This window comes from Bufo bufo, chromosome 8, assembly GCF_905171765.1.
Source record: "Bufo bufo chromosome 8, aBufBuf1.1, whole genome shotgun sequence".
Taxonomy (NCBI): domain Eukaryota; kingdom Metazoa; phylum Chordata; class Amphibia; order Anura; family Bufonidae; genus Bufo; species Bufo bufo.
Window position 1 is genome coordinate 55,957,880 of NC_053396.1, and position 512,637 is coordinate 56,470,516.

Sequence of the window (512,637 nt, forward strand, 5' to 3'; positions counted from 1 at the left end):
TATGATACTGGCAAATTGGGGGGAGATGGCACTATGATACTGGCACATTATGGGGGAGATGGCACTATGATACTGGCACATTATGGGGGGAGGTGGCACTATAATACTGGCACATTATGGGGGGAAATGGCACTATGATGCTGGCACATTGGGGGAGATGGCACTATGATACTGGCACATTGGGGGGGGAGATGGCACTATGATACTGGCACATTATAGGGGGAGATGGCACTATGATACTGGCACATTATGGGGGGAGATGGCACTATAATACTGGCACATTGGTGGGGAGGTGGCACTATGATACTGGCACATTGGGGGGGAGATGGCACTATGATACTGGCACATTAGGGGGGGGGAGATGGCACTATAATACTGGCACATGGGGGGGGAGATGGTACTATGATACTGGCACATTATGGGGGGAGATGGCACTATAATACTGGCACATTGGGGGGGTGGCACTATGATACTGGCACATTGGGGGGGAGATGGCACTATGATACTGGCACATTGGGGGGGAGATGGCACTATGATACCGGCACATGGGGGGGAGGAGAGAGGCACTCCGCACTTTATACTGGCACATGGGGGGAGGAGAGAGGCATTTGATACTGGCACATGATTAGGGGGGCATCTATGGGGACACTTATTGGCACATTATTGGGGGGCACTATGGGGGCATCTACTGAGGCCACAAAGAAGGGGTATTTTATATGGGGGGCTCTGTGTGGTACTAGTATTATAAGGGGTATTATCTGTTTCTGCAGTATAGCATTGGGGAGCACAGCGGAACAGTATTGGGGGTTTTAGGATGATTTGTCCAGAAGATGGGAGGATGATGGAAAAGTAGTAAACTAAGATTTTTTTTGTCAAACTGCAGAGACGAAAAATGGCTGAAAAATTGTGGTCTGGTCTGAAGGTCTGAAAGGAGAAGATGAGGAAAGAGAACATCTACATCAAAGGAGACGTCACTGGATGTAAGAGGTATGTGGCGCTGTATTAATCTGTATGTTCTGTAGTGATAGGAGCAGGGGTGTAACGATCGCGGTCATATAGGGTGCGACCGTGACTGGGAGGTGGAGGTGGAGGTTCAGACAAACTGACGCGGTCTGACATTGTTTCTTACACCGTTCACACAATTATGTACAGGATTCGTAGGATTCGAGATTCGAAAGATTCGATATATATTCGAGAACCTTTTCGGATTTGAAAAAAATTGGATTCGTCCCACCTCTAGAAATCATTATATTCATTATCTGATTGCTAGAGATTGGACTTAGTGCAAAACTATTTAAGCAAGAATTTTCATTCTGCCTGTCAAAGCTAAAGTCTTGGGAGAACTCCACAACTGACAATTGCCATACTTGTTATAAGGAATTCCAGTTAAACCAACATCTGGATTATTACTTTTGCTGTATTGAACTGTAACAACTGCCCTGAGACGATTGATTCAGTAAATGTTCAACTATTTTCTACCACAACTGACTCCTCATCCTTTCTACTACTCTCAACAATTGCACCTTACGGTGCTGGCATCACGAACACAGGGGCCCAGCCACCAAAGCGCCTTAAACACCTATACCATCAAGGGCACCTCAACTTCCATCAGGCTGGTGTTCCATGCAATAGAGAGTTCCCCGGAGGATTTAGTGCTGCCTTCCCCTTCACTGCACGCCGGCCCAGGGAGCTACAGAAAATCGAGTACAACTACTGCACCCATTTGGAACACCGCCATTCTCACTCACTCACTACACCCCTGTGGCCTGGTACGCTGCAAGAATTGGTGTCACAAACAGTATAAACTCCTCTGCGCCTTATGAGAATAAGCCCCACTTATTTATTTGAGAGACTTTGCTTGTTACATGTTTTATTGAGCTGCAGAATTGTTCAAATAACTTGAAATTACAAGGGCATACTATACACGTCACCTGCTATAAAAAATTGCAGTGTCAAACGTGAGGAAAATGTATATTTTTGTGTCGCTATCACTGTTTGCTGTCAGTGAATGGATTCTCGTTTTGTACTTAAAATGGCCGCCAGAGAGCTTCTTGGTATATTTGCTGCACCATCAATTGTAGAGATATGCCCTATAGAGCGGGAAAAGCTAAGACAAGTCCATTATGCAAAAGAACCTAATTTACATTGCTCTGCTGATGCTGCTACTAGAATCCAAAGGCCGGTGCCGCCCTCCTCTATGCATGCAGACCTAGGGGGTGTGACATGTGTGCGGGCGCTGAGTACGCAACGGAGAGAGAGAGTACACCATGGAGAGAGAAAGAGGCTGCATGGCTGAAATAGAGCTCGACCCCGCACCAGGAGCTGCACCCAGGGGAGCGGAGAGTACCCAATCTGCTACACAGATGATGACTCATACGCCCTTCCCTCCGAAGTTGCAAGCCTGCGCCCGGGACTTTTGGGATCTCCATTGGAGAGGACGCGGTGTGGAGCCTCCTTCTAGGCCGCCCGCCTACAACACAGGCCAGCCATCTACAGCGGTGCCAGTTAATAGTACCTACATGTGTGCCGAAAGGTCCGGTCTGGACCAGGTTGCATCCATTTTCATGTGGCCAACAGCCCCACAAGCCGAACTTTGGGCTAAGCTATCAGCAGTGTGAGCAGCCCCTTGAGAACCCCCCCCCCCACACACTTGCAACTACATGAAGAGAGATGGCATCTACAGAAATACCTTTCCCCTGCATACTAAAGCCTACAGCTGTAATTGAACCAGCATATGCAGAAGAAAAAGCTTCAGTTGTCAAGACACGTGTAGTTGGGCTGGAGCCCGTTATTACTAAAGAGGACAAGCCTTCTATCTTTGATACACCTATCAGGCTGGAACCTACAGCTTCTAAAAAGAACTTTCAATGGGATGCTCAACCAGAATGTTCTTCTCCAGATGAATGGTAGTCAGGAAGCCCCCTGGAAACAGATGTCCCTTCATCACCAGACCCGTATTCCTAAATAGGCCGCTTGGCCAATACAATACTAAAAATGGAGCAGGAGCCACCATTGAGAGAGGACTTATTGTTTTGTTTTTGAGCCCTTCTCCTTGTTTAAAATAGGACTCCATCCTGGACTCCAATTAATCTCTACAAATTTGCATCCTTTTATCCCCTTTTACCCCCTTCTCAGGTTGTCTGGGACTTTAAATAAAAAAATGTTATTGCAACTTTTTTAAGCCATGTACCCAGAAAGACTTTTCTGTGATTTAACTTCTGCACTATTGGATTACAAAGTATTTTATACCCCAAATCAGGGATGTACTTTGTCTCAGGACTATGCCATGGAGTGTATTACCCCTATGTGAGATCACCGCCCTTTTTGTCCCTGTCAAGCACCGAAGATTAAAAACGTCCAAATTACCCTTTTTCACCATGATAGCAGAAACCAATAAAAATGTATATGTGATGATGCCTAAGATGTATTGTTATGCTTAAGCCTTTTCTTATAGGAGGTTATCTAAGTGCCATAATAGTACTTTGTAACAGAAAAATTCCGTATCTGTGTTTGCGTCGTATGTTTTATATCTTCCATATGACGGCGTAGAGATCTACAGCGTCCATCAATACAAACGCCGAGGGCGGCTTACCATAAACCAAGGGGCGATGCAGTGTCCCACTATGTGCTATATGTGGGCACTTTAAAATTTTGCTGCTAACTGTCATAGTTGATGTATTTAATGTATTGTATTTCCTAATATCAGGCTGGCATTGTCATTACATCTATTCGCCCCTAGGTGGTGCTGGCGCCACATAATATATGTAGCTTGGGGTGTGTTAATAAAGTTAGTGGTAGTTCAAGTTGAGAGAGGAAGGAGAAGCAAGTGTATGGAGGAGCAGAGCAGGCGCAGTCCAGGATGTAACTGCCTTTCTTTCCTCTGGGCCCTGATCAAGCCTGGAGAGGACAGACCAAGTAGTCATAGCAGCCCAGCACATACAAGTGAGTCTATGTACGAATATAAAGTAAGTCTAGTGAAGATTTGAGCTGAGTCTAGCCAAGGAACTTCAGAAGCACCAGTGACCAGAAGGAACTTAAAGGTACCTGGACACAACTGGATGATTAGTGCACAGAATTATCCTTTTTCACTACATGCCTTCTGGGACATAGTGAACCTGAATATTTCAGGAGAGCATCCTGCATGAAATAATGTAGCAGAGAGTTTGCCTGCCACTAGGGAGAATGCCTTTATTTAATTGCTCAACATAAGTAAGAAATCATTATATTCAGTACCTGAGTGCTAGAGATTGTCAAGATAGAAACAGTAACGGTGGTGCTCAGCCATAAAAAAGTATCAAAGCTACAAACGTAGAAAGAAAAAAAGGCACCACTCACCACTGTTGAAAAAATTCACTCACTTTATTCTTCCATAAGTAAAAAACAGGGTTGGAGCATTCATGCAGTAAATCACAAAAGGTTTAGCAGCGACGGTCGTTTCGCGCTGGACTAACGCTTCATTTGGCCACTGACATCAGCACACACCTGTGTGCTGACCTTTATACCTCAAAGCGTCTCATTGCCATGACGACAATTGGCGCTTTCCTGAACAACACATGTTCCTGAAACAATACAAGTAGATGCATGATGTATCATTGCAGAATCAAATAAACACACTTAAATCATTCCTGTCATTTAATCCTCCTGGGCCTAATGCTGCTATTCTCATAATTAGAGTTGAGAGGACACCTGGATGTTCGGGTTCGACGGGTTCGTCCGAACTTCACAAAAAGGTTTGAGTTCGGGACCCGAAGTTGACCCGAACTTAACCCCGAATCCGAACCCCATTGAAGTCAATGGGGACCCGAACTTTGGAGCACTAAAATGTCTCTAAAAAAGTCATGGAAAGGGCTAGAGGGCTGCAAATGGCAGCAAAATGGGAATAAGAGCATGGCAAGTGCTCTGCAAACAAATGTGGATAGGGAAATGACTTAAAATAACATAAAATACGTAAAAAATAAATAATAATCTTGATCTAGGAGGTTGAGGAGGCGGTAGATGTGGCGGTGTAGGTGGAAGCGGCGGTGGAGGAGAAGGAGGTAGCCAACACTGGTTTTTGGTTTTAGTTTTAATTTTATTTTTTGTTTAAATTAGGGTACACCCTAAAACATTAGGAAATATAATCTGGGATAACCCCCTCCAGTTGTGCTAAACAAACGTTCAGACAATACACTGGCTGCAGGGCAGGCCAGCACCTCCAAGGCGTAAAGGGCAAGCTGACTCCATGTGCCCAATTTGGAGACCCAGAAGTTGAAGGGGGCAGACCCATCAGTCAGTACGTGTAGGCGTGTGCACAAATACTGCTCAACCATGTCGCACGTCCCCGTGATGTACACGATCCAATTAGATATCTTCTCTATCAACTTTGGATGTTCTTTTCTGCACCTACCACGGTGATCACAGGGAGCGGGGAATCAGGGTTCCAGACCAGAGAGGGAGCCTGAGAAAGATATACCACATCCAAGGCAGGTCAATAGATAAAATTAAATGTGATCGATCGGAAATGTGGGACAAATTATTGAAGCAGAAGCTTCCAAGTAAAGGAGGGGGCGCACGGCAATTACCCACTCCCAACTCGGGGAGGTAGTGACGATAAATAACAATACATGACTCTTGCCCTGTTATGTGAATAATTAATAAAAAAATACAGGGTATGTCACTGGGGTATTTTGGGTTTCGAAGCGTTAGAAAGGAGAGGCCCTGCTGCGACTTTGTTGACTCTAGACAACTTCTGCCTGATCACATGTCCCGGTGACGTCCATGATCCAATTGGATATCTTCTCTATCAACTTTCGATGTTCTTTTCTGCGCCTACCATGTTGATCATGGTTAGCAGCGAATCAGGGTTTCACGCCGGAGAGGGAGCATGAGAAAGGGATACCACATCCAAGGGAGGTCAATGGCTGAAATGTGATCGACCGGAAAAGTTGTTAAAGCGGAAGGATCGAATGAAAGGAGGTGGCGTGCGTCAATTAAAGATGAATTTTAGAAATTTAAGTCCCTGTCATCTATGCAGAGCAGGGGTTTTTCATCGGCAAAACTGTGTTCATGTCGCCCACCAATTGAACAGCCGATTTTACAAAAATTAGGTCCCTGTCACCTATGCAGAGCAGGGGTTTGTATACGGCAAAATTGGTAAAATGTCACCTGACAATGTAACAGATGATTTTTAGAAATTGATGTCTCTGTCACCTATGCAGAGCAGGGGTTTATTCACGGCAAAAATGGTAAAATGTCACCCAAGAATGTAACAGACGCTTTTGCACCCTGCTCCCTCTTTTGCTGAGCTGGTGCCTCTGTGCGACTACCGCCTCTTCCTCCGAACTAGACAAGTCACTCGCATGACCTTGATTCCATGTGGGGTCTAGTACCTCATCATCCTCCACATCATCTTCCACCCACTCTTTACCCCTGACCTTACTTGTCGGTCTGCAGACTGCAGAAAGCCGCGGCAGTTGGCACCTGTGTTTTGTCATCAGAGACGTGCTGCGGTGGTCTTCCAATGTCCTCATCCTGAAACATAAGTGGTTGGGCATCAGTGCACTCAATCTCTTCCACTTCTGGTGCAGGGCTATGTGGATGGCCCACGGAAATACTGCCAGCAGTGTCATCAAAAAGCATAAGAGACTGCTGCATGACTTGGGGCTCAGACTGCTTGGCTAATTTGCAAGGTGGTGAGGTGAAAGACTGATGGTCATGGGCTGTAGGTGCCAACTCTGATCTTTCATCAGGGGACTGGGTGGGAGACAATATGAAGGAACTGGAGGCACTGTCATCCACCCAATCTATCGCCTGTACTTGTTCTGGCATCACCATTCGTAGAGCCGCATTCAGCCCTACCAAATAACGCTGAAGGTTCTGTCACCCACTCGCACCTGAGAAAGGTGTTTCACTTGTAAGTGTCGCTGGCACAGATCGACCACGTCCTCTCCCTGCAACAGGAGCTCCACCAGCAGCACCACGACCGGGGCCACGTCCCTTATTTGACGCTCTCCTCATTCTTTGCATTCACCCACCAAACTAACAGATGGTTTATGTCAGGCGACAATGTAACTGCCAATAGTCAACAATTAAGTTCACTGAGAGTAAGGCAGTGCCGGTGTCATAAAGAGGATACAACAGTGTGACAGGCGAATTTTATACAATTTCTTCACGGTCGCAAAAATGTAAAATTTTTTCAACCAACAATGGAACTGCAGTATTGACTGGTTGTTTTTGACAGTGACAAATGCAGCAAAGGCCCCAAATGTAGTGTCTTGCACAAAATGGGTGTTTTTTTAACACCAGAATATAGCAGCGGTATCTAACGCTTGTATTTTACTGTGTGATATTCTCAAATCATGACCGGTAGGTGGGCCGTGACGACTGGAGTTGAGGAACACTGCCCTACAGTACCTCGAATAGCAACCCCATTAATATGTGCTCAATAATAATTCCCCCATAGGGCCCCTAGTAGAAATAAGGCCTCCTATAGTGCCCCAAGCATTAACAAGGCCCCTCTATAAGGTACCCCTATTAGAGCCTGCAGTAGTATTAAATTCCCCTATAGTGTCTGTAGTAGTTATAATGCCAAGTATTTATAAAGACCCGCTGCAGCGCCCCATGTAGTTATAATTGGTCAGTTTAGGGGGGAAAAAATAGCAGTACTTCCAGGGCGCTAAGATTTAACCACACACCTCTATATTATTATTATTATTATTATTATTATTATTATTAGAGATGAGCGAATTTCCGCTTATGAAATTCGTTCACACTTCGTTTGTTGGTTAAAGATGAATTGCGTTATGGATTCCGTTACCACGGACCATAACGCAATTCTATGATGGAATGCATAACGGAATGCCTTTAGAGGCATTCCGTTATTCATTCCGTCATAATAGAAGTTTATGGGCTGCAAAACTGATCCGTCCCGTTTCTGTTATGCAGGGGATTCCTCTCCTGCAAAACGGAAATTGGACGGATCAGTTTTGCAGGCAAGAGACTTCTTTTATGACGGAATGAATAACGGAATGCCTCTAAAGACATTTAGTTATGCATTCCGTCATAGAATTGCGTTATGGTCCTTGGTAACGGAATCCATAACGCAATTCACCTTTAACCAACAAACGAAGTGTGAACAAATTTCAAAATATGAAATCCGTTCATCTCTAATTATTATTATTATCATTACACCCTCCGTATTATTATTATTATTATTATTATTATTATTACCCCCTCTGTATTATAATGGCCTCCTCTGTATTATTATTACTCCCTCTGTATTATTATTACCATTATTATTATTACACCCTCTGTAATATTATTATTATTATTAATAATAATATTAATGCTCCCTCTGTATTATTATAATGGCCCCCTCTGTATTATTATTATTATTATTATTATTACCCCCTCTGTTTTATTATTAAAATATATAATGGCCCCTCTGTATAATTATAATATATAATGGCCCCTATTCTTTATATATATTATTGTATGCTCCTCCTTTGTATGCTTTCTCTTGTGTGATAATGCCCCCCCCCCCGCCTCCATAGTGCCCCCAGTACAACCTGCCTTAGGGTATTTAAAAAAAAAATAATAATACATTCTCACCTCTCTTACTCACTCATGTGTCATCATTTGTGGTCTGAGTTCGGGCATCTCAGTGCAGGCAGTCATGAACACACCACTCTGTCCGCTTGCACCATGTCATCACGTAATCGTGCGAGACCTGGTGCAGGAGGTCATGGTAAAGTAGTTGCGATCTTCTGCGCCTGCTGCCTGGCGCCCCCCAATTTGGCGCCCAGGGAAACCTCATCCTTGGCCCCTCATGCTACGCCACTGATTGCAAACTGACGTTTACATACAAATATTAAAGGTTAATGAACAGCTGAAAAGGTTAACTACAAAATTCCTACTAACTTACAGTAGGTATATTAGTCATCCTTATTACATGGCTTTATAGTGTGTACTTCTACCTTTTGACTCATGTCACTATGGATGTGGTCCCTCCCTAGAGAATAATTAGTCTCTTTCATTAACATGAAAACAAACAGGAGCAAGCTGGAGGATGCTGTAAGGTAAGGAACTGCTGTACAGGAGCTATGAATAAAGAAGAGACGGTGAGAAAAAAGGGACACAGACAACAGAAGGATAAAAGAGGTCTCTGATGCCACCCAAGCTCATGAAAAAACAGCACGAATCAATGAAAAAAACTTAAACCACTAACAGAAGGGGCAAAAACTTCCTTACAAATATACAACCTGTACTTATCCTCAAATGAATTCCTAGGAGATATACACCTTGCTGTTGCATTTCAACGGAAGAAATTCTTGACTGGATACAACTACAGTATTACATTAAGGTAAGAATACTAGCTTGAACTATGGTGACTTGTATATTTTTTTCAAATGAATACCTTATCAAGTTGCATTAATTTTAGTCATAAAGATATATTCTATGGTTATGTCTAAAATGAAATCTGTTACCTACAACAAATGCAATTAATTGCAAAACTACATGAATTAGTATTGCTTGTGCTAAGTCTGGATTGGAGATGAGCAAATTTCTTGAAATCCTTTTCAGATACGATTCTAACAAATTGATCATAAAATCTGATTCAGGTCCGAATTGATTCCACCAGTATCATATGTGCTCACATTGGCCTGAAAAATGATGTGACACTCCGAGGTCTCCTAAAACGCATATTTATTCTCTTTTGTCTTTCTCAATTTTTTTTATTTCATATACTTGTTTTCAATTTTCCCCACCCCCTTCAGCTTTTTAAAGCAATGATGGCAATTGTAAATAATGTCAGAATGACACTGACATATATAGCTATGGGTAAACACAAGGTTAAACAAGCAGTTTAACTGTTATAAGTAGCCTGTTTAAACACACTGCAACATTGCATTTGTTATGCTTTTTAAAATTAAACTTTCCAAAAAATTGTCCCTTATTGGGAATAGATGGTGTTATCAGAAAAAAACACTGGCTTGTTCTAAACAAGTGCTCCAAAATGTATGCCTTAATGGGGGTAGATGCCTGCTTGTGTTTACACACAGTAATTTCAGAAGAAGCAGTAGCTTTTTCTGAACAAGTGTGCAAAAATTATGCCTAAATGAAAAACGGTGTAGAGGTAGAGCACCGCACACTGTTATTGCCAGTGCCAGCAAGGACTTGTCAGTCGTAGCCAAATAATAGAGAATTGTGGCACACAGCTTCTTTTGTCTGCAGTTTATGGCATTTTTTAGTGTTACATCACTTGGTATTTAGGATCCAGTTACATCTCAGTAGAAAAATAGTCACATACACTAGATTTGGCGACCGGACGTTTCAGCCTATCAAGGTCTTCCTCAGCGGTCTATTATCTTAATATGACTTCTTGTCATACTAAGATAATAGACCGCTGAGGAAGGCCTTGATAGGCCAAAAAGTCCAGTCGCCAAATCTAGTGTATGTGACTATTTTTCTTCTGAGATGTAACTGGATCCTAAATACCAAGTGATGTAACACTAATAAATGCCATAAACTGCAGACAAAAGAAGCTGTGTGCCGCAATCCTCTATTAAATGAAAAATGGATGAAATGCATGGACAGTCTTGGACATAATCTGCACCTCTGTAAGCCATGATACTTTTTAAAAAAATGCTGCACCACAAAATGTATCACATTCCTCCAAAATACAGCACAGCCTCAATGTTCCTGCCCTTGTTAGTTACCACCTTGCCCAGTTGAAGCTGGCAGGATAACAGCCTGATGGATATTTGCTGCTTGATGCAGGTTACCAACTGATACCAACTGATCCGCTGAGCTTCTCTCGACCAGGCTCATCAGTTTTAAGACTGCATGGCAATGCTTCACTTTAAACGTATGATGGAGCGGAAGCAATACTCTGCCATGCTTCTGTTGGAGGATATCCATTAAGGAGGATGTGGAGAAGGTGAACGAGTTACTGGTGTGAAACCAGAACAACACAAGAGATGAGCGAATCAAAGTTGATGAAGTGGAATTCAATCCGAATTTCAGGAAAAATTCAATTTGCACCAAATTCGAATTTCCTCACGCTACGTGGTAACGAATCGCATTTTTTCCTAAAATGGCTGCTGCACATGTTAGGACATGGAGCAAAGAACACTGGGAATGAGAAATCAACCACAATGCCATGCATGCAGCCAATCAGTAGCCAGCGCTGTGATGTCACAGCCCTATATGTAGCCTCAGCCATCTTGGATTCTGCCATTTTCCAGTATACTTGTGCAGGGAGAGACGTCAGCAAGTGCTAGGGAAAGTGCTCGAAAAAATTTTATTTTGCTGAATAGAAGTTCAGGGAAAGAGCATCAGAAGTGTAGGGCAAGGATAGGGAGGAATTATTCCACAGTATTGAAGCAGAACACGGTCCAATAGGGAAGTGTATAGCCTGGGTAATAGGAACAATCCTATTACACCTTGCTGCACTGACTGGGGATCTAAATTGCCATTATACTGCTGCTTTCAGGTTTGCAATAGATGATACCTCTGTAATTCCAGCAAACCATTCTCTTTATTGGGGTGCAAGTGCTCTGTGATGCAGCCACAGGGTGTATTACTAGGAAATATTTCTACATCTTATTAGCCCTTATGCAGTGCAGTTATATGTTCTAAAGCCTTTTTGGGGCTGTATAAGTGGGAAAAAGGGCTTATTAGCCGTTGTGTGGTGAAGTGAGAAAATTAAAGCCCTTTTTGGCGTGTATTAGTGGCAAAAAAAGTTTTATTTGCTGTTGTGTGAAGTGACAAAATGACAGCCTTTTTGGGGTGTATTAATTTCCTTTTTATTTACTTATTTGATCTAACAGTATATCAGACAGAAGTGATAGGCCCTGCACAGGGGAGGGGCAGAGGCCTAAATGTTTCTGGTGCAGGCACAGGTCGCAGCAGAGTAAGGGGGCATGGCAGCAGGGATCACTTTGAGAGGCCTGAGTTCCCAGTGTCATCTAGCGGTCGTGTCTTGACCATCAACCCAGAGGTTCTTGAATGGATGACTCTGTCCCAAGTGACATTATAAACCTCTAGCCATGAGTCGGTGGGTTTGTCAGACACAACCCCTAGTTAGGAGCAAGCCCTGTGCCCTCACCTCTACTCAACCTGCCTCTGTCCTTTTCTGTTCCCTCAGCCAGAGAAGTATTATATGCTGTGGGCTCAGCTCCGCTATACAGCAAAGATGAGCTACTAGAGGACAGTCAGCAGTTACTGCCCAGCCAAGATCTGGAGGAGACATCTGCCGCTTCCTCCGGTAGGTGGGCAAGTAGTGATGAGGAGAGTGGCATGGGAGCTGGTGTTGCGAGCAGTCAGGCTCCTGCAGTGATGTGCAGACAGTACTCGATGATGATGTTGCTGATCGCAATTGGGAGCCGGGTGACGAAGGGGCTTCATCATAATCCGGAGAAGAAGGTCAAAAAAGAAAAAAAGTAGCAGCACTTACGAATCTATAGCAAAAAGTCTCTATGGTGGTGGTGCCCGCAGTGTTGGATACCAGTCTGCAGTATCCCCAAATCATCCAGATTCATGCTTGTTTATTCACCAAAATTTGCAACGTTTTGACCTCTCGGTCTTTCTCAAGCAAACAAATGTGTGTGTATACACAAATACATATACAATCCTAAATGGTCACATGATCATTATGCAAATTGATCACATGATCACCATGCAAATGGTCACATGCTTAATGCGATCACATGACCAATGGTAAAATGATTATGCAAATCGGCCGCATGATCAAACTGGTCATATGATCACCATGCAAATGGTCACATGATTAATGTGACCGCATGATCAATGGCCACATGATCATCATGAATATACAGATGTGTCCACACTTAACTTATCACTTATCTCAACACGTCCTGAGATGTGTGTCACGAAATGACGTTATATCTAAATTGGATAAATTGCAATACAACGTTCAGACAGCAGATGGCGCATTGTGTTACTAGCTAAATACCTGAACTTAAGTTAAAGACCTGGTAATGGAATTACAATTGTGAAATTTGGCCGGGTTCACATCAGTTCTTTGTCTTATATTTAACATATATGAAAAATGGATGCTCTTTTTTTTTTACTGTGTAAAGATTACCATATATTTTGACCTGTGCCATTGTTCACTACAATTCTATATGCCGTATACTATGATTTAAATACACTTGGTGTCAGTATACAGTGCTAGTCTAGTATTATATTTATTATATTCAAAATAACACACACCAACCACAGTGTTAGGCCTCATGCACCTGACTGTTTCGTTTTTTGCGGTCTGCAAATTGCGGATACGCAAAACACGGAAGCCACTCGTGTGCCTTCCGCAATTTGCGGAACGGAACAGGCGGCCCATTGTAGAAATGCCTATTCTTGTCCGCAAAACGGACAAGAATAGGACATTTTATATTTTTTTTGTGGGGCCACGGAACGGAGCAACGGATGCGGACAGCACACGGAGTGATGTCCGCTTCTTTTGCGGCGCCATTGAAGTGAATGGGTCCGCACCCGAGCCGCAAAAACTGAGGCTCGGATGCGGATCATAACAACGGTCGTGTGCATGAGGCCTTATGCACAGATTATTATATAATTTTAACAGTCCCATTACATGTTACAAATGTACATAACACAATTCAGACACATTGGGTGTCAGTATATACCAAAATTTTTGCATGACATTTAAAATACTTATTGATTATTGTCTGCTGAGCTGTGTATCTAATCCTATCATGTGTGATACTGTCTGCAGAGCTGTGTATCTAATCCTATTATGTGTGATACTGCCTGTTGAGTTGTGTATCTAATCATATCATGTGTGATACTGTCTGCTGAGCGGTGTATCTAATCTAATACTGTGTGATACTGTCTGCTGAGCTGTGTATCTAATCCTATCATGTGTGATACTGTCTGCAGAGTCGTGTGTCTAAGCCTATTGTGTTTCATACTGTCTGCTGAGCTGTGTATCTAATCCTATTATGTGTGATACTGCCTGCTAAGCTGCATAGCTAATCCTATCATGTGTGATACTGTCTGCATCCTATCATGTGTGATACTGTCTGCTCAGCTGTGTATCTAATCCTATCATGTGTGATACTATCTGCTGAACTGTGTATATAATCCTATCATGTGTGATACTGTCTGCTCAGCTGCATATCTAATCCTATCATGTGTGATACTGTCTGCAGAGTCGTGTATCTAATCATATCATGTGTGATACTGCCTGATAAGCTGCATAGCTAATCCTACCATGTGTGATACTGTCTGCAGAGTCGTGTGTCTAAGCCTATTGTGTTTGATACTGTCTGCTGAGCTGTGTATCTAATCCTATCATGTGTGATACTGCCTGCTAAGCTGCATAGCTAATCCTACCATGTGTGATACTGTCTTCTGATCTGGGTATCTAATACTACCATGTGTGATACTTTCTGCTGAACTACTGTGTATCTAATCATATCATGTGTTGATACTGTCTGCTGAGCTGCGTATCTAATCCTACCATGTGTGATACTGTCTGCAGAGTCGTGTGTCTAAGCCTATTGTGTTTGATACTGTCTGCAGAGCTGTGTATCTAATTCTATTATATGTGATACTGCCTGCTAAACTTATTATCTAATCATATCATGTGTGATACTGTCTGCTGAGTGGTGTATCTAATCTAATCCTGTGTGATACTGTCTGCTGAGTGGTGTATCTAATCCTATCATGTGTGATACTGTCTGCAGAGTCGTGTATCTAAGCCTATTGTGTGTGATACTGACTGCTGAGTTGTGTTTCTATTCCTATCATGTGTGATACTGTCTGCTCAGCTGTGTATCTAATCCTATTATGTGTGATATTGTTTGCAGAGTTGTGTATCTAATCCTATTTCGTGTGATACTGCCTACTGAGCTGCGTATCTAATCCTAAAATGTGTTATACTATCTGCTAAGCAGTGTATCTAATTCTTTCATGTGTGATCCTGTCTGCTGAGCTGTGTATCTAATCCTATTAGGTGTGATACTGTCTGCTGAGCTGTGTTTTTAATCCTACCTTGTCTATGAAGCTATTGTATGTATCTGTATAGAGTGTTATACAGATACAGAGATAAGGAGCTCTGCTTTGTGTACATACTGTACACTCCAGCCACTGCTGAGAAAAGAGAGGTGGGGGAGGTGCTGATGTATTTCAGTCTCTGTATTTCCCTGGCTTGTGGATGAGGCCTGATTACAAGTTAAATAGTTATAGAAGTCCATTCATGTTGCTATTGGAAAACATAACACAAAACATTCTTAGGCCCCTTGCAGACAAGTATGTCCGGATTAGGTCTGGATGCGTTGGGTCTGCGATCAGGAAAAATCGTGCGAGTGCGTATGCAATTTCAGTCAGTTTTGACTGCAGTTGCTTTGCTCATTTTTTTCCGCGCGAGTTCAATGCGTTTTGCACGCGCATGAGGAAAAACCGATTGTGGTAACCAGACCCGAACCCGGACTTCTTCACTGAAGTTTGATTTAGGTGTTCTGTAGATTTTATTATTTTCCCTTATAACATGGTTATAAGGGAAAATAATAGCATTCTTAATACAGAATGCTTACTAAAATGTGGCATGAGGGGTTCAAAAAAATAATAATAATTAACTCACCTCATCCGCTTCTTCACGCAGGCGGCATCTTCTTCTTTCTTCTTCTTTCAGGATCTGGCAGGTCCTAAAAGAAGAAGAAAGAAGACATGCCGGCTGTGCGAACAACAGGATGAGGAGAGTTAATTTTATTTATTTTTTAGCAAGCATTCTGTATTCAGAATGCTATTATTTTCCCTTATAACCATGTTATAAGGGAAAATATTACAGTAAATTGACTTTAATGGGGTTGCTCATCTCCTAGCAACCATGCGTAAAAATCACACCGCATACGCACTCGCTTGCGGATGCTTGTGATTTTCACGCATCCCCATTAATTTCTATGCAACGCACAAATGATGCGTGAAAATCACTGCTCATCTGAACAGCCCCATTGAAGTGAATGGGTCCGGATTCAGTGCGTGTGCAATTCGTTCACCTCACGCATTGCACCTGCGCGGAATTCTCACCCGTGTGAAAGGGGCCTTATTGCCTTGGGTCCCTGAGGCGGTGCTTATTTTCATAAAAAAAAAAAAAACACTTTCCACAGAGCACTACATGCCCTTACATTTTTTTTTTGGGCTGTTCGGACCTTTATCCAGCGGCAGACCCAGGTATGTGGACCTTGAGTACTCCTGATTAAGGGTTTAATTTTAATAAACTTTAATTATGGGTTTAATGCAGAAAATAACAATTGCACCATTTTCATTTACAACATTTCCCAATGAATTACAATGGTGCAGCTGTAGTCCAGGACCACATTGTGGATCTACAGTAGGTCTGCCCTTTACTCTTCCAAGGCTAACATGAAAAGCTTTAGTGATACAGAATGTTACATGCCAGTGGCATGGCCTTTCTTTTCTATCACTAATGAAAGGACTTTATGCAGATAATTAATGAAATTGTTGCATTGTTGTACAGTTAGGACATCATCCCAGAACTTAAGTATCCCATCAATCAACTCCTGCTTAGTCCTTGTCTTTATTTCAGACCTTATAAATCTCCTGGAATTCCATACAGGTTTAGTACACTGGCACAGCCAACGCAGGACCTACCCATAAATGACATCCTTGCCTTCAGCTGTACCTGACATTCCTCTAAGGCCTCATGCACACGGCCGTTGTGCGGCCATTCCGTGCATCGGGGACCGCAATTGCGGTCCCCGATGGACGGGCAACATTCGTGCAGCGGGCCAGACCCATTCAACTTGAATGGATCCATGGTCTGTCCGCACCGCAAAAAAATCTGACTGAAAAGACTAGCGTGGTATTAGCAGGATTAGCAAAATCTGACATATATTTATTTGCGGTGCGGAACAACAGAAAGAAACACCAAGGAAGCACTCCATAGTGCTTCCGGTGTTCCGTGACTCCATTCCGCATCTCCGTAATTGCGGACCCATTCAAATGAATGGGTCCGCATCCGTGGTGCACGCGGCCGTGGATTGCCGATCCGCTGTTTGCGCGCGTCAATACGGCCACGGCCGCCCAATGGCCGTGTGCATGAGGCCTAACTGCCATCACCCCAGAACTGGCCGAATTATTGTTTGCCACAAGTCACAGACAGCTGCATCGTTTTGCACAAGCAATCTTCCAAGAGCATGTGCCCCATGCGATGTACCTGACCTGGGTCAAGACTGAGAACTTTGATGGCAGTCAGGCAAAGAGAGCTCTGCCCAGCAACTTGAAGGAGGAAATTTTATTCAGATACCGGAATAGGTTCAGGCTGGGACTAAGGCCTCTTGCACACGAACGTGTGCGCCCCGTGGTCGTGGTGCGGCTCGCAAAATGCGGGCCGCAATGCACGAACGCCGTCCGTGGGGCAGCCGCAGCGGATCGTGGACCCATTCACTTTAATGGGTCCGCGATCCGGCCGTTCCGCAAAAAGATAGGACATGTTGTATCTTTTTGCGGAACGGAAGTACGGGACAAAACCCCACAGAAGCACTTCGTAATGCTCCCGGAGGGTTCCATTCCGTGCTTCCGTTTCGCACCTCCGGATTTGCGGACCCATTGAAGTGAATGGGTCCGCATCCGTGATGCGGAATGCACATGGAACGGTGCCCGTGTATTGTAGATCTGCAAATGAGGCCTGCAATACGGCCACGGAGCACACACGTTCGTGTGCAATAGGCCTAACAGAGATTGGCATTATCCATGACACCTTGAATGCCTTGCTACTAGAGTTGAGCGAACACCTGGATGTTCGGGTTCGATCGAACTTTACAAAAAAGTTCGAGTTCGGGACCCGAACTTGACCCCGAACCCGAACCCCATTGAAGTAAATGGGGACCCGAACTTTTGAGCACTAAAATGGCTCTAAAAATGTCATGGAAAGGGCTAGAGGGCTGCAAAAGGCAGCAAAATGTGGTTAAGAGCATGACAAGTGTTCTGCAAACACATGTGGATAGGGAAATGACTTCAAATATAAAATACGTAAAAATTAAAAATAATAATCTTAATCTAGGAGGACGAGGTCCATATGGAGTAGGAGGTTGAGGAGGCAGTGAATGTGACAGTGTAGGTGGAAGCGGCGGTGGAGGAGGAGGAAGAGGTAGCCTACACTGGTTTTTGGTTTAAATTTTTATTATTTTTTATTAGGAAAATATTGGGAAATATAACCTGTGATAACCCCCTCCAGCCGTTCAGATAATACACTGGCTGCAGGGCAGGCCAGCACCTCCAAGGCGTAAAGGGCAAGCTCAGGCCATGTGCCCAATTTGGAGACCCAGAAGTTGAAGGGGGCAGACCCATCAGTCAGTACGTGTAGACGTGTGCACACATACTGCTTCACCATGTCGCACGTCCCCGTGATGTCCACGATCCAATTGGATATCTGCTCTATCAACTTTCGTTGTTCTTTTCTGCGCCTACCATGTTGATCACGGTTAACGGCGAATCAGGGTTCCAGACCGGAGAAGGAGCGTGAGAAAGGGATACCACATTCAAGGGAGGTTAATTGTTTGAAATTAAATATGATCGAGTGGAAAAGTGGGACAAATTATTGAAGCACAGATGTGGGACAAGTTGTTAAAGTTTAAGCATTGAATGAAAGGAGGGGGCGCGCATCAATTAAAGAAGAATTTTTTAAAATATAATTCCCTGTCACCTACGCAGAGCAGGGGTTTGTATATGGCAAAATTGGCAAAATATCACCAGACAATGTAACAGACAAATTAGTGAAATGTTTTTACCTGTCTACTAGGTATAGCAGAGGTATATCACAGCCAAAAACTGGTGAATTTCACCCAAATATGTAACAGACAAATTAGTGAAATGTTATCTGTCTACTAGTTAGAGCAGGGGTATATCACGCCCAAAAATTAATTAATTTCACCCAAAAATGTAACAGACAAATTAGTAAAATGTTTTTACCTGTCTACTAGGTATAGCAGTGGTATATCACACCCAAAAATCTGTGAATTTCACCTGAAAATGTAACAGACAAGTTAGTGAAATTACATAAAATAAAATACGTACAAATAAAAAATAAATAAACTTGATTTATGAGGTGGAGGTCCATATGGAGTAGGAGTTTGAGGAGGCGGTGGACGTAGCAGTGTAGGTGGAAGCGGTGGTGGAGGAGGACGAGGTAGCCAACACAGGTTTTTGGTTAAAAATATTTATCTTTTTTTATTAGGGTACACTCCAAAAGAGTGGGAAATATCCAAAATACAAGAATGAGCAATTGTGCTGTAGTATAACAATGGCTGGTTAAGGCCGGTATACATGTCTATTCTACACAAGGTACGGACAAGTCCTGTGTGATCCATGACTTGTTCATTTTAATGAACCTGAGCTTGTCCACATTGGCTGTAGACAGGCGGCTGCGCTTGTCTGTGATGACGCCCCCTGCCGTGCTAAACACATGTTCAGACAATACACTGGCTGCAGGCAGGCCAGCACCTCCAAGGCGTAAATGGCAAGCTCAGGCCATGTGCCCAATTTGGAGACCCAGAAGTTGAAGGGGGCAGACCCGTCATTCAGTACGTGTAGGCGTGTGCACACAAACTGCTCCACCATGTTGCTGGAATACTGCCTCCTGCTAAGACGTTCCATATCAGCTGGTAGTGTTGGTTTTTGTGACGTGCTGACAAAGCTTTTCCACATTTTGGCCATGCTAACCCTGCCTTCTGAGGTGCTGGTGGTGCCCCAGCTGCGTTGCCGACCTCTTCCTCCTCCCCTGCCTTCGCCTTGTGCTTCCACTGTGCCCTCGCTGTCAGGTGGGAAGGCCACCAGCAGCGCGTCTACCAACGTGCGCTTGTACTCGCGCATCTTACGATCACGCTCCAGTGACGGAATTAAGGACAGTACGTTGTCCATGTAACGGGGATCCAGCAGGGTAGCCACCCAGTAATCAGCACAAGTTAGAATGTGGGCAACTCGGCGGTCGTTATGGAGACACTGCAGCATGTAATCGCTCATGTGTGCCAGGCTGCCAAGAGGCAATAAAAAGCTGTCCTCTGTGGGAGGTGTATCGTCCGTGTCCTCTGTATCCCCCCATCCACGCACCAGTGATGGCCCTGCGCTGGTTTGGGTGCCACCCTGCTGTGAACAAGGTTCCTCCTCCTCCATCTCCTCCTCCTCATCCTCCACCTCGTCATCTTCCAGAACTGTGCCCTGGCTGGACAATTGTGTACCTGGCGTTTGTGGGTGCAGGAACCCACCCTCGGAGCCACTTGTGAATAACTGGCTGGAAAACCCTATGAAATGATCCCTTTGCCACATCCTCTTCCATCATCGCCAGCAGCATTTTTTTCAAGGAGGCATAGAAGTGGGATAATAACACTGAGAACGGTGTTATCGGCACTGGCCATGTTGGTGAAGTACTCGAAACAGCGCAACAAAGAACACAGGTCGCGCATGGAGGCCCAGTCATTGGTGGTGAAGTGGTGCTATTCCGCAGAGCGACTCACCCGTGCGTGCTGCAGCTGAAACTCCACTGTCGCCTGCTGCTGCTAGCACAGTCTGGCCAGCATGTGCAAGGTGGAGTTCCACCTTGTCAGCACGTCGCATGTGAGTGGGAAGGCAAAAGTTACGCTGCAGCACTGACAGGCAAGCAGCAGGGTGAGAACGCCGTAAGCGTGCACAGACGGCCCGCACTTTTTGCAGCAGCTCTGACATATCGGGATAATTTTTAAGGAACCTCTGCACCAACAAATTCAGCACATGTGCCAGGCAAGGGATGTGCGTCAAACCGGCTAGTCCCAGAGCTGCTACGAGATTTCGCCCATTATCACACACCACCAGGCCGGGCATGAGGCTCATTGGCACCAACCACTCATCGGTCTGTTGGTTCAAGACTAGAGTTGAGCGGACACCTGGATGTTCGGGTACGACGAGTTCGGCCGAACTTGAAAAAAAGTTTGGGTTCGGGACCCGAACTTGACCCGAACTTGACCCCGAACCCGAACCCCATTGAAGTCAATGGGGACCTGAGCTTTTGGGCACTAAAATGGCTCTAAAATACTCCTGGAAAGGGCTAGAGGGCTGCAAAAGGCATCAAAATGTGCTTAAGAGCATGGCAACTGTTCTGCAAACAAATGTGAATAGGGAAATGACTTAAAATAACATAAAATACTGAAAAATTAAAAATAACAATCTGGATCTATGAGTAGAAGGTTGAGGAGGCAGTGGATGGGTGGATGTGGCGGTGTAGGTTGTGGGCACTAAAATGGCTCTAAAATAGTCCTGCAAAGGGCTAGAGGGCTGCAAAAGGCATCAAAATGTGCTTGTTCTGCAAACAAATGTGGATAGGGAAATGACTTAAAATAACATAAAATACTGAAAAATTAAAAATAACAATCTGGATCTAGGAGTAGGAGGTTGAGGAGGCGGTGGATGGGTGGATGTGGCGGTGTAGATTGACGTAGCGGTGTAGGTGGAAGCGACGGTGAAGGAGGAATAGGTAGCCAACACTGATTTGTGTTATTTTTTATTTTTAAATTGGGGTATCCCCCAAAATATTGGGACATATAACAAAATAAAACAAAGAATAAGTGCACTTGAGTACAAGAATGGATGGTTGAGGCTGGTATAAATGTCTATTCTGCACAAGGTACGGACAAGTCCTGTGGGATCCATGCCTGGTTCATTTTAATAAACGTAAGCTTGTCCACATTGGCTGAGGCCTGTGATAATGCTCTCTGCCGTACTAAACACACGTTCACACTATACACTGGCTGCAGGGCAGGTCAGCACCTCCAAGGCTGACAAAGCTTTTCCACATTTGGGCCATGCTAACCCTGCCTTCTCAGGTGCTGGCGGTGCCCCAGCTGCGTTGGCGACCTCTTCCTCCTCCTCTGCCTTCGCCTTGTGCTTCCACTGTGCCCCCGCTGTCAGGTGGGAATGCCATCAGCAGCGTGCGCTTGTAGTCGCGCATCTTCCGATCAGTAACAGATGTTTTCACTAAATTTAGTTCCCTGTCAGCAATGCAGAGCAGGTGTTCATTCACGGCAAAATGGGGTTCATGTCACCCAGCAATACAACAGAGGATTTTGAGAGATTTAGGCCCCTGTCACCCAGGCACAGCAGGGGTTCATTCACGGCAAAAGGGGGTTCATGTCACCCAGCAATAGAACAGAGGATTTTGAGAGATTTAGGCCCATGTCACTCAGGCACAGCAGGGGTTCATTCACAGCAAAAGGGGGTTCATGTTGTAACACCCCAGAGTGGGGTTACTAACGCTTTTACCCCGCTACCATCTGCTTAGGGCATCAACACGGTCATTTGATGTGATTTCCCTTATGTTATTCACCACTGTGCAGATGAAACCATTGTAAATGTGATATTTCCTTTGTAATGTTTCAGGTCTACCAGCAGGTGGCGGCATCGTTGGTAGAAATAGTTTTAATGTTATGGCCATTCAGAATGGAACATTCCAGTTCTGTTCTGTTTCCCCCTGCTTAAGGGAAGTGGAGTTTCCCACACCCTGCAGCGAGGGAGGGAAAAAAACAGTTAGATCCGGTGTGTTCCAGCTCTCCCTGCAAGGGGAAGGCTGTGCAAGTAGGAGCTCCCAGAAATAGGGATCCCAAACCAGAATCTCGTCTCGGTTGAGACCAAAGATCACCCTTTCCAGTCTGAGCCCTTCAGCCTCAACTGGTGACCAGCAAGCAGCACCTCCAGATCTTCAGGACGAACCATTCCCTGTGAGCATAACTGTGAGTACCATCCAGAGACCAGGAGAAGCCAAATTCCTCCTCAGCTAGTCAGTCCCATACACAGCAGAAGACAGACAGAGCAGAAGATAGATTCCTGCCATATTCTCCAGGCATAAGATAGAAGCAGAAGAGATATTGATCCCTGCCATACATTGCCAATACCTGCTGGGACCCAAGACTATTGCTGTAACTCATATGGATTAATGCTGCCTCCAGTAAAGACAAGTTGAATTATATTTCAAGTCTGGATCTCAATTATTGCTACCAAGTTCCTCAATTACTCCTACTAGCAACACACTCATTTATTGCAAGTGAGCCAGGATCCAGGAGTCCAGCCGTACCCAGGTAGGAGACACCGTTGACACTATACCTACTACTACACAGAGACATTACACCACTCTGGCATTCCTAACCTGGTACGTGAGTTGCAACACCTTAAAGGGCCCTGAGACTGTACCCTGCGCACGCTGCAATTGGCGTCACAAACAAAAAACATAGACTATTATATCCATATCCGGACCCACTGCATATTTTGGCGTCCACGGTCCTGCTCATTGCATAAGTGGTGTCACGAACAGGATCGAGCTGTGTGCCAACAGAACCGGATCCAATTGTGTGCCTCACCAGGATTTACCTTTTTGCCTGCTGCAGTCACCCATAGCAACCTGCATCTAAAATTACATTGTAGCCAGTACTAACCCCTCTAATCTGGTACTGGGCATCAAGGGACATGTCTGACAACGAAGATAGCACCCACTTTGACGGCAGCCATCCGCCAGCAGCATCGGCAGCCACCTGCATTATGCCTCTCACTATGCCATACTATTTTGGGGCACCCTGGCTCCCAAGTTACTCAGAAGAACCCCATTCACTCAGGGAATTCCGTGATAAAATGCTAGCCACGTTTAAGCTATATCCTGTATCACAGGATCAGAAAGTGGAAATCCTGATTGGCCAATTACAGGGAGCTGCGCTCCGCGAGGTCAAGTCCTGGCCCCAGTCAGAACGGAAAACCGCTGAGCAGATCCTAGACCGACTCAGTACCACCTTTGAGACTAGGACCGCCTCTGAACTTAAAATGCGCTTCTTTGGAAAGCGCCAGCAGTCAAAGGAGACCTTGAGAGACTTTGCCCTGTCCCTGCAGGAAGCACTGCAAGCTGTTATTCAGATTGATCCCCGTGAAACTGAGGGACAAGATCAAACCCTCAGGAAACAGTTTATTGAAGGTGTCCTTGATGAATCCCTCAAATGTCAGCTGAAGATGCTTTCAGCTCAGCACCCAGATACCCCTTTCTTGGACTTTAAGGAACTTGCTATTGGCATTCTAGGGGAAAGTCACCAAGCTGAACCTCCTGAAAACAAGAAGGCAGGGCCCGCACTATGGCCTGCTACTCACAGCCAAATAGCTGAGCACGGAGCTCAGGCACCCATTCCAGATACTGTAGCAGCTCTGACCGCTCAAGTCTCCCTCTTAGCTGAGACTATGGAGAGGATGAGAATACAGCTAGAGTGACTAGAACAACAACCCAAGGTGGGGAAAGGAACTTTTGCAAACAGAAACCGCTCTACGCCCGGTCCACAAGAATATCGACGTCAGCCAGTCAGTAGATTGCCAGACCCTGGTTATCAAAACATCAGGGAACAGCGATGCCTGCATTGTCAGAGGTATGGACACATTGCAAAGGACTGCTGTCAGTTAAACGGGTATCCCCTGAGGTTGAGGACCGCCCCTTGGGAGGAAGAATACTAGGTCCCAAAGATCCAGCCTTTATGCCAAGGTATGTGGGCGCCCACCCCATGGTGGAAGTTGAAATCAACGGAGTGAAGTTTCCTGCTTTAATTGATACCGGATCTCAAGTGACTACCATCCGCCAAGCAGCATTTGACACATGCCGAAACGGAGCCCAACTGATACAACCTCCTGAATCTTGGCTCCAGATCATGGCTACCAATGGCAAACCAGTGCCTATACTAGGTTATTGGGAACCTACCTTATTGAAGATACTGAACTCTCATGTCAAGGAGTAATCATGATTCAGGTCCCAGATAATGACAATTGCCCTGTGGTCCTGGGAATGAATGTACTCAGCAATTGCTACCCTGAAGTGCTGAAAGCCTTAAAGAAAACCCTGCTGACTACACCCCATGAAACTCAATGGGTTATACACCAGACCATTCGGGTGCTTGCCGCCCAACAAAAATTCAGCAATCAACGGGGCGAAATCTGCCGTGTCTGCATCAAGGATGCTTACCCTATCAAATTCCAGCCTGGAGCAGAGACTCTGATATGATGCAAGGCTTGCATCGGTATCCAAAGTGAAGATTATCAGGCCCTTGTGGAGCCAATACATCTTCAGGATCATCCCCTTGTCCTAGCCACCAAGAGCGTGGTCACCGTGTCCCAAGGAAAGGTACCTATACGCTTAGTCAATCTGGGTGATGAAGCTGTGAAATTAAAAATGCACTATCCAGTGGCCTGCCTATACCACATCCGCCCACAGGATATCCTGGATTATCCCACTGCTGCGGCTCAACAATCACTCCAAACAGTGGAGGAAGCCAAAGACCCGCCAGAACAGCCCTAGTGGGACGAACTACACATTGGCGATACCATAACCTCTGCTGAGCAGATCAACGGTGTGCTGGACTTAGTCAAACAACACCATCAAGTCTTCAGCAAACATTCCCTGGACTATGGACAGACTTGCTTAATACAGAACACCATTCCAACCGGCACTCATCCTCCAATCAAAGAGAGATACCGACCAATTCCTCCTGCCATGTACCAGCAAGTAAAGAAGATGGTGCAGGATAGGAAGACAGCTAATGTCATCCAGGATAGTCACAGCCCCTGGGCTGCTCCCTTAGTCCTGGTAAAGAAAAAGGATGGAACCATCCGTTTTTTTGTGTGGACTACCGTAAGATCAACAACATTACACACAAGGATGCTTACCCCCTGCCACGAATTGAAGAATCCCTGGCAGCTCTGGGATCCGCTGCCTACTTTTCAACTCTGGATCTAACCAGTAGCTATTGGCAAGTTCCCATGGCACTAGAAGATAAAGAAAAAACAGCTTTTGCCACCCCAATGGGTCTGTTTGAGTTCAACAACATGCCATTCGGGCTATGCAACGCCCCTGGGACATTTCAGAGACTCATGGAAAGATGTCTTGGACACAAAAACTTTGAGACTGTGTTCTTGTACCTGGATGATGTGATCATCTACTCTAAGACCTATGAGGAGCATTTACAGCACCTGGCGGAAGTGTTCCAGACTTTGACTCAACATGGACTGAAAGTGAAACCTTCAAAATCTCACTTACTGAAGCCCCAAGTGAAATATCTGGGACATGTTGTGAGTGCAGAAGGCTTGAGACCGGACCCTGACAAAATAGCAGCAGTACAAAGCTGGCCGGCTCCCAAAACAGTCAAAGAGGTCAAGAGCTTCCTCAGATTTGCAAGTTACTATCGTAGATTTATCCCACACTTTGCTCAGATTGCGGAACCTATCCAGGAACTTGTGAAAGGTCACCCTAAAGGATGTCAGAATTCCAAGATACCAGTGGAGTGGAATGAAGAGAGAGAAGCTGCTTTCCAACTGTTTAAAGAAAAACTTACAGAACCTCCAGTCCTGGGTTATCCTGACTACAGCCTACCATTCTGCCTCTATACTGATGCAAGTAAGAAAGGTTTGGAAGTTGTACTATCTCAGACACAAGCTGGAACTGAAAGAGTCGTCGCCTATGCCAGCAGATCTTTACGAGAGCCAGAGCGGAATGACCATAACTACAGTTCGTTCAAAATGGAGTTCTTAGCCTTGGTCTGGGCTGTCACTGAGAAATTCAAGGACTACCTAGCTGCTACACCTTTCATGGTCACGGTCTACACAGACAATAACCCGCTAGCTCACTTGAACATTGCACGTCTGGGAGCTCTAAAACAAAGATGGACCTCTAGACTGGCCAACTTCAAATTTATCATTAAGTACCGTACTGGGAAATCTAATGACAATGCCGATGCTTTGTCTAGGCTACCTGCCCAGAAAGAACCAATTTCTACTGATGATCAGTGGGAAGATGTGGAGATGCCAATATTCTACTCCCGATTTGCCCGACAGGAGGCCCTACACACTAAGGGCCCGACCTCTAATGTCACTTGTTTTCCACAGACCTGTGACCCCTCACCTCCAGTTGAGAAAGAGCTCTGGACTAAATTACAATCAGAGCCATTGGAGAACTGTTGGATTATTTTTACAGCGGGCGCATACCGGAGAGAATCCGACGGCCGAGAGCTGACTCAGAGCTAGTTCGCCTCTGGCGACAACGGAAACTACTCTTCCTACAAAGAGACCTACTCGTCAGGAGAACGCTTGATCCAGTCACCTGTGAGCGCCTCCACCAGATAGTGGTGCCTCGAAGAGATGCCAAGATGGTGATGGACATGTATCATAACCGGTCTGGTCACTTTGGAATCCAAAAAACAGAAGCCACCATCAGACGACGTTTCTACTGGATTGGCATGAGAAGTGACATTGAAACCTGGTGCCGATAGTGTCCCACCTGTGCAGTGGCGAAAGGAGAAAGACATGATCAGCGAACCCCCCTTCATCCAATAGTCAGTAAAGGTCCTCCTGAAATTTTGGCAATCGACCACGTGAAACTGGAACCCAGCAGATCCGGGTATGTCTATGCTATGACCATCATAGATCACTATACCAAGTTCGTTGTGGCTGTACCTGTAAAGGACTTAACTGCAAAAACTACAGCTGCTGCCATGTGGATGAGCTTCATTCTGCCATATGGGTGTCCTGACAAAATACTCACTGATCAGGGATCTGCATTTGAGTCTCAGTTATTCTATGAACCTTGTGCCTTGTACAACTGCAAAAAACTGAGAACTACCGCATACCACCCTCAGGGAAACGGACTGTGCGAAAAAATTAATCAGAAGCTGATCAACATGCTCAAGGCTGTGACGCCTCACCAGAGGGCTGAATGGCCGTTACTCCTCCCTGAATTAGTGTACCTGTACAACAATACAACCCATTGCTCCACTGGGAACACTCCATACTACCTCATGTTCGGAAGACATGGCCGTCTACCTGCAGATCTTGCCCTTGACGTCCCTGTGCCAGACGCTGAACCACTCATTCCTCAAAACGAGTGGGTCAAAGAGCATCAGAAACGCCTGGAGGACGCTAAAGAAATAGTGGACTCTAAAATAGATAAGGCTCAACAAAAACAGGACTTTGATATGCATGCACATGCTGAGCCCTTACAGCCTGGAGACCAGGTCTGGCTATAAAACAATCACCCTGTAAGTAAACTGGATAGTCGCTGGGAGCGTGATCCATATACAATAGTGGCCATCCCCTCATCAGAGGTCTACGAAATCCAGAGAGAGGATAAAGGTACTCAGCGAGTCCATCGTAACAGGCTTAAGAAATGCCTACAGGAACCTGTTCAGGAGCAGCCAAGAGAAGAGAATACATCACCTGAGCTACCATTGTCTTCAGAAAGTGAGACTCCAACAGAGTTGCCTTCCATACTTGACCCCCTTAAGTGGTTCTTTCAGCCTCTAATCCGAGTCCTGATGCCAGTTGCAGAGACCACTGCGCCTATGGAACCAAGTTCATCGGCTGATCCTCCTTCACAAGGCCCAGACTCTATTTGAGCCCTCGGCGACGCTGGATTATCCTTGCGGAGATCCCAACGGACCAACAAGGGTGTGCCACCTGTCCGTTATCGGGAATTCTCAAAGTAAATATTTAGCTACAGAGATTACAGGAGCCAAGCCAATGACACATTTTGACTGGTAAGAAACATTGCCTACTATTTATTGTTGACATTTTTGGCCTTTTTCATCTCACCATTTTGTGCCTGGACTTAATGGACTCCATCTACCAGCCAAACCATGCTTTATATTGGATTACAAATTATTTTAGATTTTTGTGTTTTTTCCTACTTGATACAAGTTACTTTTGTGTGTCTTGCCTTACAGCTCTGTTCTCTTTACACGGACTGCCTATCTGGACGCTTAATTCTAATGGCCTACACCTGGTGTTATATATCCTAGGTACCCAGAGTAGGACCAAGTGGTAAGTCCCAGGCAGATCCAGCAAGGGTACCACGCTGCTTCGGGAATGGTTAGTAGTCATAGACCCCTCCTTCCCGTTTGTTATATGTGCCAGAATTGCTCCCATCCTGAGGTGTTTACTTCCAGGAGTTTCATGGGATTATCATGTCCTCCTCCTGTGACATTGCCAGAATTGCATGGAGACGCTAAATACCTCCCCTTCTGAGCCTTTGCCTAAGGTATGGTACCTCAAGCCTTAGTGCCTTTCAGCTACCCAGAGTCACCATAGTGATTGTGCTTTAAGCCAAATTTCTCAGACTTTGGTGCAGGAAAGAGAATACAGGCTAAAGCCACCCTTTCATTTGCCAGTATTTCATTACACCATGGTGGGACTACAGAGTAAGGACACCCCCATGCTTTCTTTGGTGTTTAAAGGATCCAGAACACTCCAAAGTCAGTCAGTAATGTTTGCTTAGTGCAGTATTTGGTTCACTGGTTATACCAAGAGAAGGAAACTGTGTGTTGGACACTTTACTCTAGCGGGCAGGAACCTGGGGATAGCCGTTTCATGTTTTGTCTTTGTATGTCATTAAATGTGTAATTCATGCAGCACTTTGTACTTTATTGGGTACCCCCAGAGCTCATTCCTCTTATCTCAAGCACAAGCCGAGGACTGCTTGATTCAAAGTAAAGGGGAATGTAACACCCCAGAGTGGGGTTACTAACGCTTTTACCCCGCTACCATCTGCTTAGGGCATCAACACGGTCATTTGATGTGATTTCCCTTATGTTATTCACCACTGTGCAGATGAAACCATTGTAAATGTGATATTTCCTTTGTAATGTTTCAGGTCTACCAGCAGGTGGCGGCATCGTTGGTAGAAATAGTTTTAATGTTATGGCAATTCAGAATGGAACATTCCAGTTCTGTTCTGTTTCCCCCTGCTTAAGGGAAGTGGGGTTTCCCACACCCTGCAGCGAGGGAGGGAAAAAAACAGTTAGATCCGGTGTGTTCCAGCTCTCCCTGCAAGGGGAAGGCTGTGCAAGTAGGAGCTCCCAGAAATAGGGATCCCAAACCAGGATCTCGTCTCGGTTGAGACCAAAGATCACTCTTTCCAGTCTAAGCCCTTCAGCCTCAACTGGTGACCAGCAAGCAGCACCTCCAGATCTTCAGGACGAACCATTCCCTGTGAGCATAACTGTGAGTACCATCCAGAGACCAGGAGAAGCCAAATTCCTCCTCAGCTAGTCAGTCCCATACACAGCAGAAGATAGACAGAGCAGAAGATATAGATTCCTGCCATATTCTCCAGGCATAAGATAGAAGCAGAAGAGATATTGATCCCTGCCACATATTGCCAATACCTGCTGGGACCCAAGACTATTGCTGTAACTCATATGGATTAATGCTGCCTCCAGTAAAGACAAGTTGAATTATATTTCAAGTCTGGATCTCAATTATTGCTACCAAGTTCCTCAATTACTCCTACTAGCAACACACTCATTTAATGCAAGTGAGCCAGGATCCAGGAGTCCAGCCGTACCCAGGTAGGAGACACCGTTGCCACTAGAGTTGAGCGAACACCTGGATGTTCGGGTTCGAGAAGTTCCCGTAAATGTTCGGGTTCGGGATCCGAACCCGAACCGAACTTCGTCCCGAACCCCATTGAAGTCAATGGGGACCCGAACTTTTGGGCACTAAAAAGGCTGTAAAACAGCCCAGGAAAGAGCTAGAGGGCTGCAAAAGGCAGCAACATGTAGGTAAATCCCCTGCAAACAAATGTGGATAGGGAAATGAATTAAAATTAAAATTAAAAAACTAAAAATGAACCAATATCAATTGGACAGAGGTCCCATAGCAGAGAATCTGGCTTCACGTCAGCAGAGAATCAGTCTCTTCATGCCATAGCAAAGAATCTGGCTTCATGTCAGCAGAGAATCCGTCTCTTCATGCCATAGCAGAGAATCTGGCTTCATGTCAGTGCAGAATCAGTCTTCATGTCATAGCAGAGAATCAGGCTTCACGTCACCCACCACTGGAACAGGCCACTGTCACACATTTAGGCCCCGGCACCCAGACAGAGGAGAGCGGTCCCGTAACAGAGAATCTGGCCTTATGTCAGCGCAGAATCTGTCTTCATGTCATAGCAGAGAATCAGGCTTCACGTCACCCACCACTGGAACAGGCCACTGTCACACATTTAGGCCCAGGCACCCAGGCAGAGGAGAGAGGTCTTGTAACAGAGAATCTGGCCTTATGTCAGCGCAGAATCTGTCTTCATGTCATAGCAGAGAATCAGGCTTCACGTCAGCCACCACTGGAACAGGCCACTGTCACACATTTAGGCCCAGGCACCCAGGCAGAGGAGAGCGGTCCCGTAACAGAGAATCTGGCCTTATGTCAGCGCAGAATCTGTCTTCATGTCATAGCAGAGAATCAGGCTTCACGTCACCCACCACTGGAACAGGCCACTGTCACACATTTAGGCCCAGGCACCCAGGCAGAGGAGAGAGGTCCCGTAACAGAGAATCTGGCCTTATGTCAGCGCAGAATCTGTCTTCATGTCATAGCAGAGAATCAGGCTTCACGTCACCCACCACTGGAACAGGCCACTGTCACACATTTAGGCCCCGGCACCCAGACAGAGGAGAGCGGTCCCGTAACAGAGAATCTGGCCTTATGTCAGCGCAGAATCTGTATTCATGTCATAGCAGAGAATCAGGCTTCACGTCACCCACCACTGGAACAGGCCACTGTCACACATTTAGGCCCAGGCACCCAGGCAGAGGAGAGAGGTCCCGTAACAGAGAATCTGGCCTTATGTCAGCGCAGAATCTGTATTCATGTCATAGCAGAGAATCAGGCTTCACGTCACCCGCCACTGTCACACATTTAGGCCCAGGCACCCAGGCAGAGGAGAGAGGTCCCGTAACAGAGAATCTGGCCTTATGTCAGCACAGAATCAGTCTTCATGTCATAGCAGAGAATCAGGCTTCACGTCACCCACCACTGGAACAGGCCACTGTCACATATTTAGGCCCCGACACCCAGACAGAGGAGAGAGGTCCCGTAACAGAGAATCTGGCCTTATGTCAGCACAGAATCAGTCTTCATGTCATAGCAGAGAATCAGGCTTCACGTCACCCACCACTGGAACAGGCCACTGTCACATATTTAGGCCCCGGCACCCAGACAGAGGAGAGAGGTCCCGTAACAGAGAATATGGCCTTATGTCAGCGCAGAATCAGTCTTCATGTCATAGCAGAGAATCAGGCTTCACATCACCCACCACTGGAACAGGCCACTGTCACACATTTAGGCCCCGGCACCCAGACAGAGGAGAGCAGTCCCGTAACAGAGAATCTGGCCTTATGTCAGCGCAGAATCTGTATTCATGTCATAGCAGAGAATCAGGCTTCACGTCACCCACCACTGGAACAGGCCACTGTCACACATTTAGGCCCCGGCACCCAGACAGAGGAGAGAGGTCCCGTAACAGAGAATCTGGCCTTATGTCAGCGCAGAATCTGTATTCATGTCATAGCAGAGAATCAGGCTTCACGTCACCCACCACTGGAACAGGCCACTGTCACACATTTAGGCCCCGGCACCCAGACAGAGGAGAGGTTCATTCAACTTTGGGTTGCCCCGCAATATAATGGTAAAATGAAAATAAAAATAGGATTGAATGAGGAAGTGCCCTGGAGTACAATAATATATTGTTAAGGGGAGGTAGTTAATGTCTAATCTGCACAAGGGATGGACAGGTCCTGTGGGATCCATGCCTGGTTCATTTTTATGAACGTCAGCTTGTCCACATTGGCTGTAGACAGGCGGCTGCGTTTGTCTGTAATGACGCCCCCTGCCGTGCTGAATACACTTTCAGACAAAACGCTGGCCGCCGGGCAGGCCAGCACCTCCAAGGCATAAAAGGCTAGCTCTGGCCACGTGGACAATTTGGAGACCCAGAAGTTGAATGGGGCCGAACCATCAGTCAGTACGTGGAGGGGTGTGCACAGGTACTGTTCCACCATGTTAGTGAAATGTTGCCTCCTGCTAACACGTTCCGTATCAGGTGGTGGTGCAGTTAGCTGTGGCGTGGTGACAAAACTTTTCCACATCTCTGCCATGCTAACCCTGCCCTCAGAGGAGCTGGCCGTGACACAGCTGCGTTGGCGACCTCTTGCTCCTCCTCTGCCTTTGCCTTGGGCTTCCACTGGTTCCCCTGTGACATTTGGGAATGCTCTCAGTAGCGCGTCTACCAACGTGCGCTTGTACTCGCGCATCTTCCTATCACGCTCCAGTGTAGGAAGTAAGGTGGGCACATTGTCTTTGTACCGGGGATCCAGCAGGGTGGCAACCCAGTAGTCCGCACACGTTAAAATGTGGGCAACTCTGCTGTCGTTGCGCAGGCACTGCAGCATAGCATGTAGTCGCTCATGTGTGCCAGGCTGCCCAGAGGTAAGGACAAGCTGTCCTCTGTGGGGGGCGTATCGTCATCGTCCTGTGTTTCCCCCCAGCCACGCACCAGTGATGGGCCCGAGCTGCTTTGGGTGCCACCCCGCTGTGAACATGCTTCATCCTCATCCTCCTCCACCTCCTCCTCATCCTCGTCCTCCTCGTCCTCCAGTAGTGGGCCCTGTCTGGCCACATTTGTACCTGGCCTCTGGTGTTGCAAAAAACCTCCCTCTGAGTCACTTTGAAGAGACTGGCCTGAAAGTGCTAAAAATGACCCCTCTTCCTCCTCTTCCTCCTGGGCCACCTCCTCTTCCATCATCGCCCTAAGTGTTTTCTCAAGGAGACATAGAAGTGGTATTGTAACGCTGATAACGGCATCATCGCCTCTGGCCATGTTGGTGGAGTACTCGAAACAGCGCAACAGGGCACACAGGTCTCGCATGGAGGCCCAGTCATTGGTGGTGAAGTGGGTCTGATCCGCAGTGCGACTGACCCGTGCGTGCTGCAGCTGAATCTCCACTATGGCCTGCTGCTGCTCGCACAGTCTGTCCAGCATATGCAAGGTGGAGTTCCACCTGGTGGGCACGTCGCATATGAGGCGGTGAGCGGGAAGGCCGAAGTTACGCTGTAGCGCAGACAGGCGAGCAGCGGCAGGGTGTGAACGCCGGAAGCGCGAACAGACGGCCCGCACTTTATGCAGCAGCTCTGACATGTCGGGGTAGTTGCGAATGAACTTCTGCACCACCAAATTCAGCACATGCGCCAGGCAAGGGATGTGCGTCAAACCGGCTAGTCCCAGAGCTGCAACGAGATTTCGCCCATTATCGCACACCACCAGGCCGGGCTTGAGGCTCACCGGCAGCAACCACTCGTCGGTCTGTTGTTCTATACCCCGCCACAACTCCTGTGCGGTGTGGGGCCTGTCCCCCAAACATATGAGTTTCAGAATGGCCTGCTGACGTTTACCCCGTGCTGTGCTGAAGTTGGTGGTGAAGGTGTGTGGCTGACTGGATGAGCAGGTGGAAGAAGAGGAGGAGGAAGCTGAGTAGGAGGAGGAGGAGACAGGAGGCAAAGAATGTTGCCCTGCGATCCTTGGCGGCGGAAGGACGTGCGCCAAATAGCTCTCCGCCTGGGGCCCAGCCGCCACTACATTTACCCAGTGTGCAGTTAGGGAGATATAGCGTCCCTGGCCGTGCTTACTGGTCCACGTATCTGTGGTTAGGTGGACCTTGCCACAGATGGCGTTGCGCAGTGCACACTTGATTTTATCGGACACTTGTTTGTGCAGGGAAGGCACGGCTCTCTTGGAGAAGTAGTGGCGGCTGGGAACAACATACTGTGGGACAGCAAGTGACATGAGCTGTTTGAAGCTGTGTGTGTCCACCAGCCTAAATGACAGCATTTCATAGGCCAGTAGTTTAGAAATGCTGGCATTCAGGGCCAGGGATCGAGGGTGGCTAGGTGAGATTTTACGCTTTCTCTCAAATGTTTGTGAGATGGAGAGCTGAACGCTGCCGTGTGACATGGTTGAGATGCTTGGTGACGCAGGTGGTGGTGTTGGTGGTACATCCCATGTTTGCTGGGCGGCAGGTGCCAACGTTCCTCCAGAGGCGGAGGAAGAGGCCGAGGCGGCGGCAGCAGCAGCAGAAGAGGCCGAGGCGGCAGCAGCAGAAGAGGTAGCAGGGGGAGCCTGAGTGACTTCCTTGTTTTTAAGGTGTTTACTCCACTGCAGTTCATGCTTTGCATGCAGGTGCCTGGTCATGCAGGTTGTGCTAAGGTTCAGAACGTTAATGCCTCGCTTCAGGCTCTGATGGCACAGCGTGCAAACCACTCGGGTCTTGTCGTCAGCACATTGTTTGAAGAAGTGCCATGCCAGGGAACTCCTTGAAGCTGCCTTTCGGGTGCTCGGTCCCAGATGGCGGCGGTCAGTAGCAGGCGGAGTCTCTTGGTGGCGGGTGTTCTGATTTTGCCCACTGCTCCCTCTTTTGCTACGCTGTTGGCTCGGTCTCACCACTGCCTCTTCCTCCGAACTGTGAAAGTCAGTGGCACGACCTTCATTCCATGTGGGGTCTAGGACCTCATCGTCCCCTGCATCGTCTTCCACCCAGTCTTGATCCCTGACCTCCTGTTCAGTCTGCACACTGCAGAAAGACGCAGCAGTTGGCACCTGTGTTTCGTCATCATCAGAGACGTGCTGAGGTGGTATTCCCATGTCCTCATCATCAGGAAAAATAAGTGGTTGTGCGTTAGTGCATTCTATCTCTTCCACCCCTCGGGAAGGGCTAGGTGGATGCCCTTGGGAAACCCTGGCAGCAGAGTCTTCAAACAGCATAAGAGACTGCTGCATAACTTGAGGCTCAGACAGTTTCCCTGATATGCATGGGGGTGATGTGACAGACCGATGGGCTTGGTTTTCATGCGCCATCTGTGCGCTTTCTGCAGAAGACTGGGTGGGAGATAATGTGAACGTGCTGGATCCATTGTCGGCCACCCAATTGACTAATGCCTGTACCTGCTCAGGCCTTACCATCCTTAGAACGGCATTGGGCCCCACCAAATATCGCTGTAAATTCTGCTGGCTACTGGGACCTGAGGTAGTTGGTTCACTAGGACGTGTGGCTGTGGCAGAACGGCCACGTCCTCTCCCAGCACCAGAGGGTCCACTAACACCACCACGACCATGTCCACGTCCGCGTCCCTTATTAGATGTTTTCCTCATTGTTCCCGTTCACCATAATTTTGAGAATGGCAAATTTGGGAATGCTTTTTCAACCCAGAACAAAAAGTCTGCTTTGACGGTCACTACAAATAACTTGACCAGCTAAAACTGTGCAGATTTGGTTGAATAGAAATGTGAGACCTTTTTTTTTTTTGCGCTGTGTGACAGTTATAGGTTTAATCACAGAATGACACTTCTATCAGCACGCTAGCGTGTGTCTTAGGTTTTTCTGAATGACACTATCAATACCTTCAATGTAAGATTTTCTTTTTGGGATAGATTTCAAGTAGGCCTCAAATACCACAAACTAGTTATTTTCAGAATGGCAAATTTGGGAATGCTTTTTCAACCCAGAACAAAAAGTCTGCTTTTACGGTCACTACAAATAACTTGACCAGCTAAAACTGTGCAGATTTGGTTGAATAGAGATGTGAGACCTGTTTTTTTTTGCGCTGTGTGACAGTTATAGGTTTAATCACAGAATGACACTTCTATCAGCACGCTAGCGTGTGTCTTAGGTTTTTCTGAATGACACTATCAATACCTTCAATGTAAGATTTTCTTTTTGGGATAGATTTCAAGTAGGCCTCAAATACCACAAACTAGTTATTTTCAGAATGGCAAATTTGGGAATGCTTTTTCAACCCAGAACAAAAAGTCTGCTTTTACGGTCACTACAAATAACTTGACCAGCTAAAACTGTGCAGATTTGGTTGAATAGAAATTTCAGCTCTATTTTTTAGGCGCTGGGTGACAGGCTCAACTTGCCCCTGATGTAATATATGGCCAAAAAATAACCACACTGTTGATGGTTAAATGCACTTGGGTGACACAGGCTCAGCCTGCACCAGATGTAGTATATGGCCAAAAAATATTCAGACTGTTGATGGTTAAATGCACTTGGGTGACACAGGCTCAGCCTGCACCAGATGTAGTATATGGCCAAAAAATAATCAGACTGTTGATGGTTAAATGCACTTGGGTGACACAGGCTCAGCCTGCAGCTGATGTAGGATATAGCACAAAATAACCACACTATCGATGGTTAAATACACTTGGGTGACACAGGCTCAGCCTGCAGCTGATGTAGTATATGGCCAAAAAATAATCAGACTGTTGATGGTTAAATGCACTTGGGTGACACAGGCTCAGCCTGCAGCTGATGTAGTATATGGCCAAAAAATAACCAGACTGTTGATGGTTAAATGCACTTCGGTGACACAGGCTCAGCCTGCAGCTGATGTAGGATATAGCACAAAATAACCACACTATCGATGGTTAAATACACTTGGTGATAGCTCGTGCTGGCGCACCACAAGTCACAAAATGGCCGCCGATCACCCCAGAAAAAAAGTGATCTAAAAACGCTCTGGGCAGCCTCAAAAAAGTGAGCAAGTCAATAATAGCACTTCAATGATCCACAGCTGCAGATCGATCACAGAATGAAGTCTTTTGGAGGAGTTAATCTGCCTAATCTCGCCCTAACGTCGCAGCTGCAACCTCTCCCTATACTGATCATAGCAGAGTGACGTGCGGCGCTACGTGACTCCAGCTTAAATAGAGGCTGGGTCACATGGTGCACTGGCCAATCACAGCCATGCCAATAGTAGGCATGGCTGTGATGGCCTCTTGGGCCAAGTAGTATGACGCTTGTTGATTGGCTGCTTTGCAGCCTTTCAAAAAGCGCCAAGAAAGCGCCGAACACCGAACCCGAACCCGGACTTTTACGAAAATGTTCGGGTTCGGGTCCGTGTCACGGACACCCCAAAATTCGGTACAAACCCGAACTATACAGTTCGGGTTCGCTCATCCCTAGTTGCCACCATTACTACTGCTACACAGAGACATTACACCACTCTGGCATTCCTAACCTGGTACGTGAGTTGCAACACCTTAAAGGGCCCTGAGACTGGACCCTGCACACGCTGCAATTGGCGTCACGAACAAAAAACATAGGTTATTATATCCATTTCCGGACCCACGGCATATTTTGGCGTCCACCTAACCGTACCACGGTCCTGCTCATTGCAATGTCACCCAGCAATAGAACAGAGGATTTTGAGAGATTTAGGCCCATGTCACCCAGGCACAGCAGGGGTTCATTCACGGCAAAAGGGGCTTCATGTCACCTAGCAATTAGCAAGACGTATTTCTGACCAAAATGTGACAGTCACTTATGCACATCTAATCCCAGATGTGAAGTATATTAGAGGGTTTTTTCACCCCAGTAAGCAAAAGTATGTATTTCTGGCCTAAATGTGACACTCACTTATGCACGTCTTATCCCAGATGTGCAGTATATCAGAGGGTTTTTTCACCCCAGTAACCAAAAAGCCGTATTTCTAGCCTAAATGTGACAGTCACTTATGCACTTTGTGATAGATGTCGGGCGGCACTGCGTAGGTTGTGGGTGCACGGTCCGCGGGGCGTCGCCCCAGGTACTTAATTGGAAGAAGGAACCGGCACTCCTTATGATGTAGTTATCAATTTTTTATTCGCCACTCATGGATAGAAGTGACGCGCGTTTCGGCACATGCAAGTGCCTTTGTCAAACTCAAGCAAACAGCGAGTGGCAATGAAATGAACATGAACATATGTTTAAATAGCCCGCCCCTAGTCACATGATAGAAGCCTTCAAGTCATGTGATTCTGACGTCATGTTGGCAAGACAACCAAGGTATGTTTACTAACATCCAGAGAGAAAGAAAAGGAATATAAATGCTATCCTTCTGTATCATCGAAGATCGCTATGAATCAGTTACACTGCGGAGACACATAGAAAACATGAAAACCAAAATAATTACATAAATCGAGCATGGATAAATGGTTATATACAATGAACATCTCCTACATATTTTCATAGGAAGCTGCTCACCGCGTACTCCCGATTCAACCCTTTGGGTGTTATCGTTTGTAGGCGGTGAATCCAAAAGCTTCACGCTTCAGTAATAGCTCAACCCTGTTACCTCCCCTTCGAGGGGGCAGTACCTCCTCAATGATTTGGAATCAAAGTTGGGACACATTATGTTTCTGTTGGTAAAAAGGCAGAGGAATTGGCAATAGTAAATTTTCATTGCGGATTGTCGATTTGTGTTTAGCAAATCGATCTTTCATACGCATCGTAGTCTCACCTACATAACATGGACATTTTAGCAAGTATATGATGTAAGAACTATTGCACGTAAAATTACCCTTTACTGGAATTTGTTCCCCACTATGCGGGTGTGAAATATAGGAACCTTTTATTATGCTGGAGCAATGGATACAGCTTAGACAAGAGAAGGTGCCTTTCCTGACAGTAGAAAATACCATTTGCCGGGGACTCTTTTTAATAGTGCCTATGTCCGCTCTAATAATTTTATCTTTTAGATTACCTGCCCGCTTGTAACATAACATAGGGGGGTTTTAAAACTCTACAATCTGAGGATAAGACCTGGTCATAATATTCCAGTGCTTATTGATAACTGTCCTTATACGATTAATCCAAGGGTGGTATACTGTACAACTAGGGGGAGTCGATTCTGTGGTGACTTAATCTGCCCTATTGGAGATGTTTCACATTTATTACGCTGATCTGTAAGTAACTATTCCGGGTATCCCCTCTGCCTAAACCTGTTGGTCATTTCTTGAAGACGAACAGTACGGGTGGAAGGATCACTAACAATTCTATTGACCCTCTGGAATTGTGAATAAGGTATAGACCTTTTAGTGGCAGGTGGGTGATTACTCTCGTAGCTAAGCAGGCTATTGCGGTCTGTGTTTTTAGTATATAAGTCTGTTTTACATTCACCATCTTGACCCTTTATGACCCAAGTGTCCAAAAAAGGTATTTTGAAAAAATCAGTATGTGCTGTAAACTTTAACTCGGGCCATATACTGTTGATGAAAACAAAAAATTCTTGAAGGGTCACAATGTCGCACCGCCATATGCAAAACATATCGTCTATAAAACGCTTCCAAAAAATGCAATGCTCTTGAAAAAGTGGGTGAGGATATATAAAATCCTGTTCGAACTGAGCCATATAGCAATTTGCATACGGCGGTGCGACATTGGACCCCATCACGGTCCCGCGGCACTGTTGATAGTAAGTATCTTGAAAAAGAAAGTCAGTTCGTGTCAGGACTGTGGTCAAAAGGGCAAGAAAAAAATCTTTCTGATGTGGTGTGTAATCACTGCGATCCAACATATTCCGCACAGCGGCTAAGCCTTTATTATGAGTTATGGAGGTGTATAGGCTACACACATCTAAAGTTACTAGTATGCAGTCTGTGTCAATTTAGATTTTTTTAAGCTCCTGTAGGAAGTGGTGGGTATCCCTTAAATACGAGGGGGCAGCCTGTGTTAAGGGTGTAAGAATTTTTTCAAGGAAGATAGCAGGGGGGTCAGTATTGAATCAGTTGCTGCGACTATTGGTTGTCCCGGAGGGCGTTCCATACATTTATGCACCTTGGGGAGGGTATAAAATACAGGAGTGATGGGATATTGTTTGATGAGAAATTCCACTAATTTCCGATCTATGGTAGCATTTCCTTCATATTGCTTAATTAAATTTTCAAGCTCACGCTTGATATCGAATACCGGATCCCTTGGCAAAATTGTATATGTTTCATTGTCGGATAATTGGCCTAAAATCTCTTGCACATAGTAATCCTTATAAAGTATCACCAGGGCTCCCCCTTTATCTGCAGGTTTAAATATAAGTGTATCATCATCCAATAGATGACGAATAGTCTGTCTCTCTAAAATTGAGAGATTCTGATGTAAATAACACTGTCCCCCTTGTTTCAGCTGAGTTAATAGCTTATCAATATCCCTCTTGACTAGCCCTATGTATTGAAATCAAAAGTCGATAAACAATGTACAGATTTGAGAATGCAAATTCAAGCTACCAAAAGAACCAAATATATTCGAGACTCCGAGGACTATTCAACCAATCGTGTATACTGGTGGCAAGACAAGTCTGGTACGGCCATCCAGAACACCAGACGCCCAGGCCGCAGGGCAGGCTACACATCCTCAGGATCCGGGAGCGAATCTACTACTGGCCAACAACTTTTTTTAGGGAGACGACGTCGGCCAAGAAAGCCAACACAAGGAGAGCAGGCCGCCATCATCGGAGAAGTAGACGCCTCACGAGTGACTCGTTCACAGGTACATCCGATTCTTTAGTTCTAAATCTGTATTCTAAGACTCTGAATTTGGCTCAAATACAGCTATTACAGAGGGGTTTATCATTTAGCCCCACTGCACCTCTCGACACCTTTAATTTGGACATGGATCTCCAACGTTTTTTCCGATCTATACGGCTAAAAGCTAATTTCTCCAAGGAGAGAGAGTCCGCATCAGGGGACATTGGACATTCTGATGAAATTACTGGTTCATTAACTTTGAAGCAATTTGGTTTACGGCTGAAAAGCCATTATATGCCTCCTAGGAGTGAACACCCTGTAGAAGCATACATAGGGCTAGTCAAGAGGGATATTGATAAGCTATTAACTCAGCTTAAACAAGGGGGAAAGTGTTATTTACATCAGAATCTCTCGATTTTAGAGAGACAGACTATTCGTCATCTATTGGATGATGATACACTTATATTTAAACCTGCAGATAAAGGGGGAGCCCTGGTGATACTTGATAAGGATTACTATGTGCAAGAGATTTTAGGCCAATTATCCGACAATGAAACATATACAATTTTGCCAAGGGATCCGGTATTCGATATCAAGCGTGAGCTTGAAAATCTAATTAAGCAATATGAAGGAAATGCTACCATAGATCGGAAATTAGTGGAATTTCTCATCAAACAATATCCCATCACTCCTGTATTTTATACCCTCCCCAAGGTGCATAAATGTATGGAACGCCCTCCGGGACGACCAATAGTCTCAGCAACTGATTTAATACTGACCCCCCCTGCTATCTTCCTTGAAAAAATTCTTACACCCTTAACACAGGCTGCCCCCTCGTATTTAAGGGATACCCACCACTTCCTAGAGGAGCTTAAAAAAAAATCTAAATTGACACAGACTGCATACTAGTAACTTTAGATGTGTGTAGCCTATATACCTCCATAATTCATAATAAAGGCTTAGCCGCTGTGCGGAATATGTTGGATCGCAGTGATTACACACCACATCAGAAAGATTTTTTTCTTGCCCTTTTGACCACAGTCCTGACACGAAATGACTTTCTTTTTCAAGATACTTACTATCAACAGTGCCGCGGGACCGCGATGGGGTCCAATTTCTCACAGCCGTATGCAAATTGCTATATGGCTCAGTTCGAACAGGATTTTATATATCCTCACCCACTTTTTCAAGAGCATTGTATTTTTTTGAAGCGTTTTATAGACGATGTGTTTTGCAAATGGCGGTGCGACATTGTGACCCTTCAAGAATTTTTTGTTTTCATCAACAGTATATGGCCCGAGTTAAAGTTTACAGCACATACTGATTTTTTCAAAATACCTTTTTTGGACACTTGGGTCATAAAGGGTCAAGATGGTGAATGTAAAACAGACTTATATACTAAAAACACAGACCGCAATAGCCTGCTTAGCTACGAGAGTAATCACCCACCTGCCACTAAAAGGTCTATACCTTATTCACAATTCCAGAGGGTCAATAGAATTGTTAGGGATCCTTCCACCCGTACTGTTCGTCTTCAAGAAATGACCAACAGGTTTAGGCAGAGGGGATACCCGGAATAGTTACTTACAGATCAGCGTAATAAATGTGAAACATCTCCAATAGGGCAGATTAAGTCACCACAGAATCGACTCCCCCTAGTTGTACAGTATACCACCCTTGGATTAATCATATAAGGACAGTTATCAATAAGCACTGGAATATTATGACCAGGTCTTATCCTCAGATTGTAGAGTTTCAAAACCCCCCTATGTTATGTTACAAGCGGGCAGGTAATCTAAAAGATAAAATTATTAGAGCGGACATAGGCACTATTAAAAAGAGTCCCCGGCAAATGGTATTTTCTACTGTCAGGAAAGGCACCTTCTCTTGTCTAAGCTGTATCCATTGCTCCAGCATAATAAAAGGTTCCTATATTTCACACCCGCATAGTGGGGAACAAATTCCAGTAAAGGGTCATTTTACGTGCAATAGTTCTTACATCATATACTTGCTGAAATGTCCATGTGGACTCTGTTATGTAGGTGAGACTACGATGCGTATGAAAGATCGATTTGCTAAACACAAATCGACAATCCGCAATGAAAATTTACTATTGCCAATTCCTCTGCAGACTGTTGGTAATAACAAAGGGATGAGGGAGGGGAGGGGACACTCCTACACACACTGGCCCGTAACTTAGAACCATCCCCCAAATAAGGACACTGACCACATTCTTTCCTTTAACTTCTTTATTGCTGGGTGGTAGTCAGCCACAGCTATTTTTATTATTTATAAACGGCAACATTATAAAACCGTGCGCTCTGCCAACCGCTGGACTCCCAACGGGCAGTTCCGCCAAACCCATCATTAACAACTTTTATGGTAACAGTAAATTACCGCCAGCTGTGACTTATAAAATTCTTCAACAACTGCATACTGCTCCCCTTGAGGGCATACACATTGCCAAAATAAATATTAAATAACATGAAAATAAATATTAAATAACATGAAACCTTAAAATATCTCCAACAAAAGGGAGGGAGGGTGGGGCACCGCACTTCCGATCAAGAGGGAGAGAATGGGCGGGACCAGCACATAAGTACCCTCCCGCTACCCACCTCCTCTTCCTGCCGCACTGACTATTAACCCTTCCCTGACTCCTAACCCCTAAACTCCCAAACAGGGGCCAGAAAAGTGCCCTAAAGGAACTAAGAAGGGGAAGGGGGGGGGGAGAAGGGGACCCCCAGTCCCTGTCTACCCTCCTTAAACAGTCGGATAGCCACCAGACTGTTGGTAATAACAAAGGGATGAGGGAGGGGAGGGGACACCCCTACCCACACTGGCCCGTACTTAGAACCATCCCCCAAATAAGGACACTGACCACATTCTTTCCTTTAACTTCTTTATTGCTGGGTGGTAGTCGGCCACAGCTATATTTATTATTTATAAACGGCAACATTATAAAACCGCGCGCTCTGCCAACCGCTGGACTCCCAACGGGCAGTTCCGCCAAACCCATCATTAACAACTTTTATGGTAACAGTAAATTGCCGCCACGGAGGAGACCTGCTCTCAAACAGGGCTCCGACCACCACCCAACAAGAACATAGCTTGCTCAATCCCATCCTGAAGGCCCGAAAGGAAGATGTCTAGTCCAATATCAGTCAAATGGACAACGTCAGGTCTCATTAAAGAACGGTTGTCCCCTTCCAACTGGCGGTGCCGAACCACCACACCCCCCCGGGATCTGATAAAACGGGAAACCCGCAAATTAACTGTCCGCCTGCATCTCTCTATCGCCTCCCCGTCCCTGTCACTTTGCCAAACCACCCGCGGAACAATTTCCGACCACACCAAAACCACTTCTCTAAAGAAGGACGGGAACCTTTCCAAATCAGAGCACATCAGGGTCAACAGCTCCAACAAGGGGATGGAACCAATGTCGTTGCCCCCGGCATGAACCACCAGGATCACTGGACCAACCGCCCGGAGGCCAATCTCCACCACCTGAGAGAGGAGCTACGGCCATCGAAGGCCACGAATCCCTCTCCATGACACCTCCACTTCCCGGAAACCGAGTGATCTCCCGCCAGGTCTACATTCGGCTCATTGCGCCGCCCAGAAAACATAGGAATGGCCGATCAGCCACACCGCCGGCCTACCCGAACCTACAAGAAAAAACTGTTAGAACAGAACACAGCACTATATTTTATAAATACGTTTTTTTTATTTATTTTTTTTATAACAAAAGGTCCTGTCTGATGTACCGCGCAAAGCAGGCCGATTTCCATCTACCTATCCTCATAATCTCCGATTCAGGTAAACCCGCCCTGGCCGCCTCTGTAGCAGCGCCAATACGAAAAGAGTGTGTCCCGAATTCCTTGGGATCAACACCACTTAATGCTAAAGAAGCCTTGAAAACCGTGGCAAACTGAAATTTGGTAAGAGGGGACCCATCCGCATGCGCAAAGAAATTGCAACTAGGAGAACGCAAAGAACTATACCGAGATATCAGATGAACTGGGCATGACACGCCAGGAACCGGGTGGAGGGGAATCCAGGCACCCCTACCAAATTGATCCGTCTTTGAACGCCGGACCCGGATCCTGAGCGAATCGTTCCCCAGGACAACATCATCACTAGAAAGCCCCCCAGGTTTACGACCGGAAGGGGCCACCAGCTCGCTGACCCTAAGGGCCGCAAAAAAGGCTAAACTAAAACTACCAGAAAACAGGGCAACCTCAAAGGGAGATGAGCAAACCTCGGGAAGCAGGGAAATAAGCCTGCCGAGTAGGCTAAATGAGACAGGCCGTCGACTCTCCGTGGAAACATACTCCTTCCTCCAACCCCTTAAAGCCTGCCGGATAACGAATTGCTTGGTAACATCCGGCCAACCCCGCAACTTAAAGTGAAAAGCAATACCCGACAGTCGACGCTGCGCAACCGTTGCAGAAACATGCATGGATCGCAAGTGCAACAGCCATTCAACAGTCACCTCCAGCCGCAGATCATCTCTCGCGCAAACATCCCGCGCACCCACCATCCCCCACCATTGATCCCATGATCTGACCAGCGACATCAGTTGCTGTCCACCAAATCCCACAGGTGCGGGGGGCATTCCTGGCCCTCCTGCTCCACTTCCGGGAGAAAGGATCGAAATTCCTGCCAACGAAAACGAGAAAGAGCATCAGCAACCTTATTCTCAACCCCCGGAACATGACGAGCCCTAAAATAAACATTTAATTTGAGACATCGAAGCACCAAGTAACGCAGTAGAGACAAAACAGGAAGAGAAGAGGAGGATAAGCTGTTGACACAATACACCACTCCCAGATTGTCCGTCCAAAAAGACACATGTTTATTGGACAACCTGTCCCCCCACAGCTCCACTGCCACAATAATGGGGAACAACTCGAGCAGAGTAAGGTTCTTACACAACCCAGACGACCGCCACGACTCAGGCCACTCAGCATCGCACCAGTCCTTCCCCAGAATGGTCCCAAAACCACAAGACCCAGACGCATCCGAAAACAAAGCCAACTCGGCGTTAGAAATTACCTTGGACATATAACACGTGTGGCCGTTGTAAGACAACAAAAAAGACCTCCAGATCCCCAAGTCTTCTTTCATGGACTTGGAGAGCCGGATGCGGTGCCGCGGAGATTTAACTCCCCGTGTGGCCAACGACAAGCGGCGGGCGAAAACCCGGCCCATGGGCATAACTCGGCATGCAAAACATAACAGACCTAACAGGGACTGAAGCTGAAGCAAGGTAACCTTCCTAACCGACAGAAAACCATCAATCAACCCCATGAGCTTTTGCAACTTTTCCTGCGGTAACCTGAAAACCATATCCAACGTGTCAATTTCAATGCCCAAGAACGACAGTCGTGTGACCGGGCCCTCAGTCTTCTCATCCGAAATGGGAACCCCAAATTGCGACATCCTTTCCAGAAAAATAGTCAATAGGGATAGGCAACCACCACCCACAGGGGAAACAAAAAGAAAATCGTCCAAATAATGCAAAACTGACGTAGAACCTGACTCATAACGAACGACCCACTCCAGGAAAGACCCAAACATTTCAAAATAATGGCAAGAAATAGAACAACCCATAGGGAGGCACGTATCATAATAAAAAAGGCCATCAACGCAGCAACCCAAAAAATGGAAACAATCAGGGTGAACCGGAAGAAGCCTAAAAAGCGTATTCGATATCTGACTTGGCCAGCAGGGCCCCCCTGCCTGCATCCCTGACCAACGAAACCGCCCGGTCAAAGGATACATAAGACACGGACGCATCCTCAGGAGTGATGCCATCATTAACTGACAAACCCTTAGGGTAAGAGAGATGATGAATCAACCGGAACTTGCCTGGCTCTTTTTTAGGGACCACGCCCAAAGGGGAGACTCTAAGATTAGGAAACGGCAACTCAGTAAACGGACCTCGGATCCTACCCAGAGAAACTTCCTTACCAACCTTCTCCCTGAGGACTTCGGGGAGGTCACGGGCCGATTTCAGGTTATCCGAAAAAAACGGGGACCGGTTTAAAACAAAAGGGATGAAAAGCCCAAATAAAAAACCAACACGGAGCTGAGCAGCTGCCTGCCTATTGGGGTATCTGTCTAGCCAGGGGCCCATCTCTGCTAAGCTCACCGGGGTCCTTCTACCCCCCATGTTCGAGCTGCTTGGAAAGCTTAATTGGGGGGCGGGGGCATTTGTTTGCTGAGTGGGAACCACCACAGGCCGAGCACTTGTGTTTGAATCTGCACAGCCCTGCGAACCTGCAGTTACCCTCATTAAATAACCAGCACGACCCGGGTCGGCGGACAGCCACCGGTCCCGGCGAAGGAGATCCCCCTGAACCAGCGGCCGCCCCTGGAAAGGGGGGTGGTCTATGTGCCACCATCAGTCTCACCCACACATCTGTGGCTTTTACCCCCCAACCTATCTCCGGCTGCAAAGCCAGGCGGCGCCTAAATTCCTCATCATAGCGCCACCAGGCGCTGCCCCCATGGGATTTGTAGGCACTATAAATGATGTCCTGACAAATAACTCAGAACAACGCTCGGGGTGACGCTGACCTATAATGCAACCCAATACCGAAAAAGCCTGCAACCAATTGTTCATGGTTCTGGCGACTTTGGGCCTGCGCTCATACGGTTTGTCCGTAAAACGCCTCTCCTTGTCAACGGTATGTTGGTCCACTGATATGAGAGACCAAATATCCACATATTGATTAGCCCAAACCTTCTCCCGGACAGCCTCGTCTAAATGGGCACCCAAAAAACTAACCCCACAAAAACACGACTCTTTATACACCCCCGCTAACACAAGAGCTGGCCTAGAAGGAGGAGGCGGATGGGACTGGTCAGTGGTAGGCTGCAAACGATCCACTAACAGTTTTAACAGTGCAGCCATATCAGAACCCCCACCACCCGCTCCCCATGCACCCGTAAATTGGTACTCACCGGATGGAGGCGGCATTGGCGCTACCGCAGGACCAGGTACAGGAACCTCAGGCTGGAGAGATGACGCCGGAACCAGGCTCAGAGCCCTGGAAGACTGACCAGACGACCGTCTATTGCGCTGGACCCGCGAACGTCGCACAGACTCCCCCGACACGGCAACGGACCCCTCCGAGGACGACGGGGACCGCCACCTGGAGGATCTGGATCGTCTGCTCCACGCTGAATCACCAGACCGGCGACGTGCCCGGCGCCTGTGGGATCCGTGGTGCCTCCAGCTCTCTTGAGAGGAGGATGAAGAGCTGGACCTCCCTCTGCGGGCACGTGACCGTCCGGGGGCGGGAGGGGGAGGGGGAGCAAGCAGCTGAGCCAGTTCAGGGATAGGGGAAACATGTAAAACAGCACCACCAGGGGTCACTGCAGGCTGCATGGCCAGAGCAGGAGCTGTGGAAAAGATTCTGCCTGCTGCTCATTAATGGCAGAGGGCTCAGTGAGTTGAGTGGCAGGGGGGGTGAGGGGGGGACTCTGGGGAGATGAGCTGCTAACACGATCCCCCATCCTGCTGACTGTGTGTGCACTTAAACTTCCTCTGACCTCCTGTGAGCAGGGAAGTGCCGGAGGCTGTGGGGGGGGGGGGGGGGGGGAAGGGGGAGAAAGGGGCGGAGCTACCGCCCTCTGCACAGAGCCGGCAGTCTGCAGCCCCAGCGTCCCTGCTGCAGCGCTGACATTACCGGCAAAAGTAAATGGGGAAGGAGGGGGGGGCGGATGAGCCGGGAAGACCGCCTGCCCCCCGCAGGGGTGACCGAGTCGTCACCTGGCTGCACAGAAACATTAGAAGCCGGCGCACTAACAGAAGGGGGTGAGGGATCAGGAGAACCCAAGCTGCATAAAAATGAGTGCAGCCATCCCTCACCCCCCTCTGCCATGCGCGCCAGCAAGACCTCCTTCAGACGGGCATCACCCACGGCCATCTCTCCCTCTTGTGCGGACAGAACGCAGATACGACTCACCAGGCACCGCGCTTCCGATCAAGAGGGAGAGAATGGGCGGGACCAGAACATAAGTACCCTCCCGCTACCCACCTCCTCTTCCTGCTGCACTAACTATTAACCCTTCCCTGACTCCTAACCCTTAAACTCCCAAACAGGGGCCAGAAAAGAGCCCTAAAGGAACTAAGAAGGGGAAGGGGGGGAGAAGCGGACCCCCAGTCCCTGTCTACCCTCCTTAAACAGTCAGATAGCCACCATTTTTACCAACAGAAACATAATGTGTCCCAACTTCGATTCCAAATCATTGAGGAGGTACTGCCCCCTCGGGGAGGTAACAGGGTGGAGCTATTACTGAAGCGTGAAACCTATTGGATTCACCGCCTACAAACGATGACACCCAAAGGGTTGAATCGGGAGTACGCGGTGAGCAGCTTCCTATGAAAATATGTAGGAGATGTTCATTGTATATAACCATTTATCCATGCTCGATTTTTTTTATTATTTTGGTTTTCATGTTTTCTATGTGTCTCCGCAGTGTAACTGATTCATAGCGATCTTCGATGATACAGAAGGATCGCATTTATTTTCCTTTTCTTTCTCTCTGGATGTTAGTAAACATACCTTGGTTGTCTTGCCAACATGACGTCAGAATCACATGACTTGAAGGCTTCTATCATGTGACTAGGGGCGGGCTATTTAAACATATGTTCATGTTCATTTCATTGCCACTCGCTGTTTGCTTGAGTTTGACAAAGGCACTTGCATGTGCCGAAACGCGCGTCACTTCTATCCATGAGTGGCGAATAAAAAATTGATAACTACATCATAAGGAGTGCCGGTTCCTTCTTCCAATTAGTCACTTATGCACGTCTAGTCCCAGCTGTGCAGTATATAGAAACATAGAAACATAGAATGTGTCGGCAGATAAGAACCATTTGGCCCATCTAGTCTGCCCAATATACTGAATACTATGGATAGCCCCCGGCCCTATCTTATATGAAGGATTTCACTTTTCACTTTATAAATTTGACAGTCTGAGAAAGTTGCAAGTTATTAGATTCTGTAACTTAACAGTTTTATTGTGTTAGAAGACATTACACAAGAATTTTTTAAAGCAAGTTTTTTTTTTTTTTTAACACACAGCATTTCTGTCATGCTACATAAGCACTTGCCCATTTCAAATATAATTTATATTGTGTGGTCATACAGAATGTACTTAGATTTGTGTGATTATTTTTGCTGGTGTTATTGTAAGTAAAATATTTTTTAAAACAAAATAACCACATGTATCTGTTGGGTTTTATATTTTAATTGCAAAGTAAAAATATGACTGTAGGCACAATGAACACAGAAGGACAGTAAATAGAATGATATAGCAAAAGGCAATATAACAATAAACATTAGTAGTAATAACAAGCATGTGAAAACAGCAACATATTACCTAAAATAAATGGGATCACAAGAGGATCAGGCCCTGGATCGACAAAGAGCGCACCCCGACGTACGTTTCGCCCCGCTTCTTCAAGGGGCGTATGATACGCCTCTTAGGTAATATGTTGCTGTTTTTTTTACATGCTTGTTATTACTACTAATGTTTATTGTTATATTGCCTATGGGCTTTTTGTTGGAGGTGCTTTCTAGCTGGCCCTCATTACTGCTCATATCAGTGTAGTCTTATACATCTAAGGCCTCATGCACACGACCGTTGTGTGCACCCGTGGCCGTTGTGCCGTTTTCCGTTTTTTTTCGCGGACCCATTGACTTTCAATGGGTCCGTGGAAAAATCGGAAAATGCACCGTTTTGCAGCCGCATCCGTGATCCGTGTTTCCTGGCCGTGAAAAAAATAGGACCTGTCCTATTTTTTTCACGGCCAACGGTTCACGGACCCATTCAAGTCAATGGGTCCGTGAAAGAACACGGATGCACACAAGATTGGCATCCGTGTCCGTGATCCGTGGCCGTAGGTTAGTTTTTATACAGACGGATCCGAAGATCCGTCTGCATAAAAGCTTTTTCAAAGCTGAGTTTTCACTTCGTGAAAACTCAGAACCGACAGTATATTCTAACACAGAAGCGTTCCCATGGTGATGGGGACGCTTCTAGTTAGAATACACTACAAACTGTGTACAAGACCTGGCAGCACCCGATCTCTTACAGGGGGCCGTGATCAGCACAATTAACCCCTTCAGGTGCGGCACCTGAAGGGGTTAATTGTGCTGATCACGGCCCCCTATAAGAGATCAGGGCTGCCAGGCAGCAGGGGGCAGACCCTCCCCCCCTCCCCAGTTTGAATATCATTGGTGGCCAGTGCGGCCCCCCCCCCCCTCTATTGTAATAATAGGTTGGTGGCCAACAGTGTGCGCCCCCCCCTCCCTCTCTCTATTGTAATAATTCGTTGGTGGCACAGTGTGCGCCCCCCATCGGCCCCCCCTTCCTCTATAGCATTAACAACATTGGTGGCCAGTGTGCGGCCTCCCATCTCCCCCCCCCCCCACCCTTCCCCCATCATTGGTGGCAGCGGAGTTCCGATCGGAGTCCCAGTTTAATCGCTGGGGCTCCGATCGGTAACCATGGCAACCAGGACGCTACTACAGTCCTGGTTGCCATGGTTACTTAGCAATAGTACAATAGTAGAAGATTCATACTTACCTGCTGCTGCGATGTTCGTGTCCGGCCGGGAGCTCCACCTACTGGTAAGTGACAGGTCTGTGCGGCGCATTGCTAAATGAACCGTCACTTACCAGTAGGAGGAGCTTCCGGCCGGACACGAACATCGCAGCTCCCAGGTAAGTATGAATCTTTTACTATTGTACTATTGCTAGTAACCCGCTGCCACCAACTAATTATTACAATAGAGGGAGGAAGGGGGGGGGCGGGGGGGCGCACACTGTGCCACCAACGAATTATTACAATAGAGGGAGGAGGGGGGGGGGCACACTGTGCCACCAACGAATTATTACAATGGAAGGGGGGGGGGCCGCACTGGCCACCAATGATATTCAAACTGGGGAGGGGGGGGGTCTGCCCCCTGCTGCCTGGCAGCCCTGATCTCTTACAGGGGGATATGATAGTACAATTAACCCCTTCAGGTGCGGCACCTGAGGGGTTAATTGTGCTGATCACGGCCCCCTGTAAGAGATCGGATGCTGCTAGGCAGCAGGGGGCAGTCATGTACACAGTTTGTAGTATATTCTAACTAGAAGCGTCCCCATCACCATGGGAACGCCTCTGTGTTAGAATATACTGTCGGAAATGAGGTTTCACGATCTAACTCATATCCGACAGTATATTCTAACATAGAGGCGTTCCCATGGTGATGGGGACGCTTCAAGTTAAAATATACCATCGGATTGGAGTAACCTCCGATCCTATGGTATAAAAGGGACTCCAGACTTTACATTGAAAGTCAATGGGGACGGATCCGTTTGAAATGGCACCATATTGTGTCAACGTCAAACGGATCCGTCCCCATTGACTTGCATTGTAATTCAGGACGGATCTGTTTGGCTCCGCACGGCCAGGCGGACACCAAAACGACTTTTTTTTCATGTCCGTGGATCCTCCAAAAATCAAGGAAGACCCACGGACGAAAAAACGGTCACGGATCACGGGAAAACGGAACCCCGTTTTGCGGACCGCAAAAAAATACGGTCGTGTGCATGAGGCCTAACAGGGATTTTTTTATAGCTAAGTGGGGACTGTTCCAATATTGCCTGCTTTTGCGGCACTTATGTTCCCCCTATATTAGGATCGGGTACACCCTCTATTCGGCAAATGAGCTGCTTGTCATAGCGCTTGTCTGCATTACTGCTGCTAATCTTACTATTAATTTTATGTTTTCTGTAATGTCTATTACTTAATAAAAATTTTAGATTTTCTTATATGTGTGTCCCTTTATCTATTTGGTTTTCTTCTATGATATGATTAGATACACAACTCAACAGGCAGTATCACACACAATAGGCTTAGATACACAACTCTGCAGACAGTATGACATATGATAGGATTAGATACACAGCTCAGCAGGCAGTATCACACATGACATTTGGATTCTGGATTTAGTGTTCCTTCATTCTCATGTATTTGACTTTCGCACATTTAATATTCTCAATAGATCTCACCAAATCTAGCTAGGTCTGCCGCGAAATATCTCATATTTGAGGCTAGCTTCTCTGCAGCTTAAGCAATAAGCTAAATGTGGAGCACTCACCGCCCAGTGGTTGTGATGTGCATTGCAGCTTTTTAGAGTTTAGTTACAATCTCGCAATATGATGTTGTTTTGCTCTCAGGACAAAATTGACACCACTTCCAGTTTGGAGATCAGGTAAGAGAGGACGCATCTGTATGCTCATATGATGCTCCTCTGGTCATAAGTATAAATGTACATAATATGGGGGCATATATCCCATATCTCCCACACAGTCATGTGTGAATGCTGCCTATAGATCTGGGTCTTAGCAGCAAATTGTCTTTATACTATGACTTTGATCCCCCTCAATCTAAAACGGATCTTAATTACTGTATTGTACAATATCATGAATGGTGTCCTCTTTTTGATAATGGTTAATTCTATCTATCCGTCTGGGAGCCTATGAAAACTTTAAAGAGGGTTTACTGCAGCTTTATATATTGTTATATCTTCCCCACTACGTGGGAGAATTCAGCACTGATGCGTACACCGCCAAGCACACCCTCCTTGAGCTGCAGCAGTAGAATGGCATCCCCCAACATAGGCTGATATGCAACGTTTCCACCTGTTGGAATTCCACCCTCCATATGTTGGACCAACTTTATGAACAGAGAAAGGCCATAAACAATTTCTTGTTGATCCAAGCGGACAGGAGTACTCCCTTGTGTAACTTCAATGTCAGCCAGTGGAAGCTCATGCGTGACACCTGCCATTTGCTTAGGCCCTTTGAGGATGCCACATTATTTGTCAATCGCCAGGACTATGACATGAACGTTGTCACTCCACTGCTTCATGTCCTGGAACAGATGCTGGTAAATTTGGCTGGTCAGGGGACTGGAGACGTGGCGCCTACATCTCACAGCTACATGATCCCTTTGGGGGCTGAACTGGAGGAGGAGGACAACGACATTGGAGCACAAGCAATCTGTAGTGAAATGGGTGGTTTTTCTACACAGCTGACAGGAGAGGAGGAGCAGCCGGCGAAGCAAAAGGGAGATGAGGAAGACGAGGCCGATGACCCAGGAGCACTGTGGCAGTATACAGTGGAGATGGAGGCAGGGAGTCCCTCCGAGTCACTTGCGCAAATGGCCTGCTGCATGCTTACTTGCTTGGGTAGTGACAGATGAATTGTCACCATTTGGTAGAGGGATGACTTCTGTCTCTCCACCTTTTTGGACCCTCGCTACCAGTCCAAAATAGGGTCCTTTTTTACACCCGCTGAGAGGGAGGACAAACTGAACTACTATAGAGACATCTTATGTAGTCAGTTGGCCGCTGCCTATCTGCACCATCGTCTATCCTCTTGCAGGTCTGACCATGGGGCCCTCTGCGCTCTCGTTCCACTGCTATGACTGCTGTGGCAAGGTGGGGGGGGGGGGTAGGAGCAGTACCAACTCCATCAGCAGCAGCTTAAGTCTAGAGTCGATGATGAGCAGCTTTCTTAACCCGCCTAGTGAAGAAACTACTCACCACCAGCAGCAGCTAGACCTGGAGCAGGACCTGAACCACCAGGTGGTGGCATTCTTGGACAGCACCCTGTCACCCCACATTGAAGATCCGCTTGACTACTGGGCAGCCAAACTGGATTTGTGGCCCCAACTGGCCAAGTTTGCCCTGGAAAAGCTGTCCTGCCTGGCCAGAATTGTGGCATCAGAGTGGGTGTTCAGTGCAGCGGGGGCCATAGTTACCCCAAGGAGAACTTGCCTGTCCACCCAAAATGTAGAGAGACTGACCTTTGTCAAGATGAATCAGGTGTGGATAAGCTAGGATTTCCACCCACCAATGCCTGATGCATCAGATTAGATCATGCATGCTGCCTCACCCAAACCTTTACAAGAGACCGGTTTCTTCTGGTTACCTGCCTCAGCTACTATTCTGATGCTGCCACACATCTGATGCCACACATCTGATGCCAAGCGCTCCTTCTAACTCCCACCATCATCAGTGGGTACTGTTATTGCCACCCACCTCCCCACTCTGTCATCGGGTCACTCTGATGCTGCTGCCACCTCACAACTCAGCTCTCCTCATGCTGCTGCTGCCACCTCCATACTATGTCACCTTGTCAGTCTCTGGCCTCCTCATGCTGCTGCTGCTGCCACCTCCATACTATTTCACCTCCATGCTGCTGCTGCCACCTCCATACTATGGGATTTCGTTAGCCATGTTTTTAATACAATTTTATATTTTTAGTTATTTTAAACATATTATTTGACCTGTATTTGTACTGGCCTGCAGTAAAATTGATATCCATTGTCCGTGTATACTCTGGCCCCATAATCACTTGATCTTTTCTGTCCGGTGAATGCCTAATGTTTGGGGCCTGTAGTTCAGTGGCCTACAGTAAAATTTGTATCCATGTACCTCGAGCCACATAATCAGAATTTCTTTTATGTCAGGTGAATGCCTAATTTTTAAGGCCTGTACTCCTGTGGCCTAAAATAAAAAATTTCTAGGCTCCAACAGGGCACATTTTAGAGAATTTCCCTTTAAGACGCATAAAAATGTACCCTGATTAAGATACATATTTATTGTTGGAATTTTTGTCATTGATCCCCCTCTAGTATGTCACTGTCCATGTTGTGGGACTATTTGTACACTTCTACAAAGTATTTGGTGGCTGAAAATATGAACTGAAGGTTTTTCAGGTTCGCCTGCCATTAAAGTGAATGGGGCCCGCTGCGAACTTACGGTTCGCGAATATTTGATTGCGTCCGCGCGATCGCGTTCGCAAACACGCCCCCGGCCGATGTTCGTCCATCACTAGTCAGCAGCACCTGCTCGTTCTGCCTTGTCGTTGCTCCCAGCAATACTTTGCCTTTTACTGTTCCGCCCAGATTCTTGCCGTTAGCAACACTTTACATCCCCGTACAGCAATTTCCGCAGCACTCCGCACAGACAATGCTTGCTGGTGCCCGCAGATGCCCTGGTGCTCGCATCCTCCACCAATTGTGAGGGGTAGCTTTCTTTCCGGGGATCATCCTCACAAATACCTTCGCAGACAACAGGTTTTCATGTCCCAACTCGTGCTTTATTGCGACTGAAGTACAAACAAATGATGCAAAACAAAATGAAAGCCTGCCTGGCTAGGCACTACCTAAACACAGTATATCTCTGACTCAGCTAAGTCACCATTCACACACACATGAACCCATGCGGCTTTCCCCAGCCTAATGTCCATCAGCCTCCTGGCTGTTACCACACCAGTGTCTTTTGGGGGATTGTGGTCTAGTTGTCCGCCCGACGCTGACCATGCGACTCTTATCCCTAGGCGTCGCGGGACCCTCCAAACCTCAGGCTAATCCAAGCCTCATGGTCTCTCTGCGCTCCCAGCTCAGACCACACACAAAACCACTCCAGGCTTCTGTACAACACAAGACACACCCCTCTCACTTTGAGGACAGCTTTATGGTCCGTTGATTGTGGCACCTCCTTTCTGCCTCAGGCCGGACCACTGATGGGAAAGAGATGGATAATCTTGCCATTCCTCTCTCATAACAGCCATGAGGCCGGTCACTGTCTCACAATATATACTGGGACTCTAAGACATTGGTGGTTCGAGTGGTATCTTATAAAAATTAAAGAAAAAGACCCCTGTAGTAATGCCCGGCAGATGCCGGAGCGATCGCTGGACTGCAGATGATTATGTGACTGACGATGCGGTCACATGACCGCCGAGTGCCCCGGCAACAGGACGCTAGTGGCGCGGGCCGTGAGTAGAATGTATGGCCTAAACGGAGGAGGATTGAGCCAGCCAGGAAATGGTTGGAGAGGTCCTGTTATTAGGAAAGGCGCCTCACAGGCAGTTCAATTGCCATGTGTGCAACCTGACTAGACAGAAATACCCCATCCATAGAAAGGGTACTGTATGGGGGTGTATGTGAATGCCGAATACAGATGCATAGTTCACGCATACATAAACAATTATAACCAAAGGACGCAAATGGCAATTGCACTGACTACTATTATTGGTGATTGGATGAAAATGAATGATATAGCTAGAGAGGACCAAATTTTTTAAAAATTTGATTCGGTCAGTTCGCTGAATTTTCCTAAAAGATTTGATTCACTATAAATTTATTTGTGGTGAATTGCGTTAAAAAAAACTGCTATTTCCTGGCTGCAGAGAGCCTGTAAAGTGGCGTACAACACTGTGTCTTGCAGTAACATGCATAGGGAGTCTGCTGTGGTAGTGAATGAATACTGTGAGTCAGTATGACACTCAGATGACAGGTGTTGCTCTTAGAATCACTTCAAACTGCACTAATTTCGTCAATTACTGGGCCAAACCTGACCAAATAACTCAAGTGTGAACTCAGCCTTACAGGTCAATGTTAGTGCCAGGTATAAAGAACCATGCAGAGGCCCAGGATCCTACTGTAGCGTGAAAGAGCGCACTCCTTTTACACCGTCGTCAGCTGATTCCACATAGATGTCTACAGAACCTGTTCTATTAAACGCTTATACAAGTAGAGCCACCCTCACAGAGTGGAGAGGTGTCAGCAGTAGGTTTGTATTGACGTCACTGATTATTTTGCCCTTCCTCTGATCCGTCAGAACAATAACCCCCAAAAAACAGATCCTGTCTGTTAAGCATCATGACAGATCATAAGAAGGGTCAAATAGATGATGATGTCAACCCAACCAAAAAGGCAAAATAGTGGCCCAGTCATGGAGTGGAGAGGGTGGGAACAGCATTAGAAGTCCACAGAGTGGCCCAGTGACAGAGAAGTGAGGTAGGAGCAGCATCAGGAGACCACAGAGTGGCCCAATGACATAGTGTTGAGGTGGCAGCAGCATGAGGAGACCACAGAGTGGCCCAATGACATACTGTTGAGGTGGCAGCAGCATGAGGAGACCACAAAGTGCCCCAGTGACATAGTGGTGTGATGGTAGCAGCATGAGGAGACCACAGAGTGGCCAAGTGACATAGTGGGGAGGTGGATGGACAATACCAGTACCAGCTAAAGATGGTGGGTAGCTGTAGGAGCACCTGGAAGCAGGTGTGGCATCAAGCAGGTGGCAGCATCAGAATAGTAGATGAAGCAGGTAGCCAGAAGAAACAGGTCTCTTTTGTAGGTGTGGCACCATGGATGATCTAGTCTGATGCATCAGGCACTGGTGTTTTGAAAATCCTGGCTGATCCACGCCTGATTCATCTTCACAATAGTCAGTTTCTCCACATTTTGGGTGGACAGGTGAGTTCTCCTTGGACTAACTATGGCCCCTGCCGCATTAAACATTCGCTCTGATGCCACACTGCTGGCCGGGCAGGAAACCTTGTCCAGGGCAAATTCGGACAGTTACAGCCACAAATCGAGTTTGGCTGCCCAGTAGTCCAGGGGATCTTTGATGTGGGGTGGCAGGGTGCACTCCAAGTATGCCACCACCTACTGGTTCAGGTTCTACTCTATGGTGAGTAGTTTCTTCAGTAGGCAGGTTAAGAAAACTGCTCATTAGTGACTTTAGACTTAAGTTTCTGCTGATGAAGCTGGTACTGCTCCTTCCCCCCAACCCCCCAGCAGCCATGGCAGTGGAACATGAGTGCAGAGGGCCCCCCCACTCAGACCTGCACGAGGATGGGCGATTGCGCACTGACTACATAGTATGTCTCAATAGTAGTTCGGTTTATCCTCCCTCTCAGCAGGTGTAAAAAAGTCCCCCATTTTGGACCGTTAGCGAGGGTCTAACATGGTGGAGAGCCAGTAGTCATCCCTCTGCCTAATGGTGACAATTCAGCTGTCACTACTGTGGGGATTTGCTCTGGTAGACAGGCTTGCGGACACAGTATAGAGACAATAACAACGTCTTTAACTTAAACAGTTCAGTGTTTTATTCACACATAAGTAAAGTGACAACAAAAAGTCCGTTTCAAGATAAAAACAATGTGCCATGCATGGTGGGGATCCGCGGTGCCTCTCCTTTGCGGGCATAGAGGCGGTGGGACCCATCCTTCGAGGTAGTGATCGCCACCGCCTCCTGCTGCAGCGGGAGGCACGGTGGATCATTAAAACCGCAGCTACTGGCCCACATGGCCTAAATGATAAGAATGATACAGCGGTTTTCTTATAGTCTATTCCGCTAGTGTATCACAGGAGCCAATTACCTAAAATATAGCTTTTAATATTAAAAGCTAGATTTTAGGTAGTTGGCTCCTGTGATACACTCTTCTATGTACAACTACCCACCACGCATTTAATTTGCCTCTGATAAATTAGTCTATTCCGCTAGCCTATTCCTTCCCTCTACCCCCGTTCCACCTTTGCGACCGTCTGTTCCATTTGTTACGTTTTATACAAGTAATGGCTTAAGTAATGCCTGCATGTATTATTATGCTCTATTACAGTTGCAAGAAAAAGTATGTGAACTCTTTGGAATGATATGGATTTCTGCACAAATTGGTCATAAAATGTGATCTGATCTTCATCTAAGTCACAACAATAGACAATCACAGTCTGCTTAAACTAATAACACACAAAGAATTAAATGTTACCATGTTTTTATTGAACACACCATGTAAACATTCACAGTGCAGGTGGAAAAAGTATGTGAACCCTTGGATTTAATAACTGGTTGAACCTCCTTTGGCAGCAATAACTTCAACCAAACGTTTCCTGTAGTTGCAGATCAGACGTGCACAACGGTCAGGAGTAATTCTTGACCATACCTCTTTACAGAACTGTTTCAGTTCAGCAATATTCTTGGGATGTCAGTTGTGAATCACTTTCTTGAGGTCATGCCACAGCATCTCAATCGGGTTGAGGTCAGGACTCTGACTGGGCCACTCCAGAAGGCGTATTTTCTTCTGTTTAAGCCATTCTGTTGTTGATTTACTTCTATGCTTTGGGTCGTTGTCTTGTTGCAACACCCATCTTCTGTTGAGCTTCAGCTGGTGGACAGATGGCCTTAAGTTCTCCTGAAAAATGTCTTGATAAACTTGAGAATTCATTTTTCCTTCGATGATAGCAATCCGTCCAGGCCCTGACGCAGCAAAGCAGCCCCAAATCAGGATGCCCCCACCACCATACTTCACAGTTGGGATGAGGTTTTGATGTTGGTGTGCTGTGCCTCTTTTTCTCCACACATAGTGTTGTGTGTTTCTTCCAAACAACTCAACTTTGGTTTCATCTGTCAACAGAATATTTTGCCAGTACTGCTGTGGAACATCCAGGTGCTCTTGTGCAAACTGTAAACGTGCAGCAATGTTTTTTTTGGACAGCAGTGGCTTCCTCTGTGGTATCCTCCCATGAAATCCATTCATGTTTAGTGTTTTACGTATCGTAGATTCGCTAACAGGGATGTTAGCATATGCCAGAGACTTTTGTAAGTCTTTAGCTGACACTCTAGGATTGTTCTTCACCTCATTGAGCAGTCTGCGCTGTGCTCTTGCAGTCATCTTTACAGGACGGCCACTCCTAGGGAGAGTAGCAGCAGTGCTGAACTTTCTCCATTTATAGACAATTTGTCTTACCATGGACTGATGAACAGCAAGGCTTTTGGAGATACTTTTATAACCCTTTCCAGCTTTATGCAAGTCAACAATTCTTAATTGTAGGTCTTCTGAGAGCTTTTTTGTGCAAGGCATCATTCACATCAGGCAATGCTTCTTGTGAAAAGCAAACCCACAACTGGTGTGTGTTTTTTATAGGGCAAGGCAGCTGTAACCAACACTTCCAATCTCATCTCATTGATTTAATTCCAGACACCTCACTCCAATTAGCTCTTGGAGATGTCATTAGTCTAGGGGTTCACATACTTTTTCCACCTGCACTGTGAATGTTTACATGGTGTGTTCAATAAAAACATGGTAACATTTAATTCTTTGTGTGTTATTAGTTTAAGCAGATTGTGATTGTCTATTGTTGTGACTAAGATGAAGATCAGATCACATTTTATGACCAATTTCTGCAGAAATCCATATAATTCCAAAGGGTTCACATACTTTTTCTTGCAACTGTATATATGTATCCTTCTCCTTGATGTGGTCTTACCCTGTCTCTGTCTGTATTTGTAGCGTCCTGCCGTCACTATGGGGATGGCTTGAGGTGACGCCTATTTGTAGCACATCTGCTGCGCAGAGACATCACAGCGGTCTGACGAAGCGCTAGTCAAGCGCGAAACGGCCGTCACCGCCGATCCACAGTGAATGGCTTGCTCCGCTCCCCTGCCTGTCTGTTGTCTTTGCAGTAAGGAATAAAGCCTGAACATTATTTTTGCAATCTGGTGAGTGCCACATCTTCATTTTCTCATTATTCGCATCCTTTGGACTTGTGTTTTCGCATGCTGTGCACCACTGATAGATTTTGCTTTTCATACAAAAGGCTGTTTAGTCGATGTCATAACGTCTGTTGGGGTATTGTTTGCTTGTCTGGTAGTGTCGCAGTGTTCAACTCTTTATTCTATTATTCATTCGTCAAGATAAAAACAGCCACCTTGAGCAGCAACACATAAGTCCTTGGGTGAAACAAAAGTCCACTTGCTTTCATCCAAACAATATAGCAGGCCTTAATCCCGGCCCAAACTCTCAGGCACCAACACAGAGACTGGCAAAGCTTCACTGTCAGATGGAGGATAATCCACACAGATGAGACTGTTGGCTGGATTTTATATCCCTAACCAAAACCCGGCCTGGAACTTGGGGAACAGCCACCCACCCTGCAATTGGCCTGCTCCCAGGAAGAGCCGGCCCGGATTGGCTTTACAGCCATACTAAATAACCAATAGTGTCAGTCAGCACTAGCTGCCGCTGACACTTAAAATTACCGGCTCTTACCTCACCGAGGCCAGGAACCTCGGTGACACATATCTTCCGTCAATGCCGGCCCCTTGCACTTTCCTACATACCTCACCCCTTTGTTCAACCCTGAGGGGGTGGCTACCCGCCAGACAGTGAACCCGGGACAGGGCATCTGCATTTCACTGTAACCTGCCTGCCCTATGTTCCACGGAAAACCTAAACTTCTGTAGAGACAAAAACCACCTGGTGACCCGAGCATTCCTCTCTTTGGTTTGGCTCATCCACTTGAAAGGGGAGTGGTCGGTTACCAGACGGAACTTTCTTCCCAACAGATAATAGTGGAGAGACTCGAGTGCCCACTTGATGGCCAGGCACTCTCTCTCCACTATACTGTACCTAGTCTCGGCTGGGGTAAGTTTGCAGCTCAGGATAATGTCTATTAGCCTTTGAAACGTGGCGGGAGCGCCATGTAGACCAAAGGGTAATAACTTGTACTGATACAGCCCCTCTGGCGTGATGAAAGCCATTTTTTCATATGATTCTCCGTCAAGGGTACCTGCCAGTACCCTTTGGGGCGGTCCAACACAGAAAAATACCGGGCTTGGCCTAACTTCTCAATAAGCTCATCTACTCGGGGCATGGGAGATGCGTCAAATTTGGACACCTCATTAATTTGCTGAAGTCGTTACAGAAGCGCAATGTCCCGTCCGGCTTGGGTATGTATTAAGACTATCGGACTGGCCCATTCACTTTTTGACTCCTTGATGATACCTAGCTGCAGCATTAGCTGCACTTCCTCCGCGATGGCTAGTCGTCGAGCCTCGGGTACCCGGTATGGTTTTAACCAGACTTTTGCCTGAGGTACAGTGATAACGTCGTGTTGGATTATGGAAGGTCCGAGAACACATCCGTGTTCCGACTAATGAACCCCCTGGCTTCCTGAGCCTGTTTAGAGGAGAGGCTGTCAGCAATTTTCACTGTGGCAGCCACTTCCCTTGCTTCAGACAGAGGGACCGAATCCGCTTCCCCTAGAAACCCTGGACGTGGGCTGTCTTCCGTACAGTTTTCCCGATCTTTCCAGGGTTTGAGCAGATTCACATGGTACACCTGCTCTGGCTTTCGCCTCCCCGACTGATGTACTTTGTAATCTACCTCTCCAATTTTTTCAAGTACCGATCACCCAGGTTAAAGTTCCGGACCCAAGCCTGCCGATTATAGACCCTACTCTGGGCTCGCTGCACTGCCTCCATATGCTCCCTAAACAGAGGTAACACTGTTTCCATCCATCCTTGCATCTGGGTGACATACTCAACAACACTTTTGTGCAGTGTGGGTTGTTGTTCCCACGCCTCTTTGGCCACGTCCAACAGACCGCGAGGGAATCTGCCGTACAGCAGTTCGAAGCGCGAGAACTCAGTAGAGGCCTGGGGCACCCCTCGCACTGCAAACATGATATAGGGCAGAAGAAGATCTCAGTCTTAGACACCGCTCTTTTTAACATATTTTTTAATGTTTGATTAAACCTCTCTACCAGGCCGTCCGTTTGCGGATGATAGACGGAATTCCGCAACTGTTTTATGTGGAGCAACTTACAGAGTTCTCTCATGACCTTCGACATAAAATGGGTCCCTTGGTCAGTGAGAACCTCTTTAGGCATACCCACTCAGGAAAACATCTCCATTAACTCCTTAGCTATGAGTTTGGCTGATGTATGATGCAGTGGCACCGCCTCCGGGTACCGAGTGGCGTAGTCGAGGATAACCAAGATGTGTTGGTGCCCCCTAGCGGACTTCGGTACTGGACCTATGAGATTCATAGTGATCCTGTCAAATGGAACCTCAATAATCAGCAGAGGGACCAGGGGACTACGGAAATGTGGCTGGGGGCTGGTTATCTGGCAGGTTGGGCAAGACTTACTCTTCCACCTCTCTGAACACACTGGGCCAGTAGAACCGCTGTAGAATCCGATCCTGCGTTTTCTGCTGGACCAGGTGTCCCCCTAGAACATGTTGGTGGGCTAGCTACAACACGAGCTTGCTATACGCCTTGGGCACCACCAGCTGTTCAATATGTTCACCCCGTAGTTGATAAATCCGGTACAGCATCTCCTGTTGAACCACAAAATGGGGGAACATAAACTCGGCCCCCGGTTGTTGCCGCTCACCCTCAACTATTACCACATTTTCCCAGGCTCGAGACAGAGTCAGAAAGCTTGCCGCCGGGTCCTGAGCTGGCAGACCTCAATGTCTCTGGGAATAATTTTGGTACAGCACAGCACCAGGACCCGGCGGCAAGCTTTCCACGTCTCCCACCATCACACTTAGCGGGGTTGTCTCCCCCTCTTCCACCGAAGTGGCAGTCACCCCTACTGATGGACCTTTTGACTCAGGTTCCCAAGGTTCTGGCTTCCCCCCTGAGCCAAGCCACTCTGCTAGGGTTACATCTATAACTTTTGTATCCAGTCATAGTGCCGGGAAACTGCGGAAGACTCATAAGTCAGCAACACATAAGTCCTTGGGTGAAACAGAAGTACACATGCTTTCATCCAAACAATATAGCAGGCCTTAATCCCAGCCCAAACTCTCAGGCTCCAACACAGAGACTGGCAAAGCTTCACTGTCAGATGGAGGATAATCCACACAGCTGAGACTGCTGGCTGGGTTTTATATCCCTAACCAAAACCTGGCCTGGAACGTGGGGAACAGCCACCCACCCTGCACTTTGGGCTGCTCCCAGTAGGAGCCGGCCCGGATTGGCTTTACAGCCACACTAAATATTAAAAGACAAAAACATGCAATGCGAAAACTCACTGCAATATAGAGTACAAAATTGCATAATAATTACAAGTGCTACACTATAAGTGAGAGATACCTGGCAAATCGTTTTGTACAAAATTATTTGAGCCCGTCTGCCGCACGTCAAGGCGATCTCTGTTAGACGGCCACACTAAATAACCAATAGTGTCGGTCAGCACTAGCTGCCGCTGACACTTAAAATTACTGTCTCTTACCTCACCGAGGCCAGGAACCTTGGTGACACATATCTTCCGTCAGTGGCGGCATCTTGCACTTTCCTACATACCTCACCCCTTTGTTCAACCCTGAGGGGGTGGCTACCCGCCAGACAGTGAACCCGGGACAGGGCATCTGCATTTCACTGTAACCTGCCTGCCCTATGTTCCACGGAAAACCTAAACTTCTGTAGAGACAAAAACCACCTGGTGACCCGAGCATTCCTCTCTTTGGTTTGGCTCATCCACTTGAAAGGGGAGTGGTCGGTTACCAGACGGAACTTTCTTCCCAACAGATAATAGTGGAGAGACTCGAGTGCCCACTTGATGGCCAGGCACTCTCTCTCCACTATACTGTACCTAGTCTCGGCTGGGGTAAGTTTGCAGCTCAGGATAATGTCTATTAGCCTTTGAAACGTGGCGGGAGCGCCATGTAGACCAAAGGGTAATAACTTGTACTGATACAGCCCCTCTGGCGTGATGAAAGCCATTTTTTCATATGATTCTCCGTCAAGGGTACCTGCCAGTACCCTTTGGGGCGGTCCAACACAGAAAAATACCGGGCTTGGCCTAACTTCTCAATAAGCTCATCTACTCGGGGCATGGGAGATGCGTCAAATTTGGACACCTCATTAATTTGCTGAAGTCGTTACAGAAGCGCAATGTCCCGTCCGGCTTGGGTATGTATTAAGACTATCGGACTGGCCCATTCACTTTTTGACTCCTTGATGATACCTAGCTGCAGCATTAGCTGCACTTCCTCCGCGATGGCTAGTCGTCGAGCCTCGGGTACCCGGTATGGTTTTAACCAGACTTTTGCCTAAGGTACAGTGATAACGTCGTGTTGGATTATGGAAGGTCCGAGAACACATCCGTGTTCCGACTAATGAACCCCCTGGCTTCCTGAGCCTGTTTAGAGGAGAGGCTGTCAGCAATTTTCACTGTGGCAGCCACTTCCCTTGCTTCAGACAGAGGGACCGAATCCGCTTCCCCTAGAAACCCTGGACGTGGGCTGTCTTCCGTACAGTTTTCCCGATCTTTCCAGGGTTTGAGCAGATTCACATGGTACACCTGCTCTGGCTTTCGCCTCCCCGGCTGATGTACTTTGTAATCTACCTCTCCAATTTTTTCAAGTACCGATCACCCAGGTTAAAGTTCCGGACCCAAGCCTGCCGATTATAGACCCTACTCTGGGCTCGCTGCACTGCCTCCATATGCTCCCTAAACAGAGGTAACACTGTTTCCATCCATCCTTGCATCTGGGTGACATACTCAACAACACTTTTGTGCAGTGTGGGTTGTTGTTCCCACGCCTCTTTGGCCACGTCCAACAGACCGCGAGGGAATCTGCCGTACAGCAGTTCGAAGCGCGAGAACTCAGTAGAGGCCTGGGGCACCCCTCGCACTGCAAACATGATATAGGGCAGAAGAAGATCTCAGTCTTAGACACCGCTCTTTTTAACATATTTTTTAATGTTTGATTAAACCTCTCTACCAGGCCGTCCGTTTGCGGATGATAGACGGAATTCCGCAACTGTTTTATGTGGAGCAACTTACAGAGTTCTCTCATGACCTTCGACATAAAATGGGTCCCTTGGTCAGTGAGAACCTCTTTAGGCATACCCACTCAGGAAAACATCTCCATTAACTCCTTAGCTATGAGTTTGGCTGATGTATGATGCAGTGGCACCGCCTCCGGGTACCGAGTGGCGTAGTCGAGGATAACCAAGATGTGTTGGTGCCCCCTAGCGGACTTCGGTACTGGACCTATGAGATTCATAGTGATCCTGTCAAATGGAACCTCAATAATCAGCAGAGGGACCAGGGGACTACGGAAATGTGGCTGGGGGCTGGTTATCTGGCAGGTTGGGCAAGACTTACTCTTCCACCTCTCTGAACACACTGGGCCAGTAGAACCGCTGTAGAATCCGATCCTGCGTTTTCTGCTGGACCAGGTGTCCCCCTAGAACATGTTGGTGGGCTAGCTACAACACGAGCTTGCTATACGCCTTGGGCACCACCAGCTGTTCAATATGTTCACCCCGTAGTTGATAAATCCGGTACAGCATCTCCTGTTGAACCACAAAATGGGGGAACATAAACTCGGCCCCCGGTTGTTGCCGCTCACCCTCAACTATTACCACATTTTCCCAGGCTCGAGACAGAGTCAGAAAGCTTGCCGCCGGGTCCTGAGCTGGCAGACCTCAATGTCTCTGGGAATAATTTTGGTACAGCACAGCACCAGGACCCGGCGGCAAGCTTTCCACGTCTCCCACCATCACACTTAGCGGGGTTGTCTCCCCCTCTTCCACCGAAGTGGCAGTCACCCCTACTGATGGACCTTTTGACTCAGGTTCCCAAGGTTCTGGCTTCCCCCCTGAGCCAGGCCACTCTGCTAGGGTTACATCTATAACTTTTGTATCCAGTCATAGTGCCGGGAAACTGCGGAAGACTCATAAGTCAGCAACACATAAGTCCTTGGGTGAAACAGAAGTACACATGCTTTCATCCAAACAATATAGCAGGCCTTAATCCCAGCCCAAACTCTCAGGCTCCAACACAGAGACTGGCAAAGCTTCACTGTCAGATGGAGGATAATCCACACAGCTGAGACTGCTGGCTGGGTTTTATATCCCTAACCAAAACCTGGCCTGGAACGTGGGGAACAGCCACCCACCCTGCACTTTGGGCTGCTCCCAGTAGGAGCCGGCCCGGATTGGCTTTACAGCCACACTAAATATTAAAAGACAAAAACATGCAATGCGAAAACTCACTGCAATATAGAGTACAAAATTGCCTAATAATTACAAGTGCTACACTATAAGTGAGAGATACTTGGCAAATCGTTTTGTACAAAATTATTTGAGCCCGTCTGCCGCACGTCAAGGCGATCTCTGTTAGACGGCCACACTAAATAACCAATAGTGTCGGTCAGCACTAGCTGCCGCTGACACTTAAAATTACTGTCTCTTACCTCACCGAGGCCAGGAACCTCGGTGACACATATCTTCCGTCAGTGGCGGCATCTTGCACTTTCCTACACTACGCAAGTACCTGAGCATGCATCGGGCCATTTGCGCAAGTGACTCAGAGGGACTCCCTGCCTCCATCTCCACTGCAAACTCCCATGGTGTGTCTGGTCATCTGCCTCGTCTTCCTCATTGCCCTGTAGCTCCTCCGGCTGCTCCTGCTCCTCCTCTCCTGTCACCTGTGTAGAAAAACCAGCCATTTCTCTACGCATTGCTTGTGCTTGAATGTCCTCCTCTCGTTCAGCCCCCATATGGCTCATGTGGCCGTGAGATATAGTCGCCACGTCTCCAGTCCCCTGCCCAGACAGATTTAACAGCATCTGTTCCAGGACATGAATCAGTGGAATGACGTTTTTCATCCCGTAGTCCTGGCGACTGACGAAGTGGCCTTCTCAAAGGGCCCGAGCAAACGGCAGGTGTCAGGCATGAGATGCCACTGGTTAACATTGAAGTTACACACGGGAGTACCTCTGTCTGCCTGTATCATCAAGAAATCGTTCATGGCCTTTCTCTGTTCACATCATCGGTCCAACATATGGAGGATGGAATTCCAACAGGTAGAAAACTTTGCATATCAGCCTATGTTGGGGGATGCCATTCTGCTGCTGCAGCTCAAGGAGGGTGTGCTTTGCATTGTATGAGTGGCTGAAGTGCATGCAGTTTCCTGCCCATTTTCAGGATGTCTTGCAGATGGGGTGAAGACTTCAGGAACCGCTTTACAACCAGATTGAACATGTGCGCTATGCAGGGCTCTCCATAATGCAGTGCCTACACCATGTTCTTCATGTTGTCGGTCACCATGGTTCCGATTTTGAGTTGTTGAGGAGAAAGCCAGGATTTGATTTCTTGATGAAGGATGCGGAGCAGTTCTTTCTCTGTGTGACTCCGTTTGCCCAGGCAAACTAGGTGCAGAACAGCGTAACACTGCCGTGCACTGCACATGTGGTATGCTGGTGGAGCACTGTGAATTTTCCCTGCAGTGGAGGCTGAGGACACAGTGGAGGATGAGGAGGCATAGGCGGACATTATTGCAGCACCAACGGCGTGAGAACATGGAGGCGGAAGCAGAGTCACCTGGCCAAGTTGCTGGTGTGGCTGGGCAGGAACCACATTTACCCAGTGGGCCTTAAAGGACATATATTGTCCTTGACCGTAGTTAAAGCTCCACACATCGGTGCTGCCGTGCACCTTGGCACACAGCGACAGGCTCCAGGAGTGGCCAACCGTCTGTTCTACATATGTGTGCAGGGCTGGTACTGCCTTTTTGGCAAAGAAATGATGGCTTGGGACTCTCCACCTCGGCTCGGCACAAGCCATCAGTTCTCTGAAAGGTGCAGAATCCACCACTTTTAAAAAGAGGGACTGCAGCACCAGAAACTTGGCCAGGAGCACGTTCAGTTTCTGCGCCATTGGATGAGTGCATGTGTACTGTTGTCTAGTGACTGACTAGTAGGAGGAGAAGCAGGAGCATCAGGAACAGCAGATGATAGGAAGGACAGATAGCTCCCTTCGGCTGAGGTGGTGGAGCCTTGACTGCATGAAGTTGGGTGCATGCCAATGGGTGATGCAGCGGTTGCTGCAGCAGGCTGGACCACCATATTGGAGCCACGGTTCTCCCAGGCCACTTTATGTTGATGCATGTGTTGACGCAGGGGTGTGGTACTAACATTGGCACCCTGGCCACGCTTCACCTTCTGCCCAGAAATTCTGCAAATGGCCATGCTCACCTCCTCCCCTGACCTAACAAAAAATTGACACACCGTCGAGTATGGCCGAGCTGCTGACTGTCCTCTAGCAGCTCGTCCTCTCTGAAAAGTGGAGTCGAGCCTACCCATATAATACTTCTCGAGCTGAGGGAACTAAAAATGACAGAAGAAGGTTCAGGACAGGTGGGGGTACAGAGCCTGCTTCCGGCCATGCCAACTAAGCTTCGTGTCAGAGGAACCCACTGACTCTTGGCTGGGGAGTCTGATGTCACTTGCGATGTAGTCGAAGACCGAATCAACCATTAAAGCACCGTTGGGTGGCTGGTAAAGACATGACCGCTAGATGACGCCGGGAGCTTAGGCCTCTCGCTGTGACTCCTTCTGCCACCCCCCTTCTTCTGCTGGCTGCAACAGAAACATTTTGCCCACTGCCTGTTCCCTTTGAAGGGCATGTCATCTGTCTGTCTGACATACTGTATAATAAAAGAGTTAAATTAAAATTAAAATAATACTCCTCAAAAAAGGCTGTAGTACAATGTTACTTCACCCCTGAATGGCAATTGAAGGGAGTCTGTCACCTCCATATGGCCATATACAGTGCTTACATTCAGGGCCGATCCTAGGGTCACAGGCGCCTGGGTGCAGAAATATTTCTGGCGCCCCCACATGGGCGTGGTTATCTTACTAACTCCTCCCCTTTACAATGTAAACACGAATATGAACTTTGCCCCACGATAGCTCTTTTGTAGAACCCCCATAAAAACTTACAGTTACTTGACTTGGCCCTTGGGGATCTCGGACGCCACTTCAACACTTTGGCCGGGGGCTCGGCGGAGCTGATGTTGTGCTTTAACCTAGTGAGAAAGATTTCATAATAAGGATTTGGAGAAGGGGCAGAGGGATAGCAGAGCAGGGAGAGGCTGGTGCTGCTACTAGGGGGTCATACCATGGGGGAGTAATAAAGCCCACCATAATGTCCCCCCAGTAGTAATAATTCTCCTTATAATATGCAAAACATTTGTAATGCCCCCAGTTGAGCTAATGTTCCCATAATGTGCCAATATAAAATACCCCTTCTCAGTGCCCCCGTAGATGACCCCCATAGTGCCCCCCCCTTCCCCATAGTACCCACCATAATGTGTCCCAGTATAAAATGCCCCTATACAGAGCCCCCATATAAAATATCTTCTTTTTTAGCCTCAGTAGATGCCCCTATAGTGCCCCCCAATAATCTGCAGTAAGATGTGCCCCCATAGATGCCCCCAATCATGTGCCAGTAATAAGAGCCCCCCCACCATCATGTGCCAGTAGCCAGAGCCCCCCCATATCATGTCAGTAGCCAGAGCCCCCCCATATCATGTGTCAGTAGCCAGAGCCCCCCATATCATGTGCCAGTAGCCAGAGTGCCCCCAATCATGTGCCAGAAATAAGAGCCCCCCCACCATCATGTGCCAGTAGCCAGAGCCCCCCATATCATATGCCAGTAGCCAGAGCCCCCCCATATCATGTGCCAGTAGCCCCCCTTATGTGCCAGTAGCCCCCCTATGTGCCAGTAGCCCTCCTTATCATGTGCCAGTAGCCCCCCTTATCATGTGCCAGTAGCCCCCCATATCATGTGCCAGTAGCCAGAGCCCCCCCCATATCATGTGCCAGTAGCCAGAGCCCCCCCCACCATCATGTGCCAGTAGCCAGAGCCCCCCCATATCATGTGTCAGTAGCCAGAGCCCCCCCATATCATGTGCCAGTAGCCAGATCCCCCCCATTATCATGTGCCAGTAGCCAGAGTGCCCCCATATCATGTGCCAGTAGCCAGAGTGCCCCCATATCATGTGCCAGTAGCCCCCCTTATCATGTGCCAGCCCAGTAGTCCCCCCTTATCATGTGCCAGCCCAGTAGTCCCCCCTTATCATGTGCCAGCCCAGTAGCCCCCCTTATCATGTGCCAGCCCAGCCCAGTAGTCCCCCCTTATGTGCCAGCCCAGTAGCCCCCCTTATGTGCCAGCCCAGTAGCCCCCCTTATCATGTGCCAGCCCAGTATTGTACCTATATAAAAAAAAATAATACACTTATACTTACCTCCAGCAATGCGATGCGATGCAGGCCGCCTCTTCCGTCTGTGTCCCTCGCTATACGGCTCAGCCTCAGGCGACGCGATGACGTCATCGCGCCGCCTGCACCGGCCTCTGATAGGCTGCCAGCACTAAGCCGGCAGCCTATCAGAGGAACAGGAGGGGACACACCTCTCCCTCCTCTGCCGCAGCACAGGCATCTGTATTATTGCCGTCCTGAGGACGGCAATACAGATGACTATGGAGATGAGCGCTTCCGCAATGGAGGCGCTCATCTCCTGCTCTGCCCTGCCGCCGGCCGCGGCCGCCCCCACTTGTCACCAGGGCCGCGGCCTTGCGGCACTCAGGCTTGCCGGCCCACTGGGAAATTTCCCGCTATCCCGGCAGGCCAGTCCGGCCCTGCGCTCGGCGCCTTTCGGGTGACAGCGCTGGGGTGCGGGGCACCCACTGCACCCCGTGTAGGATCGGCCCTGAGTCCTATAGCACACCTATACATGAATGTAATGGTACCTTTGTCCTTTTCTTTAGACTTGCAGAAGCTGGAAAAACGAACTTTGATTCATATGCAAATGAGCACTCGCAAGTGCCCAGGGGCGGTGTTCACTGTGTTGGAGCCCCAGCCTCTGCATATGCCCACCCTCCTATTCCCTTGCATGCACCGGAGAACATTGCGAAACCTGCGGCAATGTGTCGTTTGCCGGCGCATGCGCAGTAGTTAAAGCGATGCTGTGCCCACAATGGGCATCGCAGTGCGCATGCTCCGGCCCGGCGAGGCAGTGCACAGGCACGGGATCTCGGCCGGACCGAAGGATGATGCAAGTGAATAGGAGGGCGGGCATATGCAGAGGCTGGGGTGGGGAAATAATGAAAAAAGGCAGAGCAGCCTGGGCTACAACACAGTGAACGCCGCCCCTGGGCACTTGCGAGTGTTCATTTGCATATGAATCAAAGTTCGTTTTTCCAGCTTCTGCAAGTCTAAAGTAAATACCAAAGGTACCATTACATTCATGTATAGGTGTGCTATAGGACAATGTAAGCACTGTATATGGCCATATGGCGGTGACAGATTCCCTTTAAGACATATATTTTTCCCCTTTTTGTTTCCTATTATTACACCCCCAAAAAAATAAAATAAAACAATGTAAAATCAATGCAGAATGGCTAATGGGACGCATATATCTTTCCTATTAATACACCCCGTAAATGGCTGTAGTACAATGTAACTTCATTGCTTAATAGCAATTATGAAATCAATTTTTTCCTTCCCTATGTACTGGAGGCCACACAGGCACTCAAGTAAGGCTACTTTCAGACTTGCGTTCGGGGCTCCGCTTGTGAGCTCCGTTTGAAGGGGCTCACAAGCGGCCCCGAACGCATCCGTCCAGCCCTAATGCATTCTGAGTGGATGCGGATCCGCTCAGAATGCATCAGTCTGGCGGCGTTCAGCCTCCGCTCCGCTCAGCAGGCGAACACCTGAACGCTGCTTGCAGCGTACGGGTGTCCGCCTGGCCATGCGGAGGCAAGCGTATCCGTCCAGACTTACAATGTAAGTCAATGGGGACGGATCCGTTTGAAGATGACACTATATGGCTCAATCATCAAACGGATCCGTCCCCCATTGACTTTCAATGTAAAGTCTGGACGGATCCGTTCAGGCTACTTTCACACTTAGAAATTTTTCTAAGTTATAATGCAGACGGATCCGTTCTGAACGGATGCAAACGTCTGCATTATAGGAGCGGATCCGTCTGATGAAACATCAGACGGACCCGCTCCGAACGCTAGTGTGAAAGTAGCCTAAGTAGACAATATTAGTGGATCCACAGTTTAGGTGTCCTTTTTTTTTATAAAATCGTTTTTATTGATTTTCAATAAAGGTATTAACAAAATAAAGATTTTGTATACAACAACAAATATCTTGTCAGTCCATACATCAGAGTCTTTCCAACATAATGAGACTGTCACCATATTAACATGAAAGCATCGTAGTACAGAATAGAAAGACAGATACATGTTATTATAAGGATACAGGACATTGCAGAATTAGTGTTAGATTATTGTATAACATCTAACCAACCCCCCCTCCCCCCTTTACTTGATCCAACAGAGAGACAGTTGCAGTACCTTTATTTCTCTATTAATTACGTCTCAGGAAGGCCATTGCAATGAGAGCTGAAATTAAAGTGATCGATCGACATCCCCTATTCGACAGCATGTGCTAAGATATCTGGCCCAATAGAGAAAATTGCCCTCGTATGCAATCTCTTGATAGGGCCGCAGAAGCCAAACTCCTGTTCTCCACCCAGCCCCTCCATATCGACAGGAATTTGTTGGGACATTTTCTCTTGACATAGACTCCTCTTTCAAAGCATAAAACTGTATTCAGCCTATTTATATATTCCTGCTTGTTGGGCGGATTACTTCTTATCCAGTGTTTAGCAAGTAAAATCCTCTCCTGGAACAGCATTCTCTGAAAGCACAATGACAGTTTATCGTCTATTTCTGAAGAGTCTACAGTCGTGGCCAAAAGTTTTGAGAATGACACAAATATTAGTTTTCACAAAGTTTGCTGCTAAACTGCTTTTAGATCTTTGTTTCAGCTGTTTCTGTGATGTAGTGAAATATAATTACACGCACTTCATACGTTTCAAAGGCTTTTATCGACAATTACATGACATTTATGCAAAGAGTCAGTATTTTCAGTGTTGGCCCTTCTTTTTCAGGACCTCTGCAATTCGACTGGGCATGCTCTCAATCAACTTCTGGGCCAATTCCTGACTGATAGCAACCCATTCTTTCATAATCACTTCTTGGAGTTTGTCAGAATTAGTGGGTTTTTGTTTGTCCACCCGCATCTTGAGGATTGACCACAAGTTCTCAATGGGATTAAGATCTGGGGAGTTTCCAGGCCATGGACCCAAAATGTCAACGTTTTGGTCCCCAAGCCACTTAGTTATCACTTTTGCCTTATGGCACGGTGCTCCATCGTGCTGGAAAATGCATTGTTCTTCACCAAACTGTTGTTGGATTGTTGGAAGAAGTTGCTGTTGGAGGGTGTTTTGGTACCATTCTTTATTCATGGCTGTGTTTTTGGGCAAAATTGTGAGTGAGAAAGGTATAGGACGGCTCACCCCTGTGATGGTGATGTATAGGTGCTCCAAACTAGTGCGACACCCTACTCACCAGGTTAAACATATGTATATAAAGTGATTGGGCACTCTGATAGATGGAGTCACATACAGAATCAATACAAAATTGGACCAATTTATTATACAATATAGAATATATAAAACACTATAGGTGTAAGTTAAAATCCTAGCATAGATAACCGTATGGCATATAATAAAAAAATGTAAAGTATTGGCACTGGATAATACAATAATACAGTAATTGATATTGACTAATGCTGGTCCGGCAAATAGTTCAATGGGCTAAAATGTAAGAAAAAGGAAAAAGAAAAAGAAAAAAGAAAAAAGAAAGAAGAAAAAAGAAAAAGAGTCCAAAGTTCCTCAACGTGAATATGAATAGATATTATTGTGCAGGCTTACATTGATCTGGCAAAAAAAATGATGATGGTGGTAATTGGTATTCTTAATACACGATGGTATAGGTTGGTGATACCGCCCACAGACGGTTTGTATATTGAGTCTTTCCAAGAGTAAATTTTGATAGATAGTAGCAAGTGATGATTGCACAGATTTTACTCAGCTCTCGGTATGAGAAGCTATTACTCACAGTTAGCAGCCTCAATTGGTGGCGTCCCACGAGCTGTCCTAATGTGGTAAGGTTGCTTCTTAGTTAAGGATTTTTCATGCGGTTGGTATACCGAATCTTTATTCTTTCTATTGGGACACGGCTGTGTGGAGCTGTAACACACGCAGTCCCGATATCCGAGCTGGTTTCTTTCGGCGTTCCACGTGTCTCCAAATGTGCGGAGCTTCAGTCCTTGCTGAAATACCTGCTGTGAACCGGTTGTTTGCAGGCTGTGGATTCCGCCAATAGATTTCTTTAATGAAGCGCTTCACTTATGGGACATCTAGTCGATGTTGTCCGACATGTACCCGGCTATTTAAGTCTGATGACCGAAGGTTACCGCCAGACGCGTTTCGGGGACTATACTCGTCTCCTTCCTCAGTGGCTAGCCACTGAGGAAGGAGACGAGTATAGTCCCCGAAACGCGTCTGGCGGTAACCTTCGGTCATCAGACTTAAATAGCCGGGTACATGTCGGACAACATCGACTAGATGTCCCATAAGTGAAGCGCTTCATTAAAGAAATCTATTGGCGGAATCCACAGCCTGCAAACAACCGGTTCACAGCAGGTATTTCAGCAAGGACTGAAGCTCCGCACATTTGGAGACACGTGGAACGCCGAAAGAAACCAGCTCGGATATCGGGACTGCGTGTGTTACAGCTCCACACAGCCGTGTCCCAATAGAAAGAATAAAGATTCGGTATACCAACCGCATGAAAAATCCTTAACTAAGAAGCAACCTTACCACATTAGGACAGCTCGTGGGACGCCACCAATTGAGGCTGCTAACTGTGAGTAATAGCTTCTCATACCGAGAGCTGAGTAAAATCTGTGCAATCATCACTTGCTACTATCTATCAAAATTTACTCTTGGAAAGACTCAATATACAAACCGTCTGTGGGCGGTATCACCAACCTATACCATCGTGTATTAAGAATACCAATTACCACCATCATCATTTTTTTTGCCAGATCAATGTAAGCCTGCACAATAATATCTATTCATATTCACGTTGAGGAACTTTGGACTCTTTTTCTTTTTTCTTCTTTCTTTTTTCTTTTTTCTTTTTCTTTTTCCTTTTTCTTACATTTTAGCCCATTGAACTATTTGCCGGACCAGCATTAGTCAATATCAATTACTGTATTATTGTATTATCCAGTGCCAATACTTTACATTTTTTTATTATATGCCATACGGTTATCTATGCTAGGATTTTAACTTACACCTATAGTGTTTTATATATTCTATATTGTATAATAAATTGGTCCAATTTTGTATTGATTCTGTATGTGACTCCATCTATCAGAGTGCCCAATCACTTTATATACATAAAATTGTGAGTGAGCCCACTCCCTTGGATGAAAAGCAACCCCACACATGAATGGTCTCAGGAAGCTTTACTGTTGGCATGACACAGGACTGATGGTAGCGCTCACCTTTTCTTCTCGGACAAGCCTTTTTCCAGATGCCCCAAACAATCGGAAAGAGGCTTCATCGGAGAATATGACCTTGCCCCAGTCCTCAGCAGTCCATTCACCATACTTTCTGCAGAAGATCAATCTGTCCCTGATGGGTTTTTTTGGAGAGAAGTGGCTTCTTTGCTGGCCTTCTTGACACCAGGCCATCTTCCAAAAGTCTTCGCCTCACTGTGCGTGCAGATGCGCTCACACCGGCCTGCTGCCATTCCTGAGCAAGCTCTGCACTGGTGGCTCTCTGATCCCGCAGCTGAATCCTCTTTAGGAGACGATCCTGGCGCTTGCTGGACTTTCTTGGACGCCCTGAAGCCTTCTTAACAAGAATTGAACCTCTTTCCTTGAAGTTATTGATGATCCTATAAATTGTTGATTGAGGTGCAATCTTAGTAGCCACAATATCCTTGCCTGTGAAGCCATTTTTATGCAACGCAATGATGGCTGCACGCGTTTCTTTGCAGGTCACCATGGTTAACAATGGAAGAACAATGATTTCAAGCATCACCCTCCTTTTAACATGTCAAGTCTGCCATTTTAACCCAATCAGCCTGACATGATGATCTCCAGCCTTGTGCTCGTCAACATTCTCACCTGAGTTAACAAGATGATTACTGAAATGATCTCAGCAGGTCCTTTAATGACAGCAATGAAATGCAGTGGAAAGGTTTTTTTGGGATTAAGTACATTTTCATGGCAAAGAAGGACTATGCAATTCATCTGATCACTCTTCATAACATTCTGGAGTATATGCAAATTGCTATTATAAAAACTTAAGCAGCAACTTTTCCAATTTCCAATATTTATGTAATTCTCAAAACTTTTGGCCACGACTGTAGAATACCCAATACGCAGACTCTTGGATCATTAGGCAATCGTATCTGGGTCGTAACGGTTATGATTTCACATATATCTTCCCAGAATCTCTTAAATTTTTGGCAGTTCCAAACCATATGAAGCAGTGTTGCTTCTATTTCTCCACAGCGAGGGCATGAGGAGTCCGGTCGTGCCCCTATTTTGAATAGAAATTTTGGGGTTCTATACACTCTGTGTATTAGGTATAGCTGGGACAGTCTCTGAGATTCATTTAGTGTAAGACCAGTTGTTAAAGCCAGAACATCAGTCCATTGTCCTTGAGATATTGTTTCTATATCCTCTTCCCATTTTCCTTTTACCACCAAGGGAGTTGAGGAGGCATTGGCGTCAAGTATAAATTTATATAGTCGTGATATCAGGCCTTTTGTGGACCTGCCCTCCAGTATCTGTTTCACCACAGGAGGGGGGGTGACAACCACCATACCCTTCGGAAATTGTGTATGACAAGCATGTCTTAATTGTAGAATTTGAAAAAATGCAGTTTTGGGTAGGCCAAACTCTTCCTGAAGCTGAGTAAAAGATTTGAACAGTCCTTGAGATTGAATTTGTCCCAAAAATAGTATTCCCCTCTCCTCCCATGGGGAAAAGCCTTCTAGTCTGAATATCTCTGGCAATTGGGGATTCCGGCATAATGGCGTATTCTCGCTAAAACCTGTTAAATTTGCCAGTTCCTTGAATTTTGACCAAACTTTGGTTTTAAGGGAAATTGTGGGAAGTTTCCTACCTAGAGGGTGCTGCCCGCTCACTTCAATCGAAGCAATAGGTGCTTTCTGCTTCATACTATTAGCAACTATCTCAGCCGATGAGTCTAATTCACTTGTTCTAATCCAACCCCTAACATGTTGCAATTGTGCAGCTATAAAGTAGGACCATGGGTTCGGGAGGGACAAACCTCCTTCTTCCTTACATTTTTGGAGTGTCTCTATGCGAATTCTCGGTTGCTTTTTTTTCCATATCAGTGATCTAAAAATCCCCTCAATTTTGTAAAATATCCTCTGTGGGACCCATACCGGGGAGTTGTGTAATATATATAATAGTTGTGGCATGAATATCATTTTAATTAAATTACAGCGGCCAATTACCGTAAGGGGCAGCTTACACCAAACATTAGTTTTGACTACAAATTTAGCGATTAGTGGCTCTAAATTCAGTTTTATGTATTCGGCTGGTACTGGTGATATCATTACGCCTAAATATTTGAAGTGGGTGGTCAGTTGCAGGGGTATACAGGTGAAATCTAATTGTGTTGGGGTGGGATCTAATGGGAGAATTATGGACTAGTCCCAGTTTATTTTAAGCCCAGAAAATGTCCCAAAATCAACAATCTCCTTCATTATTGGATCTATGGACTTCTGCAGGTCTCCCACATATAATAATAGATCATCTGCGTATAACGAGACTCTTTCTTCTCGGGGGCCTATTGGAAATCCCTTCCAATGTGGAGAGTTTCATAGAAGGCAGGCGAGGGGCTCGATTGCTATCGCAAATAGCAGGGGGGACAAGGGGCAACCCTGCCGTGTGCCTCTACGTAAAGGAAAATGTTTGGAGAGTAGCCTGTTCGCTCTAATCCTTGCTAATGGGGAGTTATACAGTAATTTGACCCAGGAGATTAAACCCCGGCCAAATCCCATGGACTCCAAGACTTCCCACAGGTATTCCCATTCTACGCTGTCAAAAGCCTTGGCGGCGTCTAAAGATGTTATTGCGCGGCATCCCCCGTATTTAACGGTCTCTGGAGATTCAAAAACAGTCGACGGAGATTATTGGCCGTGCTTCTATCTGGCAAAAATCCAGCCTGATCCTTATGTATTAAAGGAGTAATTACCTTATTAAGCTGGTTGGCCAGTAATTTAGCTAGCAATTTCACATCAGTAGGTAGGAGAGAAATAGGTCTGTATGAGTCAGGTTTAACTGGGTCCTTATTGGGCTTTGGGATAACCACCACTATCGCTTCCCTCATAGAAGCAGGAAGTTTTCCGATTCGTAGCGCATCATTAAAGGTCTCCAGGAGGTGTGGAAGGAGACAGTCCCTGTTGTGTTTAAAGAATTCCCCCGGTAATCCATCCGACCCCGGGGCCTTTTCATTAGGAAGAGAGCTTAAAGCTATTTCAAGTTCCTCCAGCGTAATGCTTTCATCCAGATATGCGGCCGATTCTAGGGATAATTTAGAGATAAATATTTGGCTAAGATATTTTTTAATATCATCTCTTTCCATGAACAATTTGGAGGAGTATAAATCCTTATAAAAGTTGTGAAATGCATCAAGGATTATTGAACTTTCCACGGAAAGTTCTCCATCTGAGGTTCTGATTGCTGCTATTCTGGATCCTGTGACCGGACCACCCTAGCCAGCAGACTACCCGTACTCTCTCCTGCCTCAAAGTATTTTAGTTTGGTGAACAACCGTTTATTGTTCGCTATATGTAGCAGATGATCAGTAAGTTTGGATTGCGCTTCTTTCCATATGGCTGCAGTCTGCTGGGAGGGCGCACTTACATATACCTGTTCACTGCTTATCACTTCCTGCTGTATAGCTTTAGTGAGTTCCCTAGTTTTAAATTTACATCTATTAATTTTCTGGATATAAAGACCTCTCACGTATGCTTTCATGGTGTCCCAAACTATTCCTATGGGTGTTGACCCTATGTTAAAATTGAAAAATTCCCTTGTATGTATTCTGCCATGGGATCTTCCTCGTCTAACAAATGTATCCAAAAAGGGTTGAGTTTCCAGAGCGCTGAACCACAACACCCCCTGTCGTTTTCAAATCTCAATTCTATGTGTATGGGAGAATGATCCGAGAGGCACCGCGGTAAATATTCAATAACAGAGGTATACGGCAATGCCTCCAGGGATCCAATGGGTAAATCTATTCTGGACAAAGAATTATGGGATGCAGAGAAGCAGGAGTACTGCCGTTCCTGAGGGAATCTAATTCTCCACAGGTCATGCAGGTCCAGTTCTCTGAGTGACTTTGCCAATGTGGTTTCCCCAGCATGTGTTAGATCATTAGGTGGCGGGAACTTATCCAGAGAAGGGTCCAGATATTTATTAAAGTCGCCCATCATCAGAACCGGCGCTTGGGGGCCCTGCCCTATCCATGTCATTACCTCTTTTATTACACCGGTGGAGTATGGCGGTGGTATATATATGGCAATTAGAAGAAATTGTACCACAAAAATAGAACAGTGCAGACAGACATATCGGCCTTCAGTATCAATTTTGCTAGAGTGGCACTCAAAGGGAATGGCTCTTTGAACCAGGACACTAACCCCCCTAGCGTGCGTTGAGAAAGTGGAATGAAAGGCCTGTGAGATCCATGATTTATGAAGCAGCCTATGGGATTGTTTAGACAAGTGAGTCTCAGTGAGGCACACTATGGCTGGCTGGTACTTCTGGACAGCCATAAAAACCGCCTGACGTTTAGAGGGATCTCCCAGGCCTCTAACATTCCATGCCAAAATGTGAGTTTTATCAGCCATCACTCCATGAGAAGCATAAGAGAAAGGGCGGTTCAGGCACCCATATGAAGAAATCACCGTATTGCAAAAGAGTAATAACATACAGTTGCAAGAAAAAGTATGTGAACCCTTTGGAATGATATGGATTTCTGTACAAATTGGTCATAAAATGTGATCTGAACTTCATCTAAGTCACAACAATAGACAATCACAGTCTGCTTAAACTAATAACACACAAAGAATTAAATGTTACCATGTTTTCATTGAACACACCATGTAAACACTCACAGTGCAGGTGGAAAAAGTATGTGAACCCCTGGACTAATGACATCTCCAAGAGCTAATTGGAGTGAAATGTCAGCCAACTGGAGTCCAATCAATGAGATGAGATTGGAGGTGTTGGTTACTGCTGCCCTGCCCTATAAAAAACACACACCAGTTCTGGGTTTGCTTTTCACAAGAAGCATTGCCTGATGTGAATGATGCCTCGCACAAAAGAGCTCTCAGAAGACCTACGATTAAGAATTGTTGACTTGCATAAAGCTGGAAAGGGTTATAAAATATCACCAAAGAAATTGCACAAAAATCTTTGCATAGTAAATATAAATAAACTTTATTGACAATGTAAAATACATACATGAAGATAAAAAAAAGGCAGCACAAAGGTGGAACACAAGGGAGAGGAATAGGACCCAAGGAGGGGCTGGGAGGTTAGCACACCAGGAGTCAGGGAAAAATATATTATAATAATCAGATGCTAGTCACCAAGACACCTCAAGACAATAAGCCCCAAGCAATGGCAAATGGAGACAAATGTGAGGATAAACAGACTTGGTGATTAAAGGAAAGGATAAGCATACCCTGAGTGGTGTGTCGATCTCTCAGCCACCTCCTGACCCAACGCCGTTTCGCCAGTAATCTGGCTTCTTCTGGGGATGTGAAACAATGGACAAACACTCCCCTAATATACTGCCCACACAGGTGTGTGAAGGGATTAATTAAAATCTTAGGTAATACCTCCATCAGTAGTCATGGAGCTTTAAGTCTGGTGGACCAATCAGTGCCCAGAATAGGGGCGGATCGAAGCTGACACAGCGGTCATGTGAAGCAGCACATGACCGCAGCACATCACCGCAGCACATCACCGCAGCGTCAGATTAAAGAAAAAAAAAAAAGAAAAAACATATGGGGCAGTGCCCTTGATCAAGGCTGGTCCGCAGCCAACAGAAACATGCCGAGGGAGGAGACGGCAGAGCAGGCACGCCACGTGACAAGACCGCATGACGGGTGTGACGCGGTGGTCACGCGATGAGGCATATGACACGCCCGCCGCCGCCTCCCCCTCAGCCAGGTAGCCAGTCGGCATGCGGAGAGGCAGCAGGGGCGGGATAATCATGACGCTGGATGATATACAAGCGGCCCTGACCTCATTCAAAACATTTGCAGATAATAGATAAATAAGAATACATCCAATCCAGCAGGTAAGAATAAAGCAATACATAAACAGGGATCAAAATCATGATTTTCGCTCAACAAGCTAATAAGTGAATATATGGGAAAATAAATAGATAAATAAAGACAGCCGAGTGGCAATACAGGATTGCACTGATAACATTTGCAACATTATTCCATAGCAGGGTGACTAAAACAATACATACATAAATATATACATGATTAGGTAATAACCATTGGTACCTGTACTCAATCAAAGGCACTGTAAAGTGCAATGTGCAAGAACATACAGTACAGACCAGAAGAGTTTTCTGTATTTTCATGACTATGAAAATTGTAGATTCACACTGAAGGCATCAAAACTATGAATTAACACATGTGGAATTATATACATAACAAACAAGTGTGAAACAACTGAAAATATGTCATATTCTAGGTTCTTCAAAGTAGCCACCTTTTGCTTTAATTACTGCTTTGCACACTCTTGGCATTCTCTTGATGAGCTTCAAGAGGTAGTCCCTTGAAATGTTTTTCACTTCACAGGTGTGCCCTGTCAGGTTTAATAAGTGGGATTTCTTGCCTTATAAATGGGGTTGGGACCATCAGTTGCGTTGAGGAGAAGTCAGGTGGATACACAGCTGATAGTCCTACTGAATAAACTGTTAGAATTGGTATTATGGCAAGAAAAAAGCAGCTAAGTAAAGAAAAACGAGTGGCCATCATTACTTTAAGAAATGAAGGTCAGTCAGTCAGCCGAAAAATTGGGAAAAATTTGAAAGTAAGGGCTATTTGACCATGAAGGAGAGTGATGGGGTGCTGCGCCAGATGACCTGGCCTCCACAGTCACCGGACCTGAACCCAATCGAGATGGTTTGGGGTGAGCTGGGCCGCAGAGTGAAGGCAAAAGGACCAACAAGTGCTAAGCATCTGGAAGACCATTTCAGGGGACTACCTCTTGAAGCTCATCAAGAGAATGCCAAGAGTGTGCAAAGCAGTAATCAAAGCAAAAGGTGGCTACTTTGAAGAACCTAGAATATGACATATTTTCAGTTGTTTCACACTTGTTTGTTATGTATATAATTCCACATGTGTTAATTCATAGTTTTGATGCCTTCATAGTCATGAAAATAAAGAAAACTCTTTGAATGAGAAGGTGTGTCCAAACTTTTGGTCTGTACTGTATGTGTGAAGGACTATTATATATTGTCAAATTAGACAACATATTAGTTCAAGCGCTTCGCGTAATATATATAGGACATCAGGGGATGATAAAGTGCTAAATATAAGATTTGCCTAGCCTGTAGGGGTACGCATATAAAAAGCGAAGGAAGAACAGGGAAGGGGAGTGAGGGAGTGAAAGAGTGCATAAACAGGGAACAGAATACAAGAGACTGAAGCTGGCAGGCAATCAATTCTGTATATAAAAAAAAAAAAAAACATGTGCAGAAAAAGGATTTATAGGGTGCCACAGATATTTTATAGTCACATAGTCAGGTAAGATTGTGGTATTACTTGATCCAAGAATGGTTAGAAAATAACAATAATTATACAGAAGAGAATAAGTAAATTCATATAATGATGCCAAGGAGAAAAAAAAAAAAAAGATGTTTTCAAGGGAGGTCAGATGCAGTCACACTTCCACTGTTATGGTCCACAGCTCCAAGAAATGTCATAGGTGGTACTAAATATGAAATAAAGAAAACACGACAAGTTAAGAACGGGGGAATGAAGGGAAAATAATCAAGTTAAAAACAAGGGACCTAGGATGCGCAGAGGTACCTCAAGAAGACTCCAATTAGCGTATATATAAACATATTTGTTAGAGAAAAGGGGCAAAGGACATGTCCTCGTTCAGTCCCTTAGGTGTCATGCAATCTAACTCATGGATCCAACGTACTTCTTTTTGTGCCAAGATCTTTCTCCAGTTGCCGCCACGTGGTGTAATATATACCCTGTCAATGCCACAAATTCTAAATAGAGTACTATCGCAATCGTGAAATTTAAAATGTTTTGGAATGGTTTTTAACAGGGTGATATCTTTTTCATCCTTGGCCGCCTCGATACCTAAGATATGCTCACGTGTCCTTCTCTTGAGTTCTCTGGAGGTCAGCCCAATGTAGATACGTAGACATGGACAAATCCCCAAATATATGACACCAGATGTATTACATGTGATGGTATGTGTAATGGTGTATTGTTTGGTATTCACGAATGGATTACCAAAAGTGGAGGCTCTGTCAATGTTAGAACATGCCACACACTTCCAACATGGGGAACAACCCCATTTGGTGCCTTTTGAGTCAGGATTCAATTTAGTCTGATGACCTGGATGGTAGCTATTCACCAAAAGATCTTATATGTTTTTTGTACATCTATACGTAATAGACGGACGGGTGGGAATTATTTTTGCCAAAATGGGGTCCAGTTGTAATATCTCCCAATGTTTTGCCAGTATGTTCCGAATTGATTTCCACTGTGGATTATAGGAGGTAATGAATCGTACCTTAACGGCTTGGTTGTGTCGTTTGCGCCTGTATACCAACAGTGGATCTCTTTGTGCTTGTTTGGCTTTTTGATGGCATTGTATGATATTCGCTTCTGAATAGCCACGTTCGAAAAACCATTGGTGCAGGCCCGGGACTGTCTATTGAATGCTTCGTCCGTTGAACAGATCCTCCTAGCTCTCAGCAATTGACCATATGGGATGCTCTGAATAAGGCTGTATGGGTGACAAGAGTGCGCATGTAAAAGCGAGTTGGTAGATGTCGCCTTACGGAACAAGTCAGTGGATGTCTTCCCAGACTCATCCATCATGATATGTACGTCAAGAAAATCGAGATGGGTCTTATTGATCCTGAACGTCAGCGTGATGTTCTTGCACATTGCACTTTACAGTGCCTTTGATTGATTACAGGTACTAATGGTTATTACCTAATCATGTATATATTGTGAGACAGTGACAGGTCTCACTCATGTTAGAGGCAAGGAAGGGGTAGATAGTGTGGTCCACACCCCTGTTCCACCACAGGTGAGAGAAGCTGGAGGTAATTAGCCTGGCATAAGGTACCTCCCAGAGTGTCAGAAAGGGGGTAGTGTGTTACCTGTGGACAGAGGCCTGGAGGCTCTGTCTGTGTGGTCTCAGCTGGGCAAGGCTGAGGGACCACAAGGCTGGGAGATAGCCTGGAGTTGGGGGACGCAGCGACGCCTGGGAGGGTCGCAGGGCCATAGTCAGGCAGACTACTGAGCCCCAATCCCCCACAAGAAATACTGAACTGGAGACAGTGGGCGTACTGTGCTCTGTACAGCCAGGAGGCTGTGGGACATTGGCTGACAAAGCCGCATGTGTTCACAGGGTGTGAACTGTGACTTTAGGTGAGTCAGGATATTATATGTTTAGTTAGAGCCCAGCCGGGCAGGTGTTTATTTTGTACCATTTATGTTTGGATTGCTGAGGAGCCAAATAAAGTGATGTTTGGACCAGAAACTTGGTGTCTGGCGACGATATTTGTGTGAATCACCCCCGGAGAAGAGCTAAACCCCTACAATATTTATGTATGTATTGTCTTTTTAGTCACCCTGCTATGGAATAATGTTGCAAATGTTATCAGTGCAATCCTGTATTGCCACTCGGCTGTCTTTATTTATCTATTTATTTTCCCATATATTCACTTATTAGCTTGTTGAGCGAAAATCGTGATTTTGATCCCTGGTTATGTATTGCTTTATTCTTACCTGCTTGATTGGATGTATTCTTATTTATCTATTATCTGCAAATGTTTTGAATGAGGTCAGGGCCGCTTGTATATCATCCAGCATCATGATTATCCCGCCCCTGCTGCCTCTCCGCATGTCGACTGGCTACCTGGCTGAGGGGGAGACGGCGGCCGCCGTGTCATGTGCCTCATCGCGTGACCGCCGCGTCACACCCGTCCCGCCTCTGGTGAGGCGTGGTTAGGTCGGGTTTGTGACGGCGCGGTCATGCGGTCTTGTCACGTGGCGTGCCTGCTCTGCCGTCTCCTCCCTCGGCATGTTTCTGTTGGCTGCGGACCGGCCTTGATCAAGGGCACTGCCCCATATGTTTTTTCTTTTTTTTTTTTTCTTTAATCTGACGCTGCAGTGATGTGCTGCGGTCATGTGCTGCGTCACATGACCGCTGTGTCAGCTTCGATCCGCCCCTATTGGTCCACCAGACTTAAAGCTCCATGACTACTGATGGAGGTGTTACCTAAGATTTTAATTAATCCCTTCACACACCTGTGTGGGCAGTATATTAGGGGAGTGTTTGTCCATTGTTTCACATCCCCAGAAGAAGCCAGCTTACTGGCGAAACGGCGTTGGGTCAGGAGGTGGCTGAGAGATCGACACACCACTCAGGGTATGCTTATCCTTTCCTTTAATCACCAAGTCTGTTTATCCTCACATTTGTCTCCATTTGCCATTGCTTGGGGCTTATTGTCTTGAGGTGTCTTGGTGACTAGCATCTGATTATTATAATATATTTTTCCCTGACTCCTGGTGTGCTGACCTCCCAGCCCCTCCTTGGGTCCTATTCCTCTCCCTTGTGTTCCACCTTTGTGCTGCCTTTTTTTATCTTCATGTATGTATTTTACATTGTCAATAAAGTTTATTTATATTTACTATGCAAAGATTTTTGTGCAATTACTTTGGTGATAGTTAAGGCTTCTTGTGGGTCCGCAATTCTATGCGATTTTTTTTCTGTCCGGTAACAATTTGGTAGCTAAAGGGTTATAAAAGTATCTCCAAAAGCCTTGCTGTTCATCAGTCCACGGTAAGACAAATTGTCTATAAATGGAGTAAGTTCAGCACTGCTGCTACTCTCCCTAGGAGTGGCCGTCCTGTAAAGATGACTGCAAGAGCACAGCGCAGACTGCTCCAATGAGGTGAAGAAGAATCCTAGAGTGTCAGCTAAAGTCTCTGGCATATGCTAACATCCCTGTTAGCGAATCTACAGTACGTAAAACACTAAACAAGAATGGATTTCATGGGAGGATACCACAGAGGAAGCCACTGCTGTCCAAAAAAAACATTGCTGCACATTTACAGTTTGCACAAGAGCACCTGGATGTTCCACAGCAGTACAGGCAGACATATAAAACCAAAGTTGAGTTGTTTGGAAGACACACACAACACTATGTATGGAGAAAAAGAGGCACAGCACACCAACATCAAAACCTCATCCCAACTGTGAAGTATGGTGGCGGGGTCATTATGGTTTGGGCTGCTTTGCTGCGTCAGGGCCTGGACGGATTGCTATCATCGAAGGAAAAATGAATTCCCAAGTTTATCAAGACATTTTGCAGGAGAACTTAAGGCCATCTGTCCACCAGCTGAAGCTCAACAGAAGATGGGTGTTGCAACAGGACAACGACCCAAAGCATAGAAGTAAATCAACAACAGAATAACTTAAACAGAAGAAAATACGCCTTCTGGAGTGGCCCAGTCAGAGTCCTGACCTCTACCCGATTGAGATGCTGTGGCATGACCTCAAGAAAACGATTCACACCAGACATCCCAAAAATATTGCTGAACTGAAACAGTTCTGTAAAGAGGAATGGTCAAGAATTACCCCTGACCGTTGTGCACGTCTGATCTACAACTACAGGAAACGTTTGGTTGAAGTTATTGCTGCCAAAAGAGGTTCAACCAGTTATTAAATCCAAGGGTTCACATACTTTTTCCACCCGCACTGTGAGTGTTTACATGGTGTGTTCAATAAAAACATGGTAACATTTAATTCTTTTAGTGTGTTATTAGTTTAAGCAGACTGTGATTGTCTATTGTTGTGACTTAGATGAAGATCAGATCACATTTTATGACCAATTTGTGCAGAAATCCATATCATTCCAAAGGGTTCACATACTTTTTCTTGCAACTGTATATTGTCTCTCTGTGGATCATAACCCCCAATGAACAGTAAACATAATAATTCCTACAAAAGAGCTTTTGATGGTCCCCAAGCAGGACCTGAAGCAGAGGAAAGGTTCCTGTAACCCGCAACATCTGGCTGTGATTGGCCAGAGCAGCATGTGACCCAGGCTCTATATAAGCTTGAGTTACGTAGTGCTGCACGTCACTCTGCTGTTACAAGTGTAGGGAGAGGATGCTGCTGGACTTGTGATTTCAGGGAGAGAATAGGAGAGAATCTAACTGAGTGATCTACAGAGAAATAGTTGTGTGGGTACAGGACACAATCGTTTTACCCTGCCCTGAGTCCATTGACCTAAAAAAAACTTTTATAATTCTGTTAGTTAGGTGGGTGGCGGCGGCGGGCATTTTATGCAAGCTCAGTGCACCAGCACTGCATCTGAGCTTTTGGGACATTGCAAATCACCATTTTTTTTTGGCAAACGACAACATCTGGATTAGTCAGTGTGCAATTTAAGGTAGAAATACACCCATCATTTTCTGGGGTTTTAAAAACACACAATTCTTTTCAAAAAACATTTTTTTTACTGTTCTGCGAGTGTTAAATTCAAGTTTAATATATACAGCTTTCATATTCTGTTACCAAAAAACACTTTTTTGGCAATCTACAACATCTTGATTAGTCAGTGTGCAATTTAAGTTAGAAATAGACCCATCATTTTCTGGGGTTTGAAAAAGACACTTTTTTGACAGAAAAAAATATTTTCAGGCCTTGCAGCATCAGCACATTGATTTGAGCCCTATAAGTTAAACATATGGCTAGGTCCGTACTAATAACATGAAACCTAAACTGCCCTTATTAAACCTGCTTGTGGCTCTATTAGCCCAAAAAACTGGTTTTTCTAAGCTGTCACTCACCTACCTAAGGTGCCCAAGGGGTTTTACGTTAACCCAGGGTGCCCGCCCGCACCCCTCGCCGTCTGGTGCCCAGCACCGCCTTCCTCACCTCAGCCCCGCCTCCGCAATCCCCCCGTCCCTCTGCTAGATCCGGCGCCTGCGCACTAGGCTCAGCCTGATGCGCCGCAGACTCCTGGCAGCGGCTTCGTTGAGCGAAGTGCGCATTTGAGATACAGCCATTTGAAATACGGCCATTTTGTGCAAAGATATATTTACTTCAGGCCTACACTGGTTCAGACCGTGTGAGATACCCCCTCTGTATACAGGCGTTTGAATCAGGCATTTGAAATACAGCCATTTTGTGCAAAGATATATTTACTTCAGACTTAAACTGGTTCAGAACGTGTGAGATACCCCCTCTACATACAGGGGTTTGAATCAGGCATTTGAAATACAGCCATTTGAAATACAGCAATTTTGTGCAAAGATATATTTACTTCAGACTTAAACTGGTTCAGAACGTGTGAGATACCCCCTCTACATACAGGGGTTTGAATCAGGCATTTGAAATACAGCCATTTGAAATACAGCCATTTTGTGCAAAGAAATTTTTACTTCAGACCTACACTGGTTCAGGCCCTGTGAGATACTCCCTTTACATACAGGGGTTTGATTCAGGGATTTTGAAATACAGCCATTTGAAATACAGCCATTTTGGGCAAATAAATAATTACTTCAGGCCTTCACTGGTTCAGGCCCTGTGAGATACTCCCTCTACATACAGGCGTTTGATTCAGGGATTTGAAATACAGCCATTTGAAATACAGCCATTTTGTGCAAAGAAATATTTACTTTAGGCCTACAGTGGTTCAGGCCCTGTGAGATACTCCCTCTACATAAAGAGGTTTGATTCAGGGATTTGAAATACAGCCATTTGAAATACAGCCATTTTGGGCAAAGAAATATTTACTTAAGGTCTACACTGGTTCTGGCCCTTTGAGATACTACCTCTACATACAGGGGTTTGATTCAGGGATTTGAAATACAGCCAATTGAAATACAGCCATTTTGTGCAAAGAAATATTTACTTTAGGCCTACACTGGTTCAGGCCCTGTAAGATACTCCCTCTACATACAGGGGTTTTATTCAGGGATTTGAAATACAGCCTTTTGAAAAACAGCCATTTTGTGCAAAGAAATATTTACTTCAGGCCTACACTGGTTCAGGCCCTGTGAGATACTCCCTCTACATACAGGGGTTTGATTCCGGGATTTGAAATACAGCCATTTGAAATACAGCCATTTTTGGCAAAGAAATATTTACTTCAGGCCTACACTGGTTCAGACCGTGTGAGATACTCCCTCTACATACAAGGGTTTTATTCAGGGATTTGAAATACAGCCATTTGAAATACAGCCATTTTGTGCAAAGACATTTTTACTTCAGGCCTACACTGGTTCAGGCCCTGTGAGATACCCCCTCTACATACAGGGGTTTGATTCAGGGATTTGAAATACAGCCATTTTGGGCAAAAAAATCTTTTATTGAGGCCTAGTCTGGTTCAGGCCATGTGAGATACACTCTTTACATACTCTCGTTCTATTCTACTATTAATTAAACACCCATTTAGGGCAAGATCCTAAATTCGAAAAATATGAGTAGAGCGTCAAATAAGGGACGTGGCCCAGGTCGTGGTGCTGCTGGTGGAGCTTCTGTTGCAGGGAGAGGACGTGGTCGATCTGTGCCAGCTACACGCACAAGTGAAACCCCTTCCTCGGGTGCGAGTAGGCGACAAAACCTGCAGCGGTATTTGGTCGGGCCTAATGCTGCTCTACGAATGGTGAGACCTGAACAAGTACAGGCGATAGTAAATTGGGTTGCTGACAGTGGATCCAGTTCCTTCACATTGTCTCCCACCCAGTCTCCTGCTGAAAGACCACCGTTGGCACCTGCAGCTGATGTCATCAGTCTTTCACATCACCCCCTTGCAAATCAGCAAAGCAGTCTGAGCCCCAAGTCATGCAGCAGTCTCTTCTGCTTTTTGATGACTCTGTTAGCAGGGTTTCCCATTGCCATCCACCTAGCCCTGCCCCAGAAGTGGAAGAGATTGAGTGCACCGATGCCCAACCACTTATCTTTCAAGATGATTACATGGGAGGACCATCGCAGCACGTCTCGGATGATGACGAAACACAGGTGCCCACTGTTGGGGCTTTCGAAAGTGTGCAGACCGACAAGGAAGGCAGGGGTGAAGACTGGGTGGAAGATGATGTGGAGTCAAATTTTATGAATTATTTTTACAAATTTTACCATTTTATGTCAATTTTATTGTTTCTCTACGTAGGAAGATCTGCAACCAGTATAGTGTAAGTGCTTATATAGATTTTATTGACACTAAGTGCAATATATCCATATTTAATTGTTTATCTTAAAAACTAAAAGTGGGAATATGTTTTTGATTTATTGGTTGATATTAATATGCTATTCTGCAATTATGCACGAAAAAACGCATGTATGCGAAAAAAACGCATCAAAAACGCATCATTACTGCAATGCGATTTTTTGACAGAAAAGAGGCGGTGAATTAGCGCTGACCCACCCATGTGTTGCACATTCTGTTTGATTTGCTGGGTTCCACCCCAGCAATCAACAGACAGGTATATAAGGTCTTGGACTCTTGAATATGGACATACCCACTAAGGAAGAAATAGGGATCTATTTTGAAACGCGTCTGGGATCGATGGGATATTCATAAAGAGTCCGAAATTTGAAGCATGGCCATGCAATATTGAAAGAGACCTTGGAAATTATCATCCGAAACAAATGCAAGCAAATTGTCTGGTGATCGATTTCACTAACGGCTGGCAACTGACAAATATTCATGATCCAAAAGATCGAAGCTTCATCACAACGTTAACCGAGATTGATAGAGTCTGTATTATCTGAAAAGAAAAAGGAAAAGAAACAGCTCACCTCGTGAAAATTGAAGCGATCATATGGAGACCTGATTTCAGGATGTCAGTTAAGTAACTACACTTTGCCACTGGTACTTGATTAAAGCGACACCGAGGTAAGCGCTCTTACATGTGGGACGCCACAGAACTGCGCAAAAAGTGAGTATCCTACTCAATATAGTCAATGACTGCTTGCTATTGATTTTTTCCTTTGGATTTTTTGTCGATTTTTTTCTACTTAATCGTAGAATCATGGGACATTAACTATTCACCAACTGCATTGTATGGACTTTATTACTAGTTAATTCAAACATCATCTCATATCCCACTATTGTGTGTATTATATGTTTTTATAAGTATTTTATGTTTTATTAAATTGCACTTTTACCAAAATTTATTGCTCAGCGTGAACCCATATGTTTGAGTGCCGGTCCAATATTACTTAGATTGTTACTATTTTGAAAGGGTGATTCTAATTCGGACCCAGGCACCAATCCGTGTATATATAGAGAGTGAGCCGTTCCACCTTTTCTCATTTACTTGATTTTGCTCATTCACCCAGTTGTGGACTGAGCTCCTCTATATAACATGGACATTTGCAGTCACGCTGAGACTAAACGCAAGATAGCGGAGACATTCCTTTTCAATGGGGATCATTCAGATATTGACCCAAGTGAAAAGGAAAGATCTATGTCAGAATCTTTTAGGAAATTTGAAGGATTTCTACAAAGACAGCTAAGGCAGTTTTGGGAGATACGTTCTTTAAAACAATATATTGAACAAAGAAAAATCCCAAGGGGCCTGATGCTGTCAAAAAATCCTGCACAAGACCTCTGCAATGAGGCTTTTAATAAAGAATAGGAAGCACTACTCTTTACACAGTCAGTTGCTTTGATTAATTTGATTATTAGTAGAAGGGTACAAATGTTAGAAGAAATAAATATTGAAATAGATCAAATGAAACATCTGATAGAAAAGTTACCAAAAAACAGCGAATATGACTCCTGGCAGGAGAGAATATGTAGAGGTTTTGATAAGACAGAAATAGACATAATAAATAAAAAAAACTAAAAAACATCATTATCCACCACAAAAACCAATTGATAAACGGTCTGGACACCCAGATATAATAGATCAACCAAGTGATAACCGAGATAAATCACATGGTCAAAACAAATATAGTGTACCGGTGAGTAATAAATATGATATTTTATCTGAGCAGCATTTTTTAGACCGGACCCCTCCACATCACAAGACACGTATAAGGAACAGATCAGCACATTCACCCCCACCGGACCCCTATGCCCGGTCATCACCGACACACCCCTACAACTTAAGACAAAAACACACATACCGAGATCAAGAAAGGGAAATATCACCATATCCGACACCTCACCAATTACCCCCACAACCAATACTGAACCGTACTCGGACGGATTCAAGAAAATATCATCAGAATCACCAAAATCACTTCAATCACAACCACGATTTAAGAAGACAAGGAGAGGACCGAGAAAGAAGGGTAGAACACAAAAAGTACCACTAAACCAAGACTTGAGCCCCATTGTCAACCTAAGCTCTGTGGTTTTGACTGAGGCTCAAGTTACATTACTCAGTAAAGGCCTAAAATTTGCATTAACGGTGAACATTAATAAGTTTGACACATATATAGGTGTCCAAAAATTTGTCAGGAAAATGTGTCTAAAGAAATATTTTCTAAAAAATCCAATACCCAGCGATCCGATGGAACCTAGTGATGCTATGTTCCGACATACTGAATTGAAAAATAAATCTAGGAAGTTCCCAAGAAATGAGATTAGCCATGAAATAGCTACATTTCAAAGATGTGTAGAAAACGATTTAAGGAAAATCAAAGATAAAAGGATATATAGAGAAAATATGTCATATAAGGAAATTCAAGCTATAAAATAGATACAACAACAGGGCAATATCACAATACGACCCGCAGATAAAGGTGGCGCCATAGTTGTCTTGGACACTCAACAATACAATGGTGAGTGCTTGAGACAACTTTCAGATAAGACCACCTATCTGAAGCTAAGAGCGGACCACCTGGATAAATATAATAGTGAATTGATTGGGCTGTGTGATAGGGGTCTAGAACAAGGGATCCTGTCGAAACAAGAATACTTGTTTATCTTGGGCACGGAATGCAGGTTGCCAGCATTCTATTGTTTGCCCAAGATCCATAAGGACTTGAAAAATCCCCCTGGATGCCCTATAATTTCGGGAATAGGTTCCCTAAGTTCTAATCTATCCCACTACATTGACACCCTCTTACAACCAGCGGTAAAAAAGATTAAATCCTATATCAGAGATACCACACACATTATTCAGGCATTGGAGTGCCTGACTGTCCAACCCCACTGGATTGTGGGGACTCTGGACGTTCAGTTCCTCTATACTGTAATTGAACATGGACGTGGTACCTCTGCAATGAAAGCACAACTTGAGATGAATGGTGAATTATGTGACAAACAAATAGATTTCTTGGTACATTTTGGATCATAATTATTTCTATTTTGAAGGTGACCATTATTTACAACATTATTTACAACGACCAGGTTCGCCCCCAGTTATGCTAATTTGTATTTGGCCCAATGGGAATATTCTAACATCAATCCCAAGCTGGGGACGGACCTGGTCCTATGGCGTCGTTATATAGGCGACGTACTGTTCATTTGGAGCAGTGGAGAGTCCCAACTAAAAATTTTCTTGGAAGAGATCAATGTTAACCCAGATGGGTTGATTTTTACATCTAACATTAATAAGGATCACACAGAATTTTTAGATATACAAATTAAAATAGATGGAGAAAAATTTGTGTGTAACACATATCAGAAATTAACAGCAAAAAATAGTTTCATTCTTTTTACAAGCTGCCACCTCCCAAGGTGGCTATTAAACATCCCTGTCGGCCAGCTTCGTTGTATTAAACAAAACTGTACCGACAATACCACCTATGAGGAGGAAGCAAAAAAGATGATTGACCAATTTAAAAGTAAGGAGTACCCCGAAAATATTTTAGATAATGCTTTGGAGAAAGTGGGAAAGATGGAGAGACAATCCTTCTTCACATCAATACCCACACCAAGTGAAAAGAAACCAATAGAGGCAGAATTGAGAATGATCTTACCATATAGCGCACAGTCTAAACAAATACGACATATTATTAATCGACACTGGCATTTTGTGCTAAAGGATAAGGTTATAGGACCCCTACTAAACACATCTCCCCTCATAACATTTACAAAGGCGCCCAATTTAGGGCTTAAATTAGCACCCACTGTAAAAAATCACATAAAAAAAACAGCTTCTCTTCATAATTGGGTACAAATGAAGGGTTTTTATAGATGTGGTAGGTGTGTCGCCTGCAGAAGCACTACATTCAGTAGGAAGATTATCAAAGTTACGTCGACCCAGAATGATTTCGTCCTGGACATTAAAAAGTGCCTCACTTGCAATTCCTCCGGTGTTGTCTACATCATCCAGTGTCCTTGTCAAAAACAATATGTCGGGAGAACTAAGCGACTCTTGAGGGTACGCTTGGCCGAACATATAAATAACATTAAAAAAGGAACGTTAACTCATCCCTTATCAAAACATTTTAAAGAGGTCCATCATCAGGACCCAAGGGGTTTGACATTTGCGGCACTGGAGAAGGTGGATCAACACTGGAAGGGAGGCAATTACATCTTAAAAATGTCACGGAGAGAGTCTAGACGAATATTTGAGTTTGGCAGTGTATCATCTTCAGGATTAAATGCTGAGTTAGAAATTTTCGGTTTTCTGTGAAAAATGAGTAAATAATATTGTGTTGGTGCCCCTTGCTGAGGGGATATCCCATGTTTGGCTGTTCCTCAGCACTGGGGTGTCCCCTCAGTGATGGGCACCTCCACACTTCACCATCGTAGAAGCTACTCCAAATTTTATGAATTATTTTTACAAATTCTACCATTTTATGTCAATTTTATTATGTTTCTGTACGTACAGTAGGAAGATCTGCAACCAGTATAGTGTAAGTGCTTATATAGATTTTATTGACACTAAGTGCAATATATCCATATTTAATTGTTTATCTTAAAAACTAAAAGTGGGAACATGTTTTTGATTTATTGGTTGATATTAATATGCTAATCTGCAATTATGCACGAAAAAACGCATGTATGCGAAAAAATCGCATCGAAAACGCATCATTACCGCAATGCGATTTTTTGACAGAAAAGAGGCGTTGAATTAGTGCTGACCCACCCATGTGTTGCACATTCTGTTTAATCTGCTGGGTTCCACCCCAGCAATCAACAGACAGGTATATAAGGTCTTGGACTCTTGAATATGGACATACCCACTGAGGAAGAAATAGGGATCTATTTCAAAACGCGTCTGGGATCGATGGGATATTCATAAAGAGTCCGAAATTTGAAGCATGGCCATGCAATATTGAAAGAGACCTTGGAAATTATCATCCGAAACAAATGCAAGCAAATTGTCTGGTGATCGATTTCACTAATGGCTGGCAACTGATAAATATTCATGATCCAAAAGATCGAAGCTTCATCACAACGTTAACCGAGATTGATAGAGTCTTTATTATCTGAAAAGAAAAAGGAAAAGAAACAGCTCACCTCGTGAAAATTGAAGCGATCATATGGAGACCTGATTTCAAGATGTCAGTTAAGTAACTACACTTTGCCACTGGTACTTGATTAAAGCGACACCGAGGTAAGCGCTCTTACATGTGGGACACCACAGAACTGCGCAAAAAGTGAGTATCCTACTCAATATAGTCAATGACTGCTTGCTATTGATTTTTTCCTTTGGATTTTTTGTCGATTTTTTTTCTATCGATTTTTTCAATCTACTTACCGTAATCGTAGAATCATGGGACATTAACTATTCACCAACTGCATTGTATGGACTTTATTACTAGTTAATTCAAACATCATCTCATATCCCACTATTGTGTGTATTATATGTTTTTATATGTATTTTATGTTTTATTAAATTGCACTTTTACCAAAATTTATTGCTCAGCGTGAACCTATATGTTTGAGTGCCGGTCCAATATTACTTAGTTCATAAACGTTCTCCACCTGAGCACAACCTGCATGACCCGGTATTTAAGTGCAAAGCACAAGCTGCAGTGGAGTAGACACCTCAAAAACCAAGAAAGGTCTCTGGCTCCTCCTGCTTCCTCTTCTGCTGCAGTCACGGCCTCTTCAACCACCTCTGGAGTGACAGTGCCACCTGGCACCCCGCAAACAGATGATCTGCCAGCAACACCAACACCTGGGTCACCAAGCATCTCCACAATGTCCCACAGAAGCGTTCAGCAGGAGGCAGCATTTCACCAACATGGTGGAGCAGTATGTGTGCACACGCCTACACGTACTGAATGACGGGTCAGCCCCCTTCAACTTCTGGGTCTCCAAATTGGGCACATGGCCTGAGCTTGCCCTTTACGCCTTGGAGGTGCTAGCCTGCCCTGCAGTTAGTGTATTATTTGAACGTGTGTTTAGCACGGCAGGGGTCGTTATCACAGACAAGCGCAGCCGCCTCTCCACAGCCAATGTGGACAAGCTCATGTTCATTAAAATGAACCAGGCAGACCTGGTACCTTGTGCAGAATAGACATGTATACCGGCACTAAGCAGCCATTGTTATACTGCAGCGCAATTGCTCATGTTTGTATTTTGGATATTTCACACTCTTTTGGAATGTACTTTAATTTTACAAAATTAAATTAAAACCAAAAACCTGTGTTGGCTATCTCGTCCTCATCCACCGCCGCTTCCACCTACTCCGCTACGTCCACCGTACGTGTTTTATTTTATATCATTTTACTACTTTGTCATTTACATTTTCTGGTGAAATTCACCAATTTATGGGTGTATAGTACCACTGCTATACCTAGTAGGCAGGTTAAAAAAAAGAAATTATTGTCATTTACATTTTCGGGTGAAATTCACCAATTTTTGGGTGTATAGTACCACTGCTATACCTAGTAGACCGGTAAAAAAAAATATAAAAATTGTCACTTACATTTTCTGGTGAAATAAACAAATTTTGGTGTGTATAGTACCACTGCTATACCTAGTAGACCGGTAAAATAAAATATAAAAATTGTCAGTTACATTTTATGGTGAAATTAACAAATTTTCGGGTGTATAGTACCACTGCTATACCTAGTAGACAGGTTTAACAAAAAAAAAATTGTCATTTACTTTTTCGGGTGAAATTAACCAATTTTTGGGTGTATAGTACCACCGCTATACCTAGTAGGCCGGTTAAAAAATAAATTAATTGTCATTTACATTTAAGGGTGAAATTCACCAATTTTGGTGTGTATATTACCACTGCTATACCTAGTAGACAGGTTAAACCAAAAAAAAATTGTCAGTTACATTTTATGGTGAAATTAACAAATTTTTGGGTGTGATGTACCACTCCTATACCTAGTAGACCGAAAAAAATATTTTTTTTATCAGTTACATTTTTTGGTGAAATTCACCAATTTTTGGATGTAATATACCCCTCCTCTACCAAGTTGACAGCTTAATAAATTTCAATCATTTTTCTGTTACATTCTTGGGTTGAGATTATACAATTTTAGACGTGAATAAACGCCTGCTATGCATAGGTGACAGGGAATAAAATGTAATATATTATTCAGTAATTAATGCGCGCCACATCCTTTCATTCAACTTTGAAAAGTTGTCACACTTTTACGCTTTAATAATTTCTCTCATATTTCAACTCTATAACTTAAAATTTGAAAAAATGAATCCTACCTTGGATGTGGTCTCTCTTTCTCATGCTCCCTCTCTGGCCTGGAACCCTGATTCCCCGCCACCCGTGATCACCATGGTAGGTGCATAAAAGAACATCGAAAGTTGATGGAGCAGATATCAAATTGGATCGTGAACATCACGGGGACGTGCGACATGGTGGGGCACTAAGTGCGCACACGCCTACACGAACTGACTGACAGGGGTCAGCCCCTGCAACTTCTGGGTCTCCAAATTGGGCACATGGCCTGAGCTTGCCCTTTACCCCTTGGAGGTGCTGGACTGCCCTGCAGCCAGTGTATTGTCTGAACGTGTGTTTAGCACGACTGGAGGGGGTTATCACAGGTTATATTTCCCATTGTTTTGGGGTGTACCCTAATTTTAAAAATAAAATTTAAAACCAAAAAGCAGTGTAGGCTACCTCCTCCTCCACCGCCGCGTCCACCTACACCGCCACCTCAACCTCCTACTCCATATGGACCTGGTCCTCCTAGATCAAGATTATTATTTTTAATTTTTAGGTATTTTATGTTATTTTAAGTCATTTCCCTATCCACATTTGTTGGCAGAGCACTTGCCATGCTCTTAACCACATTTCGACGACATTTGCAGCCCTCTAGCCCTTTCCATGACATTTTTAGAGCCATTTTAGTGCTCAAAAGTTCGGGCCCCCATTGACTTCAATGGGGTTCGGGTTCGCAGTCAAGTTCGGGTCCCGAACTCGAACTTTTTTCTGAAGTTCTGCCGAGCCCGTCGAACCCGAACATCCAGGTGTCCACTTAACTCTAGTCTTACTCGCTTAAATTGACTAAAGGGGATGTTAGTTTTCCACTTCTTGTGATGTTCACTGGAGAAGTCTAGATAACTGTTACAATCGGCCCTCTTGAAGAATGGGTGGTTATTCTTCCATTGATGATGTTTAGTTCCAGGTCGAGATAGTCTGCTGTAGAGTTATTGTGAGTACCTGAAAGGGTGAAGCCCCACTTGGTGATATTGAGGTGTTTGATGAACCAAACGATAGAAGTTGTGTCATCGTCCCATATAAGGATCAAGTCGTCAATATAACGATGATAGAATATTATGTTTTTTGTCCAGTATCCAGAGTTATAAATAAAAGTCTCCTCAAACACCCCTATGAATAAATTAGCAAACTGGGCGTCAATTGCGTACCCATTGCGGTATCTTTAGTCTGCAGATATAGAGAATCTTCAAACCAAAAGATATTATGGGTCAGAATGAAGTGGATGCATCTCAGGATGAAAGTCTTTTGCTCCTCCGGCATTAGGATATCATTATCCAAAAAACATTTTGCACAACTGATGCCCAGATCATGCTGGATGTTCGAATATAGAGCCGTCGCATCCAGAGTTAGCCAATGGTGCACGTTTTTCCATTAGACATTTTTTAATAACTGTATCAAGGTGGTGGAATCTTTTAAGATATGATGGTAATTGGACTACATATTTTTGTAGAAAAATGTCAACGTAATGGGACAAGTTACAGGGGAGGGAGGATATTCCTGAAATGATAGGTGGGTTGGTGGTATCTTTGTGGATTTTCGGTAGATGATAGAAGATAGCGATAGCCAGGTCTGTTATGGATGACTAATGACTGAGTACAGGAGAATAAATAATAGTTTGTGTGGGGCAAGCAGTAACAGGTGATGATTAGAGTTGAGCGGACACCTGGATGTTCAGGTTCGATGGGTTCAGCTGAACTTCACAAAAAAGTTCGAGTTCGGGACCCGTACTTGACCCGAACTTGACCCCGAACCCCATTGAAGTCAATAGGGACCTGAACTTTTGAGCACTAAAATGGCTCTAAAAATTTCATGGAAAGGGCTAGAGGGCTGCAAATGGCAGCAAAATGTGGTTAAGAGCATGGCAAGTGCTCTGCAAACAAATGTGGATAGGGAAATGACTTTAAATAACATAAAATACGTAAAAATAAAAAATACTAATTTTGATCTAGGAGGACGAGGTCCATATGGAATAGGAGGTTGAGGAGGCAGTGGATGTGGCGGTGTAGGTGGAAGTGGCGGTGGAAGAGGTAGCCAACTAGCCAACACAGGTTTTTGGTTTTAATTTATTAATTTTTTATTTATTTTTGTTTAAATTAGGGTACACCCCAAAACATTGGCAAATATAACCTGTGATAACCCCCTCCAGTCGTGCTAAACACACGTCCAGACAATATACTGACTGCGCGACAGGCCATCACCTCCAAGGCATAAAGGGCAAGCTCAGGCCATGTGCCCAATTTGGAGACCCAGAATTTGCAGGGGGCAGACCCATCAGTCAGTTCGTGTAGGTGTGTGCAAACATACTGCCCCACCATGTCGCACGTCCCCGTGATGTTCACGAAACAATTGGATATCTGCTCTATCAACTTTCGATGTTCTTTTCTACGCCTACCATGTTGATCACGGTTAGCGGCGAATCAGGGTTCCATACCGGAGAGGGAGCATGAGAAAGAGAGACCACATCCAGTGGATGAAATTTAATTGTGATCGAGCAGAAATGTGGAAGAAGCTATTAAAACGGAAAAATTGAAGGAAAGGAGGGGGAGCGCGGCAATTACCCACTCCCGACTCGGGAAGGTAGTGACGATAAATAAAAATACAGGACTCCTAAGATGCCCTGTTATTGGAATGATTAATAAAAATTTATAGGGAATGTCACTGGGGTATTTAGGATTTGGAAATGTTAGCCAGGAGAGGCCCCGCTGCTGCTTTGTTGACTATAACTTCTGCCTGATCGCACGTCCCTGTGACGTCCACGATCCATTTGGATATCTTCTCTATCAACTTTTGATGTTCTTTTCTGAGCCTACCATGTTGATCACGGTTAGCGGCGAATCAGGGTTCCACACCGGAGAGGGAGCGTGAGCGTAAGTTATTAAAGCAGAAGGATCGAATGAAAGGGCCAATTAAAGACGAATTTTAGAAATTTAAAGGGATTCTGTCACTAGGTTTGACCCCTCTCAGCTAAACATATGCTGATGTTCAGGGCGTCTTCACGATTCCTAATGTGGGCTTATAAATGTCATCTGTGGGCTTATTTAGCTAAAAAACAGCTTTTACTAACCTGTCAGTCAAACAAATAAGGTGCCCAAGGGGATGTTAATAGTGCAAGATGCCCGCCGTTCGTGCACCCACCGCCGTTCGTGCCCAGCGCTGCCTTTCCGGACTTCTGCGCCGCCTCCTAATCCTCTGTGCCGCCTCTTGCACTCCCTCCCTGCCCCCTCCTCCTGCTGTAAGATCCCGCGCGTGCGCACAGGGCTCTGCCTGATGCGCCTGTGCGGACTTCTCCATTTGGCTTCTTACAGCGAAGTGCGCATGCGCCGGCACTTCGCTCAACCCCTGTATGCGCGAGATCTTACAGCAGAAGGAGGGGGGAGGGAGGGAGAGCGAGAGGCTGTACAGAGGATTAGGAGGCGGCGCAGATGTCTGGAAAGGCGGCGCTGGGCACGAACGGCGGTGGGTGCGGCGGGCATCTTGCACTATTAACATCCCCTTGGGCACCTTATTTGTTTGACTGACAGGTTAGTAAAAGCTGTTTTTTAGCTAAATAAGCCCACAGATGACATTTATAAGCCCACATTAGGAATAGTGAAGACGCCCTGAACATCAGCATATGTTTAGCTGACAGGGGTCAAACCTGGTGACAGAATCCCTTTAAGTCCCTGTCACCTATGCAGAGCAGGGGTTTTTCATCGCCAGAAATGGGTTAATGTCACCCACCAATGGAACAGATTATTTTAAAAAATTTCGGTCCCTGTCAGCTATGCAGAGCAGGGGTTTATTCACGGCAAAAATGGTAAAATGTCACCCAAGAATGTAACAGAAAAATTTGTGAAATTTATTAACCTGTCTACTAGGTAAAGCAAGGGGCTATCACAGCCAAAAATTATTGAATGTCACCTGAAAATTTAACAGAAAAATTTGTGAAATTTATTAAGCTGTCAACTAGGTAGAGCAGCGGTATATCACTAGAGATGTCGCGAACATAAAATTTTCCGTTCGCGGACGGCGAACGCGAATTTTTGCAAATGTTCGCGAACGGGCGAACCGGGCGAACCGCCATAGACTTCAATAGGCAGGTGAATTTTATAACCCACAGGGACTCTTTCTAGCCACAATAGTGATGGAAAAGTTGTTTCAAGGGGACTAACACCTGGACTGTGGCATGCCGGAGGGGGATCCATGGCAAAACTCCCATGGAAAATTGCATAGTTGACGCAGAGTCTGGTTTTAATCCATAAAGGGCATAAATCACCTAACATTCCTAAATTGTTTGGAATAATGTGCTTTAAAACATCAGGTATGATGTATCAATCAGGTAGTGTAAGGGTTACGCCCGCTTCACAGTGACAGACCAAACTCTCCATTTAATGAACCGCAAACAACCGCAAACAGTCCATTTGCACAACCGCAAACTCCCCATTTGCACAAGGTTGGATACCAAGCTAGCCATGTCCCGTTCCTTGTCCTTGAAGGTCTCTTCCTCCACCCAGCCACATACAACACCAAGGGTCCCCGAAAGGTGACAACAAGCCCCCTGGGACGCCTGCTGTGGTTGGTCTTCCACCTCCTCAAAGCCACCTTCCTCCTCTGACTCCTCTTCTTCAGACTCCTCTCTCTGCGTTGCCTCTCTCTGCGTTATTATAAGGTGTGTTAAGTAGTACTATTCTTATCAGAAAAATGTAGTATTGTTGCAGCCGCTGCTGTTTCCCAGGCAGAAAGTGCCCTAAAACATTGCGGCTTGGACCTGTAGTTGGTGGCGGATAAGTCACGCAAGTCATCTGGCATTCAGAGAGAGCGTGTGGACCATTTTTAGTCCAAGGCAGCTCATCTCATTAGGCCTTTTTTAGTCGAATGTATCGCCCACTGTCAGTCCCTTCGGGATCCATCCCTCATTCATCTTAATAAAGGTGAGGTAATCTAGACTTTTTTGACCTAGGCGACTACTCTTCTCAGTGACAATACCTCCTGCTGCACTGAAGGTCCTTTCTGACAGGACACTTGAAGCGGGGCAGGCCAGAAGTTCTATCGTAAATTGGGATAGCTCAGGCCACAGGTCAAGCCTGCACACCCAGTAGTCAAGGGGTTCATCGCTGCTCAGAGTGTTGATATCTACAGTTAAGGCGAGGTAGTCTGCTACCTGTCAGTTGAGTCGTTCTCTGAGGGTGGACCCCGAAGGGCTGTGGCGATGCATAGGACTTAAAAAGCTCTGCATGTCCTCCATCAACAACACGTCTGTAAAGCGTCCTGTCCTTGCCGGCGTGGTCGTGGGAGGAGGAGGATTACTTTCAACTCTTCCCCTGTTAGATTCCCGTTGTGCTGTGACATCACCCTTATACGCTGTGTAAAGCATACTTTTTAATTTATTTTGGAACTGCTGCATCCTTTCCGACTTGCAGTAATTCGGTAACATTTCAGGCACTTTCTGCTTATACCGGGGGTCTAGTAGCGTGGCCACCCAATACAGGTCGTTCTCCTTCAGCCTTTTTATACGAGGGTCCCTCAACAGGCACGACAGCATGAAAGACCCCATTTGCACAAGGTTGGATGCCGAGCTACTCATGTCCCGTTCCTCGTCCTCAGTGATCTCACTGAAGGTATGTTCTTCCCCCCAGCCATATACAACACCACGGGTACCAGATAGGTGACAACGAGCACCCTGGGATGCCTGTTGTGGTTGGTCTTCCTCCTCCTCCTCAAAGCCACATTCCTCCTCTGACTCCTCTTCCTCACAATCCTCTTCCAGCTTTGCCGCAGGTCCAGAAAGCGATGCTGATAAGGCTGTTTCTGGTGGTGATGGTGACCACAACTCTTCCTCTTCACGCTCATCTACGGCCTGATCCAGCACTCTTCGCAGGGCACGCTCCAGGAAGAAAACAAATGGTATGATGTCGCTGATGGTGCCTTCGGTGCAACTGACTAGGTTTGTCACCTCCTCAAAAGGACGCATGAGCCTACAGGCATTGCGCATGAGTGTCCAGTAACGTGGCAAAAAAATTCCCAGCTCCGCAGAGGCTGTCCTAGCACCCCGGTCATACAAATACTCGTTGACGGCTTTTTCTTGTTGGAGCAGTCGGTCGAACATTAGGAGTGTTGAATTCCAACTTGTCGGGCTATCGCAAATCAAGCGCCTCACTGGCATGTTGTTTCGCCGCTGGATATCTGAAAAGTGCGCCATGGCCGTGTAGGAACGCCTGAAATGGCCACACACCTTCTTGGCCTGCTTTAGGACGTCCTGTAAGCCTGGGTACTTATGCACAAAGCGTTGTACGATCAGATTACACACATGTGCCATGCAATGGATAGTGCAGGCGCGGGATCTCGCTGCAGAGAAGGAGGACGCAAAGGAAGAGCGGGGCGGGCAGAGGAAAAGGCTGGGGCGGGGATATGACGAAAAGAGGCAGAACAGCCTGGGCACCAACGAGGTGAACGCCGCCCTGGGCACTTGCGAGCCCTAATTTACATATGAATAAAAGTCAGTTTTTGCCTTGGGGGAACTTCACAAGAAAACATCAAAGGTACCATTAGAATCATAGACTGCTATGCTAGAGCGCTATGTAAGCGGTCTATAAGGTCACAATCTGGTGACAGACTCCCTTTAAGTTGTACTATGCGTGCAAGCTATTGTGACACCAGATATGAGTTGCGCTGGTGACACTATGCACTTGCAGCTGGGCCTTAAACACACAAACACGTGTGTGCAACTGACTGCTATTTATTCACAGTCAAAATTGTTGTTTTTCTTTACATGGAATCGAATGTGACACCAGATATGAGTTGCGCTGAAGAGACACTATGCGCTTGCAGCTGGGCCTTAAACACACAAACACGTGTGTGCAACTGACTGCTCTTTATTCACAGTCAAAATTGTTGTTTTTCTTTAAATGGAATCGAATGTGACACCAGATATGAGTTGCGCTGAAGTGACACTATGGACTTGCAGCTGGGCCTTAAACACACAAACACGTGTGTGCAACTGACTGCTATTTATTCACAGTCAAAATTTTTGGTTTTCTTTAAATGGAATCAAATGTGACACCAGATATGAATGGCGCTAAAGTGACACTATGCGCTTGCAGCTGGGCCTTAAACACACAATAACATGTGTGCAACTGACTGCTATTTATTCACAGTCAAAAATATATTTTTTCTTTAAATGCAATCAAATGTGACACCAGATATGAGTTGCGCTGGTGACACTGTGCACTTGCAGGGCATGAAACACACGCGCGTGTCAGCAACTGAATGCTATTATATTACAGTCAAAAAAGTTTTTTTGTTTTTTTTAATGCAAGCTACTGTGACACCAGATATGAGTGGTGGCACTGGGCAAGTGGGCACAGTATACACTGTGAGCCTGACACATACGCTGGCAGGCAGGCAACTGCATGTAGATTACACAGGAAAAAAAAAAAGCAGATTGATGTTCTAGCCCTAAAAAGGGCTTTTTGGGGTGCTGTCCTTACAGCAGAGATCAGATGAGTCTTTCAGGACTGTAGTGGACACTGAATACACTAGCCTAGCTATCGATTTCCCTATTAAATCAGCAGCAGCTACACTGTCCCTCCTCTCACTAAGAATGCAGCTTCCGAATGAATCTAAAATGGATGCTGTCCAGGAGGTGGGATGGTCTGGGAGGGAGGGTCTGCTGCTGATTGGCTGGAATGTGTCTGCTGACTGTGAGGTACAGGGTCATTAGGAACCCAGCTCTAAGTTGAATTCGCAATGCGATTAATATAACCTGCATTAATCACATTGCGATTACAACTTAGATCTGAGTTCCTAATGGTTGTATTGCTAGAATTGACGAATATAACGAATATAGCACTATATTCTCAATCTTCGTTATATTCTAGCAATACAACAACCATTAGGAACCCAGCTCTAAGTTGAATTCGCAATGCGATTAATATAACCTGTATTAATCGCATTGCGATTACAACTTAGTCAAATTTGTGACACTGCAGCTTCCGAATGAATCTAAAATGGATGCTGTCCAGGAGGTGGGAGGGTCTGGGAGGGAGGGTATGATGCTGATTGGCTGGAATGTGTCTGCTGACTGTGAGGTACAGGGTCAAAGTTTACACAATGATGACAAATTGGGGGCGGACCGAACATCGCATATGTTCGCCCGCCGCGGCGAACGCGAACAAGCAATGTTCGCCGGGAACTATTTGTTCGGGACATCTCTATATATCACAACCAAAAATTGGTGAATTTCACCCGAAAATGTAACAGACAAATTTAGTGCATTTTTTTTTACCTGTCTACTAGGTATAGCAGTGGTATATCACACCCAAAAATTGGTGAATTTCACCTGAAAATGTAACAGACAAATTAGTGATTTTTTTTACCTGTCTACTAGGTATAGCAGTGGTATATCACACCCAAAAATTGGTGAATTTCACCTGAAAATGTAACACACAAATTAGTCAAATTACATAAAATAAAATAAGTACAAATAAAAAAAAAATAACTTGATTTATGAGGTGGAGGTCCATATGGAGTAGGAGTTTGAGGAGGCGGTGGATGTAGCGGTGTAAGTGGAAGCGGCGGTGGAGGAGGACGAGGCAACCAACACTGGTTTTTGGTTAAAATTTCTATTTTATTTTTTAATTAGGGTACACTCCAAAAGAGTGTGAAATATCCAAAATACAAGAATGAGCAATTGTGCTGTAGTATAACAATGGCTGGTTAAGGCCGGTATACATGTCTATTCTGCACAAGGTACGGACAAGTCCTGTGGGATCCATGCCTGGTTCATTTAAATGAACGTGAGCTTGTCCACATTGGTTGTGGACAGGCGGCTGCGCTTGTTTGTGATAACGCCCCCTACTGTGCTAAACAAACGTTCAGATAATACACTGGCTGCAGGGCAGGCCAGCACCTCCAAGGCGCAAAGGGCAAGCTCAGGCCATGTGCCCAATTTGGAGACTCAGAAGTTGAAGGGGGCAGACCCGTCATTCAGTACGTGTAGACGTGTGCACACATACTGCTCCACCATGTTGCTGAAATACTGCCTCCTGCTAAGATGTTCCATATCAGCTGGCGGTGCTGGTTTTTGTGACGTGCTGACAAAGCTTTTCCACATTTTGGCCATGCTAACCCTGCCTTCTGAGGTGCTGGTGGTGCCCCAGCTGCGTTGTCGACCTCTTCCTGCCTTCGCCTTGTGCTTCCACTGTGCCCCCGCTGTCTGGTGGGAATGCCACCAGCAGCGCGTCTACCAGCGTGCGCTTGTACTCGAGCATCTTACGATCACGCTCCAGTGAGGGAATTAAGGACAGTACGTTGTCCATGTAATGGGAATCCAGCAGCGTGGCCACCCAGTAATCAGCACAAGTTAAAATGTGGGCAACTCAGCGGTCATTGCGGAGACACTACAGCATGTAATCGCCCATGTGTGCCAGGCTGCCCAGAGGCAACGAAAAGCTGTCCTCTGTAGGAGGTGCATCGTCTGTGTCCTCTGTATCCCCCCAGCCACGCACCAGTGATGGCCATGAGCTGCTCTGGGTGCCACCCTGCTGTGAACATGGTTCCTCCTCCTCCATCTCCTCCTCCTCATCCTCCACCTCGTCATTATCCAGAACTGTGCCTTGGCTGGACAATTGTGTACCTGCCGTTTGTGGGTGCAGGAACCCACCCTCGGAGCCACTTATGAATAACTGGCTGGAAACCCTATGAAATGATCCCTCTTCCTCCTCCTCCTCCTGTGCCACATCCTTTTCCATCATCGCCAGCAGAGTTTTTTCAATGAGGCATAGCAGTGGGATAGTAACGCTGAGAATGGCGTTATCGGCACTGGCCATGTTGGTGGAGTACTCGAAACAGCGCAACAAGGAACACAGGTCTCGCATGGAGACCCAGTCATTGGTGGTGAAGTAGTGCAGTTCCGCAGAGCAACTCACCCGTGCGTGCTGCAGCTGAAACTCCACTATCGCCTGCTGCTGCTCGCACAGTCTGGCCAGCATGTGCAAGGTGGAGTTCCAACTTGTGGGCACGTCGCATATGAGGCGGTGAGGCCGAAGTTACGCTGAAGCGCTGACAGGCGATCAGCAGCAGGGTGAGAATGCCGAAAGCGCGCACAGACGTCCCGCAATTTATGCATCAGTTCTGACATATCGGGGTAATTTTTAAGGAATCTCTGCACTACCAAATTCAGCACATGCGCGAGGCAAGGGATGTGCGTCAAACCGGCGAGTCCCAGAGCTGCTACGAGATTTCGCCCATTATCGCACACCATCAGGCCAGGCTTGAGGATCACTGGCACCAACCACTCATCAGTCTGTTGTTCAAGGCCCGTCCACAGCTCCTGCGCGGTGTGGGGCTTGTCCCCCAAACAGATAAGTTTTAAAACTGCCTGCTGTCGTTTACCCCTGGCTGTGCTGAAGTTGGTAGTGAAGGTGTTACGCTGACCGAATGAGGAGCTGGTAGAGGATGAGGAAGCGGAGTAGGAGGAGGAAGTAACAGAAGGCAAACTGAAGCGCCCTGCAATCCTCGGTGGTGGAAGGTCATGAGCCAAACTGCTATCTGCCTCAGGCCCAGCCGCCACTGCATTTACCCAGTGTGCTGTTATGGAGATATAACGTTTCTGACCGTGCATACTGGTCCACCTATCCGTAGTGAAGTGCACCTTTCCACAGATGACTTTGCGCAGTGCACACCTGATTTTGTCCCCCACTTAGTTGTGCAGGGAAGGGATGGCATGCCTGGAAAAGTAGTGGCGGCTGGGCACGACGTACTGTGGGACAGCCACCGTCATAAGGCTTTTAAAACTCTCTGTCTCCACCATACGGAATGACAGCATTTCAAAAGACAGTAATTTTCAAATGCTGGCATTCAGGGCCAGGGATCGCGGGTGGTAGGGGGGTACTTCCTCTTCCGCTCCAGTGTTTCGGAGATGGAGAGCTGAACGCTTCCGTGGGACATTGTGGAGATGGTTGGTGACACAGGTGGTGGTGTTGCTGGCAGATCCTCTGTTTTCGGGGTGTCAGGTGGCACTGTCACTCCAGAGGTGGATGAAGAGGAAGCAGGAGGAGCCAGAGACCTTTTTTGGTTTTTGAGGTGTCTACTCCACTGCAGCTCGTGCTTTGCACATAGATGCCTGGTCATGCAGGTTGTGCTCAGGTTGAGAACGTTTATGCCTCGCTTCAGGCTCTGATTGCACAGCGTGCAAATCACTCATGTCTTGTCGTCAGCACATTGTCTGAAGAACTGCCACGCGAGGGAACTCCTTGGAGCTGGCTTTGGTGTACTCGGTCCCTTGCTGCAATGGGCAGTAGCAGGCATACTGTCTAGGGGACGGCAGCTCCACATTTGCACCCTGCTGGTGGCTCTGTGCAACTAGTGTTGAGGGCGAATATTCGAATAGCGAATATTAATCGCGAATATTGCATCTTTGCTAATTCGCGAATATTTCAAATATAGTGCTATATATTCGCTATTTCGAATGTTCGTTATTTTTTAACATCTGAAAACATGATTCCTCCCTGCTTATTTCTTGTGGGTCAATGAGTCATTGGCCCACAAGCAACTTAAGGGAGTCTGTCACCAGATTGTGACCTTATAGACCGCTTACAAAGCGCTCTAGCATAGCAGTCTATGATTCTAATGGTACCTTTGATGTTTTCTTGTGAAGTTCCCCCAAGGCAAAAACTGACTTTTATTCATATGTAAATTAGGGCTCGCAAGTGCCCAGGGCGGCGTTCACCTCGTTGGTGCCCAGGCTGTTCTGCCTCTTTTCGTCATATCCCCGCCCCAGCCTCTTCCTCTGCCCGCCCCGCTCTTCCTTTGCGTCCTCCTTCTCTGCAGCGAGATCCCGCACCTGCGCTATCCATTGCTTGACCGGGGCATGCGCACTGCGATGCCCATTGTGGGTGTCTCTGGTCTGCCTCCTCGCCGCTGTTTCTCACCATTGGCCGGCGCATGCGCAGTAGGTACTGCGATGCCGTGCCCACAATGGGCATCGCAGTGCGCATGCCTCAGCCAAGCAATGGATAGTGCAGGCGCGGGATCTCGCTGCGGAGAAGGAGGACGCAAAGGAAGAGCGGGGTGGGCAGAGGAAGAGGCTGGGGCGGGGATATGACGAAAAGAGGCAGAACAGCCTGGGCACCAACTAGGTGAACGCCGCCCTGGGCACTTGCGAGCCCTAATTTACATATGAATAAAAGTCTATTTTTGCCTTGGGAAACTTCACAAGAAAACATCAAAGGTACCATTAGAATCATAGACTGCTATGCTAGAGCGCTATGTAAGCGGTCTATAAGGTCACAATCTGGTGACAGACTCCCTTTAAGCAGGAAGGAATCATGATTTCATATGGAAAAAAAAGATGAATATTTAAAATAACACATATATTCGCTATATTGCTATAACTTCGTTTTTTTGAATATTCGTTATATTCTAAAACAAGAATGTATTGCAATATAGCGAATATTCGTAAAATACATATATACACTGCAATTTAGCTAATATAATACTATATATATTTTTTTTTAATAGTGTACATTTTTCCAAATCTGAAGTTCAGAAGAGACAAAAAAAAATTGACTATAAAATATACATTTAAGGCACTATATTACTTGGTGTATCTCACAATGACATATGCCGTAAAGGCTGCAAAATTAAGATTTTTGCCCTATATGGGTGGTTTTTTTAATAGCAGAATAGAACAAGAGTATCTAAAGTGTGTATCTCACACGTACAGTAACAGATAAAGCCACAAATTAAGATTTTTGCCCAAAATGGGTGTTTTTTTTATACCAGAATAGCACAGCAGTATGTAAAGGGTGTATCTCACAATGACAGATGCAGCAAAGGCTGCAAAATTAGGATTTTTGCCCTAAATGGGTGTTTTTTTAATAGCAGAATAGAACAACAGTATTTAAAGGGTGTATCTCACAATGACATATGCAGCAACGGCTGCAAAATTAAGATTTTTCCCCTAAATGGGTGTTTTAATAGCAGAATAGCACAGCAGTATCTAAAGTGTGTATCTCACACGTACAGATGCAGACAAGGCCGCAAATTAAGTTTTTTGCCCAAAATAGGTGTTTTTTTAAAATACCAGAATAGCACAACAGTATCTAAAGCGTGTATCTCACACTGACAGACGCAGACAAGGTCGCAAATTAAGTATTTTGCACCTAAAGAGTGTTTTTTAAAACCCAGAAAATTATAGCTGTATTTCTAGCTTAAATTGCACACTGACTAATGCGGCAGAGGCCCCAGATGGAGGGTATTGCAAAAAATCTACGTTATTTCAAAGCCAGAAAATTATTGTTATAAGTATTTCAAGCTTGTTTTTAACAATCACAGATGCAGCAAAGGCTGCAATATTAAGTACTTTGGGCAAAAATGGTGGTTTTCAAATAACAGAATATGACAGCAGTATATAATGCTTGAATTTCAAACGCACAGATGCAGCAAGGGCTGTAAAATTGTGTATTTTGCCTAAAAATTTTGTTTTTTAAAACCCAAAAAATTAAAACTGTATTTGTAGCTTAAATAGCACACTGAATAATGCGGCAGAGGCCCCAGATGGAGGGTATTGCAAAAAATGGGTGTTTTTTAAAACCCAGAAAATTATTGAAGAATTTCAAGCTTGTTTTAACAATAACAGATGCAGTAAATAGTGCAATATTTTGGCCAAAAAGGGTGTTTTTTTTACTAACAGAATATGACAGCAGTATATAACGCTTGAATTTCACACTGACAGATGCAGACAAGGCTGCAAATTAAGTATTTTGCCCAAAATGGGTGTTTTTTAAAACCCAGAAAATTAAAGCTGTATTTCTAGCTTAAATTGCACACTGTCTAATGTGGCAGAAGCCCCAGATCGAGGGTATTGTAAAAAATGGGTGTTTTTTAAAACCCAGAATATTATTGAAGTATTTCAAGCTTGTGTTAACAATAACAGATGCAGCAAAGGCTGCAATATTAAGTACTTTGCCCAAAATGGGTGTTTTTTTTATAACAGAACATGACAGCAGTATATAATGCTTGAATTATACACTGACAGATGCGGACAAGGCCGCAAATTAAGTATTTTACCCAAAATGGGTGTTTTTTGAATAACAGAATATGACAGCAGTATATAATGCTTGAATTTCACACTGACAGATGCAGCAATGGCTGTAAAATTGTGTATTTTGCCCAAAAAGGGTGGTATTCAAAAACCAGAAAATTATAGCTGTATTTGTAGCTTAAATTGCACACTGACTAATACGACAGAGGCCCCAGATGGAGGGTATTGCCAAAAATTTGTGTTTTTTTCAAAGCCAGAAAATTATTGAAGTATTTCAAGTTTGTTTCTAACAATCATAGATGTAGCAAAGGCTGCAATATTAAGTATTTTGCCAAAAATAGGTGTTTTTTTCATAACAGAATATGACAGTAGTATATAACGCTTGAATTTCACATTGACAGATGCACCAAGGGCTGTATAATTTTGTATTTTGCCCGAAAAGGGTGTTTTTATTAACCACCTCAGCCCCTAGGGCTTAAACACCCTGAAAGACCAGGCCACTTTTTACACTTCTGACCTACACTACTTTCACCATTTATTGCTCGGTCATGCAACTTACCACCCAAATGAATTTTACCTCCTTTTCTTCTCACTAATAGAGCTTTCATTTGGTGGTATTTCATTGCTGCTGACATTTTTACTTTTTTTGTTATTAATCGAAATTTAACGATTTTTTTGAAAAAAAATGAAATTTTTCACTTTCAGTTGTAAAATTTTGCAAAAAAAACGAGATCCATATATTAATTTTGCTCTAAATTTATTGTTCTACATGTCTTTGATAAAAAAAAATGTTTGGGTAAAAAAAAAATGGTTTTGGTAAAAGTTATAGCGTTTACAAACTATGGTACAAAAATGTGAATTTCCGCTTTTTGAAGCAGCTCTGACTTTCTGAGCACCTGTCATGTTTCCTGAGGTTCTACAATGGCCAGACAGTACAAACACCCCACAAATAACCCCATTTCGGAAAGTAGACACCCTAAGGTATTCGCTGATGGGCATAGTGAGTTCATAGAACTTTTTATTTTTTGTCACAAGTTAGCGGAAAATGATGATTTTTTTTTTTGATTTTTTTTTCTTACAAAGTCTCATATTCCACTAACTTGTGACAAAAAATAAAAACTTCCATGAACTCACTATGCCCATCAGCGAATACCTTGGGATGTCTTCTTTCCAAAATGGGGTCATTTGTGGGGTAGTTATACTGCCCTGGCATTCTAGGGGCCCAAATGTGTGGTAAGGAGTTTGAAATCAAATTCTGTAAAAAATGGCTGGTGAAATCCGAAAGGTGCTCTTTGGAATGTGGGCCCCTTTGCCCACTTAGGCTGCAAAAAAGTGTCACACATGTGGTATCTCCGTATTCAGGAGAAGTTGGGGAATGTGTTTTGGGGTGTCATTTTACATATACCCATGCTGGGTGAGAGAAATATCTTGGCAAAAGACAACTTTGTATAAAAAAATGGTAAAAGTTGTCTTTTGCCAAGATATTTCTCTCACCCAGCATGGGTATATGTAAAATGACACCCCAAAACACATTCCCCAACTTCTCCTGAATACGGAGATACCAGATGTGTGACACTTTTTTGCAGCCTAGGTGGGCAAAGGGGCCCATATTCCAAAGAGCACCTTTCGGATTTCACTGGTCATTTTTTACAGAATTTGATTTCAAACTCCTTACCACACATTTGGGCCCCTAGAATGCCAGGGCAGTATAACTACCCCACAAGTGACCCCATTTTGGAAAGAAGACACCCCAAGGTATTCGCTGATGGGCATAGTGAGTTCATGGAAGTTTTTATTTTTTGTCACAAGTTAGTGGAATATGAGACTTTGTAAGAAAAAAAAAAAAAATCATTTTCCACTATCTTGTGACAAAAAATAAAAAATTCTAGGAACTCGCCATGCCCCTCACGGAATACCTTGGGGTGTCTTCTTTCCAAAATGGGGTCACTTGTGGGGTAGTTATACTGCCCTGGCATTTTCCAGGGGCCCTAATGTGTGGTAAGTAGGTAAATGACATGTGAAATCCTAAAGGTGCTCTTTGGAATATGGGCCCCTTTGCCCACCTAGGCTGCAAAAAGTGTCACACATGTGGTATCGCCGTATTCAGGAGAAGTTGGGGAATGTGTTTTGGGGTGTCATTTTACATATACCCATGCTGGGTGAGAGAAATATCTTGGCAAAAGACAACTTTCCCATTTTTTTATACAAAGTTGGCATTTGACCAAGATATTTCTCTCACCCAGCATGGGTATATGTAAAATGACACCCCAAAACACATTCCCCAACTTCTCCTGAGTACGGCGATACCAGATGTGTGACACTTTTTTGCAGCCTAGATGCGCAAAGGTGCCCAAATTCCTTTTAGGAGGGCATTTTTAGACATTTGGATACCAGACTTCTTCTCACGCTTTGGGGCCCCTAGAATGCCAGGGCAGTATAAATACCCCACATGTGACCCCATTTTGGAAAGAAGACACCCCAAGGTATTCAATGAGGGGCATGGCGAGTTCATAGAATTTTTTTTTTTTTGGCACAAGTTAGCGGAAATTGATATTTTTAATTTTTTTCTCACAAAATCTCCCTTTCCGCTAACTTGGGACAAAAATTTCAATCTTTCATGGACTCAATATGCCCCTCACGGAATACCTGGGGGTGTCTTCTTTCCGAAATGGGGTCACATGTGGGGTATTTATACTGCCCTGGCATTCTAGGGGCCCTAAAGCGTGAGAAGAAGTCTGGAATATAAATGTCTAAAAAATTTTACGCATTTGGATTCCGTGAGGGGTATGGTGAGTTCATGTGAGATTTAATTTTTTGACACAAGTTAGTGGAATATGAGACTTTGTAAGAAAAAAAAAAAATAATTCCGCTAACTTGGGCCCAAAAAATGTCTGAATGGAGCCTTACAGAGGGGTGATCAATGACAGGGGGGTGATCAATGACAGGGGGGTGATCAATGACAGGGGGGGTGATCAATGACAGGGGGGTGATCAAAGAGTCTATATGGGGTGATCACCCCCCTGTCATTGATCACCCCCCTGTAAGGCTCCATTCAGATGTCCGTATGTGTTTTGCGGATCCGATCCATGTATCCGTGGATCCGTAAAAATCATACGGACATCTGAATGCAGCCTGACAGGGGGGTGATCAATGACAGGGGGGGGGTGATCAATGACAGGGGGGTGATCAGGGAGTCTATATGGGGTGATCACCCCCCCTGGAAGGCTCCAGGGAGACGCCTGTATGTGTTTTGCGGATCCGATCCATCTATCAGTGGATCCGTAAAAATCATGCGGACATCTGAATGGAGCTTTACAGGGGTGTGATCAATGACAGGGGGGTAATCAATGACAGGGGGGTGATCAGGGAGTCTATATGGGGTGATCACCACAGTCATTGATCACGCCCCTGTAAGGCTCCATTCAGACGTCCGTATGCGTTTTGCGGATCCGATCCATCTATCAGTGGATCCGTAAAAATCATGCGGACATCTGAATGGAGCTTTACAGGGGGTTGATCAATGACAGGGGGGTAATCAATGACAGGGGGGTGATCAGTGAATCTATATGGGGTGATAACCACAGTCATTGATCACGCCCCTGTAAGGCTCCATTCAGACGTCCGTATGCGTTTTGCAGATCCGATCCATCTATCAGTGGATCCGTAAAAATCATGCGGACATCTGAATGGAGCTTTACAGGGGGTTGATCAATGACAGGGGGGTAATCAATGACAGGGGGGTGATCAGGGAGTCTATATGGGGTGATCAGGGGTGATCAAGGGTGAATAAGGGGTTAATAAGTGACAGTGGGGGGGGTGTAGTGTAGTGGTGCTTGGTGCAACATATTACTGAGCTACCTGTGTCCTCTGGTGGTCGATCCAAACAAAGGGGACCACCAGAGGACCAGGTAGCAGGTATATTAGACGCTGTTATCAAAACAGCGTCTAATATACCTGTTAGGGGTTAAAAAAAACACATCTCCAGCCTGCCAGCGAACGATCGCCGCTGGCAGGCTGGAGATCAACTCTCTTACCTTCCGTTCCTGTGAGCGCGCGCGCCTGTGTGCGCGCGTTCACAGGAAATCTCGCGTCTCGCGAGATGACGCGTATATGCGTGATTGTGCGCAGCGCTGCCACCTCCTTAACGCAAATCTGCGTTAGGCGGTCCGGAGATGGTTAAAAACCAAGAAAATTATAGCTGTATATCTAGCTTAAATTGCATTACAAACTGAAAGATGCAGACAAGGCCGCAAATTAAGTATTTTGCCCAAAATGGGTGTTTTTTGAATAACAGAATAGCAAAGCAGTATCTAAAGCGTGTATCTCACTCTGACAGATGCAGACAAGGCCGCAAATTAAGTTTTTTGCCCTAAATAGGTGTTTTTTAAAACCCAAAAAATTGAAGCTGTATTTCTAGCTTAAATTGCACACTCTCTAATGCGGCACAGGCCCCAGATGGAGGGTATTGCAAAAAATTGGTGTTTTTTAAAACCCAGAATATTATTGAAGTATTTCAAGCTTGTCTTAACAATAAGGCCTCATGCACACGACCGTATTTTTTTGCGGTCCGCAAAACGGGGTTCCGTTTTCCCGTGATCCGTGACCGTTTTTTCGTCCGTGGGTCTTCCTTGATTTTTGGAGGATCCACGGACATGATAAAAAAGTCGTTTTGGTGTCCGCCTGGCCGTGCGGAGCCAAACGGATCCGTCCTGAATTACAATGCAAGTCAATGGGGACGGATCCGTTTGACGTTGACACAATATGGTGCCATTTCAAACGGATCCGTCCCCATTGACTTTCAATGTAAAGTCTGGAGTCCCTTTTATACCATCGGATCGGAGTTTTCTCCAATCCGATGGTATATTTTAACTTGAAGCGTCCCCATCACCATGGGAACGCCTCTATGTTAGAATATACTGTCGGATATGAGTTAGATCGTGAAACCTCATTTCCGACAGTATATTCTAACACAGAGGCGTTCCCATGGTGATGGGGACGCTTCTAGTTAGAATATACTACAAACTGTGTACATGACTGCCCCCTGCTGCCTAGCAGCATCCGATCTCTTACAGGGGGCCGTGATCAGCACAATTAACCCCTCAGGTGCCGCACCTGAAGGGGTTAATTGTACTATCATATCCCCCTGTAAGAGATCAGGGCTGCCAGGCAGCAGTGGGCAGACCCCTCTCCCTCCCCAGTTTGAATATCATTGGTGGCCAGTGCGGCCCCCCCCTTCCTCCCTCTATTGTAATAAATCGTTGGTGGCAGAGTGTGCGCCCCCCATTGGCCCCCCCCTCCCTCTATAGCATTAACAACATTGGTGGCCAGTGTGCGGCCTCCCATCTCCCCCCCCCCCGATCATTGGTGGCAGCGGGTTACTAGCAATAGTACAATAGTAAAAGATTCATACTTACCTGGGAGCTGCGATGTCTGTGTCCGGCCGGGAGCTCCTCCTACTGGTAAGTGACAGTTCATTTAGCAATGCGCCGCACAGACCTGTCACTTAACAGTAGGTGGAGCTCCCGGCCGGACACGAACATCGCAGCAGCCGGTAAGTATGAATCTTCTACTATTGTACTATTGCTAAGTAACCATGGCAACCAGGACTGTAGTAGCGTCCTGGTTGCCATGGTTACCGATCAGAGCCCCAGCGATTAAACTGGGACTCCGATCGGAACTCCGCTGCCACCAATGATTGGGGGGAGGTGAGATGGGAGGCCGCACACTGGCCACCAATGTTGTTAATGCTATAGAGGGAGGGGGGCCGATGGGGGGCGCGCACTGTGCCACCAACGAATTATTACAATAGAGGGAGGGAGGAGGGGGGGGGCGCACACTGTGCCACCAACGAATTATTACAATAGAGGGAGGGAGGGGGGGGGGGGCGCACACTGTGCCACCAACGAATTATTACAATAGAGGGGGGGGGCCGCACTGGCCACCAACCTATTATTACAATAGAGGGGGGGGGCCGCACTGGCCACCAATGATATTCAAACTGGGGAGGGGAGGGAGGGTCTGCCCCCTGCTGCCTGGCAGCCCTGATCTCTTACAGGGGGCCGTGATCAGCACAATTAACCCCTTCAGGTGCCGCACCTGAAGGGGTTAATTGTGCTGATCACGGCCCCCTGTAAGAGATCGGGTGCTGCCAGGCAGCAGGGGGCAGTCTTGTACACAGTTTGTAGTGTATTCTAACTAGAAGCGTCCCCATCACCATGGGAACGCTTCTGTGTTAGAATATACTGTCGGTTCTGAGTTTTCACGAAGTGAAAACTCAGCTTTGAAAAAGCTTTTATGCAGACGGATCTTCGGATCCGTCTGTATAAAAACTAACCTACGGACACGGATGCCAATCTTGTGTGCATCCGTGTTCTTTCACGGACCCATTGACTTGAATGGGTCCGTGAACCGTTGGCCGTGAAAAAAATAGGACAGGTCATATTTTTTTCACGGCCAGGAAACACGGATCACGGATGCGGCTGCAAAACGGTGCATTTTCCGATTTTTCCACGGACCCATTGAAAGTCAATGGGTCCGCGAAAAAAAACGGAAAACGGCACAACGGCCACGGGTGCACACAACGGTCGTGTGCATGAGGCCTAACAGATGCAGCAAAGGCTGCGATATTAAGTACTTTGCCCAAAAAGGGTGTTTTTTTAATAGCAGAATATGACAGCAGTATATAACGCTTGAATTATACACTGACAGATGCAGACAAGACCGCAAATTAAGTATTTTCCCCAAAATGGGTGTTTTTTGAATATCTGAACATGACAGCAGTATATAACGCTTGAATTTCACATTGACAGATGCAGCAAGGGCTGTAAATTTGAGTATTTTGCCCAAAAAGGGTGTTTTTTAAAACCCAGAAAATTATAGCTGTATATCTAACTTAAATTGCATTACAAACTGACAGAGACAAGGCCGAAAATTAAGTATTTTGCCCAAAAAGGGTGTTTTTTTAATACCAGAATAGCAAAGCAGTATCTAAAGCGTGTATCTCAATCTGACAGATGCAGACAAGGCCGCAAATTAAGAATTTTACCCTAAATAGGTGTTTTTTAAAACCCACAAAATTATAGCTGTATTTCTAGCTTAAATTGCACACTGACTAATGCCGAAAAGCCCAAGATGGAGGGTATTGCCAAAAATGGGTGTGTTTTAAAACCCAGAAAATTATTGAAGTATTTCAAGCTTGTTTTAACAGTCACAGATGCAGCAAATAGTGCAATATTAAGTACTTTGGCCAAAAAGGGTGTTTTTTTTTTTAAAACAGAATATGACAGCACTATATAACGCTTGAAAATTCACACTGACAGATGCAGAAAATGCTGCAATATTAAGTACTTTGCCCAAAAAGGGTGTTTTTTTACAACACAATATGATAGCAGTATATAACGCTTAAATTTCACACGTACTGATGCAGCAAGGGCTATAAAATTGTGTATTTTGCCCAAAAAGGGTGTTTTTTCAAACCCAGAAAATTAAAGCTGTATTTCTAGCTTAAATTGCACACTGAATAATGCGGCAGAGGCACAAGATGGAGGGTATTGCAAAAAATTTGTGTTTTTTTTAAAACCCAGAAAATTATTGAAATATTTCACGCATGTTTTAACAATAACAGATGCAGTAAATAGTGCAATATTAAGTACTTAGGCCAAAAAGGGTGTTTTTTTAAAAAAAATACCAGAATATAACAGCAGTATATAATGCTTGAATTTCACACTGACAGATGCAGACAAGTCTTCAAATTAAGCATTTTGCCCAAAATGGGTGTTTTTTGATTAACAGAATATGACAGCAGTATATAACGCTTGAATTTCACATGTAGAGATGCAGCAAGGGCTGTAAAATTGTGCATTTTGCCCAAAAAGGGTGTTTTTTAAAACCCAGAAAATTATTGAAGTATTTAAAGCTTGTTTTAACATTCACAGATGCAGCAAATAGTGCAATATTAAGTACTTTGGCCAAAAAGGGTGGGTTTTAATTAGCAGAATATGACAGCAGTATATAACGCTTGAATTTCACACTGAGAGAGGCAGCAAGGGCTGTAAAATTGTGTATTTTGCCCCAAAAGGGTGTTTTTTAAAACCCAGAAAATTATAGCTGTATTTCTAGCTTAAATTGCACACTGACTAATGCGACAGAGGGCCCAGATGGAGGTTATTGCCAAAAATCTGTGTTTTTTCAAAGACAGAAAATTATTGAAGTATTTCAAGCTTGTTTTTAACAATTACAGATACAGCAAAGTATGCAATAATAAGTATTTTGCCCAAAATGGGTGTTTTTTTTAATAAAAGAATATGACAGCAGTATATAACACTTGAATTTCACACTGACAGATGCAGCAAGGGCTGTAAAATTGTGTATTTTGCCCAAAAAGGGTCTTTTTTTAAAACCCAGAAAATTAAAGGTGTATTTCTAGCTTAAATTCCACACTAAATAATGCGGCAGAGGCCCCAGATGGAGGGTATTGCAAAAAACGGGTGTTTTTTAAAACCCAGAAAATTATTAAAGTATTTAAAGCTTGATTTAACAATAACAGATGCTTGAATTTCACACTGACAGATGCAGCAAGGGCTGTAAAATTCTGTATTTTGCACAAAAAGGGTGTTTTTTAAAACCCAGAAAATTATAGCTGTATTTCTAGCTTAAAGCGAACCTTTCACCTCATTTTCACCTTATAAACCAGCAACAGTACCTTATAGATTATCTTGAGTGTGTTGTTATGCATGTTAGTGCCGCTTTCCTGGGCTCTTTATACTTCAAAAAATCGTCTTATAATCTTCACATTCTGTGCTCCAACAGTCATGCAAACAGTCAAGGGGGTAGCCCTTCCATCTCCTCTGGCCGTACCGCCCCTGCCCTAACCCCTCCTCTATGCTCCTTAACTGACAGCCGGCTCAGTCGCCGGGACGGCGCTTCTGAAACCTGCGCATGCGCCGTCCTCCTGATTCGCCGCGCGATCCCGTCTTTCTTGCTGACAATAGTGGAGCGCGCGCACGGGAGGGAGAGCAGACAGGAGAGCAGACAGGCCGGCATTGCGTAAGGCGCATGCGCGATTCTCTTACATGATCGCGCTTTTGTCAGCAAGAAAGACGGGATCGCGCGGCGAATCAGGAGGACGGCGCATGCGCAGGTTTCAGAAGCGCCGTCCCGGCGACTGAGCCGGCTGTCAGTTAAGGAGCATAGAGGAGGGGTTAGGGCAGGGGCGGTACGGCCAGAGGAGATGGAAGGGCTACCCCCTTGACTGTTTGCATGACTGTTGGAGCACAGAATGTGAAGATTATAAGACGATTTTTTGAAGTATATAGAGCCCAGGAAAGCGGCACTAACATGCATAACAACACACTCAAGATAATCTATAAGGTACTGTTGCTGGTTTATAAGGTGAAAATGAGGTGAAAGGTTCGCTTTAAATTGCACACTGACTAATGCGGCAGAGGCCCCAGATGGAAGGTATTGCCAAAAATCTGTGTTTTTTCAAAGCCAGAAAATTATTGAAGTATTTCAAGCTTGTTTTTAACAATCACAGATGTAGCAAAGTATGCAATATTAAGTATTTTGCCCAAAATGGGTGTTTTTTAAATAACAGAATATGACAGCAGTATATAACGCTTGAATTTCACATTGACAGATGCACCAAGGGCTGTAAAATTTAGTATTTTGCCCAAAAAGGGTGTTTTTTAAAACCCAGAAAATTATATCTGTATATCTAGCTTAAATTGCATTACAAACTGACAGATGCAGACAAGGCCGCAAATTAAGTATTTTGCCTAAAAAGGGTGTTTTTTTAATACCAGAATAGCAAAGCAGTATCTAAAGCATGTATCTCACTCTGACAGATGCAGACAAGGCCGTAAAATTAAGTATGTTACCCTAAATAGGTGTTTTTTAAAACCCAGAAAATTATTGAAGTATTTCAAGCTTGTTTTAACAATAACAGATGCAGCAAAGGCTGCAATATTAAGTACTTTGCCCAAAAAGGGTGTTTTTTTTATAACAAAATATAACAGCAGTATATAACGCTTGAATTATACACTGACAGATGCAGACAAGACCGCAAATTAAGTATTTTCCCTAAAATGGGTGTTTTTTGAATAACAGAATATGACAGCAGTATATAACGCTTGAATTTCACATTGACAGATGCACCAAGGGCTGTAAAATTGAGTATTTTGCACAAAAAGGGTGTTTTTTAACCACCCCAGGAACGCCGTACGCAGGATTTGGTCTTTGCGACGGCCCTGTTATTCCGAGTGGACGCGCTGGTGCGTCATCTCGCGAGACGCGAGATTTCCTGTGAACGCGCGCACACAGGCGCGCGTTCACAGGAACTGCAGGTAATCGAGTGGATCTGCAGCCTGCCAGCGGCGATCATTCGCTGGCAGGCTGTAGATCCGATTTTTTTAACCCCTTAAAGGTATATTAGACGCTGTTTTGATAACAGCGTCTAATATACCTGCTACCTGGTCCTCTGGTGGTCCCTTTTGGATCGACTACCAGAGGACACAGGCAGCTCTGTAAAGTAGCACCAAACACCACTACACTACACCCCCCCTGTCACTTATTAACCCCTTATTAACCCCTGATCACCCCATATAGACTCCCTGATCACCCCCCTGTCACTGATCACCCCCCGTCATTGATTACCCCCCTGTAAGGCCTAATTCAAACGTCCGTATGTGTTTTGCGGATCCGCGGATCCACGGATACACGGATTCGCGGATCCACAAAATACATACGGACGTCTGAATGGAGCCTGACAGGGGGTGATCAATGACAGGGGGGTGATCACCCCATATTAGACTCCCTGATCACCCCCCTGTCATTGATCACCCCCCTGTAAGGCTCCATTCAGACTTCCGTATGTGTTTTGCGGATTCACTGATCCGCGGATCCGCAAAACACATGCGGACGTCTGAATGGAGCCTTACAGGGGGGTGATCACCCCATATAGACTCTCTGATCACCCCCCTGTAAGGCTCCATTCAGACGTCCGTATGTGTTTTGCGGATCCGCGGACCCACGGATCCGCGGACCCATGGATCCGCAAAACACATACGGACATCTGAATGGAGCCTTACAGGGGGTGATCACCCCATATAGACTCCCTGATCACCCCCCTGTCATTGATCACCCCCCTGTAAGGCTCCATTCAGACGTCCATATGTGTTTTGCGGATCCGCGGACCCACGCATCCGCGGATCCGCAAAACACATACGGACGTCTTTTTTTATACAAAGTTGTCATTTGACAGAGATATTTATCTCACCCAGCATGGGCATGTGTAAAAAGACACCCCAAAACACATTGCCCGACTTCTCCTGAGTACGGCGATACCACATGTGTGACACTTTTTTGCAGCCTAGGTGGGCAAAGGGGCCCACATTCCAAAGAGCACCTTTAGGATTTCACAGGGCATTTTTTACACATTGTGATTTCAAACTACTTCTCACGCATTATAGCCCCTAAAATGCCAGGGCAGTATAACTACCCCACAAGTCACCATTTTGGAAAGAAGACACCCCAAGGTATTTCGTAATGGGCATAGTGAGTTCATGGAAGTTTTTATTTTTTGTCACAAGTTAGTGGAATATGAGACTTTGTAAGAAAAAATAAAAAAAATCATCATTTTCCGCTAACTTGTGACAAAAAAGGAAAAGTTCTATGAACTCACTATGCCCATCAGCGAATACCTTAGGGTGTCTACTTTCCGAAATGGGGTCATTTGTAAGGTTTTTCTACTGTCTGGGCATTGTAGAACCTCAGGAAACATGACAGGTGCTCAGAAAGTCAGAGCTGCTTCAAAAAGCGGAAATTCACATTTTTGTACCATAGTTTGTAAACGCTATAACTTTTACCCAAACCATTTTTTTTTTTTTTACCCAAACATTTTTTTTTATCAAAGACATGTAGAACAATAAATTTAGAGAAAAATTTATATAGAAATGTAGTTTTTAAAAAAAAAAATTACAACTGAAAGTGAAAAATGTCATTTTTTTGCAAACATTTCGGTAAATTTCGATTAATAACAAAAAAAAGTAAAGATGTCAGCAGCAATAAAATACCACCAAATGAAAGCTCTATTAGTGAGAAGAAAAGGAGGTAAAATTCATTTGGGTGGTAAGTTGCATGACCGAGCAATAAACCGTGAAAGTAGTGTAGTGCAGAATTGTAAAAAGTGGTCTGGTCATTAAGGGTGTTTAAGCTAGGGAGCTGAGGTGGTTAAAACCCAGAAAATTATAGCTGTATATCTAACTTAAATTGCATTACAAACTGACAGATAGAGACAAGGCCGAAAATTACGTATTTTGCCCAAAAAGGGTGTTTTTTTAATACCAGAATAGCAAAGCAGTATCTAAAGCGTGTATCTCAATCTGACAGATGCAGACAAGGCCGCAAATTAAGAATTTTACCCTAAATAGGTGTTTTAAAAAAAAATATTTTTTAATTATAGCTGTATTTCTAGCTTAAATTGCACACTGACTAATGCCGAAGAAGCCCAAGATGGAGGTTATTGCAAAAAATGGGTGTGTTTTAAAACCCAGAAAATTATTGAAGTATTTCAAGCTTGTTTTAACAGTAACAGATGCCGCAAATAGTGCAATATTAAGTACTTTGGCCAAAAAGGGTGATTTTTTTATAACAGAATATGACAGCACTATATAACGCTTGAAATTCACACTGACAGATGCAGAAAAGGCTGAAATATTAAATACTTTGCCCAAAAATTGTGTTTTTTTAATAACACAATATGATAGCAGTATATAACGCTTAAATTTCACACGTACTGATGCAGCAAGGGCTATAAAATTGTGTATTTTGCCCAAAAAGGGTGTTTTTTCAAACCCAGAAAATTAAAGCTGTATTTCTAGCTTAAATTGCACACTGAATAATGCGGCAAAGGCTCCAGATGGAGGGTATTGCAAAAAATTTGTGTTTTTTAAAACCCAGAAAATTATTGAAGTATTTAAAGCTTGTTTTAATATTCACAGATGCAGCAAATAGTGCAATATTAAGTACTTTTTCAAAAAGGGTGGGTTTTAATTAGCAGAATATGACAACAGTATATAACGCTTGAATTTCACACTGAGAGAGGCAGCAAGGGCTGTAAAATTGTGTATTTTGCCCAAAAAGGGTGTTTTTTAAAACCCAGAAAATTATAGCTGTATTTTTAGCTTTGATTGCACACTGACTAATGCGGCAGAGGCCCGAGATGGAGGGTATTCTGCCACAGATGTACGTTAGAGATTATCCCCTGATTGGTTGTGAGTGATAGCACCTGTACAAGCGATGGTAGATAGCTGAACTCACTAATATCTCCAGATATAGGCACCAGTTGCATGTGATGATCCAGTGAGGAGAATACAATGGTGAAGCTTTGATCATTTATTGATTTGCCTTGAAAACAAATGCAGGGAAATGAGGGTATGCTGGGAGGATATTAGAGGTCAAAAAGAATAGCTCTCACCAGGTTGAAGGTCTGCGACAAAGAGGAAGTACGAAGGACCTTACAGAAGATGTGATGTCCCAAAAGAGGGAGGAGAGCAATGCAATGGAAATTTACATAACACACTATAAATGGTATTATAAGAATAACCACAGGGTGGCAGCGTTACACAACATAGTAAATGATAATATAATGCAAACAACAATTGTAGAATACAAGAATAAAGGCTGGAACAGCACACTCCCCGTCTGAAATCCTTGGATTTCACTATATATGCAACTACAAAATGTCCATGAAATGTTGGAACCTGAAAGACAAAAACAAACAAAAAGAACATATTGGAAATGGTGAACTGGAACAGTCCAACGCCTTGAGTCTTCTGGTTGCCAGGAATAAAGTTCCTCAAGTAAAGAATCATTCCTCTACGGGTAAGAGGAGAACAATCTCAGATGCAGGCCTGATAAAGGATTTGGGATGGCCTTGTTTTGCGATAGTCACTTCCACCTTGCGAACTTTGCCATCTTCACTGATAAAGACCTTTGAGATGAGTCCCATGGGCCAGGAGTTTCTTTCCACGTCCTGGTCTTTCCTGAGTACAAGATCTCCTATCTGTAAGTTTGGCTTGACCTGTTGCCACTTTCTACGTGCTTGCAGAAGCGTTAAGTACTCTTTTTTCCACCTGCTCCAGAAACAGTTGGCCAGATGTTGAACGTGCTTCCACTGTTTCAGATATATGTTACTAGAAGAAGACTCTTCAGGTGGATTAGGAACAGATCCAAACTTCTGAGTGAGAAGAGTTGCTGGAGTAAGAATGGCAGGGGATTCTGGATCCATAGATACAGGTACAAGAGGTCTTGAGTTGACAATAGCGGATACCTCAGCCAGGAAGGTAGTCAAAGTCTCATGGGTGAGCCTTGAGAAGTTTGAGTCCATCAGCATACAGTCCAATATTTTGCGGGTGATGCCTATCATTCTTTCCCATGAACCGCCCATATGAGAGGCATGCGGGGGGTTAAAGATCCATGTACAACCATGTACAACCAAAAAGCGGAAATTCACATTTTTGTACCATAGTTTGTAAACGCTATAACTTTTACCCAAACCATTTTTTTTTTTTACCCAAACATTTTTTTTTATCAAAGACATGTAGAACAATAAATTTAGAGAAAAATTTATATAGAAATGTAGTTTTTAAAAAAAAAAATTACAACTGAAAGTGAAAAATTTCATTTTTTTGCAAACATTTCGGTAAATTTCGATTAATAACAAAAAAAAGTAAAGATGTCAGCAGCAATAAAATACCACCAAATGAAAGCTCTATTAGTGAGAAGAAAAGGAGGTAAAATTCATTTGGGTGGTAAGTTGCATGACCGAGCAATAAACCGTGAAAGTAGTGTAGTGCAGAATTGTAAAAAGTGGTCTGGTCATTAAGGGTGTTTAAGCTAGGGAGCTGAGGTGGTTAAAACCCAGAAAATTATAGCTGTATATCTAACTTAAATTGCATTACAAACTGACAGATAGAGACAAGGCCGAAAATTATGTATTTTGCCCAAAAAGGGTGTTTTTTTAATACCAGAATAGCAAAGCAGTATCTAAAGCGTGTATCTCAATCTGACAGATGCAGACAAGGCCGCAAATTAAGAATTTTACCCTAAATAGGTGTTTTAAAAAAAAATATTTTTTAATTATAGCTGTATTTCTAGCTTAAATTGCACACTGACTAATGCCGAAGAAGCCCAAGATGGAGGTTATTGCAAAAAATGGGTGTGTTTTAAAACCCAGAAAATTATTGAAGTATTTCAAGCTTGTTTTAACAGTAACAGATGCCGCAAATAGTGCAATATTAAGTACTTTGGCCAAAAAGGGTGTTTTTTTTATAACAGAATATGACAGCACTATATAACGCTTGAAATTCACACTGACAGATGCAGAAAAGGCTGAAATATTAAATACTTTGCCCAAAAATTGTGTTTTTTTAATAACACAATATGATAGCAGTATATAACGCTTAAATTTCACACGTACTGATGCAGCAAGGGCTATAAAATTGTGTATTTTGCCCAAAAAGGGTGTTTTTTCAAACCCAGAAAATTAAAGCTGTATTTCTAGCTTAAATTGCACACTGAATAATGCGGCAAAGGCTCCAGATGGAGGGTATTGCAAAAAATTTGTGTTTTTTAAAACCCAGAAAATTATTGAAGTATTTAAAGCTTGTTTTAATATTCACAGATGCAGCAAATAGTGCAATATTAAGTACTTTTTCAAAAAGGGTGGGTTTTAATTAGCAGAATATGACAACAGTATATAACGCTTGAATTTCACACTGAGAGAGGCAGCAAGGGCTGTAAAATTGTGTATTTTGCCCAAAAAGGGTGTTTTTTAAAACCCAGAAAATTATAGCTGTATTTTTAGCTTTGATTGCACACTGACTAATGCGGCAGAGGCCCGAGATGGAGGGTATTCTGCCACAGATGTACGTTAGAGATTATCCCCTGATTGGTTGTGAGTGATAGCACCTGTACAAGCGATGGTAGATAGCTGAACTCACTAATATCTCCAGATATAGGCACCAGTTGCATGTGATGATCCAGTGAGGAGAATACAATGGTGAAGCTTTGATCATTTATTGATTTGCCTTGAAAACAAATGCAGGGAAATGAGGGTATGCTGGGAGGATATTAGAGGTCAAAAAGAATAGCTCTCACCAGGTTGAAGGTCTGCGACAAAGAGGAAGTACGAAGGACCTTACAGAAGATGTGATGTCCCAAAAGAGGGAGGAGAGCAATGCAATGGAAATTTACATAACACACTATAAATGGTATTATAAGAATAACCACAGGGTGGCAGCGTTACACAACATAGTAAATGATAATATAATGCAAACAACAATTGTAGAATACAAGAATAAAGGCTGGAACAGCACACTCCCCGTCTGAAATCCTTGGATTTCACTATATATGCAACTACAAAATGTCCATGAAATGTTGGAACCTGAAAGACAAAAACAAACAAAAAGAACATATTGGAAATGGTGAACTGGAACAGTCCAACGCCTTGAGTCTTCTGGTTGCCAGGAATAAAGTTCCTCAAGTAAAGAATCATTCCTCTACGGGTAAGAGGAGAACAATCTCAGATGCAGGCCTGATAAAGGATTTGGGATGGCCTTGTTTTGCGATAGTCACTTCCACCTTGCGAACTTTGCCATCTTCACTGATAAAGACCTTTGAGATGAGTCCCATGGGCCAGGAGTTTCTTTCCACGTCCTGGTCTTTCCTGAGTACAAGATCTCCTATCTGTAAGTTTGGCTTGACCTGTTGCCACTTTCTACGTGCTTGCAGAAGCGTTAAGTACTCTTTTTTCCACCTGCTCCAGAAACAGTTGGCCAGATGTTGAACGTGCTTCCACTGTTTCAGATATATGTTACTAGAAGAAGACTCTTCAGGTGGATTAGGAACAGATCCAAACTTCTGAGTGAGAAGAGTTGCTGGAGTAAGAATGGCAGGGGATTCTGGATCCATAGATACAGGTACAAGAGGTCTTGAGTTGACAATAGCGGATACCTCAGCCAGGAAGGTAGTCAAAGTCTCATGGGTGAGCCTTGAGAAGTTTGAGTCCATCAGCATACAGTCCAATATTTTGCGGGTGATGCCTATCATTCTTTCCCATGAACCGCCCATATGAGAGGCATGCGGGGGGTTAAAGATCCATGTACAACCATTTCTTGCTAAGTAGTCTTGAACTGGTTTAGAGTCAATTTGCAACTCTCGACAGGCTCCTATGAAGTTGGTTCCACAGTCAGATCTTATTTGCTTTACTGGTCCTCTGATGGCGAGGAATCGTCTTAAAGCATTGATGAAGCTAGAAGCGTCCATAGATTCTATTGCTTCAATGTGTATAGCACGTACACTTAAGCATGTAAACAACACTGCCCATCGTTTGCTTTCTGCATGACCACCTCTGGTCTTACGTGCAGTGACTGTCCATGGCCCAAAGACGTCCAGACCAACATAAGTGAACGGTGGTTCGTTGCTTGTCCTATCAACTGGCAAATCAGACATTTGTTGATGTTGTAATTTTCCTCTCGCCTTGCGACAGTTAATGCAATGGTGAATAATATGAGCAACCTGTCTTTTTGCTCCCACTATCCAAAGACCTGCGGCTCTTAAAGCGCCCTCAGTGAAATGTCGGCCTTGATGCTGGACTCTTTCGTGATAATGCCGTATCAACAGTGTAGTAACGTGGTGTTTGGCAGGAATAATGAGGGGATTCATTTCTGCAATCTCTGGCTTAGCCTTGTTTAGGCGACCACCAACTCTCAGCATGCCACGATCATCAATTACTGGTTTCAAGTTGACAATGGGGCTGCCTTTTGGTATATCTTGCTTGTCATGTATACATTTCAGTTCCATTTTAAAGGCACTCTGCTGTACGTTACGTATCACAAGCAATTCACTTAGAATAATGTCTTCTGCCGTTAGAGGTTTATGGCACAGGTGCCAACTGCGACAGTCAGTGTTATGCTTCTCAGCATGAAAACAGTGAACAATGTGGACTAACCTTGCAATGATGTGACTGAGTCTTGACCATCTAGAGAAGCGTTCAAAGCGATGACAGCCCAAGCCAGCGCTCCTTTCAGACTTGGTGATGAAGGTACTAACTTCAGGCCGAATCTCTGGATCTTCATGAGGGTCCTGGAGACTGAAGACGTCTTGGATAGGAGTTTCTTCATTCTGGTTCAGCAGAAACTCTGGACCTGTCAACCAAGAAGAAGTTGCAGAGACTCTTCCAGATGCCGGTCTGGTGGCGCAATCTGCGGGATTGAGATGAGATGGAACATAGTGCCACTGTTCAGGTTTAGAGGATCTTCTAACCCTTTCGATGCGGTTACTGACATAAACGTAGAAGCGTTTTGACTGGTTGTAGATGTAACCCAGGACAACCTTACTGTCTGTGTAAAATTGAATGTCATCCACCTGAATATCCAGCTCGCGTTGTATAAAGTCCGCAATCTCTACGGCTAGCACAGTCCCACAAAGTTCGAGTCTAGGAATGGTGTGCCCAGGTTTTGGAGCTAATTTTGCCTTTCCAAACAGAAATCCAACATGTGCTTGATTGGAATAGTCTATTACCTAAAAATAAGCAACAGCTGCGATGGCTTCCGTAGACGCATCTGAGAAGATGTGGATTTCTCTCCTCCGGGTGGCTGTAAGGGATGTTGGAGTGTAACACCTTGGTATGTGAATACTGTCTAATGCATGCAAGCATTCCTTCCACAACTCCCACTTTTGTTGTTTGTCAGAGGGCAGTGGAGCATCCCAGTCAGATACAGACTCTGAGAACTGTCTTAACAGGAATTTGCCTTGTACAGTCAAAGGTGCCACAAATCCCAGGGGATCATATAGGCTGTTCGCCACTGAGAGAACTCCCCGTTTAGTAAATGGTTTATCTGCACAGTTAACTTGAAATCCAAGGGAGTCATTTGCTAAGTCCCACCTCAGGCCCAGACTTCTCTGTACTGGTGGATTGTCTATCCCTAGATTCAAATCTCTGAATTCTGTGGCATGATCGCTGGGCTGGAAGGCTTTCATTACGGCAGCACAGTTAGAGGCTATCTTATGTAACCTTAGACGAGACTTTGAAAGCATACCTTGTGTCCTTTTGAGCAGATCTATGGCCTCCTCCGCTGTAGGGAAGGAGATTTGAGTGCGTCGTCCACATAGAAGTCTCTGACGACAAAGTTTCTGGCATGTTCCCCAAATTCTGACTCTCCATCTAAGGCAGCCCTACGTAGGCCATATGTAGCAACAGCAGGTGAAGGACTGTTACCAAACACGTGCACCTTCATGCGGCATTCAACCATTTCTTTGCTGGTGTCATTGTCTCTATGCCAAAGAAACCTGAGGTAGTTTCTATGATCTTGCCGCACGATAAAGCAATGGAACATTTGTTCAATGTCAGCAGTAATGACAACTGGCTCCTTTCTGAATCTCATGAGCACTCCCACCAGATTATTGGTCAGGTTCGGACCGGTGAGAAGGACGTCGTTCAGAGATATGCCGTTATGTTTGGCACTTGAATCGAATACCACTCTTATTTGGTTTGGCTTCCGTGGGTGATATACCCCAAAGGATGGAAGGTACCAGCATTCTTCATGCTCTTGTAAGGGTGGAGCCAGCTCTGCATGATCATTGCGAAATATTTTTTCCATGAAGGCCACAAAATGACTTTTCATTTCTGGTTTGTTTTTTAACGTACGTTGCAAGGAGATGAATCTGGAGAGTGCTTGTTCCCGATTGTCAGGGAGTCTGGCTCTTACAGCACGGAAAGGTAAAGGTGCAACCCAGTGGTTAGATGCATCTTTGAAGAATTCATCGTCCATTATTTTAATAAACTCTTTGTCATCCATGGACAAGGCCAGTTTGTCGTCGTCTGGTGTTGTACAAAACACAGTTTTTCCTAAGTTGTCATAACTGGTAGGAATAATGTCTGGTGTCATTAAGAGGTTAGAAAGCCTTTCCTTCACCTCATAATGATGAACACATGGCTTAAAATGAGATGTGCGACCATTGTTGAGCACAAAGGTTTTGAAGGAGTTCACTTGAGATGGTTTGTGGCTCTTATTTATACATACATCGCCCACAATTACCCAGCCTAAATCGAGTCTCTGTGCATATGGGGCATTATCAGGACCGTTGCATTGTTGACGCACCTTGTGGACCCTCAGAATGTCTCTCCCAAGCAGAAGTAGGATGTCAGCATTCATGTCCATAGGGAGGATCTCACTAGCTAGATGTTTCAAGTGGGAATGATGATATGCAGCTTCTGGAGTAGGAATTTCATCTCTTTCATCTGGTATTTGGTCGCATTCAATTAACGTTGGCAAGGGTATATGAACGTTCCCTTTTATGGAGGAGATAAGGTATCCAGTGGCTCTTCTGCCATAAGTCTCTACACGACCAGAACAAGTGTTGAGTGTATATGGTGTTGCTTCTCCTGCTATGCCGAAAATCTCAAAGAATTTAGGTTTTGCCAGAGACCTATTGCTTTGTTCATCAATAATTGCATACATTCTGATGGCTCTTTCAGATTGCCCTTCTGGGTAGACGTTGACCAAACACACCTTTGCACAGCACTTAGAATCAGCCTCCTTGCCACATATCGCCATACAGGAAGAGGAAATAGTAGTTGTAGCTAATTCTTGAGCCGGTGGCTCCCCGCCATGAAGTGCGACGGCATTGGTTGCAGCTTGAGATGGTGCGTTGTCTGAAGGCAAGGTAGGATGCATTGCTGTAACGTGCTTGTCACTGTTGCATTCTGCACACTTGATAATAACCTTACAGTCTTTCGCCATATGATTAGATAAGGCACAACACTTGTAACACACTCCAAGCTCTTTGAGTATCTCTCTGCGTTCTTGCAAGGTCTTTGCCCTGAGCCCACGACACTCCTTTAAAGGATGAGGTCTTTTATGGATGGGGCACATGCGGTTAGGGTCCTTTTCTTTGAGGACAGGGTATTCCTTCCTAGTAGTGCAGGTTGAAATGAGTGGAACATTGGTTTTTCTAACGGATACTGTCCCCCTTAAGTCTCTACGTTTATTTGTGGTGTTGTCATACCTTGAATATGAGGATGAAGCAGGTAGAGTGGATTCAGTGAAGTCAAAGCTGGGGTTGTTCTTCTTCCGAGCTTGGTCACTGATGAATCTGGTAAAATAAGAGAAAGAGGGAAAAGACACATTGTGTTCTCTCTTGTATCTGGAGCCCTGGTCTGCCCATTTCTCTTGCATACCATGTGGTAGTTTTGACACTATTGGATTGACGCCATGTGCGGTATCAAGGTAACTCAGTCCTGGCAGACGTGGGTCCATTTTTGCCAATTCAAGTTCTTTTAGTAGGTCGCTCAGATCCTGGAGTTTGCGATTGTCTTTGCCAGTTATCCTTGGGAAGGCTTGAAGTCTCCTGAATAAGGCACTTTCTATAGCTTCTGGACTGCCATAGGTCTGTTCAAGTCTCTCCCATGCTGCAGCGAGACCTTCCTCTGAGTGGCCTGCATGAACCACTCTTAATGTCTTTATGCGTTCTGCAGATTCTGGGCCTAACCATTTGATGAGCAAGTCAAGTTCCTCCATGGCAGTGAGGTTTATGTCACCGATTACTGCTTTAAAGGTCGATTTCCAGGCCCTGTAGTTTTCGGCACGGTCATCAAACCTTGAGAGACTAATGTTAATCAGCTTCCTGCGCATCATGTATCTGGCAAAGTCTGACATGTCTATTCTCCCATTCCATATTGCTGTATTGCATTGTGGTGTCTCTAGAGCATGTAGGGGCTCTGGCAGATAAGGTTGAGATTGATCAGGATTGAATGATGTGGCATAAGGATTAAGCTGCGGTTTAGTCTCTGGATGGTCAGCCCGCTTGGTGATGGATATTACCTTATTACTGGGGTGTGAGGATTTCTGGTACTCTGTAGGTTCGCCCAGTTGGTGAGCTAGAAGTGGCGTTGCTGCATGCGATTTAGCAGGAGGAGTAGGCGATGGTTGCCTTAGCACATACCTGGCAGTGCGGTCGGCTGGGTCTTCCTCTTCTCCTGGAACGAAACAGTCTGGACCGGTACCTTGGCCTAATGCTTGCTCGAGGACCTTTAGTTTAGCTAAGGTAGCTGCTTCTTCCCTTTCTGTCTGGAGGATCTTTAGCTGGGCTTCTGTCTCAGCCTCCATTTCTGCTATCTTAGCCTCCATTTCTGCTTTCTTAGCCTCCATTTCTGCTTTCTTAGCCTCCATTTCTGCTTTCTTCTCCGCCTCCTTCTTAGCAAAGGAACTTCTTACGCTAGCTTCCTCTGCTTCTGCCCGGACTTCTATAAGCTTGTCATGCAAGGCTGACCTTCCGGAACGAGAGGTTTTGGAAGATGAAAGGGTATGTTTACTTGAAGTTGATCGAATGGATCTCGCCTCCTTCTAAATGTGCGATGCGGAGTTCTGCCTTGCTCTTAGCATCTTGTACTAGGGCATCCTTCTCTTCAATGAGATTCTTTCTCTCACTCAGCTCCTCTGAGGCTTCGTCAAAATCAGAGTCGCTCAGGAAAGTGATGTACTTAGCAGAGAGTCGTTGATAGTGGACATAGGAGTTAGTTAAGCGATTCAACGTTGTGGTTAACTTTGTTGGGTCGTTGTTATATCGTAAAAGAGCTGCTATATAGTGTCCAGTTCTCTGCCATAAATCGTTTAAATTGTCACTGAACTCTTCTTTGGTCGTCTCAAAGTTCTCTCTAATCTTTTGTGTTGGCTTGATAACACGTTTAGATCGTACTGCTTGTTCTTCAGTTAACATGGACTCTGCTTCCTGCATATCTGAGTTTTTGGGAGCAGGGTGACTTTCTGTATGTTCAGTTACTGAGAGATCCACTAAGCCTCTTGTGGACATGTTGTTCCTATTTAAGCGGTACTGTCTCTTTAAGAGGGTATTCCAGCTTGTGCACTGTGCTTATGAAGCCACGTGCGTGTAAGATGGCGTACAGCTCTAAGCTCGCTGGCAGACTGTGTGTAGACATGCAAGACTGTAGATTTAAGCTTCTTTTTGACTATTCTGCCACAGATGTACGTTAGAGATTATCCCCTGATTGGTTGTGAGTGATAGCCCCTGTACAAGCAATGGTAGATAGCTGAACTCACTAATATCTCCAGATATAGGCACCAGTTGCATGTGATGATCCAGTGAGGAGAATACAATGGTGAAGCTTTGATCATTTATTGATTTGCCTTGAAAACAAATGCAGGGAAATGAGGGTATGCTGGGAGGATATTAGAGGTCAAAAAGAATAGCTCTCACCAGGTTGAAGGTCTGCGACAAAGAGGAAGTACGAAGGACCTTACAGAGGATGTGATGTCACAAAAGAGGGAGGAGAGCAATGCAATGGAAATTTACATAACACACTATAAATGGTATTATAAGAATAACCACAGGGTGGCAGCGTTACACAACATAGTAAATGATAATATAATGCAAACAACAATTGTAGAATACAAGAATAAAGGCTGGAACAGCACAGAGGGTATTGCCAAAAATGGGTGTTTATTTTTACCCAGAAAATTATTGAAGAATTTAAAGCTTGTTTTAACAATAACAGATGCAGCAAAGGCTGCAATATTAAGTACTTTGCCCAAAAAGTTTTTTTTTTTTATAACAGAATATGATAGCAGTATATAACGCTTGAATTTCACACTGACAGATGCAGGCAAGGGCAGTAAAATTTTGAATTTTGCCCAAAAAGGGTGTTTTTTAAATCCCTGAAAATTATAGCTGTATTTCTAGCTTAAATTGCACACTGACTAATGCGACAGAGGCCCCAGATGGAGGGTATTGCCAAAAATCTGTGTTTTTTCAAAGCCAGAAAATTATTGAAGTATTTCAAGCTTGTTTTTAACAATTACAGATGCAGCAAAGTATGCAATATTAAGTATTTTGCCCAAAATGGGTGTTTTTTTAATAACAGAATATGACAGCAGTAAATAACACTTGAATTTCACACTGACAGATGCAGCAATGGCTGTAAAATTGTGTATTTTGCCCAAAAAGGGTGTTTTTTAAAACCCAGAAAATTATTAAATTATTTAAAGCTTGTTTTAACAATAACAGATGCTTGAATTTCACACTGACAGATGCAGCAAGGGCTGTAAAATTCAGTATTTTGCCCATAAAGGGTGTTTTTTAAAACCCAGAAAATTATAGCTGTATCTCTAGCTTAAATTGCACACTGACTAATGCGGCAGAGGCCCCAGATGGAAGGTATTGCCAAAAATTTGTGTTTTTTTCAAAGCCTGAAAATTATTGAAGTATTTCAAGCTTTTTTTTTTTTAACAATCACAGATGTAGCAATGGCTGCAATATTAAGTATTTTGCTAAAAATGGGTGTTTTTTTAATAACAGAATATGACAGCAGTATATAACGCTTGAATTTCACATTGGCAGATGCACCAAGGGCTGTAAAATTTAGAATTTTGCCTAAAAAGGGTGTTTTTTAAAACCCAGAAAATTATATCTGTATATCTAGCTTAAATTGCATTACAAACTAACAGATGCAGACAAGGCCGCAAATTAAGTATTTTACCCTAAATAGGTGTTTTTTAAAACCCAGAAAATTATAGCTGTATTTCTAGCTTAAATTGCACACTGACTAATGCCGCAGAAGCCCAAGATGGAGGGTATTGCCAAAAATGGGTGTTTTTTAAAAACCAGAAAATTATTGAAGTATTTCAAGATTGTTTTAACAATAACAGATGCAGTAATGGCTGCAATATTAAGTACTAATACTGCAAGGGCAGTAAAATTGAGTATTTTGCCCAAAAAGGGTGTTTTTTAAAACCCAGAAAATTACAGCTGTATTTCTAGCTTAAATTGCACACTGATTAATGCGGCAGAGGCCCCAGATGGAGGGCATTGCCAAAAATTTGTGTGTTTTTCAAAGCCAGAAAATTATTGAAGTATTTCAAGCTTGTTTTTAACAATCACAGATGTAATCACCAAAAAAAATGAAACTAACTGTCATATGTATGAAAATCCAAAAAGCTTTATTGTAAAAATATATAAACATAAACAGTACATACATGCATTATAAAACAGGCAGCACAAGGCGGGACACACTGATGAGGAGCAGGACCCAAGGAGAGGCCAGGAGATCAATGCAAAAAAATACAGGGAAAAAGAATACTAGCTGAAAGAGCATACCTCAGAGTCTCATAGCAGCAACGCCCCAAACACAATGCAACAGAGGCGATTGTGGAGACTGAGGCTTAAGATGGAAGGAACACAAAGGAACACAATTAAACATACCCTGAATGGTGCAAAGATCTCTCGGCCAACTTCTGACCCAACGCCGTTTCGCCAGTAGATCTGGCTTCTTCCGGGAATGTAGCACAGATGTAGCAAAGGCTGCAATATTAAGTATTTTGCTAAAAATGGGTGTTTTTTTAATAACAGAATATGACAGCAGTATATAACGCTTGAATTTCACATTGACAGATGCACCAAGGGCTGTAAAATTGAGTATTTTGCCCAAAAAGGGTGTTTTTTAAAACCCAGAAAATTATAGCTGTATATCTAGCTTAAATTGCATTACAAACTGACAGATGCAGACAAGGCCGCAAATTAAGTATTTTGCCCAAAATGGGTGTTTTTTTAATACCAGAATAGCAAAGCAGTATCTAAAGCGTGTATCTCACTCTGACAGATGCAGACAAGGCCGCAAATTAAATATTTTGCCCTAAATAGGTGTTTTTTTAAAACCCAGAAAATTATAGCTGTATTTCTAGCTTAAATTGCACACTGACTAATGCGGCATAGGCCCAAGATGGAGTGTATTGCCAAAAATTTGTGTTTTTTTCAAAGCCAGAAAATTATTGAAGTATTTCAGGCTTTTTTTTTTTAACAATCACAGATGTACCAAAGGCTGCAATATTAAGTATTTTGCTAAAAATTTGTGTTTTTTTAATAACAGAATATGACAGCAGTATATAACGCTTGAATTTCACATTGACAGATGCACCAAGGGCTGTAAAATTGTGTTTTTTGCCCAAAAAGGGTGTTTTTTAAAACCCAGAAAATTAAAGCTGTATTTCTAGCTTAAATTGCACACTGACTAATGCGGCAGAGGCCCAAGATGGAGGGTATTGCCAAAAATGGGTGTTTTTTTTACCCAGAAAATTATTGAAGTATTTAAAGCTTGTTTTAACAATAACAGATGCAGCAAAGGCTGCAATATTAAGGACTTTGCCCAAAAAGGATGTTTATTTAATAACAGAATATGACAGCAGTATATAACGCTTGAATTTCACACTGACAGATGCAGTCAATGGCAGTAAAATTGAGTATTTTGCCCAAAAAGGGTGTTTTTTAAAACCCAGAAAATTATAGCTGTACTTCTAGCTTAAATTGCACACTGATTAATGCGGCAGAGGCCCCAGATGGAGGGTATTGCCAAAAATTTGTGTTTTTTTTCAAAGCCAGAAAATTATTGAAGTATTTCAAGCTTGTTTTTAACAATTACAGATGTAGCAAAGGCTGCAATACTAAGTATTTTGCCAAAAATGGGTGTGTTTTTTTTAATAACAGAATATGACAGCAATATAAAATGCTTGAATTTCACACTGACAGATGCAGCAAGGGCTGTAAAATTGAGTATTTTGCCCAAAAAGGGTGTTTTTTAAAACCCAGACAATTATAGCTGTATTTCTAGCTTAAATTGCACACTGATTAATGCGGCAGAGGCCCCAGATGGAGGGTATTGCCAAAAATTGGTGTTTTTTTCAAAGCCAGAAAATTATTGAAGTATTTCAAGCTTGTTTTTAACAATAACAGATGTAGCAAAGGCTGCAATATTAAGTATTTTGCCAAAAATTTGTGTTTTTTTAAATAACAGAATGTCAGCAGTATATAACGCTTCAATTTCACATTGACAGATGCACCAAGGGCTATAAAATTGAGTATTTTGCCCAAAAAGGGTGTTTTTTAAAACCCAGAAAATTATAGCTGTATATCTAGCTTAAATTGCATTACAAACTGACAGATGCAGACAAGGCCGCAAATTAAGTATTTTGCCCTAAATAGGTGTTTTTTAAAACCCAGAAAATTATAGCTGTATTTCTAGCTTAAATTGTACACTGACTAATGCGGCAGAAGCACAAGATGGAGGTTATTGCCAAAAATGGGTGTTTTTTAAAACCCCGAAAATTATTGAAGTATTTAAAGCTTGTTTTAACAATAACAGATGCTGTAAATAATGCAATATTAAGTATTTTGGTCAAAAAGGGTGTTTTTAATAACAGAATATGACAGCAGTATATAGCACTTGAATTTCACACTGACAGATGCAGACAAGGCTGCAAATTAAGTATTTTGCCCAAAATAAGTGTTTTTTTTGTAACAGAATATGACAGCAGTATATAACGCTTGAATTTCACATGTACAGATGCAGCAAGGGCTGTAAAATTGTGTATTTTGCGCAAAAAGGGTGTTTTTTAAAACCCAGAAAATTAAAGTTGTATTTCTAGCTTTAATTGCACACTGACTAATGCGGCAGAGGCCCCAGATGGAGGGTATTGCAAAAAATGGGTGTTTTTTAAAACCCAGAATATTATTGAAGTATTTAAAGCTTTTTTTAACAATGACATAGGCAGCAAAGGCTGCAATATTAAGTACTTTGGGCAAAAAGGGTGTTTTTTTAATAAACAGAATATGACAGCAGTATATAACGCTTGAATTTCACACTGACAGATGCAGACAAGGCCGCAAATAAAGTATTTTGCCCAAAATGGGTGTTTTTTGAATAACAGAATATGACAGCAGTATATAACGCTTGAATTTCACACGTACAGATGCAACAAGGTCTCTAAAATTGTGTATTTTGCTCAAAAAGGGTGTTTTTTAAAACCCAGAAAATTAAAGCTGTATTTCTAGCTTAAATTGCACACTGTCTAATGCGGCAGAGGCCCCAGATCGAGGGTATTGCAAAAATGGTTTTTTTTTAATACCCAGAATATTATTGAAGTATTTCAAGCTTGTTTTAACAATAACAGATGCAGCAAAGGCTGCAATATTAAGGGCTGTAAAATTGATTATTTTGTAAAAAAAAGGGTGTCTTTTAAAACCTTGAAAATTATAGCTGTATTTCTAGCTTAAATTGCACACTGACTAATGCGGCAGTGGCTCCAAATGGAGGGTATTGCAAAAAATGGGTGTTTTTTAAATCCCTGAAAATTATTGAAATATTTCAAGCTTGTTCTAACAATCACAGATGCAGCAAATAGTGCAATATTAAGTACTTTGGCCAAAAAGGGTGTTTTTTTATAGCAGAATATGACAGCAGTATATAACGCTTGAATTTCACACTGAGAGATGCAGCAAGGGCTCTAAAATTGAGTATTTTGCCCAAAAAGGGTGTTTTTTAAAACTTATAAAATTATATCTGTATTTCTAGCTTAAATTGCACATTGACTAATGCGGCAGAGGCCCCAGATGGAGGGTATTGCCAAAAATTTGTGTTTTTTTCAAAGCCAGAAAATTATTGAAGTATTTCAAGCTTGTTTTTAACAATCACAGATGTAGCAAAGGCTGCAATATTAAGTATTTTGCCAAAAATGGGTGTTTTTTTAAATAACAGAATATGACAGCAGTATATAACGCTTGAATTTCACATTGACAGATGCACCAAGGGCTGTAAAATTGAGTATTTTGCCCAAAAAGGGTGTTTTTTAAAACCCAGAAAATTATAGCTGTATATCTAGCTTAAATTGCATTACAAACTGACAGATGCAGACAAGGCCGCAAATTAAGTATTTTGCCCAAAATGTTTTTTTTTTAATACCAGAATAGCAATGCAGTAACTAAAGCGTGTATCTCACTCTGAGAGATGCAGACAAGGCCGCAAATTAAGTATTTTGCCCTAAATAGGTGTTTTTTAAAACCCAGAAAATGATAGCTGTATTTCTAGCTTAAATTGCACACTGACTAATGCAGCACAAGCCCAAAAAACTGATTATTAGTGCAGTATTTCAAGCTTGGAATTCAATGTCACAAAAGCTCAGATGCAGTGCTGGTGCACTGAGCTTGCATAAAATGTCCGCCGCCGCCCACCTAACTAACAGACGGATTAAAGTTTTTTTTTCTGTCACTGGGCTCGAGGCAGGGTAAAAGTTTTGTGCACTGCACCCACACAACTAACTGTATGTAGATCGCTGAGTCAGATTCCAGTTCTGATCACAGATTCTGTCCTATTCTTTCCCTGAAATCACCAGCAGCATCCTCTCCCTACACTAGTAACAGCAGAGTGACGTGCAGCGCTACGTGACTCCAGCTTATATAGAGGCTGCGTCACATGTTACACTGGCCAATCACAGCCATGCCCTTAGCAGGCATGGCTGTGATGGCTTCTAAGGTCAGACAGTTAAACACTTGTTGATTGGCTGCTCTGCAGCCTTTCAAAAAGCGGCGAGAAATCGCTGAACACCGAACCCGAACTTTTACTGAAATGTTCGGGTTCGGGGTCCAAAAATCCTAAAGTTGGGTACGAACCCGAACTTTACAGTTCGGGTTCGCTCAACCCTAGTCATGATTCCTCCCTGCTTGGGGAATGGTTTTCAGGTTTAAGGGGTTGCAGAAATTTGTAGAAGGAAATTTGTAGTAGTAGGTAGAGGTGATAGTGGGGATTTGCTGAGGGGGGCCTGGATTTGAAGAGATATCACCAGCAATAAGGAGAAGCAGAGAAACTGCTAATAGTTGAGATTAAGAGAGGCCATGAGGTATCTGTGTGTTTTATGTTGCCAAACAGGTTTGTGCAAGTGGTCAGATAAGATGGTAAGATGGAGGGAGAGAAGAATACCGTATATACTCGAGTATAAGACGAGTTTTTTGGCACATATTTTTGTGCTCAAAAAGCCCCCTCGTCTTATACTCGAGTCTAGGTCTGTATTATGGCAACTTACATTGCCATAATACAGACCATGACATGTTGGGGGCCGGAGAAGCTGTTACTACCTTTACAGCTGCTCCGGTCAGCTCCCAGGACATCCGCGCGGCAGGGCCAGGCCGACACAGAGGCAATAGCAGTGTTACGACCAGAGGATGTGGATCCTCTGTGTCAGCTGATAGAGGACTGGGAATTAGTCCAATATTGCTGACTGCTGACTCTCAGAGACAGGACCCTGGTGTCTGCACTGGTTACCTTGAATGCAGCTACCTGCAGTAGTGTGAACAGAGTCCAACAAAGGCAGAATAAAGGAACAGATGGTCTTTACTGGCAGACAGTATTCAAAAGTCACTTGACAGATACAGGCAACACAAAGTTCAGAGCAATATAGCATGCAGATATAAGCAGTCTCATAGGCAGCGCAGGGTCTGGATCCAGCCAGACTTACAGGAGGAGATGGGCAGATGCATAGTCAGGCAGTGCAGATATAAGCAGTCTCGTTGTCAGGCAGTGCAGATATAAGCGGTCTCATAGGCAGTGCAGGATCTGGATCCAGGCAGACTTACAGGAGGAGATGGGCAGACGCGTAGTTAGGCAGTGCAGATATAAGCAGTCTCGTTGTGCAGGGTCTGGATCCAGGCAGACTTACAGGAGGAGATGGGCAGATGCGTAGTCAGGCAGTGCAGGAGTCTATAATCCAGGTGATCCAATAAACAGACAGCAGGCAGATGCGTAGTCAAACGAAGCAGAGGTCAGAATCCAGGAAATCCAATAAACAGACACAGAGGAATGCTTCAGCGGGAGTCAAGAGGTACAACAACCACGCTTGGGCACTTCATGATGAGTGAAGCTGCCTTAAATACAAATAGTCCCGCCTCCGGGTGGGGATGGTAATCAGGAACCAGCTGCCTACTCCTATAAGAAAGGGAGAGGTGCGCGTGCGCATGCTATAGCGCATCAGATGACACCTGGCAAAGAGGACGGATGCGGCGGTATGCTGGTGGGCACCTGCGTCTCCTACAAGGTAAGCCAGTACTGGGACCCATAGTGCTGCAATGTGTAGACAGCGATCTGCCACCCTGCAGTGGAGATGCAGATCCCATACTGACAGTACCCCCCCTCTTACGCCCCCTCCTCCACACGGCTGACCTGGAGAGGAATTTCTTCAGCAACAGAGGGGCATGAATATTCTCTGCAGATTCCCATGACCTTTCTTCAGGCCCGTAGCCCTTCCAGTCCACCAAATAGAAGGTCTTACCTCTGATAATCCTCCTGTCTAGAATGTCCTTAACTTCAAACTCATCATCCATAGTGACAGGAGGAGGGTTCTGTGAAGTGCCTTTGCAAAACCTGTTAAAGACAGCTGGCTTAAGTAACGAAACATGAAATGAGTTGGGAATCCGCAAGGTAGCAGGTAGTTTGAGCTTGTAGGCAACAGGATTAATTTTCTTGATCACAGAAAAAGGTCCCAAGAATCGCGGAGCCAGTTTGTAAGAGGGAAGTCTGAGACGGATATTCTTAGAAGAAAGCCATACCTTGTCTCCAATGGCAAACTGAGGAGGAGGTCTGCGCCTCTTATCCGCAGACCTTTTCATCTGGTCCGCTGCTCTCCGAAGCGATACTTTAGTGTCAGACCAGACCTGAGACAGCTGCTCCACACAGGAATCTGCCGCAGGAACTCCAGAAGAAGGCCGCACGGGAAGAGGAACACTTGGATGTCGTCCATAGACCACAAAAAATGGAGATTTACCTGTGGCTTGGTTGACTCTATTGTTATGAGCAAATTCCGCCCAGGAAAGATGCTTCACCCAGTCATCCTGATGGGCATTAGTGAAATGTCGCAGGAAGCTGACCAATATTTGGTTCATGCGTTCCACCTGGCCGTTAGACTGTGGATGATAGGCAGAAGAAAAGTCCAAAGAGACATTCAGAGACTTACATAAAGATCTCCAGAACCGGGAGGTGAATTGTACTCATCTATCCGAGACGATAAGGAGGGGAAATTCATGAAGGCGGAAGATATGTAAAATGAATAGCTCAGCCAGACGAGGAGCAGATGGCAGACCTGGAAGCGGAATAAAGTGCGACATCTTAGAAAAACGGTCAACGACAACCCAAATGACTGTACAGCCCTCTGAGACAGGTAAATCGGTTATGAAGTCCATACCAATATGCTGCCAGGGGACCTCAGGCACTGGAAGAGGCAATAATAAACCTGCAGGTTTCAGTCTGGGAGACTTATTCTGAGCACACAAGGTACAGGAAGCCACAAAGTCTACAATATCCGCGGTTATGGATGGCCACCAGTAATGTCTGGAGATGAGATTCAAGGTCCCCCGTTGACCTGGATGGCCAGCAATCTTGGATGAATGCCCCCACCATAAAACCTTCCTTCGTTTAGATTCCAGAACAAAGATCTTACCTGGGGGAACCTTGGACAGGTTAACTGGAGCCACTGGGACTACTTTAGTTGGTTCAATGATGAACTGGGGTTCGTCTTTTGAATCTGTGGTTTCAAAGGACCTCGAGAGAGCGTCCGCTTTGATATTTTTGTCAGCGGACCGAAAATGCAATTGAAAATTAAATCGGGCAAAGAAGAGAGACCAACGGGCCTGACGAGGATTAAGTCGTTGAGCTGTCTGCAAATAGGTGAGGTTCTTATGATCGGTGTAAATTATGACCGGTAGGCTAGAACCTTCCAGAAGATATCTCCATTCCTCTAGAGCCAACTTAATTGCTAGGAGTTCCCTGTCCCCAATAGAATAGTTTTTTTCGGCAGTGGAAAATAACTTAGAAAAAAAACCACAAGGAGACATACGACCTGAGGCATTCTTCTGTGACAGGACTGCCCCGGCTCCCACGGAGGATGCGTCCACCTCCAAGAAGAACTGTTTGTTGGGTTCTGGGCGTCTAAGGACTGGAGCTGAAGAAAAGGCTTGCTTGAGGGAGGAAAATGCCGTCTCTGCTTCAGGGGACCATTGTTTGGGATTGGCACCCTTCTTGGTCAGACCAGAAATAGGAGCTGTCAGGGTAGAAAAATTACGGATGAATTGACGATAATAATTGGCAAAACCCAAGAACCTTTGTATTGCCTTCAGGCCGGAGGGACGGGGCCAGTCGAGCACTGCTGCCACCTTTCCAGGATCCATTTTGAGACCATGATCCGAGATGATGTACCCCAGGAAGGGCAGGGACGACTTTTCAAAGACACACTTTTCCAATTTAGCGTACAGACGATTCTCTCGTAAGCGTTGTAAGACCATCTGCACATGCCTGCGATGAGTTCTGATGTCACTGGAAAAAATAAGAATATCATCCAAATAGACAACACAAGAATAGAGGAGATCTCGAAAAATGTCATTGACAAACTCCTGGAAGACAGCAGGGGCATTACTGAGCCCGAAGGGCATCACGAGGTATTCATAGTGGCCATCCCTGGTATTAAAAGCTGTCTTCCATTCGTCACCCTCACGAATCCGTATTAAATTATATGCCCCCCGCAAGTCCAGCTTAGAGAAGATCCGAGCCCCACGGAGTCTATCAAATAATTCAGAAATTAACGGTAAAGGGTATTTATTCTTGATGGTGATCTTATTCAGACCACGGTAGTCTATACAGGGGCGAAGAGACCCATCTTTCTTTTTCACAAAAAAGAATCCTGCCCCTGCAGGTGAGGAAGACTTCCTGATGAAACCCCTCTCAAGGTTCTCCTTAATGTAATCTGCTGTTGCCTGCGATTCAGCAGGAGACAGGGGATAAACACGACCCCGAGAAGGAGAAGTCCCAGGTAGTAAATCAATTGGGCAGTCATAGGGGCGATGGGGAGGTAGTGTCTCAGCCTCTTTTTTATCGAACACATCCGCAAAGGAATGATAGACCACCGGCAAGGCCTCCAGGTTTTTAGGGAGGGATATAGAGACCCTTCGTTGAATAGAACATAAGCACTTGCCTTGGCACAGCTGACCCCATTGAAGAACCTCTCCAGAGCTCCACTCGATTACTGGATTGTGCATCCTAAGCCAGGGCAACCCCAGCAAAAGAGAATGGGACAGTTCAGGGAGCACATATAGAGAAATCTTTTCAACATGTAACCACCCTACCTGCAGTTCCAACGGCTCAGTGATGAACCGGACTGGATCCGTCAGTACTTGTCCACTGACGGCAGTCACCAGCAGGGGATTTTTAAGCAGGCGTACAGGAATGTGGTATTGACTCACCATAGCTTGGTGTATGAAGTTCCCCGCAGACCCGGAATCTAAGGAAGCAGATATGGAGACCTTGATGCCCCCAAGAACCAGAGTCACAGGAATTTGGAGAGTGGAACAGTTTTCGCCTAGGGCCGCCTCTCCCAAAGACCCTAAGCATTGGAGTTTCCCGACTTCTGGGGACAGTTGCGGACACGGTGACCCGGACCACCACAGTAGAGGCAGAGTCCAGAAGACATGCGAAGACGACGTTCCTCATCCGAGAGCCAAGTGGAATTCACCTGCATGGGTTCAGGATCCGAAAAGGAGGTGCGTAATGGAGGTTGAGACGTATTAGACTTAAACAGTTGTTGTGGAAGTCTTTTTTCTCGACGGGCCTCACGAGCTCGCTCCGAAAACCGTATGTCGATTTTAATAGCCAGAGAGATCAGAGCATCAAGGGAGGTAGGCACATCACGACCTGCAAGTTCATCCTTAATACGTCCAGACAAACCTTCCCAAAAGGCCGCCACCAAAGCCTCCTCATTCCACGAAACTTCAGACGCTAAGGTGCGGAACTGAATCGCATATTGGCCCACCGACCAGCTTCCTTGACGGACGTGCAGCAGAGAGGAGGCCGCAGAAGAAGCTCGACCTGGCTCCTCAAACACCCTCTTAAAAGAGTCCATAAATAGTGCCACATTATTGGTGATAGGACCAGATCTCTCCCATATTGGATTCGCCCAGGCCAGAGCCTCACCCTCGAGATGAGAGATAATGAACGCCACTTTAGCGCGGTCTGATTGAAAGTGATGAGGAAGCAGTTCAAAGTGAATTGTACACTGGTTAAGAAACCCACGACAGACTTTCGGGTTGCCGCTGTAACGGGGCGGAGCAGATAATCGTGGTCCGGAAACGCTTGGCTGTGCTGCAGCCGCAACAGGGACAGCAAAAGCAGTAGGAGCCTGTGCAGACTGTGCTGTAGAAAGGGAGTCCAGGCGAGCAGCTGCATGCTGCAAGTAATTAATCACTTGTTTCTGGGTGGTACGCTGTTGTTCAAGTTCATGTAGTAGTTCAGACATTCCTGGTTTAGAGCCAGCGGAATCCATGGCCCAAGCGTACTGTTACGACCAGAGGATGTGGATCCTCTGTGTCAGCTGATAGAGGACTGGGAATTAGTCCAATATTGCTGACTGCTGACTCTCAGAGACAGGACCCTGGTGTCTGCACTGGTTACCTTGAATGCAGCTACCTGCAGTAGTGTGAACAGAGTCCAACAAAGGCAGAATAAAGGAACAGATGGTCTTTACTGGCAGACAGTATTCAAAAGTCACTTGACAGATACAGGCAACACAAAGTTCAGAGCAATATAGCATGCAGATATAAGCAGTCTCATAGACAGCGCAGGGTCTGGATCCAGCCAGACTTACAGGAGGAGATGGGCAGATGCATAGTCAGGCAGTGCAGATATAAGCAGTCTCGTTGTGCAGGGTCTGGATCCAGGCAGACTTACAGGAGGAGATGGGCAGACGCGTAGTCAGGCAGTGCAGGAGTCTATAATCCAGGTGATCCAATAAACAGACAGCAGGCAGATGCGTAGTCAAACGAAGCAGAGGTCAGAATCCAGGAAATCCAATAAACAGACACAGAGGAATGCTTCAGCGGGAGTCAAGAGGTACAACAACCACGCTTGGGCACTTCATGATGAGTGAAGCTGCCTTAAATACAAATAGTCCCGCCTCCGGGTGGGGATGGTAATCAGGAACCAGCTGCCTACTCCTATAAGAAAGGGAGAGGTGCGCGCGCGCATGCTATAGCGCATCAGATGACACCTGGCAAAGAGGACGGATGCGGCGGTATGCTGGTGGGCACCTGCGTCTCCTACAAGGTAAGCCAGTACTGGGACCCATAGTGCTGCAATGTGTAGACAGCGATCTGCCACCCTGCAGTGGAGATGCAGATCCCATACTGACAAGCAGGCAGTGCGGGGGGGGGCGGCGCTCACTCACTGACGTCACGCGCCTGGCGGCGCAGGCACGTGACGTCAGTGAGTGAGCGCCGCCCACACGTACTTACTGCTGTTACCGGAGCTAAGACAGAGTAACGTATCCAAGTAAAGAGATCAGCAATGATTAAAGTTAAAGTTACTGATTAGTTTATAAATGTACTCCTGGGGGCGTCGGGGATCTGTGGATGGCACTGCTATGGGAGGGGGATCTGTGGATGGCACTGCTATGGGGAGGGGGATCTGTGTATGGCACTGTTTAGGGGAGGGGGAACTGTGGATGGCACTGATTAGGGGAGGGGGATCTGTGGATGGCACTATTTAGGAGAGGGGGGATCTGCGGATGGCACTGTTTAGGGGAGGGGGATATGTGGATGACACTGACCCTAGTCTTATACTCGAGTCAATAATTTTTCCCATTTTTTGGGGGTAAAATTAGGGGCCTCGGCTTATATTCGGGTCGGCTTATACTCGAGTATATACGGTAATTCCTTGCAGGGTGAATGGATGTGGGGGTATTTCAAGAGGTTTTGGAAAAGTAGGAAAAGTAAGATGAAAGATTGAAACATTGTTTGCATTAACTATTTCTGTAATTACCTTTTGTCCTCTTCTGGTTCAATTCTGGTATAATTCGGTATGTGCACTTAAAGAGTTGCAATCAAGTTGACCAAGAGGGGAGGGGGCTACATACGGCCTAATCAAGGGAGCACCAGATACAGGGGTGAAATAGTCAATGTTAACAAATACTCAATAAATCCAGCAGGGAAAGAGACATTATTAGTTCAATGCAGACATACCAGGGGAAGAGAAGGAAAGATGAGGGGGTGGACAATATCACACTCTGGAAAAGTTGGGTGCAGCAGTTAGGTTCAATGCAGAGATATCAGGGGAATGAGAATGCTTGGACTGGGAGAAAATGTCTGTATGTGGGTAAGTGGGTAAGTAACTGGCTCAGTAATAGAAAACATAGAGTGGTTATTAATGGTACACACTCAGATTGGGTCACTGTCACTAGTGGAGTACCGCAGGGGTCAGTATTGGGCCCTATTCTCTTCAATATACACTGAGCAAAAATATAAACGCAACACTTTCGGTTTTGCTCCCATTTTGCATGAGCTGAACTCAAAGATCTGAAACATTTTCTACATACACAAAAGACCCATTACTTTCAAATATTGTTCAGAAATCTGTCTAAATCTGTGTTAGTGAGCACTTCTCCTTTGCTGAGATAATCCATCCCACCTCACAGGTGTGGCATATCAAGGTGCTGATTAGACAGCATGAATATTGCACCGGTGTTCCTTAGACTGCCCACAATAAAGGGCCACTCTGAAATGTGCACCGTTTTACCTTACTGGAGGGGGGGGGGCATCAAACCAGTCAGTATCTGGTGTGGCCACCATTTGCCTCACGCAGTGCAACACATCTACGTCGCATATAGTTGATCAGATTGTTGATTGTGGCCTGTGGAATGTTGGTCCACTCCTCTTCAATAGCTGTGCGAAGTTACCACACATGGAGTACTGTGTACAGTTCTGGGCTCCTGTGAACAAGGCAGACATAGCAGAGCTGGAGAGGCATCAGAGGAGGGCAACTAAAGTAATAACTGGAATGGGGGGACTACAGTACCCTAAAAGATTATCAACATTAGGGTTATTCACCTTAGAAAAAAGACGACCGAGGGGAGATCTAATAACTATGTATAAATGTATCAGTGGTCAGTACAGAGATCTCTCCCATCATCTATTTATCCCCAGGACTGTGACAAGGGGACATCCTCTGCATCTGGAGGAAAGAAGGTTTCTACACAAACATAGAAGAGGATTTTTTATGGTAAGAGCAGTGAGACTATGGAACTCTCTGCCTGAGGAGGTGGTGGTGAGTTCACTAAAATAGTACAAGAGGGGCCTGGATGTATTTCTGGAGTGTAATAATATTACAGGCTATAGCTAGTAGAGATGGGTCGTTGATCCAGTGAGTTATTCTGATTGCCTGATTGGAGTCGGAAAGGAATTTTTTTTCCCCTTAAGTGGAGAAAATTGGCTTCTACCTCACAGTTTTTTTTTTTGCCTCCCTCTGGATCAACTTGCAGGATAACAGGCCGAACTGGATGGACAGATGTCTTTTTTCAGCCTTATAAACTATGTTACTATGTTACTATTTCTGTGTCACGGATGCAAAGGAGTTATATCTCAACCCAAAAAATGGGTTTATATCACCCACAGAATTAATGGACATATTAACAGCCTAAGGGTGGGTTCGCGCTAGCGTAATGACATTCCATTAGAGGTTCCATTCATAACAGAATATACCGGAATGACCAGATGGAATGCAAAACGGAAGCCTTTAAGAGGCATTCCGTTTTGCTCGGTCCTAATTCATGTCTATTGGGGCACATAACGGTTCCGTTTCTTTTCGTTATACATGATGGAAGAAATAATCCTGTCGACAGGACTATTTTTTCTGTCATGTATAACGGAAAGAAACGGAACCTTTAGTGCCCCTATAGATATGTATTAGGACGGAGCAAAACAGAATGCCTCTTAAAGGCTTTCGTTTTGTATTCCGTCCTAGAATTCCGTTATATACCGTTATAACGGAACCTGTTATAATGGAACCTATAACAGAATGCCCTAATGCTAGTGTGAACCCACCCTAACACTGTCACTGGCATTTATACAGGCCAAGTCAAGTGCTGCGCCAGCCAATCACAGCCATGCCAATACTAGGCTTTACTGTGATGGATTCCAAGTGCCCACAGCTAAAAAGCTTGTTAATGGGCTACTTTGCAGCTTTTCAACCAACTTTATTCAGAATCTGAACACCAAACATGAACACAGACTTCTGCAACAAAGTCTGTGTTCGAGTTCTGGTACCCGAACCCTCGATGTTCATTACGAATCCAACCTTTACTGTTCGGGTTCACTCATCCCTAACTATTACAAAAGGTTTCAAGACAAAACATTTCTAAAACCATCAACGTACACTTGTGCCCTGAAAATGGACACTATTTATGTAATTTATCTACTGGCTGGGCCCACCGCTAGACTTCAAATATTTGGATTTTGGCTGCCTATTTTTCTATTGCTGGTCCTATGGCACTGTACTGACAGAAAAATCTTGTACAGTGCCAAAACTTTACAAGGCCCTTCAAAGTGACTTTTTTAATGTTATTCGTCTAAGGCAGTGTTTCCCAACCAGTGTGCCTCCAGCTGTTGCAAAACTGCAACTCCCAGCATGCCCAGATAGCCTTTGGCTGTGCGGGCATGCTGGGAGTTGTAGTTTTGCAACAGCTGGAGGCACACTGGTTGGGAAACACTGGTCTAAGGTATTCATATTGTGGAAATTTGGACATTTAAATTTTTTTTTTTGTTTGTTTGCATTTTGTTTATAAATGAAAAAATATGTGTGCGTTTGTATGTTTTACACAGAAAAAAAAACTGCTATACAAAATATAGCTAATACAAATACCTATATTTTCAAAATAAAAAAATGTGTGTATGTTTGTATATTTTACACACACAGATTCCACTATACTTTTGCTAAAATTAAGAAATATATAAATATAATAAATGTATATTTTTTTATTTTATTTTTTTATGAACAAAAAAGGGGCTGGATATTATTTTGGTTTTGTACGTAGTCTGCTTTACTATTGCTAATGCTAGAAACTATTGCTATAACTTATTAAAAAAAAAAATCTGTATTTATTTTCATTTATTAATTTTTTTTAAGTACATTAACCCACAGTCAAGGCAGGAAGAAGTTAAAGGGGCATTCCGGTTACCAAAAATATAACATACGTTTTAGACTAATCCATCATCAATAATTAATTAAAATAATGTACATTTCACATATTTACCTTTCAGTAGTTATAAAAGTAGTTTTCTTCCTCTGCTACTCACTGTGTTTCCTCATAAGTTACCATGGCATCGACCTGTAGTTCTGAACCTTTGTCAGGTCGAGCATGCTCAGTGTGTTGCTATCAATTCTCTAGCTAAATGTTTTGTGAGACAAAGGGCGTGTCAGTGTGCTGGTGATTGGTGAGTGTAGGGGGCGTGACCAGACTGTATATCAGGCAACATCAACACTCACAGTCGGAAAGCTAGAGATTGTGGGGATTGTAGTCTTTGAAGTTTTGTGAGTAAAGATCAGTTGCCATGATACTCACACAGGAGCTAGACAAATGGATTGCAAGGTAAATTGAAGCTCTGGTTACATGTATAGGTATGGGTTCTGGTTGGGTCACACCTTGCAGCCTTAATGCAGTTTTTCAAAAATTAAGTTACTTTGCCGGAATACCCCTTTAATTCCCAGTCTTCAGGCTAACAGTTAATTTTATAGCCAGCATGTGGCACACTTAGACTTTACAATGTAATAGATGCTTGTAGCAGAGAGCTGCAAGCATCTATTACTGCCTTATGGCTCATGCAGGTCATGGCACATCTCCCTGTGACCTCAGCTGTCTAATCATAGTGCGGTTACAGCGATCTGCAGCCGCACAGGCCGCTTGAAGATCGTGATGTAACCCGACGCTTTATACGGCGGGTTACAAATGGGTTTCTACTACCACGACATATAAAGTTGTGGGATAGTAAACAAGTTTTCAGAAAATGTTCTAGTTATGAAATGCTAGTTAAATAATCTAGGGAATACTTTCTAGATAAAACATATTTAATAAAATTGGGTATTCAAATTAATAGGTTGTTCTCACTATATGTCTCTTCTGCTGTACACATATCTGTTTATCTATACAGTTGGCAATCTCCAGACCTGAAATCTCAGCTTCTAAGTATTCCCATGGAGGATGACTGGTCAAACAAATGTGCACAAGAACTCTTCCTCTCCTGATTTACATCCAAATTTAGCAATTAAGACACCAAGTGAAAATGAATTGGAATCTGCAGACAATTGTGGGAGTAGGTAAGATAATAAGTAATCTGATGCATTTTGTTGTTTAATAAACAGAAGAAAGCTGGTCATACACCTTAGGCACTCAGTTTGGGGACTACAATTAAGGTGCACATTAGAAAACATACAGGTACTGTCAAAAAGGATGCAATGTACATGATTGTAGACAACTCCAATAACACACATTTAACCTCTCAGGTTACACGTTCAATTGTGACTACAACATGTGAGAGATCACTTAGAACAGTCCCTCGCAATGAGATTATGGAAACTGCTATGTTTATATGGTGGTTGACTAAATATAGCACTGGCTCAGGAGCTGAACTGGCCATTTAATATATAAAGCTGAGTGTATGTATGTATGTATGTTTGTATGTATGTCCGCTAAAGAAATCCGCACCGTCGCATTTACAATCACAAAATTTGGCACACAGGTACATCAGGTATCCGGGAAGGTTTTAGACCGGGCTTAGTTCTCTAGGACGTACCGTTCCTGAGATATTCCCCAAAAAAATTAAAATATGGCACATCACATGACCTACATTAGCCAATAGAAACCCGCAGGTCTTTCTCCTCATATCCCAACTGCCATACACATGGTTACAGGACCCTTATTATCCAATAGAAGCTTGCAGGCCCTTAGTCTCCACATACACACAGTTTTACACCAGGTTTCCATAACAACCCAGCCATTTTTCTTCATGTCTGTAGGTCGGCTTTAAAGGGGCAGGGCGCTGTGTATGACACTGTTAAGAGAACGCAGTGATGTGGAGGTCACAGTTAAGGGGGTAGGTACAGTGGCCATTTAGGCCACCCTCAAAAGACGGACTTAAAAACCCCACCCCCACGTCCCCCTAAGACACGCCTGACCCAGTTAGACCATGCCCCCTCCCACTCCGCAGTCGACCGGGACTGAAAAAATAAAGGTAAAAATAAACTTCTGTGAGCTGCAGGGGTAGGAGGGAGGGTGACTTTCTCCTTGCAGCTCACACTCTGAGAGTGAGCTGTTCAAAAGGACATCCCTATGTCCGTCCAGGCCCCGCACCGGACGGAGGACAGGGAGTCTGAAAGCCAGACTGGCTGGCCTAAAACCATACCTCTGGCCACCCTAGGGGCAGGCTATTGTGGGGGTCACAGTTAAGGGGACGGTCCGCTATGGAGGTCAGTGTTGAGGGGCAGATTGCTGTAGAGGCCACTGTTAAGGGGCAGGGTGTTGTGGAAATCACTGTTGAAGGAGATGGGGTACTGTGGAGGTCACTAATAAAGGGGTGGCCGCTGTAGAGGTCACTGTTAAGGGGGTGGGATGCTGTGAAGATCACTGTTAAAGGGGCAAGCGCTGTAGAGGTGTCTGTTAAGGGGCAGGGAACAGTGGAGGTCACAGTTAAGGTGATGGTCCGCTATGGAGTTCAGTGTTAAGGGGCAGAGTGCTGTAGAGGTCACTGTTATGGGGGTGGGGTGTTGTGGAGGTCACATTATAAGGGAACGGAGCTCTGTGGAGTTCACTGTTAAGGGGGTGGGTTATTGTGGAAATGACTGTTAATGAGACGGGTACTGTTAAGGTCACATAAAGGGGCGGCCGCTGTGGAGGTTACTGTTAAAGGGGAGGGCACTGTGGAGATCACTGTTAAGGAAGGAGGGGACTGTGGAGGCCATTATTAAAGGGGAAGTGGGGTACTGTGAGGTCACTGTTAAGGCAACGGGGTACTGTGGCAGTCACTGTTAAAGGGGCAGTCTCTGTGGAGGTCGCTGTTAAGGGGGCCCGGAATGGTGAAGGTCAGTTAAGGGGACTGTAACCTATGGTCAGTGTTAAGGACCGGGTGCTGTAGAGGTCACTGTTAAGGGGGAGGGTCCCTATGGTGGTCACTGTCAAGGGGGTGGATGCTGTGGAACTCAGTGTTAAAGGGGCAGGCTGCTGTGAAGGTCAAAGCTAAGGGGTGGGCTGCTGTGGAGGGTTGGTGTTAAGGGGTGGGGGCTGTGGAGGTCACTGTTAAGGGGTGGGGTACTGTAGATGTCGCTGTTATAGTGGATACTGTCGATATCTTTTAACGAAACACACAAACATTAAATTAAATAGATGAAATATACCCGTGCGAAGCTGGGTCCTTCTGCTAGTATACACCTATTTGACATTCCCTTGCAGTGTCCATGACTGAGAACAACTCCCTGTTAAGGGCCCTTTCACACGAACATTAAGGATTCTCTAAGGATGCGTTCAGGATGTGTTCAATGAAACATGTATGATTTTGCAACCAAGTTAAGTCAGTTTCGTCTGCAATTGCATTCAGTGTTTCAGTTTTTCCTGCACAGGTCCAATCAGTTTTGATTATTTTTTCACATCCGGATGCAATGCATTTTTCAATGAAGCCCCAATCACTTCTATGGGGCCAGGGTTGCGTGAAAAATGCAGAATATAAAACATGCCACGATTCTCATGCAATGAAGAAATTATGCTCATGTGCACTGACCCATTGAATGGGTCAGGATTCAGTGCAGGTGCTTTGCATTCATGTCACACATTGCACCCACACGGAAAACTCACACATTTGGTGAAAGGGGCTTAAGGCTCCCAGATCTCCCATCATAAAGTTCATCAGGTAGAGCTTAATAAGAACATGGGGGTATTTATCACACCCTGCACTCCAGAATTCTGGCTTTAAAAAGTCATAAAAAATGGTTTAAGTGACTTTTCAGTCTTATTTGCCAAAAATGTTAAACTTTTTTTAATCTGCACCTCTCACTCTGATTTTTAAAAGTCGATGGAAATGTAGGCATGGTTAGCTATGTCAGTCAGTCAGTCAGTCAATCAATCACTGTAACGTTAAATAAAAGTCTCAAAAAAGTTGCAAATTCACTTAATTGGGTGGGTGGCATAAAATAAAAGAACTAAAGATTATTTCAAGTGTTAGGTGTAAAGATGTGCCAACTTTTACAAACAACATACAACATTTAAACTAACTTCAAATATTCCCCTCATGGTGTCCTATTTTATTGTAGTCTATGTTATAGCGTGTATAGTGTGTAGAATCTGCTGAGCTTTGGGGGGCCAGTTAATTATAAATTAACAAAATAGCTACTGGATCTTTAAGAAGGGATTTATTAATTTTACAGGGAATTATACACAAAAGGTTAACTAAGTAACTAAAGGGCAGGAGCAGTGAGGAGCTGAAGTTCTCCCACTTAGAAATCATGGAGGGGTCTGAAATTCACATTGTAGGTGCATTCCTACTCTGAGAGACAGAATAAAATAAAAAAATCTGGAAATCACATTGTATGTTTTTTTAAGAATTTATTTGTCTTGCACTGCTGAACATAAGTATTTGAACACCTGAGAAACAGCAAGAATTCTGGCTCTCAAAGACCTGTTACTGTGCCTTTAAAATGTCTACCTCTACTCCACTCATTAATCTAATTTAGTAGCACCTGTCTGAGCTTTTTAAAGACACCTGTACACCCCACAGTCAGTCAGATGCCAACTGCTACCATGGGTAAGACCAAAGAACTGTCAAAAGACATCAGAGACAAATTTGTGGACCTCTATGAGGCTGGAAAGGGATAAGGGACAATTGCCAAGCAGCTTGGTAAAAATAGATCAACTGTTGGAGCAATTGTTAGAAAATGGAATAGGGTAAAGACGACTGTCAGTCTCCCTCGGACTGGAGATCCATGCAAGATCTCACCTCGTGGGGATAACTGATGATAAAAAAGGTGAGGAATCAGCCCAGAACTACAAGGGAAGAGCTGGTCAATGACATGAAGAGAACTGGGACCACAGTTTCAAAGGTCACTGTCGGTGGAACACTACGCCGTTATGGTTTCAAATGATGCATTGCGCAGAAGGTTCCCCTGCCCAAGTGATCACATGTCCATGCCCATCTGAAGTTTGCCAATGACCATCTGGATGATCCAGAGGAGGCATGGGAGAAAGTCATGTGGTCAGATAAGACCAAAGTAGAACTTTTTGGTTTAAACTTCACTCGTCGTGTTTGGAGTAAAAAGAAGGATGAGTTGCATCCCAAGAACACCATCCCTACTGTGAAGCATGGGGGTGGTAACATCATGCTTTGGGGGTGCTTTTGCGTGAAGGGGACAGGACGACTGGACTGTATAAATGGGGCCATTTATTGTGAGATTTTGAGCAACAACCTCCTTCCCTCAGTCAGAGCAACAAAGATGGGTCGTGGCTGGGTCTTCCAACATGACAATGACCCAAAGCACACAGCCAGGATAACCAAGGAGTGGCTCTGTAAGAAGCATATCAAGGTGCTGGAATGGCCTAGCCAGTCTCCAGGCCTAAATCCAATAGAACATCTTTGGAGGGAGCTGAAACTCTGTTTGCTCAGTGACAGCCCCGAAACCTGACAGATCTAGAGGAGATCTGTGTGGAGGAGTGGGCCAAAATTCCTGTTGCAGTGAACTACAGTAAACTACAGTAAACTACAGTAAACTACAGTAAACGTTTGACCTCTTCTATTGCAAACAAAGGCTTCTGTACAAAATATTAACACTGATTTTCTCAGGTGTTCAAATACTTATGTTCAGCAGTGCAAGACAAATACATTTTTAAAAAATCATACAATGTGATTTCCTGAATTTTTTAAAAAAATTCTGTCTCTCAGAGTGGGAATGCACCTACAATGTGAATTTCAGACCCCTCCATGATCTCTAAGTGGGAGAACTTGCAAAATTGCAGGGTGTTCAAATACTTCTGTTCCTCACTGTATGTCTTATTTACTAGTCATACATACACACACCTAGCCCATACAGTGCCCACCCCTGAAACAGCTCCTAGATACTGTCTTAGCCAATCAGCACAGCCCATTTATAATCTGTAGATATAGTTGTAGAGGTTAACACATTCCTGTAGGTAGCATCCTTGAGTCCAGAGCAGTCCTTCCTCTAAAGAACAAACAGTCTTGCAGAACAGATCACCGCAGGCCATAGGTCCCCCCAGGTCTGGAAGCATCATAAATCACGTGTTCACAGGTGTGCTTCTCAGGGGACAAGGCCCTATACTGTCTCTCAGGCATGGTGACTTGATTTCCCAGATTAAACAGCAGTGTTTATTGTCTGTTTAGCAGATAGGACTTGTCCACCACGATTGCTTTGTGGTAGAGTTGCTTAGGTATTTACGGCCCAATTCCACTCTGCTGTAAAAGCCTCAAGTCAGGAGTCAATAAAATGTTGGGCTTCCAACAGAGAGCAAATATATGTTAAAACAAATAAGTTAAAAATATATATATAAAAAAAAAAAACTTCAAATCACCCCCTTATCACATTTTACAAATAAAAATAAACCAAAACAAATATTCAATATTGAGCACTATTCTCCATTTTTTAATGATCTGATTATAATGAACTGTGTAAAGTAATTAACACAAAATTAGACAGTATACTGCTACAGATAGATTGGAGGCTTGGGAAGAAAAGTGGCAAATTAAGTTTAACACTGATAAATGTAAGTTTATACACATGGTAAGGGAATATATGAGTCACCAATATATACTAAATGTAAAACCCTCGGTAACTCTGGCATAGAAAGGGACTTAATTGTAGCAACTAGTTTTAGGCTGCTGATGCCAAGGCCAAAAAGATTATGGGTTGCATCAAAATGGGCATAGATGCATGTAATGAGAACACAGTTCTGCTAATTTACAAATCACTTGTCAGACTGCACATGGAGTATTGTGTATAATTCTGGGTTTCTGTGAACAAGACAGACATATTAAAGCTGGAGAGGGTTAAGAGAAGGGCAACTAAATTAACAACTGAAATGAGTGAACTACACTTCCCAGAAAGATTATCAAAATCAGGGTTATTCAGTTTAGAAAAAAGATGAGAGGTGATCTAATAACCATGTATAAATATGTATAAGTATATGAAAGGTCAATATATAGAGATCTTTCCCATCATCTATTTATATCCAAGACTGTGAAGAGGGGACAAACTCTACATCTAGAGGATAGAAGGTTTCTTCATCAACACAGAAGAGGGTTCATTACTAGTGTTGATCACAAATATTCGAATTTTGAATTTTTATCGCGAATATAGTACTTCGAAAATTCGCGAATATTTCGAATATAGTGATATATATTCGTAATTTAGAATATTCTAGATTTTTTTTAATCAGTACACATGATCCCTCCCTGCTTCTAGCTTGTGGGCCAATGAGAAGGCTGCAGTATATTTGACTTTAGGAGTAGTGTTTGTGAATTTTCGTAATGCGAATTTTTATCGTAAATTTTTCAACTTATTAGCTAAATTGCTCTATATTCGTTTTTTTTTCGAATATTCGCTATATTGCTATATATTCTTGTTTTAGAATATTACGAATATTCAAAAAACTAAGTTATAGCAATATAGCGAATATTCAAAAAATAAATAAAATATAGGGCAATTTAGCTAATATAGTGGTATAATCCTCTTTGTCTAATAGTTGTAATTTTTTTCTCATCTGAAGTTCAGATTGGAAAAAAATGACAAATATAAAAAAAAAGATTATAGCACTATATTAGCTAAATTGCTCTATATTCTTTTTTCGAATATTCGCTATATTGCTATATATTCTTGTTTTAGAATATTACGAATATTAAACGAAGTTATAGCAATATAGCGAATATTCGGAAAAAAAACGAATATAGAGCAATTTAGCTAATATAGTGCTATAATCTTCTTTGTCTAATAGTTGTAAGTGGAAAAATTTGCGATAAAAACTTGCATATTACGCGATCATTACCTTGCCGATTTTTCGAGTAGAAAATTGTAGAATATTCTACAAAATATTCGCTAAATATCGCGAATTCGAATATGACCCCTGCCGCTCATCACTATTCATTACTGTTAGAGCAGTGAGACCATTTTTAACTTTCTGCCAAAGGATATTACATAGTTAATACAGTTGAAAAAAGTCAAGTTCATCCAAGGGATAGGTGGGTACATGAATCCCAGAAGGAAGTGAGACTCAGATTTCTCCACATTTTCTTAAGCATTAATGTCATTTACTTTTAAGAATTCATCTAAACCCTTTTTAAAACTGTCAACTGTTCCTGCCGTGACTATGTCCAGAGGTAGTCTATTCCACAGATTCACAGTTCTTACAGTAAAGAAGCTTTGACGCTTATGGAGACTGAACTTTTTCTTCTCCAGTCGAGGCAGTGCCCCCTTTGAGGGCATTTTACATTAAACAGTTTTTCACCAGATTTTTTTGTATGGCCCATTTATATATTTGTATAGGTTAATCATGTCCCTCCTTAGAAATATCTTATCAATAAATGTAATTATTTTAATCTTTCTTCATAACTAAGACCCTCCATGCTCCTTATCAGTTTAGTCACTCTCCTTTGTATTTTTTCCATTTCCAAAGCATCCTTTCTATGGACTGGTACCCTGAACTAAACTGCATATTCTAGATGAGGCCGCACCAATTCTTTGTAAAGTGGTAATATAACATCCCTGTCCCGCTAGTCCATGCCTCATTTAATGCAGGACAATATCCTGGCAGCCTTAGAAGCAGCTGATTGACATTGTGTAAAGTGTAGAGCAGATAACCAGTGGCACTACACCAAACCTAAAATTGTCAGGATGCGACTGCCGAGGAGTGGTGCCTCACGGAGGTGCTCAGCTTGTAGCTGCAGTAAGCATATATGATAAAAGGAAAAAGAGAACAAAACGAGCGGCACTCACCGTTGATAGGCAGGTAACTTTATTCCATGGCAGGAGGGGGGTGCAAGGGTTGCAGATACAGCAGCAAGTAAGCGACAGCCGTTTCGCGCGTGTATGCGCTTCTTCTGGCTTTCCAACACTGGAGAGGTCACGGCACCTTCTTATAGTGCACAGCTGATTGACATTGTTTGCTGTTATTTAATCTATGATCTACAAGGACACCCAAATCCTTCTCTATAACTGACTCTTCCAGTGTTACATCCCCTAGGACATATGATGCACAGAAATTGTTACTGCCAAGATACATAACCTTACATTTATCCACATTGAAACTCATTTGCTAAGGTGATGCCCAATCACTCAGAGTGTTCAAATCAGCTTGTAGTTTATGGACATCTTCCATAGACTGCACAGTACTACATAGCTTAGTGTCATCTGCAAAAATAGAAATGGCGCTATTAATCCCATCCTCGATATCATTAATAAATAAATTAAATAATAGAGCACCCAGCACTAAACCTTGGGGCACACCACTTATAATCCCGGACCATTCTGAATAGGAATCATTGACCACAACTCTCTGGACACAGCCCTTCAGCCAGTTTTCAATCCAGTTACAAACTATACTTTCCAAGCCTAAAGACATTATTTTACCTATTAAATGTCTATGAGGGACAGTATCAAAAGCCTTTGCAAAATCCAGAAACACTACATCCACAGCTGCCCCTCTGTCTAGGGTTCTACTCAACTCCTCATAAAAACAAATCCGGTTAGTCTGTCAACTTCTGTCCTTGGGAAACCCATGTTGGTTATCACTTATGATATTTATAGTCACATACTCCCTTAAGAGTCCTTCAAACATTTTTCCCAAAACAGAAGTTAAACTAACTGGTCTATAATTACATATAAAGGACCTAGAACATTTTTTTAATATGGGCACCACATTTGCCTTGCGCCAATCACATGGCACTGTACCAATTCCTAGAGAATCTTTAAAAATTATAAACAAGGGCACAGCAATGACTGAACTGAGCTCTTTAAGAACTCTTGGGTGTAATCCATCTGGATCCGGAGACTTGTTCACATTTACCTTATTTAGCTTAGCTTGGACCATATCTACAGTCAGCCAATTAAGTATATTACTGGATGTACTAACAGACATGGAACCACAGATATAACCTCCTTTCTCTGCTTTTGAATATACAGAGCTAAAAAAAACATTTAGTAACTCTGCCTTTTCCTTATCTTCAGTGACTAACACCCCCTTACCCTTATTTAGGGGACCTACCTGTTCAGACCTTGTTTTTAAAGCATTTATATGTCACGGATCAGTGGGTGTGAACCCACTGTGCCACTAACTGGCTATACTCTGGAGGGGCGTGTCTAAGCAACTACCTGGTTTTCACTAGAGCCTCAGATGGTGAGGATAGACTTGAGCCAGTAGGGTAGTTGCCAGGGGCTATTCCAGAGCAATCCCCAAGTCAGAGGCAGCTTGTCTATGAGGACCAGGAGATACCTGGGTAGGTACCAGAAGTACACGCATAGTCAGGCAGGCGGGGTCGTTACCTGGAGCAACAGTGAAGTACCGAAGGATGAGGCAGAGGAGTAGTCAGACAGGCAAAAGGTTAGGGCAGACGGCACACGTACAGGTCAGGCAATCTGAGTCGGCAACAGGAGAGACAAGGCAAGCAGGCAGAGATCAGACGATAAGCAGAGTCCAGGAACCAAGTATAAATCAGGAGCACACGACAGTATCAGGAACTAGCAAACTCAAGGACCCTGACATTGAGGCATCTGGGAAGAGGGCTGAGCCACTTAAATACCTGCAGGAAAGCCAGAGTTGGTCAGCGAGGTCACCTGACCTAACCCACACAGCCCAGTGAGTGATGGCTCGGCCCTTAGAGCAGTGTAACACGAATCCAGCCAACCTCATGCTGTGTCTAGGGCTCAGTGGAAGCTATTGAGTGGAATCCTCAAAAGCAATACCATCAACAGAAACAAACCCCAGGACTGCAGCAGTCAAATGGGAAGCACCGACCACAGGTCACCGCTGAGCACAGTGCTCGGGACTCCGGCGATAAGCGGGGGAACAGCGGCGTACAGCAGCCACTGTTACAGTACCCCCCCTTACACTCCCTTTTCTTGAGTCCATGACGGGAGAAGAACCTTTTTATCAGGTCCGGAGCATGAATATTCTCCTCTGGCTTCCAAGAACTCTCTTCTGGACTGAAGCCCTTTCAATCCACCAGGTAGTATGGTAGCAAATTATTTGTGCATAAAGAAGGCAAGGGCGGCACTCACCGGTACTTGCAGAAGTGGTTTATTTATTCCAATTCGGTATAGGTAGGGTGCAGACTACATATATGTGTGCATCAGCAGGATAAGGCGACGGCCGTTTCGCACCTCAGTGCTTCGTCTGGCCTATAATCAGGTAAAAGATTTCACCTGCTTTTGAAAAGCCCTGCTGTGACACGCTTCTCTCTGCGACGCCCAGGTGCAGCGCCCACCTGGCGCCCACCTGTGCGTCACTGAGGGAGGATAGCGTCACTATGAGAAAAATACATTACATTAAAAATGACTCATGACAATCATACAAACAATATAAATTGGGCAAAGGCACTTACAGAAAGATCCCCATATCGATCTTATCATTAAGACCTAGCGAACCCATTGCGCCTGCGCGCATGATCCACTTGCTCTCTCTCCTAAGTAATTCCTTGTGCCTATCTCCCCCTTGTGGCAGACTGCGTATGACCTCTATTCCTGCAAAACTTAGTGTCTGATGGTTACCTTCATGTTCCTGTCTCATGTGTTCGATAAGGCGTGAGCAGCCCTTGCCGTTAGTGAGTGAGTTAATGTGTTCTCTAATTCTTTCTTGGAGACATCTAATTGTTTTTCCTATGTAGAACCTACTGCATTTACATTTGAACAGATACACGACGTATTTGCTTTTGCAAGTAATAAGAGTGTTGACCCTGTGCTGGATCCCTCCAAAAATCAGGGTGTCCCATTGTGGATTGAGTTTGCAGCATGAGCAATGACCGCATCTGCAGTTACCCTTGGGGCCCCAGTTTTGGAGCCATGTTTTTTGTTTTTTTCCTGGAATCTACTTCGGACCAATTTGTCCTTCAAGGTATGGCATTTCCTGAAGGCAATAATTGGGGCCATATTTTTTATCCCTGTCAGGGATTCATCTCTTTCAAGTATGCTCCAATTATTTTTGATGACCTTTTTTATGTGAGGGGCCATTGGTCCAAATTTGAAAGAGAAAACAAATGGGTTAAGGTTTTGTTTATCCTTTTTTTCTTCCTCCTGACCAATTAGGGTCACTTTGGGATTTTTTGGGGGTCTTGTGAGTGCAGCCTTTCTCATGGCTTCATTAAGTAATTTTAAAGGGTAACCCCTTGCTAGGAGCCTGTTTTTTAGGTCCAAAGCTTGTCTATCATAATCTTCCTCAAGTTTGTTGATACGTTTGAGTCTAACAAACTGACCGTAAGGAACGGCTCTTTTAACACTAGGGGCATGATAGCTTGAGTAGTGCAGCAATGAGTTGGTGGCTGTGGGTTTACGATATCCCTCAGTCACCAAATCACCTTGTCCCACAGAGATGTCAACATCTAAGAATTTGAGGTGGGAACCTCCGAACTTATATGTGAATAGCATATTCATATCGTTTGATGTGTTCAGGTGTTGTACAAAGTGAATGAAATCAACTTCTGTGCCTGTCCACACTATGAACACGTCATCAATGTATCTTAGGTACGTGTGTATGAAAGATAGGAAGGGGTTAGAAAGTGCGTAGATATACTTGTCCTCAAATTTAGTCAGGTACAAATTTGCAAAAGTGCATGCGACCGGTGTGCCCATGGCTGTGCCAAACTTCTGCCTGTACCACGTTTCCCCGAATCTAAAGGCATTATTTTTGAGGATAAGCTCCAATGCATCGTGAATGAAGTTGGAGAAAGCCACACTTTTTCCGGTGTTGGCCAAAATATCAGTCACCACCTCAATGCCTCTATCTTGGGGGATACGTGTGTACAGGTTTTCAACATCCAGTGACACGAGTTGGAAACCATCTTGCCACAGTATAGCGTTCAGTGCCAGCAGGAGATCCGAAGTGTCCTTCAAGTAAGAAGGGGCAAACCTGACCATAGGTCTGAGCAGCCAGTCTATATAGCGTGACAACGGTTCAGTCACTGATCTCACCCCAGACACTATGGGCCTGCCAGGGGGCTGGGTCAGTGACTTGTGTACCTTAGGTACGAAGTACCAAGAGGGTTTTGAAGGGAACAATGGCAACAATTTTTCTGCAGTCTTGCGTGACAGAATGTTAAGCTCAAAATATTTATGGAGTAATCTCCGTAACAAGCCCTGTACATAATGTGTTGGGTCTGTCTGTAATGTTTCATATACTTCTTTATTGTGAAGTTGCCAATGAGCCTCTGTCACGTAGTACTGTTTGGTCATTAGGACCACATTACCTCCCTTGTCTGCCGGCTTTATAACCATGTCATCGCGGGTTTGTAGCCACTTCAGGGCTTTTTCTTCCCTAATATCTAAATTCTTTTTTGCTGTGGGGTACACCAAGGCTTTCACCCCTTCTAGCACTTTTTGTTGAAATATGTCAATGGAACTGCCGGCAGACAAGGGAGGATTAAATGTGGACCTAACACCCCCCTGGACCAATGGCCCCTCACATAAAAAAGGTCATCAAAAATAATTGGCGCATACTTGAAAGAGATGAATCCCTGACAGGGATAAAAAATATGGCCCCAATTATTGCCTTCAGGAAATGCCATACCTTGAAGGACAAATTGGTCCGAAGTAGATTCCAGGAAAAAAATACCGAAACATGGCTCCAAAACTAGGGCCCCAAGGGCAACCGCAGATGTGGTCATTGCTCATGCTGCAAACTCAATCCGCAATGGGACACCCTGATTTTTGGAGGGATCCAGCACAGGGTCAACACTCTTATTACTTGCAAAAGCAAATACGTCGTGTATCTGCTAAAATGTAAATGCGGTAGGTTCTACATAGGAAAAACAATTAGATGTCTCCAAGAAAGAATTAGAGAACACATTAACTCACTCACTACCGGCAAGGGCTGCTCACGCTTAGAGTTAAAATGGACTCTCCGATCAGAATCAATATGCCCCGGTAAACCATGCAGACGGAATATCTGTTTCACGAACAGTTTAGCAAGTTCCGCAGCCGAGGGCAATCCAGTCGAAGGAACGAAGTGCGCCTTCTTGGAGAAGCGGTCCACAACCACCCAAATCACATTACATCCGGCCGAAGAGGGCAGATCTGTAATAAAGCATTGCCATGGAGAATCAGGAACAGGTAGCGGTAACAACAGACCAGGCGGTTTGCTCCTGGAGATTTTATTCTGAGCACAGACGGTGTAGAGACATAATTATGCATGTCCTTGGATAATGTGGGCCACCAGTAGTGGCAAGACACCAGTTCTGTGGTCTTGCGAATACCTGGGTGACCGGCCAGTATGGAGTTGTGGCCCCACGTTAGGATATGTCTCCTTTTGGTAGATGGCACAAATGTTCTCCCGGGAGGAATCTCTCCTACCAGGACAGGAGCCACTGTGATCACGCGAGCAGGATCTACAATGAATTGGGGCTCCTCCTGCTGGTCTGTGAAATCAAATGACCTAGGCAGAGCATCCGCCCTGATGCTTTTCTCAGCCGGGCAATTAAAACGAGAGAATAAGAGAGCCCACCTGGCTTGGTGAGGGTTCAGACGCTGGGCTGTCTGCAGATATGTGAGGTTCTTGTGATCCGTGAATATTATCACTGGATGCTGGGCCTCCAACAGATAACGCCGCTCCTCCAAGGCAAGTTTTATGGCTAGAAGTTCTCTGTGTCCTATACAGTAATTCCTCTCAGCCGGTGAGAAGAGTTTGGAGGAGAACCCACAGGTAAACATCTTGACCTTTTAATCTCTCTGTAGAAGAACAGCACCGGCTCATATGGAGGAGGCGTCCACTTCTAGAAAGAATTGGCAGGAGACATCAGGGTGATGCAGAACCGGTGCGGAAGCAAAGGACTTCTTTAATTGGACGAAGGCGGCCTCTGGCTCTGGAGTCCAGTCCTTGGCATTCACCCCTTTCCTAGTAAGAGTGGAAATCGGATTTGTAAGGAATAAAAAACTCAAGATGAATTGCCGAATGAAATTAACGCATCCCAGGAAGCGCGGTATAGCCCGAAGACCCTGTGTGCGGGGCCAGTCCATTACTGCCTTCATCTTTTCAGGATCCATCTGCAACCCGACATCCGAGATGACGTTTCCGAGAAACGGTACAGTAGATTTTTCGAAAAGGCATTTCTCGAGTTTGGCGTAAAGACGTTTTTCTCTCAACCGCTGTAATACTAAACGTACATACTTCCGATGAGTGGTTAAATCCGGGGAATAGATCAGTATATCGTCCAGATACACTATTACACAGACATAAAGCAGATCCCGGAAGATGTCGTTCACCAACTCCTGGAATACCGCGGGAGCATTGCACAACATACTGAAGGGCATGATGATATACTCGTAGTGTCCGTCACGAGTCTTAAAAGCAGTCTTCCACTCATCGCCCTTTGAATGCTGATAAGATTATATGCACCGCGCAGGTCAAATTTAGTAAAGGCCTTAGCTCCCCGGATCCTGTTGAAGAGATCCGAGATTAGCGGTAGAGGGTATCGGTTCTTGATTGTGACCTTATTCAGACCACAATAGTCAATACAGGGCCGTAAGGATCCAACTTTATTTTGCACATAGAACACGGCTGGTGAAGTAGATTTCCGAATAAACCACCTCTTGAGATTTTCCTTAATGTACTCATACATCGCTTGGGTCTCAGGAAGTGAGAGCGGGTAGACTCGACCAAGAGGAGGAGTGGCATCAGGCAGAAGGTCGATTGGACAATCATACAGACGATGAGGAGGCAGGGTCTCCGCTTCTTTCTTGCTGAAACATCTGCAAAACTGACGTACTGCTGCGGGAGTCCAGGCAGGTCTACTAGTACAGTAGGCGAGGAAGCAGGTCGGAACTCCATTAGACAGGTGGAATGACAGGATGATCCCCAGCATAGAATCTGACGGAGTTCCAGTCCAGAACTGGAGAGTGCTGACACAGCCAGGGAAGACTGAGGATAACCAGATTCACGGACGCTAGCAGCACGTAGAAGGAAATCATCTCAGAATGCAGAACCCCAATTTGCAGCTTGAGGGGCATAGTCACAGAGGTCACTGGTTCAGGGAGTGGCAGTCCATTAACGGAGGCCACTGACAGAGGGCTTTCGAGATGGATAGTAGGAAGCTGGAATTGATGGACCAGAGCTTGCTGAATGAAATTACCAGCCTGCCCAGAGTCTAGGAAGGTAGGCACAGATAGCATGACTCCCTTGTGCGAGAGAGTCCCCGGAACAAAGTTTCAGAGAGGACTTCTCTTTGTCTAGGACCACCTCTCCAACAGATCCTAGACAATGACGTTTTCCCAGCTTCAGGGGACAATTACGCACAAAGTAGGCCTTGACTCCACAATACAGACACAGGTTCTCTGCTTTGCGTAAACATTCTTGGTCAGACAATCAAAGGCGCTCTATTTGCATGGGCTCTTCAGGTGGGGTGGACACTAAAGGAAGGACGGGCCTCTGGAAGGATGGAGCCAAATAAGGTGGCCTTCTTGTGCATGCAACCTCCTTAGAACTTTCCCTGAAAAGCATATCTATCCTTGTGGCCAAGGTGATCAGGTCATTCAGAGTAGATGGACGGTCGCGACCAGCAAATTCATCCTTAATCCGGTCAGAGAGACCTTCCAAGAACACCGCCAGTTGAGCCTCATTGTTCCATGCAAGTTCGGCAGCCCAGGTAGGAAACTGGACGGCGTTCTGACCCACAGACGATGAACCCTGTCGTAGACGCAGCAGAGCTGATGCAGCGGAGGACGTGCGGCCGGGCTCTTCAAAGACAAGCCGGAAAGTAGCCAGGAAAGACTGCAGATTAGTGGTCTCTGGACCTCCATGTTCCCAAATAGGATTTGCCCATGCAAGTGCCTCATAAGACAGCAGGGACACAATGAAGGCAACCTTGGACAGCTCAGTAGGAAACTTCTGCCCATGCATCTGAAAGTGGATCAGGCATTGGTTCAGGAATCCACGACAGGTCTTTGGATCTCAAACAAAGAGTGATGGCAGTGGGAGTTGCACACTGGCGGAACACAAATCCGGATTCACTGGTGTGGGAATTGTAGGAGTAGCAGCGACTGGCGACCCTGCAGTAGCTGGAGAAGAGATGGCATCCAGACAAGCAGCAACATTTTGTATGAAGTGCATCATGACATCCTGACGTTCGCTCTGGCGCCTCACTTCATGAAATAATTCCTAAACGACAGGCTTGGAGTAACCAGCGGGGTCCATGGCCTCCGTGTACTGTCACGGATCAGTGGGTGTAAATCCACTGTGCCACTGACTGACTATACTCTGGAAGGGGCGTGTATAAGCAACTACCTGGTTTTCACTAGAGCCTCAGATGGTGAGGATAGACTTGAGCCCGTAGGGTAGTTGCCAGGGACTACTCCAGAGCAATCCCCGAGTCAGAAACAGCTGGTCCAGGCGGACCAGGAGATACCTGGGTAGGTACCAGAAGTACACGCATAGTCAGGCAGGCGGGGTTGTTACCAGGAGCAACATTGCAGTACCGAAGAATGAGGCAGAGGTGTAGTCAGACAGGCAAAAGGTCAGGGCAGATGGCACAGGTCTAGGTCAGGCAATTTAAGTTGGCAACAGTAGAGACAAGGCAAGCGGGCAGGGATCAGACAAAAAGCAGATTCCAGGAACCAATTATAAATCAGGAGCTCACGACAGTATCAGGAATTAGCAAACTAAAGGACCTTGACAATGAGGTATCTGGGAAGAGGTCTGAGCCTTAAATACCTGCAGGAAAGCCAGGGTTGGTCAGCGAGGTCACCTGACCTAACCCACACAGCCTAGGGAGTAATATGCTCCGCCCTTAGAGCAGTGTAACACGAAACCAGCCGACCTCATGCTGTGTCCAGGGCTGAGTGGAAGCTGTGGAGCGGAATCCTCAAAAGCAATACCACCAACAGAAACAAAGCCCTGGACCGCAGCGGTAAAATGGGAAGCACCAACCACAGGTCACCGCTGAGCGTGGCACCTGGGACCATTGCAATAAGCGGGGGAATAACGGCGTACAGCCGCTGCTGTTAGATTATATATGTATATAAATAAGTTTTAGGATTTGTTTTGCTCTCTCATTCCAACTGTTGTTCATTTGTATTTGTTGCAGATTTTACCTCCTTTCTATAAATTTATTAAGCCCTTTGTAAACTTCAAAGGCTACAGCTGACCCCTCAGATTTGTATTTTTTAAATGCCCTTTTTATTTCATTTATTTCCCTTATTACAGTAGCAGCTATAAGCCATGGGGGAGGGGGTCATTTTTGCCATTTATACTTGTTACCTAAAGGAAATTTTTTGTGCAATTACTCAATGTGGATTTAAAGCACTCCCATTTATCCTCAGTATTATTATTTGACAGTAGCTGCTCCTAGTTTATGCCCTAAAATGCTGCCCTCAACCGGAGAAATTGGCCTCTTTAAAATTCAGTGTTTTTGCTCTACCAGCCATAGTTTGCTTCTTATAGTTCAGGGGGAATATAATTATATTGTGGTCACTAATACCAAGTGTTTCTTGAACAGTAACATTTCCAACAAGGTCTGCATCATTAGTAGTGTTGATTTAGCACCAAAGTGCTCGGGTGTTCGGATGCTCGGGTGCTCTAAAAGGTTGTAGGTGAGGGCCTGCTGGTGAGCTGACCCTCTAAAAGATTGTAGGTGAGGGCCTGCTGGTGAGCTGACCCTCTAAAACATTACATGTGAGGGCCTACAAGTGAGCTGTTCTTCTAAAAGATTGTAGGTGAGGGCCTGCTGGTGAGATGGCCCTCTAAAACATTATATGCAAGGGCCCGACGCTGAGCTGACCCTCTAAAAGGTTGTAGGCGAGGGCCTGCTGGTGAGCTGACCTTCTAAAACATTATATGCAAGGGCCTGCAGGTGAGCTGACACTCTAAAAGATTGTATGTGAGAAACTGCTGGTGAGCTGACCCTCTAAAACATTATATGCGAGGGCCTGCAGGTGAGCTGACCCCCTAAAAGATTATAGGTGAGGGCCTGCTGGTGAGATGACCCTGTAAAATATTATATGTGAGGGCCTACAGCTTAACCGACCCTCTAAAAGATTGTAGGTAAGGGCCTGATGGTGAGCTCAGCCTCTAAAACATTATGCAAGGGTCTGCTGGTGAGCTGACCCTCTAAAACTTTGTATGCAAGGGCCTGCAGGTGAGCTGACCCTCTACAACATTAGGAGCAAGGGCCTGCCAGGGAGCTGACCCTCTAAAAGATTGAGGGTGAGGGCCTGCTGGTGAGCTGACCCTCTAAAACATTATATGTGAGGGCCTGCAGCTGAGTCGACCCTCTAAAATATTGTAGGTGAGGGCCTGGTTGTGAGCTGACCCTCTAAAACATTACATGCGAGGGCCTGCAGGTGAGCTGACCCCCTAAAAGATTATAGGTGAGGGCCTGCTGGTGAGCTGAACTTCTAAAACATTTTATGCGAGGGCTTGCAGCGGAGCTGACCCTTTAAAAGATTGCAGGTGAGGGCCTGCTGGTGAGCTGACCCTCTAAAACATTATATGTGAGGGCCTGCAGCTGAGCTGACCCTCTAAAAGATTGTAGGTGACGGCCTGCTGGTGAGCTGACCCTCTAAAACATTACATACGAGGGCCTGCAGGTGAGCTGACCCCCTAAAAGATTATAGGTGAGGGCCTGCTGGTGAGCTGACCCTCTAAAATATTTTATGCGAGGGCCTGCAGCTGAGCTGACCCTTTAGAAGATTGCAGGTAAGGGCCTGCTGGTGAGATGACCCTCTAAAACATTATATGTGAGGGCCTGCAGCTGAGCTGACCTTCTAAAATATTGTAGGTGAGGGCCTACTAGTGAGCTGACCCTCTAAAACATTACATGCGAGGGCCTGCAGGTGAGCTGACCTTCTAAAACATTATATGCAAGGGCCTGGAGGTGAGCTGACCCTCTAAAAGATTGGAGGTGAGAAACTGCTGGTGAGCTGACCCTCTAAAACATTATAGGCGAGGGCATGCAGGTGAGCTGACCCTCTAAAAGATTGTAGGTGAGGGACTGCTGTTGAGCTGACCCTCTAAAACATTATATGGGAGGGCCTGCAGGTGAGCTGACCCTCTAAAATATTGTAGGTGAGGGCCTGCTGGTGAGCTGAACCTCTAAAACATTTTATGCGAGGGCCTGCAGCGGAGCTGACCCTTTAAAAGAGTGCAGGTGAGGGCCTGCTGGTGAGATGACCCTCTAAAACATTATATGTGAGGGCCTGCAGCTGAGCTGACCCTCTAAAACATTATAGGTGAGGGCCTGCTGGTGAGCTGACCCTCTAAAACATTTTATGCGAGGGCCTGCAGCTGAGCTGAGCCTTTAAAACATTGTAGGTCAGGGCCTGCTGGTGAGCTGACCCTCTAAAAGATTATAGGTGGGGGCCTGCTGTTGAGCTGACCCTCTAAAACATTTTATGCGAGGGCCTGCAGCTGAGCTGACCCTTTAAAAGATTGCAGGTGAGGACCTGCTGGTGAGCTGACCCTCTAAAACATTATGCAAGGGCCTGCTGGTGAGCTGACCCTCTAAAAGATTATAGGTGAGGGCCTGCTGCTGAGCTGACCCTCTACAACATTTTATGCGAGGGCCTGCAGCTGAGCTGACCCTCTAAAATATTGAGGGTGAGGGCCTGCTGGTGAGCTGACCCTCTAAAACATTATGCAAGGGCCTGCTGGTGAGCTGACCCTCTAAAAGATTGTAGGTGAGGGCCTACTGGTGAGCTGACCCTCTAAAACATTACATGCGAGGGCCTGCAGGTGAGCTGACCCTTTAAAAGATTGAGGGTGAGGGCCTGCTGGTAAACTGACCCTCTAAAACATTATATGCGAGGGCCTGCAGCTGAGCTGACCCTCTAAAAGATTATAGGTGAGGGCCTACTGGTGAGCTGGCCCTCTAAAACATTACATGCGAGGGCCTACAGGTGAGCTGACTCTCTAAAAGATTGTAGGTGAGGGAATGGTGGTGAGCTGACCTCTAAAACATTATATGCGAGGGCCTGCAGGTGAGCATACCCTCTAAAACATTAGGAGCGAGGGCCTGCAGGTAAGCTGACCCTCTTAAATATTGAGGGTGAGGGACAGCTAGTGAGCTGACCCTCTAAAACATTACATGCGAGGGCCTGCAAGTGAGCTGACCCTCTAATTCATTATATGGGAGGGCCTGCAGGTGAGCTGACCCTCAAAAATATTGTAGGTGAGGGCCTGCTGGTGAGCTGACCCTCTAAAACATAACATGCGAGGGCCTGCAGGTTAGCTGACCCTTTAAAAGATTGTAGGTGAGGGCCTACTGGTGAGGTGGCCCTCTAAAACATTATATGCGAGGTCCTACAGGTGAGCTGACTCTCTAAAAGATTGTAGGTGAGGGCCTGCTGGTGAGCTGACCTCTAAAACATTTTATGCGAGGGCCTGCAGGTGAGCTGACCCTCTACAACATTAGGAGCGAGGGCCTGCAGGTGAGCTGACCCTCTAAAAGATTGTAGGTGAGGGCCTACTTCTGAGCTGACCCTCTAAAACATTACATGTGAGGGCCTACAGGTGAGCTGAGCCTGTAAAAGATTGTAGGTGAGGGCCTGCTGGTGAGCTGACCCTCTAAAACATTACATGTGAGGGCCTACAAGTGAGCTGTTCCTCTAAAAGATTGTAGGTGAGGGCCTGCTGGTGAGATGACCCTCTAAAACATTATATGCAAGGGCCTGACACTGAGCTGACCCTCTAAAAGATTGTAGGTAATGGCCTGCTGGTGTGCAGACCCTCTAAAACATTATATGCGAGGGCCTGACGCTGAGCGTACCCTCTAAAAGGTTGTATGTGAGGGCCTGCTTGTGAGCTGACCCTCTAAAACATTACATGCGAGGGCCTGCAGGTGAGCTGACCCTTTAAAAGATTGAGGGTGAGGGCCTGCTGGTGAGCTAACCCTGTAAACATTATATGCGAGGGCCTGCAGCTGAGCTGACCCTCTAAAAGTTTGTAGGTGAGGGCCTACTGGTGAGCTGGCCCTCTAAAACATTACTTGCGAGGGCCTACAGGTGAGCTGACCCTCTAAAAGATTGTAGGTGAGGGCCTGCTGGTGAGCTGACCTCTAAAACATTTTATGTGAGGGCCTGCAGGTGAGCTGACCCTCTACAACATTAGGAGCGAGGGCCTGCCGGTGAGCTGACCCTCTAAAAGATTGTAGGTGAGGGCCTACTGGTGAGCTGACCCTCTAAAACATTACATGCGAGGGCCTACAGGTGAGCTGACTCTCTAAAAGATTGTAGGTGCGGGCCTGCTGGTGAGCTGACCTCTAAAACATTTTATGCGAGGGCCTGCAGGTGAGCTGACCCTCTACAACATTAGGAGCGAGGGCCTGCAGGTGAGCTGACCCTCTAAAAGATTGTAGGTGAGGGCCTACTTCTGAGCTGACCCTCTAAAACATTACATGTGAGGGCCTACAGGTGAGCTGAGCCTGTAAAAGATTGTAGGTGAGGGCCTGCTGGTGAGCTGACCCTCTAAAACATTACATGTGAGGGCCTACAGGTGAGCTGACCCTCTAAAAGATTGTAGGTGAGGGCCTGCTGGTGAGCTGACCCTCTAAAACATTACATGTGAGGGCCTACAAGTGAGCTGTTCCTCTAAAAGATTGTGGGTGAGGGCTTGCTGGTGAGATGACCCTCTAAAACATTATATGCAAGGGCCTGACACTGAGCTGACCCTCTAAAAGATTGTAGGTAATGGCCTGCTGGTGTGCTGACCCTCTAAAACATTATATGCGAGGGCCTGACGCTGAGCTTACCCTCTAAAAGGTTGTGAGGGCCTGCTTGTGAGCTAACCCTCTAAAACATTATATGCGAGGGCCTACAGGTGAGCTGACAGTCTAAAATATTGGGGGTGAGGGCCAGCTGGTGAGCTGACCCTCTAAAACATTACATGCGAGGGCCTGCAGGTGAGCTGACCCTTTAAAAGATTGAGGATGAGGGCCTGCTGGTGAGCTGACCCTCTAAAACATTATATGCGAGGGCCTACAGGTGAGCTGACCCTCTAAAACATTACATGTGATGGCCTACAAGTGAGCTGTTCCTCTAAAAGATTGTAGGTGAGGGCCTTCTGTTGAGCTGACCTCTAAAACATTAAATGCGAGGGCCTGCAGGTGAGCTGACCCTCTACAACATTAGGAGCGAGGGCCTGCAGGTGAGCTGACCCTCTAAAAGAGTGTAGGTGAGGGCCTGCAGCTGAGCTGACCCTCTAAAACATTACATGCGAGGGCCTACAGGTGAGATGACCCTGTAAAAGATTGTAGGTGAGAGCCTGCTGGTGAGCTGACCCTCTAAAACATTATATGCGAGGGCCTGCAGGTATGCTGACCCTCTAAAAGATTGTAGGTGAGGGCCTGCTGGTGGGCAGACCCTCTAAAACATTATGTGCGAGGGCCTGACTCTGAGCTGACCCTCTAAAAGGTTGTAAGTGAGGGCCTGCTTGTGAGCTGACCCTCTAAAACATTATATGCGAGGGCCTACAGGTGAGCTGACCCTCAAAAATATTGTAGGTGAGGGCCTGCTGGTGAGCTGACCCTCTAAACATTACATGCGAGGGCCTGCAGATTAGCTGACCCTTTAAATGATTGAGGGTGAGGGCCTGCTGGTAAGCTGACCCTCTAAAACATTATATGCGAGGGCCTGCAGCTGAGCTGACCCTCTAAAAGATTGTAGGTGAGGGCCTGCTGGTGAGCTGACCCTCTAAAACATTATATGCGAGGGCCTGCAGGTATGCTGACCCTCTAAAAGATTGTAGGTGAGGGCCTGCTGGTGGGCAGACCCTCTAAAACATTATATGCGAGGGCCTGACTCTGAGCTGACCCTCTAAAAGGTTGTAAGTGAGGGCCTGCTTGTGAGCTGACCCTCTAAAACATTATATGCGAGGGCCTACAGGTGAGCTGACCCTCAAAAATATTGTAGGTGAGGGCCTGCTGGTGAGCTGACCCTCTAAACATTACATGCGAGGGCCTGCAGATTAGCTGACCCTTTAAATGATTGAGGGTGAGGGCCTGCTGGTAAGCTGACCCTCTAAAACATTATATGCGAGGGCCTGCAGCTGAGCTGACCCTCTAAAAGATTGTAGGTGAGGGCCTACTGGTGAGATGGCCCTGTAAAACATTACATGCGAGGGCCTACAGGTGAGCTGACTCTCTAAAAGATTGTAGGTGCGGGCCTGCTGGTGAGCTGACCTCTAAAACATTTTATGCGAGGGCCTGCAGGTGAGCTGACCCTCTACAACATTAGGAGCGAGGGCCTGCAGGTGAGCTGACCCTCTAAAAGATTGTAGGTGAGGGCCTACTTCTGAGCTGACCCTCTAAAACATTACATGTGAGGGCCTACAGGTGAGCTGAGCCTGTAAAAGATTGTAGGTGAGGGCCTGCTGGTGAGCTGACCCTCTAAAACATTACATGTGAGGGCCTACAGGTGAGCTGTTCCTCTAAAAGATTGTAGGTGAGGGCTTGCTGGTGAGATGACCCTCTAAAACATTATATGCAAGGGCCTTACACTGAGCTGACCCTCTAAAAAATTGTAGGTAATGGCCTGCTGGTGTGCTGACCCTCTAAAACATTATATGCGAGGGCCTGACGCTGAGCTTACCCTCTAAAAGGTTGTAAGTGAGGGCCTGCTTGTGAGCTGACCCTCTAAAACATTATATGCGAGGGCCTACAGGTGAGCTGACAGTCTAAAATATTGAGGGTGAGGGCCAGCTGGTGAGCTGACCCTCTAAAACATTACATGCAAGGGCCTGCAGGTGAGCTGACCCTTTAAAAGATTGAGGATGAGGGCCTGCTGGTGAGCTGACCCTCTTAAACATTATATGCGAGGGCCTGCAGCTGAGCTGACCTTCTAAAAGTTTGTAGGTGAGGGCCTACTGGTGAGCTGGCCCTCTAAAACATTACTTGTGAGGGCCTACAGGTGAGCTGACCCTCTAAAAGATTGTAGGTGAGGATCTGCTGGTGAGCTGACCTCTAAAAGATTTTATGCGAGGGCCTGCAGGTGAGCTGACCCTCTACAACATTAGCAGCGAGGGCCTGCAGGTGAGCTGACCCTCTAAAAGATTGTAGGTGAGGGCCTACTGCTGAGCTGACCCTCTAAAAGATTACATGTGAGGGCCTACAGGTGAGCTGAGCCTGTAAAAGATTGTAGGTGTGAGCCTGCTGGTGAGCTGACCCTCTAAAAGATTGTAGGTGAGGGCCTGCTGGTGAGCTGACCCTCTAAAACATTACATGTGAGGGCTTACAAGTGAGCTGTTCCTCTAAAAGATTGTAGGTGAGGGCCTGCTGGTGAGATGACCCTCTAAAACATTATATGCAAGGGCCTGACACTAGGATGACACTCTAAAAGATTGTAGGTAAGGGCCTGCTGGTGAGCTGACCCTCTAAAACATTATATGCGAGGGCCTGACGCTGAGCTGACCCTCTAAAAGGTTGTTAGCGAGGGCCTACTGGTGAGCTGACCTTCTAAAACATTAAATGCAAGGGCTTGCAGGTGAGCTGACCCTCTAAAAGATTGTAGGTGAGGGACTGCTGGTGAGCTGACACTCTAAAACATTATATGCGAGGGCCTGCAGGTGAGCTGACCCCCTAAAAGATTATAGGCGAGGGCCTGCTGGTGAGCTGACCCTCTAAAACATTATATGCGAGGGCCTGCAGGTATGCTGACCCTCTAAAAGATTGTAGGTGAGGGCCTGCTGGTGAGCTGACCCTCTAAAACATTATGTGCGAGGGCCTACAGGTGAGCTGGCCCTTTTAAAATATTGTAGGTGAGGGCTGCTGGTGAGCTGACCCTCTAAAACATTATATGCGAAGGCCTGCAGGTGAGCTGACTCTCTAAAAGATTGTAGGTGAGGGCCTGCTGGTGAGCTGACCCTCTAAAACATTACATGTGAGGGCCTACAAGTGAGCTGTTCCTCTAAAAGATTGTAGGTGAGGGCCTGCTGGTGAGCTGACCCTCTAAAACATTATATGCGAGGGCTTGCAGGTGAGCTGACCCTCTAAAACATTAAATGTGAGTGCCTGCAGCTGATCTTACCCTCTAAAAGATTGTAGTGGAGGGCCTGCTGGTGAGTTGACCTTCTAAAACATTACATGCGAGGGCCTGACGCTGAGCTGACTCTCTAAAAGAATGTAGCTGAGCGCCTGCTGGTGAGCGGACCCTCTAAAACATTACATGTGAGGGCCTACAAGTGAGCTGTTCCTCTAAAAGATTGTAGGTGAGGGCCTGCTGGTGAGATGACCCTCTAAAACATTATATGCAAGGGCCTGACACTAGGCTGACCCTCTAAAAGATTGTAGGTAAGTGCCTGCTGGTGAGCTGACCCTCTAAAACATTTTATGCGAGGGCCTGACGCTGAGCTGACCCTCTAAAAGGTTGTTAGCGAGGGCCTACTGGTGAGCTGACCTTCTAAAACATTAAATGCAAGGGCCTGCAGGTGAGCTGACCCTCTAAAAGATTGTAGGTGAGGGACTGCTGGTGAGCTGACACTCTAAAACATTATAGGCGAGGGCCTGCAGGTGAGTGGACCCCCTAAAAGATTATAGGCGAGGGCCTGCTGGTGAGCTGACCCTCTAAAACATTATATGCGAGGGCCTGCAGGTATGCTGACCCTCTAAAAGATTGTAGGTGAGGGCCTGCTGGTGAGCTGACCCTCTAAAACATTATATGCGAGGGCCTACAGGTGAGCAGGCCCTTTTAAAATATTGTAGGTGAGGGCTGCTGGTGAGCTGACCCTCTAAAACATTATATGCGAAGGCCTGCAGGTAAGCTGACTCTCTAAAAGATTGTAGGTGAGGGCCTGCTGGTGAGCTGACCCTCTAAAACATTATATGCGAGGGCCTGCAGGTATGCTGACCCTCTAAAAGATTGTAGGTGAGGGCCTGCTGGTGAGCTGACCCTCTAAAACATTATATGCGAGGGCCTACAGGTGAGCTGGCCCTTTTAAAATATTGTAGGTGAGGGCTGCTGGTGAGCTGACCCTCTAAAACATTATATGCGAAGGCCTGCTGGTGAGCTGACTCTCTAAAAGATTGTAGGTGAGGGCCTACTGGTGAGCTGACCCTCTAAAACATTATATGCGAGGGCCTGACGCAGAGCTGACCCTCTAAAAGATTGTAGGTGAGGGCCTGCTGGTGAGCTGACCCTCTAAAACATTAAATGTGAGTGCCTGCAGCTGATCTGACCCTCTAAAAGATTGTAGTGGAGGGCCTGCTGGTGAGTTGACCTTCTAAAACATTACATGTAAGGGCCTGACGCTGAGCTGACTCTCTAAAAGAATGTAGCTGAGCGCCTGCTGGTGAGCGGACCCTCTAAAACATTATATGAGAGGGCCTGAGGCCGAGCTGACTCTCTAAAAGAATGTAGCTGAGGGCCTGCTGGTGAGCTGGCCCTCTAAAACATTATATGCGATGGCCTGCAGCTAAGCTGACCCTCTAAAAGATTGTAGGTGAGGGCCTGCTGGTGAGCTGACCATCTAAAATATTATGTGAGGGCCTGCTAGTGAGCTGACCTTTAAAACACATATATGCGAGGGTCTGCAGGTGAGCTGACCATCTAAAAGATTGTAGGTGAGGGCCTGCTGGTGAGCTGACCCTCTAAAACTATATATACAAGGGCCTGCAGATGAGCTGACCCTTTAAAAGAATGTAGGTGAGAGCCTGCTGGTGAGCTGACCCTCTAAAACATTATATGCGAGGGCCTAAAGATGAGCTGAACCTCTAAAGGGTTGTAGGTGAGGGCCTGCTGGTGATCTGACCCTCTAAAAGATTGTAGGTGAGGGCCTGATGGTGAGCTGACCCTCTAAAACATTATATGCGTGGTCCTGCAGGTGAGCTGACCCTCTAAAAGATTGTAGATAAGGGCCTGCTGGTGAGCTGACCCTTTAAAACATCATATACGAGGGCCTGCAGTTGAGCTGACCCTCTAAAAGATTGTAGCTGATGGACTGCTGGTGAGCTGACCCTCTAAAACATATGCAAGAGCCTGCAGGTGAATTGACCGTATAAAATATTGTAGGTGAGAGCCTGCTGGTGAGCTGACCCTCTAAAAACTTTAGGTGTTGATGTTGATATGATAAAATAGGAGTAAGACGAGAAAAGGAAGGTTGAGCCATATACCTTTTTTGTGTTGGAAGGAGTGCATGGGAATACAGTGTATTTATAGTGCCTTTATGTTCAGCCGCTTTCCTCTGGTGGAGTAGAGAAGTTAGGGGCAATCCAGGCCTTGATTATATTGATATGAGTCAACCTGTCAGCATTTTTAGCTGACAGGCGAATGCGTTTATCAGTTATTATGCTTCCAGCAGCACTAAAAACCTGCTCTGACAAAACTCTGGCGGCAGTGCAGGCCAGCACCTCCAAGGCGTAGAGTGCCAGTTCGTGCCATGTGTCCAGCTTGGACACCCAGTACTTGTAAGGCACAGAGGGATCATTGAGGACGCTGACACGTTCTGCTACGTACTCCTTCACCATCTTCCAAAACTTTTCTCTCCTTGTGACACCAGGCCACGCATCAAGGTGAGGGTGGTGGCGGGGTGTCATGAAACGGTCCCAGGCCTCAGAGAGTGTTGCCTTGCATCTGTTGGAACTGCTGTGTGTTCCCCTAGTCTCCCCTTCTCGGTTGGCCAAGGAACTACGTTTTCTGATGCCAGCGTTTTCAGCTGGAAAATTTTGGAGCAATTTTTCCAAAAGAAATGAGAGATGAGAAGTTTTCTTTGTAGTGGGGGTCGAGAAGGGTGAACAACCAGTAATCGGTATTGTCCAAAATGCGTAAAACGCGTGGGTCACGGGAAAGGCAGCCTAAAATAAAGTCAGCCATGTGTGCCAGAGTCCCAACAGGGAAGACTTCACTGTCGTCATCAGGAGGATGACTCTCAATCTCCTCATCCTCTTCCTCCTCTTCTGCCCATCCACGCTGAACAGATGGAATTAAACTTCAATGGGTACTACCTTCTGTAGCGGAGGCAACGCCTCCTGCTCCTCCTCCTCATCCTCCTCTTCCTCCTCCTCATCCAATTTGTGCTGAGAAGACGAACTGAGGGTGGTCTGGCTATCACCCTGTGTAATGTCTTCCCCCATTTCCACCTCTTCCACATGCAAAGCGTCGGCCTTAATTGTGACCAGCGAGCGTTTCAGTAGACACAGAAGTGGGATGGTGACGCTGATAATAGCGATATCGCCGCTCACCATCTGTGTTGATTCCTCAAAGTTTCTTAAAACCTCACAGAGGTCAGACATCCATGACCCAATCCTCGCTTGTGAATAGCGGAAGCTGACTGGAAAGGCGACGACCATGTTGCAGCTGGTATTCCACTACTGCCCTCTGCTGCTCACAAAGCCTGGCCAACATGTGGAACGTGGAGTTCCAGCATGTGCTCACATCGCACAACAGTCGGTGAGCTGGCAATTGTAAGCGCTGCTTCAACGTTGACAGACCGGCAGAAGCTGTCGATAACTTGCGGAAATGAGCACACACGCGGCGCACCTTCACCAGTAGCTCAGGCAAATTGGGGTAGGTTTTGAGAAAGCGCTGAACCACTGAGTTGAAGACATGGGCTAGGCAAGGGATGTGTGTGAGCTTGCCTAGCTCCAAGGCCTCCACCAAGTTACAACTATTATCAAACACAACCATGCCTGGTTCTAGGTTGAGTGGCGAGAGCCACAGCTTGGTCTGGTCTCTTATCCCCTGCCACAGCTCTGCGGCGGTGTGCTGTTTGTCACCTAAGCAGATCAGCTTGGTCAGATGGGTGGCTGGGTATTTGCGCTTGCATTCAAATGCCTAGGGTAAGGTCATTTTTACTCTGTGCTGGGACACGGAAGTGGATGTGGTCGCTGATGGTGCTTGCGAAGGTAAAGATTCAGGGCGAGAGGCATCTGGGCCTTCGCCTTCGACAGGGGATTGGCCAACACATAACACAGGGGAAGTGGAGGCAGTAGTGTGACCCGCAGACACAGATTGTGGACCCAGGCGTTCGGCCCACCTATTACGGTGCTTTGATGCCATGTGGTGGATTATGCTGGTTGTGGTGAGGTTGCTAGTGTTCCCCCCCCTACTCATTTTTGTATGGCACAGGTTTGGAAATTACAATTCTTTTGTCGTCTGCACTCTGCACTTCCCTTAAAAAAGCGCCAGTCTGCGGAACACCTACCCCTTGGCAAGGGAGATTTCCGCAAGGGTGTGCTTCGTGGAACAGTTGCAGGCCTGTTTGGTGTGGCCTGCCTTCTCCCTTTTGCCACCCCACTGCCTCTTCCAGCCTGTTGCGGTGCTTCGGATCCCTCCCCCACTGTACTGCTGTCCTTGCTCGGCTTGTCACCTTCCCAGGTTGGGTCAGTGACTTGATCGTCCACTACCTCCTCTTCCACTTCCTCACTCTGCTCATCCTCCTGACTTGTTGACCTAACAATAACCTCAGTTATTGACAACTGTGTCTCATCCTCATCATCAACCTCTTGAGACACTAATTGCCATTGACTTATTGGCAACTGTGTCTTATCATCATCATCCACCTCGTGAAACACTAATTGCCGTTCCCCACCATCATCTTCTTGTGACTGTGGAAGCTCAAGAGTTTGGGAATAAGGGCACAAGATCTCATGTCCCTCTTCAAGCGGGCTTGTCGAGAGGCCCAAATGAAGAAATGGCGCTGAAAAGAGCTCCTCGGAATATCCGAGTGTGGGATCACTTGTTTGCCAAGACTCTGTCACCGCCAGACATCTGTGAAGCTCTGACAGGCGTTCTTTAGAACCTCCTGCTTGAGGTTCTTTTGTTTTGCTTTCGTTTTGTCATCTCGTTTCCCTCTCTCAGCTGTTATCTAGTTGCACTGATTGCATCCCTTTAAATCCCCTCCCATACTACATCACTTTGCGGTTTATAGAACTTCCTGGAGTGTGTGCATGCTGGATGCTACAACTGATGCTTCTACAGATAAGTCTGTTCATTTATCTTTGTTTTCCTGTTTGCTTGATCCGAGGTGACCCTGACTCCCTCCGTATTAAGTGTAGGGAGCCGGTGGTCGTGTCCCCTCACTATTATAGGGTATTCAGGTGTCATACAGTCGAGGAACGAGGGTATGCAAATTTCTACCATTGAGAATTTTGCATAGGCTAAGCAGAAAGGGAGAGAGCTAGGGCTTACAGGGCTTACCCGTTGGTTCCTTAGTTTTGGATCAAGTCAGTCGGCTCTTCATTTGTGTCTTCTAGTTTTCTGTTACACCATCCGTGACATTCTAAACCGGCAAAACCGTCTTAAGCATGAATCCGGTTTCAATCTTGATTGACCGCATGCAGGGTCTTTCACTGGAGGTAACAGATCTCCGGAAAACTGTCTCTCAGTTTGAGGTGACCGTTTCTGCTTGCGTTCATAGAGTTTGTTCTGAGCCTAAAATCTCGCTTCCGGATACGTTCTCCGGGGGTAGTGAGAATTTTGTTCGTTTTAGAGAGGCTTGCGAACTCTATTTTCGCCTACTTCCCCATTCCTCTGGTGATGAGGAGCGGAGGGTGGGGATCATCATCTCGCTGCTCAGGGATAATGCTCAGTCTTGGGCCTTTTCGCTGCCGGTGGGGTCACGGCCCCTCTGTTCAGTGGATGAATTTTTTTTAGCCCTGGGTCAGATATATGATGATCCGGATCGTCTTTTATGCCAGGGTAAACAGTCCGCAGAGATATACTGTTCAGAATTTCGGAGATGGGCAGCTGATACTGGTTGGAATGATGCTGCACTCCGAAGTCAATTTTGCCATGGTCTTTCAGAGGGATTGAAAGATGCATTTTCCTTTCATGAAAGACCTACCTCCTTGGACTCTGCCATTTCTCGGGCCGTTCGTATTGACAGGCGTCTTAGAGAGAGAGGACAGATCACTCCTTCCTGTCATACTCACTCCAAGGACAGTGCGGCGGTCTCTTTCAGTGCGCAGGGGTCTCAGTCTCTCTCAATCCCCTCTGAGCAAGAGCCCATGCAGCTGGGTTTGCTTGCCTCTGACAATAGAAGATTCAGCTCTCAGAGGAGGGTTTGTTTCTGTTGTGGAGGTATAAATCATTTGGCAAATGTTTGTCCCTCTAGGAGATTCAGGCAGTTTTTTGAGAGTAATAAAGAAACAAAAAGAAAAAAATCCTCTAAAGACATTCCATCTGTTACTATTGGCAAGGTTGATGCGGAAATTGAAGGTTTTCCGTTTGCTTGTAGTTCCCGTTTCGTCCTACCTGCCAGGGTGGCGCTAGAGAGCAAGAACATTTTTTGAGAGATTTTTGTAGATAGTGGAGCAGCTGTCAATCTCATTGATAATCAATTTGCTAGAACACATGGTTTCCAGGTATGCACTTTGGGAAAGGATATACCTGTTTTTTCTATTGATTCCACTCCACTTTCTCAGAAATCGTTAAAGGGCATAGTTCACAATATCCGTTTGATTGTGAGTGATACTCATGTTGAGGATGTGTCATGTTTCGTCCTAAGTGGGTTGCCAACTCCTCTAGTGTTGGGGCTACCCTGGCTCACTAAACATAACCCCACCATTGATTGGCAAGCAAGGCAAATAAATGGCTGGAGTGACTTTTGCAGAGAGAATTGCCTCACGACATCTGTTTCAGAGGTTTCTACTAAGACTGTACCATATTTTCTCTCTGAATTTTCGGATGTGTTTTCTGAGAGTGGTGTTCAGGAGCTGCCCCCTCACAGGGAGTACGATTGCCCTATTAATCTCATCCCAGGCGCCAAGCTGCCTAAATCTCGTTTATACAATCTCTCCCAACCTGAAAGGGTCGCTATGCGTGCTTATATCTCTGAGAGCCTGAGAAAGAGACACATACGACCCTCGAAGTCACCTGTTGCCGCTGGTTTTTTCTTTGTTAAGAAAAAAGATGGTTCTCTAAGACCATGTCTGGATTTCAGGGAGCTGAACAGTATCACAATTCGTGACCCTTATCCGCTTCCTCTGATCCCGGACCTGTTTAACCAGATTGTTGGGGCTAAAGTTTTTTCCAAGTTGGATCTAAGGGGGGCATACAACCTGGTCAGGGTCAGAGAAGGAGACGAATGGAAGACGGCCTTCAATACCCCTGAGGGCCATTTTGAGAATTTGGTTATGCCTTTTGGTTTGATGAATGCTCCAGCCGTCTTCCAACATTTTGTGAACAGCATTTTTTATCATTTAATGGGGAAATTTGTACTAGTGTATCTAGATGACATTTAGATTTTTTCTCCTGATTTCAAAACTCATAAGGACCACCTACGTCAGGTCTTGCTCATCCTGCGGGAGAATAAATTGTACGCTAAACTGGAAAAATGTGTGTTTGCGGTTCCAGAAATTCAATTTCTGGGGTTTCTTCTCTCCGCTTCTGGTTTTCGCATGGACCCCGAGAAGGTCCGCGCTGTGCTTGAGTCGGAGCTTCCTGAGAATCAAAAGGCGCTGATGCGTTTTTTGGGTTTTGCCAATTATTCCAGGAAGTTTATTTTGAATTATTCCTCTGTTGTTAAACCACTCACTGATATGACTAGAAAGGGGATAGATTTTTCCTCCTGGTCGGTAGAGGCGCGCAAGGCCTTTTCTAGTATCAAGGAGAGTTTTGCTTCCGCTCCCATCTTGGTACAACCTGATATCTCTCTGCCCTTCATTGTTGAGGTGGAAGCTTCTGAGGTGGGTGTGGGTGCAGTCTTGTCTCAGGGTCCCTCTCCTGCCAAATGGCGACCGTGTGCCTTTTTCTCGAAGAAACTCTCCTCCGCAGAGAGAAATTATGATGTGGGAGATAGGGAGTTGTTGGCCATCAAGTTAGCTTTTTAGGAATGGCGCCATTGGCTAGAGGGACCCAGACATCCTGTTACCGTGTTTACCGACCATAAGAATCTGGCCTACTTGGAGTCAGCCAAGCGTCTGAACCCGAGACAGGCCAGATGGTCTTTGTTCTTTTCAAGGTTTAATTTTGTTGTCACGTTCCGCCCTGGGGTTAAGAATGTGAAGGCGGATGCCCTGTCACGTTGTTTTCCGGGAGGTGGGAATTTTGAAGACCCGGGTCCCATTTTGGCTGAAGGTGTGGTGGTCTCTGCTCTTTATCCTGAATTGGAGGCAGAGGTTCAGGCAGCCCAGGCAGAGGCTCCTGATCTTTGTCCTCCTGGGAGGTTGTTTGTGCCTCTCGCTTTAAGACACAAGGTTTTTAAGGAGCACCACGATACTGTCCTTGCTGGGCACCCGGGGGGTAGAGCCACAGTGGATCTCATCGCTCGGAGATTCTGGTGGCCGGCACTTCGTAAGTCGTTTGAGGGTTTTGTGGCAGCCTGCGAGACCTGCGCTCGTGCCAAAGTCCCTCATTCACGGCCATCAGGTCCTCTCCTCCCGTTACCCATTCCTTCCCGTCCTTGGACACATCTGTCCATGGACTTCATTACGGACCTGCCTCGTTCCTCGGGGAAGACTGTGATTCTGGTGGTGGTGGACCGTTTTAGCAAGATGGCGCATTTCATTCCTTTTCCTGGGTTGCCCAATGCTAAGACGCTGGCGCAGGCATTTATTGATCACATTGTCAAATTGCATGGTATTCCTTCAGACATAGTCTCTGATAGGGGCACACAGTTTGTTTCCAGATTCTGGAAGGCCTTCTGTTCTCGCTTGGGGGTTCGGTTGTCATTCTCTTCTGCTTTCCACCCACAGTCGAATGGCCAGACGGAGCGCGTCAATCAGAATCTGGAGACATATCTGCGCTGTTTTGTGGCAGAGAATCAGGAGGATTGGTGTTATTTTCTCTCCCTTGCTGAGTCTGCTTTAAATAACCGTCGTCAGGAGTCCTCTGATAAGTCGCCATTTTTTGGTGCATATGGGTTTCATCCGCAGTTTGGGACATTCTCTGGAGAGGGGTCTTCTGGTTTACCTGATGAGGAGAGATTCTCCTCGTCTTTGTCATCTATTTGGCAAAAGATTCAGGATAATATAAAGAGCATGAGTGAGAGATATAAGCGTGTGGCGGATAAGAGACGTGTGCCTGGTCCGGACCTGAATGTTGGTGATCTGGTGTGGTTGTCTACTAAGAATATCAAATTGAAGGTTCCCTCCTGGAAGTTGGGTCCTAAGTTTATTGGGCCTTACAAAATCTTGTCCGTCATCAATCCTGTTGCCTACCGTCTTGATCTTCCTCAGACTTGGAAGATCCATAATGTTTTTCATAAGTCCCTATTAAAACCTTATGTCCAACCCATTGTACCCTCCTCTTTGCCTCCTCCTCCGATTGTGGTTGATGGTAACCTTGAATTTCAGGTCTCTAGGATTGTGGATTCTCGTGTTATCCGCGGTTCTCTCCAGTACCTCGTTTATTGGGAGGGTTATGGTCCTGAGGAGAGGATGTGGGTCCCAGTGACTGACATTAAGGCCACTCGTCTCATCAGGGCTTTCCATAGGTCCCATCCTGAGAAGGTGGGCTCTGAGTGTCCGGAGTCCACTCGTAGAAGGAGGGGTACTGTCACCGCCAGACATCTGTGAAGCTCTGACAGGCGTTCTTTAGAACCTCCTGCTTGAGGTTCTTTTGTTTTGCTTTCGTTTTGTCATCTCGTTTCCCTCTCTCAGCTGTTATCTAGTTGCACTGATTGCATCCCTTTAAATCCCCTCCCATACTGCATCACTTTGCGGTTTTTAGAACTTCCTAGGGTGTGTGCATGCTGGATGCTACAACTGATGCTTCTACAGATAAGTCTGTTCATTTATCTTTGTTTTCCTGTTTGCTTGATCCGAGGTGACCCTGACTCCCTCCGTATTAAGTGTAGGGAGGCGGTGGTCGTGTCCCCTCACTATTATAGGGTGTTCAGGTGTCATACAGTTGAGGAACGAGGGTATGCAAATTTCTACCATTGAGAATTTTGCATAGGCTAAGCAGAAAGGGAGAGAGCTAGGGCTTACAGGGCTTACCCATTGGTTCCTTAGTTTTGGATCAAGTCAGTCGGCTCTTCATTTGTGTCTTCTAGTTTTCTGTTACACCATCCGTGACAGACTCTCCATGGTGGGAGGAAGGAGGATCAGGGTGAGGATTCTGTTGACCAGACTATTGGCTACTGAGACTGGACTTGGTGGAAGACAGGGTGGTGCTTAACTGACTGGAAGCATTATCTGCTGCAATCCAACCGACCATCTGGTCGCATTGGTCTGACTTTGAGAGCGTTGTCCTGCGCTGCCCTGCAAACTGGGACATGAAGCTAGGTATCGTGGGTGATTGTTTTTCTTGTGCTCTCTCACCATCAGCATCACGGCCACTTCCCTGTCCCTTACTGCTCGCCTTCTTCATATTAAATGTTATATATGCTAAAAGTATGTCACTGGATACTGTAGGATTTGTAAGTGCATGAGCAAAAAAATAAAAAAAGGTATTTGGGATGCGCACACGTTACACAGGAGAAATACAGCAGATAATGTCGCTGATGTCAGCTGTGGCTAATAGAAAATTACTGGGAATGTCACAGGTATTTTGTATGTGAAAACGTTACCCAGGAGATATACCGCAGATAATGTCGCTGATGTCACCAGCGGCTAATATAAAATTACAGGGAATGTCACAGGTATTTTGGATGTGCACACTTTACACAGGAGATGTAGCGCAGCTAATGTCACTGTTCGCAGCGGATACTGTCTACGAAAAAAGTACACTGGATATCACTGATATTTTTGGGATGCGCACACGTTACACAGGTGAAATACCACAGATTGCTGATGTCAGCAGCGGCTAATATAAAATTACAGGGAATGTCACAGGTATTTTGGATGTGAAAAAGTTACACAGGAGATGTAGCGCAGCTAATGTCACTGTCCGCAGCGGACACCATCTACTTAAAAAGTACACTGGATGCCATTAAAATTTTTTGGATGCGGACACGTTACACAGGAGAAATACCGCAGATAATGTTGCTGATGTCAGCAGCGGCTAATATAAAATTACAGGGAATGTCACAGGTATTTTGGATGTCCACACGTTACACAGGAGATGTAGCGCAGTTAATGTTACTGTCCGCAGGATGTTTTAAAAATACAATCAGGTCCATAAATATTGGGACATCAACACAATTTCTAACATTTTTGGCTCTATACACCACCACAATGGATTTGAAATGAAGCGAACAAGATGTGCTTTAACTGCAGACTGTCAGCTTTAATTTGAGGGTATTTACATCCAAATCAGGTGAACGGTGTAGGAATTACAACAGTTTGCATATGTGCCTCCCACTTGTTAAGGAACCAAAAGTAATGGGACAGAATAATAATCATAAATCAAACTTTCACTTTTTGATACTTGGTTGCAAATCCTTTGCCGTCAATTACAGCCTGAAGTCTGGAACGCATAGACATCACCAAATGCTGGGTTTCATCCCTGGTGATGCTCTGCCAGGCCTCTACTGCAACTGTCTTCAGTTCCTGCTTGTTCTTGGGGCATTTTCCCTTTCAGTTTTGTCTTCAGCAAGTGAAATGCATGCTCAATTGGATTCAGGTCAGGTGATTGACTTGGCCATTGCATAACATTACACTTCTTTCCCTTCTTTCCGTCCAATGAGTTCTGAAGCATTTGGCTAAATATGAGCAGATAATATTGCCCGAAACACTTCAGAATTCATCCTGCTGCTTTTGTCAGCAGTCACATCATCAATAAATACAAGATAAGCAGTTCCATTGGCAGCCATACATGCCCATGCCATGACACTACCACCACCATGCTTCACTGATGAGGTGGTATGCTTAGGATCATGAGCAGTTCCTTTCCTTCTCCATACTCTTCACTCCCCATCACTCTGGTACAAGTTGATCTTGGTCTCATCTGTCCATAGGATGTTGTTCCAGAACTGTGAACGCTTTTTTAGATGTTATTTGGCAAACTGTAATCTGGCCTTCCTGTTTTTGAGGCTCACCAATGGTTTACATCTTGTGGTGAACCCTCTGTATTCACTCTGGTGAAGTCTTCTCTTGATTGTTGACTTTGACACACATACACCTACCTCCTGGAGAGTGTTCTTGATCTGGCCAACTGTTGTGAAGAGTGTTTTCTTCACCAGGGAAAGAATTCTTCGGTCATCCACCACAGTTGTTTTCCGTGGTCTTCCGGGTCTTTTGGTGTTGCTGAGCTCACCGGTGCATTCCTTCTTTTTAAGAATGTTCCAAACAGTTGTTTTGGCCACGCCAAATGTTTTTGCTATCTCTCTGATAGGTTTGTTTAGTTTTTTTAGCCTAATGATGACTTGCTTCACTGATAGTGACAGCTCTTTGGATCTCATCTTGAGAGTTGACAGCAATAGATTCCAAATGCAAATAGCACACCTAAAATGAACTCTGAACCTTTTATCTGCTCATTGTAATTGGAATAATTAGGAAGTAACACACACCTGGCCATGGAACAGCTGAGAAGCTAATTGTCCCATTACTTTTGGTTCCTTAACAAGTGGGAGACACATATGCAAACTGTTGTAATTCCTACACTGTTCAGCTGATTTGGATGTAAATACCCTCAAATTAAAGCTGACAGTTAAAGCACATCTTGTTCGTTTCATTTCAAATCCAGTATATAGAGCCAAAAATGTTTCAATTGTGTCGATGTCCCAATATTTATGGACCTGACAGTAGATATTGCTGCCACACACAGTAGTCCTTAAAAGGACTTTTGGGTCTGTAAAGTTTTATATATTGCTGCTGCCACACGCAACAATACTTTTGGGTCTCTGACAAGTTTTTCTAAAGAAAAAAAACTAATTTCACTCCCTTCTCTATCTCTCCCTTCCTCAGCACAGCTCTCCCTGACTAACACTGAGCCGAACACATGTCAGCCAATCACTGTAATGCCAGTAACCAACGTGGCTACGGCATTACAGTGAAGGGCAGTAGCAGCCAACAAACGTGCAGGGAGGAGACTCGAGCATGCTCGATCAACACTAATCATTAGAAATTACCAGATCCAACAGAGCATTGCCCCTAGTGGTTGCTTCTACAAACTGGCCAATAAAGTGGTCCTGCAGCAAGTTGAGGAATCTTCTCCCCTTTGCAGTTGAGGCAGAACCATGACCCCAGTCAATTTCTGGGAAGTTAAAATCTCCCATTATGACCACTGTACCAGCTTGTGAAGCTTGTGATGGTAAACTCTCTAAAAGAGTTCAAGAGGGGCCTGGATGCATTTCTGGAGTTTAATAATATTGCAGGTTATAGTGGGTTATTTACTATCCAGAAATACGCCTATATTAGTCGTAATTCTGGTGCAGTCGTAATTCTGGTGCACAGTGCAGCGCAAAGGTTATTTGTGTTGCAATTTGCGACTTTTCCACGCTTGCTGTTTTAGGCATAGAACATGGTCTAAATGTAGCCACCATGGAAGCTGGCTTACATTTAGACTGGTGCTGGATACGCCGAGTCCTGTCTAAAACACCTGTCTTAATAAATTACACCCATAGTTACTAGATTTCTGAAAAATTATTGTTTATCCAGGGAGTTATTCTGATTTCCTGCTTGGAAATAGGAAGAAATGTTCAGCATGTTAACCTGCAAGTTGATCCAGAGGAAGGCAAAAAAACAACAACTGTGAGGTAGAAGCCAATTTCCATCACTTTAGGGGGAAAAAATCCTTCCCGACTCCAATCAGACAATCAGAGTAACTCCCTGGATCAATGACCCCTCTCTAGTAACTATAACTTATAATATTATTACACTCCAGAAATACATCCAGGACCCTCTGAACTCTTTTAGTGAACTCACTATCACCACCTCCTCAGGCAGAAAGTTCTATGGTCTCACTGCTCTTACCATAAAGAATCCTCTTCTATGTTTGTGTACAAACCTTCTTTTCTCCAGACACAGAGGATGCCCTCTAATCACATTTACAGTTCTGGGGATAAATAGATGATGGAGAGATCTCTGTACTGACCCCTGATATATTTATACATAGTTATTAGATCTCCCCTTAGTCGTCTTTTTTCTAAAGTGAATAACCCTAATTTTGATAATTTTTCTGGACACTGTAGTCCACCCATTCCAGCTCTGCTATGTCTGCCATGTTCACAGGAGCCCAGAATTGTAGTACTCCATGTGTGGTTTGACTAGTGATTTGTAAAGTGGCAGAACTATGTTCTCATCATGTATTGCAATTAGAGGTTTATTTTATCCATCAAAATAAAAATGTGAACTTGGCCAACGTTTCGGCACAACCTGGACCTTGTTCATGGCCTATATAGAATAGAGATACATATACAGTAAAATATATGGTGGAGAACCTAGAACATGTTTGTAGGAAAATATATGTAAGAAAATAAATGGACAAATGCTGTCACAAAAGTAAGACACAGCAGTGACTTGTGTGAACATGTGATGTCTTCTATCTTCCCAGCATGGCTCCTAATTAGATAAAAGAATATACGACTCAGAGGAATTACACACACAGCACACAGACTTGCTGTGTTCCCAAGCAAATTTCCACCTTCATTATTAAAACATACAGGGCCAGATTTATCATTAGCTCAGGTCAGAATAATGGAGTGAAAAAGTCCCAAAAAAGTCCCAAACGCTAAAACTGCGCACAAATTTGCGACTTTTTTCTGCTCTGCACTATGCTCGCCAGTTTTCTGAAAGTGGGCGTGTTTTCTTATGTAAATGAATCGCTAGACAGATTTACTATTGGGATTATTTAAAAAAGTTGCAAAAAAGTTGCAAAAAAGTCCCAATTTCACTCCAGTGAGGACCATGCTTATCTTATGAGACTTTTTAATAGAACATGCGACTTTTTCATAAAAACGTGCGACTTTTTCATAAAAACGTGCGACTTTTGTAAAGCTGCTTACTGACGGATAAACTGCTACCGTCAAACCACATTTATTACAGTCTTAAAGGGCCGATCGTAAATCTGACTTGGCTAAAACTGACTTTAGCCATATGTGAAAGTGGAGTGAGCTGTCAGAGTAATGATAAATCTGGCCCACAGTCTTATAGGTAACCGAACAAAGAAGGGGGTGGAAATCGAAACTAGTAATTTGATTAGTTATTCATATTACTATAGTTACTTCCTGACTGTACTAACGGCATCTTAGTAGTTAAAAAGCGTGTGCAACATCTTATCTCAAAGTTAGCATTCTTTAGCAGCGAATCATCACATGAAAATAAGAAAGATCAGGTTCTATTGGGTCTTAAGATAACTGTGAGGCATACACAACTTGACCAAAGTTTACCACAGTTCAGACCATTTCCATCACAATTCCCTCCTTTTGTGATTTTGGGCAGGACACCCAGGGCCGGGTACTTCACTTGACCTTGTATCAAATGCAAGACATTACCTAACATCTTCACCCAATTCCCCAGGACCCTGGAGTCCTGAACATCTGCATCAATCACAACAACCTTTTATGAAACAAGATGAAGTGGCCTCCAAGTGATGACCTAATCCTATAAAGGAAAAAGCATAGAAGTTAAGTCATGCCATCTAATTAAACAATACTACAAGTAATAACTGATTATACGTACAGTCAGGTCCATAAATTTTGGGACATCGACACAATTGAAACATTTTTGCCACTATACACCACCACATTGGATTTGAAATGAAACAAACAAGATGTGCTATAACTGCAGACTGTCAGCTTTAATTTGAGGGTATTTATATCCAAATCAGCTAAACGGTGTAGGAATTACAACAGTTTGCATATGTGCCTCCCACTTGTTAAGGAACCAAAAGTAATGGGACAATTAGCTTCTCAGCTGTTCCATGGCCAGGTGTGTGTTATTTCCTCATTATTCCAATTACAATGAGCAGATAAAAGGTTCAGAGTTCATTTCAAGTGTGCTATTTGCATTTGGAATCTGTTGCTGTCAACTCTCAAGATGAGATCCAAAGAGCTGTCACTATCAGTGAAGCAAGCCATCATTAGGCTAAAAAAACTAAACAAACCTATCAGAGAGATAGCAAAAACATTTGGCGTGGCCAAAACAACTGTTTGGAACATTCTTAAAAAGAAGGAATGCACCGGTGAGCTCAGCAACACCAAAAGACCCGGAAGACCACAGAATACAACTGTGGTGTATGACCAAAGAATTCTTTCCCTGGTGAAGAAAACACCCTTCACAACAGTTGGCCAGATCAAGAACACTCTCCAGGAGGTAGGTGTATGTGTGTCAAAGTCAACAATCAAGAGAAGACTTCACCAGAGTGAATACAGAGGGTTCACCACAAGATGTAAACCATTGGTGAGCCTCAAAAACAGGAAGGCCAGATTACAGTTCGCCAAACGACATCTAAAAAAGCGTTCACAGTTCTGGAACAACATCCTATGGACAGATGAGACCAAGATCAACTTGTACCAGAGTGATGGGGAGTGAAGAATATGGAGAAAGAAAGGAACTGCTCATGATCCTAAGCATACCATCTCATCAGTGAAGCATGGTGGTGGTAGTGTCATGGCATGGGCATGTATGGCTGCCAATGGAACTGCTTCTCTTGTATTTATTGATGATGTGACTGCTGACAAAAGCAGCAGGATGAATTCTGAAGTGTTTCGGGCAATATTATCTGCTCATATTTAGCCAAATGCTTCAGAACTCATTGGACGGCGCTTCACAGTGCAGATGGACAATGACCCAAAGCATACTGCAAAAGCAACCAAAGAGTTTTTTAACGGAAAGAAGTGTAATGTTTAGTGATGAGCGGCAGGGGTCATATTCGAATTCGCGATATTTCACGAATATTTTGTAGAATATTCGTTATATTCAACGATTTTTTTACTCAAAAAATCTGCAAGGTAATGATCGTGTAATATGCGAATTTTCATAATGCGAATTTGTATTGCGAATTTTTCAACTTACAACTATTAGACAAAGAAGATTATAGCACTATATTAGCTAAATTGCTCTATATTAGTTTTTTTTTTCCGAATATTCGCTATATTGCTATAACTTCATTTTTTCAAATATTCGTAATAGTCTAAAACAAGAATATATAGCATTAGAGCGAATATTCGAAAAAAAAACCGAATATAGAGCAATTTAGCTAATATAGTGCTATAATTTTCTTTGTCTAATAGTTGTAATTTTTTTCTCATCTGAAGTTCAGATTGGAAAAAAATTACAACTATTAAAAAAAAGATTATAGCACTATATTAGCTAAATTGCTCTATATTCGTTTTTTTTTCGAATATTTGATATATTGCTATATATTCTTGTTTTAGAATATTACGAATATTCGAAAAAACAAAGTTATAGCAATATAGGGAATATAAAAAAAAAAAAAAAGAATATAGAGCAATTTAGCTAATATAGTGCTATAATCTTCTTTGTCTTATAGTTGTAAGTTGAAAAATTCGCATTACGAAAATTCGCAAACAACACTACTCCTAAAGTCAAATATACTGCAGCCTTCTCATTGGCCCACGAGCTAGAAGCAGGGAGGGATCATGTGTACTGATTTAAAAAAAATCTAATATTCGAAATTACGAATATATATCACTATATTCAAAATATTCGCAAATTTTCTAAGTATCTATATTCGCGATAAAAATTCGAAATTCTAATATTCGTGATCAACACTAGTAATGTTATGCAATGGCCAAGTCAATCACCTGACCTGAATCCAATTGAGCATGCATTTCACTTGCTGAAGACAAAACTGAAAGGGAAAATGCCCCAAGAACAAGAAGGAACTGAAGACAGTAGAGGCCTGGCAGAGCATCACCAGGGATGAAACCCAGCATTTGGTGATGTCTATGCGTTCTAGACTTCAGGCTGTAATTGACTGCAAAGGATTTGCAACCAAGTATCAAAAAGTGAAAGTTTGATTTATGATTATTATTCTGTCCCATTACTTTTGGTTCCTTAACAAGTGGGAGGCACATATGCAAACTGTTGAAATTCCTACACCATTCACCTGATTTGGATGTAAATACCCTCAAATTAAAGCTGACAGTCTGCAGTTAAAGCACATTTTGTTCGCTTCATTTCAAATCCATTGTGGTGGTGTATAGAGCCAAAAATGTTAGAAATTGTGTTGATGTCCCAATATTTATGGACCTGACTGTATATGTACAAACGGAAAATGCAAAAATGTGATCGCACTCTACATCCAGCACTCTGCCCTGCCTCCATGCTGGATGAGACATTGGTGTACATTTTGGCCAAAGCGTAATAAGCCACTCACCGCGTCAAGGTCGTCTCATTTGAGTGGTCCCTAACACTAGTTCCTACCTGTTTATGGGCCATGACAGCCACACAAAGTCCAGGGAATGCAGGTCAGCATGCAAGCCAAGCACACTCTGCTTTTAACCCCGTCCGGTGCCATTACAGCTTTCATCGGATCCAGGGATGCAAGTACCAACATGCATGCTGAGCCCACCATATACTTCTCCTGGAGCCAAATGGCTACTGGTAGGTTCTATATAAGCAGACTCAGTTTTATACTGACTTTAAAAACAGCCTCCAGGACAGATTGACTGGTCAGGTGTGCATGACTCAAAGGAGATCGCCACGCCTCCAATATATACTACAAAGAAAAAATGTGGGGGGTTGATTCAGCACAACCCGTATGTAGGTGCATATCACTATGGCGAAATACATATACAAACGGAAAATGCAAATGTGATCGCACTCTACATCCAGCACTCTGCCCTGCCTCCATGCTGGATGAGACATTGGTGTACATTTTGGCCAAAGCGTAATAAGACACTCACCGCATCAAGGTCGTCTCATTTGAGTGGTCCCTAACACTAGTTCCTACCTGTTTATGGGCCATGACAGCCACAGAAAGTCCAGGGAATGCAGGGATATGCACCTACATACGGGTTGTGCTGACTCAACCCCCCACATTTTTTCTGACTGTATATGTGTTTCCTTCACTTACTAAGTCGAGTACTATATGTGTTGCTACTTAGCTCTATGTGTAATATGAACATAAAAACTGTTAATACTGAGAATCTTTGGGTAATACTATGGGTCACTGGGCTGGAAGTATCAGACTGTAACAGCTTTGTTCTTCCTTTTACACAACTTCTTCACGGCCCAGAAACCTATTTTTACTATCTAATTTAGAATCCATATTCTTTAAGTCAGGATCAGCAGCCACACAAGAGGGAATAAGAAACACCATCCTTTCCAGTCTCCAGACTCAACACTTTCTTGAAATGACTGTTGTGGATCAATTTAGGCTTTCCTTTGAGCTTCACTGATGTGCTTGTGGTCAACAACACTTGGAATGGACTATCAAACCGGGGCTCGAGGACTTTTCTAACATGTCTCTTTACCACCACCCAATCTCCAGGCACAAGTGGGTGGGTTCCTGGTATTTTGTCAGTATCTGGAAGTGAAGAAAAAAACTTGAGAATGTATTTTAGTCAAATGCTTGTGCAAACTGATCACATAGTCTGTCAGACAACTATGTTGTATCTGGAGCTGCTGTGGGCTGACCCAAATAGGACCTCACAGGGACTGAGGCCTGTCTTATGGTTAGGGGTATACCTTACTGAAAAGAGGGATATTGATAGGTACTCTGTCCGTGGCTTACCAGTCTCTGCCATGGCTTTTGAATTTTTAACTTTGGTGTCCCTTTCAGTCTTTCTACCCTACCGCTGCTTTGCAGATGGTACAAAGTATGTAGGGCCTGTTCTGCAGCCAAAGCCTTCATTATCTCCTGCATCACTTTATTTGTGAGGTGAGTACCTCTGTCACTTTCAATGGTCTCAGGTACCCCATACCTGCATACAATTTCGGCCATAATCTTTTTTGCTGTGGTCTAGCCTGTGACCTTAACCACTGCATATGCTTCTGGCCATCCTGAAAACAAGTCTTCACACACCAATACATAGTTGAATGTAGTCTATCTGCAGACATTGAAATGGATACAAGGGGGCGAGGCATGTGTTTCTGGTGTACTTTAACCACCTGATCCACGTTGTTCCGGGCACAAATCATACATCCTTGAGTAAATCTTGCTGATACAGTGCTGAACCCTGGTGCGTACCATGTGCTATGTACTAAATCACACAGAACAGTCACTCCATGGGTTACCTGTGCCATCATGGTGTAGAGGGACCTATGAAGGCAGAGTTTCCCTTGGAACTGTATTAGGCCTTCCTCATTTGCAGTCCCTCCTTTTGACATCCAATGTTCCCTTTCCTCCTTCCCCACCTGGTTCTGTAAGGTCTTAAGAACTTCCAGGGAGACAGGAGGAATTATTTCAGGGATCTGAGCTGTGGCCACTAGGGCAGAAGTCTGCCTAGGCAATAGAGCAGCTGCTTTTGCCGCCTGATCTGCCCTGGCATTTCCCTTTGCCTCTGATGAGTCTGTTTTACAATGGCCTTTCATTTTTATCACCACCACTCAAGTTGGCGATATGAGGGCTTCCATCAGAGACCTTACTGATTCCCCATTTTTGATGGGTTTACCTGAAGCGGTCAAGAAATCTCTGGCTTTCCAAATGGGTCCATAGTGATGGGCTAACCAAAAGGCATACCTGGAATAAATGTAAATGTTTGCTGTTTTTCCCTCTGCATGCCTGTAAGCCATCTCCAGAGCGTTTAGCTCAGACATACAGTATGTGGTTGTAAGGGTTCTGCTTTTAGACTCTCATGTGGAGTCATCACTCCCCAACCTGTGTAGTACATGGCTTCCTGACCATACCTCGATCTATCCACAAAGAGCACATGATATGTATTATCTAATGGCCGATCCACCACATGGTCGAACCCCGCTGTCTCCTGTGACATCATCTGCAAACAGTCATGAGCCTCTACAGTAACATTGTCAGGCAACAAGATGGAACATTGCATTCTCAAATGGCAGGCAACAGAAAGATGTTTAGGCTGTACTTGCATAAGGATAGATGAAATATTACGAGGAGCAAGCATTGTCACTATGGTTCAGGGCTATCTCAGAGCTTTTATCAAGCATGGCTTGTAAAGCTGCTACAGCTCTGATGCAGGAAGGGGCACCTCTAGTCACGGGGTCAAGTCTAGCTAGATAATATGCCACAGGACGTTGTTGTTGGCCACGCTGTAGGATGAGGACAGCTGAGGCATGGCTATTTACTTCTGTACAATACAATCTGAATGGTTTGTTATCATCTGGTAGACCCAGTATGTCGGAGGACAAAACTACCAGTGTTAGGGCATAAAAGGCATCTACCGCCTCATCTGTAAGGTGGAAGGGACTGCAAGACAAACAATCATAAAGAGGCTGCATCAAACTTGAGGCATTGTGTATCCAAGGTCTGCAATAAGATACAAGGCCCAAAAATATCCTCAGTGCATTCACGTTTCTCGGCAAAGGGATGTCCTCAACAGGCTTCTTACATTCAGGGATGAAATACAATGCCCAAGAAAGGTAACAGTAATTCAGCAAAACTAAAGTTTCATTTTTGAAACTTTGCAGTCATGATCAGCCAAAACGGACAGGAATGACAGGGAAGACTGTAAACAGATGTCCTTGGAGGGACAGCAGAGCAATGAGTCATCAACATATTGCAGGAGCAGAACCTCCTGATGTGGTAAGTTCCAATCTGACAAAACTTGTGACATGGTTGCAGTATACATACTGGGTGAGTTCTGGGCACCCTGTGGCAGCACCACCCAGGTATACTGTTTACCCTCATGTGTGAAGGAAAACAAATACCAACTGTCTGGATGTAGTGGTACTGAAAGGAAAGCCTTTGCCAAATCAGTCTCAGTGAAGTGGGTAGAGGTAGGGCATAATGCGGGTGTTAAAAACTGTGGCTTCATTGACTGCACGTAGGTCATATACTATCCTGTACTAGGTGGGTTTGCCCTTCTCATTTTTCTTTTCATAGGGTACAAAGGAGTGTTACAAGGGGGTACAATCTTCTTGATAACCCCCTTTTTCAAAAAGTCTCGGACTATTTGAGATATGGCATCTGACTGTGCCATACTAAAGGGATTCTGTATCTTCCTTGGAAATGGGGTACCAGGTTTCAGCTCCACTTTCACAGAGGGCCTGGGAGCGTGCCAATATCCATAGGTCCAGTAGCCCAGAAATGGTCCGGCAGTCCTGTAAGCAAGGCTTCCCTTTCATCTTCTGGGAGTCCTGACACAAACATAGAGCAGGGTGTTTTATCACTAATGGCCAACAAACAAAGTTCCTGATTATTGAAGGCATCTGTTAGTTCCTCAGTGCCATCCTCCTGGAATGAAATGCTGACACATACTTTGCAAGCTAGTCTGCACCCAGGGGGCAGTGTTGCTGACCAGCAACTGAGTAAGCACTTCTTGGTTACAGGCAAATCTAACACGGATGTCTTCAGTTAAAGCGGAGTGTACTACTTTCCTATCAACTCCTGAACAAGGACAGGAGATTAAGTCAGGGGGAACTTGTTTGCTGTTCACAACTGTCTTGGCTGCTCCAGTATCAATCAAAAACAGAACTACTTCTTTATCACCCAGAGTGAGGGATATTTAAGTCGTACCTTAATCTGCTAAAGTCGTACCTTAATCTGGCCCAGCAGATTCAGAGAGAAACAGATATAGCAGAGTGGAGTTTGCCTGCCAGTTTCATACTAAAGCCTGCTGGAATCAAGACAAAGCCTGTAAACCGTTCTGGAAAACGTTTATGCGAAGTAAAGCAGCCATTGTACTTCATCTCAAGTTATTCTTTTATCCCCCAAGTATTCCACCTACTTATTGCTTCGGAGCTAAAGTCTGGGGGTCCAGCCGTGTCCAGGTAGGAGCACCATGACACATATAAAGACACAGATAGGCCGCACTATACCATCTACAAGTTTATTTTTATTCGAAATCATTCAAATAATCAGAAAGAACAAAAAAGCAAAAAGCCAAATGCGATCCAACACCTCAAAAGTGAACTTCCGCCCTGAGTCTAGGGACGAATCACAACCACCGCCAGGAGTGACGTGTTGCCCCGCCCTGTGACGTGAGACGCCACAACACACCCGCAACGGACCACGCGAGACGCCTCGTAGGTCCTTGCAGGGCAAAGAAAGCGATCAGACAAGCGGAACAACACATAGCGAAGCGGTAAAGTCTATCAATTCCGACATAAAGCGGAACTAAATATACCACTTTCATTTCTATAATATTTTTATTTTTACTTTTATAACTATATATATTTAATATTTTTCATATTTACTACAACTTCTTACTCATGGAACATTTTATATGACTTTTTTATGATCACCATAAGACTGACATATGAATTCTACTAGCAGGCCAACGATCCTGAGGAAATATTTGAAATCAAACCTTTTTATATGTATGTACACATTCTCACTGAAGTTCACATATTGCACTAAAGTTCTATTACACCCAACACCAAACCAATACCCAGCCAAGATTCATCCGGCACAAGTATCCATGCACTCAGCACTTTAACAAACACTAAACACTTTATCCAGCGTCTACACTCCAAAATCCGGCACTCTATGTATCCAGCATAAGTTTACCTCTATACATTTGTGTACTTAACCTACCTATGTACCCAGCACTAAATTGAACACTTGACACTTTATGTATGTTATGTATTTTATGTATATGTATTGAGCGAAGACGAATATGGTAGACATTTAGACTAAACACTATAGGCCTCATGCACACGACAGTATTTTTTCATGGTCCGCAAAACGGGGTTCCGTTGGTCCGTGATCCGTGACCATTTTTTCGTCCGAGGGTCTTCCTTGATTTTTGGAGGATCCACGTACATGAAAAAAAAGTCATTTTGGTGTCCGCCTGGCCGTGCGGAGCCAAACGGATCCGTCCTGACTTACAATGCAAGTCAATGTGGACGGATCCGTTTGACGTTGACACAATATGGTGCAATTGCAAACGGATCCGTCCCCCATTGACTTTCAATGTAAAGTCAGGAGTTAATATACCATAGGATCGGAGTTTTCTCCAATCCGATGGTATATTTTAACTTGAAGCGTCCCCATCACCATGGGAACGCCTCTATGTTAGAATATACCATCGGATTTGAGTTAGATCGTGAAACTCAGATCCGACAGTATATTCTAACACAGAGGCGTTCCCATAGTGATGGGGACGCTTCAAGTTAGAATATCCTACGAACTGTGTACATGACTGCCCCCTACTGCCTGGCAGCACCCGATCTCTTACAGGGGGCTGTGATCCGCACAATTAACCCCTCAGGTGCCGCACCTGAGGGGTTAATTGTGCGTATCATAGCCCCCTGTAAGAGATCAAGTGCTGCCAGGCAGAAGGGGGGCAGACCCCCCCCCTCCCTCCCCTGTATTATATTCATTGGTGGCAAGTGCGGCCTCCCCTCTCCCCCCCCTAATTAAAATCACGTTCCGAATCCCCCATCATTGGTGGCCAGTGCGGCCTCACCTCCCTCCCCCCTAGTTAAAATCACGTTCCGAATCCCCCATCATTGGTGGCCAGTGCGGCCTCACCTCTCCCCCCCCCCAGTTAAAATCACGTTCCGAATCCCCCATCATTGGTGGCCAGTGCGGCCTCACCTCTCCCCCCCCTAGTTAAAATCACGTTCCGAATCCCCCATCATTGGTGGCCAGTGCGGCCTCACCTCTCCCCACCCCCCTAGTTAAAATCACGTTCCGAATCCCCCATCATTGGTGGCCAGTGCGGCCTCACATCTCTCCCCCCCCCTCAGTTAAAATCACGTTCCCCCTTCATTGGTGGCAGTGGAGAGTTCCGATCGGAGTCCCAGTTTAATCGCTGGGGCTCCGATCGGTAACCATGGCAACCAGGGCGCTCCTCCTACTGGCAAGTGAAAGATCTGTGCGGCGCATTGCTTATAGCACAGACCTGTCACTTACCAGTAGGAGGAGCGCCGGCCGGTCACAGACATCGCAGCTCGCAGGTAAGTATAATGCTTCTAAAAATTGCTAAGTAACCATGGCAACCAGGACTGCAGTAGCGTCCTGGTTGCCATGGTTACCGATCGGAGCCCCAGCGATTAAACTGGGACTCCGATCGGAACTCTCCACTGCCACTAATGATGGGGGAACGTGATTTTAACTAAGATGGGGGGGGGGAGATGTGAGGCCGCACTGGCCACCAATGATGGGGGATTCGGAACGTGATTTTAACAAGGGGGGGGGGAGATGTGAGGCCGCACTGGCCACTAATGATGGGGGATTCGGAATGTGATTTTAACAAGGGGGGGGGAGATGTGAGGCCGCACTGGCCACTAATGATGGGGGATTCGGAACGTGATTTTAACTGGAGGGGGGGAGAGAGGGGAGGCCGCACTGGCCACCAATGAATATAATATTGGGGAGGGAGGGGGTCTGCCCCCTCCTGCCTGGCAGCACCTGATCTCTTACAGGGGGCTATGATACTCACAATTAACCCTTTAGGTGCGGCACCTGAGGGGTTAATTGTGCTGATCACAGCCCCCTGCCAGGCAGCAGGGGGCAGTCATGTACACAGTTCTCAGTATATTCTAACTTGAAGCATCCCCATCACTATGGGAACGCCTCTGTGTTAGAATATACTGTCGGATATGAGTTTTCACTAAGTGAAAACTCATATCTGAAAAAGCTTTTATGCAGACGGATCTGCGATCCGTCTGTGTGAAAGTTGCCAACGGATCACGGATGCGGATGCCAATCTTGTGTGCATCCGTGTTTTTTCACGGACCCATTAACTTGAATGGGTCCGTGAACCGTTGTCCGTCAAAAAAATAGAACAGGTCATATTTTTTTGACGGACAGGAAACACGGATCACGGCCGCGGATGAACAACGGTGCATTTTCCGAGTTTTCAACTGACCCATTGAAAGTCAATGGGTCCGCAGAAAATCACGGAAAACGGAACAACGGCCACGGATGCACACAACGGTCGTGTGCATGAGGCCTTATTCTCATACATCCCAACTGAATATCCGTCCAAATCCCAACACAGCCATCCAAGAAAGAAGACTCCCCACCCCCAGCAAAAAATTTTGCCAAATTTTAACTTATTTTAATATTTAGATCTACAAATAAACACACAATTTTAAACTCCATCACTGTCTCTGTATTTATTCTGTGCAGCAACATATGAGAGTGTGCCTGTCAAACCTATCTACAATTAGTTTCATACTAAAGCCTGCTGGAATCAAGACAAAGCCAGTAAACCGTTCTGGAAAACGTTTATGCGAAGTAAAGCTGCCATTGTACTTCATCTCAAGTTATTATTTTATCCCTCAAGTATTCCACCTACTTATTGCTTCGGAGCCAAAGCCTGGGGTCCAGCCGTGTCCAAGCCACACTATACCACTCGGCATTCCTACACCTGGGACGCACAACATAGAGGGCCCTAGGGGGAGGCACCTGTTGCAATTTTGGCATCACGAACAGGATTTACTTGCATGCCTTTATACTTCAAGGCCTACAGAATTGTCAAAGAACCGCCTAAGAATGACTTTACTATGTTTACTGCAGAGCAACAGGTGCAGAATTGTGCGTGCCCAGCTACCGAGGGGTTAATTCGCCATCTTTGCCAGTGATGGCGTATGTTCTTCTTGTACCTCAAAAGCGGGAAAACAGGGAAATGCCCAGCCCAAGAGCGGGAAGCGACAGCCCTGCCCACTGGGAACTACCCAGTGCAAATGAAGGAAGTGAAGACTCCACCTCCAAGAGTACGCCTCCTGTACCAGTGTGTGCCAGAAAGCCAGAAGACGACAAAATGGCATTTTCGCTGCGGCCCAACTGGGGCGAAATGGTGTGGGGTAGTGACAAGCCTGAGGTGCAGGCTACCCTGAAAGAAATACGATTGTTGCAGGTACAGCGGGACCCGGAGAAAGGGTCAGAGGAGTCCACCGCGCCGGCTGGTGAGGTGGAGGCGTCCGAAGCATCCACTCCGCTGCCTAGGAAGAGCGGTTTATTTACATGGATGAACCCCATGGTCCCGCCTGAAGTTACAGCTCAGGCCCAGACAATGTGGGACTACAAGAAAAGCATCGAGGACTGGGTGATCCATGTCCTGGACCACCTAAGGCCGGGGGATCTGAAGCTGGAGAGGCGCTGAGGGAGCGTCCTGTGGTTCTCCGTGGAATGCGGCTCCGGTTTCCTGGTGGACAATGAGAGCAGTGAAGAACTGTTCGTGGGACGCAGTTCTGTGAAACACCCCTACCTGCCCCAGGCTCAACATAGCTTATACGCGGGGGACCATGTGGATGTAATGACCGACGTCACGCACAGGGAGGATAAAAGGGAAAGCCCTGCCCAAGGGAGAGGGAAAGGTGGTGACCCCTAACTCACCTTGCGGCTGGCACCTGACTGCCCTAACGTCCCTAGACGGGTTCCTCACCCGTGCGGCGATCTCGTGCCTAAACCCTGGCTTTCCCTAAAATGAGCCCTAGATAGTGAACGGGCCGGTGGGATCGCTAGTCCGCACCACTATCACTAAGAGGGAAACACCAGGGAGAGGACAGACAAAACAGACAAACACATACACCCAGGTGGGCGATCACAATAGACCACAAAGGTCCAACAGGGATCCGGAGGGTAGCGTTCTGGACCAACTACCAGAGAACGCAGCAACACAGCTCCAGAAGGTCAGAATAGATGTCCAGGCAGGAAGTTCTATCTCTGGCAACCAGAGAAGTGTGAGAGAGGAATATAAGGAGGTTTGGGAGTGCTGGACAAGGAACAGCTGAGGAGAAGGAGCTACGGATCCCTGAGTGAGCCAAAAGGGTTTGCAAAGCAAACCCAGAAAGCTACCATGAGGAAAACAGCCCTATCTTAAATAGAGCGTGCAGCCAACCGCTGCGACTTCCTGACCCTGGGTATAACGGAGTCAGGCGTGGTTCTCGATACCCTCGTGACAGTGGAGTACACCCCCATGAGCTCCCTCAAGGGACCATTTGCCACCGGGGTGACCATCCTGTCCAAACCCCTTGTCCAGTTGTCAGTAGCTGAGTCCTGGCAGGAGGATCCAGCTGCCGCAGGCAGCGTGTGCTGCCTCCAGGAGACCACAGAGGGAGTACTCCCCTTCCAAGAAAAACAACAAGCCTCAGCCGGAGCTTCTGATCCCAAGTCTGGTTGACGGGTGAGGACGTGTTGGCCCATTTTCTGTTTTGTTGCCCCCTGTTTGTTTCTCATCCAGATGGACATGGATTGTCAGGACTCCCCCCATCTTCAAAAATATCTCCAAGTTATGCATGCCTGCGCTCAATTCCTTTTTCCCCCTTCTCAGCTTAAGTGGGAGCCCCTTTTGCTAAAAGGGTTCTCATTACCATTGCTGCTATTTTCCATTATACCCCTGTGGATTGCAAATAACATTACGACATCCTGTGGATTACAAATTACTTTGGCACTATCTGTTGCAGTTTGGTGCACTTGATCCGCCAGCACTAAAGGAAAAGACTCTAACGTGAATTTGTTTGCACTATGTTATTGCATTAAATATTTGCACTATTTTTGCACTAATGTTTTATAATGTTATGCAAATTTTATGCACCTTAGCCCATTGTCTGCACTCTATTACGGATACCGCAATGTGATCCTATGCACTACAAATGGACTCTGGACTTAATATAGTTAGCCAGATAGCTAGCACCTTACTTTCTAGCTCATATGGACTGCTTCTGAGGACGTCAATGTAGAGTCACAAGCAGGTCTAACAACATAGTAACATAGTATATAAGGCCGAAAAAATACATTTGTCCATCCAGTTCAACCTGTTATCCTGCAAGTTGATCCAAAGGAAGGCCAAAAAAAAACCTGTGAGGTAGATGCCAATTTTCCCCACTTAAGGGGGGGGGGGGGGGGGATTTGTTCCCGACTCCAATAAGGCAATCAGAATAACTCCCTGGATCAACAACCCCTCTCTAGTAGCTATAGCCTGTAATATTATTACACTCCCGAAATTCATCCAAGCCCCTCTTAAATTATTTTATTGTACTCACCATCACCACCTCCTCAGGCAGAGAGTTCCATAGTGTCACTGCTCTTACCGTAAAGAATCCTTTTCTATGTTTGTGTACAAACCTTCTTTCTTCCAGATGCAGAGGATGTCCCCTTGTCACAGTCACAGTCCTGGGGATAAATAGATGATGGGAGAGATCTCTGTACTGACCCCTGATATATTTATACATAGTAATTAGATCTCCCCTGAGTCGTCTTTTTTCTAAAGCGAATAACCCTAATTTTGATAATCTTTCAAGGTACTGTAGTTGTCCCATTCCAGTTATTACTTTAGTTGCCCTCATTTGAACTGTACACAGTGCTCCATGTGTGGTCTGACTAGTGATTTGTAAAGTGGTAGGGCTATGTTCTCATCACGGGCATCTATGCCCCTTTTGATGCAACAATTATCTTATTGGCCTTGGCAGCAGCTGCCTGACATTGGTTTTTACTGCTTAGTTTGCTGTTTATTAAAATTCCTAGGTCCTTTTCCATATCAGTGTTACCGAGTGTTTTACCATTTAGTATGTACAGGTGACTTGCATTATTCCTTCCCATGTGCATAACCTTACATTTGTCTGTGTTAAACCTCATCTGCCACTTCTCTGCCCAAGCCTCCAATCTATTCAGATCCATCTGTAGTAGTATACTGTCCTCTTCAGTGTTAATTACTTTACACAGTTTAGTGTCATCTGCAAAAATGGATATTTTACTGTGCAAGCCTTCTACAAGATCAATAATAAATATATTGAAGAGAATAGGACCCAATACTGACCCCTGAGGTACCCCACTAGTGACAGTGACCCAATCTGATTGTGTGCCATTAATAACCACCCTCTGTTTTCTATCACTGATTCAATTACTTACCCACATACAGACATTTTCTCCCAGTCCGAGCATTCTCATTTTATATACTAACCTTGTGGTACAGTGTCAAATGTTTTGGAAAAGTCCAGATATACGACATCCATTGATTCACCACTGTCAAGTCTAGAACTTACCTCCTCATAGAAACTGATTAAATTAGTCTGACATGACTGATCCCCCATGAAGCCATGCTGATATGATGTTATTTGCTGGTTTTCATTGAGATCCTCCAAGATAGCATCTCTTAGAAAACCTTCAAACAGTTTACCCACAACAGATGTTAAACTTACCGGCCTATCATTTCCGGGGTCTGTTTTTGGACCCTTTTTGAATATTGGCACCACGTCAAGGGTAACCCCGCTGCTAAAAATATGTGTTTAGAGGGATTAACCCTCGTGGGAGATATGGGAGATAACTGTCTCCTCCTCCTAATTTGGTATGTCTTAAAGGGAACCTGTCATGTGGATATTTTATTGTAATCTAACTAATTATATACAATCATTAACTACTAAAAAGTAACTTAGATGTATTCACTTACTGGTGTGACAGATGGTTATCTCATAATATACACACAAAGATGCCACATGCCGCATGCTAATGAGCTGATTTGAGTCCGGCGTGATGTCATTGAGTCCAGCGTATATTTAATTCAGAGCTATAGCCACTCTCCTGCCCACCTGCTGCTGATTCATATGGAAACAAACTGTCATTCAGCAGCAGGTGGACGGGGAGAGTCAGGAGCTCATGAATATTCATGACTCATCATTATCAGCTGGAGCTTTTCAATACAAGATGTTGGCAGATTGACTGGGTCAGTTAAAGAAAGTGACCCAGCATTGTGCTAAGAGAATCAATCACTTATTTATGTTGCCCTTAGTTAGGACACCATAAAACTGGTGACAGGTTCCCTTTAAGGCTTAGTGTGCCGCCTTATGGACATAAATGTTTAGCTACCTGTTCAGTGATCAAGGTGACAAAGTGTAAAGCATTATAATGCCTTGGTGCTATTAAGGGATTACAGGCTGAAGCCACCCTTCTATTTGTGGGTGTCTAATAGTATCATGGAGGGATTATAGTACATGACACCCCCATGCTCAATATATGACTCTGGCCCAGTCCTGTGTGGAGTATTTGAGGCCTTAGTGCAGTATCTTTTTTAGTTCACTGGTTATACCGAGAGGGCAAACTGTGAATAGACACCCTACTCATACGTTCAGGAACCTAGTGGTAGCTGTCTCTATGTCAGTCTATTTATGTTCTTATGCAGCATTTCAACTTTCCTTGGGTACCTTAGAGCACAACCTAAGGACGTTTAAGCGAAGTAAAGCTGCCATTGTACTTCATCTCAAGGTCTGGACTCAAGTTATTCTTTTATCCCTCAATTATTCCCCCTATTTATTGCTTCAGAGCCAAAGCCTGGTGTCCAGCCGTGTCCAGGTAGGAGCACCGTGACACACACAAAGACACAGATAGGCCGCACTATACCACTCGGCATTCCTACACCTGGGATGCGCGACATAGAGCGCCCTAGAGGGAGGTGCCCATTGCACTTGTTCTTATTACAATTAGAACTGACACTTTTATGTTAAAACTATCTCGTATACATTCCTGTGCAACTGTCACAGTCATTACCGCTGGCTGTGACCTTCTGTCTATGCTCTCGCTGCAGCTCCGTTCCTCTGTATTATTTGTGGTTCTGTATGGGTTAACTCCCCTGTATTCCTATTAATAGTTAATCCTCTGTCTGCTCCATGGGTGTGGTCTCTCTGCTGCACCCATGGAACCTGTATATAAGGCTGAGGTTTCCTCAGTTCTGTGTCAGCTCTCCTGGTGTGTGTTGTCTTGTCCTGCTCTGCTCCTGGTTTGTACTCTTTCTCCCATGCTGCTGACCCATGGGATCCGTGTCTGTCTGTGCTCTGTGGGTTTCCCTACTTGTTCATTTACGTCGTCTGTCTGTTATCTGTTCTGCCTGTTATGTTTTAGTTACTTTGTGTTTATTCTGATATCTGTGTTCAGCAAGCCTTTGCAGCAGAGTGGCATGACAAGGCCATGCAGTTTACTTCTGGTGGAGCAAGTCCTTCTCTGCTCATTGCCACTCCTGCTTCCTTGCATGAACTCCTGCTTGTGTTATTATTTGCCCTGTTTTGTATTTACCTGTCTGTTATGTTTGCCTATGTGCCGTCGGTACCTTCTGGTACCTGTTGTCCATTCGCTCCTGCTGTCACTGTCTAGGTCACGCTCCAGAGTGGACCCTGGCAACTTTCTGCGGCCAAGTCTAACCCTACCATCTAGGGCTCTAGTGAAAACCAGGAGTTGCTTAGTTACGCCCCTCTGGAGTATTACTAGACAGTGGCGCAGTGGGGGTTTTCTCCCACTGTGCTGACGGTACATAGAGCTCATGTTTTATCTGTGTTGCTTTCCCTGTTTTGTTTGTGCAATAAACTCTTGTGTCTGTACCTGATTTCCGTTTGTTTATTGCATGACGACGCGGTGGTCTCTCCTGGGACCTCCAACTCGTGACAGCAACTTCTTTCAGCAGAAGCAACTGCTGCTTTTAAATTGCATTTGTTCACCCTTCCTAGTACCATTTTCTTACACTGTTAGGTTGATCTAAATTGTATGCATGTAATCACTGAAACAATACCACATTATGCAATACTTAAGGGGATTATGGCTGGATAATTATTTTTATATTTTATGCCCAATAGAGCTTTGTCTGTGTGTGATGATACCTCCTCTGAGCTGCAAAGAGTTATTTCCCAAGATAATGGTGATGTGGTGTCACGAGCATCTTTTAGAGGGAGAGGTGCATTGTCCAGGTAAGTAGGTTAAACAATACATCAACAGTGCCTTAGCTGTTACTATAACTGTCAGTGGGTCAGTATGGTCTCAAGTGACCAGAATGACAGGAATTTAATATTTTCTGTCTATATCTAGATTTGTCCTTCAAAGAATGATAAATAACAAAGTGTAAGGACAACGTGTAAGTGTGATAGAACAAAGTGTAAGGACATTGCAAGACCAATTGTTGTCTCAAACAGTCAACTAAATCATCCATACAATTTACCTTTGTGCGCTAGACCATTTTTCATGCTGGCTTTGGTTGATAAGTGAATGATTTTTTTTTTTCAACATATAACTTTATTTTTTAGTAAAAAACAAACATACATAGGTGGGTGAAGGGACTTCAGATCCACCATTGTGGTGAGAACACTTGGCGCACAGACACGACCCAAAGTGGTACATAACTTCTTTAGTGACACATCGAAGAGTTAGACCATGCATTTCACATCAGTTATTATACAGATTCCTTTTTCAAGTCTAGAAATGTATAAAAAGGTGTGAGGCATATAATATACTGACATTTAAAATTAATAATTACTGTATGTACTGTATATGTAAAGGAACTTGAATAAATCTAATTAAAGGTAATATGGTGCCCATAGTGCATGTAGTAGTTATTAACATATATACATACATGTATAACATATACTTAGTATATACATACATACAGGGGCATAACTACCATAGTGGCAGACCATGCAAATGCTATGGGGTCGGGGGCAAGAGGGGGCCCAGTCTTAGTTGGGATCATCCCCTCTTCTACTGGAGGTGAAAACTTGGTCAGGACTCTACCCTCTAAGGCTGGGTTCAGACCTGAGCGTATTTGATATGCTCGTTTAACGTGCGTTTGTATCGCACGTTTTTGTCGCGCGTTTTTGTCCATAGTCAACGCGCGTATTACGCGCGTTGTGTGATTAACAGCAGTGTCCTATGGCTGCAAACGTGCAACAAAACGCCCCAAAGAAGCTCAAGAACTTGTTTGAGCGTAGGGCGTTTTTCAACGCGTTCAAACGCGCTGTAAAACGCTCAAGTGAGAACCAGGGCCATAGGGAAGCATTGGTTTTAATGTGTTGATCGTTTTACAGCGCGTTTGAACGCGCTGTAAAACGCTCAAGTGTGAACCCAGCCTAAAGGAACAACTTTTGGCAAATGAAGCAGTGGAAAAATGGCCCAAGGGTAATTGAAAGGGGTTTAGTCAGAAACCCTTCTGTCCTGTGTGGGGGGCCTGGTTTGATCCTTGCTATGGGGCCCTTACTTCTCTATGTACGCCACTGCATACATACTTATACACGCGCTAAATCTGGTAAATTCATAATTCATTGAATAAAAGGTAAAATTAATGTTTGACCCATATGGGAGGTGCATACAGATGTGTCCACACTCAACTTATCACTTATTTCAACACGTCCTGAGGTGTGTGTCGCAAAATGACGTTATATCTAAATTAGATAAATTGCAATACAACGTTCAGACAGCAGATGGCTGCTGTAAGATTACTTACCATATATTTTGACCTGTGCTATTGTTCACTACTATTCTATATGCTGTATACTATGATTTAGATACACTTGGTGTCGGTATACAGTGCTAGTTTCGTATTATATTTATTATATTCAAAATAACACACACCAACCACAGTATTATGCAGAGATTATTATATACTTTACATGTTACTAATGCACATAATACAATTCAGACACATTGGGTGTCAGTATTAGGGTTGAGCAAACCCGAACTGTAAAGTTTGGGTTCGTACAGTACTTTAGGATTTTTGGAACCCGGACCCGAACCCGAACATTTCAGTAAAAGTTCGGGTTCGGTTATTTTTATTGACGCTTTTTGAAAGGCTGCAGTGCAGCCAATCAACAAGCGTTTAACTCTGTGCCCTTAGAAGCCATCACAACCATGCCTACTAATGGCATGGCTGTGATTGGCCAGTGTAGCATGTGACCCAGCCTCTATATAAGCTGGAGTCACGTAGCGCTGCACGTCACTCTGCTGTGCTTAGTGTAGGGAGAGGATGCTGCTGGTGATTTCAGGGAGAGAATAGGACAGAATCTTTGCTCAAAACGTGAATCTAACTTAGCAATCCTCATACATTGTGTTGTGTGGGTGCAGGGCACAATTTTTTTATCCTGCCCTGAGCCCAGTGACCGAAAAAAAATAACTTTTATAAGTCAGTTAGGTGGGCGGTGGCGGCGGCCATTTTATGCAAGCTCAGTGCACCAGCACTGCATCTGAGCTTTTGGGACATTAAAAATTAAAAAAAATTTGGGCAATTTACAACATCTGGTGCATTTGCAGGCTTAGTCAGTGTGCAATTTAAGCTAGAAATACAGCCATCATTTTCTGGGTTTTTAAAAACACCCTTTTTTTGCCAAAAAACACTATTTTCCAGATCTGCAAGTGTTAAATTCTAGTTTAATATATACAGCTTTCATATTCTGTTAACAAAAAACACTTTTTTGGCAATATACAACATTTGGATTAGTCAGTGTGCAATTTAAGCTAGAAATACAGCCATCATTTTCTGGGTTTATAAAAACACACTTTTTTGCCAGATTCCACTATTTTCCAGATCTGCAAGTGTTAAATTCAAGTTTAATATATACAAGCTTTCATATTCTGTTACCCAAAAAACACTTTTTTGCTAATATACAACATCTGAATTAGTCAGTGTGCAATTTAAGCTAGAAATACAGCCATCATTTTCTGGTTTTTAAAAAACACCCTTTTTTTTTTGCCAAAAAACACTATTTGCCAGATCTGCAAGTGTTAAATTCAAGTTTAATATGTACAGATGTCATATTCTGTTACAAAAAAAAAAAGAAACTTTTTTGGCAATATACATCTGGATTAGCCAGTGTGCAATTTAAGCTAGAAATACAGCCATAATTTTCTGGGTTTTTAAAAACACACTTTTTTGCCCAAAACCACTATTTGCCAGATCTGCAAGTGTTAAATTCAAGTTTAATATATACAGCTTTCATATTCTGTTACCAAAAAAACACTTTTTTGGCAATATACAACATCTGGATTAGTCAGTGTGCAATTTAAGCTAGAAATACAGCCATCATTCTCTGGGTTTTTAAAAACACACTTTTTTGCCAAAAACCACTATTTGCCAGATCTGCAATTATTAAGTTCAAGTTTAATATATACAGCTTTCATATTCTGTTACCCAAAAAACACTTTTTTGCTAATATACAACATCTGGATTAGTCAGTGTGCAATTTAAGCTAGAAATACAGCCATCATTCTCTGGGTTTTTAAAAACACACTTTTTTGCCAGATTCCACTATTTTCCTGATCTGCAAGTGTCAAATTCAAGTTTAATATATACAGCTTTCATATTCTGTTACCCAAAAAACACTTTTTTGCTAATATACAACATCTGAATTAGTCAGTGTGCAATTTAAGCTAGAAATAAAGCCATCATTTTCTGTGTTTTTAAAAACACAATTCTTTGCCAAAAACCACTATTTTCCAGATCTGCAAGTGTTAAATTCTAGTTTAATATATACAGCTTTCATATTCTGTTACCCAAAAAACACTTTTTTTTTGCTAATATACAACATCTGGATTAGTCAGTGTGCAATTTAAGCTAGAAATACAGCCATCATTTTCTGGGTTTTTAAAAACACACTTATTTTTTTGCCAAAAACCACTATTTTCCAGATCTGCAAGTGTCAAATTCTAGTTTAATATATACAGCTTTCATATTCTGTTACCAAAAAAACACTTTTTTGGCAATATACAACATCTGGATTAGTCAGTGTGCAATTTAAGCTAGAAATACAGCCATCATTTTCTGGGTTTTTAACCACCTCAGCTCCCCTAGCTTAAACCCCCTTAATGACCAGACCACTTTTTACAATTCTGTACTACACTACTTTCACATTTTATTGCTCGGTCAAAAAACTTACCACCCAAATGAATTTTACCTCCTTTTCTTCTCACTAATAGAGCTTTCATTTGGTGGTATTTCATTGCTGCTGACATTTAAACTTTTTTTGATAATAATCGAAATTGACCGAAATTTTTGCAACAAAATGACATTTTTCACTTTCTGTTGTAAAATTTTTCAAATAAAACTACATTTCTATATAAATTTTTCTCTAAATCTATTGTTCTACATGTCTTTGATAAAAAAAAATGCAATAAGTGTATATTTATTGGTTTGCGCAAAAGTTATAGCGTTTACAATTACTATGGTACAAAAATGTGAATTTCTGCATTTTGAAGCAGCTCTGACTTTCTGAGCACCTGTCATGTTCCCTGAGGTTCTACAATGCCCAGACAGTAGAAACACCCCACAAATAACCCCATTTCGGAAAGTAGACACCCTAAGGTATTCGCTGATGGGCATAGTGAGTTAATGGAAGTTTTTATTTTTTGTCTCAAGTTAGCCGAAAATTATTAATTATTTATTTTTTTTTTTTTCTTACAAAGTCTCATATTCCACTAACTTGTGACAAAAAATAAAATTTTACATGAACTCGCAATGCCCCTCACAAAATACCTTGGGGTGTCTTCTTTCCAAAATGGGGTCACTTGTGGGGTATTTATAATGCCCTGGCATTTTAGGGGACCTAAAGCGTGAGAAGTAGTTGGGAATCCAAATGCGTAAAAAATGCCCTGTGAAATCGGAAAGATACTTATTGGAATTTTGGCCCCTTTGCGCACCTAGGCTGCAAAAAAGTGTCACACATGTGGTATCGCCGTACTCAGGAGAAGTAGGGCAATGTGTTTTGGGGTGTATTTTTACATATACCCATGCTGGGTGAGAGAAATATCTCTGTAAAAGATAACTTTTCCCATTTTTTTTATACAAAGTTGTCATTTTACAGAGATATTTCTCTCACCCAGCATGGGTATATGTAAAAATACACCCCAAAACGCATTGCCCTACTTCTCCTGAGTACGGCGATACCACATGTGTGACACTTTTTTGCAGCCTAGGTGCGCAAAGGGGCCCAAATTCCAATGAGTATCTTTTAGGAGGGCATTTTTAGACATTTGGATTCCAGACTTCTTCTCACGCTTTAGGGCCCCTAAAATGCCAGGGCAGTATAAATACCCCACATGTGACCCCATTTTGGAAAGAAGACACCCCAAGGTATTCCGTGAGGGGCATGGCGAGTTGATAGAAGATTTTTTTTTTGGGCACAAGTTAGCGGAAATTGATTTATTTATTTTTTATCACAAAGTCTCCATTTCCGCTAACTTGGGACAAAAAGTTCAATCTTTCATGGACTCAATATGCCCCTCAGCGAATACCTTGGGGTGTCTTCTTTCCAAAATGGGGTCATTTGTGGGGTGTTTGTACTGCCCTGGCATTTGAGGGTCTCCACAATCATTACATGTATGGCCAGCATTAGGAATTTCTGCTATTCTCCTTATATTGAGCATACGGGTAATGAGATTTTTTTTTTCCATTCAGCCTCTGGGCTGAAAGAAAAAATTAACGGCACAGATTTCTTCATTTGCATCGATCAATGTGGATGAAAAAATCTCTGCCAAAAAATGTGCAAAAAAAAAAAAAGGAGGGGAAAGGCGTCTGCCAGGACATAGGAGCTCCGCCCAACATCCAAACCCACTCAGCCCGTATGCCCTGGCAAACCCGATTTCTCCATTCACATCAATCGATGTGGATAAATAAATCATTGCCGGAATTTATTTATTTTTTATAAAAAATGTTTGCCAAAGCATATGAACACCGCCCCTCAGCTCATAAGCCTCGGCAAACGTATCTTTTTTACTGCAGAGGAGAAATCTCGTCTTGCAGCGCCGCATACACCGACTTTGTGTCAGAATGTGCTTCTGTCAGAATGCACATCAGTGCTGCAGCTGGTTCATTGGTTGGTCCACCTAGAAGGTAAAAAAAAAAAAAAAACAGGCCACAACGCAAAAAATTTATTAACATTAACTTTATATAACATTTGAAACAGAACATTAACTTTTATAAATTTTATTGAACTTTTGGAACATTAACTTTTTTGCTTACCTGTGATTTATTTTTATTTATTTTACCTTTATAGGACAAACCTCTCCTTCCCCATGGGACAATGTGCAAAGCACAAATCGCCCAGAGATGTGGCGAAGTACATTATGCACTTTGTCCCAGGTGAAAGGAGAGGTTTGCAGCAGCTCTGTGTGAAAGGGCCCTAAGACCCCTGTGTGCCTGTCCTGTGTCACGCAATCCCTATACTAATAGTGTACCTGTGTGTGGTACTTTCGGAAACACTCCCCTAAGCATAGGGCAGGGTGGTCAGGGCAGTCAGGACAGAAATAGCGGGTGTCACGCCTTATTCCACTCCTGCTACAGACACAACATTTTTTTCAGGTTGGCACTTGGGTTAAGGTACCAGCAACGACATTGGGGAAATGTCATGTAGACGGCTCACTACACTGGTGGTTGGGGCCACGGAACCTCCTGGATACAGGAGGTTCTCAATGATCTCTTCCTGAAATTTGAGGAAGGATCTTGTTCTCCCAGCCTTACTGTAGAGAACAAAACTATTGTACATAGCCAATTGAATTAGGTATACAGACACCTTCTTATACCAGCGTCTGGTCCTGCAGGAGAGTACATAAGGAGCCAACATCTGGTCATTGAAGTCCACCCCTCCCATGAGCAAATTATAGTCGTGGACCGAGAGGGGCTTTTCAATGACACTGGTTGCCCGTTCAATTTGGATTGTCATTTCTGCGTGAATGGAGGAGAGCATGTAAACGTTACGCTTGTCTCTCCATTTCACCGCGAGCAGTTCTTCCTTACACAAGGCAGCCCTCTCCTCCCTTGCAAGATGGGTGGTAACGAGCCGTTGGGGGAAACCCTGGTGACTAGGTCGCGCGGTGCCACAGCAGCCAATATGTTCTAGAAACAAATGCCTGAAGAGGGGCACACTTGTGTAGAAATTGTTCACATAAAGGTGGTACCCCTTGCCAAATAAGGATGACACCAAGTCCCAGACTGTCTTCCCACTGCTCCCCAGGTAGTCAGGGCAACCGACCGGCTACAGGGTCTGATCTTTACCCTCATAGACACAAAATTTGTGCGTATAACCTGTGGCCCTTTCACAGATCTTATACAATTTGACCCCATACCGGGCGCGCTTGCTTGGGATGTATTGTTTGAAGCCAAGGCGCCCGGTAAAATGTATCAGGGGCTCGTCTATGCAGATGTTTTGCTCAGGGGTTTACAAATCTGCAAATTTGGTGTTAAAGTGGTCTATGAGGGGCTGAATTTTGTGGAGGCGGTCAAAAGCTGGGTGGCCTCTGGGACGAGAGGTGCTGTTATCACTAAAGTGCAGGAAACGCGGGATGGTCTCAAATCGTGTCCTGGACATGGCAGCAGAGAACATGGACATGTGATGAATTGGGTTCATGGACCAATATGACCGCAATTCATGCTTTTTTTGTCAGGCCCATGTTGAGGAGAAGGCCCAGAAAAGTTTTAAATTCAGAAATTTGGACGGGTTTCCACCGGAAAGACTGGGCATAAAAGCTTCCCGGGTTGGCGGCTATAAATTGAGTGGCATACCGGTTTGTTTCTGCCATGACTAAGTCAAAGAGCTCCGCAGTGAAGAACAGCTCAAAAAACCCCGGTGCCAATCCGATCTGAGCTGTCTCAACCCGAACTCCAGACTGGGCTGTGAAAGGGGGAACTACTGCTGCGGCTGAAGATGGGGGCTGCCAATCAGGGTTTGCCAGCACCTCAGGGACTCTAGGGGCTCAACGGGCCTGTCTGTGCGGTGGCTGTGACGGGGGAACTACTGCACGTGCCACCGTACCAGCTTCAACTGCCCTTCTGGTGCTCGCCACTTCACCATGTTCTACGGCAGTGCTGGTACTAGGTCCAGGATGGGCTGCGCTGCTGGTGTATGCCTCACCATGTAATCCGACAGCGCCAGCCCCACTCTGCTGCCCTTGAAGCGGATCCTGCGCAACCTGTGGTCTAGCAACACAGGGCCGGGTACGCCTGGTGGTATTAGGGACCTCAACCTCATCGTCTGAACTTTGGGTCAGACTGCCACTGCTTTCTACAGGTTCGTATTCTGACCCGCTGGATTCGTCAGATGAGGGTTCCCATTCTTCATCCGACTGGGTCAGAAGCCTGTAGGCCTCTTCAAAAGAATACCCCTTACTTGCCATTTGGTCAACTAAATTTAGGGGGTATTCCCTGAGACTACCCAAGAAAAAAAGCAAGCCTGTCTTATAAATGGGAGGCTAGCGAAGTACAGGAAGCCGCTGCAATTGATAAAAAATATCAAAACTGATTTTTTTTTTATCGCCGCAGCGCTTGTGTAGTAAATGTGCAGTGCGGCGGGGCGGGCGTGGGTGAACGCACGTGTGGGTGACCGATCAGGCCTGATCGGGCAAACACTGCGTTTTGGGTGGAGGGCGAGCTAAGGTGACACTAATACTATTATACAGGGTGGGCCATTTATATGGATACACCTTAATAAAATGGGAATGGTTGGTGATATTAACTTCCTGTTTGTGGCACATTAGTATATGTGAGGGGGGAAACTTTTCAAGATGGGTGGTGACCATGGCGGCCATTTTGAATCCAACTTTTGTTTTTTCAATAGGAAGAGGAGGGGTAAATTATCCTGATATGTCAGAGCTGCTGCATAAAGTGCGGGACGTCTGTGTGCGCTTTCGGCGTTCTCACTCTGCTGCTGCTAGCCTGTCAGCGCTGCAGCGTAACTTTGGCCTTCCCACTCACCGCCTCATATGCGATGTGCCCACAAGGTGGAACTCCAACTTGCACATGCTGGCCAGACTGTGAGAGCAGCAGCAGGCGATAGTGGAGTTTCAGCTGCAGCATGCACGGGTGAGTCGCTCGGCGGAACAGCACCACTTCACCACGAATGACTGGGCCTCCATGCGAGACCTGTGTTCCTTGTTGTGCTGTTTCGAGTACTCCACAAACATGGCCAGTGCCGATAACGCCGTTCTCAGCGTTACTATCCCACTTCTATGCCTCCTTGAAAAAACGCTCCTGGCGATGATGGAAGAGGATGTGGCACAGAAGGAGGAGGAGGAAGAGGGATCATTTCGTAGGGTTTCCGGTCAGTCATTCACAAGTGGCTCCGATTGTGGGTTCCTGCACCCACAAACGCCAGGTACACAATTGTCCAACCAGGTGTCACTACCAGAGCTTTGGGACGTTCTCACAGCTCTGTTTCTCCACCCCTGTGATGATGTCACTACTAGAGCTTGGAGGAGTTCTCACTGCTCTGTTTCTCCGCCCCTGTGATGAAGTCTTTACTTTCTGTTTCCTTCCTCCCAGCTGTTCCTCCTGCGTTTGATTTCCCTGCCTTTAAATCACCCCTCCTCCTATTGTAGGGCGTGGATTATATTTCTCATTTAAGTTGTAGCTCTTGCTTGAGTATCTTCACTTGTAGCTATCAGTTCACTGGACCTGTGTTCTGCTGCAGCAAGCACTCCGGATATTGCCAGCTGTCCTTGGATCCGTCTTCTCTGCGGCTGCAGCTCCTTCAGCTAAGTGTGCAGACATTGTTGTGTACCTGGTTATTTTCTGACTGGATCTGAGGTGGCCACGGTTCCCTCCATATACTGAGCAGGGCACCGGTGGCCGTGCCCCTTCCACTATTGTAGGGGTTACAGTGGTCATCAGTCTTAGGTACGCGGGCATGCCTCGTTCCGCCATTTAGATCCGGGCATGTGCTTTAGCAGCATAGGGAGAGCTTTGAGGGTCTGACAGGGGTCACCGTTTATCCTCCCTAGTTTGGGTCCGGTCAGTAGCTCTTTTTACTGTGTATACTCTTGTTGCTCACATACAGCCGTGACACCGATCAGCTGGGCAGTCCTCTGTCCTTCGTGATTGGGCTGCGTTCCATGGGTGGAACGCATGCCCGGATCTCTAGTCTGTAGGCCAGCATGGGGCATGTGGGGCCGGACTTCTGGTTTGTGCGTTCCACGGGTGGAACGCACGCCCGAACTTCCGGTTTTGCCAGCCGGGAATCTACAAACAATATAAACGAACCCGGGCGTTTATCCATGTGTGTACACTAGGAGGGCACTTTGAGGAATTCAAGTAAGACGGCCTTTCATCTAAATTAAAGAGAGGATCTGCATTTATAATGTATTACCAAAGAACAAGTGCACTTCTGGTTTCGGAGTGACGACACCGGAGATGCAAGCTGTACCATGTGACCTTATTCCTTTTTCCCTACTAATTGATTATAGTATATACACTCACCTAAAGAATTATTAGGAACACCTGTTCTATTTCTCATTAATGCAATTATCTAGTCAACCAATCACATGGCAGTTGCTTCAATGCATTTAGGGGTGTGGTCCTGGTCAAGACAATCTCCTGAACTCCAAACTGAATGTCAGAATGGGAAAGAAAGGTGATTTAAGCAATTTTGAGCGTGGCATGGTTGTTGGTGCCAGACTGGCCGGTCTGAGTATTTCACAATCTGCTCAGTTACTGGGATTTTCACGCACAACCATTTCTAGGGTTTACAAAGGATGGTGTGAAAAGGGAAAAACATCCAGTATGCGGTAGTCCTGTGGGCAAAAATGCCTTGTGGATGCTAGAGGTCAGAGGAGAATGGGCCGACTGATTCAAGCTGATAGAAGAGCAACGTTGACTGAAATAACCACTCGTTACAACCGAGGTATGCAGCAAAGCATTTGTGAAGCCACAACACGCACAACCTTAAGGGGGATGGGCTACAACAGCAGAAGACCCAACCGGGTACCACTCATCTCCACTACAAATAGAAAAAGAGGCTACAATTTGCACGAGCTCACCAAAATTGGACTGTTGAAGACTGGAAAAATGTTGCCTGGTCTGATGAGTCTCGATTTCTGTCGAGACATTCAAATGGTAGAGTCCGAATTTTGCGTAAACAGAATGAGAACATGTATCCATCCTCTGATGGCTACTTCCAGCAGGATAATGCACCATGTCACAAAGCTCGAATAATTTCAAATTGGTTTCTTGAACATGACAATGAGTTCACTGTACTAAAATGGCCCCCACAGTCACCAGATCTCAACCCAATAAAGCATCTTTGGGATGTGGTGGAACGGGAAGTTTGTGCCCTGGATGTGCATCCCTCAAATCTCCATCAACTGCAAGATGCTATCCTATCAATATGGGCCAACATTTCTGAAGAATGCTAAGGCAGTTCTGAAGGCAAAAGGGGGTCCAACACCGTATTAGTATGGTGTTCCTAATAATTCTTTAGGTGAGTGAGGAATGAGGTCATTTTTGGGTGGTTTCTATTATGTAAGCTTCGCAAAGTGACTTCAAACCTGAACTGTTCCTTATAAATTGGGTTTTTGAAAATTTCTGAAAAATTTCAAGATTTGCTTCTAAACTTCTAAGCTTTGTAACATCCCAAAAAAAAAAAATGTCATGCCCAAAATTATCCAAACATGAAGTAGACATATGGGGAATGTAAAGTAATAACTATTTTTTGAGGTATTACTATGTATTATAGAAGTAGAGAAATTGAAACTTGGAAATTTGCAATTTATTTACAAATTTTTGGTAAATTTGGTATTTTTTTTTAGAAATAAAAAATTTTTTTTTTTACTTCATTTTACCAGTGTCATGAAGTACAATGTGTGACGAAAAAATTGTCTTAGAATGGCCTGTATAAGTCAAAGCATTTTAAAGTTATCAGCACTTAAAGTGACACTGGTAGATTTGCAAAAAGGGGTTAAAAACACACTTTTTTTGGCAGAAACCACTATTTTCCAGATCTGCAAGTGTTAAATTCAAGTTTAATATATACATCTTTCATATTCTGTTACCCAAAAAACACTTTTTTTGCAATATACAACATCAGCGCGTGTGAAATTACAGGGTTATATACTGCTGTCAAATTATTATTATTATAATTATTGTCAGTTATTAAACAAACACCTGTTTGGGCAAAAAAAAATTAGTTGGCAGCCTTTTCCGCAGATGTCATTGTGAGATACTACCTTTATATACTGTCTTTCTATTCAGTTATTTGAAATAAAGCCATTTTGGGCACAATTTTTTGATAGCGTCCTAGTGTGGATCAGGGCGTGTGAAATACACCCTTTAAATACAGGGCTTCTATTCAGCTATTTGAAATACAGCCATTTTGGGCAAACAAAATTAAAAGAAGGCCTAGTCTGGTTCAGGGCGTGTGAGATACACCCTTTAAATACAGGGGTTTGATTCTTTTATTAATAAAACACTTTTTTTTGTGCAAAATTCTAAATTTTTCAGGCCTTGCAGCATCTTGACGTTTGAAATTCCAGGGTTATATACTGCTGCCATATTCAGTTATTAAACAAACACCCGTTTGGGCAAATAAATAAATAATTTGGCAGCCTTTGCTGCATATTACATTGTGAGATACACCCTTTATATATTTGGGTTATATTCAGATATTTGAAATACCGCCATTTGGTGCACAAATCTTTAATTGAGGCCTAGTCTGGTTCAGAGCGTGTGAGATACACCCTGTATATACAGGGCTTATATTCTTCTATTAATAAAACACCCTTTTAGGGGCAAAATACACAATATTTCAGGTCTTGCAGCATCAGCACGTTTGAAATTCCAGTGTTATATACTGCTGCCATATTCAGTTATTAAACAAACACCCGTTTGGGCAAAAAAAAAGTTTATTTGGCAGCCATTGCTGCATATGTCATTGTGAGATACAGCCTTTACATAGTGTGGTTCTATTCAGATATTTGAAATAACACCATTTGGTGCACAAATCTTTAATTGAGGCCTAGTCTGGTTCAGGCTGTGTGAGATACACTTTTTAAATACAGCGGTTTGATTCAGGTATTTGAAATACAGCTATTTTGGGCAAACAAATTTAATTGAGGCCTAGTCTGGTTTAGGCCGTGTGAAATACACCCTTTTAAATGCAGGCGTTTGATTCAGGTATTTGAAATACAGCCATTTTGGGCAAACAAAATTAATTGAGGCCTAGTCTGGATCAGGCCGTGTGAGATACACCCTTTAAATACAGGGGTTTGATTCAGGTATTTGAAATACAACCATTTTGGGCAAACAAAATTAATTGAGGCCTAGTCTGGTTCAGGCCGTGTGAGATACACCCTTTAAATACAGGGGTTTGATTCAGGTATTTGAAATACAGCCATTTTGGGCAAACAAATTTAATTGAGGCCTAGTCTGGATCAGGCCGTGTGAGATACACCCTTTAAATACAGGGCTTCTATTCAGGTATTTGCAATACAGCCATTTTGGGCAAACAAATTCAATTGAGGCCTAGTCTGGTTCAGGGCGTGTGAGATACTCCATGTACATACTGTCGTTCTATTCTACTATTAATTAAACACCCATTTAGGGCAAGATCCTAAATTCGAGAAATATGAGGAGAGCGTCAAAAAAGGGACGTGGCCCAGGTCGTGGTGCTGCTGGTGGAGCTCCTGCTGCAGGGAGAGGACGTGGTCGATCTGTGCCAGCTACACGCACAGGTGAAAACCCTTCCTCAGGTGCGAGTAGGCGACAGAACCTGCAGCGGTATTTGGTCGGGCCTAATGCTGCTCTACGAATGGAGAGGCCTGAACAAGTACAGGCGATAGTAGATTGGGTTGCTGATAGTGGATCCAGTTCCTTCACATTGTCTCCCACCCAGTCTCCTGCTGAAAGACCACAGTTGGCACCTGCAGCCGATGTCCATCAGTCTTTCACCTCACCCCCTTGCAAATCAGCCAAGCAGTCTGAGCCCCAAGTCATGCAGCAGTCTCTTCTGCTTTTTGATGACTCTGTTAGCAGGGTTTCCCAGGGCCATCCATCTAGCCCTGCCCCAGAAGTGGAAGAGATTGAGTGCACCGATGCCCAACCACTTATCTTTCAAGATGAGTACATGGGAGGACCATCGCAGCACGTCTCAGATTATGATGAAACACAGGTGCCAACTGCTGGGGCTTTTGAAAGTGTGCAGACCAACAAGAAAGGCAGGGGTGAAGACTGGGTGGAAGATGATGTGGAGGACGATGAGGTCCTCGATCCCACATGGAATCAAGGTCATGCGACTGACCTATGTAGTTCGGAGGAAGAGGCGGTGGTCACACAGAGCCACTAGCACAGCAGAAGAGGGAGCAGGGTGCAAAAGCGGAGTGGCCGTCCTCTGGACAGTATGCCTGCTACTGCCCACTGCAGCAAGGGACCGAGCACACCAAAGCCAGCTCCAAAGAGTTCCCTGGTGTGGCAGCTCTTCAGACAATGTGCTAACGACAAGACACGAGTGGTTTGCACGCTGTGCAATCAGAGCCTGAAGTGAGGCATAAACATTCTCAACCTGAGCACAACCTGCATGACCAGGCACTTAAGTGCTAAGCATGAGCTGCGGTGGATTAGACACCTCAAAAACCAAGAAAGGTCTCTGGCTCCTCCTGCTTCCTCTTCTTCTGCAGTCTCGGCCTCTTCATCCACCTCTGGAGTGACAGTGCCACCTGCCACCCAGCAAACAGAGGATCTTCCAGCAACACCACCACCTGGGTCACCAAGCATCTCCACAATGTCCCACGGAAGCGTTCAGCTCTCCATCTCCCAAATGCTGGAGAGGAGGAGAAAGTACCCCCCTACCCAACCACGATCACTAGCCCTGAATGCCAGCATTTCAAAATTAATGGCCTTTGAAATGCTGTCATTCCGTCTGGTGGAGACAGATAGTTTTAAAGGCCTTATGGCGGTGGCTGTCCCACAGTACGTCATGCCCAGCCGCCTCTACTTTTCCAGGTGAGCCATCCCTTCCCTGCACAACCAAGTGGGGGACAAAATCAGGTGTGCACTGCGCAATGCCATCTGTGGCAAGGTGCACCTCACTACGGATACGTGGACCAGTAAGCATGGTCAGGGAGGTTATATCTCCATAACAGCACACTGGGTAAATGCAGTGGCGGCTGGGCCTGAGGCGGATAGCAGTTTTGCACATGTCCTTCCACCACCGAGGATTGCAGGGCACTTCAGTTTGCCTACTGTTGCTTCCTCCTCCTACTCCGCTTCCTCATCCTCTACCGGCTCCTCATCCGGTCAGCGTAACACCTTCACCACCGACTTCAGCACAGCCAGGAGTAAACGACAGGAGGCTGTTTTAAAACTTATCTGTTTGAGGGACAAACCCCACACCGCGCAGGAGCTGTGGACGGGCCTTGACCAACAGACCAATGAGTTTGTGCCAGTCAGCCTCAAGCCCGGCCTGGTGGTGTGCGATAATGGGCGAAATATCGTAGCAGCTCTGGAATTAGCCGGTTTGACATACATCCCTTGCCTGGCGCATGTGCTGAATTTGGTGGTGCAGAGATTCCTTAAAAATTACCCCGATATGTCAGAGCTGCTGCATAAAGTGCGGGCCATCTGTGCGCGCTTTCGGCTTTCTCACTCTGCTGCTGCTCGCCTGTCAGCGCTGCAGTGTAACTTCGGCCTTCCCGCTCACCGCCTCATATGCGACGTGCCCACAAGGTGGAACTCCACCTTGCACATGCTGGCCAGACTGTGCGAGCAGCAGCAGGCAATAGTGGAGTTTCAGCTGCAGCACTCACGGGTGAGTCGCTCGGCGGAACAGCACCACTTCACCACGAATGACTGGGCCTCCATACGAGACCTGTGTTCCTTGTTGCGCTGTTTTGAGTACTCCACCAACATGGCCAGTGCCGATAACGCCGTTCTCAGTGTTAGTATCCCACTTCTATGCTCCTTGAAAAAACGCTCCTGGCGATGATGGAAGAGGATGTGGCACAGGAGGAGGAGGAAGAGCGATCATTTCGTAGGGTTTCCAGCCAGTCATTCACAAGTGGCTCAGAGGGTGGGTTCCTGCACCCACAAACGCCAGGTACACAATTGTCCAGCCAGGGCACAGTTCTGGAGGATGACGAGGTGGAGGATGAGGAGGAGGAGATGGAGGAGGAGGAACCATGTTCACAGCAGGGTGGCACCCAGACCAGCTCATGACCATCACTGGTGCATGGCTGGGGGGATACAGAGGACACAGACGATACACCTACCACAGAGGACAGCTTTTCATTGCCTCTGGGCAGCCTGGCACACATGAGCAATTACATGCTGCAGTGTCTCCGCAATGATCGCCGAGTTGCCCACATTCTAACTTGTGCTGATTTCTGGGTGGCCACGCTGCTGGATCCCCGTTACAAGGACAAAGAACCGTCCTTAATTCCCTCACTGGAGCGTGATCGTAAGATGCGCGAGTACAAGCGCACGCTGGTAGACGCGTTGCTGGTGGCATTCCCACCTGACAGCAGGGGCACAGTGGAAGCACAAGGCGAAGGCAGAAGAAGAGGAAGAGGTCGCCAATGCAGCTGGGGCACCGCCAGCACCTCAGAAGGCAGGTTTAGCATTGCCGAAACGTGGAAAAGCTTTGTCAGCACGCCACAACAACCAGCACCACCAGCTGATATGGAACGTCTTAGCAGGAGGCAGCATTTCACCAACATGGTGGAGCAGTATGTGTGCACACGCCTACACGTACTGAATGACGGGTCTTCCCCCTTCAACTTCTGGGTCTCCAAATTGGGCACATGGCCTGAGTTTGCTCCTCCTGCTTCCTCTTCTGCTGCAGTCTCGGCCTCTTCATCCACCTCTGGAGTGACAGTGCCACCTGCCACCCCGCAAACAGAGGATCTTCCAGCAACACCACCACCTGGGTCACCAAGCATCTCCACAATGTCCCACGGAAGCGTTCAGCTCTCCATCTCCCAAACGCTGGAGAGGAGGAGAAAGTACCCCCCTACCCAACCACGATCACTAGCCCTGAATGCCAGCATTTCAAAATTAATGTCCTTTGAAATGCTGTCATTCCGTCTGGTGGAGACAGATAGTTTTAAAGGCCTTATGGCGGTGGCTGTCCCACAATACGTCATGCCCAGCCGCCTCTACTTTTCCAGGTGAGCCATCCCTTCCCTGCACAACCAAGTGGGGGACAAAATCAGGTGTGCACTGCGCAACGCCATCTGTGGCAAGGTGCACCTCACTACGGATACGTGGACCAGTAAGCACGGTCAGGGAGGTTATATCTCCATAACAGCACACTGGGTAAATGCAGTGGCGGCTGGGCCTGAGGCGGATAGCAGTTTTGCGCATGTCCTTCCAACACCGAGGATTGCAGGGCACTTCAGTTTGCCTACTGTTGCTTCCTCCTCCTGCTCCGCTTCCTCATCCTCTACTGGCTCCTCATCCGGTCAGCGTAACACCTTCACCACCGACTTCAGCACAGCCAGGAGTAAACGACAGGAGGCTGTTTTAAAACTTATCTGTTTGAGGGACAAACCCCACACCGCGCAGGAGCTGTGGACGGGCCTTGACCAACAGACCAATGAGTTTGTGCCAGTCAGCCTCAAGCCCGGCCTGGTGGTGTGCGATAATGGGCGAAATATCGTAGCAGCTCTGGAATTAGCCGGTTTGACATACATCCCTTGCCTGGCGCATGTGCTGAATTTGGTGGTGCAGAGATTCCTTAAAAATTACCCCGATATGTCAGAGCTGCTGCATAAAGTGCGGGCCATCTGTGCGCGCTTTCGGCTTTCTCACTCTGCTGCTGCTCGCCTGTCAGCGCTGCAGTGTAACTTCGGCCTTCCCGCTCACCGCCTCATATGCGACGTGCCCACAAGGTGGAACTCCACCTTGCACATGCTGGCCAGACTGTGCGAGCAGCAGCAGGCGATAGTGGAGTTTCAGCTGCAGCACTCTCGGGTGAGTCGCTCGGCGGAACAGCACCACTTCACAACGAATGACTGGGCCTCCATACGAGACCTGTGTTCCTTGTTGCACTGTTTTGAGTACTCCACCAACATGGCCAGTGCCGATAACGCCGTTCTCAGTGTTAGTATCCCACTTCTATGCCTCCTTGAAAAAACGCTCCTGGCGATGATGGAAGAGGATGTGGCACAGGAGGAGGAGGAGGAGGAAGAGGGATCATTTCGTAGGGTTTCCAGCCAGTCATTCACAAGTGGCTCAGAGGGTGGGATCCTGCACCCACAAACGCCAGGTACACAATTGTCCAGCCAGGGCACAGTTCTGGAGGATGACGAGGTGAAGGATGAGGAGGAGGAGATGGAGGAGGAGGAACTATGTTCACAGCAGGGTGGCACCCAGACCAGCTCATGACCATCACTGGTGCATGGCTGGGGGTATACAGAGGACACAGACGATACACCTACCTGTAACGCACCAAATTGATCAGTTAGGATCTCAACTGCGGAAACAAAGGACATCCACTACTACCACACTGCGAAAGTGTTTGGCGGAGTGAATTGCGGCTGCTCAGTATGAACCCCAGGCGGCTCTCTCAATCTCAAGCGGAGAGTTTGGGGTTAACAAAATCATATACCGCATAACAATCTAACTGGTAACTATGAGGAAGAGTGTCCCCTATTAGTTGAAGGACATACAAAGTATTGCATCTGTTTAAGGTGAACAAGTTCATATACCGCAACAATCTAGTTGGTAGCTATGAGAAAGAATGTCCCCTATTAGTTGAAGGGGATACAGAGTATATCATACCAAGTCCTCGGATGAGGAGTAGCCTGCAATACCCTGTCTGTGCACCGGGGGTTCCCTCCCCTCTCTCAGTGCTGCTGAAGTAGTATGCCAGATTGCGGCCAGATACTTGCAGTTAGAAGGTCAGTGGCGTGGGAGCCAGCAGCGGGGGAGCCGGTGGACGAAGGTGGGGAGTCCTCCAGGATGTTTGGGGTTCCAATCCGGAATCGGGATTTGCGTCCTCTGGGTGAATGGCCTGTACAGGGTGCGCACTCCAAATTAGTGGAACACCCTGTACAGCCCCTAGCTGCCATTTATTGGTCCGGAGCGTGCATGGGCGGAGCCACTAGATGGCCCGGCGGCCGCTGCGTTCCACGCTGGAACGCAACCCGGCGTCCTATTACAGAGGCCGCTGCGTTCCACGTTGGAACGCAACCAGCGTCCCATTACAGGCGGCCGCTGCGCTCCAGCTGGAGCGCATCCCAGCGTACCCTTACAGTACCCCCCCCCCTAAGGGGACCACTCCGGGGTACCCCAATAGGGGAAGGTCGGTTGGGAAACCTCTGGTGGAACAATCTTTGGAGTCTGGGAGCATGAACATCTTGCACATCTTCCCAAGAGTCATCTTGGGATCCATACCCCTTCCATCTAACGAAATACTGGATCCTCCCCCGTCTTCTCCTGGAATCGAGGAGCTGCTCGACTTCAAATTCCTCTTCACCTTGGACGTCTATTGGGGGTAAGGGTCGAGGATCCCTTGATGGGAACGGGCTAGGTCTGAACGGTTTCAATAGTGACACATGGAATGTGGGATGTACCTGTAGTCGAGGAGGAAGGGTGAGTCTCACCGTGTTGGGGTTGATAACCCTTTCTATGGGAAAAGGACCCAAGAATTGTCTTCCCAATTTCTTGGAAGGTACCCCCAACCGAAGGTTCCTCGTCGAGAGCCATACCGAGTCCCCAACCTGGTAAGGAGGATTTTCTCTTCTGCGACGGTCGTAGTAGATCTTTTGTTTTTCCTTTGCCCGTTGGAGATTGTCTTTTAACGTCTTACCGAGTCCCCAACCTGGTAAGGAGGATTTTCTCTTCTGCGACGGTCGTAGTAGATCTTTTGTTTTTCCTTTGCCCGTTGGAGATTGTCTTTTAACGTCTTGAGGGTAGTTTGTAGAGTAGCCAGATAATCTTCTGTGGCTGGAACGTTTGTGGGAAGAGTGGTTTGAGGAAGAGACCTAGGGTGAAAACCATAATTAGCAAAGAATGGACTATGTAGAGTAGAGGAATTCGTAGAATTATTATAGGCAAATTCAGCGAGAGGAAGTAGGCCTTCCCAGTCATCTTGGAGAAATGCGCAATGACATCTGAGAAACTGTTCCAGACACTGATTCACCCTTTCAGTCTGCCCATTAGTTTGGGGATGATAGGCGCTAGACATTCTGTGGTCGATTTGAAGTCTGGAACAGAGCGCTCTCCAGAATTTGGATATAAATTGCGAACCCCTGTCTGATATGACCTGACTAGGCAGTCCATGTAGTTTTATGATGTTGGATAGGAAAACCTCGGCTGTTTCCCTGGAAGAGGGTAACTTCTTGAGGGCCACGAAGTGTGCCATCTTAGTCAGCAAATCTACTACCACCATAATGGTGTTGATTCCTCTGGAAAGGGGGAGTTCTACGATGAAGTCCATCGAGACCCATTCCCAGGGTCTATTGGCTATGGGAAGACTCATTAGGAGACCATATGGTCGATTCCTGTCACTTTTGCATGAGGCACAGGTCTCGCATGTGGAAACGTATTCCTCAATTTCTTTGGTCATTTTTGGCCACCAGAAGTTCCTGCGTATCAGGGTTGTGGTTTTGGCTATGCCAGGGTGCCCCGCGAGGGGTGAATCGTGGCAGAGTTTGATCACCTGGGTGGTGAGGGAGGGTGGTATATACAGTTGATTGTCCTTGTAAAGGAACCCCTGTTGATTCAGCAGAAGACCTGGGGGTGTGTTGGTCTGGTCATTAATCAGAGCCTCCTTGAGCTGGGTCTCCAACCCGGCAGTGGCGAGGACGAGTTTCTTTGGTGGTATGATCCATGAAGGGGCCGTGTCCCCGGTGCGGAATTCAGCCAATCGTGATAGGGCGTCGGCCTTCCCATTTTTTGAGCCTGGTCGGTATGTAATTTAAAAGTTGAATCTGTCAAAAAAGAAGCTCCATCGTACTTGACGTGCTGACAATGATTTACTGGTTTTCAGATACTGTAAGTTACGGTGATCCGTGTATATTGTGATGGGGTGTGTTGAACCTTCAAGTAGATGCCTCCAATTTTCCAGAGAAGATTTTATGGCAAGGAGTTCCTTTTCCCCTATGGGGTAATTAAATTCAGCGGTATTTAGTGTCCGGGAGTAGAACCCGATAGGATGTAACGGGGTTGAAAAGGAACTACGTTGGGATAGGACCGCTCCTATGGCTGCCTGAGACGCGTCTACTTCCAGCACGTAGTGATGGTTAGGATTCGGGAGGGTCAGTATTGGTGCCGAAGTGAATCTGCTCTTTAGTAAATCAAATGCTGATTGGGCCTCCTTGGACCAAACAAACTTCGTATTAACACTAGTTAACCGGGTTAGCGGTTTAGTGGTAGCGGAGAAGACCTTTATAAATTTCCTGTAGAAGTTTGAGAACCCCAGGAATCGCTGAAGGGCTTTCCGGGAGTCCGGAATCGGCCAACTTTGGATACAAGTGATCTTTGATTGATCCATTTGGATACCTTTAGGTGATATTATATATCCGAGGAACGGAAGGGAAGTACTTTCAAAGATACATTTTTCCTGTTTGATATATAACCGATGGACGCTTAATCGTGCAAGAACCCAACGTACGTGTTTCCTGTGATCGTGTAAGGTATCAGAGTACACCAGTATATCATCAAGATAGATGATAACACATACGTCCAGTAAGTCCCTAAAAATGTCGTTAATAAAATTTTGGAATGTGGCTGGGGCGTTACACAACCCGAAGGGCATCACGGTATACTCGAAGAGTCCGTACCGGGTGCGGAAAGCTGTCTTCCATTCATCGCCCTTTCTGATCCTAATCAAGTTGTATGCGCCTCTCAAATCCAGCTTGGTGTAGATTGTGGATGTTTGAAGTCTATCTATGAGTTTGGATATAAGCGGCAGGGGGTACCGATTTTTGATTGTTACTTTGTTCAAGGCTCTATAATCAATGATGGGCCTTAGGCTTGCGTCTTTGTTTCTTATGAAGAACATCCCTGCGGCTGCCGGGGAGGTTGAAGGTTGAATAAAACCTTTCCGTAAGTTCTCTTCTAGGTACTGTTTGAGGTGAACAAGTTCTGGTTGTGCCAATGGGTAAATTCTTCCAGTGAGTATCTCACTGCCCGGCAACAAATCTATGGGGCAATCGTAAGATCTATGGGATGGCAGGGATTCCGCCTTCTTTGCACTGAATACCTCAGCGAACTCTGCGTATTGGGTGGGAACCTAGTTCACTCCCGCATGCATGAGAGTCTTGAGGGGGAAGCAGGTCTCCGTGCAATAACGTGAGGTAAACTCAACTCTCCCCTGTTCCCATAGTAGGGCCGGCTGATGTAACCGGAGCCAAGGTAACCCAAGAATCACGGGAAACAAAGGAGAGTGTATGATATCAAAGGATAAGAATTCTGTGTGGTTATTTTCGCATGTTACCAAGAGGGGTTGAGTATGACTGTGGACAGGACTAGAAGTGGTACCATCAATAAAACTCACGGACATCGGAACGTTTTTTCTCGTATGGGGAATTTTATTTCGGTCTATCAGATGCCTGTCAATAAAATTCCCGGAAGCTCCTGTGTCCACCATGGCTTCAACGATAGTTCGGTTTTGGTCCCCCTGTAAGGTGAGAGACGTGTAGATGTAACCACCTGTGCTATTATTTCTATTGCCTAAGGTACAAGACATCCTGCTCTTACCTTCATGCTTCTTTCGTATGGCGGGACATCCATCAACAATATGGTTGGTAGACGCACAGTACAAACAGATGTTGAGGGTACGTCTCCTGACTTTCTCCCTCTCAGTCAGAGGACCCCGAATCGCCCCGATCTCCATCATCTCTACTGCAGGACCCGGGCTGGACGGTCTCGGGGTGGGTATGAAGCCTGAGACTCTATCGGCTCTGCGTTCCCTCAATCGTCTGGCGATGGTGGTGGCCCTCTGCATCAAGGCGTCAAGTGTATGTGGTAACTCTCCTCGGGCTAATTCGTCCTTCAGGGCCTCGGATAGGCCGAGACGGAACTGATTCCTAAGGGTGAGATCATTCCATTCAGTCTCCCGGGCCCAACGGGTGTATTCCGCAATGAAGTCCTCTACAGGTCGTCTTCCTTGCTTTAGGCTGCGGATAGCAGTCTCTGCAGTGATTTGTTTGCTTTGGTCCTCATAGAGGAGGGCCATTGTTTCAAGGAACCGGGGAAAGGAATCCAGGACCGGGTCTTCCTTTTCTAAGTATGTGTTAGCCCATGCTCTGGGCTCCCCCCTGAGGTAAGAGATCATTGTGAGTACTTTTGTTCTGTCGGTTGGGTAGGTCCGGGGCCGTAGTTCGAACATTAATTTACTCGCATTCATGAATTCCCGGAACTGCTTCCGGTCTCCTGAGAATAGTTCAGGTGGGCTGACCTTGGGTTCTGGTCCATCACGGGGGTGTCCTGTGCCCTGAGTGACAAGTTCACGTAGGGTCTGATTTTCTAACTGTAGCTGTTGTACGGTCATATTGAGGGTCTCCACCCTCTCTGTGAAGGCGACCAGATGTCCTGCAATCTTCGCTGGATCCATAAAGGTTCCACTAATATGTAACGCACCAAATTGATCAGTTAGGATCTCAACTGCGGAAACAAAGGACATCCACTACTACCACACTGCGAAAGTGTTTGGCGGAGTGAATTGCGGCTGCTCAGTATGAACCACAGGCGGCTCTCTCAATCTCAAGCGGAGAGTTTGGGGTTAACAAAATCATATACCGCATAACAATCTAACTGGTAACTATGAGGAAGAGTGTCCCCTATTAGTTGAAGGACATACAAAGTATTGCATCTGTTTAAGGTGAACAAGTTCATATACCGCAACAATCTAGTTGGTAGCTATGAGAAAGAATGTCCCCTATTAGTTGAAGGGGATACAGAGTATATCATACCAAGTCCTCGGATGAGGAGTAGCCTGCAATACCCTGTCTGTGCACCGGGGGTTCCCTCCCCTCTCTCAGTGCTGCTGAAGTAGTATGCCAGATTGCGGCCAGATACTTGCAGTTAGAAGGTCAGTGGCGTGGGAGCCAGCAGCGGGGGAGCCGGTGGACGAAGGTGGGGAGTCCTCCAGGATGTTTGGGGTTCCAATCCGGAATCGGGATTTGCGTCCTCTGGGTGAATGGCCTGTACAGGGTGCGCACTCCAAATTAGTGGAACACCCTGTACAGCCCCTAGCTGCCATTTATTGGTCCGGAGCGTGCATGGGCGGAGCCACTAGATGGCCCGGCGGCTGCTGCGTTCCACGCTGGAACGCAACCCGGCGTCCTATTACAGAGGCTGCTGCGTTCCACGCTGGAACGCAACCAGTGTCCCATTACAGGCGGCCGCTGCGCTCCAGCTGGAGCGCATCCCAGCGTACCCTTACACTACCACAGAGGACAGCTTTTCGTTGCCTCTGGGCAGCCTGGCACACGTGAGCAATTACATGCTGCAGTGTCTCCGCAATGATTGCCGAGTTGCCCACCTTCTAACTTGTGCTGATTTCTGGGTGGCCACGCTGCTGGATCCCCGTTACAAGGACAACGAACCATCCTTAATTCCCTCACTGGAGCGTGATCGTAAGATGCGCGAGTACAAGCGCACGCTGGTAGACGCGTTGCTGGTGGCATTCCCACCTGACAGCAGGGGCACAGTGGAAGCACAAGGCGAAGGCAGAAGAAGAGGAAGAGGTCGCCAATGCAGCTGGGGCACCGCCAGCACCTCAGAAGGCAGGTTTAGCATTGCCGAAACGTGGAAAAGCTTTGTCAGCACGCCACAACAACCAGCACCACCAGCTGATATGGAACGTCTTAGCAGGAGGCAGCATTTCACCAACATGGTGGAGCAGTATGTGTGCACACGCCTACACGTACTGAATGACGGGTCTTCCCCCTTCAACTTCTGGGTCTCCAAATTGGGCACATGGCCTGAGCTTGCCCTTTACGCCTTAGAGGTGCTGCCCTGCAGCCAGTGTATTATCAGAACGTGCAGGGGGCGTCATCACAGTCAATCGCAGCCCCCTGTCCACAGCCAATATGGACAAGTTCACTTTCATTAAAATGAACCAGGCATGGATCCCTCAGGAATTGTCCGTACCTTGTGCAGAATAGACATGTATACCGGTACTAACCAGCCATTGTTATACTGCAGCGCAATTGCTCATTCTTGTATTTTGGATATTTCACACTCTTTTGGAGTGTACCCTAATTTTAAAAAATAAAGTTAAAACCAAAAACCTGTGTTGGCTACCTCATCCTCCTCCACCGCCGCTTCCACACCGCTACGTCCACCACCTCCTCAAACTCCTACTCCATATGGAACTCCAACTCATAAATCTAATTTTTTTCATATTTTTACGTATTTTATTTTATGTCATTTCACTACTTTGTCATTTACATTTTCGGGTGAAATTCACAAATTTTTCGTTGTGATGTACCACTGCTATACCTAGTAGACCGGTAAAAAAATTAAAATAATTGTCATTTACTTTTTCGGGTGAAATTCACAAATTTTTGGGTGTATAGTTCCACTGCTATATCTAATAGACAGGTTAAACCCCCCAAAAAATTGTCAGTTACATTTTCTGGTGAAATTCACCAAATTTTGGGTGTATAGTACTACTGCTATACCTAGTTGACAGGTTAAACAAAAAAAAAATTGTCATTTACATTTTCGGGTGAAATTCACCAATTTTTGGGTGTGATGTACCACTGCTATACCTAGTAGACAGGTTAAAAAAAAAATTGTCATTAACATTTTCGGGTGAAATTCACCAATTTTTGGGTGTGATGTACCACTGCTATACCTAGTAGACCGGTAAAAAAAAAAAACATTTGTCAGTTACATTTTAGGGTCAAATTCACCAATTTTTGGGTGTAATATACCCCTCCTCTACCTAGTTGACAGCTTAATAAATTTCAATAATTTTTCTTTTACATTTTCGGGTGACAATAAACAATTTTTTTTCTGTCATAGACCCCCCGTAGATAGGTTAATACATTTCTGTAATTTTTCTGTTACATTCTTGGGTTGACATTATACAATTTTAGATGTGAATAAACCCCTGCTTTGCATAGGTGACAGGGAATAAAATTTCTGAAATGCTTCTTTAATTGATGCGCGCCACCTCCTTTGATTCAATGCTTAAACTTAAACAATGCTTAGCCTTAATAGCTTTTCCCACATTTCCGCTTGACTCTTTTGGCCCACATTTGGGCTTCTGTAATTTGTACAACATTTGTGCCTTAATAGCTTTTCCCACATTTCCGCTTGACTCTTTTGGCCCACATTTGGGCTTCTGTAATTTGTCATACATTTGAGCCTTAATAGCTTTTCCCACATTTCCGCTCGATCCCAAATTTTTTTTATAAATTAATCTCCCTTAAATTTGGTCTCTTTTTCTCACGCTCTTTTTCTCACGCTCCCTCTCCGGCGTGGAACCCTGATTCGACGATAACCGTGATCAACATGGTAGGCTCAGAAAAGAACATCGAAAGTTGATAGAGAAGATATCCAAATGGATGGTGGATGTCACTGGGGCACCTCTACATAGGTGACAGGAACATAAATGTAAAAAAATCGTTAATTACATTGTCAGGTGACATTTTTCAAATTTTGCCGGATAGAAACCCTTTCTCTGCATAGTTGGCAGGAAATAACATTTTATAAATTCTTCAGTAATTAATGCGCGCCACATCCTTTCATTCAATGCTTAAACTTCAAAAAGTTGTCACACTTTTATGCTTTAATAATTTGTCCCATAATTCAACTCTATAATTTTAAATTTGAAAAAATGAATCCTCCCTTGGATGTGGTCTCTCTTTCTCACGCTCCCTCTCCGGCGTGGAACCCTGATTCCCCTCCACCCGTGATCACCATGGTAGACGCAGAAAAGAACATCGAAAGTTGATAGAGCAGATATTAAATTGGATTGTGAACATCACGGGGATGTGCGACATGGTGGGGCAGTAAGTATGCACACACCTACACAAACTGACTGACAGGGGTCAGCCCCTGCAACTTCTGGGTCTCCAAATTGGGCACATGGCCTGCGCTTGCCCTTTACCCCTTGGAGGTGCTGGCCTTCCCTGCAGCCAGTGTATTGTCTGAACGTGTGTTTAGCACGACTGCAGGGGGTTATCACAGGTTATATTTCCCAATGTTTTAGGGTGTACCCTAATTAAAAAAATTAAATTTTAAACCAAAAACCAGTGTAAAATTACTATCAGCATTAAAAGTTTTATAAGGAGATGCTTTGTCACAATAGTTCTAGAAGTAAATAGCATATATGAAAGGAGTGACTTTTAAAATTACCTTTATTAAATATTTAAGTGGGTATAGGAATGTATATACAGACAGTAAAAACCAGTGTAGGCTACCTCCACCGCCGCTTCCACCTACACCGCTACATCCACCGCCTCCTCAACCTCCTACTCTATATGGACCTCGTCCTCCTAGATCAAGATTATTATTTTAAATTTTTACGTATTTTATGTTAAAGTCATTTCCCTATCCGCATTTGTTTGCAGAGCACTTGCCATGCTCTTAACCACATTTTGATGCCATTTGCAGCCCTCTAGCCATTTCCATGAAATTTTTACAGCCATTTTAGTGCTCAAAAGTTTGGGTCCCCATTGACTTCAATGGGGTTTGGGTTCGGGGTCAAGTTCGGGTCCCGAACTCGAACTTTTTTCCAAAGTTCGGCCGAACCCTTCGAACCCGAACATCCAGGTGTCCACTCAACTCTAGTTGTAATACTTTTAGGGAGGATGGTCTCACCCAGTCTTGAATCACCTAAACCTTCTTAGGATCCATTATAAATGAGTGTGGAGTAACGATATACCCTAGATACAAAATCTCCTGTACTCCAAACACGCATTTCTCTAATTTGACCGACAATTGATTTTCCCGGATGATTCCGAGCACCAGTCTGAGATGAGAGACATGAGAATCCCAATCAGAAGAGAAAATCAGAATATCGTCCAGATATACGATCATAAAACTGCCAATAAACTCCCTGAAAATGTCGTTCATAAAATTCTGAAAAACTGCCGGGGCATTGCTAAGTCCAAATGGCATGACTAAATACTCAAAGTGCCCCTCTGGAGTGTTGAAGGCAGTTTTCCACTCATCTCCTTCTTTAATACGTATCAGGTTATATGCCCCTCTCAAATCAAGTTTGGAAAACCAGGATGCTCTCAAAACCTGGTTGAACAAGTCAGCAATCAACAGGATAGAATATTGATTCCTAATGGTAATCTTGTTCAACTTTCTGTAGTCGATACAGGGTCTGAGACCACCTTTTTAACAAAAAAGAACCCTGCACCCATGGGGAGGTGGAGGGTCGAATATGTCTCTTTTTAAGGCTCTCCCTAATATACTCCTTCATAGCGCTGTGCTCTGGACCTGATAGGTTGTAAATATGTCCCTTGGGAAATCTAGACCCTGCCACTAAATCAATAGCGCAGTTATAGGGTCTATGGGGAGGAAGATTCTCGAACTCAGACGTGGAAAAAACATCTTGGAACTCTTCAATATACGGAGGGACCAACATGGAATTGGAGGAAAACCTGCCTGGACAAAGGTTAAATAGGAGTTACAATTCGGACCCCATTTTTCTAACTCACCCATGATCCAGTTAATGACCGGGTTGTGTAGCTGAAGCCAAGGCATCCCTAAGACCACTTCTACGGGCAGATTTTCAAGAATAAAAAATGAACACTTCTCTGTGTGACACACCCCTACCGACAAGGTTATTTCAGGAGTACAAAGCTCGACAGTTCCTCCCAGCAGGGGAGCGGAGTCAATGGCAACAATATAGATAGGAGTGGACAGATTCAACACGGGTATTCCCACCTGTACTGCAAACTTAAGATCCATAAAATTAAAGGCAAAACCTGAGTCAACGAACGCTCTACCTGACCTCTTGAGGGTCCCAAAGGTCACAGAAATGGGTAGCAACAACTTCTTTCTTACCACCTCCGGAAGTACCTTGTCTTTAGCTCCCTCAAACTTGGACGATCTTCCGGAAGGAGGAATCTTGGGACATTGACGAACCCAATGTTCGGAGTCGCCGCAGTTGAAACAGGTGCCCCGTTGGCGAAGTTGCTCTCTTCGGGTCATACTGAGCTGCATAGGTTAGTCCATCTGTGCCTCCAACTTGAGTCCCACAGGAGCGGATTCAGGTTTGGAAATACCCTGTGGAGAAAACAGATGTTCTCGCTGTCTCTCCCTGACACGTCTGTCCAATCTAATGGCTAAATTCATGGTCTCCTCTAAGGTCTCAGGACAGGGGTAGCATACCAGCATATCCTTAAGATTCTCAGCCAGGCCTGACCTGAACTGGCTCTTGAGCGCCGTTTCATTCCAGTCAGAGGGTACGCACCATTTACGGAACTGGATGCAGTAGTCCTCAACTGGCCGATCACCCTGACTGAGGGCCTTCAAGCTACGGACGCTCTGTCGGGTTTATCGTACAGAACCCCCAGTGCTTGAAAAAATGCGTCAACGGATCTAAGGGAAGGAGAGTCATGAGGCAAGGAGAATGCCCACTCCTGAGGGTCAGCCTGGAGGAGGGAGATAATTATTCCAACCCTCTGTTGGTCAGAACCAGACGAATGAGGCCGCAAGCGAAAATATAGCTTACAACTTTCCTTGAAACCCAAGAAGCACTTGCGGTCTCCTGAAAACTGATCCGGCAGCTTGACATGAGGTTTTGCCTGCAGAGAAGCTGGAGTCGGTATTGGGAGCGTCCGGACGGGCACTCTGTCCCCCGTTATCCCAGCAACCAAGACACCGGCGGCGCAGGAGATGAGAAGCACGACGCCGGCGCCCTGTGACACTACCAACATCCCAGCAGCCATTGGGACGTTTCATTCCCTTCCCAACTGTATTTCACTTTATAAATTTGACAGTCTGAGAAAGTTGCAAGTTATTAGATTCTGTAAATTAAAAGTTTTATTGTGTGAGAAGACATTACACAATAATCTTTTGAAGCAAGTTGTTTTTTTTAAACAAATAGCATTTCTGCCATACTACATAAGAACTTGCCCATTCCAAATATAATTTATATTGTGTGGTCATACAGAATGTACTTAGATTTGTGTTGGTGTTATTATAAGTAAAATATTTTTTAAAACAAAATAACCACATGTATCTGTTGGATTTTATATTTTAATTGTAAAGTAAAAATATGACTGTAGGCACCATGAACACAGAAGGAAAGTAAATAAAATAATCTAGCAAAAGGCATAAAAAATGTACTTCACAATCAGAAGTGTAAAGTACAACTTTGGGACTGTGAGTGATTTAACCCTTTCCCAACCTATTCTATATGGGGAGGAGCGATGGCATACTAATACTATGAAGGAGATCGCTACATGTAATAGCAGCAGTCTTCTTCAATAACAAGCAACGCAACGATTCCCAAGTAATAATATCACCATAGTGCCCTCAGTAATTATAATGCCACCCCTGCAGGTCCCCATGTAGTTCTAATGCCCTCTGCAGTTATAGTTCACTTGTACTGTGCCCTGTATTATAATGCCCCCTAAAGTGTCTGTGTATATATATATAAATATATATATTTAATAATTCCAGTGTTTAATGCTCCTCCGTTTTCACCAGTAGTGCCAGTATATAATCCCTCCTCATATTGCCTGCCTTGCCAATAAATATATATTGCCCACCCTGTATTGCCAATGGCGAATTCCCCCTGCAAAACAGACAAGAATAGGACAGGTAATATATTCTTGGGGGGTCCACAGAGCAGACATTCAGATGCAGGCAGCACATGGTGTTGTCCACATCTTTTTTGCCCCCATTGAAATGAATGCGTCCTCAAAAAATGTGGATTGGATGCAGACCAAAAATATGGTCATGTGAATGCACTAAGGCTAAATACACATAACGTTTTTTGGATGAGGATTTGAAGTAGACCTGCCTACAGAAATGGATTGGAAAGGAATTAGAAATATACAGTAAAGGAAGGATTTCTACTTCTGGCTTTAGCTGAAAATCAGCTATGTTTAGCCCTGGTATGTTAGCATTTAGCATTATAGCATCTCAAAAAATCATCAATGTTCCAGTCTCCATGCCCTGTCTTGTTATTAGCTGTCTGTTTGCTCTGACTATTCATCATTGTACCCAGCTGTTCTGTGATTAGTCCCTGATTAAGTTAAATCCAGCCCCTCCTCTATTGTTCCCACCTAGAAGTGTAAATGTAAGGTTTTAGGATTATATACACAGCTCAGCAGACAGTATCACACATTATAAGAGGAGATACACAGCAGAGAAGCTGGTATCACACACAATAGGATTAGACACACAGCTCAGCAGACAGTATCACACATAATGGGATTAGATACGCATCTTAGCAGACAGTATCACACAGAAAAGATTAGATACACAGCTCTGCAGACAGTATCACACAGGATAGGATTAGATATACAGCTCAGCAGACAGTTTCACATATGATAGGTTTAGATACACAACTCAGCACGCAGTATCACACATGATATGATTAGATACACAACTCAGCAGGCAGTATCACACACAATAGGCTTAGATACACGACTCTGCAGGCAGTATCACACAGAATAGGATCAGATACACAGCTCAGCAGAAATGATCACACACGACAGGATTAGATACACATGTTACCAAAACGTATCACACATTATAGGATTAGATACATAGCTTAGCAGACAGTATCACACAGGATAGGATTCGATACACAGCTCAGCAGACAGTATCAAACATAATGGGATTAGATACGCATCTTAGCAGACAGTATCACACAGAAAAGATTAGATACACAGCTCTGCAGACAGTATCACACAGGATAGGATTAGATATACAGCTCAGCAGACAGTTTCACATATGATAGGTTTAGATACACAACTCAGCACGCAATATCACACATGATATGATTAGATACACAACTCAGCAGGCAGTATCACACACAATAGGCTTAGATACATGACTCTGCAGGCAGTATCACACAGAATAGGATCAGATACACAGCTCAGCAGAAATGATCACACACGACAGGATTAGATACACATGTTAGCAAAACGTATCACCATTATAGGATTAGATACATAGCTTAGCAGACAGTATCACACATGATAGGTTTAGATGCACAGCTTAGCAGACAGTATCACACATGGTAGGATTAGATACGCAGCATAGCAGACAGTATCACACATGATAGGATTAGATACACAGCTCAGCAGGCATTTTAACACATGATATGATTAGATACACAACTCAGCAAGCAGTATCACACTCAATAGGCTTAGATACACGACTCTGCAGACAGTATCACGCGGAATAGGATTAGATACACAGCTCAGCAGGCAGTATCACACATGATATGATTAGATACGCAGCTGAGCAGACAGTATCACACATGATAGGATTAGATACACAGCTCAGCAGGCAGTATCACACATGATAAGATAAGATACAAAACTCAGCAGGCAGTATCACACACAATAGGCTTAGATACACAACTCTGCAGACAGTATCACACATGATAGGATTAGATACACAGCTCAGCAGACACTATCAGACATGATAGGTTTAGATAGACAGCTCAGCAGAAAGTATCACACATGATAGGTTTAGATACACATTTCAGCAGAAAGTATCACGCATGATAGGATTAGATGCACAGCTCAGCAGGCAGTATCACACACAAAAGGCTTAGATACACGACTCTGCAGACAGTATCACACATGATAGGTTTAGATACGCAACTCTGCAGACAGTATCACATATGCTAGGATTAGATACACAGCAGAGCAGACAGTATCACACAAGGTAGAATTACAGAAGTACACGGCTCCGCAGACAGTATCACACATGATATGATTAAATACACAACTCAGCAGGCAATATCACACACAATAGGCTTAGATACACAACTCTGCAGACAGTATCACATATGATAGGATTAGATACAGAGCTCAGCAGGCAGCATCACATATAATATGATTAGATACGCAGCTGAGCAGACAGTATCACACATGATATGATTAGATACACAGCTAAGCAGGCAGTATCACACATGACATTTGGATTCTGGATTTAGTGTTCCTTCATTCTCATGTGTTTGACTTTCGCACATATAATATTCTCAATAGATCTCACCAAATCTAGCTAGGTCCGCCGCTAAATGTCTCAAATTTGACGCTAGCTTCTCTGCAGCTTAAAGGGCTTCTGTCACCCCACAAAAGTCTTTTTTTTTTTTTTTGGATAGTTACATTCCTTATAGCGCGATATAGGAGAATATAATCTTGTCACTTACTTTCATGCGGTCGTTTCTTTAGAAAACGAAGTTTTATGATATGTAAATCCAGTCTCTACCAGCAAGTAGGGCGTCTACTTGCTGGTAGCTGCAGCAGAAAACCGCCCCCTCGCCGTGTTGATTGACAGGGCCAGCCGTGATCTCCTCCTCCGGCCGGCCCTGTCAGTATTTAAAAAATCGCGCGCCTCTGTTCATTCGGCGCAGGCGCTCTGAGATGAGGAGGCTCGTCTCCTCAGAACTCCCTCAGTGCGCCTGCGCCGATGACGTCTTCTCTTTCGGTGATGTCATCGGCGCAGGCGCACTGAGGGAGTTCTGAGGAGACGAGCCTCCTCATCTCAGAGCGCCTGCGCCGAATGAACAGAGGCGCGCGATTTTTGAAATACTGACAGGGCCGGCCGGAGGAGGAGATCACGGCTGGCCCTGTCAATCAACAAGGCGAGGGGGCGGTTTTCTGCTGCGGCTACCAGCAAGTAGACGCCCTACTTGCTGGTAGAGACCGGATTTACATATTATAAAACTTCGTTTTCTAAAGAAACGGCCGCATGAAAGTAAGTGACAAGATTATATTCTCCTATATCGCGCTATAAGGAATGTAACTATCCAAAAAAAAAAAAATGACTTTTGTGGGGTGACAGAAGCCCTTTAAGCAATAAGCTAAATGTGGAGCACTCACCGCCCAGTGGTTGTGATGTGTATTGAAGCTTTTAAGAGTTTAGTTGCAATCTCGCAATATGATGTTGTTTTGCTCTCAGGACAAAATTGACACCACTTCCAATTTGGAGATCAGGTAAGAGAGGACGCATCTGTATTATAAATAAAAAATAATAAATATAGTATAGGACCAGCAGGCACCCTTGTCACTCATTCGTTTATTCACTATAAGAGCCCAATACACATGAGCCCAGTATTAAACACGCCCTCTGGCACAAGCTCAAACACTGCACTTGCGCATTAAAACAGGCATGCAGCGGCATGCGTGTCTGTTTGCCAGAATGCAGAATAGGCCAGCACAGCTCTCTAGATCTCCTTCTTCTCCTTCTAGGGTACGGCCACACGGTCAGGTTTCTGCATGCAGTTTTGGAAGCCAAAACCAGGAGAGAATTAAAAAAGAGCAGACGTTTCTGTCCTTTATACTTTCTCTCTTTTTATGATCCTCTCCTGATTTTAGCTTCCAAAACTGCATGCACCCACCTAACTGTGTGGCTGTACCCTAACAGCTAAGGTAGATAACTCTATTACCCTCCAGCTGACTGAGCTAACCCAATCTACTACTTACACTGTTGCAAACTGAAGCTACTACTTACATTGTTGAAATTAGGGATGAGCGAACCAAAGTTCGGTTTGGGTACCCGAACTTGACCCAACCTTGACCCCGAACCCATAGAAGTCAATGGAGACCCAAACTTTGGCGCTGTAAAATAGTCTTAGTGAGGGCTAGAGGGCTGCAAAAGGAAGCAAAATGGAAGTAAAAGCAGGTCAATTGCCTTGCAAACAAATGTGGATAGGGAAATGACAGGAGGAGGAAGAGGTTGCCAACACTGTTTTACATTTTTTATTTTTATTTTTATTTGGAGAGGCCCCAAAACATTGTTAAATGGCAAACAGAACAAACAAACTGTGCTGGAGTATAACAATGTCTGGGTGTTGCTGGTATGCTTCTCTACTCTGCCAATATAACAAATAATAATTAAGTAGTGGAGGAGGAGGTGAAAATGGCAATGTAGGTGGAAGAGGCAGAGGAGTTAACCAACACTGTTTTTTATATTTTTATTTGGGAAGGCCCCAAAACATTGGGAAAGGGCAAACAGAACGAACAAACTGCACTGGAGTATAACAATGGGTGGGTGCGGCCGGTATACTTTTCTTGGGATCCATGCCTGGTTCATTTTAATGAACGTGAGCTTGTCTACATTGGCTGTGGACATGATAACACCCCCTGCCGTGCTAAACACATGTTCGTACAATACACTTGCCACAGGGCAGGCCAGCACCTCGTAGGTGTAAAGGGCAAGCTCAGGCCATGTGCCCAGTTTGGAGACCCAGAAGTTAAATGGGGAAGACCCTTCCGTCAGTATGTGCAGACGTGTGCACATGTACTCTTCCACCATGTTGCTGAAATGCTGCCTCCTGCTAATATGGTTTGTATCAGATGGTGATGCTGAATGTTTTGGCGTGCTGACGAAGGTTTTCCATATTTTGGCCATGGTAACTTTCCATTTTGATTAGCCGATGCCCTAGCTGAATTGGTGATTTCCTCCTCCTCCGACTCGTGCTTCCACTGAGCCTCTGCTGTCAGGTGAAAACACCATCAGAAGTGCGTCTACCAGCAAGCACCTGAATTCATGCTTCTTCTGATCATGCTCCAATGACAGTAAGGAGGGCACATTGTCCTTGTAACGGGGATCCAGCATGGTGGCCACCCAGTAATCAGCACTGGTAACAATTAGGGCAACTCTGCGGTTGTTGCACCAGCACTGCAGCATGTAGTCTATCATGTGTGCCAGGCTGACCACCTCGGTGGGAGGTGTATTGTCTATGTCCTAGGGCAGAAATACTAATTGAATATGCGATGTTGTAAGTAATGATCTTGTAAATACAATAAAATACAGAGAAGTTTTATACTTGCGGGTCTGCACTATATCTGTTTCCTATTTGAAGGGATAAAAAGGTTTCTTCTGCCGGTTGGTTTAGTGATTGAAGAGGTCGGAAGCCAGGGATTAAAAAGGAATGGCCTCTGGAAAAGTAACTGCTTGTGAACAATCCTCTACTTAAGAGACATTTAGCGTGGACCCATACTTTTGTGTGTACTGTTCAGATTTTTTAGGGAGAATGGACCTACTCCTGGTTTTTGGGACTGCAACTTTAAAAAAGAAGAGCGTTTAGAAACTGCACACAAAACCCTTTTCTTTTAAGCTACATGTGGATGACTAGCCTGATAACCGTGTGAATCGTGTGATAACCGTGTGTGATCCCTGTTCTTCCTACTCTTCCACTTGTGCCACCACCTCATCCACCATCACCTGGAGTGTTTTTACAAGGAGGCATAGAAATGGGATAGTAACACTGATGACAGCATCATTAGCATTGGCCATGTTGGTCAAGTAGTCGAAACAGCACACAGACGGCCTGCATTTTCTGCAGCAGCTCATACATCTCGGGGTAATTTTCAGGAACTTCTGCATATGCGCCAGGCAAGGGATGTGTGTCTAACTGGCTAGGCCTAGAGCTGCTACAAGATTTTGCCCATTATTGCACACCACCAGGACGGGCTTGAGGCTCAGCGGCACCAGCCACTCATGGGTTTGTTCTTCGAGGTCTATCCACAGCTCCTGCGTGGTGTAGATTTTTCCCCCCAAACAGATGAGTTTCAGAACAGCCTACTGTCCTTTCCCCTGGTTGTGCTGAAGTTGGTGGTGCAGGTGTTACGCTGACTGGATGAGGAGGTGGTAGAGGAGGATGAGGAGTCAGTAGAGGAGGAAGCAGAGTAGGAGGAGGAGGCAACAGGAGACACTGAGAAACATCCAGCAATCCTTGGTGGTGGTAGGACATGCACCAAACCGCTTTCTGCCTCAGGCCCAGCCGCCACAATTAAACAGTTAGGGGAGTTAGGGAGATATAATGTTCCTGCCCATACTTACTGATCCACTTATCGCTGGTTATGTGGACCTTGCCAATGATGGCAATGTGCAGCGCACATCTGATTTTGTCTGCCACTTGTTCATGCAGGGCAGGGATGGCCCGCCTGGAAAAGTAGTGGTGGCTGGGAACCACATACTGTGGCACAGCCACTGCCATAACGTTTTTAAAACTGTCCGTCTCCACCAGACAGAATGGCAGAATGTATGACAACGGAGCGAGGCGCAGATGTAGCGCAGTGGAAATTGACTGGAAGGGGAAAGTTTCCAGGCAGGTTAGGGTTAAAGTGGTTGGGAAGGGGTGTAGTGTTTCAGGGGAGGGTTCGTGGGGGTGGCAGGGCAGTTTGCGCGCCATATATAGTCTGGGGTTAGGGGCGGGAACGGCACCAGTGTCCGTTGCGCCTTGGCGAGTTGCGTGCGGGATAGTGTAGTGTTATGGCGTCTCTTGAGGATTTGATGGCGGCGGTGCGGGCAGCGGCAGAACAGCATGGTTCGGCTTGGCTGGTTAGTAGTCTGCAGGCTGCAGTGGAGGCCCCTAGCGTGCCTCCGGTTGCGGCGGGGGGGAGGTTGAGGGCCAGGAGATCGGTGCCGCCTGAACGTTTGAGCCCGGAGGCGACCCCTCGGGCCCGGCGGCGTTTGAGGAGCCCCCCTGGGGACCCTCCACTGCGGTCGGCTGGGGTGGCAAGTGTTTCTGCCAGCCGGCGCAGTGGGAGGAATTCGGCGCCGCGTAGTGCGCTTGCTGGAGAGGTGAGGGTTAGTGCCCAGCGGGTGTCCCGTTCCCGGCATGGGGGGGGGGGGGCGCGCGGCGGTTCTGTGGCTCGGGGCAGTGTGCGGGGGGGGCGGCCGGGCTGTTAGTGAGTCCGGTAGCGGCAGCGATGGAGGAGGCCGGCTTGATGCGGCTTCACTGTTTGTCGGTGGGGGCCTTGCGGTCGGCGGATCCTCTAGCGAGCAGCGAGCGGCGCAGCGGTCTGTGAGTGTGACCGACGGCAGCAGCGGGGAAGGAGGACATGTGGATGCGGCCTCACTTACCTCCGGTGGGGGCCAGGCAGCGGGCGGTGATTCCAGGAGGCGGCGGGCGGCGTCACGGTCCAGGTCTGAAGGATGGCGGCAGTCTTCTGAGGTGCAGCTTCGCCGGGATGGTGCTGGATTGACGCCACCTGCTGGTAGGTCCGCGGTATCAGGCAGCAGTAGGGGGAATGAGGAGATGTCGCCACCTGCTGGTCGGTCCTCGGCACAAGGCAGTGGTCTGAGGAGATCTACTATGTCGCCACCTGCTGGTCGATCCTTAGCACCAGGCAGTGGTCTGAGGAGTGCTGCAATGTCGCCACCTGCTGGTCGGTCCTCTGTACCAGGCAGAAGTTTGCTGAGTGATGCGCTGGCTGGGGGACTGGACTTTGTTCCGCCCGCGGTGCAGCAAGTTGACGATTTTTCTACAGGAGTTCAAGTTGTGGCTCGCGGTGGACAGGCCGTGGAGCTGGGGCGGGACGTCCCTGTGTCGGGAGTTGTGCAGCGGCCACTTGATGGTGGGTCGGCCTGCAGGGAATTGGCGCCTATGCAGCCACACCACGTGGATTCTGGCGGGGGTTTCACGGCCGATCAGTCTTTGGAGGAAGGAGAAGTCAGCCAGGAAGCGTGGGAGATCGGATGTCGGATGGATGATGCGGACGGCGCGTGTCCCTCAACGTCCAGGTCCTCGGCTGGGTCGACGCAGAGAGGAGCATCGGTGAGGTCGGCGGCTGCTGGGAGGATGCCCCAGGGACAGCCAGGTGAGAGGACGTCAGGTCAGGTTTCTGTTGGGGGGGGGGGTGTGACTTCGTTGTCTGGGGAGGAGGGGTTGGCTCATTAATTGTTGACGGGTATGTGGTCGTTATTGTCGCGGTGGAAGACCAGGGCTTCAACAACCGCCGTTTGGGCTGCTGCGCCGGCGGTTGGGGAGGGGGTGCGTTTAAGTGTGGCTGTAGTTGGTGACACCCCTGTCATAGGGGCAGGGTCTGCGGTGGTTGAGGTCGCCGGGAGTGGAGGCAGTAAAGGGGCTGCCGTGGACGAGGTTCGGTTGGCGGATGCTGCGAAAGGGGAGGTATACGTGTGCTTTGAGGGGCCGGTGGGGGCTCATTTGAAGAGTGAGGTCAGGGAAAAGATTTGGAAGGACGAGTATGTCGAGATATTCTCGTTACTTCCGTTGGACAAATTTAATTTGGATAGGGGAAAGCCGGATGAGAGTAAAAAGGAGGAGGAAGAGAAGCGGAGGTACAGGTTAAATCCGTGTACATTTTTCAATTGGCTGCAGGCCTTTGCTGTTTTCGCCAGTGTGGTGGGGGAAAAGGCGCCTGAACACTGTTCGCCCCTTTTTTGCTATATGGACGCCATAGGGGAGGCGTATCGGACGTATGGTGGGGTGGCGTGGCTCCGGTACGATGAGCAGTTTCGCCAGAGGAAGGCGGTTAGGCCTAGTATTTGTTGGGACCATAAGGACATTGGTCTGTGGATGCGGTTGATGGCGGCGCCAAAAGGGGTTAGCCAGCCCTTTCGTGGGGCGGCCGGGGGTCCCTCGGCGTCCGATGCGGCTGGAAGGAACAAAAGGGGATGTTGCTGGCAGTTCAATGAGGGATATTGCAAGTATTTTTCAGAGTGCCGTTTTAAACATGAGTGTTCCGGTTGTGGGGGAGCCCATAGTTTTGCGCGGTGTTTCAAGCGCGGTAGAGGGAGGGGATTTGAGGTTACGCAGAAGAGGGGTGACCCCGGTGAGGGTGGACGTGATGGAGCCGTTTCTAGAGAACTATCCAAATAAGGGGGCGGCGGAGGTGTTATTGGCCGGTTTTCGGGACGGTTTTCGGATTCCGTGTTCAGCAGTGGGTTCGGGGGTTGCGGCGCGTAATTTGGCTTCTGCGTTGCAGCATCCTGAGGTGGTGTCTGACAAGATTGCGAAGGAGGTGGCTGCTGGTAGGGTAGTGGGCCCCTTTGTGGAATGTCCATTGCCGGATTTGTGGGTTTCGCCTTTGGGATTAGTTCCTAAGAAGGAACCTAACAAATTTCGGCTCATTCACAACTTGTCTTACCCGGCAGGGGGTTCCGTGAATGACGGCATTGATGAGGTTTTGTGCTCCGTGTCGTATACGTCGTTTGACAAGGCGATTAGGTGGGTGCGGCGTTTTGGGCAAGGGACAGCTAAGACGGATATTGAGGCGGCGTTTTGCCTGTTGCCAATTCATCCGGATAGTTTTCGTTTACTTGGTTTTAAGTGGGAGGGGCGTTTTTGTGGATTGTTGCTTACCCATGGGGTGTGCGATTTCGTGTTCGTTGTTTGAAATGTTTAGTTCTTTTTTGGAGTGGGTAGTGCGGCGAGAGGCGGGATGGAGTTCAGTGTTGCATTACCTTGATGATTTTCTGTTTTTGGGCCCGGCTGGGTCAAGGGTGTGTTCGGTGTTGTTGCATACCATGGAGCGGGTGGCGGAGAGTTTTGGGGTTCCGTTAGCGCGGGAGAAGATGGAGGGCCCGTCTACAACTGTGAAGTTTTTGGGGATCGTGATCGATAGCGTGGCTATGGAGTGTAGGTTGCCCGAGGATAAGGTGGTTGATTTGTGTAGTGAAGTGGTGTTTTTGTGTATGGCGAGAAAAGTGCAGCTCAGACGGGTGCAGTCGGTTTTGGGTAAATTGAACTTTGCCTGTAGGATTTTGCCCATGGGGCGAGTTTTTTGTAGGCGTTTGTCCAGGGCCACGGCGGGTGTGAAGGTTCCCTTTCATTTTGTGCGGTTGGGGGGTGAGGTGCGTGCGGATTTGGAAGTGTGGGAGCGTTTTTTGAAGGAATTTAATGGTCGTTCTGTTTGGATGGAGGCGCCCATTTCTAATGTAGATTTGGAATTGTTCACGGACGCGTCGGGGGCATGTGGCTATGGTGCTTTTTGTCAGGGGCAGTGGAGTGCGGGGGTTTGGCCTGAGGAATGGAGGGTTGCTGGTTTGCTTGGGAACCTGGCGTTGTTGGAGTTGTTCCCTATAGTTTTGGCCACTGAGTTGTGGGGAGAGTTGTTGAGGAACAAGCGGGTGCGTTTTTGTTGTGGCAATTTGGGGGTGGTGCAGGCGGTGAATAGTCAGTCAGCCAATTCCCCACCAGTGGTGCGGTTGCTTCGGCGCCTGGTTCTGAATGGTCTGAGGTTGAATGCGTGTTTTGTGGCGGTGCATGTTCCAGGTGTTGATAATTGCATAGCTGATGCTCTCTCGTTTCCAGTGGGATCGTTTTCGCAGTCTGGTTCCGGGCGCGGAAGTGACGGGTCTGCCGTGTCCTCAGTGGCTCTGGAGCGTGGCCTTGGGGTCTCGTTAGACCTAATTCAGCGGTCCGTGAGTAGCAGTACGTGGTCAGCTTATTCTTCTGTGTGGTCTCAGTGGGAGCGTTTGATAGAGCAGGTGGGGGGGTGTGAAGGGTTTGATGATTTTCATTCGTTGCTGGTGTATTTTGTGGGTGTGTCGTTTAGTGCAGGTTTGTCGTTCTCGGCTGCGGCAAAAAGGGTGGCGGCGGTGGCCTTTTGGTTGAGGTTGCGGGGTTTGGCGGATGTTTCAAGAAGTTTTTTGGTGCGGCAGGGTTTGAAGGGATATCGTCGTAGTGGGGTTCGGAAAGATGTGCGACGTCCGGTTTCTTTTCAGGTGTTGCAGTCATTGTGGGACCAGGCGGAGACGGTGTGCACGTCTTGGTATGAGGTGTGTTTGTTTCGGGCGGCGTTTTCATTGGCTTTCTTTGGAGCTTTTCGGGTCTCGGAGCTTGTGGCTAACAGTCGAGTGAGTGGTGGTGGTTTGCTGCGGGAGGATGTGAGTGTTGGGGGGGATGGATTGCGGTGTAGGTTGCGTAGGTCCAAGACGGACCAGGTGGGTAGAGGGGTGTGCATTTGGTTGTGGCCTCTGTTGGGGTCAGTGTTGTGCCCGGTGCGGTGTTTGGAGGATTTTCTGGCGCTCCGGCCGGGAGGGCCGGCTTCGTTGCTGGTTCATATGGACGGTTCGGCTTTGTCTCGTTATCAATTTGTTGCGGTTTTCCGGAAATGTTTGACAGCGGCGGGTTATTCGGCAAGTGGGTTTGCGTCTCATTCTTTTCATATTGGGGCGGCAACTGAAGCCGCCAGATGGGGTTTGGGGGACGAGGCTATTAGGAGGATTGGCAGGTGGGAGTCCGCTTGCTTTCGTTCCTATATTCGTCCTCATATGTTGTAAAGTCAGTGGGTGGAGTGTGTGTGTTATTTATTTAATTTGTGGTCATGGCTACGGCCAAGAGGTATCCGAAGAACCCTAGGGAGAGAAACAATGGGAACAACTTAACCCAGCTAGGCGTGTCTTAGCTGACCTGACTAAATGGCTTGTTGTGTGCCCTAAGCCATGATCGTGGGTAGGCCTATAAGTGGGCATACCCTGTGGAAATGAGAAGATAAGGGAGGGAGGGTGGGGCACCTGAAAACACACGCCTGGAAGTGAAGGTGTGGCTCGTATATGAAGAGCCTCCGCCCCTCCCACAAATGCAGGCTGACTAATCAGCCTTACCAACTTGTGGTCATGGCTACGGCCAAGAGGTATCCGAAGAACCCTAGGGAGAGAAACAATGGGAACAACTTAACCCAGCTAGGCGTGTCTTAGCTGACCTGACTAAATGGCTTGTTGTGTGCCCTAAGCCATGATCGTGGGTAGGCCTATAAGTGGGCAAAAACCAAGCCAAGTAGGGTAGACAAGGAATTCGAATGGCATGTGCAAACTAATCCCCAAGCCAACTGCAAGGCGTCAGGGATCTAGAGCGAAAATTCGGAGTATATGAGGCAAGACCAGTAGGAGACCTACAACCCATCTTGTGGATGACAAGGCCAGAGACATGATGCTCAATATTGCGGATACTGTCCCAAAGCGGAATGGAGGACCGGGAATACATTGTGAAATGGATCATAAAAACCAACTGAAACTTGTAAAGTTTAGTTCTAGTGCGAGTACTGGCAATGTCCTAGCCCCAGGAGATCATGGGACCAAAACCTAACTGCCCAGACTATCCAGGAATGAGGGCCAAAAGAACCATGTAGATAGGAAGAGAATCCTTGAATAGTTCCCCAGACAACAGCTAACTGCTAGCCGTGGTCCGCGCGTTGTTCTACTGTGTGCCCCTGAGAATTGTTTTTACGCTTGAGACGTGAAGACCGACCTACTATCTGAAAATGAATTCCTGGTCGTGGTAAAAAGGCAAAGACTTTGCGCGGGGACCTGGTTGACAAGATATGATCGACTACGATCAGAGACTGAAATGTTAGAGGGAATTGCCCTACTTGTTCTTCCTCTGGCAGGACCTGAACGAAAGCATGAACAATTAAAGAAAGACTAAATATCTGCGTAAGACATGACAATTATGCTGTAGGGCGAACCGGACCAGTTTGCGGTCAAAACATAAAGTTAGCAATCAACATGGATTATTAGGAAATTAGGGAAGCAGGTATGTATGCGATACATAGGGGCCAAATCAGCCCAGATGCACATATGGACAACCAACCAGGCAATCAGCCCAGCAGGACTGAAAACAGTCATCGGGCCCCCGAAGCCATGGGGCCGAAGCGGTCATCGGGCCCCCGAAGCCATGGGGCCGAAGCGGTCATCGGGCCCCCGAAGCCATGGGGCCGAAGCGGTCATCGGGCCCCCGAAGCCATGGGGCCGAAGCGGTCATCGGGCCCCCGAAGCCATGGGGCCGAAGCGGTCATCGGGCCCCCGAAGCCATGGGGCCGAAGCGGTCATCGGGCCCCCGAAGCCATGGGGCCGAAGCGGTCATCGGGCCCCCGAAGCCATGGGGCCGAAGCGGTCATCGGGCCCCCGAAGCCATGGGGCCGAAACGGTCATCGGGCCCCCGAAGCCATGGGGCCGAAACGGTCATCGGGCCCCCGAAGCCATGGGGCCGAAACGGTCATCGGGCCCCCGAAGCCATGGGGCCGAAGCGGTCATCGGGCCCCCGATGAATAACATGCAAGGCGAAATATAGTTAGGAACGAGACCTGACCGACGTGGAAGGTGACCCCAATATGAGTTCAACTGCATGACCTGAAAAGACGAAGGGAAAGGTGACAGAAAATTGAGATAACAACAGACAAACTAAAATTAAACCTGAATAAAATAAGCTGGCAAGCAGGTAAAGATATGTCATTCAAAAGCATAGCTGCACAGGTGGACTGACAACCGTTGGTCGGACCCCTGAAGCCATGGGGCCGAAGCAACCACCAGTGGCCCATGGGGCCAGGATGCGAACCTTAGAATTAAGGCCGGCTGGGGAAAAGATTGGGGCTTAACCCAACGGGTTTAGTAATCAACCGGGACTCGATAACCTAGAAAGACAAAGACATGGGGTAAAGCTTCTTAATGAAATGAGGCTGAAATGAACCGCAAGTACCAATCTGTAAAATATAAATGAACAAAAGAAAACTTCTGAAAGGTGTGCCATGGAAAATAGTATCAGATGGCCGTATGACCTACCAATGTCGATGACAATTGTGAAATCCTCTAAGCCAAGAGCCATGCGTGAGAGTCCCCCTATGGCGGGAGCCATGCGTGAGAGTCCCTCTATGGCAGGAGCCATGCGTGAGAGTCCCTCTATGGGGGGAGCCATGCGTGAGAGTCCCCCTATGGCAGGAGCCATGCGTGAGAGTCCCCCTATGGCGGGAGCCATGCGTGAGAGTGAGTCCCCCTATGGCGGGAGCCATGCGTGAGAGTCCCCCTATGGCGGGAGCCATGCGTGAGAGTCCCCCTATGGCGGGAGCCGTGCGTGAGAGTCCCCCTATGGCGGGAGCCGTGCGTGAGAGTCCCCCTATGGCGGGAGCCGTGCGTGAGAGTCCCCCTATGGCGGGAGCCGTGCGTGAGAGTCCCCCTATGGCGGGAGCCGTGCGTGAGAGTCCCCCTATGGTGGGAGCCGTGCGTGAGAGTCCCCCTATGGCGGGAGCCGTGCGTGAGAGTCCCCCTATGGCGGGAGCCGTGCGTGAGAGTCCCCCTATGGCGGGAGCCATGCGTGAGAGTCCCCCTATGGCGGGAGCCATGCGTGAGAGTCCCCCTAAGGCGGGAGCCATGCGTGAGAGTGAGTCCCCCTTTGGCGGGAGCCATGCGTGAGAGTGAGTCCCCCTATGGCAGGAGCCATGCGTGAGAGCCTCTTATGGCGGAACAAGTATCAGATGACCATTCGAACTACGAATGACGATGCCAGTCGTGAGGTCCTATAAGCGAAGAGCCACTCGTGCGAGCCTCTTATGAATTTTTATTTTTTTTATTTTTTTAATAAACCACTTATGCAGCACCAGAATGCCTGGGGACTCGCATAACCATGACCCCCTCCAACAGCAAACCTGGAGCACTAATCAGCCTACAACCATGTCGTACCCCTAACAAACAAAACATGAAAAAACGGTCATGGGGCCCCCGGAGCCATGAGGCCGGATCAGTCAAAGGGCCCCCGAAGACAAAGGGATGACGTTGCAGTGACGATAAGTAATTAAAACGTAAGCTGGACCTGATGGCATATGAAGCGACTTGAATGATTGGATTGGCTAGAAGGTGGCCTAAGGAAGATGACTGCCAACAGGCGTTAAAAATGTAGACATTAGTAATCCGAAGCACGTGCATACATAAAACACTAACCACCGCAAACCATAAAGGTAAACATGAAATTGAAACAGATATGGGAGAAAAAACAAGAGCCTGAGGCATTGCAAGTTCGCTAAGAGAAGTCTCTTATCATGACAAACAAATAAACAGCTTGTGAAAACATAGCAGGAAACTTACTGGCCTACTGACCTCTGCTGAGGAGCTGTTTGGTGAACTGGGACAGGAGACCAAGCTGAGTGAATACGAACCAGAAGTAAAAGGAGACCAGTCTGAGTGAATATGAACCAGGATTAAAACAGAAAGTAGGCCTATGGAATGTAACAGACCACCGAGGAAGGGAACGTAAGCCTGAAAAGAACGCAGTTATGTTTGTCGGGAGAGCGGTACCAGAGCGGTGGGTGCAGACTGCCCCAGTGGGATTGAGCAAAACAATGACGTAGCAATGAACAGGAGAATGCAGCTTTGAGTGTGAGCAGAGTACAACACATGATGTAACAACAAATGGGTGAATGCAGCTTTGGATGTGAGTGGTACCTAAAAAACATGGTATGGGCGCAGCTCTGAGTATGGGTAGCGCATGAAAAGCATGGTATAAAGCAGACGTATAAATGCAACCTGAAAGTGAGCAGAGTATTGACGTGATGCGAAAGCAGACACGTGGACGCAGCTCTAGTAGTGAAAGGAGTGTAGGACAAGATGTGAAAGCAGACATGCGGACGCAGCTTTGGATGTGAACAGAAAATTAACTTGATGTGACAGCAGACATGGAAAGCGGCTTTGGTGGGGTATACGACCTGGTGTAGCAGTAGAAGTGTGAACACAACTTTGGGTATAAGCAGAGCATGAAATTTGGTATAAACGCAGCTCTGGTTGTGAGTGGAGCAAGGTGGGAACACCAGGGTGGTGCGTCCAGAGCATGAAAACGGAGTAACAGTAGCAGCTATGGCAGTAAGCCGAGTATACAACATGTAATAACAAGCGTGTAATACGGATCCGGCTGTCAGCTGGGGACGGAATGAGATGTAACAGCCAACAGGTGAATGCAGCTTGCATGGGAGACCAATCTGAGTGAATACGAACCAAGAGTAGAAAAGTGCAGGACAGTAAGGACGTGCGGATGCAGCATAAGACATGAAATAAAAGCCGAAAGTGTAAATGCCGCTCAGGATAACAGCAGAGCATGAAAGTGCGGCAGGGTTTTTAAGCACATGGAGCAGTGAAATACATGAAGTCTAAAGATGGTGGTAGCGGGGGAGGGGGGGGGAGACACATGGCAAGGAACAGCTACAGCATGAGGCCTAAACAATAACAGCTGCGTCCGATCTCCAAACGTGACATCACGTGCAGGCCGGGTAACTATTTTTACAGCAAACCGGCTGAAGTAACTTTACATACGAGACGAACGAAGCAAAGTGAAACTTGTAAGATTTATAGGAACTAACTCCTATTACCAACAAACAAAGTTGAAAAGAAATAGAAGTATTTAGGCCCAACGAGCAAACCTGAGGTAGCAGATTCTGAGGCAAAGACGGTTCCGACCGGCCAGGAGAGACGGCCTCGGCCCAACCTACTTACATAGTATGGCGCGTGCATACCACGGTAGCAGAGAGCAAAATAACAAGCTCCATGCTGCAAAGAAAGACTCCTACCGCCAGAGAAGCTAGTTTGCTAATGACACCCAGCAGCAGCTGTGCACCTGAAAACACACGCCTGGAAGTGAAGGTGTGGCTCGTATATGAAGAGCCTCCGCCCCTCCCACAAATGCAGGCTGACTAATCAGCCTTACCAACTTGTTATTGTAGGTTTGGGTGCTAATTTCTTTTGTTTGTTTACAGGATCGCCGTCTTCTTGTTTGGCCTGGATTTTAGGCCATTCTTATGTGTATTGGGGAGCGTTGAGAGCGGACGTGAGGAGGAGCAGACGGCAGTTAGGTTTCCGGCCGGAGGACTTGCAGGTCCGGTGGATTGGCGTGCGGGGTATGCTGTGGGGGCGTGTGTTAACTGTATTCCATGAATACGCTTCCCTGGATAGGTGTCCGGACATTGTGGTTCTGCATGTGGGCGGGAACGATTTGGGTGTTCGCCGCTCGAGGGATGTCATTCGTGATGTTAAGTTGGATTTGCTGCGTTTGACTGAGGAGTTCCCGGATTTGCTGGTCGCATGGTCTGATGTGGTGGCAAGGAGTTCATGGCGTTTTGCGAGGTCGGTGGATCTCATTAACAAGGCGCGTGCGAAAGGTGAACAAGGAGGTGGGGCGCTTTGTGCGGCGGCAGGGCGGTTTTGTGGTACGTCACCGGGAATTGGAGGTTGCTTCACCTCAATTCCTCAGGGCTGATGGGGTTCATCTTAACGAGATTGGGATGGACTTGTGGGCACTGGGGCTCCAGGAGGGTTTGGAGACAGCGTTCAGGGTGTGGCGGGACGCCCATAGGTGAGGTGTCTCCTATGTGCGTCGATGGCAGGTTAACGGGGGGTCCTGGAAGGCAATTCTACGTTTTATTAGGTGCATGACACGTTGGAACGTGCATCTTATGTGGTTTGGTAAGCTGAAAGCTGGGGGCTCCTGTCGGGCTAAAAGGCCTACAGGGGTAGAGGAAGATATTGATTCTGGAGGATTCGGTGCCCTTGGGTCGGAGAGTGCGGCCGAGGGTAAAAGATAAGATGTGTGGAGTGAAGATAGCAACTTGCTTGGGTTGCCTTCTAGGATCCTTCCGCAAAGTGATTGTTGGTACATTGTATTTTTGATGTTTGCATATATGTATATCTCATGTTTGCATTATAATGATGTTGGATAATATTGTTATTTATTAAACGGCTGCTATGGCCTTTCCACCAAGAATTCGGGTTTTGTGTGTTTACTGGGGGAAGGGAGGAGTTGTTGGTGGGAAGGGTCTGGAATGATCTTACCTCCTTAAGTCATTCAAAGGACAGGAATTTGGTAATGCTGGCATTCAGGGCCAGGACTCGCAGGCTGGTAGGGGGTACCACTAGTGACAGTGACCCAATCTGAGTGTGTACCATTAATAACCCCCCCCCTCTGTATTTTATTACTGAGCCAGTTACTTACCCACATTCAGACATTTTCTCCCAGTCCCGATACCGTGTCAAATGCTTTGGAGAAGTCCAGATATACGACATCCATTGATTCGCCGCTGTCAAGTCTAGAACTTAGCTCCTCATAGAAACTGATAAAATTTGTTTGACATGACCGATCCCTCATGAAGTCATGCTGATATGGCGTTATTTGCTTATTTTCATTGAGGTACTCCAAGATAGCATCTCTTAGAAAACCTTCAAACAGTTTACCCACAACAGATATTAAACTTACTGGTCTATAATTTCCGGGCTCTGTTTTTGGACCCTTTTTGAATATTGGCACCACATTTGCTATGCACCAATCCTGTGGAGTCCTTAAATATCAGAAATAAGGGTCTGGCTATGACATTACTTAATTCTCTTAGGATACGGGGTTGTATATCATCTGGTCCTGGCGATTTGTCTATTTTAATCTTTTTAAGACGCAGTGCTGCTTGGTAAAGACCAGAGGTGGTCAAAACATCGCTATTGTTATGATGCTGGTTGAATAAAAAGACCTAATTTTTTTTCACTAATTGATGAGTTCTGTGGATTTCAATGTATTTTTGGTACGTGATGGGACCCCCAGCCAGGATCTCTACCCGCGAGCACCACTACCCTTATTAACGGCATTTTTCCCATGCTGGGATCTGGAGTGCTGCTTACCCTGCAATAATATACTTCTTCCTAGGTCAGACAGGCCACTTTTAATGGGGGATGTACTTTTACATTCTGCATTTTATCTGACAGTTTATTTTCCTCAGTGAATACAGTAGAGAAAAACATATTTTATAGCTTTGCTTTCTCCTCATTGCTTTCTGCAACCCCCCCCCCCCTGTAGAGGGTCGACACCTTCAGATTTATACTTTTTATCATTTATACTGTATAATTGTAGAACATTTTAGGGTTAGTTTTGCTTTCTTTGGCAATTACTCTCTTGGTCTCTAGTTTGGCCGCTTTTATTTGTTTTTTACATAATTTTTTTCCTTATAGTTTTTCAGTGCTTCCTCGCTACCCTCCTGTTTTAGTGATTTAAATGCTTTCTTTTTGTCATTTATTGCTTTCTTTACAGTTCTATTTATCCACATTGTTTTTTTCTTGTTCCTTAACCTTTTATTCTCATAAGGTATGTACCTCTCACAATTATATTTTAGGATGCTTTTAAAATATCGCATTTTGTGGCTGTATTTTTATTTTTGAGGACTTTGTCCCAGTTAGTTAGGCCTATGGCTTCTCTTAGTTGGCTAAATTTTGCTTTTTTGAAGTTTAGTATTTTTGTTCCTCCCTGAAGAAACACTATTTTGAATGACAACTGGAAGGTTATTACTTTATGGTCACTATTTCCCAGGTGTCCCCCGACCTGCACGTCTGTTGTTCTGTCAGGTCTATTGGTTAATACTAAGTCCAGTATGGCTGTTCCTCTAGTCGGGTCCTGAACCAGTTGGGAAAGGTAACAGACAGTTGGGAAAGGTAACAGACATATTAACTATTGTATTTCTGTGTCAAGGATGCAAAGGAGGTGTTTTGCACCCCAAAATGTGTTTATGTCACCTACAGAATTAACAGACAGATTAACTATTGTATTTCTGTGTCATAGGTGCAAAAGAGGTATATGCACCCCAAAAATGGCTATAGGTCACTCACAGAAATAAAAGCCAGAATATGTATTGTATTTCTGTGTCACGGGTACAAAGAATTTGTATTTCACCCCAAAAAATGGCTATTGGTCACCTACAGAATTGACAGCCAGATTAGGTATTGTATTTCTGTGTCACTGGTGCAAAGGATTTGTATGTCACCCCAAAGAATGACTAAAAGTCACCGACAGAATTAACAGCCAGATTAAGTATTGTATTTTAGTCACGTGTGCAAAGGAGGTATATTGTACCCTCAAAAAATGGCTGTAGATCACCCGCAGACTTTACATACAGATTAACCGCCTCCGGACCGCCTAACGCAGGATCGCTGTCACGACTGTGACTGATCCAGACAGGTCTGGGAGGAGAAGGTCGCAGCGACTTGCTACTCGCGATAGCTTGTGAGTTTGCTCCGTGGTTCAGGGTATGTCATCTGGGTTTTGCCTTGTGAACCTTTTTGTCCTGACTGGGAGTTTGTAGGCATCCTTCTCAGGTGAGTCCTGTCTGCCACTCCCAGCTACTATATTAGTTTCACTTTCACTTGCAGTCATTGCCAGATATAGTCCTTACTTCCAGTTCTATTCTGACCTTTGAAGGAGATCGTTTGATGGTGTTGCTGTGGAGCTCTTGTCCGGCGTGGACTGTCGTGATTGGGATCGCCTTCTCGGCTCGTGACTGGATAAGTCTATCTTTGATATAGATTGTTTGTTGCTGTCTTCCCCTGCTGTTCTCCTAGACATGAGTAATGGTGACTAGTGCTCCCATCGGCCTTTCCCCACTCTAGTCTTGTTAGGGTGTCTGAGGGTTTAGGTATCCTGCTCGCCGCACGGGTTCACACCCCGTCTAGGGTATCAGGGCAGACAGGTGCCAGCTTAGGGTTAGTCAGGGGTGGCCATACTATTCCCATCCGTAGATAAGGGTCCCCCTTCCCCTCCGTCTGGTGCGACACGACTGCTGCTGGGGTAGCGGTCGTGACAATCGCATTCCGGAGGCGGCAGCCCTGCGCAGAGTCACACATATATGCGTAATCTCGCGAGACGCGAGATTTCCTATGAACGCGCGCAAACAGGCGCGCGCGTTCACAGGATCGGAAGGTAAGCGAGTGGATCTCCAGCCGGCCAGCGGCGATCGTTCGCTGGCAGGCTGGAGATGCGATTTTTTTAACCCCTAACAGGTATATTAGACGCTGTTTTGATAACAGCGTCCAATATACCTGCTACCTGGTCCTCTGGTGGTCCCTTTTGTTGGATCGACCACCAGAGGAAACAGGCAGTTCAGTAATATGTAGCACCAAACACCACTACACTACACCCCCCCTGTCACTTATTAACCCCTTATTAACCCCTGATCACCCCTGATCACCCCATATAGACTCCCTGATCACCCCCCTGTCATTGATCACCCCCTGTCATTGATCACCCCCTTGTAAGGCTCCATTCAGACGTCCGTATGATTTTTACGGATCCACGGATACATGGATCTGATCCGCAAAACACATACAGACATCTGAATGGAGCCTTATAGGGGGGGTGATCAATGACAAGGGGGTGATCACCCCATATAGACTCCCTGATCACCCCCCTGTCATTGATCACCCCCCTGTAAGGCTCCATTCAGATGTCTGTATGTTTTTTTACGGATCCATGGATACATGGATCGGATCCGCAAAACACATACGGACATCTGAATGGAGCCTTATAGGGGGGTGATCAATGACAGGGGGTGATCACCCCATATAGACTCCCTGATCACCCCACTGTCCTTGATCAACCCCCTGTCATTGATAACCCCCCTGTAAGGCTCCATTCAGATGTCCGTATGTTTTTTACGGATCCACGGATACATGGATCGGATCCGCAAAACACATACGGACGTCTGAATGGAGCTTTATAGGGGGGTGATCAATGACAGGGGGGTGATCACCCCATATAGACTCCCTGATCACCCCCCTGTCATTGATCACCCCCCTGTAAGGCTCCATTCAGATGTCCGTATGTTTTTTACGGATCCACGGATACATGGATCGGATCCGCAAAACACATACGGACATCTGAATGGAGCCTTATAGGGGGGTGATCAATGACAGGGGGGTGATCACCCCATATAGACTCCCTGATCACCCCCCTGTCATTAATCACCCCCCTGTAAGGTCCCATTCAGACATTTATTTTGGCCCAAGTTAGCGGAAATTTTTATTTTTTTATTATTACAAAGTCTCATATTCCACTAACTTGTGTCAAAAAATAAAATCTCACATGAACTCACCATACCCCTCACGGAATCCAAATGCGTAAAAAATTTTAGACATTTATATTCCAGACTTCTTCTCATGCTTTAGGGCCCCTAGAATGCCAGAGCAGTATAAATACCCCACATGTGACCCCATTTCGGAAAGAAGACACCCCAAGGTATTCCGTGAGGGGCATATTGAGTCCATGAAAGATTGAAATTTTTGTCCCAAGTTAGCGGAATGGGAGACTTTGTGAGAAAAAAAATATAAAAATCAATTTCCGCTAACTTGTGCCCAAAAATTTTTTTCTATGAACTCGCCATGCCCCTCATTGAATACCTTGGGGTGTCTTCTTTCCAAAATGGGGTCACATGTAGGGTATTTATACTGCCCTGGCTTTTAGGGGCCCTAAAGCGTGAGAAGAAGTCTGGGATCCAAATTTCTAGAAATGCCCTCCTAAAAGGAATTTGGGCACCTTTGCGCATCTAAGCTGCAAAAAAGTGTCACATATGTGGTATCGCCGTACTCAGGAGAAGTTGGGCAATGTGTTTTGGGGTGTCATTTTACATATACCCATGCTGGGTGAGAGAAATATCTTGGTCAAATGCCAACTTTGTATAAAAAAATGGGAAAAGTTGTTTTTTGCCAAGATATTTCTCTCACCCAGCATGGGTATATGTAAAATGACACCCCAAAACACATTGCCCAACTTCTCCTGAGTACGGAAATACCACATGTGTGACAATTTTTTGCAGCCTAGGTGGGCAAAGGGGCCCACATTCCAAAGAGCACCTTTTAGGATTTCACCGGCCATTTTTTACAGATTTTGATTTCAAACTACTTACCACACATTAGGGCCCCTAGAATTCCAGGGCAGTATAACTACCCCACAAGTGACCCCATTTTGGAAAGAAGACACCCCAAGGTATTCCGTGAGGGGCATGGCGAATTCCTAGAATTTTTTATTTTTTGTCACAAGTTAGCGGAAAATGATGATTTTTTTTTTTTTTTCTTACAAAGTCTCATATTCCACTAACTTGTGACAAAAAATAAAAACTTCCATGAACTCACTATGCCCATCATCACGAAATACCTTGGGATGTCTTCTTTCCAAAATGGGGTCACTTGTGGGGTATTTATACTGCCCTGGCATTCTAGGGGCCCTAATGTGTGGTAAGTAGTTTGAAATCAAAATCTGTAAAAAAATGGCCGGTGAAATCCTAAAGGTGCTCTTTGGAATGTGGCCCCTTTGCCCGCCTAGGCTGCAAAAAAGTGTCACACATGTGGTATTTCCGTACTCAGGAGAAGTTGGGCAATGTGTTTTGGGGTGTCATTTTACATATACCCATGCTGGGTGAGAGAAATATCTTGGCAAAAGACAACTTTTCCCATTTTTTTTATACAAAGTTGGCATTTGACCAAGATATTTCTCTCACCCCAAAACACATTGACCAACTTCTCCTGAGTACGGCAATACCAGATGTGTGACACTTTTTTGCCGCCTAGGTGGGCAAAGGGGCCCACATTCCAAAGAGCACCTTTAGGATTTCACCGGCCATTTTTTACAGATTTTGATTTCAAACTACTTACCAAACATTAGGGCCCTTAGAATGCCAGGGCAGTATAACAACCCCACAAGTGACCCCATTTTGGAAAGAAGACACCCCAAGGTATTTCATGATGGGCATAGTGAGTTCATGGAAGTTTTTATTTTTTGTCACAAGTTAGTGGAATATGAGACTTTGCAAGAAAAAAAAATAAAGAAAAAAAATCATCATTTTCCGCTAACTTGTGACAAAAAATAAAAAGTTCTATGAACTCACTATGCCCATCAGCGAATACCTTAGGGTGTCTACTTTCCGAAATGGGGTCCTTTGTGGGGTGTTTGCACTGTCTGGGCATTGTAGAACCTCAGGAAACATGACAGGTGCTCAGAAAGTCAGAGCTGCTTCAAAAATTGGAAATTCACATTTTTGTACCATAGTTTGTAAACGCTATAACTTTTACCCAAACCTTTTTTTTTTTACCCAAACATTTTTTTTTATCAAAGACATGTAGAACAATAAATTTAGTGAAAAATTTATATATGGATGTCGTTTTTTTGGGCAAAATTTTACAACTGAAAGTGAAAAATGTCATTTTTTTGCAAAAAAATCGTTAAATTTCGATTAATAACAAAAAAAGTAAAAATGTCAGCAGCAATGAAATACCACCAAATGAAAGCTCTATTAGTGAGAAGAAAAGGAGGTAAAATTCATTTGGGTGGTAAGTTGCATGACCGAGCAATAAACGGTGAAAGTAGTGTAGTGCAGAAGTGTAAAAAGTGGCCTGGTCATTAAGGGTGTTTAAGCTAGGGGAGCTGAAGTGGTTAAAAGACTAACACTGTCCCTCACTGCAGCTGCGTCCTATCCCTACACTAGTTAGAACAGAATGGCGGCAATACACACATAAACTGGCATTTATACAGGTCAGGTCACATGCTGCGCCGGCCAATCACAGCCATGCCAATACTAGGTATGACTGTGATGGCTTTCAAGTTCCCACAGCTTAAAAGCTTGTTGATTGGCCTTGCTGTAGCCTTTCAACAAGCTTTATTCAGCATCAGAACGCAGACTTCCGCTGCAAAGTCCGTGTTTGGGTTCAGGTGCCTGGACTCTGCAATGTTCGGTACGAACCCGAACTTTCCAGTTTGGGTTCACTCATCCCTAGTTCAAATCTATTGAAGCATTTGTTTCCTCTCTATGATAGTTTGATCCGCGAGCACAGCACTCAGTGACTGTATACATCTACAGTATATATTTGTTTATGCCATCGCCAAATTTTTTATATACATCATATATTATTCTTTATGTAGTATAAGCAACTTTAATTAGCACTTAGAATTTCTACAGAGTAGGGGCATTTATCCCATTCCTTCTAAACAACAACATTATATCATGGACCTCCTGAACATGTATTCAGTATTTATGTATTTCTTTGTTAATTTTATTATAGATTTTAGAAGAGATACTGTTCCAGAATGTATTATTTATACTATATTTATTATTCTTTATTTATAAAATATGCCTTTCTTATGGGTCGTACATTTTTTATTTTATCCTGATGATTTTATGTGTTACTATCATCTATCATTTTAGTCTCTATATTTTACATTAATTTTACCTTTTATTCAATGACATTTTAATTAAACTGCTGGATAGGGCATGCATATATATATATATATATATATATATATATATATATACACAGTACAGACCAAAAGTTTGGACACACCTTCTCATTCAAAGAGTTTTCTTTATTTTCATGACTATGAAAATTGTAGATTCACACTGAAGGCATCAAAACTATGAATTAACACATGTGGAATTATATACATAACAAACAAGTGTGAAACAACTGAAAATATAATATAAATCAGTGAATAGAGTGCCGTATAACATGACAGCGGATACATAGCATAAGTCTCTATGTGCGTCATACATCCACAAACGTATATATTATAAGAGAGTAGTGGATTCACGGATCCAAATTTTTAAGGAACAAAGAAAAAAAGAAAGAAAAAAGAAAAGCAATCAGGTAAACTAAAATAATGGTATCAATGCATATTTTCAAATACTGAAGTTCAAGGCTGAAAGAGCCTCTCGTGGTAAGGACACAGTCAGGTGCCGCCATCTCTCAATCAAAGAAGGGAGGGCTGTGATGTGGGGTTAAGGGAATTATCAGGTAAGCAGTGGTTGTTTAACATTTTCTATTATTATCCCTGTTAACACATTCCTAACAGACCAGCTATTAAGTACATGATAAAAAAATGGTGAGGGTCTAATGCCCCAGGAGCAACTTACCTAGTGCCGCTGGTGGAGGGAGTCACACAGGTGTGGACGCAGTCGGGAATAGACATGCGGTAGTACCGCTGACAGGTATAGGCGCCATGTCTGTGGTAAGGGGTACGGGGTTTAAATAACCCCGCGCTGCCCCGCTGTGTTAGCGCGCCTCCGGAAACCGGAAGTGCGTCACGTGGAACGCATACTATCGCCGCGATGCGTTCCACCAACAGGAAGTATGTTGGTGGAGCGCACAGCGGTACCAGCAGTCACTGAGAAGAAAGGAGGGTAGACAGGACAAGAGTGGTGTTGTCATGGGGTGTTTGTAATGATGGTGCATGTTATGTAATGATCTAGTTTTGGGCTGCATGGTAGAATGGAACGCATCTGTAGGAAGTGCTGCGTTCCAGCGACCGGAAGTCGGTCAAGGGGGTGTGTCGGTATACTGGGTTCTATGGCTACAAGGGTTGTGTACGGATATGGCGAATGGGGCATCCATGTCTGACAAGTATAACGGATAAGGGGATCAAGTGACTCCATATATACAGGAATACGAGAAATGAGGGGAAATGAAGGAAATGATACAAAAATGAAGAAGGATAAATGGTGTCCTAAAGAGTATAAGGGGCCATATTTAATTGAAAGGGTCATATAGTGGGTATGTCATAGTAGGGGCAAGAATAGGGACACCGCTGCTGTTATGGGAGCCGAGTCTATATGAGGAGTAGGAAAACAGTAAATATAATAAAGTATAATGAGGTATAATCAATGTGTAGAGGTGATGTATGTATAGGATGGGGACGTGCTATTGGATGTATCCTGGAGGTGATTGGTTGTATGGTGGACTATAGTAATTGGAGCCGACTATAATGGTAGAGTGTAGTGTGATGACGTCATGTGAGTTACTTAGACGGACATGGTTGTGAGATAGGGATATAACATACGACGTGGGTCCACAGTATGATACAACATAGAACATAAGACATAGGACTACATTGTGATACATAAAGGATACATTGCGGCACTAGAATGGTCCTGGAGAATCAATGGGCCTGTGAAGAGAGAAAACATAGGTAGTTAATCAGTGAACATTATGGTCGTTATAATAGGGTTTGTATCTCGTATTCCCTGTTTAGTCCCCTTGGTTCCATGCTTTCAAACTTGTGTATCCAGAAGGCCTCTCTTTGTTTAAGTAGTCTTTGTATCTATTATAAAAGGGGTGGGAACCCTACTCCAGCTCAAAACATCCACTGAGTGCTACAAGGGCTCTGCTTGTACATGAAAAGAATCCCTAACCTGGTGAAGCACCGTGGAAAAGAACATGGCAAGCGACACGCTTTCCTTTCAAGAGGATGAAATTAACTCCATCCTATCCAAAGTCACCCTCACTAGTGACTTTCTACAAACGCCTAGCTCTGAATTCAAGGCTAGAGACCTGGAAAGAGAATCCAGAAAACTACTAAGCTTCGAATTGCACAGCGTAACCATGGCCGAATACTTGAAGGTCAAGCGTATACCTCGAGGCTCCATGCTTTCAAACTTGTGTATCCAGAAGGCCTCTCTTTGTTTAAGTAGTTTAACTCTGTCGCCACCCCTTCTTGGTGTCGGGATGTGCTCTATAACCTGGTATTTTAATTGGGAGATGGAATGCGAGGCCTGGTTGAAATGGTGTGGAACGGGGAGAAGGAGATTTTGTTTGCGTATTGATGATTTATGTTGACATATTCTATTGCGGATGGTTTGTGTGGTTTCGCCGACATAAATGAGTCCACATGGGCATTTTAGTGTGTAAACAACAAAGTCAGAATCGCATGTAAAGAAGTCATTTATCAGGAACTGTTTGCCTGTGTATGGGTGGGAGATGCTATTGCCTTTTTGTACGTGGGAACATTGAATGCAGTGGTGACAGGGAAATGTGCCTTTTTTTGGTGTCCTTAGAAATGTCTGGCGGGGTATTCTGGTGGCTGAGCCAATGTCTGCTCGGACTAGTAAGTCTCGTAGGTTCTTAGGCCGTCTGTTACACATTAGGATTGGATTTTTAAACTCCTCAATGTCTGGATAGGCTCTAGTCAGCAGGTGCCAGTGGGATCTGAGGCTATTCTCCATTTTTCTAGTGCATGGATGGTAGGTGTGGACAAATGGAATGCGTTTACCGGTTTGGCGGTTGGTATTGCGGGGATGTATAGGATGTTTTATGAGATGTGCCGGGTAGCCTCTCTCTTTGAAGCGTTCCTGCATTTCTTTAATTCTCTTGGTCTGTGTTGGTTCTGTTTGCACAATTCTGTGTATCCTCTGAAATTGTGACATCGGGAGCGATTTTTTGGTGTTAGTTGAGTGAAAGCTTGAAAAATGTAGCAGGTTGTTCCTGTCGGTAGGTTTTCTGTATAAGTCGGTTGTGAGATTTCCGTCTGGATTTTTGGTTATTAGTGTGTCTAGGAAATTAATTGTTGTAGGATCAAAATGAATGGTGAATTGAAGTTCCGGTGTGATATTATTCAAGAAATTATGGAATGTGAGTAATGTTTCAGTTGTTCTGTTCCATATGCAAAAGATATCATCAATGTATCTTTTCCACAGTTGTACATGTGTTATGAAGTTGTTGTCTGGATATACGTAAGATTCTTCAAAGTCTGCCATATAGCTGTTGGCGTACGGGGGTGCCACGTTGGACCCCATTGCCGTCCCTTGTTTTTGTAGATAAAACTGATCTTGAAACAAAAAGAAGTTATGGTATAAAACTATGGAAAGTAGGTCCTTACATAGGGTGATCACATTTGGGTGTTTGTCTGTCTTCTGAAGTATTTTATCCACCGCTGCTATACCTTTTTGATGTTGGATGGAAGTGTATAGGCTACACACATCCCAAGTAACTAGAATGGTGTCTTTTTGTATGGGTCCGAGGTTTTTTAGAATGTCCAGGAAAGCAGATGTATCAAGTAGGAAAGATTAAGTTTTTTTAATCTCGGGGGTCGGTATTTTTTCTAAAAAGATGGATAGGGGTGAGAGAATGGAGTCAGTGGAAGCTACAATGGGACGTCCGGGTGGGTTGAGCAAATTTTTGTGAATTTTGGGTAGAGTGTAGAAAACTGGGATGATTGGGTGTCTGTTAGTCAGAAAGTTGGCTGTCTCTTGGTCTATGGTACCTTTTTCTATGTGTTGGGTTAATGTCTCTTAAATTTTCCCAGCTATGCTTGTGGTTGGGTTGTGAGGGTCTAAGTTTTTCATATACGTCTTGGTCATTTAGCTGCCTTAAAATCTCAGCTGTATAGTGATTTTTGTCCATTATGACCAGGGCCCCGCCTTTGTCAGCTGGTTTGAAGATGATGTTCTTTTGTTTAGTAAGGTTTTTGAGTGCCTGTCTGTCTAGCTGGGTGAGGTTATTTGTGAATTTAAGTTCATATTTTTCCACGCTCTTCCTGAAAGAGTGCATATCCTTCTGTGCCAATGATATGAATGTCTCTACTGGTGGTTGGGTTTTGGGTGGCATATATGTGCTCTTATTTCTTAGGGACAGTTCTTTGCTTGAGATGAGGGCATTGGGACTTTGGGGAATGTTTTTTTCTTTAGTAGTACTGAAGTGTGCTGTCAGTCTTATGAGTCTGTAGAATCTGGGTAGGTCCAGTTCTAATTGAAAGGTGTTGAGTGTATGGGATGGGCAGAAAGATAAGCCTTTTTCTAGCAGTGTCATGTCTGCTGGACTAAGTGATTGAGATGAGATATTGACAACCAATGACTGTGTCCTTACCTGTGATCTAGTAGTCACTGATGTTGACTGTGTTCCCTGGAGGTGTGTTCCTCTGTGGGATCTTCTTTGGCCTCTTGGTGGTCGAAATTCTGGTTGTCTTGAGCGGTAGTGTGGGTCCCGATTGGACCCTGAATTAGAAGAGTCGGTTGAGGAGGATCTCCATCTGCTATTGGTGGAAGTAGTGTCGGGCCATCGGTAAACTCTGCTTAAGCGGTAGTCCTCAGTGTCTCTGCGGAACTTGTTTCTCTTGGTATCCTCAATTTCTTTTCGTTGAGTTGCCAGATGGGTTTTTAGTTTTTCCTGTAGTTTATCATAATCTTCTTGTGAGAGTATCGCATTTAGTTGATCCTCCGTACTCTTAATAAGATCCTTGGTGTCTGTAATGGCTTGTTGTAGAAAGGATAATGTAAGCGTCATGATGTCGAAAGAACATTTGTTAAGTATATGTTCAAATTTGGAGCAGTACTCCGGGTTATCTTTGAAGAAAGTGGGTCTTGTTCGTATCCTCAAGCCTCGAGGTATACGCTTGACCTTCAAGTATTCGGCCATGGTTACGCTGTGCAATTCGAAGCTTAGTAGTTTTCTGGATTCTCTTTCCAGGTCTCTAGCCTTGAATTCAGAGCTAGGCGTTTGTAGAAAGTCACTAGTGAGGGTGACTTTGGATAGGATGGAGTTAATTTCATCCTCTTGAAAGGAAAGCGTGTCGCTTGCCATGTTCTTTTCCACGGTGCTTCACCAGGTTAGGGATTCTTTTCATGTACAAGCAGAGCCCTTGTAGCACTCAGTGGATGTTTTGAGCTGGAGTAGGGTTCCCACCCCTTTTATAATAGATACAAAGACTACTTAAACAAAGAGAGGCCTTCTGGATACACAAGTTTGAAAGCATGGAACCAAGGGGACTAAACAGGGAATACGAGATACAAACCCTATTATAACGACCATAATGTTCACTGATTAACTACCTATGTTTTCTCTCTTCACAGGCCCATTGATTCTCCAGGACCACTCTAGTGCCGCAATGTATCCTTTATGTATCACAATGTAGTCCTATGTCTTATGTTCTATGTTGTATCATACTGTGGACCCACGTCGTATGTTATATCCCTATCTCACAACCATGTCCGTCTAAGTAACTCACATGACGTCATCACACTACACTCTACCATTATAGTCGGCTCCAATTACTATAGTCCACCATACAACCAATCACCTCCAGGATACATCCAATAGCACGTCCCCATCCTATACATACATCACCTCTACACATTGATTATACCTCATTATACTTTATTATATTTACTGTTTTCCTACTCCTCATATAGACTCGGCTCCCATAACAGCAGCGGTGTCCCTATTCTTGCCCCTACTATGACATACCCACTATATGACCCTTTCAATTAAATATGGCCCCTTATACTCTTTAGGACACCATTTATCCTTCTTCATTTTTGTATCATTTCCTTCATTTCCCCTCATTTCTCGTATTCCTGTATATATGGAGTCACTTGATCCCCTTATCCGTTATACTTGTCAGACCTGGATGCCCCATTCGCCATATCCGTATACAACCCTTGTAGCCATAGAACCCAGTATACCGACACACCCCCATGACCGACTTCCGGTCGCTGGAACGCAGCACTTCCTACAGATGCGTTCCATTCTACCATGCAGCCCAAAACTAGATCATTACATAACATGCACCATCATTACAAACACCCCATGACAACACCACTCCTGTCCTGTCTACCCTCCTTTCTTCTCAGTGACTGCTGGTACCGCTGTGCGCTCCAACAACATACTTCCTGTTGGTGGAATGCATCGCGGCGATAGTATGCGTTCCACGTGACGCACTTCCTTTTTCCGGAGGCGTGCTAACACGGCGGGGCAGCGCGGGGTTATTTAAACCCCGTACCCCTTACCACAGACATGGCGCCTATACCTGTCAGCGGTACTACCGCATGTCTATTCCCGACTGCGTCCACACCTGTGTGACTCCCTCCACCAGCGGCACTAGGTAAGTTGCTCCTGGGGCATTAGACCCTCACCATTTTTTTATCATGTACTTAATAGCTGGTCTGTTAGGAATGTGTTAACAGTGATAATAATAGAAAATGTTAAACAACCACTGCTTACCTGATAATTCCCTTAACCCCACATCACAGCCCTCCCTTCTTTGATTGAGAGATGGCGGCACCTGACTGTGTCCTTACCACGAGAGGCTCTTTCAGCCTTGAACTTCAGTATTTGAAAATATGCATTGATACCATTATTTTAGTTTACCTGATTGCTTTTCTTTTTTCTTTCTTTTTTTCTTTTTTTTTTTGTTCCTTAAAAATTTGGATCCGTGAATCCACTACTCTCTTATAATATATACGTTTGTGGATGTATGACGCACATAGAGACTTATGCTATGTATCCGCTGTCATGTTATACGGCACTCTATTCACTGATTTATATTATATCTATATTTATTTTTGCTGCAGTCTGATGAAGGCACGGAGGTGCCGAAACGTCACTCCGCAGCAGCAAATACCGTTGATAAGCAAATAAAACAAATTGCACCAAATACGACTTGGCTGGAGTCTTTGTATCTATTATAAAAGGGGTGGGAATCCTACTCCAGCTCAAAACATCCACTGAGTGCTACAAGGGCTCTGCTTGTACAACTGAAAATATGTAATATTCTAGGTTCTTCAAAGTAGCCACCTTTTGCTTTGATTACTGCTTTGCACACTCTTGGCATTCTCTTGATGAGCTTCAAGAGGTAGTCCCCTGAAATGGTTTTCACTTCACAGGTGTGCCCTGTCAGGTTTAATAAGTGGGATTTCTTGCCTTATAAATGGGGTTGGGACCATCAGTGGCATTGAGGAGAAGTCAGGTGGATACACAGCTGATAGTCCTACTGAATAGACTGTTAGAATTTGTATTATGGCAAGAAAAAAGCAGCTAAGTAAAGAAAAATGAGTGGCCATCATTACTTTAAGAAATGAAGGTCAGTCAGTCAGCTGAAAAATTGGGAAAACTTTGAAAGTAAGGGCTATTTGACCATGAAGGAGAGTGATGGGGTGCTGTGCCAGATGACCTGGCCTCCACAGTCACCGGACCTGAACCCAATCGAGATGGTTTGGGGTGAGCTAGACCACAGAGTGAAGGCAAAAGGGCCAACAAGTGCTAAGCATCTCTGGGAACTCCTTCAAGACTGTTGGAAGACCATTTCAGGGAACTACCTCTTGAAGCTCATCAAGAGAATGCCAAGAGTGTGCAAAGCAGTAATCAAAGCAAAAGGTTTCTAATTTGAAGAACCTAGAATATGACATATTTTCAGTTGTTTCACACTTGTTTGTTATGTATATAATTCCACATGTGTTAATTCATAGTTTTGATGCCTTCATAGTCATGAAAATAAAGAAAACTCTTTGAATGAGATGTGTCCAAACTTTTGGTCTGTACTGTATATATACTGTACATATATATATATATATATATATAAATATTAATATATATATATATATATACATATGTGTATAGATGTTAATAACCACCACATGCACTGTCCTATGGGTACCATATTACCTTTAATTAGGTTTAATTAAGTTCCTTTACATATACATGATTATTGTGATGCTGACAACAACTAAGCAGTCTGTTAATTGTTCTCAGGATAGTGCGCTTAGTAGTGGTCTTACGAGAATGGGCCCACAGAAGCCTGCATGATCAAGAACAAAGACCTGATTCCTTTCTGGACAGATTTCGAGGACCTGAACTTCAAAACACAGAAGGTAATTCTGGAAAAGAGAAACAAGATCCAGGCACAAATGCTCAAAACAAGAGAAGTCACCAGTAAGTTACAAACTCACTTTATAGATATTTAGTAATTGCAGTCAGTGTCTGTATATCTTCAGTGGAGGACCTTCTCTACATCACTAATATGCCAATGACCTCATCAAAAAAATACAAGCCCTGACTGTCTGTTTTTCTCAACAGTAGACTCCTGGGAACAATTTTGTTGGCTTCATACACAAAACATTGTTTTCTGTCATTGTTTTCTCCTTCCCTGGTATTTTTATTTACCTTTTTTTAAAATCTGATTAAAATGAATTAAAATTCTGACCAGCAGAAAGAATAAATTGAAAAGTGGAAAAAAAAACATCCTATAAAACAAAAAAGTCCATAAAGTGTTACCGGTAATTTAGTAGCCATGCAATTCAGACGAGGGTTTCAGACGAACGCCTGTCATCCTTCATCATAGCATTGCATATGGTGTGAAGACAAACATACTTAGGCTGAGTTCACATCAGCGTTCAGCCTTTCCGTTCTCCTGCTCTGTTATAGGAGCAGGAGAGCGGAAAGGACGGATTCGGCACATAACGGAGCCTACGGACTCCATAGACTATAATGGGGTCCGTTAGGTTTCCGCTCAGAAGATGATTTTGGAGCGGAGACAAAAGTCCTGCACACACAACTTTTGTCTCCGCTCCAAAATCATCTTCTGAGCGGAAACCTAATGGACCCCATTATAGTCTATGGGGTCCGTAGGCTCTGTTCGGCTCAGTTATGTGCTGAATCCGTCCTTTCTGTTCTCCTGTTCCTATAACGAAGCAGGAGAATGGAAAGGCTGAACGCTGATGTGAACTCAGCCTTAAAGAGGACCTTTGATCAATCCTGACTTGCCTGTTTTGGAAGCTTCATGCATTATATAGTAACATAGTAACATAGTTTATAAGTCTGAAAAATAGACATCTGTCCATCTAGTTCAGCCTGTTATCCTGCAAGTTGATCTAGAGGAAGGCAAAAAAAATACCTGTGAGGTAGAAGCCATATTCCCCCGCTTTAGGGGAAAAAAATACTTCCCGACTCCAATCAGGCAATCAGACTAACTTGATCAATGACCCCTCTCTAGTAGCTATAGCCTGTAATATTATTACACTGCAGAAATACATCCAGGCCTCTCTTGAGCTATTTTAGTGAACTCATCACCACCTCCTCAGGCAGAGAGTTCCATAGTCTCACTGCTCTTACCGCAAAGAATCTTCTTCTATGTTTGTGTACAAACCTTCTTTCCTCCACTCCAGACGCAGTGGATGTCCCCTCATCACACTCATAGTCCTGGGGATAAATAGATTATGGGAGGGATCTCTTTACTGACCCTAGATATATTTCTTACATAGTTATTAGATCTCCCCTTAGTCGCCTTTTTCCTAAAGTGAATAACCCTAATTTTGATCATATTTCAGGGTACTGTAGTCCACCCATTCCAGTTATTACTTTAGTTGCCCTCCTCTGTACCCTCTCCAGCTCTGCTATGTCTGCCTTTTTCACAGGAGCCCAGAACTGTACACAATACTCCATGTGTGGTCTGACAAGTGATTTGTAAAGTGGTAGGACTATGTTCTCATTATGTGCATCTATGCCCCATTTGATGCAACCCATTATTTTATTGGCCTTGGCAGCAGCTGCCTGACACTGGTTTCTACAGCTTAGTTTGCTGTTCACTAAAATTTCTAGGACCTTTTCCATGTCAGTGTTACCCAGTGTTTTACCATTTAGTATGTACTGGTGTGGTGGCATGTATTTTTTTCCCATGTGCATATCCTTACATTTAAAGGAATTTGTAATGTAGATGGGCATTCATACACTTGGAATCACATAGGGATATTCTTTTAAAATTTATTACACGCTGAATACAATAGTCAATAAATTGGTAAGAACAATATAAAAAAAGATAAAAAAAATTTAAATACAAAACCGCCATGAACGCTAAGAATGGTCATCCAGTATAATAACTTGGTGCTGGAGGCTGATAACTTAGATGATGTAGGGAGACTCCATTATTAGGGGAACAGATAGGGCAATCTGTCACAAAGACCGTGATCGCCGAACAGTGTGCTGTCTTCCTGGCGCTAGAGTTCGACACATTGCGGATCAAGTTGACAGATTACTGGGAGAGGCTGGAGAAGATCCAGCGGTCATGGTCCATATCAGAACCAATGACAAAGTTAGAGGTAGGTGGAGAGTTCTTAAAAATGATTTCAGGGATTTAGGTCAAAAGCTTAGGGCAAGGACCTCAAAGGTAGTATTTTCTGAAATACTGCCTGTACCACGGGCCACACAAGAAAGGCAGCGGGAGATTAGGGAGATTAACAAGTGGCTCAAAAACTGGTGTAGGAAGGAGGGGTTTGGGTTCCTGGAGAACTGGGCCGACTTCTCTATTGGCTACAGGCTCTATCGTAGGGACGGGCTGCACCTCAATGGGGAAGGGGCAGCTGTGTTGGGGAGAAAGATGGCTAGAAGGTTGGAGGAGTGTTTAAACTAGGGACTGGGGGGAGGGAAATTACATTATAGGAGGGGAAGATAGTGCAGATAGAGACTGGGGGCAAGGTAGTGGGACTGGGGGAGGAATGGAAGGAGGGACTAGAACAGTTCAGAAGGAAAGGTGTAGGGTAAAAAATACACATAAACCTCTCAAATGTATGTATACTAATGCCAGAAGCCTGACTAATAAAACTGGGGAACTGGAGTTTAACACCCAGGTATTTAATTCCCGCCGGTGGCCACTTGAATGGGAACGAGGATATAAGCAGCGAGACTAATGTTTGACGTAGGGATATGTTCAGTGCGTCAGATTTGGTCATGTTGATTTTAAAGTTCGTCCATTTACCGAAAAGTGCAACCTCACGAAGTAGGGACGGGAGGGCGACGTGGGGGTTAGTGATGTATAACAAAAGGTCATCCGCAAAGGCCGCGCACTTATGTTCCACAGAGCCAATCGTGACCCCAGATATGTCCGGGTTGGCACGGATCGCAGAAAGGAGATGTTCCATCACCAAAACATACAGAAGAGGAGATAAGGGACATCCTTGGCGCGTGCCATTGCGGATTAAAAAAGGAGGGGAGAGGGTACTATTAATTTTAACCCTAGCAGAAGGCTGGTGGTAAAGACTAAGTATTTTCCCAAGAAAAGTTTGGCCCAGGCCCAATTTGGAAAGGACAGAGCGAAGAGAATGCCAAGATATACGATCGAAGGCTTTCTCCGCATCTAGGGACAAAATCATAAGGGGGGTATTGGAGACCTTTGCGTGGTGAATAATATCTAATGTCCGAAGAGTGTTGTCGCGAGCCTCCCTCCCCGGGATGAAACCCACTTGGTCATGGTGTATCAGAGAAGGTAGAAAGGCGTTCAGTCTATTGGCTAGTATTTTGGCGTAGACTTTTAAGTCTACGTTTAATAAGGAAATGGGGCGGTAGCTGGTACACAAGTGGGAGTCCTTGTCAGGCTTAGGAATAACTGCAATGTGGGCCATAGTGGACTGGGAGGGAAAGGGACATTGAAGAGATACCGCATTGAAGACCCTCACCAGAAAGGGAGCAAGGATAGTCGAAAAAGATTTAAAGAAACCAGCGGTGAACCCATCAGGACCCGGGCTCTTACCACCCGGGAGGGATTTAATCACTTCCTTCAGCTCCTCCTCTGAGAAAGGCGACTCCAGGCTGGCAGCTTGTTCGGCAGACAGCGTGGGGCATCGACTCAGTGCGTAGGGAGACGCATCAGTTTCCCTGCCAGAAGAGCCGGGTAGATTATACAAATCAGAATAAAAGGATTGAAAGGACGAGGAAATGTCCTCCGTCGTGTGTGACAATTGTCCCCGGGAATTCTTAACTGCTGGGATATGAGAAGCAGCAATGTGACCCCTAAGTGCCCTAGCCAACAAGCTGCCACACTTATTGCCGTATTCGTAGAACTTGCTACGACATGTTTAAACTATCCGTTTGTAGGAGGAGTCCAATAGATGACGCGCATCCATTTGTGCATTATGGAGATCGCGGAGCACCTCAAAGAGAGGGCTTGCTTGTGGGCCAGTTCCAAGGAAGCAACCTTTTGCAGAGCTGCCCTGAGAGAGGCAGCTTTTTCTTTCTTAAGGCGAGAACCATGTTTAATGAGGACCCCCCTGAGAACACATTTGAGGGCTTCCCATTGAGTAGGGAGGGGTGTGGGGTCCGAAGCGTGATCAGATACAAAATTAGCAACAGTGTCAGTAAGGTCCTTTACGCATACAGTGTCAAGGAGGAGGGATTCGTTCAATCGTTAAGAACGGGAGCGTGAGGGAGCAATACACCGGGGCATGGTCAGACCACAAAATGTTGCCAATAGAAGTGGAGTCTAGCCATGACAGGGCGGATTGTTGGACCAGGATGTAGTCTATCCTACTATAGGAAGAGTGCGGGGCAGAGAAAAATGTGTAGTCTTTATCCGAAGGGTGCTTCAAGCGCCATAGGTCAAGTAGTTGCAGCTGCAACAGTGCTCGTTTCACCTTTTTGATGGCCGCATAGGAAAGGGATGCCCGTCCCGAGGAGTTATCGAGTGTGGAATCAAAAGTAAGATTAAAATCCCCACTAAAAATAACCGTTCCACGAATTAAGGGCAGGACCTTATCAATTAAATCAACTAGGAAGGAGACCTGATTCTGGTTCAGGGCATAGGCGTTAATAAGAGTAAATTCCCGACCCCCTATCAGAAGTGTGAGGATAATGTATCGAGCCCCAGGGTCAATCACACAGCCCAGCACCTGGTGAGGGAGAGATTTATGTATCGCTATGGCGACACCTTTTGACTTATTATCTGGATTATCCGCAAAGTGCCAGGAGGTGTAGTACTTGTTACGAATGGCAGGAGCCTTACCGTGCTTGAAATGAGTTTCCTGAAAACAAACAATCTGGGCTCTTTGTCGGTGGAAATGGTAGAGCACTTGGGACCTCTTTTCTGGTGAGTTAAAGCCTTTAACATTGAACGATGCCAGTTTGAGTGACGTCATGTCTGCAACAAAAAAGGGGAGAAAGCACAGGGGAAAAACAACAGGAGTATCGAATGCAGCCAATCACTTTATTAATGTTCATGACCGCAGCATTGACACTTTCAGTACATTCGAATTTGAACGTGTCACATTGCCATTGAGAGGAGGCAACATAAAACAAAAAATCCTCTTAGGGTACTTTCACACTTGCGGCAGGACGGATCCGACATGCTGTTCACCATGTCGGATCCGTCCTGCGGCTGTTTCGCCGTGCCCCCGGGCCGCCGCTCCGTCCCCATTGACTATAATGGGGACGGGGGCGGAGCTCCGGCGCAGCACGGCGGTGCACGGCTTAAGGCCGCCGGACTAAAATTACTGCATGTCAGGTTTTTTAGTCCGGCGGCTTTCTCCGTGCACCGCCGTGCTGCGCCGGAGCTCTACCCCCGTCCCCATTATAGTCAATGGGGACGGAGCGGCGGCCCGGGGGCACGGCGAAACAGCCGCAGGACGGATCCGACATGGTGAACAGCATGTCGGATCCGTCCTGCCGCAAGCGTGAAACTAGCCTTACGGGAAGCCTTTTGGATCTGGAGACTCAATACCAGACATCCACAAGGTCAGTGGCGTAGGGATCGCCATAGCAACCATAGCAGTGGCTAATGGGCCGTACGTCACTGGGGGCCCGTCCGGACCACATTCAGTTTTTTTATTAACACACACAGACACTACACAGAGGCAGCCAGGCAGTGTCGTAACTACCGGGGAAGCAGCTGCTTCGGGGCCCGACAGTTTATTTTCAAGTTAGTTAAATATCGATTCTTGTCTTAATGTTCAGGGCCCCTTCACAGCAGCAGTCTTAATGTTCAGGCCCCCTCGCTTACTGTATTCTAAAGTCTCCTGATGTGTCTGGGATTCGAACTCATAACCTCCAATGTATCAGTATATCAGAGGCAAAGCATTTACCCTCACAGCCATAAAGGAGGCATTGCAACTGATTGAAAAAATATGAGACTTCTACTGTTATAGCTGGCTAAGTGTACATCTATACACATGACAGCTGCCCCAACACACCCAGCACTGCTATATCTCTATATGACAGCTTTCCCAGCACACTCAGCTCTGCTATATCTCTATATATGAGCAGCTGTCATGTGTATACAGTCATGTGAAAAAATTAGGACACCCTTTGAAAGCATGTGGTTTTTTGTAACATTTTTAATAAATGGTTATTTCATCTCCGTTTCAACAATACAGAGAGATTAAAGTAATCCAACTAAACAAAGAAAACTGAAGAAAAGTCTTTTCAAGATCTTCTGTAAATGTCATTCTACAAAAATGCCTATTCTAACTGAGGAAAAAGATAGGACACCCTCACATGTATTCCCTCTTAAATTGGCTCAGATCTCACACCAGGTGCACATAATTAGTAGATCGTTACTCTGCATGTTGAATGAGGCTTGCCCTATTTAAACCTCAGACATTTAGTTTGGTGTGCTCCTGACTGTTGAAGTGAGAGTGAGCACCATGGTGAGAGCAAAAGAGCTGTCAGAGGACTTCAGAAAAAAGATTATAGCAGCCTATGAGTCTGGGAAGGGATTTAAAAAGATCTCAAAAGATTTTGAAATCAGCCATTCCACTGTCCGGAAGATAGTCTACAAGTGGAGGGCTTTCAAAACAACTGCCAACATGCCCAGGACTGGTCGCCCCAGCAAGTTCACCCCAAGAGCAGACCGCAAGATGCTAAAAGAGGTCTCCAAAAACCCTAAAGTGTCATCTCGAGAACTACAGCAGGCTCTGGCTACTGTTGATGTAGAAGTACATGCCTCAACAATCAGAAAGAGACTGTACAAGTTTAACTTGCATGGGAGGTGTGCAAGGAGGAAACCTTTGCTTTCCAAGAGAAACATCGAGGCCAGACTGACATTTGCCAGAGATAAAGTTGACAAAGACCAGGACTTCTGGAATAATGTTCTTTGGACAGATGAGTCCAAAATTGAATTATTTGGACACAACAGCAGAGGACATGTTTGGCGTAAACCAAACACAGCATTCCAAGAAAAGAACCTCATACCAACTGTGAAGCATGGAGGTGGAAGTGTCATGGTTTGGGGCTGCTTTGCTGCAGCAGGACCTGGTCAGCTCACCATCATAGAATCCACAATGAATTCTACTGTGTATCAGAAGGTGCTTGAAGAACATGTGAGACCATCAGTTAGAAAATTAAAGCTGAAGCGGAACTGGACCATGCAACATGACAATGACCCAAAACATACTAGTAAATCAACCAAAGATTGGCTGAAAAAGAAGAAATGGAGAGTCCTGGAATGGCCAAGTCAAAGTCCAGATTTGAATCCCATTGAGATGCTGTGGGGTGACTTGAAAAGGGCTGTACGTGCAAGAAACCCCTCAAACATCTCACAGCTGAAAAAGTTCTGCATTGAGGAGTGGGGTAAAATTTCCTCAGACCGATGTCGAAGACTGGTAGATGGCTACAAGAACCGTCTCACTGCAGTTATTTCAGCCAAAGGAGGTAACACTCGCTATTAGGGGCAAGGGTGTCCTATCTTTTTCCTCAGTTAGAATAGGCATTTTTGTAGAATGACATTTACAGAAGATCTTGAAAAGACTTTTCTTCAGTTTTCTTTGTTTAGTTGGATTACTTTAATCTCTCTGTATTGTTGAAACGGAGATGAAATAACCATTTATTAAAAATGTTACAAAAAACCACATGCTTTCAAAGGGTGTCCTAATTTTTTCACATGACTGTAGATGTACACTTAGCCAGCTATAACAGTAGAAGTCTCATATTTTTTCAGTCAGCAGCAAGGCATCTCTTATGGTCTTGTGGTTAGATGCTTTGCCTCTGATACAGAAGGTAGTTGGTTTGAATCCCAGCAGAAACTTTTCTGAAATACAAGCACTGACTCCATATATGGACATACAGGGCGGGACACAGGAAGAGGCTGCATCGCATCGCTGACATGGAGGTAGAAGTGTTTATTTTTATTTTTTTAATACCCGACTGTTACTGCCATGGGGGGAGCGGGGGGCACTTGATACTGGGACATGGGGGGAGGGGATGGGGGGAGGGGGGTTGACACATGATACTGGCACCTGGGGGGGGGTTGGCACCTGATACTGGCACATGGGGGGAGAGAGGCACCTGATACTGTAGATGGCACTGGTTTAGGGGAGGGGGATCTGTGGATGGCACTGTTTAGTGGAGGGGATCTGTGGATGGCACTGTTTAGGGGAGGGGGGATCTGTTGATGGCACTGATTAGGGGAGGGGGATCTGTGGATGGCACTGTTTAGGGGAGAGGGATCTGTGGATGGCACTATTTAGGGGAGGGGGATCTGTGGATGGCACTATTTAGGGGAGGGGGATCTGTGGATGGCACTGTTTAGGGGAGAGGGATCTGTGTATGGCACTATTTAGGGGAGGGGGATCTGTTGATGGCACTGTTTAGGGGAGGGGGATCTGTGGATGGCACTATTTAGGGGAGGGGGATCTGTGGATGGCACTATTTAGGGGAGGGGATCTGTGGATGGCACTATTTAGGGGAGGGGGATCTGTCGATGGCACTATTTAGGGGAGGGGGATCTGTGGATGGCACTATTTAGGGGAGGGGGATCTGTGGATGGCACTATTTAGGGGAGGGGGATCTGTGGATGGCACTATTTAGGGGAGGGGGATCTGTTGATGGCACTATTTAGGGGAGGGGGATCTGTGGATGGCACTATTTAGGGGAGGGGGATCTGTTGATGGTACTATTTAGGGGAGGGGGATCTGTGGATGGCACAGGGGGGGGCATAATTTTTTTTTGCTATGGGGCCCATGCATTTCTAGCTACGCCCCTGCACAAGGTCTTAACTTCAGGAATGAATTAATGTATCTATACTGAAGTCAGCATGTAGCACAGTTTTTATTTTTATATTTATATTTATATTCATATATATATAATTATAATTTTTATACATATATTTTCCCTCTCTTTTTGTTTTTATGATATGATTCCTGCATTAGCGCAGTTTGGCTGACACACTTATAATATATGCGCATAAAAAGACCTGTGTGAGGTTTAAATTTTGGGCTTTACCCATACAAGGAGTTTCTTTACACTAGTAAGTCCAACACATATATGATCCTTTGGAGCGAGGAGTAAAAAGTTAGAGTGAGAATACAATCTATAAATCAGGGTGGATTTCTTCCCCCTAGCTCACACCATGCGTTTCATGGTGGATCAAATTAGATACATATGGGGGATCTATTATAAAGATTCGGGATTCTAGTAGGAATAGGATGTTATATTACCAAATGGCCACATTGCAGGGATATTAGTGCGACATTTAAGAACACCCAAAGGGATACCCTATAGGTACACTTAGATAATAAAAACAAAAATAAAATGTGACATGTTCATACCTGGTTTTCTGAATATTTATATATTCGCATTTTCTCATGCATGATGTGTGTCTGGTCCCATCCTAAGAAATACAACATTTTTCATGCGTGATTGGTCCAAGTGGAGATTTCAATTTCGCAAGTTTTAATTTTATTATTTTTATTAGGTATTCTACCTGAAATCATAGCCAACTAATGTTACCTTAGGGAATACGGGAACCAGAGCAGAATTATAATAATTTTTAATATATAAGGCTGGTTTCATATGCTAAGTTAGCTATGGACCCAAGCTCGGTTTCCTTCAACCTGGTCCACATTATGCGGCTTTGCTGACAATGGATGGAATCAGACACACAAGTATGTTTTGTTATGAAATTGCTAAACCAAAGCATGAACCTGGTGCCTCTGTGGACTTTTTACATTGCAGCGATATGGGCACAGCATCCACAGGTATCCAAATAGGATCTAACCCCAGTATATCAGGATTGTAGGATGTAATGTGCCTTTATTAGAGGGGCTGCCTGAAGTAATATGTGTGTTTTTTGTGGCTATTTTGGTTGTGCTAATTTGCAGGAGTTGTTTTATTGTATCACTAAAATGGATATTATATGTCTGTTTGAACAGGTGTTTCACGTGCTGCTGATCGAGTCCACCCCCACCTTTTTTCTCCCAAACCCCTCCTTTTGTGGGTTGGGAAAGCCAGGATGGACCCTATTTAAAATTATAGCAGGTCAAATACCTTTGATTATGACTAAGAACATCATTGTTCGAAACGCGTAAATCAACTGGGGAAGAGTGGGAATCAGTGCCACTGTATTCTGTATATACTCTGAATAATTTTGGTGAATAAAGATCAGGACCGGAAAAACTTGGATTTTTTAAATTGTCTGCATTATTTCTAATAAACTATTAAGAGACTTTATTATGATTTTTTTATTTTATGTATTAAAAACCCATACAACTTAAAAAAAAAAAAAAAAATGTTTTTTCTATTAAAAATCATCCAGACGATCGCTTTTGGTCTGATCATAATGAAGCAACGGCCTTATCATCTGGGGTGTGGCAACATTGTCAACACACTCATAGAGGTGATGATCGCTTCATTGTGATACGCAAGCCCCTTCACCACAACAAGGTAACGATCACGAAGGGGAATTGACACTTGTATGTACCTTTTTTTTTGTTTTGTTTTTGCAGCCACAGTGCAGCACCAGAGGCCAGAAAAATTAGGCATGTACACATGCCTGAAAAATAATGGTACTGTTGCAGCCGCTGTTGTAGCAGCGGCCGAAAAAATTGATGTTTTCAAGGCAGAAAGGTGACTAAAACATTGTGGCTTGAACCCTAGTTGGTGGCGGAGAATTCACGAAAGTCATCCGGTATGTAGACATTAAATACAGCAGCGTGGGGACCATTTTGAGGCCAAGGCCTTTTGTCATAAGGCCTTTTGTTAGTCAAACGTATCCACCACTGTCAGTCCCTTCAGGATCCATGCCTCATTCATCTTAATGAAGGTGAGGTAATCAACACTTTTTTGACCGAGGCGACTTCTTTTGTCAGTGACAATGCCTCCTGCTGCACTGAAGGTCCTTTCTGACAGGACACTTGAAGTGGGGCAGGCCAGAAGTTCTATCGCAAACTGGGATAGCTCAGGCCACAGGTCAAGCCTGCACACCCAGTAATCAAGGGGTTCATCGCTCCTCAGAGTGTCGATATCTGCAGTTAAGGCGAGGTAGTCTGCTACCTGTCGGTCAAGACGTTCTCTAAGGCTGGATCCCGAAGGGCTGTGGCGATGTGTAGGACTGAAAAAGCTCTGCATGTCCTCCATCAACAACACATCTGTAAAGCGTCCTGTCCTTGCCGCCATGGTCGTGGTAGGAGGAGGATTACTTTCACCTCTTCCCCAGTTAGATTCCCGTTGTGCTGTGACATCCCCCTTATAAGCTGTGTAAAGCATATTTTTTTGTTTGGTTTTGAACTGCTGCATCCTTTCTGACTTTCGGTAATTTGGTAACATTTCCGCCACTTTCTGCTTATACCATAGAAACATAGAATGTGTCGGCAGATAAGAACCATTTGGCCCATCTAGTCTGCCCAATATACTAAATACTATGGATAGCCCCTGGCCCTATCTTATATGAAGGATGGCCTTATGCCTATCCCATGCATGCTTAAACTCCTCCACTGTATTTGCAGCTACCACTTCTGCAGGAAGGCTATTCCATGCATCCACTACTCTCTCAGTAAAGTAATACTTCCTGATATTACTTTTAAACCTTTGCCCCTCTAATTTAAAACTATGTCCTCTTGTAGAAGTTTTTCTTCTTTTAAATATTCTCTCCTCTTTTACCTTGTTGATTTCCTTTATGTATTTAAAAGTTTCTATCATATCCCCTCTGTCTCGTCTTTCTTCCAAGCTATACATGTTAAGGTCCTTTAATCTTTCCTGGTAAGTTTTATCCTGCAATCCATGTACCAGTTTAGTAGCTCTTCTCTGAACTCTCTCCAAAGTATCAATATCCTTCTGGAGATATGGTCTCCAGTACTGAGCACAATACTCCAAATGAGGTCTCACTAGTGCTCTGTAGAGCGGCATGAGCACCTCCCTCTTTCTACTGGTAATTCCTCTCCCTATACACCCAAGCATTCTGCTAGCATTTCCTGCTGCTCTATGACATTGTCTGCCTACCTTTAAGTCTTCTGAAATAATGACCCCTAAATCCCTTTCCTCAGATACTGAGGTTAGGACTGTATCACTGATTTTATATTCTGCTCTTGGGTTTTTACGTCCCAGGTGCATTATCTTGCACTTATCAACATTAAATTTTAGTTGCCATATTTTTGACCATTCCTCTAGTTTTCCTAAGTGCTTTTCCATTTGGTGTATCCCTCCAGGAACATCAACCCTGTTACAAATCTTTGTGTCATCAGCAAAAAGACACACCTTACCATCGAGGCCTTCTGCAATTTCGCTGATAAAGATATTAAACAATATGGGTCCCAGAACAGATCCCTGAGGTACCCCACTGGTAACAAGACCTTGGTCTGAATATACTCCATTGACTACAACCCCCTGTTGCCTGTCCCTCAGCCACTGCCTAATCCATTCAACAATATGGGAGTCCAAGCCCAAAGACTGCACTTTATTGATAAGCTTTCTATGTGGGACCATATCAAAAGCCTTACTAAAGTCTAGATAAGCGATGTCTATTGCACCTCCTCCATCTATTATTTAGTCACCCAATCAAAAAAATCAATAAGATTAGTTTGACATGATCTCCCTGAAGTAAACCCATGCTGTTTTTCATCTTTCAATCCATGGGATTTTAGATGTTCCACAATCCTCTCCTTAAGTATGGTTCCCATTAATTTCCCCACTATTGATGTCAGGCTTACTGGCCTATAGTTGCCCGATTCCTCCCTACTACCTTTATTGTGAATGGGCACAACATTTGCTAATTTCCAATCTTCTGGGACAACTCTTGTTGCCAGTGATTGGTTAAATAAATCTGTTAATGGTTTTGCTAGTTCACCGCTGAGCTCTTTTAATAGCTTTGGGTGTATCCCATCAGGCCCCTGTGACTTATTTGTATTAATTTTAGACAGCTGACTTAGAACCTCTTTCTCTGTAAAGACACATGCATCAAAAGATTCATTAGTCTTCTTTCCTAACTGAGGTCCTTCTCCTTCATTTTCCTTTGTAAAAACTGAACTGAAATATTCATTGAGGCAGTCAGCTAGTTCTTTATCTTCTTCCATATACCTTCCTTCTTTTGTTTTTAATTTGGTAATTCCTTGTTTTAGTTTCCTTTTTTCATTTATGTATCTGAAGAATGCCTTCTCGCCTTTTTTCCCTGACTGAGCTAATTTCTCTTCTGCCTGTGCTTTGGAAGCTCTTATAACTTGTTTGGCCTCTCTCTGCCTAATCTTATAAATTTGTCTGTCATCCTCGTTTTTTGTTTTTTTTTATAATTACTAAATGCTATCTTTTTGTTTTTAATGATTTTGGCCACTTCTGCTGAGTACCACAGTGGTCTCTTCCTTTTTTGCTTTTACTGACAAGCCTAATGCAATTTTCTGTTGCCTTCAATAGTGCCACCAGTAGTCCCATTTCTCCTGGACTCCAATGAAACTGTTCCAGTCTGATAGTGACTTGTATACCACTAATCTAATTTTAGAAAAGTCTGTTTTTCTAAAATCAAAAACTTTTGTTTTTGTGTGGTGTGACTCAGTCACTGTACTTATAGTAAACCACACTGACTGGTGATCACTAGATCCCAAGCTTTCCCCTACAGTAATATCAGATACCAAATTCCCATTTGTGAATACTAAATCTAAAATGGCCTCCTTCCGGGTTGGCTCCTCCACTACTTGCTGTAGAGATAATCCCAGTAGGGAATTTAGAATATCTGTACCTGGCAGAACTAGCTATTTTGGTTTTCCAGTTTACATCTGGAAGATTGAAGTCTTCCATAATGATAACTTCCCCCTTCAATGTCATTTTAGCTATTTCTTCAACTAGTAGATCATCTAATTCTTTGACTTGACTAGGTGGTCTATATATCACACCTACACGAGTTACCTTATGATTATCAAGCTGCACGGTAACCCAAACTGACTCTAAATTGTTCTCGCTAACTTGTATCAAATTAGATTTTATGTTATCTTTCACATACAGGGCCACCCCTCCCCCTTCTTGCCTTCTCTGTCTTTCCTGTATAGAGAGAACCCTGGTATTGATATATCCCAGTCATTACTCCCCTTGAACCACGTCTCAGTAACAGCCACTACATCTATATTCTCAGATGCCATTATAGCCTCAAGTTCATTGATCTTATTCCCTAGACTGCAAGCATTTGTAGACAAGACTCTGAGCTTGTCATTTCTTAACCTTTGTGCTACTGGCCTCTTGTGGCATTGTTCCGGGGGGCAGTTGGACTGCTGGATTATGACTCTTTTGCCCCCCTTTCCTAGTTTAAATGCTTCTTAGCAAATACCTGGAACTGTTCACCGAGAACATTCTTTCCTTTGAGAGAAAGAGGCAAACCATCTTTCTTGTACAGTTCTTTTCCATTCCAACAAGAGCTAACATGAGACACAAAGCCAAACCCTTGGTTCAGACACCATTCACCAAGCCATACATTGAATTCCTTAATGCGCATCTTCCTGTCATGCTGAAGGTTATGCACAGGCAAAACTGCAGAGAATGAAACAGTTGATGCAACATCCCGTATATCCTTTCCAAGTGTGTGAAAAGCTTCTTTCACCTTTGAAACCTCATTGCAAGCCAGATCATTTGTCCCGAGATGGAGAATAACATCCACTTCCTTTTCCTGCTTTGCTTGCCTAACAATATTAAGGATTCGTCGTCTATCCCTGCTAGCGGTAGCACCAGGGAGACATCTCACAACACCATTCTCCTCAAACTTCAAACCTCTTATGATGGAATCGCCCACCAACAGCTGCTTACTATCAATCCTCACCTTCTCCTTTTTGTCTTTGGCTGCAGTCTTACATACTTTAGGCATGGGAGATGATTGTTTCTCACCCACTGTACTTGAGCCATCCTCCATGTTGCTCTTGCACTCTGAAAGTGCTGCAAATGAATTATGGAGAGCCACAGACTGTGGGACATGCCTTCTATCCACAACTCTCAGTCTACCAGAACCTACAGTAACCCATCTTCCAATTCTAGGGGGCCTCTGTGGCAGTGGCATTGCAATGTTCTCAGCCTGAGTTTGTTTAGTGGTTAATTTAAAAATCGCATATTTCAAAAAGGTAATTTCCTGCTGCATTATGAAGAGCTGTCTACAGATCAGACAGTATCCAAACCTCTGAAGAGTGGAACCTGAAATAAAAGCACAACAATTCCTGCACAGAACCAGGTCTGCCATTGTAAAGAGGGGAAAGATTTTAAACAAACAAATCTTACTTGTTTAGATTGTATCCACCTCCAGATTACCTCCTGAGTATCTCCTGAATATCTCCAATGCTCTTGTAGATCAGCTCTTGGTAAGCAGTCTTGGAAAAGGAGCAAGATACCGGGGGTCTAGTAGCGTGGCCACCCAGTACAGGTTGTTCTCCTTCATCCTTTTTATTCGAGGGTCCCTCAACAGACATGACAGCATGAAAGACCCCATTTGCACAAGAATGGATGCCGAGCTACTCATTTCCCGTTCCTCGAACTCACTGATGTCATTGACGGTCTGTTCTTCCCCCCAGCCACGTACAACACCACGGGTCCCAGATAGGTGACAACAACGAGCACCCTGGGATGCCTGCTGTGGTTTGTCTTCCTCCTCCTCAAAGCCACATTCCTCCTCTGACTCCTCTTCCTCATACTCCTCTTGCAGCGTTGCCACAGGTCCGGCAAGTGATGATGACAAGGCTGTTTCTGGTGGTGATGGTGACCACAACTCTTCCTCTTCACGCTCATCTACAGCCTGATCCAGCACTCTTCGCAGGGCACGCTCCAGGAAGAAAACAAATGGGATGAGGTCGCTGATGGTGCCTTCGGTGCGACTGACTAGGTTTGTCACCTCCTCAAAAGGACGCATAAGCCTACAGGCATTGCGCATGAGCGTCCAGTAACGTGGCAAAAAAATTCCCAGCTCCGCAGAGGCTGTCCTAGCACCCCGGTCATACAAATACTCGTTGATGGCTTTTTCTTGTTGGAGCAGGTGGTCGAACATTAGGAGTGTTGAATTCCAACGTGTCGGGCTGTCGCAAATCAAGCGCCTCACTGGCATGTTGTTTCGGCGCTGAATGTCTGAAAAGTGCGTCATGGCCGTGTAGGAACGCCTGAAATGGCCACACACCTTCCTGGCCTGCTTGAGGACGTCCTGTAAGCCTGGGTACTTAGACACAAAGCATTGTACGATGAGATTCAACACATGTGCCATGCACGGCACATGTGACAACTTGCCCAAATTCAATGCCGCCAACAAATTGCTTCCATTGTCACACACCACTTTGAGGATCTCCAGTTGGTGCGGGGTCAGCCACTGATCCACCTGTGCGTTCAGGGCGGACAGGAGTGCTGGTCCGTTGTGGCTCTCTGCTTTCAGGCAAGTCAACCCCAAGACAGCGTGACACTGTCGTATCCAGGATGTGGAATAGCCCCTGGGGAGCTGGGGCGATTCAGTTGATGTGCAGCCAGACGCCGCAGCAGAAGAGGACTCAGCCGAGGAGGTTATCGAAGAGGATGGAGTAGGAGGAGTAGAGGAGGTGGCAGTAGGCCTGCCTGTAAGTCGTGGCGGTGTCACCAACTCCGCTGCAGAGCCACGCATTCCATGCTTGGCAGCCGTCAGCAGGTTGACCCAATGTCAGTGTGCGTGATATACCTGCCCTGACCGTGCTTTGCAGACCAGGTATCAGTGGTCAGATGGACCCTTGCCCCAACACTGTATGCCAGAGATGCCATGACTTCCTTTTCAATCACTGAGTAGAGGTTTGGGATTGCCTTTTTTGAAAAAAAAATTTGTCCGGGTACCTTCCACTGTGGTGTCCCAATAGCGACAAATTTTTTGAATGCCTCAGACTCCACCAGCTGGTATGGTAAAAGCTGGCGGGCTAAGAGTTCCGTCAAGCCAGCTGTCAGACGCCGGGCAAGGGGGTGACTCTGTGACATTGGCTTCTTACGCTCAAACATTTCCTTGACAGACACCTGACTGTGGGCAGATGAGATGGAACTGCTGAAGGTGAGAGGCGGAGTGGCGGGTGGTTGAGAGGGGCAAGGAGGACAGCAGTGGTTGACGTGGCTGAAGATGCTGCACCAGGAGGAGGATGGTGGCTTTGAGTTTGTGTGCTGCTTGTACTCATGTGTTGATCCCATAGGCGTTTGTGATGTGCGATCATGTGCCTTCGCAAAGCAGTTGTACCGAGGTGGGTGTTGGACTTCCCACGACTCAGTTTCTTTTGGCACAGGTTGCAAATGGCATTGCTGTTATCAGAGGCAGACACACAAAAAAAATGCCACACTGCTGAGCTTTGCAATGACGGCATTCTGGTGGTGGCAACAGCATGCGTTGATTGGCGTGCTGTCTGGGTGACCCCGGTTGCCGATACATGCTGTCTGACTGTGCCACTAGCTCCTTGCGACGACCTCCCCCTGCTTCCAACTCGTCTCCTCCTTCTCTCTGTCTCCCCTTCTGAACTTTCCCCCTCTTCTTCTCTTCGAGCAGGCACCCACGTGGCATCCACGGACACATCGTCATCATCAACCACTTCACTTGTATCTGACACCTCAGCAAAGGAAGCAGCAGCGGGTACAACATCATCATCATCATCATCATCACACTGTACGTCCATGTGTGTAATGCTGCCTGACTGAGACATATCCCTGTTATCTACATCCTCTGGCAATAATGGTTGGGCATCACTAATTTCATCCAACTGATGTGTAAATAACTCCTCTCAGGGATCCATTGAAGCGGCTGTGGTGGCTGTGGTGGTGGTGGTGGCGGCGGCCGGGAGAGTGGTAACTTGAGAGCAGGTGACCAAAGCTGAGCTGGAGGAGGATGGTGCGTCAAGGTTCTTAGCGGAAGCTGTTGAAGATTGGGTGTCCTGTGTAAGCCAGTCAACTATTTTCTCTGAATTTTTTGGGTTCAGGGTACGTGGCCTCTGAACACTGGGTATTATTCCAGGGCCAGTGGAAATCACAGCACCACGACCACGACGGCCCCTGCGGGGTGGCCTGCCTCTGCCTGTCATTTTTTTTTAGATAAGTGGTACTATGTGTGCAAGTTACTGTGCCACCCTATATAAGTGGTGGGCAGTGGGCACAGTACAGTCTGTGTGGGCCAGACACACACTGGCTTGCAACTGGGATTATATCACAGAAAATTATTAAATTGAATTTTATTAGCTGCAAGGTATTTGTGAGTGAGTGACACCCTGTAACGGTATGAGTGGTGGGCTAGCCAGTGGCCACAGTACAGTCTGTGGGCCAGACACACACTGGCTTGCAACTGGGATTATATCACAGAAAAATATAAAATATAATTTTTTTATCTGCAAGGTATTTGTGAGTGAGTGACACCCTGTAACGGTATGAGTGGTGGGCTAGCCAGTGGTCACAGTACAGTCTGTGTGGGCCAGACACACACTGGCTTGCAACTGGGATTATATCACAGAAAAATATTAAATTGAATTTTTTTTTTATCTGCAAGGTATTTGTGAGTGATTGACACCCTGTAACGGTATGAGTGGTGGGCTAGCCAGTGGCCACAGTACAGTCTGTGGGCCAGACACACACTGGCTTGCAACTGGGATTATATCACAGAAAAATATTAAATTGAATTATTTTTATCTAAAAGGTATTTGTGAGTGAGTGACACCCTGTAACGGTATGAGTGGTGGGCTAGCCAGTGGCCACAGTACAGTCTATGGGCAGGACACACACTGGCTTGCAACTGGGAATATATATCACAGAAAAATATTAAATTTATTTTTTTTTATCTAAAAGGTTTTTGTGAGTGAGTGACACCCTATAACGGTATGAGTGGTGGGCTAGCCAGTGGCCACAGTACAGTCTATGGGCAGGACACACACTGGCTTGCAACTGGGATTATATCACAGAAAAATATTAAATTGAATTTTTTTTATCTAAAAGGTGATAAAGCAGCCCTAAATTAGACATTTGAGATACACTCTGGTGCTCCAAATCAATGTACCCCCAGGGGGTTAATCTCCACGCGTGGTTGAGAGACTAGACACTGACACAGGAGCTGGTCAAAGCAATCTCTAACTTTTATTACATGGGGTAAGCAAATATACATCTTCAGAAGAGGGCAGTGCTCACTGAGGCATAAAACATTGTTTCATTGGTCAAAAAAGAAGAAGAGATAAGAGAGAGGAGATAACACCCTGGCATCTGCGCACTGGACCCTACTTTAAATTGTGAACTAATTAAACATCTGGTTACCGTCGCCATTTTGTGACACTTCAAAGAGGTGCTTCTCTATAGGCAGTGAATAATATATACATATCATCAAGCCATATGATTGGCTTATGCACTCCTTCACACTCTATATACCTCCCTTGGGACACCTGTACAAGGATGAGAAAACAGACACCTCTCACAGCACAGCTCTTTGCCCCCCCCCCCCTCTCTACTCCAGTCTTGAAACAAAGAGGGGGTGGGTGGGCACTTGGAGAATAAAAAGTTAACTCATTACAGTCCTAGAGATACAAAATATATAGAATAAAATTCACACATCTTTAACAAAGGTATGTGTGAGTGACACCCTGTATGAATGGTGTGCACACAGTACTGTCTGTATGCCAGACAGTCACTCACTGGCTTGCAACTGCTATTATATCACAGAGAAATAATACATAAATTTTGATTTTTTTATCTGCAAGGTATTTTCTGTCACACCCTGTATGAATGGTGTGCACACAGTACTGTCTGTGACTGAGCCTGCAGCCTCTCACACAACACGGGCAGGCAACTGCAATAGATATAAATATAAAAAATAAAAATAAAAGCAGACTGATGTACCAGACCTGAAAAGGGCTTTTTGGGATGCTGTCAGGATGCTGTCCTTACAGCAGATGAGTCTATGGACACAGAACACTGCCCTAGCTAAGGCTTTCCCTATTAGATCAGCAGCAGCACTCTCCCTCCTCTCACTAAGAATGCAGCTTCCGAATGTATCTAAAATGGATGCTGTCCAGGAGGTGGGAGGGTCCGTGAGGGAGGGTCTGCAGCTGATTGGCTGGAATGTGTCTGCTGACTGTGAGGTACTGTCACGGCTGTATGTGAGCAACAAGAGCATACACTGTAAATAGAGCTACTGACCGGACCCAAACTAGGGAGGATAAAGGGTGACCCCTGTCAGACCCTCAAAGCTCTCCATTTGTTGCTAAAGCACATGCCCGGATCCGAATGGTGGAACGAGGCATGCCCGCGTACCTAAGACTGATGACCACTGTAACCCCTACACTAGTGGAAGGGGCACGGCCACCGGTGCCCTGCTCAGTATATGGAGGGAACCGTGGTCGCCTCAGATCCAGTCAGGAAATAAATAGATACACAATAATGTCTGCACACTTAGCTGAAGGAGCTGCAGCAGCAGAGAAGACGGATCCAAGGACAGCTGGCAATATCCGGAGTACTTGCTGCAGCAGAACACAGGTCCAGTGAAGTGATAGCTTACAAGTGAAGATACTCAAGCAAGAGCTACAACTCAAATGAGAAATATAATCCACACCCTACAATAGGAGGAGGTAGGGAAATCAAACGCAGGAGGAACAGCTGGGAGGAAGGAAACAGAAAGTAAAGACCTAATCACAGGGGCGGAGAAACAGAGCAGTGAGAACTCCTCCCAGCTCTAGCAGTGACATCATCACAAGGGTGGAGAAACAGAGCTGTGAGAACGTCCCAAAGCTCTGGTAGTGACAGTACCCCCCCCTCTACGGGTGGACTCCGGACACTTAGGACCCACCTTCTCAGGATGAGCCCTATGAAATGCCCTGATGAGGCGAGTGGCTTTAATGTCCGACACCGGAACCCACATCCTCTCCTCAGGACCATAACCCTTCCAATGAACGAGGTACTGAAGAGAACTGCGGACAATGCGAGAGTCCACAATTCTGGAAACCTCAAACTCCAGATTGCCATCAACCAAAATCGGAGAAGGAGGCAAAGAGGAGGGTACCGTGGGCTGGACATATGGTTTTAAGAGAGATCTGTGAAATAGATTATGTATCTTCCAAACCCGTGGAAGATCAAGACGGAAGGCAACAGGATTGATAACTGACAAGATTTTATAAGGCCCAATAAACTTGGGACCCAATTTCCAGGAGGGAACCTTCAGTTTAATATTTCTTGTAGACAACCACACCAGATCACCCACATTCAGGTCCGGACCAGGCACACGTCTCTTATCAGCCACACGCTTATACTTCTCACTCATCTTTCTAAGATTACTCTGAATCTTTTGCCAAATGGTAGACAAAGATGAGGAAAATCTCTCCTCCTCAGGTAAACCAGAAAGAGCCCCTCCCGAGAATGTCCCAAACTGCGGATGGAAGCCATATGCACCAAAGAATGGCGACTTATCAGAAGATTCCTGACGACGGTTGTTCAGAGCAAACTCAGCAAGAGGGAGAAATGAACACCAATCCTCCTGGTTCTCTGCCACAAAACAGCGCAAATATGTCTCCAGATTCTGATTGAGGCGCTCAGTCTGACCATTCGACTGCGGGTGAAAAGCAGAAGAGAAGGACAGCCGAACCCCCAGGCGAGAACAGAAAGCTTTCCAGAACCTGGACACAAACTGCGTGCCTCTATCGGAAACAATATCAGAGGGAATGCCATGCAATTTAACAATATGGTCGACAAAAGCTTGCGCCAACGTTTTAGCATTGGGTAAACCAGGGAAAGGTACGAAATGAGCCATCTTGCTAAAACGGTCCACCACCACCAGGATCACCGACTTCCCTGAGGAACGAGGAAGATCCATGATAAAGTCCATGGACAGGTGTGTCCAAGGACGGGAAGGTATGGGTAACGGGAGAATGGAACCTGAAGGCCGTGAACGAGGGACCTTAGCGCGAGCGCACGTCTCACAAGCAGCCACAAAACCCTCCACCGACTTACGAAGAGCCGGCCACCAAAATCTCCGAGCAATGAGATCTACCGTGGCTTTACTCCCGGGGTGACCAGCAAGAACAGTATCATGATGCTCCTTGAAGAGTTTGTGACGTAGCTCAGGAGGCACAAACAACTTTCCAGAAGGACAACGGGCAGGTGCCTCAGTCTGGGCAGCCTGGACCTCGGCCTCCAAATCAGAATATAGAGCAGAAACAACTACCCCCTCCGCCAAAATGGGACCCGGGTCCTCGGAGTTTCCTCCTCCCGGAAAACAGCGAGAGAGAGCATCAGCCTTCACATTTTTGATCCCAGGGCGGAATGTGACGACAAATTTGAATCTGGAGAAGAACAGAGACCATCTGGCCTGTCTCGGATTCATACGCCTGGCCGACTCCAAGTATGCCAGATTCTTATGGTCGGTAAAAACGGTGATAGGGTGCCTGGCCCCCTCCAACCAATGGCGCCATTCCTCGAAAGCCAACTTGATGGCCAACAACTCCCTATCTCCCACATCATAGTTTCTCTCTGCCGGGGAGAGTTTTTTAGAGAAAAAGGCACAGGGTCGCCATTTGGCAGGAGAAGGGCCCTGGGACAAAACCGCACCCACACCCACCTCGGAAGCATCCACCTCAACAATAAAAGGTAAGGAAACATCGGGGTGCACCAAGACGGGAGCAGACGCCAAACTCTCTTTAATCTTAGAAAAAGCTGCAAGCGCCTCCTCCGACCAAGAGGAAAAATCCGCCCCCTTTTTTGTCATGTCAGTGAGGGGTTTGACAACAGAGGAATAATTCAAAATTAACTTTCTGTAATAGTTCGCAAAACCCAGAAAGCGCATCAATGCCTTCTGATTCTCAGGAAGCTCCCACTCAACTACAGCACGGACCTTCTCCGGATCCATGCGAAAACCAGAAGCAGAGAGGAGAAAACCCAGAAATTGAATCTCCGATACCATAAAAAGACATTTCTCCAGCTTGGCGTACAATTTATTTTCCCGCAGAATCTGCAGAACCTGAAAAAGATGATCCTGATGGGTCTGAACATCAGGGGAAAAAATCAAAATATCATCAAGATACACCAATACAAATTTCCCCATTAAATGGTAGAAAATACTATTAACAAAATGCTGAAAGACGGCCGGAGCATTCATCAGGCCGAAAGGCATAACGAGATTCTCGAAATGCCCGTTAGGGGTATTAAAGGCCGTTTTCCATTCATCCCTCTCTCTGACCCTGACCAGGTTGTACGCGCCTCTCAAATCCAATTTGGAAAAAACCTTGGCCCCAACAATTTGGTTGAAGAGGTCCGGGATCAGAGGAAGGGGATAGGGATCGCGAATCGTGATACGGTTCAGCTCCCTAAAATCTAGGCAAGGTCTCAGAGAGCCATCTTTTTTTTTAACAAAAAAAAACCAGCGGCAACAGGTGATTTTGAGGGACGAATATGCCCCTTATCGAGACTCTCGGAGATATAGGTTCGCATTGCGATTCTTTCCGGTTGTGAGAGATTGTAGAGGCGTGCTTTTGGCAGCTTGGCGCCGGGAATGAGGTTAATGGGACAGTCAAACTCCCGGTGAGGAGGTAGCTCCTGAACACCGCTCTCTGAAAACACGTCCGAGAAATCAGAGAGAAATGATGGCACAGTTTTAGTAGACACCTCTGCAAAAGTCGCTGTGAGACAATTCTCTCTACAAAAGTCACTCCACTTATTTATTTGCCTTCCTTGCCAATCAATAGTGGGGTTATGTCTAGTGAGCCAGGGTAACCCCAAAACTAGAGGAGAAGGCAATCTGTTAAGGACAAAACAAGATATATCCTCCACATGAGTGTCACCTACAGCTAGCCGGATATTGTGAACAATGCCCTTCAGAGATCTCTGTGAGAGTGGAGCAGAGTCAATAGCAAAAACAGGTATATCCTTTTCTAATGTGCAAACCTGAAAACCATGCATGGCTACAAATTGAGTGTCAATAAGATTGACGGCCGCTCCACTATCGACAAAAATCTCACAAGAAATGACTTTGCTCTCTAGCGCCACCCAGGCACACAGGAGAAAACGGGAACTGCAGGTCAGAGGAAAAGCATCAATTCCTACATCCACTTTGCCCAAAGTAGCAGATGAAGCAGAACTTGATGATTTACCTTTTGAGGTTTTTCTCCTATTATCGCTCTTAGTACAATTCAAGAATCTCCTAGACGGACAAACATTTTCCCCCGCAACAAAAACACACCATACTCTGAGGACTAAATCCTCTTTTATCAGGGGCAAGTCGACCTAGCTGCATGGGCTCTTCCTCAGAGGGGAGCGAGACAGGATGAGGCCCCTGCACACTGAATGAGACCGCACCACTGCCCCTAGACTGACAATGGCTGGACAGAGAGGTCTCGTTTCTTTCTCTTAGACGCCTGTCAAGGCGTACCGCCAATGACATGGCAGACTCTAAGGACGTTGGTCTCTCATGGAAAGCAAACGCATCTTTCAATCTCTCTGAGAGACCATGACAGAACTGACTCCGGAGTGCAACATCATTCCAACCAGAATCAGCTGTCCATCTCCGAAATTCAGAACAATAAAGCTCCGCAGACAGTTTGTTCTGGCATAAAAAACGTAAGTTAGATTCGGCCAGGGCAACACGATCCGGGTCATCATATATCTGCCCCAGGGCCACAAAAAATCTTTCCACGGATTGAAGGGAGGGATCCCCTGATGGCAGCGAAAAAGCCCAAGTCTGAGCATTACCCCTGAGCAGGGAGATGACAATCCTCACCCTCTGCTCCTCATTACCAGAGGAGTGGGGACACAAGCAAAAATGGAGTTTGCATGCCTCTCTGAAGTGAACAAAATTCTCACTGCCCCCGGAGAACGTTTCCGGAAGTGAGACCTTTGGCTCGCACAGACTCCATGGGCCGGAGCAGAGCCCAAAGCTTGAAGCTGAGTCATAGATTGACGGAGATCCGCTACCTCCAAAGAAAGACCCTGCATGCGGTCAACCAGGCCAGAAAGCGGATCCATGTCAAAAAGGACGGTTTTGGTGGATTATAATGTCACGGCTGTATGTGAGCAACAAGAGCATACACTGTAAATAGAGCTACTGACCGGACCCAAACTAGGGAGGATAAAGGGTGACCCCTGTCAGACCCTCAAAGCTCTCCCTATGCTGCTAAAGCACATGCCCGGATCCGAATGGTGGAACGAGGCATGCCCGCGTACCTAAGACTGATGACCACTGTAACCCCTACACTAGTGGAAGGGGCACGGCCACCGGTGCCCTGCTCAGTATATGGAGGGAACCGTGGTCGCCTCAGATCCAGTCAGGAAATAAACCGATACACAATAATGTCTGCACACTTAGCTGAAGGAGCTGCAGCAGCAGAGAAGACGGATCCAAGGACAGCTGGCAATATCCGGAGTACTTGCTGCAGCAGAACACAGGTCCAGTGAAGTGATAGCTTACAAGTGAAGATACCCAAGCAAGAGCTACAACTCAAATGAGAAATATAATCCACACCCTACAATAGGAGGAGGGGTGATTTAAAGGTAGGGAAATCAAACGCAGGAGGAACAGCTGGGAGGAAGGAAACAGAAAGTAAAGACCTAATCACAGGGGCGGAGAAACAGAGCAGTGAGAACTCCTCCCAGCTCTAGCAGTGACATCATCACAGGGGTGGAGAAACAGAGCTGTGAGAACGTCCCAAAGCTCTGGTAGTGACAGGTACACGGTCAAAGTTTACTCAATGATGATGTATAGGGGGCGGACCGAACATCGCATATGTTCGCCCGCCGTGGCGAACGCGAACAAGCTATGTTCGCCGGGAATTATTAGCCAGCGAACTATTTGGGACATCTCTATTTATGAGCAGTCTATGTTCCGCGTTTCCAGTGTCCTAACATACAGAGATATGAGTTCCGGAGTATAGGCAGCGTGTACTCGGCGGCCCACGTGTCCCGGGTCGCCGAGTAGGAGCTAGTGGTGAAGAGCAAATGGTTATCGCCTCTTTCTGGATCCAATAAATATCGCCCGAAGCTGCATGCCTTATCTCATCTGTATTTTCAATGAAGCGCTTTGCTGATCTTTAAGTGTAGGGTTATGTATCATATCAATTGTTATCATCAATGATGTTCATAACTCCTGTATCGAATTTGCAAATGTAAAACACGCCAGAAGCGTTTCAGAGAATCTCCTGACTCCTTCATCAGTGGCTACACTTGCTACAGAATGGCTGCCAAATTTATATCTTAAGATCTTCGGATACATCGAAGAATAGGGCTGGATTCAGAAGTACAAAAATCACATATCAGAGTCCATTGCGGTTCCTGTGCAGTTTCTATGCATTTTTTTTTAGATACTAATGCGCTTTTTGATGTATAGTATCTAGACCAACTATAGCATAATATTAATAAATTATTTATAAAATATATTTTGCTTTCCTTAAAATCTATCAAAAGATATACATTATGTCAACCGTAAATATATAAAAAATATATTTCGATGTTATGCCTTCTATATACACTCACCTAAAGAATTATTAGGAACACCTGTTCTATTTCTCATTAATGCAATTATCTAGTCAACCAATCACATGGCAGTTGCTTCAATGCATTTAGGGGGTTGGTCCTGGTCAAGACAATCTCCTGAACTCCAAACTGAATGTCAGAATGGGAAAGAAAGGTGATTTAAGCAATTTTGAGCGTGGCATGGTTGTTGGTGCCAGATGGGCCGGTCTGAGTATTTCACAATCTGCTCAGTTACTGGGATTTTCACACACAACCATTTCTAGGGTTTACAAAGAATGGTGTGAAAAGGGAAAAACATCCAGTATGCGGCAGTCCTGTGGACAAAAATGCCTTGTGGATGCTAGAGGTCAGAGGAGAATTGGCCAACTGATTCAAGCTGATAGAAGAGCAACGTTGACTGAAATAACCACTCGTTACAACCGAGGTATGCAGCAAAGCATTTGTGAAGCCACAACACACACAACCTTGAGGCGGATGGGCTACAACAGCAGAAGACCCCACCGGGTACCACTTATCTCCACTACAAATAGGAAAAAGAGGCTACAATTTGCACGAGCTCACCAAAATTGGACTGTTGAAGACTGGAAAAATGTTGCCTGGTCTGATGAGTCTCGATTTCTGTTGAGACATTCAAATGGTAGAGTCCGAATTTGGCGTAAACAGAATGAGAACATGTATCCATCCTCTGATGGCTACTTCCAGCAGGAAAAAGCACCATGTCACAAAGATCGAATCATTTCAAATTGGTTTCTTGAACATGACAATGAGTTCACTGTACTAAAATGGCCCCCACAGTCACCAGATCTCAACCCAATAGAGCATCTTTGGGATGTGGTGGAACGGGAGCTTCGTGCCCTGGATGTGCATCCCTCAAATCTCCACCAACTGCAAGATGCTATCCTATCAATATGGGCCAACATTTCTAAAGAATGCTAGCAGCACCTTGTTGATTCAATGCCACGAAGAATTAAGGCAGTCCTGAAGGCAAAAGAGGGTCCAACACCGTATTAGTATGGTGTTCCTAATAATTCTTTAGGTGAGTGTATAAAACTGCAGTGAGATATCTAAAATATATAGCAATTTTTTTTTTATTTTGAAAAAGAGGATAAATATTAATAGTATTATATTTACATTTATCTAGGGGAGTTCTATATACAGTTGATATAAAAAGTCTACACACCCCTGTTAAAATGTCAGGCTTCTGTGCTGTAAAAAATTGAAACTTTTTCCACCTTTAATGTGACCTATAAACTGTACAACTCAATTGAAAAACAAACTGAAATCTTTTAGGTAGAGGGAAGAAAAAATATAAAAATAAAATAATATGGTTGCATAAGTGTGCACACCCTTAAACTAATACTTTTTTAAAGCACCTTTTGATTTTATTACAGCACTCAGTATTTTTGGGTATGAGTCTATCAGCATGGCACATTTTGACTTGGCAAGATTTGCCAACTCTTCTTTGCAAAAACACTCCAAATCTGTCAGATTGCGAGGGCATATCCTGTGCACAGCCCTCTTCAGATCACCCCACAGATTTTCAATCAGATTCAGATCTAGGGTCTGGCTGGGCCATTCCAAAATTTTTATCTTCTTCTTCATCCCGTTGTTGATTTGGATGTATGCTTTGGGTCGTTGTCATGTTGAAATATGTTCAGCTTTCTAGCAGAAGCCTGAAGGTTTTGTGCCAATATTGACTGGTATATGGAACTGTTTATAATTCCCTCTAGCTTAACTAAGGCCCTAGTTCCAGCTGAAGAAAAACAGCCCCAAAGCATGATGCTGGCACCACCATGCTTCACTGTGGGTATGGTGTTCTTTTGGCGATGTGCAGTGTTGTTTTTGCGTCAAACATATCTTTTGGAATTATGGCCAAAAAGTTCAACCTTGGTTTCATCAGACCATAACACCTTTTCCCACATGCTTTTGGGAGACTTCAGATGTGTTTTTGCAAAATGTAGCCTGGCTTGGATGTTTTTCTTTGTAAGAAAATACTTTTGTCTTGCCACTCTACCCCATAGCCCAGACATATAAAGAATAGGAGAGATTGTTGTCACATGTACCACACAGCCAGTACTTGCCAGATATTCCTGCAGCTTCTTTAATGTTGCTGTAGGCCTCTTGGTAGCCTCCCAGACCAGTTTTCTTCTCATCCTTTCATCAATTTTAGAGGGACGTCCAGTTCTTGGTAATGTCACTGTTGTGCCATTTTTTCTCCACTTGATGATGACTGTCTTCACTGTGTTCCATGGTATATCTGTCACGATAGGTAGGAAAGCGGGGAAATAACCAAACACAGGAAAACAAACAGAACAAATGACTAGACCCAAAAGCTAGGGAGAAAAGGGTCACCTCCTAGCGATCCCTAAAAGCTTTCCCTAAACTGCTGTGCCCATGTGCATACCCTTATGGTGGATATGCACATGCCCTCGTGCCTAAACCTAAACACCCAGGGCAAACCCTAAGGAGCAGGGAAAAGGGAAGAGGTAACCTGCTTCTTCAAACCAGGAGAAAGCAAGCATCTCCCTAGAGGCCTAGATAAAACACACAAAGGGAAATAAAGGAGAGGACTTATCTTGAGCAGAGCTGGAGCAGACAATCCACCACACATCAAGAGCTCCCAGTAAAGAACTATAACCCACACAGGCCACTGGGGGAAGGAGCAATAAATAGCCTCACTAACAATGAAACCCAGTACACCTGAGGGAAGCTCAGACCCAAATCAAAACAAACAGAGAATACAGACATGTGCAGCCAGTCTGACAGACCTCCACACATTCACAGGGCAAGGCGTGACAGTACCCCAACTTTATCCGGGTGTGCCCTGTGAAAGGCCCTCACCAGGCGGCTAGCACTGACATCAGTAGCCGGAACCCACATTCTTTCCTCAGGACCGTATCCCTTCCAGTGCACCAGGTACTGGAGGGAACCCCGATGAACACGAGTCGAGAATCTTAGAGATTTCAAACTCCAAATTGCCATCCACCAGGATAGGGGGAGGTGGCAATGGAGATGGTTCCACAGGTTCCACATATTTCTTTAATAAAGACCTGTGAAACACATTATGGATCTTCCAGGTCTGCGGAAGATCCAGACGAAACGCCACCGGGTTGACAATCGCAGAGATTTTGTAAGGGCCAATAAATATTGGACCCAATTTCCAAGATGGTACCCTCAGCTTAATGTTTTTAGTGGACAACGACACCGAGTCATCCACACACAGGTCCGGACCAGTCATACGTCTCCTGTCAGTCATCCGTTTATATCTTTCACCCATCTTTTCCAAATTAACTTGGATCTTCCGCCAGATAGATGACAAGGTGGAAGAGAATCTCTCCTCTTCTGGCATCCCAGAAGATCCAGTCCCAGAAAAAGTACCAAACTGTGGGTGAAAACCATATGTGACAAGAATGAGGACCAGTCATCCTGGTTCTCGGCAACAAAACACCTCAAATAGGTCTCCAGGTTTTGGTTAGTGCGCTCCGTCTGACCATTCGACTGGGCATGAAAAGCCGAAGAAAAAGACAGTTGAATTCCCAGATGAGAGAAGAACGCCCTCCAAAACCTGGAAACAAATTGTGTCCCCCTATCAGACACCACATCAGAGGGAATGCAATGTAGTTTCACAATGTTATCGCTAAAAACCTGAGCGAGAGTTTTGGCATTGGGCAAGCTAGGTAACGGTACAAATATGGGCCATCTTACTGAAGCGGTCCACTACCACCAAAATCACAGTTTTCCCAGAGGAACTCTGTAAATCGGTAATAAAGTCCATGGACAAATGCGTCCAAGGACTAGACAGGATGGATAAAGGAAGAAGGGATCCTGAAGGCCAAGTGTGAGCCACCTTCCCGCGTGCACAGGTCTCACAAGCTGTCACATAACCCTCCATTCCCTTGCACAACCCTGGCCACCAGAATCTCCGGGAAATAAGATCTATGGTGGATTTGCTTCCAGGATATCCCGCAAGGACCGTATCATGATGTTCCTTGAACACCTTGTATCGCAGTTCAGCAGGAACAAACAACTTGTCTGGAGGACAAGAATCAGGAGCCTCCTCCTGGGCCCCCAACACCTCTATCTCCAACTCGGAGTACAGAGCGTAAACCACCCTATTATCAGCCAAAATCGTAGCGGGATCCTCCGAATCACTCCGTCTAGGAAAACTATGTGACAACGTATCTGCCTTGACGTTTTTAACCCCAGGGTGAAAGGTAACCACAAAATTAAACCTAGTAAAAAACAGTGACCATCTAGCCTGTCTAGGATTCAGGGGCTTAGCAGACTGCAGGTAAGCCAAATTCTTGTGGTCAGTATATACCGTAATAGGATGAATAGCCCCCTCCAACCAATGACGCCATTCCTAAAAAGCCAATTTAATGGCCAGCAACTCTCTATCTCCTACATCATAATTTCTTTCAGCACACGGACGCCATTTGCTAGGGGATGGACCCTGCGACAGAACTGCTCCGGCCCCCACTTCTGATCCATCAACCTCCACGATGAAAGGTTGAGACACATCAGGTTGCATCAGAATGGGAGCAGATGCAAAACATTTCTTAATAGCAGAAAAGGCCTGTAATGCCTCATCCGACCAGACAGAAAAGTTGGTGCCTTTTTTAGTCATATCTGTCAAAGGTTTTACAATGGTGGAATAATGCAAGATGAATTTTCTGTAGTAATTGGTAGAACCCAAAAACCGCATCAGAGCTTTCTGATTTTCAGGCCGGTCCCATTCCAGTACCACCCAGACCTTTTTGGGGTCCATACGAAAACCAGAGTCAGAAAGCAGGTATCCTAAAAACAGTAGCTCCTGGACAGCAAATACACATTTTTCCAATTCTGCATACAATTTATTCTCCAAAAGGATCGACAACACCTGTCTCACGTGATCATGATGGGTCTAAAATCGGGTGAGTAAATTAGTATATCATCAAGGTAAATAACAATGAACCTTCCCACTAAATGATGGAAAATATCATTGACAAATCGCTGAAAGACCGCTGGCGCATTAGTTAAACCAAAGGGCATGACAAGATTCTCGAAATGACCTTCTGGTGTATTGAAGGCCGTTTTCCACTCATCTCCTTCCTTAATTCTGATCAGATTATAAACTCCTCTTAAATCCAACTTGGAGAACACCTTGGCTCCGACAATTTGATCAAATAGATCAGAAATCAAGGGAAGGGGATACGGATCACGGACCATAATGAGATTCAATTCCCGAAAATCTAAACACGGTCTAAGTGATCCGTCTTTCTTTTTTACGAAAAAGAAGCCGGCGGCCACAGGGGACTTAGATGGCCTAATATGTCCCTTTGCCAAACTCTCTGCAATATACTTCCGCATAGCTTCTCTTCGGGTTGGGAAAGGTTGCATAGTCGAGATTTTGGCAGTTTAGCTCCAGGGATGAGATTGACCGGACAATCATATTCTCGTTGGGGGGGCAGCTCCTTAGCTCCACCCTCTGAGAATACATCCGCAAAATCAGAGAGAAACTGAGGTAGGACCGTAGTTGACACCACTGAGATAGAAGCACAAAGACAGTTGTCCGAACAAAATTCACTCCAGCTACTGATTTGTCTTGTTTGCCAGTCAATAGTAGGGTTATGTTTTATTAACCACGTTAAACCCAGAACCATCGGAGCATTCAAGCCCTTCATAACAAAACAAGAAATGGACTCAACATGTGACTCACCCATCCTTAACTGAATGTCATGAACGATATGAGTAAGACTCTTTTGTGAGAGAGGGGAGGAATCAATAGCAAACCCTGGTATCTCTTTATCTAAAGTGCTAGTTCTAAAACCAAGATTTTGAGGAACTGAAGATCAATAAGGTTTACCCCCGCACCACTGTCAACAAATACCTCAAAATCAAAATTTCCTGAGTCTAGCGCCACTATGGCAGGCAGGAGGAAACGGTTATTGCAGGGAGAATGCATATTTGCTTGCTCAGACTCCCCATTCACACTACCAAGAGCCAGGGAAGTTTTTTTTTTCTCTTTATGTGAATACCTCCGTAGTTTTTCATTACCGCTTTGAGGTTTAACAAAAGGACACGCACAAACAAAATGACCTTCTTTTCCACAGAAGTAACATAGCTTATTCAGCTTCCTAAAATCCCTATCACCGGAGCGAAAGGAAACCTGGCCCAACTGCATAGGCTCCTCTCCTGCCCCAGATTTAAAAGTCATATTACCCCAGGGACTAGGTGGGACGGATCCACTTACAGACGGAATCTTATACCTCTCTCTAAGACATCTATCAAGTCGCACTGCCAAAGACATGGCCGTCTCCAATAAATCTGAATACTCATGAAAAGCAAGGGCATCTTTCGACCTCTCAGATAGCCCCTGACAAAGCTGACTCCGGAGTGCAGGATCATTCCACCCCGAGTCAGTTTCCCATCTTCTAAATTCTGCACAATACGACTCCGCAGTACGTTCTCCCTGCAACAAACTGCGCAGCTTAGATTCAGCCATAGAGACCCGGTCTGGGTCATTATAAATCAAGCCCAAGACTCTAAAAAATTCATCCACCGACCGGAGGGATGGTGAACCGGTCAGCAGAGAAAAAGCCCAGGACTGCGCGTCCCCATTGAGCAGAGATATAATAATCCCCACTCTTTGATTCTTGTCACCAGATGAAATCGGCCGAAGACAAAAATACAACCTGCAGGACTCCCTGAACCAAATAAAGTCATCACCACCCCCTGAGAACTTATCAGGGAGAGCGACTTTAGGCTCTAAGCAGACCTGATTTCCTCCAATGGCGCCAGACGCCAGAGCATTCTGACGCCATGCAAAAGAACTGTGGAGATCAGCAACCTCCAGCGATAATCCCTGCATGCTATCAACCAAGGCATCCATAGCCTCCATTTCGCAAACAGCAGGGATATGACATTATTTTGGGCGGATTATAATGTCACGATAGGTAGGTAAGCGGGGAAATAACCAAACACAGGAAAACAAACAAAACAAACGACTAGACCCAAAAGCTAGGGACAAAAGGGTCTCCTCCTAGCAATCCCTAAAAGCTTTTCCTAAACTGCTGTGCCCATGTGCATACCCTTATGGTGGATATGCACATGCCCTCGAGCCTAAACCTAAACACCCTGGGCAAACCCTAAGCAGCAGGGGAAAGGGAAGAGGCAACCTGCTTCTTCAAACCAGGTGGAAGCAAGTGTCTCCCTAGAGGCCTAGATAAAACACACAAAGGGAAATAACGGAGAGGACTTATCTTGAGCAGAGCTGGAGCAGACAATCCACCACACATCAAGAGCTCCCAGGAAAGAACTATAACCCGCACAGGCCACTGGGGGAAAGAGGAATAAATAGCCTCCCTAACAATGAAACCCAGTACACCTGAGGGAAGGTGCATCCTGCTCAAACCCAAATCAAAACAAACAAAGAAGTCAGACATGTGCAGCCAGTCTGACAGACCTCCCCACATTCACAGGGCAAGGCATGACAGTTTTTTTTTTTTTAACCTCAGCTACACAGATAGTGACAAACACTATTGGAACAAATAATTTCTACTGGTGTGATATACCAGTTGCCCCCCAAAAAAACTGATTTAAGCAGGGGTGTTATATACCAATTATATACTTTCTATATAGTACATTTGGGTAGTGCAGCATTTGTTTGTGGTTTAGCTGCGTTACCTCAGCTACACACAGTGACGAACGCTATTGGAACAAATAATTTCTACTGGTGTGATATACCAGATTCCCCCCCAAAAAATTGATTTAAGCAGGGGTGTTATATACCAATTATATACTTTCTATATAGTGCATTTGGGTAGTGCAGAATTTGTTTGTGGTTTTGCTGTGTTATCTCAGCTACAGATAGTGACAAACTCCATTGGAACAAATAATGTCTACTGGTGTGATATACCAGTTGATCCCCCAGAAAACTGATTGAAGCAGGGGTGTGATATACCCTTTTCCACCAATACTGCTCTTCTATAGGGACTTTTGTCACAGGGTCCTTTTGAAAATGACAGGCAGAGGAAGAAGCAGGCCATTCCGCTGGGGTGGTAGGGGTAGGGCAGGTGCACCAGGCCGGAGCCTAAGTTGGAAGTTGCAGAAGGTGCATGCGATTACGTCAAAGGACGCACCAGATTTGGTTGAGTGGCTCCCTCAGCCTTCCGCTTTTGCACCCTCCTCATCCTCTCTATCGGCACCCTCTTTACTCTCTGCTGAGTGCACCCCCAAAGACACCACCACCACCATAGCCCCTCCACTCGAGTCAGAGGAAATATTTTCCCATCCATTCCAAGACTTTACCGATGCGCAGCCATTCTTTGCATCAGATGAGGAAGAAGAGGTAGCAATGGCTACCACTCAGCGGTCTGACGACAGTACCCAGATCAGCCCAAGGAAGGTGGTCCCTGCTGTTGCTGCCTACTCCGAGATCTCTGTCAGTGGTGTTGAAGGGGACGATGATGAAGTGTCTATGGACATCACGTGGGTGCTCACAAAAGAGGAAGAGGAGGGGAGTTCAGAGGGAGAGACGGAGCAGCAGATAGGGAGGAGAAGGAGGAGAAGCAGGCAGAGCTTACAGTGCACAGGAGGCAAAAAGCAGACTGCTAATGTATCTGGAACGAGCCATCCACCATGCAAGGTCACATCTGGGGCTCCCAGGACACTGGCACATGGCTCTGCAGTGTGGGCTTTTTTTTTACGTGTCCGCTGCTGACAATAGTGTTGCCATCTGCAGCCTGTGCTGTCAACGCATTAGTCGCGGTAAGCCAAATACTCACCTAGGGACGACCGCCTAAAGAAGGCACCTGGCCTTCCATCACCAAGATCAGTGGGAGCAACACCGTCACAACCCACAAAGACACACTCCTGGTGCTCCACGTCCTGGCTCTTCTCCTTCTCCTCTCTCCTTCCATTTGTCCTCCACTCCACCTTCCACCGTGCCGTCATCCAGGAACATCAACCCTGTTACAAATCTTTGTGTCATCAGCAAAAAGACACACCTTACCATCGAGGCCTTCTGCAATTTCGCTGATAAAGATATTAAACAATATAGGTAGAGTTGAGCGAACACCTGGATGTTCGGGTTCGAGAAGTTCGGCCGAACTTCCCGGAAATGTTCGGGTTCGGGATCCGAACCCGACCCGAACCCCATTGAAGTCAATGGGGACCCAAACTTTTCGGCACTAAAAAGGCTGTAAAACAGCCCAGGAAAGGGCTAGAGGGCTGCAAAAGGCAGCAAAATGTAGTTAAATCCCCTGCAAACAAATGTGGATAGGGAAATGAATAAAAATAAAAATAAAATAAATAAAAATTAACCAATATCAATTGGAGAGAGGTCCCATAGCAGAGAATCAGGCTTCATGTCAGCAGAGAATCAGTCTTCATGTCATAGCAGAGAATCAGGCTTCACGTCAGCCAAAACTGGAACAGTTCATTGTCATATATTTAGGCCCCGGCACCCAGACAGAGGAGAGAGGTCCCATAACAGAGAATCAGGCTTCATGTCAGCAGAGAATCAGTCTTCATGTCATAGCAGAGAATCAGGCTTCACGTCAGCCAAAACTGGAACAGTCCATTGTCATATATATAGGCCCTGGCACCCAGACAGAGGAGAGAGGTCCCATAACAGAGATTCAGGCTTCATGTCAGCAGAGAATCAGTCTTCACGTCAGCCAAAACAGGAACAGTCCATTGTCATATATTTAGGCCCCAGCACCCAGACAGAGGAGAGAGGTCCCATAACAGAGATTCAGGCTTCATGTCGGCAGAGAATCAGTCTTCATGTCATAGCAGAGAATCAGGCTTCACGTCAGCCAAAAGTGGAACAGTTCATTGTCATATATTTAGGCCCCGGCACCCAGACAGAGGAGAGAGGTCCCATAGCAGAGATTCAGGCTTCGTGTCATAGCAGAGAATCATGCTTCACGTCACCCAAAACTGGAACAGTCCATTGTCAGATATTTAGGCCCCGGCACCCAGACAGAGGAGAGAGGTCCCATAGCAGAGAATCATGCTTCACGTCACCCAACACTGGAACAGGCCATTGTCAGATATTTAGGCCCCGGCACCCAGACAGAGGAGAGAGGTCCCATAGCAGAGAATCATGCTTCACGTCACCCAAAACTGGAACAGTCCATTGTCAGATATTTAGGCCCCGGCACCCAGACAGAGGAGAGAGGTCCCATAGCAGAGAATCATGCTTCACGTCACCCAACACTGGAACAGGCCACTGTCAGATATTTTTAGGCCCCGGCACCCAGACAGAGGAGAGGTTCATTCAACTTTGGGTTGCCCCGCAATATAATGGTAAATGAAAATAAAAATAGGATTGAATGAGGAAGTGCCCTGGAGTACAATAATATATGGTTAAGGGGAGGTAGTTAATGTCTAATCTGCACAAGGGATGGACAGGTCCTGTGGGATCCATGCCTGGTTCAATTTTATGAACGTCAGCTTGTCCACATTGGCTGTAGACAGGCAGCTGCGTTTGTCTGTAATGACGCCCCCTGCCGTGCTGAATACACGTTCAGACAAAACACCTGTTCTATTTCTCATTAATGCAATTATCTAGTCAACCAATCACATGGCAGTTGCTTCAATGCATTTAGGGGGTTGGTCCTGGTCAAGACAATCTCCTGAACTCCAAACTGAATGTCAGAATGGGAAAGAAAGGTGATTTAAGCAATTTTGAGCGTGGCATGGTTGTTGGTGCCAGATGGGCCGGTCTGAGTATTTCACAATCTGCTCAGTTACTGGGATTTTCACACACAACCATTTCTAGGGTTTACAAAGAATGGTGTGAAAAGGGAAAAACATCCAGTATGCGGCAGTCCTGTGGGCAAAAATGCCTTGTGGATGCTAGAGGTCAGAGGAGAATTGGCCAACTGATTCAAGCTGATAAAAGAGCAACGTTGACTGAAATAACCACTCGTTACAACCGAGGTATGCAGCAAAGTATTTGTGAAGCCACAACACACACAACCTTGAGGCGGATGGGCTACAACAGCAGAAGACCCCACCGGGTGCCACTTATCTCCACTACAAATAGGAAAAAGAGGCTACAATTTGCACGAGCTCACCAAAATTGGACTGTTGAAGACTGGAAAAATGTTGCCTGGTCTGATGAGTCTCGATTTCTGTTGAGACATTCAAATGGTAGAGTCCGAATTTGGAGTAAACAGAATGAGAACATGTATCCATCCTCTGATGGCTAATTCCAGCAGGAAAAAGCACAATGTCACAAAGATCGAATCATTTCAAATTGGTTTCTTGAACATGACAATGAGTTCACTGTACTAAAATGGCCCCCACAGTCACCAGATCTCAACCCAATAGAGCATCTTTGGGATGTGGTGGAACGGAAGCTTCGTGCCCTGGATGTGCATCCCTCAAATCTCCACCAACTGCAAGATGCTATCCTATCAATATGGGCCAACATTTCTAAAGAATGCTATCAGCACCTTGTTGATTCAATGCCACGTAGAATTAAGGCAGTTCTGAAGGCAAAAGAGGGTCCAACACCGTATTAGTATGGTGTTCCTAATAATTCTTTAGGTGAGTGTATAAAACTGCAGTGAGATATCTAAAATATATAGCATTTTTTTTTATTTTGAAAAAGAGGATAAATATTAATAGTATTATATTTACATTTATCTAGGGGAGTTCTATATACAGTTGATATATAAAAGTCTACACACCCCTGTTAAAATGTCAGGCTTCTGTGCTGTAAAAAATTGAAACTTTTTCCACCTTTAATGTGACCTATAAACTGTACAACTCAATTGAAAAACAAACTGAAATCTTTTAGGAAGAGGGAAGAAAAAATATAAAAATAAAATAATATGGTTGCATAAGTGTGCACACCCTTAAACTAATACTTTTTTAAAGCACCTTTTGATTTTATTACAGCACTCAGTATTTTTGGGTATGAGTCTATCAGCATGGCACATTTTGACTTGGCAAGATTTGCCAACTCTTCTTTGCAAAAACACTCCAAATCTGTCAGATTGCGAGGGCATATCCTGTGCACAGCCCTCTTCAGATCACCCCACAGATTTTCAATCAGATTCAGATCTAGGGTCTGGCTGGGCCATTCCAAAATTTTTATCTTCTTCTTCATCCCGTTGTTGATTTGGATGTATGCTTTGGGTCGTTGTCATGTTGAAATATGTTCAGCTTTCTAGCAGAAGCCTGAAGGTTTTGTGCCAATATTGACTGGTATATGGAACTGTTTATAATTCCCTCTAGCTTAACTAAGGCCCCAGTTCCAGCTGAAGAAAAACAGCCCCAAAGCATGATGCTGGCACCACCATGCTTCACTGTGGGTATGGTGTTCTTTTGGCGATGTGCAGTGTTGTTTTTGCGCCAAACATATCTTTTGGAATTATGGCCAAAAAGTTCAACCTTGGTTTCATCAGACCATAACACCTTTTCCCACATGCTTTTGGGAGACTTCAGATGTGTTTTTGCAAAATGTAGCCTGGCTTGGATGTTTTTCTTTGTAAGAAAATACTTTTGTTTTGCCACTCTACCCCATAGCCCAGACATATAAAGAATAGGAGAGATTGTTGTCACATGTACCACACAGCCAGTACTTGCCAGATATTCCTGCAGCTTCTTTAATGTTGCTGTAGGCCTCTTGGTAGCCTCCCAGACCAGTTTTCTTCTCATCCTTTCATCAATTTTAGAGGGACGTCCAGTTCTTGGTAATGTCACTGTTGTGCCATTTTTTCTCCACTTGATGATGACTGTCTTCACTGTGTTCCATGGTATATCTGTCACGATAGGTAGGAAAGCGGGGAAATAACCAAACACAGGAAAACAAACAGAACAAATGACTAGACCCAAAAGCTAGGGAGAAAAGGGTCACCTCCTAGCGATCCCTAAAAGCTTTCCCTAAACTGCTGTGCCCATGTGCATACCCTTATGGTGGATATGCACATGCCCTCGTGCCTAAACCTAAACACCCAGGGCAAACCCTAAGGAGCAGGGAAAAGGGAAGAGGTAACCTGCTTCTTCAAACCAGGAGAAAGCAAGCATCTCCCTAGAGGCCTAGATAAAACACACAAAGGGAAATAAAGGAGAGGACTTATCTTGAGCAGAGCTGGAGCAGACAATCCACCACACATCAAGAGCTCCCAGTAAAGAACTATAACCCACACAGGCCACTGGGGGAAGGAGCAATAAATAGCCTCACTAACAATGAAACCCAGTACACCTGAGGGAAGCTCAGACCCAAATCAAAACAAACAGAGAATACAGACATGTGCAGCCAGTCTGACAGACCTCCACACATTCACAGGGCAAGGCGTGACAGTACCCTAACTTTATCCGGGTGTGCCCTGTGAAAGGCCCTCACCAGGCGGCTAGCACTGACATCAGTAGCCGGAACCCACATTCTTTCCTCAGGACCGTATCCCTTCCAGTGCACCAGGTACTGGAGGGAACCCCGATGAACACGAGTCGAGAATCTTAGAGATTTCAAACTCCAAATTGCCATCCACCAGGATAGGGGGAGGTGGCAATGGAGATGGTTCCACAGGTTCCACATATTTCTTTAATAAAGACCTGTGAAACACATTATGGATCTTCCAGGTCTGCGGAAGATCCAGACGAAACGCCACCGGGTTGACAATCGCAGAGATTTTGTAAGGGCCAATAAATATTGGACCCAATTTCCAAGATGGTACCCTCAGCTTAATGTTTTTAGTGGACAACGACACCGAGTCATCCACACACAGGTCCGGACCAGTCATACGTCTCCTGTCAGTCATCCGTTTATATCTTTCACCCATCTTTTCCAAATTAACTTGGATCTTCCGCCAGATAGATGACAAGGTGGAAGAGAATCTCTCCTCTTCTGGCATCCCAGAAGATCCAGTCCCAGAAAAAGTACCAAACTGTGGGTGAAAACCATATGTGACAAGAATGAGGACCAGTCATCCTGGTTCTCGGCAACAAAACACCTCAAATAGGTCTCCAGGTTTTGGTTAGTGCGCTCCGTCTGACCATTCGACTGGGCATGAAAAGCCGAAGAAAAAGACAGTTGAATTCCCAGATGAGAGAAGAACGCCCTCCAAAACCTGGAAACAAATTGTGTCCCCCTATCAGACACCACATCAGAGGGAATGCAATGTAGTTTCACAATGTTATCGCTAAAAACCTGAGCGAGAGTTTTGGCATTGGGCAAGCTAGGTAACGGTACAAATATGGGCCATCTTACTGAAGCGGTCCACTACCACCAAAATCACAGTTTTCCCAGAGGAACTCTGTAAATCGGTAATAAAGTCCATGGACAAATGCGTCCAAGGACTAGACAGGATGGATAAAGGAAGAAGGGATCCTGAAGGCCAAGTGTGAGCCACCTTCCCGCGTGCACAGGTCTCACAAGCTGTCACATAACCCTCCATTCCCTTGCACAACCCTGGCCACCAGAATCTCCGGGAAATAAGATCTATGGTGGATTTGCTTCCAGGATATCCCGCAAGGACCGTATCATGATGTTCCTTGAACACCTTGTATCGCAGTTCAGCAGGAACAAACAACTTGTCTGGAGGACAAGAATCAGGAGCCTCCTCCTGGGCCCCCAACACCTCTATCTCCAACTCGGAGTACAGAGCGTAAACCACCCCATTATCAGCCAAAATCGTAGCGGGATCCTCCGAATCACTCCGTCTAGGAAAACTATGTGACAACGTATCTGCCTTGACGTTTTTAACCCCAGGGTGAAAGGTAACCACAAAATTAAACCTAGTAAAAAACAGTGACCATCTAGCCTGTCTAGGATTCAGGGGCTTAGCAGACTGCAGGTAAGCCAAATTCTTGTGGTCAGTATATACCGTAATAGGATGAATAGCCCCCTCCAACCAATGACGCCATTCCTAAAAAGCCAATTTAATGGCCAGCAACTCTCTATCTCCTACATCATAATTTCTTTCAGCACACGGACGCCATTTGCTAGGGGATGGACCCTGCGACAGAACTGCTCCGGCCCCCACTTCTGATCCATCAACCTCCACGATGAAAGGTTGAGACACATCAGGTTGCATCAGAATGGGAGCAGATGCAAAACATTTCTTAATAGCAGAAAAGGCCTGTAATGCCTCATCCGACCAGACAGAAAAGTTGGTGCCTTTTTTAGTCATATCTGTCAAAGGTTTTACAATGGTGGAATAATGCAAGATGAATTTCCTGTAGTAATTGGTAGAACCCAAAAACCGCATCAGAGCTTTCTGATTTTCAGGCCGGTCCCATTCCAGTACCACCCAGACCTTTTTGGGGTCCATACGAAAACCAGAGTCAGAAAGCAGGTATCCTAAAAACAGTAGCTCCTGGACAGCAAATACACATTTTTCCAATTCTGCATACAATTTATTCTCCAAAAGGATCGACAACACCTGTCTCACGTGATCATGATGGGTCTAAAATCGGGTGAGTAAATTAGTATATCATCAAGGTAAATAACAATGAACCTTCCCACTAAATGATGGAAAATATCATTGACAAATCGCTGAAAGACCGCTGGCGCATTAGTTAAACCAAAGGGCATGACAAGATTCTCGAAATGACCTTCTGGTGTATTGAAGGCCGTTTTCCACTCATCTCCTTCCTTAATTCTGATCAGATTATAAACTCCTCTTAAATCCAACTTGGAGAACACCTTGGCTCCGACAATTTGATCAAATAGATCTGAAATCAAGGGAAGGGGATACGGATCACGGACCATAATGAGATTCAATTCCCGAAAATCTAAACACGGTCTAAGTGATCCGTCTTTCTTTTTTACGAAAAAGAAGCCGGCGGCCACAGGGGACTTAGATGGCCTAATATGTCCCTTTGCCAAACTCTCTGCAATATACTTCCGCATAGCTTCTCTTCGGGTTGGGAAAGGTTGCATAGTCGAGATTTTGGCAGTTTAGCTCCAGGGATGAGATTGACCGGACAATCATATTCTCGTTGGGGGGGCAGCTCCTTAGCTCCACCCTCTGAGAATACATCCGCAAAATCAGAGAGAAACTGAGGTAGGACCGTAGTTGACACCACTGAGATAGAAGCACAAAGACAGTTGTCCGAACAAAATTCACTCCAGCTACTGATTTGTCTTGTTTGCCAGTCAATAGTAGGGTTATGTTTTATTAACCACGTTAAACCCAGAACCATCGGAGCATTCAAGCCCTTCATAACAAAACAAGAAATGGACTCAACATGTGACTCACCCATCCTTAACTGAATGTCATGAACGATATGAGTAAGACTCTTTTGTGAGAGAGGGGAGGAATCAATAGCAAACCCTGGTATCTCTTTATCTAAAGTGCTAGTTCTAAAACCAAGATTTTGAGGAACTGAAGATCAATAAGGTTTACCCCCGCACCACTGTCAACAAATACCTCAAAATCAAAATTTCCTGAGTCTAGCGCCACTATGGCAGGCAGGAGGAAACGGTTATTGCAGGGAGAATGCATATTTGCTTGCTCAGACTCCCCATTCACACTACCAAGAGCCAGGGAAGTTTTTTTTTTCTCTTTATGTGAATACCTCCGTAGTTTTTCATTACCGCTTTGAGGTTTAACAAAAGGACACGCACAAACAAAATGACCTTCTTTTCCACAGAAGTAACATAGCTTATTCAGCTTCCTAAAATCCCTATCACCGGAGCGAAAGGAAACCTGGCCCAACTGCATAGGCTCCTCTCCTGCCCCAGATTTAAAAGTCATATTACCCCAGGGACTAGGTGGGACGGATCCACTTACAGACGGAATCTTATACCTCTCTCTAAGACATCTATCAAGCCGCACTGCCAAAGACATGGCCGTCTCCAATAAATCTGAATACTCATGAAAAGCAAGGGCATCTTTCGACCTCTCAGATAGCCCCTGACAAAGCTGACTCCGGAGTGCAGGATCATTCCACCCCGAGTCAGTTTCCCATCTTCTAAATTCTGCACAATACGACTCCGCAGTACGTTCTCCCTGCAACAAACTGCGCAGCTTAGATTCAGCCATAGAGACCCGGTCTCGGTCATTATAAATCAAGCCCAAGACTCTAAAAAATTCATCCACCGACCGGAGGGATGGTGAACCGGTCAGCAGAGAAAAAGCCCAGGACTGCGCGTCCCCATTGAGCAGAGATATAATAATCCCCACTCTTTGATTCTTGTCACCAGATGAAATCGGCCGCAGACAAAAATACAACCTGCAGGACTCCCTGAACCAAATAAAGTCATCACCACCCCCTGAGAACTTATCAGGGAGAGCGACTTTAGGCTCTAAGCAGACCTGATTTCCTCCAATGGCGCCAGACGCCAGAGCATTCTGACGCCATGCAAAAGAACTGTGGAGATCAGCAACCTCCAGCGATAATCCCTGCATGCTATCAACCAAGGCATCCATAGCCTCCATTTCGCAAACAGCAGGGATATGACATTATTTTGGGCGGATTATAATGTCACGATAGGTAGGTAAGCGGGGAAATAACCAAACACAGGAAAACAAACAAAACAAACGACTAGACCCAAAAGCTAGGGACAAAAGGGTCTCCTCCTAGCAATCCCTAAAAGCTTTTCCTAAACTGCTGTGCCCATGTGCATACCCTTATGGTGGATATGCACATGCCCTCGAGCCTAAACCTAAACACCCTGGGCAAACCCTAAGCAGCAGGGGAAAGGGAAGAGGCAACCTGCTTCTTCAAACCAGGTGGAAGCAAGTGTCTCCCTAGAGGCCTAGATAAAACACACAAAGGGAAATAACGGAGAGGACTTATCTTGAGCAGAGCTGGAGCAGACAATCCACCACACATCAAGAGCTCCCAGGAAAGAACTATAACCCGCACAGGCCACTGGGGGAAAGAGGAATAAATAGCCTCCCTAACAATGAAACCCAGTACACCTGAGGGAAGGTGCATCCTGCTCAAACCCAAATCAAAACAAACAAAGAAGTCAGACATGTGCAGCCAGTCTGACAGACCTCCCCACATTCACAGGGCAAGGCATGACAGTTTTTTTTTTTTTAACCTCAGCTACACAGATAGTGACAAACACTATTGGAACAAATAATTTCTACTGGTGTGATATACCAGTTGCCCCCCAAAAAAAACTGATTTAAGCAGGGGTGTTATATACCAATTATATACTTTCTATATAGTACATTTGGGTAGTGCAGCATTTGTTTGTGGTTTAGCTGCGTTACCTCAGCTACACACAGTGACGAACGCTATTGGAACAAATAATTTCTACTGGTGTGATATACCAGATTCCCCCCCAAAAAATTGATTTAAGCAGGGGTGTTATATACCAATTATATACTTTCTATATAGTGCATTTGGGTAGTGCAGAATTTGTTTGTGGTTTTGCTGTGTTATCTCAGCTACAGATAGTGACAAACTCCATTGGAACAAATAATGTCTACTGGTGTGATATACCAGTTGATCCCCCAGAAAACTGATTGAAGCAGGGGTGTGATATACCCTTTTCCACCAATACTGCTCTTCTATAGGGACTTTTGTCACAGGGTCCTTTTGAAAATGACAGGCAGAGGAAGAAGCAGGCCATTCCGCTGGGGTGGTAGGGGTAGGGCAGGTGCACCAGGCCGGAGCCTAAGTTGGAAGTTGCAGAAGGTGCATGCGATTACGTCAAAGGACGCACCAGATTTGGTTGAGTGGCTCCCTCAGCCTTCCGCTTTTGCACCCTCCTCATCCTCTCTATCGGCACCCTCTTTACTCTCTGCTGAGTGCACCCCCAAAGACACCACCACCACCATAGCCCCTCCACTCGAGTCAGAGGAAATATTTTCCCATCCATTCCAAGACTTTACCGATGCGCAGCCATTCTTTGCATCAGATGAGGAAGAAGAGGTAGCAATGGCTACCACTCAACGGTCTGACGACAGTACCCAGATCAGCCCAAGGAAGGTGGTCCCTGCTGTTGCTGCCTACTCCGAGATCTCTGTCAGTGGTGTTGAAGGGGACGATGATGAAGTGTCTATGGACATCACGTGGGTGCTCACAAAAGAGGAAGAGGAGGGGAGTTCAGAGGGAGAGACGGAGCAGCAGATAGGGAGGAGAAGGAGGAGAAGCAGGCAGAGCTTACAGTGCACAGGAGGCAAAAAGCAGACTGCTAATGTATCTGGAACGAGCCATCCACCATGCAAGGTCACATCTGGGGCTCCCAGGACACTGGCACATGGCTCTGCAGTGTGGGCTTTTTTTTTACGTGTCCGCTGCTGACAATAGTGTTGCCATCTGCAGCCTGTGCTGTCAACGCATTAGTCGCGGTAAGCCAAATACTCACCTAGGGACGACCGCCTAAAGAAGCCTTCCATCACCAAGATCAGTGGGAGCAACGACACACTCCTGGTGCTCCACGTCCTGGCTCTTCTCCTTCTCCTCTCTCCTTCCATTTGTCCTCCACTCCACCTTCCACCGTGCCGTCATCCAGGAACATCAACCCTGTTACAAATCTTTGTGTCATCAGCAAAAAGACACACCTTACCATCGAGGCCTTCTGCAATTTCGCTGATAAAGATATTAAACAATATAGGTAGAGTTGAGCGAACACCTGGATGTTCGGGTTCGAGAAGTTCGGCCGAACTTCCCGGAAATGTTCGGGTTCGGGATCCGAACCCGACCCGAACCCCATTGAAGTCAATGGGGACCCAAACTTTTCGGCACTAAAAAGGCTGTAAAACAGCCCAGGAAAGGGCTAGAGGGCTGCAAAAGGCAGCAAAATGTAGTTAAATCCCCTGCAAACAAATGTGGATAGGGAAATGAATAAAAATAAAAATAAAATAAATAAAAATTAACCAATATCAATTGGAGAGAGGTCCCATAGCAGAGAATCAGGCTTCATGTCAGCAGAGAATCAGTCTTCATGTCATAGCAGAGAATCAGGCTTCACGTCAGCCAAAACTGGAACAGTTCATTGTCATATATTTAGGCCCCGGCACCCAGACAGAGGAGAGAGGTCCCATAACAGAGAATCAGGCTTCATGTCAGCAGAGAATCAGTCTTCATGTCATAGCAGAGAATCAGGCTTCACGTCAGCCAAAACTGGAACAGTCCATTGTTATATATATAGGCCCTGGCACCCAGACAGAGGAGAGAGGTCCCATAACAGAGATTCAGGCTTCATGTCAGCAGAGAATCAGTCTTCACGTCAGCCAAAACAGGAACAGTCCATTGTCATATATTTAGGCCCCAGCACCCAGACAGAGGAGAGAGGTCCCATAACAGAGATTCAGGCTTCATGTCGGCAGAGAATCAGTCTTCATGTCATAGCAGAGAATCAGGCTTCACGTCAGCCAAAAGTGGAACAGTTCATTGTCATATATTTAGGCCCCGGCACCCAGACAGAGGAGAGAGGTCCCATAGCAGAGATTCAGGCTTCGTGTCATAGCAGAGAATCATGCTTCACGTCACCCAAAACTGGAACAGTCCATTGTCAGATATTTAGGCCCCGGCACCCAGACAGAGGAGAGAGGTCCCATAGCAGAGAATCATGCTTCACGTCACCCAACACTGGAACAGGCCATTGTCAGATATTTAGGCCCCGGCACCCAGACAGAGGAGAGAGGTCCCATAGCAGAGAATCATGCTTCACGTCACCCAAAACTGGAACAGTCCATTGTCAGATATTTAGGCCCCGGCACCCAGACAGAGGAGAGAGGTCCCATAGCAGAGAATCATGCTTCACGTCACCCAACACTGGAACAGGCCACTGTCAGATATTTTTAGGCCCCGGCACCCAGACTGAGGAGAGGTTCATTCAACTTTGGGTTGCCCCGCAATATAATGGTAAATGAAAATAAAAATAGGATTGAATGAGGAAGTGCCCTGGAGTACAATAATATATGGTTAAGGGGAGGTAGTTAATGTCTAATCTGCACAAGGGATGGACAGGTCCTGTGGGATCCATGCCTGGTTCAATTTTATGAACGTCAGCTTGTCCACATTGGCTGTAGACAGGCAGCTGCGTTTGTCTGTAATGACGCCCCCTGCCGTGCTGAATACACGTTCAGACAAAACGCTGGCCGCCGGGCAGGCCAGCACCTCCAAGGCATAAAAGGCTAGCTCTGGCCACGTGGACAATTTGGAGACCCAGAAGTTGAATGGGGCCGAACCATCAGTCAATACGTGGAGGGGTGTGCACACGTACTGTTCCACCATGTTACTGAAATGTTGCCTCCTGCTAACACGTTCCGTATCAGGTGGTGGTGCAGTTAGCTGTGGCGTGTTGACAAAACTTTTCCACATCTCTGCCATGCTAACCCTGCCCTCAGAGGAGCTGGCCGTGACACAGCTGCTTTGGCGACCTCTTGCTCCTCCTCTGCCTTCGCCTTGGGCTTCCACTTGTTCCCCTTTGACATTTGGGAATGCTCTCAGTAGCGTGTCTACCAATGTGCGCTTGTACTCGCGCATCTTCCTATCACGCTCCAGTGCAGGAAGTAAGGTGGGTACTTTGTACCGGGGATCCAGCAGGGTGGCAACCCAGTAGTCCGCACACGTTAAAATGTGGGCAACTCTGCTGTCGTTGTGCAGGCACTGCAGCATGTAGTCGCTCATGTGTGCCAGGCTGCCCAGAGGTAAGGACAAGCTGTCCTCTGTAAGAGGCATATCGTCATCATCCTGCGTTTCCCCCCAGCCACACACCAGTGATGGGCCCGAGCTGCGTTGGGTGAACATGCTTCATCCTCCACCTCCTCCTCATCCTCGTCCTCCTCGTCCTCCAGTAGTGGGCCCTGTCTGGCCACATTTGTACCTGGCCTCTGCTGTTGAAAAAAACCTCCCTCTGAGTCACTTCGAAGAGACTGGCCTGAAAGTGCTAAAAATGACCCCTCTTCCTCCTCCTCCTCCTCCTGGGCCACCTCGTCTTCCATCATCGCCCTAAATGTTTTCTCAAGGAGACATAGAAGTGGTATTGTAACGCTGATAACGGCGTCATCGCCACTGGCCATGTTGGTGGAGTACTCGAAACAGCGCAACAGGGCACACAGGTCTCGCATGGAGGCCCAGTCATTGGTGGTGAAGTGGTGCTGTTCCGCAGTGCGACTGACCCGTGCGTGCTGCAGCTGAAACTCCACTATGGCCTGCTGCTGCTCGCACAGTCTGTCCAGCATGTGCAAGGTGGAGTTCCCCATGGTGGGCACGTCGCATATGAGGGGGTGAGCGGGAAGGCCGAAGTTACGCTGTACCGCAGACAGGCGAGCAGCGGCAGGATGAGAACGCCGGAAGCGCGCACAGATGGCCCGCACTTTATGCAGCAGCTCTGACCTGTCGGGGTAGTTGTGAATGAACTTCTGCACCACCAAATTCAGCACATGCGCCAGGCAAGGGATGTGCGTCAAACCGGCTAGTCCCAGAGCTGCAACGAGATTTCGCCCATTATCGCACACCACCAGGCCGGGCTTGAGGCTCACCGGCAGCAACCACTCGTCGGTCTGTTGTTCTATACCACGCCACAACTCGTGTGCGGTGTGGGGCCTGTCCCCCAAACATATGAGTTTCAAAATGGCCTGCTGACGTTTACCCCGGGCTGTGCTGAAGTTGGTGGTGAAGGTGTGTGGCTGACTGGATGAGCAGGTGGGAGAAGAGGAGGAGGAAGCCGAGTAGGAGGCAACAGGAGGCAAAGAATGTGTCCCTGCGATCCTTGGCGGCAGAAGGACGTGCGCCAAACAGCTCTTCGCCTGGGGCCCAGCCGCCACTACATTTACCCAGTGTGCAGTTAGGGAGATATAGCATCCCTGGCCGTGCTTACTGGTCCATGTATCTGTGGTTAGGGGGACCTTGCCACAGATGGCGTTCCGCAGTGCACACTTGATTTTATCGGATACTTGGTTGTGCAGGGAATGCACGGCTCTCTTGGAGAAGTAGTGGCGGCTGGGAACAACATACTGTGGGACAGCAAGCGACATGAGCTGTTTGAAGCTGTCTGTGTCCACCAGCCTGAATGACAGCATTTCATAGGCCAGTAGTTCAGAAATGCTGGCATTCAGGGCCAGGGATCGAGTGCGGCTAGGTGAGAATTTACGCTTTCTCTCAAATGTTTGTGAGATGGAGAGCTGAACGCTGCCGTGTGACATGGTTGAGATGCTTGGTGACGGAGGTGGTGTTGGTGGTACATCCTCTGTTTGCTGGGCGGCAGGTGCCAACGTTCCTCCAGAGGTGGAGGAAGAGGCCGAGGTGGCAGCAGCAGAAGAGGTAGCAGGGGGAGCCTGAGTGACTTCCTTGTTTTTAAGGTGTTTACTCCACTGCAGTTCATGCTTTGCATGCAGGTGCCTGGTCATGCAGGTTGTGCTAAGGTTCAGAACGTTAATGCCTCGCTTCAGGCTCTGATGGCACAGCGTGCAAACCACTCGGGTCTTGTCGTCAGCACACTGTTTGAAGAACTGCCACGCCAGGGAACTCCTTGAAGCTGCCTTTGGGGTGCTCGGTCCCAGATGGCGGTGGCCAATAGCAGACGGACTCTCTTGGCGGCGGGTGTTCTGCTTTTGCCCACTGCTCCCTCTTTTGCTACGCTGTTGGCTCGGTCTCACCACTGCCTCTTCCTCCGAATTCTGAAAGTCAGTGGCACGACCTTCATTCCATGTGGGGTCTAGGACCTCATCGTCCCCTGCATCGTCTTCCACCCAGTCTTCCTCCCTGACCTCCTGTTCAGTCTGCACACTGCAGAAAGACGCAGCAGTTGGCACCTGTGTTTCGTCATCATCAGAGACGTGCTGAGGTGGTATTCCCATGTCCTCATCATTAGGAAACATAAGTGGTTGTGCGTTAGTGCATTCTATCTCTTCCATCCCTGGGGAAGGGCTAGGTGGATGCCCTTGGGAAACCCTGCCAGCAGAGTCTTCAAACAGCATAAGAGACTGCTGCATAACTTGAGGCTCAGACAGTTTCCCTGATATGCATGGGGGTGATGTGACAGACTGATGGGCTTGGTTTTCATGCGCAATCTGTGCGCTTTCTGCAGAAGACTGGGTGGGAGATAATGTGCTGGATCCACTGTCGGCCACCCAATTGACTAATGCCTGTACCTGCTCAGGCCTTACCATCCTTAGAACGGCATTGGGCCCCACCAAATATTGCTGTGAATTCTGATGGCTACTGGGACCTGAGGTAGTTGGTTCACTAGGACGTGTGGCTGTGGCAGAACGGCCACGTCCTCTCCCAGCACCAGAGGGTCCACTAACACCACCACGACCATGTCCGCGTCCCTTACTAGATGTTTTCCTCATTGTTACCGTTCACCACAATAAGAAAAAAATTATTTGGCCCAATGTATTGAATTCAAATTCAGGCCTGTTTTTTACAGGCACCTAACACTATCTGGCTATCTATTTAGGTACCGTATTACACTAATACAGGCACAACAGTAACGATAGATTTAGCTGAATATAAATTGTAGGCCTAGTATTTAGACGCTGGATGACAGGTATTCCTTTTACGGACAGAATTAAACTTGGAAATGCACGGTAGCGTGTGAAGTTATTGAGGATGACCCTATCCGCACCTTCAATCTAATATACCCTTTTATGGATAGATTTAACCTTGGCCTGATAGTAATTCCCTAAATTTGTGGTTTCTGCTCTAAATTGGGAATTGTATTTCAACCCAGAACAAAAGCTGTGCTTCGGCAGACACTAAATAGATTGACCTGCCACAGCAGTATCATCAAATTTAGTTGAATATAAATTGTAGGCCTAGTATTTAGGCGCTGGATGACCGGTATGCGTTTACGGACAGAATTAGACTTGGAGATGCACGGTAGCGTGTGAAGTTATTGAGGATGACCCTGTCCGCACCTTCAATCTAATATACCCTTTTATGGATAGATTTAAAGTTGGCCTAATACAGCAGAAACCACTGATTTAGGGAATTGCTACGGTAAGTTGGGAATTGTATTCAACCCAGAACAAAAACTGTGCTTTGGCGGACACTAAATAAATTGACCAGCCTCAGCAATAAAAACAGATTTAGCTGAATATAAATTTTAGGCCTATTATTTAGGCGCTGGGTGACAGGTATACGTTTACGGACAGAATTATTTAAACTTGGAAATGCACGGTAGTGTGTGAAGTTATTGAGGATGACACTATCCGCACCTTAAATCTAATATACCCTTTTATGGATCAATTTAAACTTGGCCTGATACAGCAGAAAAAAATTATTTAGGGGATTGCTAAGTTGGGAATTGTATTCAACCCAGAACAAAAACTGTGCTTTGGCGGACACTAAATAAATTGACCAGCCTCAGCAATAAACACAGATTTAGCTGAATATAAATTTTAGGCCTATTATTTAGGCGCTGGGTGACAGGTATACGTTTACGGACAGAATTATTTAAACTTGGAAATGCACGGTAGCGTGTGAAGTTATTGAGGATGACACTATCCGCACCTTAAATCTAATATACCTTTTTATGGATCAATTTAAACTTGGCCTGATACAGCAGGGGATTGCTAAGTTGGGAATTGTATTCAACCCAGAACAAAAACTGTGCTTCGGCAGACAGCAGACAGTATTACAATTGGCTAGCCACAGCTGAAACAACAGATTTAGGGTACTGCTATTTTAGCCAATTGTATTTTACCCCTCAATAAAATAGCAAGCACAGCCAAGCCCCTGATGTAGGATATAGCAAAAAAATAACCACACTATTGATGGTTAAATGGACTTGGTGGCAGCTTGTGCTGGCGCACCACAAGACACAAAATGGCCGCCGATCACCCAAGAAAAAAGTGACATAAAAACGCTCTGGGCAGCCTAAAAACAGTGAGCAATTAAATAGCAGCAGTTCAATGATCCACAGCTGTAGATCAATCACTGAATTAAGTGCTTTTGCAGAGTTAATCACTGTCTAATCTCGCCCTAACAGCAGCTGCAACCTCTCCCTACACTGATCATAGCAGAGTGACGTGCGGCGCTACGTGACTCCAGCTTAAATAGAGGCTGGGTCACATGCTGCACTGGCCAATCACAGCCATGCCAATAGTAGGCATGGCTGTGATGGCCTCTTGGGGCAAGTAGTATGACGCTTGTTGATTGGCTGCTTTGCAGCCTTTCAAAAAGCGCCGAACACCGAACCCGGACTTTTACGAAAATGTTCGGGTTCGGGTCCGTGTCACGGACACCCCAAAATTCGGTACGAACCCGAACTATACAGTTCGGGTTCGCTCATCCCTAAATATGGGTCCCAGAACAGATCCCTGAGGTACCCCATTGGTAACAAGACCATGGTCTGAATATACTCCATTGACTACAACCCTCTGTAAAAAAAAGCCTTACTAATGTCTAGATAAGCGATGTCTACTGCACCTCCGCCATATATTATTTTAGTCACCCAATCAAAAAAATCTATAAGATTAGTTTGACATGATCTTCCTGAAGTAAACCCATGCTGTTTTTCATCTTTCAATCAATGGGATTTAAATGTTCCACAATCCTCTCCTTGAGTATGGTTTCCATTAATTTCCCCACTATTAATGTCAGGCTTACTGGCCTATAGTTGCCCGATTCCTCCCTACTACCTTGCTTTGATAAATGCTGCATTCTGCTTTTGCGGGCGCTGTCAGAGGAATTTCCACTCACAGAGAAACAATTCCGGGTACCAATCCAACGGCGCATGCAAGAAGAGGGCGATTTTAAGATGTGTTGGTCACTTCGGATATGAGATCATTCTTGCAGCCAACCCATCGAGAGCTGCCCTCCGGATCCAGCCTCAGGGAACGCCTAGACCGTCAGGTGTCTGACCACATCAGGTTAACGGCTGATGTGGATGCTCTGAGATGCGAGACACCCCTGGACTACTGGGTGTGCAGGCTTGACCTGTGTCCAGAGCTGGCACAATTTTCCATGGAACTGTTGGCTTGCCCCTCATCCAGTGTCCTGTCCGAAAGAACGTTCAGCGCACTCGCCTAGCTCACGACAGTTTGGACTACCTCACATTTCTAAAAATGAATGAGGCATGGATCTCAGAGGAATTCAACACCTGTGACGACCACGTTTTATTGAATTTACTCATGCCAGCCCACAAATATCCGCCACCACCCAGAACAAATATTGGTCCCTGTTTTAGTTAAATACAGCGGCATAAAAGGCCTTTTCTGTCCGTTGAATCCGTAATGTTTTGGGCCTCGGAGGAATTGAACACCTGTGACGACCACTTGTTTCAACTACAAACTGGATTCCAAAAAAGTTGGAACACTATACAAATCGTGAATAAAAACTGAATGCAATGATGTGGAGGTACCAACTTCTAATATTTTATTCAGAATAGAACATAAATCACGGAACAAAAGTTTAAACTGAGAAAATGTACCATTTTAAGGGAAAAATATGTTGAATCAGAATTTCATGGTGTCAACAAATCCCCAAAAAGTTGGGACAAGGCCATTTTCACCACTGTGTGGCATCTCCCCTTCTTCTTACAACACTCAACAGACATCTGGGGACCGAGGAGACCAGTTTCTCAAGTTTAGAAATAGGAATGCTCTCCCATTCTTGTCTAATACAGGCCTCTAACTGTTCAATCGTCTTGGGCCTTCTTTGTTGCACCTTCCTCTTTATGATGCGCCAAATGTTCTCTATAGGTGAAAGATCTGGACTGCAGACTGGCCATTTCAGTACCCGGATTCTTCTCCTACGCAGCCATGATGTTGTGATTGATGCAGAATGTGGTCTGGCATTATCTTGTTGAAAAATGCAGGGTCTTCCCTGAAAGAGATGACGTCTGGATGGGAGCATATGTTATTCTAGAACCTGAATATATTTTTCTGCATTGATGGTGCCTTTCCAGACATGCAAGCTGCCCATGCCACACGCACTCATGCAACCCCATACCATCAGAGATGCAGGCTTCTGAACTTAGCGTTGATAACAACTTGGGTTGTCCTTGTCCTCTTTGGTCCGGATGACATGGCGTCCCAGATTTCCAAAAAGAACTTCGAATCGTGACTCGTCTGACCACAGAACAGTCTTCCATTTTGCCACACTCCATTTTAAATGATCCCTGGCCCAGTGAAAATGCCTGAGCTTGTGGATCTTGCTTAGAAATGGCTTCTTCTTTGCACTGTAGAGTTTCAGCTGGCAACGGCGGATGGAACGGTGGATTGTGTTCACTGACAATAGTTTCTGGAAGTATTCCTGAGCCCATTCTGTGATTTCCTTTACAGTAGCATTCCTGTTTGTGGTGCAGTGTCGTTTAAGGGCCCGGAGATCACGGGCATCCAGTATGGTTTTACGGCCTTGACCCTTACGCACAGAGATTGTTCCAGATTCTCTGAATCTTTGGATGATGTTATCCACAGTTGATGATGATAGATGCAAAGTCTTTGCAATTTTTCGCTGGGTAACACCTTTCTGATATTACTCCACTATCTTTCTGCGCAACATTGTAGGAATTGGTGATCCTCTACCCATCTTGGCTTCTGAGAGACACTGCCACTCTGAGAAGCTCTTTTTATACCCAATCATGTTGCCAATTGACCTAATTAGTGTTAATTGGTCTTCCAGCTCTTCGTTATGCTCAAATTTATTTTTTCCAGCCTCTTATTGCTACTTTTTGGGGATTTGTTGACACCGTGAAAATTGGAATCAACGTATTTTTCCTTTAAAATGATACATTTACTCGGATTAAACGTTTGATCTGTCATCTACGTTCTATTACAAATAAAATATTGACATTTGCCATCTCCACATCATTGCATTCAGTTTTTATTCACAATTTGTTTAGTGTCCCAACTTTTTTGGAATCCGGTTTGTATTATCATTAGGGTTTTTTGGGGGGATTTCGTTAGCCATGTTTTTATTCCAATTTAATATTTTTAGTTTTAAACATATGTATTTGACCTCTATTTGTACTGGCCTTCAGTAAAATTGATATCCATTGACCGTCTAATAGACCTCCAGCCACATACTTACTTGTTCTTTTAGAGTCAATAAATTTTTATTGAGTTTTCAGAATATATAAGTCACAAACAATTAGACAGTGAACGCAGCCACTATTAAACAATATGATATGTTAGATGAGTCATATATGGACAAGACTAAAAAAGCTGATTAAAGTCTCAGAGTGTCGGAGTATCCGCTCGGATACTGCCAACCCAACACCATTGCGTGTAACATATCAAACTAATGATGAGTTCCCCACTACTGAGGATTCGGGGGATACAACACCGTACATCATAGTGCAGAATGTAGTACAAAACAATCAAACAAATAAGTAAACAAAACAAAATCAGATCTACTATGCTTTTAAGGTGGTTAGGGGAGATGAACCAGCGAGCAGTGTGGGTGGTTATGGAACATAAGAGGAATGGCGGAGCCAAGGAGCCCAAAGAGCATCACGTTTTTTAGGTGTGACAATGGAAAATGGGAGGCGATGCTCATATCTACAAGTGGTATTAAGAGAATGAACTACTTCTTGCATTGAAGGGGGTGTCACAGATTTCCAGTGGCGTGTGATGACAATTTTGGCACTCAAAAGAATATGACCTACAAGGCCTCTGCATGACTGGTCGATGCCATCCATTCCTAGAAACAAAAGTGCAAGCTCAGGGGCGGGAGGGATGGTGTATTGAACAATTTGTGAAATCAAATCAAACACTCGGGACCAAAATGTATTTAATTTAGTGCAACTCCACAATACATGGTATAGGGACCCGGTGCCACCACATTCCCTCCAGCAACAGGCCGAGGCATTAGGGTACATGCGACTTAACCTTTCAGGAGTAAAATACCAGCATAAAAGTGTTTTCACTCCCGCCTCGTAATGCGACTTACTTGTTCTTTTATGTACACTGAATACATGAATGCAGGAAAATTGATATCCAATGAACGTGTAATTTACCTTCAGCAACTTACTTACTTGTTCTTTTCTGTACACTGAATGCATAATTTTTGGGGCCTGTAGTAGACTGGCCTGCTGGAAAATTGATATCCAATGACCGTGTAATCTTCCTCCAGCCACATACTTACTTGTTCTTTTATGTATGCTGAATGCATAATTTTTGGGGCCTGTAGTAGGCTGGCCTGCTGGAAAATTGATATCCAATGACCGTGTAATCTACCTCCAGCCACATACTTACTTGTTCTTTTATGTACGCTGAATGCATAATTTTTGGGACCTGTAGTACACTGGCCTGCTGGAAAATTGATATCCAATGACCGTGTAATCTACCTCCAGCCACAAACTTACTTGTTATTTTATGTACGCTGAATGAATAATTGTGACGGCCTTGGAGGAATTCAAAACCAGTGACGACCACGTGTTATTGAATTTCAACTATTATCATTAGGTGTTTTTTCAAGAAGGGGGATTTCGTTAGCCATGTTTTTAATCCAATTTAATATTTTTAGTTCTTTTAAACATATGTATTTGACCTGTATTTGTACTGGCTTGCAGTAAAATTTATATCCATTGACCATGTAATATACCTCCGGCCACATAATCATTTGATCTTTTTGTGTCCGGTGAATGCCTAATGTTTGGGGCCTGTAGTCCAGGGGCCTACAGTAATGTTTTTATCTATTGACCGCAGAATGTACTTCGAGCCACATAATCAGAATTTCTTTTATGTCAGGTGAATGCCTAATTTTTAAAGCCCGTACTCCCGTGGCCTAAAATAAAAAATTTCTAGGCTCCAACAGGGCACATTTCAGAGAATTTTCCTTTAAGACGTATAAAAATGTCCCCTGATTAAGATACATATTTTTTGTTGGAATTTTTGTCATTGATCCCCCTCTAGTATGTCATTGTCCGTGTTGTGGGAATATCTGTGCACTTCTACTAAGTATTTGGTGGCTGCAAATATAAGCTGAAGGTTTTTCAGGCTCGCCTGCCATTACATTGAATGGGGCCCGCCGCGAACTAGAGGTTCGTGAACATTTGATCGCGTTCACGCGATCGTGTTCGCGAACCGTCCCGGCCAATGTTCATCCACCACTAGCAGCAGGCACTCGCCCCTAATGTTTTAGACAGTCAGCTCTGCAGCAGACCCTCACCCCTAATGTTTTAGATGGTCAGCTCAGCAGCAGGCCCTCGCCTGTAATGTTTTAGAGGGTCACCAGCAGTCCATCAATCATTATTTTTTAAGGCTGTATGATGCCCTCCTTTATGTGTAATAAAGGGTGTATTGGAGTGCCGGTTCCTTGTCATTTTTGGAAGCCCTTTCACTTAGTGCATAGGCTTTATGAGTGTAGTACTCTTAAGGGACTATATACAGGAGTATGTGACTATAAATAATATTATAAGTGATAACCAGCATGGGTTTACCAAGGACATAAGTTGTCAGACTAACCTGATTTGTTTTTATGAGGAGGTGAGTAGTAGCCTGGACAGAGGGGAGGCTGTGGATGTAGTGTTTTGGGATTTTGCAAAGGCTTTTTAATACTGTCCCTCATAGACGCTTAATAGGTAAAGTAAAGTCTATAGGCTTGGAAAGTATAGTTTGTAATTGGATTGAAAATTGGCTGAAGGACCGTGTCCAGAGAGTTGTGGTCAATGATTCCTATTCAGAATGGGCCCCGGTTATAAGTGGTATACCCCAAGGTTTAGTGCTGGGCCCTTTATTATTTAATTTATTTATTAATGATATTGAGGAGGGGATTAATAGCACCATATCTATTTTTGCAGATGACACTAAGGTGTGTAGAACTGTACAGTCTATGGAATATGTCAATAAACTACAAGCTGACTTGAACACTCTGAGAAATTGGGCATCAACTTTGAAAATGAGGTTCAATGTGGACAAATGTAAAGTTTTACATCTTGGTAGTAATAATCTCTGTGCTTCACATGTCCTAGGTGATGTAGTACTGGGATAGTCACTTATAGAGAAGGATTTGGGTGTCCTTGTGGATGGTAAATTAAAGTACAGCACACAATGTCAATCAGCTGCTTCTAAGGCCATTAGGATATTGTCATGCATTAAACGAGGCATGGACTCGCGAGGCAGGGATGTAAAATTGCCCCTTTACAAAGCACTTTACTGTAAGAACTGTGAAGCTGTGGAATAGACTTCCTCAAGACGTGGTCACAGCAGGAACAGTAGACAGTTTTGAAAAGGGTTTAGACGAATTCTTAAAAGTAAAAAACATTAATGCTTATGAATGAAAACGTGTAGAAATCTGAGTCTCAATTCCTTTTGGGATTCGCATCCCCACCTATCCCTTGGTTGAACTTGATGGACGTATGTCTTTTTTCAACCGTATTAACTATGTAACTACCTAACTATACCTGAATAATTATACCACAATGTGAATGAGGCCCTCCTTTATCTGATATATAGGTTGTATTGGAGTGCCTCTTCTTTGTAATTTTTGGTAGCACTTGCACTTTATATACAAATAAATATACAGAAAAGAATGTTTCCTAACAATTTTTCCTCTAAAATCGATTTTATCTTCGGTTTGCTGCGGATTATTTTCAGTCTGTAAAAGTGGCCTAATACTCAGACAATGAAAATATAGGCTGGCTCACAGTATTTTTGCATATAATTTATTGATACATTAGATCAATACAGACTAACTTATTGTCAGTATCAGCATACATATATAAACAAAATGTGTAAATAGTGCGGAGCTCACGCACAAACCTAAATAACCGGAGTACTCCTAGGAATAAGACCTTATGGCTAGAGTTGGGCTGCAAGAGGTATTCTATTGAACTGCTCGTATGTCCATGCTTTCAGATGCCGATTTGCTGAATAGTTGGAACCGGAGGTTCTAATTATCCCAGTTGTAATTTCCCACAGGGGGACTCTGTGTTTAAATGTCGTCTGACAGATAGAAACCACACTCTCTCCGCTCTGTAGGGCTCCACTTACTTGTTATCAGCGGAGCAAACCATCTGACCCGCTCACTCAGCGTCCCACGTGTCCAGCCAGACAGTCGATCGCTGGCCTGTGACGCAGGAGTCTGAACCGTCAGACCAACGGAAGCTGGTACAGCTGAGCCGAGCCAGTGTTTCCTGAACTTGTCAGACCAGGGAGAGTGAACAAGGTTTACCTTGTATTTGCGGCAATGTCAGATATAGCAACACAGTATCAGTCCACTTAGTAGATCCTTGGTAGATGAAATCTTTGCAGCGGTATATGACGTCTTCTGATGCTTTGGAAAGGAATTGCAGAAACAATAAATGGTTGAAGAAAGTCCTCTTGCGTTTTTTGAAAAACCGCACCGGTAGCCTGGTCCTAATACACACTAGACGCGTTTCGGAAACAAGTTCCTTCCTCAGTAGATAGTTGTATAATGCTGAATACAGACACAAGTTGTTACTTTATATACCCTGTTTGGGTTTGTTAAAAAATGTGGGTCGGATGGCGGACTGGGCTATACTGCACAGCCGCAATCTTCACCTTTAATAACAAAAAACAGTGACTAACCACAAATATATTGCAATATGCATCCTACTATCATATTACATTTATATATGTGTAGGATACATGTTAAAAATAAGAAATAGAACAATTAGAATGCAACATATGCTGGAATGGCTGGATTTTGATATTGAAAGGTTTGGTAGAAAATATGGGTCGGATTTTGGACTGGGCCAATCACACAGTCTCAACCTTTACCCTATAGTATATAGATAGTCAGTAAATTCCAGTACATTACTGCATATGTTTTACAATGTTGCATTATAAGAGTACATATTTAGTTCATATTATAAATATGATTAAAATGCAAAAATTATATAATAAAAAATAAAAATAAAAATGGAAATAATAAAAAGTAAAAAAAGGAATAAAAACGGGGGAGGGATAAAAATGAGAATTAATATAATAATAATAAATTACATGCTGGGATGTCTGATGTGTGGCATTGGGGAGAGAAGGGAAGGGATGCAGGAGGGGTCAATGTGCTGAAAAACAGCCCGGCATTGACTCCCCGTGTAAACCAACCCATCTCACCTATAGGAACCCAAAAATTTCAATCTCTGAGTTGATACCTTGAGGCATCAAGGACCCAAACTCAAATATTTTCTTGGACTCCTGTCTAGACATTTTAGGCACAAAGTCGCCTCCTCTCCAATCCTGTTTAACTGATTGGATAGCCACATAACTCATTTTACTTGGGTCACCTGCATGGTATAATTTAAAATGCTTGGATAGAGGGTGCGTTTCAGATTGTTTCTTGATGTTATTAATATGTTCAGATATTCTGGTCTTGAATACCCTTTTTGTACGGCCGATGTACTGCTTTGGGCATGGGCACTGGACAATGTAAATCACTGCCTTACTATTGCATGACAAAATTTCTTTGATTTCCCATTTGAAATTGTTGGACGTTGATGTTATCTGTTTGATGTTTCTATCAAAGTGTGTCTGTCTACAATTTTGACAGCACCCACACCTATAGAAACCTTTTAAATTGGCCCATAGGGTTATCAATGATTTAGTTTGACATTTTCTTATAGTGGGAGCCACTTGTAATCCCAAGTCAGGAGCCCGGGTATACACTATTGGGGGATGTACCGGGAGTATGGGACCCAACACTTTATCATCTTTTAATAAGTGCCAGTGGTTGTGAACAATGCTACTCACCATCCTATAATCTTTATTATATGGTAAGATTATTTTAGCTGTGATATCTGATCCTTGAGTGGTGGTGGATACTATTTTGGGTTTGAAGAATAGGGCTCTGTCAAGTTGTCTAACCCTTTGCATTGAGTTCTCCAATAATTTATTGGGGTACTCTTTTAATAGGAACTGCGTTTTCATGTTCAGTGCCTCTGCCTCAAACTGCCCATCTTCCGTACAATTTCTTTTTAAGCGCCTGAATTGGCTATAAGGGACATTCAAGAGCCATCTCGGGAGGTGACAACTTGTATTCAGGATGAAGCTGTTTTTGGCCACATCTTTTTGATAAGTACTACAGGTAAAGGTTTCCTCTTTCTTTTCAATTCGCAGATCCAAAAAGTTTACTGTATGTGGATCAATGTTGGCTGTGAATTTCAAATTTAGTTCATTGGTGTTAATATTACTTATAAACTCCAACAGTGATGAATGGGATCCCTTCCAGACTAATAGAATGTCATCTATATAGCGCCGCCATAGGACCAGGTCCGCTCCAAGCTTGGGGGTGATGATGTCTTGTTCCCAAGCTGCCATAAATAAATTGGCATAGCTTGGAGCGAACCTGGTACCCATGGCGGTGCCAGTAGTCTGTAGATAATAATCGGATCCAAATTGAAAGTAGTTGTGGTTCAGCACAAAATTGATCCCATCCAGTATAAACCGGAGTTGTTCGATCGCCAAATTCCCTTTTTGTGACAGGATTTTAGACACTGCCTGTATACCCTGATTGTGATTGATGCTTGTATACAGAGAACTCACGTCCAATGTAGCAAGCATCCAATCTGGGTGACAGTACATATCTTCCAACATTTTCACTACTGTAGAGGTATCCCCAAGATACGAAGGAGTGTCTCTGACATAGGGTTGTAGAAACCTATCTAGATATTGAGATAGGTTTGATGTTAAAGATCCTATGCCAGAGACTATTGGCCTTCCAGGGGGGTTGACTGAATCCTTATGTATCTTGGGGATACAGTAGAAAATGGGTAATCTTTTTTGTGTACCCAAAATGAAGTTACATTCTGTATCATTTAGAATTCCTGTTTCCTTTGCTTTATTGCACAACATTGATAATTGTTTGCAATATAAATTTAGGGGATCCTCATGTAGTTGAGTATAGGTTGTAATATCAGACAACTGGCTTAAGCACTCTTTGTTGTATTTTTCAGTATCCAGGATCACAATCGCCCCTCCCTTATCGGCTGGGCGTATTGTGATCTCCAGATCTTTCTGCAATTGCTTAATTGCCTGTATTTCTTGTTGGGAAAGGTTTATATTTCCCTTTTGTTTTGGGTTAAGTTTTCTTATGTCTGCCTCAACGGCTCCTCTAAATGTAACCAATTCCTTACTTAGTTCTTGTTTGGGGTACATCCTAGATTTAAGTTTTACATCAACATGTTGATATTTAGTTGTCACTATGTCAGATTGGTATATGCTGTTTTTCATAAAATATTTTTTACAACATAATTTCTTAATATATTTTTCAATTGCAATGTATGAATCAAATTTATTGAGTTTAGCACTCGGGGCAAATTTTAACCCTTTAGACAGTAATGATTTTTGTGAAGGGGTTAGTTCCCTTGTGCTCAGATTTAATATATTATCTCCTGTGATTTCACTATCTTTTGTTGTGGACCCTCGTTTAGTTCTACTTCTTCGTGTTCTCTTTTGCGTGTGATTGTGTTCAGTTGTGTGAAAGGGTTGTGTATCTGTGCTTGTGCTGTGAATATTTTTGGCCGCATGTTCAGTGTTTGGTCTAGCTTTTGTGTTACTAATGTCTGTTCTTTGAGTGACTCTAGTGGTGGATATGCTTCCTTGGATAGGGAAAATGACCAAGGGATTTTCGGCTGGGGTGTCTGTTTCTCTACAGTATTTTTGTGATGTTGTGATTGTGAATAAGCCCCTTTCTGTTGCTGTTTCAAATGTTGGTAATTTTGTTTGGGTTTGTGTTTTATATATTCTTGTTTTTTTGATCTTGGACTTTTCCCTAAAAAAGACGGTGTATTATAGGCTCCAGAGAAATTAGAACAATTTTTAGAATAGTTAGTAACTGGGATTGGGGCATCTTCCTCCCCTATTATATTAACACCAGTTTTTACGATAGAGGTTTTATGAGCATTCATCTGTTTTCTAGATGTTATTGCAAATTTTTTAATTTTTTTCTCAATAATCTCTTGCTCAATTTTATCTAATTTCATAAATAGTTCATTTTGGAGTCTTAAATATTCATCATCTTTTCTAAAGGTGTCCATAATTGCCCTTTTTTGTTTAATTGATTGCTCTAACTCAATAACTAGTTCCTCCCTTCTTTGTATTACTAGTTGTACTAGTGCGGTGGACTGGATTTTGAAAAAACATTCCCATTGAGAATCAAATTTTTCCCCACATAGGTCTGAAGCTGGAGATTTTACAATACAAGTTGTCACCTCCCGAGATGGCTCTTGAATGTCCCTTATAGCCAATTCAGGCGCTTAAGAAGAAATTGTACGGAAGATGGGCAGTTTGAGGCAGAGGCACTGAACATGAAAACGCAGTTCCTATTAAAAGAGTACCCCAATAAATTATTGGAGAGTTCTCTGTATACAAGCATCAATCACAATCAGGGTATACAGGCAGTGTCTAAAATCCTGTCACAAAAAGGGAATTTGGCGATCGAACAACTCCGGTTTATACTGGATGGGATCAATTTTGTGCTGAACCACAACTACTTTCAATTTGGATCCGATTATTATCTACAGACTACTGGCACCGCCATGGGTACCAGGTTCGCTCCAAGCTATGCCAATTTATTTATGGCAGCTTGGGAACAAGACATCATCACCCCCAAGCTTGGAGCGGACCTGGTCCTATGGCGGCGCTATATAGATGACATTCTATTAGTCTGGAAGGGATCCCATTCATCACTGTTGGAGTTTATAAGTAATATTAACACCAATGAACTAAATTTGAAATTCACAGCCAACATTGATCCACATACAGTAAACTTTTTGGATCTGCGAATTGAAAAGAAAGAGGAAACCTTTACCTGTAGTACTTATCAAAAAGATGTGGCCAAAAACAGCTTCATCCTGAATACAAGTTGTCACCTCCCGAGATGGCTCTTGAATGTCCCTTATAGCCAATTCAGGCGCTTAAAAAGAAATTGTACGGAAGATGGGCAGTTTGAGGCAGAGGCACTGAACATGAAAACGCAGTTCCTATTAAAAGAGTACCCCAATAAATTATTGGAGAACTCAATGCAAAGGGTTAGACAACTTGAAAGAGCCCTATTCTTCAAACCCAAAATAGTATCCACCACCACTCAAGGATCAGATATCACAGCTAAAATAATCTTACCATATAATAAAGATTATAGGATGGTGAGTAGCATTGTTCACAACCACTGGCACTTATTAAAAGATGATAAAGTGTTGGGTCCCATACTCCCGGTACATCCCCCAATAGTGTATACCCGGGCTCCTGACTTGGGATTACAAGTGGCTCCCACTATAAGAAAATGTCAAACTAAATCATTGATAACCCCATGGGCCAATTTAAAAGGTTTCTATAGGTGTGGGTGCTGTCAAAATTGTAGACAGACACACTTTGATAGAAACATCAAACAGATAACATCAACGTCCAACAATTTCAAATGGGAAATCAAAGAAATTTTGTCATGCAATAGTAAGGCAGTGATTTACATTGTCCAGTGCCCATGCCCAAAGCAGTACATCGGCCGTACAAAAAGGGTATTCAAGACCAGAATATCTGAACATATTAATAACATCAAGAAACAATCTGAAACGCACCCTCTATCCAAGCATTTTAAATTATACCATGCAGGTGACCCAAGTAAAATGAGTTATGTGGCTATCCAATCAGTTAAACAGGATTGGAGAGGAGGCGACTTTGTGCCTAAAATGTCTAGACAGGAGTCCAAGAAAATATTTGAGTTTGGGTCCTTGATGCCTCAAGGTCTCAACTCAGAGATTGAAATTTTTGGGTTCCTATAGGTGAGATGGGTTGGTTTACACGGGGAGTCAATGCCGGGCTGTTTTTCAGCACATTGACCCCTCCTGCATCCCTTCCCTTCTCTCCCCAATGCCACACATCAGACATCCCAGCATGTAATTTATTATTATTATATTAATTCTCATTTTTATCCCTCCCCCGTTTTTATTCCTTTTTTTACTTTTTATTATTTCCATTTTTATTTTTATTTTTTATTATATAATTTTTGCATTTTAATCATATTTATAATATGAACTAAATATGTACTCTTATAATGCAACATTGTAAAACATATGCAGTAATGTACTGGAATTTACTGACTATCTATATACTATAGGGTAAAGGTTGAGACTGTGTGATTGGCCCAGTCCAAAATCCGACCCATATTTTCTACCAAACCTTTCAATATCAAAATCCAGCCATTCCAGCATATGTTGCATTCTAATTGTTCTATTTCTTATTTTTAACATGTATCCTACACATATATAAATGTAATATGATAGTAGGATGCATATTGCAATATATTTGTGGTTAGTCACTGTTTTTTGTTATTAAAGGTGAAGATTGCGGCTGTGCAGTATAGCCCAGTCCGCCATCCGACCCACATTTTTTAACAAACCCAAACAGGGTATATAAAGTAACAACTTGTGTCTGTATTCAGCATTATACAACTATCTACTGAGGAAGGAACTTGTTTCCGAAACGCGTCTAGTGTGTATTAGGACCAGGCTACCGGTGCGGTTTTTCAAAAAACGCAAGAGGACTTTCTTCAACCATTTATTGTTTCTGCAATTCCTTTCCAAAGCATCAGAAGACGTCATATACCGCTGCAAAGATTTCATCTACCAAGGATCTACTAAGTGGACTGATACTGTGTTGCTATATCTGACATTGCCGCAAATACAAGGTAAACCTTGTTCACTCTCCCTGGTCTGACAAGTTCAGGAAACACTGGCTCGGCTCAGCTGTACCAGCTTCCGTTGGTCTGACGGTTCAGACTCCTGCGTCACAGGCCAGCGATCGACTGTCTGGCTGGACACGTGGGACGCTGAGTGAGCGGGTCAGATGGTTTGCTCCGCTGATAACAAGTAAGTGGAGCCCTACAGAGCGGAGAGAGTGTGGTTTCTATCTGTCAGACGACATTTAAACACAGAGTCCCCCTGTGGGAAATTACAACTGGGATAATTAGAACCTCCGGTTCCAACTATTCAGCAAATCGGCATCTGAAAGCATGGACATACGAGCAGTTCAATAGAATACCTCTTGCAGCCCAACTCTAGCCATAAGGTCTTATTCCTAGGAGTACTCCGGTTATTTAGGTTTGTGCGTGAGCTCCGCACTATTTACACATTTTGTTTATATATGTATGCTGTGTGGGGATCCGCTCTGGTAGGCAGTGGTAGCGAGTGCAGTATAGAGGCATCACAGACCGGTCTTGGTGTAAACCACAAGGCTTTGTTTATTCACACTGTGCATATTTGTGAAAAGACGGTGCAGTTCATAGGGAGGGTGGTCACACACAGCAAAATAATAGTTCAAACACAGCAAGTCCCTGCTGCAGGCTACTTGAGGCCTGTTTCAGTCACATAAAGCAAAGTCTATTTAAAGCCAGGAGTAATGTCACCTTTTCTCCTTGGTGAAGTAATTCCATGGGTCCAGCTCCTAGCCACAGGACATGGATCCCTCCTGGATTCAGCTGCGGGTCCCTGCACACTCCTTTACAGGCCTCAGCACACAGCCCAGCTCACCTCCACTCCTCACTCTCACAGCCAGAGAACACAGAAGCTACACACTGTGCACCACACCCTTGTTGCTGGTCAGGTTTTAACCCTTCCCTGCAAAACCTGGCCTGGACCGTGGGGAGACAGGCACCCGCCCGCATATCTGCCTGCTCCCAATAAGAGCCGGCCCGGATCCATTGTTAACAGCGTAACCGCTGCAAAAAATGCACTTTTCCGGCTCTTTCTCCAGCGGGGCCAGGACCCCCGCTGGCACGTACCTCCCGTTTACCACCACCCCAGGTACTCTCCTACATATCCCCCCCCTTTGTTCAACCCTGCAGGGTTGCACACCCTGTTCAATCCTGAGAGGTTGGACACACGTACAACAGTGTACCCGGGACAGGGCATCGGCATTCCCCTGTAAGCGGCCCGCCCTGTGTTCGACACTGAACTTAAAATTCTGGAGGGATAAGAACCATCTGGTGACCCGGGCACTCCCCTCCTTGGCCCGGCTCATCCACTGAAGAGGGGAATGGTCGGTCACCAGACGGAACCTTCTCCCTAACAGATAGTACCTAAGGGACTCGAGGGCCCACTTAATGGCCAGGCATTCTCTCTCTACCACGCTGTACCTGGTTTCCGCTGGGGTGAGTTTGCGACTCAGGAAGACAACAGGGTGTTCCTCCCCACTGATTTCCTGAGAGAGTACTGCCCCTAGGCCCACTCCAGAGGCGTCCGTCTGAACGACAAATTCCCGTGTGAAGTCTGGTGTCACCAAAACCGGGGACCCACACAGAGCCGACTTCAAACGGGAGAACGCCTCTTCCGCCTGCTCATCCCAGCGGACCATCACAGTCTTCCTCCCCTTTAAAAGTCTTGTCAATGGGGCCGCCACTGTGGCAAAGTTGGGGATAAAGCGCCTGTAATATCCTATCATCCCTAGGAACGAACGTACTTGCTTGGTGGTAAGAGGTCTGGGCCAGCTCTTGATCGCCTCAACCTTGTCTACCTGGGGTTTGACAACTCCCCGCCCAATCACGTATCCCAGGTACCGGACCTCCTCGAACCCGATCGAACATTTTTTTGGGTTGGCCGTCAGTCCGGCTTTTCTAAGTGAATCGACTACGGCCTGTACCTTGGGCAGGTGACTCTCCCAGTCCTGGCTAAACACGATGATGTCGTCCAGATATGCCGAAGCATATGGACGATGGGGCCGTAGGATGACGTCCATCAATTGCTGGAAGGTGGCTGGAGCGCCATGTAGGCCAAAGGGCAAAACTTGGTACTGAAATAACCCCTCGGGGGTGACAAAGGCAGTCTTCTCCTTTGCCGCCTCCGTGAGAGGCACCTGCCAATATCCTTTTGTGAGGTCGAGGACCGAGAAATAGCGAGCTTTCCCTAGCCGTTCTATGAGCTCGTCTACCCGGGGCATGGGGTAGGCATCGAATTTCGACACTTCGTTGAGCTTTCTAAAGTCATTGCAGAAGCGCAGAGTACCGTCAGGTTTTGGGATGAGGACTATGGGGCTGGCCCACTCGCTCCTTGACTCCTCAATCACCCCTAACCTCAACATCGACCTTACTTCTTCTGAAATGGCCTGTCGCCGGGCCTCCGGTACACGATACGGCTTTAACCGTACCCTGACGTGGGGCTCGGTGACGATGTCATGTCGGACTACCGAAGTTCGACCAGGAAGCTCAGAGAACACGTCCCTATTTCGACTCACCAACTCTTTGGCTTCCTGAGCTTGTTTGGTCGACAGACCACCCGCTATCTTTACCGCGGAGGTGCCCTCCGGGACCTCGGGTGGAGCTGGGATCTTCCCCGCAGACAAGACAGTGCTTGGGCCGTCCCCAATGAGACACTCCCTATCTCTCCACGATTTCAGTAAATTTACATGATATACCTGTTCTGGCTTCCGCCGGCCTGGCTGGGATATCTTGTAATTCACTGGCCCTACCTTCTCTTTCACCTCGTAGGGACCTTGCCACCGTGCCAAAAACTTACTGTCAATGGTGGGGACTAGCACCAGTACCCGGTCACCCGGGTTAAATGTCCGGACCTGGGCACTCCGGTTGTATACCCGGCTCTGTGCCAGTTGGGCGGCCTCCATGTGTTCCCGGACGATTGGTAGGACTGTCTCGATACGGTCCTGCATCTTTTCTATATGCTCTATAATACTCTTGTGTCGGGTGGGCTGTTGCTCCCACGCCTCTTTAGCGATGTCCAGCAACCCCCTTGGCCGTCGACCGTACAATAGCTCGAAGGGCGAGAATCCCGTAGAGGCCTGGGGCACTTCTCGCACTGCGAACAATACGTACGGCAGCAACAAGTCCCAATCCTTTCCGTCTTTGGCTACGGTTCTTTTAAGCATAGTTTTTAGGGTTTTGTTAAAGCGCTCCACTAGTCCGTCGGTTTGAGGATGGTATACGGACGTGTGTAACCGTTTAACCCCTAAAAGCTTGCAGAGCTCCCTCGTCACCTTAGACATGAAGGGTGTCCCCTGGTCGGTCAGGATCTCTTTTGGAATCCCCACTCTTGCGAACATACCCATGAGTTCTTTAGCTATGAGCTTAGCTAAAGTATGACGTAGTGGGATCGCTTCAGGATATCTGGTGGCATAGTCTAAGACCACCAAGATATGCTGGTGCCCTCTGGCCGACTTGTTTATGGGGCCTACCAGATCCATCCCTATTCTTTCGAAGGGGACCTCAATGATGGGCATGGGTACTAGGGGACTGCGATAGTGGGGCTGGGGGCTCGTCATCTGACACACTGGACAGGATTGGCAAAACCTTTTGACCTCCTCATAAACCCCGGGCCAATAGAACCTTTGCAGAATCCGCTCTTGGTTTTTTTTTACGCCCAAATGTCCTCCCAGCACGTGGGAGTGGGCCAAGTCCAGTACCACACGGCGGTATGGCTGGGGTACCACCAGCTGCTCCACTACCTCGTGCTGCACTTTGTCCACCCTATACAGCAGGTCCTGGTTAAAAGCCAAATGGGGAAACACGGAGTCGGCCCCTGGGTGCTGAGCCACCCCATTTACCACTGTCACCCCTTCCCTCGCCCGCAATAATGTCGGATCCTGGAGCTGGGCGGTCCCGAACGTGTCACGGGATACCTCCAGGTCCGGGATGGACGGGGTTTCCACGGATTCGCCTGCCAACACCTCTAGGGGAAACCTATCGGGATGACACTCTACAGGTGATGTGGTGACCCCTACGGCTGGTATCCCCGCATCGGGATGCTCGGGCACTGGGACAGATTGTCGTCTCTGTGCCTAAGGGAAGGCATATCGCTCTTCCATAGAGTCCAGAATAAAGGAAAATCCCTTCCCAGTATGGCGGCATAAGGGATTTGGCGTCCCACTCCGACGACATGCTGCACCTCTTTGCCCAACACGGACATGGTAACCCTGGCAGTGGGGTACTCCCGGCGATCCCCATGGATACAGACAATGGACAGGGTTTGCTTCTCTGGGAGTGTCTCAGACACTAAGGACTCATGCACTAGGGTTACCAGGCTCCCAGAGTCCAGCAAAGCATTAATCGGATGCCCATCGACCAAGACTTGGCACAGAGGTGGCATATCGGCGTCCGGCCAGGCATCTGCGGTACATACAGGCCGGGCAAAGAAAGAGGACCGGCGAGCGAACCCGCAGTCTATGGGTTCAGGTGTTTGAGGACAGTTCGCTGCCCTATGTCCCAGGCCGTGGCAGTGCCAACATTGAATCCCCGTGGTCCCTCCCCGGTCTCTCTTCCCTGGAGTAGGACTAGCCTTTGCCCCCCTTTGTGGTTGGGTCCCTTTTTCCGGATCCCTAGCCTGAGAAGGAGCCTGACGGGATTCCCGTACCTGCGTTGAGTCCCGCACCAAGTCCTGGGTCGCCACATACCTCTCGACTAGGCTTACTAACTGATCCAGGTTGCCGGGGTCTCCCTGACCAACCCAGCGCTGTATGGCCCTTGGCAGGGTCCGCACCAAACGATCGACCACCACCCGTTCCACCATCTGCGAGGGGCTCAATGTCTCAGGCTGCAGCCATTTTTTTACTAGGTGTAACAGGTCATAGGCCTGGGACCGAGCAGGCCGGGACTCAGAGAAGGCCCACTGGTAGACTCGATGTGCACGCACATAGGTATTAACCCCAAGACGAGCCAACACCTCCCCCTTCAGCCTCTTATAGCTCTTGGCTTCCTCCTGACTGAGGTCGAAGTAGGCCTTTTGTGCGTCTCCCACTAAAAATGGTGCTAATACTTCGTCCCACTGTTCTGCAGGTAACCTTTCCTGTTCCGCAGTGCGTTCGAAGACCATCAGGAACGCCTCGATATCATCCTCGGGGCCCATCTTTCTTAACGCTGAGCGCACCTTATCCCGGGCAGCAGGTAGGACTGCGGTTCCCCCTGGGACGGCTTGTTGTTGTAACACACGCATGGACTCCTGCATAGTCGCCAGTTGCTGGGCCAGTAGACTATTCAACTGCCGCTGGTCTCTCAGGGCTTCCTCATGTCTCCGAGTAGCCTCCTCATTACTTTGCACCAAGTGTCTAATGGCTTCCTCCATCTTATCTGGAGCCACAAAACTTGCCGGCTTAATATATGACATACAGTTCAAACAACACAATTTTTCGGCCTCACTGCTGTTTGCCCGCTGAAGCCACCAATTGTGGGGATCCGCTCTGGTAGGCAGTGGTAGCGAGTGCAGTATAGAGGCATCACAGACCGGTCTTGGTGTAAACCACAAGGCTTTGTTTATTCACACTGTGCATATTTGTGAAAAGACGGTGCAGTTCATAGGGAGGGTGGTCACACACAGCAAAATAATAGTTCAAACACAGCAAGTCCCTGCTGCAGGCTACTTGAGGCCTGTTTCAGTCACATAAAGCAAAGTCTATTTAAAGCCAGGAGTAATGTCACCTTTTCTCCTTGGTGAAGTAATTCCATGGGTCCGGCTCCTAGCCACAGGACATGGATCCCTCCTGGATTCAGCTGCGGGTCCCTGCACACTCCTTTACAGGCCTCAGCACGCAGCCCAGCTCACCTCCACTCCTCACTCTCACAGCCAGAGAACACAGAAGCTACACACTGTGCACCACACCCTTGTTGCTGGTCAGGTTTTAACCCTTCCCTGCAAAACCTGGCCTGGACCGTGGGGAGACAGGCACCCGCCCGCATATCTGCCTGCTCCCAATAAGAGCCGGCCCGGATCCATTGTTAACAGCGTAACCGCTGCAAAAAATGCACTTTTCCGGCTCTTACTCCAGCGGGGCCAGGACCCCCGCTGGCACGTACCTCCCATTTACCACCACCCCAGGTACTCTCCTACAGCTGATACTGACAATAAGTTAGTCTGTATTGATCTAATGTATCAATAAATTATATGCAAAACCAGTTAACCATTTAAGGACCCCTGGGTTGCTGGTCAAGACACAACCGTTATGTCACGGGGTTCCGAAGGTGCACTCGGTCCCCCATTGCCTGCAGAACTGTTGCTTAGCTTTTGGAATGAGGTTCTGTGTTTGACCTCATTCCCAGGGCGGCTTTACTAGCTGGGTGGCTCCCTGCTCCTAGTCTGCCTTGAGCGCCGAGCTGATCACTCGGTGCTCGACTGGTTGGTCTGTCGATCATGTGATGCTGGCCACGTCACATGACCCTCACTCCCCACTATAAATACAGGCAGCCTGCTGGCTACAGGTTGCCTGTTAATTTCTAGGCTCCTGGCTATTTGTTGGAATACTGAATATTTACCTGATCCTGTTCCCTGACGATCCTCTGCCTGCTCCTCCTGTACTGCGCATACATCCTGGTATTGTGACCTCGGCTCCCACCTGACTACTCTCTTAGGACTCCTCTTGTACTTCTCTACTCTCCTGGTATTTGACCCCGGCTTCTCCTGACCATTCTTTGCTTAATCCGTTGTACTGCGTAGCTCTCTTGGTTCTGACCCGGTCCGTTCATGTTCCGTATTTTGTCTTGTCTGTCTTCCCTGCACATATCCTAAGTTAGGGATTGCCGTCCAGTTGTCCCCTGTCATCAGGACTCGTGAGGCAAGTAGGCAGGGCCAGGGGTGAGGGTGGAGCGCAGTGGTCACTACCCTTCCCCCTGTGTGTGTGGACGTGACCGTTACACGTTAGATGAGACTGGCAGCTCAGGCCTGTCGCTGCGACTACTGCTGCCACCCCCTCCTTCTTCTGCTGCTACTTCTGGTTGCTCCAGAAAAATTTTGACCACTGCCCGTTCCCTTGGAAGGGCCTGTCACCTATCTGTCCGACATACTGTAAATGAAAAGAAACTGAAAGGAGAAAGGAGCAATACTATCAGGCTGAAAATTCATCCCAAACGCAGAGATGAATTGAAGTGCTTTTATGTATGAAATAAACACGTCCCAAAACTGTTTGTATTCGACAGCACTTTCAACCCAATAACAGATGCTAGGATTACTTCAATTACTGTTTAAAGCAACCTAAAATCTGTAGTAATAGATCACTTTTAGTAACCCGATGTAGTGCAGCAAGGTGTAATAGAATAGCTCCTATTACCCAGGTTTTACACTTTCCCATTGGTCCCTGCTCTCTCCCTATAGTTTGGAGAATGCCTCCCTAGCCTTTCCCTACACTATTAATAATCTTTCCCTGAACAGCTCAATCATTTTATTTATGTGAATAAACTCTTTCCTAAACACTGTCCCTAGTGTATATAGCGTTTCTCCCTGCAATAAGTTTACTGTAAAATGGCAGAGACAGGACATGAGGAGGATTTTTATAGTGCTGTAACTTAACAGGAGCTGGCTATCTGCTGATTGGCTGCCTGCACGAAATTATGGGTGCGCCCTCATTTCTTACTTTCACTTTGTAACATGCGCAGCAGCCATTTTAGAAAAAATGTGATTTGTTACCACGAAGTGCGAGGAAATTCGACTTCGGGACAAATAGAATTTTTCCTGAAATTCAGATCCAATTCCACTTCGTAAACTTTGATTTGCTCATCTCTAATTCTGATGCACAGTAACCAGAAAGGACTAGCTATGCATGTTGCTGCAATGCACAGTGATGTACACCAAGATACACTGTCCTTGGAGGCCGGGATATAGCTGATTTAACGAGCTTCATGATAGTATGTACAGTGTTAACAGTATAAATAATAAAGATATATTTTGTTATACTGTCCACAAATTTCTAATATTGCTGACTATAAATGGTACTGAAAACAAGAGATTTTGCTTCATTGTTTCTTTTTTTTTGTGGTTCTATATACTGTGATAATTCAGATCTAGCTTTTGAGATGGCTGTACCATAAGCTTTATCAATATTATTTGTGTATATACTCTAATACCTTCTGTGACTTAATGGGATGGAAGAACCCTTCCGGCTACCCCATACCCTTACCACATCCCCCTCCTCCTTTAATAATACTCAACCACAATCTTTGTTGGTAAAATATGGCCGTACAAGGCCACCTTTATTAATTTAACATATAACTTACAACTTTCCAAACATGCATATTCTTTAACAATAATATCACACATTATCTTAACATTATCCGCTGTTAACCCTCCAAGAGATCCTGGGAGGCAACCCCAAAACATGTCTTTTTTCCGATCTCCTTTTCTCCTGACTTTCCTTGCCCTTGGCCGCGTTCACCGACCCAAGGACACCAGATCCACCAATTCCAAGTATACAACTCCCCTAGGCCAACTTAGGCCGAACAGGAAGCGCATTAACCAGCTTATTTTAACTCCAATAGACGCGCATTCCACCATCTAGCGCATCTCTTAACCATGAATTGCCCCCCAGGATCCCACATCAGAAACTGCCACCAACGACTCACCTGTGGGAGTCACGCCACACCTTGAAAGCCATCTCTAAACCATCTCGAATCCCCAAAGCCCACATATCAATACCCAGATCATTCAGATGTACTCCATCCGACCTCAGAAATTGAGGAGAAGCCGCCTCCAACTCCTGATGCCGAACCACCAAGCCACCCTGGCGACGCACAAAACGCCCTACCTCCTTATTTAATTTTGCCCGGGCCTTATTAATACGGTCCACAGACCGCGCAAATCGCCAAGATCTCCTGGCTACTACATCAGACCAGGGCCGCTGATAGGCCAGTACAGCTGGCCCAGTTGTACCGGGCCCGGCTGGCAGGGGGGCCCGGGCTGCCGACTCCAGAGCCATTTTAATTTTTTTGCTGTCAGTGGGCTGGCTCCAGTGTGCTCAGGGCCGCTGATAGGCCAGTACAGCTGGCCCAGTTGTACCGGGCCCGGCTGGCAGGGGGGCCCGGGCTGCCGACTCCCGAGCCATTTTAATTTTTTTGCTGTCAGTGGGCTGGCTCCAGTGTGCTGCTGCTGTATCTGGCGTCGCTCACCATGTGTCTGGGAGCGCGCGCTTCTAAAGGTTAAAGGGGCGGGGACTGAGTCAGTGACGTCACGGGGGAAGCCTCTCTGGGCGGCGCTGTTCGGCTGGTGCGCTGGAGGCCGGGGAGATCCTCCTGCTGCAGTGTTGTTGTGCCGAACGAGCGCTCAGGCTGGTGCTCCGGGGGTAGCGCAAGTTGGAAACGGCAGATCAAAGGGGGTGGATCAGGCTGATGTGCTGATATCGTAGTGGCGATCTCCAGTAACAGCAGGCAGTGTGGGGGCGGCGCTCACTCACTGACGTCACACGCCTGCTCCTCCCACTAGGCGGCGCAGGCGCGTGACGTCAGTGAGTGAGCGCTGCCGCCCGCACTTGTTACTGGAGGCTGGAGGGTGGAGGGAGGAGGCAGGAGCTGAATGTAAGGTAGTATTTTAGTAAAGAGATGAGCGCTGTGCCTGTGCTAAAATTAAAGTTACTGTCTGCCAGGGCTGGGACAAGGCCATTTGGTGCCCAGGGCGAAGATGGCAAACTGCGCCCCCCCCGTTTTTAAGAAAGAATCAATGTTGTTTCAAAACAAGAATATACTTAAAGCAATAGAACAAAGGACTGTGGGACTTTGAAAGTATTCATTTTAAAACACGTGTGTAAACACGAATATGAACTTTGCCCCACGATAGCTCTTTTGTAGAACCCCCATAAAAACTTACAGTTACTTGACTTGGCCCTTGGGGATCCCGGACGCCACTTCCACACTTTGGTCGGGGGCTCGGCGGAGCTGATGTTGTGCTTTATCCTAATGAGAAAGATTTCATAATAAGGATTTGGAGAAGGGGCAGAGGAATAGCAGAGCAGGGAGAGGCTGGTGCTGCTACTAGGGGGTCATACCATGGGGGAGTAATAAAGCCCACCATAATGCCCCCCCCAGTAGTAATAATTCTCCTTATAATATGCAAAACATACCCCTTTGTAATGCCCCCAGTTGAGCTAATGTTCCCATAATGTGCCAACATAAAATACCCCTTCTCAGTGCCCCCGTAGATGACCCCCATAGTGCTCCCCCCTTCCCCATAGTACCCACCATAATGTGTCCCAGTATAAAATGCCCCTATACAGAGCCCCCCATATAAAATATCTTCTTTTTAGCCTCAGTAGATGCCCCTAAATAATCTGCAGTAAGATGTGCCCCCATAGATGCCCCCATATCATGTGCCAGTAGCCAGAGCCCCCCCCATATCATGTGCCAGTAGCCAGAGTGCCCCCATATCATGTGCCAGTAGCCAGAGTGCCCCCATATCATGTGCCAGTAGCCAGAGCCCCCCCCCCCATATCATGTGCCAGTAGCCAGAGTGCCCCCATATCATGTGCCAGTAGCCAGAGTGCCCCCATATCATGTGCCAGTAGCCCCCCATATCATGTGCCAGTAGCCCCCCTTATTGCCAATAGCCCCCTTATGGGCCAGTAGCCCCCCTTATGTGCCAATAGCCCCCCTTATGGGCCAGTAGCCCCCCTTATCATGTGCCAGTAGCCCCCCTTATCATGTGCCAGTAGCCCCCCTTATCATGTGCCAGTAGCCCCCCTTATCATGTGCCAGTAGCCCCCCTTATCATGTGCCAGCCAGTAGCCCCCCTTATGTGCCAGCCCAGCCCAGTAGTCCCCCCTTATCATGTGCCAGCCCAGTAGCCCCCCTTATCATGTGCCAGCCCAGCCCAGTAGTCCCCCCTTATCATGTGCCAGCCCAGTAGTCCCCCCTTATGTGCCAGCCCAGCCCAGTATTGTACCTATATAAATAAAAAAAATAATAAAAAAAACTTATACTTACCTCCAGCAATGTGATGCGATGCAGGCCGCCTCTTCCGTCTGTGTCCCTCGCTATACGGCAGTCAGGCGACGCGATGACGTCATCGCGCCGCCTGCACCGGCCTCTGATAGGCTGCCAGCACTAGGCCGGCAGCCTATCAGAGGAACAGGAGGGGACACACCTCTCCCTCCTCTGCCGCAGCGCAGGCATCTGTATTGCCGTCCTGAGGACGGCAATACAGATGACTATGGAGATGAGCGCTTCCGCAATGGAAGCGCTCATCTCCTGCTCTGCCCTGCCGCCGGCCGCGGCCGCCCCCACTTGTCACCAGGGCCGCGGCCTTGCGGCACTCAGGCTTGCCGGCCCACCGGGAAATTTCCCGGTATCCCGGCAGGCCAGTCCGGCCCTGCTGCGCCCCCCTCCTGTCCGCAAATGGTAGCGCCCAGGGCACCCGCTCCTTCGGCCCCTGCCTTGTACCGGCCCTGCTGTCTGCAGCCTGCACGGCTGCACCGATTTATTAATGTATACTACTGTGAGTGGCGGGGGGGGATCTATATGGATGACGTCATGACGGCACTGTTATAGGGAGGGCGGGGGATCCGTGGATGGCACTGTTATGGGGGGGGGGGTCTGTCATGTGGATGACACTTATGGGGGGGGCCGGGGGGTCTGTGGATGACACTTATGGGGGGGATCTGTGGATGGCACCATTATGGAGGGGGATCTGTGGATGACACTGTTATGGGGGGATCTGTGGATGACTGTTATGGGGGGGATCTGTGGATGGCACTGTTATGGAGGGTATCTGTGAATGGCACTGTTATGGAGGGGTATCTGTGGATGACACATAGCATAAGATGCTATATACGGTATGTGTCATCCACAGATCCCCCTCTATAACAGTGCCATCCACAGATCCCCCCATAACAGTGCCATCCACAGATCCCCTCCATAACAGTGCCATCCACAGATCCTCTCCATAACAGTGCCATCCACAGATCCCCTCCATAACAGTGCCATCCACAGATCCCCTCCATAACAGTGCCATCCACAGATCCCCTCCATAACAGTGCCATCCACAGATCCCCTCCATAACAGTGCCATCCACAGATCCCCTCCATAACAGTGCCATCCACAGATCCCCTCCATAACAGTGCCATCCACAGATCCCCTCCATAAAAGTGCCATTCACAGATCCCCTCCATAACAGTGCCATTCACAGATCCCCTCCATAACAGCGCCATTCACAGACGACCCCCCAGCGCCATAAATATCACTTGTAGACAAATCTGCATGTTGTTTCAAGGCGGCGTCTGGGGAGGGGCCAAGGGCGAGGCCAGGGGTGTGGCTGAAGGAGGGATCAGGGGGTGGAGCTGAAGGGGGCCCCGTCATGTATGCTGTACGGGGCCCCATGATTTCTATCAGCGGCCCTGCATCAGACCATACCACGATCAGATCCGGGAATTGTGACAGCAAGCGGAGAATATCAAGCTTAATGTCTCTTATAACATCACGTGACCTACGGACGCCCAGGTCATTCCCCCCACATGCATCACCACAATATCAGGAGCCCGATCCAAGGCTACGTAAGTCTGAAACTCCGGCAACACACGACCCCACATGAGGCCCCGCAGCCCGATCCACCGTACTTGCAACTGCTCAGGGGAAAACCCCAAAAGCCGACCGTTCCGCCGCACGTCCGCCCGCAATGCACCCCAGTAGACATACGAGTGTCCGAAAATCCACGCCAATCCAGTCTCCGGTTCTGTAAAACAAAACAACAAACCACTGACATTAAACCCCAGCAAAAGCAAATATCCTTAAGGCCGCATCTACATAGAACCGCCATACAACAAATGTGCCAAACGTATGACCGAAAACATGACGACTCCCACCGGCCAATCCTCTTAATGACATTATCCCCCAGGCCCCACCGTGCCGCTTCAGTCGCTGCGCCAATCCGAAACGAATGCGACGCATATTCCTGGGCCGGCAACCCAGCCGCCTTCAAACAAGACCGAAACACAGCCACAAACTGAAAAACCTACAGACTAGATCCGTCTTGATGCACCAGTAACGAAGCGGAACCACGTGGCCGCACCGCCAAAAATTCTTCCACACAGCGTACCGGACAAAGTACGGACCCTATCAAAGGCCGCAACCACAACACTGCCCCTTTACCAACCTGATCCGTTTTGGACCTGCGCACCTTACATCGCAATACTCCCTCCTGTACACTCACATCTTCCCTCAACAGACCCCCGGACACTTTCCGAGTAGCTGACACCAACTCTGATATCCTGAACGCACCAAAGAAAGCTAAGGAAAAAGCCACCCTAAAAAGCACGATCTTCAAAAGACGAAGCACAAACCACTCCAGCCTGCTCCCATAACTGCAACAAAACTTCAAAAGACACTGGGCGCCGCGAATCCCTGCGAACTGCCCCACGGCGATAGCCCTTTAGAGCCTGCCGCACCAAAAAACTCTTGGTCACGTCCGCCATCCCGCGCAAACGCAACCAGAATGAAACTGCAGCTAACCTCTTGGAAGCAACCGAGAAGGACAACCCCTCACTAAGCGACACCCCCAACCAATATACCAACAAGGCCTGCCACTCCTCCGCTACCTCAGCCACCCCCACTTTTTCCAACAAACCTTCCCAAAGCGACCACACTGCCGAGTAGGACGACCACGTCCCTTTGCTCACTGACCGCCGAATCAAGTCAGCCGAGACCCCAAGGCCACGCTCCAGAGCCACTGGGGACAGGACAACCCTTGAACCTCTGCTTCTGGTGCCAATCCTCGAAAACGATCCCACTGGAAACGAGAAAGAGAATCAGCTATGGCGTTCTCAACCCCCGGCAGATGAACAGAAACAAAACAAGCATTCAACCGCAAACCTTGTAACACTAACAACCTAAGTAATCGCAACACCGGAGGAGACGACGCCGATTGACTATTAATCACCTGCACCACCCCCATGTTGTCACAATAGAAACGCACTCGTTTATTACGTAGCCTGTCACCCCACAGTATTGTAGCCAACACTATCGGAAACAGCTCCAACAAAACCAGGTTCCCAAGAAAACCTGCTTCTTGCCACTCCACCTGCCAGGGACCCGCACTCCACTGTCTACCGCAATATACCCCATAACCGCCGGAACCCGATGCATCCGAGAATAACTCCAAGTCCACATTAGAGACAGGCGCCTCCATCCACATCGCCCGGCCATTGAAACCCACCAAAAAGGCCTGCCATACCCGTAAGTCCTCCCTCACCTCAGAGGACAAACGCAAATAGTGAAACGGAACCACTACTCCCGCCGAGGCCTATGCCAGCCGACGACAAAACACCCTACCCATTGGCAATATCCTGCAGGCGAAATTCAACTTGCCCAGCACCGACTGGACCTTCCGCAACTGAACCCGCCTGGCCCACACCAAAAAGGCCAAATCCTCCAACAAATCCCTAACCTTGTCCACCGGCAACCGACATTCCATAGCCACACTATCAATTTCAATCCGCAAAAAACGAAGCACCGTTGCCGGGCCTTCCGTCTTTTCCTGGGCCAATGGCACACCAAAACGAGCCGCCACCCGTTCCATCGTTCTCAACAAAACCGAGCAAACCCGTGATCCCGCGGGGCCGATAAACAAAAAGTCATCAAGATAGTGTAATACCAAATTCCAACCAGATTCCATCTTGATTACCCACTTCAAAAACGTACTAAAACATTCAAACAGCGAACAGGAAATCGCACAACCCATCGGCAAACAGCAATCTACATAAAAACTCCCCTCCCACTGAAAACCCAACAAATGAAAACTCTCTGGATGAATCGTTAACAACCTAAACGCGGCCTCGATATCGGTCTTGGCCAACAAGGCCCCCTGACCAAAACGCCGGACCCACCGCACTGCTGGTCAAAAGAAGTGTATGAAACTGAACACAACTCCTCCGCTATCCCATCATTCACCGCCCCACCCGGCGGAAAGGACAGGTGATGTATTAAACTGAATTTTTTGGGCTCCTTTTTTGGCACTAGCCCCAATGGTGATACCCAAAAATCTGGCAACGGCTGACAAGCAAAAGGACCAACAACCCTTCCCGCAGCAACCTCCTTTTCAATCTTCTCAGCCACCACCCCTGGACAACGCAACGCCGAGGCCAGGTTCCGCGGTACGGTACCATCACCAACCAATTGACACAGAATTTTGAAACCCCACTGAAAACCTGCCAGCAACAATGCAGCCGCCTCTCTATTTGGGTACTTCTCTAAATAAGGCACCATCTCTCCCACCTTCACCGGTGTCACCCCTCTTTTGCCCAACCTCGGATCCCTTGCCTCTCCCCCTCTTAAAGCATTTTGACAGACTATGGGAGCCTCCGCAACCGGAGCACTCGTGTCTGAACCGGCACTCGGCCATAAACCGACAGTGGCCTTCATTGTACTGCCAGCAACAGCCCTTCCTCCGAACGCCTTGCCCATCACCGGCCGAGGATCCCCCGGCCCCCCCTCGAAAGGGCATAGACCCCCCTTTTGGAGCCGTCATCAACTTCATCCAAAGACTAATGTCTTTATGATCCCATCTAATGCTTGGTCTGACCGCCTTCCTCTGCCTAAACTGCTCATCGTATCTGAGCCACGCCACACCCCCATAAACCCGATGAGCCTCTCCGATGGCATCCATATAACCGAACAACGCCGAGCAATGTTCCGGAGCCTTTTCCCCAACCACACTAGCAAAAATGGCAAACGCTTGGAGCCAATTCTGAAATGTACGCGGAATAAGCCTATACCTCAGTTTTTCCTCCTCCTCCCGCTTACTTTCGTCAGGTTTTCCCCTATCCAGATTAAACTTCTCTAACGGAAGCAGGGAGAATATCTCCACATATTCATCCCGCCATATTTTTTCCTTAACCTCCTGCTTCAGGTGCGCCCCCAACGGACCCTCGAAGCAAACGTAAACTTCACCCTTAGCCACATCCGCCAACCGCACACCATCACCCAGCATACTCCCTTGATTTGCTGACTCCCCCGCTGCCGGTCCCGCAGGCAACCCAGGCTGAGAACCCAAGCGCTCCGCCCCAGCAACCACTCCCGTACTACTGGCACCCTGCAAAGGCTCCCAAACCGTCGCCTGCGACAACGCTGCTCCCTGCCCCAATTTAGTCAATAAAGTCAACATACCAGATAACAGTTCCTGTGCTAACAACGCAGGACCCCCTCCCCCCACCTGACTAGGCACAACATCCCCAATCCCTGCCCCCACCGCAACATTCCCCGATGTCCTCTCACCTGGCCGTCCCTGGGAAGAAGACCCAGCAGCCGTCGCTCCTCCACCATATGTCACCGACGGGCCTCCACACGATAATGGCACAGCATCCGGCACCTCTTCCTCTGCTAAGACACCTGCCGCCTGGGGAGGATCCGCTTCAAGCTCTCCTTCCTCCATGCTCCGTCCGGATGATGACCCACCGCTATGGCTTCTAGCGAGGGTGTGGGAACCTGATTCCTGGTCCCTGCCTCCTTGTCGAACCGCTGAGCCTAAGGACCTCCTGGCCCCAGCCACCGCATTCCCCACTGACCCACATATCGCCATCTCCCCTTCATTTCCTGCCGCTCTACTCCTGCCACACCGCCGCAACGGGGGCGGAAGCACATCCGGACCCCCAGACAGAGCTCCCTCGTCCTGTCGCCGGCCCTCCGCCAGAGGGCGCGACACACCACCGCCTCGACTGTTTCCAGCTGCAGCCCTCAGCGCCTGTCCCCTCCTCCCGGCTGAGGCCTCCGGTCGCGCTCCATCTTCATACTCTGATTCGCGCAAGGCCGCAGCGGCTTCCCGCCCGACCGCATCTCCTCCATCCTGCAGGACTCCCCCCGCATCAGCAGGTGAGTCCGTCGACCTCTGTCTTCCGCTCAGGGGCCTATTACCGCCGCGCGATTCCCTCACGGACCTGGGGGCAGACCCAGCAGATGCCTGAGCCCCCCCCCGCCGACCCGGCCCGAGCCGCCACTGACCTCTCGCTGCGCCGAGGTGCCGATCGAGCCGCCGTCACCGCCTCTCTCCTCCGTGGGCCGCGGGAAGGACTCCGCACCCGCCTCCTGGTACGAGGGGTCGCCTCAGGGCTAAGCCGCTCCGGAGGGACCGAACGGCGCGTCCTGGTCCTCACTTCCACCGCTCCACTCGTAATAGGAACCGCATTCAAAGCCCCAGACAGGTGATCCTGCAGCCACGCCGTCCCGTGCTGCAGCGCCGCGTCTCTCAACGCCGCCATCAAAGCCTCCAGGTCCGCCATAACTTCCTCGCTCTCTTCAACTACCCCTAGCCCCTCCCCTCTCTTTCTTTTATAAAGCCCGCCAAACCATACTCCAGCTCCACCCCTTAACTACCTCCCCATCTTGCCACACTCGCAAATCTTAACCCTTACCTTGCCTGGAGTCTCCCCCCCAAGTCAAGACGCATTCCGCTAGGTCTGCGCCCCGCCTACATTGCTATTCTTACATAAATTTGAAGCCTTTATGAAAATCAATGTCCCTACTCCAACACCTTGGATAACTTCTGAACTACATGTCTGGGATGGCATTTTGTCGCATGTAGTAGAGAGTTGCCCGTGACAGGTTTTCTATAAAGGGAACAAAGAACCTGCTGGGACTCAATAGGCCCTGTTAAACTAACTTCTGGTAGGTGATCGTTGATATATATACATTTATTCCTTACCTATATGAACAATAACTAAGTTAATTTGATATTAACCGATGATTACCAGGATGCATCTATCCTGTTCCTAGATGTTTGTTTATAATAGGGGCTTTTGAGTACCAGTAGGTAGAGATGGCCCGAATAGTTCACGGCGAATAGTTCCCGGCGAACATCGCTTGTTCGCGTTCGCCGCGGCGGGCGAACATATGCGATGTTCGGTCCGCCCCCTATACATCATCGAGTAAACTTTGACCCTGTACCTCACAGTCAGCAGACACATTCCAGCCAATCATCAGCAGACCCTCCCACCTCCTGGACAGCATCCATTTTATATTCATTCGGAAGCTGCATTCTTAGTGAGAGGAGGGACAGTGCTGCTGCTGCTGATTCAAGGGAAAGCGTTAGCTAGGGCAGTGTTCTGTGTCCACAGACTCATCTGCTGTAAGGACAGCGTCCTGACTAGTGATGAGCGGCAGGGGCAATATTCGAATTCGCGATATTTCGCGAATATTTGGGCGAATATTCGCCATATATTCGAAAATTCGCGAATTCATGATCTCCAGGCATTCATTTCTTGATTGCGAAAATTCGCATAAAATTCGCATAAAATTTTCGCATGAAAATTCGCATGAACTGGTATTTTAAAAAAAATCGAATATTCGCGATTACGAATATATTTAGCGATATTCTAAATATTCGCGAATTCTCGAAGTGACGATATTCGCGATTAAAATTCGCAATTCGAATATTCGTGATCAACACTAGTCCTGACAGCACCCCAAAAAGCCCTTTTCAGGGCTGGTACATCAGTCTGCTTTTTAAAAAAATAAATAAAAATTTATATATATATATATATATATATATATATATATTGCAGTTGCCTGCCCGTGTGTGAGAGGCTGCAGGCTCAGTCACAGATAGTACTGTGTGCACACCATTCATACAGGGTGTGACAGAAAATACCTCGCAGATAAAAAAAAAATTCTATTTAATATTTTTCTGTGATATAATCACATTTGCAAGCCAGTGTGTGTCAGGCCCACACAGACTGTATTGTGGCCACTGGCTAGGCCTCCACTTATACCGTTACAGGGTGTCACTCTGTCACGGCTGAGGATGGGGAAAACCCTCAGCCATGCGATGACGGAAGATGGTGGTCACTGTTTGGCCAGGAGCACAGAATTAGGGAGCAGGTCACCTCCTAACGCATCCCTAATCTGACCCTGACTCCTAGCTGCATGAGCCGACCTTGAAGGTAGGAGGGCTCATGCTCCGGAACCTCGGATCCCTAGTAACCCTCCGCCGTTCCCTAAAGCTAGGAGCAGGGTAAGACGACCTGTTCCTCCTAGACACAGAGAAACAGGAGTTTCACAGGCCAGGCTACAATAAAGGGGAACACACACAACTTATGGCAATGGCAGGTAAATGCAGCAAGTACAGTAGGTGAACCCGATTTTGTGTCAATCTCGCCGTATTTCTCGGCGAGATTGAGCACATACGAGCCCCATCGCGGGAGCCAGCGCCGAGCTGGCTTGCCGCGATGGAGAGCAAGCGCGTCATAGAAGAGGCGGGAGATCCGACTTGGATTCCCGCCAATTCTACACGTGTGCGGCGTTTGTTATGAATCCTGAGGGGGAAGTCCCCGCCGGATTTTAAATAAAAATCCGGCCTGGGTCCCGCCCTCAGGAGCATACCGGGCCCTTAGGTCTGTTATGGGTTGTAAGGAGAGCCCCCCCTACGCCGAAAAAAACGGCGTAGGGGGTCCCCCTACAATCCATACCAGACCCGTATCCAAAGCACGCTACCCGGCCAGCCAGGAAGGGAGTGGGGACGAGCGAGCGCCCCCCCCCCCTCCTGAGCCGTACCAGGCTGCATGCCCTCAACATGGGGGGTTGGGTGCTCTGGGGCAGGGGGCGCACTGCGGCCCCCCCACCTCAGAGCACCCTGTCCCCATGTTGATGAGGACAGGGCCCCTTCCCGACAACCCTGGCCGTTGGTTGTCGGGGTATGCGGGCGGGAGGCTTAACGGAATCTGGGAGCCCCCTTTAATAAGGGGGGCCCCCAGATACCGGCCCCCCACCCTAAGTGAATGAGTATGGGGTACATCGTACCCCTACCCATTCACCTGCAAGAAAAGTGGTAAAAACACAAATAAACCACACAGTGTATTAAAATATTTTATTTTTCTGCTCCGGAGGCCGCCCCCTGTCTTCTTTATTAGCTCTTTTACCAGGGGGGGCTCTTCTTCTTCCGATATCCCGACGGGTCTTCTCCGCTATCCGGGGGGGTCTTCTCAACTCTCCGGGGTTCTCCTTCTGTCTTCTCCTTCTGTCTTGTTGTCTCCTTCTGTCTTCTGTCTCCGGGGGGGGCTCTTCTTCTTCCGATATCCCGACGGGTCTTCTCCGCTATCCGGGGGGGTCTTCTCAACTCTTCGGGGTTCTCCTTCTGTCTTCTCCTTCTGTTCTTCTTCTGTCTTCTCCTTCCTTCTTGTTGTCTCGGCGCACCCCGATTCTTCTCTCTGTTGTTGACTCGGCGCACCCCGGTTCTTCATCTCGCGAGAAGAGAAGAATCGGGGTGCGCCGAGTCTCGCGAGACGAAGAACCGGGGTGCGCCGAGTCAACAACAGAGAGAAGAATCGGGGTGCGCCGAGTCTCGCGAGACGAAGAACCGGGGTGCGCCGAGACAACAAGAAGGAAGGAGAAGACAGAAGAAGAACAGAAGGAGAAGACAGAAGGAGAACCCCGAAGAGTTGAGAAGACCCCCCCGGATAGCGGAGAAGACCCGTCGGGATATCGGAAGAAGAAGAGCCCCCCCCGGAGACAGAAGACAGAAGGAGACAACAAGACAGAAGGAGAAGACAGAAGGAGAACCCCGGAGAGTTGAGAAGACCCCCCCGGATAGCGGAGAAGACCCGTCGGGATATCGGAAGAAGAAGAGCCCCCCCTGGTAAAAGAGCTAATAAAGAAGACAGGGGGCGGCCTCCGGAGCAGAAAAATAAAATATTTTAATACACTGTGTGGTTTATTTGTGTTTTTACCACTTTTCTTGCAGGTGAATGGGTAGGGGTACGATGTACCCCATACTCATTCACTTAGGGTGGGGGGCCGGTATCTGGGGGCCCCCCTTATTAAAGGGGGCTCCCAGATTCCGTTAAGCCTCCCGCCCGCATACCCCGACAACCAACGGCCAGGGTTGTCGGGAAGGGGCCCTGTCCTCATCAACATGGGGACAGGGTGCTCTGAGGTGGGGGGGCCGCAGTGCGCCCCCTGCCCCAGAGCACCCAACCCCCCATGTTGAGGGCATGCAGCCTGGTACGGCTCAGGGGGGGGGGGGGGGGCGCTCGCTCGCTCGTCCCCACTCCCTTCCTGGCTGGCCGGGTAGCGTGCTTTGGATACGGGTCTGGTATGGATTGTAGGGGGACCCCCTACGCCGTTTTTTTCGGCGTAGGGGGGGCTCTCCTTACAACCCATAACAGACCTAAGGGCCCGGTATGCTCCTGAGGGCGGGACCCAGGCCGGATTTTTATTTAAAATCCGGCGGGGACTTCCCCCTCAGGATTCATAACAAACGCCGCACACGTGTAGAATTGGCGGGAATCCAAGTCGGATCTCCCGCCTCTTCTATGACGCGCTTGCTGGGATGTGCTGTCGCTATCCCAGTGAGTGCGAGATCTCGGCACCACGTCGCCGAGTATCAGCGCGACGCTGTCGTGCTGAAAGCACAATCTCACAAACACCTACTGTATAGCACCTACCTGCCACAGACACAAAGCCTGGAACCCATGCAGAAGCGCTGCTGTCCAAAGAACACACACGGACACAGCACACATCACACAGGAACCCAGGACCATAAGCTGCAATAAGAAACATAAAACAGACACATCTTCATCACATTAAACAAGATTTATGACCACAAGGGTGGCTCTCAGTGGCAGACGGTATAAACCAGGAGGGTGCCTCCAGCTTACAGACAAGGCTGGAGTACCCCTCAGACATCAGGTCTCCACTGAGGGTTTATAGCCCATGTAGCCACACCCACACAGACACACCCAGTGTTCACACACACACAGAAGGGAATTAACCCTTCTCACACCAGGGAAGGGAAGACCACAACTAAAAGGGAAATACACACACACAATTACCCTGCAGCTGTTACCGCAGGCAACGACATGCGCGGCAACCGTGTCAAGGGAGTCGGCCCTGAGGCCGAGACACTGCCAGCACATGTAAACAATACAACACGTTGCCGCGGGCAGCCACAGGCGAAGGGAAGTGTCAGTGCACACACACAAACAACGTGCACACCAAACCTACAACAAGGCACACCTACAAAGACAGGTTGCCAGGTGCAACCGCATGCAGACTGCAGCAAGCTGCCAAGCAACAGCTCAGGCTGCTATGCTGCCAGGCACATAAATAGAGCATGTTGCCAAATGCAACCACAAGTGAGGCAACATACAAGCGGCCCTCACCTGTGGCTGAAACAACCACACGAGACCGCAGGCAACAGCATGCGGTGATAGGAGTCACGACCATGACCATGGTCGTGACACACTCACTCACAAATACCTTGCAGATAAAAAAATAATTCTATTTAATATTTTTCTGTGATATAATCACATTTGCAAGCCCGTGTGTGTCAGGCCCACACAGACTGTATTGTGGCCACTGGCTAGTGGCTAGGCCTCCACTTATACCATTACAGGGTGTCACTCACTCACAAATACCTTGCAGATGAAAAAAAATTCTATTTAACCTTTTTCTGTGATATAATCACATTTGCAAGCCCGTGTGTGTCAGGCCCACACAGACTGTACTGTGCCCACTGCCCACCACTTATATAGGGTGGCACAGTACCTTGCACGCATAGTAACATTTAATTAATAAAAAATGACAGGCAGAGGCAGGCCACGCCGCAGGGGCCGTTGTGGTCGTGGTGCTGTGATTTCCACTGGCCCTGAAATAATGCCCAGTGTTCAGAGGCCACGTACCCTGAACCCAAAAAATTCGGTGAAAATAGTTGACTGGCTTACACAGGACACCCAATCTTCAACAGCTTCCGCTAAGAACCTTGACGCACCATCCTCCTCCAGCTCAGCTTTGGTCACCTGCTCTCAAGTTACCACTCTACCGCCCGCCACCACTACCACCACAGCCACCACAGCCGCTTCACTTGATCCCTCAGAGGAGTTATTTACACATCAGTTGGATGAAATTAGTGATGCGCAACCATTATTGCCAGAGGATGGAGATAACAGGGATATGTCCCAGTCAGGCAGCATTACACACATGGACGTACAGTGTGATGATGATGATGATGATTTTGTACCCGCTGATGCTTCCTTTGCTGAGGTGTCAGATACAAATGAAGTGGTTGATGATGACGATGTGTCCGTGGATGCCACGTGGGTGCCTGCTCGAAGAGAAGACGAAGAGGGGGAAAGTTCAGAAGGGGAGACAGAGAAAAGGAGGAGACAAGTTGGAAGCAGGGGGAGGTCGTCGCAAGATGCTAGTGGCACAGTCAGACAGCATGTATCGGCACCCGGGGTCAGGCAGACAGCACGCCAATCAACACATGCTGTTGCCACCACCAGAATGCCGTCATTGCAAAGCTCAGCAGTGTGGCATTTTTTTGTGTGTCTGCCTCTGACAACAGCAATGCCATTTGCAACCTGTGCCAAAAGAAACTAAGTCGTGGGAAATCCAACACCCACCTAGGTACAACTGCTTTGCGAAGGCACATGATCGCACATCACAAACGCCTAAGGGATCAACACATGATGACGAGTAGAAGCAGCACACAAGCTCAAAGCCACCATCCTCCTCCTGGTCCAGCATCTTCAGCCACGTCAACCACTGCTGTCCTGCTTGCCCCCTCTCAACCACCCGCCACTCCGCCTCTCACCTTCAGCAGTTCCATCTCATCTGCCCACAGTCAGGTGTCTGTAAAGGAAATGTTTGAGCGTAGGAAGCCAATGTCACAGAGTCACCCCCTTGCCCGGCGTCTGACAGCTGGCTTGACGGAACTCTTAGCCCGCCAGCTTTTACCATACCAGCTGGTGGAGTCTGAGGCCTTCAAAAAATTTGTCGCTATTGGGACACCACAGTGGAAGGTAACCGGACAATTTTTTTTTTCAAAAAAGGCAATCCCAAACCTCTACTCAGTGATTGAAAAGGAAGTCATGGCATCTCTGGCATACAGTGTTGGGGCAAGGGTCCATCTGACCACTGATACCTGGTCTGCAAAGCACGGTCAGGGCAGGTATATCACCTACACTGCGCATTGGGTCAACCTGCTGACGGCTGCCAAGCATGGAATGTGTGGCTCTGCAGCGGAGTTGGTGACATCGCCACGACTTGCAGGCAGGCCTACTGCCACCTCCTCTACTCATCCTACTCCATCCTCTTCCATAACCTCCTCGGCTGAGTCCTCTTCTGCTGCGGCATCTGGCTGCACATCAACTGAATCCCCCCAGCTCCCCAGGGGCTATTCCACATCCCTGATACGACAGTGTCACGCTGTCTTGGGGTTGACTTGCCTGAAAGCAGAGAGCCACACCGGACCAGCACTCCCTTCCGCCCTGAACGCACAGGTGGATCAGTGGCTGACCCTGCACCAACTGGAGATCGGCAAAGTTGTGTGTGACAATGGAAGCAATTTGTTGGCGGCATTGAATTTGGGCAAGTTGTCACATGTGCCGTGCATGGCACATGTGTTGAATCTCATCGTACAACGCTTTGTGTCTAAGTACCCAGGCTTACAGGACGTCCTCAAGCAGGCCAGGAAGGTGTGTGGCCATTTCAGGTGTTCCTACATGGCCATGGCGCACTTTTAAGACATTCAGCGGCGAAACAACATGCCAGTGAGGCGCTTGATTTACAACAGCCCGACACGTTGGAATTCAACACTCCTAATGTTCGACTGCCTGCTCCAACAAGCCATCAATGAGTATTTGTATGACTGGGGTGCTAGGACAGCCTCTGCGGAGCTGGGAATTTTTTTGCCACGTTACTGGACGCTCATGCGCAATGCCTGTAGGCTCATGCGTCCTTTTGAGGAGGTGACAAACTTAATCAGTCGCACCGAAGGCACCATCAGCGACCTCATCCCATTTGTTTTCTTCCTGGAGCGTGCCCTGCGAAGAGTGCTGGATCAGGCTGTAGATGAGCGTGAAGAGGAAGAGTTGTGGTCACCATCACCACCAGAAACAGCCTTGTCATCATCGCTTGTCGGACCTGCAGCAACGCTGCAAGAGGAGTATGAGGAAGAGGAGTCAGAGGAGGAATGTGGCTTTGAGGAGGAGGAAGACCAACCACAGCAGGCATCCCAGGGTGCTCGTTGTCACCTATCTGGGACCCGTGGTGTTGTACGTGGCTGGGGTGAAGAACAGACCGTCAATGACATCAGTGAGGATGAGGAACTGGAAATGAGTAGCTCGGCATCCAACCTTGTGCAAATGGGGTCTTTCATGCTGTCATGTCTGTTGAGGGACCCTCGTATAAAAAGGATGAAGGAGAACGACCTGTACTGGGTGGCCACGCTACTAGACCCCCGGTATAAGCAGAAAGTGGCGGAAATGTTATCAAATTACCGAAAGTCAGAAAGGATGCAGCAGTTCAAAACAAAACTAAAAAATATGCTTTACACAGCTTATAAAGGGGATGTCACAGCACAACGGGAATCTAACAGGGGAAGAGGTGAAAGTAATCCTCCTCCTACTACGACCACGGCGGCAAGGACAGGACGCTTTACAGATGTGTTGTTGATGGAGGACATGCAGAGCTTTTTCAGTCCTACACATCGCCACAGCCCTTCGGGATCCAGCCTTAGAGAACGACTCGACCGACAGGTAGCAGACTACCTCGCCTTAACTGCAGATATCGACACTCTGAAGAGCGATAAACCCCTTGACTACTGGGTGTGCAGGCTTGACCTGTGGCCTGAGCTATCCCAGTTTGCGATAGAACTTCTGGCCTGCCCCGCTTCAAGTGTCCTGTCAGAAAGGACCTTCAGTGCAGCAGGAGGCATTGTCACTGACAAAAGAAGTCGCCTCGGTCAAAAAAGTGTTGATTACCTCACCTTCATTAAGATGAATGAGGCATGGATCCCGAAGGGACTGACAGTGGGGGATACGTTTGACTAACAAAAGGCCTGATGACATGCCTTGGCCTCAAAATGGTCCCCACGCTGCTGTATTTAATGTCTGCATACCGGATGACTTTCGTGAATTCTCCGCCACCAACTAGGGTTCAAGCCGCAATGTTTTAGTCACCTTTCTGCCTTGAAAACATCCATTTTTCCGGCCGCTGCTACAACAGCGGCTGCAACAATACTATTATTTTTCAGGCATGTGTACATGCCTAATTTTTCTGGCCTCTGGTGCTGCACTGTGGCTGCAAAAACAAAACAGAACAAAAAAAGGCACATACAAGTGTCAATTCCCCTTTGTGATCGTTACCTTGTTGATGTGAAGGGGATTGCGTATCACAATGAAGCGATCATCACCTCTGTGAGTGTGTTGGCAATGTTGCCACACCCCAGATGATAACGCCGTTGCTTCATTATGATCAGACCAAAAGCGATCGGCTGGATAATTTTTCATAGAAAAAACTTTAATTATTATTATTTTTTTTTTAAGTTGTATGGGTGGGTTTTTAATACATAAAATAAAAAAATCATAATAAAGTCTCCTAATAGTTTATTAGAAATAATGCAGACAATTAAAAAAAATACCCATCAATTCCAATACAAAGCAAGTACAAAGCTCAGAACTAAATTATTCCAGGATGTCGTAATGGTTCGTTAATTCGACAATGGTTAATCAATTCGACACACGTCCCTGGATAGGGGACGTAACAGGGATTAAACTGATAGGAATAGTACTAGTTAAGACACCACTCATATAGGGTGTCACAGCACATTGCTCCGTGCACGCGCAGTGCCCCAACTTGGGAGTAAGAGGACCGACCAAGCTGCTTTTTCCATCTCCCGGTTCCTAAAATCAATTCAGTTTGGTGTATCAGAGTTTGGTCTGTCACTGTGAAGGCAGTCGAAGGTACCCAGCCTCATTTTTTTTTTCACAAAAGGCAATCCCACCCTGATATGGGACGTAACAAGGATTAAACTGATAAGAATAGTACTACAGAAAATACCATTCATATCGTGTGTGACATTAAATTGCATGGCGCAGACGCAGTGACCGTGGCGTGGATTCAAACAAAGGGGAGGGAGCCAACGTTTTTTTAACCATCTCCCCGTTCGAAAAATCTATTTAATAAATGGACCCCAGATTGGGGACCATACAGGGATTAAACTGATGAGAATAGTACTACAGAAAATACCACTCATATCGGGTGTGAGAGTAAATTGCACGGCGCAGACGCAGTGACCGTGGCGTGGATTCAAATAAAGGGGAGGGAGCCAGCGTTTTTTTTAACCATCTCCCCGTTTGAAAAATCTATTTAATAAATGGACCCCAGATTGGGGACGTAACAGGGATTAAACTGATGAGAAGAGAGAACTACAGAAAATACCACTCATATCGGGTGTGAGAGTAAATTGTACGGCGCAGACGCAGTGACCGTGGCGTGGATTCAAACAAAGGGGAGGGAGCCAGCGTTTTTTTAACCATCTCCCCATTCGAAAAATCAATTTAATAAATGTACCCCAGATTGGCGACGTAACAGGGATTAAACTGATGAGAAGAGAGAACTACAGAAAATACCACTCATATCGGGTGTGACAGTAAATTGCACGGTGCAGACGCAGTGACCGTGGCGTGGATTCAAACAAAGGGGAGGGAGCCAGCGTTTTTTTAACCATCTCCCCGTTCGAAAAATCAATTTAATAAATGGATCCCAGATTGGGGACCATACAGGGATTAAACTGATGAGAATAGTACTGCAGAAAATACCACTCACGGGTGTGACAGTAAATTGCACGGCGCAGACGCAGTGACCGTGGCGTGGATTCAAACAAAGGGGAGGGAGCCAGCATTTTTTTAACCATCTCCCCGTTCAAAAAATCAATTCAATTCACCTTTCGGGGACCCTTGGTGTTGTACGTGGCTGGGTGGAGGAAGAAACCTTCAATGACATCGACGGGACATGGCTAGCTTGGTATCCAACCCTGTGCAAAGGGGAAGTCTATGGCGGTTCGCCCGGTTCGCCCGTTCGCGACCATTTGCAGAAATTCGCGCTCACCGTTCGCGAACAGAAAATTTTATGTTTGCGACATCTCTACCAGTAGGTTCTTTGTTGAGGGAATTTCATTGGATCTTGAAACTTGATACTCGTATTCCCAACAGAAATGCCATGATGATGACAGACATTTTTCTGAAACGCGTAGCTGCTAAACTTGCACTTCATGTACTTACTAATGTGATTAATAAAGGATATTTGTTTTATTGGATATTGTGCTGAATTCAATTTTTCCATTGATTTCTCAAGTCTGGAACGACTTCTGCGTAAAATCAGATCTCCCAGGAAATCGGACCTCAGAAGGTAGTGTCAGCATAAAATAATAAAAGACTGCGCTGCTCCTAGTAGATACAGATCCAGCCAGTCCAAAATATATAGACAACTTTTTCGATGTAGTCAATCACTGATTCATCAGACGTGGACTCCACAATGACTCCTATCCGCAAATAACAAATCGATCCATCTTTATTGTAACAAATTAAATGACATACATAATAAAAAATCAAGAAATGCAGAGAAGTGAGGATGAAACCTCTAGATCCAAGGATAATGCAGCTATAAATGTAATTGCAAGGATCACTGTTGTATGTGCAGTACGCCAGAACAAGAAATGTTCCAGGTGCGGCCCTACACACTTGTATATCAATTCGACACAATAGTGGCATATACAGGATAATAAATAATCTAACAGGGTGGGGGCCTCCTACCATGCATATAGATAAAGGCTATAATAGTGGCAAAAGCACAGACAATAGTGAACAGTGTGAGCATATATAATAATAACAAACCTGGCTGGAGGAACAGCCCAACATCCGTTTCGCAGTTGCTCTTTTTCAAAGGGTGCCCTTTGAAAAAGCGCGACTGCGAAACGGACATTGGGCCGTTTCTCCAGACAGGTACTCAAAAGCCCCTCTCTGCATTTCTTGATTTTTTATTATGTATGTCATTTTATCTGTTGCAATAAAGATGGATCGATTCGTTATTTGCGTGTTGGTTTAACTTTATATAGGAGTTGATGGTTGTATACCACGCGTTGTATTCTGCTGGTTTCAGCAAGTGTTGGTATTATAATAACTCCTATCCGCTTCTCCTGTATTAAAACAGACAGAGAGGTAGAAGATAGTGAAGTACCGTAACCACTTTTGCAAATCCAGCATTTATTGTACTTACAAAGTTGCTTAAAATACAGGCATATCAAATTTAAAACCGGTCTCCCGTCATGTGCCAGACCTGGGTTTCACCTCAGCTTCATCAGGGGCATGTGCACCACCTTTCGGAGGCATGTCCTTTATACCTAGCAGGGAGTAATTCCTCCCTCTGTATTTCATATTCACATACAACTTCTTTGTTTCATTTTTCACCATATCCACATAAATTTCTGTCCATAAAATATACACTTCATTATCTTATCATAAAAGCAAAAATTACAACCGTCCAAAAGGTATTCATTCTTCCTCCAACCATTTAAAAACTCAATATTCCTCCTCCCGCAACCAATATAAATAGACCAATAAAAGCCCAAACCTACATGTCTATTCATGGTCACATGCTGCTATCTGGCCAATCAGATGTTACTCCTATATCCCCATTCTTAAAGGGGTTGTCCGAGTTATTTTATTGTTCTTTGTATGTTTCTATGTATGTTGTATGTTGAACTAATCAAATGTAAAGGCTTTACCATGCACTTACTGCATCTGTAGTTGCTCCTTCCTCAGATTTCACTGGGGGTCATATGACCTATGATGTCAGCTTCTCTCCCTGCTCTGATGATGTTTCGTGCACAAGCCTGAGGAGCAGATATGAGTCTGTACACAAGATGTCACTGTGCTGACCAGGCGCCCTGCACTGGCTCAGCTGCTGCTCTCTGCCCTGTGTCTCCCTCCCACTGGATACTTAAGGAAAGATTAACCCCTTCAAAAGCACAGACTCATGGCTGAAGGCTTTACTGAGTAGCTGCAGGCAGTGAGGAGACAAATACTGGGCACAGAAGCTGACAAAAGAGTTCTGCAGAGCATTGCACAAGAACAGATAGGGATAAGATCCTGTGTGTATCAGCAGTGTCATTGTACAGCTGGGACTTGTAGTTCTACACATAGAACATGCTGCTAAATCTCCCAGCAGGCATACATGTCACTCAGGGCAACACTTGTATTCAGTCCCTTAGCAGTGTCATTGTACAGCTTGGACTAGTAGTCCTACACATACAACATGCTGCTGAGTATCCCAGCAGTCAGACATGTCACTCAGGGCAGACTTATTCACTCCCTTTGCCGAGCAGGGGGAGGGGCAGAGATTGTTTTTATTGCCCAGAAGAGAACCAGGGAAATGAGGAAATAGATTTTTTTTTTTTACTTAAAACTTGATTAGCTCAGTTATATAATGCTGCCCATCAGATTTACAGTGCTACTTTTTTTTTTTTCATAACTCGGACAACCCCTTTAAATAAAGGCGATCACATGCAGTATATCTGCCAATGAGCTTTTACTCCTGCTCTTCATTCACAAAAACAGAATCACATGTTGTCTTTCTACCAATGGAAACTGGAAAGGTTTGAAAGCAACTATAATGATCCAGCTGCTTTCTAGCTACTAGAGTATTACAAAAACCCATCCGGATCTAATCTATGTCAATTAGACTATACATGGTTTTATATCAAATTCTATATTTAACCCACCAGGTTGTAGAGCCCCCCAGCTTATATATCCACTCTACCTCTTGGCAGTTTATTTTGGTGACAGGCTCTTCTCCTTGCAATTTATTTTGTACCCACTCTAGTCCCAGAAAAATCAAGCCTTTTGGATTTTTGTTGTGAACTTTTTTGAAATGTAAAGAGATGTCTCAAGCCCTTTTTTGATGTTCCAGACATGTTCTTATCCCCTAGTTTTTAGTTTTCTCATGGTTCGTCCCACATACTGGAGTCCACAGGGGTACTCCAGCATGTAGACGAGCCCCAAGTGTTCGCATATAAGTTCTCCTTCTACCCTAAAGACTATTCCATTGGTATTTGACATAACCTCCGTAATGTTACGCCTCCTATTTTTTACCATGCTGTTTTTGCACATTAGACAAAAACCACACCATGTGAACAGATGTCTTTTCACTTTTTCTTTTTTCTTTAGTAGAAAACTATGGAGAAGGTTGTCCTTCATATTAGGGTCCTTTCTAAAAATAACATCTGGTGTGACTGGAAGCACAGCTCCCAGAATGTATTTTTTTTTTTTAACACTGCACAATTTTTTCTCAGGTCATTTTTAAGGGAAATCTGTCACTGTCACCAGGATAATCGCTATTGAAGTAAAGCCATAGTACCTTATTTCTAGATGTGCCTTTGTTTCAGCAATAGATGTTTTCTATCTTCTGAAATTCCAGTTAATTTGGTATGCAAATGAGCCAGTAAGGTGCCCAGAGGGGCGTCATTCTTGAAAAAAAGGAGCCCAGGCACGCCTCCTGCCGCAAAGTGTCCACTGCCCTCTTTTTCCCTGCTCCCAGCATGAGGGTGGGCTTGGGCAGTAGTATGAGTCGTGCCTCGGCTCCTTCCTGCAAGAGTGACGCCCCTCTGGGCACCTTACTGGCTCATTTACATATCAAATAAACTGGATTTTCAGAAGATAGAAAACATCTATTGCTGGAACAAAGGTACATCTAGAAATAAGGTACTAAAGTACTATTAGGCCATGGCTTTACTTCAATAGCGATTATCCTGGTGACAGATTTCCTTTAATCTGTCCGACATTAGTGTTATACTGGGTGATAAAGAAGAGCCTAAAATCTTTCTTTGTGTTTTCTTGGGTTCCATTCAAAGTAATCTTCTCTTCCTCTAGTTCTCTCCAACAATGTTCTAAATCTTTCTTTTGATAACCTTTCTTCAAAAACCTTTCTTGTATAATTTCACTCTGCTCCCTAAAGACATCAACAAGAGTACAATTACGATATCATCTTTTAACCACCTCCCGTCCGCTCATAGACTATAAACGTCCGGGAGGTGGTTCTCTATTTCTGAATGGACGTTCCAGAACGTCTATTCAAAAACTGCAGCTGCATGCTAATCGTGCAGCTGCTGATCGGGTTGCCCGCTGTCAGTGACAGCAGGGCAACCCAGAGAGAAGGCAGGGACAGTGCCCAGGTGTCCCTGCCTTCTGGATCGCTGCATACACAGCGCTCACCGAGCGCTGTGTATGCAGAGCAGGAAGCGCTATGCACTTCCAGTTCCGGCCCGGCGGTCATGTGATCGCCGGGACCGAAGAGTGCAGGAGCTGTGTGAAGTCTTTCAGAGACCTCGATCAGCCCTGCACTGAGGCTGTACAGCGCTGTATTGTGCTGTACAGCCTCTCTGGAGTGGTGTATTTCTCCTGTAACTGGGGCTACTATGTCAGCCCCAGTTACAGGAGAAATCAACAGTAAAAAAAAAAAAAAAATGTGACGTAAATGTCCCCCAGAGGTCTTGTGTGACCTTATGGGGGACGAAAAGTGTAAAATAAAAAATAAAAATAAAAATTGTTAAAAAATTAAAATAAAATAAAAGGTTTCACATGTAAAAAAAAATTCCCCAAGTAAGGAATAAAAAAAAATAGAAAAAATAGAAAAAATAAAATAAAATAGACATATTTGGTATTGCCGCGTCCGTGACGGTCGGCTCTATAAATATATCACATGATCGACCCAGTCCAATGAACACCTTAAAAAAAAAATAATAACTGTCAAAAAAGCCATTTTTGTCACCTTACATCACAAAAAGTGCAACACCAAGTGATCAAAAAGGCGTATGTCCGACAAAATGGTACCAATAAAACCGTCACCTCATCCCACAAAAAATGAGCCCCATCATAAGAAAATCTCTCAAAAAATAAAAAAAACTGTAGCTCTCAGAACATGGACACATTAAAACATAATTTTTTTGTTTCAAAAAGGCTATTATTGTGTAAAACTTAACCGCCTCACGTCCGCCCATAGGATATAAACGTCCTATGGGTGGACGTCTATTTCTGACAGCACGTTTTAGAACGTCCTGTCAGAAATAGCAGCTGCACGCTAATCGTGCAGCTGCTGATCGGGTTGCCCGCTGTCAGTGACAGCAGGGCAACCCAGAGAGGAGGCAGGGACAGTGCCCAGGTGTCCCTGCCTCCACGATCGCTGCAGACACAGCGCTCACCGAGCGCTGTGTCTGCAGAGAAGGAAGCGCTGTGCGCTTCCTGTTCCGGCCCGGCGGTCATGTGACCGCCGTGACCGGAGAGTGCAGGAGCTGTGTGAGGTCTCTCAGAAACCTCGATCAGCCCTGCTCTGAGGCTGTACAGCGCAGGATTGCTGCTGTACAGCCTCTATAGGGGTGAATTTCTTCTGTAACTGGGGCTACTATGTCAGCCCCAGTTACAGGAGAAATCAACTGTGAAAAAAAAAAAGAAAAAGTGAAGCAAATGTCCCCCAGAGGTCTTGTATGACCTTATGGGGGACGAAAAGTGTAAAAAAAATAAAAAAAATAAAGGGTTAAAAATTAAAATAAAATAAAGTTTCACATGTAAAAAAAAAAAAGTTCCCAAGTAAGGAATAAAAAAAAAAAATTAAAAATAGAAAAAATTAAATAAAATAGACATATTAGGTATCGCCGTGTCCGTAAAAACTAGCTCTATAAAAGTATCACATGACCTAACCCCTCGGGTGAACACCGTAAAAAAAAAAAATTTTTGTCACCTTGCATCACAAAAGGTGCAACACCAAGTGATCAAAAACGCGTATGTCCCACAAAATAGTACCAATAAAACCGTCACCTCATCCCGCAAAAAATGAGCCCCTACATAAGAAAATCTCTTAAAAAATAAAAAAAACTATAGCTCTTAGAACATGGAGACACTAAAACATCATTTTTTTGGTTTCAAAAATGCTATTATTGTGTTAAATTTAAACAAATAAAAAAAAGTATACATATTAGGTATTGCCGCGTCCGTAAAAACCAGCTCTATAAAAATATCAGATGACCTAACCCCTCGGGTGAACACCGTAAAAATAAAAAAATAAAAACAAGCAATTTTTGTCACCTTGCATCACAAAAGGTGCAACACCAAGTGATCAAAAATGCGTATGTCCCACAAAATAGTACCAATAAAACCGTCACCTCATCCCGCAAAAAATGAGCCCCTACATAAGAAAATCTCTCAAAAAATAAAAAAACTATAGCTCTCAGAACATGGACACATTAAAACATAATTTTTTTGTTTCAAAAATGCTATTATTGTGTAAAACTTTAATAAATGAGAAAAAGTATACATATTAGGTATCGCCACGTCCGTAACAATCTGCTCTATAAAAATGTCACTTGACTGAACCCCTCAGGTGAACGCTGTAAAAATAAATAAATAGAAACTGTGCTAAAACAACCAATTTTTTGGTCACCTTGCCCCATAAAGTGTTATAATGAATGATCAAAAAATCATATGTACCCAAAAATAGTACTAATAAAACTGGCACCTTATCCCCTAGTTTCCAAAATGGGGTCACTTTTTGGGAGTTTCTACTGTAAGGGTGCATCAGGGGGCTTCAAATGGGACATGGCATCTAAAAACCATGTGGAGTTCCTTTTCTTCTGCGCCCTGCCGTGTGCCCATACAGCAGTTTATGACCACATGTGGGGTGTTTCTGTAAACCGCAGAATCTGGGTAATAAATATTGAGTTTTGTTTGGCTGTTAACCATCGATGTGTTAAAGAAAAAAATTTATTAAAATGGAAAATCTGCCAAAAAAGTGAAATTTTAAAATTTGATCTCCATTTTCCTTTAATTCTTGTGGAACGCCTAAAGGGTTAACAAAGTTTGTAAAATCGGTTTTGAATACCTTGAGGGGTGTAGTTTCTACAATGGGGTCATTTATGGGGGTATCCACTATGTAGGCCCCACAAAGTGACTTCAGACCTGAACTGGTCCTTATAAAGTGGATTTTGGCAATTTTCTTAAAAATTTGAAGAATTCATTCTAAACTTCTAAGCCTTCTAACGTCCTAAAAAAATAAAATGACATTTCCAAAATGATGCCAACATAAAGTAGACATATGGGGAATGTTAAATAATAAATATTTTATGAGGTATCACTTTCTGTTTTAAAAGCAGAGAAATTGAAATTTAGAAAATTGCGAATTTTTCAAATTTTTGGGTAAATTTGGGATTTTTTCATAAATAAAGGTGAAATATTTTGACTCAAATTTATGACTATCATGAAGTACAATGTGTCACGAGAAAACAATCTCTGAATGACTTGGATAAATAAAGGCGTTCCAAAGTTATTATCACATAAAGTGAGATATGTCAGTTTTGCAAAATTTGGCCTGGTCAGGAAGGGGGCAAAGGGCCCAGATGGGAAGTGGTTAAATAAATAAGAAAAGGTACACATATTAGGTATCGCCACATCCGTAACGATCTGCTCTATAAAAATGTCACTTGACCGAACCCCTCAGGTGAACGCTGTAAAAATAAATAAATAAAAACTGTGCTAAAACAACCAATTTTTTGGTCACCTTGCCCCATAAAGTGTTATAATGAATGATCAAAAAATCATATGTACCCATAAATAGTACCAATAAAACTGGCACCTTATCCACTAGTTTCCAAAATGGGGTCACTTCTTGGGAGTTTCTACTGTAAGGGTGCATCAGGGGGCTTCAAATGGGACATGGCATCTAAAAACCATGTGGAGTTCCTTTTCTTCTGCGCCCTGCCGTGTGCCCATACAGCAGTTTATGACCACATGTGGGGTTTTTCTGTAAACCGCAGAATCTGGGTAATAAATATTGAGTTTTGTTTGGCTGTTAACCATCGATGTGTTAAAGAAAAAATTGGATTAAAATGGAAAATCTGCCAAAAAAGCGAAATTAAAAAATTTGATCTCCATTTTCCTTTAATTCTTGTGGAACGCCTAAAGGGTTAACAAAGTTTGTAAAATCGGTTTTAAGTAACTTGAGGGGTGTAGTTTCTACAATGGGGTCATTTATGGGGGTATCCACTATGTAGGCCCCACAAAGTGACTTCAGACCTGAACTGGTCCTGAAAAAGTGGGTTTTGGCAATTTTCTTAAAAATTTGAAGAATTGCTTCTAAACTTCTAAGCCTTCTAACGTCCTAAAAAAATTTGGGATTTTTTCATAAATAAAGGTGAAATATATTGACTCAAATTTATGATTATCATGAAGTACAATGTGTCACGAGAAAACAATCTCTGAATGACTTGGATAAGTAAAGGCGTTCCAAAGTTATTACCACATAAAGTGAGATATGTCAGATTTGCAAAATTAGGCCTGGTCAGGAAGGCGGCAAATGGCCCAGATGGGAAGTGGTTAAGAATGGGGATATAGGAGTAACATCTGGTTGGCTGGATAGCAGCATGTGACCATGAATGGACATGTAGGTTTGGGCTTTTATTGGTCTATTTATAACATGTGGTTGCGGGTGAAGGAATAGTGAGTTTTTAAATGGTTGGAGGAAAAATGAATACCTTTTGAATGGTTGTAATTTTTTTTTTTTATGATAAGATATAATGTGTATATTTTTTGGACAGAAATTTATGTGGATATGGTGAAAAATGAAACAAAGAAGTTGTATTTGAATATGAAATACAGAGGGAGGAGTTACTCCCTGTTAGGTATAAATGACATGCCCCCGAAAGGTGGTGCACATGACTCTGATTAAGCAGTGGTGAAAACCGGGTCGGGCACATGACGGGAGACTGGTTTTAAATATGATATGCTTGTGTTTTAAGCAACTTTGTAAGAACAATAAATGCTGGATTTGCAAAAGTGGTTACGGTACTTCACTATCTTCTGCCGCTCTGTCCGTTTTAATGCAGGACAGGGGATAGGAGTCGTTGTGGAGACCACACCTGAGGAATCAGTGATTGACTATATCAAAATAGTTGTCTATATACCGTATTTTGGACTGGCTGGATCTGTATCTACTGAGAGCAGCGCGGTCTTTTACGATTTTATATTGGAACTTGGTGTGAACAGGACCCACTACGCCTGAGACCGCACCGATCATAGTAGGATTGACAATTTGGAACTTAATATATTTGTTTCTGTTGTTAAAGTGAGTTTACCAAATTGCATCCAATATGGAAATTTTTTATTTTAGAGCAAATTTGGAATGTGATGTTAATGAGGTATTCTCACTTGATTATGCTGTTAAGAAACCTAATGATCTTGAAGGGATTTTCTCTGAGCTGGAGAAACTCATGATTAATGAAGTGGCTGGATCTGTATTTACTGGGAGCAAAACGGTCTGTTACTATTTTATGTTGGAACTTGGTGTGAGCAGGAATCACTACGCCTGAGACCTGCAGCGCTCATAGTAGGATTGACAATTTGAAACTAAATATACAGTGAGAAACAGAAGTATTTGAGCACCCTGCGTTTTTGCAAGTTCTCCCACTTAGAAATCATGGAGGGGTCGGAAATTGTACTGCTGAACATAAGTATTTGAACATCTGAGAAAATCAGTTTTAATATTTGGTACAGAATCCTTTGTTTGCAATTACAGAGGTCAAATGTTTCCTGTAGATCTTGACCAGTTTTGCACACACTGCAACAGGGATTTTGGCCCACTCTTCCACACAGATCTCCTCTTACGGCATATATATTAGGACATCGTCAGACATCATCCACAACTCCATCCTCCGTCAGGCAAAAATCCCTCCTACCTCAGACTTTAGCCAAAACTCCGTCCTCCCTCATCCAAAACTCCGTCCTCCCTCATCCATCAGCCAAAACTCCATCAGACCTCAGACATCAGCCAAAACTCCATCCTCCCTCATCCAAAACTCAGTCGTCCCTCATCCAAAACTCCATCAGACATCAGCCAAAACTCCGTCAGACATCAGCCAAAACTCCGTCCTCCCTCAGACATCAGCCAAAACTCCGTCCTCCCTCATCCAAAACTCTGTCAGACATCAGCCAAAACTCCGTCAGACATCAGCCAAAACTCCGTCAGACATCAGCCAAAACTCTGTGCTCCCTCAGACATCAGCCAATACTCCGTGCTCCCTCAGACATCAGCCAAAAGTCCGTCCTCCCTCATCCAAAACTCCGTCCTCCCTCAGACATCAGCCAAAACTCCGTCCTCCCTCAGACATCAGCCAAAACTCCGTCCTCCCTAACTCAAAATTTTCCCTACTACACACACTCTTCACCTGACGGAGCTGCTAGCTGCTGGAAAGGCAAAGGACCTGTGATGATGTCATGACCATGTGACGAGTCACATGTGTGGGAGGGGTCAGATGTGCACAGCAGCTGGTAGAGTGTACAGAACTGTAGCCATCAAATAGAGCTCTGTACTAGAGATGTGTGTGTAAACTACATGTAGCAGTGCTGTGTACTGTGTAGCAGAGCTGTATGTGTAACCTGCATGTAGCAGTGCAGTGTACTGTGTAGCAGAGATGTATGTGTAACCTGCATGTAGCAGAGCTGTGTACTGTGTAGCAGGGCTGTATGTGTAACCTGCATGTAGCAGTGCTGTGTACTGTGTAGCATATCTGTATGTGTACCCTGCATGTAGCAGAGCTGTGTCCTGTGTAGCAGAGCTGTATGTGTAACCTGCATGTAGCAGTGCTGTGTACTGTGTAGCAGATCTGTATGTGTACCCTGCATGTAGCAGAGCTGTGTACTGTGTAACAGAGCTTTATGTGTAACCTGCATGTAGCAGAGCTGTATGTGTAACCTGCATGTAGCAGTGCTGTGTACTGTGTAGCACAGCTGTATGTGTAACCTGCATGTAGCAGAGCTGTGTACTGTGTAGCAGAGCTGTATGTGTAACCTGCATGTAGCAGTGCTGTGTACTGTGTAGCAGATCTGTATGTGTACCCTGCATGTAGCAGAGCTGTGTACTGTGTAACAGAGCTTTATGTGTAACCTGCATGTAGCAGAGCTGTATGTGTAACCTGCATGTAGCAGTGCTGTGTACTGTGTAGCACAGCTGTATGTGTAACCTGCATGTAGCAGAGCTGTGTACTGTGTAGCAGGGCTGTATGTGTAACTTGCATGTAGCAGAGCTGTATGTGTAACCTGCATGTAGCAGTGATGTGTACTGTGTAGCAGAGCTGTATGTGTAACCTGCATGTAGCAGTGCTGTGTACTGTGTAGCAGAGATGTGTACTGTGTTACAGAGATGTGTGTGCAACCTGCATGTAGCAGAGCTGTGTACTATGTTACAGAGATGTGTGTGTAACCTGGGAACTATAAAAAAGTGTAAAAAAAAAAAACATAAAAATTCAGATCACCCCCCTTTTCCCAAAATGAAAATAAAAGAATTAAAAAAAATACACATCATGGGTGTCGCAATGTTTAAAAACACCCATTGTATAAAAATATATTCCCCTACAGCAAACAGCAAAACAGAAAAAAAAAGTCCAAATGTCCGATTCGCCGTTTTTGGTAGCTTCATTTGCTACAAAAATTTTAATAAAAAGTGATCAAAAAGTCTTAAACACCAAAGAATGGTATCAGTGAAAAGTTCAGATTGCCCTGCAAAAAATAAGCCCCCACCCAGCTCCGTACACATAATTAGAAAAAAGTATAGGGGTCAAAATATGGCGACAAAAAAAAAAAATCAGATTCTGGAAATCTCCTGTCACTCCGAGTTACTCAGAATTGGTAGCCCTAATTAATAAATACATGCAACATGAATGCATATGTGCCGCTTCACACAAAACTAGATCACAAGTGTTAGGCCTCTTGCACATTAACGTTGTTGGTCCATTCCGTGCATTGGGGACAGCAATTTGCAGTCCCCAATGCACGGGCAACATGCGTGCAGCGGCCGGGACAGACCCAGACCCATTCTACTTTTTTGCTGTGGGGAGGCACGGCCAGAAACACCACGGAAGCACTCTGTAGTGCTTCTGTGGGGAAAGGTGGCCGTAACCAGGGGAGACCAAAGACAACATCAGGTAAGAGGTGACTTATTTTCTAAAAAAAAAGGGTGGGAATTGGGTAATAAAATGTATTTAGAAAAATTATCACTGTCAAATCATTAACAGATTTAACAGTGATCATTAAGATGAGAATACCCCTTTAACAATTGTTCAGAGAATATGAATGATAACACGGACACTTGTCTCTCGCTCATGGTTAGTGGTCGGCTGAAGCCATTTATGTCAAACAACTGTGTTTACGCTTTATAAATCATAATCACAACAAAAACTTCCCAAATGACCCTGATCAGAAGTTTACACACCCCAGTTCTTAATACCATGTATTGACCCTTTAACATCAATGACAGCTTGAAGTCTTTTGTGGTAGTTGTGGATGAGGCTCTTTATTTTCTCAGATGGTTAAACTGCCCATTCTTCCTGTTGAAAAAAAAAAAGCAATTCCACCACAGTTTTACGGGATTTTTACTTACGACATTCGATGTGCGATAAAACTAACTGGTTACTTTTATTCTACAGGTCAGATCGAATCCGGCGATACCTTATATGTATAGTTTTTCTTGCGTTTTAATAGTGATAAAAAAATAAAATAAAAAAATAATATGATTTATTTTTTTGTCGCCATATTTTGAGCCCTATAACTTTTTTTGTAATTATGTGTACGGAGCTGGGTGGGGGCTCAATTTTTGCGGGGCAATCTGAACTTTTCACTGATACCATTCTGGGGTGTTTAAGACTTTTTGATCACTTTTTATTTAAATTTTTGTAGCAAATGAAGGGACCAAAAACGGCGAATCGGACATTTGGACTCTTATGGGGAATATATTTTTGTACAATGGGTGTCTTTACACATTGCGACACCCATGAAGTGTATTTTTATAGTTCTTTTATTTTCATTTTGGGAAAAGGGGGGTGATCTGAATTTTTATGGGGTTTTTTTACACTTTTTTATAGTTCCCAGGTTACACACACATCTCTGTAACACAGTACACAGCTCTGCTACATGCGGTTAGACACACTGCTCTATATACACAGTACACAGCTCTGCTACATGCAGGTTACACATACAGCTCTGCTACACAGTACACAGCTCTGCTACATGCAGATTACACATACAGCTCTGCTACACAGTACACAGCACTACTACATGCAGGTTACACATACAGCTCTGCTACATGCAGGTTACACATACAGCTCTGCTACACAGTACACAGCTCTGCTACACAGTACACAGTACTGCTACATGCAGGTTACACATACAGCTCTGTTACACAGTACACAGCTCTGCTACATGCAGGTTACACATACAGCTCTGCTACACAGTACACAGCACTGCTACATGCAGGTTACACATACAGCTCTGCTACACAGTACACAGCTCTGCTACATGCAGGTTACACATACAGCTCTTCTACACAGTACATAGCACTGCTACATGCAGGTTACACATACAGCTCTGTAACATGCAGGTTACACATACAGCTCTGCTACACAGTACACAGCTCTGCTACATGCAGGTTACACATACAGCTCTGTTACACAGTACACAGCTCTGCATCATGCAGGTTACACATACAGATCTGCTACACAGTACACAGCACTGCTACATGCCGATTACACATACAGCTCTGTTACACAGTACACAGCTCTGCTACATGCAGGTTACACATACAGCTCTGCTACACAGTACACAGCACTGCTACATGCAGGTTACACATACAGCACTGCTACATGCAGGTTACACATACAGCCTGCTACACAGTACACAGCTCTGCTACATGCAGGTTACACATACAGCTCTGATACACAGTACACAGCACTGCTACATGCAGGTTACACATACAGCTCTGCTACACAGTACACAGCTCTGCTACATGCAGGGTACACATACAGATCTGCTACACAGTACTGAGCACTGCTACATGCAGGTTACGCATACAGCTCGGCTACATGCAGGTTCACATACAGCTCTGCTACACAGTACACAGCACTGCTACATGCAGGTTACACATACAGCTCTGCTACACAGTACACAGCTCTGCTACATGCAAGTTACACATACAGCTCTGCTACACAGTACACAGCTCTGCTACATGCAGGGTACACATACAGATCTGCTACACAGTACACAGCACTGCTACATGCAGGTTACACATACAGCACTGCTACACAGTACACAGCTCTGCTACATGCAGGTTACACATACAGCTCTGCTACACAGTACACAGCACTGCTACATGCAGGTTACAAATACAGCTCTGCTACACAGTACACAGCACTGCTACATGCAGGTTACACATACAGCTCTGCTACACAGTACACAGCTCTGCTACATGCGGGGTACACATACAGCTCTGCTACTGTCACGGCTGTAAGTGAGCAACTAGAGCATACACAGAAAATAGAGCCACTGACCGGACCCAAACTAGGGAGGATAAAGGGTGACCCCTGTCAGACCCTCAAAGCTTTCCCTATGCTGCTAAGCACATACCCGAATCCTAATGGTGGAACGAGGCATGCCCGCGTACCTAAGACTGATGACCACTGTAACCCCTACAATAGTGGAAGGGGCACGGCCACCGGTGCCCTGCTCAGTATATGGAGGGAACCGTGGTCGCCTCGGATCCGGTCAGAAAACAAACAGATACACTACAATGTCTGCACACTTAGCTGAAGGTGCTGCGGCAGCAGAGAAGACGGATCCAAAGACAGGTGGCAATATCCGGAGTACTTGCTGCAGCAGAACAAAGGTCCAGTGAAAAGATAGCATACAAGTGAAGATACTCAAGCAAGAGCTACAACTCAAATGAGAAATATAATCCACACTCTACAAAAGGAGGAGGGGTGATATAAAGACAGAGAAATCAAACATAGGAGGAACAGCTGGAAGGAAGGAAACAGAAAGTAATGACCTCATCCCAGGGGCGGAGAAACAGAGCAGTGAGAACTCCTCCAAGCTCTGGTAGTGACATCATCACAGGGGTGGAGAAACAGAGCTGTGAGAACGTCTCAAAGCTCTGGTAGTGACAGCTACACAGTACACAGCTCTGCTACATGCAGGGTACACATGCAGCTGTGCTACATGCAGGTTACACATACAGCTCTGCTACACAGTACACAGCTCTGCTACATGCAGGTTATACATACAGCTCTGCTACACAGTACACAGCTCTGCTACATGCAGGTTACACATACAGCTCTGCTACACAGTACACAGCTCTGCAACATGCAGGTTACACATACAGCTCTGCTACACAGTACACAGTACTGCTACATGCAGGTTACACATACAGCTCTGCTACACAGTACACCGCTCTGCTACATGCAGGTTACACATACAGCTCTGCTTCACAGTACACAGCACTGCTACATGCAGGTTACACACACATCTCTAGTACAGAGCTCTATTTGATGGCTGCAGTTCTGTACACTCTACCAGCTGCTGTGCACATCTGACCCCTTCCACACACGTGACTCGTCACATGGTCATGACATCATCACAGGTCCTTTGCCTCTCCAGCAGCTAGCAGCTCCGTCAGGTGAAGAGTGTGTGTAGTAGGGCATATTTTGAGTTAGGGAGGACGGAGTTTTGGCTGATGTCTGAGGGAGGACGGAGTTTTGGCTGATGTCTGAGGGAGCACGGAGTTTTGGATGATGTCTGAGGGAGGACGGAGTTTTGGATGATGTCTGACGGAGTTTTGGCTGATGTCTGATGGAGTTTTGGCTGATGTCTGACAGAGTTTTGGCTGATGTCTGACAGAGTTTTGGATGAGGGAGGACGGAGTTTTGGCTGATGTCTGAAGGAGGATGGAGTTTTGGCTGATGTCTGAGGGAGGACGGAGTTTTGGCTGATGTCTGAGGGAGGACGGAGTTTTGGCTGATATCTGACGAAGTTTTGGATGAGGGAGGACGGAGTTTTGGATGAGGGACGACTGAGTTTTGGATGAGGGAGGACGGAGTTTTGGCTGATGTCTGAGGTCTGATGGAGTTTTGGCTGATGTCTGAGGGAGGATACAGTTTTGGATGAGGGAGGACGGAGTTTTGGATGAGGGACGACTGAGTTTTGGATGAGGGAGGACGGAGTTATGGCTGAGGTCTGATGGAGTTTTGGATGAGGGAGGACGGAGTTTTGTCTAAAGTCTGAGGTAGGAGGGAGTTTTGCCTGACGGAGCATGGAGTTGTGGATGATGTCTGACGATGTCCTAATATGTATGCCGTATCCTCTAGATCTGTCAGGTTTCGGGGCTGTCGCTGAGCAACACGGAGTTTCAGCTCCCTCCAAAGATGTTCTATTGGATTTAGGTCTGGAGACTAGCTAGGCCACTCCAGAACCTTGATATGCTTCTTACAGTTCCACTCCTTGGTTATCCTGGCTGGGTGCTTCGGGTCATTGTCATGTTGGAAAATCCAGCCACGACCCATCGTTAATGCTCTCACTGAGGGAAGAAGGTTGTTGCTCAAAATCTCACAATAAATGGCCACATTCATCCTCTCCTTAATACAGTCATCCTGTCCCTTTTTTCCTCCAAACACGACGAGTGAAGTTTAAACCAAAAAGTTCTACTTTGGTCTCCTCTGACCACATGACTTTCTCCCATGCCTCCTCTGGCTGATTCCTCAACTTTCTTATCAACAGTGATACCCCACAAGGTGAGATCCTGTATGGAGCCCCAGTCCGACGGAGAATGACAGTCGTCTTTAGCCTCTTCCATTTTCTAACAATTTCTCCAACAGTTGATCTATTTTCACCAAGCTGCTTGGCAATTGCCCCGTAGCCTTTCCAGCCTTATGGAGGTCCACAATTTTGTCTCTGGTGTCTTTTGACAGCTGTTTGGTCTTGCCCATGGTAGTAGTTGGTGTCTGACTGACTGTGGGGTGGACAGGTGTCTTTAAAGAGCTCAGACAGCTGCTACTAAGTTAGAAAAATGAGTGGAGTAGAGGTGGACTTTTTAAAGGCACAGTAACAGGTCTTTAAGAGCCAGAATTCTTGCTGTTTCTCAGGTGTTCAAATACTTATGTTCAGCAGTGCAAGACAAATACATTCTTTAAAAATCATACAATGTAATTTCCTGATTTTTTTATTTTATTCTGTCTCTCAGAGGGGGAATGCACCTACAATGTGAATTTCAGACCCCTCCATGATTTCTAAGTGGGAGAACTTGCAAAATCGCAGGGTGTGGTGAGCTTATGAACAATTCCCTATACTTTTTTTTACCAGAAAAACATGATACAGTCTATTTTATGTGACTCAGACCACTGCAAGGCTACTTTAACCATAGAGCGAATAGTGCACCTGCAATGGGCCCCCTGGCAGCAAGGCCCCTAGCAGCAGCATCAGTTTGAATTTGTTCTGCTTCCTCAGGACGTGGATACAGTTGAAAACTATGATGGAGCAGAGAGACACTGGATCCTTGTTCCCCTATTTATTGTAATAAGCTATTCTCCCTCCCGCCTCACACACTTCCAGGCTGGCGCTGTTGCCAGCTAGGTAAAATGGAGAACAAAAACAACACTCTGATTGGCTGGAGGCTTTTGGTCCAGCCAGGTCATGTGGGGAGGTATATAGTACCAATAGCCACTGACCCCACTGTACTGGACAGCAAAATGGATGTGTTACAGATCAGTGAGTGTGGTGCAAACTAATGGATTTGGTGTAGGGATAACCCTAAGGATGTTATCCTGCCACTTCCTGGGATTTACCTTTTAACCCCTATACAGGGATCTGGACTTTAGTGCGAGTTAGCAACCAGGTGCAAGCATCGGGAGCTCAAGATATAGAAAATGCACCAGAATAACAGGAAGTATTAGACTTAGGATAGATGTGCGGGCAGGGTAGTGGTAAAGCACATAAAAGGCAGGCAGACTGAGAACTTGACTGAAGGACAGACAGACTAGGTATAGAACTGAAACACAAACAGAATTGAACCAGAAATGCAGGAGCCCACAAGCCAGATGGTTACCGGAGTGAAACATGGCAGGAACACAGGCAGGAAATGACAGAACATAAAAGCAGTTGAATCGCAATTGTACTAGACTATCAAACACCTTTGCTGGTTACCAGGGAACTTAAAGCTCAGGCACCCTCAGCCTTGAGAGGGTACCTTAAATACCCAGGGAACCACAGCCACTGGCTGGGGAAAGATTTGGGATTATGTATACTAGCCCTTTAAGAGGTTTGAGGTCAGTGTGCATGCTCCCTAAGGGAGCATCAGGCAGGGGCATGGAGGCAGCAACATGAAGAGGATGCTGGCCACCAGAAGGTCAGGTGGCATAGTGACTGGTACAGTGTCTGCAATGGCAAGGAACAGCAGGAGGGCAGTGAGCACTGACTGCAGACCTAACAGGATGGAGGATCAACGCAATAAGTCAGGACCACAGAGAACACAGGCAGCACGCTACAGGCAGAGCAAGAGGGATGAAGATGAGCAAGCTCCTTCTTCTCCTCTGCAGAGTAAGCTCTGTAGTGGAGAAGCAGCTGGTGGGAATATACACTCACCTAAAGAATTATTAGGAACACCATACTAATACGGTGTTGGACCCCCTTTTGCCTTCAGAACTGCCTTAATTCTACGTGGCATTGATTCAACAAGGTGCTGATAGCATTCTTTAGAAATGTTGGCCCATATTGATAGGATAGCATCTTGCAGTTGATGGAGATTTGAGGGATGCACATCCAGGGCACGAAGCTTCCGTTCCACCACATCCCAAAGATGCTCTATTGGGTTGAGATCTGGTGACTGTGGGGGCCATTTTAGTACAGTGAACTCATTGAACAATTGAACAATTTGAAATGATTCGAGCTTTGTAACATGGTGCATTATCCTGCTGGAAGTAGCCATCAGAGGATGGAGTCCGAATCTGTTTACGCCAAATTCGGACTCTACCATTTGAATGTCTCAACAGAAATCGAGACTCATCAGACCAGGCAACATTTTTCCAGTCTTCAACAGTCCAATTTTGGTGAGCTCGTGCAAATTGTAGCCTCTTTTTCCTATTTGTAGTGGAGATGAGTGGTACCCTGTGGAGTCTTCTGCTGTTGTAGCCCATCCGCCTCAAGGCTGTGCGTGTTGTGGCTTCACAAATGCTTTGCTGCATACCTCGGTTGTAACGAGTGGTTATTTCAGTCAACGTTGCTCTTCTATCAGCTTGAATCAGTCGGCCCATTCTCCTCTGACCTCTAGCATCCACAATGCATTTTCGCCCACAGGACTGCCGCATACTGGATGTTTTTCCCTTTTCACACCATTCTTTGTAAACCCTAGAAATGGTTGTGCCTGAAAATCCCAGTAACTGAGCAGATTGTGAAATACTCAGACCGGCCCGTCTGGCACCAACAACCATGCCACGCTCAAACTTGCTTAAATCACCTTTCTTTCCCATTCTGACATTCAGTTTGGAGTTCAGGAGATTGTCTTGACCAGGACCACACCCCTAAATGCATTGAAGCAACTGCCATGTGATTGGTTGACTAGATAATTGCATTAATGAGAAATAGAACAGGCGTTCCTAATAATTCTTTAGGTGAGTGTATCTGTAATAGTGATCCACATATCACATCCTCAGTCTGCAGGTTGGTAGAGTGTGCCTGGAAAAATTACCTCCTGTCTAGAAATCAGAAAAGACAGAGCACAGCTAGCAGCAGTTTATACAGCTAAGTGCAAGTCATTTCTACAAGGTGCATTTCTATCTTTTAGTGATTTTCTAATTGATAAGCTAAGTGGTTTAGCGGACCAGGCTATACCACGGCGAGCGCTTGTGTTTTTTTTCTTGTGTGAAGATTTTCTATCTTAACTACAGCACATTGATGGGTATCACATATGAATAATTTTATATGGGACCTATGACTAGTTCATAGAAACACTACAATATACAGTGGATATAAAAAGTCTACACACCCCTGTTAAAATGTCAGGTTTCTGTGATGTAAAAAAAATGAGACAAAGATAAATCATTTCAGAACTTTTTCCACCTTTAATGTAACCTATAAACTGTACCACTCAATTGAAAAACAAACTGAAATCTATTAGGTGGAGGGAAGAAAACAAAAAAATAAAATAAAATAATGTGGTTGCATAAGTGTGCACACCCTCTTATAACTAAGGATGTAGCTGTGTTCAGAATTAAGCAATCACATTCAAAATCATGTTAAAAAGAATTTACAAGGCATTAGATATACCATGGAACACAGTGAAGACAGTCATCATCAAGTGGAGAAAATATGGTACAACAGTGACATTACCAAGAACTGGACATCCCTCCAACATTGATGAAAAGACAAGAAGAAAACTGGTCTGGGAGGCTACCAAGAGGCCTACAGCAACATTAAAGGAGCTGCAGGAATATCTGGAAATTACTGGCTGTGTGGTACATGTGACAACAATCTCCCGTATTCTTCATATGTCTGGTCTATGGGGTGGAGTGGCAAGACAAAAGCCTTTTCTTACAAAGAAAAACATCCAAGCCAGGCAACATTTTGCAAAAACACATCTGAAGTCTCCCAAAAGCATGTGGGAAAAGGTGTTATGGTCTGATGAAACCAAGGTTGAACTTTTTGGCCATAATTCCAAAAGATATGTTTGGCGCAAAAACAACTCTGCAGATCACCAAAAGAACACCATACCCACAGTGAAGCATGGTGGTGGCAGCATCATGCTTTGGGGCTGTTTTTCTTTAGCTGGAACTGGGGCCTTAGTTAAGCTAGAGGGAATTATGAACAGTTCCAAATACCAGTCAATATTGGCACAAAACCTTCTGCTAGAAAGCTGAACATGAAGAGGAACTCCATCTTTCAGCATGACAACGACTCAAAGCATACATCCAAATCAACGAAGGAATGGCTTCACCAGAAGAAGATTAAAGTTTTGGAATGGCCCAGCCAGAGCCCAGACCTGAATCCGATTTAAAATCTGTGGGGTGATCTGAAGAGGGCTGTGCATAGGAGATGCCCTCGCAATCTGACAGACTTGGAGTGTTTTTGCAAAGAAGAGTGGGCAAATCTTGCCAAGTCAAAATGTGCCATGGTGATAGACTCATACCCAAAAAGACTGAGTGCTGTAATAAAATCAAAAGGTCCTTCAACAAAGCATTAGTTTAAGGGTGTGCACACTTCTGCAACCATATTATTTTATTTTTATATTTGTTCTTTCCTCGACCTAAAAGATTTCAGTTTGTTTTTCAATTGAGTTGCACAGTTTATAGGTCACATTAAAGGTGGAAAAAGTTCTCAAATGATTTATCTTTGTCTCAGAAATGTATCTTTGTCAGAAACCTGACATTTTAACAGGGGTGTGTAGACTTTTTATATCCACTGTATGCCTATATAAATGCATATCTGATACTGTTGATGTTATTATACACATTTAGAGAAAATTGTTGGTGCCCTTCCATTAACCACCTCCCGACCGCCTAACGCACGGATGCGTCCGGAAGGTGGTTGATTCATTCCTCCTGGACGCATCCGTGCGTCATCTCGCGAGACGCGAGATTTCCTGTGAACGCGCGCACACAGGCTCGCGCGCTCACAGGAACGGAAGGTAAGAGAGTGGATATCCAGCCTGCCAGCGGCGATCGTTCGCTGGCAGGCTGGAGATGTGTTTTTTTTAACCCCTAACAGGTATATTAGACGCTGTTATGATAACAGCATCTAATATACCTGCTACCTGGTCCTCTGGTGGTCCCCTTTGTTTGGATCGACCACCAGAGGACACAGGTAGCTCAGTAAAGTAGCACCAACCACCACTACACTACACTACACTACACCCCCCCGTCACTTATTAACCCCTTATTCACCCCTGATCACCCCAGATCACCCCCAGATCACCCCATATAGACTCCCTGATCACCCCCCTGTCATTGATCACCCCCCTGTCATTGATAACCCCCTGTAAGGCTCCATTCAGAGGTCCGTATGAATTTTACGGATCCACTGATAGATGGATCGGATCCGCAAAACACATACGGACGTCTGAATGGAGCCTTACAGGGGAGTGATCAATGACGGAGGTGATCACCCCATATAGACTCCCTGATCACCCCCCCTGTCATTGATCACCCCCGTCATTGATAACCCCCTGTAAGGCTCCATTCAGAGGTCCGTATGAATTTTACGGATCCACTGATAGATGGATCGGATCCGCAAAACACATACGGACATCTGAATGGAGCCTTACAGGGGAGTGATCAATGACTGTGGTGATCACCCCATATAGACTCCCTGATCACCCCCCTGTCATTGATCACCCCCCTGTAAGGCTGCATTCAGACATCCATATGAATTTTACGGATCCACTGATAGATGGATCGGATCCGCAAAACACATACGGACGTCTGAATGGAGCCTTACAGAGGAGTGATCAATGACGGAGGTGATCACCCCATATAGACTCCCTGATCACCCCCCTGTCATTGATCACCCCCCTGTAAGGCTGCATTCAGATGTCCGTATGATTTTTACGGATCCACTGATACATGGATCGGATCCGCAAAACACATACGGACATCCGAATGGAGCCTTATAGGGGGGTGATCAATGACAGGGGGGTGATCAATGACAGGGGGGTGATCACCCCATATAGACTCCCTGATCACCCCCCTGTCATTGATCACCCCCCTGTCATTGATCACCCCCCTGTAAGGCTCCATTCAGACATTTTTTTGGCCCAAGTTAGCGGAAATTATTATTTTTTTTCTTACAAAGTCTCATATTCCACTAACTTGTGTCAAAAAATAAAATCTCACATGAACTCACCATACCCCTCACGGAATCCAAATGCGTAAAAATTTTTAGACATTTATATTCCAGACTTCTTCTCACGCTTCAGGGCCCCTAGAATGCCAGGGCAGTATAAATACCCCACATGTGACCCCATTTCGGAAAGAAGACACCCCAAGGTATTCCGTGAGGGGCATATTGAGTCCATGAAAGATTGAATTTTTGTCCCAAGTTAGCAGAAAGGGAGACTTTGTGAGAAAAAAATAAAAAATATCAATTTCCGCTAACTTGTGCCCAAAAAATTTTTTTTCTATGAACTCTCCATGCCCCTCATTGAATACCTTGGGGTGTCTTCTTTCCAAAATGGCGTCACATGTGGGGTATTTATACTGCCCTGGCATTTTAGGGGCCCCAAAGCGTGAGAAGAAGTCTGGTATCCAAATGTCTAAAAATGCCCTCCTAAAAGGAATTTGGGCCCCTTTGCGCATCTAGGCTGCAAAAAAGTGTCACACATCTGGTATCGCCGTATTCAGGAGAAGTTGGGGAATGTGTTTTGGGGTGTCATTTTACATATACCCATGCTGGGTGAGATAAATATCTTGGTCAAATGCCAACTTTGTATATAAAAAATAGGAAAAGTTGTCTTTTGCCAAGATATTTCTCTCACCCAGCATGGGTATATGTAAAAAGACACCCCAAAACACATTGCCCAACTTCTCCTGAATACGGAGATACCACATGTGTGACACTTTTTTGCAGCCTAGGTGGGCAAAGGGGGCCACATTCCAAAGAGCACCTTTAGGATTTCACAGGTCATTTACCTACTTACCACACATTAGGGCCCCTGGAAAATGCCAGGACAGTATAACTACCCCACAAGTGACCCCATTTTGGAAAGAAGACACCCCAAGGTATTCCGTGAGGGGCATGGCGAGTTCCTAGAATTTTTTATTTTTTGTCACAAGTTAGTGGAAAATGATGATTTTTATTTTTCTTTTTTTTCTTTCAAAGTCTCATATTCCACTAACTTGTGACAAAAAATAAAAACTTCCATGAACTCACTATGCACATCAGCAAATACCTTGGGGTGTCTTCTTTCCAAAATGGGGTCACTTGTGGGGTAGTTATACTGCCCTCGCATTCTAGGGGCCCAAATGTGTGGTAAGGAGTTTGAAATCAAATTCTGTAAAAAATGGCCAGTGAAATCCGAAAGGTGCTCTTTGGAATATGGGCCCCTTTGCCCACCTAGGCTGCAAAAAAGTGCCACACATGTGGTATCTCCGTATTCAGGAGAAGTTGGGGAATGTGTTTTAGGGTGTCATTTTACATATACCCATGCTGGGTGAGAGAAATATCTTGGCAAAAGACAACTTTTCCCATTTTTTTTATACAAAGTTGTCTTTTGCCAAGATATTTCTCTCACCCAGCATGGGTATATGTAAAATGACACCCCAAAACACATTCCCCAACTTCTCCTGAATACGGAGATACCACATGTGTGGCACTTTTTTGCAGCCTAGGTGGGCAAAGGGGCCCACATTCCAAAGAGCACCTTTCGGATTTCACCAGCCATTTTTTACAGAATTTGATTTCAAACTCCTTACCACACATTTGCGCCCCTAGAATGCCAGTGCAGTATAACTACCCCACAAGTGACCCCATTTTGGAAAGAAGACATCCCAAGGTATTCGCTGATGGGCATAGTGAGTTCATGGAAGTTTTTATTTTTTGTCACGAGTTAGTGGAATATGAGACTTTGTAAGAAAAAAAAAAATCATCATTTTCCGCTAACTTGTGACAAAAAATAAAAAGTTCTATGAACTCACTATGCCCATCAGCAAATACCTTAGGGTGTCTACTTTCCGAAATAGGGTCATTTGTGGGGTGTTTGTACTGTCTGGCCATTGTAGAACCTCAGGAAACATGACAGGTGCTCAGAAAGTCAGAGCTGCTTCAAAAAGCGGAAATTCACATTTTTGTACCATAGATTGTAAACGCTATAACTTTTACCCAAACCATTTTTTTTTACCCAAACATTTTTTTTTTATCAAAGACATGTAGAACAATAAATTTAGAGCAAAATTTATGTATGGATCTCGTTTTTTTGCTAAATTTTACAACTGAAAGTGAAAAATGTCATTTTTTTGCAAAAAAAATCGTTAAATTTCGATTAATAACAAAAAATGTCAGCAGCAATGAAATACCACCAAATGAAAGCTCTATTAGTGAGAAGAAAAGGAGGTAAAATTCATTTGGGTGGTAAGTTGGATGACCGAGCAATAAACGGTGAAAGTAGTGTAGGTCAGAAGTGTAAAAAGTGGCCTGGTCTTTCAGGGTGTTTAAGCTATGGGGGCTGAGGTGGTTAAAGAAAGAGAAACCCACAATGGTCACTGAAATAACTTGAAACTGACAAAAGTTATATTAAATAGAAATTTATTGAAAATCGGCTAATGAAAATCAGACATTGCTTTTGAATTGTGGTTCAACAGAATAATAAAAAAAACTAATGGAATTGGCAAACAATGTTGTTCATGTGTGTATATGCACTATAGCTTTTTTTTACATATATATATGTGCACAATTGGATCCTGTCAGGACAAAATACACCTCTGAAGTGCTACTACAGCCTTATACTGTTAGGGATTAGTCCATATATCTATTATTTGGTCCTGCATTATCTAAAGAAAGAGGTTTGAGCACAGCATGGGTCAAATGCAACTTACCAGAAAAGAGTCAGAATGAGCAGGTAATTAAATGTATAAATGACAAATTATATAGAATATTTTCCCATAAAACTATTTATCAATCTGCCAAGCTCCCCCTGCTCTATAAACATGCTGATTGTAGCTTAAACATCATGTTCAATGTGACAGGTTCCCTTGAAATGTACCCTTCATAGCTTTATTGACTTCCAGAAAGTCAGCATCCCTCATTAAACGCCATCTTTAGCAGTATCTGTAAAATGTGCAGTGAACCAAAGCCTACTGGCCTCAGCTGCACCACCTCCAGTCTTTACTGGTATTTTGCATTTTCCAACTTTTTTTTTGATAATACAGCAACTACATATAGGGCTGTGGTGAACTTTTTGGGCATAGTTTGAGTTAACAGGTTCATGGCCTGTTTCACACTGCTGCCATGATTTCTGTCCAGCTGTTCCAGCAGATAACAGCCTGCCAAGGCTCTTTGGTTCCAGATGCTACCGGAATGGCTGCCTGCCCCATAGACTATAATGGGCTACAGCGGAGATCCGGCCGCTACCTGGAAAATATGAGCGGTTTTGGCCGGACGAAATAGGCTCTATGCTGATCTCTGCCAGACCCCATTATAGTCAATGAGGTCAGTAACCATTCCAGTAACATCCTGCAATGCCAGAGAACTCCATTAGACTGTTCCAGCAGAGAGCTCGTAACGGCAGTGTGAAACAGGTCTTAGGCTACCTGCACACTTTGCAAATTACACACAGTTTTTCCACACATATTCTCGTGTAGAAAACTGCTGTGTAATACAGTACCAACAAAGTGTATGAGATTAGACAAAATTCATGTACACTTTGCTTTTTTGTTCCGTGCAGAAATTGACCTGTCGTGCAGATTTTGAAATCCACAGCATGTCAACTACATTTGCCAAATGCTCATGAATCTGCATGGAAATTTGTGTAGATCTTCTGCATATTTACCCACACTCATGTGCAGGTACCCTTAGGGTGCGACCCAAGAATGCAGAGGATATGACTATGGTAGATTTTAAGTTATAAAAATTCTACAATATGCGTCTATGTGTATTTCTAAGTTTTCATGCAAATGGCTAATGACTTCAAAAATTGATCTGCCCCTGTGACACTATAACAAACTACTATATGTACAGTATAGAGGACGATCAACCAAAATAAACAGTACAGCCCCTTCCAACAGCTGAAATTGTAGCAAAATGCCATGTTCAGGGTCCTACGCATGAACCCGGGTCCATCAATTTGTTAAAATGCTGCTGGACCACTGAATACTGTAGGTGTTACCAGTAACTGTGCATTTTGACACAGCTACACCTGGTCTTTATATTTTTTCTCACCAAATTAGTATTACAAGTTCACTACTAGACTGCAATATTTCGTAATTTAATATTGTTTTGTGTATTTTATTTTCAAAAGCAGAACACATGTAAATGGAGAACACCTAAAAAAGTAATATATAAATCATGGTACTATGAAAAAAACTTAAAATCCTAAAAGACTATAAAAGTGCCACACAAACAAGATAAGGGCAACTTCACACATCAGGAGAACTAGGCTCCTGGTAAGGTCAAAAAACAGATTGAGGCCCACAAAACCCCCAAATAGCAGCATACAAAAATTACACTATAAAGTGCAATGCAAAAAACAACCATTACAGAAAACGAACATCCAGCTCAATTTCACAAAGGTTCAATGGTACTTTATTAGCAAGGTTAAATTAAACATCCAGTTCAACTAGTCTTAGTCTACGCGTTTCGGGCTATCAGGTATATGAGCCCTTACTTATGACATGCTAAAGACACAACTGAGCGCAGCATATAAAGTGGGTCAACACCTTTGCCCCTAATTGCCCCTAATTGGGCTGTCATGTGAACCAAGTAAGACGCTGCCAATCACATGCATCAACTCTTCAGTTTAAAAGTTATATACGGTAATTCATTAGCTAAAAACACCAAAATTCGACACAAAAGAAAATCCAGAGTGGGAAAATATAATCACTATATCACATAGCATTATTGCTGTAATATCAAATCCAATCTTTTGTTAAGTCCCGCATCCAAGTGCGGTTCATCTTCTGTGCTCATAGTAGAGAAGGAGCAGGTGAGAGCCGTGTTACTAATCTGTTTCTCTTAAAAAACAACCATTGGCATATAGAAAGTCCAACATCAAAGCAAGGCTTTCTATATGGGCTTGTATATCAAGCCTCATTCTAGATTATGGCACAATGTTAAATCTATTCATGCACGGTTTTACAATGAAATGCCGATAATGAATGACTCAAGTAATGGTTATTACTAGTGATGAACAAACTTCATGTTTTGAAGTTCAAGTTCGGCATTTGGGTTCGGGTTTTCTGGCAATTCCATTATGGTTCCATTATCACGGGCCATAATGGAATTCTATGACGGAATGCATAACAGAATACCTTTAAGAAGCATTCCGTCTTGCGCTCCGTCATGATAGAAGTCTATGGGCCGCATAACGGACTCCTGCATAACGGAAACCAGACGGATCCGTTATGCGGCCCATAGACTTTTATTATGACATAATGCCTCTTAAAGGTATTCTGTTATGCATTCTGTCATAGAATTCCGTTATGGCCCAAAGTAACGAAATCCATAACGGAATTGCCAGAAAACCCGAATGTCGAACTTCAAAACTTGTAGTTCACTCATCACTAGTTGCCAGTCACCACTGATGAAGCAATACATGCGGGGGTTTAGCCCACAGCACTCCAACAGAGAGGTCCTTGGCAATTTCCTCTTTTATCTAATTCACTTGAATTAGGCTGTATGCATTTTTCTTATTTCAATGTTTTATTTTATAGGTTGGCAAATATCAATGTAGGAGGTTGCCAATATATTATTTATGTGGCATCTTCTATAGTCTTTATGAATTGTAAGCATTGTTTTTTTGTGACAGGGTTTTTGTGGTACTAATAAAATTATCTATTATATATTACATTTTTAGGTGTGCTCAGTGGCGTAACTAGAGTTTTATGGGCGCCAGGGCAAACTTTGTATCAGGTACCCCCCCCCCCCTTCCCCGCACACTGTGCCTTGTCGCACCCTCTGTGACTGTGATCGTTACACCCCTGGTCTCTAGTAATAATAATATACCCCCGAGTAATGTACCTGTAGAGCCCACAGTAATATCTCTATAGTGCCCTTCCACTGTCCCCAGTAATGTCCCTCACTGCCTCTATTAATATCCTTCTCCTTTCACAGTAATGTCCCCCACTGTCCCAAGTAATGTCCCACCCTGCCCCCAGTACCCTCAGTAATGTCCCCCATTGCCCCAGGTAATGTCCCTTATTGACCCCCAGTAATGTCCCCCACTAACCCTCAGTGAAGTCCCCCACTGCCCTCAGTAATGTCCCCCACTGCCCCAGTAATATCCACCACTGCCCCCATTGATGTTCCCCACTGTCCCTAGTAATGTTCCCCACTGCCCCCAGTCTTCACTCACAGGTAACTGGGCATGGCACTGTCACTGTACTTCATGCCAAGCCCCGTCAAAGTGCCTAACTCACCTGCTTTACATGCAGTACAGCATCTATCAGGCCCCAGCGCTACCCTTCTAGAATTATTCACAAATTAAGTGGGAGGGTGGAGCCTAACCAATGTTAGTCAGGCTTCACCCACCCAATTAATTTGTGACTAATTCTAGTAGGGCAGTGCTGGGGCCTGAAAGATGCTGTATTGCTTGTGATACAGGTTAGTTGAGTGCTCTGATGGGGCCTGAAGTACAGTGACAGTGCTAGGCCCCATTACATGTGAGCACAACGGGCCCCCTTCCTCCCAGCCAGGCCCGGTCGCACACTCTCCGACCATGAACGTTACGCCCCTGGGTGTGCTCCATTCACGTGTTCTGTGTTGTGAACATATAGTATTTGTTTGGAAGGCACCTTATATGTTTTTTTATGTGGTCCCTGACACATTTCATAAATTTGTACTTTGCATATTGTATTATACAGCTTATAAAAATATTTCCTGTGTAACACACATTATTCATATTTCTTTCTGCAACCAGTTTGAAGATATCTGAAAGGCTTGTAGTTGACCCCTCTGGAAAATGGTACTACCGTTGGCTTCTTGTAATTTCATTACCTGTGTTATATAACTGGTTTTTACTAGTTGTCAGGTAAGTCCACCTTTGAACCTCCTTAATGCTGAACTATTTTGGACTCTATAGTGGTTGTCCTGTCAGGAAATCAACATATCCTATGTCAATTGAATGTAATGGGTGACATGAAATATCACCTTTTGGAAAACTTGGATATACTGTACCTGTAGTTTTCCCAGTGATAGCAGATGATCTCTGCAGGGTTCTAGTAGCTGAACCACTGGCAATTAGGAGATCATCCAAAATGGTCGATATAGTGACCAAACATAATTTTATAGATTGCTTACATGACATTACCTGCAATCACTTTATTTTTTATTTATATTAACCTCGTGTCTGCAATAAAGTGTAATACAGTTTAGTTTTGCTAATGAATTTGATCTTTTTTTAAATATGTAACATCCATATTTGTAATCTATTCAAGGGTAGAACCACAAGTTCTAATGCAGCGAGTCAGACCGCAGGGGAAACACGTGAGGCTCACGGTAGGCTGATTGGGGTAGTTGTTCATGTACTCACGGTTAGCAGAGCCTCCCTGGGCTGGCAGTGCAGTGGATGGGAAGACAGCACTAAATCCTCCGGGGCACTCTCTATTGCAGGGAACACCAACCAGATGTTGGTTGAGGTGCCCTTGATGGTAATTGGTGTTTAAGGTGCTTTGGTGGCTGGGCCCCTGTGTTCGTGACGCCAGCACTGCAAAGTGCAAATGTTGAGTGTAGTAGTAGTAATGAAGAGTCAGTTGTTGTAAAACAATTGAACATTTACTGGATTCAATAGTCTCAAGGCAGATTTTACAATCCACCAATAAAGAGCCTTCATATGGCACCAGTAATGATTCAGATGTTAAGGTAATTGTAATCCTTATATCAGGTTTAGGCAATTGTCAATGGAGGGATTTTCTAATACTGTTACTTGACAGGCAAAGACTGAGTATATTTACATTAAGTCCCGACTATAGCACTCTGGTACTAAATATGCTGTTTTCTACTTATCTTGAGCTATCCAAAAAGGGCTTTCTCCGTCGTGGCAGGCATCAGTCTTCTGCTACATTATTTGCAGAATGCTTTCCTAAAGTAATCAGGTTTTTAGGTTTCCACTATATCCCAGAAGGATTCTAGTGAATAAAGACATTTCTGAGTGCTAATTATCCATTTGTGTCCCGACACTTGGAAAGTTGCTCTCAAGCACTTGTGCTGATGAGGTCCATAAGCTAGATTCAGCTGTAACCCTCAATTGGCTTACTTTATATTTAGACATAGACTTACTGTCTGGTGCTTGGTTGTTGTGTTTGTCTTCTCCAGGCTTGATCAGGGCCCAGAGGAAAGGAAAACAGCTACATGTTGATTTAGACCTGTTTCTCTCGTCCATACACTAGCTTTGCTCCTCTCACTAACTACTTTACTTCAATTAACTTTATTAACACACCCCAAGGTATATATATTATGTGGTGCCAGCACCACCTAGGGGCGAATGGGTGAAATGACAATGCCAGCCTGATAATAGGAAATAGCATGCAATGCAAATACATAGGCAGATGTTTAAAGTGTTCCATTTACACAAATGTGGGACGCTGCACTAAGAAAGCCAGTATAACTAGTGGTTATTTATTTTTACATTATTATTTTTAAAAATGTATATGACCTGCTGTGCACAAGGTCTTTCCTCTCCCTTACATATATAACACTAAGAAAAAGGAGCAAGCTATTAGAATCAATGCTATGACAGATATATGTAAGATTCTGCAGGGCAGCTGCCTAGGTGAAGAACCTACACACAAAATTGTAAGAAACTTCTACTGTTGTCACGACTGTGACTGATCCAGACAGGTCTGGGAGGAGAAGGTCGCAGCGACTTGCTACTCGCGATAGCTTGTGAGTTTGCTCCGTGGTTCAGGGTATGTCATCTGGGTTTTGCCTTGTGAACCTTTTTGTCCTGACTGGGAGTTTGTAGGCATCCTTCTCAGGTGAGTCCTGTCTGCCACTCCCAGCTACTATATTAGTTTCAGTTTCACTTGCAGTCATTGCCAGATATAGTCCTTACTTCCAGTGCTATTCTGACCTTTGAAGGAGATTGTTTGACGGTGTTGCTGTGGAGCTCTTGTCCGGCGTGGACTGTCGTGTTTGGGATCGCCTTCTCTGCTCGTGACTGGATAAGTCTATCTCTGCTATAGATTGTTTGTTTGTTGCTGTCTTCCCCTGTTGTTCTCCTAGACGTGAGTGATGGTGACTAGTGCTCCCATCGGCCTTTCCCCAGTCTAGTCTTGTTAGGGTGACTGAGGGTTTAGGCATCCTGCTCGCCGCACGGGTTCACACCCCGTCTAGGGTATCAGGGCAGACAGGTGCCAGCTTAGGGTTAATTTCGCATGTAGAAAGGACATTAATGGTTTCCGTCTATAGCAGGGATGCACAACCTGCGGCCTGGGGGCCACATGCGGCCCTCGATACCATTCTGTGCGGCCCCCAATCATCTGGTAACAGACATGTATGTCTATGTCTTGTGGCTGCTCACATGTATCTTTCATGTATTTTCCCATTAAATGGGAGTACTAGAAGTGTAACTACACATTTATGATATATACTGTATGTTCAATATGCCGTAAAAATAGTATTTCAGTTGGTATCACCCCTTTAAGTTTTATTTTCGGCCCTTGGAATTGGTTCAGGCTCACAACGTGGCCCCCAACCAGAAAAGGTTGTGCACCCCTGGTCTATAGCCTTTAATTTGATGTACTAATGTGAACATACTGTATGAACATAATACCTAACTTGGCAGTGATACTGGCCATACTGGCACAGTTAAAGGGAATTTCCGCCATATACATTTATCAGTAACAGAAAGTGTCTTTCCCATGAAAGCTCATTTCTAAAAATTTGTTAAACCTTTAGGTGTTCCACAGGAAATAAAGAAAATTTTTATTTTCCTTTTACAGATTTTCCATTTTAATCCATTCTACTTAATGCAGCAAGGGTTTGAAGCAACCAAACCTCAATATTTATTACCCTGATGGTGCAGTTTACAGAAACACTCTGTATGTGGTTGTAAAGTGATGTATGGGCACACAGCAGGGTTTGTAAGGGAAGGATCTCCATATGTTTTTTGGAGGGTAGATTTTGCTGCAAGACCCTGAAGTACCCCTGGCTGAGGAGTAAAAGAGCACCATGGGTATTTGAGGCCTAATTTGTTAATTTAACTTAATTACTGACAATTGCTGAGGCTCTAATTTGAAATAAACAAGATCCCCCAAGAAGTGATCCTGTTTTGGGAACTACACCCCAAGGAATTTTTCAAGGTGTGTAATGAGCACTTTGACCCAACAGGATTCTGGCGGCCTTTTGAATCCAGAAATAAATAAAACTGCTGAATGGTTTCAGCTAACTGGGAATAGCAGCTTAATAAGCAGACTGAGACAGTGAGTGTGTTTAGACCTAAAGTTACTTTATATTCAGGAACTTTAGGAGGAAACTGCATTATTTATTTGATTATCATTTTCATTATATTGTATAATTTACTTTGTCTGGTTTTTTTTTGTTTGTGAAATCTCCATTATCAAGCATGTGCTCTATTATTGACAAAGCAGTCCAGTGTGCATCTTGTGCAATGTATGCAGTCCTGCAACAGCCATTTGGATGTATATTGGTGTACAAAATGTGAGCAAATTTCTATTTGGAAGCCCATACCCTGTATCTAAATGAAAGTTTTACAACACTGAGATGCTTTGATAATTTGTAAAAGAGTTTACCTCTCATTGAGCAGACACTCTATGGGATAGATAAGGGGAGGGTGGTAGTATGGAGGGGCAGGACATTGAGGTAGCTAGCTGGGTAACACCTAAAAAGTGGAGTAAAGGAAAGAGTAACAGGGAAGGATAGCTGTGATCTCACACACCCCAACAAGTTTGCAAAGTTAGCAGATGAGGGGGATTTCAGTTCACTGCTGCAACAAGACAATTCCTCTGTCAGTCAGGGGAATGTCTGTTCCCCTAAGGAGGGCAGGGCAGACAGGTGCTGGTAGTGGGAGATTGAATCAATAGGGTGATCTGCCACAAAGACAGGGCTCATTGAACAAATGGTGTGTTGTCTTCCTGGCTCTTGAGTTCGACATATCATCGGGTTGATAGATTACTGGGAAGGACAGCGGACATGGTGCAAATTAGCCGGGACTTGGGTTGCAAGCTCAAAACAAGGATCTCAAAGGTAGTATCTTCTAAAATACTACCTGTACCACAAGCCACACCAAAAAGGCAGCAGGAGACTAGGGAGGTAAACATGGATAGAGGGGTTTGGGGTTTATGGAGAGCTGACTTCTCAGTCGGCTACAGACTCTACCATAGGGATGTGCTGTCCCTCAATGAGGAAGGAGCATCTGTTTTGGGGGAAAAGATAGCTAGAAAATGGGAGGTGTTTTTGAAATAGGCACTGGGGAGTTGGTATGTTAATGCATTATAGGAGGGGAAGATAGTGCAGATAGAGATAGGGCTGAGGTAATGGAACTAGGAGTGGAATGGAGGAAGGCACTAGATCAGTTCATAAGGAAACTTACAGGGTTGAAATTCATCTGCCAGACCAATCCGAAGCTTTTTAGGTTTGCTATGGATGAATCCAGTATAAAACGGCACAGAGAGTCATTTTACTGAACATGTCAGTGTGAAAAAGCACGAAGGAGGAAGGATGGATAAGGAGGCTTACATGACCCTGAGAGGAAGTGGACAGGAGACCTGGTTGAGCCAATCAGTGCTGCAGCAGACAGGGAGGTGCCCTTGCAGAACGAGCTGAACATCATTCTGTGTTGGGCTCTGGATATGGGTGGATGGGTCAATGCAGTGTCTGACAGAAAACAATCTTACAGTACACGGTACATGAAGGAAAAGAAAATCCAGCACCTTGTTATTCTTGCTTGACGGTGTTTATTCCACAAACCAAATGTACAGCGTTAACGGAACCCTCAATGTATAAGCCCCAATGCGGTCTACATGTTTCGAACTAAATTGCAAAAAATCGCCATAGGGGAACTGAAGGACAGGGAAGATATTGTCATTAAAATGGCGGACAAGGGCGGCGCGGTGGTGGTTCTAGACAAAATAGTATATCAGCAACAAATGTTGCAAATTTTGGGGGATACAACTACATATTGTAAGTTGGATTCCAATCCCTTGGAGTGTTATCGCAAGGAGTTAACGGACATTCTGCAAGAAGGTAGAAATTTGGGAATTTTTTCCCATAGTGATTTTCAATATTTAAATGTACAGTGTCCGATCACTCCTATTATACATGCCTTACCCAAGGTTCATAAAGGTCTCTGCCCACCACCGCTCCGCCCTATAGTCTCGGGAATTGGCTCTTTGACAGAGAAATTGGGCCAATGGCTAGATACAATTTTACAACCTCTTGTCAAAAGAACACCGGGATATATTAAGGATACAGGAGATATACTGAGAGCTTTTTATGACAAAAAATGGTCCCAAAATTATACATGGTTGACAACAGATGTAGTCAGCCTCTATCCTTCTATTCCCCATCAGATAGCACTCATAGCGCTAGAATATCACTTACACCGCTACAGTGTGCATGGTGACGTTTTCATTGACTATGTACTAAAGACAACTGACTTTTTACTCACACATAACTATTTCAGTTTTGAAAACAAGTTTTACTTACAAATACAGGGTGTGAGTATGGGAGCTAAATTCTCCCCGTCACTTGCAAACGTCACCATGGCATACTGGGAGGAGCGCTACATTTATGATACCGATAATCCCTTTGGCGATTGTATAGAGTGGTATGGCAGATACATCGATGACCTGTTATATATTTGGTCTGCCGATGTATCTGCCATACCCTCTTTTTTGCAATATTTGAATGGCAATCTTTATGGTTTGCGATTTGTTGGAGCACATGATGGCTGCAAAATTAATTTTCTGGACGTAACTTTGACTGGTATTCCAGGCCAGACAATATGCACCCGAACCTACCGTAAACCCATATCGGGAAATACGGTACTTCGAGCTGACAGCCATCATCCGCTCCACGCGATAAAAGCCATTCCAGTGGGGGAGATGATCAGAGCCAGGCGCAATTGCAGCAGGGACTCTGACTTCCATGAGGAGACACAAATAATTGCAAACAGACTACAGGATAGAGGATATCCATTGTGGATGACCGAAAGGGCAATTAATATAGCCAAAAATAAGTTAAGGCAACATTTATTGTTTGGAATTCCCTTGAATTATAAAAAATCTAATAGAAAGGAAAATATGAGGGGAAAAAATGCTGAAAATAGACAGATGAGGGAAAACAGAATTAAATCAGATTATGATAAATCCACTAATATCCCAACACTTGTACTAACTTTCAGTAATCAATTTTCTATAATAGAAAAAGCGGTATCCAGGTGCATTCCTATCTTGTATGAAGATCCACAATTATACAAAATATTAAGGGGAGGACACAGGGTGGTATCCAAGAGACCTGCGTCTTTGGCCGCCTCTCTGTCTCCTTTTTTCAGTTCAAAATCAGTGGGAAAATCACGGACATGCTGGTTGCGATATACAGGCTTCACACGATGTGGCAGCTCCCCATGTAGAGCCTGCAATTATGTTACCCCAAAAAAACAATTTCAAGATTCGGACGGGATTAATAAATATTATATCAAAACTTACATTAATTGCAACACATCAGGAATTATATACATTATTGAATGTGAGGAATGCCGGCTAATATATGTAGGTTGTTCAACCAGAAAATTTAAAGTGAGGTTGCTGGAGCATATTAACTATATATTAAACCCTGCATATGTCAACATCTCAAGTGCGGTAAAACACTTTATCATGGCTCATAACAGAAGTTTATCTTCATTTACAGCTTATGCCATAGAACGAGTGTTTTTGCCCACAAGAGGTGGAGACTTCAAAAAGCTTGTATATCAGAGAGAAGCTTTCTGGATTCTCAAATTGAATTCCAGAAGCCCTGCAGGATTAAATCAGAGAAAAGAACTCATGTATATCTACTAATAGCATTAAATTATGGGATTTTACTAGTATATGACGTAAAGTCATGATTTTATGAAAGACACGGAGGCGAGTATTGCATAACTTCCTTTACTGACAACCACAGCAGCAAAGAAAAAATGAAGATATTAACATATTGCCATAGCAACTGTCCCTCCCCACACAGTAGACCCTATATAATGTCCATGTGTCTTCATAACTTCCTCTTTCTTGGCGAATGCCACCTCTATCAGAACGACTCCTGGAACCCTCACACGGAGACCTCAGGAAAACTGCGAATCCGCAGATTCGGAAAACTGGAGAGACCACAACCACATCCTTCCTTGGAACCGAAGGTCAACAAAGGAGCCTCCTGCAAACGGAACTGCCGAACTGGAACGGGCAGAAGACACCCCATAGGAACACCTGGATGTACATCATCATTCTATTCAACCTGCAAGAGAATAAAAATTGCATGAAAGGAAATGTTCCATCCAAATTAAAATCCGCCACCTGTAAATCAATCAAATGACATCAACATGAATCATTCAAAATGACACAGTACAACCCAAATAAGCAATGAGCAATAATCCAAGGGAGGGAAAATACAAAGGGAGGGCAATACTCGCCTCCGTGTCTTTCATAAAATCATGACTTTACGTCATATACTAGTAAAATCCCATAATTTTATTCCAAGACACGGAGGCTTCCTATTGCAAGTTCAAAGCTGCACAACCACGGAAGAAAAAACATGAGGAGCAGGGCGAAAGTAAAATTCCTTAAAAGTCGAAACTCGAGACCAGTCGGCGATCTTCATAATGTCCTCCAAACGAGCTCCCGACACCAACATAGAGGTGGAAGCAGCGCTCCTAGTGGAATGAGCGGTGAATACCGAGGTATCCACCCCTGCCAAAGACATACACCACTTGACCCAACGAGCCAGTGTGGGAGTAGCCACCGGAGCAAAAGGACGCCGATAGGAGAGAAATAATTGAAAACTTTCAGGCGACCTATGCCCAGAGGTACGAGCTTCGTACTCTTGGAGACAAGCAACCGGACAAAGGTTAGGAATGGACGGAAAACTGGGATAAGATACAGAACGAATGTGGGTTTTGGTACGGCGAGAAATATTGAAAGTTACCCCATCCGGGGAAAAAGACCTGGCATCGACATCCAATGCCCTGACATCAGAAACCCTCTTGCAAGATACAAGGCAAAAGAGGGTAACCAACTTGGCAGAGAGCTGGCGAAGAGAAAGCAGAGAGTTAGACGGCCAAGCCGTGAAAAAATCCAAAACCAAGGAAACATCCCAGGTGGAAGAAAAACGTGGCCGAGGAGGCCGCGACAAACGTGAACCCGTGAGAAGGCGACAAACTAGAGGATGTTGCCCGGCAGGCCGACTCTCAAAACCCAGATGGAAAGAAGAAATTGCGGAGCGAAAAAGGTTGATGGTGCGGTACGCCTTACCTTCCTCGAATAAAGAAGTTAAAAACTCTAGAACGTCTGAAACGAGAGGTGAGCGGGGATCCAAACTCCGTGCGACGCACCAACTAGTCCATGATCCCCAGGCCGCTCTATAGGCCCTTCTGGTGCCAGGAGCCCACGACTGTTCCAAGAGTCTTCTAGCAGCGTCCGAAAGTTCCTCGCCCTGTCCGAAACGCCTGATATTCTGCAAGCCAGCAGACGGAGAGATCCCTCCAGCAATAGCGGGTGTTGTGCGCCTCCGGAGTCTAAGAGAAGCTCTGGCAGGTCCGGCAGGAACAACGGTGGTAAGATGAGAAGGTCCAGCAGGTGAGGGAACCATGACTGAGAGGTCCAGAACGGCACAATCAACACTAACTCCGCATGTTGCCAGCGCACCTGGGTCAGGACCCGTGGGATCATCGCAAACGGTGGAAATGCGTAGAGTAGAGGTCCGTGCCAATCCTGCAGGAACGCGTCCACAGCCTCTGCGTCTGGATCCGGGCGCCAACTGAAGAAACGCGGCAACTGAGTATTCAGCCGAGACGCAAACAGGTCGATACAGAACGGACCCCAGAGGGAGGAGATGTGAGAGAACACCCGACCATCTAACTTCCAGTCGCTGCCATCCCTGAGATACCGAGAGTTCCAGTCCGCTTGGATGTTCTGCAGACCAGGGAGATACTCCGCCACCACCGTCACCTGTTGATTAGGACAGAAGGACCAGAACTCCTTGGCCAAGTGAGATAACATGCTCGAATGGGTACCTCCCATGGAGTTGACATATCGGACAGCCGACACGTTGTCCATGCGTAGGCGAATGCAGGCGCTGGCACTGTGCTTGGCAAAACTGCGGATGGCAAAAGATCCGGCCAGGAGCTCCAGGGCGTTGATATGGAGTGAAGCTTCCTCCTGAGACCAGGGACCTCCAGTGGAAACTCCGTCGCAGTGGGCCCCCCACCCGAGAAGGCTGGCGTCGGAGTCGATGGTGAAATCCGGACGAGGACCGCAAATCGCCTTCCCATTCCATGCCTGAAGGTTCGAGATCCACCAGCGTAACTCGTCCCGAGTCTCGGGATCCAGCGAGATCGTATCCGCGTACGAAGCCCCGGTCTGTAGGTGCGCGTGCTTCAAGCGCTGAAGAGCCCGGTAATGGAGAGGAGCCGGAAACACTGCTTGGATGGACGAGGAGAGGAGTCCTATGATCCGTGCCAGGTGACGAAGTGTAATCCGTTGAGCGGTCAGCGTCTTGCGTAGCTCCTTGCGTATGGACCGGAGCTTCGCCAGAGGGAGGCTGAGAGTTTCCGAGACGGAATCCACCGAAAAACCGAGGAATTCCATAACTCTGGATGGGTCCAGGGACGACTTCTCGTAGTTGATGAGGAAACCTAGATGGGATAGGAGGTTCATAGTTACCTGTAACTGCGAGCGGAGAACAGCGGGGTCCTGGGCCATAAGAAGGAGGTCGTCCAGGTAGATGATCAACCTGATCCCGCGACTGCGGAGCCAAGCTACCACTGGGCGCATGACCTTGGTGAAGCACCAGGGGGCCGAAGACAGACCGAAGGGAAGGCAAGTGAAACGCCAAACCTGATCTTTCCACAGGAAACGGAGGAGATCCCTGGATGACCTCGAGACCGGGACAGTGAGATAGGCATCCTTCAGATCTAACTTCACCATCCAATCCCCTTGAAGGAGGAGATCCCTGAGTAGGTGAATACCCTCCATTTTGAAGTGCCTGTAACGAACGAACCTGTTTAGTGGTTTGAGGTTTATGACGGGGCGCATCTGCCCCCCTTTCTTTTGTACCAAGAAAATACTGCTGAGCAGACCTACCGAAGGGTAAGGAACCAACTCGATTGCGCCCTTGAGAAAGAGGTCTGAGAGTTCCTTGTCTATGGCCAGCGACGCAGGCCCGGACGTTGGAATGGGAGGGGGAGCAGGGAGATGATAAGGGGACTGAACCAGTTCTATCTGGAAACCCTGGATAGTGGCTAACACCCAGCCGTCCGACGTGATTGATTCCCAAGCATGAGAAAAAAGTCGGAGTCTGCCCCCTACACGAACTGGAAAAGAAAGAAGACGAGGAACACTTACCAAGGGGACGACGGAACCCGGAGTTTCCTCTGAACGGTCTTCGGCTAGGAGCACCTCGGGATGGGAAGAAACTCTGTGAAGGCCTTGCGTCCTGGAAGGAGGATCGTTGATTAAAGGGTCTTTGACCATAGGAGCCTCTGCCCGAGCCTCGGGCATGGAAGGAGGAGCGGCCGGCAGAGCGGCCCCTGAAGTTGCCGGCCCTTGAGGAAAAACGGCCCTGGAATACCTTCCTCATGGAAGATTGAGCCTTGTCAAGGGCCGTAAAGGCTCCGACAAATTTTCCCATGTCCTTAATAAATGAATCCCCAAACAGGAGACCCTGAGCATCACTTCCAGCCTCAGTGAGGGACAAATTCACTAATTTGGGCTCAATTTTAAACAAAATAGCCTTACGGCGTTCAATAGACAGGGAACTGTTGACGTTGCCTGCTATACAGATGGCCCTTTGGATCCACCCACGGAGTTCCTCCGGATCCACTGACGTGTTGGACTCTCTGGCTATCTCCGCCATGTCAAAGATCTTGGCCAGTGGGCCGAAAACGTCCAGGAGTTTGTCCTGGCATGCTTTTAAGGCCGATTCTAGGCCCTTTCTGGGGTTCCACCCAGACTTAGATAAGAATTGGATCATTTTTGGATCCACTGACGGGGTCTCACAAACCTTATTCGCCACAATGGGTCTAGGGCATTCTGCTTTTATCTTATTGCGAGCCTCTTTAGATAGAGGGCAACGCACCCGAGCCTCTAGGTATTGTGCCACATGGTCAAGGAGAAGCCATTCGGAAGATCTAGGGTGGTGGAGATTGTCGGGGTCAAAAAGGGGATCTCCAAGGGGGTCGGTTAGGACGCCCGAAGGACCCTGTATAACGTCCGAGGACGAAGCGCCCAGAGGCGTAGAGGTAGGAGCCGAAACCAAGTCGGCAGGGGCAGAATCGGACATCTCGTCCTCAGGGAAAACCATGTCCTCAAATCTCACCTCCTCATCAGAGTCGACCTCAGAGTCGATCTCAGTTTCAGGGTGCGTTCTCGCACACTTCCAATTCCGCGCCCGTTCTGCCCGGCGGGATGAGGCTCTTTTGCGCGATAACGCGCTCTCTTGGGTGGCATTGGTCTCACCAATCAAAGTGTTTCTGGAGGCGTGAGGTACAGGTAATTCAGCTTGTATTGTGTCACTAGAGACACCAGGGCGTGCTGAGAGGGCATCGGAGATGGACCTGGTTAGGGTATTGGTAACGGTCCCCATAGCAGCCATAATGGCTTCAGACACTGACCGCTGAAAGGCTTCCGCAGAGAATGCGGTGCCAGCGGCTGCAGGAGCAGGAGAAGAGACCTGCGCGTCTCTCCCTGTCTCTGAGGGATGCCCAGTATAAGACATAATAACAACAGTATAATATATATGCCCAGGGAAAAGTGGCCAGTAAGTAAGCAGATGGGTCACACAAAGAGGGGGCTGTAAAACCACCTAGCAACTAACTAAACTGAAGAATTAGGGGCACACAGAGGGTAGTCACCCAGCAAGTGTGCACACAGGAGAAGAGACAGAACGGAACAAGCCCAGGGAGGAAGTGGGCGTGGCTACCGACGAGAGGGAACAAGCTGCACTAGAGGGAAGAACAGAGAAGGGAAAAAAGACCACAAGAAAATGGCCGCCGCAAGATCACAGGCGGCCGAAGTCTCGCGAGATTACGGCTCCAGCACCAGACACCGGCTGGAAACTGAGAGACAAAAGCGGTAAGCTCTAACAGAACCGGCGTCTGGCCCCACCAGAGACTAGAGGGGGGAAGAGGGAGGAGGTAGATCGCGCAGGGTAGAGGGAGATAAGAAATTAACCCATGCATCCCCCGATCCCGCTCCCAGAAGGGAGACAGGAGCAGGAGGCACAGGGAACGAACAATGAAAACGGCAGGCAAAACCTGGGGAAGCAAACCTAAATAGATATACCTTAATATAAATTAGTGTACCCCTGCGATAACCTGAATAATAATAATAAAAGAACAAACACAAAATGAACTACAATACTTCTAGTAGATGCTGCAAGATTAGAGTATACTTAGCTTGTGGCAGCAGCAAAGAAAGAGGAAGTTATGAAGACACATGGACATTATATAGGGTCTACTGTGTGGGGAGGGACAGTTGCTATGGCAATATGTTAATATCTTCATTTTTTCTTTGCTGCTGTGGTTGTCAGTAAAGGAAGTTATGCAATAGGAAGCCTCCGTGTCTTGGAATAAAATCATACCATGTTGCAACTTTGAAGAAAAATACTACATAGCCTAATGGAACTGGAATGGATTGTAGCCAGCAGATATAGAGGAGTATTCAGACAAAGCGGTTTGTTTCTTTGGGATATTTCAATATATTTATATTTATTTATTTATTCATGTCCCGCGGCTGTCTTTTTCTCTTTACTTCTCCTCCCTACCTGCTGGATTTTATACTATGGAATGTCTGTTCATAATGGCTTATTCTGGATTTAAATTTTATATGTGTTTTTGTGCACTTAAATTTCTGTTAGCACTTCTAATTACAACACCTTGGATGACCAGCACCGCCCTGCCAGTTTAATGGGGGAGGGATTTTTATGCTCACGTCTATATATACACTGTGTTGGAAATTTATTGTGGAGGTCATGATTAAGAACCATCCGGTGCGAAACATGTAGACCGCATTGGGGCTTATACATTGAGGGTTCCGTTACCGCTGTACATTTGGTTTGTGGAATAAACACCGTCAAGCAAGAAAAACAAGGTGCTGGATTTTCTTTTCCTTCAAGTTCATTTGTTTGGGTCTCATCCCATCCGTGCACTCTTGAAACTGCTGATGCAGGTGAGCTGGACTTTTACTATTATTAGTACACGGTACAGTAGCAATCAAGCTTCTATTCTAGTGTCAGGGACACTTTACTGAAAGAAAAATTGTGTAGAATAGGAAAAGGCGGGGAAAGCTTTCAGCCAGGGAGTTAGGAGTATGGAGATGAGACTGCATGTGCTAGGCAGCAGTGGCGGATTACAATAGGGACGTTCGGGTCGGCAGCCCCGGGGCCCAGCGCCGCTGGGGGGCCCAGCGCCGACCCGAACGCCCACATACTGCGGCGGGGGACGGGAGCGCATAGGCTTCAGGCCTAGTAGGCCTGAGGCCTATGCGGTAGTGAAATCCCGGCGCAGGCGTGCGTGATGACGTCATCACGCGCCTGTGCCGGGACAGAGCACATTGACGTGTGCACGCCTGCCTCATCCCGCCTTCGTCTGCGATCAAGTGCCTGGCCCTGGACGGTGAGTATTTAGCTTTTCATTTATTTTTATTTTTTTTTATTTTTTATTTCATGTGCCTACTTTGGGGGACGACACACAGAGGAGGACATATTAGGGAAGAGACCTCGAGTACATGGGAGGGGGAATGTGGGGGCTGTGTGGGGCTAAATTATTATAGGAGCCGGACTACTATGTGGGGGCAAATTATTATGGGAGCCGGACTACTATATGGGGCAGTGTGGGGGCAAATTACTATGTGGGGGCAGTGTGGAGGCAAATTATTATGGGAGCCGGACTAGTATGTGGGGGCAAATTACTATATGGTGCAGTGTGGGGGCAAATTACTATATGGGGCAGTGTGGGGGAAAATTACTATATGGGGCAGTGTGGGGGCAAATTATTATCGGAGCCGGACTACTATGTGGGGGCAAATTACTATATGGGGCAGTGTGGGGGCAAATTACTATATGGGGCAGTGTGGGGGCAAATTACTATATGGGGCAGTGTGGGGGCAAATTACTATGTGGGGGCAAATTATTATGGGAGCCAGACTACTATGTGGGGGCAAATTACTATATGGGGCAGTGTGGTGGAAACTATTGTGTGGGGGCAGTGTGGGGTAATTCCTATGTGGGGGAAGTGTGGGGTAATTGCTATGTGGGGACAGTGTGGGGGAAATTGCTATGTGGGGACAGTGTGGGGTAATTTCTATGTGGGGACAGTGTGGGGTGATTGCTATGTGGAGGCAGTGTGGGGTAATTGCTATGGGGGGACAGTGTGGGGTAATTGTTATGTGGGGGCAGTGATGGGGTAATTGATATGTGGGGACAGTGTGGGGTAATTGCTATGTGGGGCAGTGTGGGGTAATTTCTATGTGGGGGCAGTGTGGGGGAAATTGCTATGTGGGGGCAGTGTGGTGGAAATTACTATGTGGGGGCAAATTGCTATGTGGGGGCAGTGTGGTGGAAATTACTATGTGGGGGCAGTGTGGGGTAATTTCTATGTGGGGGCACTGTGGTGGAAATTACTATGTGGGGGCAAATTACTATGTGGGGGCAGTGTGGGGGAAACTATTTTGTGGGGGAAATTGCTATGTGGGGGCAGTGTGGGGTAATTTCTATGTGGGGGCAGTGTGGGGGAAACTACTATATAGGGGAAATTACTGTGTGGGGGCAAATTACTATGTGGGGCAGTGTGGTGAAAATTACTATATGGGGGTGTTGCTTTTGGGGAGGCACTGTAGGGGCAATTCTATTATTTTTTGGGACACTATACAGGGATTATTGCCTGGAGCACAATAGAGGGTGGTATTATTACTCGGGGCACTCTAGGGGACATTATAGCTGCTGTGGACACTATAGGAGCATTTGGGGTAATTTATCAAACTGGTGTAAAGTAGAACTGGCTTAGTTGCCCATAACAGCCAATCAGATTCCACCTTTCATATTTGACAGCTCTTTTGGAAATCCAGTTCTACTTTACACCAGTTTAATAAAGGACTCCAATTATGTCTATTAGGGTCACTATTTTTTAAGCAGTATAGTACCTTGGACATTGGGGAGCACAACGGGCACAGTATTGGGGGTGGCAGCAAGATGACACTGTGGGGACACCAGGATGAGGAGATTGATGGAAAAATTGAGAAATATAACAGGTCTGTGTTACAAACTGTAGAGACGAGATGCGGCTGAAAGAATTGGCCATGGTGGTCTGGGTCAAACGGAGAAGAGGAAAGAGAAGGTCTACATGACAGGAGATGTCACTGGATGTAAGAGGTATGTGGTGCTGTATTCTCCTCCATGTCTTTTTTATTATAATTATATGTATTTTAAATTTGGCGACCAAATTTTTCAGTTTAGGACCCAATTTGTGTTTTTTTTTTTTGTCTGAAGATGTCATATGGTCTAAGAAGAGATTGTGGCGCTCATGAAGCACTGCAGCCTCTTCATACAAAAAAAAAAAACTAAACTAAAATGGAGGGGGGGGGGGGCAAGTTGGTTAGACAGCCCCGGGCCTATCATGCACTTAATCCGCCCCTGCTAGGCAGTGCCTCCTACTGTAGCACAGCTGCAGCTGCTTCGGGACTTCAAAAGCAGCTACCTGCAAGAACATTTCTTTTCTTTTCCTATTTGAATAGAAATACAGCTTTTATTCAAGTGTTGGTGTGTGGGGAATAAGCTCAATACAACTGTACAACACTTGTTTTACAATCCAGTGTAGCTTTTTAACTCTCAGAGAAAACATTAGTTGTAAATCTGGGACAGAACATCTCTAGACTCTTCAAGGTTTTTTTGTTTTGTTTTGCGAAACATGCAATACAAGTGTGCAGCATGTTTTAATGAGAGGGTAGCATTTTAAATCTCTAAGTAAAAACACTGTAAATAGTAGGCCAAACTATTTTACAGGGCATCTCCAGGCAGCGCAAGTGTTTTTTGCTGCAAAAATAGCAATTCAAGTAAGCAGTACGTGTTTTATAATTCAGAGTTTAGCGTTTTAAATCTCTGAGTGAAAACACTTTACATAGTAGACCAAACTATTGAACTGGGCATCTCCTGATATATTTTTTTTGTATAAAAAAAAAATAGCAATACAAGGGTGCAACACATTTATTTTTACAATACAGAGGGTAGCATTTCAAATTTCTTAGTAAAAAAAAACCCACCCAAAACAGTGATCTGAAATCTGTGAGGGCATCTACACACAATTGTTTTTTTTTTTGTTTTGTTTTTGCAAAAATAGTAATATAAGTGTGCAACGGTAGCATATTAAATCTCTAAGTGAAAACACCTGAAATAGTAGTTTGAAATCTGTGTTAAGGCATCTCCAGACAGTTCAAGTGTTTTTTTGTTTCTATTTTTGCAAAAATAGCAATACAAGTAGAGTTGAGCGAACACGAACTGTAAAGTTCAGGTTCGTACCGAACTTTAGGTTTTTCGGCACCCGGACCCGAACATTTACGTAAAAGTTCGGGTTCGGTGTTCGGCGCTTTCTTGGCCGTCATACTACTTGCCCCAAAAGGCCATCACAGCCATGCCTACTATTGGCATGGCTGTGATTGGCCACCTGCAGCATGTGACCCAGCCTCTATTTAAGCTGGAGTCCCATAGCGCCGCTCATCACTCTGCTCGGATTAGTGTAGGGAGAGGCTGCAGCTGCTGTGAGGGAGAGATCAGGGAGAAATCTTATGAAGAACTGCTTTTTTACTCAGCGATCTACAGCAAATGTGTTTTGTGGGTGCAGTGCACAATTTTTTTAAGCCTGCCCTGAGCCAACTACTGCTGAAAACAAACTTTTTTTACTTCAGTTTGTCAATATCAATACATAATTGGCAGCCATTTTATGCAACGATAGTGCACCAGCACAGGCTATCTGCATGGCTGCAAGTCCAGAAATACATCTTTTTGCTTACTGGGGTTAAAATAAAACATCTGTTTCATATAGTGCACATCTAGGATTAGACGTGCATAAGTGAGTGTCACATTTAGGCCAGAAATACAGCTTTTTGCTTACTGGGGTGAAAAAACCCTCTGATATACTTCACATCTGGGATTAGACGTGCATAAGTGAGTGTCACATTTAGGCCAGAAATACGGCTTTTTGGTTACTGGGGTGAAAAAACCCTCTGATATACTGCACATCTGGGATTAGACATGCATAAGTGACTGTCACATTTAGGCCAGAAATACGGCTTTGTGCTTACTAGGGTGAATAAACCCTCTAATATACTGCACATCTGGGATTAGACGTGCATAAGTGACTGTCACATTTAGGCCAGAAATACGGCTTTGTGCTTACTGGGGTGAAAAAACCCTCTGATATACTGCACATCTGGGATTAGACGTGCATAAGTGAGTGTCACATTTAGGCCACAAATATGGCTTTGTGCTTACTGGGGTGAAAAAACACTCTAATATACTGCACATCTGGGATTAGACGTGCATAAGTGACTGTCATATTTAGGCCAGAAATACAGCTTTTTGGTTACTGGGGTGAAAACCCTCTGATATACTGCACATCCGGGATTAGACGTGCATAAGTTACTGTGAAATTTAGGCCACAAATACCGCTGTCATATAGAGTGGCAGTTAATTATTTTTAACAGACTTAACAACTTTTTACTTTGCTTTGTAAACGCTAACTATGAGGCGAACATCTAATAAGGGACGCGGTCATGGTCGTGGTGGTGGTGTTGGTGTTAGTGGAGCCTCTGGTGCAGGGAGAGGATGTGGCCGTTCTGCCACAGCTACACGTCCTACTGAACCTACTACCTCAGGTCCCAGTAGCCGCCAGAATCTACAGCGATATTTGGTCGGGCCTAATGCCGTTCTAAGGACGGTAAGGCCTGAGCAAGTACAGGCGCTAGTCAATTGGGTGGCCGACAGTGGATCCAGCACGTTCACATTATCTCCCACCCAGTCTTCTGCAGAAAGCGCACAGGTGGCGCCTGAAACCCATGCCCATCAGTCTGTCACATCACCCCCGTGCATATCAGGGAACCTGTCTGAGCCTCAAGTCATGCAGCAGTTTCTTATGCTGTTTGAAGACTCTGCTGGCAGGGTTTCCCAAGGGCATAGACCTAGCCCTTCCCCAGGGGTGGAAGACATAAAATGCACTGACGCAGAACCACTTATGTTTCCTGATGAGGACATGGGAATACCACCTCAGCATATGAGGACATGGAAATACCACCTGATGATGACGAAACACAGGTGCCAACTGCTGCGTCTTTCTGCAGTGTGCAGACCGAAAAGGAGGTCAGGGAGGAAGACTGGGTGGAAGACCATGCAGGGGACGATGAGGTCCCAGACCCCACATGGAATGAAGGTCGTGCCACTGACTTTCAGAGTTCGGAGGAAGAGGCAGCGGTGAGACCTTGCCAACAGCGTAGCAAAAGTGGGAGCAGGGTGCAAAAGCAGAGCAGCCATCGCCAAAACAGTTTGCCTGCTACTGGCCACCGTCACCAGGGACCGAGCACACCAAAGGCAGCTTCAAGGAGTTCCCTGGCATGGCACTTCTTCACACAATGTGCTGACGACAAGACCCGAGTGGTTTGCACGCTTTGCCATCAGAGCCTGAAGCGAGGCATTAACGTTCTGAACCTTAGCACAACCTGCATGACCAGGCATCTACATGCGAGACACGGGCTGCAGTGGAGTAAGCACCTTCAAAACCAAGAAAGGGCTCAGGCCCCTCCTGCTCCCTCTTCTGCTGCTGCCTCGGCCTCTTCCTCTGCCTGTGGAGGAAGGTTGGCACCTGCCGCCCAGCAAACAGAGGATGTGTCACTAACAACACCACCTCCGTCACCAAGCATCTCCACCATGTCACACGGAAGCGTTCAGCTCTCCATCTCACAAACCTTTGAGAGAAAGCGTAAATTCCCACCTAGCCACCCTCGATCCCTGGCCCTGAATGCCAGCATTTCTACTACTGGCCTTTGAAATGCTGTCATTCAGGCTGGTGGAGACGGACAGATTCAAACAGCTCATGACGCTTGCTGTCCCACAGTACGTCGTTCCCAGCCGCCACTACTTCTCCAGGAGAGCCGTGCCCTCCCTGCACAAGTATCGGATAAAATCAAGTATGCACTGCGCAACGCCATCTGTGGCAAGGTCCACCTAACCACAGATACGTGGACCAGTAAGCACGGCCAGGGACACTATATCTCCCTAACTGCAGACTGGGTAAATGTAGTGGCGGCTGGGCCCAAAGCGGAGAGCTGTTTGGCGCACGTCCTTCCGCCGCCAAGGATCGCAGGGCATCATTCTTTGTCTCCTGTTGCCTGCTCTTCCTACTCGGCTTCCTCCTCCTCTTCTACCACCTCCTCATCCGGTCAGCAACAGACCTTCACCACCAACTTCAGCACAGCCAGGAGTAAACATCAGAAGGCCGTTCTGAAACTGATGTGTTTGGGGGACAGGCCTCACACCGCGCAGGAGTTGTGGCGGGGTATAGAACAACAGACCGACAAGTGGTTGCTGCCAGTGAGCCTCAAGCCCGTGCTAGTGGTGTGCAATAATGGGCGAAATCTCGTTGCAGCTCTGGGACTAGCCGGTTTGACGCACATCCCTTGCCTGACGCATGTGCTGAATTTGGTGGTGCAGAAATTCATTCACAACTACCCCGACAGGTCAGAGCTGCTGCGTAAAGTGCGGGCCGTCTGTGCGCGCTTCCGGCGTTCTCATCCTGCCGCCGCTCGGCTGTCTGCTCTACAGCGTAACTTCGGCCTTCCCGCTCACCGCCTCATATGCGACGTGCCCACCTTGCACATGCTGGAGAGACTGTGCGAGCAGCAGCAGGCCATAGTGGAGTTTGAGCTGCAGCACGCACGGGCCAGTCGCACTGCGGAACAGCACCACTTCACCACCAATGACTGGGCCTCCATGCGAGACATGTGTGCCCTGTTGCGCTGTTTCGAGTACTCCACCAAAATGGCCAGTGGCGATGATGCCGTTATCAGCGTTACAATACCACTTCTTTGTCTCCTTGAAAAAACACTTAGGGCGATGATCGAAGAGGATGTGGCCCAGGACGAGGAGGAGAAAGAGGGGTCATCTCTAACACTTTCAGGCCAGTCTTTTAGAAGTGGCTCAGAAAGAGGATTTTTGCAACAGCAGAGGCCAGGTACAAATTTGGCCAGCCAGGGCCCACTACTGGAGGACGAGGAGGAGGAGGATGAGGAGGAGGAGGAGGAGGATGGGGATGAAGAATGTTCACAGCGGGGTGGACACAACGCAGCTCGGGCCCATCACTGGTGCGTGGCTGGGGGGGTACGGAGGACGCAGACGATACGCCTCCCACAGAGGACAGCTTGACCTTACCTTTGGGCAGCTTGGCACACATGAGCGACTACATACAGTACAGACCAAAAGTTTGGACACACCTTCTCATTCAAAGAGTTTTCTTTATTTTCATGACTATGAAGGCATCAAAACTATGAATTAACACATGTTGAATTATATACATAACAAACAAGTGTGAAACAACTGAAAATGTCATATTCTAGGTTCTTCAAAGTAGCCACCTTTTGCTTTGATTACTGCTTTGCACACTCTTGGCATTCTCTTGATGAGCTTCAAGAGGTAGTCCCCTGAAATGGTCTTCCAACAGTCTTGAAGGAGTTCCCAGAGATGCTTAGCACTTGTTGGCCCTTTTGCCTTCACTCTGCGGTCCAGCTCACCCCAAACCATCTCGATTGGGTTCAGGTCCGGTGACTGTGGAGGCCAGGTCATCTGGCGCAGCACCCCATCACTCTCCTTCATGGTCAAATAGCCCTTACTTTCAAAGTTTTCTCAATTTTTCGGCTGACTGACTGACCTTCATTTCTTAAAGTAATGATGGCCACTCGTTTTTCTTTACTTAGCTGCTTTTTTCTTGCCATAATACAAATTCTAACAGTCTATTCAGTAGGACTATCAGCTGTGTATCCACCTGACTTCTCCTCAACGCAACTGATGGTCCCAACCCCATTTATAAGGCAAGAAATCCCACTTATTAAACCTGACAGGGCACACCTGTGAAGCGAAAACCATTTCAGGGGACTACCTCTTGAAGCTCATCAAGAGAATGCCAAGAGTGTGCAAAGCAGTAATCAAAGCAAAAGGTGGCTACTTTGAAGAACCTAGAATATGACATATTTTCAGTTGTTTCACACTTGTTTGTTATGTATATAATTCCACATGTGTTAATTCATAGTTTTGATGCCTTCAGAGTGAATCTACAATTTTCATAGTCATGAAAATAAAGAAAACTCTTTGAATGAGAAGGTGTGTCCAAACTTTTGGTCTGTACTGTATATATATACTCACCTAAAGAATTATTAGGAACACCATACTAATACTGTGTTGGACCCCCTTTTGCCTTCAGAACTGCCTTAATTCTACGTGGCATTGATTCAACAAGGTGCTGATAGCATTCTTTAGAAATGTTGGCCCATATTGATAGGATAGCATCTTGCAGTTGATGGAGATTTGAGGGATGCACATCCAGGGCACGAAGCTCCCGTTCCACCACATCCCAAAGATGCTCTATTTGGTTGAGATCTGGTGACTGTGGGGGCCATTTTAGTACAGTGAACTCATTGTCATGTTCAAGAAACCAATTTGAAATGATTCGAGCTTTGTGACATGGTGCATTATCCTGCTGGAAGTAGCCATCAGAGGATGTTCTCATTCTGTTTACGCCAACTTCGGACACTACCATTTGAATGTCTCAACAGAAATCGAGACTCATCAGACCAGGCAACATTTTTCCAGTCTTCAACAGTCCAATTTTGGTAAGCTCGTGCAAATTGTAGCCTCTTTTTCCTATTTGTAGTGGAGATAAGTGGTACCCGGTGGGGTCTTCTGCTTTTGTAGCCCATCCGCCTCAAGGTTGTGTGTGTTGTGGCTTCACAAATGCTTTGCTGCATACCTCGGTTGTAACGAGTGGTTATTTCAGTCAATGTTGCTCTTCTATCAGCTTGAATCAGTCGGCCCATTCTCCTCTGACCTCTAGCATCCACAAGGCATTTTTGCCCACTGGACTGCCGCATACTGGATGTTTTTCCCTTTTCACACCATTCTTTGTAAACCCTAGAAATGGTTGTGCGTGAAAATCCCAGTAACTGAGCAGATTGTGAAATACTCAGACCGGCCCGTCTGGCACCAACAACCATGCCACGCTCAAACTTGCTTAAATCACCTTTCTTTCCCATTCTGACATTCAGTTTGGAGTTCAGGAGATTGTCTTGACCAGGACCACAGCCCTAAATGCATTGAAGCAACTGCCATGTGATTGGTTGACTAGATAATTGCATTAATGATAAATAGAACAGGTGTTCCTAATAATTCTTTAGGTGAGTGTATATGTGACTACATCATGGATCCAAGACACATCGGATCCATGGATCCAATAAAACTGTCGGATCCATACACGTCGGATCCATGGATCCAATAAACTGTCCTTCCTATTGGTCCCTGTCCCAATGAAACTGAGTCATCATTCTCTATTTCCCATATATGAGCTCATGTGTATGTGTGTCTATGACTTCAGCACACATGGGGTTAATGTATCTGACAGTAAACCCAGGTACATGGATGACTGATCGCCGATATGACATACTGCTGCTTCCTTCAGCACTATTTCTATTCTGTCCCAATCTGTGTTCTTTCATGGGCATTATACTGAAATGAATCGCCGATTGTTCCCTGTTAAATATATTTTTTTTGAGTGTGTTGACACTCAGTGCAGGATCGCGGCATGAAGAGAGGTGGGTCTCTCACACACCTTACCTCATGTGACTCGCCAGCTGCCACTGGATCCGCCCAGCCGTGGGACGGGTTTTTCTCCCTATTTAAACTGCAGAGTGCGGCGGCCGTATTACGGCCATCATAGCGCCGGAGCTGTCGCCTCACCATCAGAGGCTGACGGCACCTACATGTTTGTTTGTCCTACAGTTAACCTAGCTCCTGATGAGCCTCTACAAGACGAAACGTTGAGCTTGAACATAGGTTTAGGGCATGGACAGAGCGCATCCACATGCTAATTAAGGCAGATAGCCGTCAGCTGGATTAGTTAGGACTTTGAGTTTTTGCTGAATGGAGGGGTCTGTAGGGAGGATTTTTTCACCTGGTGTTAATTTTTCAGGGTCACCTATACAAAGGTGGTTACTCCCCTCCCCCCTGGCAACTTTTTTAGTCCTAAACTGGGTAAGGCCTCTTTCACACTACAGTTTGTCCATTTCAGTGTTTTGCGTTCCGTTTTTCACGGATCCGTTTTTCAATTTTTTTTGTTTCCGTTGTGTTTCCGTTTCGGTTCCGTTTTTCCGTTCCATTTTTCCGTATGGCATATACAGTATACAGTAATTACATAGAGAAAATTGGGCTGGGCATAACATTTTCAATAGATGGTTCAGAAAAAAACGGAACAGAAACGGAACACATATGGATGCATTTCCGTATGTGTTCCGTTTTTTTTTGCGGACCCATACGGAACACATTCCGTTTTTTTTTGCGGAACCATTGAAATGAATGGTTCCGTATACGGACCGCAAAAAACAGACCGCAAAACGGAAAAAAAAAACGGTAGTGTGAAAGAGGCCTAACCCTGTGTCATAGCATATGACTACCTGTGATCTTAGCATGCCACAGTGGTTCTTACACAGGTGTTGTCAGTGCATGAGGTTACCGTCTTATATCCAGCAACTATACATATGTTGTATGACTAGCTGATGCTGTAGTTGCTCCGCACCTCCTAGTGCAGCCACATGTACTGGTGGGATCATTATGCATCTCGTATACGTCTAGCATCAACATATAGTATATAACAATATATTTTTTGTTTGTTTTGTAGATTTAGGGATCTTCACACTTCCCTTTCATCCTAACCAGCAGCACAAGTGGGTATTCGCCCCTGTGAAGCTGGTCAGGACAGGCGGAATTTTTGCTGAATAAAATTCTGCATCCCAAGTAATTAATTAATTAACTCCCCCCTCCTTATATAGGCCGCCCTACACAGGGCTAGTTGCTTTTATTTTGTCCTGTGTGTTGGTCTGACAGGCATGACTCTATTCAGAATCTCTCCCTTACTAGTTTGGGGAGAAAATTGCTAAATTTCTGCATGTTTATGTTGCCTTATGTTATAAACTTTCTTTTACAGGTTCAGGCAGAGGACGGCTGTCTCCTGCCTTGCTGGGAGCGTAAGTATGTGGATATCCTGGCTGTAGTAGCCGGTAAGTTAGACAGGGAAGTGCGCACAAGCGGAGCTGTGGAGCTCCCTTCCCCCTGTCCCCTCTCCGCTCCGCTCCTTCCGCCCTCCTCCTACCTCCTCTGTAGTCTGCAGCCGGCCCTGAGATCGCGTCTCAGCTCCGGTGTGTCGGACGCGAAACCGGAAGTGCGTCATTGTCACTTCCGGTCCGCACTTAGATCGGCGCCGCTATAGAATACAGCTCAGATTGCTGTATTATGCTTGCAGAGCAAGGGGGAGGAGGGAATGTGGTTAAGTTCCAGCAAGAAACTTCTATTTTTATAAGTTAGTCCCGCAGTGTGGTGCCTGGACATTGCTAAAAAAAAAAAAAAAAAAAAAGGGAGGAGGAGCTGTTGCTTCCTCCTCCCCCTGCCCTCCCCTTCCTGCTATATAAGGCCAGGTTGCTGGCTGGGTCAGTGTTGCACTCAGTTTCTGTGTGCAGCTGACCTTGACAGTTGGCTGATCCAGTGTCCTACTCTGATCAGAAGGCTCAAGGTTCTCAGAATTCTTAAAGTGATGACGTCACCTTCTCAGGGTAAGATGGACGTCTGGGCTGGGGCCTTCTTTGGGGGCGTTGGAACCATTTTTTTAATGCTTACTTCTTTTCTTAGGAAAAGCCGCCCACAAGCAGAAGCACCTGGCTTGTTCCAGTTGTGGCACCCCGTTACCGGATGCCTACGAATTTCATCGCTGTCCAGGCTGCCGCCCTAGGCCAGCCAATCCTGAGCCGACAGTCGTAGAGATGTTTTCTTGGATGAAAGAGTTCCTCGACACCTCCGTCGCGGAGATCAAGGGGGCGGTCTCCAACAAGAGACCCAGGCAGGCCTCGCCTGGGCCTGTTCCAATGTCGGAAGACGTGATCTCGCTTGGCGAGAATTCTTCCTCTGAGGAAGAGGAGTCGGTCTTTTCCTTTCCGGCGGAGAAGACACAGAGATTACTGCGCTCCATCAGGTCAAGGGACCAGGATGTTGAGCATGGGGAAGCTCCACACTCCACCGCTAGGGGGCCAAGGGCCTTCAAAGTGGACGAGTCGCTTAAAAAGTTAATGGCGACCGAATGGAAACATCCTGAGAAAGGACCGGTTCTAACCAAGAGGTTCAAACTGATGTTCCCCCTACAGGAGGGGGACTCCCTGGATTGGGTCCCACCACCTAAAGTGGATATGGCAATAGCCAAACTTTCCAGAAGAACCTTGGTGCCTTCCGATGACGGGAGTAACCTGAAGGATCCCCTGGATAGACGCGCAGAATGTTCGCTCAGGCGTAACTATGCTGCGGCGTCCGCCTCTGCCTCTGTGGCCATAGCCGGTACCGAGGTCTCTGATTACATTCGCGCCCGTACGCTGAAGATCCAGGCAGACATAGATTTGGGAGTCGCCAGAGATGACATCCTGGATCAATTTAAAACCCTCCTTTTAGGCATAGATTTCATGGCGGATGCGTCTCAGCAGCAGCTAAGACTTGCTGCCAAGTCAATAGCTTTGTCTGCTGCCAGCAGACGGCCTTTATGGCTGAAGCCCTGGGTGGCGGATAACATATCAAAATTTAATTTGTGCTCCCTCCCTTACGAGCCTGGCAGGTTGTTCGGCTCCGAGCTAGACCGCCTCATGGAGAATCTTGCAGACAAGAAGGGAAAATCACTCCCTCAGCAATCCTTTCGAGGATGTGGGAGAGGCAGAGGTGGAAGATTCCAGGGAAGAGAGAGGAACCAGAGACGTTCCGAAAATAACAGGAGAAGTAGAGGTCGCGGTCGCGGGAACCGCAGGGCTGATCAATGACTCTCGGCAGCCCACCACCTCCCCATCCCCACCCCCCACACTTCCACACGAATCTCCCTGCCTGAATCCTCCAGTAGGAGGTCGTTTATTTTTGTTCAGAGATTTTTGGGAGCAAATAATCCCAGATCCTTGGGTGCTGCAGGTCATCAGCACCGGTTACAGGATCGACTTCAGTTCCCAGCCTCAAGAGAGGTTCGTCCTTACAGGACGTCTAACACCCAGCAGACAACTGATCCTGGAAGACTCTGTACTCCAGTACATTGTCAAAGGGGCCTTAGAGGAAGTTCCTCCTCGAGAGCTCGGTCAGGGAGTGTATTCTCCCATCTTTCTTGTTCCAAAGCCGTCAGGAGACTGGCGCATGATTATCGATCTGCGTTACCTAAATCGGTTCATCAGAAAGAAGCGTTTCCGGATGGAAACCATTCGCTCAGTCCTAAACATCCTGAACCCGGCAGACGTGATGGTGACGATAGATCTGAAGGACGCTTACCTTCATGTTCCTATCTGTCCGGTCCACAGGAAATATCTCAGAGTGGCTGTCTGCATAAAAGAGGTAGTGAAGCACTACCAGTTTGCTGTGTTGCCTTTTGGCATCTCCTCTGCTCCACACACCTTCACAAAGGTTGTGGCTCCTGTGGTCGCCCACTTAAGGCTCCTCGGCTTAGAAGTCGTCCCTTATTTAGACGACTGGCTTTTAAAAGCCGCGTCCGCAGACATCTTACAAGCCCAGCTTCAACAAGCTCTCCACACTCTGCAGAACCTGGGGTGGCTCGTGAATTGGGACAAATCAGAGTTGGTCCCCTCTATCACAAGGCGGTTTCTGGGGTTTGTGATAGATTCACAGCTAATGACCCTATATCTATCTCCACAGAGGAGAGACAAAGTAATAAAAGCTGCAGAGTTTCTCCTATCCCCCAGACGGGTGTCTATTCGGCTTCTCATGAGGATGTTAGGCCATATGTCAGCGTCTGCAGAGGCAGTACCTTGGGCCTTGTGGCACCTTCGGCCACTACAAGAGGAAGTTTTAGCGGTTTGGAATCGCAAACCCAGAGACCTAGATCGGAATCACTCCCTGTCTGTAGAAGTCCGTTTCTCCCTCAGGTGGTGGAAGAACCTAGTGGATGGAATGCCTCTAGCCCAACCTACTTGGGTGATCCTGACCACAGACGCCTCCCTTCTAGGCTGGGGAGCCCATCTGGGACACAATACAGTTCAGAATACCTGGAATCCTCAGGAGAGACTCCTATCGTCCAATCTGAGGGAGCTAAGGGCGGTAAGGTTAGCCCTCAATCACTTCTCACCTCTCATCCAAGGTCAAGCCGTGAGAGTACGGACCGACAACACGACTGTGGTTGCTTATTTAAACAGACAGGGAGGTACGAGATCCCGGACCCTCCTGAGGGAGGTGGGATTAATTTTATCTTGGGCAGAGAGCAATCTATCTCATCTAGTGGCAGTCCACATCAGAGGGGATCTCAATATAGTAGCAGATCGTCTAAGTCGGGGCCTTCCGGTACCAGGAGAATGGTCCCTGAACGACAACATCTTCTCCAGGATAGTCCAACGCTGGGGGACTCCCGAGATCGATTTGATGGCAACTCGTCTGAACGCCAAAGCAAGCAAATTCTGCTCCTTGTACAAGGAGGACAATCCGGTAGCGATAGATGCTCTGTCCATAACATGGAGGTTCAGGCTGGCCTATGTATTCCCTCCAATTTCTATGATACCAAGGGTATTGATGAAGATCAAGCAAGACCAGACCTCAGTGATAGCCATCATTCCATTCTGGCCGAAGAGGTCTTGGTTCACCCAGCTCATGCAGATGAGTCAGGGCAATTATTGGAGACTTCCCCTAATACAGAACCTAGTGTACCAGAACACAGGTCCCTGTCTAGATCTGAGGAGGCTCAGTCTGACAGCCTGGAGACTGACCGGTCCCTTCTAGAAGCTAGAGGGCTTTCGGTGGAGGTCCTGAGAACAATCTCTCACTCCAGAGCGGATTCTACGAATCAGAAATATTCCCGCATATTCAAAATATTTATACGATGGTGCACGGATAGAGAGGTAGTTTCCTCAGATCCTCCTCTCTCTGAGATTCTTCAATTCCTGCAAGATGGTCTAGACAAGGGTCTAAGCCCATCTACATTGAGAGCTCACGTTGCTGCCTTGTCAGCATGCCTTGGTAAGCCAATTTCTCAGGACCCCCTAATTAAGAGGTTCCTTAAAGGTGCTCAGAGGCTTAGGCCCAGCATCCAGAGACCAATCCCTGAGTGGGAGCTGCCAGTGGTCCTAAGGGGGTTGTGCCCCCCCCCCCTTCGAGCCTTTGGAACAGGTAGACTTAAAATACCTTTCCCTCAAGGTTACCTTTCTCTTGGCCATAACCTCAGCCAAGAGGGTTGGGGAGCTCCAGGCTCTGGGGGCAGCGGAACCATACTTAAGTTTTCTGCAGGACAAGGTCCTGTTAAGGTTTCTGCCTACCTTTCTACCAAAGGTTCCTTCGTTTGTGAACACCAACCAGATAATAACACTGCCGGTGTTTTCTCCTACCTCTAACACTCCTGAGGAGGAGAGATTACTTTCCTTGGACATCCCAAGAGTCCTTAGAATATATTTGAATAGAACAGAAGAGTTCAGGAGATCAGAAAATCTGCTGATTGCTTATTCGGGGAACAACAGAGGGCTCAAGGTTTCCAAGCCCACCTTGAGCAGATGGATTAAAGAGGCTATTAAGCTGGCGTTTACGTCCCAAGACTTACCACCGCCATCCTTCTTATCTGCCCATTCTACAAGGGCAGTTTCTACATCATATGCGGAAAGGAAACTAATCCCTTTAGAGCAAATTTGTGCGGCTGCCTCGTGGAGCACGCAAAACACCTTTATTTCCCATTACCGCCTGGAGAATAGGCGTTCAGAGGGAACAGCCTTTGGACGGTCCGTGTTAAATGCTGCTCGTCCATAGGTCAGCTCTCTAACTCCTGTGGGATAATTCAGCTACTTAGTATTTGTCCTTTAGCCCTCCCAAAATTTGTGCGAGGTTCCTTGCTACTTCCCCACTTGTGCTGCTGGTTAGGACGAAAGGGAAGAGTCAATTTTGACGTAAATTTGTTTTCCCTTAGTCCTAACAGCAGCACACAAATATCCCTCCCTCTATGCTGTTATGATTACTTGTTAAAAAAGCAACTAGCCCTGTGTAGGGCGGCCTATATAAGGAGGGGGGAGTTAATTAATTAATTAATTAATTACTTGGGATGCAGAATTTTATTCAGCAAAAATTCCGCCTGTCCTGACCAGCTTCACAGGGGCGAATACCCACTTGTGCTGCTGTTAGGACTAAGGGAAAACAAATTTACGTCAAAATTGACGCTTCTCCCTAGTTTTAGTGTATATCTAATAAATCGTAAGTTTTAGCTTAATCACAACATTTCTTCCAGCTGTGACTCCTTTAATGATTGTGAAACGTAAACTTCCTAGCCGAGTTTTTCAGAAATATTTACTTAATCTTGTCTATATCAGGGATGGCAGGTTTTCTGTCTTCAGGGATTAGCACAGAAAAATGGGATGAGGAAGCGAAATTAGTGTTCTCTGAAGCATCGTTACCACCTGAAGCGAGTACTCTTTGTCTGGTTCCTTCAAACAATTAATAAACACATACAAGGACCACGTGAGGGGTTGGTGGGAGACGCAGATCCTGGATATATATATTAAAAATAAGATCGTTCCGAGAGGGCTGCGTAATCCATTCTTCCCTACGCTCAGGGTTCAGTCACCAGCTTTTAACAAAAAATGGGAGCGAGAATCCATAGATAGCTCAATATGCTTGATGGTATTGCTCCTAGAAGAGGAGAAAGTGGTTCATGAAAAAAATACCCGTCTCTTTTGCTGAGAGCCCTGAGTTTTCCCGCAAGGAATTAGTTCTCCAACAAACAATTGAGCGGTTTGTGTCACAGCTTAAGACACGCAAACATAATCAATATATACGGGATACCTCAGATTTCAAAGAGGGCCGTATTCTGGACTTTGCGGGTAAAACAACAAAGGTGATAGAAGGTGAAACTGAGCCCTCCTCTTCTGAAGGGGAGACTAAGCTAGAGGGTCCTTCCCAGACCACCACAACTTTCCCCATATTTTCTACATCTAGGGGAAGATATAGAGGCAGAGGTGGCAGAGGTAGAAGACCACGCCAACGTGTTTTTTTTAGGGGTACCGCCGATATCGTACGCACTCAGGGACAGAAAGAATCAATAATACCAAGCTACAACATGGGGTCCTGTTGGTCGAGGATGGGGGGCATAATGTCATGTGAGACAACATCCTCTGATGACATGCAAATTATAAATCTATCTGATAGACCCCTCAATGCACTTGAGACACGGGTCCTGAAGAAAGGTTTATCCTTTGCCCTGACCAATAAATTCAACTTATTCAAGTGGGTCAAGGATTTGACTCTCTTTGTAAGAAAGTTGAAGAGGGAAAAAAAAATCGCCACACATGATAAAGTGCAGTGTGCGGGTCTTGGAATTAACCAAGATGACCTGGAAGACGTCCGTGTTCTAGCAGGATTGCTGGAAGAGGGTGAGAGGCACCCTGGCGAAGGGCCTTTCACTAATCTAAAATCCCAATCCACCAATAAGTGACAATACGGCGATGGACATTTTCCTGAAAGTCACCACTGATCAGTTGAGCACTCTAGAGGGATGCAGAACTGGGAACTCCAATCTCTCTCGTTCTGAGATGGATGCCCTGTTATCCCTTGAACATGATTCATCGATTGTGATGAAGCCATCTGATAAGGGGGGGAACATCGCAATCATGGGATGGGAACAATACAGGACTATGTGCCTGAACATCCTGAATGATAGTAGTTGTTACGTTGTTACATTGTTAAGTGTTGGATATCAATCCTACTGACAAGTTTAGGAGTGAACTGAGGAACATTCTTATTTCAGCACTGGCGGAGAATTTTATTAATCAAGCGGAATTTGATTTTCTGCTCCCTAAACACCCGGTAGTTCCCTGTTTCTATAGCCTCCCTAAAATCCATAAAGGGGTCACCACCTTGAAAGGGAGACCTATAGTTTCAGGGATTGGTAGTCTCACGGGGGGCATAAGCATATACGTGGACAAGATTTTGCGACCGTTTGTGTTGGCCCTTCTGTCATATGTGAGGGACACAACAGATGTGATCAATAAATTGGAGGGTATTCAGATTGATGACCAGACCTTACTCGCTAGCCTGGATGTGGAGGCGCTCTACAGCTCCATACCCCATGTATATTTTTTGTTTGTTTGTAGATTTAGGGATCTTCACACTTCTCCCTAGTTTTAGTGTATATCTAATAAATCGTAAGTTTTAGCTTAATCACAACGTTTCTTCCAGCTGTGACTCCTTGTATTTCACTGTGACAAATGCAGCAAAGGCAACAGGTGTAGGGTATTGCAAATAATGGGTGTTTTTTAAACCCAGAATATAATTGCAGTATTTCAAGCTTGTATCTCGCTGTGACAAATGCAGCAAAGGCACCAGATGTAGGGTATTGCAAAAAAAGTGTGTTTTTTTAAAACCAGAATATAATTTCAGAATTTCAAGCTTGTATTCCACTGTGACAAATGCAGCAAAGGCCGCAAATTTAGTAGATTGCCCAAAATGGGTGTTTTTTTAATAACAGAATATAACAGCACTATCTAACGCTTGTATTTCACTGTGACAAATGCAGCAGAGGCCGCAAATTTATTAACTTGCCCAAAATGGGTGTTTTTTTAATAGAATATAACAGCAGTATCTAACGCTTGTATTTCACTGTGACAAATGCAGCAATGCTGTGCTGGTGCACTGAACTTGCATAAAATGGCCGCCGATGCCCACCTAACAGATGGATAAAAGTTATTTTTCTGAGTCACTGGGCTCAGGGCAGGGTAAAAAAATTGTGCACTGCACCCACAAAACAAAATCTCTGTAGTTCGCTTCTGATAAAAGATTCTTTCCTATTCTCTCCCTCACAGCAGCAGCATCCTATCCCTACACTAATAAAAGCAGAGTGACGTGCAGCACTACGTGACTCCAGATTATATAGAGGCTGGGTCACATGCTGCACTGGCCAATCACAGCCATGTCATTAGTAGGCATGGCTGTGATGGTTTCTAAGGGCACACGAGTTAAACGCTTGTTGATTGGCTGCTCTGCTTTTTGTGATATAAGGTGACAAAAAATGGCTTTTGACAATTTTTTTTTTTACGGTGTTCCCCTGAGGGATTAGGTTATGTGATATTTTTATAGAGCAGGTCATTATGGACGTGGCAGTACCTAATATGTATACTTTTTTTGTTTATTTAAGGTTTACACAATAATATAGTTTTTGAAACACAAAAAATCATGTTTTAGTGTCTCCATATTCTGAGAGCCATAGTTTTTTTATGTTTTGGGCGATTGTCTTAGATACGTCATCATTTCTTGTGGGATGAGGTGACGGTTAGATTGGCACTATTTTGGGGTAAATATAAACTGAAAAGAATGGCGTGGCATTAACCAAGCAGGAAATGCTCAAACTCACATGCAGTTGTGCATATATATAGGGGAGCAAATGCACTTGTGGCCCGTTGCTAATGACGATCCCCAGCAAAAATGCATACAGTGGAGGATGCCCGATGGAAGCTCTCTCCCTCCCTCCACACATCGCACATACCGCAGTCAGCGTTGACTGTGGCACATCAAGGGTTAATGCGCCGGCCTCAGTGATTTGGGGAGAATGGAGTTTTAAGGTTTTCCTGCCTACACTCCCTCATTATCCCCCCCATTTTTTGCTTATTGATGGGGGAGGGGGCGGGAGAGGCATCACAAGGGAGAGGGTTGGTTGGGTATTATTATTATTATTATTATTATTTATTATTAACAGGGGGTAGGGTTTATTAGGGGAAAAATAATATAATAATGTTTTCTTTTTGGTGGATTGTATTGTTTAAATTTCTAATAAATTAAATAAAAAATAAAAAAAAGATGAGTAGCATATCACACACAGAGTGAAAAGAGCAGGATTCCTCAGCAGTGCAGAGTATTTCAGGAGAGGAGTGTGCTGATCTTGTTGAAGATTGTGGACTAAGAGTTACAAGGTAGAAAGAGCAGGGTCCCCAGCAGCACAGATTATTTCAGGAGTGTGCCAGTTGTGTTGGAAAGGACAGACAGGATTACTGGTTCTTAAAAAGCTTACAATCAACTTTTAAAAATATATGGCATCAGAGGTGTGTGAGGATGCCATCACAATAGGACAGGTACGCCATCCAGGGCAGATTGTATATGTAGGGCGACATACGGAATATAACCAGGAAACAGATTGAAGAATGGGGACAATTCGATTTGATAATTGGCAGCAGTCAGTGTTGGACTGGTGTGCCTAGGATAGATTCACATATTACCTGCTCACACAGTAGCAAGATGCTACCAGATGATTGAATATGGGGGTCCCTGCAGTGACTTTGAGAAGGTAGATTAGTGGAGAAGAGGACACTGGCAGCTTTCACTGCAGGGGGTGGGAGAGTAGGAGCCCACCGGGGGATTCACCTGTACCCCTGTGGGCCAGTCCAAGCCTGGCAGCAGTCCTTGTAATGACTTATCTGTGGTTAACCCACACCGGAAAGGCCTTTATGGGGCAATGAACAACTGTTTTTAGACTTTCCACAATTACTCAATAAAGTGTAGCCTAACAAGAAAGAATCGGACAGTCTTCTGGTTATTCGAGAACGTGGTTGCGATGGAGAAAGCATTCCAAAAAACCATTTCTTTTCACCTGGAGATGAATCCTGTCAAGATTGAGGCAAGTGCGGTATCAGCTGCTCATCGAGCCAGATCATTCTGGGGGAACCTGCCTGGCATTAACAGGCCTCTAGTAGCTAAAGACAATGAGAAGTCAAAGCTTCAAGATCACTTGGAGCCCTGAAGAGTTGCGAAATTCATCAACATTCAAACGAACATTCAAACCATAACAAACCAGCTCCTGGTCTCTTTGTCAGGGAAAACACAAGTTCCCAGTCATCATGGATGGGAAGGAGGACATCTTGTGGTGCACGAAGATGAAGAGGGTCTTCGGATTCCCCCGCACTATACGGACGTCTCAGAAATGAACTGCTGCTCCCAACAGAAGCTCCTGGGAAGGTCATGGAGCGTCCCGGTCATCCGGCATCTATTCGCCCCGCTAAAGGATTATTTTGAAAGTGTGTAGAAGCTACACGGGGCCCCCACGCTACAGATTTATCATGGAGACACCAGATTTTATATTACAAGTTGAAGATCGAGTTAACCATTCAATAACCGCTGGGTTGCTGGTCAAGACACGACCGCTAGCTGACACTGGGAGTTCAGGCCTCTCAAAGTGACCCCTGCTGCTACAGCCCCTTACTCTGCTGTGGCCTGTGCCTGCGCCAGAAACATTTAGGCCTCTGCCACTCCCCTGTGCAGGGCCTATCACTTCTCTGTCTGACAAACTGTTATATCAAATAAATAAATAAATAAATAAAAAGGAAATTAAAACGCCCCAAAAAAGTCTGTAATTCTAACTTCACCACACAACAGCAAAAACTTTTTTGTGCCACTAATACACACAAAAAGTGCTTTAGAACATATAACTGCACAGCTGAATGGCAAATATATATTTTTTGCCACTAATAAATGCCAAAAATGGCTGTAATTTTCTTACTTCACCACACAACGGCAAATACTTTTTATTATGTAACTAATACACGCCATAAAGGGCTTTAGAACATATAACTGCACCACTGAACGGCAAATAGGCCCTTAATTTTTTCCACTTATACACTCCACAAAAGGCTTTTGAACATATAACTGCACCGCTGAACGGCAAATACGGTAATATATATTTTTTCCACTAATACATGTCAAAAAGGGCTTTAGAACATATAACTGCACCGCTGAACGGCAAATAATTTATTTTTTTTGCCACTAATGCACGCTGAAAAGGGCTTTAGTTCATATAACTGCACCGCTGAACAGCAAATAGGCCCTTATTTTTTTTTTCACTTGCCACAAAAGGCTTTAGAACATATAACTGCACCGCTGAACGGCAAATAGGCCCTTGTTTTTTTCCACTTGTCAAAAAAGGCTTTAGAACATATAACTGCACCACTGAATGGCAAATATATTTTTTATTTTTCCACTAATACACACCACAAAAGGCTTTAAAACATATAACTGCACTGCTGAGCGGCAAATATATATTTTTCTTTTTCCACTAATACACGCCACAAAAGGCTTTACAACAGATAACTGCACTGCTGAGCGGCAAATATATTTTTTATTTTTCTACTAATACACGCCACAAAAGACTTTACAACAGACAACTGCACCGCTGAGCGGCAAATATATTTTTTCTTTTTCCGCTAATACACGCCACAAAAGGCTTTAGAACAGATAACTGCACTGATTAGCGGCAAATATATTTTACTTTTGCCACTAATACATGACAAAAAGGGCTGTAATTTTAGCACTTTACCACACAACGGCTAATAAGCCCTTTTTTCCCACTAATACAAGCCGAAAAATGCTTTAGAACATATAACTGCACCGCACAAGGGCAAATAAGACATATAAATATTTCCTTGTGATAAACCCTGTTAATGCCTGTAGCAATCAGCACTTGCACCCTAATAAGAATGGTTTGCTGGAATTACAGAGCTGTATAATGGCAATTTGGATCCCCAGTCAGGCTGTAATCTCCCCTACTGAACCCTGTTCAACATAAAAGCTGTGGTATGATTCCTCCCTATTCTTTCCCTACACCTTGGACAATCTTTCCATGCACTTGTAAATTGTTTTTTTAGCACAATGAAGTTTTTTCTAACACTGTACCTAGCGCCTGCACTAAGTACATTGGTAAATGGCAGAATCTAAGATGGCTGACGCTATTTATAGGGCTGTGACACCACAGGGCAGGCTGGCTGCTGATTGGCTGCATGCATGGCATTATGGGTGATCCCGCCTTCCCAGAGTTCCTTTCTTCATGTCCTCACATGTGCACCAGCCATTTTAGGAAAAATGCAATTCGTTACCACTAATCACGAGGAAATTCGGCTTCGGTGCGAATCTAATTTTTCCCAAAATTTGGATCTAATTCTACTTTGTCAGCTTCGATTCACTCATCTCTAATTAGCACCAAAATCCTTGACCCAAGTATACAGGAAGGTATTGGGCTGACCTTTATCTCACAGGATCCCTCCTTATCCCAACACTGGTGTCTGAGCACCCAACCATCAGAGGATTGCATCCTCTGCTTTCAGATCCATCTGTAACAACAGAGAAGTATGGCCACCCTAATAAGTTAAGATATTCAAGGAGAACTGTGGACGAAGCACTATCTTGTTCTTGATGGTACTGTATTCTTGTCTTACTCGTGTGATCTCAGGCTGATTTCACCCTATTAATCTGTCTTGTGGAGGCCAGTAGAATCTATGGCATAGCTCATGCCTTGACTCTCCAGGACACCACAACACTAAAATACAGGCCACACTCTCTGTTGTTAATCATTCTGTGTCAAGCCTCAATCAGAGCTGTGTTACCTGTCCGGACTTGAGCTTGGTTGCACAGTATAACATCACACTGCACTATGTACCAATGTTACCTGTCCGCAACCCGCTACATGCCCCAGTCCTCAGTATAACACAAACCTACTGAAAACCTTGAGCAAAACCGTGTTACCTGTCTGGATCTGAGAGATTGGCTGCAAAGTATAACATCCCACTGACTCGTGTACCAATGTTATCTGTCTGCAAACCAACACCTTGCCCTGTTCACAGTATAACCCAGTTCTACTCAAAGGAGAAACAAGAATAAATCGAAAACAGTTGCAGCTGGACTCCAGGGAATGCAAACTACAAAAATCAGCGGGGCTAAACACATTCACAAAAAACTACTACGGCCATCGACATAAAAAACGGACAAAGAAACAGATAACTGAAACACATGACATGGACATACACAGGGAACCGACTACGTAACAAAAGGTACAGGTGTATTACACATAGTGATGGACGAACATCAGCCGTGACGGTTCGCGAACGGGATCGCGCAAACGCGATAAAATGTTCGCGAACCGCAAGTTCGCGGCAGGCCCCATTCACTTTAATGGCAGGCGAACCTGAAAAACCTTCAGCTCATATTTTCAGCCACCAAATACTTAGTAGAAGTGTACAAATAGTCCCACAACATGGACAATGACATATTAGAGGGGGATCAATGAGATAAATTCCAACGAAAAATATGTATCTTAATCAGGGGACATTTTTATGCGTCTTAAAGGAAAATTCTCTGAAATGTGCCCTGTTGGAGCCTAGAAAAATTTCATTTTAGGCCACAGGAGTACAGGCCTTAAATATTAGGCATTCACCTGACATAAAAGAAATTCTAATTATGTGGCTCGAGGTACATTATGCGGTCAATGGATACAAATTTTACTGTAGGCCACTGGACTACAGGCCCCAAACATTAGGCATTCACCGGACAGAAAAGATCAAATGATTATGTGGCCGGAGGAATATTACACGGTCAATGGATATAAATTTTACTGCAGGCCAGTACAAATACACGTCAAATACATATGTTTAAAAGAACTAAAAATATAAAATTGGATTAAAAACATGGCTAACCTAATCCTCCCTCTTGAAAAAAACCCTAATGATAATAGTTGAAATTCGATAACACGTGGTCGTCACTGGTGTTGAATTCCTCCGAGGCCCCAACCATTAGGCATTCACCATACAGAAAAGAACAAGTACTGTATGTGGCTGGAGGTAGATTACACGGTCATTGGATTTAAATTTTACAGCAGCAAAACTGCAAACTAATGCTGCACTACTCAAATGCACTATATAGAAAGTATATTATTGGTATATAACACCCCTGCCTCGATTACTTTTTTGGGGGGGGTAACTGGTATATCACAGCAGTTGAAATTATTTGTTCCAATGGCGTTTGTCACTATCTGTAGCTGAGGTAACGCAGCAAAACCGCAAACAAATGCTGCACTACCTAAATGCACCATATAGAAAGTATATTATTGGTATATAACACCCCTGCTTCAATCAGTTTTTTCAGAAGGGGAACTGGTATATGACACCAGTAGAAATTATTTCTTCCAATAGCGTTTGTTACTATCTGTAGCTGAGGTAACGCAGCAAAACCACAAGCAAATGCTGCACTACCTAAATGCACTTTATAGAAAGTATATTATTGGTATATAACACCCCTGCTTCAATCAGTTTTTTTGGGGGGCAACTGGTATATCACACCAGTAGAAATTATTTGTTCCAATAGAGTTTGGCACTCTGTGTAGCTGCAGTATCACAGCAGAACCGCACACAACTGCTGCACAATACAAATGCACTATAATATACTTTCTATGTTAGAAAGTATATTATAAGTATATTACACCCCTCAGTAAGTACACCTATCGATAGCACACCTATACCAGTCCTTAAAAGGACTTTTGTGGCCCTATTAGCTAGCGTTTGGTGTCCTTAACAGTCTGTCCCTGCTCCACACAGCAACCTCTCCCTACACTGGCAAAAGACTGAATGTAAAATGGCGGCCAGATCAGGTTTATTTATAAGCTAGGGGGTATGTCCATGTGCTGAAAAGTCTCAATTGGCTGTCCTGTACCACCTGATGGATGTGCCATTGGTAGAGTTGAGCAGACACCTGGATGTTTGGGTTCGACGGGTTCGGCCAAACTTCACAAAAAAGTTTGAGTTCGGAACCCGAACTTGACCCGAACTTGACCTCGAACCCCATTGAAGTCAATAGGGACCCGAACTTTTGAGCACTAAAATGTCTCAAAAAAGTCCCGGAAAGGGCTAGAGGGCTGCAAATGCCAGCAAAATGTGGTTAAGAGCATGGCAAGTGCTCTGCAAACAAATATGGATAGGGACTTCAAATAACATAAAATATGTAAAAATTTAAACTAATAATCTTGATCTAGGAGAACGAGGTCCATATAGAGTAGGAGGTTGAGGAGGCGGTGGATGTGGCGGTGTAGGTGGAAGCGGCAATGGAGGAGGTAGCCAACACAGGTTTTTTGTTTTGTTTTTCATTTTATTTTTTTATTTTTTTGTTCAAATTAGTGTACACCCCAAAACATTGGGAAATATAACTTGTGATAACCCCCTCCAGCTGTGCTAAACAAACGTTCAGAGAATACTCCAAGGCATAAAGGGCAGGCTCAGGCCATGTGCCCAATTTGGAGACCCAGAAGTTGAAGGGGCAGACCCATCAGTCAGTACGTGTAGGCGTGTGCACACATATTGCTTCATCATGTCGCACGTCCCCATGATGTACACGATCCAATTGGATATCTGCTCTATCAACTTTCAATGTTCTTTTCTGTGCCTACCATGTTGATCACGGTTAGCGGCGAATCAGGGTTCCACCCCGGAGAGGGAGCGTGAGAAAGAGAGACCACATCCAAGGGAGATCAATGTGTGAAATTTAATTTTGATCGAGCGAAAATGTGGGAGAAGCTATTAAAACAGAAGAATTGAAGGAAAGGAGGGGGCGCGCGGCAGTTACCCACTCCCGACTCGGGGAGGTATTGATGATAAATAACAATACAGAACTCTTAAGATGCACTGTTATTGTAATGATTAATAAAAAATTATAGTGAATGTCACTGGGGTATTTTGGATTTGGAAACGTTAGCCAGGAGAGGCCCTGCTGCTGCTTTGTTGACTCGAGATAACTTTTGCCTGATCGCACGTCCCTGTGACGTCCACCATCCATTTGGATATCTTCTCTATCAACTTTCAATGTTCTTTTATGAGCCTACCATGTTGATCACGGTTATCGGCGAATCAGGGTTCCACGCCGGAGAGGGAGCATGAGAAAGAGAGACCACATCCAAGGGAGATAAATGGATGAAATTTTATTTTGATCGAGCAGAAATATGGGAAAAGTTGTTGAAGCGCAAATGTGGGACAAATTATTGAAGCGCAAATGTGAGACAAATTATTAAAGCGGGGGGGCGGAGCCAGCAAGCCATGGTGTAGGTCGTCTTCACCAGAGCTCCACACCACTAACCCAGCTACTTTAGCTTTATTCAGTGGAAACAGATCCTAAGATGGGGAAAACTCTTAGAGACAAAGACAATGCCTCCGGGGCCACTTTGAAGACAAAGAAGACCCAGGGGGACTTGAATAAGTTCCTTAATAGGAGATCAACGTCGCACCCCGATGGTGGCAAGATGGCGCGTGAGGCGCGCAACCTCTCTGAGCGGGAAGGAGCCGATTCGGACGCAGACAGCTCTGATGCCAAAACTTACAGCAAAAGTGAGTCGGACTCCCTACCTCTCACCCGAAGCTTTCTCCAGCAATCGCTGACTCAGGCCCTCACCCCGGTCATGAGGGAACTATCGGACATAAAGGCCGAGTTTCTACAACTAGGCCACCGAGTGGAAAGCCTGGAGGATAGCCATGATCAAATGATCCAGCGGGAAGCAGGAGTTCACGACCATCTGAAGGTGGTATCCAAAACAGCTTTCCTGAACCTGGAAGACCAGGAAAATAGGGGTCGGAGGAAAAACGTCCGCTTGAGAGGTATACCTGAGACGGTTCAAGCAGAGGACCTGACCGACACCGTTCGCTGTATTTTTGCCTCCCTAGTAGGAGAAGAACAGGCCGCCGCCATCGTTATAGAAAGAGCGCTCAGGCCCAAACCGCCCGCAGGTGAGCCACCTAGAGATGTGGTTTGCGCCCTCATGAACTTTCTGGATACCGCTGCTGTCCTGAGAGCAGCTAGGGAGAAGGGAGATGCCTCCTTAGATGGCCATAAAGTGCTTTTATTCCAAGATCTAGCGGCCAGCACGTTAGCTAAGCGCAGAAATCTGCGCCCACTGACCACGATGCTTAGAGAGAAGAAGCTACCTGTCAGATGGCTGTTCCCTTTCAGCCTTAGCACCGCCATAGGAGGTAAACAATTCACAGTGAGACTCCCAGAAGATTTTCCACCTATTTGGGAGGCTCTTGACATTCAATCATGGCTTCCCTGCGATCCAAATACAGAACTTCCAAACTTGCCACAGTCAGAGGGCTGGCGCTTAGCGCAAAAGAAGAAGTCTCCGAAGAAAAGAATTCCCTAACCTGCTCCTGTGGGACTTTTCCTGGGATTCCGCACCGATCCGGACCACCGGAGCCCATCGTTTTTTTGGGATTTCACCGCTGCCGTGTTCCAGCTTTACAGGACTCAGGTTCTATGCCCTCTATCTGATTATTATACCACTATACCAATACCTCTTATATTTGTTTCTTCAGTTTGCTTAACCTGATATACGGGCCATCAGTATATTTTATATTATTTTGTTTGTCTTTGTCTCCCTCCCTTTCTCTCTCCCTCCATTTTGCCTTTTCCCCTCTACCCTTGCCTTGTCTATAAGCCGTCATCTGGTTGTTATCTATAGTATGGAGCCTGCTGATTGTGCTTTACCCAGAGTCTACACAAATCCACTGTCCATTCTTATGTGTTGGGTTTGGGGTGTGGGCTCTGGCTCTTGGGTGTTTACACACTAGTTTTCCCCCTGCCGGGGTCCCTGACCCTTTAGGTAATTCTTACCTGTTTAGTACTTACCTTTAATATCTTCTCTAGATGTTATGTTCATATTCCTTGTCCTATTGTTACCCTGTGTCGCCCCCATCTGGTCACATAGCTCCACTGCTTAGGCCCTCTCATTTTCACCATGTCTGACATAAAGGTATTATCTTTCAATGTGAATGGCATGAACACACCACAGAAAAGGAGCCAAATATACCATACACTTCGAAAGGAGAGAGCTGACATTTTAGACATCTACATATACCCAAAACCGTAAATAAACATTTTCCTGTTTGGCATCATGCCTCTTACTCCTCAGCTGCCAGAGGCGTCTCCATAGCCCTAGGACAGAGCTTTCCCTTCACCCTCGAGGCCAAACTAGCTGACCCTGATGGCCGCTTTCTTTTCTTAAAAGGCAAAGTAGCAAACACCATGTTTACTATAGCCAACCTGTATGCCCCAAACAGCAGACAGGTCACTTGGCTGCTTCACACCCTGGAGGCCTTAAAAACATTTAAAGAGGGGCTCCTCATTTTAGGGGGGGATCTTAACCTTACACTCGATCCTTCTATAGATTCGACCTCTATAGGTCGCCCCACCTCAAGAAGACAGCTGAGGAGATTACTTCTCACTCTAAGGGACTTAGGGGTCTCGGATGTCTGGCGCATCCTCCATCCTGAGGAAAAGGATTACACTTTCCACTCACTGACGCACAACTCATATCAGCGTTTGGACTACATTTTCTTTGCAAACCACCTACTGTCCTCGGTTACTGAGGCCAGAGTTGGTAACATAACCATTTCCGACCATGCGCCGGTGAGTGTGAGAGTGAGAATCAATGAGCTGCCTCCGAGATCCTGGGTCTGGAGGTTAAATGAGACGCTCCTAGAAGAGGAATCCCATAAAAAAGCTGTTGAGCTGTGCCTCAAAAACTACTTTTTAGAGAATACTAGAGATCTTACTAGTGGGACGTCACTATGGGAGGCTCATAAGGTTGTAATCAGAGGGGAACTCATTAGTCTAGGTTCTAGTGCCAAGAAACGGAGACAGAAACCATTAGACTCCCTCCTTCAACAGATCTCCACACTTGAAACTCTCCACAAGAAAACAAAAACAGAAGAGGTCCTGGTGTCACTTAAGTGTCTGAGGCATAAGGTCATTGACCTTTTGAACATTAGAGCGGCTGGGGCCTTGAAGACGTTGCGCTTCAAACAATATCTTCATGGAAACAGAGGTTCTAAGTTAGTCTCCAACCTCATTAAGAACCAAAGGAATAAATCCTTTATTCAAGCCATCAAATCCGCTTCGGGCCTCCGACTTATTAATACCCCGGCGATAGCTCAGGAGTTTTGCTCCTTTTATTCGAACTTGTATAACCTCCCGGTACCCCTTACTAGCCAGCAAATTGAGGCACGCTCATCTGAGTTTCTTAGCTCCATCAACATCCCAAGGTTAGCTGCGGATGACATACATCAGCTACTTTAGCCGTTCACAATAGAAGAGGTGGAAAAGGTTCTTATGTCCATCCCTTCAGGCAGGAGTCCTGGGCCTGACGGCTTCCCAATTTCTTATTATAAAAAGTATAAAGACATATTAATCCCACACTTTGTTACAGCTTGTTATCACCTCCTCAAAGGTGGCTCTCTGACCCCACAGGCTCAGGAAGCACACATTACGATTATCCATAAAGAAGGGAAAGATAAAGAGGCATGTGGAAGTTACAGGCCAATTTCGCTGCTGAACACCGATCTGAAGTGGTGGGCTAAATTGCTTAACAGCAGGATGTCGGTGTTGCTTCCTGGGCTTGTGGGTGAAGAACAGGTAGGATTCGTTGCAGGAAGAGAGGGCAGGCATAACATCAGTAGAGTTATTCATGCGATTACCCACTCCATCAAGTCCAACTCCCCCTTTGTGCTTTTAGGTACAGATGCGGAAAAGGCGTTCGATAGGGTTAGCTAAGCCTATATGGGTAAAGTACTACAAGCTTTTGGTTTCCCAGAGGATTTTATCAGAGCTATTTTTACACTTTACTCTGCACCATCAGCGAGAATACTAGTTAACGGCACCCTATCGAACGCCTTCCAAATTAGAAATGGTACCTGTCAGGGATGCCCATTATCTCCCACCTTATTTGTCCTCACCCTAGAGACACTCCTGCTTAAGTTCCGCCAATCTTCCACGACCAAAGGGGTGAAACTAGGTAAATTCGTCCACAAGATGGCCGCTTTTGCGGATGACTTGCTGCTCCTACTATCTAATCCTGAAGAGGCTCTGCCGGAGGTTATGCTGGTTTTTGAGTCTTTTGGGGCCATCTCAAACTTTAAGATAAACTTTGATAAGTCGGAGGCCCTTGGGGTTTCCCTTTCTGCTGCCCTGCGTACTAAAGTCAAAGCCCTTACACCATTCAAGTGGCCAGCGCAAGCTATAAAATACTTAGGAGTGATGATCCCGACAAACCCCAAGTTGCTGTTCAGTCTTAATTTCCCCCCGCTTCTCTCCAAAGTTACCTCAATTCTCTCCAGAAGCAGCTCCCCTTTCCTGACCTGGCTAGGCAGGAAAAATGTACTCACCACCTACATTTTGCCGTTGATAATCTACACCTTAAGAGCCTTACCCATCTTGATACCTATTAGTTTTATCAATAAGCTACAATCTATCATGAGCAGTTACTTATGGGACAAGAAGCGCCCCAGAATGTCCTTCCGCCTCCTCTCCCGAAGGAAGAAATATGGGGGTATCTCCCTCCCTGACCTATTGACCTATATACAGGCCATTAGCTTGGAAAGATGGCTTAAACTTGCCAGACAAGAGACACACTGTATGCATATTGACCTTGAACTGGCCTTGTTGGGTAGGGAGCTATTTCATAGACTATGGACACCCGAGAGAGCAGGAGAGGAAACCAAAATTGTAAGTGAACTTACCAAAGGAATGCTTCATAATTGCCATAAGTCCTTAGGGTTAACTTCCACTCAGGACAAGATCTCTCCACTAGCCCCTATTTCAGTCATTCCCACACTAATATTCCCACGAATTAAATCTCCATCAGACATCTGGTTATCAATGTCACACCATAGATTAGGAGACATGAAAGGGTTGCAGCCCACATCCAACTTCTATACTGCCCTCTCGGGTGTACCTGCCCTTGGTAAAGACTTTATCCAAATTAATGACTTTGAGAACACCTGTAAACAATTTATGACATCTAAGTTTATTCCACTACCTGACCCGTCATGGTTAGAGAATTATGTATTACTCCCACACCTACCCCATAAATGCACTACCCTCATTTATAGACAGATTCTAAAAGCGAGAGACTCTAACATACCACCCTGGGTTGCTGAGTGGGGAAGAGAACTCCAAATTGATTTTAGTGAGGCTGACAGTAACTGGATTCAAAATTCCTCGCACGGCTTTTCCAAGTGCATAAAAATCCAAGAAAATTCTGTTAAAACAGCGATGCGTTGGTACAGAACCCCTGAATACCTCTTTAAAATCCATCTGCTATCTACGGATCTCTGTTGGAGGTGTTGTCACTACCAGAGCTTTGAGACGTTCTCACAGCTCTGTTTCTCCACCCCTGTGATGATGTCACTACCAGAGCTTGGAGGAGTTCTCACTGCTCTGTTTCTCCGCCCCTGGGATGAGGTCATTACTTTCTGTTTCCTTCCTTCCAGCTGTTCCTCCTATGTTTGATTTCTTTGTCTTTAAATCACCCCTCCTCCTTTTGTAGAGTGTGGATTATATTTCTCATTTGAGTTGTAGCTCTTGCTTGAGTATCTTCACTTGTATGCTATCTTTTCACTGGACCTTTGTTCTGCTGCAGCAAGTACTCCGGATATTGCCACCTGTCTTTGGATCCGTCTTCTCTGCTGCCGCAGCACCTTCAGCTAAGTGTGCAGACATTGTAGTGTATCTGTTTGTTTTCTGACCGGATCCGAGGCGACCACGGTTCCCTCCATATACTGAGCAGGGCACCGGTGGCCGTGCCCCTTCCACTATTGTAGGGGTTACAGTGGTCATCAGTCTTAGGTACGCGGGCATGCCTCGTTCCACCATTAGGATCCGGGTATGTGCTTAGCAGCATAGGGAAAGCTTTGAGGGTCTGACAGGGGTCACCCTTTATCCTCCCTAGTTTGGGTCCGGTCAGTGGCTCTATTTTCTGTGTATGCTCTAGTTGCTCACTTACAGCCGTGACAGGTGTTCTGCTGTCACTGGATCCATGTCCCACATCTGGTGGTCTTGTCCTGCCATCAAATCCTTCTGGGCAGATGTTGAATCTGCCATTAACATGATCTGTACAATGACCCTGAAGCTTTCAGCTCAATTAGTGCTACTCTGGATGCCCACCTCAAATTTCCGTCCCGGGAAAAATAATTTGGCTACTCATTTACTTATGGCCGCAAAGCTACTAATTCCAGTTAAATGGAGAGCAGTTGATCCACCAACGCTGAAGATGTGGCGTAATAGGGTTCATCAGATATGCCAGATGGAAGAGCTGATAGGCTGGACTTATCATAGCAGAAATAGATTTTTGCAGGTCTGGCAACCATGGCTAGATTATAGAGCAAACCTTCTTAACTCCCAAATGTGGGATTCTGATTAGAAATGTAGGTAGATGGTCACTCCCTATAATAGCTAGACAATGCCCCTTCCATTTCTTTCTTTTTTCTCCAATCTGATCATTACTGGCGATATAGTCCAATCTGCTGCACCATGCCTTTGATAATATAAACAATACGACCTTTATAGATATTCCTAAACAGAATGTAAATTCCACTTTTGGGTCGACACACTGTTGGGTCTGTTACTCCCTTTCCTCCCTCCCCCTTTATTGATTTGTTTATTGATTTGTTTGATGTGATGAACGTTACCCAGACGCATTGTAAGATCAATCACTCCAGGGCCTTTTAGCCCTAGAAAAGTGGTTGTCACATCCTAACCTGTATTGTTAGGCATTGCCTTTGATGATTTATGACTAGATTTGATTGTGTTGTGACATACGCTGTACTGCGCTACATGCGATATGAGGATTGTTTCTTTGCTTATCTAATAAAAAGAGATTTCAAACAAATTATTAAAGCGCAAATGTGGGACAACTTGTTAAAGTTTACGCATTGAATAAAAGGAGGTGGCGCGCATGAATTAAAGAAGAATTTCTGAAATTTTATTCCCTGTCACCTATGCAGAGCAGGGGTTTCTATCCGGCAAAATTTGTAAAATGTCACCTGACAATGTGACAGACGATTTTTTGAAATTTATGTTCCTGTCACCTATGCAGAAGTGCCCCCGTGACGTCCACCATCCACTTGGATATCTTCTCTATCAACTTTCGATGTTCTTTTATGAGCCTACCATGTTGATCACGGTTATCGGCGAATCAGGGTTCCACGCCGGAGAGGGAGCGTGAGAAAGAGAGACCATGTGCAAGGGAGATAAATGGATTACATTTTTTTTTGATTGAGCGGCAATATGGGAAAAGTTTTTGAAGCCCAAATGTGGGACAAATTATTGAAGCGCAAATGTGGGACAAATTATTAAAGCGCAAATGTGGGACAAATTATTAAAGCGCAAATGTGGGACAAATTATTGAAGCGCAAATGTGGGACAACTTGTTAAAGTTTAAGCATTGAATGAAAGGAGGTGGCTCGCATGAATTAAAGAAGAATTTCAGAAATGTTATTCCCTGTCACCTATGCAGAGCAGGGGTTTATTCACGTCCGAAATGGTAAAATGTCAACCCAAGAATTTAACAAAAAAATTATTGAAATGTATTAACCTGTCTACTTGGTAGAGCAGGGGTCTATGACAGAAAAAAATTGTTTAATGTCACCTGAAAATGTAAAAGAAAGCTGTCAACTAGTTAGAGGAGGGATATATTACACCCAAAAATTGGTGAATTTCACCAGAAAAATTAGTGATTTTTTTTTACCTGTCTACTAGGTATAGCAGTGGTACATCACATCCAAAAATTGGTGAATTATACCCGAAAATGTAACAGACAAATTTGTGAATTTTTTTAACCTGTCTACTAGGTATAGCAGTGGCACATCACACCCAAAAATTGGTGAATTTTACCCGAAAATGTAACAGACAAATTAGTGAATTTTTTTAACCTGTCTACTAGGTATAGCAGTGTTACATCACACCAAAAAAATTAGTGAATTTCACCAGAAAATGTAACAGACAAATTAGTGAATTTTTTTTAACCTGTCTACTAGGTATAGCAGTGGTACATCACACCCAAAAATTGGTGAATCTCACCTAAAAATGTAAGACAAAGTAGTGAAATGACATAAAATAAAATACGTACAAATCAAAAAAAATATTGGATTTATGAGGTGGAGGTCCATATGGAGTAGGAGTTTGAGGAGGGGGTGGACGTAGCGTTGTAGGTGGAAGCAGCGTTGGAGTAGGACAACACTGGTTTTTAGAGGTAGCCAACACTGGTTTTTGGTTTAAATAAAAAAATAATAATTAGGGTACACTCCAAAAGAGTGTGAAATATCCAAAATACAAGAATGAGCAATTGCGCTGTAGTATAACAATGGCTGGTTAAGGCCGGTATACATGTCTATTCTGCACAAGGTATGGACAAGTCCTGTGGGATCCATGCCTGGTTCATTTTAATGAACATGAGCTTGTCCACATTGGCTGTGGACAGGCGGCTGCACTTGCCTGTGATAACGCCCCCTGCCGTGCTAAACACACGTTCAGATAATACACTGGCTGCAGGGCAGGCCAACACCTCCAAGGCGTAAAGGGCAAGCTCAGGCCATGTGCCCAATTTGGAGACCCAGAAGTTGAAGGGGGAAGACCCGTCATTCAGTACGTGTAGGCGTGTGCACACATACTGCTCCACCATGTTGGTGAAATGCTGCCTCCTGCTAAGACGTTCCATATCAGCTGGTGGTGCTGGTTGTTGTGGCGTGCTGACAAAGCTTTTCCACATTTCGGCCATGGTAACCCTGCCTTCTGAGGTTCTGGTGGTGCCCCAGCTGCGTTGGCGACCTCTTCCACTGCCTTCGCCTTGTGCTTCCACTGTGCCCCCGCTGTCAGGTGGGAATACCACCAGCTGCGCGTCTACCAGTTTGCGCTTGTAATCATGCATCTTATGATCATGCTCCAGTGAGGTAATTAAGGACGGTTCGTTGTCTTTGTATCGGGGATCCAGCAGCGTGGCCACCCAGCAGCACAAGTTGGAATGTGGGCAACTCGGCAGTTGTTGCAGAGACACTGCAACATGTAATCCCAGAGGCAACGAAAAGCTGTCCTCTGTGGGAGGTGTATCGTCTGTGTCCTCTATATCCCCCCAGCCACACACCAGTGATGGCCATGAGCTGGTCTGGGTGCTACCCTGCTGTGAACATGGTTCCTCCTTCTCCATCTCCTCCTCCTCATCCTCCACCTCGTCATCCTCAAGAACTGTGCCCTGGCTGGACAATTGTGTACCTGGTGTTTGTGGGTGCAGGAACCCACCCTCGGAGCCACTTGGGAATGACTGGCCGGAAACCCTACGAAATGATCCCTCTTCCTCCTCCTGTGCCACATCCTCTTCCATCATCGCCCGAAGAGTTTTTTCAAGGAGGCATAGAAGTGGGATAGTAACACTGAGCGCAGTGTTATCGGCATTGGCCATGTTGGTGGAGTACTCGAAACAGCGCAACAAGGAACACAGGTCTCGCATGGAGGCCCAGTCATTGGTGGTGAAGTGGTGCTGTTCCACAGAGCGACTCACCCGTGCGTGCTGCAGCTGAAACTCCACTATAGCCTGCTGCTGCTCGCACAGTCTGGCCAGCATGTGCAAGGTGGAGTTACACCTTGTGGGCACGTCGCATATGAGGCGGTGAGCGGGAAGGCCAAAGTTATGCTGCAGCGCTGACATGCGAGCAGCAGCAGGGTGAGAACGCCGAAAGCGCGCACAGACGGACTGCACTTTATGCAGCAGCTCTGACATATCAAGGTAATTTTTAAGGAATCTCTGCACCACCAAATTCAGCACATGCGCCAGGCAAGGGATGTGCGTCAAACCGGCTAGTCCCAGAGCTGCTACGAGATTTCGCCCATCACAACATATTATTATACCAGGCCAGGCTTGAGGCTCACTGGCACCAACCACTTATCGGTCTGTTGTTCAAGGCCCGTCCACAGCTCCTGCGCGGTGTTTGGTTTGTCCCCCAAACAGATCATTTTTAAAACTGCCTGCTGTCGTTTACCCCTGGCTGTGCTGAAGTTGGTGGTGAAGGTGTTACGCTGAACGGATGAGGAGCCGGTAGAGGATGAGGATGCGGAGTAGGAGGAGGAAGAAACAGGAGGCAAACTGAAGCGCCCTGCAATCCTTGGTGGTGGAATGACATGCGCCAAACTGCTACCCGCCTCAGGCCCAGCCGCCACTGCATTTACCCAGTGTGCTGTTAAGGATATATAACGTCCCTGACCGTGCTTACTGGTCCACGTATCCGTAGTGAGGTGCACCTTGCTAGAGATGGTGTTGCGCAGTGCATACCTGAATTTTTTCCCCACTTGGTTGTGCAGGGAAGGGATAGCTCGCCTGGAAATGTAGTTGCGGCTGGGCACGACGTACTTTGGGACAGCCACCGCCATAAGGCCTTTAAAACTCTCCGTCTTCACCAGACGAAATGACAGCATTTCAAAGGCCAGTCATTTAGAAATGCTGGCATTCAGGGCCAAGGATCGCGGGTGGGTAGGGGGTACTTCCTTTTCCACTCCAGTGTTTGGGAGATGGAGAGCTGAACGCTTCCATGGGACATTATGGAGATGCTTGGTGACCAAGTGGTGGTGTTGCTGGCAGATCCTCTGTTTGCGGGGTGGCAGGTGGTACTGTCACTTCAGAGGTGGATGAAGAGCCCAAGACTGCAGCAGAAGAGGAAGCAGGAGGAGCCAGAGGTGTCTACTCCACTGCAGCTTGTGCTTTGCACTTAAATGCCTGGTCATGCAGGTTGTGCTCAGGTTGAGAACGTTTATGCCTCGCTTCAGGCTCTGATTGCACAGTGTGAAAACCACTTGTATCTTGTCATCAGCACATTGTCTGAAGAAGTGCCACGCCAGGGAACTCCTTGGAGCTGGCTTTGGTGTGCTCGGTCCCTTGCTGCGGTGGGCAGTAGCAGGCGTACTGTCTAGGGTATGGCCGCTCTGCTTTTTCACCCTGCTCCCTCTTCTGCTGTGCTGGTGGCTCTGTGTGACCACTGCCTCTTCCTCCGAACTACATCGTCCTCTACATCATCTTCCATCAAGTCTTCACCCCTGCCCTCCTTGTCAGTCTGCACACTTTCGAAAGCCCCAGCAGTTGGCACCTGTGTTTCGTCATCATCCGAGACGTGCTGCGATAGTCCTCCCATGTACTCATCTTGAAACATAAATGGTTGGGCATCTGCCCTCTCAATCTCTTCCAATTCTGGGGCAGGGATAGGTGGATGACCCTGGGAAACCCTGCTAACAGAGTCATCAAAAAGCAGAAGAGACTGCTGCTTGACTTGGGGCTCAGACTGCTTGGCTGATTTGCAAGGGGGTGAGGTGAAAGACTGATGGACATCGGCTGCAGGTGCGAACTCTGATCTTTCAGCAGTAGACTGGGTGGGAGACAATGTGAAGGAACTGGAGGTACTGTCAGCAACCCAATCTACTATCGCCTGTACTTGTTCCCGCCTCACCATTCGTAGAGCCGCATTAGGCCCGACCAAATACCGCTGCAGGTTCTGTCGCCTACTCGCACCTGAGGAAGGGGTTTCACTTGTACGTGTAGCTGGCACAGATCGACCACGTCCTCTCCCTGCAACAGGAGCTCCCCCAGCAGCACCACGACCTAGGCCACGACCCTTATTTGACGCTCTCCTCATATTTCTCAAATTTAGGATCTTGCCCTAAATGGGTGTTTAATTAATAGCAGAATAGAACGAAAGTATGAAAAGGTTGTATCTTACACGTACAGATGCAGACTAGGCAGCAATTAAAGTTTTTTGCCCCAAAATTGTGTTTTATTAATAGAAGAATAAAACCACAGTATCTAAAGGATCTATCTCACACGCACAGATCCAGACTAGGCCGCAATAAAAGTTTTTTGCCCAAAATGGTTGTTTTTCAAATAACTGAATAGAACCACAGTATCTAAAGGGTGTATCTCACACGTACTGATCCAGAATAGGCCGCAATTAAAGTTTTTTGCCAAAAATGGTTGTTGTTCTAATAACTGAATACAGACCAACATCATCGAAATAAGACAAACACTACAACCCATAAATCCACAGTGAACCACATGCACAATCAGATACAAATAAGACAACCAGCTCTACTACCCACTATAACTATCAAAATCTCAATTTTAATATAACCTAGAAACAAAATTAAACATCAGATCCAACCATGGAGCTATATAACACAAGTAGACAAAAAAACGCACATACACCCAAAAAATGCATTGAAAACGCACCTGCGTTTTATATGCTATAGACAACACAACAGTGAACCTGAAAGATTCCCCAACTCTATTTTCTGCTAAAAGCATCCAGAATAGATATAAACAACTCCTGGGACAAAAATACTACGCTCTAAAAACAAAAGAAGAACAAGTACAGCCCATAACATCTACCAAAAGGATCTAATATAAACAAATAGGATAATCTAACGCAAAACGATACTAGGAAAGAAAAATCGCATTAAGTTTAAACAAACGCATATTAAATGCACAAATGCATTACAAATGACAACGCATCAATAAAGAACACAATTCCAATTAGCAACATCCAGGCCGGGTTTTTTGGTGGGACAATATAACAAGTGGGTATAAAAGAGGGCAGTCCTAATGAATCCAATATGGCCACTGAGGAAGAGGTCGGAACACCTCGAAACGCATCTGGCTACCTGGCATCATCCTCGAGACTACCCACCAATACCCACGCCTTCGCTAAAGAACCTTGGAATATTATCGCAACAACAGAAGAAATCCTATGCGACCAACACGCCATACGAATAAGAGGTACCAGCTGATCGGTAACATAGCTATCACGTGCTAGATCACGTGAGACGCCGATACATCCACATAAAGTGCGCAACATACCAACGTGAGGGAGCAAGTCTCCGGAGGACTACACCGACTGCCGCTTCACTCTTACATCAACCAAGTTTGGACCGCGGGGTGAGTACAAATTAATTGCCGTGTGGGACGCCACCGACATTAAGCAAGCACTATAATTTGGATACTGTACCACAACCCCTCTGCTGGCATAATACACCAGCTGCATTAACAAGCGCCACAGTACCTAATAATACCAAGGAATATTACCAAGAGTCACTGGACTAATTTACCATCCTTTTGGACTAATATTCTTCATTTTACTATATTTTATATTCCATTTTTTATGTTTTTTGGACTAACACCATTATACCTCTTGGACACTTTCGGACATTTTTGGATTGTTACATCTATTTTATTATTTTTTCATTGACTATACCTATATGTATCCTTAGGTATTTTACCTAACACTATCAAAGTTTACTCTCTTCACCACCATTTTTTCCAGCACCACGCACAATCACTTTGCCCTATTTTCCATGAACCTATACTTTTAAACCTACTGTAGGTCGGATACGCACCGTCAGCAACCACACTATATCCCCCCAACCCATGTTTTAAAATAGGAATTCAACCATCTTAATAACCTTTTAATAATCATTTAATTATTTTTTTTATAATAAGTGTAATCAACTATAAACAAATAAATATCCTACAAAACCAGATATAGAGTGCCTGCCTATTTTTTACTTTTACAACTGAATAGAACCACAGTATCTAAAGTGTGTATCTCACACGTACTGATCCAGACTAGGCCGCAATGAAAGTTTTTTGCCCAAAATGGTTGTTTTTCACATAACTGAATAGAACCACAGTATGTAAAAGGGTGTATCTCACACGTCCTAATACAGACTAGGCCACAAATGCCAGAAATGGTTGTTTTTCAAATAACTGAATAGAATCACAGTTTTTAAAGTGTGTATCTCACAATGACATATGCAGCAAAGGCTGCAAATTTACGTTTTTTGCCCAAAAAGGATGTTTGTTTAATAACTGAATATGACAGAAGTATATAACCCTTGAATTTCACACGTGCTGATGCAGCAACGGCTGTAAAATTGTGTATTTTGCACAAAAAGGGTGTTTTTAAAAACCCAGATAATTATAGCTGTATTTCTAGCTTAAATTGCACACTGACTAATCCTGCAAAGGCACTAGAAGTTGGATATTGCCAAAAATTTGTGTTTTTTCAAAGCCAGAAAATTATTGAGGTTTTTAAAACTTGTTTTTAACATCCACAGATGCAGCAAGTGCTGCAATATTAAGTATTTTGCAAAAAAAGGGTGTTTTTTTACTAACAGAATATGAAAGCTGTATATAACGCTTGAATTTCACACATGCTGATGCAGCAAGGGCTGTAAAATTGTGTATTTTGCACAAAAAGGGTGTTTTATTAATAGAAGAATATAACCACAGTATCTAAAGTATGTATCTCACACGTACAGATCCAGACTAGGCCACAATTAAAGTTTTTTGCCCAAAATGGTTGTTTTTGAAATAACTGAATAGAACCACAGTATCTAAAGTGTGTATCTCACAATGACATATGCAGAAAAGGCTGCAAAATAAAAAAAAATTGCCCAAAATGGGTGTTTGTTTAATATCTGAATATGAAAGCAGTATTTAACCGTTGAATTTCACACGTGCTGATACAGCAAGGGCTGTAAAATTGTGTATTTTGCCCAAAAAGGGTGTTTTATTAATACAAGAATATAACCACAGTATCTAAAGCCGCAATGAAAGTTTTTTGCCCAAAATGGTTGTTTTTCAAATAACTGAATAGAACCACTGTATGTAAAGGGTGTATCTCACACGTACAGATCCAGATTAGGCCGCAATTTAAGTTTTTTGACCAAAATTGCTGTTTTTCAAAAAACTGAATAGAACAACAGTATCTAAAGTGTGTATCTCACAATGACATATGCAGCAAAGGCTGCAAAATTAAGTTTTTTGCCCAAAATGGTTGTTTTTCAAATAACTGAAAAGAACCACAGTATTGTCATGACCCGGGTTGTATTCGAACCGGGATCTTCCTGGTCTCTTAAACCATAGCCTTACCTGTTGTGCTACAGAAGAGATCTAGACTTTCGGAATGTCCTTACTGTGCTCAACACTACACCATACTCTCTAGCTCCACCTGCTGCCAGCTGTGGACAATTCTCAATCCGGACAGCCTTTAAATAGGAAGTGAGGTCATCACTCAGTGCCCGTTTATTTGGATTTCTTCCCTGGGTGTTTTGACTTCTGTGATCTTCCTTGTATTGAACTCCTGCCTGATATCCCGACTATTCTACAGCCTGCTGATTTTGTACCTTGCCGCCAGATCGTGAATGACCTTAGCCTGCCTGACTCTTCTCCGGATTTTGATTGTGAACTATTTGCCTGACGACGCTTTGCCTGGATCTCAAGCACACTACTTCCACTTCGGACACTACCTTTTACAGGTACCTTACATAATAAACGGGCCACAATGGCAGTGGACCCTGCTGAGATTGTTAAGGCGATTACACGTCAGGGACAATTGATCGGAGCTCATGAACAGCATCTTTCTTCCCTGGACACCAAGTTAGATGAACTTTGCACCATGCTCAAATCTTGGTTGCCTGGTTCCTCTGCAACGGTGCCGACTCCGGATCCTACTCCTGCTACGGTCCAACCCGCCTCTTCTGTACCACCAAAACTTCCCTTGCCTGACAAGTTTGGTGGTGATACTGAGGACTGCAGAGGCTTTTTAAATGTTTGCCTTTTGCATTTCCGCAACAACCCTGCGACTTTTAGCACTTCGTCTGCCAAAGTGACTTTTGTAATTTCCTTGTTAAAGGGGAAGGCCCTGGCCTGGGTCTCTCCTTATTTGGAACGCAACGATCCTGTACTCCAAGATGCTGAAAAATTTCTGGCCTCTCTCCAGACTGTATTTGACAAGCCAGGTAGAGTTTCTGCAGCTGAGTACTCCCTCTTGGACATACAACAAGACACCAGATCTGTGGCACAGTATGCTATTGAGTTCCGTACCCTTGCTGCTGAAACAAATTGGGACTCAAGGGCATTACGTGCAGCTTTCCGAAAAGGTCTTACGGATCGCATCAAGGACGAATTAGTCTATAAGGATCTCCCAGAAGACCTTGAGAAATTCATAGAGCTGTGTGTTCGTCTGGATGTCCGGTACCATGAAAGGTGCCAAGAGAGACTTAGAACCCGCAAGTTTCCTAGGCCAGTTTACCGTTTGGCCCCTAACTTCCAAGCACCACCTCAGCCAGAACCTGAAACCTCTGTTGAACCCCAGACACCTGTGGAACCCATGGAGGTGAGCAGTCTCCACCTAACTGAGTCAGAGAAACAAAGGAGGCGTTCATTGGGTCTATGCCTGTACTGCGGACTTAAAGGACATTTAGTTTCTGTCTGCCCCTCCCGTCCAGTAAAAGGCAGGGTCTAACCAGTGTTGGAGGAGCTGGCTTAGACCTTACAGGTAGATCCTCCAAGACCAAGATTACTGTTCCGGCTACTATCCATTTTTCTTCTAAGCTTGTTTTCTGTGAGGCTTTTGTGGATTCCGGAGCTGCGGGTATATTCTTGGACTACACTTTTGCAAGAAAGAACAACATCCCGTTTGTTCCTAAGTCTAGACCCCTGAACATTACCACCCTGAATGGACAGCCCTTGGGAGATGGTATTGTGAAATTCGAGACTACGACAATCACCCTGCAGGTAGGCCTCCTCCACAAAGAGGAAGTTGTCTTGTCTCTTATTGATTCTCCGCTTCTGCCTATCATCCTTGGTTACCCATGGTTACAACTTCACAACCCCTCTTTTGATTGGGAAAATGGAGAACTAACCTCCTGGGGATCGTCCTGTCGCCTTCGCTGTTTGTCTCAACCCAAAAGACTTTCTGCTTGCATGTTGGCTCCTGTGACTATCCCACCTACCTTGCCTCGTGAATACCATGACTTTGCAGACGTATTTTGCAAACAAAAGGCAGAGGTGTTACCCCCACATCGTCCGTTTGACTGTACAATTAAATTGATTCCCGGAGCACCTCTTCCCAAAGGAAAGACCTACCCCCTGTCTCTGCCCGAACAAAACTCTATGGAGGAATACGTAAGAGACAACTTGGAAAGAGGTTTTATCCGACCCTCTTCTTCTCCAGTAGGAGCAGGTTTCTTCTTCGTTGAAAAGAAAGATGGGGGCCTTCGACCATGCATAGACTATCGGGGGTTAAATCAAATCACCGTAAAGGACTCCTACCCTTTGCCACTCATTCTTGAACTATTTGATCTACTTAAGGGGGCTGTTATATTCTCCAAGCTAGACCTACGAGGGGCTTATAACCTGATTCGAATTAATGAGGGGGACGAGTGGAAGACAGCATTCAACACTCGTAATGGACACTTTGAATATTTGGTCATGCCATTTGGCTTGTGTAACGCACCTGCTGTCTTTCAACGTTTCATGAATGAAATTTTTCATGATTTCAGCAACCGTTTTGTGATCATCTACTTGGACGACATTTTAATTTTTTCCAAGACTCTTCCAGAGCACATCTCGCATGTGAAACAGGTATTACAACGGCTTAGAGAAAACCATCTTTATGCAAAAATCGAGAAATGCAGTTTCCATCAAAGCTGTATTCCTTTCCTTGGGTACATCATAAGTGCTGACGGTTTCCAAATGGACCCTCAAAAACTTTCCGCTGTCTTGCAATGGCCCCAACCGACCACTTTAAGAGGACTCCAAAGCTTTTTAGGATTTGCAAATTACTACAGACGCTTCATTAAGAGTTTTGCCTCCATTGCGGCACCCCTTACTGCCATGACTAAGAAGGGTACAAATTGCAAGGCGTGGTCTTCAGAAGCAAAATCAGCTTTCCAGCGATTAAAGGACATGTTCAGTAAAGCTCCAATCCTTCAGCATCCAAATCCTGACCTCCAGTACATTGTTGAGGTTGATGCCTCTGAGGTTGGAGCAGGTGCCGTACTCTCCCAGAGACAGCCAAAGTCTGGTAGAATCCATCCGGTAGCTTTTTTCTCTAGAAAGTTTTCTCCGGCAGAGATGAATTATGATGTTGGGAATCGAGAACTACTGGCCATCAAATTGGCATTGTCTGAATGGCGACATCTTCTGGAAGGGGCTTCCAAACCTTTTACTATCCTCACTGACCATAAAAACCTACTGTATCTTCAGACTGCTAGACGTCTGAACTCACGTCAGGCTCGATGGGCTCTGTTTTTCTCCCGTTTTAATTTTGTCCTTTCTTACGTTCCAGGGCATAGAAACAAAAAAGCCGATGCTCTTTCCAGACAGTTCGCTTCCTCTGAAGAAGATCAACCAGCCGAGCAGTATATAATCCCACCTCACAAAATTGTCGCACAGATCTCTACGGCCCTTTCCCAACAGCTACAAGAAACCCAGAATCGTGTTCCCCAGGGCTTGAAGATACCACCAGGTCGCCTGTACGTAGCCCCTAGTCTCAGAAAACCTATACTCCTCTGGGCACATGATGGCGTGTTATCCGGTCATCCTGGTGTCACCATCACTCTTAAGACCTTGCAGCGTCATGTCTGGTGGCCTCGTATGAAAAAGGATGTTACTGACTATGTGGCTGCCTGCCCAACTTGTGCTGCTAATAAAGTACCCCGCACATTACCTGCTGGACTGTTACATCCACTTCCAGCACCTCGCCAGCCTTGGACCCATTTGACCTTGGACTTCATTGTAGACTTACCCAAGTCCGAGGGCATGACTGCTATATGGGTCACAGTGGATCGCTTTTCCAAAATGGCTCATTTTGTGCCGATTCCGGGATTACCTACAGCGAAAGCACTGTCCACTCTTTTCCTTTCCCATATTGTAAGACATCATGGCATACCTACCAATGTCATCTCAGACCGCGGATCCCAGTTCGTTTCCCGATTCTGGAGAGCGTTCTGCAAGAAACTGGGAGTAACGCTCTCACTCTCTACCTCACATCACCCTCAAACTGATGGTCAAACCGAACGCATGAACCAGACCCTAGAAACCTACCTTCGACATTATGTCAATGCCTTACACTCCAACTGGTCTGAGTATTTGCCTTTAGCTGAGTTCGCCCTAAATTCCCGTTGGCACAGTGCTCTTCATACCACACCATTCTACGCAGCCCTAGGCTATCACCCTCAGACTTTTCCCCTACTTCAGCCTTCTTCTGGTGTACCAGCAGCAGATCAGCGGGTGAAAAATATTCTACTACATTGGAAGAAGATTCGTTTATTACTACGGAAGTCAGCAGGCAAGTACAGGCTTTTTTCCAACAGACGAAGACGCCATATACCTCCATATGTGGTGGGGGACAGAGTTTGGCTATCAACCAAGTATGTGAGAATGAAACAACCTTCTACCAAATTGGGCCCTCGATTCATTGGTCCTTACAGGATCATTGCTCGAGTTGGACCAGTTTCCTATCGCTTAAAATTACCTTCTTCTCTCCGGATACATCCCGTGTTCCACGTTTCACTCCTCAAAAAAGCTATTTTCAACTGCTACTCCAGATCACAACAGCTACCTCCTCCTGTTCTTGTTGATGGACAAAATGAGTTTGAAGTCTCCAAGATTCTTGATTCCAGAAGACAGGGCCGTGGCCTTCGGTATCTGGTTCATTGGAAGGGGTATCCTGTCACAGACCGCTCCTGGGTTCCAGCCAAAGATCTGCATGCCCCTTCTCTTATACGAGACTTCCATACCTCGTTTCCCACTAAGCCCCGCTAGGCCCCCGGAGGGGTCCATTGGGGAGGGGGCCCTGTCATGACCCGGGTTGTATTCGAACCGGGATCTTCCTGGTCTCTTAAACCATAGCCTTACCTGTTGTGCTACAGAAGAGATCTAGACTTTGGGAATGTCCTTACTGTGCTCAACACTACACCATACTCTCTAGCTCCACCTGCTGCCAGCTGTGGACAATTCTCAATCCGGACAGCCTTTAAATAGGAAGTGAGGTCATCACTCAGTGCCCGTTTATTTGGATTTCTTCCCTGGGTGTTTTGACTTCTGTGATCTTCCTTGTATTGAACTCCTGCCTGATATCCCGACTATTCTACAGCCTGCTGATTTTGTACCTTGCCGCCAGATCGTGAATGACCTTAGCCTGCCTGACTCTTCTCCGGATTTTGATTGTGAACTATTTGCCTGACGACGCTTTGCCTGGATCTCAAGCACACTACTTCCACTTCGGACACTACCTTTTACAGGTACCTTACAAGTATCTAAAGTGTGTATCTCACACGTACAGATCTAGACTAGGCCGCAATTATAGTTTTTTGCCCAAAATGGTTGTTTTTCAAATAACTGAATAGAACCACAGTATCTAAAGTGTGTATCTCACACGTACTGATCCAAACTAGGCCGCAATGAACGTTTTTTGCCCAAAATGGTTGTTTTTCAAATAACTGAATAGAACCACAGTATCTAAAGTGTGTATCTCACAATGACATATGCAGCAAAGGCTGCAAAATTAATTTTTTTGCCCAAAATGGGTGTTTGTTTAATAACTGAATATGACAGCAGTATATAAACTTTGAATTTCACACGTGCTGATGCAGCAAGAGCTGTAAAATTGTGTATTTTGCCCAAAAAGGGTGTTTTATTAATAAAAGAATATAACCACAGTATCTAAAGTGTGTATCTCGCACGTACAAATCCAGACTAGGCCGCAATTTAAGTTTTCTGCCCAAAATGGTTGATTTTCAAATAACTGAATAGAACCACTGTATGTAAATGGTGTATATCACACGTACAGATCCAGATTAGGCCGCAATTTAAGTTTTTTGACCAAAATTGCTGTTTTTCAAAAAACTGAATAGAACAACAGTATCTAAAGTGTGTATCTCACAATGACATATGCAGCAAAGGCTGCAAAATTAAGTTTTTTGCCAAAATGGTTGTTTTTCAAATAACTGAATAGAACCACAGTATCTAAAGTGTGTATCTCACACGTACTGATCCAGACTAGGCCGCAATGAACGTTTTTTGCCCAAAATGGTTGTTTTTCAAATAACTGAATAGAACCACAGTATCTAAAGTGTATATCTCACAATGACATATGCAGCAAAGGCTGAAAAATATATTTTTTTGCCCAAAATGGGTGTTTGTTTAATAACAGAATACGACAGCAGTATATAAACTTTGAATTTCACACGTGCTGATGCAGCAAGGGCTGTAAAATTGTGTATTTTGCCCAAAAAGGGTGTGTTATTAATAGAAGAATATAACCACAGTATCTAAAGTGTGTATCTCACACGTACAGATCCAGACCAGGCCGCAATTTAAGTTTTTTGCCCAAAATGGCTGTTTTTCAAATAACTGAATAGAATCACAGTATTTAAAGTGTGTATCTCACAATTACATATGCAGCAACGGCTGCAAATTTAAGCTTTTTGCCCAAAATGGGTGTTTTTTTAATAACTGAATATGACAGCAGTATATAACCCTTGAATTTCACACGTGCTGATGCAGCAAGGACCGTAAAATTGTGTATTTTGGCCAAAAAGGGTGTTTTTAAAAACCCAGAAAGTTATAGCTGTATTTCTAGGTTAAATTGCACACTGACTAATCCTGCAAAGGCACTAGATGTTGGATATTGCCAAAAATTTGTGTTTTTTCAAAGCCAGATTATTATTGCAGTATTTCAAGCCTGGATCTGAATGTCACAAAAGCACAGATGCAGTGCTGGTGCACTGAGCTTGCATAAAATGGCCGCCGCTGCCCACCTAACTAACAGACAGATAAAAGTTGTTTTTCTCTGGCACTGGGCTCAGGGCAGGGTAAAAAGATTGTGCACTGCACCCACACAACTTTATCTATGTAGATCGCTGAGTTAAATTGGAGTTCTGATCACAGATTCTGTCCTATTCTCTCCCTGAAAGCACCAGCAGAATCCTCTCCCTACACTAAGCACAGCAGAGTGACGTGCAGCGCTACGTGACTCCAGCTTATATAGAGGCTGGGTCACATGCTACACTGGCCAATTACAGCCATGCCATTAGTAGGCATGGCTGTGATGGCTTCTAAGGTCACACAGTTAAACACTTGTTGATTGGCTGCTCTGCAGCCTTTCAAAAAGCGCTAAGAAATCGCCGAACACTGAACCTGAACCCGAACTTTTACTGAAATGCTCGGGTCCGGGGTCCAAAAATCCTATACAGTTTGGGTTCGCTCAACTCTAGTCATTGGTCAAATTTGGTCAAATTTCTTCACAATGTAAAAGAATATGGCGCTGGCGGACATCGCCATATGTTCGCCCGTTCGGCGAACCGCGAATGAGCAAAGTTTGCCGAAAAACGACTGCCTGGTGAATCGCAATGCCATCTCTAATTACACATTCTTCTAGTCTAGATTGGCCATTTTGACCCCTCAGCACCTTGTGAGGCATATGAAGCTTTATATCCAGTCTGACTAGGTCCCACTGTACAATTAGTTTCCTGCTTTCTATCACTGGACACATTACAATTATTTGCACTGGGGCAATTCTTTGCAATAGGGTGCTTTGTTGACACATCTGAAACACCTGACCTAATGACATGTTCTTTGTGTTTGGTTAACTGATTTGCAGTGCTTCCCTATATGACCTAACATCTGACAATTGCCTTGTATGGCTTAGGTCTGTCTACACTGCAATTGTGCTCCATTCTTCTGAATTGTTCCATCATCAGGGACGCACACTATATAATGTTCCTTTTGTTTTTATTTAAAACTATGGAACGATGACTCGTTATCGGTTTCTAGGTAGTCTCACATTTTTGGAGATTTGGCCTACCACATACTGATCTCCCCCCTTTTTGTCCTGAAAAGGGCAACATTTTTGGAGATTCTGGCCCTGACTTTAAGGGAAAAGAAAGGGCCTGCACCATTTTGGAAAAATTGTTGATGATGTTTTGCATGCTAGTTATCAACCGAATCATTCAACTTGGCTATAATCACATTAGTAGAGGTAGCCTGATCCTTAAAGGCCTTGATCTCAGCATAAGGGCTCATGCACAAAAATGTATTTTCTTTCCGTGTCCGTTCCGTTTTTTTTTCGGACCGTATGCGGATCCATTCACTTCAATGGGTCCGCAAAAAAATCGAATATGTCCTATTATTGTCCGCATTACGGACAAGTATAGTACTGTTCTATGAAGGGCCAGCTGTTCCGTTCCACAAAATACGGAATGTACACGGATGTCATCTGTATTTTTTGCGGATCCGTTTTTTGTGGACCGCAAAATACATGCGCTTGTGTGCATGAGCCCTAAGACTGAGTCAACTAAGCCTCAATTTCCTCTTTCTGCTTCTGCAGCTCTACTAACTGCAATTCCATTCTAGCCATCTGCATGTCTCGGTCAACTGTAGATTACACATTCTCTGCCAGCTGTGCTCGCAATGCCGAAACCTGCTTCAAATTACTGGCACAGCACTGTGAATGTTTGGAGGACCTTTCTCGGTTCACTGAGACATCAGTGCAACATGCTCTGGCTTCCAAATGATATCCTTCAAGGTTTGGCTAGCAGTTGGAGCTGATTAGTCACCTTGTTCAGTACTGGACACAGCTTGTCATGGCTACAAGCCTGTGGCAACAAAGCAGACCACATCATTTCTGCTGACTTGTACATGGTGGGGTGGATGGGGTTAAATGTGCTATTTCTTGCCAGCCATTGTAGTGTAGTGCAATCAATACTCACTCGTTGAGAAGCCATCTTGTTCGGTGTTGTCGCCTCCATCCTTCCTTTCTGCGCGGAAACGTCCTTTTTCTTCCTTATATATGTACATGAACACTACAACACAATACAATACCGACAACACTAACACTATACAAAACCCACAATACCCTCTAAATATTATTATTCCCATTCAAAATACCTAACGTACACACAAACACACACACACATATATATTAGCTCCCCCTCCCTACCTAACACTAATAAACTGTCCCTAAGCAAGGGGAACAAATGAATAAGGCAAGAGGTTAACACTGCAGGGATATAATAGCAGGATAGGTTAACCTTTTAAAGGGTTAATCTTATTGCAGGACTAGTGGAGTTGGGGACAATACTCAGCCAGTTCAGTGGTTCTAGGGGTTAATGGTGATCCTTGCTTGTGAGGCAGTTCAGCTGATCTCATGTCCAGTCTTCCATGTGTGAAGTCCCATGTGTGTAGTTTTCCAGTGAGCTCTACTTTGTCAATCTTCTGTTTGTGGTGATGAGTAGTGTTGGGCGTGAATATTAGAATCGCGAATATTAATCATGAATATCGGCACTTCGAGAAGTCGCGAATATTTAGAATATAGTGATATACAGTTGCAAGAAAAAGTATGTGAACCCTTTGGAGTGATATGGATTTCTGCACAAATTGGTCATAAAATGTGATCTGATCTTCATCTAAGTCACAACAATAGACAATCACAGTCTGCTTAAACTAATAACACACAAAGAATTTAATGTTACCATGTTTTTATTGAACACACCATGTAAACATTCACAGTGCAGGTGGAAAAAGTATGTGAACCCTTGGATTTAATAACTGGTTGAACCTCCTTTGGCAGCAATAACTTCAACCAAACGTTTCCTGTAGTTGCAGATCAGAAGTGCACAATGGTCAGGAGTAATTCTTGACCATTCCTCTTTACAGAACTGTTTCAGTTCAGCAATATTCTTGGGTTGTCTGGCGTGAATCGCTTTCTTGAGGTCATGCCACAGCATCTCAATCGGGTTGAGGTCAGGACTCTAACTGGGCCACTCCAGAATGCGTATTTTCTTCTGTTTAAGCCATTCTGTTGTTGATTTACTTCTAGGCTTTGGGTCGTTGTTTTGTTGCAACACCCATATTCTGTTGAGCTTCAGCTGGTGGACAGATGGCCTTAAGTTCTCCTGCAAAATGTCTTGATAAACTTGGGAATTCATTTTTCCTTCCATGATAGCAATCCGTCCAGGCCCTGACGCAGCAAAGCAGCCCCAAACCATGATGCCCCCACCACCATACTTCACAGTTGGGATGAGGTTTTGATGTTGGTGTGCTGTGCCTCTTTTTCTCCACACATAGTGTTGTGTGTTTCTTCCAAACAACTCAACTTTGGTTTCATCTGTCCACAGAATATTTTGCCAGTACTGCTGTGGAACATCCAGGTGCTCTTGTGCAAACTGTAAACGTGCAGCAATGTTTTTTTTGGACAGCAGTGGTTTCCTCTGTGGTATCCTCCCATGAAATCCATTCTTGTTTAGTGTTTTATGTATCGTAGATTCGCTAACAGGGATGATAGCATGTGCCAGAGACTTTTGTAAGTCTTTAGGTGACACTCTAGGATTGTTCTTCACCTCATTGAGCAGTCTGCGCTTTGCTCTTGTAGTCATCTTTACAGGACGGCCACTCCTAGGGAGAGTAGCAGTAGTGCTGAACTTTCTCCATTTATAGACAATTTGTCTTACCGTGGACTGATGAACAGCAAGGCTTTTGGAGATACTTTTATAACCCTTTCCAGCTTTATGCAAGTCAACAATTCTTAATCGTGGGTCTTCTGAGAGCTCTTTTGTGAGAGGCATCATTAACATCAGGCAATGCTTCTTGTGAAAAGCAAACCCAGAACTGGTGTGTGTTTTTTATAGGGCAGGGCAGCTGTTACAAACACCTCCAATCTCATCTCATTGATTGGACTCCAATTGGCTGACACCTCACTCCAATTAGCTCTTGGAGATGTCATTAGTCTAGGGGTTCACATACTTTTTCCACCTGCACTGTGAATGTTTACATGGTGTGTTCAATAAAAACATGGTAACATTTAATTATTTGTGTGTTATTAGTTTAAACAGACTGTGATTGTCTATTGTTGTGACTTAGATGAAGATCAGATCACATTTTATGACCAATTTGTGCAGAAATCCATATCATTCCAAAGGGTTTACATACTTTTTCTTGCAACTGTATATTCGTATTTTCAAATATTCTAGATTTTTTTTTTCATCTGAACCCATGATCCCTCCCTGCTTCTTGATTGTGGGCCAATGAGAAGGCTGCAATGTCTTTGTCTGAGCTTAGACAAAAAATTGAAAAATAGATTAGATGATGCCAGTGGAAGGGGATCCTGGCTGGGGGTCCCATAAGGTTACAAATAAATAGAAAATCCACAGCACTCCTCAGTTCTGGTGAAAAAGCCGGTTACTTTATTGGTAACAGCAGCATACAGAAAGCAATGTTTCAACCATCTCTGGTCTTTCTCAAGCTATGAAATCATATAGTGGAATGTACAGGGTTGTGCTGACTGAACCCCCCACATTTTTTTCTTTGTAGTATATATTGGAGGCGTGGCGATCTCCATGCAGTCATGCACACCTGACCAGTTAGTCTGCCCTGGAGGCTGGTTTTAAAGTCAGTATAAAACTGAGTCTGCTTTTACAGCGCCTACCAGTAGCCATTTGGCTCCAGGAGAAGTATATAGTGGGCTCAGCATGCATGTTGGTACTTGCATCCCTGGATCTGATGAAAGCTGTCACGGCACCGGACGGGGTTAAAAGCAGAGTGTGCCTGGCGTGCATGCTGTGCCTGCGCTCCCTGGACTTTGTGTGGCTGTCATGGCCCATAACAGGTAGGAACTAGTGTTAGGGACCACTCATAGAGGCGACCTTGACGTGGTGAGTGGCTTATTACGCTTTGGCCAAAATGTACACCAATGCCTCATTCAACATCCAGCATAGAGGCATGGCAGAGTGCTGGTTGCAGAGTGCTATTGCATTTGTGTTTTTGCGTTTATATAGTGGAATGTGCCTTTAAATAGTGGCTCAGTGGGTGTGTCTCTTAGTGATTAAAGTTCTACATCTGTAGAAGTGACTAAGTGTAGTTAATTACATTGTTTATCCACTGATTATACCTAAAATGGAATAATACTTACTGGTGGGGGAGGGTCCATGTGAAAACCAGCTATGTGTCCAGAGGCGAGTTCACGCCAAAATCCGACATACTCTGAGTCCATATGCGCCTGCGCCGAGTCCCCACACCCACAAGGGGAGGGATTCTTAGGCGGCCAATAGAAAAATCGGGCGCCTGTGACGTCCGTTGTTGCCGGGGGCAGATCCTGGTATAGGGAACATCCTGCGCCCGCAGCACCAATCAGAGCACAGGCGTCGATGACGTCTATTGTTGCTAAGGAGAAGGGGCTATCCCCAGAAGAGTGAGAATCGCATCCCCTCCAACTAAATATGCCATATGTACCAGCAGCTAAAGGAGGACCGGGGTGGTGATATAAAGTTGGCCAAAGTATATGAGGATCCCACCTGGCTGGGATCGTTGGTCAGGCGACTCCAGCTGTAATTTGGGTCCTCATGCTAGGCTATGGCCCCTACAGGGGCGTGGTCAACAGTAAGTTGGCCATCAGTCCCTAAAGGAGGGGCCAAAAGCCATCATTCATACATCCCCTATCTGGGTACAGTGTCAACCACAGAATTTCTTAAGTGAGTTTACTCTGTGACAGGGGTACGGTAACATCACAATATCCCCCTGGTCGCTCACTGTTTCAATGGCGGTCAGGGACAAATATGCTATACCTTAATCATACATTCTTATTAAAGGCCGTTTATATATCAAACTTACCCCTGCGGTTGCTGTGTAACTGCTGGAAAGCTATGGTTGAAGTAATAGAGGTCTTGGTCGTATCGGAATCTGTGTAGGCGTAGTTGGAGAGGTCGTCGGGTGAGGAAGCTAATAATATGTGGTTTCACATGGAGAACCCCCTGTAATGCAGAAAAGGGTGACATTTGTGATTAAAACAGACACAACAATCATCTATTGTTGGGAACTCTACTTACATTAAAATCGTAAGTAGCTAAGTCGTACATAGGGGTTGAGCAGAACGTAACTTGGGGAACAAATCAATGCAGGAAGATACTCAGATTAAAGTCCCTATTGAGTCCTTTCGGTTCCAACGTATCCAGTTTATGTATCCATTTCAGTTCCAATTTTTTTAGAAGAGTCTCTCGGTCCCCTCCCCTCCAGAGTTGTGGAATCCCATCGATGACCTGAAATCTCAACTGTGAGATATTGTGCCCAGATTTCACGAAATGTTCCGGGACAGGTAGTTCTAGAACATGTTTGCAGATTTTTGACTTATGTTGGGTAAGTCTTTCTTTAATCTCCTGTGTGGTTACGCCACACATATAGGAGTCCGCATGGGCATTGTAAAATGTAGATGACAAATGAAGTTACATGTGTACAATTGTTTGATAGGGTATCTAGTACCTGTCCGGGGATGTACAAACGTGTTGCCCTTCATCATGCTGTTGCAGTGGCAACATCCTAGGCATGGGAAGCTGCCCGTTCTTTTGTTCTCTTGTTGTTTTGGGGTGTATGAATCTGCATGTACTAGTCTATCTTGTAGGTTAGTGCCCCTTTTGTATGAAAACAATGGAGGATTCTGGAACTCAGGAGTTTTCCGGAAAGGTTGGGTCAAGAGTTTCCAGTTCGTTTTAATGATCAGTGAGATTTTATTGCTGAGAGGGTTATATGTAGACACAAATGAGATTTTTTGGAGTTGTTCTTTACGTTTTCTTTTCTCGAATAATCCTCGTCTAGACATACTTTGTACTCTGTCCTCATGTTTTTTTTAATAAGTTTAGGGGGATATCCTCTTTCTGTGAATTTCTGTGTCATTTCATCTAGTCGAGTTTGTGTGTTTTGTTCTTTACTCACTACCCTCCTGACCCGTAGGAATTGGCTATAGGGGAGTGATTTCACCATCCCGCGTGTGTGTGCACTATCAAAGCGCAGAAGGTTGTTTCTGTCTGTTTCTTTGCGAAACAGGTCAGTGTGTAGAGAGTTGTTTTCTGTGTAAACCAACACATCCAGGAATTATAGTTGTTCAGCTGAGTTTACCTTTGTGAATTGTAATTCCTGGTGGATCCCATTAAGATAGTCGTTAAATTCCTGCAATTGGGATACTGTTCCTGTCCAGATGAAGAAGATATCATCTATATATCTCATCCAGCCCCTCACAAATTGGAAGAAGCTGGATGGATATATATGTACATCCTCAAAATGTGCCATGTACATAATAGCGTAGGCCGGGGCCACAGTGGAGCCCATTGCGGTTGCTCTGCATTGGAAATAGAGCTCTTCTTTGAAAAAAAAATTATTGCAGGTCAGTACGACTTCCAAGAGGGATAGGATCAATTGTACCCTCTGTGGTGTGTGGTTTGAATTGTCAAGTCTGTGTTGTACCACCTCTAGTCCTTTGTGATGTTCTATGCTGGTATACAGGCTTACAACGTCAAATGAGACTAGTAAATTACCCTCTGTGTAGTCAAGGTCTCTCAATTTAAGGATAAAGTGGGAGGTGTCTCTGACAAAAGAAGTGGGTGAAGTTGCAAACTCTTGTAGGATCTTATCTAAAAAGACAGCTATCGCGGAGAAGATGGAGTTAATCCCTGATACATTGGGGCGTCCTGGTGGGTTGGTTCTATCTTTATGTATTTTTGGTAGAATGTAAAGAACCGGCGTGATGGGGTGTGTTGCGATAAGGTAGTCATGAAGTGATTTGTCAATGGTATCTTCAGCATACGCGTCGTCGACCAGTAATTTGATTCTCTGCATGATTTCAAATTTTGGATCATGGTCGTCCTAACAGTATACTGATGTGTCATTAAGCTGGCGTGTAACCTCTTGTTCATATTTAACAGTGTCCATGATTACTATGGCCAACTTTATATCACCACCCCGGTCCTCCTTTAGCTGCTGGCACATATGGCATATTTAGTTTCTATGGAGGGGATGCGATTCTCACTCTTCTGGGGAAAGCCCCTTCTCCTTAGCAACAATAGACGTCATCGACGCCTGTGCTCTGATTGGTGCTGTGGGCGGAGGACGTTCCCTATACCAGGATCTGCCCCCGGCAACAACGGACGTCACAGGCGCCCGATTTTTCTATTGGCCGTCTTAGAATCCCTCCCCTTGTGGGTGTGGGGACTCGGCGCAGGCGCATATGGACTCAGAGTGCGCCAGATTTTGGCGCGAACTCACGTCTGGACACAGCGCTGGTTTTCACATGGACCCTCCCCCACCAGTAAGTATTATTCCATTTTAGGTATAACCAGTGGATAAACGATGTAATTAACTACACTTAGTCACTTCTACAGATGTAGAACTTTAATCACTAAGAGACACACCCACTGAGCCACTATTTAAAGGCACATTCCACTATATGATTTCAGAGCTTGAGAAAGACCAGAGATGGTTGAAACGTTGCTTTCTGTATGCTGCTGTTACCAATAAAGTAACCGACTTTTTCACCAGAACTGAGGAGTGCTGTGGATTTTCTATTTATTTGTCTGAGCTTAGCAACATCCCTAGCAACCAATAGGAAAGTTGCCTACCCCTTACTATATAAGAACCTCCCCAGGACCCATTTTCTACAGTTTTCTAAAGTTCTGAGAGAGAGCAGTTACATTGCTGTGCTCTGAGCTTTCCACTGATTACATTAGATAGATACACAGTGCACCAATCAGTAATATGTAGTCAGAACTGCTAGTATGTGAAGTTTCACGTATTGCGCCAAAATATTCGCATCATTAGTGCCAATTAGCGCAATCGCGAATATATTGGAGCACTCTATCTGCATATAAAGCCATTTTTAATGTTCTGCTGTGCCAACCATTTTCTACAGTCTCAGGAAACTTCTAGCAGCTTGGAAAATGTAGCAAAAAAGTGACCCACGCCTGTATTGCGTGCGCATTATTACATTGCCGATTTTCGTAATCAAGAAAATAATCGCAAATTCTAGAATTCGCGAATATATAATGAATATTCTACAAAATATTCGCGAAATATCGCAAATTCGAATATTGCCCCTGCCGCTCATCACTAGTGATGAGCTCCCTCCTAATCACATTTCCAAGTATCACCAACAGCTTTTTTGCGGTCTGCACAAAAGGGGACTATATACTGATCAGTTGTTATAAACCTTAACAATGCAAGCCATGGCCTGCAGGCTATCATCACCAGTATTTCTGGAAACATGCACCCGTATCAACCAGTGGGATGAGGCGTTGATAACACTTTATATTAAAAGGTGTAGGGAATTAGATTAGTGGTATACGAGTCCCTATCAGACCGGAACAGTTTCAATGGAGTCCAGGAGAAATGGCACTACTTATAATTGGCACTATTGAAGGCAACAGATAATTGCATTAGGATTGTCAGTAAAAGCAAAAAAAAAGGGAGACCACTGTGGTACTCAGCAGAAGTGGCCAAAATCATTAAAAACAAAAAGCATTTAGTAATTATATAAAAAAAAACGAAGATGACAGAGAAATTTATAAGATTAGGCAGAGGGAGGCCAAGCCAGTTATAAGAGCTTCTAAAGCACAGGCAGAAGAAAATTAGCTCAGTCAGTGAAAAAAGGTGATAAGACATTCTTCAGATAAATGAATAAAAAAATGAAATTAAAACAAGGAATTACCAAATTAAAAACAAAAGAAGGAAGGTATATGGAAGAAGATGAATAACTAGCTGACTGTCTCAATGATTACTTCTGTTCAGTTTTTACAAAGGAAAATGAAGGAAAAGGACCTCAGTTAGGGAGGAAGCCTAATGAATCTTTTGATGCATGTGTCTTTACAGAGGAAGAGGTTCTAAGTCAGCTGTCTAAAATTAATACAAATAAGTCACAGGGGCCTGATGGGATACACCCAAAGCTATTAAAAGAGCTTAGCGGTGTACTAACAAAACCATTAACAGATTTATTTAACCAATCACTGGTAACGTAACAGGAGTCGTCCCAGAAGATTGGAAATTAGCAAATGTTGTGCCCATTCACAAGAAAGGTAGTAGGGAGGAATCGGGCAACTATAGGCCAGTAAGCCTGACATCAATAGTGGGGAAATTAATGGAAACCATACTTAAGGAGAGGATTGTGGAACATCTAAAATCCCATGGATTGAAAGATGAAAAACAGCATGGGTTTACTTCAGGGAGATCATGTCAAACTAATCTTATAGATTTTTTTGATTGGGTGACTAAAATAATAGATGGAGGAGGTGCAGTAGACATCGCTTATCTAGACTTTAGTAAGGCTTTTGATACTGTCCCACATAGAAGGCTTAAATAAATTGCAGTCTTTGAGCTTGGAGTATATTCAGACCATGGTCTTGTTACCAGTTAGGTACCTCAGGGATCTGTTCTGGACCCATATTGTTTAATATCTTTATCAGCGAAATTGCAGAAGGCCTCGATGGTAAGGTGTGTCTTTTTGCTGATGACACAAAGATTTGTAACAGGGTTGATGTTCCTGGAGGGATACACCAAATGGAAAAGGATTTAGGAAAACTAGAGGAATAATCAAAAATCTGGCAACTAAAATTTAATGTTGATAAGTGCAAGATAATGCCCCTGGGGCGTAAAAACCCAAGATCAGAATATAAAATCAGTGATACAGTCCTAACCTCAGTATCTGAGGAAAGGGATTTAGGGGTCATTATTTCAGAAGACTTAAAGGTACGCAGACAATGTCATAGAGCAGAAGGAAATGCTAGCTGAATGCTTGGGTGTATAGGGAGAGGCATTACCAGTAGAAAGAGGGAGGTGCTCATGTCGCTCTACAGAGCACTAGTGAGACCTCATTTGGAGTATTGTGCGCAGTACTGGAGACCATATCTCCAGAAGGATATTGATACTTTGGAGAGAGTTCAGAGAAGAGCTACTAAACTAGTACATGGATTGCAGGATAAAACTTACCAGGAAAGGTTAAAGGACCTTAACATGTATAGCTTGGAAGAAAGATGAGACAGAGGGGATATAATAGAAACTTTTAAATACATAAAGGGATTCAACATGGTAAAAGAGGACAGAATATAAAAATAAACTTTTTAAATAAATAAGCAATTCCATTGGGCCTTGATTCCCAAATTGGGGTAAATAAGCTAATACTACTGTTATTGGGGTGTCCACATTGACAATGAATATACAGTTACTGTACAGTATGTTGAACTAAGAGGTGTCTGGGCCCTCCAATGGAACAGACAGTGGCAAAAATGTTGCTGGAGCTGGCAGCAACAGGCCAGAGCTGCCACCGTCATCCACTAGTTTTGTTTTTCATGACCAATTTCGCTGTCCTGGAATGGTTTACTCGGTCTTCAACATCATCTCAACTGACATCAGACACCCAGGAGTCACACTCAATTGGCATGGCCCAGAAATGAGCTTTGTGTGCTCACCTCTCCTGAACTTCCCTCTTTCCTTTGCTGCTCATTCTGCCAGGCAAGTGATGTATATCGCCAGTTCTCATCTGCTTTTCAGTGAGGAAGATATTATTGAGGACAGTCAGAAGCTACTGGCCAGCCCAGATTTGGAGGAGAGGTCTGCTGCTTCTGTAACACCCCAGAGTTGTGTTACTACACGCCTCTACCCCGCTACTGTCTTGTAGAGCCTGTATATTGTCATCAGATGTAATTTACATGATGACTTCACAAATGTGCATACAAAAACCATGTTAAATACAATGTTTCCTGTAATTTTCCAGGTACACTAGCAGGAGGCAGCAATGCATTGGCCAGGTACTAGTTTCAGTTTAGTTTATCTAGGCTGGAATGGATTATTCCAGTTTAGCTCCCCCTCTGTGGAGGTGTGGACTGTTCCCACATCCTGCAGCATGGGTGGAGAAGGAAGTTAGAGTCAGTGTAGCCTCCTCCTCCCCCCCCCCCTCCCCGGATAGGGGAAGGCTGTGTGATAGCATTCAGGAGATCCCCTGCATAGGGAAGACAGCAAGGATCTTGTCTCAGCTGAGACTTGATCAAATCTCCAGACTGAGCACCTGCAGCTCAACTGGATGAAAAGAAGCAGAAAGTCACAGGCAACCTCCAGAATTCCAGGAAGAAAAGCATCCCCTGAGAAATCATCTGTGAGTTAAGTCCAGAGACCTAGGAGAAGCCATTCCTCCTCAGCTAATCTGTCCCCACGAAGCAGAAGGTACAGAAAAGTGCAGAAGATTAATTCCTGCCACAGTCACAGAGCTACCAAGCAGACGTCCTATCCTGCAAGCTCCCCACATATCAAGCAGAAGCATTTATTTCTGCCAATGATTGCCAAAACCTGCTGGGACCAGAGACCAAAGCTGTATACTGCTTGGATACAAGTTATCTTCAGTAAAGAAACGTTTGAATGTCACCTAAATGTCTAGATATCATTTCTGCTGCAAAATTCCTCTATTACTCCTACTATCACTACACTCACATTTATTGCAAATGAGCCAGGAGTCCAGCCGTAGGAGACACCGTTGACACATATTACACTACCCTATAGAGACATTATAGGCCATTACACCACTCTGGCATTCCTAATATGGGACGTACGTTATAACACCTTGGAAAGGCCTTGTGATAGTACCCTGCGCATGCTGCAATTGATGTCACGAACAAACTACAGACTATTAACCACCCGTACCTGGCCACTGCATAAGTGGCGTCAGTGTACCCCGTTCCTGGTCACTGCACTTCCTTCTGTAGGTGTGCAAGTAGCGAAGATGACAGTCGAGTGGGAGCAGGTGTTGCGAGTGGTCATGGACACAGCCATGAGACTGGTGAAGGTGACATAGGTAACGAGCAGACAGTAGTGGATGATCATGTTGCAGATCGCACGGGAGAGCTGGGTGAAGAGAGGGCTTAATCATAACCATCAGGGGGTGAGGATGGCAGCTTGCCCATGAGACAGCGTCAGGGTGGCAGCATGCAGCTGAGTCAGCAGAGTGCAAGCATGGCCGTGAGCCAGCAGGGTGGAAGCAGTGTGAGATCAGGAGCGAAACATGCCTGGAGTAGACTGTCTGCTACTCAGGAGGCTCCCTGTCTAGAAACAACCAGGTGCACAGCTTCATAGAGGCAACAGCAGGCAGTGATGAAGGTGAAACGCAATACTTGCCGGAATGGGAATTTTTCATCAAGTCACCAGAGGACATTAGCATGGCCATATGTAGGATCTGTGGGCAGAAGGTGAAGTGTGGTCAGGGTGCCATGGCACTGTGTCAACACATAGAGCGTCACCATAAAGTGGCCTGGGAAAACTATGTTGCTAATGTTGCGGTACAGCCTGATGCATCGCCCAGCAGCCTGCACCCCTTCTCCAGCAGTCAGGGTTCCACCAACTCAGCAGAAGGGAGCTGTGTTTCCTTCCCATCGTCTTCTGGTCCTGAAGCTCCTCCTCCTCCTTCTACTCCTCATAACGCATTTTGTCAGCAATCGATCACCAAGGCAATTGCAAAATTATAACAATATGCATGTACTCATCCAACAGCACAGAAGCTGAACATGCTCCTGGCCAAGTTGCTGGTACTACAGTCCCTCCCTTTCCATGTGGTTGACTTTGCACTTTTCAGAGATCTGATGACTTGTGCTCAACCAAGTTGGAGAGTCACAAGCCTTCACTACTTCTCTAAAAAATCTGAACCACAGGGTGTTATATAGGCTAATCTGAACCACAGGGTGTTATATAGGCTAATTTTAGCATATTTGATTATTAAAAAAATACATACATACAGCAGAAGGTGGACTAGTCCTTGAGTCTTTCAGTGTCTGGTACAGTTCACAGCATAGCCGATGTGTGGAACTGTAGCTGTGGTCAAGGACAATATATGTCGTTTACAGCCCACTGAGTAAATGTGGTTCCTGCCCAGACACACCAGCAACTTGGCCAGGTGATAGCAATGCATCCTCCGCGTTCTCATGCTGTGATTCTGGCGCCAATGTCTTCCTCTGCCTCTTCATCCTCCACCTTGTTCTCAGACTCCACTGTAGACACAGTTCAGAGTGGTTCTCCAGGGTACCACCTATGCAGAGCACAGTGGTGTCACACTGTTCTGCTCCATGTCATCCACCAAGACCCAACTCCAGGATGTCATGGAATCTGTGCACGCACTTCGGTCACTCTTGCCATGCAAAACATGCCCTCCTTGGGCTGCAAATGCGGAATAGTGTTCCCCAACATCACCTCACATGCAACATTTCCACATGTTGGAACTCCATCCTCCATATGTTGGACTGACTTTATGAGCAGAGGAAGGCAGTGAACGATTTCTTGATGATGTAGGTGGACAGGGGTACTCCCCGGTCTAACTTCGAAGTTAGCAAGTGGCAGCTCATGTGTGACACCTAAGCTAGCCATTGTCATGCGGTTCTGCACCTGGTCAGACTTGGTGAACAGAGCCACACCGGGGAGGAACTGCTCCCATCATCAATAAAGAAATTGAACACTGACTGTCTCCTTGCCAACTGGAGATAGGAACCATGGTTACTAATAACCGGAAGAACATTTTGTCTGCACTGCATCAGAGAGAGATAACCCATTTGCCCTGCATGGCTCACATCTTCAATCTCATTGTCACCCAGTTCCTCAAGTCTTCCACTGAAATGCAAGAGCTGTTAAAAATGTCTAGAAAACTGTGCATGCACGTCAGCACACTAACACGTCATGCCCTCTTTGAGCTGCAAGAAAAAATGCTCTTCCCCAACATCACCTGATATCCGGGATTTTCACCCATTGGAACTCCCACGCTACATACAGTATATTAGACCGCCTGTATGAGCAGACGAAGGCGGTCAATGATTTATTAATGCAGCAGACAGACAGGTCTACTCCCTGGTGTAACTTCCACGTTAGCCAGTGGCAGCTTCCACATTGTGCCATTTGCTCAGGCCCTTTGAGGAGGCTACTTTATTTGTCAGTCGGCAGGACCAGGGGATGAATGATGTAATTCCACTCATTCTCGTCCTGGAGCAGATTTTGATAAATCTGGCTGGCCAGGGGACAGGAGATATGCTGCCTCCATTTTACGGCCATCTGAGCCCTATGGGGGCTGAACTGGAGGAGGAGGAGGACATTAATGCCCTGGAATTGCATACAGAAATAGGTGGTTTATCTTCCCAAAAGACAGGAGAGGAACAAGAGGAGCATGAGGAGCTGGAGGGTGATGAGAGATGAGAAAAACCAGGCGGATAACCTCAACACACCGTGGCAGTATGCAGTGGATTCTCTTCAATTCCCTTGTCCAAATGCTGAGTTGCTTACGTAGTGATAGCTGCATTATCACCATTTGGCAAGGGGATGACTTGTGGCTCTTCATGATGTTAGACCCTAGCTACCAGGACAAAATGAGGGCCTTTTTTACACCTGCTGAGAGGGATGATAAACTCAAGTACTATCGAGACATCCTTTGTAGTTGGTTGTTCCCTGCCAATGTGTGCCATCGCCCATCCTAAAGAAGGTCTGACTGGGGGGACCTTCTTCCCTCACGTTCCACTGCCATGACTGCTGGGGGGGTGCAGGAGCAGCACCAGCTCCATCAGCAGCAACTTAAGTAATGTGCAACTGCAGTAATGCTCTGACTGCAGTGTTCTGCCATGCCAGAATATTGTGAAAAATGGCCCGCTACTTCTCGGCACGTGCTTCAGCCACTATTCTGATGCTGCCAGAATATACATACTTGAAATGAGCAAATCAATTCTATTAATTTGGAATTCATCCCATGTTTGTTTGTTTTTTTGTTTTGTTTTTTATCAAATATGCTAAAATTTGCCTATATAACACCCTCTTGTCACGAGGGTGTCAAGAACCACGCCTGACTCCATTATACCCGGGGTCAGGAAGTCGCAGCGGTTGGCTGCGCGCTCTATGTAAGATAGGGCTGTTTCCTTATGGTAGCTTTCTGGGTTTGCTTTGCAAACCCTTTTGGCTCACTCAGGGATCCGTAGCTCCTTCTCCTCAGCTGTTCCTTGTCCAGCACTCCCAACCTCCTTATATTCCCCTCTCACACTTCTCTGGTTGCCAGATATAGAGCTTCCTGCCTGGACATCTATTCTGACCCTCTGGAGCTGTGTTGCTGCGTTCTCTGGTTGTTGGTCCAGAACGCTACCCTCCGGATCCCTGTTGGACCTTTGTGGTCTGCTGTGGTCGCCCACCTGGGTGTATGTGTTTGTCTGTATTGTCTGTCCTCTTCCTGGTGTTTCCCTCTTAGTGTCAGAGGTGCGGACTAGCGATCCCACCGGCCCGTTCACTATCTAGGGCTCATTTTAGGGAAAGCCAGGGTTTAGGCACGTGATCGCCGCACGGGTGAGGAACCCGTCTAGGGACGTCAGGACAGTCAGGTGCCAGCCGCAAGGTGAGTCAGGGGTCACCACTTTACCCTCTCCCTTGGGCAGGGCTTTCCCTTTTCCCTCCCTGTGCGTGACGCCGGCCATTACATTATATCTGGCCCTTATTTTGTGTAGGTAAAAAATAAATAAAAAAATAAACATTTTTTTTTTACCTACTTAGAATCCAGTATGGATCAAATTGCTGCTCTGTCCAAACAATTTCATGGCCTGTCTTTGGAGGTGGCAGGATTGAAGGCGTCGGTCCTCCAGCAACAGCAGCAATTACAACAGACTGCAAGCCCAGCGGTTGCTACTGGTAACCAGGTTGTTGCGGAACCCAAGGTCCCTCTCCCTAACAGATTTTCTGGTGGAAGGGACAAGTTTTTGACATTCCGTGAGGCCTGTAAATTATACTTTAAACTACGCCCTTACTCCTCTGGTAATGAAGAACAGCGGGTGGGGGTTGTTATTTCCCTGCTGCAGGGGGACCCGCAGTCCTGGGCGTTCTCTTTACCTACTGATTCCCAGGCTCTTCGGTCAGTGGATGAGTTTTTCGGGGGGCTTGGGTCTCATATATGACGACCCTGACCGAGTCGCACTGGCGGAATCAAGATTACGGAGACTCCTACAAGGAGAGCGGCCGGTAGAGGAGTATTGCTCTGACTTCCGTAGGTGGGCTACGGATACCCAATGGAACGACCCGGCTCTCAGGAGGGTTAAGGATGCGCTTGCATTATATGAGACCCCCTTTTCCCTTGATGCGGTTATGTCCCTTTCTATCCGAATAGATAGACGCCTTAGGGACAGGTTGAAAAAAACTGAGCCATTGGTAACCCCTCCCAAGCAGCAGTTAGTCTGTACGGACTTAGACGAGCCTATGCAGCTAGGAGGAACTACTCGTCAGGCCCGTCCTCCTGAGGCTCGCCGTAGGCGTGGAGTTTGTTTTTTTTGTGTGGAGAGGGGTCATTTCATTAATGTCTGTCCTTCTTTCCTCAGAAACAAAAGACCGTCGGAAAACTACTAACCCCAGGCTGTGTGGAGGATGTCAGCCGGGGGGTATACGTTTTCTCTATACGTACATCGCAATTTGTGTTGCCAGCGGTTATTGTTTTTGGTGATAAGACGGAGACTATTTCTTTCTTTCTAGACAGTGGAGCAGGGGTAAATTTGATAGATGCCCATTTTGCCCGCACTATGGGTTTGTCTCTCTGTACGCTACAGAGACCTATTCCCATATTCGCTATTGATTCTGCTCCTCTGTCTCAGAGAAACCTCACCCACATTGTTCATAATTTACACCTTCGGGTAGGGGACCACCATAACGAGATGCTTTCATGTTATGTTCTGGAGGGGCTTCCCACTCCGGTAGTGCTGGGTCTTCCCTGGTTGGTAGCGCACAATCCAGTGGTGGATTGGCAGGCCAGGGAGATATTGGAGTGGAGTGAGCAGTGCAGAGAAAATTGCTTAAATAGCAATTGCTTAGTCGCCTCCATAACTACCCTACCTACATTTATTTCGGATTTTGAGGACGTTTTTTCTGAAAAGGGTTGTCAGAAGTTACCACCTCATCGTCCTTATGATTGCCCGGTTAACCTTATTCCCGGCGCAAAATTACCCAAGACCAGGTTATATAATCTTTCAGGTCCAGAGAGACAAGCCATGAAAGATTATATCTCCGAGAGCTTGGCTAAGGGACACATCAGACCCTCTTCTTCACCCGTGGCTGCAAGGTTTTTCTTCATTAAAAAGAAAGATGGGGGCCTGCGTCCTTGCCTAGATTTTCGCGAATTAAATCGGATAACCATCCGAGACCCATACCCTCTTCCTCTCATTCCTGACCTGTTTAACCAGATTGCGGGTGCTAGGTGGTTCTCCAAACTTGATTTTAGGGGGGCCTACAATCTGATTCGTATTAAGGAGGGGGATGAGTGGAAGACAGCTTTTAACACCCCTGAGGGGCATTATGAAAATCTAGTTATGTCTTTCGGTCTGACCAATGCTCCTGCCGTCTTTCAACATTTCGTTAATGACATTTTTAGTCATCTAATCGGCAGGTTTGTGGTAATATACCTAGATGATATTTTAATTTATTCGTCTGATCTGAGAACACATGAGGTGCATGTCAGACAAGTACTGCAGGTCCTACGAACGAATAATTTATATGCTAAAATTGAAAAATGTGTCTTCGCCGTTCAGGAGACACAATTCCTAGGTTATTTTTTATCTGCTTCAGGTTTCCGTATGGATCCTAGGAAGGTCCAGGCAATTTTAGATTGGGATCTTCCTGAGAACCTCAAAGCACTACAACGGTTCTTGGGCTTCGCGAATTTCTATAGGAAATTCATCAAAAATTATTCACTTATTGTAAAACCCCTTACTGACATGACTAGGAAGGGGACTGATTTTTCTAAATGGTCTGACGCCGCTAAAGTTGCTTTTTCCTCTCTAAAAGAGAGGTTTACCTCAGCACCTGTACTAGTCCAACCTGATGTCTCTCAGCCTTTTATTGTTGAAGTCAATGCGTCAGAGGTGGGAGTGGGGGCGGTGCTGTCTCAGGGTCCGTCTCCTGGCAAATGGCGTCCTTGTGCTTTCTTTTCTAAAAAACTATCTGCAGCAGAAAAGAACTACGATATTGGCAATAGGGAACTATTAGCTATTAAACTTGCGTTTGAGGAGTGGCGTCACTTTTTAGAGGGGGCAGTCCACCCCGTCACTGTGATTACGGACCACAAAAATCTTCTGTACCTCGAATCAGCTAAGCGTCTCACCCCTAGACAGGCTAGGTGGTCGCTATTTTTTACCAGGTTTAACTTTGTGATTACCTATCATCCTGGGGCAAAGAATACCAAGGCTGATGCACTATCTCGTTGTTTCCCTGGAGGGGGTAATGTGAGTGATCCGGTGCCCATTCTTCAAAGAGGAGTGGTTGTTTCTGCAGTACACTCTGTTCTGGAGGGGAAGGTGTTAGAGGCCCAGGGGGACGCCCCGGTCTCTTGCCCCTCAGAGAAATTGTTTGTACTGTTGAACCTACGTTTTGAACTATTAAAGGAACATCATAATTCGGCACTTGCTGGGCACCCGGGTAGTAAAGCAACTTTGGAGCTATTGTCTCGTCGTTTTTGGTGGCCAAGGTTGCGTCAGGATGTATTGGATTTTGTGTCTTCTTGTTCTACCTGTGCGCGCGCAAAAGTTTCACATACACGTCCTGCAGGGTCTCTATTACCACTCGTCATTCCCAATAGACCAAGGACACATCTGTCAATGGATTTTATCACTGACTTACCTTTGTCTGCGGGTAAAACAGTTATTTTGGTAGTAGTGGACAGGTTTAGCAAAATGGTACACTTCATTGCGTTACCCGCACTACCTAATGCTAAGACTCTTGCTCAGGTATTCGTCAGTGAAATCGTGAAGCTTCACGGGGTCCCCTCCGATGTTGTTTCGGATCAAGGTACCCAGTTTATTTCAAAATTTTGGAAAGCTTTTTGTTCCCGTTTGGGGGTACACTTGTCCTTTTCCTCAGCTTTCCATCCTCAGTCGAAAGGACAGACTGAGCGTACCAACCAAAACCTAGAGACATATCTAAGATGTTTTGTGTCTGAAAACCAAGAGTTGTGGTCATCATATTTACCGTTAGCTGAGTTTTCCATAAATAATCGTCGTCAGGAATCCACTGGCAAGTCACCATTTCTTGGTGCATATGGTTTTCATCCCCAATTCTGTACTTTCAAAGAGGGGGGGTCTTCTGGGGTTCCCGAAGAGGAACGGTTTTCGTCATCTCTTTCATCGGTATGGCAGAAGGTGCAAGCTAACTTGAAAAATATGGGAGGTAAATACAAATGCATGGCTGATAAGAGACGGTCGCCAGGTCCGGACCTAGGAGTGAATGACTATGTGTGGTTGTCTACTAGGAATATTAAATTGAAGGTTCCTTCTTGGAAATTGGGTCCTAGGTTTATTGGTTCTTACAAAATTGTAGCCATCATCAACCCCGTGGCTTTTCGCCTGGAGTTACCTCAGACTTTTAAAATCCATAATGTCTTTCATAAGTCGTTACTCAAAAAATATGTTCCACCTCTAGAACCGTCACCGCTGCCACCCCCTCCTGTTGTCGTGGATGGTAATCTAGAATTTCAGATATCCAAAATTGTTAATTCTCGTCGGGTCCGCCGCTCTCTTCAATATCTGGTGCATTGGAGAGGTTACGGTCCCGAGGAAAGAATGTGGGTTCCTGCGTCTGAGGTAAACGCCGACAGGTTAGTTCGGGTTTTTCATGCCTCTCATCCTGAGAGACCTGGTCCTGAGTGTCCGGAGGGGGGTACTGTCACGAGGGTGTCAAGAACCACGCCTGACTCCGTTATACCCGGGGTCAGGAAGTCGCAGCGGTTGGCTGTGCGCTCTATGTAAGATAGGGCTGTTTCCTTATGGTAGCTTTCTGGGTTTGCTTTGCAAACCCTTTTGGCTCACTCAGGGATCCATAGCTCCTTCTCCTCAGCTGTTCCTTGTCCAGCACTCCCAACCTCCTTATATTCCCCTCTCACACTTCTCTGGTTGCCAGATATAGAGCTTCCTGCCTGGACATCTATTCTGACCCTCTGGAGCTGTGTTGCTGCGTTCTCTGGTTGTTGGTCCAGAACGCTACCCTCCGGATCCCTGTTGGACCTTTGTGATCTGCTGTGGTCGCCCACCTGGGTGTATGTGTTTGTCTGTATTGTCTGTCCTCTTCCTGGTGTTTCCCTCTTAGTGTCAGTGGTGCAGACTAGCGATCCCACCGGCCCGTTCACTATCTAGGGCTCATTTTAGGGAAAGGCAGGGTTTAGGCACGTGATCGCCGCACGGGTGAGGAACCCGTCTAGGGACGTCAGGGCAGTCAGGTGCCAGCCGCAAGGTGAGTCAGGGGTCACCACCTTACCCTCTCCCTTGGGCAGGGCTTTCCCTTTTCCCTCCCTGTGCGTGACGCCAGTCATTACACCTCTAGTCTCCTAAGACTCATCTATTTTTCTAAAAAGACAATAAACATGAGTATTAATTAATTAATTTTTAACTACAAGTGAGATGTGCAATTCAATTCTCTATCCAAAGCAAGAGAACTAAAACATACCACCAGGAATATACTTTCCTCAATAAGATATTGTAACGAACCAGTGGGTGTGAACCCCTTGTGCCACTGACTGGCAATACTCTGGAGGGGCGTAACTAAGCAACACCAGGTCTTCACTAGCGGCTCTGGTGGTGAGCATAAACTTGAGCCACGGTAGTTGCCAGGGGCTACTCCAAAGGGTAAACCGAGTCAGTGGTAGCTGGTCCAGCAGACTGGAAGATACCAACAATGGTACCAGCAGAGTCAGACATCGATACTGATACAGATACAGATGCAGGAACTAAAGACAGACAAGGCATAACAAGGCAGAAGCAGTTACCTGCGCTGCAAGCGATAGAAGCTAAGCGGCCCCAGGCAGAGCTGCACACGGATGGTGATTCCCCCTCCAGAGAAGCCAGGGACCCCCTTCCGGAGGCAGACATAAAACAAGAACAGAAGCAGACATGAACAGAATAACAGAAGCAGTAAGGACTGCCAGACAGACAATAACAGGACATGGAACAGATGCAGATAAGCTCTGCTAGGCTCAGATGCAGATAAGCTCTGCTAGGCTATACAGAAATACAAACATGACAACGGATGCAGTTAAGCACTGCTAGGCTAGCAAGGAACAGAACAGGAACAAATAACATCATAGTACAGGGCAGGTACAGACAGAACAGGACATAGCAAAAACAAGATACTAAATACAGACTACAACAATGTAAACCTAGGCGGAACCACATATGGAAAGACCCCTTGGGTTAGCAGCAAGGAGCTTCACCAAGAACGGAACAGGATAAACTGACAGACAGAACAACTAAACCAGAACTGACCAACAGAACAACTAAACCAGAACAACTAAACCAGAACTTACTGACCCCAGGAACAGGACACACAGGGAGTCTTGAATAAGTGCACCTGCAAAACCACACCCAGGCACCGCAGACAGGGGGAGTTAACCCCATCAGCACCAGAGCACCAAACAAGACACACAAGAACAGAACCGGACGTTGCCCCTGGCAACCGGCATACATGGGATACAGAAATGCAGATACAGTCAAAGGGGTACACACGTACAAGAGCAGAGTACACACTAGAAACTGCATACAGCACGCAGCCCCTAGCAACCAGCCTGCACAGGATTCACCCGCAGCCAGTACACAAAAATCGTGCAGCCAGCCTGCACGGCAACACACGTCACGGTGAACCGCGCAGTGACAGACAGACATGAAAGCCAGCTCCCTTTCCAGAACCTGCTCTCTGCGTTGAGCTGCTCCCTTTTGCTTTGGGTGACAGCCTTGGCATCCAACCAGGAGACTACTAAAGCTTGTGTACTTAGCTGCTGCTTGAAGCTTTCTGCCCCTGTATCAACTAACAGAGATAGCTGTGCATAAACACAGCTGCTCTGTGCTCTGAGCTCTGCTCCAGTGAAACCTACAGAGAGCAAGGAGAACTTTTAAAGTCAATAGAAATAACTCAACATAAACTGCTGATGTTTTGTCCTAAAGAGGTTGTCCAATTTATTTTTGTTATCAATATCAGATTGTGGGGGTCCGACACCCAGCACTCCTGCTGATCAGCTGGTTGAAGAGAAGGCACGTGCTGTGCCATCACTGCCTTCTCTTCATTGTTGCAACAGCAGCGGTGAGCAGGTGTAGCTACAAGAACCCCCCCTCCCATTCACATCTATGGGACAACTCGTTCATATGCACTTGAATAGGAATGAGCCATGCCATAGAAGTGAATGGGACTGTTTTTTGTAGTTACACCTGCTCACCTCTGCGGTTGCGATGGCGAGCAGGTAAACAAATAAGTGATGGCTGCACTGGCACAGCGTGTACCTTTCTGATCAACCAGCTGATCGGCAGGGGTGCTGGGTGTCAGTCCCCCGCCAATCTGATATTGATGACCAAGCATAGGTCATCAATAAAAATAACTTGGCAATGCCTTTAATTGAACTAGTTAAATTACAAAAAAAAATTATCAGAGTCTTGGTCTTCCAGTAATTTTCCAGTAATCATTGATAATTGTTCTTTTTATTTTAGGGCGTGTTTTAATGACCTTCAGACCAGTTATATTATAGTGTGGCTCACACTGGATTATGTTTCTGACATCATATACATCATTGATATAATTATTCGATTTCGCACAGGTAATCTATGCTTTCAATATTTTTCATTCAATTTTACAATCAGTAGTTTTACAACAAAAATTGTTATAACAATCCAATACATGCATAACAAAAGATATACAGAATCAAACAAATATGGGACAAGAGACATTCTGCTGGGAATATAGCTCAAAGGGCCAGATTTATCATTACTCTGACAGCTCACTCCACTTTCACATATGGCTAAAGTCAGTTTTAGCCAAGTCAGATTTATGATCGGCCCTTTAAGACTGTAATAAATGTGGTTTGACGGTAGCAGTTTATCCGTCAGTAAGCAGCTTTACAAAAGTCGCATGTTTTTACGAAAAAGTTGCATGTTTTTACAAAAAAGTCGCATGTTCTATTAAAAAGTCTCATAAGATAAGTATGGTCCTCACCTGAGTGAAATTGCGCATTTTTTTGCGACTTTTTAGCGACTTTTTAAATAGTCCCAATAGTAAATCTGTCTAGAGATTAATTTACATAAGAAAACATGCCCACTTTCAGAAAACTGGCTAGCATAGTGCAGAGCAGAAAAAGTCGCAAATTTGTGCGCAGTTTTAGCGGATTTGCGCATTTTTTTGCGACTTTTTCACTCCATTATTCTGACTTGAGCTAATGATAAATCTGGCCCAAAGTGCTTATAGGCATAAAATGAAAAATATTTTGAAGAATAAAGCAAATAAAAAGGATAGCTATTTGAAGCATTAACAGTATCAGAACCACATTAGGCCATAGTAGTGGTTAAAACTGGAAAGGTAAATCATGTGAATGGGAGACTGACACGGTGAGGGAACAAAAGGAAGAAGGGGATGTTAGTCCACTGCACTAATTTGTCTATAGTGCTCACATAGATCTCATACAGGTGTACCAAATGTTTACTTGACAATGTTTAGTGCCTGAACTGTACTAATTTTAAGACATGGTCACAGTCACAATGTCTTCATGTACTGTTGCAACGAGCAAATGAAAACTACTAAAATGAACAATTTAAAAAGGTATCAAACTTACAGACCTGTAATCTCTCCTGTTTTTAGGATTCTTAGAGCAAGGACTACTTGTCAGAGATCCCAAGATGCTCAGTGACAGTTATATACAAACCTTGCAGTTCAAATTAGATGTCATCTCTATACTTCCCACAGACTTGGGTTACCTTGGGCTTGGGATTCACCGCCCAGAGCTTCGCTTTAACCGATTACTACATTTCCCACGCATGTTTGAATGTTTTGACCAGACTGAGACTCGAACTAGTTATCCAAACATTTTCAGAATATTCAATCTAGTGCTATACATTCTACTCATTATCCACTGGAATGCTTGCATTTATTATGCTATATCTAAAGCAATTGGTTTTGGTGTGGACACATGGGTTTACCCTAATGTTACTGATCCTGCCTATGGTTATCTGACACGTGAATATGTCTACTGTTTATACTGGTCTACTTTAACACTCACTACAATTGGAGAAACCCCTCCTCCAGTCACAGACACAGAGTACCTTTTCGTCATCTTTGACTTTTTGGTTGGTGTTTTGATCTTTGCTACTATTGTAGGAAATGTTGGTTCTATGATCTCGAACATGAATGCAACCAGGGCTGAGTTTCAGGCTAAAATAGATGCTATAAAACACTATATGCAATTTAGAAAGGTAAGCAAAGATTTGGAGGCCAAAGTTATCAGGTGGTTTGATTACCTTTGGACCAACAAAAAGACAGTAGATGAAAGAGAAGTGCTGAAAAATCTGCCTGACAAACTTAGGGCTGAGATTGCAATAAATGTTCATCTGGAGACACTAAGGAAGGTAAGTTGCTGCTAAATCCTCCATCTCTATAATTTTTTTGGAATTTTGTATTCAATATCTCTTGCAGTATATGAGAGGACAACATGTGCAAGTGTTATGTTACTTGTATAAAGATCATTATTGTCCTTTAGTTTGTTGTATATTAGTTATGTAAATCCTCTTCCATCTCTGATCTATACATTGATATTTTTCAGGTACGCATTTTTCAAAATTGTGAAGCAGGCCTCCTAGTGGAGTTGGTTCTTAAACTGAGACCTCAGGTTTTCAGCCCAGGAGATTACATCTGTCGGAAAGGGGATATAGGTCGGGAAATGTACATAATCAAGGAAGGAAAACTAGCTGTTGTTGGGGAAGATGGAATTACTCAATATGCTATTTTAACTTCAGGGAGTTGCTTTGGTGAGATTAGTATTTTAAATATTGAAGGGAGCAAGATGGGCAACCGCCGGACAGCTAGCATTCGTAGCCTTGGTTACTCTGACCTTTTCTGCCTTTCAAAAGATGATCTAATGGAGGCATTAGTAGAATATCCAGATGCTAAAAAGATTCTTGAAGAAAGAGGAAAAGAAATACTTGTAAAAGAGGGCCTACTTGATGAAACAAAGGAGAAAAATGCAATGAATGGAAAATCTACAGAAGAGAAATTAGAGCTCCTAGAGTCCAATTTGGACATGCTGCACACTCGATTTGCCCGTTTGCTTCGAGAATATAGTGATGCGCAGCAGAACCTCAAACAAAGGGTCACTTTTTTAGAGGGAAGATTAAAAGACTTACAAGGTGGTGAGATATCCTCAGATGACATGGAGGGAAAAAGTGATGCCTAACAAAGTTTTTTTCCTTTCATATAAATGGCTTATCTTTTATTCCCTTTCCTTCCCCACTTCCCTCCCCCCCCCCTTCCTTTTTCTGCTACCACCTATATAACCGTCAGCAATTCATATACTGTTTACAATCATCTGGTTGATAAAGTAATATAAGCAGTTCAAATGTTCATATATTAGTCAGTGGTTCATTCAATTAACATTATTGGTTATTAGTAATTCATGCAGTAATTCATTCCAGTGCAGTTCCTCAACACCACCTCAGCCTGGGTAACCTACAATACAGCCAGATCAGACACTGCACTTATAACAATTTAAGTTAGTCCCAAACATTATTAGTTGTTAATGGTTCATGCAGTAGTTCATTCAAGTGCAGTTCCTCAATAGCACCTAGGCCTGGCTATTCACCAGGCTGTAGGCCCACAGTACAATCCGATCAAGCAGTGCAGTTATAACAGGTCAGATTAGTCCCAGGCATTATTAGTGGTATTAATAGGGGGGACAAGGAGTATTACTGCTGTACATATAAAAGGGAGCAGGGAGAGGAGAAAGGTCCAGAACGTCCGGAATCTTTCGGTCCTCTAATCTTCTTAAAATTCCGATAACAACGGACTAGTTTGCCCTCGGGGGGAGGGGTAGAGGTCACCACCACAGGTTCTTATCTTCCAATTACACAAGTTCAAGAAGCGCACTATCATATATTCCAGCATTAATAACTGAGTATTTACACCCCCGGGATCAGACTTTTTAGCAGGCCTCCTCGTTTTAACTTTGCCTGACTGGCATCCCGTCTAATTTTTAGGGTGTGTAGCCCCCTGCCCCTGTTTCAAAACTCAGGATTAGCGCCTCTCTTTCTCAGACTTAAAGAACCTGAGATGCCGTGCTCAGATTCCGTCTGCCACAATGACCCGCCCCCTCCAACACCGTAATTCAGGCTTGTCTTCTGGGTGTAAGCTATCAGGGGATGGGGGGGGCGACCGAATCCCAGAGATGAACTTTTAGGATCGTTTTTCGGCGACCTCAGTTCCCCTCAGCGATTACCCACTTGAAGCGAACTTGCCTCGCCTCGCCTCGACATGTCCGCCTGTTTAACCATCAAAACTCCAGTCCGACAGCGGAATCTATACATCTCACCTCGACTCGGTTCTCGTCCAGGGAGGGGAAAGGGGGGGCGGTGAAATTCAGGCAGTCGCACCAGCACAGCAGTCCTCTCCTCTCACATCCGATCCCCTTATCTGCATCTATGCTCAGCTCCATTTCTCCGGTTCCAAAGACAACGTCTCACACTCGTCAGAACAGGACGACTTGGTAGCAGGTACACAGGTCGGATTAGAAGCAGGTCAGGAAGGCAGCAGGGGAGCAAGGCAACAGGCGGAACGGCATCTCACATGAGCTGGGAGCCCATCAGCTGGGAGGGAGGCGCGTGCATCACCGACGTGCGCCCGCACACATGCGATAAAAAGAAAGAAGGAAGAGAGGAAGGAAAGGAAAGGGAAGAAAAGGGGAAGCAAGGACAGGGGAAGAAAGGAGGAAAGGGAAAAAAAAAAAAGTTCTGAAATGTCTAGACAGGGGGCAGGAAAAAAGGGGAAAACCCAATCAAAATTAAATACTTCGATCTCTCCAATGTTTAAGCGGACAGAAAGATTGAAACAACAACTGCTGATCAATACAAGTGGACAGATTAGCCCCCCTAGGAAGAAGAAGGATGATATATCCCAAATCCAGGGGGGGGAACCTCCTAGTTTGATAGAGAACGCTACTAATAGACTATCTGCTGTTGAATTCCAGCCTGGGGAGAGCGGAAATAAACAGTTAAAAGAGGCAGAGAAAATAGCTCCTATTTAGGAGGAACAGGTGCCCAGCTTGCAGGATATATTTCAAGAAATAAAAAAATGCAATCTGGCAATACAGGACCTCTCTCTCCAGACTGGAAATATCAAAGAGGCGGTGGGATTCCTCAGGACGGATTTGCAAAAAATATAAAGAAAGGCTACTAGAGGTAGAGAAGAGAACATCTAGTTCTGAGGACCTACTGCAGGCAATAGTTAAAGAAAAAACTATTTTAAAGGATGAAAACACAGTACTTAAAAATAAATTATTGGATCTGGAAAAAAGGTCTAGGAGGTCCAACCTGAGATGTCTGGGGTTTCCGGAGGGTGTGGAGGGACGAGACCCTTGTGGCTTTATACAAACTTGGCTAAGGGAGCAACTGGGTCAGGATATCTCAAACTTTAAAAACTTCATAGAGCAAGCTCATAGACTACCGCAAGGCTTCCCCTCCCTGGCACAAGATCACGACCAATAATAATAAATTTCTTATCGGTTAGGGATAAGGAGGAGGTAATACGCAGGTCAAGAAACAAAGGGAAGCTAGAATATGCGGGCACAACAATAATGTTATTTTCCGATTATGCAAGAGCAACAGTGAGAGAAAGAAGCCATTTTATTAATGTAAAAAAATGCTGCGTCTAAATAACGTAAAGTATTCAATGATGTATCCGGGTTGAGAGTTGAATGGGAGAATAAAACCTGGTTCTTTGATATAGCAGAAGCAGTGGGGGAATGGATTAAAAACAAAATAAAAATTTGAGGTACAAATGGGGCTGGGGCACATCTGGGAGGGAGAAATGCAAGAGAGAGGGCCAGGTTTAGATGTTATCCTGGGCCATTCAGGAAGGGTTGGTTAGGGAGGGTTTTGCAGCCCGCTGCGGCGTTCGCTCCTGGGGGGGAAGTAAGAGGAGGACTGGGGAAAGGGAATTTATTTAGATTTTTATTATTAGTCCTCATGGACTGTATATTGGAAGGTAGAGCATGGATTATTGCAAATGTATATATACCGCCTCCCTTTAGATCAGATGTCCTATTAAAAATAAATGAGTTTGTACTTAAGGCTGGTGATAAACCACTTTTAGTAACGGGAGACTTTAATAATGTGATGGATGGCCAAATGGACAGATGTAGATAAAATAATCCTCAATCAAAAATTATAGGGTCCAAATTAAAAGATACTATAACAGAATTGGGCTGGATCGATATTTGGAGGGTAATGTATCCAAAGTTAAAAAGATATTCATGTTTTTCCAAAACTCACAGGAGTTTGTCACAAATTGATTTAGTTTTCACGGATAATAAAGGTGCACAGGACATAGAACAGGTATGGACGACGTGGGATTTCAGATCACAATTCAATTATTATAAACATAAAAACAAAAAAAAGAATAAATAAAAGGATGAATATAACTATAGGATGGATTAATATAATGGGTATTCACGATAAGATACTGAAAGAGATTAGGGAATTTTTTGAGGTAAACGAGGGTTCAGCTAAGAATAATATGGTATGGGAGGTCGCAAAGGCCTTTATAAGAGGGATTATCACAAAATACACTGTAATATATAGGAAGGGCATAAGGAAAAAAATTACGGATTTGGAAAGTGAGGTGGAAAAGCTGAAAATAAATATATCGATAACCCCACAGCACAAAAATACAAAGAATGGACAGATAAAGTGTCCGAACTGGAAAGAGATTTGCTTTTAATGGCTGAACAACAAAAAGAGAATTATGTAAGGGACAATTATATTTATGCACATATACCTGGCAAAAAACTGGCTGCCCTGGTGGCAACTCAGACTAAAAATAATAAATATATTTACTGTTTGACAGATAAATCCGGTCATAAAACTGTTGAACAAATGGCCAAAATAGAGATTCTTAGGGAATACTTCAATGATATTTACAGTAGTAAGATAAATAAAAGTGCGACGGAACTACAACAGTTCCTAGGGAAAATTACTATCACCAATTTAACTACTGATCAAAGAGAAACCCTAGAAGCCCCCCTAGATTCGGCTGAAGTAGAAGCAACACTGTCCAAGATAACTAAGAATAAGACCCCAGGAACAGATGGTATTCGATTTGAAATTTATGCTCAATATAAAGAAGTACTAATCTCGAAATTGCTTATAATGTGGATGGTTTCGAGGGTATTGGGAAAACTCCCAGATTCTGTGAGAGAAGCTTTAATAACCTTAATACTAAAACCAGGGGAAAACCCGGAGCTTCCGGATTCATACCGCCCTATCTCATTAATTAACACCCATAATAAAATATTGGCAAGGATCCTGGCAAATAGACTTGGGAGAGTGGCGCCTGGGATCATTCATGAGGATCAGTCGGGCTTTATGCCAGGTAGAACTACAAGTGATAACATAATTAGATACTTCATGGGTATCCAGCTGGAGTCCATGAATTGTGGAGAACGTATGATGGTAACCATAGATGCCTCAAAAGCCTTTGATACGATAGAATGGCCCTTTTTATTTGCTACATTGAAGAGAATGGGATTCGGAGACAATTTTATATCTTGGGTTAAGCTATTATATACCGAAGTCTCCGCAAAGTTAATATTGAATGGCGAATATTCTGAGAAAATACACATTGGTAGGGGTGTTAGGCAGGGTTGTCCTCTATCCCCCCTATTATTCGCCATAGCTATAGAACCCTTAGCGGATATGATTAGACAAAACTAATAAATTGTAGGCTTTCGGTTTGGGGCATATGAGGAAAAAATTTCCTTGTATGCAGACGATATTATGGTGTTTGTGGGTTCTTACGGCTCACTTAGGAAGATCTTCCAGGTATTTGAAGAATACAGTAAATATACCGGACTGAATATAAACTGGTCTAAATCGGCCTGTATCCCGATTGATCCTCTGAATTGGTTTGTACCGGGGCCACTTGAAATTAAAGAGAGGCAAGAACCGGTCAAGTATTTAGGTATCCAGATAACACCTAATCCCAGGGATTATTTACAGTTGAATGTGCTCCCTAAAATACAGGAGATGCGGAAGAAAATAGAGGTTTGGAAAAAAATCCATATCTCGATGGCAGGTCGTATCTCATTGGTAAAAATGTGTATACCACCCTCCCTAAATTATATGTTATGGAACGCACCGATAATAATTCCTAAAATAATTTTTTAAATAATAGCCACCTTAATAACAGATCTGGTATGGCGAGTCAAAAAAAACAAGAATAAGAGCACAGATATTGAATATTCATGAGAAAGAGGGCGGATTATCAGTTCTGGATTTAGAGTTGTATTTTATTTTTGGACAGATCAGAAATATGATAATATGGAGCAAGTCACATAGATACATGACTATGGTAGCTGGGATTAGGAAAGGTTTGGAAGACTGTACTATTTTTCAATTGATATAAGCAGATATCCTGTTACAACAACAAGTTAAGAAAATACCTTTATTTGACTTGTGGACAAAATCTTGGAATAAGGTAAAAGAATTATGGTTACAGAAGGGAATACATTCAGACACGCTGTTATGGGATAATACTCATTTAAGGGAATTAAAATTAATTTAACAAAGAATCTGGTGGAAATATGGAATTTTCAAACTGGGCCAGATATGGAGAGAGGGAGACATATTCACCTATCAAGATCTTAAAAATGAATACGTAACGGGTAATAAAGATCTTAGCTTTTTTTTATTTGCAATTGAAACAAGCCCTGAGAGCGGAGATAGAAAAAGGAACGCAAATCGTCCCTCTTCCACCAAACCTAGCTAATATTTTGAATCTAGTAGCAGGGAGGAAATTGATCTCCAAAATATACGGAAGCCTGTTATATCAGAAGACAAAAAATAAAGCTACCGCTACTTTAAACCATAAATGGCAAGAATTCCTAAATATGCAACGGTAAGAATTCTGGGAAAAGGTTATACAGTCAAAAAATAGGGTTTTTGACAGCTTCTCACATAGAATTACGCAATTCAACATATTATATCGTCTATATTATTCCCCAAAGATCTTAATGAAATGCTATAAATTTAAACAATTTAGTTGTAAAAAATGTGGGGAAGAAGGGGCAGATGATGTACATATAAGTTGGACATGTACAAAGATCCAGCAATTTTGGGGGAGTGTGAATGAAAAAATAGAGGAATATCACTTGCTAAAATTCCCCCTTTGCTTTGAGGCCTGTATCTTGGGTGTGATGGATAATATAGATATCGCTAAAGATAGAGAACTAGTATCTAAACTACTTTTTTATGCGAGGAAATGCATTGTCGCACATTGGGGAGATAGGGCCATACCTACAGTTAAGGAGTGGGAGAACTTGACTAGACTCTCACTTGTCAGAGAGGAATTTCATCTAGTATCAACCAAGAAAAAACACACGTTTGCTAAAAGGTGGCAGAGGTGGTTGAACTAGCAGACTGTGGTGGGGGCTGGGGTAGGGGGATCGAGGGGGGGGAGATGGGTGGGAGAGCAGCGAGTTTTTTTATCTTTTTTATTTTCTTTTATTTTTTATTCTTGTCCTCTTCAGTCTCGCTTCAGGAGCGGACCAGCAATAGGGAGGGTTGGAGGGTTAGGCCAAAATGTAATGTACTAATTGTTTAATGCATTAAAGTGAAAGGGGGGGGGGAATTAAAAATAAAAAGAGATAGAAATGAGAAAAGAATTTGTATGAATAACTGTAAAAAAAACATGTTTCTAATAAAGATTATTTAATGGATATAAATGGCTTATATAAATGTCCTGAGAATGTGATGTTCTAAGTTCTAACCAAAATATTGCAGTTTATGTGTGATTCTCCTTTTTCAAATAACATTATTTTTGCATTTCTTAAAATCCAGTCTGACTTTTTCCACATATACAGGTTCTGGTGGCGCTCCCACTCCCTAGTTGATTGATAATTGTGTAAACTGGGATTTGAGTATCAAACAGATTACTAATTATCTCATGATTTCAGCATATTGCTGCTTCACATGTACTTCATCTCTTGGGCACTTGCTAAGCAACCAATCAAACTTATCCTGTCAATAAAGAACAGAAAAAAATAAACTAAACTCAGTTTATACAAGCAATGCTTGCTTATACATATTCAATACTATTTATTTTTCAGATAAGATACCTTTGCTAAGTAGAAGCAAAATATAAATGACTTGTGCTTTACTGAGAATATCCTCGATAAGTTTTATATAAGGGAGCTATAAGGAGATTCATTGGTAGGCATGAATGCATCAAAAGAATAATGATGTCTGTGATGCTTTGGTAGGGACTACATATATTTCAAAAACAAACACTAGATAGATAGATAGATAGATAGATAGATTATAATTTACTTGAAATGTTAATTTCATGACGTCTGTAGGCAGCACAGTCACACATGGGTTAAAGATCCCTAGTTACAACTAGACAGAGGAAGGTAATACGCAGTAATGATCAATCAAATAACTATTCACCCTGGCTCCTATGAAATCTGGGCAGGAGGAAGGAGCCGGTATATTTTTATAAAGCAATATTGAATTTATTAAAGGGACGGAAACTTGTGCTGCCTACAGACAACAAGAAATTACAATTTCAAGTGGGTGGGATAGGAGACTATGTTCAAATATTCTATGGTAAATAAAGGCCTATGCAGTAACAATGTATACCCTGTCTTTCTTCATCAAGGGTAATGACATTGACCAAGCAGCAGCGTTGCAAAAATTGTTCCAGTAGTATGTGCCCCGGTTCAGTCCAGGAGATGGCAGTTGAGCAGGTAGAGTGACTAATAAAACTAGTATTACTTCTCAATAGGTCCCCAGATCTACCAAGCTAGTGGTATTACTTGCTCTCTGGCCCTTATTAGGTCCTTGATGGTGAAGAAACAGGGTCTCAGAATTTCTGAAGATATTTGTCTTCTGGATATATGGTAATACAGTACATATGACATCAACAATCCTTATGACATCAAGGGAGTGTCATTCATCCCGTTTGTGACCTGGGGGAATCTAGATCTCTAAAATAAAGTTCCTTGTATGACCAATCCTGTAGTTCATTAATACACTTTGTAGAGGTGATGACAACTATCAAGACAATCCTGAAAACTGATGAACCTGAAAGAAGAATCCTCCATTGTTTTAAACTGATGCTTAGTCAGTGGAGCTAACACTATATACAACCACAATAAGGTTCAGTCAATGAATGCTGGACTGAGATTCTTTAAGGCTATGGTAATAATGTAAGCTATGGGAATATATATATACAGCAGCTTCTTCTCCTAGCTGAAAAATAAATCACATGATGTTTGAACAAGGTGAGATCAATTCAGACAGCAAAGTTGGATATCTTATTATTTCCTCACTATAGCCTCCAGAGCTGGTTCTTACAACTTTTTCACTATCCAACAGAAGATTGTACAGTTGAGGTTCCACTCCTCTGGATAAAGCTAATTATAGCCTATTTATTGATATAAAACAATTAGAAAATTAGTTAGCCTGGACAAGGATTTGGTGGTTGTGAGAGTAAGGTCAGAAGTGAGCTAAGGCCAGTCTGACTGCCCCGAGATCTTTCAGGTTGGAGGACAGCCTCTTCTTTTTAGGCCTATCTGTCTACATGTGTACCCAAGTCACAGGCGGAGTCATCCCTAGTGAGGATTTTTATGAGAATGGGGAATCAGAAATTTTCCATGTAGCGGGCTGCTGGGGGTTTTACCCACCACTTTAGATCTTGGCGAGTTGATGGATACATCTAAAAAGCTACTGTACATCTTTAGGCTCTTGTAACATCCATCTTTAGGCTCTTGTATGTATATTGTCTATGAGATATGGCCTGTATGTATGATGAGAATAGGAGATCCAACACTTTTATATTATAGCAAAGAGAAACTTAGGGGTAAGGGAAGAGGTGACTCACCCACTTCATGATTATGTCTCTCCTCTCTGATGACATGTTAGCTGATGAGAGTTTATCATCAAACCAGATAATTCAGCTCCTGAGTTGCAACTAGATGTGACTCCTCATAAATTATCTGATAAAGAAAGATTCCTCAGCGGTGGATACCTTTTAAAGGCTAACTGAAAAGATTATGACAAAATTGCAAGCTTTCTAGGCTCTTTTGGCCTTTTCATCAGACCCTACTAATTAATATCCAATAAAATATATTCCCTAAAAAACAATGTTCCAAGATAATGTTCCACCTATAATCATTTTATCATGAATACGCTGGATACTGCAATGGTTCACCAGATTATAACATATGGGATCAATGGAAGGGCACCACATTGATCCTTCTTGTTGACCAGGTGGGGTTGCTGGATAACCAAACCGGTGTGGGTGCACACTTTGAGGCACAGGTGACAAGGTGGGGTTTATCATGTTTGTATATACTGTAATTTTCAGAAATTTCCTATGGCCAGTATGTGCTGGTAGATATCTGTGAAATTTATTGTAGTCAGGATATCATCCATCTACAATAACATCCTGACTGACTTATTAGTCTTCATTTTGAATTTCCTCTTCACTAGTCACTTTTTTCCCTAGAGATGGCATTTCTTCTAAGGTGGAGATAAAAAAAAACACATGGATCCTTGTTTGTTTTAGAGACAAAGGCATCTGTAAAGAATTTTCTCAACTCGAGTATATAGATTTTTCTTATCATTGAGGAGACCTGTTGGAAAGCATCCCCAGCAATATTAAATTCTTTAAGCTAATTATTCTTAGGAAGGTTCTAACATGTTTATTAGAGACAGTGCAGAAAGGCAGGATACAGGAAATAGTATAGTTGGCAGGCAGAACATGGCAATGAGGTAGAGTATTCTAAGGCTAAAAGACAATAGTCCCCTGTCTCTCCAAACCCAAACTTTTATATCAAAGTATACAGTTTAATTTAAGTCCATAGATATCAATGTTTCTCACTATATTATATCATTGATATATCAATATTCATTTAATGACTAGATTAAATCATTTGAGAGCAGAACTTGATTGGTTAAAAGTAGAGTTGAGCAAACACCTGGATGTTCGGGTTCGGCTGGTTCGGCCGAACTTGAAAAAAAAGTTCGGGTTCGGGACCCGAACTTGACCCCAAACCCGAACCCCATTGAAGTCAATAGGGACCTGAACTTTTGGGCACTAAAATGGCTCTAAAATAGTCCTGGAAAGGGCTAGAGGGCTGCAAAAGGCATCAAAATGTGCTTAAGAGCATGACAACTGTTCTGCAAATGTGGATAGGGAAATGACTTAAAATAACATAAAATACAGAAAAATTTTAAATAACAATCTGAATCTAGGAGTAGGAGGTTGAGGAGGCGGTGGATGGGTGGATGTGGCGGTGTAGGTTGGCGTAGCGGTGTAGGTGGAAGCGGTGGTGAAGGAGGAATAGGTAGCCAACACTGATTTGTGTTATTGTTTTATTTTTAAATTGGGGTATCCCCCAAAATATTGGGACATATAACAAAATAAAACAAAGAATAAGTGCACTTGAGTACAAGAATGGATGGTTGAGGCTGGTATAAATGTCTATTCTGCACAAGGTACAGACAAGTCCTGTGGGATTCATGCCTGGTTCATTTCAAAAAACGTAAGCTTGTCCACATTGGCTGCGGCCTGTGATAATGCTCTCTGCCGTGCTAAACACACGTTCACACTATACACTGGCTGCAGGGCAGGTCAGCACCTCCAAGGCTGACAAAGCTTTTCCATATTTTAGCCATGCTAACCCTGCCTTCTCAGGTGCTCTTGGTGCCCCAGCTGCGTTGGCGACCTCTTCCTCCTCCTCTGCCTTCGCCTTGTGCTTCCACTGTGCCCCTGCTGTCAGGTGGGAATGCTATCATCAGCGTGCGCTTGTAGTCGCTCATCTTCCGATCAGTAATAGATGTTTTCACTAAATTTAGTTCCCTGTCAGCAATGCAGAGCAGGGGTTCATTCACGGCAAGAGGGGGTTCATGTAACCCAGCAATACAACAGAGCATTTTGAGAGATTTAGGCCCCTGTCACCCAGGCACAGCAAGGGTTCATTCACGGCAAAAAGGGGTTCTTTTCACCCAGCAATACAACAGAGGATTTTGAAAGATTTAGGCCCCTGTCACCCAGGCACAGCAGGGGTTCATTCACGGCAAAAGGTAGTTCATGTCACCCAGCAATACAACAAAGGATTTTGAGAGATTTAGGCCCCTGTCACCCAGGCACAGCAGGGGTTCATTCACGGCAAAATGGGGTTCATGTCACCGAGCAAAACAACAGAGGATTTTGAAAGATTTAGGCCCCTGTCACCCAGGCAGAGCAGGGGTTCATTCACAGCAAAAGGGGGTTCATGTCACCCAGCAATAGAACAAAGGATTTTGAGAGATTTAGGCCCCTGTCACCAAGGCACAACAGGGGTTCATCCACGGCAAAAGGGGGTTCATGTCACCCAGCAATACAACAGAGGATTTTGAGAGATTTAGGTCCCTGTCACCCAGGCACAGCAGGGGTTCATTCACGGAAAAAGGGGGTTCATGTCACCCAGCAATAGAACAGAGGATTTTGAGAGATTTAGGCCCCTGTCACCCAGGCACAGCAGGGGTTCATTAACGGCAAAGGGGGGTTCATGTCCCCCAGCAATACAACAGAGCATTTTGAGAAATTTAGGCCCCTGTCACCCAGGCACAGCAGGGGTTCATTCATGGCAAAAGGGGGTTCTTGTCACCCAGCAATACAACAGAGGATTTTGAGAGATTTAGGCCCCTGTCACCCAGGAACAGCAGGGGTTCATTCACAGCAAAAGGGGGTTCTTGTCACCCAGCAATACAACAGAGCATTTTGAGAGATTTAGGCCCTTGTCACCCAGGCACAGCAGGGGTTCATTTACAGCAAAAGGGGGTTTCTGTCAGCCAGCAATAGAACAGAGGATTTTGAGAGATTTAGGCCACTGTCACACAGGCACAACAGGGGTTCATTCACAGCAAAAGGGGGTTCTTGTCACCCAGCAATACAACAGAGGATTTTGAGAGATTTAGGCCCCTGTCACCCAGGCACAGCAGGGGTTCATTCACGGCAAAAGGGGGTTCATGTCACCCAGCAATACAACAGAGGATTTTGAGAGATTTAGGCCCCTGTCACCCTGGCACAGCAAGGGTTCATTCATTGCAAAAGGGGGTTCTTGTCACCCAGCAATACAACAGAGGATTTTGAGAGATTTAGGCCCCTGTCACCCAGGCACAGCAGGGGTTCATTCACGGCAAAAGGGGGTTCATGTCACCCAGCAATACAACAGAGCATTTTGAGAGATTTAGGCCCCTGTCACCCAGGCACAGCAGGGGTTCATTCACGGCAAAAAGAGGTTCTTGTCACCCAGCAATACAACAGAGGATTTTGAGAGATTTAGGCCCCTGTCACCCAGGCACAGCAGGGGTTCATTCACGGCAAAGGGTAGTTCATGTCACCCAGCAATACAACAGAGATTTTGGCCCCTGTCACCCAAGCACAGCAGGGGTTCATTCACGGAAAAAGGGGATTCATGTCAACCAGCAATACAACAGAGCATTTTGAGAGATTTAGGCCCCTGTCACCCAGGCACAGCAGGGGTTTATTCACGGCAAAAGGGAATTCATGTCACCCAGCAGTACAACAGAGGATTTTGAGAGATTTAGGCCCCTGTCACCCAGGCACAGCAGGGGTTCATTCACGGCAAAAGGGGGTTCTTGTCACCCAGCAATACAACAGAGCATTTTGAGAGATTTAGGCCCCTGTCGCGCAGGCACAGCAGGGGTTCATTCCCGGCAAAAGGTAGTTCATGTCACCAAGCAATACAACAGAGGATTTTGAGAGATTTAGGCCACTGTCACAAGGCACAGCAGGGGTTAATTCATGGCAAAAAGAGGTTCTTGTCACCCAGCAATACAACAGAGCATTTTGAGAGATTTAGGCCCCTGTCACCCAGGCACAGCAGGGGTTCATTCACGGCAAAAAGAGGTTCTTGTCACACAGCAATACAACAGAGGATTTTGAGAGATTTAGGCCCCTGTCACCCAGGCACAGCAGGGGTTCATTCACAGCAAAAGGGGGTTTATGTCAGCCAGCAATAGAACAGAGGATTTTGAGAGATTTAGGCCCCTGTCACCCAGGCACAGCAGGGGTTCATTCACGGCAAAAGGTAGTTCATGTCACTCAGCAACACAACAGAGGATTTTGAGAGATTTAGGCCCCTGTCACCAAAGCACAGCAGGGGTTCATTCACGGCAAAAGGGGGTTCTTGTCACCCAGCAATACAACAGAGCATTTTGAGAGATTTAGGCCCGAGTCGCGCAGGCACAGCAGGGGTTCATTCCCGGCAAAAGGTAGTTCATGTCACCAAGCAATACAACAGAGGATTTTGAGAGATTTAGGCCACTGTCACAAGGCACAGCAGGGGTTAATTCATGGCAAAAGGGGGTTCTTGTCACCCAGCAATACAACAGAGCATTTTGAGAGATTTAGGCCCCTGTCACCCAGGCACAGCAGGGGTTCATTCACGGCAAAAAGAGGTTCTTGTCACACAGCAATACAACAGAGGATTTTGAGAGATTTAGGCCCCTGTCACCCAGGCACAGCAGGGGTTCATTCACAGCAAAAGGGGGTTTATGTCAGCCAGCAATAGAACAGAGGATTTTGAGAGATTTAGGCCCCTGTCACCCAGGCACAGCAGGGGTTCATGTCACCCAGCAATAGAACAGAGCATTTTGAGAGATTTAGGCCCCTGTCACCCAGGCACAGCAGGGGTTCATTCATGGCAAAAGGGGGTTCATGTCACCCATCAATACAACAGAGGATTATGAGAAATTTAGGCCCCTGTCACCCAGGCACAGCAGGGGTTCATTCATTGCAAAAGGAGGTTCTTGTCACCCAGCAATACAACAGAGGATTTTGAGAGATTTAGGCCCCTGTCACCCAGGCACAGCAGGGGTTCATTCACGGCAAAAGGGGGTTCATGTCACCCAGCAATACAACAGAGCATTTTGAGAGATTTAGGCCCCTGTCACCCAGGCACAGCAGAGGTTCATTCACGGCAAAAGTGGGTTCATGTCACCCAGCAATACAACAGAGGATTTTGAGAGATTTAGGCCCCTGTCACCCAGGCACAGCAGGGGTTCATTCACGGCAAAGGGTAGTTCATGTCACCCAGCAGTGCAACAGAGATTTTGGCCCCTGTCACCCAAGCACAGCAGGGGTTCATTCACGGAAAAAGGGGATTCATGTCACCCAGCAATACAACAGAGCATTTTGAGAGATTTAGGCCCCTGTCACCCAGGCACAGCAGGGGTTCATTCACGGCAAAAAGAGGTTCTTGTCACCCAGCAATACAACAGAGGATTTTGAGAGATTTAGGCCCCTGTCACCCAGGCACAGCAGGGGTTCATTCACGGCAAAGGGTAGTTCATGTCACCCAGCAGTGCACAGAGATTTTGGCCCCTGTCACCCAAGCACAGCAGGGGTTCATTCACGGAAAAAGGGGATTCATGTCACCCAGCAATACAACAGAGCATTTTGAGAGATTTAGGCCCCTGTCACCCAGGCACAGCAGGGGTTTATTCACGGCAAAAGGGGGTTCATGTCACCCAGCATAAGAACAGAGGATTTTGAGAGATTTAGGCCCCTGTCACCCAGGCACAGCAGGGGTTCATTCACGGCAAAAGATATTTCATGTCACTCAGCAATACAACAGAGGATTTTGAGAGATTTAGGCCCCTGTCACCAAGGCACAGCAGGGGTTCATTCACGGCAAAAGGGGGTTCTTGTCACCCAGCAATACAACAGAGCATTTTGAGAGATTTAGGCCCCTGTCACGCATGCACAGCAGGGGTTCCTTCACGGCAAAAGGTAGTTCATGTCACCCAGCAATACAACAGAGGATTTTGAGAGATTTAGGCCACTGTCACAAGGCACAGCAGGGGTTAATTCACGGCAAAAAGAGGTTCTTGTCACCCAGCAATACAACAGAGGATTTTGAGAGATTTAGGCCCCTGTCACCCAGGCACAGCAGGGGTTCATTCACGGCAAAAAGAGGTTCTTGTCACCCAGCAATACAACAGAGGATTTTGAGAGATTTAGGCCCCTGTCACCAAGGCACAGCAGGGGTTCATTCACAGCAAAAGGGGGTTTATGTCAGCCAGCAATAGAACAGAGGATTTTGAGAGATTTAGGCCCCTGTCACCCAGGCACAACAGGGGTTCATTCACAGCAAAAGGGGGTTCTTGTCACCCAGCAATACAACAGAGCATTTTGAGAGATTTAGGCCCATGTCACCCAGGCACAACAGGGGTTCATTCACGGCAAAATGGGGTTCATGTCACCCAGCAATACAACAGAGCATTTTGAGAGATTTAGGCCCCTGTCACCCAGGCACAGCAGGGGTTCATTCACAGCAAAAGGGGGTTCATGTCAGCCAGCAATAGAACAGAGGATTTTGAGAGATTTAGGCCCCTGTCACCCAGGCACAGCAGGGGTTCATTCATGGCAAAAGGGGGTTCATGTCACCCATCAATACAACAGAGGATTTTGAGAAATTTAGGCCCCTGTCACCCAGGCACAGCAGGGGTTCATTCATTGCAAAAGGGGGTTCTTGTCACCCAGCAATACAACAGAGGATTTTGAGAGATTTAGGCCCCTGTCACCCAGGCACAGAAGGGGTTCATTCACGGCAAAAGGTAGTTCATGTCACCCAGCAATACAACAGAGCATTTTGAGAGATTTAGGCCCCTGTCACCCAGGCACAGCAGGGGTTCATTCACGGCAAAAGGAGGTTCTTGTCACCCAGCAATACAACAGAGGATTTTGAGAGATTTAGGCCCCTGTCACCCAGGCACAGCAGGGGTTAATTCACAGCAAAAGGGGGTTCTTGTCACCCAGCAATACAACAGAGCATTTTGAGATATTTAGGCCCCTGTCACCCAGGCACAGCAGGGGTTCATTCACGGCAAAAGTGGGATCATGTCCGCCAGCAATAGAACAGAGGATTTTGAGAGATTTAGGCCCCTGTCACCCAGGCACAGCAGGGGTTCATTCACGGCAAAAAGGGGGTCATGTCACCCAGCAATACAATAGAGCATTTTGAGAGATTTAGGCCCTTGTCACCCAGGCACAGCAGGGGTTCATTCACGGCAAAAGGATAATCATGTCCGCCAGCAATACAACAGAGGATTTTGAGAGATTTAGGCCACTGTCACCCAGGCACAGCAGGGGTTCATTCACGGCAAAGGGTAGATCATGTCACCCAGCAATACAACAAAAGATTTTGAGAGATTTAGGCCCCTGTCACCCAGGCACAGCAGGGGTTAATTCACAGCAAAAGGGGGTTCTCTTCACCCTGCAATATAACAGAGGATTTTGAGAGATTTAGGCCCCTGTCATCCAGGCACAGCAGGGGTACATTCATTGCAAAAGGTGGTTCTTGTCACCCATCAATACAACAGAGGATTTTGAGAGATTTAGGCCACTGTCACCCAGGCACAGCAGGGGTTCATTCACGGCAAAAGGAAGTTCTTGTCACCCAGCAATACAACAGAGGATTTTGAGAGATTTAGGCCCCTGTCACCCAGGCACAGCAGGGGTTCATTCACGGCAAAAGGAGGTTCTTGTCACCCAGCAATACAAGAGAGGATTTTGAGAGATTTAGGCCCCTGTCACCCAGGCACAGCAGGGGTTCATTCACGGCAAAAGGGGGTTCATGTCACCCAGCATAAGAACAGAGGATTTTGAGAGATTTAGGCCCCTGTCACCCAGACACAGCAGGGGTTCATTCACGGCAAAAGGGGGTTCATGTCACCCAGCAATACAACAGAGGATTTTGAGAGATTTAGGCCCCTGTCACCAAGGCACAGCAGGGGTTCATTGACGGCAAAAGGGGGATCATGTCACCCAGCAATACAACAGAGCATTTTGAGAGATTTAGGCCCTTGTCACCCAGGCACAGCAGGGGTTCATTCATGGCAATAGGGGGTTCATGTCACCCAGCAATACAACAGAGGATTTTGAGAGATTTAGGCCCCTGTCACCCAGGCACAGCAGGGGTTCATTCACGGCAAAAGGGGGTTCTTGTCACCCAGCAATACAACAGAGGATTTTGAGAGATTTAGGCCCCTGTCACCCAGGCACAGCAGGGGTTCATTCACGGCAAAAGGGGGTTCATGTCACCCAGCAATAGAACGGACCATTTTGAGAGATTTAGGCCCCTGTCACCCAGGCACAGCAGGGGTTCATTCACGGCAAAATGGGGTTCTTGTCACCCAGCAATACAACAGAGCATTTTGAGAGATTTAGGCCCCTGTCACCCAGGCACAGCAGGGGTTAATTCACGGCAAAAGGGGGTTCTTGTCACCAAGCAATACAACAGAGCATTTTGAGAGATTTAGACCCCTGTCACCCAGGCACAGCAGGGGTTCATTCACGGCAAAAGGGGGTTCATGTCACCCAGCAATACAACAGAGCATTTTGAGAGATTTAGGCCCCTGTCACCCAGGCACAGCAGGGGTTCATTCATGGCAAAAGGGGGTTCATGTCACACATCAATACAACAGAGGATTTTGAGAGATTTAGGCCCCTGTCACCCAGGCACAGCAGGGGTTCATTCATTGCAAAAGGGGGTTCATGTCACCCAGCAATACAACAGAGGATTTTGAGAGATTTAGGCCCCTGTCACCCAGGCACAGCAGGGGTTCATTCACGGCAAAAGGGGGATCCTGTAACCCAGCAATACAACAGAGGATTTTGAGAGATTTAGGCCCCTGTCACCCAGGCATAGCAGGGGTTCATTCACGGCAAAGGGTAGTTCATGTCACCCAGCAATACAACAGAGCATTTTGAGAGATTTAGGCCCCTGTCACCCAGGCACAGCAGGGGTTCATTCACGGAAAAAGGGGGTTCATGTCACCCAGCAATACAACAGAGCATTTTGAGAGATTTAGGTCCTTGTCACCCAGGCACAGCAGGGGTTCATTCATGGCAAAAGGGGGTTCATGTCATCCAGCAATAGAACAGAGGATTTTGAGAGATTTAGGCCCCTGTCACCCAGACACAGCAGGGGTTAATTCACAGCAAAAGGGGGTTCTTGTGACCCAGCAATACAACAGAAGATTTTGAGAGATTTAGGCCCCTGTCACCCAGGCACAACAGGGGTTCATTCACAGCAAAAGGGGGTTCTTGTCACCCAGCAATACAACAGAGCATTTTGAGAGATTTAGGCCCCTGTCACCCAGGCACAGCAGGGGTTCATTCACGGCAAAAGGGGGTTCATGTCACCCAGCAATACTTCAGAGCATTTTAAAGATTTAGGCCCCTGTCACCCAGGCACAGCAGGGGTTCATTCATGGCAAAAAGGAGTTCTTGTCACCCAGCAATACAAAAGAGGATTTTGAGAGATTTAGGCCCCTGTCACCCAGGCACAGCAGGGGTTCATTCACGGCAAAAGGAAGTTCTTGTCACCCATCAATACAACAGAGGATTTTGAGAGATTTAGGCCACTGTCACCCAGGCACAGCAGGGGTTCATTCACGGCAAAAGGAAGTTCTTGTCACCCAGCAATACAACAGAGGATTTTGAGAGATTTAGGCCCCTGTCACCCAGGCACAGCAGGGGTTCATTCACGGCAAAAGGAGGTTCTTGTCACCCAGCAATACAACAGAGGATTTTGAGAGATTTAGGCCCCTGTCACCCAGGCACAGCAGGGGTTCATTCACGGCAAAAGGGGGTTCATGTCACCCAGCATAAGAACAGAGGATTTTGAGAGATTTAGGCCCCTGTCACCCAGACACAGCAGGGGTTCATTCACGGCAAAAGGGGGTTCATGTCACCCAGCAATACATCAGAGCATTTTGAGAGATTTAGGCCCCTGTCACCAAGGCACAGCAGGGGTTCATTGACGGCAAAAGGGGGATCATGTCACCCAGCAATACAACAGAGCATTTTGAGAGATTTAGGCCCTTGTCACCCAGGCACAGCAGGGGTTCATTCATGGCAATAGTGGGTTCATGTCACCCAGCAATACAACAGAGGATTTTGAGAGATTTAGGCCCCTGTCACCCAGGCACAGCAGGGGTTCATTCACGGCAAAAGGGGGTTCTTGTCACCCAGCAATACAACAGAGGATTTTGAGAGATTTAGGCCCCTGTCACCCAGGCACAGCAGGGGTTCATTCACGGCAAAAGGGGGTTCATGTCACCCAGCAATAGAACGGACCATTTTGAGAGATTTAGGCCCCTGTCACCCAGGCACAGCAGGGGTTCATTCACGGCAAAATGGGGTTCTTGTCACCCAGCAATACAACAGAGCATTTTGAGAGATTTAGGCCCCTGTCACCCAGGCACAGCAGGGGTTAATTCACGGCAAAAGGGGGTTCTTGTCACCAAGCAATACAACAGAGCATTTTGAGAGATTTAGACCCCTGTCACCCAGGCACAGCAGGGGTTCATTCACGGCAAAAGGGGGTTCATGTCACACATCAATACAACAGAGGATTTTGAGAGATTTAGGCCCCTGTCACCCAGGCACAGCAGGGGTTCATTCATTGCAAAAGTGGGTTCATGTCACCCAGCAATACAACAGAGCATTTTGAGAGATTTAGGCCCCTGTCACCCAGGCACAGCAGGGGTTCATTCATGGCAAAAGGGGGTTCATGTCACACATCAATACAACAGAGGATTTTGAGAGATTTAGGCCCCTGTCACCCAGGCACAGCAGGGGTTCATTCATTGCAAAAGGGGGTTCATGTCACCCAGCAATACAACAGAGGATTTTGAGAGATTTAGGCCCCTGTCACCCAGGCACAGCAGGGGTTCATTCACGGCAAAAGGGGGATCCTGTAACCCAGCAATACAACAGAGGATTTTGAGAGATTTAGGCCCCTGTCACCCAGGCATAGCAGGGGTTCATTCACGGCAAAGGGTAGTTCATGTCACCCAGCAATACAACAGAGCATTTTGAGAGATTTAGGCCCCTGTCACCCAGGCACAGCAGGGGTTCATTCACGGAAAAAGGGGGTTCATGTCACCCAGCAATACAACAGAGCATTTTGAGAGATTTAGGTCCTTGTCACCCAGGCACAGCAGGGGTTCATTCATGGCAAAAGGGGGTTCATGTCACCCAGCAATAGAACAGAGGATTTTGAGAGATTTAGGCCCCTGTCACCCAGACACAGCAGGGGTTAATTCACAGCAAAAGGGGGTTCTTGTGACCCAGCAATACAACAGAAGATTTTGAGAGATTTAGGCCCCTGTCACCCAGGCACAACAGGGGTTCATTCACAGCAAAAGGGGGTTCTTGTCACCCAGCAATACAACAGAGCATTTTGAGAGATTTAGGCCCCTGTCACCCAGGCACAGCAGGGGTTCATTCACGGCAAAAGGGGGTTCATGTCACCCAGCAATACTTCAGAGCATTTTAAGAGATTTAGGCCCCTGTCACCCAGGCACAGCAGGGGTTCATTCATGGCAAAAAAGAGTTCTTGTCACCCAGCAATACAAAAGAGGATTTTGAGAGATTTAGGCCCCTGTCACCCAGGCACAGCAGGGGTTCATTCACGGCAAAAGGAAGTTCTTGTCACCCATCAATACAACAGAGGATTTTGAGAGATTTAGGCCACTGTCACCCAGGCACAGCAGGGGTTCATTCACGGCAAAAGGAAGTTCTTGTCACCCAGCAATACAACAGAGGATTTTGAGAGATTTAGGCCCCTGTCACCCAGGCACAGCAGGGGTTCATTCACGGCAAAAGGAGGTTCTTGTCACCCAGCAATACAACAGAGGATTTTGAGAGATTTAGGCCCCTGTCACCCAGGCACAGCAGGGGTTCATTCACGGCAAAAGGGGGTTCATGTCACCCAGCATAAGAACAGAGGATTTTGAGAGATTTAGGCCCCTGTCACCCAGACACAGCAGGGGTTCATTCACGGCAAAAGGGGGTTCATGTCACCCAGCAATACATCAGAGCATTTTGAGAGATTTAGGCCCCTGTCACCAAGGCACAGCAGGGGTTCATTGACGGCAAAAGGGGGATCATGTCACCCAGCAATACAACAGAGCATTTTGAGAGATTTAGGCCCTTGTCACCCAGGCACAGCAGGGGTTCATTCATGGCAATAGTGGGTTCATGTCACCCAGCAATACAACAGAGGATTTTGAGAGATTTAGGCCCCTGTCACCCAGGCACAGCAGGGGTTCATTCACGGCAAAAGGGGGTTCTTGTCACCCAGCAATACAACAGAGGATTTTGAGAGATTTAGGCCCCTGTCACCCAGGCACAGCAGGGGTTCATTCACGGCAAAAGGGGGTTCATGTCACCCAGCAATAGAACGGACCATTTTGAGAGATTTAGGCCCCTGTCACCCAGGCACAACAGGGGTTCATTCACGGCAAAATGGGGGTTCTTGTCACCCAGCAATACAACAGAGGATTTTGAGAGATTTAGGCCCCTGTCACCCAGGCACAGCAGGGGTTAATTCACGGCAAAAGGGGGTTCTTGTCACCAAGCAATACAACAGAGCATTTTGAGAGATTTAGACCCCTGTCACCCAGGCACAGCAGGGGTTCATTCACGGCAAAAGGGGGTTCATGTCACACATCAATACAACAGAGGATTTTGAGAGATTTAGGCCCCTGTCACCCAGGCACAGCAGGGGTTCATTCATTGCAAAAGTGGGTTCATGTCACCCAGCAATACAACAGAGCATTTTGAGAGATTTAGGCCCCTGTCACCCAGGCACAGCAGGGGTTCATTCATGGCAAAAGGGTGTTCATGTCACACATCAATACAACAGAGGATTTTGAGAGATTTAGGCCCCTGTCACCCAGGCACAGCAGGGGTTCATTCATGGCAAAAGGGGGTTCATGTCACCCAGCAATACAACAGAGGATTTTGAGAGATTTAGGCCCCTGTCACCCAGGCACAGCAGGGGTTCATTCACGGCAAAAGGGGGATCCTGTAACCCAGCAATACAACAGAGGATTTTGAGAGATTTAGGCCCCTGTCACCCAGGCATAGCAGGGGTTCATTCACGGCAAAGGGTAGTTCATGTCACCCAGCAATACAACAGAGCATTTTGAGAGATTTAGGCCCCTGTCACCCAGGCACAGCAGGGGTTCATTCACGGAAAAAGGGGGTTCATGTCACCCAGCAATACAACAGAGCATTTTGAGAGATTTAGGTCCTTGTCACCCAGGCACAGCAGGGGTTCATTCATGGCAAAAGGGGGTTCATGTCACCCAGCAATAGAACAGAGGATTTTGAGAGATTTAGGCCCCTGTCACCCAGACACAGCAGGGGTTAATTCACAGCAAAAGGGGGTTCATGTCACCCAGCAATAGAACAGAGGATTTTGAGAGATTTAGGCCCCTGTCACCCAGGCACAGCAGGGGTTCATTGACGACAAAAGGGGGATCATGTCACCCAGCAATACAACAGAGCATTTTGAGAGATTTTGGCCCTTGTCACCCAGGCACAGCAGGAGTTCATTCACGGCAATAGGGGGTTCATGTCACCCAGCAATACAACAGAGGATTTTGAGAGATTTAGGCCCCTGTCACCAAGGCACAGCAGGGGTTCATTCACGGCAAAAGGGGGTTCATGTCACCCAGCAATACAACAGAGGATTTTGAGAGATTTAGGCCCCTGTCACCAAGGCACAGCAGGGATTCATTCACGGCAAAAGGGGGTTCATGTCACCCAGCAATAGAACAGAGGATTTTGAGAGATTTAGGCCCCTGTCACCCAGGCACAGCAGGGGTTCATTGACGACAAAAGGGGGATCATGTCACCCAGCAATACAACAGAGCATTTTGAGAGATTTTGGCCCTTGTCACCCAGGCACAGCAGGAGTTCATTCACGGCAATAGGGGGTTCATGTCACCCAGCAATACAACAGAGGATTTTGAGAGATTTAGGCCCCTGTCACCAAGGCACAGCAGGGGTTCATTCACGGCAAAAGGGGGTTCATGTCACCCAGCAATACAACAGAGGATTTTGAGAGATTTAGGCCCCTGTCACCAAGGCACAGCAGGGGTTCATTCACGGCAAAAGGGGGTTCATGTCACCCAGCAATACAACAGAGGATTTTGAGAGATTTTAGCCCTTGTCACCCAGGCACGGCAGGGGTTCATTCACGGCAAAAGGAGGTTCATGTCACCCAGCAATAGAACAGAGGATTTTGAGAGATTTAGGCCCCTGTCACCCAGGCACAGCAGGGGTTCATTCACGGCAAAAGGGGGTTCATGTCACCCAGCAATACAACAGAGGATTTTGAGAGATTTAGGCCCCTGTCACCCAGGCACAGCAGGGGTTCATTCACGGCAAAAGGGGGTTCATGTCACCCAGCAATAGAACGGACCATTTTGAGAGATTTAGGCCCCTGTCACCCAGGCACAGCAGGGGTTCATTCACGGCAAAAGGGGGTTCTTGTCACCCAGCAATACAACAGAGGATTTTGAGAGATTTAGGCCCCTGTCACCCAGGCATAGCAGGGGTTCATTCACGGCAAAGGGTAGTTCATGTCACCCAGCAATACAACAGAGATTTTGAGAGATTTAGGCCCCTGTCACCCAGGCACATCAGGGGTTCATTCACGGAAAAAGGGGGTTCATGTCACCCAGCAATACAACAGAGCATTTTGAGAGATTTAGGTCCTTGTCACCCAGGCACAGCAGGGGTTCATTCATGGCAAAAGGGGGTTCATGTCACCCAGCAATAGAACAGAGGATTTTGAGAGATTTAGGCCCCTGTCACCCAGACACAGCAGGGGTTAATTCACAGCAAAAGTGGGTTCTTGTGACCCAGCAATACAACAGAGCATTTTGAGAGATTTAGGCAACTGTCACCCAGGCACAGCAGGGGTTCATTCACGGCAAAAGGGTGTTCATGTCACCCAGCAATACAACAGAGCATTTTGAGAGATTTAGGCCCCTGTCACCCAGGCACAGCAGGGGTTCATTGACGACAAAAGGGGGATCATGTCACCCAGCAATACAACAGAGCATTTTGAGAGATTTTGGCCCTTGTCACCCAGGCACAGCAGGAGTTCATTCACGGCAATAGGGGGTTCATGTCACCCAGCAATACAACAGAGGATTTTGAGAGATTTAGGCCCCTGTCACCAAGGCACAGCAGGGGTTCATTCACGGCAAAAGGGGGTTCATGTCACCCAGCAATACAACAGAGGATTTTGAGAGATTTAGGCCCCTGTCACCAAGGCACAGCAGGGGTTCATTCACGGCAAAAGGGGGTTCATGTCACCCAGCAATACAACAGAGGATTTTGAGAGATTTTAGCCCTTGTCACCCAGGCACGGCAGGGGTTCATTCACGGCAAAAGGAGGTTCATGTCACCCAGCAATAGAACAGAGGATTTTGAGAGATTTAGGCCCCTGTCACCCAGGCACAGCAGGTGTTCATTCACGGCAAAAGGGGGTTCATGTCACCCAGCAATACAACAGAGGATTTTGAGAGATTTAGGCCCCTGTCACCCAGGCACAGCAGGGGTTCATTCACGGCAAAAGGGGGTTCATGTCACCCAGCAATAGAACGGACCATTTTGAGAGATTTAGGCCCCTGTCACCCAGGCACAGCAGGGGTTCATTCACGGCAAAAGGGGGTTCTTGTCACCCAGCAATACAACAGAGGATTTTGAGAGATTTAGGCCCCTGTCACCCAGGCATAGCAGGGGTTCATTCACGGCAAAGGGTAGTTCATGTCACCCAGCAATACAACAGAGATTTTGAGAGATTTAGGCCCCTGTCACCCAGGCACATCAGGGGTTCATTCACGGAAAAAGGGGGTTCATGTCACCCAGCAATACAACAGAGCATTTTGAGAGATTTAGGTCCTTGTCACCCAGGCACAGCAGGGGTTCATTCATGGCAAAAGGGGGTTCATGTCACCCAGCAATAGAACAGAGGATTTTGAGAGATTTAGGCCCCTGTCACCCAGACACAGCAGGGGTTAATTCACAGCAAAAGTGGGTTCTTGTGACCCAGCAATACAACAGAGCATTTTGAGAGATTTAGGCAACTGTCACCCAGGCACAGCAGGGGTTCATTCACGGCAAAAGGGTGTTCATGTCACCCAGCAATACAACAGAGCATTTTGAGAGATTTAGGCCCCTGTCACCCAGGCACAGCAGGGGTTCATTGACGACAAAAGGGGGATCATGTCACCCAGCAATACAACAGAGCATTTTGAGAGATTTTGGCCCTTGTCACCCAGGCACAGCAGGAGTTCATTCACGGCAATAGGGGGTTCATGTCACCCAGCAATACAACAGAGGATTTTGAGAGATTTAGGCCCCTGTCACCAAGGCACAGCAGGGGTTCATTCACGGCAAAAGGGGGTTCATGTCACCCAGCAATACAACAGAGGATTTTGAGAGATTTAGGCCCCTGTCACCAAGGCACAGCAGGGGTTCATTCACGGCAAAAGGGGGTTCATGTCACCCAGCAATACAACAGAGGATTTTGAGAGATTTTAGCCCTTGTCACCCAGGCACGGCAGGGGTTCATTCACGGCAAAAGGAGGTTCATGTCACCCAGCAATAGAACAGAGGATTTTGAGAGATTTAGGCCCCTGTCACCCAGGCACAGCAGGGGTTCATTCACGGCAAAAGGGGGTTCATGTCACCCAGCAATACAACAGAGGATTTTGAGAGATTTAGGCCCCTGTCACCCAGGCACAGCAGGGGTTCATTCACGGCAAAAGGGGGTTCATGTCACCCAGCAATAGAACGGACCATTTTGAGAGATTTAGGCCCCTGTCACCCAGGCACAGCAGGGGTTCATTCACGGCAAAAGGGGGTTCTTGTCACCCAGCAATACAACAGAGGATTTTGAGAGATTTAGGCCCCTGTCACCCAGGCATAGCAGGGGTTCATTCACGGCAAAGGGTAGTTCATGTCACCCAGCAATACAACAGAGATTTTGAGAGATTTAGGCCCCTGTCACCCAGGCACATCAGGGGTTCATTCACGGAAAAAGGGGGTTCATGTCACCCAGCAATACAACAGAGCATTTTGAGAGATTTAGGTCCTTGTCACCCAGGCACAGCAGGGGTTCATTCATGGCAAAAGGGGGTTTATGTCACCCAGCAATAGAACAGAGGATTTTGAGAGATTTAGGCCCCTGTCACCCAGACACAGCAGGGGTTAATTCACAGCAAAAGTGGGTTCTTGTGACCCAGCAATACAACAGAGCATTTTGAGAGATTTAGGCAACTGTCACCCAGGCACAGCAGGGGTTCATTCACGGCAAAAGGGTGTTCATGTCACCCAGCAATA

General features: G+C 45.3%; 1 protein-coding gene across 1 annotated transcript; it reads left to right on the top strand.

The window, feature by feature from the left end:
* The first annotated feature begins 154,329 nt into the window (after positions 1–154,329).
* On the top strand, positions 154,330–486,592 carry LOC120978048 (cyclic nucleotide-gated olfactory channel-like). Its single transcript, XM_040406287.1, has 7 exons — positions 154,330–154,445; positions 211,673–211,783; positions 275,263–275,442; positions 398,596–398,706; positions 483,864–483,970; positions 485,005–485,768; positions 485,963–486,592. The coding sequence occupies exons 1-7, from the start codon at positions 154,330–154,332 to the stop codon at positions 486,590–486,592; spliced, it is 2,019 nt and encodes a 672-aa protein (XP_040262221.1).
* The last annotated feature ends 26,045 nt before the right edge of the window (positions 486,593–512,637 follow it).

Coding starts and splice junctions, on each gene's coding strand:
- LOC120978048 (XM_040406287.1), top strand. CDS start 154,330: ATGACTGGTCAAACAAATGTGCACAAGAACTCTTCCTCTCCTGATTTA. Junction 398,707..483,863: donor TGGTTTTTACTAGTTGTCAG/GTAAGTCCACCT, acceptor TTTTTATTTTAG/GGCGTGTTTTAATGACCTTC. Junction 485,769..485,962: donor ATCTGGAGACACTAAGGAAG/GTAAGTTGCTGC, acceptor GATATTTTTCAG/GTACGCATTTTTCAAAATTG.